Source organism: Annulohypoxylon maeteangense (genome assembly GCF_022496945.1).
Source record: "Annulohypoxylon maeteangense strain CBS 123835 unplaced genomic scaffold GGS22scaffold_7, whole genome shotgun sequence".
In the NCBI taxonomy this organism is placed as follows: Eukaryota; Fungi; Ascomycota; class Sordariomycetes; order Xylariales; family Hypoxylaceae; genus Annulohypoxylon; species Annulohypoxylon maeteangense.
Window position 1 is genome coordinate 1,146,369 of NW_025953254.1, and position 537,159 is coordinate 1,683,527.

General features: G+C 43.4%; 149 protein-coding genes and 2 non-coding genes across 151 annotated transcripts; 69 read left to right on the forward strand and 82 right to left on the reverse strand.

Moving 5' to 3' along the window:
- Positions 1-950: 950 nt before the first annotated feature.
- GGS22DRAFT_179485 (uncharacterized protein) lies at positions 951-4,397 on the forward strand (the record flags this gene model as incomplete). Its single annotated transcript, XM_047963684.1, has 7 exons — positions 951-1,373; positions 1,433-1,542; positions 1,600-1,681; positions 1,727-3,138; positions 3,200-3,307; positions 3,366-3,992; positions 4,052-4,397. The coding sequence occupies 7 exons, from the start codon at positions 951-953 to the stop codon at positions 4,395-4,397; spliced, it is 3,108 nt and encodes a 1,035-aa protein (XP_047819616.1).
- A 2,159-nt stretch (positions 4,398-6,556) lies between these two features.
- Positions 6,557-8,883, reverse strand: GGS22DRAFT_162004 (autophagy protein Apg5-domain-containing protein). The gene is made up of 4 exons (XM_047961160.1): positions 7,867-8,883; positions 7,652-7,739; positions 7,415-7,588; positions 6,557-7,300 (listed from the first exon to the last, which is right to left on the reverse strand). Exons 1-4 carry the CDS (start codon positions 8,191-8,193, stop codon positions 7,104-7,106), a joined length of 786 nt encoding a protein of 261 aa, XP_047819617.1. The 5' UTR covers positions 8,194-8,883; the 3' UTR covers positions 6,557-7,103.
- Positions 8,884-10,325: 1,442 nt separating this feature from the next.
- Positions 10,326-14,443, reverse strand: GGS22DRAFT_199951 (SNF2 family N-terminal domain-containing protein; the record flags this gene model as incomplete). Its single annotated transcript, XM_047966362.1, has 5 exons — positions 10,326-11,666; positions 11,723-12,549; positions 12,613-13,939; positions 13,991-14,223; positions 14,287-14,443. 5 exons carry the CDS (start codon positions 14,441-14,443, stop codon positions 10,326-10,328), a joined length of 3,885 nt encoding a protein of 1,294 aa, XP_047819618.1.
- Positions 14,444-15,319: 876 nt separating this feature from the next.
- On the reverse strand, positions 15,320-18,505 carry GGS22DRAFT_162009 (major facilitator superfamily domain-containing protein). The gene is made up of 11 exons (XM_047961161.1): positions 18,272-18,505; positions 17,786-18,212; positions 17,708-17,729; positions 17,579-17,654; positions 17,498-17,523; positions 17,346-17,421; positions 17,173-17,277; positions 17,084-17,114; positions 16,554-16,915; positions 16,215-16,493; positions 15,320-16,167 (listed from the first exon to the last, which is right to left on the reverse strand). The coding sequence occupies exons 2-11, from the start codon at positions 18,039-18,041 to the stop codon at positions 15,823-15,825; spliced, it is 1,578 nt and encodes a 525-aa protein (XP_047819619.1). The 5' UTR covers positions 18,042-18,212; positions 18,272-18,505; the 3' UTR covers positions 15,320-15,822.
- A 759-nt stretch (positions 18,506-19,264) lies between these two features.
- Positions 19,265-20,613, reverse strand: GGS22DRAFT_199956 (uncharacterized protein; the record flags this gene model as incomplete). Its single annotated transcript, XM_047966363.1, has 1 exon — positions 19,265-20,613. The coding sequence occupies one exon, from the start codon at positions 20,611-20,613 to the stop codon at positions 19,492-19,494; it is 1,122 nt and encodes a 373-aa protein (XP_047819620.1). The 3' UTR covers positions 19,265-19,491.
- A 1,663-nt stretch (positions 20,614-22,276) lies between these two features.
- Positions 22,277-23,296, reverse strand: GGS22DRAFT_134612 (cytidine deaminase-like protein). Its single transcript, XM_047958546.1, has 2 exons — positions 22,710-23,296; positions 22,277-22,653 (listed from the first exon to the last, which is right to left on the reverse strand). Exons 1-2 carry the CDS (start codon positions 23,019-23,021, stop codon positions 22,438-22,440), a joined length of 528 nt encoding a protein of 175 aa, XP_047819621.1. The 5' UTR covers positions 23,022-23,296; the 3' UTR covers positions 22,277-22,437.
- Positions 23,297-24,703, reverse strand: GGS22DRAFT_134603 (HAD-like protein). The gene is made up of 2 exons (XM_047958545.1): positions 24,509-24,703; positions 23,297-24,375 (listed from the first exon to the last, which is right to left on the reverse strand). The coding sequence occupies exons 1-2, from the start codon at positions 24,560-24,562 to the stop codon at positions 23,572-23,574; spliced, it is 858 nt and encodes a 285-aa protein (XP_047819622.1). The 5' UTR covers positions 24,563-24,703; the 3' UTR covers positions 23,297-23,571.
- Positions 24,704-24,899: 196 nt separating this feature from the next.
- Positions 24,900-26,275, forward strand: GGS22DRAFT_162022 (60S ribosomal protein L5). Its single transcript, XM_047961162.1, has 3 exons — positions 24,900-25,040; positions 25,190-25,227; positions 25,286-26,275. Exons 1-3 carry the CDS (start codon positions 25,038-25,040, stop codon positions 26,148-26,150), a joined length of 906 nt encoding a protein of 301 aa, XP_047819623.1. The 5' UTR covers positions 24,900-25,037; the 3' UTR covers positions 26,151-26,275.
- Positions 26,276-26,827: 552 nt separating this feature from the next.
- Positions 26,828-27,034, forward strand: GGS22DRAFT_188078 (uncharacterized protein; the record flags this gene model as incomplete). The annotated part of the gene is made up of 2 exons (XM_047964679.1): positions 26,828-26,930; positions 26,988-27,034. The coding sequence occupies 2 exons, from the start codon at positions 26,828-26,830 to the stop codon at positions 27,032-27,034; spliced, it is 150 nt and encodes a 49-aa protein (XP_047819624.1).
- Positions 27,035-31,168: 4,134 nt separating this feature from the next.
- Positions 31,169-34,940, forward strand: GGS22DRAFT_188079 (RNI-like protein; the record flags this gene model as incomplete). Its single annotated transcript, XM_047964680.1, has 4 exons — positions 31,169-31,211; positions 31,351-33,469; positions 33,523-34,247; positions 34,300-34,940. The coding sequence occupies 4 exons, from the start codon at positions 31,169-31,171 to the stop codon at positions 34,938-34,940; spliced, it is 3,528 nt and encodes a 1,175-aa protein (XP_047819625.1).
- Positions 34,941-35,660: 720 nt separating this feature from the next.
- GGS22DRAFT_162028 (uncharacterized protein) lies at positions 35,661-38,561 on the reverse strand. Its single transcript, XM_047961163.1, has 2 exons — positions 37,273-38,561; positions 35,661-37,224 (listed from the first exon to the last, which is right to left on the reverse strand). Exons 1-2 carry the CDS (start codon positions 38,217-38,219, stop codon positions 35,703-35,705), a joined length of 2,469 nt encoding a protein of 822 aa, XP_047819626.1. The 5' UTR covers positions 38,220-38,561; the 3' UTR covers positions 35,661-35,702.
- Positions 38,562-43,378: 4,817 nt separating this feature from the next.
- Positions 43,379-46,229, forward strand: GGS22DRAFT_134676 (uncharacterized protein). The gene has a single exon (XM_047958547.1). It carries the CDS (start codon positions 43,725-43,727, stop codon positions 46,017-46,019), a length of 2,295 nt encoding a protein of 764 aa, XP_047819627.1. The 5' UTR covers positions 43,379-43,724; the 3' UTR covers positions 46,020-46,229.
- A 927-nt stretch (positions 46,230-47,156) lies between these two features.
- Positions 47,157-48,012, reverse strand: GGS22DRAFT_199966 (uncharacterized protein; the record flags this gene model as incomplete). The annotated part of the gene is made up of 2 exons (XM_047966364.1): positions 47,157-47,734; positions 47,787-48,012. The coding sequence occupies 2 exons, from the start codon at positions 48,010-48,012 to the stop codon at positions 47,157-47,159; spliced, it is 804 nt and encodes a 267-aa protein (XP_047819628.1).
- A 2,207-nt stretch (positions 48,013-50,219) lies between these two features.
- On the forward strand, positions 50,220-50,941 carry GGS22DRAFT_188083 (uncharacterized protein; the record flags this gene model as incomplete). Its single annotated transcript, XM_047964681.1, has 2 exons — positions 50,220-50,422; positions 50,482-50,941. The coding sequence occupies 2 exons, from the start codon at positions 50,220-50,222 to the stop codon at positions 50,939-50,941; spliced, it is 663 nt and encodes a 220-aa protein (XP_047819629.1).
- A 1,093-nt stretch (positions 50,942-52,034) lies between these two features.
- GGS22DRAFT_188084 (uncharacterized protein) lies at positions 52,035-55,674 on the reverse strand (the record flags this gene model as incomplete). The annotated part of the gene is made up of 4 exons (XM_047964682.1): positions 52,035-54,289; positions 54,341-54,665; positions 54,724-55,285; positions 55,334-55,674. 4 exons carry the CDS (start codon positions 55,672-55,674, stop codon positions 52,035-52,037), a joined length of 3,483 nt encoding a protein of 1,160 aa, XP_047819630.1.
- Positions 55,675-58,385: 2,711 nt separating this feature from the next.
- Positions 58,386-61,130, forward strand: GGS22DRAFT_188085 (glycosyltransferase family 2 protein; the record flags this gene model as incomplete). Its single annotated transcript, XM_047964683.1, has 2 exons — positions 58,386-60,361; positions 60,422-61,130. 2 exons carry the CDS (start codon positions 58,386-58,388, stop codon positions 61,128-61,130), a joined length of 2,685 nt encoding a protein of 894 aa, XP_047819631.1.
- Positions 61,131-62,418: 1,288 nt separating this feature from the next.
- On the reverse strand, positions 62,419-65,231 carry GGS22DRAFT_162037 (Sec1-like protein). The gene is made up of 5 exons (XM_047961164.1): positions 64,861-65,231; positions 64,596-64,809; positions 64,134-64,519; positions 63,237-64,080; positions 62,419-63,178 (listed from the first exon to the last, which is right to left on the reverse strand). Exons 1-5 carry the CDS (start codon positions 64,901-64,903, stop codon positions 62,527-62,529), a joined length of 2,139 nt encoding a protein of 712 aa, XP_047819632.1. The 5' UTR covers positions 64,904-65,231; the 3' UTR covers positions 62,419-62,526.
- Positions 65,232-66,023: 792 nt separating this feature from the next.
- On the forward strand, positions 66,024-67,375 carry GGS22DRAFT_162038 (uncharacterized protein). The gene has a single exon (XM_047961165.1). It carries the CDS (start codon positions 66,590-66,592, stop codon positions 66,848-66,850), a length of 261 nt encoding a protein of 86 aa, XP_047819633.1. The 5' UTR covers positions 66,024-66,589; the 3' UTR covers positions 66,851-67,375.
- A 688-nt stretch (positions 67,376-68,063) lies between these two features.
- Positions 68,064-73,415, forward strand: GGS22DRAFT_162041 (uncharacterized protein). The gene is made up of 3 exons (XM_047961166.1): positions 68,064-69,605; positions 69,706-69,848; positions 70,040-73,415. Exons 1-3 carry the CDS (start codon positions 68,267-68,269, stop codon positions 72,932-72,934), a joined length of 4,377 nt encoding a protein of 1,458 aa, XP_047819634.1. The 5' UTR covers positions 68,064-68,266; the 3' UTR covers positions 72,935-73,415.
- On the reverse strand, positions 73,416-75,317 carry GGS22DRAFT_162045 (flavoprotein). Its single transcript, XM_047961167.1, has 3 exons — positions 74,412-75,317; positions 74,103-74,268; positions 73,416-74,011 (listed from the first exon to the last, which is right to left on the reverse strand). The coding sequence occupies exons 1-3, from the start codon at positions 74,794-74,796 to the stop codon at positions 73,717-73,719; spliced, it is 846 nt and encodes a 281-aa protein (XP_047819635.1). The 5' UTR covers positions 74,797-75,317; the 3' UTR covers positions 73,416-73,716.
- A 293-nt stretch (positions 75,318-75,610) lies between these two features.
- GGS22DRAFT_134761 (uncharacterized protein) lies at positions 75,611-76,515 on the reverse strand (the record flags this gene model as incomplete). The annotated part of the gene is made up of 1 exon (XM_047958549.1): positions 75,611-76,515. The coding sequence occupies exon 1, from the start codon at positions 76,400-76,402 to the stop codon at positions 75,614-75,616; it is 789 nt and encodes a 262-aa protein (XP_047819636.1). The 5' UTR covers positions 76,403-76,515.
- Positions 76,516-77,547: 1,032 nt separating this feature from the next.
- GGS22DRAFT_199967 (alpha/beta-hydrolase) lies at positions 77,548-78,249 on the reverse strand (the record flags this gene model as incomplete). Its single annotated transcript, XM_047966365.1, has 1 exon — positions 77,548-78,249. One exon carries the CDS (start codon positions 78,247-78,249, stop codon positions 77,548-77,550), a length of 702 nt encoding a protein of 233 aa, XP_047819637.1.
- A 414-nt stretch (positions 78,250-78,663) lies between these two features.
- On the reverse strand, positions 78,664-80,792 carry GGS22DRAFT_162053 (uncharacterized protein). Its single transcript, XM_047961168.1, has 7 exons — positions 80,320-80,792; positions 80,233-80,252; positions 80,142-80,178; positions 80,000-80,079; positions 79,549-79,940; positions 79,383-79,484; positions 78,664-79,269 (listed from the first exon to the last, which is right to left on the reverse strand). Exons 1-7 carry the CDS (start codon positions 80,504-80,506, stop codon positions 78,876-78,878), a joined length of 1,212 nt encoding a protein of 403 aa, XP_047819638.1. The 5' UTR covers positions 80,507-80,792; the 3' UTR covers positions 78,664-78,875.
- Positions 80,793-80,983: 191 nt separating this feature from the next.
- On the reverse strand, positions 80,984-82,721 carry GGS22DRAFT_134769 (putative short-chain dehydrogenase). Its single transcript, XM_047958550.1, has 2 exons — positions 82,100-82,721; positions 80,984-82,035 (listed from the first exon to the last, which is right to left on the reverse strand). The coding sequence occupies exons 1-2, from the start codon at positions 82,555-82,557 to the stop codon at positions 81,456-81,458; spliced, it is 1,038 nt and encodes a 345-aa protein (XP_047819639.1). The 5' UTR covers positions 82,558-82,721; the 3' UTR covers positions 80,984-81,455.
- Positions 82,722-83,347: 626 nt separating this feature from the next.
- On the reverse strand, positions 83,348-85,184 carry GGS22DRAFT_199968 (putative cytochrome p450; the record flags this gene model as incomplete). The annotated part of the gene is made up of 4 exons (XM_047966366.1): positions 83,348-84,023; positions 84,084-84,824; positions 84,898-84,949; positions 85,067-85,184. The coding sequence occupies 4 exons, from the start codon at positions 85,182-85,184 to the stop codon at positions 83,417-83,419; spliced, it is 1,518 nt and encodes a 505-aa protein (XP_047819640.1). The 3' UTR covers positions 83,348-83,416.
- An 895-nt stretch (positions 85,185-86,079) lies between these two features.
- Positions 86,080-87,656, forward strand: GGS22DRAFT_199972 (FAD-binding domain-containing protein; the record flags this gene model as incomplete). Its single annotated transcript, XM_047966367.1, has 3 exons — positions 86,080-86,112; positions 86,186-87,111; positions 87,179-87,656. The coding sequence occupies 3 exons, from the start codon at positions 86,080-86,082 to the stop codon at positions 87,654-87,656; spliced, it is 1,437 nt and encodes a 478-aa protein (XP_047819641.1).
- Positions 87,657-88,423: 767 nt separating this feature from the next.
- On the forward strand, positions 88,424-90,989 carry GGS22DRAFT_134780 (putative cytochrome P450). The gene is made up of 7 exons (XM_047958551.1): positions 88,424-88,584; positions 88,747-88,832; positions 88,885-89,084; positions 89,147-89,908; positions 89,973-90,289; positions 90,354-90,494; positions 90,578-90,989. The coding sequence occupies exons 3-7, from the start codon at positions 88,897-88,899 to the stop codon at positions 90,796-90,798; spliced, it is 1,629 nt and encodes a 542-aa protein (XP_047819642.1). The 5' UTR covers positions 88,424-88,584; positions 88,747-88,832; positions 88,885-88,896; the 3' UTR covers positions 90,799-90,989.
- A 532-nt stretch (positions 90,990-91,521) lies between these two features.
- Positions 91,522-92,207, reverse strand: GGS22DRAFT_162058 (uncharacterized protein). The gene has a single exon (XM_047961169.1). It carries the CDS (start codon positions 92,155-92,157, stop codon positions 91,534-91,536), a length of 624 nt encoding a protein of 207 aa, XP_047819643.1. The 5' UTR covers positions 92,158-92,207; the 3' UTR covers positions 91,522-91,533.
- A 725-nt stretch (positions 92,208-92,932) lies between these two features.
- Positions 92,933-93,694, reverse strand: GGS22DRAFT_134801 (uncharacterized protein). The gene is made up of 2 exons (XM_047958552.1): positions 93,326-93,694; positions 92,933-93,255 (listed from the first exon to the last, which is right to left on the reverse strand). The coding sequence occupies exons 1-2, from the start codon at positions 93,649-93,651 to the stop codon at positions 93,108-93,110; spliced, it is 474 nt and encodes a 157-aa protein (XP_047819644.1). The 5' UTR covers positions 93,652-93,694; the 3' UTR covers positions 92,933-93,107.
- Positions 93,695-96,435: 2,741 nt separating this feature from the next.
- GGS22DRAFT_199973 (uncharacterized protein) lies at positions 96,436-97,608 on the forward strand (the record flags this gene model as incomplete). Its single annotated transcript, XM_047966368.1, has 5 exons — positions 96,436-96,672; positions 96,738-97,010; positions 97,101-97,310; positions 97,365-97,446; positions 97,505-97,608. 5 exons carry the CDS (start codon positions 96,436-96,438, stop codon positions 97,606-97,608), a joined length of 906 nt encoding a protein of 301 aa, XP_047819645.1.
- A 1,677-nt stretch (positions 97,609-99,285) lies between these two features.
- Positions 99,286-100,166, forward strand: GGS22DRAFT_188099 (uncharacterized protein; the record flags this gene model as incomplete). The annotated part of the gene is made up of 2 exons (XM_047964684.1): positions 99,286-99,469; positions 99,583-100,166. 2 exons carry the CDS (start codon positions 99,286-99,288, stop codon positions 100,164-100,166), a joined length of 768 nt encoding a protein of 255 aa, XP_047819646.1.
- Positions 100,167-100,834: 668 nt separating this feature from the next.
- Positions 100,835-102,737, forward strand: GGS22DRAFT_199974 (uncharacterized protein; the record flags this gene model as incomplete). Its single annotated transcript, XM_047966369.1, has 6 exons — positions 100,835-101,337; positions 101,406-101,425; positions 101,477-102,095; positions 102,158-102,481; positions 102,534-102,644; positions 102,726-102,737. Exons 1-6 carry the CDS (start codon positions 100,846-100,848, stop codon positions 102,735-102,737), a joined length of 1,578 nt encoding a protein of 525 aa, XP_047819647.1. The 5' UTR covers positions 100,835-100,845.
- Positions 102,738-102,877: 140 nt separating this feature from the next.
- Positions 102,878-106,043, reverse strand: GGS22DRAFT_199978 (fungal-specific transcription factor domain-containing protein). The gene is made up of 3 exons (XM_047966370.1): positions 105,359-106,043; positions 104,926-105,306; positions 102,878-104,863 (listed from the first exon to the last, which is right to left on the reverse strand). Exons 1-3 carry the CDS (start codon positions 105,977-105,979, stop codon positions 103,190-103,192), a joined length of 2,676 nt encoding a protein of 891 aa, XP_047819648.1. The 5' UTR covers positions 105,980-106,043; the 3' UTR covers positions 102,878-103,189.
- Positions 106,044-106,453: 410 nt separating this feature from the next.
- GGS22DRAFT_179510 (uncharacterized protein) lies at positions 106,454-107,169 on the reverse strand (the record flags this gene model as incomplete). The annotated part of the gene is made up of 3 exons (XM_047963685.1): positions 106,454-106,663; positions 106,694-106,817; positions 106,868-107,169. 3 exons carry the CDS (start codon positions 107,167-107,169, stop codon positions 106,454-106,456), a joined length of 636 nt encoding a protein of 211 aa, XP_047819649.1.
- A 2,426-nt stretch (positions 107,170-109,595) lies between these two features.
- GGS22DRAFT_162072 (NAD(P)-binding protein) lies at positions 109,596-110,861 on the forward strand. The gene has a single exon (XM_047961170.1). The coding sequence runs from the start codon at positions 109,848-109,850 to the stop codon at positions 110,571-110,573; it is 726 nt and encodes a 241-aa protein (XP_047819650.1). The 5' UTR covers positions 109,596-109,847; the 3' UTR covers positions 110,574-110,861.
- An 848-nt stretch (positions 110,862-111,709) lies between these two features.
- On the reverse strand, positions 111,710-114,311 carry GGS22DRAFT_162073 (acetyl-CoA synthetase-like protein). The gene is made up of 2 exons (XM_047961171.1): positions 112,164-114,311; positions 111,710-112,100 (listed from the first exon to the last, which is right to left on the reverse strand). The coding sequence occupies exons 1-2, from the start codon at positions 113,781-113,783 to the stop codon at positions 112,014-112,016; spliced, it is 1,707 nt and encodes a 568-aa protein (XP_047819651.1). The 5' UTR covers positions 113,784-114,311; the 3' UTR covers positions 111,710-112,013.
- A 1,870-nt stretch (positions 114,312-116,181) lies between these two features.
- GGS22DRAFT_188105 (uncharacterized protein) lies at positions 116,182-117,217 on the forward strand (the record flags this gene model as incomplete). The annotated part of the gene is made up of 5 exons (XM_047964685.1): positions 116,182-116,463; positions 116,521-116,559; positions 116,609-116,741; positions 116,798-117,046; positions 117,102-117,217. 5 exons carry the CDS (start codon positions 116,182-116,184, stop codon positions 117,215-117,217), a joined length of 819 nt encoding a protein of 272 aa, XP_047819652.1.
- A 55-nt stretch (positions 117,218-117,272) lies between these two features.
- On the reverse strand, positions 117,273-118,925 carry GGS22DRAFT_162076 (uncharacterized protein). The gene is made up of 4 exons (XM_047961172.1): positions 118,382-118,925; positions 118,139-118,311; positions 117,659-118,047; positions 117,273-117,570 (listed from the first exon to the last, which is right to left on the reverse strand). Exons 1-4 carry the CDS (start codon positions 118,787-118,789, stop codon positions 117,509-117,511), a joined length of 1,032 nt encoding a protein of 343 aa, XP_047819653.1. The 5' UTR covers positions 118,790-118,925; the 3' UTR covers positions 117,273-117,508.
- Positions 118,926-124,902: 5,977 nt separating this feature from the next.
- GGS22DRAFT_162080 (alpha/beta hydrolase fold protein) lies at positions 124,903-126,383 on the reverse strand. Its single transcript, XM_047961173.1, has 2 exons — positions 126,057-126,383; positions 124,903-125,997 (listed from the first exon to the last, which is right to left on the reverse strand). Exons 1-2 carry the CDS (start codon positions 126,154-126,156, stop codon positions 125,012-125,014), a joined length of 1,086 nt encoding a protein of 361 aa, XP_047819654.1. The 5' UTR covers positions 126,157-126,383; the 3' UTR covers positions 124,903-125,011.
- A 4,074-nt stretch (positions 126,384-130,457) lies between these two features.
- Positions 130,458-131,701, forward strand: GGS22DRAFT_134856 (DUF1711-domain-containing protein). Its single transcript, XM_047958553.1, has 2 exons — positions 130,458-130,981; positions 131,103-131,701. The coding sequence occupies exons 1-2, from the start codon at positions 130,584-130,586 to the stop codon at positions 131,500-131,502; spliced, it is 798 nt and encodes a 265-aa protein (XP_047819655.1). The 5' UTR covers positions 130,458-130,583; the 3' UTR covers positions 131,503-131,701.
- A 1,854-nt stretch (positions 131,702-133,555) lies between these two features.
- GGS22DRAFT_179516 (SPRY-domain-containing protein) lies at positions 133,556-135,781 on the forward strand (the record flags this gene model as incomplete). The annotated part of the gene is made up of 8 exons (XM_047963686.1): positions 133,556-134,130; positions 134,185-134,411; positions 134,481-134,605; positions 134,679-134,719; positions 134,774-134,828; positions 134,886-135,039; positions 135,088-135,573; positions 135,630-135,781. The coding sequence occupies 8 exons, from the start codon at positions 133,556-133,558 to the stop codon at positions 135,779-135,781; spliced, it is 1,815 nt and encodes a 604-aa protein (XP_047819656.1).
- Positions 135,782-137,785: 2,004 nt separating this feature from the next.
- GGS22DRAFT_188112 (uncharacterized protein) lies at positions 137,786-138,415 on the reverse strand (the record flags this gene model as incomplete). The annotated part of the gene is made up of 2 exons (XM_047964686.1): positions 137,786-137,807; positions 138,198-138,415. The coding sequence occupies 2 exons, from the start codon at positions 138,413-138,415 to the stop codon at positions 137,786-137,788; spliced, it is 240 nt and encodes a 79-aa protein (XP_047819657.1).
- A 2,811-nt stretch (positions 138,416-141,226) lies between these two features.
- Positions 141,227-143,225, forward strand: GGS22DRAFT_134896 (uncharacterized protein). The gene is made up of 2 exons (XM_047958555.1): positions 141,227-141,792; positions 141,854-143,225. Exons 1-2 carry the CDS (start codon positions 141,550-141,552, stop codon positions 142,484-142,486), a joined length of 876 nt encoding a protein of 291 aa, XP_047819658.1. The 5' UTR covers positions 141,227-141,549; the 3' UTR covers positions 142,487-143,225.
- Position 143,226: 1 nt separating this feature from the next.
- On the reverse strand, positions 143,227-144,952 carry GGS22DRAFT_134893 (uncharacterized protein). Its single transcript, XM_047958554.1, has 2 exons — positions 144,351-144,952; positions 143,227-144,264 (listed from the first exon to the last, which is right to left on the reverse strand). The coding sequence occupies exons 1-2, from the start codon at positions 144,920-144,922 to the stop codon at positions 143,679-143,681; spliced, it is 1,158 nt and encodes a 385-aa protein (XP_047819659.1). The 5' UTR covers positions 144,923-144,952; the 3' UTR covers positions 143,227-143,678.
- A 188-nt stretch (positions 144,953-145,140) lies between these two features.
- On the reverse strand, positions 145,141-146,625 carry GGS22DRAFT_134905 (uncharacterized protein). The gene is made up of 2 exons (XM_047958556.1): positions 145,990-146,625; positions 145,141-145,925 (listed from the first exon to the last, which is right to left on the reverse strand). Exons 1-2 carry the CDS (start codon positions 146,542-146,544, stop codon positions 145,398-145,400), a joined length of 1,083 nt encoding a protein of 360 aa, XP_047819660.1. The 5' UTR covers positions 146,545-146,625; the 3' UTR covers positions 145,141-145,397.
- Positions 146,626-148,106: 1,481 nt separating this feature from the next.
- On the reverse strand, positions 148,107-149,442 carry GGS22DRAFT_188116 (uncharacterized protein; the record flags this gene model as incomplete). The annotated part of the gene is made up of 4 exons (XM_047964687.1): positions 148,107-148,752; positions 148,942-149,060; positions 149,149-149,198; positions 149,346-149,442. 4 exons carry the CDS (start codon positions 149,440-149,442, stop codon positions 148,107-148,109), a joined length of 912 nt encoding a protein of 303 aa, XP_047819661.1.
- A 2,812-nt stretch (positions 149,443-152,254) lies between these two features.
- Positions 152,255-154,947, forward strand: GGS22DRAFT_134942 (HET-domain-containing protein). The gene is made up of 3 exons (XM_047958557.1): positions 152,255-152,259; positions 152,345-153,053; positions 153,110-154,947. Exons 2-3 carry the CDS (start codon positions 152,552-152,554, stop codon positions 154,870-154,872), a joined length of 2,265 nt encoding a protein of 754 aa, XP_047819662.1. The 5' UTR covers positions 152,255-152,259; positions 152,345-152,551; the 3' UTR covers positions 154,873-154,947.
- Positions 154,948-155,021: 74 nt separating this feature from the next.
- Positions 155,022-156,434, reverse strand: GGS22DRAFT_179520 (gamma-glutamyl phosphate reductase; the record flags this gene model as incomplete). The annotated part of the gene is made up of 2 exons (XM_047963687.1): positions 155,022-156,070; positions 156,134-156,434. 2 exons carry the CDS (start codon positions 156,432-156,434, stop codon positions 155,022-155,024), a joined length of 1,350 nt encoding a protein of 449 aa, XP_047819663.1.
- A 1,463-nt stretch (positions 156,435-157,897) lies between these two features.
- GGS22DRAFT_188119 (major facilitator superfamily transporter multidrug resistance) lies at positions 157,898-159,697 on the forward strand (the record flags this gene model as incomplete). The annotated part of the gene is made up of 2 exons (XM_047964688.1): positions 157,898-158,309; positions 158,394-159,697. 2 exons carry the CDS (start codon positions 157,898-157,900, stop codon positions 159,695-159,697), a joined length of 1,716 nt encoding a protein of 571 aa, XP_047819664.1.
- A 326-nt stretch (positions 159,698-160,023) lies between these two features.
- Positions 160,024-162,202, reverse strand: GGS22DRAFT_162101 (tryptophan synthase beta subunit-like PLP-dependent enzyme). Its single transcript, XM_047961174.1, has 3 exons — positions 161,718-162,202; positions 160,855-161,217; positions 160,024-160,475 (listed from the first exon to the last, which is right to left on the reverse strand). The coding sequence occupies exons 1-3, from the start codon at positions 162,025-162,027 to the stop codon at positions 160,030-160,032; spliced, it is 1,119 nt and encodes a 372-aa protein (XP_047819665.1). The 5' UTR covers positions 162,028-162,202; the 3' UTR covers positions 160,024-160,029.
- GGS22DRAFT_t60 lies at positions 160,617-160,704 on the reverse strand. Its single transcript has one exon. It is a non-coding gene; the product is annotated as a tRNA-Asn (tRNA).
- Positions 162,183-164,089, reverse strand: GGS22DRAFT_134953 (ketol-acid reductoisomerase). The gene is made up of 5 exons (XM_047958559.1): positions 163,795-164,089; positions 163,702-163,733; positions 163,356-163,634; positions 162,635-163,302; positions 162,183-162,549 (listed from the first exon to the last, which is right to left on the reverse strand). Exons 1-5 carry the CDS (start codon positions 164,000-164,002, stop codon positions 162,522-162,524), a joined length of 1,215 nt encoding a protein of 404 aa, XP_047819666.1. The 5' UTR covers positions 164,003-164,089; the 3' UTR covers positions 162,183-162,521.
- An 887-nt stretch (positions 164,090-164,976) lies between these two features.
- On the reverse strand, positions 164,977-165,930 carry GGS22DRAFT_134950 (putative NEDD8 conjugating enzyme). Its single transcript, XM_047958558.1, has 3 exons — positions 165,676-165,930; positions 165,521-165,608; positions 164,977-165,455 (listed from the first exon to the last, which is right to left on the reverse strand). The coding sequence occupies exons 1-3, from the start codon at positions 165,694-165,696 to the stop codon at positions 165,004-165,006; spliced, it is 561 nt and encodes a 186-aa protein (XP_047819667.1). The 5' UTR covers positions 165,697-165,930; the 3' UTR covers positions 164,977-165,003.
- Positions 165,931-166,895: 965 nt separating this feature from the next.
- GGS22DRAFT_135052 (uncharacterized protein) lies at positions 166,896-171,765 on the reverse strand. The gene is made up of 3 exons (XM_047958560.1): positions 171,738-171,765; positions 168,121-171,622; positions 166,896-168,062 (listed from the first exon to the last, which is right to left on the reverse strand). The coding sequence occupies exons 2-3, from the start codon at positions 171,191-171,193 to the stop codon at positions 167,029-167,031; spliced, it is 4,107 nt and encodes a 1,368-aa protein (XP_047819668.1). The 5' UTR covers positions 171,194-171,622; positions 171,738-171,765; the 3' UTR covers positions 166,896-167,028.
- An 8,819-nt stretch (positions 171,766-180,584) lies between these two features.
- Positions 180,585-182,226, forward strand: GGS22DRAFT_162109 (haloacid dehalogenase). The gene has a single exon (XM_047961175.1). The coding sequence runs from the start codon at positions 180,725-180,727 to the stop codon at positions 181,538-181,540; it is 816 nt and encodes a 271-aa protein (XP_047819669.1). The 5' UTR covers positions 180,585-180,724; the 3' UTR covers positions 181,541-182,226.
- Positions 182,227-186,034: 3,808 nt separating this feature from the next.
- GGS22DRAFT_135079 (ras-domain-containing protein) lies at positions 186,035-187,186 on the forward strand. The gene is made up of 2 exons (XM_047958561.1): positions 186,035-186,265; positions 186,394-187,186. The coding sequence occupies exons 1-2, from the start codon at positions 186,161-186,163 to the stop codon at positions 186,997-186,999; spliced, it is 711 nt and encodes a 236-aa protein (XP_047819670.1). The 5' UTR covers positions 186,035-186,160; the 3' UTR covers positions 187,000-187,186.
- Positions 187,187-196,193: 9,007 nt separating this feature from the next.
- GGS22DRAFT_135101 (uncharacterized protein) lies at positions 196,194-198,371 on the reverse strand. The gene is made up of 2 exons (XM_047958562.1): positions 198,095-198,371; positions 196,194-198,028 (listed from the first exon to the last, which is right to left on the reverse strand). Exons 1-2 carry the CDS (start codon positions 198,129-198,131, stop codon positions 196,770-196,772), a joined length of 1,296 nt encoding a protein of 431 aa, XP_047819671.1. The 5' UTR covers positions 198,132-198,371; the 3' UTR covers positions 196,194-196,769.
- Positions 198,372-202,635: 4,264 nt separating this feature from the next.
- Positions 202,636-206,485, forward strand: GGS22DRAFT_162116 (glycosyltransferase family 2 protein). The gene is made up of 3 exons (XM_047961176.1): positions 202,636-203,212; positions 203,310-205,835; positions 205,899-206,485. The coding sequence occupies exons 1-3, from the start codon at positions 203,123-203,125 to the stop codon at positions 206,034-206,036; spliced, it is 2,754 nt and encodes a 917-aa protein (XP_047819672.1). The 5' UTR covers positions 202,636-203,122; the 3' UTR covers positions 206,037-206,485.
- Positions 206,486-208,327, forward strand: GGS22DRAFT_162117 (cysteine proteinase). The gene has a single exon (XM_047961177.1). It carries the CDS (start codon positions 206,786-206,788, stop codon positions 207,734-207,736), a length of 951 nt encoding a protein of 316 aa, XP_047819673.1. The 5' UTR covers positions 206,486-206,785; the 3' UTR covers positions 207,737-208,327.
- A 393-nt stretch (positions 208,328-208,720) lies between these two features.
- On the forward strand, positions 208,721-210,419 carry GGS22DRAFT_199992 (acid protease; the record flags this gene model as incomplete). The annotated part of the gene is made up of 3 exons (XM_047966371.1): positions 208,721-208,914; positions 208,968-209,726; positions 209,795-210,419. 3 exons carry the CDS (start codon positions 208,721-208,723, stop codon positions 210,417-210,419), a joined length of 1,578 nt encoding a protein of 525 aa, XP_047819674.1.
- An 85-nt stretch (positions 210,420-210,504) lies between these two features.
- On the reverse strand, positions 210,505-211,906 carry GGS22DRAFT_179533 (uncharacterized protein; the record flags this gene model as incomplete). The annotated part of the gene is made up of 4 exons (XM_047963688.1): positions 210,505-210,756; positions 210,807-210,917; positions 210,976-211,329; positions 211,379-211,906. 4 exons carry the CDS (start codon positions 211,904-211,906, stop codon positions 210,505-210,507), a joined length of 1,245 nt encoding a protein of 414 aa, XP_047819675.1.
- Positions 211,907-212,109: 203 nt separating this feature from the next.
- On the reverse strand, positions 212,110-213,099 carry GGS22DRAFT_179534 (uncharacterized protein; the record flags this gene model as incomplete). The annotated part of the gene is made up of 1 exon (XM_047963689.1): positions 212,110-213,099. One exon carries the CDS (start codon positions 213,097-213,099, stop codon positions 212,110-212,112), a length of 990 nt encoding a protein of 329 aa, XP_047819676.1.
- Positions 213,100-214,525: 1,426 nt separating this feature from the next.
- On the forward strand, positions 214,526-217,333 carry GGS22DRAFT_135146 (GCS-domain-containing protein). The gene is made up of 6 exons (XM_047958563.1): positions 214,526-214,832; positions 214,905-214,977; positions 215,038-215,103; positions 215,161-215,435; positions 215,484-216,069; positions 216,125-217,333. Exons 1-6 carry the CDS (start codon positions 214,822-214,824, stop codon positions 217,148-217,150), a joined length of 2,037 nt encoding a protein of 678 aa, XP_047819677.1. The 5' UTR covers positions 214,526-214,821; the 3' UTR covers positions 217,151-217,333.
- A 302-nt stretch (positions 217,334-217,635) lies between these two features.
- On the reverse strand, positions 217,636-218,443 carry GGS22DRAFT_188132 (uncharacterized protein; the record flags this gene model as incomplete). Its single annotated transcript, XM_047964689.1, has 2 exons — positions 217,636-218,349; positions 218,408-218,443. 2 exons carry the CDS (start codon positions 218,441-218,443, stop codon positions 217,636-217,638), a joined length of 750 nt encoding a protein of 249 aa, XP_047819678.1.
- A 265-nt stretch (positions 218,444-218,708) lies between these two features.
- Positions 218,709-222,738, reverse strand: GGS22DRAFT_188133 (uncharacterized protein; the record flags this gene model as incomplete). Its single annotated transcript, XM_047964690.1, has 5 exons — positions 218,709-220,371; positions 220,523-222,083; positions 222,146-222,274; positions 222,324-222,535; positions 222,599-222,738. The coding sequence occupies 5 exons, from the start codon at positions 222,736-222,738 to the stop codon at positions 218,709-218,711; spliced, it is 3,705 nt and encodes a 1,234-aa protein (XP_047819679.1).
- Positions 222,739-223,143: 405 nt separating this feature from the next.
- GGS22DRAFT_162133 (recombination protein Rad52) lies at positions 223,144-225,575 on the reverse strand. Its single transcript, XM_047961178.1, has 3 exons — positions 225,394-225,575; positions 224,667-225,319; positions 223,144-224,610 (listed from the first exon to the last, which is right to left on the reverse strand). The coding sequence occupies exons 1-3, from the start codon at positions 225,399-225,401 to the stop codon at positions 223,652-223,654; spliced, it is 1,620 nt and encodes a 539-aa protein (XP_047819680.1). The 5' UTR covers positions 225,402-225,575; the 3' UTR covers positions 223,144-223,651.
- A 1,171-nt stretch (positions 225,576-226,746) lies between these two features.
- On the reverse strand, positions 226,747-228,582 carry GGS22DRAFT_200003 (uncharacterized protein). Its single transcript, XM_047966372.1, has one exon. It carries the CDS (start codon positions 228,467-228,469, stop codon positions 226,967-226,969), a length of 1,503 nt encoding a protein of 500 aa, XP_047819681.1. The 5' UTR covers positions 228,470-228,582; the 3' UTR covers positions 226,747-226,966.
- An 853-nt stretch (positions 228,583-229,435) lies between these two features.
- GGS22DRAFT_t59 lies at positions 229,436-229,524 on the forward strand. Its single transcript has one exon. It is a non-coding gene; the product is annotated as a tRNA-Ala (tRNA).
- Positions 229,525-230,111: 587 nt separating this feature from the next.
- Positions 230,112-232,369, reverse strand: GGS22DRAFT_200009 (uncharacterized protein; the record flags this gene model as incomplete). The annotated part of the gene is made up of 2 exons (XM_047966373.1): positions 231,612-232,369; positions 230,112-231,545 (listed from the first exon to the last, which is right to left on the reverse strand). The coding sequence occupies exons 1-2, from the start codon at positions 231,630-231,632 to the stop codon at positions 230,112-230,114; spliced, it is 1,455 nt and encodes a 484-aa protein (XP_047819682.1). The 5' UTR covers positions 231,633-232,369.
- Positions 232,370-234,441: 2,072 nt separating this feature from the next.
- On the forward strand, positions 234,442-235,505 carry GGS22DRAFT_135234 (uncharacterized protein). Its single transcript, XM_047958564.1, has one exon. The coding sequence runs from the start codon at positions 234,834-234,836 to the stop codon at positions 235,254-235,256; it is 423 nt and encodes a 140-aa protein (XP_047819683.1). The 5' UTR covers positions 234,442-234,833; the 3' UTR covers positions 235,257-235,505.
- A 445-nt stretch (positions 235,506-235,950) lies between these two features.
- On the reverse strand, positions 235,951-238,078 carry GGS22DRAFT_135252 (actin-related protein, ARP1 class). Its single transcript, XM_047958565.1, has 3 exons — positions 237,341-238,078; positions 236,467-237,237; positions 235,951-236,401 (listed from the first exon to the last, which is right to left on the reverse strand). The coding sequence occupies exons 1-3, from the start codon at positions 237,647-237,649 to the stop codon at positions 236,339-236,341; spliced, it is 1,143 nt and encodes a 380-aa protein (XP_047819684.1). The 5' UTR covers positions 237,650-238,078; the 3' UTR covers positions 235,951-236,338.
- A 208-nt stretch (positions 238,079-238,286) lies between these two features.
- Positions 238,287-240,520, reverse strand: GGS22DRAFT_135256 (MFS general substrate transporter). The gene is made up of 5 exons (XM_047958567.1): positions 240,241-240,520; positions 240,044-240,180; positions 239,521-239,991; positions 238,694-239,471; positions 238,287-238,629 (listed from the first exon to the last, which is right to left on the reverse strand). Exons 1-5 carry the CDS (start codon positions 240,290-240,292, stop codon positions 238,409-238,411), a joined length of 1,659 nt encoding a protein of 552 aa, XP_047819685.1. The 5' UTR covers positions 240,293-240,520; the 3' UTR covers positions 238,287-238,408.
- Positions 240,521-241,073: 553 nt separating this feature from the next.
- On the forward strand, positions 241,074-242,717 carry GGS22DRAFT_135254 (putative monooxygenase). Its single transcript, XM_047958566.1, has one exon. The coding sequence runs from the start codon at positions 241,201-241,203 to the stop codon at positions 242,614-242,616; it is 1,416 nt and encodes a 471-aa protein (XP_047819686.1). The 5' UTR covers positions 241,074-241,200; the 3' UTR covers positions 242,617-242,717.
- Positions 242,718-242,731: 14 nt separating this feature from the next.
- On the reverse strand, positions 242,732-244,014 carry GGS22DRAFT_162155 (uncharacterized protein). The gene is made up of 2 exons (XM_047961179.1): positions 243,195-244,014; positions 242,732-243,126 (listed from the first exon to the last, which is right to left on the reverse strand). The coding sequence occupies exons 1-2, from the start codon at positions 243,374-243,376 to the stop codon at positions 243,045-243,047; spliced, it is 264 nt and encodes an 87-aa protein (XP_047819687.1). The 5' UTR covers positions 243,377-244,014; the 3' UTR covers positions 242,732-243,044.
- A 921-nt stretch (positions 244,015-244,935) lies between these two features.
- On the forward strand, positions 244,936-246,833 carry GGS22DRAFT_135294 (glycoside hydrolase family 93 protein). Its single transcript, XM_047958568.1, has 2 exons — positions 244,936-246,162; positions 246,217-246,833. The coding sequence occupies exons 1-2, from the start codon at positions 245,459-245,461 to the stop codon at positions 246,605-246,607; spliced, it is 1,095 nt and encodes a 364-aa protein (XP_047819688.1). The 5' UTR covers positions 244,936-245,458; the 3' UTR covers positions 246,608-246,833.
- Positions 246,834-250,187: 3,354 nt separating this feature from the next.
- On the forward strand, positions 250,188-252,395 carry GGS22DRAFT_188143 (uncharacterized protein; the record flags this gene model as incomplete). Its single annotated transcript, XM_047964691.1, has 1 exon — positions 250,188-252,395. One exon carries the CDS (start codon positions 250,188-250,190, stop codon positions 252,393-252,395), a length of 2,208 nt encoding a protein of 735 aa, XP_047819689.1.
- Positions 252,396-252,735: 340 nt separating this feature from the next.
- GGS22DRAFT_135304 (aconitate hydratase) lies at positions 252,736-255,658 on the reverse strand. The gene is made up of 3 exons (XM_047958569.1): positions 255,542-255,658; positions 254,640-255,489; positions 252,736-254,578 (listed from the first exon to the last, which is right to left on the reverse strand). Exons 1-3 carry the CDS (start codon positions 255,584-255,586, stop codon positions 253,074-253,076), a joined length of 2,400 nt encoding a protein of 799 aa, XP_047819690.1. The 5' UTR covers positions 255,587-255,658; the 3' UTR covers positions 252,736-253,073.
- A 1,767-nt stretch (positions 255,659-257,425) lies between these two features.
- GGS22DRAFT_162163 (glycoside hydrolase family 3 protein) lies at positions 257,426-259,812 on the forward strand. The gene has a single exon (XM_047961180.1). It carries the CDS (start codon positions 257,802-257,804, stop codon positions 259,764-259,766), a length of 1,965 nt encoding a protein of 654 aa, XP_047819691.1. The 5' UTR covers positions 257,426-257,801; the 3' UTR covers positions 259,767-259,812.
- Positions 259,813-259,999: 187 nt separating this feature from the next.
- On the reverse strand, positions 260,000-261,623 carry GGS22DRAFT_188146 (uncharacterized protein; the record flags this gene model as incomplete). The annotated part of the gene is made up of 2 exons (XM_047964692.1): positions 260,000-260,811; positions 260,870-261,623. The coding sequence occupies 2 exons, from the start codon at positions 261,621-261,623 to the stop codon at positions 260,000-260,002; spliced, it is 1,566 nt and encodes a 521-aa protein (XP_047819692.1).
- A 1,416-nt stretch (positions 261,624-263,039) lies between these two features.
- Positions 263,040-264,495, forward strand: GGS22DRAFT_200011 (uncharacterized protein; the record flags this gene model as incomplete). Its single annotated transcript, XM_047966374.1, has 6 exons — positions 263,040-263,320; positions 263,389-263,584; positions 263,655-263,680; positions 263,768-263,867; positions 263,932-264,077; positions 264,139-264,495. Exons 1-6 carry the CDS (start codon positions 263,072-263,074, stop codon positions 264,493-264,495), a joined length of 1,074 nt encoding a protein of 357 aa, XP_047819693.1. The 5' UTR covers positions 263,040-263,071.
- Positions 264,496-266,674: 2,179 nt separating this feature from the next.
- Positions 266,675-274,933, reverse strand: GGS22DRAFT_200013 (uncharacterized protein; the record flags this gene model as incomplete). Its single annotated transcript, XM_047966375.1, has 3 exons — positions 266,675-272,678; positions 272,740-272,872; positions 272,946-274,933. The coding sequence occupies 3 exons, from the start codon at positions 274,931-274,933 to the stop codon at positions 266,829-266,831; spliced, it is 7,971 nt and encodes a 2,656-aa protein (XP_047819694.1). The 3' UTR covers positions 266,675-266,828.
- A 462-nt stretch (positions 274,934-275,395) lies between these two features.
- On the reverse strand, positions 275,396-277,306 carry GGS22DRAFT_200015 (FAD/NAD(P)-binding domain-containing protein; the record flags this gene model as incomplete). Its single annotated transcript, XM_047966376.1, has 1 exon — positions 275,396-277,306. The coding sequence occupies one exon, from the start codon at positions 277,304-277,306 to the stop codon at positions 275,858-275,860; it is 1,449 nt and encodes a 482-aa protein (XP_047819695.1). The 3' UTR covers positions 275,396-275,857.
- A 1,346-nt stretch (positions 277,307-278,652) lies between these two features.
- On the reverse strand, positions 278,653-280,105 carry GGS22DRAFT_162168 (LIP-domain-containing protein). The gene has a single exon (XM_047961181.1). It carries the CDS (start codon positions 279,977-279,979, stop codon positions 278,699-278,701), a length of 1,281 nt encoding a protein of 426 aa, XP_047819696.1. The 5' UTR covers positions 279,980-280,105; the 3' UTR covers positions 278,653-278,698.
- Positions 280,106-281,763: 1,658 nt separating this feature from the next.
- Positions 281,764-283,418, reverse strand: GGS22DRAFT_135353 (uncharacterized protein). The gene is made up of 4 exons (XM_047958570.1): positions 282,998-283,418; positions 282,483-282,936; positions 282,382-282,431; positions 281,764-282,322 (listed from the first exon to the last, which is right to left on the reverse strand). Exons 1-4 carry the CDS (start codon positions 283,194-283,196, stop codon positions 281,889-281,891), a joined length of 1,137 nt encoding a protein of 378 aa, XP_047819697.1. The 5' UTR covers positions 283,197-283,418; the 3' UTR covers positions 281,764-281,888.
- Positions 283,419-283,986: 568 nt separating this feature from the next.
- GGS22DRAFT_162172 (fungal-specific transcription factor domain-containing protein) lies at positions 283,987-286,560 on the reverse strand. The gene is made up of 6 exons (XM_047961182.1): positions 286,185-286,560; positions 286,008-286,100; positions 285,445-285,958; positions 284,858-285,386; positions 284,301-284,795; positions 283,987-284,230 (listed from the first exon to the last, which is right to left on the reverse strand). Exons 1-6 carry the CDS (start codon positions 286,279-286,281, stop codon positions 283,997-283,999), a joined length of 1,962 nt encoding a protein of 653 aa, XP_047819698.1. The 5' UTR covers positions 286,282-286,560; the 3' UTR covers positions 283,987-283,996.
- A 266-nt stretch (positions 286,561-286,826) lies between these two features.
- GGS22DRAFT_162174 (GroES-like protein) lies at positions 286,827-288,634 on the forward strand. Its single transcript, XM_047961183.1, has one exon. The coding sequence runs from the start codon at positions 287,297-287,299 to the stop codon at positions 288,332-288,334; it is 1,038 nt and encodes a 345-aa protein (XP_047819699.1). The 5' UTR covers positions 286,827-287,296; the 3' UTR covers positions 288,335-288,634.
- Positions 288,635-288,670: 36 nt separating this feature from the next.
- GGS22DRAFT_200017 (putative MFS transporter) lies at positions 288,671-290,717 on the reverse strand (the record flags this gene model as incomplete). The annotated part of the gene is made up of 6 exons (XM_047966377.1): positions 288,671-289,138; positions 289,195-289,355; positions 289,418-289,924; positions 289,991-290,261; positions 290,341-290,469; positions 290,544-290,717. The coding sequence occupies 6 exons, from the start codon at positions 290,715-290,717 to the stop codon at positions 288,779-288,781; spliced, it is 1,602 nt and encodes a 533-aa protein (XP_047819700.1). The 3' UTR covers positions 288,671-288,778.
- A 302-nt stretch (positions 290,718-291,019) lies between these two features.
- Positions 291,020-292,793, forward strand: GGS22DRAFT_162177 (uncharacterized protein). The gene has a single exon (XM_047961184.1). It carries the CDS (start codon positions 291,240-291,242, stop codon positions 292,680-292,682), a length of 1,443 nt encoding a protein of 480 aa, XP_047819701.1. The 5' UTR covers positions 291,020-291,239; the 3' UTR covers positions 292,683-292,793.
- A 1,290-nt stretch (positions 292,794-294,083) lies between these two features.
- Positions 294,084-295,291, reverse strand: GGS22DRAFT_179550 (uncharacterized protein; the record flags this gene model as incomplete). The annotated part of the gene is made up of 2 exons (XM_047963690.1): positions 294,084-294,315; positions 294,378-295,291. The coding sequence occupies 2 exons, from the start codon at positions 295,289-295,291 to the stop codon at positions 294,084-294,086; spliced, it is 1,146 nt and encodes a 381-aa protein (XP_047819702.1).
- A 766-nt stretch (positions 295,292-296,057) lies between these two features.
- GGS22DRAFT_200021 (cysteine proteinase) lies at positions 296,058-297,730 on the reverse strand (the record flags this gene model as incomplete). The annotated part of the gene is made up of 1 exon (XM_047966378.1): positions 296,058-297,730. The coding sequence occupies exon 1, from the start codon at positions 297,654-297,656 to the stop codon at positions 296,058-296,060; it is 1,599 nt and encodes a 532-aa protein (XP_047819703.1). The 5' UTR covers positions 297,657-297,730.
- Positions 297,731-298,547: 817 nt separating this feature from the next.
- Positions 298,548-302,270, reverse strand: GGS22DRAFT_188159 (uncharacterized protein; the record flags this gene model as incomplete). Its single annotated transcript, XM_047964693.1, has 9 exons — positions 298,548-298,873; positions 298,952-299,015; positions 299,067-299,240; positions 299,297-299,641; positions 299,721-299,962; positions 300,016-300,313; positions 300,398-300,580; positions 300,700-300,714; positions 300,780-302,270. 9 exons carry the CDS (start codon positions 302,268-302,270, stop codon positions 298,548-298,550), a joined length of 3,138 nt encoding a protein of 1,045 aa, XP_047819704.1.
- Positions 302,271-304,688: 2,418 nt separating this feature from the next.
- On the reverse strand, positions 304,689-305,741 carry GGS22DRAFT_188160 (Cut8-domain-containing protein; the record flags this gene model as incomplete). The annotated part of the gene is made up of 2 exons (XM_047964694.1): positions 304,689-305,527; positions 305,660-305,741. 2 exons carry the CDS (start codon positions 305,739-305,741, stop codon positions 304,689-304,691), a joined length of 921 nt encoding a protein of 306 aa, XP_047819705.1.
- A 2,244-nt stretch (positions 305,742-307,985) lies between these two features.
- GGS22DRAFT_200026 (uncharacterized protein) lies at positions 307,986-311,021 on the reverse strand (the record flags this gene model as incomplete). The annotated part of the gene is made up of 4 exons (XM_047966379.1): positions 307,986-310,444; positions 310,496-310,622; positions 310,681-310,849; positions 310,977-311,021. The coding sequence occupies 4 exons, from the start codon at positions 311,019-311,021 to the stop codon at positions 308,209-308,211; spliced, it is 2,577 nt and encodes an 858-aa protein (XP_047819706.1). The 3' UTR covers positions 307,986-308,208.
- Positions 311,022-313,879: 2,858 nt separating this feature from the next.
- On the reverse strand, positions 313,880-315,744 carry GGS22DRAFT_135413 (tubulin-domain-containing protein). The gene is made up of 4 exons (XM_047958571.1): positions 315,674-315,744; positions 315,571-315,611; positions 314,400-315,508; positions 313,880-314,343 (listed from the first exon to the last, which is right to left on the reverse strand). The coding sequence occupies exons 1-4, from the start codon at positions 315,679-315,681 to the stop codon at positions 314,113-314,115; spliced, it is 1,389 nt and encodes a 462-aa protein (XP_047819707.1). The 5' UTR covers positions 315,682-315,744; the 3' UTR covers positions 313,880-314,112.
- A 1,988-nt stretch (positions 315,745-317,732) lies between these two features.
- On the forward strand, positions 317,733-319,276 carry GGS22DRAFT_135418 (uncharacterized protein). The gene is made up of 2 exons (XM_047958572.1): positions 317,733-318,445; positions 318,524-319,276. The coding sequence occupies exons 1-2, from the start codon at positions 317,865-317,867 to the stop codon at positions 319,254-319,256; spliced, it is 1,314 nt and encodes a 437-aa protein (XP_047819708.1). The 5' UTR covers positions 317,733-317,864; the 3' UTR covers positions 319,257-319,276.
- Positions 319,277-319,498: 222 nt separating this feature from the next.
- On the reverse strand, positions 319,499-320,296 carry GGS22DRAFT_162188 (uncharacterized protein). Its single transcript, XM_047961185.1, has one exon. The coding sequence runs from the start codon at positions 319,964-319,966 to the stop codon at positions 319,679-319,681; it is 288 nt and encodes a 95-aa protein (XP_047819709.1). The 5' UTR covers positions 319,967-320,296; the 3' UTR covers positions 319,499-319,678.
- Positions 320,297-320,542: 246 nt separating this feature from the next.
- Positions 320,543-322,487, forward strand: GGS22DRAFT_162189 (WD40 repeat-like protein). The gene is made up of 3 exons (XM_047961186.1): positions 320,543-321,110; positions 321,166-321,623; positions 321,701-322,487. The coding sequence occupies exons 1-3, from the start codon at positions 320,853-320,855 to the stop codon at positions 322,056-322,058; spliced, it is 1,074 nt and encodes a 357-aa protein (XP_047819710.1). The 5' UTR covers positions 320,543-320,852; the 3' UTR covers positions 322,059-322,487.
- Positions 322,488-323,983: 1,496 nt separating this feature from the next.
- On the forward strand, positions 323,984-324,964 carry GGS22DRAFT_162191 (uncharacterized protein). The gene has a single exon (XM_047961187.1). It carries the CDS (start codon positions 324,244-324,246, stop codon positions 324,799-324,801), a length of 558 nt encoding a protein of 185 aa, XP_047819711.1. The 5' UTR covers positions 323,984-324,243; the 3' UTR covers positions 324,802-324,964.
- A 296-nt stretch (positions 324,965-325,260) lies between these two features.
- On the forward strand, positions 325,261-326,336 carry GGS22DRAFT_162192 (uncharacterized protein). The gene has a single exon (XM_047961188.1). The coding sequence runs from the start codon at positions 325,451-325,453 to the stop codon at positions 326,093-326,095; it is 645 nt and encodes a 214-aa protein (XP_047819712.1). The 5' UTR covers positions 325,261-325,450; the 3' UTR covers positions 326,096-326,336.
- A 1,009-nt stretch (positions 326,337-327,345) lies between these two features.
- Positions 327,346-328,640, reverse strand: GGS22DRAFT_135453 (phosphoribulokinase/uridine kinase). Its single transcript, XM_047958573.1, has 3 exons — positions 328,378-328,640; positions 328,267-328,296; positions 327,346-328,211 (listed from the first exon to the last, which is right to left on the reverse strand). The coding sequence occupies exons 1-3, from the start codon at positions 328,451-328,453 to the stop codon at positions 327,607-327,609; spliced, it is 711 nt and encodes a 236-aa protein (XP_047819713.1). The 5' UTR covers positions 328,454-328,640; the 3' UTR covers positions 327,346-327,606.
- Positions 328,641-328,747: 107 nt separating this feature from the next.
- Positions 328,748-329,536, forward strand: GGS22DRAFT_162199 (uncharacterized protein). Its single transcript, XM_047961189.1, has 2 exons — positions 328,748-329,109; positions 329,192-329,536. The coding sequence occupies exons 1-2, from the start codon at positions 328,912-328,914 to the stop codon at positions 329,441-329,443; spliced, it is 450 nt and encodes a 149-aa protein (XP_047819714.1). The 5' UTR covers positions 328,748-328,911; the 3' UTR covers positions 329,444-329,536.
- On the reverse strand, positions 329,537-330,909 carry GGS22DRAFT_162200 (MSF1-domain-containing protein). The gene has a single exon (XM_047961190.1). The coding sequence runs from the start codon at positions 330,463-330,465 to the stop codon at positions 329,890-329,892; it is 576 nt and encodes a 191-aa protein (XP_047819715.1). The 5' UTR covers positions 330,466-330,909; the 3' UTR covers positions 329,537-329,889.
- Positions 330,910-331,244: 335 nt separating this feature from the next.
- On the reverse strand, positions 331,245-333,460 carry GGS22DRAFT_162202 (methionine aminopeptidase 2-like protein). Its single transcript, XM_047961191.1, has 4 exons — positions 333,354-333,460; positions 332,140-333,299; positions 331,996-332,082; positions 331,245-331,941 (listed from the first exon to the last, which is right to left on the reverse strand). Exons 1-4 carry the CDS (start codon positions 333,394-333,396, stop codon positions 331,885-331,887), a joined length of 1,347 nt encoding a protein of 448 aa, XP_047819716.1. The 5' UTR covers positions 333,397-333,460; the 3' UTR covers positions 331,245-331,884.
- Positions 333,461-333,756: 296 nt separating this feature from the next.
- Positions 333,757-336,133, reverse strand: GGS22DRAFT_162213 (uncharacterized protein). The gene is made up of 3 exons (XM_047961192.1): positions 335,747-336,133; positions 334,972-335,679; positions 333,757-334,606 (listed from the first exon to the last, which is right to left on the reverse strand). The coding sequence occupies exons 2-3, from the start codon at positions 335,626-335,628 to the stop codon at positions 333,797-333,799; spliced, it is 1,467 nt and encodes a 488-aa protein (XP_047819717.1). The 5' UTR covers positions 335,629-335,679; positions 335,747-336,133; the 3' UTR covers positions 333,757-333,796.
- A 3,244-nt stretch (positions 336,134-339,377) lies between these two features.
- GGS22DRAFT_135516 (uncharacterized protein) lies at positions 339,378-340,801 on the forward strand. The gene has a single exon (XM_047958575.1). It carries the CDS (start codon positions 339,466-339,468, stop codon positions 340,687-340,689), a length of 1,224 nt encoding a protein of 407 aa, XP_047819718.1. The 5' UTR covers positions 339,378-339,465; the 3' UTR covers positions 340,690-340,801.
- GGS22DRAFT_135519 (glutamine synthetase/guanido kinase) lies at positions 340,802-343,702 on the reverse strand. Its single transcript, XM_047958576.1, has 2 exons — positions 342,472-343,702; positions 340,802-342,413 (listed from the first exon to the last, which is right to left on the reverse strand). The coding sequence occupies exons 1-2, from the start codon at positions 343,588-343,590 to the stop codon at positions 340,914-340,916; spliced, it is 2,619 nt and encodes an 872-aa protein (XP_047819719.1). The 5' UTR covers positions 343,591-343,702; the 3' UTR covers positions 340,802-340,913.
- A 689-nt stretch (positions 343,703-344,391) lies between these two features.
- GGS22DRAFT_162216 (uncharacterized protein) lies at positions 344,392-346,050 on the forward strand. The gene is made up of 3 exons (XM_047961193.1): positions 344,392-345,217; positions 345,310-345,728; positions 345,939-346,050. The coding sequence occupies exons 1-2, from the start codon at positions 344,617-344,619 to the stop codon at positions 345,711-345,713; spliced, it is 1,005 nt and encodes a 334-aa protein (XP_047819720.1). The 5' UTR covers positions 344,392-344,616; the 3' UTR covers positions 345,714-345,728; positions 345,939-346,050.
- Positions 346,051-346,720: 670 nt separating this feature from the next.
- GGS22DRAFT_188174 (ankyrin) lies at positions 346,721-350,969 on the forward strand (the record flags this gene model as incomplete). Its single annotated transcript, XM_047964695.1, has 2 exons — positions 346,721-347,946; positions 348,017-350,969. The coding sequence occupies 2 exons, from the start codon at positions 346,721-346,723 to the stop codon at positions 350,967-350,969; spliced, it is 4,179 nt and encodes a 1,392-aa protein (XP_047819721.1).
- Positions 350,970-352,785: 1,816 nt separating this feature from the next.
- GGS22DRAFT_188175 (glycoside hydrolase family 76 protein) lies at positions 352,786-354,356 on the forward strand (the record flags this gene model as incomplete). The annotated part of the gene is made up of 4 exons (XM_047964696.1): positions 352,786-352,876; positions 352,967-353,446; positions 353,498-353,739; positions 353,793-354,356. The coding sequence occupies 4 exons, from the start codon at positions 352,786-352,788 to the stop codon at positions 354,354-354,356; spliced, it is 1,377 nt and encodes a 458-aa protein (XP_047819722.1).
- A 762-nt stretch (positions 354,357-355,118) lies between these two features.
- On the reverse strand, positions 355,119-358,030 carry GGS22DRAFT_135585 (uncharacterized protein). Its single transcript, XM_047958578.1, has 2 exons — positions 356,384-358,030; positions 355,119-356,210 (listed from the first exon to the last, which is right to left on the reverse strand). Exons 1-2 carry the CDS (start codon positions 357,667-357,669, stop codon positions 355,331-355,333), a joined length of 2,166 nt encoding a protein of 721 aa, XP_047819723.1. The 5' UTR covers positions 357,670-358,030; the 3' UTR covers positions 355,119-355,330.
- GGS22DRAFT_135588 (uncharacterized protein) lies at positions 358,031-359,179 on the forward strand. The gene is made up of 2 exons (XM_047958579.1): positions 358,031-359,055; positions 359,128-359,179. The coding sequence occupies exon 1, from the start codon at positions 358,392-358,394 to the stop codon at positions 358,989-358,991; it is 600 nt and encodes a 199-aa protein (XP_047819724.1). The 5' UTR covers positions 358,031-358,391; the 3' UTR covers positions 358,992-359,055; positions 359,128-359,179.
- Positions 358,830-360,808, reverse strand: GGS22DRAFT_162233 (uncharacterized protein). Its single transcript, XM_047961194.1, has one exon. The coding sequence runs from the start codon at positions 360,150-360,152 to the stop codon at positions 359,295-359,297; it is 858 nt and encodes a 285-aa protein (XP_047819725.1). The 5' UTR covers positions 360,153-360,808; the 3' UTR covers positions 358,830-359,294.
- An 869-nt stretch (positions 360,809-361,677) lies between these two features.
- GGS22DRAFT_188179 (Alpha/Beta hydrolase protein) lies at positions 361,678-362,892 on the forward strand (the record flags this gene model as incomplete). The annotated part of the gene is made up of 3 exons (XM_047964697.1): positions 361,678-362,015; positions 362,123-362,370; positions 362,426-362,892. The coding sequence occupies 3 exons, from the start codon at positions 361,678-361,680 to the stop codon at positions 362,890-362,892; spliced, it is 1,053 nt and encodes a 350-aa protein (XP_047819726.1).
- Positions 362,893-362,935: 43 nt separating this feature from the next.
- Positions 362,936-365,671, reverse strand: GGS22DRAFT_179566 (FolC bifunctional protein; the record flags this gene model as incomplete). Its single annotated transcript, XM_047963691.1, has 3 exons — positions 362,936-363,491; positions 363,671-363,877; positions 364,488-365,671. The coding sequence occupies 3 exons, from the start codon at positions 365,669-365,671 to the stop codon at positions 362,936-362,938; spliced, it is 1,947 nt and encodes a 648-aa protein (XP_047819727.1).
- Positions 365,672-366,305: 634 nt separating this feature from the next.
- GGS22DRAFT_162238 (uncharacterized protein) lies at positions 366,306-368,488 on the forward strand. The gene is made up of 2 exons (XM_047961195.1): positions 366,306-366,751; positions 366,937-368,488. Exons 1-2 carry the CDS (start codon positions 366,741-366,743, stop codon positions 368,102-368,104), a joined length of 1,179 nt encoding a protein of 392 aa, XP_047819728.1. The 5' UTR covers positions 366,306-366,740; the 3' UTR covers positions 368,105-368,488.
- A 548-nt stretch (positions 368,489-369,036) lies between these two features.
- GGS22DRAFT_162241 (cell division control protein) lies at positions 369,037-375,077 on the forward strand. Its single transcript, XM_047961196.1, has 13 exons — positions 369,037-369,696; positions 369,778-369,912; positions 369,977-370,006; positions 370,083-370,147; positions 370,221-370,659; positions 370,721-371,093; positions 371,162-371,658; positions 371,738-372,220; positions 372,280-372,423; positions 372,477-372,755; positions 372,818-373,028; positions 373,075-373,531; positions 373,586-375,077. The coding sequence occupies exons 1-13, from the start codon at positions 369,508-369,510 to the stop codon at positions 374,610-374,612; spliced, it is 4,329 nt and encodes a 1,442-aa protein (XP_047819729.1). The 5' UTR covers positions 369,037-369,507; the 3' UTR covers positions 374,613-375,077.
- A 670-nt stretch (positions 375,078-375,747) lies between these two features.
- On the forward strand, positions 375,748-378,883 carry GGS22DRAFT_179582 (uncharacterized protein; the record flags this gene model as incomplete). The annotated part of the gene is made up of 3 exons (XM_047963694.1): positions 375,748-376,169; positions 376,225-378,194; positions 378,234-378,883. 3 exons carry the CDS (start codon positions 375,748-375,750, stop codon positions 378,881-378,883), a joined length of 3,042 nt encoding a protein of 1,013 aa, XP_047819730.1.
- Positions 378,884-380,063: 1,180 nt separating this feature from the next.
- GGS22DRAFT_162244 (uncharacterized protein) lies at positions 380,064-381,582 on the reverse strand. The gene is made up of 2 exons (XM_047961197.1): positions 380,832-381,582; positions 380,064-380,696 (listed from the first exon to the last, which is right to left on the reverse strand). Exons 1-2 carry the CDS (start codon positions 381,189-381,191, stop codon positions 380,523-380,525), a joined length of 534 nt encoding a protein of 177 aa, XP_047819731.1. The 5' UTR covers positions 381,192-381,582; the 3' UTR covers positions 380,064-380,522.
- A 3,289-nt stretch (positions 381,583-384,871) lies between these two features.
- GGS22DRAFT_200036 (uncharacterized protein) lies at positions 384,872-386,616 on the reverse strand (the record flags this gene model as incomplete). Its single annotated transcript, XM_047966380.1, has 2 exons — positions 384,872-386,506; positions 386,564-386,616. 2 exons carry the CDS (start codon positions 386,614-386,616, stop codon positions 384,874-384,876), a joined length of 1,686 nt encoding a protein of 561 aa, XP_047819732.1.
- An 876-nt stretch (positions 386,617-387,492) lies between these two features.
- Positions 387,493-388,628, forward strand: GGS22DRAFT_188187 (uncharacterized protein; the record flags this gene model as incomplete). The annotated part of the gene is made up of 2 exons (XM_047964698.1): positions 387,493-387,851; positions 387,908-388,628. 2 exons carry the CDS (start codon positions 387,493-387,495, stop codon positions 388,626-388,628), a joined length of 1,080 nt encoding a protein of 359 aa, XP_047819733.1.
- A 916-nt stretch (positions 388,629-389,544) lies between these two features.
- GGS22DRAFT_188188 (MFS general substrate transporter) lies at positions 389,545-391,136 on the forward strand (the record flags this gene model as incomplete). The annotated part of the gene is made up of 3 exons (XM_047964699.1): positions 389,545-390,082; positions 390,144-390,234; positions 390,290-391,136. The coding sequence occupies 3 exons, from the start codon at positions 389,545-389,547 to the stop codon at positions 391,134-391,136; spliced, it is 1,476 nt and encodes a 491-aa protein (XP_047819734.1).
- Positions 391,137-391,191: 55 nt separating this feature from the next.
- Positions 391,192-392,936, reverse strand: GGS22DRAFT_162251 (NAD(P)-binding protein). The gene is made up of 5 exons (XM_047961198.1): positions 392,349-392,936; positions 391,997-392,284; positions 391,761-391,935; positions 391,518-391,691; positions 391,192-391,464 (listed from the first exon to the last, which is right to left on the reverse strand). The coding sequence occupies exons 1-5, from the start codon at positions 392,502-392,504 to the stop codon at positions 391,352-391,354; spliced, it is 906 nt and encodes a 301-aa protein (XP_047819735.1). The 5' UTR covers positions 392,505-392,936; the 3' UTR covers positions 391,192-391,351.
- A 35,416-nt stretch (positions 392,937-428,352) lies between these two features.
- GGS22DRAFT_162254 (S-adenosyl-L-methionine-dependent methyltransferase) lies at positions 428,353-430,722 on the forward strand. Its single transcript, XM_047961199.1, has 6 exons — positions 428,353-429,175; positions 429,293-429,549; positions 429,631-429,976; positions 430,027-430,162; positions 430,223-430,258; positions 430,335-430,722. The coding sequence occupies exons 1-6, from the start codon at positions 428,987-428,989 to the stop codon at positions 430,616-430,618; spliced, it is 1,248 nt and encodes a 415-aa protein (XP_047819736.1). The 5' UTR covers positions 428,353-428,986; the 3' UTR covers positions 430,619-430,722.
- Positions 430,723-430,994: 272 nt separating this feature from the next.
- On the forward strand, positions 430,995-432,391 carry GGS22DRAFT_162258 (NAD(P)-binding protein). The gene is made up of 4 exons (XM_047961200.1): positions 430,995-431,460; positions 431,516-431,743; positions 431,854-431,923; positions 432,006-432,391. Exons 1-4 carry the CDS (start codon positions 431,238-431,240, stop codon positions 432,193-432,195), a joined length of 711 nt encoding a protein of 236 aa, XP_047819737.1. The 5' UTR covers positions 430,995-431,237; the 3' UTR covers positions 432,196-432,391.
- A 186-nt stretch (positions 432,392-432,577) lies between these two features.
- GGS22DRAFT_162261 (Ctr copper transporter family-domain-containing protein) lies at positions 432,578-434,264 on the reverse strand. The gene is made up of 4 exons (XM_047961201.1): positions 433,804-434,264; positions 433,382-433,740; positions 433,182-433,277; positions 432,578-433,118 (listed from the first exon to the last, which is right to left on the reverse strand). The coding sequence occupies exons 1-4, from the start codon at positions 433,945-433,947 to the stop codon at positions 433,070-433,072; spliced, it is 648 nt and encodes a 215-aa protein (XP_047819738.1). The 5' UTR covers positions 433,948-434,264; the 3' UTR covers positions 432,578-433,069.
- A 650-nt stretch (positions 434,265-434,914) lies between these two features.
- GGS22DRAFT_135732 (ferric reductase like transmembrane component-domain-containing protein) lies at positions 434,915-437,211 on the forward strand. Its single transcript, XM_047958581.1, has 3 exons — positions 434,915-435,765; positions 435,858-436,887; positions 436,949-437,211. The coding sequence occupies exons 1-3, from the start codon at positions 435,037-435,039 to the stop codon at positions 437,065-437,067; spliced, it is 1,878 nt and encodes a 625-aa protein (XP_047819739.1). The 5' UTR covers positions 434,915-435,036; the 3' UTR covers positions 437,068-437,211.
- Positions 437,212-437,715: 504 nt separating this feature from the next.
- Positions 437,716-439,694, forward strand: GGS22DRAFT_135789 (homoserine kinase). Its single transcript, XM_047958583.1, has 3 exons — positions 437,716-438,341; positions 438,491-438,789; positions 438,856-439,694. The coding sequence occupies exons 1-3, from the start codon at positions 437,918-437,920 to the stop codon at positions 439,207-439,209; spliced, it is 1,077 nt and encodes a 358-aa protein (XP_047819740.1). The 5' UTR covers positions 437,716-437,917; the 3' UTR covers positions 439,210-439,694.
- A 968-nt stretch (positions 439,695-440,662) lies between these two features.
- Positions 440,663-442,464, forward strand: GGS22DRAFT_135737 (FAD binding domain-containing protein). The gene is made up of 2 exons (XM_047958582.1): positions 440,663-441,293; positions 441,347-442,464. Exons 1-2 carry the CDS (start codon positions 440,798-440,800, stop codon positions 442,360-442,362), a joined length of 1,512 nt encoding a protein of 503 aa, XP_047819741.1. The 5' UTR covers positions 440,663-440,797; the 3' UTR covers positions 442,363-442,464.
- Positions 442,465-442,622: 158 nt separating this feature from the next.
- Positions 442,623-445,367, forward strand: GGS22DRAFT_162268 (ARM repeat-containing protein). Its single transcript, XM_047961202.1, has one exon. It carries the CDS (start codon positions 442,815-442,817, stop codon positions 445,191-445,193), a length of 2,379 nt encoding a protein of 792 aa, XP_047819742.1. The 5' UTR covers positions 442,623-442,814; the 3' UTR covers positions 445,194-445,367.
- On the reverse strand, positions 445,335-447,241 carry GGS22DRAFT_135878 (quinon protein alcohol dehydrogenase-like superfamily). The gene is made up of 4 exons (XM_047958584.1): positions 447,090-447,241; positions 446,996-447,017; positions 446,419-446,914; positions 445,335-446,330 (listed from the first exon to the last, which is right to left on the reverse strand). The coding sequence occupies exons 1-4, from the start codon at positions 447,109-447,111 to the stop codon at positions 445,746-445,748; spliced, it is 1,125 nt and encodes a 374-aa protein (XP_047819743.1). The 5' UTR covers positions 447,112-447,241; the 3' UTR covers positions 445,335-445,745.
- Positions 447,242-447,559: 318 nt separating this feature from the next.
- Positions 447,560-449,020, reverse strand: GGS22DRAFT_179580 (aromatic prenyltransferase; the record flags this gene model as incomplete). Its single annotated transcript, XM_047963692.1, has 4 exons — positions 447,560-447,716; positions 447,790-448,272; positions 448,338-448,953; positions 448,993-449,020. The coding sequence occupies 4 exons, from the start codon at positions 449,018-449,020 to the stop codon at positions 447,560-447,562; spliced, it is 1,284 nt and encodes a 427-aa protein (XP_047819744.1).
- A 1,399-nt stretch (positions 449,021-450,419) lies between these two features.
- Positions 450,420-451,500, reverse strand: GGS22DRAFT_179581 (NAD(P)-binding protein; the record flags this gene model as incomplete). Its single annotated transcript, XM_047963693.1, has 2 exons — positions 450,420-450,982; positions 451,137-451,500. 2 exons carry the CDS (start codon positions 451,498-451,500, stop codon positions 450,420-450,422), a joined length of 927 nt encoding a protein of 308 aa, XP_047819745.1.
- A 716-nt stretch (positions 451,501-452,216) lies between these two features.
- GGS22DRAFT_200041 (PLP-dependent transferase) lies at positions 452,217-454,076 on the forward strand (the record flags this gene model as incomplete). Its single annotated transcript, XM_047966381.1, has 8 exons — positions 452,217-452,307; positions 452,390-452,443; positions 452,497-452,642; positions 452,709-452,851; positions 452,919-452,930; positions 452,985-453,185; positions 453,248-453,499; positions 453,554-454,076. The coding sequence occupies 8 exons, from the start codon at positions 452,217-452,219 to the stop codon at positions 454,035-454,037; spliced, it is 1,383 nt and encodes a 460-aa protein (XP_047819746.1). The 3' UTR covers positions 454,038-454,076.
- A 1,822-nt stretch (positions 454,077-455,898) lies between these two features.
- Positions 455,899-458,769, forward strand: GGS22DRAFT_179585 (acetyl-CoA synthetase-like protein; the record flags this gene model as incomplete). Its single annotated transcript, XM_047963695.1, has 1 exon — positions 455,899-458,769. One exon carries the CDS (start codon positions 455,899-455,901, stop codon positions 458,767-458,769), a length of 2,871 nt encoding a protein of 956 aa, XP_047819747.1.
- Positions 458,770-458,922: 153 nt separating this feature from the next.
- Positions 458,923-460,928, reverse strand: GGS22DRAFT_135919 (acyl-CoA dehydrogenase NM domain-like protein). The gene is made up of 2 exons (XM_047958585.1): positions 459,364-460,928; positions 458,923-459,251 (listed from the first exon to the last, which is right to left on the reverse strand). Exons 1-2 carry the CDS (start codon positions 460,491-460,493, stop codon positions 459,077-459,079), a joined length of 1,305 nt encoding a protein of 434 aa, XP_047819748.1. The 5' UTR covers positions 460,494-460,928; the 3' UTR covers positions 458,923-459,076.
- A 30-nt stretch (positions 460,929-460,958) lies between these two features.
- GGS22DRAFT_162280 (uncharacterized protein) lies at positions 460,959-461,704 on the reverse strand (the record flags this gene model as incomplete). Its single annotated transcript, XM_047961203.1, has 2 exons — positions 460,959-461,505; positions 461,565-461,704. The coding sequence occupies 2 exons, from the start codon at positions 461,699-461,701 to the stop codon at positions 461,343-461,345; spliced, it is 300 nt and encodes a 99-aa protein (XP_047819749.1). The 3' UTR covers positions 460,959-461,342.
- Positions 461,705-463,937: 2,233 nt separating this feature from the next.
- Positions 463,938-467,174, reverse strand: GGS22DRAFT_135953 (uncharacterized protein). Its single transcript, XM_047958586.1, has 5 exons — positions 466,792-467,174; positions 466,503-466,723; positions 466,231-466,436; positions 465,457-466,175; positions 463,938-465,388 (listed from the first exon to the last, which is right to left on the reverse strand). Exons 1-5 carry the CDS (start codon positions 466,829-466,831, stop codon positions 464,058-464,060), a joined length of 2,517 nt encoding a protein of 838 aa, XP_047819750.1. The 5' UTR covers positions 466,832-467,174; the 3' UTR covers positions 463,938-464,057.
- Positions 467,175-470,363: 3,189 nt separating this feature from the next.
- On the forward strand, positions 470,364-472,434 carry GGS22DRAFT_162287 (interferon-related developmental regulator-domain-containing protein). The gene has a single exon (XM_047961204.1). The coding sequence runs from the start codon at positions 470,829-470,831 to the stop codon at positions 472,218-472,220; it is 1,392 nt and encodes a 463-aa protein (XP_047819751.1). The 5' UTR covers positions 470,364-470,828; the 3' UTR covers positions 472,221-472,434.
- A 3,150-nt stretch (positions 472,435-475,584) lies between these two features.
- Positions 475,585-481,446, forward strand: GGS22DRAFT_135999 (uncharacterized protein). Its single transcript, XM_047958587.1, has 2 exons — positions 475,585-479,378; positions 479,429-481,446. Exons 1-2 carry the CDS (start codon positions 475,818-475,820, stop codon positions 481,193-481,195), a joined length of 5,328 nt encoding a protein of 1,775 aa, XP_047819752.1. The 5' UTR covers positions 475,585-475,817; the 3' UTR covers positions 481,196-481,446.
- A 1,234-nt stretch (positions 481,447-482,680) lies between these two features.
- GGS22DRAFT_162295 (uncharacterized protein) lies at positions 482,681-484,318 on the reverse strand. The gene has a single exon (XM_047961206.1). It carries the CDS (start codon positions 484,034-484,036, stop codon positions 482,972-482,974), a length of 1,065 nt encoding a protein of 354 aa, XP_047819753.1. The 5' UTR covers positions 484,037-484,318; the 3' UTR covers positions 482,681-482,971.
- A 245-nt stretch (positions 484,319-484,563) lies between these two features.
- On the forward strand, positions 484,564-485,085 carry GGS22DRAFT_136010 (uncharacterized protein). Its single transcript, XM_047958590.1, has 2 exons — positions 484,564-484,773; positions 484,829-485,085. Exons 1-2 carry the CDS (start codon positions 484,640-484,642, stop codon positions 484,992-484,994), a joined length of 300 nt encoding a protein of 99 aa, XP_047819755.1. The 5' UTR covers positions 484,564-484,639; the 3' UTR covers positions 484,995-485,085.
- On the reverse strand, positions 484,564-487,871 carry GGS22DRAFT_162297 (ankyrin). The gene is made up of 4 exons (XM_047961207.1): positions 486,372-487,871; positions 485,889-486,321; positions 484,819-485,829; positions 484,564-484,763 (listed from the first exon to the last, which is right to left on the reverse strand). The coding sequence occupies exons 1-3, from the start codon at positions 487,724-487,726 to the stop codon at positions 485,176-485,178; spliced, it is 2,442 nt and encodes an 813-aa protein (XP_047819754.1). The 5' UTR covers positions 487,727-487,871; the 3' UTR covers positions 484,564-484,763; positions 484,819-485,175.
- Positions 487,872-488,136: 265 nt separating this feature from the next.
- GGS22DRAFT_162300 (uncharacterized protein) lies at positions 488,137-489,107 on the forward strand. The gene is made up of 2 exons (XM_047961208.1): positions 488,137-489,014; positions 489,085-489,107. Exons 1-2 carry the CDS (start codon positions 488,449-488,451, stop codon positions 489,089-489,091), a joined length of 573 nt encoding a protein of 190 aa, XP_047819756.1. The 5' UTR covers positions 488,137-488,448; the 3' UTR covers positions 489,092-489,107.
- A 234-nt stretch (positions 489,108-489,341) lies between these two features.
- GGS22DRAFT_188212 (uncharacterized protein) lies at positions 489,342-492,288 on the reverse strand (the record flags this gene model as incomplete). The annotated part of the gene is made up of 6 exons (XM_047964700.1): positions 489,342-490,617; positions 490,673-491,236; positions 491,298-491,313; positions 491,378-491,560; positions 491,639-491,757; positions 491,852-492,288. 6 exons carry the CDS (start codon positions 492,286-492,288, stop codon positions 489,342-489,344), a joined length of 2,595 nt encoding a protein of 864 aa, XP_047819757.1.
- Positions 492,289-492,472: 184 nt separating this feature from the next.
- GGS22DRAFT_136072 (FAD/NAD(P)-binding domain-containing protein) lies at positions 492,473-494,332 on the forward strand. Its single transcript, XM_047958591.1, has 2 exons — positions 492,473-493,995; positions 494,061-494,332. Exon 1 carries the CDS (start codon positions 492,829-492,831, stop codon positions 493,972-493,974), a length of 1,146 nt encoding a protein of 381 aa, XP_047819758.1. The 5' UTR covers positions 492,473-492,828; the 3' UTR covers positions 493,975-493,995; positions 494,061-494,332.
- Positions 494,333-494,624: 292 nt separating this feature from the next.
- Positions 494,625-501,618, forward strand: GGS22DRAFT_188214 (uncharacterized protein; the record flags this gene model as incomplete). The annotated part of the gene is made up of 4 exons (XM_047964701.1): positions 494,625-494,902; positions 494,960-495,066; positions 495,120-495,256; positions 496,813-501,618. The coding sequence occupies 4 exons, from the start codon at positions 494,625-494,627 to the stop codon at positions 501,616-501,618; spliced, it is 5,328 nt and encodes a 1,775-aa protein (XP_047819759.1).
- Positions 501,619-501,901: 283 nt separating this feature from the next.
- Positions 501,902-504,713, forward strand: GGS22DRAFT_162314 (GMP synthase). The gene is made up of 12 exons (XM_047961209.1): positions 501,902-502,154; positions 502,218-502,437; positions 502,503-502,579; positions 502,632-502,954; positions 503,061-503,368; positions 503,421-503,468; positions 503,526-503,591; positions 503,639-503,661; positions 503,727-503,784; positions 503,871-503,954; positions 504,018-504,110; positions 504,191-504,713. Exons 1-12 carry the CDS (start codon positions 502,018-502,020, stop codon positions 504,386-504,388), a joined length of 1,635 nt encoding a protein of 544 aa, XP_047819760.1. The 5' UTR covers positions 501,902-502,017; the 3' UTR covers positions 504,389-504,713.
- A 471-nt stretch (positions 504,714-505,184) lies between these two features.
- On the reverse strand, positions 505,185-507,593 carry GGS22DRAFT_200044 (uncharacterized protein; the record flags this gene model as incomplete). The annotated part of the gene is made up of 1 exon (XM_047966382.1): positions 505,185-507,593. Exon 1 carries the CDS (start codon positions 507,156-507,158, stop codon positions 505,185-505,187), a length of 1,974 nt encoding a protein of 657 aa, XP_047819761.1. The 5' UTR covers positions 507,159-507,593.
- A 683-nt stretch (positions 507,594-508,276) lies between these two features.
- GGS22DRAFT_162320 (uncharacterized protein) lies at positions 508,277-510,107 on the reverse strand. Its single transcript, XM_047961210.1, has one exon. The coding sequence runs from the start codon at positions 509,733-509,735 to the stop codon at positions 508,746-508,748; it is 990 nt and encodes a 329-aa protein (XP_047819762.1). The 5' UTR covers positions 509,736-510,107; the 3' UTR covers positions 508,277-508,745.
- Positions 510,108-515,654: 5,547 nt separating this feature from the next.
- GGS22DRAFT_136141 (uncharacterized protein) lies at positions 515,655-517,138 on the forward strand. The gene is made up of 2 exons (XM_047958593.1): positions 515,655-516,055; positions 516,118-517,138. The coding sequence occupies exons 1-2, from the start codon at positions 515,879-515,881 to the stop codon at positions 516,976-516,978; spliced, it is 1,038 nt and encodes a 345-aa protein (XP_047819763.1). The 5' UTR covers positions 515,655-515,878; the 3' UTR covers positions 516,979-517,138.
- Positions 517,139-518,196: 1,058 nt separating this feature from the next.
- GGS22DRAFT_188219 (pali-domain-containing protein) lies at positions 518,197-519,002 on the forward strand (the record flags this gene model as incomplete). The annotated part of the gene is made up of 2 exons (XM_047964702.1): positions 518,197-518,414; positions 518,492-519,002. The coding sequence occupies 2 exons, from the start codon at positions 518,197-518,199 to the stop codon at positions 519,000-519,002; spliced, it is 729 nt and encodes a 242-aa protein (XP_047819764.1).
- Positions 519,003-537,159: the final 18,157 nt, after the last annotated feature.

Genomic DNA, 537,159 nt, shown 5'->3' on the forward strand with positions numbered 1-537,159 from the left:
TTGATGACCCTCTTTACCCACTTTGTTACTTTGCTACTCACTACTTCACGCTGGGTCTCGCGGTTTTCCCTGTTTGACATCCACCAAAAACCTCCTTCGTCTCCTGAAGCTTCGACGACGTCGTTTCTTTTTTTTCTTTTTCGCCCTACTCTAACCTAGTCCCCCCGGGAAATCCTTGGATACCTACATACCTAGATCCCCCCTCGTCCGGCGTCTGTACAGTTACAACAGACATCAAGTAGTAGTAGCATAGTAGCTCTCTCGTCTCTGCCCAACTGCTGATCTTCTGAATTTGGGCTCCTCCGGACCGCAGAGCTTCACCCAGGGACCCGGGACCGCCTCCACGCGCCTCGTTCGAGAACTGACGAGCTCTCACAGCCTGTCCCCTACACCATATACGGAGTACAAGACAATTACACCGACCCTTCAATGTCATCATAAGCTTCACCAATAAGAGCTGCGACATCATCAGTGTCCCTTCCTCCACACCCTAACTGACCAGCGTGTAGTCTGAGCTTGTCTTGGCAAGGTCGACGAGCCGGTTGTTCCATTCTGCTCCGGGGCCATTTTGGTCTCCTTCCTGATCGCCTTTCTCATGACCACCTTCCCCGTTGTTCTTTTTTTTGCCTTGCCTGACCTGTGCTTGTTTCCGCCTATGACTCTAAGCATATAACACCCCAAGCATGGAATCTGGGCCGCCTGAACATAAACGTCCCCGGCTTCTACATACCGGTCCGTCATGGTCATCGCATCAGGCCGTATCACTGCCTCATCCTACCGCCGCACACCTACCACCAGCATCAGGCCCTCATCATCCTGCGCCGCCGCCGCCTTACCAACATCCGCCTCAGCACCCGCCTCCATTCTCGCGGCCTCCCGATCCGCCCTTGCCGTCGGCTCACCATCATCTCGACGACCGTCGCCATCATGAACACGACCCGTACCCGCCAATGCATGATCCTCATCGACAGCCACCTCTCCCTCCCTCGTCAGCGCATCCGCCATACCCGTCCTATGCCCCTCGAGAGCCGGTTGTGAAGCGAGATCCTGCCGAAGAGACCTCCCTTCCCCAGCTGCGCCGACCTAACTCGACCGGTGGTGTTGCAGAGAATCTTCCGCCAGGTCCCCATGGTCCTCATCCGAACCCTCCTCCGCCTCCAGACGACCCGCGACGACATATGAGCTACGACGGCGGGCCCTCGATGCCGCATTCGCCGGCCATGTATAGGCAACCTCAGGGTTACCACCCTCCACCAACACCGGTGCCTCAGCATCCCCCCTATGATAGTCCTCACGTATACGGCCCTCCGGCCTCCATGTACCCAGTAGAGATTGCAACTAGCGCCAAGCGAAAAGCCCAACGCGCCTCTCAGGTAGTGCTCCCCAAATCGGCTGTCCGTAAACTTCTAGCTGACTTATAATGCGTTACAAGGCCTGCGATAGCTGTAGGCAGCTCAAAGCTAAATGCGACGAGACCAAACCTTGCAAAAACTGCAGAGAGAAAAACATCGATTGTAAATATCGAGACCCCCCCGCAAAACAGTAAGTCGAGCATAAAGTTAGAACTGGGACGGGCTGCTCACCAGAATTTGAATATAGGCCCGACAAAGTTACCGCAGATTTATTGGAAATGTTGGCTTCCATGAGAGAGGAGATAAATTCGAAGCTGTCAAATATTAACGTAGAGCTTGCTGGATTAGCACAGTCTAGTATGAACCAAAACCAGCGGATGCTAAACCTAGAAACCAAGGTCAAGCAGATTAACCCCGGGACTGACATGAAGGTCGAGTCAATCGAAGAAGAGGAGCACCCAGATGATTTTCCACCTAGTTCTCCTGGGCCTGCTAGTAAGACGCAGGGCGAAGAATCGTTGTCATCACCGGGGGGTACAGTGGTGGAGCCGAGCCTGACTATGGATGAAGCTCACGCTACGCTACAAGAAGCGAACGATGACGATATGGAGGAACACCCAGGTCCGATTGTAACGCCTGGCAAACCTGCCATGCCTCCGAACCATACGACTTTAGCAGGTTTACTTTTGAAGTGGCCATCAATCGAGAGAATGGTCCACCATTTAATGGAAGCGGAGAAGATATTTCATCCCGACGAATATCCTATCCGGCAAGAACAGCAGCGTGGCATAATCCGCGTTTTTGGGAGAGGCGAGGGGTTCGATCAGGATATCCGTGCTTCGGACAAAGAAACTCCACCGGACCATACCATGACTGACGTTTTGGATGATTGTTCGGATGTTGCATCTCCTTCTCCCGTGGGAGAAGCCTGGGGCCAGGTGGGCAGTTTAACACCCCCTCCTGGTGTTGAGTATAGAGGTGGTGTCGTTAATGTTGATGGAAATCCGGACTGGGACTCGACCAAGATCTGGAGATACGTGAACAGTTTCAGGGAAAATATTCTCAACATGCATCCTATAATCATCCCGAGAGAGCTTACAGCCATGGTTAAAATATTTCTAGATACTCTACCGAAGTCTGAGAAAAACCAGGGCAACAAGATGGGTGGGAACGCGAGATTCGTCAACCAGCCGAGTGGGATTTTGCCGTTTGAAACGGGACAAAAGAGGAAGAGATCACCTGCCGCGGACGAACAAACTCCCTCAACAACATTTGTAAAGCCCGGACGACCTTATCGAAGCGTTCACAGCGCGCTTGTTCTGATGGTTTTTGCTCTGGGCAAGATTTGTCTTCATAAAGATAAAATCCCCGATGCAGTCCACGAGTCGGACTCGCCGATGCATCACTCGCCTTCAGTTCGCAACGGCATTTTAGCTTCACCTCTGCAGGGATCACCTCCGGGAATGTTTTCGCAGTCGCAGTCTTCCAACATGCCGTCTCCTAAGGAAAGCGAGAGGATTCCCATGAGTCGAAGACCTTCCCTCCAAGGGAATATATCAGGCTCGAGAGGTCCGCATTCACATAAGCGAAACTTGGACGTCATCCCTGGTCTCGAATACTTCGCGCTTGCGATGGATATTATGGGTAGCCACATGGGAGGCTTCAATCTAAAGCACATCTACGTGCATATCTTAGCAGGTTTGTATTATGGGCAACTAGGTCGCGTACTTGAGAGTTGGTCTTACATTTCTCTTGCAAGTCGGAATCTACAAGTTATACTCCGTCCGTAAGTAAAAAGACCCGACGAGAGTCAGCCATGGCCAGCAACATTAACTAACCGGGATTAGGAGCCTCGATCGCCTTTCGAAGTGGCATGACCAGGGTAGAAGTATTGGTCAGTCACGCAGGGACAATCAGTTGGCGTTTGCCTTTTGGACCTGCCTGCAGTTGGAAAGGTAATCCCTTCTAAGATTATTCTTTGTCTGGTAGAATACTAACGCGCAAGATGCATAGTGATATCCTAGCCGAACTGCCACTCCCACAGTCCGGTATTTTGCAATATGAAGATAGGATGCCATATCCAAATTCCGAGTATGCCGTGAATCAGGGCTTCTCAGAACACATAGTAACTGGTTATATTGCACAGCTGTATCTTCGAAAGCAGCTGAACCAGGTGCATACTCTACTGTACGACTCCGAGAAGCAGAGCAAGAACAGAACCGGAATTTCGTTGAGTGACCCAGCCGTCGAGGAAGGCGTCAAGAGAATCGAGGAGATGCTAGCGAATTCGAGAAATCGATGGGTGCCTGGCAGCTACCAATGGGACGACAAAGACCCTCCGGCCAACGATATACTTGGAGCTCGTCTACGTGCTAAATATTGGGGTTCGCAGGTTATTCTTTACCGACCCTTTTTGAGGGCGATCCTCGAACGAGAACCGTGGCCATATCATAACCAAGCGGGTTCACCCGATACTCAGCCGTCCCTTGACATGGACGAGATACCTCGCAATGTGGATGGTAGGATTCTTCGGTATGCTGGCTTAGCAATCAATGCTCTCGTCGAGAGTACCCGAGCGTTCCATGGGATACCTAGCTCTCAACGCATTATAATTACCAACGTCTTTGGAACGGCTCATGCGTAAGTGCAACTAGTTCGTTCACACGAAAAGTCATGCCTGATAACTAACTTATTTACAGTCAATGGGGTAATCTCCTAACTCTAGCGGCGTGTTTCAAGGATAGGTATCTGCGCAGGTTTATCGATGCGGAGACCCTAAACACTCTGTTTTCTCGAACGATCTCCTTTTTCCAATCGATTGTCACACCCACGAGCGCGCTGAGAGCCGATATGAATATTTTGATCGGCTTGGCAAAAGATCTTGGGTTCGTCCCGAATGAATACGATATTGCAGCATCGAGCTTTTCAAGCATAATGAGTGGTGGTCCTCTGCCGCCTATGCATAACCCTAGTGGTGACAACTTTCATCCACCTCCACCATCCGCCCTCGCGCGACCGCATTTGCCTCCACCGCAAATTCCTTGAGAGAGATTTTTGGGTTGTTAAATTGTACGACTACGACTGCGTCAACAAATACGATACGGACGAGCGATGCTGTGTGGTGTTTAATGGGGGCATTTTTGGACTCCCGTCTCTTAGAAGTGGGACTTAATTGCCCCGTGTTTGGATTGGTGCGGTTATAATGTTCGATACTTGATGTGTCGAGGACAAACTGTCATTTCATGCCATGTACATGGTGACTATGTCAGGTCGGGGGAGGTAATCTGTATTTGGAGGTTTTCGCACCTAGCAACGGCGTTTTCGGGAGACTGTCCGGCGCGACAATGTTTGGTTCTACGGTGCCAGTTTGCATACTACAGGTACATTCGAACGTGCTTGGTTTCCGGCAAAAGTATTTTCTCGTCTGGTGGTTCATATTTATTTTTTTTGCAACATTTTTTTTCTAACCTATCATCGTTCGTGGCGCCAGCCCACTGGAGCATACACTACCGGCGTTACTTTTTTTCAACTCTTTTTTATATCATCGAGGCAGCATTGGAATATCCTTTGTGAACAAGATTTACGGGAACTCGACAGCTTAGGATACCCCCCCTTTGCGGAGAGCGCGCATTTTTGTTGTGCTTTTTTTATATTACTACTACTACTACCTACTACATACACACTATATATATATATCAACACCGACGAGTATATACGTATTATACTACTATCTACAAAATTTGATTCCTGCGTCTTTTTCTCTGCGACTTCTTCATGGGTACGATTCGTTCTTCGACGTCTGTTCTGCGCAAAGACCAATCCCCAGCCCCAATGTGTCTTGCGACCCGTGATTTCTATTGTCGGGCCGAGGGAAACCGATGCCGAAACTTCGATGTGGACTCCTTTGGTCGATGAGATGCGATACATTGATCCGGTTTGGACCGGTTGCATATTTTGTATCGATACTACCTAACTACCTATCTAACTCAAACCCTCTTGTTTCCTTTTTCTCTCTCCTATCCATTCGCTGCCTGGACGGGTATACATACATAGCGTCGGTCGGTATCTTGGGCGGCTTGCATCATTTCCATCGGTTCTCTCCGGCTTTTCTACCCGGCACGCCCACGTCCGTGTTCGCGTCAATGGGGTGGCGGGAATCGTCTGTTTATTCATTCATGGCATAGTTGCGGAAACATACATACATACATATTTTCCCCTTGTCTTTGGAAGGGGCGGAGGAGATACCAGTTTCTTTTTTTTTTTTTAATTTGGCTTCGGGCTTTTGTTCGGAGGGAGGGGCGGGTTTCGACTTCGTGGCTTGCTGACCTGGGCTGGGGGCTGGGGGTAGGGCTTGGTTCACGGGCGAGGGGTTGAGGGGATTGGTAGGTTTGGTAGGTTTGGTTAGGGGGATAGGGATGGATGGATGTGCGTGAGGCTTGATGATATGACTGTTGTTGATGTCGTGTATGCGAGGTTTATACGTACGTGTTTACCTACCTAGGAGATAGACACTTATCTAGTGGGCATGCTCGTTTGGATATACCTATCTGCCTACGTAATATGTTGAATTTTTCCATCTTTCACGAGTTTTGGCGTTCGTGTCTAGGTAGGTACGCCACTGTTGGGGAAGGATGCGGAAAAAGTGCGCCCCTGAAAATCCGTCGGACGTCGTACAATAAATAGGTACCTAATCGATTCATCGCTCGGGTGTTACGGGCTGGCTACCGAGGTCGTCGCGCATTCGCACCCAATCCGACCTAATAACGAAATAACACACAATGCAATGCCTCTTTCTCTTCTTCTTGCTCTGCTTGCCTGTGGGAATGGTGTCTCACTTATACGTATAACGCGCGTGCCGGTATCCTTATTGCTGTTACCTACTCCCCTACCTACCTAGCTTCAGGTATCTACCTATTATCTATGATCTACTAGGTATCTATCAAGCCCTCTCGTTATTAGAGGCAAGTGTGCGTACGTGAGCGGTTTACCTACCTCAGCCAATTCACGCGGAGGTCAGGGGTATGTCGGTAGGTGGAAAGGGGGTGTGTGGTACATCGGCTCGAGAGGCTAGGTGTTAGGTAGGGTAACGCAAAGCCCGTCGTCATAGGTGCCCTAGCAAACTCTTGCCAATTTTTAATTTTTTCCGCTTCTACTTCTTTTTCTTCGTTCGCTTGGATTAGATAATTGGGTAGCTACGTAGGAGGCGCGTACCCACACACTGTATGAGTAAATGAATGATTGATTGAATGAATCAATGAATGGATGGGTGTTTATTCCAATTTCTCTTGCACGTGCATCTCCGGTGCCGGTGCGCATGGAGAAGGAGGAGTAGTAATTGACGTTTTCTGACCGGCCGGCTGGTCTTAGCGAATGGTACGTACAGCGCGGATATGGGACGGTTTGTCATTCGACTTAACGCCACCGGCGTGGAATTTCCAAGGCTACATATCCGCGCCGGTGGGCGGGCGTAGTAAGCCAGAAGTGTTTTACACCAAGAAATTTCTTGTAAGTCGTTACTCTATCTATTGTGGGTTCTCTCCTCAATAATAAAAAAAGGAAAAAATCGATACGCCGCATGCTATGCTACACTTCGCTACTTCCTGCCGCAATGTGATACCGACGGACGGGTCGCGGCCCACCCGCCCGGATCCATCGTGCCTGCTTCATCCAAACACCTAAACCGTTTCCGGCCTCCGGGCCGTAGTTGCCTAGATAGCGAAAATTCAAGAAAGCCACGGGCAAGTAGCTACACTACACATCTAGAGGCTTCACAACGAGACACAGCCAACCGTCGGGATAAGCGGCCTCGCGCATGAGGTCTTCGAGCGGGGCGCGGAATGGCACGCTGGCGCCGTGCAGGACCACATCCGCGAGCACGGGGTCCCGGCTACTGGGGAATAGCCGCGGTAAGAGTGTGCGCAGGGCGGCGCCGAGAGTTTGGGGGGTTCCTACATGGACGTTGAGTTTATCCTGACTTCTATCTAGATAAGGAATGATGTGGAGATAGGTGATAGAGATAGGTTAGGTTAGGAAGAAAGGGGTAGGAGAAAGAGGTGACATACGCTCGCTAACGCGCGGCTTCACTAGAGACTGAACCACCTTGAACGAGCCTGCCTGCTCGCCGCCAGCGGGGTCGTCCGACGACTGTGGGATATACACCCGTATAGGCACATTCCGCAGATCGCGCGACGCGTTAAGAAGCCGGGAATTGACTTTCGCAAAGGAGGCGTAATCGTCTAATCTCTAGAGTCAGCTGCCAGGTAACACGTGAAATACGATAGTAAGCCAGTCGCCCTTACTATCTTGAACCGCGTTCCATAGCGCGGTCGTATGATCTTTCGATAGTGACATGATCTGGTGCGCGTTGCCATTTCGCACAAAGTCGGCCTACGTATTTCCTAGGGTTAGCGAGTGAATAGTTCAGCCACAGCTCTCTCCCTGGCTTTGCTAGCGCCTCGTGTTTCCGCACGGCCCGGATAAGACTTGATAGGGAGGATGGAAGGACGGAACTTGCCTCTTTAGCGCTATTGAGGAATGTATCACCGATATCCCAGCCCAAGCCGTCGCTGACGGTTAAGCGCCAAGGCAGGGTGGGCTGATACAGGTCGACGAGAAGGCCGACGGCGAGGTTGCGTAGCAATACGTCTTCATGGTGGAAGCTGGAGCACGGCAGGCCGAAGTACGAGGTCAGGCGCGGCAGAAGCAGGGCTAGGTAGCTCAGCCGCGGGACGGAGGCTACGAACGGTGTGTTGGGCGCTCCGGCGTGGGTCACCAGCACGGGCACCTGCAGGTCCCAGAGGGTCTGCGGGATGGTCGACGACGAGGGCGGTGTGGAACTCATCTGGGCGGACTGGGGGTAGAATAGGACTGAAAGGGTCTGGACTCTGGAGCTGGTAGGCTGACTAATCGGCTACCGGTCTTTGCTAGTGCAAAAGATGTCGCGTATCATCTTCGCGATCACCCTGGTAGCGCGTACAGAGGCGCGGGACGAGGAAAACGCCGAAATGTAGGTGCGTAGGTGCGTGGATAGGTGGAAAGTGTTGAGGTTGGCGATAGTTGGAGAGTTGGAGTTCCAAGGTTTGCGACGCGAATGACGGGCTGTGACGGATGACCGGCCAAGAACGACCGATCGGCGTTGCATATAGAGTGGAGATTCTAATAAGGCTGTAAAGCGGGGTAGCTTAAGGGTAGCTTACAGCTATCCAAAAGAGGATTAGCGTATTCGCGAGTCATGAGAATGTTCCAATGCTCCAATCCCCCAAACGTTCACCCCAAGCTCTCCGCAGCTCTGGTACCCTAGACCGGACCTAATTAGCCTACCATGGAGTAGGAGGTTTGGGGAACCTTCCACCTGGAAAAGCGGCAAGCGCAAGTTTCAGGAGTTAACAACCTGGTTCGGGCTTCTTATTACCGATTTTCTATTTTTCGTGGTTCGGAGCTCAATGTTCCAAGGTTATTTCGCGGCCCCATTATCGACCTATTGAGTTGTTCAGGTTACATAGCAATTAGTAATATCAAGCTGTCGAACAGGCAGACAGGCACGCAAGTTGGCAGGCAACGAAGAACTTGGAAATCGAACGGAGGTGGCTTGAGGTTTCTATCACATATCATTTATTATTTATCACTTCCCAAGACACGAAACTTTGTAAGCCACCACGTGATATTACAAAGTTAAATTTGCCTAAGACATTGAACGCAATCCATGGATGTACTTTGTACGAAAGTATATACTTTTATGTAAGTACTTTGATATACTTGGATACTTGGTGAGATAAGCAAAATACATAAATCGCATGTCTTATATGTGCATACTAGGCAGCTAGGTAACTATTAGGTACTTACCTAGCTGCCTAGCTACTAAGGTATGTCTTATAGGTGCATGCATAGTAGACCATGTGATGGATGTCTTGATATTTTCCTAGTTATCTTGTCTCAAATTCATGCGTCGAATCAAAATAAGATGATAATCTTCATTCTGTACAGAGTACTTTCGAAAACTTCCCTGTCCATTATAGGCGAGGCTGACACGATATCGTACATATTGTCATCTTCGCTTCGACGTCCCATGCGCTTGGGTCAAGATCCTAGACTTATATGTTTCTCTCTTTCCTCTCTTTGGTAATCCGAAGTCCCGAGTTAAAGCCCTGGATTCCCAGATCTAGGGTTAGGTCTAATCCTAATCTTCAGCCTTTGTATCGATACAGAAGAGAAAATGATGCATTCATCATATATGATAGAAGCAGTTATCCGTCCCCATATAGGATTAGAAACTTAAGATAGCCGACCAACACGTCGTCCCTTGCATAGTTGTATCTAGACAAGCGAGTAGACCAATCGTCTATCTATTTCGTACCTATACTTACATCTATTCATCTGTACCCAGAAGAGCCCAAGATCGACTTACATGCATCCCCGGACGTGACACAGAGCAAACGGCGCCACTTACGGATGTAGCAAGCGACAGCCTATCTTGGTCGGCTCTCTATCAGGAATGGACATCCTTGAATTTCGGCTTGTTTCGTCTTTTGCTTATTATCCCCATTGACATCATTACTATTGGCAAGCTTATGTGGATGTAAGGGAGAGAGATGTTTGCTAGATAGATCTCTTACACATCACCTAAAGAGATCTCGAACATTTGCTCGGGACGGGCGGCCGAATCTTCCATATTCATTCATAAGATGCTTTTTCGATACCGGGAATGTGTCATCCCGATAACATCACAAAAGTCCTTCTTGGCGCTTAGCTGTGAGCAATCATAATAGGGACTTACGATATGGTGCGAAATATGTATGGTAGACGTCGATTGATTCTGTTTTTGCTAAGCTAGGGGTTGTGAAGCTAATATGTGACCAGTTGTTTGATACGATCCCATACTACCATGGCAAGCCATCTGGGTAGATATCTGTGAATGATCAAGATAATCCCCATCATGGAATAGCTTGCGATGGATTTACATGTCCACTGGTGTGACTATTCGTCAAGCACGTCGTTTTCACCCTTAGGCTCGTCAATCTCACCTACTGCGCCTCTATCTTCCTCGTCCTCTTCATCATCCTTTTCTTCGGCCTCTTCTTCGGCCTCTTCATCCTCTTCGGCCTCTTCCTCTTCTTCGTACTCCTCTTCGTCCTCGATGCTACTCTTATCCCAATCATCACAATCAGAGTCGAACTCGTTCCAACCCTCACCATATGCTAGAGTACTCTCAGAAGCCTTGCCGACTGTGGCGTCAGCAGCCATCGCAGCTTCATCGCGTTTGCGTTTACGACTCTGCGCATTATCTCCCTTCGTGATATCGAGCTTAAATGCAGCATCGATTTCATCCAACGTCATGCCATCCTGTACTAGTCGTAACTCGCCACTCGTATCTCTGCTGCGCCTCGTTTCCTTTCTCTCCTCGATGAGATCATCGATATCCTGGGCTGTCAAGTTAGATTCTCCTAGTAGCTGCGTGAGACGCTGTAACTTTTCTTCGCGAACACGGGTGAAGCTGATATGGGGAAGCGGTAACATCTCAATGTTCTTAGCTCCCAGTCGAGTTCGTAGCGCCAGCTCCATCGCTCTCTCGAGAACGGCAGAGTCGTTCAGGTCCTCCGCCGTCCACACGAATGGACCGTTTTTACCGTGTCTGATAGAGTAGGATAGTAGCCGTCTGAGGTTGTTCTTGTCGTGTGAGAAGCGACTTTTCACCTCCTTGGGGAAATTCTTGAACTCGTTGTAATAAGCAGCGCGCGATTGAAGGCGAAGAAACTGGTTAAGGTCGTTTTTGAATAAATTCTTGGTTCCTTCGTTTTTCGGGCGAATAGGGTTCTTGTCCTGTGAATCAGCTTTGGATTCAGAAGAATCCTTCTCGGAATCCCCAGAGTTGGAATCGGTTTCGTCCTCTAGTCTTGCTCGTTTGGTTGCCGAAGCCTCGTCGTCGCTATCGTCTTCGCTCTTATCATCATCCTCCTCACTCGTATCATCTTGCTGGCTGCCATCCTCTGACTGATTATCTTCCTCCTCCGAATTACTATCGTATTCTTCCCAGCTATCATCATCCTCATACGGCTGATCGTCGCCCTCGACTACCGTATCCTTGTCAATGAGCAAATTCATGCTTTGTAGAAGCTCTTGTCCCTCTGGAGAATTCACCGCATCATCTATCTCGAATTGGAATAGATTTAGTAGTTGCACGAGAATATTGACCATCGAACCTTGCGCTCGAGTTCCTAGTTCAGGCAAGATCTTCTCGACCTGTCTACTCTCACGAAACTGGTGAAATGAGTTATTGACTTTCAGTCGGTAGACCTCCACGTTCTTCTTCTGCCCGACCTAGACTCAGTTAGTAACTTATGGCATATCATAACTAGAAAATTTAGTTAACATACCCGAATAACGCGATGTACGGCCTGCATTTGGATAGGAAAACTATGGGCTTGTGACGCAACCAAGACTTGCGAACAACTCTTGTGCAGATTCGAGCCTGCAAAGCCTACGGAGTACATTTGTATCAGAATCTGACACGAATGATCACCATCGTCGTTGAAACTGTCAATGAGTTCCCTGCGCTGCTCGCCCGACAAGCCGGCGTGAAGGGTACGGCAGTTAATCAGAAGGAACTGAAGCACGATTTCGTAGTAGTACGCCAGAATCGGCCTTGCCTCTATGATCAAGAGCTTCTTGATCTTTTCTCCAGGTTTCCTGTCAAGGACCTTCTCCTTAACGTGGTGCAATATGTATCGCAAGATCGGGGACTTGCGAACTGCAAGCTTGACGTAATCTAGGGCAGTTCTAGGCTTTTTGTCGCCGGGGCGGAGCAGGAATGCTGCGAAATGAAGGAAGTTGACATTGTTATGGCGCATCAACTTTACGTGCTCAGCTTTGATGCCGAATCCGTTCTCTGAGAAGAGCTTTTCGAGCCGAAAGATGTCCACAGAAGCCGCTGCTAATTCGAACTGGAGATACATCGCGAGAACTGACTCAAATTTTTCCTTTTCTTCTTCTGATTGTTTCTTCGACGTCTCATCGTGCCGTCGTCCCTGAATTTTCTTCTTTTTCTCTGATTTTTTCTCGCCTCGTCGTATCTGGAGTTTCTTCAGCATACCCATATACTTGATAAGTAATTTGAAGTGGGCGTTTTGGTAGGCTGCTTCTAAAGGACAGTCAAGCTGAATGTTGACTGTGAAATTAGAAACCTTGGGCAGTAGACCGTCCACTATGATGTTTAGTTAGCAGTCATTTCAAACAAAAGATTTACATATCTCAAAGTGTTACTCACAGGATACTAGCTTACTACCTTTCCAATCCCAATGTAGATTGGAACCAGGAGCTCTTCGCAAGATGGCTAGCTTCTCGAAATACTTCAGATACTTTCGAGTCTCCTGGATATCCGCATCACCTCTAAACTTTTTGATCAACTGAGAAACTATGGCGTCCCTACCGGCGATGAGTTGGTGATCATCAAAGGAATCCATCTTATCGAGTTTGTCAAGATGACTGGGAACTTCGAACTTCTTCGAGATATTCAGCCACTTTTTCATGTTCTCTTGAAGATATCTCTCGGGTCTGTCCCAGAGCAATCTCACAGGTCCCATGAGGTCCACCAGGAGATTCATGCAAGGTGTTGCCGTGATCAATAGGGTAAATTGGCGATCCAACAATGCCACTGATTTCCAATATCGGGTGGTCGTGTGGCGGACTTTGTAAGCTTCATCCACCACGACGATGGAAAATTGCCGTTCTAAATCAGTGAATGTGGAATGCCAATCTCCTTCAACCACTTTTCCGTTTTTATCGATGACTTTAGTCGTACACGTCCGACTTGACCAAGTATCAATTGACATCACGATGATAACTTTGGACGCTCTTGGATCGTCTTCATCCCAGACATAGCTCAAGTCGTCCGGCCACTCTCTGAACTCTGAAGCTTTTAGGACACGGGTTCTAAGTTGTCCAGCTTTTTTCCGAGCGCCTTCTCCAGACATGATGATCTTTTTTATGCTAGCCGTGTTTCCGATCTGCTCGATTTCGTCAACCCATTGGGAGGCGACGATTAGGTTGGGTGTCAGGATCAGGACGGGGCAATGCTTGAACCCCCCACCCTGTTTCTTGACGACGTGAAGCCTCTGGGCCATCATTAGATCAAGGCATGTGATCGTTGTTAAAGTTTTTCCTAGACCCATGGAATCCGCTAAGATTCCACCAAAGTATCTAGGTCTACGTAGTCTTTTCCGGTGTTTCCTCTCGATCTCTGTCTCGCGTGGGAAATTGTAGGTATCGGTAGTTGGATTCCAGTACTCGGGCAATTTTATTTTCAGTTGTGGCAGGCTTCCAAGCATATTTGCCATGATCCAGACAATAGCTGTGACCTGGTTATCGAGAAAACCTTTGCGGCCCTCTTGACCATCGAGTTTCGGAAAAAACGGGGACTTCCAGACAGTGAGATTGTTGCGACCAAATGTACCACACTTCTCCATTCGAAGATACGATACACAAGCTTCGATAGGAGGTCCAAGGCTGTTAGGAGAGGCGGAAATAATTGTTTCGGCTACGGCGCTCACATCCTGAACGATCTCCGACTCTGAGCCCTTTGATCCGTTTGGGTCCTAATTGCCTGTTAGCTAGAAATATAGTGATGAATATTCAGGTTTACATACCTCGGCATCAATGTCCTGTTGACCTTCAACTTGAATTGCCTCCGTGATCTTATCAAGGAGCAATTGCTTGCTGATATTCACGGACCGACCCTCCATTATGTTACCTGCTGTTTTGAAATTACTGCCCGGTTGGTATTCTTCTAACGCTTCTTCAATTGCCCAGCGAGCAAAATTCTCATTGTCAATAATTCGAGATGGGTGAACATCGTGACCGGAATAAAATATCTTAATTTCTGCGATTAGGAAATTAGAAGACTGCTCCTATTATATATTTGTGAGTGTGGTTAGAAACGTACCCGTTAGGCTCTTCAAGATCTGGTGCGGATCGAGGCGTCCATGGATTGTATGGTTCTCATGGGAAGCTATAAGTTTATCTCGGATACGCGTCTTCCAAAACGTTTCATCATCAACGTCCGGTTGAGGCGGACGAGTGGGCATAGAGCCTTCGTCCATAGCTATGATCTCGCGGCGGAAGGCAAAGATGGTTGATGAATTGGATACTGTTGTTGGACAAGGGAATTCATGAGATGAAATAAGAAGTGGTTAGGAATACGCAGTTGGGATTTTTGGAGATTAAATAATGAAGACGGGGCTAGAATTTACAACGAAGTCGGGTCTGTGGTTAAATTGGAAAGATATCACCAACTTGGAAGGAGGCAAATTGATAGGAAGGAAAGGGAGCGTGAGATATCCTCAAAGAGGTGAGTACAGCTGTTCTAAATCCCGTTGGATATTGCAATTTCTACCTAACTGATATGACTATGAATAAAGGAAAGGACACGCGCGTATTACCATTTCATACGCCTGCTCTCGCCTAGAGTCTTTCGGCGAGTATAGCATGGATCTATACGGCGGCCATAGTCTATAGTCGACGAGTATAACCCCCCGCGTGGAAAGAAGACGACGGTAACAGCGATTTTCTCTTTAACGTCGTATGAGAACATATTATCGTGAGACTAAAACTAGAAGACAACCTCATCCCCATGCCATCTTCCTGAAATTACTAACAGGTACGTTATACTACTAATACTAATGTCCCTCGGAGGCATACACGTGTGCAGTGGCTTATTCGATTCGGATGGAGTGTTATTCGCTATTTATATGAATTAGCTACCTAGCTACCTCCCTTTGACTTTGAGGCTAGAGGGGCTTATAGATCTCAGATCTGTAACTATAAGAATATAGTGTTGCTGGAGATAATAGCAGCAGAGAAGAAAAATACGACGACGGCAACAGTGAGTAAATAAACGACGGCAATGAGTAATAGAAAGAAAAAGTTACCAAAGTTATCACTTTAAGAAGAGAGTCTTGTTAAAATAGTATCTATAAGACGACGATGACAGCGAATAAGAAAACGACGGCAGCAAATAAAAAGACTACGGCGATAACAAGAATGTGTCGCTTAAAGATGATTACGTCGAGTGAGAAGAAGGCGGAGGCGAAGGCGAAGATAACGATGCGTATGTGCCCGCCATAAGATCTTCAATTTCGGGTTCGAAAAAGGGGCTAAAAATCAGGAAAGAGCCCGTTAGATTCACCCGAATTCCGGTGATTTCACTGCATGAAACATAACGAAAGTCAAAGAGGCGAGTACAGCTGAGTGGATTGTACCGGAATATTGCTAACCCCTTTTCACGGGAAAGAACCGCATGAGTAGAAAGGTGATGTCTCTCTTCAGGTATGTACATAGACAACGGTGACCGCCCTATTGATTTTGTGGCAGCCCATGCTTTTTGCTGCGAAGTCGTATTGATTGCACCTAAATACGATGTCGAAAATCCCTGAGCCAACTGACTTCATGCCCCGCCCCCTATTCACATAAGCACCACACCCTAAACCTTGAATCTGAACCCATGTTGCGCAGCAGCCCCTGGCAAAGCGTTGATAGCACCTTCAACATAGATGCCCTGGTCCAGCTTCTTATTCAACCGGATGAGCATGAAGCGCAAGGTTGTAGCCGCAACCATAGCGAGAAATATGGTACCGCAATTGACTGACATAGCAATTATGTAGCGGGGCGCCATTCTATCTTCGTACATATAAGAAGCGTAGATACTCGATGCGTTGGAAACGGCGTTGATGAAGGCGAGTGCTGCGGCGCGCTTGGCTGGTGGCCGGGGAAGGGTGTTGCTGATCCACGCGAGTGCTACTACGAAGCCGCTGTATACACCAGGAACCTGTCTCATGTTAGGGTGATGTTGAATTTGATAGAGATTTGATTTACCATAAGCATCATAGCAACATATCGAGGAGCTATACCGGTAGTTGCGGCGGCAAGGATGAATGCTGCCATAGCAACAATCAAAGATCCCATAATATGCCAGTAGCGCTCACCCGTCCGATCTGCATGCCACGCATTTACAAATGTAGTAATGACGGTAAGAACATATGGAGGGCAGGTCAGAAGCAGCGTGTTGATGTTGTTATAGCCTAAAGTTTTGACTACAGCAGGGAAGAAGTTCGTAACGGAGGCGCTCGAGATGATACCGAGAACAAGAAGTAGCTGTCGATATCGAGTTAGCATGCTTAGCTCTTAAAGCCTCTAGTTCGATCGGCTACAGACCAGGACCCAAGTTTTCATATCGGCAAAAGCTAGTCTAGCCCCTGTCCACAGAGACTGGTGCTCGCTGTCGATCCAATCGTCTTCTCCAATGTCCTCTTCTAATCGCCATACGGCAAGCGCCTTCTCCTCTTCGGTGAGCCACGATGTCGTTCGAGGGAAGTTAGGAAGGACGAAGAACGCGCCGAAAGAGACACCGATGGTGATGACACCTTCTATGATGAACAGCCACTGCCAGGCACCGAACCCTCTTACTCCGCTCATGTTTTGAGTGATTCCTGCTGAGATCAGCCCGGAGAAGGCACCTGATATGAGTGACCCGGAATATAACATCGCCGTTCTTAGACCTAGCTCCTTCCGTGTATCTAAAAGAAATTGTTAGTTCACTTGCATAATAGTAATCCTATGTTTGCCATATTTGAACGTATAATGGATGTGAGACATTGTGAATATTAGGTAATTTGGGATCATTATCACGTACTATAAATAAATTAGCAATAAGATACGTAAAAAGGGGATTGTGTCAACATACCACCAACAACTCAGGTAATAGAGACAGCCCGGCTAGAATACAGTCAGCGAGATAGTTCAATTGAGTTGGCCAATATTTCGCGAGACTAACAAAGTAAGCCGCCTCAACGAAACCTAGAAAGAATCGAACGGCAATAAGGCCCCCAAAGTTCTTAACGGAGGCAGTAGCTGTCGAAATAACACCCCAGACCATCATCTAGCATTTCGGGTTAGCTCGCCGAGTATCCAATTGAATATTTTACATATATGCGATCCAAGACATACACATGCTGGGAGGTAGATAGCAGGTTTGCCGATCTTGTTCAGGAACAGATTCGATGGTATCTGCATAAGGAGATAGCTATAATTCCGGGATGTCAGCCCATATCCTGTGCCGTATTGGCGCATAGCGCATAGCAGCGGTGCGCAAAGCTTACCCAACGAATAGAATGCTCACGGCGGTCTATGCCACAAAGTCAGAATTCCCAGACCCAAAAAGCGGATAAAGAGATGCGCACTTGAAATTCGCTTGAATTGGGATCTAAATTCAAGTCCTCGGGGAGACCAGCAAGTTTCGCAGCAGCAATATTATTCCTATGGTCCGTTAATACAGGTCGAGAAGATCATCGTCGCAGGGTAGCTCTAACCGATCGATATAATTCAAAATGTCTACGACGCAGATTTACGTTAGTTACAATGCGCGCCCAATGTAATAATATACTAACACATAATAATGACCATTGGTAACAATCGCCAGTCAATCTTTCTCCTTAACCTATTCTCCAGCTCAACTCGTTGTTCGGGTGTCAATCTCGCGATGATCTCGGGTGCTCTTAGCCCCCTCATATTAGCCTGGGCCAGGTTCGCGACATCGGGGACGCCCTGAGTAGAGAGGACCTCTTCCTCTTTGCTAATAGTCGCCTCTTCATTTGATATCTGCCTCTTGGCATCGTCGGCCTTGTCGCTCAGTGAATTCGACATCCTCGGCGAGATCTAATGATTTAGAGGCTTCGGATCGCCAAATATTTCGAGGTTAAAGATTTCACAAATTTGAGCGGATGATCAACATTTTATTATTTATCATTGCGACAAAGAACATTCAAGGTATGACCGCCAATCCGCCAATCCAGAAGCAAGCTCGGGAAGATAAACCTGCAGCAAGCTGAGCAAGGTACAGCTCGATACGACGCTGCATATCAACCGTCACTTACAAGATTGCCCATCTTCGAACAGGGTTTGCTTTGAGATGTTGCTAGCCGAGCCGACGTTTGGTCCACCAGTTTGTCCAGTCACTCTCGAGTAATACGATTGGTGTAGAACTGATCCATTTCCTAGACGAATTGCCGTTTAAACTCGTTAGGAATTGAGTAGCCGAAAATGACCTTCGATGATGAAGTAAAACATGGGGTTTCGCGCACTAAGAGGATAGAGTAACATTATGAAGGTCATTGGTTGTGGTTGAAGAAGAAAAGACCCCTGCTAGCCCTACTAGCTTTCCTTGATGGAGCGGGTTAGCGGGTAACCGTACCCCAAAGACGCGGGGTTAGCGGCCGTCCCATCAATTGCCAGCTACTAGGCACGCTAGCCAAGAACGGAGATAACTCTTTCAAGTAAAGTTCTTACCCTACTATTCCCACAACAGTTAAGGGCGAAGCTTCTAAAAATGCGGATGATCCTGATTGGCGTTTCTGAGACGTATAGGAGCGTAAGTTCGTTGCCGAAAGGGCACCCGAAACGTAGGAAATTACGTAGTTGGTAACGTCTTAGGGGTTCTCTCAACTAAGCCGTAGAATCGCGGAAGTCGTAGTACCATTGTAATTCTTCGGACAATTCGGGATACCTAAATCGATAAAGCTCGGGATCTCCTAACCGATACACTCAATTAGTATAACTTCATTTTCTAGGACTTCATAACAAAACTGAACCCAGGGGAAACAAACCTTAAATAGACCTCTTGTTTGACATCTACAAGGTATCATGATATAGTTTCCATACAAATCTTAAGGTCCTTGGTGAATCCGGGTGTGTTAAAGTACCAGGTACCTATGCACTATGGTATGGTATGGTATGACAAGATCGTAACAGAATCGGCTAGCTGCAGGAGGCGTAAGGTCAAAAGCACTTTCCAGCCTGGAAAAGCGGTCAGCTTCCGTGAATCGTGTCTAGCACTGAGGTTCATACCTTGACATCGCATTTCTGGCAAAGACCGATCCAATCTAGGTACTAATGACAAGATTGTTATATTGTAGTGTAACTTTCATTCCAAGGAATCCGTCGTTTGAGCGCTCGATTCCCAACACGAGACTAGCTTGTAAAGAGCCGCACACCGTTATAGCCGAATAAGTTTCTCGCAATACTATTTTGTATTAGGACTAGGGTATCATATGGTGTACAAGCAACTTGCCTCCAGGCTCTTTAAGGCCGCGTTTCCTCACGAATTATTATAATCCGATAGCAGTTTCGTTCGTACTGCCTCGTCCTTCCCTCTTTCAACCGCCTTTTCCAGTTCCTCTGCTAAGATAGCCTTAATTTCCCGTAGACGATTCCTAACCTCGAATCCCTTTAATAGGTCCAGCAACCCTTCGAGAAGTCCCGTCTTCATCTCCAGCTCCTTCTTTTCTTCCTTGAGGTTAATCAATCGGTTTCTGCTCTGAGGATCAAAGCAGACATGGTACATCTTGCAATACGATTTCCATTCGACGTCACAATCCACCGCTTTGCCTACAAAGAGCCATGGCCACATGTGTTCCCAAACTCTCCCCGAGATATAATCGTTCCAGTGGGTTTGCATCAACCATTCCATATTGATCCGGTACTGTGACTTCGGGTGTCTTCTCACAGCATCTCTCGTCGCTGCAAATTGAGAACAGCATGGACCGGCAAGGATTTCGGGAACTTCATTGGTAGCGAAATTCTCGCTGAATGCTTCGTGCATGTAAGGTTCTTCCTGCTTCGACCAATCGTTATCGGTCTTCGAGGTGTTGATCCAGTTGGGACATGCATTCTCCCAGGATACGCGTAAGTTAAAGTATTGTCTTTGTAGAACCTCGTTCAGATCAAGATGCGATAAGGCGAATGTTAAGGATGAGTTCAATGTATCCTCCACGTGCCACGGGCTTTCATCGGCATGAGTGAAGATGGAGATATCTGGCAAGTCGTCATAAAAGTCGTGCATGTAAGTGTGATATATTAGAGCCTCGCGTCCCTTTTTCGGCACCGGGGGATGAAATTCAGCTTTTAAGTCGTCGCTGACATAACGAATTATCTTCAGATTAGGTATCTTGATATTTTGTGTCCATGATATGTCGTCCTTAGAGAGAGTAGCAATAATTAAGTTAACGGAGATATCGTTTCCGTCATGGCTGGGTGAAGCAAAATGGCCATCAACATCGCCCTTGCCGTGGAAATCAACATGGTATGGAACCTGTGGTTGCTGGCCCTGCCAGAAACTTCCAAGGAGAAAGTAAAACGAAACCGTGAGTACGAAGGCCGGCACCACGAATCTCCAGTAATGGGGCAGCCGGAGGCTGACAAGGCCCTTTGGAAAATTCATAGGAAGAACAATGGTGCGTCATCCCGTGTTAGTCCGGTCGTTTATCTGAGATTGGGATTAACTTAGGACAGGGGAAGAAGTATGAATGAACATGATTCTATGAATTTTCGATGATGAGAGGAGGACGCGAAAAGAAAGGGTAAATACTCGACGAAAGGAGTAAATGGGATGATATGTGGGAAATGGTTGTAAGGATTGAAATTTCAATGTATGCCCGGAAGGGTGTGTGTGTGTGTAACGTGGAATCGTGGGTGATCTATTACACTATAGGAGGGAAGGTACGACGAACTAGAATGACTAATAGTAAGGAAGGTGGGAGGGCAGAGGGCGGTGGAATGGGGGTTCATGGAAGGAAACGAAAAAGATACGATGATCCCTTGAACTTACAAAATGTAGGAAGTAACGACACCAATATCTCTGTTATTGCAAGACCATTATTTTCCCTAATTGCACTGCCACCCCAGACTTTTTCCTTCCTAATTCAATACACGCCACAAATCTGCGACTGAAAATATTCGCGTACTAAGTACAACATACAATATATTATTTCCTCTGATGACGTGATGTCTTCTATTAGTAGGTCCACTACAGTTTACTTACCTTCCAAGAACAAAAACGCGTCTAGCTTCCAACTTATACTACCTAGACAGAGGCTATAACAACTATATATCCCCTTCTCATCTAAGCTTATCCTTGGCTCTCGGCAACCCCCCTCTACCCCCTTCTACCCCTTTCATTCTCGATTTCATAGTAGCATTTTATCTACCCAAATCTAGATCTCATTAGGTAAGATCAGATGTATATCGAACCTAAGCTTTGTGTAATAAGTGGCTGGATAAAAGGGGATTACTAGGCGAGGAGGATTTTGTGTCGAGTCCATATCAGACGAGCCACAATAGCAGAACTATCTAGGTAGCCAACTAGCATATCATTAGCTATCATTGAGATGTCCCATTTTATTACCGAGTTAGTACAGTGAGACAAAACTGTTGAAAGTGGAACAATAGAAGCTCGAAACCCCTAGAAGGCCAAATTCAATAGGGGATGTTTGAATTCAAGGGTAAAAATGTCCACATCAATTTGCAATTTGATAAAAAGTGGTACAACAACGATGCTCGGTGTGCCGCGCACGGGCATTACGAGGCTCTTGCCTTTTCTTCGCGTTGATTGGTCTATTTTAAGACAGACGGAAGTCGGCTCGGGGCACGGCGGGTCGGTACCCACTTATATCCACTACTATTTTTCAACGTTAAAAGTAAATTTGTTAGAATTCTACCAGGGAAATTAGTCGGACACGCGACACATTTACATCCGACAATTATTTCCTTCACATCGTCGTCAGCCTCTTACGTCAAGTTTAAAATCTACCTAGTAGATAGCACCCACGATATATCTACATAGCCTCGCGACTCGTCAATCCGTCAAAAAGAAACGTCCCTCCCTACTCCAAGCGTCATGAATACGGCCGCATATTAAATCCCTTGCGAAACCCCTCGAAACGTCTGATCCAACACACGTCAGCTGGGCATTCTTAGTATGTCGGGTATTCAATGTAGGTATTACAAGAACACAGTTTCTAGAGATCAGGAAATTGTTATCTTACCAACAATATACTTGATCAAAGGCGGGTACCTGCGCAGCAAGACCGTTTCATCGACCCAGCAGCTACCCAGTTACATCCGTCGGAAACGAAACTGAGATGACATGCAGTCATGCATACATTGACGATCTTTCAAAAAAACATACCCCATTTAATTTTTCTCACGATGAAAATATCAATATCTATCAGGTCTGACAAGTCTTCATCGCAAGTTTAATCACCAACTACCTAGTCTTACTCCAATACTTGTCACTTTCTTCGATAACGACTTTGCCCTCGTCTTCTAACGGTCCGATGACCTCGATATTTTTCTGTGGACAGCCCTTTAAGAAGTCTCTGGTATGCCAGTCCATGGTAAAATTCTCCCTGTTGCCCGGACCGGTCAATTCATACAACTGGTCGTTGCTACCTGCGAAAACAATGCGACCGATATGCGCCCACTACCAATATGCATTCTGTCAGTCTTATTATCATTCTGAAGAGACCCCAAACGCACATAAATAGTGGCGGTGCACATGCCACAAGGCTCCCATGTACTGAAGAGAGTGCATTGCCATAGGAATTCCTTCGGATATTGCTTATAGGCGAGCCTTGCAAGAGAACTCTCTGCGTGATTGACCTGGTCGACAGACTGGTGCGTCAGTAGCACTTCGTCGTTATTTGGACCTATCAGAACTGCAGCAAAAGGTCTCTTCCCAAATGCGACAGCTCGACGCTGCACTGTCAGTGCTACTTTGATGCCTGCTGCGACCTGTTCCGCTGTCATCGAATTCCGCTGCGGAAATAAGTCCGATGTCGATCCAACCATTGCGCCAGGCTTCGCCTCAATCAAGCAGTTGCCTAAATGGTATCAATCGATCGTTGGATGGCCTGTCGTCGCTTCTGGCGGTGACAGGGACTTATTGCTCTCGATGGTCTGTTGAAGATATCTAATAACATACAACTAGGAGGTAATTTGCAGAGATCATAATGCTAGAAGCTAGGTACCTATCTATGGTAAAATTTGCGGGGAGGTTGATTGAATTGTCAACCATGGATGATTGGCGATATCCGGAGATAAGGCCCCCACTACGGCGCTTCCCGAAAACTACCTAGAAATCACACACCATGGTACAACATCGCAGATATTGACGCCTAACATCGGACAAGATATAATAGATTCGGTACGAATATGGATACAACAAGTTATCTGGTTGCCTAGGTACATACTAAGCAGCTACTAGCGGGTAGCAACGAGATCCATTATCAACGTCTATCCATCAACAGACATTATCGTAAAATAATTCTCATCCTGCTCTCAGTTCTCCACTCCACAAAATGAACCTAGCTATATGGTATCCCTATTCTTATCTAGGTAACTATAATTTGGCATTTGTGGTTCCTAACTTCGGCTTGATAGGTATCCTAGGATGGTTGCCAGCTAATACAAGACCAGTGATAGCCTCGAGTTCGTCAACTGCCTCGAAGGCCTTTCCCAATGGCACTTTGATAGTTCGAAACCCTACTTTCTTAGCTGCTTTAAGATTCTCACCAATATCATCGAGAAAAACGATCTCCTCCGGCTTTACACCATCTTTCCAATCCAACGATTGCCCTCGCGCCTCATCTATATGAGACTTGGCGAATTTATCTGCTTCGTTTAGCGCGTACTCATATATCTTGGGGTCCGGCTTCCGTAGTCCTACGTGCGCTGACGACACGAAAATATCGAACAGGTTCCTGATTGGTTCGGCGAAGAAATCCTCCCGATGGAGTGCATGGCCTGGAGGGAAGATAACGGTATTGCTAAGTGCACCTAGGATGAATTTCCCACTAGCCTTTAGACTCTCGAGCGCCGGATGCATCCACGGATCTGGGGCGGTTGATGCCGTCATCATGTCGTTGAAGAGCCAATGCGCGTCGAGATTCGGAAGTGGAGGAACCTCCTTGGGGAGGCTTGGGTTCTTCGACTGCTGGAGTTTGTAGAATGCGTCCCATCGCACGGGATCATGTAAGTCTTCATTGAAGCCGGCGTAGAACGTATCATCCAAGATAATTTCGCCCCTTTCCAACCTATGCCAGAAACCATTGGGTGCTGTTTTGGAGATGGAATAGTTTATCCAGCCAGGTGGTATCCCCAGACTCAGTTCATAATCTAATATGGACTGGAAAGGTGAGATGACCTATTCATAGTAGGTTAGCAATCGACATGTAACATGATTATTAGAAAGCCTAGAGCCTATCAGTTATAACTAACTGCTTCAGCCTATGCAGTATTCTGTAAATTGGAATAGTAATAGAGATCCATAGACTTACACAGACGCCACCGATATCGAACAGAAGCACTTTTGGTTTCTTCTGGTTAGCCATTGTACTGTTTCAAGATTATATGTATTTTTTATGTGCGGTCAAATCGTATACTAAACTGCACTAAAAATTATAAACTCTTGCCAACAATATTTCTAATTTTCCAAGTCAATATGATGCATTTCAGCGAGTTTATGAAGGTAGAAGGTCGGTATGTTGACCTCCAATAAGGCTTGAGCTACTACATGTACCTAGTAGACAAACCTCGGCTGATTGATTAGGTAACTCGTCAATTTGGATGTGGTCTGTGCTTTGAATAGAAGCGGAAGGTCCGCCTCGTCACCTACCCCAGTATGAAAACTTGTAGCGTTGCTGATTCGTACTCCACCAAACCAGGGCAAGCGAACGCACATGTACAAAATTAAAGATTAAACCCACTACTTTTCTCAATTCGCAACTTTTCTTCCTTCTCATCACCAACTCCAACACCTTCGACCAACAAGCTGATAGCATTTGCATACCAGCAACATCAGTCAAGATGGTAAGTCCAAGATAAATACAAGTCATTGCGATGCTAGAAATAGCGAATATCGCAATGTGACATTTGATCACAAGAGTCAATGCAAGATGCTTCGGAATGGAGGAAATATTTCTGAAGCGCAAATTGCTGACTCGATGGGATTTCAATAGCCGTTCAACAAGGTGGTCAAGAGCAGCTCCTACTACAGGTAAGTAATTTAATCCATTAAAAATATTTATGACAGCCGAATTAACAATACCTCATAGCCGCTTCCAAACCAAGTACAAGCGCCGTCGTCAGGGAAAGACCGACTACTATGCCCGCAAGCGCCTGATCTCCCAGGCCAAGAACAAGTACAATGCACCCAAGTACCGCCTAGTTGTCCGATTCACCAACCGCGACATCATCACCCAGATCGTTACCTCCGAGATTGCTGGTGACAAGGTCTTTGCCGCCGCCTACTCCCACGAACTGAAGGCCTACGGTATCGAGCATGGTTTGACCAACTGGGCTGCTGCCTATGCCACCGGTCTGCTTCTTGCGCGCCGTGTCCTCAAGAAGCTTGGTCTCGACGAGACCTTCGCTGGTGTTGAGGAGCCCGATGGAGAGTTCACCCTGACCGAGGCTGCTGAGGAAGACGGCGAAGAGCGCCGACCTTTCAAGGCCTTCCTCGATGTCGGTCTTGCCCGAACCTCCACTGGTGCCCGTGTCTTCGGTGTCATGAAGGGCGCCTCTGACGGCGGTATTCTCGTCCCCCACTCCGAGAACCGATTCCCCGGTTTCGACATGGAGAGCGAGGAACTCGACGCCGAGACCCTAAAGAAGTACATCTATGCTGGCCACGTTGCTGAGTACATGGAGACCCTTGCCGACGACGACGAGGAACGATACAAGAGCCAGTTCCAGAAGTACCTCGACGACGATATCGAGGCTGATGGTCTTGAGGACTTGTACACTGAGGCCCATGCCGCCATCCGTGAGGATCCCTTCAAGAAGGCCGAGAGCGATGCTCCCCAAAAGACCAAGGAGGAATGGAAGGCAGAGTCCAAGAAGTACAGGACTGTGAAGTCTACCAAGGCGGAGAAGGAGGAGAGAGTCAAGGCTAAGATTGCCGAGCGCAACCAGGAATAAGCTGCTGGTTTAGGAAAGGAAAAAAAGGTCGCTCCGCGTTTACGGTTGTCTTCAGGCATCGGAGTTTATAGGAATGGCTCATTGACAGGTCACTAAACGAATTAATGAAGTTTATGCACCGTCAACGTTTTGAATGCTGAAATGTGTTCGTGATTGCCTGGTCTTCCTCACCTAGTACCCTAAAAGTTCTCTAACCTTCTACAACAACATAGTTATCTCCCCCGTTCGTGTATGGAATTATGACATTTACACTACCTGCTGGATGCAGTATTTTGATCTACAGAAAAGCTTATGTTACGTGGAAACGATGCTACAGCACGACAGTACGACAACAAATCGCCGGCGAAATATGGACTAACTTAAACACGCTCCTAACTATTCCAATAGTTATCTTTCTTTGCTATAGAAGAGACTACATGGCCTGCGAGATGATACAGTTCATTCAAATGGAGGGTATCGTGCATATGAAGAACGCGCGATCTAGTCTTCTAAACCTTCAGTACCTATTAACTGTTATCAGCGAAAGTCTCAATTTCGTTCGACTCTTTCACAGGTACAACCACTCCTACTCAGATAGTACCCCTTAATCGGTTACCAAAGAGATACAAAATAAATTAGATCATTCTGGAAACTGGTAACTTCGATTTCTGCGAGTAACTTTCTAGGTGTAAGGGGACATGAAGAACAAGTCCGAGAACCACGAAGTCCTCTCCCGCCAATATCTCGCCAAAGTTGCCAGAATCCACCCCCGAAACGGCATCGAGACGTACTGGCAGGCGAGTGAGTCTGGTTTTTGGGGTTACCAAGCGAGCGGACTGATAAGCATCCTTTCAATAGCCACCATCCCTCACCCCCCTACCCGCGAATCAGCCTCCGATGCCTAATCCTAGGATCACGACATCATAGGTAGCCAAGTTCTACGTCCGCGGCTTCGCGGGGCTGGAGAAGGTGTTAAAGGGCCTAGACATCTAAGTTCGGCACACCACTGGGGGGCCTTGCGTTAACTTCGTGCGGAGGGTCGTCTCGTTAGGTTGGATCGGAAGGTACGTTCGCGCGAGGAAGGTGGTTAGTATCAGGCATGATGGGATATTTGGGTATCTGCTTCATAGTAAGTTGATGGCTTTTTGACGGCGAGGCCGCTGGCGAGGAGGTGAGCTGGTTCGGTGCGACGCAGATGTTGGCTTGCTATAATCAGGCGTGAGTGATGGTTCTAGGGAGCAGTCAGGCGTACGGAGGGACTTAAATGAGTCTTTGACTCATCTTCGATTCTCAATCTAGCTTATGAACTAGGAAAACAAATTATATCATCCGTTCTCAATACACACAACCCTTTGAAGGGGCGGTAGGTAGAGTTGCCACAGACAGCCTCCATTGAAAGGGGCTTACTATCAGTAATCGAGGGGGCCATAGAGATTATTAGGTAGATAGATAGGCGGAGTGGCCTATGGCGATAAGAACAGGGAAACATCTAAGACTGTCTGTTGTGTCTAGTGCTCTAGTTAACTTTGCAAATCACTACTGTGTAAACTTGGATGTTTTACTACAACTGTGCTTTCTGACTAATCAGTTCGGATGAACTATAACGGTTTGAAACATACATACCTACCTATATAGAGGAGGTTAATCCTATTTATCATAAATGGAGACCAACTAATCAAGTAGAAGGGCGGTGTTGGTTCGACCTAGTGGTAAATGCACTCTTATTCAATATCCTTACAAAATATATTTAGCAGTATCACTAGGTCCTAGGGTTCGATTCCCTAGACAGCCAGATCAACCTTTTTTTTTTTTTACATCTATTTTCTTATTTACCAGTATCCATGTAAAAGTCTAACATGGTTATGATGGAATGAGCATTTGCTGAATATTTGCTTTGACAACTCGTTTTTTTACCATATTAGGCAATAAATAGCGATTGGTGTGAAGGCTCCAGGGCTGCGATAGTGATCACCGTAGATACAGGAACGTGAGAGACAAGCTTCGATTGCCAGATATTACTAATGCATAGGTACTAGGTATATACCTATATTAACTTATGTTCGTTGGATTGACATTCTAACTGACTAGGTACATTGAAGGGAAAGTGTGTAGTTAGAAACGCCGGCCCGGAACCGGAGAATGAAGGCGGAATTTTGTTTAGGAAGCTTCGGAAGCTTCGTCTCGGCAGACGACCCATCGGCGTTCGCGGGGGCGTAGTTGCCATCTGCCAGCCACTTAGTCATTTGCTGACGATTAGCTGTACACGTGCATATGCTGTTTCAAATTTAAGATACGTGAATGTCCAGATTTAACTTCACTTAGCACTGTGTTATTGGAAGCCTCGTGAGTTGGAAAACATTTTTCTAATTGCCTCGGGATGTATTCTTAAGCGAGGGCTTCCGTTATAATTGCACGTTTTGAAGTCATGCAGGCGGCACATGTGAGGTGGTTCTAGACTGCTATTTATGTAATTTGAAGAGTTTGCTGCATTACGTAGGTAGGTACCTACCCGGCGTGCGGTCATGGATGGTATCATCTACTACCCATCGAGAACTTATCGCCCTCACAGCCTCATGAATACCGGTGTACGCACAATCTCAAAGAGCCAATGGTCCTCTGTTTTATTATCTGGCACGATGAAATTTATTTTAAGCAAACCTACACATCTCTAGCAAAGACTTGATCGTGCCGACTACAATAACCGAAGACTGTGTCACATATGGATGGGATCACAATGGCTTGGAGGCGACCTATTAGCGCGACGTAGTCCAGTTTAGTGTTCGGCTTATCTGTTGTCGTTGGACCCTTTCCGAAGCAGGGTCAACTTGCATTGGTTCGTGGACTTTTCATTCACTAACCCGATAATGAACAAATCGTCTCACATGAGACCCGAGTATAAAGATGCCGTCATCTTAGTTTATCGCCAAGTCATGGACAACCCAGTTACTCGCTTAATGCTGAAGACGACGAAGGAAAGTCTACGAGGGCTAGAAGGGCCAGAAGGACCCACAGAACCTGACTAGCTAAGTTCTATCATCGTATCGTATATATTGTGTAGACTCATTATCTTTGCTAGATTGCAATTGTACGACTCAAATAGATATTATATTCCGAGTCTTCAGCCGACGAGGGAATAAATAACGCTGAGCGACCAGTGTATTTCTAATCTTCTGCAGTATGAATATACTTGTGGCGTCAAGTAGGAGGGCGCCGAGACATTCTGATAGGATCGGTAGAAGCCGGTCAGCTGATGAATCCATGTTGGCAGGCTGGTTCCCTAGTTGTTCCTACTATGATAGCATCGGTCTACTTTAACCAGTTCGACCTACCTAGCTACCTTGATTCAATGACATCCCATATCATCCAATCATCCAATGATGTTGTGTAGTTCGACTAGCAATCCGGACCATTGTATGGACGATGGATGATTGCACGCATTCAGCCATTGTCACATTTTTCTTGGGTGTTCGATGTTCAATGTCCAAATGTTCTTCTTTTGCCCCTCAATGCCCCTCTCATTCCTTACACATTTACACCTTTAGCAGCTGAAAGAAGGCATGTGACGTACTCCAATGCCCAATGTCCAATGTCTAAGTATTTCTTAATGTGTTTGGTGTGGAGGTACATGCTAATCGTGCACGGTGCAACGGAAAACAACGCATGTATGCGGTCATACCTGGGGCAGCTGGGGTACACTGGGTACTAGGTACAATATTGAGGGTACCTACCGCGTGATAGTTGTGTGGAGATACATGCGTACTTGCCGCCGTTGACTGTGTTTCCAACCTCAGGAGGCTGACAGCGGCTGCTAGTCCACTGAAAAGTGCACTAGGCCCCCCTGAACATCGCTGGTCCTCGTGCGCTGCTCGCGGAAAAAAACCTAACGAAATAGGGTTGACCGCCCACTTCCTTCCTCCCTTCAACGTTCCGCTTGCCATCTGAATTTAGCGAATCTAGCGAATGTAGCCAACTAGCTGTGCCGTGACGCGATGCTCCTTACATTCCAATCAAACCACCGCTAATAAATAAACATCTCGGAATTGAGTTACGAACCTAAAAAGAAATGAACATGTATGGATCTACGATGCTACATTAAAGTTGCAACTGTTACGGCTGCTACGACCCAGCTACCTTAGTACATACCAGACTGCTGCAACGATGCTGACATATCTACTACAACACATGCACTCGCCGTTGGAATTTTTATCCTTCCCCTTTTCAATTTTTTTTTTCAATTCGACGCCACTGAAAGTAACCTGAAAAGCCTTGAGCTGCTTCTTAGTCAGCTTTCTCAGCTATTCCGTCTTCATCCTACCTAGACCTGCTAGACCTGCTAGACTAAAAAGTAGGTGGTATCTTGATTAAATATATTGCATCATTTCATACCCTAGGCCTCATATTGAATTGGTCACCTTAAAGCAAGACCGTGAACCCCACACTTCTTTTTTCGAGGTTTAGCCCTTTCTACATACATACCATCCATTATCTGTCTTGTCCTGCTGTGTCCCCTAGGTCTTCCAGATCTAGATCCAGATCCAAGGACACGCACCTATCCAGCAAAGAAAGTACCACATCTACCCATCTCCTTCATCACCCATATCTACTCAATCATTCAAGATGGCAAATGGCTGGGAGATTGCCCTTGCTTGACCAACGAATACATACATACTAAAGCTAGGCAAAGCTAGCTTCTTGGTATTTTATGGTACCAACTCACATTTTATTACCCTCTTTTTCTTCTTCTGCCCTACGATCCTCACGAATGCGAATTGTCCGGACTTATTAATAGCCATTCCAACGCCTTCGTCAGCGTCTTTACCCCAAGGTCCGCTCCGCCTTCGCCTTCGCCGCCACAACGCAAGGCCGAATAGGAAGGAGTACCTTACGCCCGTACCGATTGGCGTGTAGCAAGGCTGTAGGTCGTTAGGTCGTAGGAGGCATATATATATTCCTGGTATCTTGAAAGACAAAAAACCGAAATAGGCTGGTCGGTGGTGCTCTCAACCAGCAAAGTAGAACACAAAGAAGCGAGATTCAGTATGGAGCAGGTTATGGATGTGAGCTGGATGACCCATGGAAAAGGTAAAACCCCATATGTTTAATCATCGGAAGATCTGCACCTGCATCTTGTTATCTCGCTGCTCCCAAGTCGCTAGCCCAACTTGTTTATCTCAGGTACAAGCATATGAGGGCTAACAATGTCCATCTTCTTGGGGCGCAGATAACTGGAACAGTCGTGTCGCCTGGAATTCTTCAGCTGACCAAGCCCAAGACTCTGCTCCGAACCGCCCGCTTAAACCTACAACTACCGCTACCGCCAATGGTAATGGTAAAACCGTTTCCCCGCCGCCTCCTTCAAGCTCGCCTCGTTCTCCGACAGAGTCACCCGCTCCAACAAAGTCCCTTGCTCAACGAACAGGTAGAGGGAGAAGTCAATCCGTCGAAGGTTCACCGTCGCAAAATATTACACCACCGCAAAGAAGAGGATCATGGTTCTCTACCATTTCGTCCAGATTTTCCACGTCCCCAACAGTTACTCAATCTCCCCCTCCAGTTGCAACGCCACAAGACGATACCGATGATGTGACACCGTTACCCAAGATATCGCCGAACAGAAATGCCGTTCTCCCGCATGCGTCGCGCCAGACTGGTGATGCTCCATACGTTCCCGCACCCCCGAAATCCAACCAGCCAGGGTTTTTAGGAGTCTTTCGTCGCCTGTCGTCTTCGAACGGGAATGCTATACCAGGTTCTAGAGCTAGTCATGGTCTTGTGGAACGGAAGGTGCTAAATGTCGATAAACACAGAGAGAGATGTCGTGTACACGAACTCAGCCAGGCAAAACTCCGTAGAGTTGCATTCTGCGTCGACGTCGAGATTGCGCCACTGCCTAAGTATGCGGACGAAGAAGCTGCCAATAAAAAACCGGTTGACAAAACTCAGAAGCGAAAAATGACCGAAAAGAGCGAAGGCGAAACATTGAAGAACCCCAAGGCCATAGAAGAGCAAAAGGAAAATGCTGGAGTAGTTAAGGCAACTGGCGAAGCCCTTCCGAAAGAGCCGGAAAAAGAGGGTACTCAGGAAAATACCAAGGCAACAAATGAACTACCGAAGGTTAATGGCACTGCGGAAGAAGAAGGACCTGTAAAAGAAAAAGAGACGACACGTAAGAAGGAAAAGAAGAAGAAAAGCGAGGCAGAGCGAAAGGCCAAGAAAGAACAGAAACGAAGAGAAGCTCTCGAAAAAGGAGCTATCCCTATGGAACTTTACTTCGACAGCGATAGCTCAACAGAGGATCTATCAATAAAATCAACAATCACCAAAACGCAATCGGCACCTACGACGAACCCTGGTAGGATATATCGACGATGTTGTCAATTGCGAGAAACCGATATTCTCACCAAGATCACTCTACAGCTTCCAAAAACAACGGAGTCGTGTGCGAATGGCGTCCTGGAAAAGCTGGACCTTGCTGGCTATTTCATGTCGACACCTGACTTGGTTACATTAGGAGATTTCCTTGCGGTTGTTCCGGTTAGGGAAGTTATACTAGAAAATTGCGGATTAACGGACGAAGGTGTCCGTGTTATTCTCGCCGGACTATTAGCTGCCCGGAAAGCGACGAATACCGGAAGACGAAAATCCATATCCAAAGCTTCCGATTTGATCCAGCAAGGCGGTGTGGTCGAGAGGCTAGTGCTGAAGAGTAACAGCAAAATTACTGGCGAAGGATGGAAACACATCTGCCTCTTCATCCATATGTGTCGTTCCATCAAATATCTCGACCTTTCTCATTTACCTTTCCCTGTTCCGTCAGACCCTCCAAAGACACCTCTCAATCACCACTTTCATATTGGTGGAGATTACAAGCCTCTAGCTCCGATCGATCTATCTTTGCTTCTCGCTAAGGCTATTGGGGAACGTCTCGCTGGGCCCGAACTAGAACTTCTCAATATCAGCTCAACCGGATTAAGCTCCAATCAACTTGGAGCTATCATCGACGGGGTTATTAAATCGGGAGTATCGAGACTCGGACTTGCAAATAATAATCTCGATGCACAGAGTATTCAGCATATCGCGAGATATCTGCGCCATGCGAAATGCGAAGGACTGGATCTTGGCGGCAACGATCTCAGGGATCATCTCGCAGAACTGGCTGCCGCTTTTGACGAGAAAGAAGGGATATGGGCTCTCAGCTTGGCTAACTGTAACCTCATACCAGCTTCCTTGTGTAAACTATTCCCGAAGTTGGTGAAGCTTCGGGAATTCAAGTTCTTGGACTTATCACATAACCAAGCACTCTTCGAATCCGAGCCCAGCGCTCTCGGATTAATACGCAAGTGAGTTAACCTCGGTTGTATCAGACTTCACCATGCTAACGTTGACTTACTAGGTATTTGCCTGAGCTGAACAATCTGAGAAGATTGCACCTCGCAGATGTCTCATTATCATCAGAACAAGCGATTGCCCTCGCTGAAATATTGCCAGAAGTGAAGAATTTAGCGCATATTAACCTTCTCGAGAACCCGAATCTTGTTAGCCTAGCTGATGCCAGGACCGAGGAGAGTCAAGAAGAAGCTTGTGCTTTATACGCTTCTCTTCTAGCCGCCGCCCGCGTGTCAAGAGTGTTGGTTAAGATCGACATCGATAACCCTTCTCCCGAATCTGGCGAAGTTGTGAAGGCGCTAGCAGACCGCGTCGTTGTGTACTGCATGAGAAATCTGCAGGGAGTGCCGGACATCCGTGACTCTACCAGTGAAGATGGCCAGAAAGACAAATTGCCGGACGTCCTTCGACATCTCGTAGGCCACGAAGAAGATACGCCACTTATGGAATTACATGATGACAGCGAGCCGGCGCCTGATGAGGATTATGTCATTGGTGGTACAGGTGTGGTGAAAGCCCTGGCTTGTGTTTTGAAGAACCGGGAAGGCGATTCAGGCGATTTGACTAAAGATCTTGAGTCTGGAACCACAACACCCAAAACACAAGTTCTCCCAGAAAAGGTCAAGGATACGTCCAAATACCTGCTTATTAGCGCACGGAAAATTCGCGCTCGCCTACAGCCAGCCTTGGCTATGGCAAAAGCATCCTCCAGGGAGGACATCCACAATTATCGTAAGATGCGCAATGTACTTTTTTTACGTCATAGTTGCTAACATTACTGCAGATCGCCTTATCTTCCTTGACCAGACCATCGAAGGCATTATTAAACGCTTCGAGGACGAGTTTCCAGAAACACGTCAAAACTCGACAGAAATTGCCATACCGGACCGCACGATTGCTACCGCACCCGAACTCAGCACTTCGGTCTCGTCGCTTGAAGCTGATGCTGGCTTAATGTCAGATACGGAAGATCTCGAGACTGAAGTTCGTTCACCTCAGTCCACGTCCCGATCGAATTCCATCATCTCGCACACCTCTAAAGCTCTCGTCGAGGAAGAAGGCCTAGCTCTCCGCGTCGGCCATAGATTCCGCCGAGGTCTCATCAAGCAAGAGCATTATGACTTACTAACCAGTTCGGAGGAGATCGGGAAAGATCCTAATCACGTTACGGTTATATCGTCCATCATAAACGAATTGATGGAAGGGGATGAGGAGGTTATGAAAGACGTCCAGGAGGAGGGACCGCTGCGCGCCTTCCAGAAACACAGGGAACAGATCGTCAAGAGGTTGCGCGAGGAAGACCCGCAGTACTGGGAGAGTTTCGTCGAGGCGCAGGAGAAGGCGAGGGCCAACGTCCAGATCGAGGCCAAGAACGAGCCTCAGCAGCAGAGCCTGATGGTTGACGAAGAGGCTATTGAGGATTAGGAAGCACTTAGAGCTACAATGACAAGGGCGTGGCTGTTGCGGAGGTAAACCTGTATTGATATGTACAATACGATACAGCTTATTCTTAGCGTTCCGCACGGGATGAAATAGGCGTTTTATCTACATATCTCAAATCCAGTCTCACCCGGAGTATTGCGTGTCTTGGCTTACGGCGTCAAATTTGAATCGGGTCATATTACCAAATTCGCCTACCTAAATCCTAGGGAAAATAGACATGCACGCACACTGGAAAATAGAGACGAAATGTGCAGTGCCAAATATCAGCATTAGCTTTATGTATATTGCATCTGATCTTCGTAGCCCAAGCTCATCGCAATACCGCCACGTAACGTAATATGCATCTACCCACACCAGATATCTGCGAGAATCAATCTCGGAGTTTACCTTGGTAGGCGATTAGCAACCCGAATCCACCACCCCCGTCTTTTTCCACCTAGTGCATAGATCCCGTCCTCGCACTCTACATGTATAAACATGATATGATGTAATATGATCGCGCAAGCAACGCCTCGCAATGTAAAGCAAAAAACACGCCGAGCCGGAACCCAAAACCCATTAACCGTACCCGATCTAAACCGCAGAAAATATGCCGCCCTATGCGTATGACGATAGGGGTATATGGGTATATAACCACTCCTCCCTCTCACCCTCCCCATTCTCCTTTTTCATCTTCCTTGTCACCAGGTATTATCCAAAAATCACCTATCCAAACCCCAATCCCCAAAACCAAACCCACCCCACTTACACATAAGTCTTCCCAGCATCAACACACCCAACCCCATCAGCCGAAAACCCGCACCGTCCAGGCCTTCCCCCAGTCCCTTCCTCCACGACACCCCACGCTATAGACCGAAGCCAGGGCTCACCCGTCGGAACGGCCATCTCCTCGGGGAGTTGGCCCGGGGGCACGATATCGTGGTGGTGGCACTTCGCGCTGACGACGGCGCTGCAGGAGCCGCCGCGGAGCGCGAGCGGGTTCCCTGTGACTTCGCCGGAGGCGAGAGAGGCCGCTTGTGTGCGTCTGCAGCCGAGGAGGAGGATGGTGAGGGCGAGGGCTGTGAGGAGTGCGAGGAGGGAGAGCAGGGCTTGGGTGCTGAAGGATACGGCTACCATGTCTGCGGTGTTTGGCGGGGGTGGGATGGATGAGGTGGAGGATGGGGTGAGGAATTTGACGGTGCCGGGGAAGACGGCTTGGCTTAGGGAGAAGCTCATTGCGGCGAACCAGGCGAGGAGGGCCCAGGAGACGGGGCGCGGGAGAGTGAGGTATAGGCTTGTGGTTTGTTCGCCGGAGGGTTGGGCGGAGACGCGGAGGGAGCGCTGGGATAGTGCGAAGAGGGAGAATTCGTGCGAGAGGAAGTAGGTTGTTAGGTGTGCGTTGATTACTAGGTAGAGGATACAGAGGAGGAACTGGGGTAATGCGGAGAGGAGCGCCATTTGAGCTGTGCCGAAGACGGAAGGCGGCAAGAAGCTGAATTGGTGAGTGGCGACTCCGAAGAGCGTGAGAGGGTTGTCGAGGTTTCCGCTAATCATGAGACCAAGCGCGACGGCTGTTGGTGCGCCGATTGCGGACCACGATAATATCGTTAAGATCCAACGAGGGAGCGACGGCGTCTGGAACCAGTAATGGGTGGCCGGGAAAAAGTATTGCGCCTCGCTAAAGGCCCAATGTCCTTGCCGGACATCCTTCTTGGATAGTAACGCCGCATTCGCCGTCGTCGGGTCCGGATGACGGAGAAACGAGCGGATCGCATCGCCAAGTGTTACGAGGGGTGCGAAAGAGGATCTCGCGAGAATGACCGCCATCGAAATGAGGGTTGCGAGGTTAAGTAATACGGCGATGCCCAATATGGAGCCGCTAAGGTTGACGCTGCATGTCTGAGGCGTACTAGTGCGCGCGAGACAGTATTGAACTTTTGAGCCGTCCGGGGCTGTGATGTCGTTGTTTGAAGCGAAAGTAGTCAGTTGAGTGCCGGACTCAGCGGTCCGAATGAGAGAAGAGCTCGTAGAAGTCGAGTCTGTGATAAGCAAAACTGCGTTAAATGAAGGTTGGAAGACGCCGCTAAATTGTTGCAGGCAAGTCGTTGAGGTCATGTTAATCATCTCGCTGGCTGAATCTTGGAGACTGGTTATGTCGAGATCTGAGAGGCGGCCCTCATTGATCCTCGTATCATTATTGAAAGGAGCGTGGTCGAGAAACGATTGTGTGACGAATAATACGTCGTAGTTAACTATATTTTGAGTCGTAAAAATTACTGCATTATATCTGTATACTGTCAGCGGGAGTAATTTAGTTTTGTATAAATCCACTTACATTACTTGGCTTGCTACTGCAGATAGCAAGACAATTACAGCGACAACTGCTCGGAAACTTGAGATGTGCATAAAATTGCGTATCGATGGTACGCCGATGTCAAGCCACTGCTTATTTTCGTGCGCAACGGTTACCTCCCGTCTCGTCGGGCTCGAGAGGATCTGGAAGACGTAGTTGGCTCCAGAGAGGATGGCAACACCGCAGACGCTAATGACGATATGGATCCCATAGTTGATATGCTCGGCCGTTGTGCAGTCGCCCGAATAGATAGCCGATTCCCCAGAAAGAAGTTTGGCCTCGGCGATGACCAATATTAAGCAGATGATTCCGACGAGTAGGATTATGAATGATATTAAGCTGTTGAATATAACACCACCTCTCCATCCAGTTATGTGTCTACGCAAGCCGCTTTTCCGACTCCAGCTACTAAAAGTATTTAGATCACGGGTGACGTCCGCGCTGTGCGAATAATAATGACCATACTCGATGGGAAACGATGCGAAGGTTTCTCGATGTGGAGTGATTTCAACACCGTGCTGACCCCATTTCCTTCGCTCCTTTTTCATTGCTAAAGTTTCAGGCGTTTCTCCTCTTATAAAATTAACAACATAATCTGGAACAATACTCCTATCGATACTCGCTGTGTCGTCGTGAGGTCGAAAAAAGGTTCGAGGTTGCCATGTCCGTAAGGTAAAGTGACTCGACCTCGTCGTCGAAATAGCTTCCGAAGCATTACGGCCGTGGAAGGGCCACGCAAATGAATTTTGCCTTGAGGCACTAGATGGTCCTGACTTTGACGAGGTGTACATCTGACTTCGTTCGGCCCCGTCTTCGTCCGGTAGGTCACCGAGGCGGATATGATCACGCCGTAAACTACCTGCCCAAATACTCGGCCTCCTAGCCGACTCCATCATCGACGAATGCGTATCTGATCGTATGCGGCCCATGGTTGCTGTGTAGTTCTACGATTCCCATCCCCCAAAGAAGAATATTACTAGTTTCCAGACTCGCAAGGCATATGAATAGGAAACAACAAGAGAAGGGAAACAGGCAAGAAGAAACGAATGTAAACTACCGCGACAGCGGAAAGCCGGGATGAAAGAAGATCAGCTAAGATCGTGGGTAGTAGAAGAGCAGGGCCTCTAGCTCTTTTGTATGGGGGTAGAGCTGATACTGGACCCCTCCTCTTCCTCCGTGATCATCCCGGCCCTGTTCATAATTGGGCATGGGCATGGAGACATGGCTGACGGAGACGAACGGGAAGGCCAAGCAAGTGATTGTACACGAGCCGCTCCGGGATGGCTAACTGGGATGCATCAAATGTGACCGGGGTCTGCATAGTCCCTCAATTTATTTTGTACCGGAGCCAATCAGCAAGGGGTGTTTCAAGAAGCTAGATCTGGTCTGGGTTTTTTGCATTAAAAGCCCATTGAATGAATATTATGCTTTGTTAAAGCACTTGCTACCTGGATATTTCTATTTTTCGTCGTCTAGGCTTCTAAACAAGATAGAAATACGAATGTAGCTCTCATAGGTGCGACTGTGGTGACAATGTGATGTCAATTTTCCGGATGTGTGGTAAAGCTGCGCCTCTGTTCTGTACTTCACTTCGGAGTCTCTTTTCAGAGATCATAGCGGCATGCGGGTGCCATACACTTGGCGTAAAACGCATAGGTGCTGAGTTGGTCGCAAATAACCGACCGTTGGATCCCAGAGAAAATCATCAGACTACAGCCGAAAGCAACATTCGTTCGTTTCCATCAGACGAATTCCCAAATGGGATATTCGAGAATAGTATTTACGTCTTGTTGTATCCCTAAGAATATGTAGCTTGCCAATTCTCGTCTTGGCAGAGCCGCACCACCATGCCCGAGTTCGCAAAGGGACCGACTAGGAAAGACGAACGTAATGCGACAAGAAGAGCGTTTAGTGATACTTACCTAGTACCTATCTAGGTAGCCCCAGTTGCTCAGATAGATGGCGTATGATAGAACCGATGTATTGGAGATGTGATATCACATACCAGATTGTTAGGTCAGGGCAGTGACCTATCTATTCCTTCCAACACATCACTCGGTCGACTTGTGACGAACTGCCTCGTGCTGATGTGGGATTGGTGTGCGTGGAAAAGAAAAGAAGAAATCTTGATGCGATGGGTACCCAGGTGCCAGGTAGGGATGCGAGAGGACAGGGCTATGCGGGCGTTTCAGCCCTTGAGCGAAATATAATGAGGGCTTGCTAGTAGCCCACCATTATCGTCCGATCTTGCTACTATGGTCTGAATGGCAAGTTTTAGCACACTGTCAGGTACAGATTTCAACTAGGGACCCTTGTGTGGCTAACAATTTTTACTCCTTGTAGTTTAGCCACAGCATTATTTGACCCACGAGTACCCGACAGTGTGCTAAAACTTGCCCTCCCGACCATAGTACACGCACAGCTTCTCGACAAGGTGTAACCGAAAAAGGAGAGAGAGAAGTGAGAAAATAGTTCAAATATCCCTTTCATCTCCTTCGGATTGTGGAGTCGGAGTCTCTTTTTGGCGTTTCTTCAACGATTTAGCGATGCGACGATGGTGAACATCCTCGGTTTGTTTCTTGAGGTTAGGTATCATTTGTACCATTTTGCACCTGACCGCCGATATCATCATCTCTTTACTAGATTTGTCCGTAGGATGCGCTTATGTATGTAAATGCACATACTTGTGGACAGAAGGAATCATAGCTGTTGAATGTGTCGATCTCTGATTCGAGATTGTGTAGGTGACAGGGTGAGTGATTTTGAATTCCAGAAGTTCGGAGTTCCACTTTTGCAGCCTTTGTGGCGTTTCAGAAGTACAGAAATGCTGTGCGACCAGCTACATACTTTATCTACCGGACTTTACCCGATTATCTCTCCGAACAGTCCCACTTATCAGTGCAACCAAGATCGCTCAAACTCACTTCAAAGAACTCATTCAATCAATGCGCTCCGAGCATCTCCATATAATGTATAAAGTATTGTCGCTAGAGCCTTATTTCACATAATAGAAGCTACATAATGTTTTTATCCTGACAACAAGGTGGTAGACCGAGATTTTGTCCATTGTATTCAAGGTCCAGAGAAAATGTTAAGGGAATGATAGGGAATTCAGGTGTTTGCACTATCATTTTGTTAACAATTATTTCCATTAACCTCCGCAACCCCCTTACTCAATTCATCCGCAACTACTTCCTCACCCGATCACGTCTGATATCTTGGATACTAACTCACTTATCAGACGCCCGGCATAAAACTACATTATTGCCCGAAGCCTAAGATATCCTGAATATATATCACTACGTAGATCCACGTGCGCTTGACCTTGGATTGGTAGTCTTCTTCTGTACCTTATGGGGAGGAAGCAAGTCTGTCATCAACAATAAATTACTAGGTTGATTAAAACCATAATAGGAACGTTGATGATTGTCACATCTCTTTAGAGACGGCAGCAAGCTGGCTATGACGGCTTACCCCCCTTGCGAACATGAGGTTTCGTCGCATGTCAGGTGCGCAGAATAGGTGGATTCGATGTGGGCAGTCATCGATTCTTCCCCAGATTCTTGAAAGACACATTAGCCAGACCCAGGGAGCAGTTATGTGGGCTCACCTCTCTTACTGATGATTCAGGGCTACCAAATTCGTTACGGACCACGCTTCTTAAAACCGAACTTCGTCGAGAAGTCAACACCCAGCACCATAACCGCCTGGTATTATCAGGTATCACAGACAACCATGGTGTGCCGATTTTTACTGGAACTATGCCCCATTCTCTTCAATGTGCTGTTAGCAGGGAGAGAATAAGTAAGTAGAATCGACAACCAGTGGCCATCCATGAGTGAGAGGCGATATACTTCCTACAATATGCTTGTGGCGAAATGAACAGAATGAAAAACAGGAACTCACCAAATCAGAACCTCCATTTCGATCTCTCTATCTAGGTAAGTAGTCCAATGCCACTAGCACAACAGTTCTCAATGTTGAACTATGCTGCGATCCAGCGATCAAGTGAATGGGGAGTCATCGTCATCCAAGAATGTTCCTGAGGAAGACTGAGATGGAAGGTTCGCGAGATACCTAGGTACTCAGGGCAGTATCTGAATTGTCCAATATCATTCATACACCTGGATTACGGTCCTTGAGCAATTTCTCAGACAACGAGCAGGAAGGCCGATGTCGGGAGGAAAAGTCCGAGGCAAAGAACCCGTTGGAAGGGGGAATCTTCTGCGCCGAAGCCTCAAACTCCGATGTTAGTGCGGAGTGACCGACTAAACCTTCACCTCTAAATCATCTTGATCCTGATCGCCACCTACGAAAGATCATGACGGCTTCCCAGGTTGCGATCGTTCCTCGCTACAGGCCAATTGCATAGACGCCATAGTTGATACCGAGATTTAGCATCACTACCTGTAATATTGCCGGCTTACGCATTCAAGTATCAGCCACGCGGATCGGCTCAAGTCTTCAGACGTTGATGATACATGCGAGGAGTTTGGTTTTCGTGTATATTGATTGCCACACCAGACAGTTGGGGTGACATGGAAAGGAGCCTCGAACAAGGGAAGCGGCGGCCAATCCCTAACGACTGGATCAAATAGACACAAAGTGATATCGACTTGTAGCTCGGATAAGAATGCTTCAATTATATTCGCTAATCTGTTGGTCACTTAACATACCCATGTACCCCTTGTGTGACCATTATGTAGGCATAGTGTTGTGCCGAGAGTTTGCGACTGAGGTTGTGAAATCGGATAGCCACTAAAGCCGATGGCCAATCTGGACCTACATATTGTATGGATCTTCTATAACGATTCGATGAACTTCGTGGGACGAATATCAAAGTGGCGACATCCGTAGTGACGTTGATTCGTTGATGAGATGTTCCTAGACGAAAGAGGATAGGACGGAGGCGGCCGGGATTTCCGTCATTCTAGCCTACCTAGAAGTAAGTCTGGGTCGAGATGTTTCGAAACAGATCGACCGGGACAAGACATTCAACGCGATCATACTAGGATCTTGGTGGGTGGGTGCCGGTCTGGGTTGGGGTATCTGTTGACACGAACTTCGTGCTTTTGATCGTCCTCCTCCACCTCCACCCGTCGCATCGATACCGCGCTCTCGGTTGCGTTTTTGTACATCATCCTAGCAATCTGACTTAACCGACATCATCCGGCTTTGTAGGGATCGAAAATATAATCTAAAAAAATCCAAAATTTGACTGGGTGAAATATCTTCTCGTCCCCATGAATATAAAAAGCTATTGCTCGTCATTACTTGAGTTACTTGAGTCATTCATGAAATGGAGATAATGTGCTGTTCAGAGCGCTAATGTCTTTTATATGAATGGAAGAGAAATAGATACCTAACTCGATAAAGAGGGGCCTTGGGTATACTTCGCGTTTATTTCGTGCCAATTTCGCGCCTGCAGCACAAGTTGTGGAAGTTCAAGCGCGATGGACATGGCAGTCACCAGCCACTGAATATAATCAACTACAAATTTCATTGGCTGCCACAAATGCCAAGCCTATTAGATGCTTTTGCGCCCCTTTGCGCCCCACCTGTCGTCCGTTTCCTTCCTTCTCCCCCTGTCGCACGGCGCTTCTCTTCTCCTCTTCATCGCTCCCCCACATCGTTTCAACTTCCCTCACTGGCTGAGAACACCGGCACGGTGAGACAGCTGCAGTAGTCTTGCATCGAACACCATGCAGGTCCCTCTGAAATCGGCCACTCATCGTTCGCATCGCGGTCTATAACAACTGTCGCGTCTGCTATTTGGTCTTTCCTTCGACTTTCCTGCACTTCTCGCTTGCATGGTGACTTGCCCGACTTGCAGATGAGCGGGCGCACTAAAATCGTGAGAATGACTCACTTACCAACCATTCTCGATCTGTGGGAATATTCTGATGTCGAGCGAGAGATCTGGTAGACACGGGAGGGATTCTACTGCAGAACGTGGGAGGCGGGTCTAAATGTCTAAATGTCTGTATAGAGCCGGGGAGAGGGAGCCAACAGGTATAACATATGGCTGCGACCTTCGCGGACCCGGCTGACCTGTTATCGGCTTTTCTCCCTCAAAACCAGGCTTCATTGTTTCATTAATCATATTGATTCTGATTGAATCATATTGTTATTACTAGTGCAAGCAAGACTGCAGCTTAACGGTATCGCATGAACTGCGAATAACCTCACTTTAGCGTCTTGTGCCTGCATAGCGGCTCTGTTACCAACTACTAGTTATTCAAATCTTATTTATATTTATCCCACAATTATCCTCAAAGATATACACAGATATACCTGGCCTTGATCAGACTTTACTGACACCAATTTAACTATCCACACCGCCTTCGTGATCTTTAAGGCAGTCCACTATTTGGACTTTTCTCAAACTAACACCACAACCTCGACAAGATTTGCCTCAGCGACATGCGAGAGCTATGGCAACAGGACCGCAAGCATTCTATTGCCTGTGGCAGAAGGAGCGTATCCGTGAGAAGCTCTTCGAATTACTACCAAAACAAGACATCTGCAATATCCGACTCGCATCTTCAGCATGCTGCAATCTCGTTACTAAACGGCTTTTCTTACGAACCAACTTGACTTTCACGGCGCAAACATTTACTCGGCAAAATAGGATCGACGCATTGTCGAGAATAGGCCAACATATAGAACATCTCACCTTTTCTTTTCCGCATTCCGATGCTACATTTTTACCCCCGCTAATCCACCCCGAAACTGGGCGTGAGATTAGCTTCTTATATAAGCCTCACACTTCTATGGCTTCCGTTCTGGAGAGGCCTAAGTTCGCCAATTCGGGGCTTGGCGAGATCCTCACGGATCAGTATCCGCCATTGTTCCACGCAGCGTCTAATGTACCGTCCTTCATTAACGCGATGAAGTACCTGACAAATATGAGGCATCTTTCAATAAAAACACCAGGCCAAGACCCGAGGGAGAGATACCGGAGGGATATTGTTGACTATGCACTTATTAGTCTACGAATCTCACTTGAGAGGGCGCCGGTGAGGAAGCTGACAAAACTTTCGCTATCATCAGTCCACCCGTCTGCCTTTATCTATTTGCGGCATGTCATAGGCTTTGGTTGTCTACCATCAGCAGCTCGACGATGGAGGCAGATCCGAAAGCTTCATATTACCGTAGAGTCATGGGACTTTTATGGTCCTTCGCCAGGACTTGATCATCTGAAGATGCTCGAAGACTATATCCGGGACTTTTCAACAAACCTAGAAAAGTTAACGTTTACTTGGCTGGGTCAAAAGGGGCCATGCCCGCTGTCTTTGGCGGCCGACCCATTGTTTGCGCCGCCTCGGAGTTCACAAAAACTATTCCATGAAGTCACCTCACCTATGTCACCATTACCACCGACGCCATTAAGAAAGCCTATTGTCTTCCGAAAGCTGCGTTACATGGCAATTCGGAATTCTACAATGAACTCGCCCCAAGTAGCTTCTCTGGTCGCGACGCACCAACATAGTGTTCGCGAGTTTGATTTCGAGAATACGGTTTTGATCAATGATGGTAGTTGGGATGATGCATTAGCGCCTTTGACGGACAATACTTCTCGTAGCGGCCGTTGGACCCGGCACTCAATGGCGACCATATCTGAAGAAGTCGCGAGTATCCATCCTGAAGATGTAGATGACGAACTATCGGAGGAATCGCCTGCTGTTTACGCGGTATCCCAGGAGCTCTTAGATCTCGATCTCAATGATGGCGAAGGTAACGAAGGTGAACAATATGCACCACCAGAGCAGGAGGAAGACCTTCTTGACCTACCTTCAGACCTAGAAGCTGCACGACAAGCTAGTATCTCGTTTCCGAACAAAATTAAGAAACGTCGCGTTACGAAGAAGCGCCGCAGGAGGAAGCCGAATCATGACCATACAGAAGATGAGCATAAACATCGTGAACGGCATCATCACCGGCAACTTTCCGAGGATTCAATAGACCAGCCTATCCATGAACATCGTCGACACCGCCGCCATAGGGAGCCAAAGACCAAGGAACCTCCGGTGGAGCAATTAGAGATGCATCCTCATACCCACAGCCACCAGCCCTCAATCGAATCATTCCACCGTCCCCAAGAGCCGCCCCGCCTATCCCAAACCTCTACCCCACGGCTCTTCGGCGAAGTCAACAGCGTATACTCCACCTCCTCCGCCTCCCGCCGCCTCTTCGGGGAAATCTCCCAACTCTCAGCCCCAGGCTCCGAACCCGAACTCACAAACTCACCACTCGACGAATCGGACTTCGTAATGGACGACTACTACCGTCCCAGCACCCCTCCCACACTCTCTCCCCTAGACATCTCCCCCCCAATCCTCAACACAGACCCCAGCATGCCCATCCTCCTCGAAGCCACAGTCTACGACCCCACCGCAGACCTGTGCTCCGAAATCTCCGCCGTCCAGCGCGATATCGAGGCCGAGGAGGCCCAGCGCCGCGTTGCTGAAGACCCGGATATCCAGACCAGTGCGCTGCGACGCGCGAAGGAACTCGTGCTGAGTCGTTTGGGTAGCCAGTTTTCGGCGGGGAGTAGTTGCTATAGTAAGAAGAGTGGGGTGAGTTCGCGGAAGGAGAGTTTTGGCGCTGGGGGCTTTTTGAGTGGGGCGAGGTTCCGGGAGGGCTTGTTTGGAAGGGGAGGTGTGGGGGGAGGAGCGGCGCTGGATCATCGGAGTATGGATGTGCCGATTTTGTTTAGTCGGGGGTGATTACTTATGACATATGTGGGTGGTAGTGATGTGTGTGATGATACTTTTATGAGGATATGAGGGGAGGTGTATGAGGTGATGTTATGTTTATGTGTTATGACTTGTAATGACTAGATTTATTTCTCACGATCGCTATGGATGAATATTACATTCTTTTTGTATATCTATTTTGAATATATCTTTACAAACCTACCTTCTTTTCGATCTGATGCCACATAAGGTTGTTTCTCTAGTTAGGAGGTGCTGGAAAGGATGGGGTTGGGGTGGCGTTGATATCGATGCCGTGTCCTGCTGTTTAGGCGAGGTTGCAGAGGACTTCGATCTTGTGTCCGACGCCGCGGGGTATGGCGAGGGCGGTCTTGGCGCATGCGGGTTGCCGTGGTGGCGCGGACGGCGGCAGGAGAGCTAGGACTGTTATGTATCCGTACTGGCCGCAGGGCTTGCTCCAGGGGATGCGGGAGGTACTGCCGAAGCAGGCTGTGGATAGGATCTTGGATCTTGTTGAGGGGCTGCCGTGATTATATGCTGGCTGTCACGGTAGGGGATGGCGTAGGTGTATCTTGGTGTATCTACCCCAGGGGTCGCGATGTAGAAGGTGAATGCTTTTTATATCACGGACTTGACGAGATCATCTTTCCAAAAGCAATTCATCCGATTCTAATAGATTATCTGCAGCGGAAAGCATGTCAGCCGAAGCCAACAATTCAGCTCTGGCTGAAAAGGAGATAGTGGCGCCGTTTTCCTCGTCCTATTTGCCGAACTGGCATGCAATCAAGCTCAAGGATTCGAAGCAAGCCGATGAGAATTTGGCCACCAGCGCCTCATATAGTGACGGGCCTCAAACTGAAACGCCGTATCCTCGTCTTACTGGCGCGATTTATGGTTGTGTATCTCGCCGCTGTAGACGCCACCCTCTTCATCGCTGACCCCTTAATTATATCTGATAGACTTCACGACGGAACAAGCCACGAACATTAATGAGCAGAATTGAAGATAGGAATGCTTTTTTTCGTGGTTGAGTACGCATTATAGAATTTTCACAGGCTCGAATGAAGATCTGATATCAAATCTATCTGTTTAGACCAGGAAATGTCTTCTGAACAATTCTTTACAGCCATCCCCTTATCGCCACACATTTCAATGCATGGAGCCTGCTCCCGTACCTATCTGTACGAAAATGGCTATAAGTGCAAGCAATACGGTAGCGTATGTGAATGTAGAAACAAGGGTCTCGGTGTTCGAGGCCTTGACAGCAAAAGATAGCGTAAGAGCGAAAAGGAGAGTGAACGACGTCCAGGTGAAAAAGACGTTATACTGTGATAATTGAACCTCTCTCGGTTCAGCAATCGCTGCCTCGATGAGCGTAGGCACGATGACGAATAGGCTGCCGATGCAGGCAATGATAAAGCGTACGGATTGATCAACGAACTTGGAAACCTCCTTCGGTTGTTTCCCAAGCGCGTACTCCCTTTCCCTCCGACGTCGCTCCTCCTTGGACCAGGAAAGCTGCCTTGGGAGGTATCTCATGAAGGCATGGCGGAGCGGGTCAATTGTCGATCCCGTGCCTTGACTGAAGGCATAATGCGGAGGAGATAGGTCGCTGAGGTCTTCTGGTGACTTAAAGAATCGCCTCAGGAGGTGTTCTCTGTCTTGAATCTCCTGCTCCCCAAGAACTTTTTGACCCCTTACGAATTGATAATCTCTAATTGCGGTTGCTGCGCAAGATTAGTAGCTGTCTGTCCTGTATGACATCCATTCACTGCATACCGTAGTCGCGTAGAGTCTTCTCAAGTAATTCTCTATTACTAGAGGAAACACAATACTCCTTCTCGATGCATTTCCTTAACCTTGCCAATTTGACTTGCAACTGGGTTATATTAAGTCGCTGCAAGAACTCAAAACGAAGAAAGTGAAATTCCTCCTCCTCTTCAAGCGACTGCAGCACGTATGCGACAAGATCCCGCCCATCCAAACTCGGATCCATCATAAGCATGAGGGGGATATATTAAAATGGGAATACCTAGTATTGACCATTGTAGTAATTGTTCGATGTGTGTACATCTAGTAGGTATACAACCCGGTCTTCGAGGGTACCAGGATCGTAAGAATCATGATGGAAGTTACCACATTTATCAAAGGGGATAGTTAATTTTATATTCTATTATCATTACCCTTTGCGTAGATGACGTATTCATATTATTCCCTGATTACACCACGAGGAAACTTGGTGCCTTGATGTGTTGTGGCGATACCCTGAGGCTAAAACGCGTGCAGTTGCTTTGCCGCAATATCAAGGGTTGAATGATACCCAAAAGATCTAATCTTAGCAGCGTCCCAATTAAAAGTTCGGGGTCGCTTGATTGAGGATATCGTAATGAATATCATTTTCTCTAGCTCTGGGGAGATCTACCTTGGGGTTGCGCATGAGGTATGCCTCTCTGAAACATTCACTACCATGTCGTCGTTAGGTTAGTCGTAAATCCATATGTATTGCTCCCACTTTTAGAGATCAATGCGTCTTAACGTCAGCGGCGTCGAGCCCCTAAGCGACCTGCCTGCACGTGATGCCACACCCAGAAAATACAATCGCAAATATGTACGATCAGTGCTCTTATCTACTAATTTCGAATATACCAACAACCACAACGTGCCTATAGATGGATCGCAACATATCGAGGTTCCGGTCTCATACTACGATGCCGTGGTCTCTTATAACTACCTACCTATGTAGGCATTATTAAGTACTAGCAGCGGTATTCCATCTCATAAATGCACTTTCTGTCACCGAGTCTGCCTAATCCGACCTTTCTCCTCAAACTTGATAGTCTCAGAACGAGCTTGTCCCCGCGCGGTATCGAAACTACACCACTCGAACCACATAGCGGCCCCGATGCAGGCGATCTCCCATACCCGCATTCCCCGCCAGAAGATCTAGTCGAATAAGTTTACCAGTGCCTTACCTTAGCCAAGGTCATGGAAGAAATGAAGAAAGAAAAGTTGTGGGCCAAGACTTGTTGTTAAACTGAGGCACCCGTTGACAGTGGTCAGTTAGAAGACAAGGTTATTCCAAGCCACATCGTGCTTCGTCGATACTTTCTAGAAATACGTTGACAAGGATATGGATACGAGCAATATGATGCACATGGAATTCACTCAAGATGAGCGACGGAATTCAGAGATGGTATCGGGCAAGCGGTTGGTCTGGCGATGCCATTGCGACAGCTGATATCTAGGGAATTGAGGTAAATCTCAAAGAGCGTATCTCGTCAATGATGCGCCGAGGTCGAAGATATTATGACGTATTCATCAAAAGAGGCTCTTGTTTCCTGATTTTGACAGATACAGCCGGTGGCCTATTATTCGACTTATATTATGGCCACGGTCTCGACTTCAGCATTGCTACTGCGACATTGCCAAGAATATTGCTGTCTCACATGTCTACCACCCACACTACCATACATTAATGTGCGAACCAGGGGTAATTTTACGCGGGTATTGGCTTACTCCATAGGACTTAACCCGTAACGACAGGTGCTTAAGACGGCAATTGCCAGTACACTCCACAACACCACGTTCATCCAGGTAAATCCCAAGCTATGGAGTCGACTAACATCTGTGCTGTAACAAATGTCTTAGGATCATATACGATTACTAAAATCATTCTTCAGCAATTGTCTCTGATATTATAACCGCAATGGGTGTAGGGTTTGAATTCCAGGTTAGCAGGATTGAATGCCAATATAATATCGAATGCATGACCGAAAGGGTTAAAAGCGACATCAGGGACGCCCAGAAAAGTCGTTACATCCTTCTTCGAATGCCAATATTATATTATTGACCCTCCAATACGACTGCCGAGTGTCGGTTCTTTCTTAAAGCTGATACAGAGGATGCGTACCCCAGATAACCATACATATTGAGAGTCTTATGTCTCCGACTACGCCACACTTGAAAGAATACTAGTCAAAGTTCTAATACAGTTCAAGACGAGATACCCGAGAAAGTCGCCGGAAATTTCTTGGACGATTCTGTAGTGGAGCATCCGTGCCGCCTTAGCCCTATGCCGATGCTTGGATCGACAGCGCTTGTTGAATGCGCACTGTCGTCTTAATAATTGGATACTTTTAATCCAACGACAGCCCATCTGTTGTCACTATATCCTCTTTCTCTTCCCAGCTGAGGGGTGAAATAATGATATCAATGGAGTATCAAACGCTGCTGCTTGCTCTCTTTACTCTCATCAGTGCGGTCTGGGCAACTGCGTCTACCCACCCGGTGATCTTCCACGGCACCTCCGTCCTCACCTTTCCAAGCGATGATGTATCCTCGTCCGTCAGTCACACGAAGCGGGCAACCGAGTTCTTCAGTTATATGACGGAGAAGGGATATTTTAGTTTCGGATGGTACGTTTATCCCACACGGACCCGAGCTCGCGCCTCATATTCTAACCCTATGCCCGTAGGTGGGTGTCGGCGGACGGTAATGGCGACACCTCGCATTTCCAGCCAGACTTAGATTCGTTCCATTGGTTAGAGCTTGCCGTGACGAAATCATGCGATGAGGAGACTGGGAACTGTCTATATCGCGTGCAAAACGTACCTATCCGACAACCAGACGATATGAGCCTCTTGGGGGTTTCGGGAAGGTCGTTGAAGTACGTCGTACAACCCCCGTTATTCGGAGAGAGAGACAGTGATCGGGTAGCCTTGACTTATATCGATGGCGACGGGGTCCGGATTCACGGGGTAGGCACTAGGCAGAAGCTAAGCGACGAGAAGCGCACGGCGAAGGAGTGTCAGAATGCTCTGCGGACGTTGAAGAGATATTATGAGATCAACGATGTCGACTTGGGTTTCGAGATTAGACATATATGTGCGATGCAAGATAGGGGTACGGGCCGTGGCGAGATTTCTGAGTTGTAACTAAGGATAGAATATCCCATGATCTCAATTAACCAGGCTATTGAAAGTTCATGATTGGTACGCACATATGGGTAGGTAGTGAAAGGGTAATGAAATCATGATGATCAATATCGACTAACTTCATCTGGCTCTTCTCTAATGCTTACCTAGGTAGGTAGGTAGGTAGGTACCTAGGTAGGTATTTACGAGCAGCACTTCATTACACGTATATGTTATCGCGATACGTTGGAAACTTAGATCCGACTTCCACACCATAATGCCACCATGACAATAATGTGTTTTAATTTAGATTAAATAACTAGGTAGTTATAGGTAACATACTACGTAGGTACTTAGTAGGTAAGGAGGTAGTTAGAGGTATGGGAGTATGGTTAGGGGGAGCTTCTTAAAAAAGTAAGTTGGCATTGGTTAACTGTTTCGCTAACTTGTATACTTCTTTGGCCTTGCGGTTTGTCTCCTTGTTTTTCTTAGCCAGACAAGCAGGGCATAATGCGAATGGATGGTTTTGGGGAATATGCTTAGAACACGCAGCACATTTCTTTGTTCCCTTGTGAGTGTTCGCCATGTTGGCCAGTGAAGCGTTTTGCCTTGAAAATTAAGTGATAGTTGGATGTTTACTCATGTATATGATAATAGATTGCTAGAACTATTGTTCTTGTGATTCGCGAGGTTGTAACGAGCAAAAATATTACCTAGTAGCGGATGCTCAGTGCTATTTATAGAATGAATGGCATCTTATTGTTCGTGAACATAATTTGATGTGACAAAACAACCTTGGAACCTTGGAACCTACATAGGTACCTAGGCAGAATAGAACCATACCTAGATCCATATGAATTACTCATATCTTTTGTATAATAATAATCTTGTTGCCTGACTAAGAATCAGAATGCTATAGTTCGTATCTCATTCTAGTAATAAAAGGCCAGTTTCTTCCAAAAGCCGAACACCTTTACGTCATGCCTGTTATTGCCCCTGAGCTTAAACGCTATTCAATACAAAACAGCTCACCAACCAACCACCAAACATACAGTCTGATGTGACAGTAACCAGGCGGTCTGCCGCTATCTCCCAATTATGCCCCAAATCTCACCTAACCTAATAGTTTCCTCCCAGAAAAGTAGATTTTCATCTTCTTAAACGGAGTCCCAGGCGAAATTCTGGGTATCTTTCTCGGTTTGGATAAGACCACTTGCAAATCGTCAATAGGGAACCCAGCATCTTGTAACTCGCGTAAGAGCTGCCTCGAAGATTCAACCCCCCTTTTCGTTACGAATCCGCCATGTGACACAAGCAGGCAGACTTTGTTATAGATATCTGGGTAGACCTCTGGGGTGTCACGATATCTATACTCGTCCACCCATCTACACAAGCAGTCCAGTGGCGTCCTTCTCTTAGCATCCAGGATATTTGCTGTAGCACCGTGGCTGAGAAGAATATCAAATAGTCTTTGCGAGAGTCCGCTGAAATGTAAGGCCACAAGTTCGTATGACCTCCAGCGTTTTCCGAGATTTACATCGGGGTTTTGGCCATATTTGAGTAGGATTTTAATAAGGTCAACGTAATTCTCTAGCCCAGGTCTAGACGATGCTTCTGATATCGCGTGGCAGAAAACCACCGGGTCTCGATCTATTTTGAATCCTCTTTCCAAAAGGAATTCAATCATGGAGGCAGATCCTACAGCAGACATCGCATCGTTTGTAGCAGACGTATTTTGGAAGGCATAGGTCAACAATGGTTCTCTGGATTTTTGCAAGAGGGTAGGTGAATCTGCAAGGGACTCAATGATATAAAGGTGGCAGTGAAACAACACAGAAAGGGCAAGACGAGTGGGCTTTCTATGAATTTCTTTTAGGCCAGACAATTTCTCGCATGGGATACTGTCGATAAATGCTTTGAGGCTACGACCAGTAGTCCGTTCAGATTGATAAGCATATGATGAAGAAATTTCGAAATCGATAATAGGGTGGTTAGGGGGATGACTCGGATTAAAGAGTAGAGGCTCGACACTGATATTCAGCGGGTTTTCATTCGCGAGGTAAGCGATTATTGACAAAAAACAATATTTGGCTAAAAACGTGTAACCGTTTTCAACCGTAATCTTAGACTGCTCCTCTAAGACCAATCGTTTAAATTTGGGATCTTTCACGAAGTCTTCAACGGTTTGATGAAGGACTTGGATGTAGAGACCGGGACCGTGCCTAGTTTGATAAACCTCGATCAATCCACCACAGTATTTTCTCGATTCGCTCTTTACGAGGGCTGAGCGGTTCAAGGCAAATTCATCTCGTGTCCTGAGCGTAGCTTCAGCTTCAGAGTAGGTTTTACAATATGAGCAGTCAACGATGTCCATAAATAGATTAGGATCCGGCGATTCCATAGATCGAACTACAATCTCAAGCATCGCGTAAGTCTTCCGCCTATATGCGCGCGGAATCCGTTGAATGGTTTCGACGTAAAATGAATCGAGTTCTGTAGGATAGGATTCGAGTAGTTTCCTCATCTCGATATTATTTATGTTGGTTTTGTTAGTATGGGCGAGGTCGTTGATCAAGAGCTTCACCCATAGGAAAACACCCCTCGACCGCGTTACGATATCTGGTATCAAACTCTCCAGTGCGACGGATGAAATCTTCTCCTCCTTAATCGAACCCAAGCAATAGTCCGTAATATCGTCTTTGGTGAAGTCATGAATTTGGAAGCCTGCGCAGTTTCGAAAAGTACTTGTAAAAAGTTCCCAGGGACGGCTCGAGAAGCAAATCTTTATCCGTTTATTTGGTCCCGGGGTGATGGCGCCCAAATCTCCAAGAAATCGACATAAAAATTCCAACGGTCCATCAAACTCATCTAGTGCATCCAAAAATAAGCAGAGGTACAGTGGTATCTCTTCTTGCCTTAATATGTCGCTAAGGCCTTTTTGAAGCACCCTTAAAGACAAATTATCTGAAGCAGAAACCTCTTCACTGTGTATAGGCTGAAGGAACTTGCAAAGAGATGGCTTCTGTGAGATGATCTGGGATAAAATGCTTCTAAGGAGGCCTTCAAAGGACTTCTGGAGTGAAGTCCCACGATGGTGGAAAAAGAAAGCTGCTTGAATATAGGAACATTCTCCTGTCCAGTCGGAAAGTAGGACCGAGGTGCGTTGATCCTGGAAAATGAACTTCATTAAAGTTGATTTACCAGAACCAGGCTTTCCTCTAATCCAGAAGAGTCCGGTATCCTCTTGGAGCCATCGCTTGAAGCCTGGCTCTGACAAATCATAGACCCAGTTAAAGGTGCTCCGAAACTTTTTTTCAATTTGCTCGAGTCGACGATCTGTTTCGGGGGCAAGAAGTGACTTCAGAATGCCTAGTCTAATATAAGTTGGCTTTTCGACAAAAGGGGAATTTATTTACTTACGATCTTTGGTGTCGTTGATCGATTTCTCCTCTGAATCTGTCGTAAGATCCGGGAGCCTTAGGACTAAGCTTGTTGCCATGTGGTTTGATGCTAGTTCTTCTGTTCCCGTCGAATCTCTGGAAAAGAATATCTGTTTTAGCAGTCGTACTAATACAGAGTAGTCCTGATCATTCTCAGAAAACTTGACTATGTTTGAATGATCTTTGTTGATTGGAAATATCAAGTCACAGTGCTTAGCATCTCCATGTAATCCACGAGTTGCAGACTCCGGTGTGACCAGGATCTCTTCAGGACCGGTTCTTGACCATTTACCATCCGAGCCCAACTAGGTATAGAATTAATGATTATAAGCGCTAGAGAATATGACAGGGTTGTTTACATACAAGAACAGTCGGTGACTTCATAGTCTCATAGCACCAATAAAACAGATAGTTCTGGAAGTATGAGATTCCACTAAACTGTTCGTCGAGATGATACAGGTATGTGGACTTGGGCGAAAGGGCTTCAACGAGTTCTGAATTGGCTTGGCCCATGACAACAGCCTCGAGATGCGATTGTTCCATACCCAGATTAGGTACCCCAAAAAATGCCGCCCCTTTCATAACATGAAGAATGGGGTCGACATGACGATCCATACCCGCGAGCGAGACGAGCGTTTGCTTTAAAATGATTCCCCCAAGGCTGTGAGCGAGGAAAGCAAGAGGCTTACAGGTTGGCGATGCCCAACCATTCGCTTTTAGCTGACTAATTAGTGATAGCGCAAGATCAAATGTTGACTGGAATGAATGGCTTTTCGCAAGAGTTGAATCATAACCGTATAGTATGGGTCGAACGTTTGGTAATGACTTCGGCATTGCATCGCGAATCCACATGAAGGATTTAGACTGCCCCTTCGGTTGCCACGATCCAAAGGGGTGACTCGCGAGCCCTGATATTGCAATACAACTTCAACTATTAGTTGGGGTAAGAACATTGGTATTGGAGGACACCTACTCAGCCTTATGCGATGGTGGGTCATATAAAGCAGTCAGTCCTCGAAAGTGGGAATCCAATATACAATTATCATTCAGATTGGCGATCTTAACCACCCATTCATCTCCAGATCTTGTAATTCCTGGTCGTCTTCCATCTTCAAGAGCCTGTTGAATTCTAATGGCATCACCAAACATTAAAGTGGCTACTTTATGTGGTAGATATGGATCGACGGAGAATGCTAAGGAGAATATTCGAATTGTGGAGGCATCAACCCCAAGAGCCTCACTTAGAAGTCTAACGGTCTTTAGCTTATCAAAGTCGGGCGGCAACTGCCGCAGCCTGAAGACTATGCGATCCATATTTTAATCGTCATCGTTGCGGGTGTCGGAGGCCTAATTCGTCGTAAGGCTGGGATTGGGGTTCGACCCGTGGGGGGCTTGTTGGGAGTAAAGTAGGACCTAGGTAGACGATGGGCTCTCTCATGCATGTATGGTGCTGTGTTCGTCGCGTAACAACGTTGTTATTTCCTCCCCGTCACAGCGAGATTGGGAACGTGATTGTAAATGTAGGTGGGTAGGTAAGTGCGTACGAAAACCAAATAAAAATACTATGATAAGCTTGCATCCTGATCACATGAGTGGCGTGGCCGCTTATGAGGGGATTATTCTTCGGCCAATCGGCATATCTTCTCTTAAATTAGGAGGCATATGGCTGGCGATGACTACGATATTAGCTCGCTGGGCTTGTAACAAGATAGCAATAGCCAATGGGTTTAGGCTTACTGGCTTGCTTCATATGTAGATGTCGAAGGTGTTTATTAAGGTAGATGGTAGCACTACCTAGATTAGATGATTTGCTAACGACTACCAATATCTAAAAAGCAAGGTAGCATTCGCGAAGGACATATGGTATAACCAGCCAAGAGGATCTCTTAAATCGCGGGATGGATGGTATGCATATCGTCAGAGACCTAGCGGCATCGGTCTTTAATTGGCTTGCAGGTTATCTAAACAACTCGTTCGAGACAGCTGGCACATGCATTTCTTGACCATAATGGCTATAGGTGCTCAGGTACCCGCTTGCGGTGCATCAACACACCTACACTTATCCGTGGATGTGTGTGTATGCCTTAGCTGCTTGGTGGGTATATGCTATAATGACGTGTGGATAGCGCCAGCTTGAGCAGGTTTTCTCTCGATCTCTGAATGGAGACCTAAGCAGCTAAATAATGTCTTTAGTTATCTAGCTTGAAGAGCTGAATGAGAACTACTTGCGGCTGAGACATGGTAGGTTCCAAGTTCCCAATAAGAACGATGAGATCTCAAGAGTACCTGGTAACGCTCTCGTTACCTAACCCTTGTAATCCTGCTGCCTTGCGTGCCTCGCCTGTTAGCTTATACTTTGTACCTACAGGTAATAGGCTATCCAATCAATTCTTGCGAGTATCGTCATCATTATCGTCAGCTCGGTTGTGGCTGAGAAGTGTGGCGATGAAGCTTTGTTATGCTAGTAACTTAGGTGAACTCGGATTGGATCGGGCTGCTATTTTTGGTTGTATAGATAATAGATTCTGGAGAACCTTGTGCTTGGCTTTCTCATTACGCGACATGGCCTTGCGTGTTCTTGCGACTGCGACCGCGACTGTTGGTTATGCGATGCAGATTTTCTTTGGACATATATCAAATGCATCTTTTGCTTGCCTGCTGGGTAAGTAAGTAGGTAATGCATGTAGAGAATGAGTTGATTTAAGAATTACATCTTAAAAAGATAATAGTTTAATTACCTAATCCTTTACATTTTGACTTTCAAAGCAAACGACGTCACTAGGGACTTTAATACAGGTGGGGGAAACGTCAGAGAATGCTCAGGATGCTGTGGTTACCAGGGGTGGAGAATTAAATAGGTTAGCGTTTGTTTGACACCCTTGTCAATTTTTGTACTGTTGTACCGTTGTACCGGCGCAAGGTGCCGTTAGTGGCCTTTAATTTGGTTGCTGCGCCCGCTTTGTTGACCTGAAACAGCATATCACCTGCCCTTGAGTAACTTCTGTCCTTGACAATTAGTTGATAGCCCCAGCCGTCGCAAATATTCTCTTCAGTCCCTTGAATTTTTTTCATTCCATTTTCTTAGTGAAACTTGACACTCTTCGTCAAGGTTGTCCAATGATCCATTTTCTTCCTAGATCACAATCATTCTTCTCTTCCGCCCATTCGCAACGACTCCCTAGAATCTAGAATTCTCAACCCCCCTTTCTTTTCAGTCTAAACCTCTAAGGAGATTCTCAAACACCACTTCGTATCCCCATCCTCTGTATACGTTTCTTCGACTAAATTCGCGACATCTTACTGGACCACCTCCCTCATTCATCCAAGGGTACTATGCCACCACAATAGGTGCTTTACACCCGATACACTCAATCGCAGACGTCCCAATTCAGGGTCAGGGGTTCTTTGGGTTCTCGAATCTTTAGTGAATCAGTCTTCCACCTTTCTCCATTCCCCATTCCACGGATCTATTACACATTTCCGCATTCCAATCACTGGACTGGAAGTCTCGTTGCGATCGCGATCGCGCAAAAGCCAAGCTTCGTTCACTTCTACCGACCCCCTAAACAACTTACCCGCTTGAAGCGCCCACCCTTCGTGTGGGAATATTCCATAAACCATGTCTTATAATCGGCTAAGTATGTATCATGACATTATCCTTGAATCTCTACCTAGTTGTCTCTACATAGTATCCATTTCACTCTCTCCTAGAGCTCTCTTTCCTTTCGCCTCTCTTTCACTGCCTCTCGTCTTCGTCATGACCTTTGAGTAGCCACACTCATCGCCTTAACTCCACTCATACATTCACTTGAACACCAACAATACTTTTATTGTGTGCTCGTTATTTGAGCATCCGCTTTTACTGCCTTGTCTTGCTAGTCAAAGGCGACGCATGCTTTGTGGCGCAGGCGGCACTTACATAGCTTGAGGGCTTGCCATCGCTATTTGATATTTACTTCATAATACTATTTTGCAAATTTTCTAACACTTCCTATTTCTCAGACGACGATTATTACGATCCTACCATGGACAATCATAGAATGGGTCGCACGCCCTCGCCAGGCCACCCCCTTCAACATGGATACCAGCTTGATGATGTTCCTTACGGTCACCATCCGGCATCTGCTACCAATCTCGACATACCTGCTGGCCCAGGAAGATATACCCCAAGCGACACTCTTCCGCTGAATGCTGCGCACTCCATCGATAACCTGTCGCAGAGCCCCTATGACCATAGTCAGGGTGGTTATCCTTCCGATTACGCAGTTAACCCCGAGCAACATCACGATGCTTATTATAATCAGCCTTATGAGCCACCGCATCCTACTTCGACACCATTTTCTGACCATCACGGATACGACTATAATGACCAACAGCCAATGTTAACTCAGAATGACCCCTACGCGCAGGGTCAACCGCCAGCATCATACACTGATGACCCGAACCATCAAGCTCAGGCAGGGGGAGGAGGAGGGGGACTGAAGAGGATGAAGACGGTGAAGCAGGTGCTCCTGTACCGAGGAAATTTAGTTCTCGACTGTCCCATACCTCCACGACTTTTGAACCAGCTTCCCCACGGTGAACGTGACGAGTTTACCCATATGCGATATACTGCTGCTACTTGCGATCCTAATGATTTCTACAGCGAGAATTTTACCTTGCGCCAAAAACTTTTCAGTAAACCACGACATACTGAGTTGTTCATTGTTATTACCATGTACAACGAAGACGATATTCTCTTTGCGCGAACCATGATTGGTGTGTTGAAGAATATCGAATATATGTGTAGTCGAAAACAAAGCAAGACGTGGGGTCCGGATGCTTGGAAGAAAGTCGTTGTGTGTGTAGTCAGCGATGGACGTGCAAAGATCAACCCTCGAACAAGAGCTCTTCTTTCTGGTATGGGTGTTTACCAGGAAGGTATTGCCAAGCAACAAGTCAACGGAAAAGACGTTACCGCTCACGTCTACGAATACACGACGCAAGTGGGCATGCAGATCAAAAACGACGTGGTTCAGCTCACGTACAAGAAGCAACCTGTGCAGATGCTGTTTTGCCTGAAGGAGAAAAACCAGAAGAAGATCAACTCTCATCGATGGTTTTTCCAGGCGTTTGGTCGTGTCCTGGACCCAAATATTTGCGTACTTATCGATGCCGGTACTAAACCAGGTGGAAATTCTATCTATCATCTTTGGAAAGCGTTCGATCTCGAGCCCATGTGCGCTGGTGCTTGCGGTGAGATTAAGGCTATGCTGGGAAGGGGTGGCAAGGAATTGCTTAATCCTCTTGTCGCGACTCAAAACTTCGAGTATAAAATGAGTAATATTCTCGACAAACCTCTCGAATCTGCGTTCGGCTTCATCTCTGTCTTGCCCGGCGCCTTCTCGGCGTATCGGTATGTCGCTCTACAGAACGACAAGAACGGATTAGGACCACTCGAGAAATATTTCAAGGGTGAAACGCTACATGGAGCCGGTGCCGGTGTTTTCACGGCTAATATGTATCTGGCCGAAGATCGTATCCTCTGCTTCGAGCTTGTTACCAAGCGTAACTGTCACTGGATCCTGCAGTACGTCAAATCGGCAACAGGGGAAACTGATGTGCCTGACTCCGTGACCGAACTCATCTTACAGCGTCGTCGTTGGCTTAATGGCTCGTTCTTTGCTGCCATCTACGCCATTGCACATTTTTACCAGTTCTTCCGTTCTGATCACTCTATTCTCCGCAAGTTGATGTTCTTCCTCGAGTTTGGCTTCCAGACTTTCAACATGATCTTCGCCTGGTTTGCTATTGGCAACTTCTTCCTTGTTTTCAAGATCTTGACAACAAGTCTCGGAGACGATAATTTATTGGGCACGGCGGGTGAGATTCTCGGGGTTGTTTTTGAATGGTTTTATGGTATATCCTTGATGGCTTGCTTCGTTCTGTCTATGGGCAATCGCCCGGCAGGCTCTGGCAGGTTATACACCGCTATGGTTATTTTCTGGTGTGTGATCATGGTGTAAGTTTAATTCCCTTATCGCTCAACCTTTTTTTAATGAGATGCTAACTACGTCTACAGATACTTGACATTCGCTGCTGTGTATATCACCGTTATCGCCGTTCAGGCTCAAGTATCCAAAGGTTTCAGCATCAGCGACATTTTCAAGAATAAGATCTTCTACTCGCTCATCGTATCCATGCTGTCGACCTGGGGTCTCTGGCTCATCGCGTCGCTCCTAATGTTCGACCCCTGGCACATGGTTACTTCCTTCATACAGTACTTGCTTCTCACACCCACTTACGTCAATGTTCTAAACGTGTACGCGTTCTGCAACACACACGACATATCATGGGGTACCAAGGGAGACGACAAGGCCGAAGAGCTACCTAAGGTCGATACCAAAGATGGCAAGGGTAAGACCGAATTGCCCGACGAGGGAGATCTGGACGAGCAGTATGAGAAGGAGTTGAGGGTTTTTGGCCAGAAGCATGTAGTCATCCAGAAGCCGCCGAACGAGGCACAGAAAGCAGAAGCTCAGATGGATTACTATCGTTGGATTCGCTCTTTGGTGGTCATCATCTGGATGATTACTAACTTCGGTCTCGTCGCCTTGGTTCTTAGTACGGCCGGCCTCGAGAAACTCGATCCTAAACAACAGGAGGAGAGCCAGGACCAACGGTCCACGCTTTATATGACTGTCGTCCTATGGAGTGTCGCAGGACTAAGCGCATTCAAATTTATTGGCGTAGTCTGGTTCCTTATCGTCCGAATGTTCAGGGGCGTTTAGAGATCCTCCGACCCAGACATGCAATACAATTATTACTCTTCTTCTTTTGCCGGGCGTTTAGAAGGTTTCCGACCTTGGATTATAAGGTGTTTTCTAAGTGGAAGTCTGCTTTTGTGGCTTACGCTACGACCGAAGGGGATTCGGAGAGATCTTCTACGCTGATATTTAACTACTTCGACATCCTCCTTGAGTATTGCCTAGGTGGTCTCAGAATATTAGGGTCTGGGATTTGCTGACTGTCCTGGTCGAAGACCCTTGGCCTAAGGCAGCCTACGAACATTTACAACATTTCTAAGGCTTATCGGTATACCCCAGATGGCCCCTTTCCCGGTTTCTTTCCACTTCTATTCAATTCATTTTCTTCGTGTTCGGAAACTAGGTTCTCCATTTCTTCACTATACCCCATTTAGCGAGTTTACGACGTACAGAGACTCGGATACGAAACGACGCGCAATCATTGTTGTATAGAAAGATTGCGCGATTCTAGCATATGATGAGAGGAGAGGAGAGAAAATGTATATCGGAGACTTGAGACGAATGCATAATGAGACGTTGATGTTGGATGACGAATTCGATTTTTCTACACTCGTGCATTTGTAAAACAAAGGGCTTCCAGAAGCTCTGGGGGTGTTTGGGATCGGTGACAATGTTTTTACGTGAGAACTTTCTTACATACCGGCATTATCTCTTACTGTATAAGCTATGGTCAGAATGTCCTTGATGGATAGGCGATCCGCTGGCTCTGGATATACGGGCATCGCGCGGCTTGTTGCGCGGGCAAAACAGCTACTTGTGTGTGTGAAGTAAGCGCTGATGGAACATTGTATCGGGGGTTGAGACAGTGGCATTGCTTGGCGTAGCGGAGTTGCGATTTTATGATATTGCTGCATGAATTAGGATGCGTTGATATAAATATATATACATATATACATATATGCCTACTGAACTTCCGTGTTATCTTTTACCTAGGTACCTATAGTCGTGATGCCTAGCATATGTAAACATGCTGTGAGACATCCTAGTCACAAAACCTGGCATCAACAGGAATTTTACATAAGGTTGATGTGATTTGCTTCGGGCTTCCCAGCTTGACCTTTTGAATACGGTAGGTAGGTACCTACCTAGCAAGAGCCCAGTAATCTAAATCTACTCCCTTCAGCTCTGATCGATCTAGATGGACAAGGCAAATAGAAACACACCTCACATGCACAAACACAAATCACAAGTAATCCCGTCGATACTTCAAGCGCACAACTCAATCCTCACAAGGCGAATTTCATCATTTCATTCGAACTTAGCACGTCCTCCTTTAAATTTCCGGAGTACCTAATCCACCCCCACCCCCCAATTCATCACCCCCTTAGCACAGATAAATACCTAGACAGACATCAAACCATCAAGGCACCTCCTTCCCCAACCTCTCCAACTCCTCCTTAATAAACTCCCTCGCATTAAGCAACTCCGTACTCCCATAAACAACCCTCTTCTTCGCGCGACCGCCAGCCTCGCCCGTGCGCTGGACCCATTCCTGGAGGTTGCCGTACTCGTCCATGCTGCCGCCGCCGACGGTGAACACGACGGCCTCGGAGAACCCCTGTCGGCGCTGGCCGAAGCTGGCTCCGGTGCCGGGACCCTGGACGCCGGAGGCCCCGGGCATGCCGCCGGGGGTGCTGGCGCCGCCGCGGATGGCGCTCGGGGGCGGCATGCTGCCGCGGGCGTTGGCGCTGCGCGGGTCGAAGTAGAGGTAGTTCTCTGTCTTGGCGATGGCGGAGGTGGAGGCGGCTTGGGGGTCCATGATGGATTCGACGATCTTGGTGATGGTGAAGTCGCGGTTCGCGGGGAGGAAGTTCTTGATGCCGCCGATGAGGTTGTCGAAGTTGGAGGCGAGGTTCGTGGGAACGCCTACGCCGGTTTCCTTGAGCCGGTCCGTGAGCCGGCTGGAGAGGGAGGAGAAGCGGCCGAATATGTCGGTGGAGTTGGATTGCGAGGCGTTGGGTTGGGAGGGCCCAATGGTGGTTAGTTGGGTCATTTTTGTTGTGGCGCGGACTCTGCGGGGGATGTTAGTATGGTATTGAGAAGTAAATATGTGATGCATTTGAGGCTTACTGTCGAATATAGGCAAGGCAGGTTGTATCAACCTCTGCCGCTGTGAGCGCCTCCTCAAACTGAGTCCAATCTGCGCGATTGACTTCTTGCTCCGTACTCAAGAACCAGATTATGAACAATCGAAGCTTATCTAACGAATCTTTGCCTTTGTCATCGCCCTTGATGACTTCGAGGATCTGAGCTTTCGTTTGCTTCATGACGTCTTCTTCCATTTGGAAATAGTTGTCTAATTGGCGGTCCTTTATGCCCTTTAATACCGAAGCGAGAATATTCATGTGCATATCTAACACAGCTTTTCGTTCTCTCAACTCTGGTAGGAGTGTTATAGCCGCTTTAAGATGCTGCGCGCTCGCGCTCGTGTCGTTTTGTAGATCTTCCAATGACGACGCCCCCGTTTTTTTGGTGATTTCTTGGGCGTCCTCCTTATAGCGCATCAGCTCGGCGTCGATATCTTCCGCAACTTGGGGGAAGGGAACGCCGGAATTCTTCTCCCAGAAGAAATCCGTGGAGGTGAGGTCGTAAGCCTTCTTCGTCACCCCCTTCGCGGGATTCTCTTCATCCACGGGTGTCTCGATTGTGATTCTATTGAGCTTCATATTAAGAACGTCATGTACAAGGGACTGGTAAGTCCAAGAATGCGATAGCATAGGATTAAGATCGACATTTCGATCTAAGATAACGAGGACAGGGCGAGAGGCAGGTGTGCCCGTAGATGAGGCGGGTCGGGTATTAGAGAAAAGGTTGTCTTTAGAGTTGAGGATGTGGTCACGAAGTTTTCGGTCAAGCTTGCCAGCGATCATTTCGGCAGCAGCCCCTTTGGGACATCGTATAATAGGGATGACACCTGAAATATTGGATTAGTATTGTTTCTTATTAAGAAGATTGCAGTTATCATACCCATGGTCACGGCGACACTGAACAAACCACTGACTATCCTGTCGACAACATGGTCTAATTCTTCGTCCTTCGTCTTCGCGCTATTCAAAGCCCAGTATGTGTGCTCTTTTTGCATCCCCAAGCTAAATAGATCCGGTTCGGCGACTATGAAATTAAGGTACTGATCAAACAGCTGTGCGATGTGTTCCGCCGTACCCGCCGTTGCGGTTTGCGATGCGAAGTCCTCGAGAAGGGGACGTGGTATTGAGGAGAGGAAATTGATATAGGCAGGAGAGTATACGCCTTTCTGCAAGTCGTTCGTTATGCCTTCTAAATTCTTTGCGTTCGGCTCGACGAGATAGATGGCGGGAACATCTGGAATAGGATGTCGCGATGCGGAAAGATGCCTGAAGAATCGCGCGTTAGCAAACGACCCGCGATACCTAACCGAGTAGTTGGCTTAGGGGGTTAGCGGGCTCGTACATATGCATGGTGACACCCATGGATCGCAAGTCGTTTACCCTCATGACGCTGCTGATTACGTCGCGGCCGAGATCGTCAAACACGAGAACTTTCCATATGGGCTCGCCATTGGCAGTTAATATAGGACCAGCCGGGGCTAGCCCATTCGCATGAGATTCGTCTTCATCTTTTTGGTCGAGGACCTCGTTTAGGTTGAGGATCTTTTTAAGAGATGCTACCGTAAGTTAGCCGTAAAAAGCTCGGAGAACTGAAGAGGAAGTCGAACCGATTTGGCGATCGCGCAACGAGTTTCCCTTAGCCCCAGCCATGAGATCGGTGCTTTCGAACTGTGTGGATGTTCTTATTCGCAACTATATATTCTCCGAGCTAATACAGTCTGCGCTTGCGCCGTTTCGGTGAACATATAATTGTCGTCGAAGTCATACATGTATATGCTTAGGTAGGCGATGCAGGTGATGCAGTTGGTGGTGGAAGATGTGATAGAGACAGCAGAGACGGCCGGAAAGGTCGAATTTGAGACGGTGTTAAAAAGTGAATAGATCACTAGCTTGCCATTTATCAATCGCTATCCTATCCTATCGGGACTGTTGGTGATGTGAACCTCAAAAACTCATCTCAAGCAACAAGCTATTGGACATTTATGTTTTATGCAGCTATCAACTTTGGCAAATGACACGACTGGCAAAATGATGTATGCAGGTACTTGAGTACATGAGTACATTCATTTACGTAGCCTTGCACGTGTGTAAACGTACCTATGTACATTCCACAGAGGTTGTAAGCTCACTGTAAGCTGTAAGTATCTATGTACATAGCACATCCCGGTAATCTCAGGTGGTAACTTACATACAGCTTAGCCTTGGCGCTTTCTTTTGCAGACGCCTTAGACATTTCTAATATAATCATCAATTCTCATTGGACACTTATGATTTATTCAAAAGGTAATAATTCTTTTATTGGATTTTCTTTTTATCCATGTATAGGTACCTAGTATCTAACCTCGTAACTGCATACTTGGTATATTACTTACTTAATAGTTAAGTATAAAAAAACGACACTTTCAGATATACCACTATTATTAATATAGCAGATATAAACTTGAGATACTTTAGAGATAGTGAGAGTTAAGATTCAGACTAAAGCCGGCTCTGCGATGATCTATAACTGTGGCTATACTATCAAAAGCTATAATGTTTCATCGGACTCTCATACTATCTAGCTCGGTTAGCTAATAATAAGCTTTAACTGCATAGGTAGGCATAGCTTGCAGTGAAACAAGGAAGCCGACATACCGACGCTACGTTAGTTCCCAGCCACGGAACCAGGAAGGTATCTCTTTTAGCTCCACTTTGGGCTGTAGGCAGTTTTTCCATGTCCCTTCCCTTCTAGCGTAAGTTCTCTCACTCGCCTCCCCCAAAGAAAAAGCTTGCGACGCCAAACTTTCCTCTTTATCCTTTCCCGTACATCTACTCGTTCCCCTTCCTCCCCAATTATTGTGTCTTTTCAATCATCAAACATCAACCGCCTTCTCTCTCTATTGCACTTCATCAAAGACTTGATCTCATCTCAATTAGTCGCCTTCTCTAATTCTTAGTAAATAATCCCATGGAAAGATTCTTCCATAGTTGGGTTGCTCAATTATACATTTGAAAAGTTGTACCGGTCGCTCGCGCTCGCTTCATTCCTCGATCTGTCAAACTAAACAAACAAGCAATCAATCCACCAACTCAGTTCTACTTCTACCTCACAGGCTCTATACAATCCCACTCACTCATCCAGAATTCTTGAGATAGACTTCTTTCTTTTCTCCAGTCTAAATTCCCCAGGAAGATTCCATGTCGTAAATTATATCTCTCAATAATGGGAGCATGACGAGCAACTGTTTTCTTCATAAGAAGAGACAGAAGCAAGAAGCAGGCGCGTCAGATTCAGCGGAAACAGCAACAGAGGGTAGCGATTGTTGGGTTCGGAGATAATTAAAAACTATAAAGGGTATGAAAAATAACATCAACTCCCCCTCCCCCTTTTTAATTTCTTTTCTTTTCTTCTCTCCTTTATTCCCCTTTGCAAAGCCTTTTCCAACACTATTATCTGCACAAAATTTAAGAGCATGTGTCGTGTATATGCGTGTGTGCGCCCTGGTTGATCACTTTCTGTTGTGGATTTTCTCCACCCACCCCCGAATTCCGATTCTTGCAGCTATGTATTTGCATTTCGGCATGGGACAATTGGGTTGGCAGCCAACAGCAGGGTAAAAAATACAGTGGCCGTACCCTCACCTATGGATTACAGCTGAGCATTCAAGGGTGCGACTTGAACAATGAAAGTTCTAGTGACCAGTCAAGATCTAACAAGTAACTCCTAAATTCCCTTACAATAGGGACGGAGAGTGAAAGAGGCTTAAAAGAGCGAGAGAGATTAAATCTCTCTAAAATACTCTAACTTTGAATATGAAAGCCTAGCATCATGTCAGACCGTAGTGGTCTTAATTGCTGTTAAGCTCTTCATCAGTCAATTTAATGGTCTATCGATTATTCACAGCCAAGAGTTCTTGGGCGTTTCCGGGGGGAGAAGACTGCCTTATTCCAGCACGTCTGCCAAAGGTTTGGACAAGAGACAATTAGCGAATCCAACTACAGCGAATATCATCGAATCGACTCTAGTTCCTAGACATCGAGCAACATGACCACACCCTATGCAGTTCCGACTTATAACCACAAGTCTTAACGGTCTTCTTAGATCTATTGGCAAGCCAGGCCGTGCAATGGCTATATTTCATCATAGAGAAATAATGTCGAAGACAAAAGCTTCAATAATGGCTGCTTGGAAGTTCTAAGTCTACAGGCCAACATCTAGTTCAAACGCCGCAGTCCAAAGTCCATCCGATGGTTATGCCGATATCACTCTCCCAGTACCCGACGACTCTATGCCTCGGAAACGCCTCCGTCACCGTGCTCTGAAAAATAGCCTTGCCTCTTGGGTGTTCTAGCCTTCAGCATGTTTCCATACAGCTCAACCGATCCTTACACGTGCCACATTTTTTTTTATTTCATTTTGTCCTTGAAGCCAGAACTGATTTCTCTATCTGCAGGTGGCTTTAGATCTGCGGTCTACCTATACCTATTCCGGCATAAACGCAACCTGCAAGCCCCAGCCGCTTTTTACAGGATCAGTCTAATAACACGCCCCTTTAATTCGTTGATTTTACTAGACAAACGCCACAAGATCCTTTTCTCCTTGTACCCAAGGTTAATCTCGAAATCGATACCACCTCCCAGCGGACATTGCCTATGTTCTGTATGGGGCCGTTGTTCAATCTATGGCATTGATTGCGATGTCGTAACCCTGCCGAAATATCAACCATCACTTAATATTGGTATGTTTAATAACATTGAATCCAAGCTTTGAATACGTCATCCCGAATTAATAAAAGTACACCACCCCCATTTGGGTTTAGTTTAATTGGGTGATGCTGATGCTGACCTTCTAAAACATTAGTGCCACTGGATCACGTGTTTAATTTTCACACGTACATTTCTCTCTCGATCACGTGGTACCCTTTTTCCCATTCACGCACGTGACCCGGATTTTCACGTGCCTTCTTCCTTCTTTTTCCCATCACGTGCCTCACTTCAATCATCATCACGTGATACCCTTGAGGACACTCGATCATGGCTCAAGGTAGCAATGGCTGGCAAGGCCATCCCTATCCAAATGGGATTGGTGTCTCCCAAGAAGAGGACCATTTGAATAACTTCAATGGCTACCAACAATATCCTGGCCACCAGTACAGCCAACCAGACCTTGGTCAATACTCCAACGCAGCCACTTTTCCCGGATATCCCTCTCTCCAATCTGGAGGCCAGTTCGGAAACGGTGCCTTCGCTGGAGGGAACATGACAGATCAGACATCCTACTACTCTAACACTCATCAGTTTAACAATGACCCCAATGGAAGCGGCCTCCATGGCCACGGTGGACATGACTTACAACAATACGGGGGACCTTTCAACAACCATGCTGGATATGAGGCACCTCTTCAAAATCAGCTTCCTCCCCAGTATGTTACTGAGCAGGCTAGTCAGAGCCACAGCCACACACCGAATACATTTGGTGCCCAGTCATGGCAGACCCAACCAGTTCAACAACTCCCACCTCAGTTCAATCAAAGAACAGTAGGGTTTAGCCATCATAGCCCGCAATTGATGTACCAACAACAACAACCCCAGCAACACCAGCATCAGCAACAGCAACAACATCAGCAACAGCAACAGACCCAACAGCCACAACAACATCAACTACAGCCTCAGCAGCAGCAGCACCAACAGCCGCAGCAACCACAACAGCTGCAACACCCGCAGCATCCACAGCATCAAATTCCTTTTACTAGAGCGTTCTTCGGTCCTGAAGGTGTTGACTCCCAGAACAGGCAAGGTCACTTCCCTCAACCCTCGCAGCCCATGCTCCAATATCAAGGTCGGCAACATTCGAATGGGGCGACAGTACAGTTGCAACCTATGGCAGCGGCGACGCCTCAGAATTTTGCTGAGACTCAAAGGTCAGTTCAACCGCAGCATTATCAGCAGATGCGGGGTGTTCAGTCAACATCTACCCCTCCATCTGCCCAAAGCTTGCAGACCATCCAAATTGTGGGGCACCAGGCACTCAACGAGGTACCTAACGAGGCAGCGAGAGCAGAGGATGATGAACTTTGGGAGATTCCGGAAGGCTTTCCGTACCTTATGGTAAAAAACCCACCCAAAACGAAGCAGGGTAAATTCCGTGCTGTCTGCACCGAACCAACTAAATCTTACACTACAAAACGCGACACGCGTACTTCACATTTGTTACCTCATCGCAACTTGCGACTTCCATGCGAAATACAGAGAGACCTACAAGACTTAAATACCAAGCTTCAGTCCAAATCATTATCTGCGAATGAAAGAAGTACTATTGAGAACGAGATTCAAAAATTGTACGACGAACCTGTTCTTGTAGCAGACAACGAAGGTAAGCATAAATCCTCTTTCATCAGTCATTGCAGCCATATACAGCCACCAACACCTATCTTACTATATTTTTTAATTTCAAAGCTAATCTATTCCGACAGGTCCTAAATCCGTTCCTCGTCCTCCCAAAGCCAAGGCCTCTGCTAAGCGAAAATCAACAATCATGGATCCTACCAAGAAATTAGATCACCTAGGGGCGGGCGGTGATGACCAGGAGGATCCTAAGGATACTCAAGCTCGCGAGGTATGTCCTTTCTTTCCGACCAATTCACTTCCATTCAGCCCTGTACTCCCCCTCTAGATGGATATCGTGCCTTATGCCAATGATCTGCCTCCCTCGCCTCATTCGGTGTTCATCGCGGATACCACTGCTATTTTTTCTACGATCGAATTTTCTAACGTGGCTACTTAATACTAACGCGTTGCCTAAAACAGATCGCGTCAAAACCGCGACCCGAAGCCCCTCTTCAAGCTGTTGAATATGACATTGTCAAGATTCTTTGGCATGACCCAAAGCATCCTGAACTTTCACCTGATGCCCTCAGGAACAACATTGACAAGTTTGGTGATTATGTTACGGGCATTCGGACCAAAATTAAAATGCTGAGGGAAGGGAAGGATGTAGGGGGAGAAGACAAACGTGCTGCCTTGGAAGCGAAGCACCTTGAGATCCATGCTGCTATTGACGCCGCCCTCAAGTTTGGTGATAAGTTCCTTCTCACCCAACTTGGCACGCATAAGAAGCTTGTTGCTGGCTTACACTCTGTGTTGTTTACTCGCTTTTCTTCAAGCGATTACAATGGCCCGTACCCAAAGGCCATTCTCAAGCTTCTCTCTCTGTTTGCCACGGTAGACACAGACTTATTAGAAAAGGTCAAGATGAGCAGAACGCAACAGAAGGTCAAGGGAAATGTTGACAACGAAGCTGCTAATTATATTAGCCTGATTATTGAGAACGCTGAAAAACGCTCAGCTTTCAATGCCCAAGAGGCTGCCGAGGATTCCAAGAAGACGGACGATGCCAAGAAGCCTACCTCTAGTGTTTCCAAGAAGGTATCTACGACAAGCACCAAAGATAGTCCGTCAACGTCAAAGGCATCGCCGCTGAAGACCTCAGTTCAACCGAAGAAATTGAGCGCGGGAATCAAGAAGATGCGACCAACTGACTATTCCGGTCTGGGATCTGCGAGAAAGATTAGCAACGTAGCAACTAAGGCAACGCCTCCTCAAGCCTCTTTCAAGAGACCAGGTGACGGGGATGTCGATACTCGTGCTCCGAAAAAGACCGCGGTTGAGAGCGAGACAGGTACTCCATCGACTGCTAAAGCACCATCCACCACGACTCCTTCCAGTTCTCAAACATCATCGGCATTGTCAACACAGGGTCGTTCTAGGCCTAGCGGATCGATGCTTCCTGGCCGATCTCGTGTTCTTCCTAAGGCCCAACTGAAGAAGCCAACTCCCCAACCGTCGAGCACTTCATCTGCCATTGGAAATATCCTGGCTGAGATTTCGAAGCCGAAGGAGGTGTCTAAACCCCGAGATGAACCAGAACGAGCCCCTGAAACCCCAGAAGAGACTGCGCGAAGATTGCGTAAGGAGTCTCGACGACATCTTCGCGTTTCATGGAAGCCCGATGATGAGCTCACTGAAATCCGAATTCTAGAGCATGATACATCTGAAGATAGGGGCCGGGATCATAGTATGCTCCGAGATGCGCGAGATAACCGCTCCGAAGGACGGATGTTCAAACAACAAGTGCAAGATCAAGATACCCAAGATCGCGATGACGATTTCGAAGAGAATCGGGAGGTTGCCTTACAATCTTGGTACAATCCTATCTTGGTTTCAGTCAGCTCAGAGGCAGGCGGTATTCCTCTAGAGAACCAACAAAAGAATTTTGTGACACGTGGTGGAAAGCGCCCGGTTGAATCTGAACAGAAGAAGATCATGGGAGACTACGAAAGTCGCGAGTTGATGGCTATCTACACTAGCGTGTCAGAAATTCCAGATACTCCACGATCTCCAAGCGGCAAGTTCGTCGATGTTTCTAGCCAACCAAAGATTATTGCTGTGCCATCAACCCCCGCGAAGTGGCTCGAGACATTACCTGCTACAACCCCACGACGCATTGAGATTCACCAGCGTACGTCTGACCAACTCAACTTTGGTCCTCACCTTGCACTTGACCGAGCGGTTCGTCGATTGCGTGCTACGCCTATCACAGCACCAGATTTGTTCGACAATGCCATCGTCAAGATGGCTCGCCCACGCAGCGAAAAGGAGCGTGCCGATGAAGTCTTGTCATTATTGCAGTCTGATAAGGTGAAGAATTACGTGGATCCAGATCCGTATGACCCCGCCCATCCCAAGACGCAACGCCGTCACGACTACGCGGATCCGAAGGTCCAACGAGACGTAGACGCTCTCGAAGACGTATTTGCCAAGTTCAAGGGCAAACCATACCCGGCTACCCAGCCCCCTGAACATTTGCATTCGAATCCGGACCGCGTCACAGAGTGGTGGGACGGCTACAATCGCCTGCTGATGTCTAGCGCACTTCAGCCTAAGCAGCCACAGCCACCCCAACCACAAGCTCAGATTGCTCATTATGAATCACAACAGCAGCAATCACAACTACCCCAAGAGTATGCAGCGATCCTTCAGCAAGTACAGGCTCTCCAGGCCGGTCAAGCTGTTACGCAGCCAATAGCTCAACCTATGGCTCAACCATATGCACAACCCATTACTCAATCAGCTCAGAGCGCCGCAGAGCCGGCACCAAACCAGGTGACCGTTGCCGTACGCAACATTTTAGCTGCATTAGGCACGCCCGTGGGAACTCCAGTATCGGCTCCAATGCCGACGCCCGCTCCAGCCCCGGCCCCGGCCTTTGCTCCCGCTCCTGTAGCTGCAACTACATCCACTCCTAATATTCAGGATATTCTAGCCATGCTGAACCCAGCTAACAACACGACTGCCAATCAGGCACAGTCTACGGCTAATACCTACTACCAAGGCTGGCCCCAGAGCCAGTCTCAGCCTCAGGCGCAGACTAGCTCGGCATACGGGAGTTATGGATACAACGCACAGTCATATAGCGGTCAGTCACAGTATTCTCCGCAGACAGCACAGACCGAGAATATGCCCGGCCGACGTGACGATACCGAACGCGGAAACCGTAAGGAGTTCCAGCGTTCGGCAGCTAAAGACCACAAAGGGATCAATCGTTCTCTCATTGGTACCAAGCCCTGTACCTTTTGGGCTAAGGGTCAATGTGCGAAAGGCGATAAGTGCACTTTCCGACACGACCCCAACGATCTTAAGTAGTTATGACAAGGATTGTATTATCCTAGATCTGCGAAAAACCCAGATCGTTTCTTTTCTTTTTTTTTACCTGTACAACATTTGGCATCCTCCGGAGTTGTCCCACGAGTCAGTAACGGGAGGTATGAAAGGGATGGCATTTGCATTGCGACGGCGGATCCGGGATGGATCATGAAAGGGCTTCTCTGCCTTGTTTGACTACGCTTGTCTTTTCCCCTTCCCTTTACTTTACTTCATCACTCCACCTAATTTACCCCATCTCCTTGGAGAAGCACGGTTCTACCGGGTATCACTCTCAAGGGATGTTTTTTTCCGAAAACAAAAGGCATGAGAGAGGCGTTCACGAATTGATGTTTGCATTTCCGCTTCCTCTTTACGAGGATGGTTTCTTCGGGGATCTTTAAGGACACCTCGTTGAGGAATATGTATAATAGTTGCTTCTCTGCATGACACGGCTTCGATACTGGTCCTGTACACCAATTGCATAAGTTGCAAATATTGCATTGTGTTAAACTGGCTCTGATTACTTCTGTGCTTTGCTATTGCTATTATGTCTTCCATACGTGACTCGTCTGTCTTCGTAGATCTCCCTAGATTTAAACGAGTAGCCATCTCCATTTGACGAAGCCCATACTGGATTATTTTGACGGTAAAACACCCAGATACCCCCGTTGCCCTTGTCCGTCTTTGCTTTTTTAATTCTCGTACAACGCCACCCCCACCGCTCGTCCGAACGCCCCGTCCAGCGATCCTTTCGCCATCTACACAACCACCCAATCAACCAGTCACTCCTCCAACCCCAACCTCTCCTCAATAACAGCCACGATCTCCTTCCACTCCATCATAGCGCCGTCGCCGACGTCGCCACAGGCAAGTGTCTTACTCTGCGGTCTCAAAACCTCGAACCACCCCCCATCGTCTCCCTCCCTCTTCGGCTCAGGAGTGGGCCCCTCGTCATCGGTTGCGGGATGCGCGGGACGCGCTTTTGCGCTGCCGTGGCCGCCCACGCCCCACTCTTCCTCGAGCACGCGCAGCGACTTGGCGGTCACGGGGTGTCGCCACATTGCCGTGTTCATGGCGCTGCGGAATCGGTTAGTACTTCCAAACAAGCCCCTCTCTCCTAATAAAATGAAAGAAAAATACGAAAAAAGGGAAAGGGAGTTGGGCTTACGGCGCGACGATAATGTGCTTCTTCCGCTTCCTCCCCGTGTCGCTGTCCAGCTCGCCCCAGGCGTCCCAAGCCCGCACCACGCTCGTCAGTATGCCGTCGGCGAAACCGCCTACGATTTTGGCCATGGTGTTCGCGCTTAGGGGGGCGATGACGAGGAGGTCGGCCCCTTTTTCCTGCTGGTTAGTTACCAACGTTACGTACGATCTTATAGAGATAGGTTTATTGTGGGGACAAGGATAAGGGTGGAGGGAGGGATATTGGAAAAGGGGTAAAAGGTGCGGGGAATGCGGGGAATAGGGGATGGCTTACAGCGCCGGAGCTCAATATGCAGGATTGCGTCGCCGCGCTTCCACGGCTCGCGCCACTCGTCTGCATCTACGTATACGCCGTCCACGCATGGCATGGAGAGGAGTGAGGATACGGGGGGTTGCTCCCGGGATTGGCCGGATAGGAAGCGTGTGGCTGATGGGGTTAACAGCACGCGGATGCTGAGGTCTTGGCTGCTGTTCCGTTGGGAGTGGCGCTCGGCTAGGGCTTCGATTATTAGGGGGAGTTTGATTGTGGCGACGGATCCGGAGGCGGCTAGGAGGAGGTGCTTCTTATTGTCTTGGAGAGAGGATGTTAGGCTTGCTAGGGAATTCTTGCGCCGACGCTCATGGTGGGCGTCGTGGTTGGAGGAGATGGCTTGGAGCATCTTTCTTTGTTGTCTGGATCCCCGTTGTTTTTTCTGTTTAGGTTGAGGTAGAGGTATAGGTTGTACGAGTTGACGAATTATTGTTGCTTTGTGGGATAATAAAGCGAATCTTCAATTGGTAAAAAGGCTTGGTCTAGATTCTAGTCAGGTTCAATTCACGGCAGGAACAGTTCAAGATAAATAGGAACTCCGACGTTAAAGCGATGACATGGTTAGTCCAACGAGATCGGAGGTTAAAATCGGTTTAAGTCAGGGTTCTTTGTTAGGTAATGTTGGACAATGTTAGATAAGCAGATCACGAGTGAGGCAATTGACTTTCTGAGGTTTCCCTTTGTAGTTGGTTTAGAGTTATCTTACTGTACTTGGCATCTCCTTGCGATCTACCCTTGAATCTTGTAACGGTCCACTTGACCTACCGTCATACCGTGGTGTTACCGGTAACGTGGTTCGGGGAAAGCACGGCACGGAACATGAGGAAAACTTATGTTTTTCTACGAAATTACGAATGTGGGAGGTCATATGATGTATTCAGCAAGTGCAACAGGAACGTATCAATTGATGATGACGGATCGTTCGCGTCGGCAAGTGCGGGGTCGAAAGCTGATCGACCGGATAAGAGCGCCCTAAGAAGAGCTGAGCTATGGGGGAGGTGTCTAAGTACAATCTCAATCTAGGGAACCTGCGATCGTGATTTGATTGGTCCCAAGTAAGCAATAGCGCTGGCCGCGGCATCCCGTGCGGCTGACTCATCGCGCCCCACTTCTAATAACCTCCCCCAATACTTCGCACCATTGAACCTTCTCCAAACCGTCGACTCCTAATATCGCAAAAGATGGCGTCGCGGATGAATAGAGGGAGATGTGAAGCCACTAGTCGAACCTAGTGCGTCCTTCATTCTGAAGTGACGGACGTAATTATGCTCCCAAGGGGCGTCCTCGTCGCTGGCGTCTCCTGAATCCTCGTCGTCCTCCTCATCTTCACCCAAGGCTAATCGACCATATAGTCCCAAGTCTTTGAAATCTCCTTCAAGCAACTTGTCGATGATGTTCTGGATCTTGCGCATCGGCATTCGGGAGTAGTAGTCCTCGGGGTCCTCTACCGGGCTTGTGCCGTTCCATTCATCGATTGCGAGGGCAAGTCTGCCTTGCTTGCCTTTGTCGGCTTCGGGCATTCCTTTAATGCGCGTGAGCATGTTGTAGACGGATCTTGCTTGGCACAGTTCCTCGAGAAAGTCGACGAGTATTTGGCGCGGAACTTGATTGGTCCACTTCCATTCTGTACAAGCCGCTTCGATAATTGCCAACGTTGGCTTGGCGCGGGTTTCACCGTCGAGGTCGATGTACATGCAGTTTGGTTTAACGTGGTGGTTGGCGATCGCATTGACGTCCATCATGAATTCCGCGATGAACTCGTCGACCTCGCGCTTCTTGAGACTGGGGACTTCGGCTTCAATCGCCCACTTCAGGATTGCGTCGCTTCTGTCATCAAGAATGTCGCGACCCTCATTGAAGACGAAACCGCGACGAGGAAGAATATCCTTGAGTTCGACGTCATACCACTTCTGCTGAGGAAGATCGCTGCGCGAGTTGATTTCAGGCGAGGACATTGTAGTAGTTTGGGGTGCCTTTGAAGGAACTGTGATTTCAGAGATGTTAAAAATAAAGGCGAGTGGCAAAACTATCTGCGAAGAGCTTACCAGAGATCATATTCATAGGCGGCAGGCACTTGGACGATAAAATGTTTGTTGATGGCGAGAGTCTCGATTGAGAAGAAATTTTCAATCAAGAGGATGTATGAGATTGAACAATTTGTTTTGTGCTCGCACAAGATGAATGAAGTATGAAGTAAGGATTCTTCAATCAGAGAGTTGCGGGTTATGGAAGAAGGCACGCAGCTGCAAGAATTTCAATATGGGGTTGGGTGAATTTATAAGTCGGTATCATGGTTTTAAAGATATGCCTAGTGTGTTGGGATTTGTAGGAAGGTATGTTTAAGAGATGGAGCGGGAGTATTCTGATTAATACGCCAGAAGTTATTTTAATAGGTTAGCTTTTTGGATTCTCGACTTTGAAGTTGGATAGAAAATGTGGGCATCGAGAGACTGCAAAGCTTCTACTCATTGGGTGCCTAGAAGCGATCTTAACATTGACCTTAACAATACGAGGAGGTACTTGCTTCCTCAAACTACTACCCCCCCCTAGTTTCCTAGCCATAATACCTAGTATCAACACCATCCGGTCAACCCCGCGAGATGGTCATCACCACACTCCTTGGTTTGATTAACAGGCATCATTTTAACATATCGGAGTTACGCTAGGTTATACGATGACACAATACAGAATGATATCCATGGTATTATACCATTGCGTATTAAAATGTATTGTTATTTTCAACTTATATTCTACCTTGTCAAGACAAAGGCATTGTATCACCTAAGTACCTACTTGGTATCCATCTTACCAACTTCACACCCCTCCTTATCCACCTCCACCTTCCTTTTATCCCTTTGCCCAAGATAGAGCTCTTGACACTTAGACTTGAGAATGGCGTATGAAAGTGGGGGCGTAAGCAAAAGTTCGATTGAAGATACTGACACGGAAAACGAACGGATTGAATTAACTTAATTGATTGAAATTAGAGATTAAACTGGGAACATAGCCCAACTAGATTAGTTCAACTTTTAATGAAACCGTGCACTACTAAGATACCAATATTGAGACCAACGTAAACTCAATCAAAACAGCCCAGGCTTTACATATTAGCCCTCAAAAATGTGACAATATCATCAATTCCCTGATCCTCGTTGATCCAATGACCACCCTTCGTGTATTTATTCCATTCTACCGATCCCATATGGATACGGAGAGTATCCCGAAGAAGTTTCCCATTGCTAATTGACACAACTCTGTCATCCACAGAATGAGCCAGGAACACCGGAGTTTCGTCCGTTACGGGGTACATCGACGTGTGAAGATGGCGCTCGGCGAAAGGAGGTAGCCAGCTGGAGAGGCCGATCAATCCGGCGAACTGTAGACCGCCAGCTGTAAGGAATGCCGAAAGCGCAGTTGCGAAGCCTTGGCCGAATCCCGCCAAGAAGATCTTATGGCTAGGTAACGGTTCTCGTCGGATGAGGTCCATGATCTGGGTGATACTGGATCGCAAGCCGGGCTCTTGCAATTCTGGTCGCGCTCGTGGGTTTCCAGTTGACCATAAGTCGAACCATTGCGACATGTTTTCGATGTTAGACTGGTCGGCGCGCAGAAGCGGCGCTTGGGGGAATACCCATTTGACCGTAGGGAAGAGATCAGGCAGAGCGATTGGCAAGCCTTCCGGCTGCGGTGCTTCGCAGTCGAAGAGTTTGACGAAGAATTCTACAGCGAAAGTATTCCGATCGTGAAGCCAGATGATTGTGTGCGTGTGCCCCCTTCGCGGGTGTAAAATGGAGGAAGTCATTGCGCCGTTATACCTGTTTTCGTAGTATTCAATGAACTGATATTATTGAACGGAGCAGTTCTTGAGGAGTAGGTATGAAATTGAGAGGTTTGGAAGAAAAGGGAGAAGTGTCATACCGGGAAGATTTGGAGTATGGTGCCATAGAATGGTTTTATTCCTAGGACCTAGGTAGGCATTATGTAGTTATCTCTGGTAGATTCATATTAGAATTTTGTCGAGAACGCCATCTTACCTAACTATAACGCGTATAGTTTGTGCTTTGTGTCTGTAGCTTACCAAGTCTTCGATATGGCGTCCTTAAACTTCTAGTGTAAGATGATTACGTCGAACTTTAGGTTATGTGGCACAAAGTCTAGTTTGAAGGCACCTGGGAAATAACGAAGAATAGGAGTTTTCGTCAGCAGTATATTCAATCTGACTTGAGTTACTTGGAACTAAGGAAAAAGTTTACCGCCATCCCGTCTTACATCAGGACATTGAATGTTACCCATCAACCCTATTAATCCAATACCTTTCATCACGTAACCTAATCAGCCATCCTAGCGCCCCGGATACTCCACAGGGGAAACGATTTATTGTCTGAGTGGGCAAGAACTCGCTCTTTGTAGGGTTCGATCTCGTTGGTCTCATACCTGGGCAACCTTCTCACTCTTTAGGGTCTGCTTGGATTGCATGCTTCTCAGTTGGGCGTGGTAGCTAAGATCCGCTGGTGTTAGGTCGTTATAAGTCGTAAGGGTAGTCTCGCCATGCTCCGAGTTCTGCACCACTGAGCGGTAGATATCGTGGATGAACTTACGTATCCCTGAGAGGGTTGAATCACCTGGAGTGGATGGAAGATGTGGTGCTGCGCTATCATTTGCTGCGAGATTTGAAGCACTATCGCCAGCACTCTGGTGGGGACTACGCCGTTCCCTAATCCAAGAGCTTACGGACTTACTAAGGTTTGTGAAGCGGCCAACAAAGATGACGAACACGACGGGGAGCGAGTGGCAAATCAGCCCGACATTGATCACGGCGAGACTGTGTCATAGCGAAGATTAGTTTGGATACGAGAAAGCTAGTACTCTGTCTCATCTCGCTCTGGATGGACCCCTTATTATGAAAAGAAAACCAGAGATAGAAGCTGTACCTACCTCGTGGCGTATACGGGGACGATGGTCCATGTGAAATCCGATAGGTCAAAGATCTTTTTATTCTGGCGGATGATTAGGTTAACTAACTCGGCACACGTTGCCCTAAAGGTGATAATGTCAATAGCTTCTCGTATAGAATTCATAGGGGGGTAGGTTGACGACATACAAGAAGCCCGTGAGGAAGATAAGGCTCACGCCTATCTTTCTCTTCCTGGAAAGACCTAGTTTTGGTACTTGGTGTAGTGGAATAAACAAGATGTAAAAGTCAAATATGACACTGAAATAGGCGCCGGCAGTGACTAAATCTACTGCAATATCGTTGCAACGGTCTATCAAAGATGGGGCGAGCCAGTTCCCATGTTCGCTTGGCCATGGGGCGCATGCCACAATATCGATGATAACAAAGGCAACACAAAAGGTGACCACTATAGCTATACCAGCCCAAATCATGTATCTGACATGAGTAACAGGGCTGAATAACCGAAGATAGAAAACTAGAAAGGCCACCTTGATTGTGGTGTTGTCGATACGGATTAGAACCGAATCGGCCAAAGAACCCTGGAGATAGATCCTATTAAGTATCGATATTTGGGTTTTGTGACTGGAGTTTCGCTTACCTTCTGGTATCCGACATAATGTGAAAGCGGCACATCCCAGAAATGAATCCCTAATATACCGCCTCCTGGTATCCAGAGAACTGTATGTTGTTGGCTCTAGAAAACGTGTAGTTGCAGGAATGGGGCCTGCAAATAAACTCACGTTTAAGTATCAGAGCAGAGTAGGATAGGGTAAGAATCTGGTCCATTCATCGCGTCAGCAAATTAAAAACTATAGGGAAGAAGAGTCTAACCGTTGCAACAATACAGAGCCCTGGTAAAACGGAGTTAGATTTTGCCAGTAATTACAAACGATTAGATATCTATATTGGAGTACATACAGTCATCTGCACCGAAAGAACGGGTGATCTTCAATCGCGCGTATATGCGCAAGGACACAAGTATGACAATAAGAGCAGTAAATACGGCGATGAGAATTATCAATTCGTAGCATCTTGATTCGGGATTAGTGAAGTTGGACTCGCGTCCTGGAGGCGGCGCTCTAGCTGGAGTGTTGTCCGGATCCATTTTGGCAAACAGATCAAGTAAAATTTTAAAATTTTGCAGCTTGGAGAAATGTATCAGCAACGGAATTGAGCTCTGTTGGAGGCGTTAAGGCTTTAAACTGTCACTCTTGGCTTGTGCTACCAAGGATACAAATATCAGAGAGGTATCTAGTACGTTAGTTTGTCTAGCATCCAATGCAGCCCCCAGAGCCTTGCGTTTATTTTCGCTACTAGGGCTATGTACCGGTAGGATGGAAGAGAGGGAATGCGGCCAGATGTGATATTCTAAGGTTGATATAATAACTAGCGGTCTACAGTCTACGTAACTTGGTAAAGGATGTTAATACTGCCTTCCTAAAATAGGTAGGTAGATATAAGTTTTCGCTATTTGGATGTTCATGTGAACTTCATAACAACATTGCCAGCAGCCGAGGTAGGTAATTAATATGTAGCCAGCGCCGACGCTGTGCTACCAAGTTGTTGTGATACCACCCCTTAATTCTGATACTGCGCTCTGATTGAGAAGAGGTCAATAATTGCGGAAGGATTTTGTATTAAATATGATGAGACCGGTGGGTTTGTAATGTAGGAACCTGGCTATCAAAAAGAAAAAAAAAGGTACATTTATCTGATAAAGACACGCCTTGTCTTGTAAGATCGGGGTGCCGGGGATTATTTATGTAAATGCATTCATGTCTTAGATATTGCTACACTCCTTAATTGATTGGTCGGTAAAATATGTACGTATCTTTTCGTGACCATTTTGTGCCACTCAACACTGCATTTTACCTACCCCCTACCTAAGTAACGGTTAGTATACGTACTTCTCTAGTACTGAATCGTTAGCTGCGCTGGTGCGATGGCTTTTGGCACTTGAAATGATCTCCATCTGAATTTTCCAGAGAGCGTACTAACTAGGTAGGTAATAACAAGATACGAGAAAACCTCATAATACTCTGCCAGTCTCCGACTTACTGCCAATCAGCTAGGATCGTTTCACCTGGTTCTAAGTGCGCATATTTCACACTCTCTTTCCAGACTAAGTCTCGCTTTCGTAGATCTTTGGATTCGGTACTGGTCTCAAAAGGCTTTGTATCAAAGTAGTATGAGTCCTTGGGAAACTCGCCATAGGTGGGGTTTGATTCAAACGCGGCCTCGAGAACTTGCGATGCAGATTTTGCTGTGCTTCTTACTAGGCCGTTTGGCATGAAAATTGCGATGATGGGATAGATGATCTTAAACATCAAGACACGAATGATCCAGTTTGCATGGCGCTGGAGACCGGTTGTCATGGTGCCCGGGTCGACGCCTAAGATACTGACCTTGTTTAGTACCGGATCGCGATCCATGCGGCGCTGGAGCTCATGGATCATCATGATGGAGAATAGTTTAGCTGCACCGTAGCGACGATATCCGCTGCGCCAAGACGGATCCTCTTGAGCAGAACTCCAGGTGCCCTTAGCTATTGCCTCGAAGCTAGCCTCATCGTGTACGAAAGTCTTGTAATCCCCGTCGAAGGCCTGGGTACCTTCATTTCGTTTGTCGTATGGACTAGTAGGTAAAGCCGTAAGTTAGCATAAGGATATCATGGCCTGATGAATGATGAGAGGCTTACTCGTGGGACTGGCTTCCAACAACGACTATGCGCCCTGTGTCTTTGTTCATACTCTTCAGTAACAGCAGCGTCAACAGCCAGTGGCCAAGGTAGTTTGCACTGAATGTCATGTCGAAGCCGTCATCAGTCCACATCGGCTTGCCGAAATCCTGGAAGCCAGCATTGAGAATGAGCGTTTGGATTGGAGGGATAGCTTTTGCTTCAACGCGGGCGTTGATATCATCAACCGCCTTACGAACGCTGTCGAGATTCGCTAGATCAAGGGAAATAACATTGTGAGAATGCGATGGGTTTTTGGACAGTATTGACATGAGAGAAGGTGCTGATTTTGCATCGCGAACTGTATAGAGGCCATGATAGTTAGCAAACTTGGGCTGCGAAACAAGCTGGTCGCTAATAGCGCTCCCAAGGCCGCCGTTGGCACCGGTGACCAGGACCGTCCCCTTGACAGCAGACATTTCCGCACAAGAATGCGATCACTATGTTTAGTGGGTGTGAAGAGAATTGTAGATATTTTTCCTCTTATCGGCCTGGTAGCGTAGCTAATAGGTAACTGGGCGAATTGAAATTTCTTTGAAGTTAAGTTTTCGGTTTATACGGAAAGGCTCTTTCAAGCAAGGAGCTTATCCCTTGCGTTGGAGGTATGCGCCCGGCCTAGTGTGCGGCCATTTATGTCGTGTTACCATCCTAACCCCCACTACAGCCGATTAAATTAATATTATGCCACCGTCCCTTCCCAGCCTGCTTTTCGCGTTACCTCTTGAAGGACATACTTTTCGTGTGAAGCAGGCTCTACCTACTGCCTAGGTATGATCTAGGTGGGCTGATTTCTACCTAGGTACCTTTCCATCTTGGAAATTGCGTTGGGATCTAGATTCTGTAAATGATACCTCCATCTGTTGCCTTGGCTAGTTAAAATTTTAGACTTCTCTCGCTTTCAGTGCCCAGCTGAGTAATCAAATAAGCAATTTATGGATGGGTACTGTATCAATCTTGACCTAAGACTGCGTAGTAATAGCGATCTGCTCATTATAATTTAGTGGATCATCGCTATAACTCAGGGAGCGTAGCCACTAAAGAAAATGAGCTACGGTACGAGACAATTTAAATTCACACGGCTTTAAGTACGTAATCAGTACCCACCACACATGGTTTAGATGATTGGCTAAGATCTTCGCAGGAGAGACCCTGGAAATAATTCGTTTGCAAAAAACGATAAAATACCAATTTTGGTGACATGTGAGATATCACGTATTTCGATATCGACGTAAAGCCTGTTTCATTGCAAGTCTGATTTTAAGCTATGAATACGCTCATTTAGCGTACAGCCTCTCTTGGCGTGAGTTTCACATTGAAATCATGTCCTTCTTTAATCGACATAATACCGAGAACCGGTCGACCCTGATCCGCTTGCGGAAACGGTGAATTTCCAACCTTTTCGATATCGAATCGTCGCAAAAGTGTAGCTACGAATGTAGTAACCGAGAACCGGGCCAAAAAACGACCGCTGCACATGGTCTTGCCGCCCCCAAACGGCCGCCAAGAGGGGCTCCGCGTGAGGTTCTCTTTTTGCCATCGTTCAGGGTGGAAAGCATATATATTCTGACCAAATATGCTCTCGTCGAAGTGTAAAAGCCTATGTGGAACTAGAACTCGATTGCCCTTCCGCATCAGCTTCCCACCGATGACGGTGTCCTGATTTATCAACCTTACTGAGGCTGACCACCCAGAAAGTCGTAACGTCTCATGCCAAATCGCATCAACTTGGGGGCAGTTCACGGGATCTTGAATATAGAAAGGGTCTACTAGATTGTGGCCGTCAAATGCTGGTCCAGTTTCCTCGCGGAATGCCCTCATGAGAGATGGATTGTGGACGAGGTAGGTAAGCACCCAGAATACCGTCTTACGGGTATTTGTATTTATGCTTGGTTTATTATTAGCAAACCTGTAACACGGAAGATGGACATAATGTAGAGAGACTAACGCAAAGTATAAGTGAAAAACCAGAACAGCTAAATTATCGTCGTCAATCCCAAGAGATTTAGCTTCGTCTTCCATGGTATTGATTAACCAGGCGGCACCATCTTCCCTTTGGCTTCGGGGAATCCTGAAATATCTGTTTAGTGAAGCGATAATTCGAGACCGCGGCTTTGACATGTCGTGTGAAAGAAAACTTGGGTACTGATACAACATCTTCCAGATAAGTTCGTCAAATTCTAGAAAGGCAGACGGAAGGCCAGGGTCGATCTTATCGAGAATTTCCCCGAAATATACCTGTTGTCCTAGCCGAACGAAGTATTCAGAACACCATTGATAGAGCGGAAGCTCGATACTGGCTAGGCCTTTAGGACTAGCGTATGTACATGTATCATGGAGTACCCTTAGACTCAAGTGGCCATGAATCCACGTTTGAACGCGTTTCTGGAGAACGAGCAAGTTTTGACCGGGATGAAGTTGGTGGATATGCATCTTCTGTGCCAGAACACCAAGAGAATCACCTTGAGGGTTAGGAAATCCTGCCTTGTCAATAGACAGTGGTGAATACATGACTTTGATGACATCTAGATCATTTCCATTAGTCCTCATAAGCCCCTGTACAAAGTCTTCGAAAGAGAGTGTATCTGTGCTCTTGTACACTTCGGCAGAGTGTTTCGCCTGTGTTACGACATAAAAAGTCATTCCCAGAACAGTTAAGGCAAATGGCTCATTAGTATTGAAGTATTTCCTGACCGACTGTGTAAGCTAGGACATCTCTTTCTGCATGGAAATTATCACGGGGGTTTCTCTATCTGCCTTACCTAGCTGAAGCGAGCAAACCATTCGAGTTACAAAAGAAAGCTGCGGCATGACCTGATCATACGAAGTCAGCGCTATAAATAGCATAGCGGACGTAACCACTAACCAATATCTAGAAAGCGACGGTATTAGTATAAATAGAATAGATACTTCTGCTGATGAAGTCCTTACATGGAACCCAGCTGGGAAACTCCTTGGGATGGGAAGGATTCAGCATAGGAGATACGGTAAACCTCCAGACCCGCCAAGTAAACAGCGTAATTAACGAGAAAACGATGAGTTGTATCATGGTGAGAAACCCTGGGTCTAATTTCGACCGGGTGAAGTTGACGTTTGAGACGTCCGTTGAATTAGGAGTCCATGACATGATTGCAGACGAGTTGATTGATTCCGAAGACAGAAAGGGTGAGTACGGGTATCGAATTTCTCATGTGTAGCCAATGCAGAGGTGGGATAAATGCGAAGCACACCAACTAAATCTTTTTTGCAAATTACCTAGGTATATGACTGCTCGTGGAACGAGTGACTCTAAGAGTTGGAAACCGTATCAACTACCTAGCATCGATAGAGAAGTAAGTGATTTCAACGACGGTACCCAGCTCCTCTAGGTGCGATTCTGGCCGTACTCGCGATGGTACGCGTCCCGTCCATTGGAACATGATGCAACCATCAGTGCTGTGATACTGAAGCAAGGCTGGAGTGTGTGACTTAATATTGAATATGTGAACCGTCTAGATGTTGGAAGGTATTACCGACCTAGGGAGTATGCAATGCAGCTCGCAACTCGGATGCAGCCCTATTCTGGCAACGCTCAGGAGATTATCACGGTATCATTCAGGTCACATCTGGAGGATTCTTGTAGTAACTCACCGACTTGCAGACGCAAATGTCGAGTTCTGACGAGAATACTGTGATAGATGGGTAGGTAGGTAGGCTGCCTTGAAAACCTCTGAACGCGTATTGAGAATCCCTTCATCTTTCGAATGGCCCCCAACGAAAGCCCCTGAGGCGTAAGAAAGGATGCTTTTTATGTATTATTGAAAATAGATTTCAAATTCGCAACTTGTGAGGTGTGGTAAGCATTTAGCGTAGAAAGCAAAGTGAAATCTATAGAAAAGGAACCGATCCGACTAGACAGAGACTGCTATTCAGAGCACGACTTGTCGAAGCAGTATCGATCCAAGATGGCTAACATTACAAGTGTCGCAAGCGTCTGTGTGAGTATTATGACGTAAATTTTAATTAAGCTTTAATACTACACGGCTGCTAACATACCTCATGCCTACCTAGTGCCTCACATTGTCCCTTTTGCTGAAGGAAAAGGTGATTTTTCCGGGAGTTGACGCATATGCGGCTTCCCTAATGTCCTACTTTACCTTGCAGCAAACGAGTATACATCCTGAATGCATAGTTTCCCCCACGACGACTGATGACGTTTCAATAACCGTGAAGGTTCTCACTAGCGGTACCTCTCTAAGTCCAGTCTGCCCATTTGCTGTCCGGTCTGGCGGGCATTCAACCTTTACTGGAGCATCCAACATCCAAGGGGGGGTTACAATCGATTTAAGGGGTCTAGACGCCATTACTAAGAACCGAAACGGTTCTATGGTATCTGTTGGAGCTGGTGCGACTTGGGGCTCTGTGTATGCTTATCTCGACAACTATAATCTTAGCGTTGTAGGCGGCCGGACTTCGAGTGTCGGCGTAGCAGGTCTGAGTCTCGGTGGTGGTATTTCCTACTTTGGCCCGCGCTACGGATGGACTTGTGACACAGTCATCAATTTCGAGACGGTTCTTGCCAACGGGTCGGTCATTAACGCCAATGAGAATGAACATCCGGACCTTTTATCGGCCCTGCGCGGAGGCGGGAACAATTTTGGCATAGTCACCCGGGTTGATATGCAATCCTTCCGGCAGGGCAGTCTCTGGGGGGGCAACGTCCAACTCTCCATGTCTACACACGATGAAGAGATCGCCGCTCTTGCCGAGTTTAGCACCCGTCCTACTTATGATGAGAACTCATCACTGATAGGTACCTTTGGGTACAGTGGAAACACGTCATTCATTATCAATAGCATGGAGTATACGAAGGATGAGGCGAATCCTGCTGCATTCCAGCAGCTCCTCAAGATCCCATCGCTGAGCAGCACGCTGAGGACTACCAATATGACGGATCTGTCAGCCGAGACGGAAATGTTACAGGCTAATGGGATGCGGTATGTTTGCCGACGAGTCTTGTTCGAACTAGTTAAGTAGCGACTAATGAATAGGTACCTGCTTTAGTGCTGCGTACGCCACAGTTACAATTAGCCCCACGGTTGAGGCTATCAACGCAACCGTGGGGGTTTGGAATGCCAGTGTGAGCTCCATTCGGGATATTCCGGGTATTGTATGGAGTGTGGTATTCGAGCCACTTCCGCCGGTCATCTATGCTCGACATGCCAAGAATAACGCGCTCGGTTTAGATGAAAAGCAAAACAAGCCTCTAATGGTGATATTACTAAGCATCACTTGGTCTGAAAGTGATGATGATGGGAGAGTCAGTACAGCAATGAGAGCCTTGATAAAGGATATCAAGCAGGAAGTGGGAGGGCTTGGTGATCTGGATCCGTTTCTTTACCTCAATTATGCTGCGGCGTGGCAGGATCCAATCGCAAGCTATGGGCAAGCCAGTGCCGAGATGTTGGATAAGGTGCAGAGAGAGTATGATCCTAAAGGCGTTTTCGCCAATTATGTCCCGGGTTTTAAGATTCCCAAATGAAATATAGTACCTACCTAGTAGGTACCTCATAATGGGTAGTAATGAAACCAATCCGGGCGAATGAGGGATAAGAGGCGTTTGTACTATCCGAGACAATTCATAAAGGTGGCCAGCCAAGTGATTTGTGAAACATAAAATAATACTGTTAAGTACCTACTGTTGTATCACAACTTAAGCCATGATACGACGCCACTCGCAGATAGTCTGGCTGTTAAAGGTAGTTGGACCGAGGCGATGTGGCGCTTCTACGGCACACATTTCAACACGCGTCACTACAAGTAGCCACCTACCTAGGTTAACAGCCCGAGTGGTAAGTGAATAGCACGTGGTACTCACCTGGCTGTTCTAGAACAGTCCGGTAGATAGTTTAATTCGCCACTCTGGATGAGATAAGAACTCTCTCATGCACGTATGTTCGTGCTTGCATGGGAGACGTAAGGCTATTAGCGACATAATCCAATATATTGTGCTTCATGTTGTGATACAGTAGTACTTTCAAATTATTCATACATGCCGATAAATGACGCAGTCAGCATGGATCATGTCCCGCAACCACTCGGCGCTAAATAAGGTGACGGTGAGGCTCTATAAAGCCAATTGAATCATTTGCCCTCGTTGGGTTCCACCATACCTCTTTTCCGATTTGCTAATTGCCTATTTAATATCTTCCCGGCCTTAACAATGAATCAGAGGCTTTTTACTCCCAGTGTATGATTAAGGCAGGCTCTCAAGATGGCGCAATTCGGCGGATTGAAAATCGATGCTAACAGTGGAACATCTGAAGGAATATTGGAGACTACGGTCTCAGTTGTATTTCTTCTTGGCGGATTATCATACACCTTGTCCACGCCATGCGGAGTAATGGTGTGGTTTCTTTGCCGAAGACACGGTATATGAGGCTTCTTGTATTACTTGACTGGTCAACGATGTGAGTAATGCTAGTATATACACGTTCCTACCGAGAAGCCACGTACTTGTACCTGGGAGTGAGAAGATTGTTGAATATGAGAGGACAATCTTCTCACTCCTACCTTTAACGGGAAAAGTTGACAAGAAGTCGTCGCTATTCTGAATTAACAATAGTCTATAGAGATAGACTTATGAGTGCCACTTAGAGTTGCTTTAGATCCAGGCATTGTGTTCCATCACGTACCTACCTAATAGGTATCAACTTAGGTATATATTGGATCACTCACCATTTAGGAACTATTCTAAAACCTATCTGCAGATACCCTTCGAGATGCCTGAGCTTATTAGCATAGTACTGGGAATTCTATTACTGCTTCTTCCTATTTGGGCAACCTTATTGGACAAGAAGAAATCATCAAAGAACTTGGAACACCCTCCACGACTCGGAGAGACAATTCCATTCTTCACCAATGGCTGGCAGTTTATGACTAACAAAAGGCGCTTTATTGAGCGTGTAAAGTAAGTCTGAAACATATTCAGCTCAGCCTAGAATTTCTCTTACCAAAGTGTGACTGTCTCAGAGAAGCCCTAAGCCAGACACCCATTGTACAGTGCCAGCTCGGTCCGTTGAAGATTTACCTGATTACGGGCGGCAATAATGTCTCTACCATCTTCCGATCGTCATTCACATCGGAACCGTGGATCCTGAGCATACTCGAGAATGCGGCAGGATACACACCAAAGGATATGTCAAATTTCTATGCAGACAGGTCAGGTGCTACTGCTCTGCCGCGCCGGGTAAGCGATGGGCGACCTCCCCCGGAAAAGCGTATCTGGTACGAAAGCCATCGCATGCACGACGAGACCTTGATTGGTGCCCGTCAAGTCAATGCCTTCGGCACGTCTTTCCAGAAATTCTTTGCCCAGGAGCTGGCTGTTTTCCCCGTCAATGAATGGGTTGAGAACATTCGGATTGCCGACTTTTTCAAATCAAATATGGTAGCTGCAGCGACAAGAGCAGTAATGGGTCCAAGCATTATCGATCTCAATCCCGACTTCATAGATACCTTCTGGCAATACGAGAAGGTTCCTGAAGTGCTGGCCTTCGGTCTTCCAACTTGGCTTAATAGACGAGACGTGCGTATCCGGGATAAGTTCAATAGCATGTGTCGTAAATGGTATGAACTCGCTGATCGTGAGTTCGACTTGACTGGTCCGGATCAGGGGGTCGACTGGGAGCCAGTGTTTGGTACCCAGGTCTCAAAAGGATTGGCCCGGTGGGCAAAGGATTTCAACTTCGCTACTGAGAGCATCGGCGGCGCTTTTGCCTTGTTTCTTTATGGGTAGGTTCACACCCTCCAGCTAGTGATTTGCAGCACGCTAACTCCCAATTCACTTTGTATACAGAGTACACGCCAACGCTATTCCCGTTTGTACCTGGGTTATGCTTGAACTGCTCAAAGATCCTATCTTGTACCGAGCAGTTAAGAGCGAAGTTGAGCAGGCAAGAAGCGCAAATCAGACTGATGGTATATACCTAGATCAGGAGAAAGTTACGTCTCTGCCGCTACTGCAATCGGTATTCACAGAAGTAATGCGCCTCCACGTAGGGGTTCTGATTACTCGAACATCAACAGAACCTGTCACAATTGCTGGATATACCTTGCCCAAAGGATCTGTAGTCCTAGCTCCGACTGAAGTTGCTCATCTTGACGAGTCTGTCTGTATGGTGTTTTAACATTCTTATCCCCCCCTTGACCGAACCAGACTAACAATATCTGCGAACAGGGGGTAAGCCAGACCATCCAGCCTCAGAATTTTGGGGTTACCGCCACGTGAAAGAAGTAGAGACAATGAATGAAATGGGCCATGTTACTAAAGCATTGGAATTTTCCATCGCTGGCAAGTCGGGGTCATTCTTTCCCTACGGTGAGTTTCTCTCGAAGTACCATCCCCCCAAATATGAGCCTGTAAACAGATACTCATGCTATTGCGAGGATTCGACGATGTAGGCGGCGGTATTTCTATATGTACTGGACGCTATTTTGCCAATGCAGAGGTACTACTTGCGATTTCCATGATTCTCTCGAGGTTTGAGGTAGAATTTATAGAGTGGGTCATGCCAGATGGGTCACATTCAGACCGGCCTGCTTTGGATGACATTGAATACGCAAATGCGGTGGCGTCACCCCCCGATAGGGATATGAAGGTTAGGTGGCGGAAGATGTGGTAGGATTATGGTAGGCGTAATGAATATCACATTGATTCGTACCTAGAAAGAAAACTGATTACGAAGGTTCGGGCCAAAAGTTTGGACCTAGATACCTAGTAAGCAGCTATCTCATACTGTATCAGGTTTAGGCTAGAACCGCTACCTGATAGCGATCTATTCACTAAATTCTAGTGGGTGATCGCTATAACTTAAGCTTATTTAAGGAGCTTAGCTACTAAATAAAAATGCCACACGGTAGGATTTTATTTTAGTTCACACGGCTTTCAGCCACCAGCGCACGCTGCACATGGTCCAAACTTTTGGCATGAACCTTCGTAGGTTGCCGGCAATTACATATCGTGTAAGATTAATCCCATAAGTACGTGCGCATCATGACTCATCTTACGCCGCAAGGATGTTGTTGAAATCATGGAGTTAAGGCGGTATCGTCGAAGGGGAGGTGGGTCTCGGATGAAAAACCGACACCTTCATTCTGTAGTCTCATATTCGTATAATCGTCTTGACTTCGCACGCGACGAGAATGATTCATTCCTGATTCAGTTACGATGTAGCTTTAGATTCCCGTTTCATTGACTGTAGTGCCCTCTCTGCGAAGTAGAACGCGAAATCACTTTGCTTTTGGACTTCCTTCAAACGATTGCGCCAGAATGAGTATCGTTCAACTGACATTGCCTTTCCTCCTTGCCAGAGGTCTCTCTGTCTGTCCAAAGCCCAGCTCTCCTCATTTTTCGTAGCTCACTCCCAGAAGCGCGCCCCTGCAATGCTGAGCCACTCGGCCGCAGCAGGAATCTCGACGTCGAGCAAAGCATCTTTTCTTTCTAGCGCGTCCGTCACGGTCTCGTAACCCCAGTCTATGGGGATGCCAGCCAGTCCTTCTGCTACCAGCTGTGCTTCTATTTTTGCTTTCCTAATATGATATTCCCGTAGTCTCCTGCGTTCGGTTGCCTCCGCTTCGAGAGCCTCTTCGCGCCAGTCGGTTGATTGATGAATGTCCGCGTAAAGATGGCCAAAACCCGGCAGCCCGCGCCAGAGCTTGCCATGAGCTGGCCGCTTTCCCTCTTCTACAGCCGTCATATCAGGTTCTGGTAGATTCTCGATGGTTTGAATGAGTGTAATCAATCGCTTGGTATTATCCAATGGCAGCTCGAGCAGAGCGTCGATAAGAAGATCCCAAAGACGCGGTAAGTCCTCGCCTGGATTGCTACTATTCTCTATAGGTCGCGAGATGGCATGCGCGGCTTCTTCAGCTGTTATTTCATGACGGAGGTACTTCTTCAGAGCCTCTGCTTCGTCAGGATGGCAACCATCCTTGACGTCGCCGTCGGGTGCGAGCTTGTTAGAGAACCATGCATCTAACATTATGCAGATAATGTTTAGGACGACGACTTGCTTAAAAGGTACTGTAGAACATTATCAGTTTCAATTGACCAAGCCAGTAGGTAGCACAGCCATAGAGCATTACGTCAGCAATATATTGGAGTGGATATTCTTGTGGACGGGGTGTTACATCAATAGATGTCCTGATGTAAAATTAGTCAGCATTGGCTGGGTAAGAATTAGAACGGATTAAGTACCTACCTATCTTGCAACTGTGTGGCGTTCTTATCTACTACTAGGTAGGTAGTAGCTAAGCTCCCTAAAAAGGCTTAACTTATAGCGGCTATTCACTAAAAGATAGTGGATGAGTTCCTGTCAGGTCGCGGTTTTAGCCTACGAAGGTTCGGGTCAAAAGTTTAGCACATTTGCTCAAGGGCCAAAACCGTGTAATTTCAAAAATCCTTGTACGGTGTGGCGCTCCTCCTCAGTGGCTTAACCCCTAGAACCTAGCGAAGTATCCGCTATATCTTAGTGGATTTATAGGCGGACAGATCGCTATTAGGTCTAAGCCTAAGCCTAAACCAAATACAGTATCAAGCGATTGATTATCTAATCGCGCACTGGGCAAGTCCAATTCTTTTTTACCAAAGACCAATCCCTGCCGACTGTCTGACATTTATTGGCAGAATTCAGGGGTAATTGGCATAGATCACGCTGTCACGGACTCACGGTATAAATTCAACTCATACGTACAGATTGAGGATTGTGGTAATATGATTACAAAGAAAACAAGCCGAAATGAAACCTATTCTTAAATGTCTATTTCACTATTGGTATTTTGTAGGTAGTACCTATGCATTGCACAAGACGATGCTGCCGTGATAATTTATCCTTATCACTCATAGCGGTAAAGCCCCTCTTCTAGACTGACGTATATCTGTTTGAGTATTTCTCTTACTTACTACTTCATAGAGGGTAAATATCTCCTTGCGTTAAACCGTGACAACTCGAAGGGCGAGAAGCTGAGCTTCCCAGCCGAATGCCATGCAGACATGAACCGCCAAGAATACCCTTTGCAAACGGACAAGTCTACGACGGCGGCAAGAGCAACACAAGCGCGGGCGACGAGCGAGTTGTCTACTATCAGAAGCAGGGCGAAGTTAGAGATGACGGCAAACCTACGGTTCACTACTGTGGCATCATGACCCACCATAGTGCGCCTACTATAAGCGACTTCCTACTTTGTAAGTAGGTAAAGTTATTCATTTGGGTATAGTTTTGGGGTCGGTTGCAAAGGGGTAGATATGATGAGGTGCGTGCTTCCAAACATAGGAAGCACCTTTGAAGATGTCCCCACCAAGGCCGTGATGCTGTTAGCAAATTCCTTAGGTATAATTCATGTAATATAGTCTGGTGAGATAGAAACAACTGAGTCTGTTTGAAATGTGCGAACCTGGGAGGAAGTATTCGGGCATGTGAATATGTGATCAGGCACGATTTCGGACGAATCTTGGGAATTGCGTAATGTAGCCTCATTTAGGCATGAGCTCGAAGACGGCAGGCAGGCAGGATGGATGGTTAAGGTGCCTTACTTCCTGAGACTTTCTGCAAGAGCCGGAATGGACTTGTCGTCAAATTTGGGGGTCAAATGCGCCTACCCGTAACTGGAAGCGGGGTTATCCTAGCGCCCGCGAGAAGGCTGTGTCACCGATGCGGTTTGCTTAAATTCGATTGGGCAAGAAGCTTATGTAGATTATGTGCCCCACCATTGACGCTACGTAAGGTAAGGCTGGATGTAAAGTTTCCCGGAATTAGTCCACTCATCCTTGTCAAATATGCATATTTCAGCTGAGCTGATTCCTTGACCTTCAAATCCAATTTCCCCATGGGGATTGTCTCTATGAAACTTAACCAATCAGACCACACATTCTCAAGGTCAATCAATATGAGGTTGGCATAGGATAATTAACTATGGACCTTAATCGACGACAAGGAGGGGTATGGCAAACGCGAATGAGGAATCGGATCAGGTGTGAAGAAGGACCCACGTGAGGCTCCGGCCGGGTACTCACAGCTTTCAGAGGTTGGCAACGAAGCCGGACTACCGACGCGTCCGTGCAACCTACCAAGTGCCCAGTCACGTAGGTGGTACGCGGCTTCTGTTTCTGTTTGGAACGTGGTAGATCCGGTGGTGATCCGTGAATTCGTAAATTCGGCAGCGTTGCACTTTATCAATGCAACTGGTTGATATTGTGATTGCTATCAACACGATATTGACGTTGAAGTTGATTTGCCGAGTTCCTACGCATCGTAAGTTGATATAGCAGCTTACATTCCCTTTACAGATACCCTCCACGACGGCTTGACCTTGCTGTAGGAATTTATGCAAAAGGTGCATTCCTACTTGGCGTCGAAAAGAAAGGATATGGTTGAGATTGATACCAGACGACGCGGGGCTCGTGGCCTTGGTTCTGATCCTGTCTTATGTGATATCCACGTTCGCCCTCTCAGACGTCTATTACATGAAGACCTTGAATTAAGGCACAGACTATTGGGTGCAACTCTAATTACTTATAGGCTTTCACACAACCATTATTTCTAGAAATTATAGACTTTCTCCATGAGTTGGATAGTAGGTATGTAGGATTACAATTACAGAGCTCTTAGTAAGCTAAACCAATCGTCTATCATCAAAATAGGTATTCGGACTAGAATAAACCCAATGTCACGGAAAATGGCAGTCGATCCGCAACATTCGATTAGGTACCTACCTAAAGTAGGTATTGCTCATGGAAGACCATCGAAAGCGGATCAGCTTGTTCCAAGTTGCTTCAGTCTCTGCAGTCCTGGTTGGCGTACCAAAAGAGTGAACGTCGTCACAAGCTTCGGAAAAGCTCCCCACGATCTTAGGCATAAACTCAAGGGTCATGAAACCAACAACATACGTAACATAATGTAAAATTATCAAAGATATCACATACTAAGCACCAATAGTTCTATTCTAATTCGAAAATCTTCGACCCGCTCCAACTCATTGATTTCAGCTGGAGTGAAACTTGGTTTCGTGAGGAGAAGATATCAGAAACTGCCTCCGGACTGGCTCAGGATGGCATGATCTTCTAGTAAAGGAGGGAGCCAAGATATTTCTTCATATCATCCTACCCTCCTTCAGGTTGGGCATTACACGAACGTGATGCCTGACGCGGGATGAGGATGGAAGGGAGGTAAGAGAGACTGGCTAAACAAGAGATCTCAGATACTATTTAGTCCGACTCGAATCCGCGTCGTAATCCTCATACAATCCACCATCATCAGCAACTTCTCCAAACCAAGAACTTACTACTCAAACACTTCAACCGAACGTTCGAAATGCCTGCCTATAACAAAGCCAACGTCCCTGCTGGAGGCAAGGTGGCCCAGGGTCATTCTAACCTTCATGATCACTCTACCTCTACCGTTGATGACCATTCTGTCCGTGATAGCCATGACGCCAACAAGACTATCACGACCGGCGACAACAAGACCGGTGATGCTCATGGCGGAAACATCAGCGGTGGAGTCGGCAACGGTGCCACTCTCGGTAATGGTGCTGGCGGTGGTTCTGCCAGCGCTGGAAACCTTTCCACCGGAATCACTTTCTAATCTGGACTTAGTCACCAGTAAGACCCCCATTCACACAACCCATATCCTCTGTAGGAATCTCGGCTGAATTATGGATCAGGAAATTGACGGCGCCGTTAAGACTAGCGGACGACGGACCAATGATCAGGAGGATATCATATGGTGTGCCGGCAAGATAACTAACAGTTATGGTGGTCAAGTTTACACATTGTTCCTAGACTAGTACAGATCAGTGTCCAGGAAATCAAATACCATAATTTACGGCGCCATATTACCTGCGCATCTCCATCTAGTGAACTTGTACTGACTCCTCTGTACCACCTGGCTTCCTCTAATAGTCCTCAAGCCCCTTAGAGCATGAGAGAATTTTTAGATTAGGACTTTCTTAGTATCTGTATACTAGGTATGCGTATATGTGTCGAACTACATCTATCGCATCGAATCCGATGACGTTACTGAGGGGAGTTAAGCTATCCCCACTCGTGACTAGGTGGAAGAAATGTGCAAGAAGGGTAGCGTGTATGTCGGCCCTCGAGCGTCTTGAGCCACTCCACATAACTAGCAACGCAGCCATAATGTGGCTGTATGTGGTTGTATAGCAGGGGATACTTTGCCGATATAGGTATGCGTTAGGCTCGAATTTGCTTGGGTTCCCATTCTCACCCTTCACCCATCATTTATTTTTCGAACCATCACACGATGTCTTGCCAAAACGACAGTAACGGTGACCCTAGCACCAGTTGCAATGCAGTTACCCATGGCAATGCCCCCATAGTTAACAAGGAGATCAATGTCCACGGCAGCATTAGAACCGGTGACTTAACGGGCGGAAATGCAACTGGAGGAGATGGGGGCTCTGCATTCGCATCCACCAACATTTTCGTTCAGAACGAGAACACTATACAGATGGTCCTCGACGATTTTGAACCTTCGAAAGTGGGTTTGTGATACTCCGCTTCCTAGATTCTTCAAGTATATAGATATTAATGTAGAATTCACAGATTAAGCACCGCCTCGCCACCCGAGACGACTTCCTTCGATGTGATCTCGCCCCAGCCTATGGACAACTCACCAGTGATTCAGTTCGAAAGATGGATAAAAATTTGAAGGTCATGATCACTGCAACAGTAATGATGATCGAAAAAATGAAACCTGAAAAACGAAAATGGAGCGCTGTTGAAACGGCCTTTTTGAACAATTCCGTCGTTGAGCCTTTTGGCGATGTTGTCAATCGTTGCGATACGTTATCTAGCAAGGTGGCCAACATATTCAAAGTCGATGGAAGTCCAGATGCAGCCATTATCAAGAAGGCATGAAGCGCTACCCTTCTCTTTATCTTGTATTGTTACTCATGATCTCGATAGGTTGAGTTATGGTTCCATAACTTGATCCAGGATGCCGACATCCTCAGTACGACCCCAGTCCCCATCACGAAGCTCGCCGAAATAGTTGCGTGGACTGGCGCCACAATCACGAGCATTGGTACTGTCTTCTACAAGAGCGAGAAGCACGAAAGAACGGTCGTAGATATAGGCATCCTTCGCTTCCCAGATCTCACCCAACCATACTTCAAGGTAAGTTAACATGTGTTCATATCGCAAGGACGAAGTAGAGTCTGATCTTGATAGGTATACCATATCGAACTCAAGGCATCCTCACGATCTGACCGATATGCGCCCCTGCAATACGATTATAACAGCATTGAAGGAGGTACGTCGTCTCATTCCCGTATAGAAGAACTCGGTGGTTAATTCAAACCTTTGGATAGCATTCTATTCGCGCAAATTTAGGCCTCGAGAGGAGGTCATTAGAAAAATGAGCCCAGATGTTGTTGATAAAGCCGTGCATGAGGCCAACGCTCTTTTCGATTGACCGTATGATCTCGCTGGCAAACTTTAATTCGGGTACCTGTACCTCTGAATTTTAGTGGATAACCGCCGTAACACAGGGACTTAGCCACTGGAAAAGACGCTAACACAGTAGATGGATGCGCGAAATACGGACAAGTAGTTGAGTTTGGAATCGATGCTTTGAATCAAATGAAACGTTTCCCAAAACCACCTGAAACAGGAATCGTCTGCATGATGTGATTTACAACCAAGGAGGATCGCACTCATACGAGAAAATAGTAAGTAGTAGCAGGTTGAAGATAATGAGAAACTTTCGAAAATTTCACATGCGAAGAGGGGTCGGAGGTGAGGGGCGGGGGTGGGGGCGTTAGACAAGATGCGCTAGAGGCACCTATAACGACGTGCGACGTGCTGAAAATCACCTAGGCAATCACTGTAGTTGTAGCGGCTGTGCTGATGACCTAAAGCCGTGTAAATTAAGATATCCTACTACCATGTGGCGTTTTTCTCCAGTGGCTGAGTCCTTAAAATGGGCTGAATTTATAGCAGCCATTAACTAGAATTTAGTGAATGAATCACTATCAGGTTTCGGTTTTAGCCAAGACCAAATACAGTGTGCAAAATATACAATTGCTTATCTAGGTACTAGGTACCTAATCACGCACTGCTAAATTGAGGGGGCATCTTCGTAGGGTGCAACCCACCTATAGCTGTAGGGGTTAGATATAGCAGAGTCCCACTAAAACTCCACTAACTCAATTTACTTAGCATCCGTATAACCCCTTTACTCACCATATTCTCCATGCTCTCCAACCCGGAGCGAATAATAACAATAAAATTTACTTGAAAACACGTTGTTTATCAAACTAGATTTGACCTTCAGTCGCAGCAGATTCCGATACATCTCGAAGACTCAAAAGGTCGCTGATATTATCGCGAGTCCAGTTTATTTAATGAATTCTAAAGCTGTGTCACCGTTAGAGGCAATTAATTGAAATAAGGCGATCAGAACTGTGGTAGAGTGATGAACAAATGAGTAAATACTTAGCTAGAATATAGATAATTAATATTTCTTCTAAGACAAAGGTAACGGAAAAGTCGAATAGATGATGTCAAGTAGTGTCGTGGCCGTGAAGATGGGTGTTACAGGACGGAGATATGTCTTCTATGCCATGCAATACCTACCTAGGTACCTAACATCATTTGCTATAGAGCATTCGATATTAGAAATTTAAAGGATAGTTCGAACGTCATTTCTGACATCAGATCAAGTACGATCACGAGACATTTTGGTGATTGTACACTGGAATAATTGAACCATAGCGGGTCTGATTAATACAAGGTCATACAGGTTTATTCTAGGTAGTTAACCTATGATAATCCTTTCTCAGATAGGTACCTAAGTATCAAGTTCATGAGATATTAACTCATCCACAACATCTCGTCCTTGTCGAAGCATCACTTACGCAACCTGATCTGGCCTGCGTCTATAAAAGACCCTATATGCTGATATCGCTTCGTGGCTTTGCAATACTAGAAGCAACGCCATCAATATCACAGCTCCCGTGGATCAATCTTCGTCGTATGCTAACAATAATTTTCTTTATCGCCATCACTACCATCGCTTGGTCTTGTATTCATCTCGAAAAGACGAGTGTTATCTCCCAGGACGCGAGCTTTTCGCATACGGACCATTACAATGTTATTTTTACACTTGGCCCTCTTAGCTTCGTTGTGGTGGAGTACACTCGGCGGCGCTGCGACTCTAGGTTCTTCAACCCTTCTAGCACCAGAGACGCCGACGTTGGAGAAAAGATTGAATTGTAATGGTCGTGGCAACTTCGTCGTCTATGAGTCCCATGATGCCAATGGCGGTTATTCTAGTAAGTCCCCTACCTAGGTAGATAAGGATCGACCTATAACACTTGGACGCCTTTACCCTTTCATTGTAACTTCCCCAAGCTACTTTACGACAAAATGCTTACCAATATTATAGTGATTTGCTTGAATGGATATGTTCTCGCTACATGTAGCATCTATGTAGCTGCATCTGGTCAGGTATTCACGACGCTAAAAGACAAAGTAGTTGGCTGGGTCACTGGCAAAAAGGGAGACGCCTCAGATGCGGGTCCACAGGTGAAGTCCCTATCGACACATGCTGTAACATGGAGCGAGCTGTACGCTCAACATGCCACAGCTGGAACGGACAAGTATGACATAAGCAACGGGACTGATATCGACGACGGAATAACGGCATTGGCTCTTCATGAGGATGGTTTCTCAGCATCGTTCTCACTTGCGAGAGCCGGCCTAATCACTGGACGAACGGACGATGCCTCCTGCAGTGAACAGATCCATATCCATTACTGGGCCGACCGTGGCCACGACTCGACCGTTCTCAGCAGTTCAGGAATAGGCTCTCTCGTATATAATGGCCTCAATGACGCCTACACAAAGGATAGAGGGCAAGCCTGTTACGAGATGACAAACAACGGTAACTGGGAGGGATATCTGAGAGTTTGCTTCAACAAGAACAAGTCTCAGAAGGGTTGTTATTCATGTGGTGGACACAATAACTGAGCAGGAAATACTGCGGACTGGTAGTCTTGAGTTGGGGACGACAGTGAGGAACGACAGAAAAAATTCTAAACATTCGTTAGAAGGCAGTAGAAAAATATCTGACTAAGCTCATCCCTGGGCAAAAAGGAAAGGGTTATAGGGACGCCTAATTACATTCATTTGCCACGGCCCCTCGATGGGAAATTAGTTGTACAGGTATTAGGTGCCTGCCTAGGTAATAACATTCTCTAATTAATCCGGGGTCAAAGAGATGTGCTCCAATGGTACTAAACACTGCAGGCCTGTAGTAACCCCGGTAAGTCCGAAGGCATATTGGAAACCCCGATATCGCCGTATTAATAATCCAACCCTATCTTATGTAAGACTAGGAATGGTACTTACCTAATACATTAGTCATACGCCAACAGCATCTTTCCACGTCTTCGTTCGTGGGTCCTATACGCTAACCTTGAAATATTCGTTCGATAGGTGAAATGGGAGGCCGCATCTTAAGTCCTAGTTAGGTAAAATGTCCTAGAATAGTTCAACTACACGACCAATGTAGATTGAACACAACTTGTAAAGATCTTCCATCAAAAATATGTTGATACCCAATATATTACTCTCGTATTGTGACTAAATATCAACTTCCAAGTTCAATCATCCAACTAATTATCGACAGTCAGACTACCTAATCACCATGGCAGAAAGCCTAGAAGACACTTTGCGGGAATTGCAAGTAACATTGACTAAATTGAATACTTTCCTAGAAATTCAAAATCATCAAACGGAAACTTATATTGAGAATAATGACGCAGATATTGTCACAGGCCCAGAAACTTCCACCCTCTTGATGCCAAATTTGGATCAATGGCTAAGTGACCATGTCTTGGATCAGGTTCTACTGAAAGAGATGCGAAAAGCATTCATCGACTTCGTTTTAAGCATTGCTGGCAGTCTTATTTATCTTCTTTCTCGGGATCAAGACACTTTGTGCTTCGAATTTGACCCATTAATAGATATTACGTTTCGTATTGAGGGATTGCGAATCGCAGTCAAGGAACGTTCGATGTTTATCGAATCATCCCATATAACACAATCCATTAAAAGCCAATGGCCGAATCACATTGGTTATGTAGAGAAATCTTACGGTGAACCTAATTTTTCAGGATATCCCGTTCAATGTAGCGATGTAAGTGATTGCAGCGAGTAGTGAAGTTCTCGAGATGATAGGTCATGCATGGCTAATTCGATGCTTAGGGAAATATTGGGAGAATCATGTATTGACTTTAGAGTGAACTCTGGAAATTTATTAACTAATGATGTTCTAGCTTCAATGACAATGGCCTCGACGATGACAAAAACTCGATTATGGCTTTGCCTACACTCATAAGACTTTGTAACTGGCTTAGAAAGCCAGCATCTAAAAACCGAATTAACCCAACGCTTCTTCGAACTATTGCAGTCCCTTGGGACTGCCTTGCAAGTAGTCGCGAAAGCATATGCATTGAGAACCACCACTTTGAGATGACATACAATCTACATTGGTGTGAAGAGTGGCCTCGACATTGGGGAACCCCTACGGCCACTTCCACTGGTTTATTACTCAACAGAGAATTTGTTGACTTAACCACGCCCCGTTCTACTATCGGAAGGAGGATGTATTTTAGATTCAATGAACGAAGAGCAGTATTACATCTTCGTGTCGAGCAGCTTAGTGATAAAGTTGCATATACCTTACTATTAACGTACGACTGCGATAAAAAGAACACGCGTATGCAATCCGAATCTATTCCAAACGAGGAAATATGGCGACAAAATGGAATACTTCCCTGCGGCAAGGGCATCTGGATTGCTCAATTCCAAACTATCATATTAATCATGTTTAGTCGCTGGGAGCAAGGCTGGATAGGTACCCTGGACAAGATTGATCAAACTGTCCGCGTTAAGGTGGGTATAAATGCCGTCAAGAATTTAAGATAGCTTATAACTAATGCTAGGTACTGACATAGCTTGCTTATTTTGATGACCAAGAGGCGGGCTGGGATAGGTTGATGTTTGACAATTCGTTCCAGCTATCAAGATTATATTTCAATGTCCATCAATTACTACGCGTCATAAATGATTGGATCGAAGAGAGCGTGATCGATCTTAAGGCAATACGACAGGAATGGCTCAAGAATAGAAACAATCTGGGGTTTCATCTTGATAAGCGAGAGTTGCGAATGATCGAGAAGAATTGGGATACTGTCATCTCCGATATAGATACACGGGCTAAAGGGCTCATTGACCGTGTAAATCGGAGAACGCAAGATGTGAAAGACCTTAGGGATGGGGTAAGAATCCAATTTTATGTGGTTTGAAACAAATTACTCACAACCTCTCTAGCTTTTCAACGCTACTTCTATTCGCGATGCAAACAAAGGAATGGCTCTCAATCGGGCGATATACGTCTTTACAGTAGTGACTGTAATTTACACCCCCCTAGGATTCATGGCTGTGAGTACCTCATCGAGTCTTTTAGGAGTTTCATCAACTTACGCGATATCAGACATTTTGGGCTCTGCCCGTTTTCAATAGTTCTTCAGGTGATAACAGTGGATCATCTATGACTTCCTTTATAAGTACCTTCGTTATTATACCGCTACTCACTTACATCGCCTCCTTATTCGCTGTTGGGTACTTCAGCGTGGAAAGCTCCCGGAGGTCTTTTAACTCGGATAGATCTCAAATAGTCATACATGCTATATTCAATACATGGGAGGGAGCGCTCATTTCTATATATCATAGATTGAACAGGTTGAAGGGCTGGGTTCGAGATCGCTTTAGTACCTAGGCACCTAGATAACCAGGCAAAAATGAACAAATACCTTCATGTCCTCGTCCTGGATTCACGTCGCATTGTCGCAGTCCAAAAAGTCCTAATCTAGGCAACATATACATGCCATTAGCGAGGAATTATGTCGAGGACCTAGCCCATGTTCTAGGTATCCCGCATTGTGACCCCTCTCCCCCCCAATCCAAAAAAGGAGAAATGCCATAAATCAAGCCCATCCGTCCGCCGGCGGTTGCTCTCCCGATAACTCCATGCCCTTAGCCGATTCGATCCAATTATTCCAGTCAATCTCGCCGTCTAGCTCCATATTGAAGTCCGCAGCCCCAGCATCAATATTCGCAAACACGTCAACTGAGGGGTCAGCATCGGCCCACAGCCAAGCCCCAAAGCCCGGGCCTAAATCCGTGGGTCCCGATGCGAAGGGGCTATACGACGAGCCAGCATGTTGCAGCCCTGCTTCGATTTGAGTAGGAGCCTCCGTAGGCATGGTTAGGTTCAGTCCTGGACTAGTTTGGCTTGGGATATGCTTTACTGCGACTTCTCCGTCTTGCGAAATGCCGTGTTGAAGATAAGACGATTCAAAATCCTGCTGCAATCCCAATATTCCCGTATCATGCTGAGAAACAGCACCGAAACCTAGTGCGCCAGCTTCCGCCGTCTGCGCAAAACCCGCCATCCCACCCACCCCCGGCCCCTCCAACCCCACCAACCTCCTCCATCTCTCGCGAAAACTCTCCGCACCATCCGCACCCGGAAACGGGCCAGAACTCGCCGGATGCTGAGCAGCGCAATCAACCCTTTCCAACACGCGCGCAGCCTCGCCATCATTCCTCAACCTGCGAACCTCCTCATCACGGTGTCGGCGCGCCTTAGCCAAGAGTTTGCGAAGGGGGACCCAGAAGCGGATGTTCTGGTTAGCAGCAGGGTCAGCATGGCGGGCGGGAATAAGCCAGCGGCTGTGGAGGGCGACCCAAGCGCGTTCGACGGCAGGGGACCAGGGGCGGCGGGAGGCCTCGATGAGCATGTAGACGATGGCGTACCAGTGGGTGTAGGTCTGGAAGATCCAGCGCCAGTTGCGGCAGGCGAGCTCGGCGTTCAGCGCGTGGTTGTACTCTGCGACTTCGACGGCTGCGACGAAGAGTTTCGCGCGTAGGGACTCTGTGTCTGAGGGGTGCTCGTGCGGGCAGAAGAGCACGGGGAAGTAGATTATTAAGCTCATCTTTGCGACGAGGAGGCGGGTTACGGTTACGGTTACCCAGTACCCGATGTTGCTGGTGTCGTGGGAGTACTGTAGGTATGTTCGTTTTAGCTGTTCGTAGAATTCGTTTATGAGCCGCGTCTGCTCGTCTAGACGCGATGTCCCGTCTTTGAGGCTTAGGGCCATCAGTTTCTGCGTTACACTAGTTTGGCCTGAGAATACGATGGAAAATGTCATGTCGGTTAGTCCTTCGCGCTCCTTGGGGGTTTCCTTTGTCTCGGGATTAATATCGGAATCGTTGATGTTTAGGGGGAATCTCGTGTCGAAGCTGCCTTGGGTGATGGTAAGATCCGTGCCCTGGTCTTCGGAAGCCCTCACGTCCACGGCACATAGTGCCCACCACACTCTCCGTCGCATCTCGACCTCGTATGGCGTGAGATTCGGGAAGCGGCTGCCGTCGCGTTGTAAACCAAGAGCTTGTCCCATCCTAATGGCAAGTCCTGTCATCATCCATACGAATCGTGGGCTGTCATGGCGACGAAGTAGGAATAAAAATATGACGAAAGCTTGGAGAAGGATTATATCTGGGACGTTAAGGAAGTCTGCCTTTGCTAGTGCGTATTCCAGGCCGAGACGATATTTGAGATTGAGCTCTGGCTTAGTAGAACCGAAATTCGCTATGATCTGGAGCGAACGCAAGAGATATAAGCATCAAATTCCTGTTATCAAAATTGGGAGGAACCTACATCATCTTCTTCCATTGAAGTTACGGAGGCATAATAGATCGCAAACATCAAAGCCTCATTTGCCGGTGTTAAGGATGATAAGTTACTACCAGCATCCTGTACCATCTTGTAAACAGTAGGAATGTGAACGATGCGAACCATGATGTTAACATTTTCGGAGAAGACATTGAGTAGGAAGGGAATCTGAGAAGGTAAGGGGTGGAATTCACGCAGGTCTTGCGATGGTGAATTGAGATTATTCCGGAAGAGAAACGCATGGCGTTCTGAAGGTGTCCTGTCTAGCTCTTGTGTTGAGGGAGTCTTTCCCGGGGAGTCCTCATCTCCAGAGCTATCATAGTCCCCGCCAGCCAGGCCTTCTGTATCCATTTTCAGGCCATGTAGCTACATCCAGATTAGTTACTCAGATGAAGGCACGTGATATGCATCGCCTCACCTCGTCATTGACGCGTGACCAAAAACCGCTACTAACATAACGGCTTTGGCCAGCATCCCCGAGAACCAAGCGACCAAACGACGACTGCACCTTCGACATATTCTCTACTGATAACTCTGGCTCGATTTGGTGACTAACATCCCGGTCGTGCCCCAGGTGCTCGGGAGAGTTGGCCGAAGGCGAGCCGCGGACACCAGCGTTCGCCTGTTCTAACTGACCAGTCAACTCCTTGACAAGACCCTCGAGACTCCGTAGTCTATCCATTACTTGATTCACGCTAGGATCGCTTTCCTGTGCCGCCTTAGCACTATTCGCGATTCGCTCGAGCCGGCGAGCCCATCGCGGTGGCTTATCCAAGTTTGGGAAAACGCAAGGGATTTTTGCGCGACGACAGTTCGAACACGGTGACAATTTGTCGCATCGCACTTTACGAGTCCGGCACGTAACACAGCTACGCAGTTTCACCCCACCAGATGGTGAAGATGCTGTCCCCCCACGTGGTGAGGTACCCGCGCTCGCGTGTTTCTCGGGGGGCGAAGCCGAATCAGGGACTTCCAGACCCACCCCGCTCGAAACACCCGGAGTCGCTGCCGAGATGGCTACGGCCGGGACCTGTGACATTCTCTATTTCCCAAGGGTGGCTTAGCTTCTTATAGGGTGAAATGGATATCTCCTTAGTGTCACAAGAATGTTGATTTGGTGTGAATATGCAATCGACTTCGCGAATCTAGATGCCTGCTAGTGGGTCCCGTAAGCAAGAATTTTCCAAATAGGGGCTAGCGCCCGGGCGCTGGCATAGAAAGCCGGGGGAATTACGCCCCGATTCAGCCGCACCTGCAGCGAGAAATTAGCGAAACTTGACCGGTGTACCAACGGCGCTTTCTTTCCATATTAAAAGTACATCCTTTCATACGTAAATTTGTATGTAAATTCATGTACTCTCCGTGCTTCATCGTAGGTATCTTCTAGTATTCATCTTTCACCGTTCTTTCTCAAAGGTACCCTTATGTTGAGTTCAAGGGAAATACAATGTTGGGGGAGTGCTAGAATGGATGAGCGCCACAGGCTTCGGAGAAACCGGACATGGTTAACTTCTTATTCCTCAAATTGTGAGGCACTGTGTTGCCAATTTAGCTCCGCCTTGAGTTCTCTGATTAAGACGTCCTCCATCTCTACCGATTCAGCCCTGTGATCCAAGTATATCGGTCTGGGTTCGGGTTCGTCGCTTTCTTCGCGATTGACCAAATCAAAAAATACTATGCTCAGACCAACATCTCTCCTCTCCTTCTCGTCCTGCCCCACCCACTACCATCCCTGCGGGTTTCTCGCGATGACCAACGCCCTCCGCCACTGACTGCCGCCGACGTCATAGCGCTGGATGTACCAACCCTTGTCCTGGGACCGGGCAGCGATCTCGCATTGTTGGTGCTCTATGCATGCATGTATCAAGTCTGCAAGTCTCCATCTGATCCCCGAAACGGCATCCCATAGACATCCAATCGATCGCACTCATCGGGATCTTTCCCCTGGTGGCGTTCGTTGAGTATCTCCGTCTCTAGAGTGCGAGCGGCCAATTCTAGATATGCGGGGTCGCCCGCTTCAGGGGCTGTGTAGTACACCTGTAATGACGGGCGCGGACGCGGCGGGTGCTGCCGTTGATCGTAGGGCGGGTCTGTGCGACTCCATATAAAGGGTGAGAAGACGCTAACGAGAGGTATGGACGGATCGCTATGTGAGGTAAGATGTACGGTATTGACGGCCGAGGGGTCACAGGTGCGATGCGATGCAATGCTGCCGAGCGATTTGGGCATTTTGGGGAGAGGCTGGGAAGATTCGAGTGCTGCGCTTTCCGCAAAAAAAGGAAAGGGAAAGGGGGTTCGGCTCAGTCAAACGAGTTAGGGCTGTGTAACGGGCGGAAGCCACTTACCTAATCCCAGGGCGACCGCACCCCTTGGAGTCCAGGAATTGAATCGGATTGTTAACAAAATATTATGTCTTCCGGGTAACATTACTCCTAGTAAATCTTGCAAGAAAGTCGTAACCAACTCCTTCGCATCGCGGAACTATCGTTCCAATCGGATCAGGTATTAGCTAAGGTAACTCAATCCGCCCAAATTAGGTAAGCGCTTGGCATTCGAAGTTCATTAATAAGCAGAGATCCTAGAATGCGAGAACCAACGTCGAACCGACCCGTATGCTTGGGCATGCGGCTCTCTACGGCGGAATTTGGATAATTGAATCTGGCGTCTGTAGCTCTGTGTTACCTAGGTAGGTACCTATCATCAAAGTCACTGTAGTCGCTCCCGAAGACTGTCGGATTCCACTCACAGCACTGCATTACGCCTCCTTACGTAAGCAGAAAAGGGGTCGGTCTTATTCTAGTAGTTGCCGCTAACGAACTTATTGTTATGAACGAAAACACTAGAGTGGTGGACTTGGATAAGGCGGTAATCTGTTGGGCGTTTTATCTCGAGTAGGTGTGGATGACTACGTTCTCTAGGTTGGGCGCACTGCATAGAGGTTGTCCGGATATTATCTGAAACTGGTATCGGCTCGGTGACCTTATCGCCCGGGTCGTCTGGAGCGTCTCTCGCCAGTTGATCCAATACCATCTGGCATCTTCTAGTGCATAGTTGGCAAGACTCGCATCTCCATTCTAGGGCTCGAGACGCCCCGGATTTCAAACGACACACCATTGACGTCGACCGTGAGTTGGCGATGATTCTTGTATAGTGTCTTAAATAAACCTCGCCAGGACCTAGTCGGTGCGGTCGAGGTATCCAAGATGGTGGAAGGGAATGCGCATGTAAATTGGCAAATGAAGAGAGCTGAGCAGAAGAACTACGTCTCAGAGACTGGTGACACGAGTCAATCGACTGATGATATTTGTAGTTAGAACAAGGAGATCGCTAGAGAATGACTTACTGGCAGGAAGAGCACATACGCTACAACTAGTATTCGAACGTACTCGTGCTACGAGATATAGATTTTGGGGAAATGTTTGAGTAAGAATCGTATCAATTATCGTAAACCCATGCGATTAGGCTAGATAGGTACGAGGCATGGTTGAGGCATATGATGTTGTTCGAGCAAAGCTAGAATCAATGAGTAGGAAATAGTACGCACGATGAAATGGGAAAAGGTGCCTCTAGCTATTCTGTGCTGTTTGCCTAGTATTGAAAGATATCAGGCCTGATCATACTGTTTCCCAAGCAACCCTGACTCACCCCTAGGACCCACACCGAACTGTGCACTTGCGATCTAAGGGTTAAATAATATAATAATGTATGGGTAAAGCATGGACCACAAGTGCCTTTCATCGTGGAGTTAAGCAGAGGGCCCCTGTGACTTCACGGTAGAGAGAGTAGGTCAGTAAAAATCCTTGCCGGGCGAGATGGGGTTTTTCGTAGGCTGCCAAGACTTCCCGTCGGTGACGCGGAGAGGCTGGAGGTTCAAGGACCACCGCCTCCGTCTTCCGGCTGAGCTTTTTTGTCTTTTTGGCCTTTTTTTTTCTTGTGACCACTTTCGACGTTTAACACATTTACAATTAAAGATCTTAGTCCATTTTATTTCACATTACTATCCTACAATCGTGGTCGTCACATATATTGAACCAGTCTATGATGATGGGATAAAGCTATTACTACCTCATTAAGACGCCTGCACAAGATAAATAATGAAATATCATCTGCAACGTGGTGACGCGGCTTTTCATATCAAGCGATACTGGAATTCAAATTCATAAATATTATAGCGACTATATATCATTCGATACGACTGATTCCTAAGCGATTTACGAGAATTCCCGTTGGATTTATGTTGAAGATTATCGCATGACAGTGTTGAGGTTGAGGGTGGTCACGTGATGCATTTGGGTGCCCGTTGAACGGGACTACTCTTAGCACAACCTGCCATAGACGCGCCAAGCCTTAAACCACGATTTCCAATATTGAAGCTACGATAGCTCGATTGCGATTTGGAAGCCTTGGTATGATAAGATTGCATCTGCATATCCAACCATACGAATAGACAGATGCAAGGATGCAGGTCTCTCGGGATTCTTAGGTGAGAATTGCCAATCCTTGCAACTATCTCGCGATTTGTATACGAAAAGGGGTACTGTGGAGTGGGAAGCTGACTCTATAGCCTCAGCTGGGCTCTACTGTATCACCCGAATCAAGCTAGGTCCCGGGCACTAAAAATCAAGCCGGGGGAATCGCACCCCGAGCTAGCGGCCCCTGTAGCGAAAAAAGAGCGAAAACCTGCCGCAAAGGAAGCGGTTTCTTAGCGACATCGTGGATCCAATCATTATGACCGACTGTGACAATTAGCAAGAGTCATTACCCCTAGGAGTATGAATGTATAAGATCCATGTATTCGACCTTGGCGTTGAAGAGATCACGATGCCAAGATACCATACATTCCACCCAAATCCCTCTTCCCAATATAAAAGAATTAGAAGAAAATAAAATACCAATTCGCCCTCACCATGACGCAAAAAACAGTCGCATTCTTCGGCGCTAGCACCGGCGTGGGTCTAGGCGCCCTAAAGACCTGTCTCGCCGCAGGCCACTCCTGCATCGCGCTGTGCCGCAACCCCGCCAAACTCAGCGCCATCTTCGACCTCGAGAAGACGCCTAACCTCACAATCGTGCAAGGCAACGCGCATGACATCGCAGCCGTATCGCGGTGTCTTAAGGCATCAGAAACGACCCTCGTAGACGCAATCGTTTCCACAATCGGCGGCGCCTTCATCTGGAGTAAAATGACCCTCGACGACGCCCACGTATGCGAGAAGGGCATAGAAACCCTGCTCTCCGCACTCACCACTCTGCGCAAGTCAGGCGTAGTAGGACGTCCACACATAACCGCATTCAGCACAACCGGGATGTCGCGCTTCGGGCGGGACACACCGGTCGCTGTGACGCCCTTCTACAGCATCGTGCTGAAAGTACCGCACCTAGACAAGCGAGCGATGGAAGACAAGCTCGCGTCCAGCGGGGAGGAATACACGGTGGTGCGAGCGAGTCTGTTGACGGATGGGGAGACGGAGAGGGAGATCCGGGTGGGGATTGAGGACCCGGCGAAGGGGGTTGAGACGAAGGCGATCGGGTACACGATCTCGCGGGAGGACGCGGGGAAGTGGGTCGCGAGGAACTTGGTTGCGCGGAGGGAGGAGAGGTTTTTGAATAAGACGGCTACGATTACTTACTAGACAGGAGAGCTACAGTGGTGTGCATTCCAATTTGGTAACTTAGAAGATTTCGATCTTTTCTTTTTGTAATGGGAAGAGGGATGGTGGTTTCCACTCTTGTGGAGGCCCATTCGTACATCTTTGCAAAAAAAAGATTTTTTTTCGGAAATTCGAAACGCTATTCTAAATATAGTAATAAAATGTACGGAAATTATTAAAGAAGTATATAGTAATATATTAAAATGAATTATTTAAACGTGGGATATATGTATTCGCATATAAATTTAGTTATAAAAGTATATATATAATATTATTATATTTAAAATTAATTAAATTAATTAGTTTTTAAAATTATTATAATTAAAATAATTTTTCGTAATAATTATAATAATATAATAAAATTTTTATATTAATAATATTTTATTTTATATATAAATAATTATATATATATATATATTTTTAATATTAATTTATTTAATTAAATTTTAATTTTTTAAAAAAAATTACTTATAATTTTAAATCGAAAATTTTATTTAATTAAAAAAATAAACATTAAAAATATATACGTTTATATAATAATTTTAATACGAAAAAAAGTATTATTAATATAAAAACTTTATTATATTATAAATTTAATTATAATTATTAATTAATTAAAACGTATAATATTTTTAATTAAAATAATTTTTAATAAAAATTACTTTATTAAAATTAACGATAATTTTATTATTTATTTATATAATTAATTAATAATTTAATTTTTAAAAATTTATTATTAAAATTATAATATTTCGCACTTAATATTATATAAATAAACTTATATTTTTAATACTTATTATATAATTTCGTACGAAATATCGATTTATTACTTATTATTTTTATTTTTTACCTTTTTAAGAAATATCCAAGGAATTTTCTTTTTTTTACAAAGTTAAACGAACGGGCTTTAATAATTCCCGCGGATAAATTTAGTTTAAATATCTAACGATAAAATGAAAAATGTTAACGATAACGAGAAATTTTACCGAGTACGCTTACGGACTGATTGCGTTGGTAGCAAACAGAACTTACGGCTAACATAATGAGGGGATGGTTCGTGCGAAGGACGTATTAAAGGGCTCGTTTCTCATTTCACTCGATTTCGCGTGGGTAACATCTTGTGTCACAGAGGGCAGCATTCGGAAGTCCCCCATATTAGTCCACGGGATACTAGGTACACAAGAATCAAATTACAGACCCCAGCATCAGTATATACAGAGGCTGCATGTTAAAGGTTATCGACATCCCAACCTAGATACTTCATATTCTGGTTGCTTGAATCTCATTAGATAATGCTAACACCAAGAAACTCATATGCGCCGTCGAAATGAGATCGCAGCTTATTGCCGGACATTCGCGCCTCGCTAGAAGAAAAACAATTAGGACCCAACTTCTCTAAGCCCTCTCTCTACTTGTTCTAACTTAAGCCAGCTTCGTCGAACTCGGCTTCCTGTCTCCAACTTCTTTGGCCGCCTGGTCTCTGAGGATTTTACGAAGAATCTTGCCGGACTAATGAGTCTCTTGTTAGCTTCTCACCGACATATATGATCTGGCTGGTGTTGTCGGACTTACCGGATTCTTAGGAATAGAGTCGACGAATTTGACACCGCCACGCAGCCACTTGTACTTGACTACTCTAGATTCCATCCATTTGGCAATCTCTTGTTCTGTCTGCTTCACGTCGGGATTCGCAACAACGTACGCGCGCGGCGCCTCTTCACCGTTAATTGTAACGCCCACAACGGCTACGTCACTGATGCCCTTATTGTCTAAAAGTACACCTTCTAGCTCAGCGGGTGCAACCTGGTTGGCTTTCACTTTAATGAGTTCCTTGATGCGGTCGACAATGTACAGAAGCCCTCCTGGCTCGTATTTGTCTATATATCCAACGTCTCCGGTCTTCATCCAACGGGTGCCATCCGGGTCGACATGGACGGAATCTGCGGTCGCTTCAGGCTTATTCCAATAACCTTTCAAGAGAGTTGGTCCGCTAATCCATACCTCGCCCGCCTCTTTCGCTTTGGTGATCTCCCCCGAACCATCGATCTTCATAATTCGCCCTTTACAATTCGGTACCAGCTCACCAACAGCTGCAGACCTATTCTTGTCTTCGGGGTGAAACGATGTGCAGCTGCACGTCAACTCAGTCATGCCCCAACCCTGGCGTAGCTTTACAGCACCTGGTGGCCACAGCTTAACGACCTCGTCGCTAAGTTCGCTCCCGAGTGGCGCAGCACCGCTACCAATAATCTCGACGCTACTGAGGTCATACTTACGGCTGAGGGGACTCTTAGCGAGTGCGACTAAGATGGGTGGCACGGCTATGAGAATGTCGATGCGGAACTTCTGAATATGTTGTAGCATCTTCTCAAAATTGAATGAGGACATGATGTAGACCGGGACGCCCTCTCTCGGGTAAATGCTGATGAAGTACGTCTGCCCGTACGCATGGTACAGTGGTAAAAAGCCCAATCGGCGGGCCCGCTTCTTCTTTTCTTCATACAGAGAATCTAACCGTTCCATGAAGTTTACCTGAACCCCGTTCGCCACATAGGAGTAGTGCGTTATTTCGACACCTTTCGGCACGCCTGTTGTTCCTGAGCTATAGTTGAGGGCACATATTTTCTCGCTCGATTTAGTCGGCTCAATCCAGTCGAATTTAGACGCGTCTTCTGGCGAGGCAAGGAGAGTTGTCCAGTGCTGGATGCCGAGACGTGCCTTGCCCAGTTCCGGGTCAAGCGCCGTCGCATCGAAGCTATACACTCGACTTCTCGGTAGGCCCACTTGAGCTGCGGCTTCTACCGCAATCTCGATGCTGGTTTCGCTAGCTATTAGAAATGAAGCGCCACTATCTTTCACCTGATAAGCAAGTTCCCGTGCAACAAAGCTCGGATTAGCGCCAGTGAAAACGCCTCCTGCCATAAGAACGCCCATGAAAACCACTGGGGTGAAAAATGAATTTCCAGAGAAAAGCAGAACGCGGTCATCTGGTTTTAAGCCCGCTCGCATCAATCCCAAGGCCAATCGCTTCGACCACAGACGATAATCGGATTGTGTAAGGAAGTGTGTCTCCGGGCGATCAGCGTCGACAAATTGAGGAGTATCTAGGAGAGGTTCGAATGAAGACCCGAATACCCATTTCTGCAACGAGCAGTTGGGTATTGGAGTCGACCATCTTGATTCAATTGTCATTGTTGGGATGAAATTGGTTTTGGTGGGAGCGTGAATCAGATCTGGGAGTGGTAAAAAGCTAGGGTCCTTATTAAGCCTCTTAAGCCACTTAATATCGATCAGAACCTTAGTCGCGACAGAAGATAAAATTGATGTCGTCGCAGTCGTTATTTGCCTACAAACTTTCCAAGAGTTTGACAATTCTCTGAGATGGGAGATAACAAATTGAAAACGAAGTAGGATGCTCACTGAAAAGGGTGAATAGACGCGAGCTGCTCCATCAAAATCCTAACGTCACAGTGCGGAGCCCGTCTCAGTAGCTCGGGTGCGGTGCGGGCTTGCCGTGTTTCCTACCGTATCCGTGACCAAGCAGGCAGCTGGTAGTAGGCAACGTTGAGAACTCCCCTTCGCTATGTGAGCTCTCTCATTGGTCCTAGACCCTTTACCTACCTGCGTACCTGGAGCATCAAGCCAAGTGGCTGCGACGAATGAACGAATAAGCCATGAAGTATCATTGGGGGTCGCTATCCCCGCAAATCACAATGGGAGATGCAACTCAAGATTATGCGGAGAAGAGAATAAAAAACAAAGCAGGGTTCCTCAAGAGCCGAGGCTTTATCCTCTTTCTGACATCTAGGATGTATGATGTGGAAAAGCCGGGTGGTCGGGGCATCTTTTTTGCCTTAACTCCGGGCTTCTCTCTTGACACCAAGACTGCGACTCATAGTGATCAAAATCCAATAATTTAAAGATTAATGTGATAAATATTCGAAAGGAACATTGAAACTTTGAACTTGGAAGTTTAGTTAGAGGTACGTACTTCCCAGCAGCGCCCTAGCAGTCTTAGCGGCTGAAGTTTATTTAACGTACAGGTGGATCTCCGACCATCGCGCCTGCTGCGACGATTACGTGCAACCTAACACAGGCGGGATCTAAAGACTGGTTTGTGTCTAATAGCTATACTCCACGTAGTACAACATATTCTATCGGAATTACGTACGCAATATAAGAAACTATTCAACTACAGTCTAATTTGAAATATTCGAAAAAATTCGGTTTGGTGTCGGTAAGGTTTAGGGAACTGTCGCACGCTAATCGTCAAAATTTCGGACATTGGATTTGGATCTTACAAGCTGACACGGAACCGCGATGATAAGCTGACCATAGTCCGTGCCCATCGTCACGGGTGTAATAGGGGTTCATAAAAGACAAATACAGTAACCTAAACAACGTAGTACGAATAACTAAGGATTGCAACGACCATCTCGGGTGTAATCATTTTTATTCCTTCTTGGCATCACGTTTTTTTCGTTCTAGATTTGTTCGGTGTCATGTCTCGCTACACCTTCTCTTCGACCCCTGTCATCGCACAAGCCATGGACAATTAATCCTTGCCATCTCGCTTGTTCAGCTTCAGCTTCGCTTGTTACCACACCTATTCGGCTAGCAGCTCTATCTATTGTTTCTTGCGCTATACACCGCTACAGTTAGTCTCAAGATACTGCAAGTGTAGCCAACGCATCGCTTATCATTAGGAATATAGCTAAATATTACGTTAGATTACCTAGTTCACTGGTTGGTGTGGTTGAAGATGAGACCTATTCGAGCTAAATATTGCTTCTTCATCCTATAGCATATGGGATTGCGATTTCTAGATCTACATAGGGGTACAAAGGAAGTACCTATATAACATAACGTTTAACGCGCTTGATATCGGAATCTCGCAAGGGCTAGGGTTAGGGTTAGGGTTAGGGTTAGGACGAGTGTTGATATCCAAGCAACATTATCTTATAATAGGTAACCAGAGGTAATTCTTATTATAAATTAGTACCTATGCCTGACTTGAACACTTCGTGAGATATTTAAAACGATGCCATAATAGTTACCTGGGTAGCTACATATACCTAATTGGCACGATCAATACCTACCTACTTACGCAACTCACATTAGGATCTTCAGAGCGTTTCTTAAGTATTTAGTCTTATGTTGCTCCCGACTACGTGTACCTAGTAGACGCTACCTAGGTAATTTTAGGGAAGATGATGTGTTATGGTTGCACCTGCCTATACCTTCAATCTTAGGTTATTACAGGTTGAACCATAATACGCCTGGGCACTGAGGAATCCATGACCCGGTCTCGTCCTGACACGCACTTTCTTGGGAGCTAGGGGTGTAGCCAAAAAAGGGAGATAATACTGGGAAGGTGAAGTGGTAAAACTACTAGGTAGATAGGTACCTACCTACCAATTCCGATCTTTTGAATTCACAACAAAATTTAGACATCCATCCCATCCCGATAATCATATTTTTTGACCTCCCACGTTTAATTACCACTCGAGATACAGTCGCACTGTATAAAAAGAAATATCCTCCAGGGCTGTTAATCAATATATTCACACCACCTCATATCGAAATCAAAATGTCTCTACTACAGACGATAAGAGAATCCAACCAGCCCGAATATGATGAAAGTTCCGGGACGGTAGAGGGAGAAGATACAGTAGACGAAGCCCAACCTGCCGTTCCCGCCCCCATGAGCGAAGGTCGGATACTCCGCAAGATGAGACATAAGTTGAGGCGCTATCCACACCTCTGGGTGGGAAGTTCCTTTGATATCAGGGATAGCACACTCCTCTTTGGCCCTTCTGCCGACTTCATCGATTACTCAAGGCTCAATGGGAGTTGTCATCTAGCCAAGATTGTACGATTCTGAAGCATACTATCTTGCGATGATTGGTTAAGCTTATGTTCTATACAGTGTCATTATAAAGCGGGCGAAGATCACATCGCCGAGACAGTATGTATGCTTTCTACCGCGTAAACCACATACCAATAACTACCTCCAGCAAACGTTCTGGACTTCGGAGAACAACGCTTTATGCAATTTGATGATTTCGACTTGTGGTGCCACAGCCTACGGCTTCCCAAGATTAATATGGCTCAAGTATCCTGATGAATTAAAAGAGTATCACATTAGGGGTAACTATTCGTTTCTACCTATTCATCATACAGGCACCCAACTAACATCCTCACAGTCGATATCAAGATCATGCTTTCTACCATTGCCATGACCCGTTACAATGTCTCATGGGGTATTCTTTCGACTCGACCAGACAAGATTCGGATTCTTCATGGACCCAAAATATTCAGCCCCAAACATTCGTGGGACGCCATGATTTTGCGAGACTGCACTGTTACCGCCGAGGGTGAACTCCGGAAATCTCCTGAAATTGCTACTCGGAGATGGGACGTTCTCCTAATGAAGATGGGCTGGAACTATAGCTGTAAGCTGATATTCAGAACCTTTCTATTGTAACTCAGCTGATTTATGCCATCTAGACCCTTGGCTTCCAGTTTCTATCCAAGATGCTGGGCCTTTCGTAGATCCTACAACCGAGACTACCCGATGCTTTCCAGGTATCTTTAACCCCCACCCTACGATCAATCCGCAGTGAATAGTCCATTGGGACATGGCGAAATTGGGTAGCACAACGAAATGATCTTAGCATTCATAATTCCAAGCGAACTAGGACAAGAAACATAAACATATGATAGCGAAAATATGCCAAGAGGTTGAAACTTAGAGGACCCGGTCTTTAAGCAGGTAGACTAATTGGACATTTTCCTAGCTCTGCACAAACGGTCTTAATGACCGCACTTCTAAGTACTGGCCTCTGACGCCCGCTTTACTGAATTCATTATGATCTCTATTACTTCCATCAACCCACCGTCATGCAACCATTCGCCTAATACAGAACCTTGCCACCAGCACCAGTAACAGGCATGCCACCGGGGAGCTCCGTAAGCCCTGTATGAAGTCAGAACTATTTCGCAACCAAGCGGACACAAGCACATCATAGAATCAAGGAGAAAGAAAAAAAAGAAGGATCACTCACAGCCATCAATATCCTCCTTAACAGAAACCTGCTTGCTGCACTGGTTTCCCTGGGAAATCGACTGCGTCTTCAGCGCCGCGCATCCGATATTGCAGTTCTGGTCCATGGCCTTCTGCAGGGCGTCGCCCTTCCAGCCGAACATGTAGTCACCGTGGTTTCCGTATCCCGTGGGGTCGCCGTATGACCAGACGAAGGGCTGGCTGCCGTCCGTCGGCCAGTCGTTCGGGTTGTTGAATGGTCGTGTGTCCCAGATTACTTCGTAGAATAGCTGTGGGATCTTCACGGGGTGTGTTGATGGGCAGGCGCCGCCGCTCTCGAAGGTCCCGCTTGCGGGGTACGAGACGTGGCTGGAGTGGTCTGGTGTGTCGAGGTTCTTGCCATCCCAGCAGCTGGAGGTGGTTAGTATTTTGGTGTTGCGTGTTCGTGGTTGTTGTAACCCCGCCCCCTTTTTTGAGGGGTGGGGCTGGTGGAGACACTTACGTCGGGAAGCGAATGTTGGCCATGATTCCCATCTTGCACACCTTCTTCGGCATGTCCATGGTCTCCCCAGTTCGGGTGAGGATGGTTTCCAGGCAGGTGTAGGTAAGCTGGCGGTACTTCTTGGCTTCGGCCTCGGTTCGGTAGGTCGGGTTTCCGACGATCATACGGAAGCCCTGGACATCGCAGTTAGCATCTCTAAGGTTTACCTCAGTATTCTTGGATACTTATTGGGGGATATCATACAGGTTTGAAAGCTGTAACCTTGCCGCTGTTGTAGCTAGGCGTGTAGTAGACGGTCATACCGCCCTTGGAGCCCTCGAAGCCCGAGTTAGCCATCTGCTGGACACGCTTGTATGTTCCGTTCCTGGCACGGAAGTACAAGACGGCGGTCCAGTAGTTCGATGTGTCTTCAGCGAATGTGCAGGTAGTGCAAGTAGCCTCGCTAGGGATGTCCATTCGTGGGTAGTCCATCGAACTGTTGAAGGCATTACCACCAATAATCTGATGGACGTGGGGCGAACCAACCACGCCCGGGGTAACGAGCGGGTCAAGACGCTCGACGACTAGCTGTGAACATGAGAAACGGAGAAGCGCTTGAGCACCGGACGCTAGGAGCGCCGCGGTGGCGACCGAGTGAATAGTCAGCTGCATCTTGAGAGACGAGGCCGATAGACGGTTCGATGTAGCGTAACACAAAGCAAGAAGGATTTCCAAGGCTTCGCTCCCATGCCGCGGGCTCTTCCTCTATTTAAACCAGCTCTCGGGAATTCCCTACAACATACAGCCGGGCAAACTCATATTAACCCCGTGATCTGTACAATTTTACTTCATTCCGTCTTGCATGTTGATGCCGTTCTGTCAAGGGCGTCGTCGTATAGACGACGAGCGGTTAATATGGAGAATATAGCCGAGATCACCCCTGGTCCTTTCCTGCCGTGGGGAACAACGAGCCGCGAATAGTTCGCGCTATAGGATTTCTCTATTTAGGCGTGGGTAAGGAGAAATTTCACGTTGTTCCTGGGATTACATCTGATTATGCGGTTGGTTCACGCAAGCCGCGGGAAACCGCGGAAACTTGAGTGGTGGAAATTTCGGGATGCGGCGACGTAGTCAAGAATCACGCTTGCTCTGTCTTCTGTAATATACTGACGGGCATTATGACACTACTATCAAGTGTGATGGTTATTTCATAATCAAAACAATATTCGGGGAAGCTTACCTAAACTACCTTAATAAGATCATTCCGGAGCAAGTCCGTGGGATCAGATAACCCGAGGAAGAGAAGTCATTAGGATACCTAGGATCTCAGATCGATAATCAGATGACAATAAGATGTGTATGCATACGATTTTAGCGAAATGTTCATTTTTCCGCTCAACCCCTGAATACGTAGCACTGACAGTGGAAAGGGGTGCTTATGTAATCTGCTTTAACCTGCCATACCAGGTTCTATTTCCCGGATAAATGCACGTATTTGATCCTTGCTCGGCACTCACCATCCGGGGTAGATCTCAGACTAGAATTCCAAATCTTAGAAGGCAATATACTATAAGGTAGGCTTTCCACAGTAGTTAGTGATTACTAAAAGCTATCAGACCCCTTTTCTCTTGCTGACTAATTATTTTAGTTTCATTACGTAAGGAGGGGTTCTCGCATTTTTGCCCTATGTTACGTAAACATCTTACCTAAATTCTGTTTAGGTAATGAATGACTTACATAATATTTTCTTCTTAGTAAGACAATGCATTGACTCTTTTCACTTCCCCGCAAACCGAATTCAATTGAAATTCACTACAAACTTCTTCATATAGGGTCCTTATCACGGGCAACATTTGAGCCCTAAGCACTCGAAATACATGCAACCGAAAGCTAGCTTCACATCCCAAAGTTGTCTTTATAGAACTTTTGCACCTCCGAGTTTATCCCCTTCTGAGTCGACAAGATCCCCAGATCTCCCTCAATTTTGAGACCTTCTAGTCTCGTCGCTCTCGAAAGGGCAACATAGACTTGACCATCTTCCCAAGCTCTGGATAGATCGACTATGACACGGTTAAGTGTCAGTGACTGACTCTTGTGGATACTCATCGCCCACGCCGGAGCTAGCGGGATCTGGGTACGACTGAGGATACTATACGGCTTCTTATCCCCGAGACAATGAATAAAACAATCCGGGTAGATGGTCCTCGTCTCGCCGTTGTGAAACTTAACAATCGGCCAAGCTTTTTTATCTACCCTATCCTCAAATAGTTGCGTTTGAGCCTCTTTCTCCCCGTTACCATCCCCGGTCTCGATACAACTGGGTTCATGGAACGGCTCAAATCCACAGACGATGCCCTGGCTGCCGTTACAGAGGTCGCGGCTCAAGTCCAGATTCACGAGTAAGACGACTAGCGCGCCAATCTTGAGCTGTAGGTAGCGCTCGAACCGATGATCATTAAGTGCTAGCAGACAGCCGTCTTCTGAGAGTTTTTCCTTGTATTTGAGCCGCGGATGCCCTACCTCGTTCCACTTAAAGTTGTCTAGACATTTATAGGTATATGTTTCCGCATCGATACGGTCGAACTCCATCTGATTGACTCTACGTACTTCTTCTCTGGTCGCATAGAGCTTTGTGGCACCTTCCACGACGCAATCGTGGTTCTCGAGTAATCCTATCTGGCTTTTTGTCAACCTCTTCCCGGTTCGAATAGTCTGCAAGATGTTGATGAATTTTTTGTCGTTCTTCTGCCGGTGAATTTTTTTTAAAGGGAAATGAATGAAATTGCATTCCTTCCAAGCTTTACTTTGGAAAGCCCACTTGTCCTCGTCATGAAATGACCCGTGCGTTTTACATGTATAGGTATTTTTCGTGGTGTCCTTAATCATTTCAGCTCCACATCTGAAACAGTGCTGGAATGGTTTCACGGGCGGGAGCTGATGGAAGTCGCCGGTGACAACGAGTTGAACTCCTCCGAAGGCTTTCTCTTCACCCCGAACTACTTTCATAACCTCATTTAGCCGCTCAAAGTGGAAATTTTCAACCATGCTAATTTCGTCGATGACGAGGACATCCGTTGATTCGATGCACTTCGTAACCCAATCATTGCTTAGAGTTCTCTCCCTAAGTTCTTCAAGCGGTGTCTTTTGAGATAATGGGCTCCATCCAGCATATGTCCAGGTAGTAGTGCCGCCAACCTGCAATGCCGCCCGTCCTGTTGGAGCAACAATATGTACGGTCTTGCCTAAATCCTCTAGACAAGAGGTGAAAGCCTTGAGGACAGTTGATTTTCCACATCCTGCAGAGCCCGTATAGAAGACATTATGCCCTTCCATAATTATCTCGATTAATTTGGCTTGTTCGGCACATAGTTTGGGTTCAGTAAGCACGGCTTCATCTGTTAGTTTCTTTTCGTTTGATTGTCGGATCGTGTTCGATATAAGTTCGTTTCCTACATCGCCTTCTGTAGGGTCATGGGCACTAATTTCGTTGTTAGAATTGCAAATAAAATGTATGACTTTTCTTGGGCAGTATACATTGATGATATCATTGTCACTTTCCTCTCCTTCGTAGGCCTTCCACGGTGTCCGCTCATCCGGGAGATCTGAATAATGCGAAAAGGCGTCGATTGTTTGAAGTTCATCGAACCCATCATACTCGTCGTCCTGATTAAGCAGGTAGCTTGGTTGATGTGGTGCGCTGCCATCCAGGCGCCATTGCTTATGAGCATTACCCTCGCCATCCTCGTATTTGTTCTCTGGTATTTGTTGCATACAAATTTGTCTGGATTCGATGTCACCAAGTTTAGATATGCGAAACTTATCTAAATATGAAAGAGAAAGGACATCTAAAACGTACGAGTTTGGTTTATGATACTTAGGTACCTAAAGAGGAACGCGACGAGTAGTTGTTGTTGACCAGCCAATCCTCAGATATAAAATTTACGGTCTATATTTTATAGATAGCCCTATCACCTCAAGAACCTCCTATATATCAGTCGTTCCAGTGCCAATTGATATGTAGTATCTAATTATAAGATGCTCTACATTTTGGCCAAGCTTATTACTTCTGGACACCACTCCAGTCCATCAGTCCATGCCGCCTCGTTTCTCCGCTGCCATCCAGTTAACATCCATCTATTAGGGATTCGGTTTCAGTCACCCAGGTGCTTCTCCCAATCAGTTAACCCCATCAAGATTTTGCGTGCAACCCCAACCCAGTACTTTTCGATATTGATGGCCTTCAACGGGGACCAGCCAACACACCCTCGATAGACGATAGCATATTAATAACATTACTACAAGATAGGGGACCAGCCCCTGATCATGGATTTAGAGCCTAAGCTCGAAGCATTTGGGGAAATTTCTCACGAATGACTGAGATGCGTTCGGGGCTTGTCTTTGCTGCGTTGACTGCTTCCACAAACAAATCGACATTCTTCCAGAAAGTGTCCTTCCCAATTGTTACAACGTCAGATGATCCGGTCGCGGTCGATTCCAAGTCGGGATAGAAATATCCTATGTCGCGAATAATCCATCCTTTCATATTCGATGTAGACTCCTTTGTTGCTGCTTGTCCATCAGGCATTCCGGGAAATTTGAGACCTCCGGCTACACCATTAGCAACTCCTCCTCCCATTCCATTGTTAGCCCACATGTTCATTGCTGTGGGACCGCTAAGAAGTTTGAAACAGCGATAAGGCTTTCCATGTCTGAATTCATGAGGAAAGAGTCGAACCACAGAAAGTGCTAGTTGAAAAGCGAGAGAATCCGAGGAAAAAATCCAGGTGGGAAAATGAGTCTGTAGAGGAGTCTGTAGAGCGGATTGAAGATCAACGAATTGATGTGGCTCGTCGCACCGGGCGTAAAGAGATTTAGAAAAAGGTCTTCACTCGTTGAGAGTGGTAGGAGATTGTATGGGTCGCGCGGCATGAGGCCAGAGCATCAAGCGACTACAATTTGGTAGCTCTGCTCCGTTTCGATCGGAGGACCTCCAGGTTATGATTGGTGTTATGTTTGGTACCTTCAAGGTATTCTTGTTAAAGCCCTGTCGCATTGTTAGAAGCTTTCTCTATAACATGATAGTCTTCATTGTTTGTTGACTTACCCCATAACCTGGTTTATCATTACCCCGTCTCGAAGTTCTGCCTCCACTGCCTTCGATGACTTGCTCATCCCATATCTCTTTTTAGCAGCGGTGCGACGCCAGTTCCAAGGCCAACATCATCTTATGGAGGCTCTATCATTGCTAGACTATGTTCTGTAGGAAATTGTTTTCATTCTCCACGTAATGGATCAGCTTCGTCCATCTATCATTCGTCGACATATCCGAGAAAAGGAAATATCAAGTCTCTCTCCCCGCAACCCGGCCATCGCTTACGTCCTGAGCGAATGCGTGCCGGGAAGCTAGAGACTAGCTTTGTATGCCACCCGCATGTGGTGGTAGTAATGACAGATCCAGTGGCAGCAACAACCATAGGGAACTTGTGAAGTTACTGCCACTACTAACTTCACCTATGTACGTTAAGCTAGTCCTAATAGTGAATTGAAAACATTAGCATTATTTTTATAATGATAAAGAACATCTTCTAGGGGCAGTTATAATAAAGAGTGACGAACTAACCATGACAGTTTAGATCAGGATAAACCTCGATCTCAAAGGTAATCCAAATAAAGGTCTGTGTTGGAACACCAAGGCTCACAGGCCAGTGAGCGGTGCTGAGGACTTCGACGCCTCTCTCCTTTCCCGAACGCACTGTTCGTCTCTGCCGACGCCATTCAGACGCCTAAACAGGTGCCAGACCGGTCCCAAGACATCGTAGCGGCAGTAGATTCCAAGGTTGTGAGGGAAGGAAATTTAGGAATTAATTAGTAGGAGTAGGTATTCATATTATGACTTAACGAATATTATTAATGTCAATATTACTATTGACGTTAATTATGTGCGGCGTGATTTTCTCATGCCGATGTATTAAACCAACGAAAATTAATGTGGGATGAAAGGCGAAGTTGAGTTTGGCAATTTTTAGTAGAGAGGAGGAGGTAGAGGGGAGAAGGACGGGTATATATAGAAAAATACGAACAATTTGTCCTCGTCCCTACTGATCTGATTCCGTCAATTTACATGGTCAGTGACAAACATCTTAAAGTTTAACGTCAAGTATTAAGTACATGTAACGTAGTTGTCAGCAGTGGGAAATTTTTAATCAGTCGACCTATTCGTTTACAGCCTTCAGCGGTGTTAACGTCCAGATGCTTAGGGAATTACTTGCGTAATTAGTACCTAGTACTCTTCTAATTAATATAAAGTTAAAGATGTAGTAATATTCTGTCTATATATGAGCATTATATCGCGTCATATAGAATGTAAGTTATGATGGGCTATGACTTGGCCAGAATCAGGGGTAACTATCGGTACTTCTATCTCATTAATTACCTAGACAGATACATGTAGATACTTGTGTATTAAACTCCAACAGAAGCTCCTTCGTTTTTTTCTTTCTCCTTTTTTCAGAAAAAGGAAAGAAGTTTCCGTTGTAGGTATACTTCAATGGTAGGGGAACGGGATAGGTACATGATGTACTAATTCGTTTTCTTCTGACACTCATTCGCCCCTGAATCGGTACCCAGATACTTCAACGTATCTGAAGCATTCGCACTTTCTAATTCTTACAAGTTAAAACTTCACGATACTCACCATGATACGAAAACAAAGTATTGAACTATACTACTGCCGATCTAGTCTAGGATTCTCTAGGTAATATTCGAAACTGGTAAGATACAATTGTCCAGTGTAATTATTTTCATTCATTCTTATGTCAGAGACTAACCTAGTGTAATCTGAACTCCTTTGCAAATCGTAACAATGGTAGATACATTTATACATGGAAACACCCCCTATTTCGTGGCAAATGCTGCTCTCAACTCACTGATACAGTCGCTAACGAACTCTTTCGCAGTTGGATTCGCCCCGTCCCAATGACCAAAGGGATGTCCTTGTCCCTTATATATCTTCAGTTTACTAGGAGTCCCGGCTGCCGTCAGCTTCTCGTGGTACGCAATACCCTCCGATACGAGCGGATCGATTTCAGCACATCGTATAATAGCTGGCGCGAGATTCGCGTGCGACTCTGCAACAATAGGCGATGCACGGAAATCGTTCGCTTTCTCTGCGCGGCTTTCATCCGTCCCTATCCACAGGTTGTAGAACCAGACCAGACGGTGGAGAGGCAACATGGGAGCGAACTCGAAATCAACGTAGCTCTTGTACGGTGTCTTCGCAGGGTCGCATGAACCCTCCGTCGGGATATATCTTGCGTCGATCACAGGCACGATGAGCACTTGCGCGACTAGATTCGGTACACTTGGTTCGTCCCGAGCCAGCAAGGCAAGCACTGCTGCAATACAACCTCCGGCTGAAAGACCACTAACTGCTACGCGAGAAGGGTCTATCTTCAACTTCCCCGCATTCCCAAACGTCCATTTCAACGCCTCCCAGCTATCCGTTGCAGATACAGGGTGTGGATACTCTGGAGCAAGTCGATAGTCGACGTTGACTATAATGCTGCCAAGTCGTTGACAGAGGGTTCGACAGAAAGACTCGTCCGATTCCAACCCTCCAATGACGAAACCACCACCGTGGAAATTGACAAGCGCCGGTAGTAATCCATCCTTCTCGAGCCCACCACTGGCAATTGCGTCCGGGGTCGGTACATACACCTGTATAGCTATCTCGCCAGAAGGGTTCGAGACGGGGATCTTGTAGATGGTATTGCTGGCTACATCCGGGGCCCCAGCGCTGACCTTGGCAGTCGGAAAGGTATACTTGGGTCTGTCTTTGTTGTATACCTCATACGGAACTTGGTCTGCTCGCAGCTGGGGTGCTATGGACTCGCTTGTAAGTGACTTGAAACGGGAAACGGAAGCTATTCGAGAAGAATACCTTGGTAGCGATTGTAGATCTCGGCAAAGATCGGATCTACCTTGTCGACTATCGAGGGGTGTAACGGATTAACAACAGATGGTACCTCGTTGGAACCCATGGCTGGAGTAATATGCAAGTTTTGATTGAGTAGGTAGGTAGGTGTCTTAGTCTCTCCAAGCTTAGACTTTCTATATGAAACGGCAATGAGGGGGGGATCGTGGAGATCCAGGAATAGCTCTAGATCATACTAAGCCCATCGATGGAGTCGCAATTATTAAGGTTTCTCGTGGAATTTTGTCCTCAGTTAGAAGAGATAAGAGTACATCAAGGTAGTCACATATAGGTTCCAACGGCCCAGTCAAGTCTAGGTATCCCACACATTGAACAAATTTAAGTTCCCCGATCCCATCTGATCTACCCGTTCCTGATTCCCGCGTGACCTCCGATGACATTCCATACATTATAATCGTGGGGGCTAATGTAGCAACACGGTACGGGTAGGCAAGGTGTGCAGGAAGCCAAGTCGCATATATCCTATCAATCCATGCCCTTCCCGAGACCGCAGCGAGGCGTATACATCCGCTGATTTGGGGAGGATATTCCCGTAGGCTCACACGTGGGGAAGGATTAGTATTATCGGAGGGGATTTCACACTAACCTAGGTAATTGGTCACCTGATGTACTATAATGCTATCTTTTAGGAGGAGATCGTGTGTACGACCAATGAGACTACCGCCCCAGATAAAACTTGACGTTTGGGTTAAAAATGAGGTATCAATGCCCCAAATATTTACTAACAGATTGCTATCGTTAAAATTGGCTGGTCTAGGGCTAGGTCTGCAAGTAATTCATCATGATACAACTTATAATCCAAATACTTCAATTCTTCTTAACAGTTCAACATATGAATGTTGGCTTGTTTACTGAAATTGATTTACTAAGGTGCTTATCTAGTAGTTTCTAAACGGTCACTAGGACCTAGACGACAAATAAATCCATTATACTAGTTTCCATGTATCTAACTAGCTATCGTGTTTTGGGAGATAGCGTACCTAAGTACGTAGCGTCATTCTGGGATGATTTATTCCAATAAAGTTTCCAGGCAGACCTGGCCTAGGAAGACAGCAATGGCCGTCAAAAGGAGATGGCCCCTGGTTTTCTATGTCATTCTACAAGAAAGGCGGTTAGAATTCAGGTGAGCTCTTGATATCTACCTAGATACCTTTCTCTTTGAGTCAAGAGTATCTACTATAAGTCAAGCAGCCCCTTAAATTTTACCCCTTTTATAGGTAGGCAATGGAAAGTATTATTTAGGGTTGGAATAACAGAGCGAGTTGCTAAAACCCGGCGTTTTGACACCGTCAAGCTAGGTAAACAAAAAGCTCGACAGTGGCATTGATTTGGTTTAGGAGGTGTTTGGCCGGATTCTTGATGGTGTTCAATGCTCAATCTGGCATTGAGTTAGGTATGAGTGAAATACACCAGTAACAGAGACGACTACTACTCGTATTCCTTCGCTTGCCTTTATTCTTCACGACTGGTTCCCCCGGGTTGTGAATGACTACGAGGTTACCTTGAATCAAAACACCGGGTCAATTGAGAGAGTAGGTAATCTAGAATATAATCAAAAAATCAATTTACTTGGGGCAAAGTAGCATTTTTTACTCTAGGAGATAGCTATACGTGTGTCTCTAGGAGAGCTCTGAGGGCGATTGTAAGTACTTGATAAAGTTTCTGTCTTGAAGACTTTATCATGTAGTCGATTTTGTACCTAGTTTACATCGATTTAAATATTATGTAGTAGCCAATAGGTATACGTAAACATAGCTGGAAAGCAATTCCCAAGATACGATGTTGAGACTGTCCCTACCGCAGTCATTGCGATCACTTATAAATACCATGTCTGCCAATTTGATCGAGTTTGGGTTGATGAGATGAATTGGCCGCTATTTAAATTGCTATTATTGACCCTTGGTTCGCACGTAAATTGATTGCGAGTTCGACGTATGCTCCGGTTAAGCTACGGGATAGTTCGTGATTAATGGGTGCTGTCGTGATGTTTATCTAGTGACTATGTAATCATCTCATACTTTTACTGCTGGGGATTGCTGAATTTCTTTTCGCATGGTGCCGGGAAGATCGCATTGGCTCGTAACACGAATTGAAAGCTAAGACATGAATCGGGTTTCTGTAGGTATGTTGGCGCATTACTTACGTACGCAATCGCCGTTATCCAGCCGCGTGTCCTTTGGCGGGAACTAGATTCGCATTGCGAAGCATGTTTGCTTATCTGGGTTGAATAATGAGTTGTGGGGTTCGTGGATACTAGGTAGGCGACCCGGAAATCCCAGCAATTAAAGGATAGGCATGATGAGGCGAAGGCGGGCGGTAATCATGCGTAGAAGGTAGGCATCCAATGTAAGCGCATGTAGGCGATCGGAGTTTGTGGAATAATTTGGAGGGGTTTCTACGATGGGGAAGTTAATAGAACTATTAACTTAGGAATGTGCGGTTGAAACGAATGAGCTTGGAAAGCCTATTGATTCCATCGCGCGGAAGTTCGTGGATGTATGGTCGGATTCCAAACCAAGTTCAAACTTCCAAGTAAGCGAGTGGCTAACTTGATAAAACGAGGCACTCCCTTGCGGCATTTTGTATTGTACGGGGTTCGTCTTCCCACAATTCAGCGTCGGTCCGGGTTTTCACGATGCATTTTCACGAGAAAATGTATTAGGCAGAAGTGACGCCATCCAAAAAAGCATTTGGTATACCTAATACCTAGACATCTAGGTATACGTGCATGTACATATCTAGGACCTATATGTAGATATTTAGGTACATGTAAGTGATGTGTCGAATCGTAAGCTTTGATGTTGCGAGTAATGCATTCGTAATGAGTTTTGAAAGCGCTGACTTGCTGGATCGCTGGGTCGTAGGCTACATGAACTTGGCGAACCAGTCCGGTGGCATCCTTCCGCGCGATGCGTAAATAAACGATGGCTTTCGGATCACCAGCCCCATTACTTGGTTGGGCTCATTTGCCGCATGCCCAGGTGAGAGGTGACAGGAGGACAAACGGTGTCAGCCGGTGATACAGAAATCAAAAGTATCACTCAGTCAGTCGTTAGGCTGCTAGGGAAGGGGGGGCTGAGCACTCTCTCATTCCTCCTGGTTTCTTCCGTTTCTCTCCAATATTACGTTCTATCCCATTTGTAGATATTAGAATCGAGGGATGGATATTGTCAAACGTCTAGGATTTTACCTAGGCTCTCATTAGTTCTCGCTATCCTCACTACTAGTACTCTCAATACTAATATTTCGGTATTTCGGTATTGTAGTATTGTATTGTATGTACCATAGCAGCATCGTAGAGATAGCCTTGTATTGATGATTTCTTGGAAAAGGACGGAGAGGGATGAGTGTCTAGACGCAAATGGAATAGCTTCAGATTTTATCGGAGTAATAAATATGGAATTCCAAAACCAATCCGACCCATGTACCTGGGTACCTGGCTAGCCCCTTTTATTGATGGAAGGCGTGGACAACGAATAGGCCTAGTGGAAGTTTCGCCGTAGTAGTGGAAAGCAAAAAACACGTGACGTTTCTCGGACAATTTACTACAGCGTAGGTGGTTCGTGCACCACCAAACCTAAGTTGGATTCTTTCGCGACGAGCTGGATGTTGAGCCATGACGGGAAGCGGGAGGAGAGACAGAGCAGCAAGCCCTGGAAGCCGTTTTAAAAAAGATTGTACAGTTTAAGTTGCCCCAAAAAGATTACCACCAACGAGCACAATGGCCGCCCCCGTAATTCATAATTTGACCTTCCCATCATCGCACTCTCATCTTTGTTTTCCCATTCCCATCCCATGATAATTTAATTCCATCGCCCATCACCCATCATCACCACCATCACCGTGTCATCGTTTTTCGCATTTTCGCCCAAGTAGGCCAACCCACAAGGGAAGTGAGAGAGAGTGTGTGCCAAGTCAGAATCACCACATCACCACCTCAACCTTGAACCTGCACCGCACCGCATCGCAGTACGGTAACGCATCAAGCACTATACAACTCATCCGCATCCGCACCGCCCGACCTAAGGGGGCATTGGAGTCTGGACTATCTCCGAAAGGGCAAATTGCAAATTGGCAAAAACGCCTCCTGGGGTTGTCAGTGACCCGTGGACAAGACTCAGTTTTTGGGGGTCGGATCTCGGTGGATCACTCTTCACGCTTTGCCAGGTTGATGACTTGACCCAACCTAAACTAAATACAAAGTCTGCAAAGTGCACCATCCCACCAAGAAGGTTTTTTCTTTCCCCCCAGAAAATAGAAAAGATCACACAACAATCTCACGCTTCTACCAACTCACCAACCAACTTTCCACTTCCTTCCATTTTCCTCACCACCAGTTTCATCATCAACACCAATAACACCGACACCAATACCTACATCAACATCAAACCATCACCAACATCACCACCACACTATATCACCGACGCTTGATCATCGCGACTTTATTTCTACGAAGCCTCATCCGTCGTCGTCATGCCCACCCCAAGCAAATCTTCCGCCTCCAACAAGGAGAAGGATCGGCGAAAATCCACTGGCAAGACTACTTCACTCGTCACCTTGCGCGTCCCGTCGCTTAAACTTCGCAAGATTCTTGACCCATCATCAATCAAGGAAGAGTCACCCGTAAAGGAGTCTGATACCGCGTCGACGGCTCCCATCGACCAAGCACCAGCCGCGTCAAATGGCGACAATGCTTCAGCGTCGAGTCCCGGCACACCGGCCCCTGTTGGAACACCGTCGCAAGTGCCTATGGGGCCTCCGACGGAAGCACCCAAGAAGAAGGGCGTAAAGAGAAGTGCAGCAACAGCAAATGGATCCGACCCGACAGCAAAGATCAGAGGCAAGCCTGGTCCCAAGAAGAAGCCTAGACTGTAAGTTCACATCACATCACCTCCATCAGCCTCGTCTTTTCCAGCGTTACTGCTCTCAATCAATCTCTATAAACTGCGTTAATTGATACTCATCCGCTCGTCTACTAATTAGGTCTACTAGGGAGGATGGTACCATCGATCCTACCGGGCGAGCCAATGGAGGCACCTACCATAAACTTGGACCGAAAGCAAACCAAGGAGCAATTAATGCCGGACTTCGCGCACTCGATCGATCCGGCGCGCCTTGTCGGAAGTGGAACCGAGGAGGCTTCAAGCTGAAGAGCTTTACAGGCGTCATCTGGGAGATTCCTCGTTGGACCGCACCGCCCAAGCCCAAGCCTCAACCCACCGCGGAGGAGCCCGTCGCCTCTACGGAGAGTAGCAACAAGGAGAACAAGGAAGACAGCCAGATGAAGAGCGAGAACAGCAACAGCCATGCCGACGGCGGCGAACAGCGAAGCATCCCGCCAAGTATCAATGCTAGTTCACCGGCTCCTACCCCTATTGCTGCCGCCTCCTAGACAGAGATTCACCCAATCTCCCATTTCTTAAGAGAGCCTTTCATGAGGACTACATTCTTCTGGCCCTATCGGTGGTCATTTGTATTTCATAGGGGTTTATGGTTTCAGGTTGAGAGAACCAAAAAAAGCACGGCGTTGAGGGTTGTGTTTACGATGCTAACTGGGAGTTGATCATGAATCACATTGCTCTTACCTAGAGGTAAATGAGGTACTTGCGTTGGAAGTCACATCGTTTTCGGCAGAGAATACATTGGAACCACTTCATCTTTTGGCGTTAGGGGTCAGTGGAGGGTTGTACATTATACATCGATGCTGGTGTTGTGGCCAAAAATAGCGGACGGCGTGGATCGATCAATCGACCACAAGGGAATACATGCGTGTCCTATCTTCTGGAGGATCATTTCCGATTTCTAAAATCATTGTGCTGTACTATACTCTTTCCAACGTTCGTAAAGGCAGGTCGTTCATAGGTTACAGCTCGCCCGTTTTCGAGTGCCTTAATAGTGTTAATAAACTCTAAGGAGGCATTAAACTTAGTGTGGTGTTCAACCTTGTAGCCTCATGTCACTTATATTGGATTTAAACATCCATCAAGATTATGATGGCCCCTTGATTCCAAAGATACTACATTCAGAACATATTACCTTTCATTTATCTACGCGTCTTAATTCGGCACCATAGAGTGACCTAGATGTAAACCACCATCTATAGGTACATACGCGGATTTGATAGATATGTAAACTTCCCTTTTTTCAACCTCATGCTTATTACCACGCAACTTACTTAAACGCAGAAAATATACGATAACATTGGTAGGAATGAAACTTGGAGATTCTATGTTTTAGCTCCCCTTTTCAATGCAGACCCGGGTTCATCCGCTAAGTTACAAATATGTAACGAAACAAGCCATTAAACTGGCCCCTTGTCGCCAACTGGAAATGGATACAATCTGCGCGAAAGATGTAATGTAAGGCGATTTTTGCATCATTCGAAGTACCATCATCTTCCTAGATGCTGACAACTTATAATTGTAACGATTACACACACATGTATTTAGGCATATATCGTTTTACTAGCTTGCTTAGCTTGGTGTTTATGTGTGAGTTGGGCATTGACCTTCGACGTTGAAAATACGCGATTCTAGATAGATACCCCTTTAGTACTAGTGGCTCAAAAAACTCCAGGTTTTATTTCTACAAAACCGGCAGTCATTGGATCCCGCTGTTATCGATTGACATTTAATATCCCCACTAAGCTAGCAGTGTAAAGGTAACTACGTTCGACGTTATCGGGTCAAGTCGAGCAACAACTTCCGTGACCTCGTGATTGCCCGATACCTACATCTCGTACCTTTGACCTTTCCAAGTTCGATATTCTCCGCAACAACAAATCATCTCTCGACTTACAACTCAACAACATAATTGATGCCCATTTCGGACACACTCGCCTGCTTGGAGTCATTTTACGAAGCCGTCTTGTCGACTACTCCCTCCGAGTTTAGGTCCTACTCAGCAACCAACTTAGATGTATCACCTGGATACGGTATAAGCCGTAATTCAACAAGTAAATCGGAGCATTGTTTCTATCGTCACCATCATTTCTCGGTCTAAGGCACCATTCGCAAACCTTATCTGCCTTATAACAAATTGTCGATTCCGTTCTAATTCTATAAATCTTGCTCTCGCGTCTCTTCTGTTGACCTTACATCATTAAGTTCGTGCATTCGGGACGACAAAGGGTACTCGGCGAGTTCCAGGTCTTCCTCTAATCCCTCTGGGATCCAGCCAAATTCTGAAGGTTGGCTATGGCCAATCCTTATCAACGTGATTCACCTGGATTTAACCCAGACGTTACTCATACGAGCTTCCTTCCACGATTCAGAAATTCCTCCTACGCATCCGGCATACCTGGATCTAGTACGAGCTTTGCGCCCGCGTCGCATTCTCCGATCAACCGTCTCTCATACCTTCTCAATCCTCCGTACGAACCTGCATCCGACCTGTATGGAGCGAACCTAAATTCCCAACGACATGCACAAAATACCGACACGGATATGAATAATGGTAGTTTGGATGGAGGGGTCCCGGCTTTGCAAAGTCGTGACCCTCAATTGCCGTCGTTTTCAAGAGCTTTTGAGAGGTTCACACACTACGAACCTGGTGAGAATTACTGGACAGTTGTCCACAAGAAGAGCAGTTTCTTTACACCATCTTACTTGACAGGTTCTAGCTACATGCAGAGGTTGGAGGCAGCACACAAAGTAAAGGAAGCGCAAAGAGAGACGCAGCAGCAATCAACAAGTACCTTACCGGCCGGTATTTCAACGACAGGTTCATTAGCGAACAAGCCGCCGGCATCTCATCTAGGAATGACATACGACCTAATTGAACGAGTACCCGCAATCGAGGATGACAATTCGATACCCCCTTTACCCACTAGATGGAACAAAGATGATAAGCATGGTCCGTTGGAGGTTATAGCAGATGGTCAGGAAGTTAAGTATGCAGCCAGCCGCAATTCGAGAGAGCAGGATCACGAAACCTGTTCTATACGAGCCGATCACCCAATGCCATGGCAAGCTGGGATATATTACTTTGAGGTTACCCTTCTCTCTAGAAGACGAGATGAGTATGTGCCAGAGGAAGATATTTATCCGTACGATCCTAATGATGACGCACCCAGAACTACCGTGTGTATCGGATTCTCGACCAAGAACGTTCCCTTGATGCGACCACCAGGTTGGGAGCCCGAATCATGGGGCTACCATGGTGATGATGGCGACGTCTACTCAGGACAGAACGTTGGAAAACCATTCGAGGGCGGTGCATTTGGTCCAACGGATACTATTGGGTGTGGTATTAACTTCCGAACTCGTGAAGCTTTCTTCACCAAGAATGGACAAGATTTCAGTATGTGCTTTTGATATATGAGAGTTTCATGCTTCATGAGACCAGTCTCCTTTCTAATCTAGTCTATAGAGACCGCGTTCCGAGACATAAAGGGGGATCTTTATCCCACTATCGGCATGAAGAAAGCTGGAGAGCACATTCGTGTTAACTTTGGTCAAACGATATTCAAGTTCGACATTGATCACATGGTTAAGGTAGTCTCCCTAAACCAAGCGGAATTCTAATAAAATATTATAATAGGCACGGCTAACAACTACGGTTATATAGAAAGAGCAAATGAAGATTAGGACGGCTATTAATAGAACGAGGTATTATCATCGTCTAAGAGTAAACTATACAGAAACTAATTGTTTGAAATTTAGCATTGAGAAGTTAATATCGCCTCCCATGGGTGAGACGGAGCTCATTCAACAACTAGTAAGCCAATATTTATCCCGCTCAAGACTCTAGTCATAGCTAATTAGGGTATTTCAGGTCTTGCAATTCTTACAGCACGATGGATATGTAGAGACAGCTCGGGCATTTGCCGAGGAGATTCACACTGAGAAACGAAATCTTCAAATAGACCAACGAACACCAATTCCGGGTATCAACATTCGGGATGACGAAGATGCCCATCGCAGACAACGTATGCATATACGATTCCCTTGATATATCTCATACTGACGTAGACTAGGTATTCGAAGAGCCATTCTTGAGGGAGACATTGAGAAGGCCATCAAGTATACCCAAGTCTACTATCCAGCGGTTTTGGAGAAAAACTACGACGTATACTTCAAATTGAAGTGTCGGACCTTCATTGAAATGGTTCGGAAATCCGCTGAACTTAGCAATCCCGGAACTAAGAAGAATAACGGCCACGCGTACGACGACATTCCTAACAAGATGGACGTCGATGAGAACGGCTTTTCAGACCAGATGGAGGAAGACGGCTTAGAATCTCAAACAGGCCAAGAAAGCCTTCTTACCAAGACGATCGAATACGGACAATCCTTGCAGGAGGAGTTTCAGGACGACCCGAGAGGAGAAATTAGCAAGACACTCGCCGAGGTTTTCTCGCTTGTAGCTTATCCAAACCCGCTCCAAGTCAAGGAAGTTGCGCCTTTACTAGACCGCAAGGGCAGAGTAGCTGTAGCTGAAGAGCTCAACGCCGCCATACTCTGTAAGATTTCTCTGTCCCCTCAACTGCAAGGGTGTATTACTAACTAATATAACTAGCGTCTTTGGGCAAGTCATCGCGATCGGCATTAGAAAACGTCTACGGCCAAACGAGCGTGTTACTAGATTACCTTCGCGAGGATGGTGGCCCTGGATCACTTCTTACTATACAGTCTATCATCGATGAGGTGCCGAAGTCGCAGCCTTTCTAGCCGACAGCATATATTTCTAAAGGCGATTTTCTACGGTGTGAAAGGTCGACCAAGTTACCGAAGCCCACGTTGAGAGCTTGGGGTTAATGAGCCTTAGTCTCCACCAACCCCCGTCTTATGATTCACACAATAACATTCAGTCCGAGGCCGCATAGCAAATCGATTTCGATGTCCCTTGTCTACGCTTAGAGCTAGTATAGCTAGCTGCTGCCCTTCTCAATTAAGGCTCGGGACTGTTCATCTTATCGGAACTCACCGGTTTACGTCTGTTATAGATCGTCAATTTTAGGTTGAAGAACGCGCTGGCATTTATTTAGTCCACGTGGTCGTAAATCCAAACCCTTCAACCAAATGATTCCCCTCGAGGGATAAACTCTGCTTAGCATTAGATTACCATTGTACTACTGGGCTGGGAATGGCGCCATGGCTCTGGTTTGGTGGGAAGGCAGGCTGATTCTGTTCCTTATGTTTTGTACATGGCGGAGTTCCTCTATCTCTACTTGTGCATTATCCAAGTCTGCCTTTTCTACCCGTTGTCCCTTATTTTCCCCATCATGTATCGCGAGGATTCGGCCATGGATTCGCGCCAGATTCCCCAACCCCTTCCCAGAAACTAGATCCGCACAGATTAGCAATGAAATGGATTGAATAAGATGGATCAAACCGGAAACCTTAGAACCCTCCCCTTAGAAGACTAAGCTTACCAATGCCAAAGATAAGTGTACGATATATTGATGTGTAAGAGCTAAGAATAGGAAGGCAAAGAAAGTGCTGGATTGCTATAAAACTGACACATTAGACAACTGCATCTATCTGTACGTGAATGGACTCCATTCAATGATACATATCAAGACGGTGGAAAGCAGGTACCTGAACAGAAGAAGATCACGCTATAACACAAATTGAAGTTCCAAAGAAGTCATTCACACAATTCACCTAATCGAAAACTGAAATAAATCAAAACAGGTAGGTATGAACAGGAAAAAAGGGGTATTCTCCCGTACCACGCGTGCCCAGAATCTAGACCTACCTACCTACCTACATGTGGCCTCTCCCCATCCCAAACACAAAAGCATCTACCTACAAAAAAATCCAACCCGCGCGCGTGCCTCTCAATCAGTGGTCCGCCCCAAAAAGCCTCCAAAGCACGACCTACCTACCACAGACTGAGAATCCGGAACACGGGTTCGAAAACGCGCACGCATATGCGTAGAACAGCATAAGCTAGAGTGAGCCTAGAAAGCAACGGTGGTATATCGATCGATCTACTGATCTCTGTTTCGCTGCGAAGCTTAGGTATGAGGTATGCTCCGGAAGAATGAGAACCTCAGGTGCCTGTCCATCCATCTCTCCATCCCATTCATAATATACAGATGTGTATACAGCTTACCTCCAATGCAACCACCAATCCCCCACGTAGGTAAGCATGTAGGTAGGTAGGTATGCATCGCGTAGCACCATCAGCGCATCGAACAAAGGAAAGTAGGATAAAATCAAGCAAGGGGTCACCGGGCGAGAATGGCATGGCATCGAGATTTCACTTCTTTCTTTCTATTCTGAAGTAACCTGATCTGATCTGGTCCCGCCGCCTTCTTTGTCCCGTTGGGCGATGCCCATGCCCTGTACAGCCCAGCCAATCCGTTCTATCCGGAAAGCAAAAAATAATCAAACCACCTGCATGCATCCGTGACCGAGAATAGAGAGGAGAGGAGAAGAAGAAAAAAAGGTATATGCAAATGGGGGCTGCGACCTCCAACTCCGACCCTCGTTATGCGCTGGGATCCAATGCTGCACCGCATCGGTTTCGCGAATCGCATCCTGCTGTTTCTGCAACCTCGCCAACAACCGCCCACTGTCCCCTTTACCGCCCCTTTCCACGCGAAAGAGAAAAATTCATTCCGCGAGGTGGCGGCGACATCCAAAACCACAGATTAAGTCAATAGATATTAACACACTATCCCTCCTCACAGTGTAAATAATCCCCTCTACGCCTCGCTTCATCTCTTAATCTTCATTGCCATTCGCCCTCGTAAAACATGCGTTAGTGATTGCCTAAACGATTTCCCCGGGTTATGCCGATGATAAGGTTCCCTCACTGGGTTTTTTTGGTGGTAACGCCGATGTCGTGGTGGGGGAAGGAGGGGGAACCCTGAAAAACAGACCCAACGTCATCATATCATCCATGACTCCCTGAAAAGGACAAAGGCCAAATCCATAAAGGTGCACACAAAGAAAAGCCATGATCCACCTATCTGCCCATCGTGCGAGGTGTCGAGCAGATCCAATGGCGATAGCGGTGGAGAAAAAGGTATCGAGTAGAACGCATATTGCAGTTAAAATGTAGACCTCTTAAAGAGGAAAGGCAGTAGAGCGTACGCAAGGAGAAGTAGGTAGGCGAGTGAGTGAGTGAGATTACGAGATCGCTATGCTATCAAGATCTCGCATCAGTACCGCCATCTGGGCTCGTTTGGCGGCCTCGGCCACGAGGTTGAGGTCTCGGATGAAAGCGTCTGTGCTTGGTGTCTTCTGTGTCGCCGGAGGAGGCTGCGCAAATCCTTGAGACGTCGAGGTATTGGTTGTTGTAGACGAGAATTGGCGCTGGGCCATAGTAGATGAAGTGACGGGAGCATCCATGTTGTTGTAAAGCTTCGTAGACGAAGGGAGTATAGTATTCTTCACTCTTTGAATAGATAAGGCGCAACGAGGATGTTTGCTGTGTCGAGATCTTTCTGTGAAAGAAGAACTTGGGACTCGGAGGAAGGAGTTGGTTTGCAACGCAAACACAAGGCTGGCGCGTATTTATGGTGCCTTCGGCAACCTGCAGATATGCGGAGGACTTGAAAATGCGTACACAGATCGTGCGCCACTTGATCTCTCGGTCCTTTTATTTTCTGTGGTAGCGGAGCATGAGATGGTGCGATGTCGTACGACAGGTGGATTTCTGTTGGAGTATAGACAGAATGATGCTTCTGGGAGGTGAAGACGAGGAAGACGAAGAATATATAAAACGTTAGAAGTAGAGTTTCTTCTATGATGGTGTTTGGGGGGAAAGAGTAGAAAAGAAGATGAGAGGTTTTTCGTGGGTTAGCGGTAGACCTTATTAAGGACTAGTTGATTCACGACCACTGCACGGTGGTGGTCAGGCTGTCGATCAAGATGCAACGCAAGTTTGCCTTAGTTGCTTAAGGCGGTGACGAAATCTGCAGGAATGAAGGCTGTCAAGTATCGCAATTCCCTTTTGCGGGAGGTAGTGGATTAAGTTGGAGAAAAGGTCGATGACGGTCCTCCTTTTTTAATTCTTTTGTTCTTTAGTTTTCTTTAGTTTGCCTAGTGTAGCGTGGGGATTTTGTTAAGAGCGTTAATGATCCGAGGTATTTCGCAAGTACCTAGCGTGCTAAGGTATGAAAATGGAGATATCGTGATTATTTGCTTTTTGTTGCCTGATAATAATAAAAACGGGTGGAGGGCTGTTACTGTATCGACCCCCAATTCCGAGGTCAATAGATTTAATACCAGGGGTCCTTAACCAAGCTTAATCTTGGTCCTAAGTGTGTGCAGATTGTCGACTAGGCTAGATCTGGATGAAGGGGTCAATATTTAGTGAACCATCAACCCATCCAATATAGATAATAATCACCAAGAGGGGCGCTGCATATAAGGGTCCAATACAGCAGCCAGGCGAAATCCGAATGAAGTATTTTAGAGATGGAGGTGGTATAAAAGTAAGTATATAGTAAGCTGATTCAATAGATTCGGTTGATGTTTCTTCATGACGAGGTATCTCGTGTGTCGGTAACAATTGTGACTCGGTGGAGGGGCATGGCTTGGCGATACTACTCAATTGACTAGGTACCTATTGTACCATGTGCTGTATTCGCACCAACCGGAGTTAATGGTGTTGTGACCTAGGGAACGAGAACAATTGAATTAGGCATTCGTTGACAACTTCGGATAGGAAGTAATATAATGAACCAAATTCGAGGTAAACATGAAAATGAAGTTGAAAGTTGAAAAAAGAGAACCTTGAAACAGACCAGATCCACTAAGCTGTCAAATACTAAATAATAGACTTCCACGACTGTTCCATGCATCGCAGTTGCCATAACCTTCTTCAATACCGACTGTTATATAGAACATCGCTGTTACCTTCCTGTGACATTTACTTCTACGAGGCAATTACTATATACATCTTACCTAAACACTTACTATATGGGGGTTCATCCCGGATTTTCTATATTACTTACATATAACCACATACACACTCGGTGAACCGTGAACAAACTCCTAACGACATCCCGCACCAAAGGTGAACAATCCCACTAAGCCATTGTAGCACAAATACCACGCGCCAATAGATCTGGAATGTAACCCCGAAAATGGAACAATTTCAGGTACCCAAGCCTTGTCCCCAAGTCTCGATCACTCTCATTGATCCCAGATCCAGTTACTAGAAGTCTACATCATCATACATCCTAAGTTTACTTAGCGGTAGAAATGTACTCGTTGATCTCGTCGACCATGTCCAGAAATAGAAGAAGTCCATCTTCCGCGTTGCTCCGCTCGAATAAGGCCTATGGTGTATTCCGTGGGTGACGGTTTGCTAGTTTGATAGTTTGCTAATATCTAACCCATCTAACCTTCTGACGATATAGCCGTTGTTCAATTACCTTATATCAGTTAGTGTCTTCGGTAGTCTCGTGAATTCGGATGAGCGGCTCGTGCACCGTCTAAAAACGACGAAGGGACGAAGCGGCTCAATCCCATAAAGTTTTGGTCCACCATCATCGCGTCCCTCGGCTCCGTCGAGATATCTTTCCACCGATGAATAACTAAACTGGGTTGTTCTAGCTCTCGTATATCCCATGTATACCTCTTGGCGATAAGAAAAAGGAATTTTGCGCGAGTTTTCTAAAGATATGCGAACGCAAATTCGGAAGAGGTTCGAACTTCACGAGCTTCTCATACAATATATCATGTCTGATAAGAGATCAATATGCATCGGGCATGCAGTTCTTCATATGGGACGATATAGAACGATGCCCGACCTGGAAAAATCAAAAAAAGTATCTCGGTACGTGTTTTTGCTCCACATTTTGATAGATTCCCATTCAAGGAAACCCCCAATTGACGCCCCCCACGGGTGAAGAAAATAGAAATTCACCCCGCAATGCGCCCCGGACTTTTTTGGAGTTTGACCATGTCAAAATCTGGTTATGATCTGCATTCTCATGTTCCGTGCTTCTGCGTGAATCCTTCTACGCATCGTCTGCATCGTAATTTCGTGCCTTAGATCGATGACCTAAGGTATAGACGGGATGCCGTGCTTCTGAGAAGTATACTCGATGATGTTATTCATCGCACCATCCCCTTTTAAGGATGAGCTGTTATCGGGTATCGTACCTTGGAAAATTTCCAAGGTTGCGTGTACATGACAACGCCGAAGACCCTGAGAATGCCTGCAACCCCCACAAAATGTCCGAAACTAGTGGAATCTAACGATTTTAGCTTCGACTAACGCGAATATTTCGGAAAGACGCCAAATCTTCGGTTAAACTCCAGCGATAAGATTAGAGGTTCGATACCTTTTATCGATAGGGGATAAGGATATCAACTTTTTGGCCTCACTTTTGAATATGAGGGGCAAATACGTATAGGAGGACAATCTTCGAACCTTGAAACATCAACCCTTTTGAAGTAGTCACATGTCTACGTTATTATCGCGAACGTGCTAAGTACAGGACAGAAGGGAAAGGTGACAACATTTCACCATGTCGTCAAATACATCTGGCACGACAATAAATACGAAGCAGTCCAAGATATCAGGCTGGTTAGCTATACCGGCTCCGCTTGCTCGATTATTCAAGAAATTTCCTCTCTTGACGTATCCCCCAAACGAGCTCCCAGCTCGCTCACCTAGCGCTAGAGATGTACCGACTCTATATGTCTTCATATCAGACCGAGATGCCCTATATGGCTTACCAAGCTTCAACCCGAATTGTCTAAAGTGGCAGGTATGTCAAACATAATACCCCACCTCTATATTCTAATTTACACAGCTCACCATCAGTGCAGACTTTTCTCAAGCTGGCAGGAGTCGCTTTCCGCGTAACATCCTCAACAAATCACGCCTCACCTACCGGCGCATTACCATTCCTCCTCCCACCATCAAGTCCAAAGCCCATACCCACCAGCCAATTTGAGGAGTACGCCGCGGAAAATGGCATCACAAAGATCTTAGACGCCCCGTCCTTGAGGGTTGAGGCTTACGAATCGCTCCTCGACGACCGAATACGCAACGCCTGGCTCTACGCACTATACTTGTCGCGACCGAACACAGCGCTGCTATCGCGCCTCTACATCACTCCCGTTTCTGCGTCGCTGGTCGTACGGAAGACTACACTGTACAACCTGCGAAACGCGGCGGAGGCCGATATCTTACGATCGCTAGGCACACCGGTCGTGAACGCCGGGACCTTATACGAGGGCGCTCGAGACGCCTTCGAGGCCCTGTCTGTGCTGCTGGGCGATGACGACTGGTTCTTCGGGATGGTTCGACCGGGCTTATTCGATGCGAAGGTGTTTTCTTACACGCACCTACTCCTTGATGAGAGGCTTGTGTGGGAAGACTGGACGCTTACAGAGATCCTGATGGAGTTCCCGAATCTGGTCGCGCACCGGGATAGGATATTCGAGAGTTGTTGGTGATGGGGGATAGACGCATATCGCAAACAGATCACAACACTTTGGATGGGCCATGACGTGAATTATAAAGGTAATCTACTCTGGACAGACAGCTAGGCGTCTGCTTGCTCCGATACGCGCACGAGCTCATGAGGTATGTATATGCAATCAAGGTAGACCTATACCCCCTTTAGACAGTGTATATCACATTGTCCTGGTTTCAACATATATCAAATAGAATGGTATATGTCGATATAAATCCAGAGGACATCTCCTACGTCTACCAAGGCCTGTTCTAATAGGCCACTTTCGAAACCAAAAACAATGACAAAAAGAAGAAACACTTTCAAGGCCCAGCTTAGGTATTGTTGATCGGCTCCTAGCTACTGCGCCCCCGCTATTGGGTATTTCTTTGCCTCTCCATTTCAGGCCCCAGAGACTTTACACAGCAGTCTCTGAGAATCGAACCCTGGACCTTCCCCATTTCAGGGGCGTCTTTAAAGGGGGTAGGATGAGGTGTCTGAGGCACATAACCACCTAGACCATTGCCAGCAAGGCCGTTGATCTAATGCCGCCGATAGATGTCTACGACTCTATTCTACTATTTAACTTTCACTTTTGTGGTTAAATCGTTGCCCAGATACCCCCTTCGCTTTTTCCGTAATTCGTTGGTCGAAATTACATGAGCTTAGAGCACACGCATAGTGTACGAATGAACAATATTCGGGTAGTACTATTCGCGGGCACGAGACATGCAGATAAAGCAATGAGACCGTCGTGTCTAAAAGATATTAGTTAGAGAGCTATCCAAGTAAGGGACGTCGAGGTTGCTTTTGACACGTGCTTGTTGGCCATTGCAAGAACCAAGTGACCGATCTCATCTCGATCCAACACATCCAGCTAAACCAAGCCATCACCAAATTCGGAACCCGTGCTGTGTTGCGGTTGGTCGTGCAGAGTTCCCATGATCAAGCCCATATTCTCCCTAGAAACGTCCAGCGCAGCATCGCGGTTCTTTTTAACGCAGACCAATCATAGTTTCTAGCGCGTACAGTGTGCTCCTGTTGGTAACACCGGGGTGATGCACAACAGTCTATGGCATTTGTAGAAGATGGCACACCTTCTGCTACCAGGATTACTGAGCCTGCGGCATGTTCCAACGCATAGAACACCAGATAGAAGTCTCATCCATGTAGTTCAAATGTGAGCCAGTGCTTCACGGAGGAACCATATGCGCAAATGGATAGCGGACATCATCAGGTCCCTCCCTCAGCCAATACCCAGATTGAAGCGATTCGTCTCCTTCGTTGTCCTGTTGTACGCGCACGAGTGGTCTCCAAATGCGTCCAGATAACCGCGTAGTTCCACCATGTTCGTACTTATATCCCTTCCCAATGCCATCCACCCAATGCGCATGAAACTTTCTGAAAGGTATCACGATATCGCATACCAGCAACTGCGGACCAAATTTCCTAACCATTCCATCTACGAGTTCTAGGATGTCGGTCCCGAACTCCACCACAATTTCATTGTCAGGTGACGGCTCGATATTCCAGATCCCAGCAGGATAAAGATACAGATTTCGTAAATTCGGAAAAGTCTCCGGAACCCTTCGTAGCAGCGCACTAAGCGCATCCAAGCCCTCCCCGCGTGATCTCGGATTAAGTCGCCAAATCATCTCAACCGAAGAAATCATTTCCCGATGCTCAGCGCGAATCAATTTCGGGAGCGTGTGCATCATATCAACATTAAAAATACTAAACGTGTTCGTAGCGTACAAGACACCAATCCCCTCCACATACCTAACCCCATAATCAGCACCTAACAACCACAAACCCCAACTCCCCATAGCGACCTAGGAAGGGGAACGGGAAGGGGAAATACTCACGCCTGCCGACACGCCAAAATCCACCCTAAAACACCAACATAGCACTTCCCTGGCATCCCCCCAGACCACCACCGACAACACGCCGCCGTCCCCTCCAAACACGTGTCTTCGCTCGGCTCCGTCAGAACCCCCGTTCCTTTCCCCGGGCCCCGGACACACCACTCGAAGTCGCGGTGGCACACACAACTAAACCATCTCCACGCCTTGGGGCGCGATGTGTCGCGGGTCCGCCATCCCCCGCTGCGGTTTGGCACGGAGCTGATGCCGCAGTGTGTCTTCTCCGGGTTTGTGTGGGAGAGGACACGTGGGTGCGCGAATGAGTGCTCGATGTGCACTGTGCGCTCGCCGAAGGCTTCGATGAGGATTCGGCGGCGGGTTTCTGGGGGGAGGAGGTTGAAGATGGGGGTATTGCTGTTTGGGGATGGGGAAGAGGCTGGGGGGGTTAGGGTTATGGCGCGGTGGGCTGGGAGTTGGGGGGGTGTGGTTGGGTCTTCTCGGGGGTTTTGAGTTTGGGGCTGGGGATTGAGGAGGCTCTTCTTGCGGTGGAACCAGGTATGGAGTTTACTGGGCATTTTTGTTTTTTGCAGTTTTTGGGATGCTGGGGAGGGTGAGGGTGAGGATGTGATGGCGTGGGTGGTGGGGTTATTTAAGGGGTATAGGTTTAGGTGTAGATGCATATATACATATTATAGTGTTTATGTACATATATCCTTCGTTTTATCGCTGTATACATATGATTAGTCATATTTTACACCTGGGGTAAGGGTTAGGGTTGGGGTTAAATAAACTGGTGGGCTTCTGCTATTGCTGTGCGAGTCGTGAGGGTATTGAACGGTTTTGAACCGACCTTCTAAACATTCATATGAATCATAAATAATACAGTACCAAGAAACTCCCCGCCATATACACCCCATGCTATTCAATGCCGCTATACAATAGAACCGTTTCGCCATATACAACATCAGATGCATGCTAATCCAGTCTAAAAAACAATTTATCAGCCTAGGTGAAAGAAGATGAGCGCCATAAGCACCTCCGCAATCATAACTAGAACCAGGGATTCCATCTCCGTACAGTATGCAGTTTCTCGTTAGTACTGCTACAGACAGTAAGCCAGTCATTCTTGCTCGTTTGCTGCCACTCGAGGTTGTCCTTCTGTCCTAGGCATCTGTAACAGTTCCAACCGTACGCTTCAGCATATAAGTCGAGCAATTCCTCCTTGCTCAACTGCTGCCAATCCTCTAAGCTCAGCACCACGCTTTCTTCGCAGGCGACAATCTCGAATATGGAAGGCCCTGTGCGGCGGGAACATATCGCGCAGCATGCTCTTCTTGGTTCCGTCGGCGGCGATAGTGGAGGCATAGGTTGCTTATGCAAATGTCGAGACTCATGAGTTATACTCCCTATTTGGGTCCGGCCTGATGGATCGTGGCGCTTTAGGCGGTGTTTTTGCACTGCAACTCGTTTCGCCATCTGTATGTCAAGCACGAACTGCTTTACAAGAGCCAGTCTCTGGATCCTTGGGAATGGTGGCCATCGGCGCTCAGATGCCAATACTATTTTTCTATCCGTAGCCTACTCGGTGATAAGCGCGGGTACTTGAGAGAGATTGGGTTATATGAGAAAATAGGTCGCATACCATCTTTGATTGAAGTTGACGCATCATGATCTCCTCACGGAGAAGTGCGTCGAAGGTCCGTCTCCAATCGAATGCAATACTGAAGCCGTCGTCCTCCACTTGCAGATCGACGATATCCGTATCGTTGACAATGAAGCCTCCAGTCATACCATGGTTCAAAACCCCTTCGCCCAATCTCAGATGCGCCACCCGATTCTCAAAGCTGTATTGGTCCCACAAGGACCGGATATCCTCTTTATTTAGCGAATTTGATAGGCCGGGCCCTAATGTTCGAAATCGAACCTGATTATTCTCTGGATTCTCTTCGTCTACATGGCTAGATAGCCTATAATCTATCTGGCATCGCGGACCCGAATATAGCGTGATAGTCAGCTTCGGCAACCAATAATTCCAGAAGAATCGTTCTATCCGCCGCTTTTGTCGCCGCGCAGTATGTCGCAAGGTGGTCCATTGGTACGCGGGGTCCGGATCGAATTCGTCAACCAGAAGATCCAGGATTCGTTCGATTAACTCAAGCGGGAGTCTCCCCCAAAAATCGGCAATCTCTGGAACCATGGCGGGAAGATCGAACGATCAACCGTACCAAACCGAATCAACTGATTCGAATGGCATAAATTATCCAAAAATGCGAAAGAGCCCACAAGATAAGGGAATACAGTGGTGATATATGCCATAGAAGAACACCTTGTACATGGTACCTACCATCATAAGCCGCGATCACAAGACGCGCCTATTGGTCACGTATGATATAGGTAGGCCAAAAGCTTCAGAAGCATGTCGGTATTTAGCCAGGGGCAAGGATCGACAAGCCCTGGAGTATTCCAGCTTGAAATCAAACAAATCGCATCCATCCGCCCGCCCTCCTCTCCTACCTGGCGTTGGAATATTGGGCATGATGGTAGTAAGAATTAGACGCGGTCAAATTTCCGGGTTACATCGATGACGACGGGGTCAGGAGCTTGGGTTCATGCTGTGTCGGTATTATGAAATTCCACCGAGTAGCCAATGAGTCAATATCCGGTGGTAGCACTGCCTTTGACTACCTCGTGGATCGGCCCGTGTCCCCAAATGGAAGGCGTTTAGCTGCTTCGTCTCGAACTCACGTATAAATGTTTCCGGGAAACTTTCGTTTCGAATTAGATATGTTTTATATACTCGAAAAGACCCATCTTAACGGCCCGTTTACGCCCTTTCGAGCGCTTGTCTCGGCTCTCTGCAGGATTCCGTCTCGAGACTAGAAATTGAATGACCAAGATCCGTTGGGCGTTCCACTTTTAACCTGGGGTTTGGAGAGCCATCAATAAGATCGCAAAAGCAAACGGGGGATTTTAATCCGAGCTTTGAGAGATCGAGGATAAAAAAGGTAGCCGAACGACATAAACGTCTCCAAGTTTTATATTCAAGGTGATAGGATGGGGTTAGAAACTTTGAAAATGTTCTATGTGCTAACGGTAGGGTAGGTAGGTATTAGACTGTGATCAATATATCCCCTATCTCGCCTATATAGGCTACTCACCAGCTTTAATAGTCAGTCGAGGCTAGATGTGGAAGACAGGGGATAATTTTCACGCAGAAGTACAGTGATTATTACAGGGCAAATGGCCCTATAACAGGATCTAATGCAGTTGAAGAATCTGCAGTTATTTCACACCACCAGAAAATCGTCGGGGCATTAACCAGATCTCGCCAAGCAGCTAGGAGATAAAGTACAGGCACAATTCGGCGAAATTAGCCAACTCGCCAACGGCCAAAGTGGTATTATTATCATTCTCGTTCATCCATTCAATACCTAGACCTATCCTTAGTACCTATCATCTAAATGCTATAAAAAATACAAGTTTGGCATCAATCATCATAAAAGTTAAATCGTCTAACTATACCTGACTTTCAGAAGTCGTAGAATCATAATATACACGTTCGACCCTGCAGCCTGTCTATGTGTGGTGGTCAATGTGGAATATGCTGTTGTCCCTGTTTCGTTTCCCGAGTGTATTGTAGAACTCTTCGCCGTACGCCAAATCCGTATGCAGGATATTGTTTGGAGAATCAAGTGTCAAAATTAAAATTTCATTTCGGTTTTCCCTGTTATTTTTTTTGTTTGTTCTTCTTCTTTCGCTTTATTTCAGTCCGGCCAAGGCAACGTTATGCATAGATCTCACGTCGTAATTGATATCTCGTTCATCGTGCTGTCGGACTTCTTGACGACTATCATGTGGATCGTCTCGATTTGGTCTGACACTGTTCTGAGAGCTGGGTCTTGGTCTCCGTGACGCAGAACTTGAATTAGAGTACCGTCTTCGCCTCTTGTCTTCTCTGCGCCCGCCACCCCTTAAGCTTGCGGTATCTGGTAAGGTGCTTTCTGAGGCACTGATCTGAGCTTCTTCGTTGTCTGTCACCGTCTGCATCTCGCCCGCTCTTATGCTCTTGTATTCTTCCAGCGCCCTCCGCAGGATCTGTCGCATGAAGGCCTTGTTGACATTCCTCCGAACTCGGTCGAAGTAGCGTACCACGTCACCGACAACCATGACCTGTGCGTCGTGATCGACTTCGACAATGTCGGCGTAGTTGGCCCGAGAGTCTTCCTTTACGCGGAGCTTGCCGGGACGTAGCTCGATTCCAACTGACGAATAGGGCAAACGCGCCCCACCAGCCGCCTCAGTGCTGTTGCTAGGTGTCGGATCGCCATTGGCGAAGATAAATCCTTGTTGGAAATGGTCGATACCAGGTTTAGCGAACTCATGTTTGCCGCCCACAGATATGGGTCTGGAATTAGAACTACTGTCAGCTAATGAAGATGGAAACCGGGATTTCGTGAAGTTGACGCGCCCACTTTCTCCCCCACGCAGATGCACCTAAATACCCCCAAAGGACGTCCATAGGCAGTTCGCGAAGAAAAGAACCATCGAAAAAGGTGTGGAGAGTGAATATAGGATGTCGGGACCGTTCACTTACATGCAGGCACAGTGATGAGGGAATGTATCGCTATGTCGAAGGACGATGAAACGACTGTATCCTAAACATTTCCATTCCCACTCGAATTCAGGTGCGTCGGCCCAGAGAAACTCGAATACCTAAAAAAGCCACCTTTCAGCCATCAATCTTCCGCCTTTTTGTTGCTTTGCTTTTTCGAAGACGGAAAAAGCAAAAAGTGAAACTTACGTCGCCAACTTGCAATTTGGATGCCGGCCCAATATCGTATCCCTTAAGTGCTATAAATTTGTCAGCGCTATAAGAGGTGGGAAAATAACACCAACCAGAGGGAATCCAACATGCGGCAGGAGTATGTAGGTAGGTATGAGGTATGAGGTATGTATGGGGCTTAAAACAACGTATGGTAGGCTACGAATCAAACTTACTCAAAGGATGAGCATCGGGGCCGTCCTGCGGCAATTCGGACGCATCGTCCCCATAACCTGAGTCACTTCTAATCGTTGCTTGGTCGCGTAGTCCCATCTCTGACGAGCCAGAAGAAAGGCCAGAAGAAAGGGAAGAAAAGAGGGAAAGGGTCATTAAGAAGGATGTGCCGATTTCGTTCGGAGTTATATCTGGGGGAGAAGGGATTACTCGGTTTACTAGGGGGGGGATTTGTTGTTACAGCAAGTTACAGCAAAACTAGTCCTAGGATGTCTTAACGATTATTGAGACTCCTTTTCTATTTGTCGGGCGCGGAGTCGGTGATGGTGCCCAACCCCATCAACTCCACATGAGATATGCAGCTCCTAGTAGCTCCCAGCATGTCCTGTAGTTGTCAATGGTTGCGGTCAGCGATAGGGTCCACCGCGTGCCGTTTTCCTAGTCTCACGGTACGAGAACTGCGAGAAGTGAGCCCAGATCACAGGGGGGACACGGCCCCCCGGGGATGAGGCGGCGGATGTGGATCAAGCAGCCCTTTGGCTGGCCAGCCAAAATCGACCACATCTCGTCACCGCCATTTGGCTCCCGCCAAATCCAAACGATTTTCGAGATAATGCAATTTCAGCGACCGCCCACAACACGAAAGGTCAAGAAGGGAAAGAAGGGCCAAAAGGGCAAATGACCTCCTCTGCTCCTTTAGTTGGTAGCCCTTAAATACGGTTCCTCCGTGATCGCATCCCGCGTACCTGACTCCGTTCGCTATCACCTGAGAGGCAGAGAAAGTCGATGAGCAAACTCTGGGTTTGCTTGCTCCCGTCCCGCTGTGGGGAGGAGACGCTTGATTTACTCGTGCGCTATTATGAAACGATTTTGAATCCATAATAGAGCGCCGATTATTATGCGAGGCATGAATCCGCGCTCGTGGTACCTGACGTCAAAAAGGACGAATACAATCGGCGCCACGAGGTTCTTCGAAGGGACCGAAGAGCCGATCATGATAGATGACATTATTCAGCCCGGCGGGGACGCCCCTATTGCCCCGTGATATCGGATCCGGAGCCGCCACAGCGACGTGGACGAATGCATCGCGAACATACATACTTCTGCCTATCTAGGAAGGGAGCGCTGCGAGGTATTTCCTCGTGAAGCCGGTTCTGCGACAAGACTAGACTCGAGTCTATATGGATAGAACATATGGAGTCATCATCATTTCTGCCCATTCTATTCGTCAACCACGAGTCTAGTGGATAGCTAGCAGCAAGATGTGCCATATTGCATCATTACTTACTCTTCCGTACCGCTTCTACTATTATTTAGAATCATCGAGAAGATTAGCACGAAACGTACGACAAATAATTACCGATTACGTTGGCTTTCAGATCACAACTGCATTAGTTCGCCTCGGTTCGCCTACGTAAAAAGTTCTTTCACTAATGTTGCCATTCTTCCCAACCTCATTCGTAGACGATCGCATTCATTCAGCTTGGCCCTTACTACTGTATCTACCTACTAGAAAGGATAGGTGGCCAGTCGCCTTCTCTGTATCCATACCCAGGTAGTATGTATATGTAGGGAGCGCTCACGCCACCGTAGGATTCCTCGCCGTTCCGATCTTGATTTCAATCATTCTGAAATGGAATATACTCAATTGACAGCTCAACAGTCGAGTTCCAAGTTATTAGCAGGGTGTTATTCGCAGAACGATGTCTCAGCGCATATGCGCCTCGAGTAGGCATCATGACGTCTTAAAATAAGCAATCTATACCGCCGAAAACCTGGATATAGTCGAACTATCAATTATTATCGAGTCTTCGCATTGGAAAACACCTACATACCTTGGTTGCTAAGCGGTAACTACAGTATCTACCTACCCATCCACATCCACCCATGGATAGCACATGCAATTCCCTATCTTCAGCTTTGGTTCCGGCTAATGCACTTATGCCATACCTTGCCCTGTCATTCTAATTTTCCAGCGCCTTCAGGGCTTAGCTCGGATGCTATACTAGAATCGAAGCTCCACACTCTCATGGATGTTGCATGATGATTATCGAAAGTCTACAGACTTAGCATTTCGCCTCCCTCATATCAAACGACGAAGAACGGTTAATCATATGCACGAGGTAGCCAATTCAGCTAGTCCGTCATATTTTCGAAGCATGAGAACAACACTAGACGATAGCTATAGGTCCTAACACGGTCGCATGTAAGTCATATTAGGTACTTACTACCTATGTACGTAAGTATGTTGCACCTCCAGCTATGAAATACGCACATGGAATTCGGGAATAGTATATTTTCCATCGGCCACCATATCTTACAAATTTAGGTTGTTAAATACGCCGTATTATATCATCCCGAACCTCAGTAGACTTCATAATGAAGGTAACACCAACCTACCGGTACCGAGAAGCTCAGTAGAGGATCACTCCTCGCGTTACTCAGACCATAGCATTCTGCTTATATCCAAGGAGCGGGGTTATCGGCATCATTTGATACCTACACTTGAGGAGAGATAAATAAATACACAAACACATAAAGTAAATAAATAAACAAATAAAGACTTCGGGGAAAATAGAAAGGATTAACTCCTATATTTAATGTCACCTGGTCACTTCCCGATCGTAACTCCCTTATGTCCTTCTTGATCTCGATAAATATATCCTTCCGGAGGTACTCTATAAAAGTGCATTTCTGACTGTCATATAACACAGACCTTTCAAATTTTCTGACAGATTTCCCATCCGACAAGAGGTAGGTAGGTAGGTCGGTATATTCATTCGTTTGCCTTGCCTGTTGCCTTGCTTTTCACCGCCCCCTTCGCTGCCTTATCAATTGATGGCTATAAAAGTAGTGGCAAAGTGCACTCAGATTGATGTAGCACATGGCCTAATGGTCTAGCCGGAGGCTGTGTAGGTAGGTATTGTCTGCATCACCATAACCTCAGAAATCCCACCGGGCATCTCGGGTTTGACAAAATATCCTAATTTCTCATTACTAGCGAATGCGAGACTATCTACCTAAGGACGAACGAGGCCACCAGGTGAGGTATCAATATTATTGTAGGGAGGAGAGGGATGGTGCCGCATCTTACGGAGCCAAGACTCTTAGAATCAGGAGGTGAATGGCACAGTAGTTACTTATCTTTCCAATCAACCCGCGTTTCTCTTCTACATTATTCTATCCATCCACAACTACCTTAGGAACGATGCAGAGAATCGCCAGTAATCGTCATAGCGGCGGGTCTAGGAGCCCTTCCCCCCTATTAACCTTCGAAGATATCGCGCCAAGCAATGCGGAGACGATGCTCTGTTCTGCATGCCAGAGAATCTTCGCGCAGACACCACGCCCCCTGGCCAAATATGACAGGCTCTGGGTCGACATTGCAGCGAATTGCTATGTCCCCAGGGAAGAAGCAACGCGACTACCGCATCACCCGACTCAGCAAAGCTTCGACCAAGCCGTCCAAGATGGTTGCTTCATCTGTACCAAAGTTGACGTCGCCCCGGCGGGGAAGCCAGTTAAACCCTCGTCTTCAATTATGGGGATTAATTCCCAGCGATCGTACTGGCAGAGTCTGGTCAAGATCATTTCCATGGAAACCGATGAAGCGCATCATGCGACACTGCGGTACAAAGTAACCGTCTACAACGTGTGTGAAATCGGGGAGGAAGTACAGGGGAGAGCGAAAAGTTTCTTCATGGTCCCAGGCGAGTTGAATTTTCATGTTAACGAGATAGTCGTCCTCGTATTGATACCAGAGCAGTCCGTGGACGGAAACCCGAGTTGAACGTGCCGGCCAATGGCCGCTTATCGCAGATCAAGAAATGGATGACTGCCTGCTGTCGACATCATGAGTGGGGTTGTGTGAAATACCGTCGTCATGAATGGGCGAGACCCTCGCGCCTTATCAATGTGGGGCCCAGGGGACAGGATTTCGTCTCATTGGAGCTGTTCGAGAATATACGAGACCTGGATGTTCCGTACATCACTATGAGCCATAGATGGCTAGAGCCAAGACCGCCGGTGCTTGAGAGAGGCAATATGGCAAAGCTCATGAGGAGCGGTGTCTCGATCTCGAGTTTGCCTCGAAGTTATCAGGATGCTATAAGCATTGTCCGATATGTAGGGATTAGATACCTATGGATCGATTCCCTCTGCATATTGCAGGACTCGCAAGAAGATTTCGATAAGGAGGCAAAGCGTATGGGGAATATCTACGCTGGAGGTGTTTTCAATATCGTTGCTTCGAACTCGGGTAACTGGAAAACGGGGTTATTTTCGAACAGAACCGATAAGGGGCTGATACCAATTGTTCAGCCTTCGTGGCCGGATATAGGAAACGATAAGGTTTTCGCCATCAATCCCGAGGGCGTCGATGCTTCAGAACGGATCTTACTAGGGCGCCATTTATATAATAGGGGGTGGATTCACCAGGAAGTTCATCTAGCCCTTTCGAATTTGTTCTGCACCGAACGTCAGCTGTGGTGGGCATGCTTAGAGGGGACTTGTTGCGAAACCTATCCCGGGGGCTTGAACGAAGTGTTTCATGGGATGGGATATAGGACCAGTCGACTTGGAATTATACGTACGCTCGTGGTTCCGGAAATCAACCCCCCTTTTTGGCATAAGTTACACAAGAAACAGGGTGATCAAACGTTCGAAAGCCGTTTATTCGTATATGCCTGGTTAAAGCTCGTCCAGATATATTCGGGATCAATAACTACACAATCAGATGATAAACTGGTTGCGATAGGTGGCATAGTAGAGCTGTTGCGTGAGTGGATATGTACGACACGGTGCAACCCGGAGCCCGGTTATTTCTCTGGAATGTGGCGATACTGTCTTCTCGAACAACTAACCTGGTGTGCTTATGGATCATACAGGGCTAACACACTGGACTGCAGGTGGACGGGTACGTATAGGATACCTACCTGGTCGTGGGCCAGTATCAACGGCGCAGTGTTTTACGATCATATAACCGGAGAAGAATATACCCACGACTGGATCTTACCCGGGGCTTCTAAACCGTCAAAGCCGTTAGCGAAGATACTATCATTAAGCACCACGGGATTGGATCCACTCGGCCGAACAAGTAATCGAAATATTCTGAAGATCCAAGGAGCGACATTCCCTGTCTCGTTTAAGACCAGGGAATTAGATCCAATGGTATGGGCAGACATCGAGTACAACCAGTCCGGGTCGATTAAACGATTAGGAATCCAAATCTACTTCGACTGTTCCGAGGAGCTCCTAGAAGCGGAGAATGACCAGAGTGGATATATCGCAATGCCATTGCTTCTGCAGGAATCGAAACAGGAACGCGGTCTTTTTCTCATCTTGAGAGGTATTGTATTACATAAAATAGGCGACGATGAAGAGATGCAACTGTATAAACGATGTGGGTATTTCGATAGCCGGTTTACGCATTGGTCTAGGGGTGAGCTCATATTGAATACGATCGCTAAGAACCCTCTGGTCAAGGATGACTCTGTATATAGCGTCGATGACATTTATCTCATAACTTAATATCAAGTAAATTCGGAAGAGGAATAGATATACTCGAGAAATTTTTGTGCATCCAGCTAAATTCGGGAAACTTTTCCAATTTTTCGCCCACACATTACCACCCCCTACTACCAAACGCCATAAACAGCATGCATGGCAAACCCAGCATCTTACAAGGGAAGTCTCTCATGCTTAAAGCTCTTCTTCCCCTCGCCCTCGCCATACGCAGCCGTTATATGACCGTGCCCTCGGATCTTATACTTATAGATCATCAAGCCTTCCAAGCCCACCGGACCGCGGGAGTGGATTTTATTCGTGCTAATACCGACCTCGGTACCGAAACCGTACCTCATGCCGTCGGCAAACCGGGTGGAAGCATTCCAGTACACACCCGCCGCGTCCACGCTCGACATGAACTGCTCAGCGAGTTCAGACGAGCTAGTTAAGATGACGTCCGTGTGTTTGGAGCCGTGGGTGTTGATGTGAGCGATCGCTTCGTCGATATCAGCAACAGCCTTAACAGCAAGCGTCAAGCTAAGGAATTCGGTATCAAAGTCAGCGTCTTCGGCGTCCTTCAGCTTGGAAGCTAGATTCGAAGGCAGTGTTTTGATGAGACTCGCTTTAGTCTTGGCGTCGCAGCGCAGAGTAACTCCTTTCGCAATGAGACTACCGGCTGCCAAAGGGAGAACGGTTTCAAGGGCGGATTCTTGGACTAGGAGCGTTTCCAAGCTGTTGCATGCGGCGGGGTAGCTGGTCTTTGAGTCGACGAGGACGTCGGATGCCATTCGAGGATCTGCGGATTTCTCGAGGAATATCGAGCATAGACCATCTGCGTGGCCGAGAACTGGGATCTTGGTGTTTGATTTGATGTACTTGACCAGATCGTTGGAACCTCGGGGGATTACAAGATCGATGTATTGGTCTAGGTCCAGGAGCTGCGGTATCACATCTCTTGTCGTGACGAGCTGGATAGCACCATTAGGAACCTTTGTCTTCTCTAAGGCCGCAGAAATAGCCTTAGAGATAGCAATAAAAGACTCTGTTGACTCTTTTCCTCCTTTTAGAATAGCAGCGTTACCCGATTTTATCGCCAGAGAGGCGATGTTCGCAATAACCTCAGGTCGTGCCTCAAAGATAATTAAAAGAACACCAATGGGGCAAGTGACCCTCGTCAACTCCAGGCCGTCATCCAGCTTAGTTCTTAAGGTAACTTTGCCAACTTTGACACAATTAGTTGCGTGCCTCATAAGCATCTAGTTCACCAGCAACAGTGGTGACTCACCGGGATCTTCAAGACCTCTCACGTCAAGTATGCCCTTCAGCATATCTTCCCATTTTCCCTTCTTTCCGAGATCTAACCTCGAAACCAGGCTCTGGCTTAACTGGCCGCTTTCTGCTGCTACACGTGCAGCCTCAAGATCGCGAGCATTGGCCGCGAGGATATCTTTCTTGGCAGCAGTCAGGCCGGCATGGATGGCAGTCAATGCATCGTTTCTGGCATATTCGGATAGCGTAGCAAGCACATGCGATGCTTCTTTTGCCGCCTTTGCGGCTTCAGCCGGGGATGCGTTTGTGAGAGACATTGCCTAGTAACCTGGTGTCTGAGATGGTATCGTTAAACATTCCTATATCGGCTGAAAATGACTATGATGCAAGTGGCTAATCACGGCTCAGGTTATCAGCGGTTATTGGGTGGCAGGATGGTGGGATATCATCGGTAGGTTACCCCACACCCCACTAAGACTCACTAGCCACAGTGGCTGTGTAAATGTAATTGGCCACATTGGAGTTCCCAAACTAGACGATATTCGTAAATTTCTGTTATCACCATCTTGTTGCCGATGTACTGCTGCTAGCCTTGTAAAATAAATCCATGGTCCCAATGACTCGCCGAAATTCTATTTACTATGTCTCGTACTGTACGAGGTAGAGTTGCTCTCACAAATACTACCTATCTTCTAACTGAATCTCCTAACGAGCTAAGATTCATCGATCTCGGCGACGAATAGATGAGTTTTCAACGAAGCTACAGATATTGTACCTCAAGTGGTGTGTTCTGCGACGTACGATTAATTACCTGGCTAGCAGCATTATCCTTCCATTTCTCCTTCGCAAATATCGTATCCGAGCGATTCATAGATGACGAGCTTTCGATCTATCCGGAACATTATTGTCTTACGCGTCACGATTCAACGCCACTCTTATGCGTCCATGTCGACATGGAAGGTAGTGAATAACAGGTGTGAGGATACAACAAAGTTCCAGTGATTCCACGTCTAGTAAAATATCATAGTTGATAAGCAGTCAACTATCGCACACTTCCGCCGGGGATAGATCCTAGCGCCGATATGTTCCATTCGCATGGATATATCGCAGGCTAGTACCAGAGAATCACCCGCAATCGTGTCCCGGGATCTTCAGAATGTAACCTTCTAGAGGGACGATTTTCTTCCTGGCTATGGCCTGGCGTATCGGAACCGCTAACCGAATGGAATCTTTGACCCGCGGACTGAGTCTCGGGTTTTTCGGCTTTCCGCGCGCAGATGCAATTCCCGTTTCTGCAGCTCGTCCCCACACGAACTAAAGCAGTGAATCGGCCAACCGCTTCAGAAAAGCTTACTTTCGCCGTTTCGTTATACTAACCTTGGTAGGTAGGTTGGAAAGTCCCTATGATAGGTCCACTACCCGATTGACAATACTTACCTTGCCTCTCTTTGACCTTGACCCCTGGTGATTCTATCAGTATAGGACCTAGGTAAATTTTTGCCATTTTATTACTTCACCGTCTAACCCCCCAACCTCTAAGTTCTTGATGTCGGGGTTTCTATCGTCTTGGTAATATCCTACATTCGTTCATGAAGTCCATGAAGCATCACGGCCCAATACTATCATAAGATTCTCAATTTGGTATTAAAATCAGATCATCCACTCCCGCTGAAACCTCTGCCTTGTTCCCCCGATATCGGTTATTCCATTGTCGGTCCAGATAACCTAGGTTATAGTCAAGGGTCATTACCGTTCATTGTTCACTAGAAGCTCCATCAATATGACTATTGATCCAGAGAAGATAGAGAGAAAATCAGAAGATGTTGGGCTCGATACAGGTCATTCAGATGACAAGAAGACTACTGCATCCATCGCTAGCTCGACTCGTGACGTGGATGATGATTCGATAGACATCGTTCCTGAGCGGATATTAACAACAAATGGCATACCAGTCGACGAAGAAGCTGCGGTTGCTACCACAAAAGAACGAGCCAGGTCGCAAGCATCGTCTACTCGGTCCAGGGCATTGTCTGTAGTGCCAAGACTAAAGCGACGAGGGTTCCTCGCGCAATTGACGCTCATTCCAGAGGTTGAGCGGCCTTACGACTATCCAGATAAAGTCAAATGGACAATAACTGTCTTCATAGCATTAGCAGCGTGCGCTGCGCCGATGGGCTCTGCTATCTTCTTTCGTAAGCATACCTACATGTCTTTTATTAAACCGTAGCATAAAACTTGGCAAATAAGTACCATAAAACTCACGTAAATTTTGTTAGCTGCCCTCCCGGAGATGTCTAAAAGTCTCAATGCATCGCCGACGGTGGTGAACTTGACGGTAGCGTTATATATGCTTGCCATGTCGATCTTCCCACTATGGTGGAGTTCCTTCTCCGAGACCCTAGGGCGACGTAATATCTACCTGTCGTCATTCTTCCTAAATGTCGTGTTCTCCCTCTTAAGCGGCCTAAGCGTTAATATCGCCATGTTGATCGTCTTCCGTGTCCTCTCCGGCGGAGCTGCCGCTTCCGTGCAGGCCGTCGGCGCAGGTACCATAGCTGATATATGGGAGCCCCGAGAACGTGGTCGCGCCATGGGTTATTTCTACCTAGGGCCGTTATTGGGCCCCCTTTTAGCCCCCATCATCGGCGGCGCGCTAACGGAAGGTTTTGACTGGAGAGGCACAGAATGGTTCCTCACCGCATACGGCGCCGTCGTGCTCGTGCTCATTCTCTTCTGCGTGCCAGAAACCCTAGCAAGGCGTACCCCCGTAACTACGGTCCAAACTTCGCCCGCCAATGACCTATCCCGCGTCTCCACCACGCGCTCGGTACAGGTATACACCAAGAAAGCCGCAGTATGGCTAAAACGATGTTTCCTCGACCCCCTCGAAATCATAATGTACCTACGCTTCCCCGCCGTCGCAATAACCGTGTATTACGCCGCCATAACCTTCGGCTCCCTCTACATCCTCAACATCTCCCTGCAGTCCTCTTTCTCAAAAGAACCGTACAACTACTCAGCCATCATAATCGGCCTCCTCTACCTCCCAGGATCACTAGGCTACTTCGCAGCGAGCATGTTAGGCGGGCGCTGGATCGACCGCATCATGGTACGCGCGGCGGAAAAGGCGCAGCGCTACGACGCGAACGGCAAGCTCGTCTACCTCCCCGAAGACCGCATGCGCGAGAACGCCTGGACGGCCGCGACCCTATACCCCGGCGCGCTGATCTGGTCCGGCTGGACGCTGCAGTACGGGATCCATTGGGCTGCGCCGTCCGTGGCGAATTTCTTCTTCGGCGTTGGGAGTATGTTGGTTTTTAGCGCTGCGACGACGATGCTTACGGAGTTCATGCCCGGCCGGAGTAGTAGCGGTGTGGCGCTTAATAATTTCGTGAGGAATATATTGAGTTGTACGGGCGGTATCGTGGGGCAGCCGTTGATCGATGTGATGGGCGTGGGGTGGCTGATGACGCTTGTGGGGTTGGTTTCGTGGATAAGTGGGAATGTGTGTATTTACTTCCTGCGGAAGAATAGTCGGAAGTGGAGGGCGCAGATGGATAAGGCTTTGAATAATAAGTAAGTCGGGCTGGGTTGGATGTTTGGACTCTAGAGGGTCTACATACCTACCTAGTACCGAGGGGGTTGGGAACTTCCTCTTATGATGTGATGTGATGCTACGATTTTGACGGGATTTCTTAGGTAGGGGGGTGAGGTAAAGTGGAGGATAAAAGTTTTGGTTGGAATAGTTACCTACGTATATATGAGATGGATGAGATCAATGATACTACGTATATACATACCCACTACCTTATATATTCACCTATCTTCCTCTTGATCCATACCTAGGACCAAGGTTCCTTACACGATCACGAAATCCACAAAACAAACCACGTCATCCTCTTTCCCATCCCCTTAAACCCCACCAAACAACGCCCCAAGCTTATCCAACTCAACATTCCCACCACTAAACACAACACCCACATCCCAGCCCTCCTCCCCAGCCTCCCTCTCCACCAACGCCCTAAACCCCTCATCATACAGCACAACCGCAAGCGGCACCGCCGAGCTAGGCTCGATCACAACCTTCAACCGCTCGTACGCGAGCTTCATCGCGCTCTTGATCTGCTCCTCGGTCACGGCGTATAACCCAGACACGAGCCGTCGCTCGTAGATCACGGACCACGGGACCGCGCCGACGGGCGTGCGCAGACCGTCGGCGATGGTGAGAGTCTTTACGCTGGTGATCCGCGACCCGGATTCGAAACCCCGCTTTCCGTCGTCGCCGCCTTGGAACGAGGGCTCGCTGCCGAAGACGCGGATCCCGGTTCCTTCGCAGGCGAGGGCTACGCCGGAGAGCACTGCAATTACATTAGTTGGATATGGGTCAATTAGTTTGGCTGGTTTGAGTTTGTGATGCGGATTGGTGGGAGGGTTAGAACAGAGGTTGAGAAAAGGGGTAACGAGAAGGAACGCAATGCGAGAAAACAAAAAAGAAGAGTCTGCCTATCCTGGGATCGAACCAGGGATCTTCTGATGTTTCTGTTTCGAGATAACAGTCAGACGCCTTGACCACTGGGCCAATAGGCAGTTGCGTTCGTTGATGTGCTTGCCATTAAACAAACTTATATGGCGGTACAGCACAGTGTCTACGTCATCGGGGGGTATCGCAATCGAATGGCTCCCAAATTCAGACTGAAGAGCGAATAATACGGGTATTCATATGTAAGTGTAACTTACTGCCACCGCCTCCACAAGGCGTAATAATAGCGTCGAGACCTTTCTTCGTCGTCGGCTTTCCGCTCTTTTCCGCCTCCTCGGCTATCAAGAGTTCGACTTGTTCTTGGAACTCGAGACCTACAGTACCTTGACCTAGGACAATATCCGGGTGGTCATAGGGAGGCACAAGACGGGCGCCGGTATCTTCAATGACCTTTGCGGTGACGGCCTCGCGTTCAGTGCTAGTGCTGCCGCTGAAGATCACGTTGGCGCCGTAGCCCTTGGTCGCGGCGATCTTTGGAGGCGCCGATATCGTCGGCATGACGATGTAAGCGGGTATGTTGTTAGTGCGGGCTGCGAGTGAGAGAGCTTGTGCATGGTTTCCTTGATTTTGTTAGTCATACCATTTAGTAAACTGTGTAATAGAAAAGAGGCGTTTTTGGTTTTTTAAAAAAAGAGAATTTTTGAGATGTACTCATCGGCGTGTAAGTTATAGGGGAATTGATAGAAAATAGGGACCATTGATAAAGCAGAAATGGGATTTTCTCTGCGAGACGGGATGTTGTTCTCGTAGAGTTGTCAACCGATTTAATCCTCAACTCTTTTCTCCTCGATACAACACATAGTCGGCTGAGGCTGCCCCTTTACCTCCTCGGTCGCATAATAGAGACCAACACCCTTTCTTATCCCGCCCTCAACACTTCACCCCTTAAGCGTAGCGCCCAACAAGAGACGGCATTCGAAAACCTACTAAGTACTTACCTAATGAAGCAGCAACAAATAACAACTCCAACTGAAAAGGGAGAACCCATAAGAAAACTTCAGGCATAAACTAGTACATCCCCTCCAACTAAGAGAAGAAGAAAGAAAAGCACAAAACCCACCAGAGCTATGCGTAACAACCCCCCTCTCCCTACCGCCACCCTCAAGCCACCCCGGCTCCTTCTTCAACCTCTCAATGGCATGAAAAGCGCCACGGGCCTTAAAAGCGCCCACCTTCTGAAAATTCTCACACTTGAACCAAAGCCTAAGTTTCGGTTTCGCCTTCCCCTCCCCCGACGCCGGCAAAGAAGCAAGCTCCGAGAGCGAGGAGCTGGAGATAACCGGAGTCCGATGTATAAACGGCTCGATGAGTTTCCGAGCTTCGGCGACTGAGGCGCGGGTTAGGGGTAGTGAGGTTGAGGGGTCTGCCATTGTATAGAGGCGTATGTCTCGGATGACTAAGATAAGATCTTATATAATAGACCGGTGGGTAAGGGGTATAAGCTGCGAAAGTACTAGGTAGATTGAAATCTGACTCGTCCTTCCAGAATCCTTCCCAAGCCAACGGTTTTATGCTGGGGAAGAAAGAACTTGGCGAGTAGAGAAGTCTAGACCGAGCAAGCCTCTATCTAACCAGTCACAAATCTACGATTTGTTATCGAGGTCCGATAACGGAGGGGGGGACGCCTCAGAACGTATCACGCAGGGCGTAGTGAACAATTTTAGAAATGTTTCATGAAAACTGGACTACAGCAACTTTTGGGGCCCTTCCCCAAGATCCTCGTGAGATATGTATGAACGTTTGCAACCCGGAATCCTGAATAGGTACTTTTACAAAAGCTCCTCCTTTTGTTCCCCGGGGAATATGCCTTCACCATTTAGTTTACCGTTCCGTAATTTTTTTTCATTAAAAACGCCAAATGCACTTATTTTTGGTTCTCGGGTCGGAGGGATCTATATAATCAAAGTGATTAGTCAAACGAACAAAATCCCAAAATGGATATAATAGACCCGCTAGGAAGCCATGTGTGAATCTTACCTTACGGCCTTGCCGGCCTTCCAGATCTCCATATTGCGGATCTCCTCCATCTCCGCCTCAAACTTCTGTCGGTAGTCCTTCTGGCCGTTGTACTCGAGCGATCGCTTGGTCTCGCTACCATCTCGGACGGAGTCGTATAGCTGGTTGAAAACAGGCTTCAGGGCAGACTTGAACTTAGGAGTCCAGTCAATGGCACCTCGTCGGGCAGTAGTGGAGCAAGCCTCGTACATCCAGTCCATACCGTTGGCACCAATCAAGGGGTACAAGCTCTGGGTAGCCTCCTCAACGGTCTCGTTGAAAGCCTCGCTAGGAGAGTGGCCACGCTCTCGGAGAACCTCGTACTGGGCAAGGAACATACCGTGGATACCACCCATCAAGCAACCACGCTCGCCGTACAAGTCAGAGTAGACCTCCTTCTCAAAGGTGGTCTTGTAGAGGTAACCACTGCCGACGGCAACACCGAGGGCCTGGGCCTTCTCCTCAGCCTTACCAGTGACATCCTGGAAGACGGCGTAGGAGGAGTTGATACCACGGCCCTCGCGGAAGAGAGATCGGACAGTTCGGCCAGAGCCCTTGGGAGCAACGAGAATGACATCAATGTCCTTGGGGACATCGACCTTGGTAACATCCTTGAAGACGGGGGAGAAACCATGGGAGAAGTAGAGGGTCTATAAACTGTCAGCATTTTTGAGCTTTATATGGATGACTCATATTACCGCACCTTTCCCTTGGTGAGTTGGGGCTTGATAGCGGGCCACGTCTCGCTCTGGGCAGCGTCACTGAGCAAGTTCATGACGATGGTACCTTTAGAGATAGCCTCATCAACCTCGAAGAGGTTCTTGCCGGGAACCCAGCCATCTTGAATGGCATCCTTCCACGACTGGCCGTTCTTTCGGACACCGATGATGACGTTTAGGCCGTTGTCACGGAGGTTAAGACCCTGGCCGTGACCTTGGGAGCCGTAGCCGATGAGGGCGAGGGTGTCGTTCTTGAAGTAGTCCTTTAAAAGATATTAGTAGTTGTTTCGACAGAGATATTGAATATTAATATTAATTTCAAGGACTCACCAAGAGCTTCTCCTTGGGCCAGTCGGCACGCTCTACAATACGATATTAGTCATTGACAAGCACTATGCTTTTATAACAGTAAATTGCACCAACCATAAACCTCCTCGGGGGTTCCAGCAAAGTCGATGGTCTTGACACCACGGATCTGTTGTTGAACGGCGCCAGCTACAGCAGGGCGGGCCTTGATGGTGGCTCGAGCGATGTTAGACGCAGCAACGAACGAACGTGTCTGTACAGCGGGCGAAGCCACACGGCGAGCCAATTGGCTACGAAGGGCCTTGGAAAAGCCTCTGGAAGCCATCGTGAAGAATGTGAATTGACTGGAGATCGAAGGGAAGAGGTGTAGTCAAGAGACACGATGGTTATAATTGTATTGTATAAATTTCAATTGGGCTCTTGCAAGTCAGAATTTTTCAACACTTTTTTTTTTTTAACTTTTACCAGGGTCATCCGCTTCGGTAGCTACTGCTAGGAAGCTAACGACTAGGTACTAGGTAGCTGTGCGATTTCGGCGGTGAGTCTGCGCATACAGCCAATGGTGGGGTAATTGAACCTGTGAGAACCGGTCCGGTCAATGTGAGTGTGGGGCAGGGTACATTTGGTGGTAATACAGTTTCATATTGAGCAACCATCCATGTCATTGAATTGGCAGTGATGATGGAGTACAGCATTGACATGGATATCGAGCAGGTACTACATATGTATCCAAAAGGTATCGATAGGGCAGGTTGGCGATAGGTACCTAGGTATCTACCGGGTGGTAAATCTCGGGCTATAAAATCATCAACTGTACAGACATATATGGATGAATAGTATTTACTCACTATTTACTACCTAGTAGCTAGTAGCGAGACGAATATAAGAGAATTAAAATGGCGCTAAAGAAAGACCTCAGTATCGTGAATCTTATTGTATTCGTGCGCCAGTATCTATCTATCGTGTACGGCCAGTTGCCGTTCATGCAATGCGTTGCCCCTGACTGTTAAAGTCCATGATATTGTTGCCATAGAATTCCTATGGCAGAGACGATAAGGTAGCAATTTCGTCCATGGCTCCAAGTAAATGCGGTTCCTCGTAAACGCCTTGCTATGTGTCTTCTGCAAAGCCGATGTAAAGCTTCGTCCTGTGCTGTGTCCTTTCGTTATCTCTCCCTCCGACTCGTATGATGATCGGATGTATCCGTCACCAAACCTAACCTTGGAAGTCATTATTCCTAAGTTTATGAAGAAGTCTCCTGATTGGGTGTAACCACTGAGTTTTTCCAGTTGAGTAGATTCATTTTGTCTAATGCGTCGGAGCACGCTATGTTCGCCCAGTCATCACGCGGTCGTATAATACCCCTCTTATGGAACCACCGCTCATGGTTGAACGAACATTTCGGCGGAAGACCTCTCTGCTTGCTCGTAGGTCATCGGCAGCTTCCTTATTAAGAGGATCCGAGGCGTTCGGCTCAAGGAATAGGAACTGTAATCCAACGATAACGGCATTAAGGTTCAGTACAGGCTTCCAGTCCTCGCGCAGAATATTCAGGCACACCTTGCCCTCAAGGTCGATATTTGGATGGTAGATCTTCTGCTGGCAGCGCACTTTGGGAGGCTCATGCGGATAGTTCGGTCCCATAGTGAAAGTAAAGGTAAATCGGCCGCCGTGGTAAATGCCTTCGTCGGGGTTGATCTCGAGGATAAAGTTGAGGATATCATCGGGGTCGGGAAATATTGTCTTCATGGTCGAGCCCAAGGATAGCTCGGAAAGATCTATATAGGCTCGAAGTTTAGCTATCCCATAATCCAAATATACAACATATAACACTTTATCTTACCTTTCTGCACCCGAAGCTGAGCAGGTGTTACCTTCTTCTTCTTGCCAGCTGCGCCATCCGCGTTGTCGGCTTTTTGCTGGGCCGATTTCTAACAAGTCGTTATGATCAGAATGCGCAACTTAGTAGAATGCTGTAGGAATAGTAATGCGACTTACCATAGACCAGATCTTTAACATCTTGGCGGTTGTGTGATAGATTATAATTGGGGGGTTGAATGAGTGACAAACGTCTCCGATGAAGCGGTAAAAGGCGATTTATATGGAAATGAATGGTAGAGGGTAGATTATCAAAGCCACCGTCGATTTGTAATCTTGACCAAAATTAAGAAACTGTCTGTTAGGGAGAAGTTAGAGCGTTAACGTTGTCTCGTGATAAGACACAATCGAATGCTTTAAGAAGTTACAACGTTGAGGAAGCCTTGCCAGTTTGCGACCTGACGCCCGGACCAAGGCACTTACCTAACCCAGTCCGACGGGACTACGTAAGGTCCCACTAATCTGCCTTACGTAATAGATTTTAAGCTTATCTAACACCCCAGTAGATATATAATGCCAGGCATTTGCATGCTCACTAATTTATTATTTTATTACCGCATATGAATGTCTCAATACTAGCATCCATACAAACAACGATCCTACTAACTTACAACTCTCACCGAATACTCAACATTACAACAACACTAATATGACAAAATTCACAGCAAACAAGTCGTTTTGAAGGAATTTTATATCCTTATTTCTTTGCTAGCTAGAAATTAAGCTATTGACAAGAAAATATCCCCTAAGAAACCTATCCTTCTCGGATCTCGAGCCGACTATTTTGAAGTTCCCCCCAAATGGTCCTGAGACCCGGAGCCGGTTGCTCATCTATGTACCCTGAGACGAGTAGGTCTGCTTTCCCATTTGCCTGAACTTGATATATAACACGGGCTACCCATCCGCCGTCCGGTCCTGTTTTTTGATCCTGTTAAGGTCAAGATGTTTCCCCCGTGTCCCTAGGGTTCCAACTCCTTCCCTACCTCACACAAAGAAACGAGAAACCGAAGAAGTAGAACTATAAAGCGTAAAGAGAAATGACCAGAGATCGGTCGTGCAATTAATGTACAAGAAGATCTCGCAGAAGGAAGAGGTTGCGATTTCGGTATATATATAAAAGGATCATCGAGCGATGACCAGATGCAAGAAGGGAAAAGGGAGGTAAGGAAACCCAAAGTCGTACTCGTACAGTAAGTACACCGAAGCATCGGCAATGTGGATAGGCGACAGGAACGACGCGAGATTCGATACCGAATATCGAATATCAAGCATCGAATCCCGAAGAGCAAAACAGACAGATAACTCCAAAAACTCCAACGGAATCCCTTTACTGTCTGAACGAATGTGATATCATCTGAGCAACATAACAAACGAATCTCGAGGGTATCTCCACGCGCGCAAAACACGGGCAACGAGCAAACAACCCATCAGAACGGTCCTCAACAACCCCCGTCAAAGGCTAGGCTCCTAAAATCAGAACCCCTTAAACGGGTCATCGCGGAAGTAATCCTCCTCACCAATCCGACTTCCCGCATACGAATCCGTGCCACGCGTACCGCGCGAGACATAGCTATCGCGATGACGGCTACGGCTGCGTCTGCGTCTCGCCTCCTTGCTCCGTCGTCGCGCACGGTACCGCCACTCCTCCTGCTCATCAGGATGTTCCTCGAAGCGTGGGAACGTAAGCGGGCTAATAAACGCCTCCATGCGCACCGTGCCTATAGCCTCGAAGAAATTACCGGGCGGACGCGATGACGCCTCGGATGTCCGTTGCGATCCCGCTGTGCTCATCCCCCAGGTCGTCACGGCGCCCCCTGCGCTCGACGCCTGCGATTGGTATATATCGGAAGAACCCGCGGTGCCGACGCTGTTGCCCGCTGTGCTGTTGCTCGAGGCGTGGTACGAGCTGCTGTGGCTTGCTGGCCCGGAGAACCCCCGGAACGACAGCGGCGGCGGGATGTGACCCCCTGTGTTGCTCCGCTTGCGACCGTGCAGTATGACTTGGTTGGCACGCTCGTGCACGCGCTCGTTCGTTCGCTCGTGGAAGCGTGGGATGAAGGGCGGTTCGGCGGCGTCGCGGGACAGGTCACGTTGGTGGCTCGGCAGGTCTTGTTTAAAGGAGTTGAAGGACTCTTCGAGCTCGTTTGTGCTCGGGAGGGGGTCGTGGCGGTGGGTTAGGGCCGGGTTCTTGCCCTTGGTTAATCGGATCGAGTCCCGGATACCGGATTTCTTCACTTTGGTCTGTGGGATCTCGAAGTCGGGGGGTGCGGGGGCGGCGAGGTTTGGTGCGGGCCCGGCGGATGATGGGAGGATTTCGGGGACATCTTGTTGGGAGTGGGCGAGGAAAGAGAGGGATGTCAGCCAGAGGTAATGACGTTCGGCATTTGAAGCCGTGAACTTGAGGGCTCGTTGGGGTGTTAAGATGAGGATCGAACGGTTGAAAATCTGCACTGCGCCTTTTGGCGGAGGGTTGTCATCCTTGACGTCCAAGACGGATTGGATGGTCACTATGAAATATCTAGTCAGCTATCTTATTCGGGACACGGAGGCATATTTATTGCTTACGTTTTCGACCAGGCTTGCCCATTAAGGCACTGCCGTTTGCAGGTTGCTTACTGCTCCACAGGATCGCGCGCTCGTACGGCGCTAACCATACCCATCGCTTATGGCGATCGTTGCTGTTCTCTTCACCGCGGGCGTTTCCTTCAGACATGCCAAAAGACTTGCGTCTTCTCACGTACTTAAACATCCATTCTCCGACCATCGTCTGTGCAATCGCATCGACTACACTTGACGACTGTTGGTTACTACCGGTAGAGCCTACATTGGTGTTCTCAGTGTTGGCCGTGTTAGCGGTGTTCGTCGAAGGCTGGGATCTGTGACCGCGATATTTGCCGTAATTACGTTGGGGAGTGGTGATATCGTTTGTCGGCAGAGGTGGAAGGCCAGGGCTTTCAGGGGCTTCTTCAGAAGGCGACATTGGTGGCGGTGGAGAACGGCTACCTCTCCTAGCTCTGCGGCTTCCGGGTAAGGCTGCGGCTGATCGGGCTTTGCGAACACTGCTCGTTCTATACATGCTGCTTCTCATACCCCGACGGCCGGAAGACTCGTCATTGGGTGTAGGGCTGCGGTGACCATCGCTCGGGGCACTAATACTAAACGGTGGCTTCCTCGAACTAGCTCTCGTGGGGATAGGGAATGGAGGATCTCGAGACTCAGGGAGACTAGGGCTTCGCGAACGGCCCTGGTGTGAAGCGATACCACTTTGGATCATTGCTGACTTGCGCATCACACTGGCCCGAGACCCTGTGGCATACCCAAGGGCCCCACCAGAAGTTCGAGTCGACACTTTAATTGACGGCTTGCGTGCCAACCCTTCTGGGGAATCGGCAAGACGGTAGGAGCTGTAAACTTCCGGACTTCCGAGCTTGCTCACTACACTCGTTGATTGCCTAGCCGCGGACTTAGCCTGTTCCGACGCGACGACGGGAGAGACTGCGCTAGTCGTCATTCGCTTGCTAGGTTTGACGGTGCCGATTTTAGGTCTTGGAGCTAGCGCCGTGCGGTATTCTGAGTCGCTCTGGTCTTCGTTGAATTCGTCAGCCTCGTCCGAGCTTTGGACGTCAAAGCCAGCGAACAAGCTACTAATACGATGCGGTCGTCTCACAGGTGCCTTAGCACTTGATAATGGGCCATCATCGTTGTTACCTGGGTAAGCATCTCGGGTCTCCCTATCTGTTGTCGGTGACGCAGGAGGCGATGAAGGCAGGTCGCCCGAGAAACTTCGTCTGCCTTGTTCAAGGCGGCGTGGGTTTCGCGGAGGAACGTGTCCGGGTACCGGAGTGAAGGGTTTGTTCTCCTCAACTGCTGAAGTAGGGGCGGGGGATGTGGGTCGTGATGAGATGGCGGAGGGATGAAGATGTGGTGGCAGTTTGTCGAGCCTCTGATCGATCCGGATTTCGTCCGTCTGAACCGAAATCGACTTCATTGGCTTCGATTGCAAGATAGAAACTTGGCATCCGAAGTCCTTAACATACTGAGGCAACCGGTGTTCACGGGGAGTTGACGGTCGGCTAGTTGGCGGGATGATGCTGATGCTAGGTACTAGGAACGGCTCAGGTGAAACAGCTCGTTCAACCAAAGCAGCGTCGGTTTGAGTGGCGATCGACTTAGTTACAGTGGCAACAGCGGGTATCATTTCCACGGTGACCGGGCTAGAAGTAGTCAACGACGGGACCTCCTTCGACGTCTGGGATCCGGCTGAAACCATTGGCTTTGCGGGCTTCGGAGCTTCCAGTGGTGTTGGCTTGGCAATGTACACCCTCTTACGACTCTGGTTTGCTTCGATCTCACCCTCAGAACGGGGCGGACTCTCCAGACCCATCAACTTCTCAAATTTCAAGGCAGGTTCCGGGGTCGACGGTTTTACAGGGACGACCTTGGGAGACGGCGGTGGTGAGAACTGGATACCCGTGTCGGTATACTCTACCTTAGGGGTTAAAACAACCGATTCCTCGTCATCCTCGCGAATTCCACCTTCTAACCTGTCAAGTACGGTCTGGTTCATGAACATCCTGCTGCGTGCGACACTTCCCGGCCGTATCTGACTCTCGATGCTCGTATTACGTCGATGGGATTTCGACATCATACTATCCCGGCTCTGAGCCCGGTTGTGCCTGGTGGTTGAGTACACACTTTGGCGGCCATCCGGATCCGTCTGGTAATCGTCGTCATCGTCGAAATTGAGCTCATCAGCAAGGCTGTGACCATTCATCTTACCCATACCTGGTCCACTAACCATGGAGAACCGGATACTGTTAGTTATGCTCATGGTCCGCACACTAGCACCGTCATTCTCTTTGCCGTCCTCGCCTTCGCTCTCGGCGCCATTTTGAGGTTTATTCGCTTGTGCCTCCTGAAGGTTAGCAAATTCCTCCAAAACGACCCTCAGCCGACTCTCAGCAACGTGTATCTTCCGCTCATATTTACGCCTTTCATCGTCCCATTCATCTCTCTCCTTTGCCCAAAGGTCGTGTACTCTCTCTGAATCTTCCTCCTGGGTCCGGACCTTCTTCTGCGCGATGTCTAACCGTCTCTTCGTTTCAGTTATTGCTTCGACCGCCTCATCGCGTTCCCTTGCTAACTCGCCTAAAGCGGATGAAGTTCCACCCTCAAGGAGCGCCAATTGTCGCTTCAGTGACCGATTCTCCTTACCAATGTTGGAAAGATTGGTTTGCGAAGACTCCTGTTCTTCTCGGGTGGTGTGCAGTGCGCTTTCAAGACTTTCGATAATCTTCAGCTTGTCCTCCTGGTCTCTCCGTAATGAGAGTATCTCCGATACGAGATTCGCGTGGAGTGTAGGCGTGAACCGGCGAGGATCCAAGATGCTAACATTATCTTCGTTTCCTCCATCTTTCGAGGTTCGCTTACTCTTGTTCTTGCTTTTCCTCCTATCGATCTTGTCCAGTGGAAGTGGCGGAGGCGGGGAGGAAGCAGGGGGTGTAACAGAACCAGAACGTCGCGATTTCTTCGAGCGCTGAGAACTTCGCGACGGCGTCCGATAAGGCGTATCCGTCGGTGTTGGTAGTGACGCAGCAGCAGCACTGCTGAGCTCGTCTTCGGTTTCCCATACAGCCATGATTTTCTACCACTCGCGATCCAAGCCGGTCTCCCGGTTGTCGAAGATGGCGACTTCAAACTGGGAAACACGAAGAATAGGTCATGCAAGCTCGCATTGACTCTAGCTTCGTACCGTTCTGTTCAATCTTAGAAAAAGGGTCCAAACACCGGGACCCACTATCTAGACCCCTGTTCGACTGTGGGGTGGCTATTCTGCGCTGCGTCGAAGAAGAAAGTGACGATGTGTGAATGGATTTCGCATTAATACAACTAGCCCCACTATTAGAACTAATCCTTCTTAAGATGGAAGACGACCAGGGGTATGGGATATGAGCATGGACGATTTCACGCCTACGACGCGGCGTGATAAGTAGTAGAAATTACAAGGAGTTGGCCTTGTATCGTCAGCGTCAGCTATCCGATATAACAGAGTGTGATTCAATCATCTCTGTTTCGATTAAACGTTATGCTCTCGACGATTTAGGTAAGGATAAGGTATACGCTCAAAAATTCGTAACTGAATGGGGAAAATGAATGATAAATGGGTATAGTATGCAACTTACGGGAGCTATTAAGGAAAGAATAGGGGTGAGCCCTGATTCGCTCAGTAATGCTATAATTAAGAAGTAGGTAATAGTCGTTGATAAGAGGACCAGAGTTAATGGCAAGCCTCAAAGCGCTATCTCCATGCTCGGCAACTCAGCATATGGTTGAATGAGTTTCAGTATATGCGCGTTGAACCCTACTAGGTAACTCTAGCCAATTGGAAGAGTCTAAATATGACGTGAGTGCATATAAAGGCCTATATTATAGAGTATGCAGGCTACTCGACGGACCAATTCCTAAATAAATGATATGATCAGCCCTCACGCATCAATAGTTGAGGTTTACGAAACGGCTCATAGCAGTAAGGGTAAGTTGTAAAGAATGCAGGAGGGCGACCTAACCGCGTTCGACTTACCAAAGTCCAAGGCCTAAGCTGAATTTGTGCAATGAAGAGAAGCAATTGTCGGGATATGCTTGTTAAAGAGAGAAGGTCCGCGCTCGTGCGAATATAATCAACAGCTCGAGCCGTCAATTGTCACGCTATTTCGAAGGCGCAGTATACGCACGCTCGGTCGAATATGCATTCAAATTCAAGCTTGCATTGGATTCAAGACTTGGGGTAATGATTTCCCCAGAGAATGCAAGGACAGACGACGAACGAGACAAACCGAGAACCGAGAGAAGGCGAACGGGTGGCGGGATGAACCAAGTAAAGAAAAGGAAAACCGAGATTGAAAAGAAAACGAGGCAGTTGGCAGTTGAACGACCGTTCCGGATCGACACTGTAACTGAGACGGGAAGAGAAAAAAGCAAAAAGGCGACGATAGGATGTTCGTGGTGTCGCGGAGACAGCTCGACGAGAGATCAGAAGCAAAGAAAAGAGACTACAACCAACCAGGTTCTAATGTCGTATGTACTATGTACGATGTGCTCCGTAATGATACCCACTTAGCATGGGACTCAGGGCCAGACCTGGCAGACTACGACGCCAGGATGTTCAAAAAGTGATAGGTACCTTGAAGCTTTCAAAAGTTCAGAGGCGGGTTATGGGTAGGGGACCAGTATGGACCGTGTACAGAACAGACACGGGCGAACGCGGAGTAAGAATTGACGACGCGGGATAGGTGTGCTACCTACCCTACGGTCTAAGTGATCGCTTTTGCATATGTGGAGTACCTAGACCTAGTAAATACCTAGGTAGAGGTAGGTAGAGAAGAATCATGGTATCTTCTGCGTGTGTTTCTATGCCCGTAATACTCGTGTTCGCGAAAGCCCAATCACCAAGTTCGAGACAGGCATTCCTACGCCGTCACAGCCTATGAGCGTGTTACCTAACGCTAGGTGACAGGCAAGCTTAAGATTGTCAGGGGTCAAATTTAACCAAACGGTTCCATATCCGCGGAATAAGCAGGTGCCAGAACCAAGAGTCGGCACCGGACGAGGGTCCCCCTGAACGTCTAATATAGAACCGCTGTCCAACGACCCACTACAATAAGCTTGGCTGCTTGGCTAGTTGAGCCTAGCAGCGTCCAGAGACCCAGGGAGGTTAGGGCGGTGCCTTAAACGGGGGGCGGGCTTTACTGCAAAGGGATCCCATATCTGCGATGTGGTAGGTTAAAAAAGCTATGTAAGCGTATGGAGATTATTACAGCGTACATGAGAACTGGTAACAACCTGGAATATTCAGTGGGAGTAGGCAATTAAATCACCTAACTGGATAGAGCTCATTGGAAGCAGAACGTTACAGTTACAATGAGACATAGAGTAACGTATCGATCCGGAAGGGCCGTCAGTGGCTCATTTTCTCTCCAATAAATATTTCGAGAAGAGGTGAATGGACGCCATAAGCTCAATGGAGAAAGCCATTGTTCTCTCGATACTCGATCGCGTGTGGTATGATTTGACATCTGCAAAACCCGCCCTCTCGGGGCGCGTTAGCGTGTTCAGCACATTGAACAAACCTTACCGACCACGCCGAGCGGACGAACTACGGAATGTGGACCAGTGGCCATGGATTTACAGGGAATTTTAGCAGCTTTTTCCAGGTTGAGCTCACCCAGCCGTTCAAGGGGGCTTGTCTTGAGAGAGTGAGGCGTATCTTGTCCCACAAGGTGACGAATGTTGAATTGGAAACTCGCCCGAATCCGTCGGGAATTCTAACGAGCTTGATGACTCGGGATGCTTGATGATTCGAAATTTGTGTGAGCTGGGATTTGGGAAGGATGGGATGTCTTAGATGTGATGAGGGCGGTGATGTCGAATAGGAACCTCTGGCAATCACTTCCACGTCGGGCAATGTTTCCTCAGCTGTGCCTCCTATTCCAGGCGTTACACACTGTAGTACTACTGTATCATTGATAGTTCGATGTGCAACGATTGTGAGCAATTCATAAAAGTGTGAAAATGCCGAGGGAGGCAACGTGGAGCAATAGGATAGCGTCCAGATCTCTCTACATACCGAGCTTCCTGAAAGGTCGATCCTTCACTCAAGTGATCGCTTGTCAAAGCACAATCCTACCCGAATGATGTCGAAGTTGCATATGCAAGGCACAGCTTGACAGACGGGCATGCATGGGACGGGCCACCAACATGGCCGACGACGACGACAAGCATTTTACTGTGATCTGTTAGCCTCATTAAGAAAATAATACGACTGTTAAGATCTTAATATATATCCTTTAATTCTACGCATTTCCCTAGGACGTTGTATTACTATTATTACCAAATTATGCCGCTTAATGAACTCCGTATTTACCTGGTATCTAATACCGATTCTCGGTTGCTAATCGAAATCTCGAAATCCCCCAGAGTGTGAAGTGTCTGTGGGTGAGCTGATCACGGCTCAGATCAGATTATTGTGTGCAGCTGAAAGCCCAATTGCTCGGACAGTGGACACACGAGGCTAAAAATGCTATGTACATATTTAAATTTAACTGCCGGTTTCGAATCATTAATATCTACCTGTGGTTTCTAAGCAAAACCACACGTGGATATTCAGCTGCATACGCCATAAAACAACCAAGGCACCTGGGCAGCTAGGGATACTTCGTACCCAGCTAGGTCTGTAACAAATTCTTCGGAAGTTTCCATCGTCATTATTTGACGCTGCCGATGATGCTCGCCAAATCTTAAGATAGACCAGCTTCCCTGTTTTTTAAGGGTCTTCTCAATTACATAGTACATATCATAATTCCCCCTCACTTCGCTTCGAGACGTCAGGTTCGTATCCCTGGGTTTTCAGGCTCTAAAAGACCAGCATATCAAACTCGACAGGTACCTCGGTTGTTTCCGTTAACGGTGGCGTTGGCCTTGCTCTCGCCAAATTAGAAACGGGTACCTTGTATTAGTTGAGAGATTTTCAAGGCTGTCAAAAAATGACATTGTCTAGGTGCCTAATGAGCAAATCCACGACGCTGTAGATATAACTCCTATCGGCTTCTATATCACACGTTTCAAGATGGCTTCCACGAAGGCGCAGTCGAAGAATAGAACCTGGCGAAGTTACCGTTCCAAAAGACAGCCGGATGCGACGGTGACCGATGCTACGGTTCTGCATCTCCCCGGTCTGGAGAAAGGTGCAGCTATGCAACCAACCAACCCTAGCCAACCCAACCCAACCCACTAAGACCTTGCAATGACCTTGTAATCTAAGGAAAGGCACGTGTTTTTATGCCACTAACAAGCTAGTTTAGTTTGGATAGAGTTGGGAGGAAACGGATTCCTTCACATTTTGGAACGCTCGATCTTTTGATAGATAGAAAATAGTTTAGAAGCTTATGAAACTAAACTGAAGAACGCTGCACCCTGACAAGCTAAGCTAAGTTATCTATCTCCCCCCACGAGGCTGAATAGGGAATAGGAAATAAATTCAAGCTGTCCAAGAAAAAAAATATTTCTTCTCCTTTAAATGCCTAATCAAGCTCCCATAGGCACCGTTGGATTTTTTACAACGGATAAAGTAGCGTACCCAGTAGACGTTTCCTCCCGTCCCGCACCTCCATTACGGCTTTTACGTACTACAAGCCGCCTAAAACCACTTTAGGTACCTTATCACCTATCACCTATCACATTTTACAGGCTAATGTCTTGCAGTGTTCTACGGCATGGTGGTATGTAGGTATTGTACCTACAGCTGCTACAGATACGCTGTAAGTACAGTAATCTTGGGTTAGGTTAAAGGGAGTAGATGGACCGAGGGACAAAGTGAGTAGATCTCCAACGATCGTCGAAACTAAAAATCATCGACAATCAACTAAACAACATGATGACGATAGCAGTGTTTGTTTCTACATCCACATAATCGTCCTATCTTAACAGTTTTTGTTCACCGAAGCGCAACATCGTGCGTCCCCGACACTTCGGGCGCCAAGGTTGGACCACCGCAGATTAGACGTGCAACTCGTTCCAAGATCTAAACCAGACCACAGCAATCCGGCCCTATTAAGTGTTCCCGTCCAGCGTAGCAAGGTGACTATTTTAGATTAGACCATTGTAACCTTTTGGCGTCGACACCTTATGTCGGCTCTTAACTAGATTCGACGGCCGTCTTACCCGTTACGTCGACGTAACGCTAGAACAGGAATAGGGCAATGCGAGGGAGCTTTCACTAGGGCTTTCTGAAACCTAGGTTAGGTATCTAACGCAGAACATCTTCTCCCGTCACAGCTGGCTGCAAGGATTTTTATTTTTTCTTTCGAAGGATTTCAGAGAACGTCTCGACAGTCTGGGGTCTCATACCGGAGCTACGCCAACGAACAAGCCGAACCAGTCGATGAGCCGTCGAAAACTTTTGTCAGCTTTTAATATCGTTTTGTGTGAGCGAAAGCCGAAAAGCCAACGCCAACTTGGTAGCAGGAATCGCGCTAGCAAATGAGCCCTAGCTGGACCAAAGAGAAAAAAAAGACCTCAACCAACAAAAGTTGCGCGCTATTGTAGATTTCTCCCAATGCGAGCGCGGTCCGGTCGGATTCATCTGAGATTCCACGCGTACAGACCAACAGTAGGCCAACCTTACTACCATAATACCACGCAATAACCCATATTGTAGCCAGGTTTGGTACAGGAACCTGGGGAACCCTCCCGTCTTACTATCGAACCAGCTTCGAGGCTAATTCCGTGAGCTGATTCGGTGGTCTTATTTATTTCGACGACAATGGCCGAGAAACAAGTCTTACATACCTCGTAGAAGCCATCCATCCGGTTAATTCCATCTCGTCCATAATTACCTTGGACCTATGGTGCCGTATGTAAGAACGCACAAACCTCTCAGCACAAAATCTCCACTTCCCGCCCGTGTGCTCGACCTGCTTTGATGCAAGGAGAATCACACATCCTCGGGGGTTGTGCCAATTTCAACGGGCTTGCAGGACTCGCATACGACCCCGAGCGCGCAACTTTAAAAGGCGTCAGCGAGATGATTGATCATTGATAACCCGTCATATCAATATCCTGTATTGCGTGCCATCACGACTTGCGACGTGACCATGCGGTCCGTATGCATAATTGGTATCTTTTTTGCTTGGCTTGGTGAATAACACGATATGTACCTAATCTTTTATCTAGGTAGGTACCTAATAGGGGCTGTCCTATCAACGGGACCGAGTTCGTGTACGCACGCAATAGAGACTCAACGCCTTATCCAATCACTTGAGTCGTGATGATTATTCCTTTAGGTAGGTTAGACATGTTTAGCTATCACGAACCCCTTTTCCCCTTCGCCACCTCGTCAATTATCTCGAATCAGAAGTAAAGACTCCATATCTCTGTCCTCAGTCAGTAGATATTTAAGTGGCCGGGGTGAACTCCATACGCTCATAGTCCAACGAGAGTGAATCTTGTTATTGATCGTATGCATCCATCGTACAAGGGAGGAAACAGGTCTTACGTACAGTGGCGAGGGCACACGGGTCTCATATTGATTACCTACTGCCTACTCACAAGTTCAGACCAGCCAACCTACCAACTTTCTTTCCCATGCGGAGATGGATGGGTTGAGCCTCAATGTTTCCTTGCGTGGAACCTACTGCATGATCTAAGTTCGGGAATCGTCCCGGTCCCTTGCGTGGGGCAAGGTGAGTGGTCAGAACGAACATGTCAGATCATAGTTCGTTCGTCAAAAGGGCTGGAAAGGCGGTTTTCTTTTTTTTCCCGCCTCTCGAATTCGATATTCTTACGGTGTACATACCTACACAACTGCATTTTGACCTTGCGTGGTTTCGCACGATTTCCCCTATTTATATGGTTTTGGTTCTGGTCATGTCTGTAGTTTGGTTCATTGGTGATCACCCGCTGAGATTAGATGAGCAAAGCTTGGCAACCTCGAAATCCCGTCAAAATCCGAACCCTCAATTCAAAACCTCGACGGCAGGTTTCGGCCAAATTGTTACCATGTTTGCTTGACCATTATCTCCCTTCCGGCCAAACCACTAAATACCGCCGGCCAACCGTAAGTTAGTAATATATCGCCTCCGGATTTCGTATACATATAAACGTTGCCTTCGATTTTCGTAGCCAAGCTAGAATTACATCATGGAGTTAGAAATAAAAAGGCGGCCTCCAGCAACGCCTTGTCCAACATCCTGCATGCCAAGTCCCCCAAAGCCATCTCACGCCCCCGACATCTTGATCTAAGATCAAGAAGCATGCACCGGTAAGCCGGATGTGGATCCAGACCACCGGTACGGGTTCCCTTACGCGGCTCCATAACCGGGTAGCCCGGAAACCTGCTTACATACAGTAGCTTCCCACGCTTTCTTCACCTGATGCAGCATCGGCGCTTCGGGGAGGCTGGGGTCGTGCCTACGAAACGTACGATTTCGCGTCTACGAGAGCCGCCACGGACATCATATCATCATAATTGTGATGTAATGAGAATCACATGAACTGCATATATCCATACTAGATAGCCGTTCTGGTTCGGGAACTAGAGCACGCGACAATCCCAAGTCCTAGACTGTGAGTTCAAGATGCAATATGTTTGAATTGTATACGATGATTGTAGAAAGTCTAGATGCGCCTATGCTGTCTGTGCCACTCAATTACATAGGTACTAGAAATGTGCTACTAACCTCCAGTGAGGTTTCCATATAATAGTTCATATACCGGCGACCCCTCTTCCCCTTCAACTACCGACAGAAATCCGAATAGTCCGTATTCAATAGATCCAAAAACTAAAGCACTCAGTCGACTTTCCGTTCCTTAAAGTAGACGATTTCAGCAATCACCGACGAAGAAACAAGTTGTCAAGTTCGTATAAGCGTTGTTTCTTCAACCGGGCAGAGCCACTATCGCCGGGGAAGATCGAAGATGCATCCGACGACAAAAGTCTAGTAGAGGCTTTTCAGCACCCCAAAAACAGGAATAGCATAGGTAAGGTAGTTAGAGACTAATAATGAGTACTAGTCCAAATACATGACTTACGGGGTCGATCATGTATACTACTGCGCGATACTCGTCGCTCGCATGAGAAGTGAAGTTCGCAGTGATGGTATACGATACTTATGGTGTACTAGACGTCTACTTACCGGTACAAGTTGAAGGACTTTGATAACCTCAGGTCGATTAACAGTACCCAGGTGATGTCTCTATGGGACTGGTTCCATATGTGGCTATAGCTGTATGCAATAGACGCCTAGACATGCCTAGGAGAGGATGGCATAATAGACAGGTAGGTATATTCTAAATATGGGTGCTGGATTTGCGGCAGTTACATTGAAACCACATATTAGGTATATTCTTATACTAGTTTCTAATCATGTTTAGCCGTAAACTACTCCATCTTATTCGAGCATTCAAGTAGGTATCGCACCATACAGTTTTCCTACTTAGTAATATAGTTGCTAGCTATAATTACTCATTAATACCCACCCAGGTAATAATACTAGATTCTAAGGGGTCACGATAGGTCGCATTGAGTACAGTCATAATTGAAACACATATAACTTGCACTTATATCTCTACGTGGGGTCTTCGCCTATATGTGAGACGAAATAACACCTTGAGAAGACTGTTCAATCTCGCCTTATTGTATGCCAGGTAGTCGGAGCTGAGTATAAGACTACGATAATCTTCCATAATCTACCTAATGTACGAAATCCTGTAGTAGTTTCTCAATTTTAGCTATAGGGGTTACTATATGTAATGATATGCTCTTGGTAAAAGGGGGAGGGGGTGGGTTTATGATTATCCCCAGCATTGACGAAGAACCATCCTTCGGCGTTTCTCCTTTCCCCCTTAACAGTAAACGAAACAGTTTGTATATATGCAGAGCCTAGGCGCTATACCAACGTCACAGGTCAGTGGTAGATATGGTTTCTTGATAAACACATGGACGTGAGTGAGGAGGATTAAGACTTAATATCTAGTAGAGAGATCCTCTGTACCTCGGGAACTAGTGACTAAATACACTATAATATGTTAAAAGTTTCATTTCTATCTTATGACTCATTTGAACATATAGGAGTTATAGCGACTATAGGTACGTATGTAAGGGGGCAATCGGGGTCATTCGTTCGCATGAACTATTCTTGAAATAAACTTACTTATTTGAAGTACACTTAGCCATGCAAGATCGAACTTTCGAATAAACGTAGGTACCTACTAAGATATGAACATAAACAAGTCGATGCCGGATAAAAGAAATCCTACATAGAACCCCTAATTATCAACTACAGCAAAAGAAACCCATCGTAACTTCCCATACGACGTCGCTGGCATAACATCGGGTCTTTTACGAGTACCGAGACGCAATGCCCTATAGGGCGCGCCCGTAGGTATGTCTGCACATGCTAGTACTCTGTTTTCGGTATTTTACGGACAAGCGGGAACCCCACCCCTTACCGATGGCCGGATCAATCACATCATCACTTGTAAATCGATGAGATATATCTTTGTTTAATATTCATAACATCGCATATACATTTAAGATTGTAACAAAGTAAAAACTTACTAGGTTAGCTCTAAGTACATTACGATCATATACCAAGCACTCGAAACAAACCCCAAAATGGCAACCCCAATCCCCGAAGCGCTCCGAAACATCAAAGCCCTTACCTTCGATGTCTTCGGCACAGTGGTAGACTACCGCACCTCGGTTCCGGAAGAACTCATAAGGCGAGCGCAAGAGAAGATAGCTTCACCCGAATTCCCCTCATTACCCGAAGGACCGCGAACCCGTTTTGCGGCAATGACGGAGGAGGACTGGGCCAAGCTGACTGAAGAATGGAGGATCAGCTACTGGCACTTCACGCGGGCTTTCGTGCCGGGCGAGTCGGAGTGGAAGGACATCGATGCGCACCACTACTCGGCGCTGCACTCGCTTCTCCACAAGTGGGAGATCGCGTCCATCTACACAGACGACGAAGTGCGGTCCATAAGCCTAGTCTGGCATGCGCTGAAGCCATGGGATGACTCCGCGGCGGGCATCCGGCGGCTCGGGACTCGGTACGTGACATCGACGCTGTCAAACGGCAACCAGTCGCTGCTGCGGGACCTAGACGCGTATGGCGGTCTAGGGTTTCGGAAGATCCAGTCCGCGGCCGATTTTGGGGCGTATAAGCCGCATCCGACGGTATATCTGGGGGCGGCAGCGGCACTGGAGGTTCGGCCCGACGAGGTCGCCATGGTTGCCGCACACCTGGGGGACCTGGCGGGTGCGCGCGCGACTGGGCTTCGAACGATCTATGTGGAGCGCCCCCGCGAGGAATCGTGGGGGCCCGGGGAGCAGCGGTATAAGGAGGCTCGCGAGTGGGTTGATTTATGGGTTAGTGAAGGTGAGGGCGGGTTTGTCGAAGTAGCGAGGCGGCTCGGGGTACCCGAGTGAAGCGCGCATAAAACCAACGACGGGGGTTTCTTACCTAGCTCTATTCGAGATTGGGGGTTCATGATCCTGATTAAGAGATTTTTTTTCTTTTTCCGCGATAACTAACGAGGAGTAGCTCGGGTGATATGTGATATCTCGTAGCGGGATGCGAAGAGGATTGACAACCCGATTCGACAAACTGCTTAGTTTTGAGTCCAAGTGCCCGGATACTCCACCAGAACCTAGTCTATATTCAATGCCATAAGTTCCTGCGGAAAATCTGAAATAGCGGTGATGTTATACACCTCAGACGCTTTACCTATTCACGATCCCAAGAGAGTGGAAGATGCGGCAAGTCCCGATGGCCGCGGCTCCCACGTGCGTTTATCGCGTCTTTCGGGTGGAATGCAAGTTGAGACCTTACACGATGCGCTTTGCCTACCTGTGTATGAACACCGAGGTCTATATTGGCACTAGTCGCTGCGGAATTCGGATGCCCAATTAGGTATGATCGACTGTCTTCGACATGCTCTAGATTCTCTGAGTAATCAAGCGTCCCGGTCTGCGCTGAGTTGGAAGCATAGTGAAAGTGATAAGTGATAGTTGAAAAGCGCGATGATGTATCTGTGATATAGCGACCACGATTTTTGCTTCTTTGAAAATCCAAGCCCCTTTCACCCGGACATGACTACCGCACCCGAATCATGATTACCTACCTAGGCAATGACCTTCGAATATTGAGACTAAAGTGGCCCCTGTTGACGAGCGCATAGTTCATGCATAACAGAGGAATTTCTATGTGCTCGAGCATATTGTTGGGATCTGATGCCTCCCCGCCGACTCTGTTGAATCGCCAAAGGTGGAATGGATAAGAACCTGAAATATTCACGTTGCAATTCAACAGAGAAGTTGGATGTGACGCGGAGGGACTTGGCCCTCTTTACGTAAACGACACATGGCTCATGTGAGAATGGCTCTATAAGACACGCTTCGTAAGCATAGTACAAAGCTTGGAAATCAGGACTTCCCGAGGTATCCAAATGCGTCTTGTCTCAATCAGAGATATCGGACTCGAGAAAGTTTGCTGCCTGCATCCCATCACGCCCGCTCGCCGCCAAGGTAGGTTTAGATAGGAATGGCACGGGCGCCGATGCTCCAGTTCCATGGCAACGCCGCGCAAGCCACCAAGGCTTCCCGTATACGACTTTGCCATTCGCGACAAGCGAGCGCATGCATATGCGGCATTGTAAATTAAGCGCCGCGATGTCTGTTACGTATGGAAAGCTTTGGACAGAGCGCAGACCCGACGTCGTTTTGAGGGGGGTCCCGCCGCCAAGGCGAGAAAAAGGCGCCCGCATCTGTGAAACATACTGTAGCGAAGATGGTGATTGGGAGGACTCGAGACCAGCAGAATTGTGACGGTAAGATCGAATAGACTACGTCGTACACGCAGTTATGTATATGTGCGTGCGTATACGGCAGAACTTCACTTCTCGGGTCAACCAATGGTAACCCTAACGGTGACGAGAACGATTGTGGGCGGCCGATGAGGGCAAGCATCCTAAGCGAAGTATGTGCCAGTTGCAGTTGAGAGGTATGCGGCCACGCCTATTCGTCCTTTCTTCTTCATGACCTGTAGGTATGGTAACATTGCCGCGGAGTTGAAAGGGTTTTGAGAGAAGGATTTATCGTTGATCTTGAAAATGCAACAGTTGAAAAAAAAAAAATATTAGTGAGAACAAGTTTTGGCGTTGACAGTTGTAATCGTTTAAATTTTCCCTTTTTCAGAATGGGCGCTTGAGGTGCCTGTCTTGGTAGTGACCTACGACGTCAGTTAAGTAGAAGGGTCTCGCTCTGATTTGCAAAGGCCGGCGGGAGCTAGGTAAGCTGCCTGTCTTAACTCCCTTTTTTTGAATGGCCGAACATCGAATAGCTATTCAAGCCAAACCACCCATTCCGGACACTCTCCCATCATACAGGAGATTTTAAGGCAAATGTAGACCATGTAGGTAACGAATGCCTCGGACTTGGACGATCCGTATTGGATCGTATATGGTATATGGATATGCAGACCCGGGGAAAACATCTTACAGGGTGAAAGCCGCCGACCTGCTTGTGTACGTAGTAACGACCTATGCAAGGTATTTCTCCCTAACCCCTCAACGCAGCGAGAATCGGATGCTGTAGCTCCCCGGCACGGAACGCGGGTTAGTGCTTGCTTGTAGTGTGTGCATACACCGGCGGTTGAGCCTCAGTCGCTGAGCCGTCGGATTTTAATATTCCCATTCTCAATCTCATCAGGCTCTAGGAGAACGCTTGTTCAGGAAGGGGTCTCCTTGCCGCAGAATAAAGGAACGATAACATCGTCTGTATCCCGGCAGGAAATCGGCAGAGACGTTGATGAGAGCCAAGTTGTTGATAGGTGGGTTTTTGGGGGAATAGGAAATAGGAAATAGGAAGTTCCGAGAGGAATGGAGAAAAGGAGAAAAGGAAGAAAAGGAAGGAAAAATGAAGCTTGGGAAGCGTAAGCCAGCTCCGACAAAGCCTGCCGCAGGTTGATCGGATTACCTGTTTTCGAAACGAGAAGTAATTCGAACAAATGAGTGTCGTTGGTTTCGCTGGATTGCATCACCCTTATTTTATATACTACTCTATGACCTCAAACCTTGGAATGAGTTGTATCGAGCCGGGAATTATCTTACATCAAGAAGGCCGAGGCTTTTGTAGTCGTAGTCGGAGTTGTAGTTATAGAGTTATAGTTCAAGGTTCCAGTCATCAATTGTAGAACACCCGAAGTATTCAAGTATCTCTTAGAAGGTAACCTTAAACGTAAAGGTAATGGATGTCAAGGTAGGAACTACCTATGTATGTACTAATGCCTTGCCATGGGATGTACCTACCAGACTATCGTCCTACAGAATACATGTGAGTATTGTAGGTGTTACAGTAAATCCTCACCTGCACCTTCCGCTTAATTCCAACCTTAGCTTAACCTGGCCTACATTACATGCGCATGCATGTCCGCACCGAGTAAATTATTTTTTCTTCTTCTCTTCATACCCCTACAAAAATTTATCCATATCCCAAAAAAAGTCCGTGGCATTCAACTACCAGCCTACGATACGACGACATATGGATAATCTAGTATTGCGATAATTAGTATTTACATATTATTACCTCTTGGCCATACGCACATATCAATCCAATACTTACCTACTTTATTTAATCTTGCGTTCAACCTTACAATTATCGATTATCACCCTTACTATTAGTCTATTAGAAAGCCAAAGCCAAAGCCAACATTTCAATTTCATCGACGTCGTGCCACATTAGATCAGTATTGAAATCGACAAGGTTGTTTATTATTGACTAGATCCTTGCTTTCTACCTACTGGTTACCTCTTTAGTACGGTACGATACAATCGCAAAGTGGAACTCGGCTCAGCCCAAGGGAACCCGCCCGCGGCATCTACAGCGTACATCCCGACAGAAGACTATTAGAAAGAAAAGAGTGTTTAAAAAAAAGTAGAGAATTGAAGGAGTCATCGAGGAGAATAGAAGTATATAGCGATATCCATATTCGCCGTCGCCGTCGCCTTCGCCTTCGCCATCACCGAATAAGGCCTCCCACTCCATATCCAACTTTACCTAGGTGTATCATACCTGCATACATACAAATTCGTCGTCGAAACTCCACAAGAGCTACACTATTAGGGTTAGTGACTTAGTGGGTAGTGGTCTTTCTTCCCAGCGCCACCTCTGGTACTGAGCTGGGAACTACAATTCATTGGTCGGCTGTTTTGTGCCTCGCCAGGGAAACATTGGCTTTGGGTCGTTCTCCACCTCCGCTTCGCCATTCAAAAAATCATCCCGGCACGGGTACTGTACCGCACCTCCGGCTAGCAGCGAAACTGAGCCTACCTAGGTACTAGGTAACAAGCCTAGGAAGCCTAGCAAGCCTAGTAACTGGTACTGTTACTGGTACTGGTACTATTGCTGGTACAGGTACTGGTACTGATGCTGGTACTGCCATTGGCTTACATCTCGCTACTTTGGCTACTCTGTACTTTGGCTACATTGGCATTCCCCATCCCAGGTTCCCTCTCAACTGTATCGGCCGCCCTAGGAGTCTGGAATCTCCCTATCTCATGCGCTACCATCCACTACCACGCTTAATTTTCCAGAGCTTAGGCCCTTCCCAAAATCTCAATTCTCCACAACATCCACTACGTACTAAGGTCCTATCTCTCCTCATCTTTTACCTCCTGGCTCCTTGCTCCTTGCTCTCTTTTCCCCCTTCTCCATTTCTTGTCTTGTTTAAGCTAAAAAGTACGGACGTTGCTGCGATCAATTCAAAGGTTCTTGTCTCCTCAACACCGACGAATTGACCGGTGCCGCTTTGCGTGCCCATCTACCACCATCTTCCATCTACTCCGCCTCCCGCCGAATCCAGCGTTTTCTACATAGCCGAATAGCTCTGCGGCCCGACGAACTTAGCCACCTCGCCTACTGTCCGTGCTGAGTCCGACATTCCAGGTCTTTCCACGACATTTTTTAATCTCCTACACCGTTTCCATTATTTCATCATTCTAAGATCTGAATAATTTTGCTTGGTCCTGAGAGACCATTTCTTATTTCAACATGGCGGGAAAAATGGTGCTATATAAATTGGTGGTGCTTGGTGATGGAGGTGTTGGTAAAACAGCTTTGACAATTCAGTTATGTCTACAACACTTCGTTGAAACTGTAAGTCCCGCTTGCAATGATTTCACACGCGGCCTTCTCCGCATCAGCCGCGATAGTTTCCGCGCGCGATCAGAACTGACAAATGTCAACTGTCAAATAAATCGTTAATCGCTAACCGTGCCAAATAGTATGATCCGACAATTGAAGACTCGTATCGAAAACAAGTTGTTATAGATGGTCAAGCGTGTATGTTGGAAGTACTAGACACTGCTGGTCAAGAAGAATATACTGCATTACGAGACCAGTGGATCCGGGATGGCGAGGGATTCGTACTGGTATACAGCATTTCGTCCCGATCGTCGTTCTCGCGGATCAAGAGGTTTCATCACCAGATTCAACGCGTGAAAGAGTCGTGTTCGGCATCGCCAACCTACCCTGGTTCCCCGATCTCCACGGTAACACCGGCCGCCGCCGTACCTATTATGCTAGTCGGTAACAAGAGCGATCGAGTTACGGAAAGAGAGGTCTCGACTCAAGAGGGTCATGCCCTGGCGCGAGAACTAGGGTGCGAGTTCGTCGAGGCGTCAGCTAAGAATTGCATAAACGTCGAAAAGGCGTTCTACGATGTTGTAAGAATTTTGCGCAGACAACGACAACAGGCGTCCCGTCCGATGCCGCAAACAGGTCGCCCGCGGCCGCAGAATGGAGAAGCCCCCCACAGGGAACCTGGTGATAGGTACAGAAGGGGCCGCCGAGGTGGAGGAGGAAATGGAGGACGCTGCGTCATATTATAAATGGGCCTAATCCTTAGCATTACGTGCGCACTCGCGCGTTCGCGATTGACGCGCCGATGACGAATAATGCCTAACATGTATTGGATTGTCATGGTATCCTTCGCGCGCTCTAATCCATCTACGACTTCGAAATGATGGCACAACCAAACACTTACACATCGGATACCACGAGAGAGCACTTTGGCGATACCGTGTTCATACTTATTAGAGGGTTATTATATGCCTCATCTTACACTGCACTCTATACATCTACTAGCTTTCGAATTGGCGAACGGCGTACGAACTAAAAAGCGGCATCATTGGGCGCAAGTACCTCTGGTTTCCTTGAGCAGGGACGAAGACGTGTTTTGTTTTGTTTGGACAAGACAGGCGGATGGCTATGATGGTGTTTTGGAGTCTTGGGGCGTGCCTTGCTCAGGGTAAAACGATTTTTGCTAGTCCAGTCTTAGGCACCCTTATCGAGACATCCGTGTTGTCGTCGAATGTGTGTGGGATATTTACCAATGGTCGATTTCTTGTCTGGAAATCTCAAAAAAGAAAAAGCGCTGCAATATTATGGCTCGAGACCTCGGGTCTTTTGGTCTTTTTACCTCGAGCCAGCTACCACTATTTACTCGAATCTAGAGAGCCTACGTATGCTCAATGAATTGATCTATCTACTTAACGTTATTTTCGTTTCCGTCTCTATGCTTCGTTACTGACTCGACTTTTTTTTTTTCTGGGTCCAATATCGATCGTAACCCGTGCGGCCTCCGTCCAGGCTAGGGGTCCTTCTGATTCTCTTCAGACGATTACCCCTTACTGTCTCCTACATCAGACCAACAGCTTCAGGATTCTAGGAATTGTCAGAGGTCAGCACTCAATAATTACAAATTCCTACGACGCCCTACACAATCGACAATCCTTCGAAACACACGGAAAACTGCTACTAATGTGTGCTAGGGCGTTGCGCGGGAACCGGACCGGGGGTAGAGGCCAAGCGTAAGGTCCATAATCCATCGTCTACCCACAGGGGGCCTGTGTACCCAGAAACCACATTCACGATACGGGGGCTGCCCTGTACAATGGAACGGGTATAATCCGTGTAACAGGAATGGAAAATGGTCGCGCTACCTACCCGGAGCATTTCTAAGATTTCTAAGCACATCTCGGGCGAACGGTCTGCCGAGACTCTTCTGTTTTTTTCTTTCTACTCTTCTCTCGACCGACCGGTGAAGTAGTATGATGGTTGGGCTACAAATCGGGGGTTCTCTAGCTACTAGGTAATTGAATGGTATGCATAATTGCAGTATGTATACTAAACCTATTTACGTATTAATATATTAGTTTGTAGAAAAAGAAGGAAACCCAAGTTCCATGTTGCCAATCATAAGTCTGGACCATTCTCAAAACAGTCCCAAGCGTGTAGGTCGCAAGCGTTGTGGGGATTTCTTTCATTAAGTATTAGGCACCAAGAAGTCCTTGAAGCTGGTATTGGATTAACATGATCTACGTTTTAAAGGAGCCTCTGGGACGGTAATATCGTTAACCTTGTTCTGTTCGGCATCTAAACCGAACTTGGCGCCGACTCCAATAAACAAAACAAAACGAGGTTAAGGCGGGAGATAGACCGACCACAGACCGAGCTACGGAATATAATGGACCTACCATTAATACATATAACGTCGAGCTCGCTTCTGAAATCACGGATGATGTTCTTCTGCACAGACAGCTCACTACAGAGCATATGTACGTGCGTCCGAAGCGGCGCGGCAAGACCCCTCTAGTTTGGACTAGGTACATATATGAATGGGTGTAGTGGGAAGGGGGAAGTTTTTTTTTTTTTTTATTTTTTTTTTCTTACGCCAGTCGGTAATTTTCTCTTACCCTTCTGACGCCGATCCTGATGGCTGGGATAGATAGAATCCGGGTGTTGTCAATATACGCATATGCTTAGCCGCGCAAGCTACCATGTAAGTATGTACGTTCTTGATCTTACAGCATATGCTACATGGCACACGACAGCGAAGTGACGTGACGATACCCGACATATTAGCGTCAATTAGCGATACAGCGATATAGTTTGAGTCTATAAATGCAAGGCGGTTATACTTATCACGAGAATAGTCAGCTGAAGAGTATGCATACTTACGTAGTAGGTAAGTATCCCGATGTTCAATATTCTGCCAATATATCCATGATGCACCTGGATACGAAGAACTCAAGTACTTGTGTAACCTGTCAGCATAGAGTACAACATGTGGGCTACGTACCACTATGGTATTATCGTTCCCCTTTACAGCATACATCAGATACAGCCCTGGCCGTATCGTTGCAACTTGCAACCTGCATGCATTAGGGATTGCGCAACACTTTAGAGTCTACCTAGATACAGAAAAGGTAAAAAGGGAAAAAGTCTGTAGAGAAAAGGGAGTAAAGAGTATAGTGTTATCAAATTAGACTACCTTGATGACATATGTTAACTCGCTTGGTCTTCCTACCTCATGTATGTTGGTTGATATAGTCCAGGTATAATGTAGGTATGTATGGTGCACTATAGCGCACTATACCTACTTCCGCATTTTTATATGCACCAGTGTGCACCTACTTTCCGCTCTACATACGCTAAAAGGAGATAGCTTCTTACGGGGCAGCGCTAGAGTTTGACGTTTGCATCGAAATGGGGTGATCAGTTCAAGGAAGTAAACCGCACTCGGATACATGATTTTATATAGGGGTTCTAATACAGAACGAAGTAACTATCTCCTAGGCATGAGACAGAAACTTCAAGCGGCCCCTTCTGCGGCCAACACCTATCGGCATGTACATATGTATGTAGGTATGTAAATGTACCGACAGGACAGACCACAGTTCTATCCATAACCTTGTAATGAATACTTGGGTAAACGGAGATATGTATGTACCGCTAGGCAAGTTAAAGTTCCTAGGCTTGCTAGGTAAGGTAGGCGGAATCCACCGGACGGAGGACTTGCTTCTCCATTTCGATTCAATTGGGTGGATTAATTTTACATTCTAGCCCTTTATTCGCTTTATTCAACCCCTCCTCCTTTCGCTAATACACCCAAACATCACCCACCACTCATCCTCAGAATTAAACGACAGCCGACTTCTAATATCATCCAATCATCCAATTGAATATCATACCGTAAAATCCCATTTTGGTCTTCTCTTCCACATGTCCTAGGTCAATCGATCCATGCAGATCATAGACTAGTACACATGGGGAGGATGCAATTACCATATTCGATGGTTCAACATGTGCAAGCAGCACCAGAAAGAATAATAATACCTACTAGGTAATTAACTCAAAATCGAAAGGGATCGAAAGGGGGGAATTTCCTCTCGAGCGTCGATGCCGGGGGCTTGGTTCTGTTATTTCCCACTGACCCTTTTTCAAAGTCTTGGACTGTCTACCGGAACTCGGAATGATGACCCGATGTGGGACTTGTTGTGTGCAGTCCGTGTGCTTGGGTGCTTGGATATGACAGAACGCGATCTATCATCTTGATGCCAAAAATCTGATATCCATCTGTGGGATATAGGTACCTACATACCTACTTATTATGCGTATCTCTTGCTTTATCCTAGCCCAAACGAACATGCCGCCGTTTATTATTAAGAGGGTCTTGATCTGACCTATCGCATCTACGCCTGGCACAGCATTCACCCAAATACCAAGCAAAGTCACCTATGCTACTGTACCTACTATGCGTACCTTCTAACCTACATTCTAACCTACATAGTACAATACGGTCTAAGCCTTGTCAGTCTTAGTCAGTTCGGAACCCTCATCAAGCTAGGATCGCCGGATGAGACTTGCCAGCACGACAATGCCGAGAATCGCGCGCCCGCTGTTCTGTGTGAAAAGCACGGAGCGCATGGCGGCCGTCTAAAATCTGTCGTAAGACTGGCGGATTGCTACGCTCGGCTCTTCCCGCGTCTATTCGCCCCTATTAACAATATTTCGGTCTTGAGTGGGAACGAACAGTGGCGACTTCGGGCCAGCCTCTGCCCAACTCTCACGGCCCGGCATGGCATTGTTCGCCGTAAGGCATGGCTCACTTTACATCTGCCTCTACGTACATTGATCCCGGTAAACTATCCTCGAGCTCGGGTTAGTTAGATACTACTTACGGCAAGATGGTGGAGAAAACCCTGCAGTACCTCATTCGGCTATCACGCTTAGTCTCTCACGTTTCATTGGTATCACCGTAGAAATATGAGTTGCCAGCCAGGCCAACCTCGCAACCGCCAACCGTTTCTCTGGTAGCCTTGTGGGGGTTCCCGAGCCAAAACGGAAGGTCAAGTGTTTCTATTGTAATGAAAATAAGTTTTTTTTCCTCGCTAGGGATATCTTTTTCATCATCTACCTTGCATTGTACCCCTTCTTGACCAGGACTTTGGAAGCATTGGAAACACTTCGACGACATTATATACCCTGTCGCTCACTGTTGGAAGAGCCTCGCTACGGGAATTTCATGCCTTCGTGTTTTTTTTGTTCTTTTTTCAACTCGGCAGGCAATATGTTGCGCGCCGGCAAGTTCTTTCGGCATTGCTGATGACGCCAGGTTGCTTTCTAGGCATCACTCGATACTACTACCAACTCTTGGTTTTACTAGAGTCAGCAAAATTTTTTATTCACCGCCGATATAGATGTCATTAATCATTTAAAGGTGAAGGGATTAGCCCCTTGCTCGGTGACATCAAACCATCACCGCCAGAAGAAAGGTTCAGCACGACTCCATCTCTTTCTAATGTCTTGCAGAGTTGGTTCTAGCGAATCATTCAAGGAAATCCTGCTATTTCTTTGTTCGATCTCGTTTTCGGTTCCGAGTTAATAGTGGTGTATCTTCTCCATTTGCCATCATCGACTAATATAGGTAGGCAATGGGAAAGACGTTTACGGCCGCAATTGAGGGTATCCTCCACGGCAATAAACCATGGCTTTGGGCGATCGGGTCCAGGCTGTGGGTGTGCAACCCCACAGCTTAATCTTCCCAATGCCACGGACGCGGTTTGCGAGCTCTGATTCATCAATCCTACCTGCTTTATCAGTTGGTGATTGTTTGCCTTTGAGAGCCGTAATTGTCTGCCGTGGAACAAATTATCAATTTCCGGAATATCTGAAAGGGCGAACGAGGCCATACGCCTTGCCAATCACTCCTCTTTCAGCCTCTGTTCGAAATCCAGGCATTGCGATCCTTTGCAACGCCAGAATGGCCTATTCGGTTCATCCCCGCGTGCCACGCTGGCTCGAGCGCGTGTCCTGCACGCAAGAGTGACTAGCGTCATCAAGGTTGGAAAGCTTGAAGACGGACACGAGTTAAAAAGGGATTCTGCTCGTAAGTTACTGAGATATGTGTGACTAGCGTTTAAGCAAGTGAGCGTTGCGACATCGACACGTGGTGCATGCTTACGGCGCAGATACCTGGTCGTCCGAAAGGAACAATTCTATATACCTCTTTGGTCCTGCTGCAGAAGTTCGCATCGCCATATAGTCCGATCTAGCATATGCTTCCAATTATCTAGAGCCGTTCGAGAAAAATTTTTCCTCTTCTATGTTACAAATCCGCCCTTCTACACCGTGTTTCCTCCTTCCTTTCTTGGCCGGGCCGTCCCGTCCTACTATCTTGACCGGTGTGTAAAACGCGGCTTCACCCAGGGTTTGCGATCCTTCCCGGCCACGGCCTTCTGCTGGTTCTCATTTTTAAGTTTCTTCGGCATTTTACTATACGCGCGGTTGCCCTGTATCAGAGTTATGCGTTGGCCAGTCTGCGAATAGGAATCTACGCATATCGCCGGCTAATGCCAAGGAACGCTTCCGCGAGCTTTCACGAGCTTTCATACTCTTCGCAACGGCCGATGCGCACTAACGCTGTTCCGTCTCGCGATCTCATTCATGCTCGGGCGTATGTATCTCCTTGCATATAGGCACTCGCTCGTGTTTCGGCGGTGCGGAATGGACCCCGACGGCTTTGCTATAGACGCCGGTCTCACTTGGATAATTTCGGGTCTAGCTCATCGGCGAACTCCTTCTATCGAGTCTCCGCTGACGGGATTCTTATCCTTTACCTACACGTGGGATTCTGCATTATTAACGGACTGTGATCTTCTCGCGGGCGTTTGCCTTTTCCTTGTACAGTAGGTCTTGTGAAAGTCGAGTAGTCTTTCCTAACTACTAAGTGGGTAGGTAGGTCGATTTTCGGAGATATAATCTTCTCTTCATAATCGTGATATACGTATTCATTCATGATCTATCCGGGGACATGTCGAAACACCGATGATGGTATTAATTTGAAGTATAAGACATGTACGTGCATGTGGCTCGGTCTCTTAAAGCGGTAAAGGGAATTCCAAGTGTCAAGCCAAGAATAATGTCTCCTGAATCAGCACCTATCACGATCCCTCTCCACCACCGCCCATCGATCGGAAAGATTTCACGCAGGAAACATAAAAAAGTGGGAGGTATGCGCGTACGTCAGAGTGCAGATGTGGCTTTTGTGTCTCGTCCACCACACACACCTAAACCCCCACGGTTCGAGCCACACAATCTTACATTCCTTCTGCGCGCGTTAGATATGTATGTATGTAGGTAGGTAGGTAGGTAGGTGTGCCCCTGGGAATCTAGATAGGGGAACTGCACGAACGCCCGTTTTGATGCGGAGTAAGCTTGTGGCGCCGCTAGTTGCGTGGACTGCGGAGTGCATTGCTGTAGGTACGTAGGTTGGTTGGTTCGTTGATCTAGGGTTTCAGCCCTTTCTTTGCAGATGTAGGTGCTGGGTAGGTACTGGAGAGGAGGAACGGTTCGTAGGTACTGAGGTAGATAGGTTGGAGGTAGGGTTCGTTATTACCTACGCGGGTAGGTATATCCGGGATGGAGGCTTGTTGGCGTTGTGTGGCTGCGTAGGTGCTTGGTGTTGATAGGTCCTCGGTGTTCGCTTTGGGGTTGTGGCTGTTGTGGTTTTTGGGCGTTGGTGTGATGGTTCTGAAATACGTACTAAGTAGGTAGAATAAAATAGGTAAAAATAAAAACATTGGTTATTAAAGGACGAAAGTCATGGTAAACAGCCTTAGGTAACTATGTTGCTCCGCATTGTCTAGGTACACATGATGCTAATCTCTAGTAGTCGGTTTGTTAAATCATGACGCCCCGTATGATCGATGGTACATAATGCCTTTAAACCACTCACTGGAATCGCCCAAGGTACCTACTAAAAAGTAAGTAGATAAGAATGGTATAAGAGGTGCTAGGATGCAGTTAGCCACTTATTGTGGCATCTATAGTGCTAAGAGCACAACTTGATATATATAGAAGGTAGGTACGAACAGATATTCCAAGCTTAATCTCCTTGCGTTCGGTGAAAAGGGGCAGTCTTCGGAAGGCTCTGACACTTGTAGCAGCTTTATATAATTTTCGGAATTGGGTTTTCCAACTCGAAGTCTAGGCGGACATACTATGTATGAGGGAATTATGAACATCTAGCACAGATTTATACATACCTGATATTCGATAGATACCTACAAATAACCTCATTTTCACCACCATACATACCGTTCTATCTACGACACATCTTCCAATACCTACCATAACAACCGCTAGATCCATTATCTCCAGTAGAGCCGCTTATCCCCCCATGCCTGTCCAGATATTCCCCTACACACCTACCTAATTTACCTTACCTCACCTTAGCCGCCTTGGGCAATTACGGGTCCGAACTAAATCTCGCCTCCCATGGTTCCCATATGTCCGGTCTTGGAGTGTGGTACCTTGCATAAGCAGGTAGCTTCTTCTCGTGCGTGGATATCTATGTACCGAAGCTAGTGATGATGTACTTACTTACAGGTACCGGTAGTTGCTAGGTAGGTGGGTATGTAGGTAGGTAGTTACACCGTGTCGTATAGCCGGCACGGCACGTTGGCGTATGTGGAGTCCCGTGTGTGGCACGTGGTCGGGACGGCTGCGGGCATGAGACGTCGGGACTACGGATACGGACAGCTGGCGGCGGAGGGGTAGATGGGTGTGTGGTACTTGTGTTGCTTCGCGTCGGTTGTTTGCGTGTGTGACTGTTGGTAGGTACGTATGAGCGTGTACACTTCCTCGTACTACGGTGTCTGTGGGGTCAGGGGGTGAATAGTTGGGAGGATGAGGCCTTCATACAATGATAGTTCTTGATCTCGTCGTTGCTCGACTAGATATATGTGGGTATCAAAGTTAAATGTACGTCGGTAGGTTGTCGTACATATGAGGATGTGATGAGTTCTGGTCGTAGGTATAGCTTTAAGGTTACTTACTTACCTATGTTTAGTTCGAATATAAAGGCGTAGGGTTTGTCACGAAGAGATAAGCTCTCGTCCTATTTGAGTCTCGTGAGGCTGCTCGAGGTAATATTAAACCGATGACCGAAGACTAGGGAGTGGATTGGTGTGGGTTTATTGAGGTATGTGGATGAATATCTGCATAATGGCCAATTCGTAAATCCACCCGAGGGAAATAGAGACATGGTGCATTATCGTGGAAAACGAGAAGTTGTATAAATACCCAGAGATCCCATTCCATCCCATACTTCGAGCATGTTCATTCCTCCTATTGATCACGTACAAGTAAACCCTATGTAGGCCTTCTCTTGTTATCTCTAGTATGTCGCACATAAGAACTCGATTTCTCTCAAGTTCTTTTCATACTAGGTAATTATACCTACCTAATTACTTATACCCTTCCCGGATTTCTCCTACCTATTTACAAATACCCCCAAACAAATATCTTCACTAGACCGCCTATCTACCTAAGCCCCTATACCCCCCACCGGACACCGACACGTGCAGTAGGCAAGCGAAAATATGCAGTGCGAGGTCGCCTCCGGGCCGGAGTTCTGGCCTTGCGGACCTAGTACCGCGGCGGAGGTTTGACAGCATTTACACACCTCCTTGCATATACGGAGGCACGGAGACTACGTTGTGACGAGGAGTGAGAATGGGGTTGTTGACAAGCTACTATTCCCTTTCTTCAACTTTGATTTCCTCTCTTGGAATACGCGATCTTCGTGATATCTTGAGAACCTCGTTGCCAATACGCAACAGAATTACTAGGTAGATAGCGGTTTACGGTGATTGGTAGGTATCTTATGAATGACTAGATTAGATAGCAATTGCTATAACCCATGACCTTAATACAGTCATCATCATATCTAAGGTACTTGATTTTTACGTAGTATATTTCTTAACACTGAGGTAGATATACGGGACTACTTACCTATAAACTTAATCCGACATCACGAAGTCTAAGTCACAACTGACAGGTAATTGTCCAGCACAATAGTGCGTTGATACAACATCATATTTTTTCATCTCTACGCCTCTGAGGCATCTTTGATAAAGAGGGGGAGCAATACGTAGTAAACGACAGCTCCGCCAGCCGCGATAAATCGCGATACTAGCAACCGGGTGCCATTTTTAAGAACTTGTCGCTCCCAGATTCGTTCGTATCTCCAAGCCCGAGACGCCGTGCCTATAAATAAAAAAAGATCCAGCCCAGGCCCTCTCCCGCCGCATCGCGAAACGGGTGGTATGAATAAGAATTCGATAACAGTAGTAGGTTTCTCGATTGACCCGACAATAAGGAAGACAGTTGAGAAGATAGAAAAAAAAAAGTCCAGACTAAGGAAGTAAATACTAGAAGTAGTTTTTAAGATAGACGAGTTATATCCCCACCATTTCCGCGTGTTTCCCATATCCTGTCATGATACTAGACGTCACGTTAAATTGAGGCTAGATTAATCTCGTAAGGCATTTTCGTCCCCGAATGGACTGCTGTTCCGTTCTGCGGAGGACTTGCGTTTGCCGTCTACCCCCCGTTGGGACTCCCCTATTACTGCGCTGAGGGAGCTGTTCTTCTGGTGACCCTTAGGTGGATCGGCAAAAGGGCCTTGATCAACGCTCGGCGATTCTTCGATAATCGTCGCCGCAGCTGATTGTCTTTCCTTGCTTGTGTCGAGAAGTTGTACGAGGGGCTCCGGGTTATCAGATTCTACAGCGGTGGATGAGTCCGAAGACTTCGATTTCACGTCAATAGCCTTAGGCCCACTGCCAACACGGACAACCTGAGGTCGCACTGCGGTCGCTGTCGATGCGCTGGCATTCTTAAAGAATGTAGCGCCGATGCTGAAGGCTGGTGACGGGGGCGGTTGGTCGTATTTTCCGTAGTCGACGGCTGGGACGGGCGGCGTTGAACTGCCACTAGTACTACTAGGAGCACGAGATTTAACGCTGACAATAGAGGGCTTGAGGAAATTGCCCTTCTGAGCCGGGAGAGGAGATACGATAGCGTTCTTGCCATATATAGTGGACGCAACGCTGGATCGTGGGGCATATGAAGTTCGTGCCATGGATGAGCGATCGCTGTAGCCGGAAATACCCGAGTAAGTTGAGTCGCGAAGGTCTCCTGGGACGAAGAAGTGTTGCTCATCAAATGGCGAGTTGCTACCCTTGTCGGAGTGCGCAATGGGAATTGGGGGGACGGGAGGAACGAGGAGGGTTGGCGACGTAGGCGTAGCTCGGTTAGTGACGCCAGGGATGTACGCGATTTGGATGATGTTCGAAGCGCGGGTGAGGACGGTAGAGGCGATTGAATGTACTGTATGCGTCGAGGTTCGTTTGGATCTCCTTGAAGCAAAGTCGGCTTCCATACCCTCCTTCGACTGCTCCACGTCGCCTTGCCACCGTTCCGGCTCGTACTGACCCCTCTTGTTCTTGATGCAAAACCTCCAAACCATATACGTAATGATAGCAACGGCTGCTAGACCACCGAATACACCACCTACGATAGCACCAACGTTTGGTCCGCTGCTGACTCTGGCTGTGGAAGTCGTTGCTGTTGGGTCAACTGCACAAAAGGCTCTCGGACACTCAGTGCAGGTCTGGATCGTGAATTGACATGATTCGTTATCGCCGCAAGAGGGGCAGGTTGGCGATGTATTTTCGCAAACCACACATCCATTTTGCCTCTTAGAGAAGGACGATGGAATGTCTTCGTCTAATGATTAGGTGTATTAGATAGAGGTTGGAGGTGGAGAATGATAGTGGAGGAGACTAAACTTACCGATAGAAAAACCGACGAAGCCGGGAATGCCTGCCATGATTATCTGCAGAAGCAAACTCTAGATAATGTACGAAAGGGAACCTGGACAATCGAGATATAGGCAACACCGAATCGTCTGCTCGTCAGGGATCTACAGTATACTCTAACGTCGATGAAGAAGTCGGCTTGGCGGTGAGATCGACCCAAATGCAGATCGGTCTAACTGACTACAGCGCTTCGATTGACGATTGATCCAAGCGCAACGTACAACCAAATAATCGTTCCAACGTTTTCCAGACTTTCCTAGCTTTCCTAGACTTAAGATTTCAAAGAATTACTTGGCGATATCGGGTCGTGGTCTTCGTGAATTGAATGTTGATCGGAGTCGGAGTGGGCGTTAGAAAGGGGCGCGCGATGGCGTTGAGCGGGTACGTGTCGTTTGAAAGAGGCGGGATTGGTTTTTGATTGATTGATTGGGATTGGAATAAACGAGTGACAGAGAGACTAGCTCAAAGAAATGAATTCAAATAAAGTGCAACCTATGTTGCCATCAGAATAACATTTAAAATTGTCCACTTTGATATCGATTCGCAACTTGTGCTTGCGATATTTCTATATTTTGGTGTGATAGAGTAAAGTGGCGAGTGGTAGATGAAGAGAAGGACGACGAGGATGGAATTCAATCCCGCACGACAGAGTGGGCAGAGGGGGGTGGAGGAGTGGAAGAGTGGAAGAGGATAAGGGTAATGTGGAAGGGTGGATGGGTGGAATGAGCACAATGGGGACGGGGATCGAAGCATAAATGGCAAGGTCTACAGGGTCTACAAGGTTTAGTTCGGCTTCATTAATTCATTGATTGGGGGATAGCCCTGGTTTGTCCTAAACTTTCCAGGTTCTTACCTGCCCTGACTTGCCTGACTTCCCTAACTTCCCTAACCTTATGGGCTAACTGGGCGAAACACCCGCAAGGAACAAGAACAAATGGAACAAATTGGTCCCCAAATTACGGGCACAAGGCGGGTACCTAGATACGTACTTACGGAATTGTCGTACGAAATAACAAAACTGCCAAATTAGGCGAAACAAACTGGTCCGGAAAGGTCCCGCTTTCCATTCTGATTGGCTCGCTAGTCGCTGCTAAATAATCTTTTCGCACCCTTCAATGTTCTCAATTGCACCTTTTGTTCAAGGGACATTGGGACAAAGCTTAATATGGTAGGTCGTTAAGGTAATAGGTACAAAAACGCCAGGGGGAAGTATGAAGCATTTCCATATTTTCAAATATTGACGATAAGTATCTATGTACAATATGTACTCGATATATCTACATCTGCATGATGAGCATGTGTATGTAAGTCAAAGATATCAAAGAAAACCAATGGATATTTATATAATACTGAACAAATACAAAATCTAAGGTTCTTACATACCTTTGAATGAGTTCGTGCACGAGCAAGTGGAAGTGCTGTCTAGACCATGGGATCTACAGTCCCACGTAACGGGAGACCGTTCGATTTTATGAATTAGCTTGGCCTTCCTGCACGTGAGGACTTGCGTTATTTCGATCGAACATATGCGTGTGTATGAGCACGTAGTACTACTATGTTAGGTACTCACTCCAAGACCCAAGTCTTGGTGTTGTACGAGCAATATATCTTTAAATGAACTGGCCCCTCTGCCGCGATCTTGTCAAATGGTCTGTTCAATTCCGGAATGGAATGATGTTGCCAGTTCCCTGGGTCGGACAATTAATCTGATCTAGGCGAATCATGGTGCGCGTGCTGTTAGGCTGCAGCCCGATATCATCGTGGCTCTTGCTTCCCGATAGTTTGGGGATTGACTGCCGGGTTTTCCGGGAGAGATGACGGGAAATGAAAGTTATGGGAGCATTATGTATTCTGTACCTGGGCGCTAGTTTTCGACAGCAACCTTAAAACCATAAACTAGAGTGTTTCCCCGGATTGGAAGTAAAGTTAAGTTTGACACGAGTATGATGTTTGTTCTTTCTTTCGTTCTTTCTTTCATTCTTTCATGGGTAGGACATGTCCTACATGAATACCTACCTGCCAGGACCACTTACCGATGAAGAACAGATGACTTTATTATGCCATGCCAACTAATAGACTTCTCCCGAGTCATTTCAAAAGGTCTAGACCATCTGGGCAACACGTGATAAGTAGTAGGCTTATTCAAACCTAAATTGCGATATTGAACAACAACGCCTCAGGGACTCCCTTACATGATCCTTATCTCTAATCCTGACAGTGTCTATTGAGAAAAGTATAATAGTACTGGCTTTTGCATGCGCACAATGCATAGGTATGTACTCAATAGAAAATCCAAACGAATAACTGAAGTTTTAAAACTCAGATACATGAAACTGGTGAGATAATTAAGTTGATGTTTCTATAGATACCTACCTAGCTCAGTTCCGAGTCTCAACCCCTAGGTGTTTATCCCACGCGGTAGTTAATCGCCAGGCTTCCCCAGAAATGAAGTACCAGATCAAAAGTGACTACTGCAAGACGATTCTTACTAGGTAGGTAAGCAAGTATAATTGCTGAAAGCTGCGATGGTTTACTAACAATCCTGATCACGGTGAGGCTGAATATGACATATATAAACACGAAGGAAGGAGTATGTTATCCAATAAAAATAGACCTAATATTTCCATATGACGCTAGAGAGTGACTTCATACAAGTGCCGTGAGAGAAATGGCAACTGGATGTGACTTACCACTTAAAACCGTGCGCTTTCTGCAGGTAGGATGTAACGTTGGTAAGGCTAGAAAAAAGAGAACCTATTACCTGTGTGTACCTAACCGTCTACCTAGGTGTGTAGAAACCAACTACAGCATCAGAACTGAACGGGTATAGCCAGCTCTATATAGAAAAGATCTTATATTTATCTAGGTGCAATGCCTTGGCATAGGACAAGCTTAAAATCCGGTATGAAGCTGATGTGAGATCGCGATAAGCGGTGTTTCGTTGAAAAAGGTTATTGGCAAGAAATTCGAGCACAGCCTCATTGCTCGTATCCACAGGGAGGGTCCGGTCCCACGTAGCAAGGCTTCTAAATCTCCATAGATCCATACTAGATGCCTCCTATTCCCTGATGCTATTTTTATCCTAAACGGACCCTGATTGGACCCAAGACGCAATGTACTTCAAATACCACCCTTCAACTTCACATAACACGAATTCTTCGAAGCAAACTCCCCTCGTAAACAATCATCATAGAAGACAGAAAATCATTAAAATATAAGATGAATCATAGCCACAGATATCAGCATTTCTTATTTTTAACATAAACCTTGCGCGATATAGTATTGTAAATATTGTAAATACCGAGCAATATTGAAGGTTTGTTAGATTCATGCGTCCACGTAAGGTACTGTGGAAATATGGGGCAGTGGTTTCAAGCTAATCCCATAGCTGAGGGCGCCAACCGAACTAATAGCCCCTAAACCGTACAGTAGGGTTACACGGTATAAAGATAGTGAAATTACTGTATGATTATACCCAGTTATGTACGCGTTTGTCGACAATGTCGCATGTAAGGACTAACCACATGAATACTAGGCGTGTATTTCGTATTTTTAAACAATATTAAAATTTCATCTTGCATGCATTAAAAAACATCTTGCTGGGAAAGACAAGCTTTGATATAAGATCGCCTTCGATGTCACGTAAAGAAAGAAGTATCGGTATGTATGTTGGCAGTGGTGATACTCTCGAACTAACTGACAAGCTGGCCCGTCTCATCCCCTCATCCCTGTGCTGACCGTACATAGTTCCCAGCCTATCCCACTGACAAGTTAGAATAGTCAAATGCAGTGCGCCTTGTTGGATTCATGCCATTTGCCAGCTCGCTTTTGTGGCTGAAATCTGGAGAGGTTGGATCCGTCGAAAAAAAAACCTGAACTTGCGAGTCAAAGCTATTCCGCTACTGCATGTCTCTTTTAAACCAGTGTTCTTTCTTTCTAGCAAGTCCTAGCAGTGCACCATCGCCACCACATGCATGCCGTGATTAAAGATAGGATGGAAAATTCAAAGGAAAAAAAAACACCCTTCGTATGCGAAATTCCATCGGAAGGGTGACATCGTTTAGTAGACCACGAGAACTAGATGCATAGTATATTAATGACGTAGGTGGTTGTTTGGTGGTATTCGTGTCTCTCTTGAGCAGGTGACGAATGAGTTGAACGTCTTCTGGTCAGTTGAAAATATGGACTAGACCACAAACAGGAGATTTTCATCCAATGAAACTTAACTTGTCATTGGCACTAAGACCGTTAATAAGGAATGTTAGAGGCTAGAAACATGGAAGTCTAGCATCCCGTCTATCCAGTAAAGCTAAAACTACGACAGCAGTAACGTAACGGCTGAGTCGCCTGTGGTCTATTGCTAAGCCACAATTAGGCCCCCAGGTACCTCACCCGTCAGCTTGCAACGAGTGGGTACTTGTGCGATGCAGTATGGATGTATTTTTTGTATTTTTTATGGGATGTCTCTTTTTCCTGCATATATCCCCTTTTACTTGCTGGTACTTACGCATAGTACTGCATAGTACTGGTTAGCGACCTCTCATAAAACCATATGGGGTGCTTTCCCGACGCTGATCCCGTCCCTACCTGAAAAGCGAAAAAGAAAAACACGAACACCTGCCCTTTCTTCATCTTCCCCTTTAGAAATCTAACCTAACCTTGAACCTAACATACTCATTTCATTGCCTATGTCTTCGAGAAAGCAGGGTGATTGATTCATCAACTTGCTTGATCCCCAGTATTCCCTCATTCCCTCATTTTCATCATTTTATCTAGTAATACCTAGACCTGCCTGAACTTTAGGCTGCATTCGCTATTAATTCTTCGTTCGCCTGTGGGGGAACCTAGATTTCGCGTGGTCCCTGGAAACTTACGTGTCCGTGTACCGACCGGTTACAGAGTCAACGTCAACGCAAGCTTCGACTGAATCAAAAATAAGCACCATCGTTTATCGGACTGTCATTTAGACTTCAGATAACGGCTGGTGTAGCCGACCGTCAAGATGGCATACAACGGTGGACACGACGAGTACAAGCATGGCGGTGATGAGTACAGCGGACACAACCTTCAGGATATGCCCGCTGGCAGCACGGTAAATAAATCTTAACCTTAACTTTAATTAAAACTATAACTATAACCATCACGTCGGGAAAGGGCATGCAGCTAATTAGAAACTTAATTCTATTTAGTACCATCTACCTCCTCATGATCAAGATGAAGATGAATCCCAACGTCATCTCTTAGGCCAAACTCCTGGTCTTCACTACGAACAAGATCGGTTGGGCGCACACAGTCCTCCTGCACGCCCAGTCTCTGCATACAGTCTTTCGGAATCGTATGCTACCAGTGCACCTCCTACTACCCAGTCACCCGCGCCTCAGTATGGTAGCGAGTACGCCGGTGGCTATGGTGGACACCAGCTTGAGGATACTGGCTTCGGATACGGCAGACCCGCATCTACCGTCGACAGTGATGAGAGCTGGCTTCGACGTCAGCAACCTGGTGGTGCCGGCGGTGGTGGTTTGAAGCGTTATGCCACTCGAAAAGTCAAGCTGGTTCAAGGTTCCGTTCTAAGTGCCGATTATCCTGTTCCCAGTGCTATCAAGAACGCCGTCCAGGCCAAATACCGGGATGCCGAGAGCGGCAGCGGTGAGTTTTTGAACATGCGATATACCGCCGCTACCTGCGATCCCAACGACTTCACTCTGAAGAACGGTTACGATCTCCGGCCTCGCATGTATAACAGACACACAGAGCTACTGATTGCTATCACCTACTACAACGAAGATAAGCAACTGTTTGCCCGAACACTTCACGGTGTCATGCAAAACATCCGTGATATCGTCAACTTGAAGAAGTCCACTTTCTGGAACAAGGGCGGTCCCGCCTGGCAGAAGATTGTCGTCTGCTTCGTTTTCGACGGTATTGACAAGGCCGATAAGGAAACCCTGGATGTCTTGGCCACCATCGGTGTCTTCCAGGACGGTGTCGTAAAGAAGGAAGTTAACGGTAAAGAGACCGTTGCCCACGTCTTCGAGTACACCACGCAGTTGTCTGTGACGCCTAACCAGCAGCTCATTCGACCTGTGGATGATAGTCCCCAGACGCTCCCACCCGTCCAGATGATCTTCTGTTTGAAGCAGAAGAACACAAAGAAGATCAACTCTCATCGTTGGCTATTCAACGCTTTCGGCCGAATCCTTAACCCCGAGGTATGCATTCTCCTCGATGCTGGTACCAAGCCGGGATCCAAGTCGCTTCTCGCTCTCTGGGAAGGTTTCTACAACGACAAGGACTTGGGTGGAGCCTGTGGTGAAATTCACGCCATGTTGGGCAAGGGTGGCAAGAAGCTGATGAACCCCCTTGTCGCCGTCCAGAACTTCGAGTACAAGATCTCTAACATTCTGGACAAGCCCCTTGAAAGTTCTTTCGGTTATGTGTCTGTGTTGCCTGGTGCCTTCTCTGCTTACAGATTCCGAGCCATCATGGGACGACCCCTTGAACAGTACTTCCACGGTGACCATACCCTATCGAAGATTCTCGGACCCAAGGGTATCGAGGGTATGAACATTTTCAAGAAGAACATGTTCTTGGCCGAAGATCGTATTTTGTGTTTCGAACTGGTCGCCAAGGCCGGTTCCAAGTGGCATTTGACATATATCAAGGCCGCCAAGGGTGAGACCGATGTGCCCGAAGGAGCTCCCGAATTCATCTCGCAGCGACGTCGTTGGCTCAACGGTTCATTCGCTGCCTCTCTCTACTCTCTGATGCACTTTGGTCGTATGTACAAGTCCGGTCACAACATCATTCGCATGTTCTTCTTCCACGTCCAGCTCATCTACAACATCGCAAACGTCACGTTCACCTGGTTCTCTCTGGCATCGTACTATCTCACAACAACGGTTATCATGGATCTGGTCGGTACTCCTCAAGCTGCAAGTTCTACCACTGCGGAACGGCATGGTTGGCCCTTTGGCGATACTGCTACCCCGATCATCAACATTATTCTCGAGTATGCGTATATTGCCTTCTTAATTCTACAGTTCGTCCTCGCTCTGGGTAATCGTCCGAAAGGTTCTAAGTGGTCTTACATCGCTTCGTTCGGTATCTTCGGTTTTATTCAGCTCTACGTCCTTGTTCTATCTGGTTATCTCGTCGTCAACGCCTTCCAGCCGCAGAATTTACCTCAAGGAGAAAGTGCTGGTGATGCCCTCAAGGATATGTTCACTGGTCAATCTGAAGTAGCTATCATCATATTGGCATTGCTCGCGACATTCGGTTTGTACTATATTGCATCGTTCATGTACCTGGATCCGTGGCACATGTTCCACTCCTTCCCGGCCTATATGATTCTCATGTCGACGTACATCAACATCCTCATGGTTTACGCTTTCAACAATTGGCACGATGTTTCATGGGGTACCAAGGGTTCAGACAAAGCCGAAGCACTGCCTGCTGCTCAGATCGTGAAAGACGAAAAGGGCGAAGCTGCCATCGAAGAAATCGACAAGCCCCAGGAGGATATCGACAGCCAATTCGAGCAGACCGTCAAGCGAGCTTTGGCTCCTTTCAAGCCCGAGGAGGAATCGGAGTCCAAGGACCTCGAGGATTCCTACAAGTCTTTCAGAACTTCGCTGGTCATTTCGTGGTTATTCTCGAACTGCGCTCTTATTGTTGGCGTTACCAGCGACAAGCTATCGACATTCGGTATCGGGGTAAGTTTATTCTACCTATAGACATTAATAATATGAGAACATAATACTAACTAGAATATTTAGGGCACTACATCTGACAGAACGGCACAGTTCTTCAAGTTCCTGCTTATCTGTACTGCCATCCTCTCCCTAGTTCGTTTCATCGGCTGCTGCTGGTTCTTGGGACGAACGGGTATCATGTGCTGCTTCGCCAGACGGTGATCGTCATGCGTCGGAGTGGGTTGGCATGGTTATCTACCTAAACGGCAACAACGTAAACGTAGTTGGGTTTCTACTAAGAAATTATTATACCCCCTGAAATGTGTGTACAAACGTGGGAGCCCATATCCAGGACCTGGCGTCGAACAGTTGCTTGTTTCTAAGCTGGATAGATGGGATGAAGAGGGACTCGGATTTGCAAAGATACTAAGGGAAGGGGAAACCAGAAAAGTTGCGCGCAGCCTATCTGCTGCGCCAAATGGTCCGTTAGATCGTGTGGCATTGTCTTTGGCGTCGTTGATTTCTCCTTTTATATACTCCTAATGTGCCTAAACTGAACTGAATAATCAGGACACTTGATATGAAATGGATTCTGTTAAATTTCAACGTTTGATTATTGCGACATTTGTACAATGTATGCGGATGTGATTGATTCATGTAGGGTTTGAATTCGTGAGGTATAACGCACTTTTTGGTTGAATGCAGTACCATCCCCATTTATAGCGGTTGCTTCAAAGCTACCCCGCCATGATTGTAGGGGTCGTGTCCAGAAGCTACAAGCCCTGGAGCTTACCCCACGTCGCAAGGAATCCCAACCCTAAACTTCGCATTAACGCGAACTCTAACCTTCGCTTTAAGCTTTCCCGCCAAGCGCAGACCTCTCTCTTAAATTTATTTATAGAATTGTAATACCCGGAATACACGAACTCAACGACACGTCTTCCTCTCCACCGAGTTCCACCGAGTCCGACATGGAGTCTTCCGAAACGATACAAACCCGGCATCGCAAAGAACAGCGGGAGCTACAAGCGCGAATCACGAACAAGAAAAAGAACGCGACGAAGAAGACACGGAAGGGCGTCAACGACGAGTGCGCCGAACTCGAACGCCAGTTGAAGCAGAAACACGAACAGGAGCTTGCGGCTCTAGACGGGAACGCAGCGATAGACGATGACCCCGACCACCAAGACAGCGAAGCACAAAATCAAGACGAACAAGCCACCACCACCACGAACCCCACCGACACAATCTCCCAAAAGCTAAAAGAAGTCCGCTTCGACGAGCCCCCCGAACCTAAACCCGAGAATACCAGCGCAGGGCAAGAACAAGGCGGCAAAAAGCGCAACCGGCAGAAAGAACGTCTAGCCCGCCGCGCCGCAGAACAGGAAGCCGCGGCCGCGGCGGCAGAGGCGGAAGCGGCGAATATGACGGACCACCGGAAAGTGGAGAAGACGTACCTGCTGAAGGAGTTCAAGACGCATGGGCTTGTGGAGAGGGAGATACGGCCGGATGGGCATTGTTTGTTTTCGGCTGTTGCGGATCAGTTGGAAAGTCGGGGGATACCGTTAGGTGCTGAGGGAGAGGGCAGGGGTGAGCTGCCGTATAAGGTTGTGAGGCGGAAGGCAACGGAGTACATGGAGGCTCACGCGGATGATTTCGCGCCGTTTTTGGAGGAGCCGTTGGCGGGGTATGTGAGGAAGATGAGGGATACGGCGGAGTGGGGCGGACAGTTGGAGTTGACGGCGCTGGCGAATGCGTATGCAGTCGAGATCAAGGTTTTGCAGGATGGGAGGACGGAGACGATTGAGCCTAGTACTGGGAAGAAGGCGGATGGGGATGGGGAGAGGAGGATTTGGTTGGCGTATTATCGCCATGGGTATGGGCTTGGGGAACATTATAATTCTTTACGGAAGGCTGGATAGGGATGGCGAAGAAAGAATATCGAAGGCATAGCACATGAGGACTTAAAGACCGGCTCGACTACTCGGTTAAGTGGCTTCGCGGGAATATGGCTCCTGTTAGCCAGTTCCGCTAGAGGACTATGGGTAATCGTCTTGGGATAGGTTATGCGTGCCACATGGTGAACTCGTTGGCCGCTTCATACATCTACCCAAGTACTCCATTCCTCCTGGTACACACGCAAATTAACAAGAAGTAAAATACAAAAGCTCTCCAGTCCACTACCCCATGCGACCGCGATAGATACACAGATTAAGGAGCTAGAGCACTCTTCCAAGATGCTCCTCCGTGCTTAAGAATTTAAAAATTTCGGAACTCCTAGTTGACACTGGAAAGTCGGAAAGGATAAATGATTGACCCTTGGGATAGTAACATCTAAAACTCCTTTACTTAAAATTATCCATGGATGGATGGATGGTAGAATAGGTGGCAGCGATTCGATTGGGTGTGTTGTACACGTTAACCCTAATGATTAAATCATCGTGCTGAGCCGCCCAACCACCTAAGCAGTCATTTACTTCTCAGCAGGCTACTCCGAAGAATTATTGAGTCGGCACATATTATATATTCGCCATACAATGAGAGACAGAGCAGTTCCCTAAATGCTACTTGGCTTACCTCACTATATGATCATTTATATAAAAGTCGTTACCAAGTCACTATATATAACACACCATTAGTGCTGCACCTAGTTATCGTGGCCATATAATATTTCCGTCTAGGTGTGACTGTGACGTAAAATTCAGCTTTTTAGAGGTCAATAATCCCGTGTCCAAGAAATGACTATTAATGATTAAGATAGAGGCCCCGATCCGTTGCAGAGGATCATGGCGAGTATTACCTATTTACTCGTGAAGAAAGGTATTGATGCTTATATTCATATAGTGCTCGAAATGCGAAGCAATCTTGCGTGTCTTTTTCTCAACTGTAAGCCTTCGTCTTTTATAATGGAGTTGGTACTCTTTCTCCAGTCCGCTGCCTTAGTTGTGACTGTCCATGCAACTCAATTTGACGAGATGAGCCCCTTCCAAGTACCGATACGAGATGTTCAAGTATTACCAGACATACCGAACTCATTTATGAAAGGGATCGCAGCAACTGTAGGTGAACCGCCTCAAAATATAGTGCTCCTTCCCTGGCCGTGGGTGACTCCATAACCACCCCATTCTGGATAGATCTCTCACAAAAGCTTAGGGAGCTCAATAACACTTGGATTTACGACCAAGCATTTTGTAATAGGGGATGTATTGATAATAGTCGCTGTTGCCAAGCGCGCCGTGGTAATTACTATATCGAGAGCAAGTCGACTACTTGGGTGAACACAACGAATATCACTGTTGCTGGTGGAGCGTCCACAGAGACCGAAAGCCAAGCAGATACCACTATTAGTAAACTTATCACATCGAGTTTTGGCGGAACAGATACATTTACGCTTAATACAACCAGCGATCTTGCGGACTTTCCGGTAGGTGTACCGACAGTGAAATGGGACGATGGTCCCATAATGCTTCATGCTATGGGAATGGGGACGAACTCTACGATTCTAAACGCCTTGTTTAAGGCAGGACGCATAGGATCTCGGGTATGGTCTATATTCTGGGGTCGCATGTGGGTAGATGACGATGATGCCATCGATGGTTCCGTTGTATTCGGCGGTTACGACGAACAAAAGACTATCGGAAGAGGATATACACAGCCTCTCGATTTTAGTGAAGATTCTGGTTGTTGGACTGGTATGAAGGTTCTCATCTCAAAAATTGCACTTCAAGATATGAACGCGAATCTTCTTGAGCCAAGTGTCCAGCTTACGGCATGCATCGTACCACAGCACCAACTATTGCTCAATGGCCCATCATCTATAATCAGTAACTTTGAACTCACTACGGGCATGAAAATAAACAACTTCTCTTGGGGGTTGCATGGGGGTGCGTACCGATACAACACATCAGCATTGTAAGTCTTTCCGCTCAACCCTTCCACATCCTCACTTGAATTTCAAACATGAATCTCATTCTTCTTAGATTTGATAGTGATCTAACCATTTCACTTTCTATTGGTTTGGATATCTACATCCCTAGTAGCCAGTATCTGGTACCGCTCGTTGATATCGATAATAACGGTTCTCGGGTTGTCGATAAATCCCAGCAGGAGCTCTTGATCGGCGTTGTACATGATTCCGTCACTACGCTCGGCCGTTACTTCCTTACTGCTGCATATTTGATGGTAGATCTGGACGCCAATACGTTCACTTTATGGCAGGCCAAGCCTACGTCAGACAGCAAGCTCGTAAGCCGATACGGGAATACAGCGATCCTAAATGCAGGCGAATCGTCAAGGCTTTCTACAGGTTCCCTTGCAGGCGTGGTCGTCGGTGCAGTCGCAGGGGTTGCGATCCTAGGCCTAGGTATATTATTCTGCTTTCGTCGGATCCACCGCCCGCCTCGGGGCAGTCAGACAGCGATGGAGCCTCCGAACCCAACCCATGAAGCAAATCAGCTCTCCGAACTTCCGGTGTTAGATACCACCAAGTCATCACCCACACCAAAGCATGAGCTTCATGGGTCACCCGCTGCCGTATCCGAAATGAGTGGGCAAACCCACCACCATACGTATGAGATGGATGGAGGTACCCTTCTATTAGGGTAGTGGTACTTGAAATTGGCGGCGCAAAACCTAATCTCATTGGTGTTGAGACCGCACACCAACGGTACTATTTTGGACAGATGATCTCCTATATACCCGAGAATATGGGTCTTTGTTCATCTTCCTTAAATTTGCGCTTTTGGGGAGGATAAATGGCTTTCCATCGAACTCGACCTAATGATACCTTGAACCTGGACAGTCTTCCATCATCATGAAGTAGCCAGAGAACTACAGCCGAAACTGCCCAGGTAGAAACTGCTATCGTGATGGTGATGGTAACAAATGATGCTTGGCTGTTACGGAAGCTGTCGTAATCGAAAATATCCATACTAAATAGAGACTAGATTGAAGGTTAGATCAAGAGCCTCTTGAAGAAACGGAGTGACGCACCGAGACGTAGCTTAGGGGAAGGTAAAATATGGTGACAATTGTGAAAACTAGGATGTATTGGTTCAATGCTGTCGCCCGAGATGCCTCCCGTACTGAAGTGGCACTGAAGAGCTGGAGAGTCTTGTTAGCAAACCTCTATACGCGTGTCACTTCTGGGTCCTCCACGTACCCCATCTCTAAAACTTTTGATCTCCACTTCTTTCTTTCCTATGCGATCTAAAAGGTATTTCGAAGAAGAATCGTGTGTAGCTAGGAGTTCTTCCCATGCCTCATCGATTTCTTTCATGAACATAACTGGAGACGCGGTGCCGTGGTTTGAAGCGACGGAGCCACGACGGGCGGCGTTAGATTGAATGTTAACATCGAAGTTCTGTTTGAGCTGTTGGAGTTCTCGTTCACTCTCCTGAATCCACTCCGAGAATACCCTCAATGTCTGAAGAACTGTGAAATAAAGCTTAGACCTCTCAAAAGAACTGTCAAACATCGCAGCACCATCTCGCTTCGGATCAAACAGGTCGTCGATCTAGATATATCAGCTAGCGTTCTGAGACATCGCGATTGACACGTTTTACCTTAACTCCAACCAAATTATCAAATTCATTTAGCGTTTCAGTCCATTTGCGTCTCCATATAGGCAGGACAAAAAGCAGGACTTTGAGATATACGGCAACACCTGTAAACTTTCCTCGACTCGGCATATCCAGGGGCCTTTCACTTTCCATGAAGAGTCGCCGGTAGCCAGAATCGCTAAGGTAAATAATCGTATATAACGGCATATCTGCCGTATGAGAAGTGACTACAGCAACAGAGAATCTTTCTTCGGCGATGCCAATATCATCTGTGCCGCTAAGTGAAGTGAGTTTGCCGGAGAAGCGAGCGGGTCGAAGTCCATTCTTCGGGCGATACTGATAGACGCTCGGCAAGTACTGCTTCCCGGCTGACAGGACACGAAGATGAAAGTGGAGGTGGATCCAATTCGACGACATCCAAACCTGGCTCGTTTGCATGAAGCGTGGCCACTTGGAAGCATAGCAACTCACAAAACGGATGGCTTTCTTAGTTGCTAGGATCCTTTGGCTAGTATCACCAACGACGCTCATCTGTGAGAGGACAAGATATATACAGGCGAAACTTAGGAGTCGTCGATGGTGAAATATTTGCCTTGTTAACAAATTAGCCCATTTAGCCTTGATGGAGATTGATGTACTAGCTGTACCATAGCCGCCCGAAGACCTGACCGTCCCAAGGACATGATTTATCAACACGCAGTCTGTCATCATCAGGCTATCGTGTTCTATTAGTATCATCCTTCTTCAGGACTGGAGATAAATGTTACCTGGAGTTGGCATAGAAGTGCACGCTTCCCGCTTAGCCAAGGCTCCCGAGAAAAATGAGAGCCGGACGAATCATAGCTTGACTGATATAATAATGTCTTAGTGTATCCTGGACAGTTCAAGAAAAGAACAGAGTCTGCGAACTCATCCGTTTCGAATGGTACATCAGTCTCATCTGAGTTCCGTATCGACCTCCCTTGGTATAACCAGTTTTCTTTGATAAGTGGTGTGACTTGAGTGAGTTTTAAGGCGAGAAGTGGCTCTCCTGTTTGATCAATATGCTTCCACGGTACTTCTATCCCATGCAAGTCATCATCTAGAGAATGCTGGAGTACCAGGACGATATCCCCGTAGCCTTCGGGCTCCCAGCCATGCATATGCATTAACTCGATTGCGTCGTATGATCCAGTAAGAATATGCGGAATATTGTATCTTGCTAAGAACATATCACATAACCGAACCGGATCTGGATGTAATGTAGTCTGCAGATACTTTTGCAGAGAGGAAGAGCTGAATACGTCTAATCTCGGTTGAAAGCGATTGGCATTGGAGTGTGAGAAGGAGAGCTCAGCGTCTTCTACACTATTACTATTCGTTCTTTGGAGAATAGTTAGGAGTCGCTCTTGTCTCATATCCATCTCTGTAAGTCGTTGGAGAACAAGTGCGAAGTGGTGATCCCCACTCTCCTGACCATCGGCTGACAAGCATCGCGGACAGGCAAACCCCTCGTCCAAAGGAGGTTTGAACAATTTTGGGTTCCTTCGCTGATTCAACCGTATCTTGTGCTGTCTTTTAAGTTTAGAAGATCGAAATGCATACTTCCCTCTTAGAAAATAGGTTCGATCTATTGTAGAGGCCGAGGACGAGTAATTATCTGATTGTGGTAGGGTCTGAAAGCTGCTGGCATTGACAAGGGTTGTTCTGGTGGATAAAGGAGTTTGCGAACCTTCGATTTCCATGTTGTTTTGCCGGCTTTGATAAAAGTGAGAATTTCATTTAGTTTCACCTACCCGAATTTCACCATTGCACTGTTAGAATGAAGCTTCGTCATCTAAGACAATATCTACCCCTATTCTTTTAGAGGCCATCTCCCGTAGGCTGAGCAGCTGCGCCTCCGTCTCATTAACGATCCTACTGGATTGTCCAGTGATTGCTTTTACATAAACGCCAATCACGCTGCATGATATCCCTGACCCGTCCAAGGTTACATTTAGAGAGTCGCAATGAGAAAATGATCGCCAAGATCGAGTAACACAAGGAAGAATCGGCTGCATTCTGGCTGGCTGTGAATTTACTCATGCCGGGAACCTTGAAAGCTTCAATATCTTTGAATCGATTGAGTAGTAAAATGATTGGGAACAACTACTCTTCGAATGTTCTTGGATTTGGAGTTATGGGTTATGTTATGAAACAGCCTCGACGCGTAGTTCTCTAATACGCTGGAAATAGATGCGATGAGCAAGATGAATATCGAATGCCAATCTGAGATTCTGGGTTGAGTAAAGTAGAATTGAGATGAGACTGGGAGGTTTATGTGGGGGTGGGATAGCCCGCGGGGTGTGGAGAGAGATGTGGCTAGTGAGTAAGACAAGATGTGGCGCTAGCACAGCCATATTTCCCTATTGCCGAGGCGGACCGCACTCGGCGTGTTTGGTCGCAACTCGCCGTTATCAGACGCTCTTACATAGTATGGATAGAAAGTTTTATGTGATGCTACTAAAGAATGCAATTGTATTTCTAAGCCATTTGCGGGTTCGGTCGGCATCTGCTTCTTAATAATCCATTTTCTTAGGCTGCCCCACAAAGAAATAGGCATAGACAAGCTAAGAAAGCAAGAAAAAGGGAAAAAATAGGAAAGAGGAAAGAGCGAAAAAAAAAGTTTATAATCTGGACGATGTTGAACTTACGAGTTACAACTTCTCCTCCAGGAACCCCCAAAATATATATATCATCAACTCGAGACTAATCTCACCTCGCCTCCCTTTCAATCCCACACATCTCATAATTTATTTCCAAATCGGGAAACAAGGGATTGTCGCTAAGAGTCCTAGATCTAGAGAAAGGGAGTTGTCCGGACCAGTGGTATGACCAGATAATTGCGTGCTCCGACGCGGAGTTGACATATTATACAACCAATACACCCATTCGCCAATTCATCTCTCGCCTGTCAATATCCTAATTCGAATTCGCGGTCATGTATTCGAGACCCTGAATCTAGTCCCGTGGGAGTTCATCCTATGATTCCAGGTAGTCCTAAGCTTATCCAACGGGAAGAAGCGCATTTGATTCTGACGGCGTGAGAATCATCTAATCATCTATCGACGCCACCTGGAGTTTATCCCCAGTCTGTGCTCCAGCCTGTGCTACAATTTGGGTTTGCGATACCGATCATGAATAGAGCAAACTTGAATTCAAAAGGTTAAATACTCCATATCTTGTTAAACTATCGATTCTTGCCATTCAGATATACATACTCTTATTTATATATATTTCTGTATTTATTCATACATCGAACACTGTTATCCTGTTATCCTCTTATTCATAGGACAAGGACGATACTTGGCAACTCTCTCTCAAAACACCCCTACGTACCTAGTACCTATCCGAACCGTGGAACTTATCAGGACCGCGAGTCTCGTACCTTATCAGACTGCATACTCGTGAATCGCTGAGCGGTAAATATGGGTTTATTGTATGTTATTCTCCTGAGCCCGAGATCCGGGAGACCAATCTTGTGATACGGGACCATTAATGCAGTTTCTAGAGCCTTAGGCACGGCACTTGATTGGCCGGATGCGCAGAAGCATGCGCAGAAAGTTAGGGAATGGGGTATAAAGGTACTCCCTTGTCGCATCCTACCTCACAATTAATCAGCCACCAGGGCTAACCCGTCACAGCAATTACTCGAGATATGGAACAAGGCTAAGCACAAGGAACGAGATGCTATGTTATGGGGTGATGAGGTACTGTTTACTGCGCCCCTATCACACAGTAAATAACTTCATTAACAAGAAATATAGGTAGAGTACTTGGTTGTGAAATATTCCAAAGATGACTCCAAAGTCCTCTTATCACTTCGGCAAGCCGATATCCTGACGGCACTGGCAGCCGATGAGGAACTCTCCGATAAAGGTGGTTGCGTGCCAGCACTTCAGGATGTCGAGTCGCAGAAATCGAATCCACTGCCAGTTTTCCACCCCGAGTTTGGTAGGTTCATGCTCGAGGCTACACCCGGCAAGCCATGGGGTATCGGATTCAAGGAACTCTTAGGCGTCGAACGCGATATGAAGATCAGGTATTTTAATTTGAGTGCACATACTAGTTCCAGCTAATAAGATTATAGGAGGAGGATTGCTAAAGAGCACATGCATTCTGACGAATATCCTATCACCCTTACGACTTTTCCTCGCTTGGGCGTTCCGGGAGTCTTCACAGACCCCTATTACCCAGCTTCTGGATCGAAGCTTCGGTCACAGTTTGTGCCAGATGAAATCGCTAACCCACACATCCGATTTCCTACTTTGGCAGCTAACATACGCTGGCGGCGTGGGAGAAAAGTTCAAGTGAACGTTCCCGTGTTTCATGATGAGAAGACGCCAAATCCGTGGAAGGATCCTACGGTTAACTATGATCTTCACAATTGGCCGGAGGATGACGATGTGAGGAATGGTGCGGCGCCAGATAACTTCATTCACATGGATGCCATGGCATTCGGAATGGGGAGTTGTTGTTTGCAAATTACTTTCCAAGCGAAGAACATCACAGAAGGCAGGCGCATGTACGATCAACTAAGCCCGATAGGACCGATCATGTTAGCCCTAACAGCAGCGACCCCTATATATAAGGGATTCCTAGCTGATACGGATGTTCGCTGGAATCAAATTAGCCGCTCTGTAGACGACCGTACCCCTGAAGAATTGGGAGAAAAGGTTAGAGCGCCCACATACCAATCTGGCCATTACTAGAATGCTAACCAAAACCAAGCCCCTGGAAAATAGCCGATGGCGGATTCCTAAGTCTCGTTACGCATCTAATTCCACCTATATCAGCACAGACGCGCGTCTAAGGCCGGAATACTTTGACCCTAACCTCATCATCGATGAAGCCATCAAGACGGAGCTCCTGGAAGGCGGCATGGATGATCGCCTCGCAACACACTTCGCACATCTATTCATTCGAGACCCTATCGTAATCTTCAGCGAGGACCTCAAAGAGCTGGACTTAACGAAGGCCGACCACTTCGAGAACATCCAAAGCACCAACTGGCAACACATGCGGTTCAAGCCACCCCCACCGGGGTCCGACATCGGTTGGCGCGTCGAATTCCGGCCAATGGAAATCCAGATCACGGACTTCGAGAATGCGGCGTTCGCGATATTCATGGTGCTAATAACCCGCGCTATCCTTAGCTTCGACCTAAACTTCTACATCCCAATCACCAAAGTTGACGAGAACATGGAAACAGCACACGCGCGCGACGCCGTTCTCGAGAAGAAATTCCATTTCCGGAAGAACCCGTTCACGAATAGGCCCTCGCGGTCCGGCGCTGCATCGCGCCAGGGTTCCCCCAATGCCAGCCGCCCACCGACCCCCGTGGGGCCTGTAGAGGATGAATTCACACTGATGAGCGTGGACGAGATTATCAACGGTGCGGGCCCCGACGCCGACCACGACTTCCCCGGCCTCATCCCCATCGTCGAGAGCTACCTGGACTCCGTCAATGTTGACGTCCAGACTCGTTGCGACCTCTCTACATACCTCGACCTCATCCGCATGCGCGCCAGCGGCGAGCTCTGGACTGCCGCGAAGTGGATCCGACATTTCGTCGCCGCGCACCCTGGTTACGCCCGCGACAGCGCGGTTTCGGATCTCGTTACTAAGGACCTGGTTGCGGCGGTTGTGGGTATTGGGGAGAGGGAGCAGGAGGGCCGTGGCTGGAGGGATCTGGATGTTCCGGATGTGCAGCGCTTGTTGGGGAAGTTTAGGGGGGGTGGGTGTGGCGGCGTTTAGGGGTCGAATTGGAGAAAGTAGGGTAAGGAGAAGAAGCTGAGGCTTGGCAATTACTAGCGGGTGTTGTTCCTTAGGTGTATACAATTGATGGGTGACCGGCAGCGCATGAGGACTAATGCATACCTACCTATGTACCTATGAAGAGTCCTCTTATAAATAGCATAGCTCTTAGTCGAGATTGATGGAATTACTGTTAGGAAAGTAAGTCGCTTTGGCTTGGATTATGGTTGTGGTTAAGTACTGCTGATTGTTCATTATATTCTTCCGCATAGGTGGTAGGTTATCTGGTATTCCCATTTTACAAAGTATGGTCATATTCGAGGTTCATTTATCAGAGGAGATCTTGTATATTTCAATCAGCTAAGATGAGAATTCTTGGTATCGCACAAGGCCACCAACGCCGTACAACAACAATTACCACAACACCAACAACACCATTACACGTGAGAACGAAATCGCTCTCCATACGCCAAACTCACTCCTCATCACCAAAACGCAACATTATACCCATTCCCCTTCTCCAACGCCCTCTGCCACGCCGGCCTAGCCGTACACCTAGCATGAAACGCCTTCAAGCGCGGAAACTTCTCCAGATCAATCCACTTCCACTGGACCGCCCAATCCACATACCACATCAACGAGAAATCCGTCCTTGTCGGCTCCCGCGTTCCTAAAAACCACTCCCTCTCCTTCCCCCTCACATCCAGCTGCGCGTCTAAATACCCAAATAACTTCGCGAGCTCCGCGTCGAGAAACACGCGCTCGACGGCATATCTCACGAGCGCGGGGAGCGGCCGGATCGGGAAAGGAGCCTGTTTGACGAGCAGCGCGAGCACGAGCTTCACGGTCAAAAGCGGACACAGGGTCGCGCCGCCGAAGGAAATCAGCTGTTCCTCGCGCACCGCGTCGTCTTCCGTCCCCCCATTCACATTCCCATTTCCATTTCCCCCAGCAGCAGGGTTAGGGCTAGGTAAGCGGAACTTGGCCCCCTCGTCGTACGCGTTGATGAGCCAGAGCGCGATGGCGGAGCGTTCGGTGAGAACGCGGCCGGAGGGCGTGACGAGCGTGGGCGATTTGCCGACGGGGTTCACGGCTGTTAGGGCGCTGGGTGACCGCCCGTTTACGCGCGCGTGCTTGGTTAGGGTGTACTCTATTCCTAGCTCTTCTAGGAGCCAGAGCGTGAGGTGGGATTGCGAGTTCTGCGGGTTTTGGTTTTGCGCGTTAGGGAGGTTGGGGTGGGGGGGAGATGAGACTAACCTCTAGGTGGTGGAGTGTGGGCTTGTTGTCTGCCATGGCTGTTGGATTGGGAGTTGGTAGGTGCCTAGGTAAGTATGTTATGGTGAAGTTATTACTTGAAGATGTGTATGTAGGTTCGTGAGAGGAAACAGTGTTTTTATTTTCATACTGATGTGAATGGGCGAGTGAGTCACGAGATCCTAGCGCTGAGACTCGAAATGTTTGAAGGATCGGGATCGTGGGTAGACGATTTCTAGGATGCCAATCGGACATTTTCCGGACACTTTCTCTTCTCAACCCTTGCGCCCTTTAGCTCGAATAGCTAGTTCAATTCCCATGTTGAAGGCGTTGGGCTCATGTTCATAACCTCTCTCATGAACAAATCAGTCTGGTCTTGGTTCTCATCATTTTCAGCCTGAGGATCCAAGGGAGTGCCAATATGAGAACCCGTGCCATGAGACTTTAAAAGAGCTACCACGGTAGAATGGCCTTTGTCCTCAGCAAAAATCACGGCTTTTTCATATTGGCGCCTGCCGTTTTCTGTAGTCTGGACGCCAGCCTTCAGTAACAGCGCGACGGTATCTAAACGACCATGTTCTGCAGCTCCTTCCAGAGCAGTTCTGCCTTCCATTCTAGCACCTTTAGCGTTGATGTCTGCACCTTTTTTCAACAGAAGCTCCACAATACCGACATAGCCTCCGATCGCAGCAAGTTGGAGTGCTGTACCTCCAGCATACTGAGCAGGACCGGCGTTGACATCTGCCCCCCGATTTAATAGGAATCGGACAACTTCGAAAGCACCAAGCTCGGCTGCCATTTGTAATGGGGACCGTCTGAATCTTGGAGCAACAAACAAGTTAATGTCTGCTCCATTCTTGACGAGTAAGTCGATGATCGCCAAATCCTGCCGCCTAACAGCTCTCAAAAGTGCTGTCTCTTGGCATTTAGGTATTTCGCCTCCCCAAGATGAATCGTACACCACATCATTCAGCTGTTTCGATGCCCCAGAGTCAAGAATTGCTCGGATAATCTGCTGGTTATAGGTTGTGTCTTTGTCAATAGCAACACAGAGTGGAAGCTGGTACTCTTTCATCGAGGGTTTATGAGGGTAAGCATCATCTCTTAGTTCGAAGGACACGAAGTTGTCTAAACTAACATGATGTGCTAATAGTTTTCCGACGAGATCAACATCGTTTCGAATGATGAATTCGCATAGGGCCGGTGTGCCGGCGCTCCATCGGCCCTTGCTGAATTTCTCACTAATCTCTTTCAGTAGCAAATCTAGCATTTCATGATTAAGACTGGCTGCTTCTAAGATGGATGGGCTGTCAATTTCAACTCCATGCTGTATGAGTCTTTTGAGGAGGGGCAAGTCATTCCGTCGAATAGCTCGGCATAAGGGATTGGAAGAAATTTGTACTTCCGAGTAGGCGGGGAAAGGGTTTGATCGTAGTCGGGGCTTTCTTTGAACCGACGCGCTGAGTAGAAGATCTACCATATCAGGACCCTTGTCGATGGCTTCTGCAAGCGCTTGTTGGGTCTTCACAGTTCCTTCCTCAAGTAGAAATCTCACGATTTCAATATTGCCAGTACGAACAGCTGCAGCCAGATCGACACCCGAGGCAGAAACTCCTAGTCCGAGTAGTTGTTCTATCAGAACTACATCCCCTTTGGCAATGGCAATATCTAGAAGCTCATATCTAGAATGATAGTATGCTGTGTTATTGGGCGCTAAAAGGGATAATCCTTCGAGTATAGATTTATCGCCCCATTGAACCGCCAAGCACCAAGCATCCCTTTCATCAACATGGTAGCCGCGATATGTATATCCTCGATGTTCACCTTCCGGAAAGCTAAGAAATTGCATGTCTAATTGAAGAAAGAGATGAGTAATATGTTGGTTTCGCTTGGCTAGGGAAAGATGGAATGCGAACGCCGCCATATTTCTCGATGCTATGATATGTGTATCAAACTCCAAATTTGTACTGCAGCACTCAGAGTTAGTGGTACACGCCCGTATTATTATATTCGCAGCACGCGGTTAGGGAGACGGCCCCCAAACTATCTCTTTTAACTATCTCTTGCGAGTAGAAATACTTTTGAAGGGCTAGGAAATAATTGAAGAGAATCTCTTACGGAAGTAACTCGAACCACGCGTCAAAAGCTACTTGAGCAATGTCGTTGTGCTGGCATATCGCTTTAATAAGGCAGTAATATATTGCTTCATCGAGATGGTATAGCCCACTTGAGTTGTAGTGTTGTATGATGACCGTACTTTTGATGGAGTGCAATAATTGACGCTGTATTTGGAAATTTTCAGTCTCAACAAAAGCATCCAAGGCAGCAGCTAATTGAAATATGTCGCCATTTTGTAATGCTGTCTTAGGCATTAACTGTGCACAAAGCTCCGCGTTCCCAATCCTGATAGCCTCGGAATACGGTGTAAGGACGTGCGTCGTAGAAACTATTTTGTGACCGGGAGATGCCGTCTTCTTTTCTGTGATATCCGATTCGATAGAAACATCCACTTGAGCTCCGACTTCAAGAAGATACTGAACCAGTCGCACTTCCTGACTCCGCATGGCGTAGATGAGGGTGTAGTCCGTTGTTTCGCACCCAGAAGTATGGAGCTTCCGTACAAGCTCTGTGTATCCACGCTTTGCCAGGCTGTCCATTATCCTCATCGTGGTTCTAATGGTAGGTCCAGAATATTCTATATTCTCCAAATACTTAGGCTTGAACTCATCAATAGCATCGACGTCGTTATTGATGCGGTATACCATGTCGAAAATTTCCTCGATAACTTCCCCAGTCACGATTGATATTGCATGGTGGAAAAGACCAAGATGAAAAAATTGGTGGTGGAGGTGGGTGCTCTTACGGAAGAGCTTTACCACTAGATGTGACCTTTCTGAAGATAATAGTTGGTCAGATCCCAGGCCATTGATTCCAAAGGCGGCATTAATCGTGGTTTCGCCGACGTTTGCCTCGTGATCAAGTAAGAGGTCTACAAGGTCACTTGGCGGATCCCCAGGACTTAAGAGAGCGCACAACAATGCTCCACGCCGGTACGGATACCCAGGCTTAGGATAAGAACGACAATAACTCTTGTTGATGTCCGCGCCACTCTGAATAAGAATAAAAGTAACCGCGTAGTGTCCCAATGACGAAGAAAACTCCACCGGGGTAAAATGTCGCAGTTGGTGAGTACAGACATGTTTGTTTATGTCAATATCAAAGGATGGGTGGGTAATCATAGATCCGACCGCATCAGCACGCCCGTATAGGATGGCGCTGTCGAAGAGCTTTTGAGAAAGTTCTTTGGATGCCCACCCATTTGTTGACAGAATAAAGTGGATTAGTAATTGAGCTGAGGTTTCGTCAAGATAGCTCCAGATACTTTCACTCTCTTCCTCCCCTTCCAATTTCACCATGCCATTGGTAAGCATAAATGCTAGCATCGAATAATACGCTAGATTGTAATCGCCTTTTGTTTTGTTCGAATCTAGTTGTAGCATCGACGTGGGGATGAAGGCACTGAAATTTTGTGTGATCGCTTTCCGGTGAGTGATTTGGAGGCTTTGGCTTTCAGCAGAGGACGAATCATGGTTAATATCTAGGCCAGAATTATCCGACGCAGTCAAAAGCTGCGGGTTCACAAATGTTCCTGCTCGAAGAACCAACCTATTATAGACATCTTTCTTAATTAGTACTTATAGTATCCATATAATTATTAACATTGGATAAGATAATAGTTACCTTCTCGCATAAGGAATTTCACGAACTCAGTGAAAGGTAGATCCAAGCACCATTCCTTGCATTGTTGTATTAAGCGCTCTGGGGTCGGTGCTCGAATAATAAAGCCTGGAGGAATGGGCGGGGCCTCAACTTCGATACGTTTAGAATGAATTGCAATGTTTGCAACAATGTAACTTACCTCGAGTGAGTCGTTCAATCACGGAGACAAAACCATGGCGTCGGACAGCTCGTTGTGCCTTTAATTGGGGTATCGACTTTCCCTTGAAGAGGACACGACTCCCCTCGCCTATTTCACGGGAAGTGACAATTGCAGAGATGGCATTCCATTCTTCTTTAGTGTGGGTTTTCCCCAACTTCCATTTGCGTACTTGACGCTCGAATTGGGCTCTCCTGATCGTACATTATTATTAGGTATGAGACTTCTGTAATTTCAGCGAAAGATTGAACACTTACGATGCCTCAAACCCGTATTCCTCAAGCATTATACTCATCACCTTTTTGAGCCCATTGTTTTCATAGAGCTTAGAGATTGTCTCCCTATGCTCTTCCCAACGCGCAGGATCAAGTGGTTTTGCTCTTAATATCTCTGACATGATAAGAGGCGGCCTTCGAGTGACTAACGATGATGAGCACAACTTTGGAATAATCTGAGTGCGGAAGAAGGGACATATATGTACAGCACAATGAAGGCGCTGCTCTGTTCACAGGAACGGCGCTCATTGGTCACTACCAGAATATTTTCAAAATACAGGTAGCTTGGCTGATCCATGTAGGCTATGAAAACAATTTACAACGCGCCAATTAACGCCACTATAAGCAGTGTCACCAAATGAGATGATGCATGGCGCTTCAGCGTTACAGCGATAGAGAGGGGGGGCGGGCGAGCCTGCATTCACTGAAATACGTACCTTACGGAATACTGGACGGTATGCTGTAAATGCTGCAAAAGCTGCAAAAGTTCCACGTATGTGTACTTAAACTACTAGGTAGTCCTTGGCGGTAAGAATTCAATTGCTCAAGTACCTCGTGGTACTAGTATAACCGTCATTTTCAGTTTACCAACGTAAACCATGAAATGGTAAAGGGCTCGATCGAGCGATTTAACGAGGCTGTGATTTTCCCAGAGAACGCTGGCATAGGTAGTCTATGCCTAGGGTTGCAGCCGGGCCTGATGGGCGTTGCCTTTCCTACAACGCGTCGATGCCCAATGCCTTGAAGGGGGGTTTCATTTGGAACTCGGACTCGTTGCACACATCACATTGGCTGCCTTAATACATTCAAGCGGTGAAGTTTCGTTCAATTGAACTTCCATAAATTCCATTGGCCAGGCCATCCTCGACTTTGCGCATCTCGGGACCGTAGAGCCTAACATGATGTCAATACAGCAAGCGCCTAGCTAGTAGCAAAGTACTCCAGACGCCGAACATTTCCGCCGAGAAAGAATCCGTCTCTTGCCTATACCATACCCGTTATAGAAACAACCTAAGCCATCCACACCCGTGTTGACTAAGAGACCTTCTGTCTCTTAGGATCAGTTCCTCCATCCCCACCTCCACCACCACCACCTCCTATACCTTGGGGAGGACCATTCGTCGAAACCTCCGTCAACGGCACCCGATTACCCGATTCGCCCGCCGCAGGAGCCGGCCGCTTCACCGTCAACGGCCGATACTGGCCCCTATTTCCCATCGGGCTGCCCACGCCTCCAGGGGCACCGATCTGTCTAGCCTGGTTGAGCGCGGGGTTTCCGACGCCGCCCACGGCGGGTCGTCCGGGACCCAAACCGACGGCGCTCGAGAAGCTATTTCCGACCGGTCCGCTAGCCGGGCCCCGTTGCTGCGGTTCTGCCTCTCGCTTCGCGGGGGGAACGTGTTTACCATCTTTACCTAAAGGCTTGGAGGAGCTGTGGTCGACGCCTGGTGTTTTTCGGATCGAGGGACTGTCCAGATGGGGGTCGAACGCCTTGGCGCCCTGTGCGGGGTTGATGGCTGTGTCTGGGGTGGCGTTTTCAGGTAACTTTTTGATTGATCGGGCTGAGAAGAAGCCGGCTTGTTCCGGTGGCACTGCTCTGTTCTGGGGGGGTGGTGTGTTTGTTCTGTTGGTTGCTGCAGCATGCTGAGCGGCGTTGTTAGCGTGGCTAGGGGGTCTTGGGTACTGTTGCGGATTTGGCCGGCCCTGGAAAGACGGGTTTGGTCGCTGTGGCGGCTGCTGGTTTGGGGTTTGGGGTTGTCTAGGAGGCTGGACAGCAGGCCGCGGGGGTGGCTGCATTGGCTTCGAAGCACTGTTTGTAGATGTAGATAGAGCACTGCGATCACTGTTGTTGCTAACGGGTAAAGTTTGAGGCTTTTCACTTGAGCTTGTTCCGTGAGAACCTGGGAGGATCACCTCATCCGGGTGACCTTCGTCTGTAACGCCAAAATCGACCATGTCAAAATCACCAAAGTCCTCGTCAAGCAAATCCGATACTACAAATTCATAATATCAGCATCCGCCCAGTCGATGTCATCGGAGTCGAACCCACCATGCGCAGTCATCTTTTCAGGAAGAACACTCTTGTCCACAGTCTCTTTCGGTTCCACCTTCACAACATCTGGCGTCTTCTTGGCGAAATCAGAGTGACGATGCAGGTTGCCCTCATCGAATTTGACAGGTCCAACTTTCATCTTGGTGACCTTAGAGAGATAATCCTTGTCGTAGATACAATTGCCAAGGACGTTACCAAAATTCCGCAACGCACGCTTCAGCGCATCTGTGGTCCCCTCCTTTTTCGCCTTCTCGAATGCGGCCGCCTTTCCCTTGCAATTCTCAATGTGGCCGTACCCGATATCCTCGTGGTATGTGCCATCGCGCAACGTCACGCGAATGATGACAGACAGACCGAGAGAGATCTTGAAAGTCTGTGGGTTCTCGTCGACGAAATCGACTTGGATGTTCTGGATGCTAGAGGACCAGCCATTGAAGCCGAAGACCTCATTCGCGAGACTGATACATTTCTCGGCGGCGATATAGTGAACCTTTTGGCCAGACGGGCCGCTGCGAGCGGAGAGATATTCGGGACCCAATTGCTTTTCTAAACGCGACTGCAAAGTGGCTATTTGGGTTGCAGTAAATTCGGATATGTGAGGTTTGGCCTCCTCGAAAGGATTGGCAATGCCATTATGCTGTTCGCCTGGACTAGTCAGGATGGTAATATGTTAGCTTGGACGCGTTGATGAATTAGATTGGTGGATTGATGGATTCGGACATACGCTGGCATCGCGGCTGGGTTGCAGAATTAGATTGTATATCATGGAGTTTCGCACAGCTGCTCCAACATGACATAGGGAGCAAATGTACAGCAGAATAAAAGAAGTGTTGGGAAGATGATGTTGTAATTTGTAATACGTTCAAAGTGGGAGGAGCACAGAATAGGTGACATCGAATAGTGAAGGTACAAGGTACAGAGTACATGCGTACAAGTTTAGGCGGACGCGGCCAAGAATTCCCCACTCTTAATTACATGAGACGCGTGATAGAAAACACCAAGTCACATGACCGTATCTCATCAACTTAAAATTCCAACTTGGAAAGGTGCAACACAGCACATAAGGAAAGACCTACTCATAAAGATCACGGTAACTGGAATTTATTGATATAGTTTCTATGAGCTTGTACCTCCTAAATACATATGTACTAGGTAGTTAGTACTTAAAACAACTAAACATACCCAGTACTTGAACTAAATAGGTGCTAAGGGCCAAATTTATCATAACGGTGGATCTTCAAAGCATCTTCTCACCTCAACTAACATAAAATGGTCATGGAAACAGAAAGATACGCCGTATAAAACAAACACCACCAGGACATATTTCAACTTATATTCTCTAGGTAAATACTATTCCTTGGAGATCATTTCGTTCAGAGGATACCAAGGCATTAGCAAGATTCGCAAATGTTCTATGACGACATCACTACAGCCCTATATCTGCACCAGTCAAATGTGCCAATATAAAAAAAAATAAAAAATAAAAATTGATAAAAATGAAATTCGATAAGGCCCCGCCGAGGATTGAACTCAGGTCTCAGGAAGTTTTGAATATATCACTATGGATCGTTAGGAGGAGGAACACTTCAAGGCGAGCTCGAAAGAGAGACTTACAAATCCTGCGTGCTATTCCAGATGTTAGTGAACTAGTTGCAAACAGAAATTGATAGAACGACACTATACATACCTAACCACTACACTACGCGGCCGACTTTGCGCTTCAGTGCCAAGACTTACCGAGTCTTCCTTAAGTTTACTTTTAGTCTTGCTGCTTTAGGCTCGGTATCCAAATTTCGTGCATTTTAACCAATTGCGAAATAGGAGAGCCCCATAAGGGTCTACACTGCTGTATCTAAGGGGATAGATGACGCAGGTACCTAGGTACCTGCTCATAAATACCTATAGGTAGGCAGGTAAGGAGTTAGACTCCTATACTGTTATTCTTTGATACTAGGTAGGTATCGAAGTAATGATGAGAGCCATCGTTTCAAAAGTCAACCTTGGAGTGTTTCTATTTCACTCTCGTCAAGTTAAATATCTTGCTTCCTATCTAGGATTCTAGGTATTCATCAAAACGTTTTGATTATAGCATAAGTCGCTCAAATTAAGGTACTTATGTAGATTAAATACATAACAATCTTACACGCGCTGGCGTTGACCCCCTTTCTATATACGAGTCTGTAAATCTCCGAAACAATATTGTATCAACATATCATACCCTCTCATGGATGACAGTTCGGACTGAGCTCGAGGCCTTGAAAGTATCATAAAAAGCCGCTCACATTTCGCTAGGATCTTTATCTTTTCCTGGGCAATCTTCGGGCGTAACCCTCGCCCATTCTGATGAGCCTAAACCTGGCGCTCCCACGACCGGGATTTCCCACGCGGGTTCCATCTTGACGGTGACGACGACGACGACGGCCACCTCGACGGCCACGACGGTTACGACGGCGAGGGCCGGGGGGTGGAGGAGGAGCAGGAGCACCAGCATCTGATGATGATGATGAAGACGAAGACGAAGACGGCACGTCATCACCGGGTTGATCGTCTTCATCTTCCGCATCATCATCCATGTCGTGATCTTCATCATCATCCATGTCGTCATCGTCAACTTGCATCTGATCATCGTCAACTTGCATCTGATCATCGTCAACTTGCATCTGATCATCTCCATCTCCCCCATCGCCCCCATCCCCATCCCCGCTTCCACTCTCATCTCCGTCCCCGCTGCTATCCTCATCACCGTCTCCGCTACTATCCTCATCACCGTCCCCACTCCCATCACCGCTCCCACTCCCATCTCCGCTCCCACTCCCATCTCCGTCTCCGCTCCCGCTCCCGCTCCCATCTCCACTCCCACTCCCACTTCCGTCTCCATCCTGCCCACCACCACCACCGTTCATATCCTCATCATCATCGTACCATTTATATTCATCTTCGTCGTCGTCATCATATGCGACAAGGCCCCCCTTCTTCTTTGATAGACCCCCAGGCGCAACATTACCATCACCCGGAGCAGGTAACCCACCATCCCCTCCCCCGATGACACCATTATCCGGCGCGGGCACCGGGCCCGGCACACGAGGCACGGGTTGCGGAATAGGTTGCGTGATAAGCTGTGGGGAAACCTGCGGGATAGGCTGCGGTACAGGCTGCGGTACAGGCTGCGGGATAGGCTGCGGGGCAGGCTGGATAATCTGCGGGATAGGTTGAGGGACAGGCTGCGGGACAGGCTGCGGGAGAGGCTTGACAGGTTGCGGCACAGGATCAGGTTCCTCCGCATCACTCGAGGAGACGGAGCTTCCCTCTGTTGGAACCGGCGACGAGTCATACTCCTTCCAATCAAGCTTCGCCAGCTCCTTCCTGGCCTTCGCCTCGATCACATCAGACCCATACGCCTTCACCCTGCGTCCCGTGCCGCGGTCAAACATATGGCTCCACTCCAGAATGAATTCCTCCAAATAAGTGATCACATCGCGGAATATCGGCGTGTCTTTCACCGCTTCTTTGAATGCGCCGCCGAGTGTCTCTTCCGCGTCCGCGGACGGGAACTTTTCCGCGACTGATATCGCATCCACTGCGGTGTCGAGCGAGTCCCACGCTGTCGCGAGCACCCGGTCCAGGTTGGCGATCATGTACGGTCCTGGCATGACCATCCCCCCGTCTGACGTTTTCCTCGCCTGCAGCGCATGCACCCAGTCGTGCGCGTCCTTGACCGTCACTTGCGCGTTCTTGACGGTGACTCTGGCTGTTTCTAGCTCCACCTCCTTGTCCGCCCGCAGTTGGTCCGCGTCGTCCATTTTCTTCTTTTTTTCTCTCTACTTCGTCACCTGGCGGGACTTATATTTTATCTTTAAGGTTCGAGCAACGTTTGTACCTAGGTTATTCACGTAGACAGATGGGTATGTGTATGTAGTTATCTAGCGTGTGTTGACGAGTGTGTCATCGAGTTCCAAGGTTTCGATAGAATAGTATTGTTGTATCTTGTTAGTGCCGGTTAGACGTGAATCATGCTTAGGAGCTGGAGTCAAGGATTGGCCGTCCCGTGGCGGTCTGGATAAATACGAAGGACCCAAAGAACCGAGCAGTTGAATGAAATACATGCTAGCTGCTGTTTGTCCCTTTCTCGCATCTTGAGTAGGAAAGGCGCATTGATGGCAACAAGGCTATTCCGAATGGGAGGTAACAAAGAAATGCGACGTTTCCGGCACCACATATCGGGAACGGTATGGCACTGGAAGCGAGGTGAGTTCAAAGACTTAATAGTGTCATTTTTTAAGTTAATTATTTTGTTCGTGAATCTATTGTAGTCTTGTGGTAAGTAAGTGCTTGTAAGTCTTACTAAGTGTAAACGGTATTGGTAACGAACTGTATCTCAGTGCATGACACTAAATCGGACAAATAACAATCTTGGAAGTCTTTGAGTTTCATAGCGGTTTATCCTATGCCTATCTACCTCAGTATAGGCAGGTAGGTGCAGGATACCATGTATGTTCATTTGCTCATACTCAGGAAAAGGGGTATTCTAATATTGACTTAGTCAGCTATTGCACCCAACAATTTTGCTGCATACCAAGGTACTCACTGCACATACTTCTTTCTCCGTTCAATAAAGAATTTGAACAAAGACTGGATAGTAAATAAGAAAGAGCCGACGATTGTAATAATGAACAGGCGAAGAAGTATGCACCCATTCTCTTGTTGATTATAAGGGAATACATGACAAGGTTTTGACCAATCAGAATCACACAAGCATTCAATTAACAGGGCGTGTAACTCAGTGGTAGAGTGCTCGCTTCGCATCTATTCGATACTGAACTGCGAGAAGTCCAGGGTTCAACTCCCTGCTCGTCCATCTTTATGGCGCTAAAATAATTAGCTCTGTATTTTTCTTTTTTCTTTCTTTCATCTATTGTATGAATGTGGGTCACGAGGGGCTCGAATTAGTAGAAGTGGGTGGGGTTGAATGGTGGCATTGTATTTCTACACGAAGGTGAATGGATAGCAATTTGTTGTTCAACCTCGACATCCTAATTCTTTCATTGTTAGGTACTACAAGCTGCACTTTTTATCTTCAAGAGCGGTAACTTACAATCTCTAGCTAGCCAAAGTTGAGTCTTTGGAAGTATAAATATCCTCCTAAAACAAACGGCCTTGTATTCGGTGCTTGTTGTTAGCCAAGGAGGTGATGGCCTTTTGGTGACTTAAACAGCGGTTATTTGCACATGAAGTTCGCCTTTCAGTAACACCAAAAGTAGGGCTGGGTTTCTGGGGGCAGCCTCATTCTTGTTCTAACGGTAAGTGTATGATTCCTAGATGGGAAATGGGGTGGGTTAACACAAATGCACGTAGAACTGTTCATCGCGGAAATACTGACTAATTTCTCTAGTTGGGCGAAGCCAAAGGGTATCCTTAAGATGGGTAGTGAGGATCTACCCTAATCTATCCATCAGAAATCAATTGATTCCGCGCCATTGACTGTGTTCTCAGCTTTGAGGATACTTGCTTAATTTCAGCAAGACTGAAGACGGAGCCCCTCATTTCGAGATTTCGGTGGAGGTTATCAAAATTGTAGCTTTTGAAATCTTGTATGGGGTGTGAATAGGGGCACTCTGGAGAGGGGGTGCTTTCCCCAAAAAGTTGTTTCCAAATCAAATACCACTTTTTGTCGGCCTTCATATCTCGAGTCTTAGAGATTGGCGCCAGGTCGTTAACGGGGACCCCACCCATTGGTTGGCACTCAGGGTGTGCTTTCAATGACCCCTCGTCCTTGAAAGATACCCAGCAACGATTGCAGTAGTATTTCTCTAATTTGTGGTGCTTGTCCAAATGTTGTCGCAAATGACCAATAGTACTGAACTCCTTGGAAATGCACTTGATATGCTGCTCTGGGTTGAGTTTGTAGAATAGACAAGCAAGATATTTGGATTTGCCATTCAGTTTCTCTCTTGATAAACAAGACTCGCAAAACTTGCAAGACTTGGAAATTTGGGTGGGTTTGCCTTTTTTGGTAATATGCTGCTGATCGGTGCTTTGGTGCAACGAGGTACCTGGAGAAAAGGGTGCTGGTGACGAAGATGTCTTACACTGGTCAGCCATTGATGGCATTGGGCAAGGTGTACTCAAATGTTGAATAATATCATTGGTCCATGGAGTGCGAAGCTGAGAGCTATCAGGATAATATGCGATATTGAGTGGATCCACATGTATCGGGAAGTCAGGAATATCCCACTGATGTCGTAGCGGCTCGATAGCATCTGCGCCAGCTATTTCCATTTCCAACTCGGGATCGATTGGGTCAATTCCATTACCCTCTGCGTCACCTAACTCGGGGAAATAGTAATACTGAGGAGCGATAGAACTCGTGGGATTCAAACAGCTTTCCCCGAAGAGAATGCCTGCCGATTTCTCATCCTTGTCAATAGTTGAAGGGGAGTCAGATGGATCAGTGGTATCCGGGCAACTGCTGTGGGGGGTGCATTCTCTGTCGGCATACAGCAGACTCGGCCTGCTGATTTCTGATTCAACCCCACTAATTGATCCGGTATTGTTGTGACTATAGTAAACCAAGGGGACTGGTTCCGAGTTGGTAGCAGCTGAGTACCTAGAGGGAATCTGATCCACGGCCATGTTCTTAGCTTGTAACTGTGAGGCTCTTTCGGTGAACGGGTGACTTGTTTCTAGTCCACGCAGAGCCTCACGTTCGGTAATCACCCCATCTGCCTCGGGTCTTGAATATAAAGTGCCCATTCCTTCCGCCCTTTCATCGGAGACAGAATGCACGTCACAGTAGCCGCATCTTTCTTGCTGGCAAGACAGACACGCCGGGTAAAGCGTTGTGGACATAGCGCCATAACCTTCCCATTTGCAATGACACTAGAAGAGAAATTTAACGTTAGTACGTATTACGAAGGGATCCATGGATGAGAACTGTCGACTTACACAATGCCAAACAAACGCCATTGCACCAAATTGGCATACGGTATAATTACTCTGTACCTACGGCTGGAATGTTCGGCTGGAATGTAGATGATCACAGAAAAACATCATCCACAGCTGCACTTGATGGGATTTAAAGCGGTCTTTGAATCTTCTTGATACTAGATTATTGGCAGTACATGTAAATTAGGCCGTTCCATTGGCTCGTTCCCTCACTGTATATTACGAATACCCAATTGACCCAGTCATAGTCATGCCATAAGTGGGAGGAGGGCATATTTGATCATCGCCATGATCAACGGACACTCCTTAACGGTAACTTTTGATCATGGCCTTGATTGAAAGGTACTAAATAGGCGTATCTTTTGATCAAAACCATTATCACTTGTGTTTACACTACTTCAGGGCGATGTGAAGATGCGTGTGTTCGAGTGTTATTGGCCGGGCATGATGTCCGGTCTTACGTGCATGTGGCTTTCCTGATCAAAGTCTTGATTATTGCAACGCTGCGGGATGATTGGTAGGTCGTCGTTACAGCGCAATTGCTAAGAATAAAGCGGTCAATGGGGTGCCTGTTCTATTGGCGCTTGACTTTTATCGCAAATCTCCAGAGCCGTCATAGTCTATCGAGATTAAGCTAGAGTCGAGGCAGGCTGAGCCATATTCGAGATCAGTGAGTGGGCGGCGTGAAGTTGGTTTACACTGATTAATAGTTCGCGAACTTTCAAACGAGGTGTTGATCGGGTCCGAGATAGACGTTGTGAAACGAACGAACGGAATAATGGTTGCCTCATTACCCCCGCGCAGCGATTACATACCTACTAGGTACCTAGTAGGTAGTAATGGTACGATACTTAGTAGGCCCTTCAGCCAACCTGAATTTTCGTTGTGGCATTTACAGAACACATGAAGATGTAGGATATGGTCATCATGGATATTGAAAGGTTAAATGGTATTTTATGAAAACAGAGAGCATCAGGAAAGAAAGTATCGCTCATATATGTACTTAGTCAGATATTACCTAACTGAACGCTCTTTCCAGGGGGATTCGAGAAACGTAAAATGTTGCTACGTTGGTAAGACCACTGGGCATTGGAGGCCGACAAACTCTTTGGGGGGAAGGCATGGAATTGCTATCATTTAAAGTTACTGCTTACATAAGGTGAAAAACGAAAGGTAAATGACCTCTATATTCTTGAATTCCAGTTCATAGCCACTGGGGGGTAATGAAATATGACCACCCTTTTCACGAAAGGCTTTATGTGGATTTAATTGACGGGAAAATGGTTGAATTTTTTGGTATTATGGTAAAATTTTCGCATGCTAACAAATGTAACTGCTGCTCAGCTATGGCGCCAAAATCACGAAAGAAGGCGCAACAATGTGTTAAAATTAAGGGGAAACGATAAATGTCAAGGGATGCCAGCAACTTGACATATAGGTAGGACCTAAGCTGAACAGACGTGGCGGTATGAAAGATCCTATATTGATTTGTAGAATTGAATCTTTGATGATGTAAATGAGCCCTAGAGATTGGAAATTGGTGCAAAGCCTTAGGGGCAACTAGAATAAAATGTCTAGAAGCTAAGAATCTCACTAGACACATTCAAAAATAGATAATCGAGTAGCGGGGGCTGGATGACCTAAGCACCCCGGTCCAAGCCTAAGGCGAACAAAAAAAGATCAACTCCAAATTTTCGCGTCACGATCTTTTTTTCCTGGTTTATTCCCCGACGCTATTTTCTCCTCGCCGGTCAGCTGGCCACGGATTGCTTCGTTACGGCGGAGCTTTCGCATCAGTCTATGGGGTAACGTTCTATACTTGGTCATTATGGCTTTTAGCATAATAGCACTTGAGACGCAATTGTTCGGACTATGCAAAAATTAAGCTCGATCCGACCGTAAATAGCAGATCAACAGATGCGATCTCATTCGGATAAGCCGACATGTCAGTGTAAACCCTCTTTTTACCTTGTTTTTGGGGGGGGCTTACCCGTAAAATGTGGATCGGGCAGGCGAGGAGTTAGGGCAAAAAAAACTTTGATTAACCGGGAGACAGTAGTCCCGGGCGCTATAAAATTCTTTCACCGATCGATTTAGGTGCTTCAGTGACCTCAATCACTGTATTTTCCACCGACCGGAAATGTTTAAATCGTTGTTTCAGTTACAGGTTACCTCCCCAGTACCTTAAAAAATACTGACCGACGAGCACTGTAACCAGCGTTGGTTGGTTTGGCTGGACATACTCGACATGGACTAATCTCAGGCGTTGCTGGCGAATCAATATAACCAGGCCTAGAATCTATTGGTTCGCGGATTGCAGCGGCTCTTCGATCGACGACTTCGTACCTGCAGTGAAATACAGCATGACGTTGCCGGGTCCCAGTGTCCAAAAGGAGAAAGTCGAGGACGGATTGCACCACCAAGAGACCATTTTGCATAACCCCTGCCTGGTTTTACTAGCGACCAGGGAGCAAACTATGGGGTAATGGTTATGTACAGAAAACTCCTCTGCAGGTCTCATGATGCCTTTACCAGCTTAACCCAAGCCCCGATTTCGTAACAGCTTCAACTCTGTGAGCTTCTGTTAGCTAATTCCTAGCTAATGGGATCCATCACGCGGTTACCCCAGATTCCACTAACTTACCCTTAACTGCTAGGCGCCTTACGACATCGACGCCAAGACGATGGATTTTCCAGTCTAAAAAAAATTACCGATTCTCTTTTTTGCCTTGCCTACTAGGTACTTGTCTGGGCTGAGAGAAACAGCAAATCCAACCTGATCATGTTGTCATCTCCATGCGACAAGCTACGCCGGCAAGCTCGCCTAGCGTCTAAGAGCCACTTATGTCCACCGCGTGCCTTTTACCATTTCCTTGGGCCATGAAAATTTTTCTAAAATCGAATTGTTTTCATTCTAGAATTAGAGTACGTAGTTACGTATCGTGATCAGCTTTGTTCCTGGGTCCTGTCCGTGGGCGCCACGTGCGGTCAAACCTGGAAGTTTCTCGAGGCGGTAGTGTAACTATGACAAAGGGGTTGCTCCCCGGTCATCGCCATCGAATACGTATATTAACCTGAGCCCTCCATCCCATTACCTATTCTGAGTCAGGCCCTTTACTAGAATTCTTAATCATCAACCATTAAACCAAAACATAACCACCTGTATCCACATATACTATAAACTCATCATCAACCTCACCACTGAACAGGATAATCGCAAAGATGCCTAACTTCACCATCACCGAGCCTCACCCCACCATCCCGAAGAACTCATACGCTCACTCTGGCCGAGGAGGCGCTGGTAACTACTTCCGCGCTCCAACCACCACGCCCTCTTCTGGCATCGCAACAAGGCCAACACCAGTGCCGACCACCTCATCCCGCTTCCACTCCGGACGAGGTGGTGCAGGCAACGCCCACGTCTCAGTCGAGAAGCCCGTCATGTCATTCGATGAAGAGTTCGCCTCCAAAACCCACATCGAGCAAAAGCCAGTTGGCTACGTCGGCCGTGGCGGTGCCGGAAACGTGTATGGAGCGAGCGGACCCACCACCGTCCGCAAGGGTAGCGACGCTTCGAGCCATCACAGCTCAAGCAGCACCGGTAGCTTATCCAACATATGGAGCCGCATAAGTCACCGGCACTAAGTTGCTACATACAGTGTAACCTATCATCATCATCATCATCATCGCGATGATGATCAACGGCGATGACCTAATATTCAACACATCGCACACTACACCAACTACACATCAACATCTCTCTACTTTTCATCAAAGGCGAGCATGGCGCAGCGGAGTTCTCGGGTACTATCACGCTTCACGACGAAGTATACCTAATAGGGTACCACGATCCCCTGAAAGGCGGATCGAAGGAAAAGAAAAAAAGGATTTGGGAGCGGGGCCTCAGAGCAAACAGGAAACCTCAATGATTTGGTTTGGATTCACGGGAGAAAGGAAAAAGAAGTATCGACTTCACCTTTTCCCTACCGGCTGGCAGACTCCGGGACGAAAGATATTTAATCTTACACACTACACACCAATGGCAGGCGTTTGTTTCTGGTGAATTTTTTGTGACGGATGGATGGATGAGATATATACCCCCGACGACGATGGTTTTGGTCGAAAAAGATTATCATTTGGTTTATGAAGACATATTATAACATGGTTTTGAATGGAAGAAATATTGGTAGTCCGTGTTTTATCATGGCTACGAAGAACCTAACTTCAGTCCCGAGTTTGATGCACTTCTTCATTCGTGAATTACCTTGAGACGCCGTACTAATTTTATCTAATTGATGTTTTTCGTGTAAGAGGAGGGCTAGTCAACACATCATCATAATCGCGTGTGATCTTCAACGCCTGGGTATCATTCATCTACATAGATGACATAGGTAATCCGCCAATAATCTGACACACAAGCTGCCGGCGCCGACCTCTGCCTTCTGTCCCATCACCCCTTCCCTTCCCCCCAGCGAACATCTCATAAAACTCAGTAGAGCGAACTGTCAGACCCATTCCCCCTCGAACACCCCCTAGGTAATCAAGTCTCTAACAGGGCTCGTGTTATGCATCTGACTAATTCCGTCGCGCCCATATTTAGTACATTCGGGATAGGAGATCACCAATTCTCGTAACGCGTTGACCCCCTTCCCCCTCATCCCGAGTATGTGTTCGTGAAACATTCCGCCTACCTGTATTCATTCGAAAATCAAGAAACGCAGGGAAGCTTATGTCAATTTTTTGTGGATGATATCGGGGTCCTCATGCCAGTCGTCGATGCTAACCCACATCTACGTCCAAGTTAGCACTTCACTTCTAATTCCCACATGCATAATACAGACAGAATACGACGTACCTTTCTAAATGTGCTTAACCCAGCCAAAATACTGCCTCCGATCCAAGTCGAGTACTTCCGCTCCGGCGGGGCAAAGATCTTGATCCGCATGTCCTTGACAGCGAGCTTCTTGACCTCGCTCAACAAGCGGTCGCCGAAGCCCTTCGTCAAAGTGCTGCCGCCGGACAAGACAATATTAGCGTAGAGCGCCTTCCTCAGGTCCAGATCGGTCCTGTTTATGGCGTCCGTGACGATCTGCTGGATGCCGGGGTACTCGAGGCCGATGATCTCGGGGTCGAAGAGGATCTCGGGGGCGCGGAAGCGCTCTTGTCCGACGCGGAGGCGGTTGCCGTCGGGAAGGACGTACTCGGCCGTCTTGCCTTGGTCGAGCTTGGCGCTCTGCCATTCTTTTTCTTCGAGCTTGGGGTTGAGGGCGACGTAGGAGACGGATTCTTTGATTAGTCGTACAACCTCCTTCTCTGCGCTTGTGTGGAAGACGTAGCCGCTCTTGCGCAGCAGTGTCTGCATGTATTCCGTCACGTCCCGGCCCGCTACGTCAATGCGTCGCATTGATGATGGGATCGCGAATCCCTCGTATACTGGCACTGCGTGTGAGACGCCATCGCCTGAGTCCAATACGCATCCCGTCGTGCGCCCACTGGCGTAAAGGGACAGGACTGCTTGGATAGATGTGTACAACGCGGGCACGTTGAAGGTCTCGAAGAGGATCTGGGCTGCCGTGTCGCGGTTTGCTCGCGGGTTTAGCGGAGGTTCTGTTAGGAGGACGGGATGCTAGTAGACGTGTTCACGTTAGCGTTATTTGTAAATGGATAGGAGCCGGCATAATATATAATTAGGGAGTAATATGAAATACGTGTGCACGTTAGGTACCTACCTCTTCGCTCATAGTTTTCAAGCCTTCGCTGTAGACGTACTCCCATATCTTCTCCATATCATCCCAATCCGTGACTATGCCGTGCTCTAGGGGATATCTGATCTTTAGGAGCCCCCTGAGCTCCGTCGCCGCTTTTTGGCCGATGAATACTTCGCCTTCTAACGCACCGGCTAGCACTCGTAGATGTTTCGGTCGCCCGACGAACGAAGGGAAGTAGCATTTTGGTAGATCGTCTCCCGCGAAGCCCGCTCTAATCGTGCCGGAGCCATTGTCCAGCACGATGGGTGCGTTGTGTAGGGAGTCTGTCATCGTTGGCTTACGCGTCTAAACTTGGGTGTTCTTTTCTATCCACTCCTGTCTCCCCTTTTTTTCTCTATTTTAAATTTTGGCCTTTACCCTCTATTCCGTAGCCTATGGAGCCTCGGTTTTGCGATGTTGTTTTGTTTCGTTTTGTTTCCAACCCGGGGTGTTTCGCAGGCTTTCGGCTTTCACAAAGTCACAAAGTCGGTCAAAGTGGGTATTCTTATTCCGTTTGTTATTGCACACCGGATTTTTATTTTTGTGGTGTCTGGCTTCTCAAGGGTATTATTAAATCAAAGTAGCGAACGAAAAAAGAATGTCAAAATAATTAGTCGTCAATTCGTAAACCCAAGAAGTAAGTCGCTCAGAGCGGTGGAAGATGGACGGATCGTGTAGCAAAGAACGAAATCGGCAAATTGACAAGTGACAGTTAGCGGTTGGACATTTTTGGCGAAGCTTCAAATTCAATTCTACGACGCGCCTGCCTTTCTTTAGATTGTCAGGAGCTTCTGCAGGGGTCCGTGTCAAATTGACAGTTTTACGTGGTCAAAGCTTAGTCTGCGCACAGATCACATCTATTCCCGGTTGATATGTCACTCTTCTAATATGTGGGGCAATCTTTTCATTTACATCTCATTTTCGTCATCTCATCTTTATCTCGTCTTTATTGAAGCAAATTCATATGTACTAAATCATATACCAACTTATATCAACTTATATTATCCTAACTACTCGTCCAATAATACATTTCGACAACCATCTATAGCTCTAATCCTCGTGCATAAATCCATGCAGGGTCTTATTCCTCGCGATGTAGCTACGAATCCGCTTCCCGAAAATCCACAACGGAATCGTGAAAAGATTGACAGCGATAAATACGCCTCCAAGCACATTGAACACGCTTAGGACGCCATCTCTTGCTAGCCAATCGTTGACGAAGTAGGTTAGACCGAAAGTGAGCAGGTTTCGGGCATTGATTGCCACAAATGCTATAAGCCACAGCGGTTAGCAAATACTTGAAATTATCGCTCACGGAAAACGGAAGCTTCATACCTTCTTCACTCAACTCTTTATGAGAATCGATGATATATCCGAAAACACTCGCATTAGATAAGGCGAGACTCATATTTGCCAATCCAAAACATAAAACGGGCCCGGACCAGTGGGTTTGAAAGTGGACAGTAGCACCGAATCCGAAGAAGCCCACGATACCAATCAGGAATGAAATGATAATAGGTGGCAGTCGGAACTCGGGCTCATAGATTCCGTGGTTCTTCTTGGCCAAGTACATGCAAATCCAATCGTTCAATGGTCCAGAAATGAGCTCTCCAATGAGGGTAAGAATAAAAGGGGAGAGCGAAATGAGACCCGTTTCGGAAACTGAGAAGTTATATGGCGGTGCGGTGAAGATCACGGCGTTGACGACGCTGAAGACAACTATCCAGGACAAAGTTATTCCATAAAGCAAGAATCCCCAAAGGACGGCCGGGTAGAAGAAGATCACCATTGGACGCAGGAAAATCTTCCAGAGGGGTGTATCGGTATAGATACCACCCCACGGTCTCAGACTTTGTAGGTATGATTCTTTACGTTCTGTCACCACTCCGGTTTCTATCGTTTCTGCATTCGCATTCTCATCTTGTCCAGATGATATTTCTTTCTTCTCCGAAGCCTCCAATTTTGTCTTTTGGCTAGTGGCGCCTTGGTCTGCTAGTTGTTGTTCATATGACTTCCTTCTGTATGCTGTTTCGGGGACGAAAAGGATGACTAGAGGGAGTAAGATGCCGAAAAGAATAGCACACCAAATCAAAGTCCACTGCCAACCTTGATCCTATACATTCTATTAGTAACTTGTCATCATAGTCTTCGAGGTTATTTACCTGGATGATATAGCCAGCGATGAGGGCGCCGCCGCTGATACCACACAACAAGAACATGTTCCAGATCGCAATTCTGGTTGCACGTTGATGCACGTAATAGGTGTCAGCTATGGTGCACTGGACAAGGACTTCATACGGAGCCATGCCCAGACCGCTCCAGATTCTGCTACCCAAGAAGCTGCTATAATCTTTCGCAAGAGCTCCCCAGATACTCCCAGAAAGCATGATGATGCTCGACAGAATATATACCGGTCGCCGCCCAATCTTTTTAGCCAGAGGGTTGAACAGGAACAGCGAGAGGCCGATCATCAAGACTACCCAGGCCGTTGCTTGCGATAGTGTATTGACCGTAATACCGAGCGCTGCAGCGATCTCGACGAAACCTGGTGAAAGCATTGGACCGTATGCACCAACAACACCAGCGGATAGACCGACGATGACGAGAATAACGTCTTTTTTCCATGTTGGCCACTAATAACTGTAAGCATAAGACTTCCATACTTCTTCATAGCCTCGAACTTACGTTAAGAGGGTCATTAGGGGAGTCGGTTGGCTGAGGGGCTAATATGATATGCGAGTGCCTCCCAGTACCGTGCTTGAGTAGATCTCGGGAGATGTTTCGATATTCCTCTGGTACATCAGACTGATCGGCAAGTATGACTGAAATTTCAATTAGTACTTGTCTCGTTGCTTGTTGCTATCTTACAGGCGACGCCATACTTGTGCCGGGGACATGGTCCATGAGCGTATCCTCAAGTATTCCCCAAGGCATCTTGTCAACTTGTTCAAACGCGAAGAATATCTTAATCCTATAATTTGACAAAAATAATTAACCTTACTGACTCAGACGCGTCCTCGGGGACACGATATTTGATATACACTGATCGGGGTTGGAGAATCTAGACTGATACATAAGCACTGACTACACATCCCCTCATTATAGCTTTCCATGGTTGAGATGCCGGCATGAGCAAGGATTTCAAAGGACTCCTGCATAAGGGTAGCATCCAGCTACTCACTTCACCAGTCAGAGCGCGTTGAGCTCAGATCTACGAAAACTCCACACGATCTAAACCTGATTAACAGATACTCCGCGATGCTAAAACTTGGGGAAATGAATATTGACAAGTATCCCATGGGGAACTAAAAGGCTTCATTGACTTCCCCACGAATTCGGCAGAAAAAAAACTCCCGTCGAAATTGGAGTGGACTATCTAGTTCAATTCTTAATGATTTTGGACACAGCTTCTCATTGGCCTTTATTAGCGAAAGGCTATTTGAAGTCTTCTAGCACTTGGGGGGGTGATCATTTCTATGCGTCCACACCGTCGCATACCGCACTTCAGGGGTCTCGATGTAACTGCCGACAATCATTCTGGGGTTCGAATGCGGGGAACATTGGCTCTAATATGGTTAGGTTGAAATAGAAACAGACAGCCTCACAGAGAGTCAGCAATGCACAAGTAGAAGAACACATGCCGTCCTCCCTATGCTGGACCGAGATGTGGAGGAAGACATGGTTTCACAGTTAGGGCCGAATCTAGCTACGTAATTAATCCCGAGGTCAACTCAACACGGTATCTGCGATACGAATGCACTCCGCGAATTCCGAGGTTTTAAGAAAGCTAGGATATCGGCAGAAAAAGAATAATCAAGAAGAAAAGCAATAGAGTAAAGAAGATGGTTGAATCACAGAATCCTGCCAAAACAGGCATCAAAGTCATCGTGGTGGGCACCGGCTTTGCGGGGCTGACAGCAGCTATCGAGTGCCACCGCAAGGGCCACGATGTGCTGGTGTTAGAGAAATTCCCTGAGCTCAAACTTCTGGGAGACATCATCTCATTCGGACCCAATTCCTCTAGGCTCTTTGGCCGATGGCCAGGCGTCGCTGAGAAATTAGAACCTCTGAGCATGCGAGCCGACGCGATTACGCTGAAATCCTGGAAAGGCGAGACAGTATTCACGCAATACTGGGAAGGCGAAGACAAGGAATTCGGCATCCGTTATGACGGCCACCGCGGCGAGTTCCATGAAATTGTCTACAATCATGCGATAGAGATCGGTGTCGAGATCCGCCTTGGCGCCCGTGTCGAGGATTATTTCGAAGACGACAAGCAAGCGGGCGTGATCCTCCAAAACAACGAGCGTATCACCGCTGACGTGGTGATCGCGGCAGAGGGCGTGCGCAGCAAGGGCCGTAAGATCGTGCTCGGGTTCGAGGATGCGCCAAAGCCGTCTGGGTACGCCGTGTATCGCAGTTGGTTCAGCGCGGAGGAGATCGCCAAGGATCCCGACACCAAGCACTTCACCGAAGGCGGTGACCAGCACGTCGCCTGGCTCGGACCCGACGTGCACTTCATAGCGGCATGCATGAAGAACGGAAAGGACTTCTCATGGGTGTGCACGCACAAGGACGAGGCGGATATCGAGGAGAGCTGGCAACTCGAGGCGCCGCTGGAAGATGCGCGCAAGGTACTCGAGGGCTGGGATCCCATCGTCCAGAAAATCCTCGACAAGACGCCTAGCCCGCTCATCGACTGGAAACTCGTCTACCGCGACCCTCTACCTACATGGATCTCCAAGGGCAGACGCATCGCGCTAATCGGCGACTCCGCACACCCGTTCCTACCCACGTCCATCCAAGGCGCTTCCCAAGCCATGGAAGACGGCGTCACAATTGCAGTCTGCCTGCGCGAGAGCGGGGGCCCGGATAAAGTGCAAGAAGCTGTCGCCGCATTCGAAGCCATCCGGTACGAGCGCGTCAAGTCGGCGCAGAAGACAGGCGAGCAGACGCGGGATATCTGGCACAAAGCCGACTTCGAGGCCGCGAAAAAGAACCCCGAAAGCATGCGCTTGAGACGCGAGGCTTGGTTGCTGGGTTTCGATGCTGAGAAGTATGCTGAAGAGAATTATGCGAGGACGGTGGAGGTGCTACGGCGGACTGGGTTGCAGGATACGAGCGAGGCGAGGAAGCTCCATGTGCCCGAGGCGCGGTTCGGGTATTTGGAGTATGATGGTGATGAGAAGCGCCCTGCTACTGCGGCGGAGAAGGTTTCGGCTGAGGCGCATGCTGTTAATGGGACTGTTATCTCTTAAGATAGATACATATTGGTGCTGTAGGTAAGATATGTGCCTAGGTAGTTATCATATATACATAGAGAAGAGGCTAGATGTAATCGACAAGTTTGTTTGTAAGATTTCTTAGTATAGCTTAGATATAAGCGCTTATATGACTCTATGAGTACGGATTCTCCTTTTCTCTTCCACGTTCCCCTAGACTTCGAGGTCTGTTCGGACCCCCCTTGGCCGTTTCTTCAAACTGATTAATTAACCCGGAACGCCTCCTATGTCATGATGTGTAAACCTGCCAGGTTTTTGTTCTGGTAACCGAAAAACGCCCGACCGGATATTTATATGTACAGTTTGTATATGCAGTCGTTGTGACGAATGGTTTTATGGTTTATGGTGTGTTATGTATAGCCCATTAGTGTATGGGCGGGTTGGTGAATATCAACAGATTCGAATTAGAATTGTCCCATGTGGCCGTCGAGGAAGTAGCTCGATATCAGAGGCCAGCTGAGGAATGTGCCCATTGCGGGGAAGTATCTACGTTGCCAGTTATGTTAGATGGAGTTTCTGGCTTGTGTGGGTGATGGGTGAAATAGGAGACTTACACTGAAGCGACACCAGCGCGTGCCCTGACGATGCGGCCCCAGTCGGCGCGCTGAGAGGGTGTGGTGGTTGGAAGGGCTTCGATGCCTTCGACGATCCGGGTCGATTGTCGTAGACCCTTGTACGCTTGCCGGATGATGGCGGAAAGGGGAGCTTGGGCTCGGGAGGCGATGGCGGCCGACATTTTTATTTATGTTGGTGAGATGAGATGATAAGGTCTAATAAGACAAGTGTCGAAGTAGACTTAAGAGATGAGATGATCGTAAGAGTTCGTAAGAGTTGAGATGATTCTATCCTTCGAGCTCGGAGCGGAGATGTTTTATAGTATATACAAAAATGTATATATATATGCAATGAAGTTTATATGAAGAGTGAAGATGTCTATGTTGCTGTGATGACGAGAGTTTCTTTTTTTGCCTCACAAGGGACGTTCACGGGTTCTCTTATACTAGCTAGCCTACTACATCACGGGCAACACACTCGGTACGCCGTCACCTAATCTTACTCACGACACTGGGGACACTTCTCGCGGGCCGCGCCTTACAGAGAGTTCTAGAGGTTGCTGAACATACGAGACGAGGGACGATCCGGGGTTAGCGGCGCAATCCAGCGGCATGGTTTGGCAGGACGCTCATGACGGCATCCTGCGTCTCCTGGGACCTGACAGGCCTGTCAGGCTGTGTCCATCGGAGAAAAAGCTTACTTAGAGGCATTTCGAATTTTTTGTCTGGTGAGCTGGAGCCTCGTCACGCCATGCGGCTATTCATAAGTGGTACGGAGCGAGGCGGCGAAAAGGGACCGGAGATGACTGGTTGGGTTTTTACCGCATTTGACCTGGAGAGGGCGAAAGATCAGGTTGTTGGACTTCTGCTTATGGTAGTCTGGCCTGCTGCGTGGTTCGATCGAAGAATTGGGTGGTGTGATCGGAATGTGCCGATGGGGACTACGACCGTATTGGAGAAATGGGAGGGAAAAGCGGAGCGGGTTAAAGATTGACCCCAATGCCCTGAGTAATCAGAAGACATCTGATTGGGTACGGGGTTGTGGAAGGTTTGGTCTAGATTAATGCACGTGATCTTCGTGGTTCTTGAGTTTATTTTCCTTTGGGCTGTCAATTTTGAATTTCCTCCCGTTACTTGTCAATTTCTAACAACCGGTTGTCTTGGACAAGACATCGGATGATGGTTTATGCAGTGCTACAACTTCCTGACTATTATTAATATCCGGTCTGGTCCGGTTTCTCTTCTGGTCTTCCATTTGAATTCCGATCTTTTGGGCTCGGGATACGTCAAGTGACGAGATTCTCATGCCCGGTCTGTTAGCTCACTTGAAGTCAAGTTAGGCTAGGACCGAGCTCTAGACCACCTGGATTCGGATTCTGCGAAATACTCAATCACGCCTTGTGTCTTCTCGGGAGGGAGCCGAGCGCGCGCTTGCGACAAGAAAATACGATATGCATGTGGCTTTTATTCTTGAATTCATAACATGGAGATGCTATTATACATTGTCTTCACAACAATCCTACACTTGCCAAGGCAGAGTACAGCTGAACTTGGTGACTTAAGGGAATGTGTGAAACATCCAGGAACCCAAGCAGTCTAGTTGATTGGAACGTTTCATCAACCGCTTACTTCTGCATCCTTCGAGGCGCATAATAGCCATCATAGGCTTATCATTCATATGGGTTTGAACCATGCATTAGAAGTACCTAGGTAAGTGTTTCCAAAATGACCTAGATACTAACAGTTAGGAGGGTTGTCGCACAACCCGACACCACCACTTCGCGGTCCTCGGGAATGGCGAAACCCCAGTGGCCAGATAAAGCCGAGCCAGCGACGCTACCTTCTCAAACAAGAATCACCGCCTTGCTAAAATAAGCACAACTTGGTTTTGAACTCGGCCATTATGCTCACCTGGGATTCCAAGGATCTATAAAGGGTTTACTATACTGAGCTTCCAGGCTGCGCAAAGACGTCGTGTTGCCGGATCTGGGCAGTTGCCCTTAACAATAGGGCCTTGCATACTTAGCTCTCTCCTATTTGGCCATAGGCTTCGTGATGGCTTCGCTACAGCGACGAAAAAGCCTTGGAGATGGGGAGATTGGGTTTGGTGTAATAGGGTTGACGGCATTACGCTTCTTGAAATCCGGATATCGCAATAGTGGACGTAGAACCAGGTCGAGCTCTATATTATAATCTCTACAAACCCCATACGAATATGTTATGCTAGGATCTGCATTGGTGTTGAAACATGAACTTTAGCCATCATGTTCTCTAGGATTCTCATTGTGGCTCTTTCCATCATCAAGCTGGTTTCGGCAATCCCGGCTTCCCCGATATCCCTCGAAAAACGATTACCGGGCCGTGTCGTTAAAGCCGCCGATCCGGTAGTGATCGATGCCAATTCCGAATATGTCAGAGTTAGCTTCATGAATGATGGTAGCCTAATCGGCGGTTATGTAGCCACGGACGGCAACGAACATGTTCTGCGCTTGGTAAGATCGACCAACGGCGCCCAGTCGTGGGATTACCTTGGCGAGGTATTCCGAGGTGAGGTTGCGACTCACGATATCAACAACGCGATGCCACTTCAGTTACCCAACGGTCGTATATTGTACGCATATCGGAACCACGATCGCACCGGTAGCGATTGGCACTACACTTACTTCCGTATCTCGATCTCGTACTCGGATGACGGCGGCAAGACATTCGAGTACCTGTCCACTGTCGAGGAGCATGTCCCGTCCGGCGTCAACGGCCTTTGGGAGCCTTTCCTACGTATCGCGAGAGATGGGTCTCTCCAGTGTTATTACTCTGCCGAGAATAGTGCCGGTGACCAGGACAACTTTATGAAGTACTCTACTGATGGTGGCTCAACTTGGTCAAATTGGATTGCTGTCTCAGGGGGTGACAGGAATTCTCGAGATGGCATGGTTGGTGTTGCCCCTATTGACAACAACGGAAATCTCATGTCGGTTCTCACACTTTAGCTTCCTGTTATCAAACTTGCTAACATCCCATACAGCGCTGTGTTCGAAAACACCGAGGATGGTCCTTTCTCGGTAAACTACGTGCTCTCACACGACGATGGGCTATCCTGGGGCCAGCGCAACCGGCTCTACACGGCGCGGAATGGCAAGCTGGCCGGGGCTCCACAAGTGTATAACGTGTGGGGAACTCTAGTAGCAAGCTTCATGACGAACGAGGACGTAGACGGAACTAGCGGATACGACGGCGCCCAGATGAAAGTCATCACGAGCGTCGACGGTGGGAGCACCTGGTCTGCAAGTGTGGTAACCGGCGAGGCGGCATCTCATTGGCCAGGCGTGTTTAATCGCGACGCCACACACTTTCTGGCCTTGTACTCAAAGGATGGGCTTGGGGCTGTGAGTCAATTGTATGAATTGCAGAATTAGGGGTTCGGGGTTGTTCATGGGAATCTTGTCCTTAGTGCATGGCAGTTATCTTCGTATGTATATACTTCACTTGTGTTGACCTCCTTAAAATTATTCATTTGCCTACCTATGGATAATATTCATGTAAGATACCTACCTACGTAGGTAGGTAAGATGCTTATATTATTGTTATCACATGAAAAATGTGGATTTATACCCTCTACTTATCCCCTAAACTACTATCCCCGTACTACTATATAGTACTCGATTAGGTTTCAAGATTATTTGTGCGATGAAGAACTTTTGGCATTGCGACTTATTATCCCCCACACGAAATTATCGACTTTGAATACGCAACCCCGAATTCGCCAGCCGGCCAGTCAACCAGCCAACCACCATTTCCGAGAAAGATATTCATGCACCTAACATATTCATCCAATTGAAACATACTTCAACCTGCAGCGTATATTGCAACCCCACATATCACATCAATATCCCCATGGCTAGGACCTTGGTCTACGTGGCCTTCTCTCCAGAATATGGGCAACTCGTTATTATTATCCATTGGTTATCCTAAAAGTTTCGAGATTTGACCGGCGTTTAGAATATCAAGCAAGAGGAGATTTGAGCATCAGTTGTTTCTACATGATACAAATAAGCTACGCGCTATTTATTTTTCTTGTTGTTATAGGTAGAGCGGTGATGAAGATCCTCCAGGTGTAGGATAGCCTCGTGTAACTCGGAATATAATCAAGGAAAATATATTCACTTGTGCTACTATGGACGTATTTGAGGAACAAACCATTTCATGTTCTGTTTCTTAAGGATGAGGTCAAGATCCTAAATAGTGATATAGTGACACGGAGGCAATACTGAGTCGACGTGGCGAGTTTAATACTAGATCAATATAATCAAGTTGATGATAGTAGGTACGTACTTTGCTAATGTGCTAACTATAGATAATGATGGAAAGTTGCTCGTATATTACAACGAATCGACTACTAGGTATTCATCATTTTTATCTGTATAGATCGATTTCTAGTTATAAATTAAGGCGCATTATTAGTGTTTGGTTTTCGTGAAATGGTATACCTGGATAGTCAGCGGTACCTTGCTTGTCGTATATCCTGTAATATTTTCAACGATTTTATTTAGGGCTGTGGGGATTAGTAATTAACCATAACTCGGATATAACTTAGGAACTTATAGTTCATATTAAGCTAATAATTCTTCTGGTAACGCACTTAATAAAGAGCAACGTATCATACCAGACGAACTAAGGGGTGGCAAACTGGGTTTGAAACTGAAATATTTGAAACTCCACAAACCAACATACTGTTCGCCTATTAGGGTCGGATGGCCATCACAAGATGAAATACCTATCATGCATGTCAGCCACTGAGAGCGCCAAGCTTTCTGGGTAGTACAGACCAAGCCGCGGCCAGCCTAATTGCCAACAATTGCAACTGTCTCGGAGTTGTAAAAGTGGATAGTTGCGTCCTAGGATCTCGATCGGTACTGATGTAATGCCTATCAACTTTCCTATCCCACTCTAAACTTGTGCGAATATACTATTTTTGAAGTCTTCAAAGTTTAAGACGAAGAACAACTTCCTAATGATTCCGATGCAGTTTCTCTACGACAACACGTTAAAAATACTAACCAGAAACAAAATAATGTAATGATTAAGAAAATACATAAGACTTAATTAAATATGAAAGATCGTTAAAATAATATTCCGATACCCGACTCTCCACACCAAGAACGCACGGACCAATGGGTTATCAATTCTCATAATTTAGCGTCTACCACTTTTGTATCTCTGGTAATAAATTCCCCTTCCACGCGCCAACCATCTAAACTATCTCATTGACAACGCATCTCCCCGCCGAAAAGACGACAGGTGCTAAAACTATCGAAATTTCTGCGATGTTATGATAGAAGCTATCCGGATAGCTCAGCGAAGTCACTCGTACTCCGCGCGTCTCTTAATTACCCCCGGCGCGCCCTGGTCTATTTTGGTATTTTGGTATCCGGTCCTGAATCCAGCTAGCTAATTTCGCCAATTCCGGATAATGACGGCGAGGAAGTCCTACAGCTACACCGGATCGAAATTCTCGAGGGTTCTAACCATTGCTGGTATGTCACTATTCCATTACTTTATCAGAAACTCTTCATAGAGAGCTTTTATTTTCATCTACGATATGGCTGGTCAGTGATGACCAAAACTGGTAAAAGGTCAGACTGCGTCTGGAACTTCTGGTTTCGAATTCTATAACTCGCCTCAAACCCAACGTAGTTTTCAACTCGAAAACGCGCCTCTAAAATGCCCAAATTTACACAGGACTCGCTACATTCAATTCATTGGCCCGTCTAGTATTTTGGGATGTAGGAAAATAAGTTGCAGATCACCGCTGCACGTTCCGCTATGTAGGAGCCCAGCCTCGCATCGCTACCATGAGGCAGGGCCAAAGGCTACGGAGAACACCCGCGGGCGTCGATTGGCGCCTGGGGATATCTTGAGCGCTGGTTCGGGGTTCGAAGCCGAAGTTTTCCTGCAGGTTGATGACTTAAAAATGAAAACTGAAAAGATCTGAGACCAGCCTATCATTTCATTAACTGTTACCAACTTTCTACTCTCGATTATTGCTCTTCGTTATCTTATCTAACACCGTCTATAGGATCTCCTTTTTCATCTCCCCCAACGTATATGTGCTGGATATAATAATCAAGCTTTGATATTATATATGGGCAAGACGAGGTCACTGCCGTCTTAACCTCATCATTTATACACAATTCATTTTGATTTTCTTACGGAGGGACTGTTCATCTTTCAGCATTATTTTTTTTATTTGCTTATTGTTATCATCGTAATCATAGCTTCCACTTTTTGGTGTCGATCTTGCTCGGTTGTTTCAGTAAGTGCCTGCCATTTAAATTTATTTCCAAGGCTCCTTCTTCAGTTTTGATCACCATGTGATCCCATCTACTAGGTAGCTACTACTCACAAGTAGCCTTGCTCTTTCCTTATGTTTACACCTACCCCCTACCTCAATTAAATAAACATTATTTTTTGTTGCCCCTCCTTCAATCAATGATTCGACCATCAACAATCTTACATAATTATTAACTTCCTATACCAGGTCGTCTTTAGTGTAATCGCTGAAAATATCCCAAGTCTCCATTATACGAGGCAAAACTCGGCTAAGATGACACCATTTCAAAAAACCTCCAAGAAAAGAATCCAATCATCGCATCGTCGTTTTCACGAGTTTGCGCGACTGCCTTTTTATTGGGGCTTGATTGAGCCTCCGTCTTATGGTGCTGTCGCCTCGGACTTGGTGTGATTGTTTTCTATACTGAATCCCTTTTTTCATCCGAACCATGGGGGGCTATCAATTCATTCTGAAGCAATGCAAAATCGAAGAATGCGCTGCTACTGTATTTATTAAAGGGCCCTATTGTGCAAAACATACAGAAGGCAAAGGTTTGCCCAAGCCCGCAACTGTACCACCTACTCCTACCTCCTGTTAGTCGTTCCCGAGAAACTAAATATCATCACTTCAATCACGTATCGTATCCTAACATCCATCTAGCTACCATGGCCCCGACGGAGAAGTTAGGAGATGCCATAACTGTGAAGACTCCTCTCCCACCTCTGGGTCCCTCGAAGGAGAAGAATGAGAAAAAACTGCTGTCTGACAAAAAGACCGCTCGGAAAACCACCAGCTCCAAGCCAAAGCAAAACCCCTCTGTTACCCGAACCTCCGATGCTGGGTCGTCTTTAGAGCGTACTTCTACCAGCGATGCTGCTCCACTAGACCAGAGACCACTTAAGAAGCCGCGCTTATCCCACGACGCAGATAAATCGGGTCTGGGAAGCCGTCATCATGTATCTTCATTTGCGGATAGCGTCTCACGCTTGTCTCCTGTATTCAACCCTGCAAATACTGAGGAGCGTAGTCGAGAATCAGTGGCATCCGATTTTGCCCTTCGCCCGAAGAAAGAAAACCCGAACCCTCTGGAAATGGTACCCAGACCTAACCAGCGAGAGAATCAAATTCCTTCAATTGTAAAAAGCCTACATAACCCACAATTACCCAAACAACAAGGCCTACGTAACAATGTGAGGAACTACGTAATTCCAACACACGGGGTCATTGATCTTACTCAAGACGATGAACCTTGGCCCCGATTTCCTAGCAACGGCCGCCAAGGCTCGTACGCCGATACCCGCAAAGACCGAGACCGCCCCACCGCGGAGCCCGATGCTCGTGTTGGACAAGGAATATCCGATTTACCACGTGGGGGAAAGTCAATAGAAGTACAAACAACTTCTAATCCAGGAACTGCTAAATCCAATGGGAACGTGGAAGCTTCGAATCGGGATGGACAGAACTATGTTCGCAGAACAGATCCAAATTTAGCACCCGATCTGCCGCCCCCGAAAACGAATGGAAATATCCATATTGCACCCCAGCCTGCGAAATCATCATCCTCACCGGGTACCCCATTAGGTCCCCAGCCATTTCAACCTAAGTTTAATAACGACAAACAGAAGGCGCCCCAATGTCACCAAAATTCACAGCCCGCTCCCCCAGATCCTCAACGTCAAGATGGCACCCAGAACGATACGCAGGCTCGACAACCCGTGCCAATAGAAAAACCAGCGACTTTTAGTTTCACCGTGGATTCACGCACCTCTACAATGCCTGCTGTACCTGGTCCTTTCATAGCGTCGAATCAACCAGGTATGAATGGGTATCATCCTGGTTCAATATTCACGTCCAGCGCACAGACAAATAATGTCGTGCATGAAATCATTGAACGCTCGACGGCAGCTCAAACAACAAAAGTGAACGGTGCCCCAAGTCCAAGTGACAACAAAGCTAGTAACTTAAATGCACCATTGCCTCGACCGGAACCTGTCGATGCTGCTAGTCGTAAACGCCGATCACAAAGTAGAGAATCAAATCGTTCAAAGATACAAAGTATTCCCAAGTCAAACTCGCATACTCTTTCGGAATCGAGCCATAATACTGATCTTAAAAAGCCATCCCAAATAGAGTTGGCTAACGGTACCAACAATCACAAGGCGGAAAATCCTGTTACCGCCCCTGTTGTTAAACCTAGCCTCGGGTCTATGATTCGGGATCAGAGTTGGAGAAGCTCGAACATAGAGAAAAAACGCCAGATACTGATATCCAAGCATGATCCGGAAAAGTTTGACTCGTATATCTATAGCAAGAACAACGAGCCATTTCGACCAGGCTCCGCCTTGTTTGGTCTGCCTCCGTGGAAGCAACCTGCACGGCCAACTCGTCCAGCAATGCATTATGCCCATATTGACCCGCGCATCCACTGGTCGCATCCACGTTCCGAAACATGGCACCGCAAGAAACAAAGAGAGATTTACGAGCGAGGGAATAGGAAGGATAATTATGGTCAGGCTGCGGCCCGTGCCGCAAAGCGAAAACGAGAAGACAGCCACCCCACCACTAGCTTACCAGAACGAGTGAAGAGCAACCCTAAATGGTTAGCAGCTTTGGACGAACTAGATGAGATGGCAGAAATATACCATGCACAAAAACGCGCGAAGTTCAAGGGGCGCAAAGAGCGTAAAGAACGAGGCGAATTAAAAAATAACACGGGACGACAAGAGAAAGAGAAAGAAACGATCCCAGTCGACGAAGATGGTGACTGTGAGATGACCGATAATCCGTTTGATCAGAGAAGTGCTTTAAATAGCCCGAAAACCAACATCTCGAATCATGTTCAACTGCCATACTCTACTATATGGAATGGTTAGGAGATAGGAGTCATCTAGATTTGTACATATGATGTAGAGCTACGGATGCTGCTCTGAACAACCAGGCTATAAATGCGTAGATACCAAGGGACATGATGGCGATGGATCATATATGCATTGTTCATAGGATTTGAGCACATTATGAAGAAGAGGATTGCATTGCATTGCATAGTAGGGGGCAAGACGTCTTTAAAAGGTGCACATATCATGCCATCAAGGACAAAGAGGCTTTTGCTCTACCGATACACAAGCTATTGGATCGCCGATTGAATGAGATCGGGATTTATCTAGAGAGAAATGAAATACGAGAAGCTTTGGCTAACTAAAAGATTTGCTTGTGGTATATTTCAAGTGATGATCGTTTAGAACTGAGCCCTCTATCCCCTGTAAGAATACGACCATTGCCCCAAATATACTTACCTCCCTCTGAGGTACATATCGATGGGAGTATTAACTTAGGCGAGCAACTCAAAATCTTAACAATCACCACCTAAACAACACCCTACGTCATCGTGATTCATCTTTATTCATTTTCTCTATAGCCGACCGACTTTTCCATATCCCGCCGCCAAGAGCACCATTCAGAACCCCCATCTACCCCTATTTGCGTATATACCAACAGGGTATCTCCATTACCTCCCCATCCCCCATCACCATCATCCCCCTTCCAAAACCACCTCACCGACTAGACTTGGACAACAAATTCAACGCACTCCCCGCCAAAATAAACCCCGCCTGGTCCTTACTCACCGCGTGTTTCGTCCTCACCAAAAACTCCTCTCCGGTCTTCATCTTCGTCACTTTAAGCGCCACATCTCCCTTCCCCTCGTTCCGCAACATATCGTATAACCCGACAGTGTCGACCTCGTCCCCGGCTGTGATTCTGTCGTAATCGGCTTCGTCGGCAAAGGTTAGAGGCACGACGCCTTGTTTCTTGAGATTCGTCTCGTGGATGCGCGCGAAGCTCTTGCAGAGAACGATTTTGGCGCCGAGGTATCGCGGTTGTAACGCGGCGTGTTCGCGCGCGCTGCCTTCGCCGTAGTTGTGCTCTGCGACGACGAGCCATGGGCGCGCGGCCTCGCGCCAGCGCTTGCCGAGCTCGGGGATCGTGTGCTTGGAGCCGTCGAGGTCGTAGGCTACGTTTACTTCGCCGGTCTCGGCGTTGATTGCTGTGTTTAGCGTGTTCTCGCTGATGTTCGGCAGGTGGCCTTTGTACTTCAGCCATGGGCCTGCGGCGGATATCGTGTCTGTTGTACATTTGCCTGTGACTTTAACGAGCACGCGGAGGCCGGAGAGGTCGGAGGTGGGGAAGGGTTCGAAGGGTTCGAGGAGGGCTAGACGTTCGGAGGTTGGGGAGATGGCTACGCTGACTGAGGCGTCCGGGGCTTGGGTGAGGGGGCGGAATTCTTCTCGTGCTATTTCGAAGGGTTGGGCGGGGATCTCGAGACCTGAGGGGGGTGTAAATCGGAATTCCTTGCCGGATGGGGTCGGGAGGGAATCGGTCATGGGGTTGAAGGTGGTGGTGCCGGCGAAAGCCATAGCTGTTACAACCTCTGGTGATGCAAGAAAGTTCATGGTATCAGGATTGCCGTCATTGCGGCCACGGAAGTTACGGTTGAATGAGGTAAGAATAGCGTTGGGCGTCCCCTTTTCGACACCGTCGCGTCGCTTCCATTGGCCAATACAGGGACCGCAGGCGTTAGATAGAAGTGTGCCGCCTGCTTCCTTGAAGGTGTCGAGAGGTCCATCTCTTCGTAGAGTTTCTCTAATTTGGTCGCTGCCAGGGGTAATATAGAAGTCGGATGTAGCCTTGAGACCAGCCTCCATGGCTTCACGAACCATACCCTCTACACGTGTCATATCTTCGTATGAACTGTTTGTGCAACTACCAATTAGACCTGCTGAGAGCTTTTCAGGCCAGTTCTGCTCTTGGACAGTCTGCTTGAATTGGGAAAGTGGCGTAGAGAGATCCGGGGTGAAGGGTCCGTTGATGTGGGGCTCTAATGTGGATAGATCAATGGTGATGATCTCGTCGTACTTCGCATCCGGATCGGCTCTGAGCTGAACAATGTCGGAAAACTTCTTCGCTTCCGCGGCTACGTCATGACGATGTGTAGCTTCGAGATATCGGACGTGAGCTGGACTAAAAGGGAAAATGGAAGTCGTAGCGCCAACCTCGGCTCCTAGTTTTATCGTTAGTAAGAAAGTAATAGCACTGTATCTTATCGAAGGAGATAAACCAACCCATATTACAGGCAGTGGCCATGCCCGTGCAACTAAGCGTCTCGACACCTGGTCCGAAATACTCGATGATAAAGCCGGTGCCACCACGGACAGTGAGTTGGCCGGCGAGATGGAGAATAACGTCCTTGGGGGAGGCCCAGCCGTTGAGCTTTCCCTTCAATTCCACACCTAGAATCTTAGGGGCCTTTAACTCCCATGGTGCGCCGACGAGAGCCTCAACAGCATCAGCACCACCAACACCGATCGCAATCGTCGAAAGACCTCCAGCATTAGGCGTATGGCTGTCAGTTCCCAACATCATCAAACCGGGAGCAGCATAATTCTCCAAGACGCTTTGGTGGATGATACCTGCTCCAGGCGGCCAAAACTCGATACCGTATTTCTTGGAGGCAGACTCTAAGAAGTCAAATACCTCTTGGTTCGTCTTGATTCCTACTTCTAAATCGTCTTTCGCGCCTCGCTCGCCCACAATTAAGTGGTCGCAATGGATGCTGGCTGGGATAGCTGTGGACGGTAGGTTGCAGGTCATGAATTGTAAGAGGGCCATTTGTGCCGAGGCATCTTGCATGGCAACGCGATCGGGCTTGAGCTTTAGGTTGGCCGTTCCTCGAATGTTCCGTCCGCCATTGGTATTGGTTAAGAGAGATTCTTCGGCATTGTCAAGATGACTGTATAGAATCTTCTCGGCCAAGGTTAGGGGGGTACCCTTTCCTAAAACCTCCTTGACCTTCTCATAGTTCTTAACTAACTTAAGGTACGGTGGTATTCGTGGGTTCGAATTGTCGAATGCGGGTGTCGCAAAGGATCGTGATCGTGGGAGCCGTGCTTGGCGACTGCGAGCTATGAGTCCCTACAAAGGATATTAATTTAAGAAGAGGAAAGTCGGCGAGGATTGTACGTACCTGAAGATTTGTGCCTGGACGGCACAAAATATTAGCGATCCTCATCCTTGACGATTGGCATCGCAGGACAAATGGCACGCGATGAATAATTTGACTAAAGAAAAAAAAAAGTTCGACAATGGATTTGGCAATTGACAATTGAAGAAATGTGATTGGGCAACTGGAAAAGTTTGGTGCGATGCCGGAGGTGGGATGGTGTGGGTCCTGACAAAATCTGGGGTACAGAAGGTGTCATCCAGGTGGACAGTAGGATTACAGTAGGATTACATAAGGTTCCTGCTGTGTTTGTTGTCAAATCGCGTTCGAAGACAAGACCAAGTATGAATAAATTGAACTGATGTGTTGATCAAAGAGATATTCTACGTATATTGTAGATGGTAGGTTAAGTTGCGAATTATCGCAAAAAGATGATTTGGCTACGCTAGAGACTTCGAAGCATGAAAGTAGCCCTGAAGATATTCTAGGTATGGCTAAGGCTACCTTTTGGGTGGTCTTTCAGCGGAGAAACGCTAAAAACGACGATAATTACGGGGCGTATAGTGTTCAACATCACTATAATTATAGCGATCTCTACTCCAACGCAAGAATCCAGCTGACTAATCAGAGATAACCAACTTCTCAATTGTCTACCTAGGTAATCGTCTACTGTCACTTTTCAATTGAAGAGCTTCAGAAGGTAAGAAGTAAGTAGGATCTCGAACTTGAATTAATACTTTATTCACTTTTCATTGCATGAATATTTCTATCCGTTCGAGCTACGTGATCTCGGATATTGGTGTATTTAAGTTACAGTGTTTGTTTATTGAACAACATCTATAGGGAGGTATGCGTTAAAATTCAGTTTGTCTGTCCAGTCAATTTAATGGAAGGTCCCCTGTAATTACAGCGCGCCTCTGGGCTACCTTTTCTATTTTCATGGTCGGAGAATGATTTTCTTTCCACCTGTGCCTGTCTACTTAATTCAAATGACAGCGCGAACTTGATAATTTGAGGCATATTACTGTAAATCTCAAGTTTCCTGTGTTGAAATTGCATTTTGCTTCTGTACCATAAGTGAAGGTCGTATCCTTTACTGGCCTGTCAAGGCCAAGGGTGTAATGGTGAGGACTATGTGTTTCTACTATTCTACTATAGAAAAGACCCTCCTAGGATATATTTTCTACCTAGGTACGTCGTATCATATTCCAATCCTATAGTGCTCCTCTCGATATACTGACTGCTTGTATGTTCCTACACGCGCACACCCAAAAGTATCTGATATTGTGCGTATGCTGTGATTATGTAATGCTGTACTGCCCTATTACTAAGCTTAAGAAGAATCTGATTCCCCTATCTTACATAATGATTACTAAGCCGAGGGCATTATATAAGCACGTCAAGGTCTGAGGTTTCTGATATGAGAAATCTGAGAAACTTAACCGAAGGATAAAGCTTGAGTCTTAAGGTATGAAAGAAGCCATGGTCTTGGATAAGGTATAAGATTGATAAATTGGAAATACCAACTTGTTACCTGGGGTAACATGTTCTTTCTGTTAAGGATTGCACCAGCTTTACTAGCGAACCTTAACAGTAATTCGTAGTTTTACAACTCTATACACAATGGATCATCAACCTTGAACATCAAATTTAACTAGTGACGTAATCAATAACAATATCCATGCATTCTGAGCCGGGGTCGGGGCATTGATATAATAAGGTAAATAAATAATTCGGGTTAGGTAAGTCCGGTCTTCATCGGTTTACCGAACGTTCTCCCGTAGTTCGGAATGCCTCCTCTTTATCCTTGTTATGCCAAGACCTTATATTCTGGAGTGGCAGAGTGGGAAAAAGTATATTGGGATGAGCCGCTGTTCTTTGCCAAGTGATCTCCCCACAATCTCCGCAAATTGACCCCGATCATCCCCGACTCAACTTTTTTTCTGGGTCAACCATCGTGGAGTAAGGTAAATCGGAGGCTAACCACGTGTGCCGAGGCGACGGCCTGGGACGCTACCTAGTTATACGCCGACGGAAGGGCCGACGGACTCGATTCAGTATCGACTGACCGTCGTCGTGATCTTCTGACTTGTACGAGATGGCTTCTTGAGCAATTCACTACCTAGGTATTGCCCTTGCTCTTACGTATTCGTATCTTCGTATGATGTTGTGTTGGAATAAATAGGATGAAGATCCCTCATGACGATCATCACGAATTTCTTCAAGCCATTCAATAGAGGTTTACACATATTATTTAATCCTCAACCCTCCTCTGCAAAACACCATGGGTTTACGGAATAAGCCGTCTAGGGCTTTGCTTGCATTCCTTGCTCTCTCAGCATGGCCACTGAATAGCTTCTGTCTTGGTGCATCCCAGATACCTCCCAAATTCCTTCTAGGCCGAGCCTCGAATGACAGTGAAGGACTCCCAGGCTACCGAAATTCCTCATTATGCATCAACGATAGAGTCGAAGACCTCATCCAGCGTATGACACTGGAGGAGAAGGTCGGCCAGATGTTCCACGCGATGCTGTACCCCGGCGCAAACGGCACCCTAGACCAAGGCAACGCGACGGCTTTCCGGAATAGCACTGACTTTATGATCGGCGAGCAGCTGCTAACACATTTCAACCTCGTCGGCGACATCACCGACGCGAAAGAAAGCGCTGACTTCTACAACCTTATACAAAAAAGGGCCTTGGAGACTCGACTCGGTATTCCCATCACCTTGTCATCTGACCCTCGACACGCTTTTACCGAAAATGCCGGAACCGGGTTCAACGCAGGCCGCTTCTCTCAATGGCCCGAGACGCTAGGGCTCGCCGCGCTCCGAGACGCAAATCTAGTCCGGAAGTTCGCCGAGATCGCACGTGAAGAATACCTCGCCGTCGGCCTGCGCACCGCGCTTCACCCACAAGTAGACGTAACAACCGAGCCACGATGGGCGCGAATCTCCGGTACATTTGGCGAAAACGCCGAACTAACTGCCGAGCTCCTCGCCGCATACATCAAAGGGTTCCAAGGCGACAAGCTAGGCGCCTACTCAGTTTCCACTGTAACAAAGCATTTCCCCGGTGGCGGCCCCATGCAAAATGGCGAGGACTCTCATTTCGCCTACGGCAAGAATGAGACGTATCCCGGAAACAACCTAGAATACCACCTCATCCCCTTCCGCGCTGCCGTCGCAGCCGGCGCACGGCAGATGATGCCGTATTACAGCCGCCCAGTCGACACGCCGTTCGAAGCCGTCGGCTTCTCCTTCAACAAGGAAATCGTCACAGACCTCCTGCGCAATGACCTCGGCTTCGACGGCATCGTCGTCACTGACTGGGGTCTAATCACGGATACCTGGATCGCAGGACAATACATGCCCGCACGTGCATGGGGCGTAGAATCACTCTCGGAACTCGAACGCGCGGCCCGCATCCTGAACGCAGGCTGCGACCAATTTGGCGGCGAAACACGGCCCGAACTCATCGTCGAGCTCGTCCAGACAGGCGTCATCACCGAATCCCGAATCGATACCTCAGTGCGCAAGCTGCTACGCGAGAAGTTCCTCCTTGGCCTCTTTGATAACCCGTTCGTGGATTCCGATGCTGCCGCTCGCGTCGTCGGGAACGAGTACTTCGTGCGTTTGGGCAACGAGGCGCAGCGACGCGCTTACACTCTCCTCAAGAACAAGGACAGTATCCTACCCCTGCGAAACCTAGGTCCACAGACGAAATTCTACGTCGAGGGGTTCAATGCGACGTACATTACCTCGCGGAACTATAGCGTTGTGACTTCCGTCGAGGACGCGGACTACGCGCTGCTGCGCTTGGCAGCCCCATACGAGCCGCGTCCTGGAGGATTCGAGTCCATGTTCCACGCGGGATCGCTTGAGTTCTCGGACGAGGAGAAGACGAGACAGGCGGCTATTTACGCTGCGGGAGTACCGACGGTTGTGGATATGATGTTGGATAGACCGGCTGCGGTGCCGGAGGTAGCGGAGGGAGCGACGGCTATGCTAGCTAGCTTCGGGAGCAGCTCTGATGCGTTCCTTGATGTGATTTTTGGGTTAGCTGAGCCGGAAGGAAAGTTGCCGTATGATCTACCGCGGTCTAATGAGGCTGTTGAGGCGGGAATGGAGGACGTACCTTTCGACACCAAAAACCCAGTGTTCAAGTATGGGCACGGCTTGAGATACGCCGATCGATGCGGCGAAGGAAATGGGTCGTCGGGGAAATGCCTATTCGTCCAGAAATACTAATCTTCCCGAGTTAGGGTAGTATCCTAGAACAATTAATCAATAAATCACTAATATTAATAATGTGGGATATCGTTCAATTTTATTTCCCGAGTTGCTTCCTTGTGACAGAAGCTCGATGCTATGGTTTATCTTACAAAAAGCATGTTGAAATTTTTAGCAACATTCAAACATGCCCGGACATGGCTGGAATTGCATCAGCATGACCTTAACTCAAACGACTGTCCATCTCAATGTTAACGGATCACTATCACAACCCTAGAGTCGTCGTCGAGGTCGTCTTCTTCTCCCTCCCCATCGTCATCCCAGTTGTAATCATCGTAGGTTGATTTGCTTATGACTTGAATCTGTAGATCCACGCAAAGCTCGTAGGCTGAGTTCATCCAGACTTTCTTGACGATGTCGCTCGGCTCGTATTGGGGCTTGCTATACCAAAGAGCTTTAGCTTTCCTATCTTCGAAGACTTCGAAGGTAAAAAGATGCTCAACAGGTTCTGCTGCTCTTGTTGTGAGAGGCTCTAAGTGGTGGATGAACTCGAGATGCATGCATCGTAATTTCGGCATATTTGCCACAGCTCTTCCGACAGCTTGGTACAAATCGTCCATTCGCCTCTGGATTGGCGCGTATCGCCATTGGTTCCATTCAGCATCTTCCTCTGCGCGAATCTCAACTGGCAGTGGACGCAAGTCCACGTATGGGATGTCGAAAATAGGAATATCATAGTCGCGTTCAAACAACCAATTTCCTTCAGGAGTTATGGGATGAAATAAGATATTCAATCTCTCGAGTGATTCCCAGGATGGCTTCGGTTCCAATCCATCTCTCAAACCTGCCTTGGGCCAAAAGATTTCTGTTGATGCTAGGATGCCAGTGATGGTTACATTCTTCGTTCTCTGGCTGAGCCTTCTAATTGAGCAAGACACTGCATCGGATTCGTTTGGGTGACAGAGAATAGGAGGTTGATAGTCATGATTATACGGAGCGACGTATGAATAAGTGAGGTTAAATTCACTTAACTCGGGAAGGGAGTCAATAGCATCGGCGAGGTCTAGAAATAAACAGATATATTAGTATAGACGACACAGAACGGGGAGATAAGCACTAACCACGACGACGTGCACATCTACGCGGAACGTCATTCTTATCCACGTCTCCAAATCCCCACTGGATGCTGTTGAGTCTACCTAGATTCATGACTGAGATCATTTCGGTGAGGAAATTGGCGTCCTTGTGTCTTATTACCGGATGGCCGGGGAACCCAATTTTTTCAATAGGCACATGTTGAAGTGACTGAAGGGGGAGGTAGCCGACATGGCGCATTACGGAACGATGGTGTCTCCAGACCTGTGTAAAGCGATGATCATTCATTGCTTCGAATCCCCTGTCGTATATGTCATCACTGTATTCCCTGACATACCAATCCGTGGGTGAATAAACATGAATATTCAACTTGATTGATGCCGCTCTGCTGTATGCCAATGCGTTACAGGCAGGATATTGTGAAAGAAGGTCGACTAATAAAGCAATATGTAGGGCGTAAATCTGTGAATTTTTGGCAGTCTCTTGAGGGGTCTCCAATTGATCTAAACGGTCTTCGTACTGGGGTAGAAGAACCACGAACTTCACAGTTCTAACACATAGCCATCTCTCATACCGATTGAGAATGAAAGAGATTGCGGCGATGTCTTCTCGAACAAAAGCTATTTCGCGAAACGTAGTCCGTTCAACTACTTGCCTGAATCTGTTAGATACGGATGCGTATGGTGCGATACACTTCTTGATTTCTCCCCTAGTTGTCAGGCGATCAATTGCGGCGTCCTTAATGATCCTTCCCAGGAGGTTTAGTGGAAGTTTGTCCATAACGGATCAGTATTGTGAATAGTTAATCATTGGTTATAGGTTTCGTGTTGCTAATGCGTGTAAGTAGACGATACAATCGCGTTAGGAGTAGAGGAGTATGGTGATGTGAGAGTGGAAAGTAAGAAGAATAGAGAGACGAGATGTTGTAAAGAATGTGGAAAGGAAATTTTACTGACAAAAGTTTGTGTTGATAATACCTAAAGTGGGAATGAAGAGGATGGTCAGTACCGAGGAACAAGAATTCATGACAAGAATCAAATCGTGACTTTTGCCAACAAATTCGGATGATGCTACTTCGTGACTTCCTAACTCTTAACAATTTGTCTCCGGCAAGGGAAAGAACATTGTCGAAGTATCGCGCTTTATTACTTACCACGCCGGTAACGATGCCGAAGAGGAAGGGGGAAAAGTCTGGTAGACGGCAATCGCGCATAGAACAAGGAAAGAATGGATGATCTCAACAGGTGCCAACACGGACGACGGAAGATATTGACGGCCGCCACCAAAAATATATCTGGCGATAATTTAATTCCACCATATAGTTTGATCGGAAAGGTTGTGGTTAACATAAGTACCTAGGTACCTAGTATCTAGGTACCTAATTATCTTAAAATAAACCGATAATCTACACAATTTTCAAATGTATTCCAATATATCCTACTTGAATATTTGAATAATTAAGTACTTGCTAGGTACATATGGAATCGAGTGTTGAAATCACCATTTGTACCTAACTTTCGTTTTTTCTAAGCATGAAGTCAGGGAAGGTCACGTGATACCCCCTTTTCCCACCACGAAATTCTTTCTCATTCATTCAATTATCAACATAATCATTATCATTCATTTCACATAAACCATACTAAATTGAGATTTTTCTGTTATTTTTATTTCAACCCTGGAATCTTAAATTCATGATCACGACTCTTTTTTTCCCTTTTGCCTAAATCAGGCGTAAGTAGGTACCCAAGAGTTGGTGTACGATAAATTTACGCTGCACATCCTATAACATGCAAGATCAATCAACACCTTTTAATAGAAACGCATATAATCCAGGTTCATGCAATACGCCCAAAGGGGCATGATCATTAGCATTGACAGTGAGTGGAAACTTTCCAGTTTAACATTGACTATGTAAAACAACAACAACAACAACAACGACAAGTCGCATTTAATTTACGAGCCTTAGCAAAGGTCTTTGCGCATAAGAGATAGACCTAGGAAAGGAATTGCTAACGTTCATTGTTAAGGTGGCTAGCCACCTATATGAAGAAAATGATAAACGCCGACTTCTTTGTTCAATATGGCTGCAATCGGATCAATTAGTCCCAGCGCAAGAACAATGAAAATCTTTTAGTTATTATCACCTATCTAGATTACTGTACAGTTAACGTCCAATATAACGCCCATCAACAATACCATAGTTTTCTCCCATTATCCCGAAACAGAAAATGACCCGGGAATTAGAACAAGAGACTATCAGACTGCTGACCGAATATTTTTCTCGAGATCCGAGGTTTGCTTTCTACGACTATGTCGCCTCTGGAAGCTATGGTAGTACTTATCGTATACAGTATCGAGAGAATGAGAATAGTCAAATCACGGATTTCTTAATTAAATTGGCTCACCAGGATGAGGACGAGGATGACGAGGATGAGGATCCACAGCTAATGATAGAGACTGAAAGGAACTTCCTGAGGGTATGTATTCTCCAAGCCCAATACCATTGAATCCCAAAAATTATGATAATGAAAGCTGATGCCTACAGGCGATGCGCGGCGGGGAACATATATCACGACTTATCGAATTTAATGATGACCCTTTAACAGTGCACCAATTTCCTCGAAGTTGGCTTGCACTGGAATGGATACCAAACGGCACTGTCATTAATTTTATCAGAAAAGCAAGGGACAAAGGGGTTACTCGGCTACCTAATCGTCTGCTCTGGAGATTGTTCTTGTGCTGTAAGTTGAAGAATGTCTCCTTCTATGTATGGGAAACTTGTAGTTACTAGTCAGGCTAATAAGCATATAGTGGTGAGAGGCTGCTGCGGAATGTCTGTGAGTATTTCTACCAGTTGATAATCAGCACTGTCGTTTCTCTCCCCGCTGTAAAATTTTCTTACGATACTGACCTAATTGGCTTAGTGGCCCAGGAATCGTCAAGACGGCCGAACAGAAACCGAGCTTCCAATACCCGGTGTTCCAGCGGGAGGATTTGCACATCGTGATCTTCACACTTCAAATGGTAAGCAGATAAACCTATATAGTATCAATAACATGAAACAATTACTAATCTAGCTTTAATCAAGTTCTCTTCGGAGATTTAGGTATTGCCGGGGAGCACGGAATATCGCCGATAATGAAGATCATCGACTTTGGTCTAACGGAAATGGCCGCGCCCACGCCTGCGATGGCTCAAGAGGCAATGGATGCAAATGTTCAAGCTATTGGAAAAGTACGTTTTCTACCTAATAGAATGTACCAACTCTTAGATCACGTACTAATAAGAATATTAGGTTATGATAGAACTCATTACTCTCAATCCTAGAATAATATATGAAAGGGAAGGTACTTTTGTGTTCAATCACCTTGGTCAGGATATTGAGACGGATGCTCACCTAATCTTCCAATCTGAGTTGGGTATGTACCCACTACCTTTCAGACCGTACGAATGGCTTGACGACTGGATGAGGGTTCTTGTTGGCATGTGTAGGGCCTCCCCCGCCAACGCCCAACACATACCAAACCTACAGTCCTTGAGTGTCTGGATACCATATGCAATACGTAATAGGGATGCAAGGTTCTACGGCAATAGAGAAGAATCTGATGTGTTTATACGACAGCTCATGTGTCACATACTCTTTGACGCATAGGTAATAATAATTTAGAAATGGGATTTTGTTGATTTATAATCATTGTCATGGTCATTGTAGCATATTCCAACCCGCCTACTATCGAATTTATTTCGGCTCCCGTACCCCGACAAAACCTAGGTATGGATGGAAATTCTACATGACATTATCTCCATATTACCAATAGAAACTCTGATCTCAACCCTTTCTAAGAAACATTTTATATATATTTCGTACCTTTACGCTATATGAGGCGAGGAAGATGAAATCAGAAAGCATGGTGAATGAAGTCCATGATAGTAGATCCAATCATGTAAGGTAAATCCAGCAGCTTAAGGTTTTCATTATGTACCTAGTAGGTACGAAGGTTCCGGCCAAAAGTTTGGACCATCAAGCCACGTCCCTTGCCCAGTGCGTGATTACATAATAAAATGCTTCATACTGTATCAGGTTTAGGCTACAACCGCTACAAATAGTGGCCCATTCACTAAATTCTAGTGGATGATCGCTATAACTCAAGCCTATTTAAAAAGCTAAGTCACTAAAGAAAAGCACCACACGGTGAGAGAATATTCTAGTTCACACCCGTGGACGGCTTTCAGCCATCAGCGCCCGCTACGCATGGTCCAAATTTTTAGCCCGAATCTTCGTATGCAAAGAAAAATAACTCGATTATCTTACAAAAATAGAAGTTTTTATATCGAAAACTTGATATAAATTTCAAATAGTTCAGTAGGTATTATATAGCTTGCTTTATTATCTCCAAGATTCCGGACAGCAATTTCCAAGTGCCCTTTTCCAAAGGAAAATAAATCAAAATGCCAAGTAACAATAAACAGATGTCGGATACCGCAGCGTGGTATAATGGACTAGAATTGCCACCCGCCTTCCCGATGACTGTGCCGTACGAGGACTAGGCTTATCAAGACTGATGTTGAGAATGGTAATGTAGATTGACGGATTCGTTCTACAACTAGAAGACAGACCGTGAACTTGGGGTTGTAGATGATGTTTCGCAATCTGAAAATGTGCCAAAAAATACCATCTTATCGTCGTGGACACCAACAACATGCTTTATCTCCAGAAGTTCAAGAATTGGAACCATCCAGTGCGATTTTGTGTTGAACTCTCATTGGGTGATGCCTCGGGCCACGCTTTGATTCCGTCAAGTTCCTCCTGCAATTGCATTAGCTTCAAATGGAAAGAATCCAACAAGTCGAAATCAACGCACCTCAGTAAGTTCTCGTGAAGTCTGTATTGCCCACGTATCTGAATCCGACTGCGAGAGCATTAGATGGTTGGTATATAGAGATTGAAGAGACTTGCTTGTCGGAGTGTTCTTACCGCAATTACAAACTCCCCATTTTCAGTATCCAACACGCTGCGCAAATACGTCCACAATGGCCACATTGTAATAGATCGGTATTCAACTCGATATTTGTACCAAGCCTTTTCGGGCATTGTGGAGATATGTGTTACGTTTTGTGGCATTTTTTTCATCAAGGAGGAGGCAATGAAGGAAACGTAGGTAGGCAGGTAGGTACCTAGAAAACTTTGGAGTTCGAGAAATTTAAATAATGAAGGACAAATGGTATCTAAAGTGGTAAAATCACTCATTTCTACATGAACACCAATAGTTATCAGAGATAAATGAACATAGAGATGCGAGTTTATAGTCCAATGATTACTAGGCTGAGAGGTACCTATAGTATCTTATTCATAAGTCGTGACTTTCAACATATATTCATTGCACTTAATGGTATTTTCGTGGATGTGAATCACTTAGCTGAACATAAAAAATTGGTCTATACATTAAATAAATCTTGAATGGTAAGGTCACTGGCAGCTATGTAGATATAACAGGTGCGTCTCTTTCAATATAGTTAAGAGAGATTGTGCGTTTTCACATGTCACACATTGACTTCTACGTCATCCTTCTATGAATTACACATGCCTTTAGCATATAGGTAATATTATTCATAGATATTAGCGTATACCTGGTATTCTGATTGTATTAATATTTCCATCGGCAGTGTGTATCTATGATAATTGAAATAGGGGTGACAGTGTGAAATGATGCTGTGAAACTGTACAAGATGAGTAATAGGGTATAGGCCTTAGCAGTTCGACAGGTGATTAATAAGCATATTTTTGTAATCACTTACGTAAGTAGTCTTCATTAGAAAATCAAACTTTAGTTAGGTACTTACGTAACGTCAAAGCTTGAGTTGACGAACGTTTCGTTTCTCATTGCTACAACATTCGACATCTAAATGTAATCGAAACCAAAGGAAATATACGTACACCGTATTGATACATTTCTTAATCCTTTTGTTAATCATAGTCCGTGTACGTTATGGACAACCCAGAAACCCCATTTTCTTCCACGCTCCCAAGTATCGACGCACCGTATCAGTAGAGACTGGGCCTTGGGCAGCCAGCGTTAACGAAAGTTGTACTGTTTTGTCCGTTCCTAATATGATACCTCCACACGACATGTGCATGAAATATTTCTCCAGGAAATTAGCTACTCTTAATGCCGGGTTCTCCGTCTCCATCACCAATGGTGATCGTCTGACCTTCCGAATCCATTCTGAGAATGGCATTATATTCTCATTAGGAATGCCTAGTTCTTCCGCTAAGACACCCACCATCTCCTCCCATGGTTGGTTTACTGGGTTGTCAATATGATAAACTGGATCATTGGCTTTGCAATTTATCGCTAGGTCGGCAATGGTTGCAGCTACGCCATCTACCGGCACCCATTGTAGCCTGCCATCGAGAGCTGGGAATGCACGAAGGCTTTGCGCAGACCGCACTAGAAATGAAAAGTGTTCGACCGGGTTCCAAATACCGGTCGTGGTCGACCCGGCAATCTGACCAGGTCTGATCACCATCGCTTGGAAACTCTCAGGGTACCGATGCAGCGTCTCATCTAATAGCCGTTCACATGTCCATTTGGCCTCGCAGTACCCGATCGGCAATACAGAGCTCATGGAGACACGTTCCTCTGGTACTATGCAAGTGTTGTGGGTTAGGTGTCGGCCAACTACGCCAATTGACGACACAAATTGAAAACATACGCGCTTTGCCTTGTGGTTCTGCTTACGATGGGTAGATATATCGGCAGCAAGGTCGAGTAAATTTCGAAGAGATTGGAATTGCGGTTCAAAGGCACATAGAGGCCGACTAGCGCTCATAGGCCATCCGTTATGAAGTATGTGCGTACCGCGCGACACGAGCCATGCGTATTCAGCCGACGGTAGACCTAGTTGTGATTGAGTTATATCTGTCTCAAGAATGCGCAATTTCGACGAGGCTTCTGAGGACAAGCTTATGCCGCGGGACGCTAACGCTTCGCTCTGGCGGCACGGGGTTGAGTTTTCCAGGTTGGATCGTCGGTTAAGACAGACCACGGCACTTACGTCAGGATCCTCGGCGAAGCGAGCGACTAGATGCGTACCTAAGCTCCCAGTTGCCCCTGTAATGATGACGACTGCGCCGCCATTGTCCTCGTGTTTCTCTACGTTATTCGGTATGCACCATGGTTTATCCACGGATGCCATGAAGCCGGCCGAATACCGCGTTATGAACTTCTCAGCCTCCTGCTCCCGAGACGCCGCATTATCATCATTGTGAGATGAAACTGGTTGCGGTATCATCGGAGGTACTGATTGTTTGCCTTTTGAACCTTCAGATACCAAAGCAATTATGACCTTCTGAATACGATTTTCTGACAAGTTTCCGTCCGTCCAGTCTACATGCCCAAATCCAGCATGCCGCAATTGAGTCTCCCAATGTTCAGCTGGGACGATAGCGTGTACCCTGTCATCCGCGAAACGCCACCAGTCATCGAGAAGACCAAACACCAAATCAACAAATGGCAAGCCTTCGGTCATTTCGGTAAGGAGAAGCATTCCATCGGAGCGCAGCGCCATGTGGATATTGGAGGCAGCCGCTTTTAGATCATCTGTAGCATGTACTGCATTGCTGGCAATTACAATATGCTGGGTGCCACGTAGGGACTCAGCAGGTGGTTGTTCGATATCGTGTACGGCGAAGCGCATGAAGGGGTAACGCGCCCCAAACGAACGACGCGCTTGTGTGACCATCGATGGTGCTAGGTCGGTCACTGTATACTCAATAGAGATATCGAGGCCGTCGAGGAATGGTGCTAGGATGTGTGTTGTACCACCAGTACCGGCACCCATCTCGAGAATGCGCAGTGGGCCATGGAAGTCCGAAGCTAGATTATCAACTACAAGCTGAATCGTGTCTCGCATCTGCTCATAGAACAAGCGGTTGAAGGGTAGATCGTAGTAAAGACCTCGCACGAGATCCCGTCCCTCGGATGAGCCGAACAAGGCCTGGATACCTGTCTTCCGACCCCGAAGTACGTTGGTTAAGCTTTTCCCGGCGTAGAACGCCAGCTTATGTGCCATGATCCATTGATCATTCATTTGCAAAAGTTCTTGGAAGATGACTTCGCTTGTCTTGCGCGGGGTAGAAATGCCGGTGCGTGTGATACGCGCATCACGTCTGTCGATTAGTCGTGCGTCTTTTTCGAGGAAGTTATAGAGCCAATCGACCAGCCGAGAAGTTTGGGGTGTGTGTTTCACCAATGGTAGTATCTGACCTATAGTTGCGGTTTGGAGCGGACAGCCAAGTTGCTCGAATGCTTCGACAATAAGCGCTACACATAGCCGGTTTGAACGAGAGACGATGATAGCATCTGTATTGTCGACTTTGTTATCGCGGATGCGTTGGTCGGTTGATGCTTTGACTCGGGCAAAGGCAGTCAAAATGTCGAGCTGAGATAAGGAAGAATGGTCGCCGTCTTCTGGGTTGTTTATTCTCTCTATCAATGACTCGATGGCCGCATCGTTTTCCTGCTCATCCATGGAAGATGCGTCATCTGCAGTCGGTGTTAAGATTGTGCTAGTATCGCCAGATTCGTCAGAGAGTAGGCCGCCTCCATTTGAAGGGGAGACCGAGTTACCATCATCGTCGCCACCTTCGAGATGCGCATCGCTCTCTGGGCCGTGAACGGTTCTTGAAATGCATGCTACAAACTCGCGGAAGCTAGTAGCTTTGAAAAGAAGTTCTAGTGTGTCAATCTTGTAGCGGAACACACTCTCGATCTCGCGAGCTAACTCGGTACCTGCTAAGGAGTCGATGCCTAAGTCGGCCAGCTCCGAATCTTCTTTGATTTCACTTGCGTCTACTCCCGACACGTTGGTTATGATATCTTTGACTTTCTGACTTAGCTCTGAACGAGAAAATCCAGATGTTTTCGCCTTGACCTCTTGGTGGTGGCTCGTGCTTGGGTATGACGTAGGTGAAGATTGTGGCGTATGAATGGCGTTCGCTTTCACCATCGTTGTCGTCCCGGACTTAAGGGTGGGGATGTCCGTGAGCCTTACTAGTAGTCTGCTCATAGATATCCTAGGGATCCGAGTATACCTAATTCCGAGCATTACTTCACTTAATCGACCATCTGTCGCGTCAAACACGAAAACATCTGTCAGATAAACCTTCTCCGATTCTCGATGGTGCCTCGCCCAGACGTGCCATATCTTCCCCGGCTCGCATCGCCTATCTTTTCGCGCAAGTCCAGGCCTGCGCATGAGTGTCTCGCATCCGGTAGCTAAGAAGATATCACTACCATTTGGTTCCCGGTCCGTCATACAGTTAACCCACACGCCCGCTACTTGGCTGAATGAATCCGTGACCGGTATATCGTCCAGCCAATTCTTCTCGGCTTCGGTAGCATAGGTAGTCGGGTCCTGTACGATACCTGCGCATTCGTTTTCTCGGCCGACGACTCGACGTACCCCGCGGTACACATTCCCGTATTCGACGACATCAGATAGGGAACGATATATATTGCGCCCCTGAAGAACGTCATCTGCCTGCGCGTTATCATCAAGCAGTGAAATGCACTGCCTATGCGTCACTAGTCTCTCGTATCGCGCGAACTCGGCGTCTTCTCCAGGGGGCCGTAATTCTATCCGCCCTTGTACGCATATCGTAGCGTTGTTATTTTTGCGGCTGTCTGGTTGCTGGCCTACAGGAAGAGTAACAATCTTCCACGACCAATGTTGATGTGAGAGATCGTCGTCTTCATGCAATTCCATCCATGCTGCCTGGGAAGCGTTGAGGCATAATGGCGCGTCATTGTGCATATCGCGGATCACGGGGTGAAAGTCTTGGTCTCTCGCCATGGTGCTATCTTGAATACTAAGGAGCGCTTCGATTACCATACTATATTCCAATGTGGCGGGGCAGATAGGGGCTGTCTGGACGGCGATATGTCCCGATACAAGGGCCTGGTATTTTTCGGATTCGGTGTTTATCCTAAAGAGGGCGCGTCGCTTGTTGGTATCTTGGTAACCTACGAAAGTCCACAGACCAAGAGACGGATCATGGCGCTGCGGTATCCCCTCTTGGGCCACTGGTGGCGGCAGTTCCTTAAGATCGAGCCAGTGCCCTGTCTTTTCGAATTGGTACTGTGGTAGGAGTAGTACTGCGTGGTTCCGGGCTGCTTCCGCGCCATGATGAGGCCAGAAATTGACGCGCAGGCCTTCTTTCCAAAGTGAAAGGGTCGCATCCGTAAGGCTATCGACGCCTCGGTCTTCGGTGAGACTAACACCCTGGAAATGCGAATTGAGATTTGGCTTCACCGTGCGCCGGGCCATGGAAGTGATCTTGGAAGCCGATCCTGCCTCAAGCCATATTGCGGAAGGATAGTCCTTGGCTAGCCGTTGTACGGCGTGGTGGAAGAATACGGGATTGCGCATATGATCCGCTACAAATTTCGTGGTGAAGTGTTCATTGTTTGAGGGTATTTCGGTCGCGCTCTCAATTCGGATGGTAGGGCTGTGGAATTCAAGGTCCATGCCAACTTGTTCTAGGTTTGGTATTAGAGGTTCGACAAGAACAGAGTGGAAAGCATTGGTGACATTCAGCTTTTTACTCTTGATGGACGCATAGTCTGAGTTATTTGAGATTATATCGAACGCAGTCTCCATAGCCAACGTCGATCCGGCAAGAGTGAAGCTTTGCGGGCCGTTGTAGCAAGCAATGCTAGCCGCACTGCCACTTTTTTGACTTCGATTCGCCTCTGCTAGAAGCTTTTCCACCAGTTTCAACTCGCCATCCACCGCCACCATTACCCCACGGTCGCGACCCCATAGGTTTCTTATGACTTCGGCGCGGCCAGCAACCAATTTGATGGCGCCTCTAAGCTTGAGGACACCCGCTATGCACAGTGCGGTAATTTCTCCAAAACTGTGTCCTACGACTGCCTCGACGCGTACTCCACAGTCTATCCAGCACCTCGCACACGCATATTGCAGAGCGAATAGCATTGTCTGGAGGTGAATTGGATCTGGAATGGGCCGCTTAGCAAGAATATCAGGGAAAATGCTATTATACCCGAGAGACTGTATTATGGCATTACACTCATTCAAGTGATAGCGGATCAGTGGTACATTTTCATACACCACGCGATCTAGGCCGACGGATGTCGATATTTGCCCACCGAAACACAATATCACCGGCCTAGGAGCTTTGACTTGGACGGTTTTTGATGTCGCGACCGGAGAGAGCTGTTCGAGTAAACCGGCGACACTGCTGCAACGGAAATGCAGAGCACGAGGCAGAGTTATGTTTGAGTGACGGTTCACGTTGAAGGAGATGTCGGCCAAAGTGATGCTACTAGATTTTCTCTTGACAAAAGCGGCGAGATTAGCACAGTACTTCTCGATGTTACGGCCGTCAAAGCCAGCGATCCAAAAGGGGAAGGATGTGTTGTTCGAGAGACACGTCGAGTTTTCCTGCGATCTGCGAGGAGCTTGCTTTACGACCATTGCGGCAATTGATCCACTTGCGCCATAGTTATTGATCAAGGCCGCCTTGCAATCTTCCTCCCAGGGAAGTAGGCTAGTTGGCACATGAATCATATCGGAATCTGACGCATGAATGCGATGGCTCATTTTTGAGTAGCTTGCCTGTGGCGGAATGAAGCCTTCATTCATCATGAGGATAACCTTAATTAGAGAAACTACCCCTGATGTGCTTTCAGTGTGTCCCACAAGTCCTTTAACGGACCCAATCGGCAGTGGTCTACGCTGAATCGTTCCGCCCAAGGCAGCGCGGACGCTTTCATATTCCGCAGGGTCACCGACTGGTGTTCCCGTTCCCTATACGCATAACGTTAATCCTGGAACCGTCCATAATACCTGGGAAGAACTTTTAACGCACATGAGCTTCCACGAGAGAGATATCTTTAGGTTCGAGCTGAGCTTGGCGAATGACATCGCGGAAGAGTTGAGACATAGAAGGCGCATGAGGAACGAACAATGGTGTTTCGTTGGAATTTTGATACACCGCGGTACTACCGCAATCCAGTTAGCCAACAGAGTCTTCGCAAAGGAGAAAGATGTGAGAAGCAGGAAAATATTACAAACCCCGCTATTCGTCCGAATATCTGATCCCCGTCTGCAAGCGCAGCCGCCATGGGCTTTAAGAAAACGCACCCGATGCCCTCTCCACGACAGTATCCATCGGCCGCTTCATCAAACGGCTTACACTGTCCGGTGGGGCTCAGAAACGAAGCACCGGCCAGGTTATGGAACCAGACTTCGTTCGTAATAATATTTACTCCTCCGCATAACGCAGCGCTACACTCGCCCGATCGCAAAGCCTGCACTGCAGAGTGAATCGCTACCGCAGACCCTGAGCATGCCGTGTCAAACGTCATTGACGGACCAGTCCATCCGAAGTAATGCGATATGCGACCCGCTATAGATCCCCGCAGCAACCCCATTACCGTAAACGCCCCGGCCGTGTGGCATGCCGCGTTGTGCTCGTATTCAGTTGCACAAGTACCAAGATAGACACCTATGTGTTTATCCCGGCTGGGGATAGTAGTCGGATAGAAATAACCAGACTGCTCGACGGCCTGGTAAGCGGCTTGCAGAACCAGTCTCTGTTGCGGATCCATTGCGGCACTTTCGCGCGGACTCTTGCGGAAAAACCTATGGTCGAATGCGTCGACATCGCGGATAAAATTGCCATACCACTTACGCCCGTCACTTTCTTCACCACGTCTCCACGGCGAGTTGCCAAACGACACACGCTCAGCGGGGACTTCTTGGTGTTGCGATTCTCCTGCGCGGAGTATAGCTGAAAATTCGGGGAGGTCGTCGGCCCCGGCTACCTTTATTGACATTCCTACGATGGCGATATCCCTGCTATCATCCATATCGTCATTCCTCGTGATATTGGAGTCGTGTGGAGGGGTACCATTTTTGGTGGAAGGAATCTCATTTTCGTTCGATTGAGGGTTGACAACAGGGTGATAGGATGACGATGCCTGTGCCTCCGAAGGCATCAATTGCTCAATCCGATTATCGAATTTCGACTGTAAAGAAGGAGATATATACCGGCCTTGGCCGAATGAAATAGAAGTCAATCGCCCTTTACTGCCAGCTTGGTCTTTCACAAGCATCGACACAGTTCTATACCAGTCACACTCGTCAACCAACAGCGCCCTCAGAGCAGCCTCGTGATCGTCGGTGTCAATTTCAGTATCTGGATACTTAAATTGCCATCCGAGGTTCGAGCGACACAGTCGTAGTAATTTGCTCATTATCTCGCTGTGTTGTTTCGAGTGGAACCGCCCTCTTAACCCTGTGGGTACAGCAGTAACGCCGACCTTTCGCAATTCCTGTAATAGTTGCGGAGCGGCCTGTTTCGATATGGTGACTGTACTCCGCCGCTCATCGTAATGTACCGATATATAGGCATCTTCTGGAAATTGTTCGAGGATACGCTTCAGGTCCCCTCTTTGATTTGAGTCTTGCCACGAAACTGCGATGGACTCTGACGCGCCCTTAGGATGGGTTATATCTGCGGCATCGACTACAGCCCCAACGAGTACTGTTAAACGAACCGCCACGCCGACGTGATGATACCAGAGATCTGCGCCTGCAGAATTAAAGGCAACTAAAGCTGATAGCAGCCCCATGCAAAAGCCAAGTGGATGAATATCCCCTTCGCGGATTAGGTCATCGAGGGTACCTCGCTCACTGTTAGGGTAGTAATCAGCATATCGCCGAAACTGTGTGAGTTGTGTGAGGACTGTCAAGGGTGCCAGCACAACGTTGGGTAGGTCACCAACGTCCTTTTCTGGCGGCCCTTCTTGCAGCCATGTGTTGAGATCTGTGAGCTGTTGCCTCCCAGGGACAGAGGATAAAGAAGGTATCTTAGTTGAGATCGTATCCCAAGCAGAGAGCAGCATGTGCGGGATTCCAGAGGCCCATTGTTGCTCTCGCAGTGCTGATCCCAGCTCTAGCAGAGACTGGTTACTGAAAGAAGGGATTTCAGGTCCAAAAAACAGAATGCCTGCCCCACGCTTACGGGGCTGGCTCCCCAGGCTCCCCAGGCTCCCCATTCGTTACTCTGTAAGGATCCTTTCCTAATTCTCAAGCAAGGGGTTCTAAGTCAGATCTGAGATCTAAAGTAAGACCTAACGCTATATGACGTAAAAAAATCTATAAGAGGTGAGTAGGAAACTACACCGTTCGCTTTTCAGAGGCTAGTTTAGGATAAATGGGCATAAAGTAAGTGAGTATGTTTTCTAGAGGGTTACTCGCACGTATATGACGGATCTTGATGATAAATACATATCGAGGTCGATCATCGCGCCATGCGTTAGGCTCTAAGATTCAGGTTTACATGAACGCATATAATTGGACGCGTATATATTTAGCACGTTCGCCAAACCAGTTCCAACAGGATGGTTACCATCACTGCCTAAGTCCTACGAAGCTACGTTGGCGGAATGCTAACCGACTGCCGATTTGACACCGAACTCTTTTCTATGGGTAGGAACAGGGTACGTGCGGGAGTAAAATGGGCCGGCTGGGGGTGAGGCTCCAGGCTTATCGTGTAAGCCGCTTAGTTGGCAGATCTGGGTCTTGAAACATATAAAAAGTCCGGCTCTGGAAACCCTGGCTCCAGGGGTCTGGTTATCGGACCTGGCTGGGGTCTTAATAGGGCAATGCTCCGTGGGTCTAGTATTCAGTATGATCGGTTTATTTCCGTTCCCGGCACGGTTCACGATAGGACCTAAGCGATGGTATTGCTAGCGGTTGCTGATTTGACGGTTTTTTAGGTGTATCGTACTTGAACAGCGAATGATGTCTCGGTGTACGGGAAGCATACATTTCGCCCAATAAACAGCAAGCTATCTTACTTTTGTCTGCTGAATTACTCTCTAATAATAGGCAAGTATACGTCCATAGGTAACAAGGTAGAGGTATGATATAGGGATCTCTTAGAGTTACACGTAGAAACTACACCTAATCCTACCTATTTACTCGCCCCCTAACCTCGCATGATATCTCCGCCGCGTCTCCTCCACCATCTCCGCAACATCAAAATCCCAAATCACCTTCTGCCGCGCTGCTATCTCCTCCCGCAGCTTAACCGGGTCGCTTCCACTGCCGGGGTACATCCATTCATAGATATCCCCCGTCTCCCGCGAACTACGCACCAGCCACTGCGTTCGCGCGTACCGCACATCATTGTACGCCCCTAACGCCGCAGCCACAGCCTCTCCCCTTTTCGCATCCGCCGTCTGTGTTTGTTCTTCAGCTTCATCTACGAGTCCAAGCGCAGTCGCCAACGCCAGCGCGTCCTCGACCCCGAAACCTGCTCCAGCCCCGTGGTGCGGGGAACTCGCGTGCGCGGCATCGCCGGCTAGACAGACTCGCCCCTGGGTGTACCATGGCGCGGGGTGATCTGCTGTGTCGTCGATACGCCATACGAGCGGAGTCTCTGGGATCTGGGAGATCAGGGCCCGCACTTCAGGACGCCAGGATTTCAGACGGGAGAGGATGGCGTCGCGGTTACGGACGAGGTTGTTCCCTTTATTACTAGACTCCAAATCGGAGTCTGAGTCGGAGAGGAAAATCACCACGTTTAGCAGCGTGTGCTGCGCGATGGGGTAGCTGAGGATATGGGCCCCGGGGCCGGTGTGCATGCAATGGTTATGCGCCTTGGACTCCCCGAGCGCGGATTCAGCTGCTGCCATGGGGATTACGGCTCGGTAACATGTTTTGTGCGTGTATTGCGGCTGGCAGGCCTGCGGGTGTGTGTTTGAGAATAGTTGCTGTCGGACTCGGGAGCGGATGCCGTCGCAGCCGATGAGGATGTCGCAGGTTGCTGTTGTGGTGTCTGTGAAGTGTAGAGTCACTGGGGAAGAGTTGTTGGGATCGGGTTCTGAGTAGCTGAGGAGTTCTTTGCCGAAGTGGATTATATCTGAAGGTAGGGCTTTGGCTAGATCGTCGAGGAAGTGAGAGCGAAGGCAGCTCCACCATGACATTTTGGCGTTCGGGAGCTGGAATAGCAATGTGCTTTCTGGAGTCTTGGGTTTGGCATCTTCTTCGTCATTGTGAAATCCATCCCAGTAGTTATCGTATTGGAGCTGGTTCTCATTGGCGACTCGTTTCAAAGAAGCTATGACGGACGGGCTCAGCTTCGTCATACACTCGCGGGTAACGCCCGTGAAGGCGATACCAGCGCCAATCTCATTGAAGTCGGAAGCTCTCTCGTAGACGGCTACATGCATGCCACGGTCAATAAGCCCCAGAGCTAAAATTATGCCCACGATGCCGCCTCCTACAATAGCTACCGAAAGGCTATCATCGTTTCGGACGGGTCGGCTGCTATGACTAGCATCAGCTTGTGTCGTTGATGGCCCCTCTGTATGTTGACCATCGTGATGGCTGTCGACGTTAGCTTCTTCGGTTCTGCTCGGCATTTTGGGAGGTATCTAGTATGGGAACTTGCTCACCTAATGTCACCTGTGAACGAACGCTCTAAAAGATAAGATAAAATTCATGATCCGTGCCACTATCCCGAGTCGTATTCGGTCTAGATGTACAGAGTATCTTAAGATAGTGTCTCTTTCCGTGACCGTGAAGTAGGCCAGGGGCACGGGTAGCAGATAGAGTAGTTCTGGCTCCACCCGGAGTGTTTATACTCCTAGACGTTACATTGTTTAGTTCACGGAATCTAGTCCGTGCTTGGTAATAGTATTGATGATCAGTGGATGAAGAGAGATCGAAAGGATCGAAATCTGTGCAACAAGTTTCCGTTTCTTAGAGGAGATGATTAAAATAGTTATCTTTATCTACCTACATTCGTACATACATGTAAGCAAGTAGATGGGCTCCGCCCGACGTTGCTTTCGTCATACCCACCCTGAGAACCTGCATTTACTAAAGTATATCAGATTAATAATCCATGTCATAGATCTAGGAATACTCAATAAACGTAGTAGATCTTGTAGTAATGCATTTAGTGGTAGGTGGTAACGTTGGTTGTCGCAGAAAATCATCGCGCCGACGAGATTCGCGATGTAACGACAACATGGAAAAATTGCCTCAAAAAAGAGAATCCTCTTCAAGGCCCAGCTCAGGTATTGTTGATCGGCTCCTGCCTACTGCGCCCCCGCTATTGGGTATTTCTTTGCCACTCCATTTCAGGCCCCTCAGATTGCGTTGTTGGATTGTATGTTTGGTATAATTTCTTTCTATTTTTTTTTTCTAGATCTTTTATCCTTTTTTTTCTGCAATCGTCAGGAATCGAACCCTAGACCTCCCCATTGCAGGGGCGTCGTTAAAGGGGGTAAGATGTGGTGTCTGAGGTACATAAGTAACTAGACCATTGCCAGCAAGGCCGTTACTCTAATACCGCCGATGGGAAATTCTTTTACTGTTTTATTATTTAACCTACACTCTAAAAAGGTGAACTGCTGCCTGGTTATTCATTGGTTGCTAAGGGAATCATAATAACGCGTATCAACGCGTCTCTATACTGTACAGGTGTCTATACTGTACAAGTGTCTCTATACTGTATAAGTGATTCGCACTCGGGAATATTCTTTGTGACATGGAGCTAGGGGTTTATAGGGGATGGGTACGTTCGTCCCGAGACTTGAATATCTTCTCTTAGATACGGGTGATTCTCTCAAAATTGGTGACATATCGACAACTGACTGTTATACTCCTTGTATCGAAGGGAACCGACTTCACTTTCTCACCTACCTAGTACCTACCTAGGTATGTTCACACATAGGGGCTACCCAACCATACGCGACACAAATTTCGGTGAAAAATGTCTATTACCCAACACTCGGAAGCTCTATCTATTAAGTGGCTAAACTAGTTAAATTGACCGTGACATCACGAGTTAAACACCCGAACGCATTTGGCGTGTACGTCTCATTAAAGATCCCCCTTAACCAATCTATCGCCCTCGGTTGCCCGTTTATAATCTCCGCCACGTGTCCTCCGACCGTGTTCCTCTGATACGTGATATCAGAACCGACACCACAGTACTTATTCACCAACGCGTCCGTCTCTTCAACAGGACAGTACTCGTCGCCAATAGCCTTGTACACGAACATCGGCATGGCAGGGACCCCATGGTACCCAAGCTTCATCTCAACATTATACACCTTCCTCAACACCGCCGCCTGGAGATCAACCGCGCCGCCGACAAAATACGCATAAATATCCTTCATGCTAAAATACTTCGTCGTCTGCCCCAACGTCATGTTCCTTGCGCCCAGGAACTCCGCTGCCGTCGAATTCACTAGCCGACTCTCCACATACGCCTTTGCCTCGGGGTACTGCGACGTGACGCCCAACACGACGGAAACCAAATCCCCCGCAATCGCGCTCCCGTTGAACAAATCGAAGTCGGTGGAAAAATCAGCGACTAGACCCCCGAGAACGGCGCCGCTGATGTTCAGCTCCGGCGCGTACTGCACCTGTAGCTCGGCAGCAGCTTCGGTCGCGATGCTGCCGCCGCTGTAACCCCACATTCCGAGGGCGATTTTACCAAGGCCACTTAACTCCGCGAGGTTGAGCACGGCGCGAAGAGAATCGAGGGTGGCGTGGCCAGCTTGGATGCTGGCGCCGAAGGCGGCGGTTGGGCCTTCGTAGTCTGGAGTATTGACTAGCCAACCTTCTGTGAGAAGGGAGTCGAGGAGGTCTGAGCCCGCTGGGACGCCAAGGCTGGGGACGGGCTGGGAGAGGTCGTAGTAGAGGCCATAAGAAGGGCTAGAGTCTAGAGCTGCGGAGTCGTAGGCGAATTGATAGGATATTAGGGCCTTGTTGCCGGAGGGAGCGGTATAGAAGGTGGATGGAATGAAGAGTGTGGTTACGGCCCAGGAGGGTTTGTAGCGAGAGTCTGTGGTGCGGTAGAGGATATTGTACGCGGAGGTGGCGCTGCTAATGACCGTTGTTAAGTTTCCTGGCGCTTGGCGGACCCGAAGGATAGTGCCGGGCGTAGCGGCTTCAAAGCCGATCGGTGCCGAATACCACGGGTCTTGGCTCGGCGCTACGGGCTGCGACGCAGGACCGGGCAGCAACTGCTGGGAGGCAGAGGCGACGCCCAGGCTGTACAGCCAACTTAATGCGCGCATGTCTTCTAGAAGGAAAATGGAAGACTGTCTAGGAAGACATCAACGGCGGCAGGAGTCGAGGGTGGGTAGCTAAAATAGCTATCGATGCATTCCTTCGCACTTTGCACTTCGCGGAAGTAAACAGGAAGAAGGAATCGACCGGGCTAGCATAGAAATACGTAGAAATACAGGTTCGGAATCTAGGGATGGTACGTAAGTCGGAATCCGTGCAGTTTCATCTGATTGGTTGTTTGCTCGGCCAGTGGCAGCTCTGCGCCGTAGCCCTGCTGTGAGATCCCGGTCTTTTCCCTTTCCCACTTTCCTGAATCGGAAATGAGTTGTCGTTTACGGACATGACTGGAGTTAGGCGAATGCGGGCAAGGCGGGATGACGGGGAAACCGATCAGGGTTGGAACTTTTTTCTAACAAAAATCTAACGGCAGCAAGTTATTAACAGTTACGCAGACGTGTGGCAGCGTGGTTGGGTACACGGGATATCGAATGTTAGGTAAGGCAAGGGCAGATGACAAAGTTGTTGCCATAGCTATCTCCACCATCACTTGTGTAACCCGAATATTTCCTATTTAGGTAACCGTTACGGTCCGCTCCGAGCGGAGTTATTGAAGCTTTTTGAGGGGCAATTGCGATGGAGTGAAATATAACCTATTTCCGTATTTTCGTACACAAATTGGCTTCGCTTCTAAGACTATCAAATTTAACATGTTAATTTAATAGTATGATAAATACTCTGAATAATGATCTATCGGGTGTCTTTTCCGACCGACCGATCGATGTGGCCTTTCGATGAAAATTGTCGTTGGTTTCCTTTTTTCGGAGCTATTTCGTAAAGCCGAAACCCTTTTTTTACCATTGCTCTAAGAGGCGTTCGGTGTTGGCGAAAACTTGCATTTTTATAGGTACCTAGGTAGGTACCGAAAATAGGGGTCTTAGCGAAGGGTTCCAATGCTGACAAGCTGGATTAGGTATCTTGATATCAGGAACCTCAAAATTCGAAAAAATTCACCTAAACATTATTTTTCATATCCATGGCTATAATATATCCTTAATTTCTCAAAATTAACACATTTAAAGTATCTAGTTAACATGAATGTCGTTTATTATCTTTCTTGAATCATCCGCATCATTGGGCATGGAGTCGTATCTACGGTTATATCTCCCTACTTACAGTGCCCTCAACGCGCTAAACTGCTGAATCTGGAATTCCGTCGTGGGAAATAGTGAGCTATTAGCGGCGTTTACACCACACACATGCTGTATTTCATCGCTAAAGCCCCCTATGGAAATTGGAAGGGGCTTAGCGCTTTGTAACGCTAATACTTTAGGTGGTCTTAGCGAGTAATTATAGAGAGTCATTTCAGTCACTAGGCATCTACTGGGTTAAGATAAACCCTTCCAGCGCCACTAATTCCAGCAACAGCTCAACAAGAGTCATGATTATATTTACAATATTCTAGCCGATATAATGCAACTAAGGTTGGTTTAAAGCGCTTTAGATATGGGACTGAAAGATATAACTTTTATCGATTCAGAATTGATATCTCGAGCCGTCGTTGAGAAGAACGGACTGAATAGCGCTAAGTCTCTTTTATTATAGGGGGTTTAGAGGTAGTGTAGAGAGCCCACGCAGCGTAAAGCCCACTAATCGCACCTTAGGTACCTACTAGGCACTTAAAATCGCCCACCAGCACAAAACATTAGTGAGAATAGCATCCATCGGTGGGTATAAATTCGCAGGCCTATTCATACACGCAAACAAAAACGCCTGCCCAATAACCAACGATACCAAATAATCCGCAGAAGCCAGGGCCATATCCAAACCACACCAAGAAATTTGCATACACATCATAACGACGTCAAGACAATCCAACAATATATGTATAACACCTCCTTACAGTTCGATAGGTACCAATCAAACAACATCAATAGACCGCTTGACCGTAATCGCCCCCATCGCAATATCCGCATCCTCCGCGGCACCACCACCCTTCGCACCCCCCCTCTCGGCTTCAATCTCCGCCCACGCCAACCCCCGCTCTCTCGACCCATCCAGATGCACCCAATGCGCATGCCTATCCAGATTCTTCGGCTGGCTCTGAAACGACTTCCCCGACTTCGCGGATGAGGCTTTACTCGCTTTCGTCGAGATCCCGGCGCCGCTTTCCTTGCGCTCGCTGAGCGCTTCCGACGACGACGGGCGGCGCGTGAAGGTCTGCGAGGCCCATGATCGGAAGGCCGTGTATAGCCCAGCTTTGGGCAGGATCGAGTTGTAGATTGGTGCGCAGCAGCAGATGATGCTGGTTGCCATTTGGATTAGGTTCCAGATTACGGAGAGGAAGTTCCGTTCTGTGAAGTTTGTGAGTTAGTGATATGTACACTGTGGCGTTAGTATCCAGCGGACTTACGGGCGCTGTTTTGGGCTTCGACTACTTTGATTATACCGACAACCCCCGAACTACACATTTGATTAGTTTGATGCTCATGAGATACGGGTTCCCATACTCACAATCCGCCCAATATAAACAGCCCACTGAGATACCACTGCGTCTTTTTCTTCATCTGCAAGGCATGCAACATCCAAATCGCCATCCCTGCCATAGCGAAGTCGATAGCCGCGTTAATGGGCTCATAGATGCTGAAGAATGTATTGATATTAACACAATACCCCGGAATTCCCGGCTGCCAGCTCTTAGCCACTGGGATGCAGGCAAAAATGTGCACGAGCAAAACAACTATGCCCCACGCTCCCTGTATGGCTGCCACAGCCCAGACGATGATCGCGAAACTGCGCTCAACCCAGAACAACCGATAATAGAGAGCCAGAAGGCTGAATTTGGCGAAACTCTGCTGAATTCCATAGAGACCATTCATGTTAAGACCGACCTTCGCGGCTTCAGTCCATTGCGCGGGGTTCTCTTTGATGAAAATCGTCAAGGGACGACCGTTGGCGAGTGTGAGGACTACCCCGAATGAATGCTCGTTAGTAATGGTACTTAGATTCTGATATTATTGTTGACTTACTCCATATCAAATACCCAACATAAGGCAAAAAGAACACCAGCGCCGCCAAAGCATACCAATCCTCCCAGCCAAGCTTGCGACCACCACGCTTAGTCGCCAGAAACCGAAGGCCCGTCGCGATGATACATATGGGAGCGAGAATGACGCTTAGAATCCAGCCAGCGGCCTCCTGGGAATCGTAGAAGACGTTTAAAGCCATGATGGCCGATCGATATAACCTCCTCTAGACTTCCCAAGCCCGATATTCCAAGGGCGGAGAATCCGGGGCATGGTGGGAATTTGACTCGGACCATACAGTGGCACGAAAGGCATCGGTCGCGAGCGATCTGGTGGTTACGTGCCGCATGGTTGCGTCGGGACCGCACAAGAAACGTGGGTTAGCGGCTAGTCTGGGCAGGGGAAGGAGCTGAAGGAGCCGTTAATCCTTGCCGGACGAGGCCAATAGCGCCGTGTTCGGTGGTTCGCATAGGATTGACGCGCATCACCAACCCTGCGCAAGCAAACGGAGTGCTACCCAATTCTTCATCGTGATTAGAGTTCTAACCTCAGCAGCGCACAGTTACATTGAGCCTCGCGACTAGACTGGGTTTAGTTGGTCTCGGCAAGAGATACGCTTATTACAATGTAACTGTTACAGATCCTTCTACCACGGAAATAAAAGCTTGGTTCTTTTAAGTTCTTCGAGTTCTACAGCCGAGTAGATTCCGGACGGCACAAATATGGTAAGATAAGAGAAATGATTCGGTAGGAAGTTGAGTAACTGGGAGAAGGACTGTGAGAAATAAAATGGAACGTTTGTTCAACGACCCCTGAAAATCGTGCTTGGTACTATGTACAACCACACGAAACCTCCCGGAACAGTAGGTGCTACGAAAGAATTTTATATTTTGCAAGTCCACAATCCCAACTTGTATATGAGTATATTCTGATATACATATGCACAAATGTATATACGATAAATTTGAATGTATATTGTACAACTTCATTATCATTCTCTTTTTATTTGGTTACATGTGGAGCGGCCACCTTAAGGTTGGAGCGCAGGTTAGATATACCATGGGGCTCCAATTTCCGTAACGAGTCCTGTGCCAGATTATTGAGACTTGCATATCTCTTAAGTATCTCTAACAGTTGAGTCGCGCCGGCCGCATCGGTCGAGGCCGAGTTTCCAAAACGAGCAGCGGATAGAATGCGAGTGGCGTGAAAGAGTGCTCCAGGAACGAATGGATGTGCCTATGAACACGATGAGTATCGCCGTTTTCTCATGATCAATAGGCGTACCTGTGTAAATTGGAATATATACCTGAAAGCAACTTATCTGAGTCACGGACTTGGCTAACAGCACAATCTCACGTGCTGCTTGGATTGCTCGATCTTTATAAGCATCCATAGCCATCCGATGTTGGGCAGTTGAAAAAGATCTGCTGCTTAGCGTCTCCATCAAGTGGATGACAATTGTAGCAGCAATCATGTGAGTAAAGATAAGCATTGGGTCCGTGGATGTGGCAGTAGCTGGTAAAATCTGTCCAAGACGACGTCTCCTCTTGTCTAATGTAGTATCAAGCCACTCATACCGAGCCCAAAATTCAAGCGAATCGTTGCCATATAACGTCTCTGCTGCTCGGATGCGCGGTCGATGCATAATACACCGACCTCCTAGTGTCAGTAGTATCACACATTCGGCAAAGGGAGAGAGCGTGCTACGGTCACCGATGGCGATAGCATCGTGTAAAAAGTCCATACAAATAGGTTGACCGCTCTCGAAGTGGTCCTCAGGAGCCGGAAGTCTAGTACGCATCTAAGGGTTGCTATTATCAGTTACGTGACTTATACTAGGACACCACTGGGAGGCTTTCTTACCCCGTCTTCATGGAACGTTAGTGGGCTCCCATCATAAAGGCCCGCACACCGGTCAAGGCAGTAGGCTGCCCAAAATGTCCTTCTTTTTTCCTCAACTTCAACCCAGCAATGGGTTGAACCTATGCTGAAATCGCCCAGTGAAATATCCGGTTCATGGATTTCGTGCAGTAAAGATACCTGTATCATCCGGAATGCGCGTCCCGCTGTCATCATGGCTCTGCGATGCGGCCTGCGCATGAATTCGTAATAAGCGAGTAGTAGCCATGCTTGGATATGTTCCAGTGGAAAGTTTTCGGTCAAGTCGTGTTCAGTAGTTTCGTCTAGTTTTGCAAGTCTTCGGCATGTTTCCGCGTAGAGTGAGTTAGCGAGCCCTTGATACGCGGCAGAAGCAGATGCAGCCAGGGTACGCATGGCCAATTGAAGGGCTATTTGAACTTCCTCTTTCTCCGGCTTACGGGTCCACGAAACATATCGAGCCCGGCGAACCAGTGGATTAACCGGATGGATCCGATCGAAGTATAGCTGGTCTCTATCAGCATAACAGGGGGTTAGTGATCATCCTATCGCAGTCGTCCAGGGGTTCTCACAAGTCAGCTTGAACCAAATCTCCGATCTCATCCACAGAATCGGTTCCCTTGCTATAGGGTGCTGTTTCTGGAATCGAAGGATTACTCCATGACTGTTTTGTTGGTTGTGCTGCGGTATTTACTATAGTAGAACCAGATATAAATGTCGTTTCCGACCCGTCGGGTGATTCCTCATCTGAAGGTTGATTTGTCGCGACGAGTGTAACTTCATCGCCTATTGGTAAAAGAAGATCGGGAAAAATTCCATGATCTAGATCATCCAACCTCCTATTCGACCTTGTGCTTTCGGTCGCACTAAGTTCGAGATTACCGTGAAGGTTGGGGAAAAGATCATGGCTTGAATGATCGTATTCCACATCTGACGACTGAATTATGCTGGGCTTTCTCGTCGTTTCGGGGCTAGTTGTAGTACTAGACGCTGTACTCCCCTCGAGGGGAGTTAGAGGCCCAAAGAATACGCCATGATCTAAATCTACATATTCGTTTTGGTCGTCGAGACAGCGCTCCAGAGTCGCTCAATTATTCCATTAGCCGAGGTCCGGAGATGAAGTATCGACACTCACCGATCCGGGCCCGCAAGGCCTGTAGCTGACCTTTCCTAGGTCCTCGCTGCGGGCGCTTGTTCGTGAAAACGCACACAGCGCCTGTCGCAGTACCTGAATCAAAGCAGGTTAGTAATACCGAACTATAAGCTCACAGGTTCAGTCAAGACCCCAGTAAAAGGTTCCGGAGTAACTCACAACTACCGCACTCCGGTCGCGCACGGTCGCAGCGGCTTTTCTTCTTGCGGCAGTTCTCACAAGCAAGCCCTGGCTGTTGTCGAAGAGCTGAATTCATTTTGAAGAGAACCGTACCTGAATAGACAAGCAAGTACGGTACGCGACAAGATAGAAATTATTGTTATTCAGAATCCGAGCATTGGGCTCTTTGCCTTCATTTCCTCCATAGGACTTTTCCACCTAACCACCATCTAACCACCTAAACAGAGCCTGTGGCCGAGGTGCCGCTACATTTCGCGTACCACTACTGATTTGGTCATCGTCGGCCATTACCTTGAAGGACCGTGCCGCGAAAGTGCGGTACCGCCCTTGTGAGCCGAAAAGAAAAGGGTCGAAGGATTCGTGATGACGGGAAGGATTGGACTATCACAAAAGGGGTCCGTTGTTGGATGAATTGGAATGTAAAAGTGAAGATCTAGGTAGGCAAGAAGCTGCTGAGAAGAAATTAAGTAGGTAGGGGTTGACAGGTCCGGCCCCTCCCTTACATACCATGTACCCAGTAGGTGCTAAGTAAAGCAGGAACCACAAACCATCACATAAAATAGTCCGCCCTAATAAAGGCATTATTAGCCTTTAACCCCCAACTTCCTGCCTTTAAAAAGTCGGACCGCACCTATGCCGGAATTCTGCTGTGTAATACACCAGATACATCAGCTGTACCAATGGTAGGGATTCATTGCAATGTGCAACTTACCTACCGTTACATCTAGGAGTACAACCTTCTTCCTGCAGATAATTAAAGTTGCCAGGCAACCTTAAATAGATCCCTGACTGGGATTGGCACCCAACATGACCTAATATAAGGAAGGAACCCTGGGAGCCCGTTCCAAAGGATCCGGCACTCACTCGCTTCAAGATCTTATCACTCGAATGCTGTCAGGGTCTAAAGCTTAGTAGACTTGGCTACCATTCGGTAAACTATAAACTATTGGTGATTAATTCGCGGCTTATACCCACCTGGATACCGAAACTCATCCTTACACACACTTACACGAACAACTCATAATCGCTCAAACCAATACCATCTTACCACATTCCACATTCCGCAATCTATCTCTTGGCAGATACGAAACATGGCACCGAGCAACCAAGCCGCATTCCTGGTCGCTGCCAAAGCACCCCTCGAGGTCAAGGAGGCTCCCTACACCCTGCCCGGACCCAAGGAGCTGGTCGTCAAGAACCACGCCGTAGCAATCAACGTCGTCGACCCATACAAACAAATTCTCGGAGACGCGCTACTCGGGTACATCAAATGGCCCTGCGTCCAAGGTGAAGATCTAGCCGGTGAGGTCGTCGAAGTCGGTAGCGCTGTAACGCGCTTCAAGACCGGCGACCGCGTGATCGCCTATGCGGCCGGGACGCTTCCGTTCGGCAACCGAACGGCCGAGGGCGGCTTCCAGAATTATACCGTCGTACGCGAGCACATGACTGTTCCAATCCCCGCGTCCGTCACTTTCGAGCGGGGCAGCGTCTTACCGCTATGTCTCAGCACTGCAGCGTACGGCCTCTTCCACAAGGACTTCCTCGGGCTAGACCTCCCCACCGCCCCGGCCGCTAGCCCTAAAGGCCAAGCGGTGATAATCACATCCGGCGCGTCGAGTGTAGGTGCTAGCGCAGTGCAACTTGCCGCTGCTGCGGGGTACGAGGTGTACTCTACTGCATCGCCGAAGAACTTTGACCTGGTGAAGAAAATGGGTGCTACCGGGGTATACGATTACCACGACGATAGCGCAGCCGATAGCATAATCGCGGCGTTGAAGGGTAAGAAGGTCGCTGGAGCGCTAACTATTAACCCCGGCGGGGTTGCGCTTAGTGGTAGAGTGCTGAACGCCACTGACAGCGCTAAAAATATCGCTGACGCGGGGCCCCCGCCCGCTGAGGGGTACCTCGAAGGTATCGCGTCGAAGTTCATTGACCTGGGCGACTTGCCTGATCCTGACGCTGTCATTGGCAAGATCTTTCGCGACTTTTTACCACAGGCCCTTGCTTCTGGCCAGTTTGTCCCTGAGCCGGAGCCGTGGGTTGTGGGGAGTGGTCTTGAGAAGATTCAGGAGGCGTATGATCTTCGCCTTAAGGGCGTGTCGGCCCAGAAGATTGTTGTAACTCTGTAATTAAGCCCTAAGTGAATTTTGGGGGGATGGTTGGATATGGGATCTTGGTAAAATGTAACCTGATTTGAAGAATAACTCGGTGCGGACTTGTGTCGGATGACGAACAATTTGAATGACTCTAGATTGATTCAATCTAACATCTATCTTGTGTTCTAGAACCGGTACGTATTCATAATTCCAAGTGTGTTTTTGGTTTATATCGAAGGTAGGTAAGTCGGAGATGCTCCAAGCCTTCATGTAGCGGGATCTCATTAGGTCGATTTTAGAGAACCTTAGAAGTTAGGCGACCAGAGATAGGATGAATTTCAAAAAAGTTTCTAATTTTTGACCATGCTCCTCTTCATAGCGAATTTATATGGTATTCTTCATAGTAAATAATACTATCATTTAGTCACCGGTGATATCTGTTCCTCATCACCCGTCTTCCGCATCTTTTTGTGTAACCTAACGTCTCCCTTTTCTTATATCTTTCCGCCCAAGTCCGCACCCAAAGCTAAACGCGACTACCCCCAAAGAAGCTGCAAGATACATGACGCGATCCACACTTATAGCATAAGCAGCTAATACCTCATGAAGTTGCTGACCGGAAACCAAGGATCGTACAGCTGTGGCACCGCCAGTCATGATCTTTTCAATGTCGACCCCCGGCGCGGTTTCGGAAAGCACCGTTCTCATACTATTATTGAAAATACTCTGTGCGGTTGTTACGAATAATGCCGCGCCGAAATATTGCGTGAATATGAGAATTGCTAAGGCGGAGGGAATATTTGGCCTTGGGATTAAGGTTTGGATTGCTATGAAGGGCTATCATGGTCGATGATTAGTAAGCATGATCATACATATATTAGGGGGTGACTCACCATTTGCACCACCATTCCCACACCAAGACCGTAGATAACTTGATATCCTACCCATCTCCCTACTGATGTTGATATTTGTAGAGTGGAGAGTAGACCTGAACCAACGGAGGCCAACGTGGTACCTAATAGGACTGACGGAAGATAGTATCTTATCCTCTGTACTGAATAGTATGTTAGTAACGAACATCTGCGCTTATATGGATTCTAAAAATCCATGACTCACCCACAAATCCCCCAACAAGAACCATAACAACTTGGCTCAAAATCGTCGGTAAGTTATGCACCCCACTCATGAACGGGGAGTCGCCCTTCACAGCCTGGAGGTAGATTGGCAGGTAATATGCAACTACGAACATCATACCCAAGAACGCAAACATAAGCAACGAAGCGCAGCACTGGATCCGCACTCTTAGTAACGCGAATGGGATCATAGCCTCGGACCCCTTTTTCCACTCCCATGCCAAGAAGACGGCAAACGTGACAACTGCCCCGCACAGCAGGCCGATGACTTGCGAACTATCCCACGCGTACCGATTCCCGCCGAATTCTAGAGCGAGGAAGAACATTACGGCTGCTGGGGCGAAGATGGCGAAACCAACGAGGTCGAGGATGCGGATTAGGCTGCCGTTGCGGATTATATTCAACCCCTGCTTTTCCGTCATCTCCGGGATGCGGATTAATGGAAGGAGAGCCCCAACAACGGCGCCGACAGGGAGGTTGATATAAAAGCCTAATTTTTTCATAAGCCATACGCTGGGCAGAAATATCGAATAAGACAAGAGAGGTGTAGACTTACACCATCGCCAAGTAGTAAACTGCGTAAGCGCACCGCCCAGCAGGGGTCCAAGAGCGACACCTAGTTGACCTATGGCAACAAGCGTGCTCTGCAAAACGGGCAGCCTTTCCGCCGGCACTGAAGCCGTCCAGATCGTCAAGGAGCCGTTCAAGATCCCAGAGGCGCCCATGCCTGCGAAAGCCCGGCCGATGGTGAACATGGCTGAGGACTTGGCAGCGCCGCAGATGACGGAGCCGATTTCGAAGACTAGGAAGAATGCAAGGAACGTCCACTATGGTTGTTTCATCACGTCAATCGTCTGTGTGATGGATTGGTGGCACTGTTGTAATGCAAATGAAGGGTAAACTTGCCTTGGTGCTGAAGTTCGTGTATATCCTCCCGCTCAGGGGCTGCAGCGCGCAGCTGGCCAGCTGGTAGGCGCTGCCATACCACCCAATGTCCGAGAGTGAGTGGAACTCTGTTGTTATTCTAGGTATGGCCTATTGAAATGTTACTAACTCTGTTATTTAGGATTCACTGTGTTTTTTTTAGACGAAAGGAGCCATCGACTTACAGTAGCTACGATAGAAGTGTCTAACATAGCTAAAAAGTACGCTAAAGTGACAGCTACTAGTATCGAAACTAGCTTAGAGCCTTTGATATGTTCGTGAGTTTCGGCCGAAACCCTTACGATGGCCTCGTTTTTCTCCGGGTCCATGTTCTCGGGTTGGGACGGCGGCTTAGTCATCATTAGCTATTCGGGGACCATAGGTTTAGGTGACAAGTGGTATGGTCTTACACAACTCTCCAGGAAACTCAAGAACTTACATCGAAAGTGCCATATCGCGCATCTACGCACCATGTCTACAGGAACGCCCGTTTAGGGAGCGTCCTACCGGTAGTTACTCGGTAGTTGTTAGGACATGGAATCCTACTCTCTGTTAGGGGTCATTTAAGTCCGGTTTTGGCCCCCATGTCTAACCGAAATAGTGTAGAGACGATCAAAGCGGATCGCCGGCGGAGTACGACGTTGCAATGTTACATTGGGACCTGTCCTGCGTATTTACTCCACTGTGCCGTTTTTGCTATTATTATCTGAGACAGATCAGTCCTAGGCACTCACATGTGAAGACACCAACTTGCCTTCTATCACGTCGGTAAGGCGGGTCCTTTCTCATGCGATGAGAGCATACATCATGGTTGGTGAGTATGGCAAATTTTCGCCCACAAGCCGCAGTCGCCTGGTCTGTGGGTCAAGCTATCGTTCAACATGATCGTCAACTCAAGCTTCCTGCCCGAAATTCTGAGTCGGTTGTTGCAAAAAGTCATGGGAAGTCTTGCGTTCGAGATTTATGAGGAAAAGTGCGTACAGGAGAAATATGATATTTATCAGGATGTCCTTTCACAGTTCCCCTTTCTAAACGGGTATACGCATACTCTTCGCGCGTTCGAGACATTCCCAACCAGGCCTCGGGAAGCTATCGTTGCGGATATCCAGACGGCGCTTGGCGAACTCCGATCCAATATTCCCTGGCTAGCTGACCAAGTCATTACGATTGATACCGGGCCCGGGACTTCAGGCTTCATAACATCTGCACCATGGCCAGCATCAGCTCCGCCCAACGACGTCGTCCGGGCGGACCATGATGCCGATTTCCCTCCACTCTCCTCAATTCTCGCCTCCGGAGGTCCAATATCTAGCTTTGAACCTACGAATCTAGTTCCCTGTCCCGGCCTTCCACAGCAACATGGTCTTTCCCCAATTCCGATCCTCATCATTCGAGCTGTCTTCATCACGGGCGGGGTTCTCGTCGTGATGTCCGCACACCACAATATGATTGACGGCACCGGCCTCATGCAGCTATGGGACCACATGGCTACCCTCATGAACGGAGATAGTCTCTCTGACGAAGCAATTCGATGGGCCAATGCTGACCGCTCGCGGGCCGTGCCGTTATTATACCCCAATGAGCCGGCAAAGAACTACAGTCACCTCCTCCGCCCAAACCCCTGGCCCCTAGGTCCCCCACCAGAAACTACATGGTGTGGATTCACAGTACCACGATCAGCCCTCACCGAGATCAAGGATCGCGCTTCTCCGAAAACAGAGGGCTCCTTCGTATCTACCGACGACGCCTTATCCGCTTTCTGCTGGCAACGGATCTGTGCCGTCCGTCTCTCATCCGGTCGCTGTGAAGCCTCTCAACTTTCTAAGTTCGGGCGGGCAGTAAATGCGCGCCGAGCTGTGGGCCTACCTGAAACGTATCTTGGGCAAATGGTAGTTCACGCAACAACACGGCTACCCTTCAGGGATATAGTCGCCAAGTCGGTAGCAGAGTTAGCCAGCATGTTACGAAGCGACCTCGAAGATGCGAGGACGGAGTGGAGTGTTCGGAGCTGCGCAACGTTCATGGCCGGCGTGCCGGATAAGTCAAAGCTGATGTACGGCGGACTATACAACCCAGCGACGGATATTGGTGGTTCATCGCTGCTTACGTGGGGAGGTCGGCCGTTCCGGATGGGCGCGCTAGGCGAGTCGAGGATGTTTCGGAAACCGGATGGGCCAAGGCTTCCTGGGTGCATGTATTTCTTCCCGTCAGATAATGAGAGAGAGATGCAGCTTGTACTGTGCCTGACGAAGGAGGATCTACACGAATTGAGTAGAGATACGGAGTGGAGCTACTACATTAAAGGGGTTGATTCCATAGAGTGAGGCGGCTTCGTTGCTTTGTTCGTTATGCATCTGTTATATAGGAGGTAGGTATGAGATGGGCTCCTAAGGCCTAGGGTTTAGGTAGTTATTAAGTTTTCTTTGAAGCCTTTACCTATGATGACTTTAACTGAACCATACGAAATGATAGATACTAGGGTGCTTTCAATCCAAATCTACTCCAATGATATCGATGATAGGTACCTAAGTACCTATGTACCTAGACTATTAGTAGCTAGGCAAAGTTTCCTTTGGGGTTAGGGTTGTACTTTAATAGCAACCCCAACCCTAACCCTAACCACACACCAGCCCCAACCCCAAAGTTCCTGCATCTTATGTACTTCTGAATAAGTTTGTATCCCAATGAACTACCCGTAATTAATCATTCCTATATCAATTTGAATCAAAACGCCGCCATGCCCCAGTCTCAAAGCTCCAAACGTGTATAGTCTTTGGCGGTGCCCCTTTGGTGGACTTCAGACAGTATAGGTAGGGGTAGGTATGCTTATACACTATACGATTTTACCGTCCCCCCACTGATAGCTGGATGTCCGACTGAGAGAATTCGTCAATCGGGAACGCCGCAACCTCCCCGGATTTAATCATATCATTAGTCTTCAGATAGGAAACTAGGCCGTGCGGACTCCTTCCTAGGTAGATTGTTCTGGCGATCCAATTGATCCTTTATCCCCCTAAACCTCCGCAATAAGCGTTACAATGCCGCTTATATTCCATTTATTATTGCAAACCTTGCTCTACCCAATATTCTAGCCGGCCTGTTCTTCACATCTCACCATAAATCTGATTTCGTTCCGCAACTAGGTCATTGAACTGGCTTTTCTTACCCATTCTGAACTCGCTGTGTCGGTGCCTAGGCATCCAGACCTGACTTGCTAACATTCTACGGCAATAATAGGGTACACTGTAACGGGCAGCTCACTGAATTTGCTTATATTCGCATACCTAACTACCTAGATAGATATTCACTTCATTACCCAGAAGGCCATCTCATGTTATAGTAACGAAAGTGTTTAAATTCATAGCAGGAGAATGGAATAGACGAACTAGGTGTATTATTCCAGCAAAATTTCTTTGCTTAAACTGCGTCGAACGTAGACGGAATAACTTTTTGGGGTACCAGCTGTTTTGGATTAGTAATCAACAAAAGTGGATCTTCTTCATTACCCCTGAATTCCTACTTGTCATGCCCCTATTGCTAAATCTGCCATTGTCACACTCACTCGGATATATGCAAACATAAGACTTTATACTGGCTCTATTCGCTCTAAGAAAACATCCTAAGAAATCCCAGTCTCCACTCTATTTCATTATCTCAGCTGATACCTTTCTGCTCAAAATCTTTCCCACGTTCGTAACGTTACCATCGGCTAGTGGTGAAAAATTTTAGTCCTTGCGGATATACATGCGCGTCGTCGAAAACCAGTAGTAGCCCCCATTAGCACTGAAGTTATCACGAGATCCATATTCGACAAGCTCGTTTTTACCCCAACTCCGCTCAAGATCTGGATCCTCCGCCGGAAACTTGCTTTCTATGTTGTATTCATGGACCATCATATCTCGCACGCGTTTGGGGCATAATACGCCAATATTCATACCATCCGGAAGAGGTAGATTTCTGGAAACATTAGCAGCCGTAAACCAAAGATACTGCGTATTAAAGTTCTGGAATCAACTTACGCGCATCCAGGCACTCTGAGCTTATTACCATCCTCCTCTGTAACCTCGAACCATTGCCTATCTTGATATGGCCCTGTTTGAGGAACCGCATGCCCTATTATTACCACTGGCCGTGCGTACTCTTCAATGATTGCCATCGTCGGACAATCAGGCGGTCCAGTAAAGTCTATGAGCATAGTGTTGTCATCGATCATGGGAAACTGTTCATGTTTTCCGTAACTGGGATCGAGTACATTAAATCGAATGATATTCGATCTCTCAAGGGCAATTTTGTGTTGAGCTGTGTATGCTAAGTCTGAGGTGTAGAGGCTTATCTGTTTGCCCGTATTCCTCTCTAACCGCTTGACGATGGCTATTGCCAAGCAATGTTGGGCTACGCTTCGCGGACAGAGTGAATTTCGTATGTTATTCTCTGGAGAACGGGCTCTTAGGATAGCGCCCAGCCCTAAGCATACCACTTTCTTGATGCGGTTTGGTTTTGGGATACTTTCTATGGCTTCGTATACTTGCGTAGCTCGAGTGCTTATGGTTTGCCACCTGTTCCATGCTTCCGCAAGAACGTCATGGATGTCTTTGCTGGGTATCAGATCTTGCTTCGAGAACCAGTATGGACTACCTTCTGGGTACGGTAGAAAATACTTGTCGTAGAAACTACCTTTCGAGGGAGGATTATTGGCAAGTTCCTCATTTGGCATCTCTTGCTCAGGTGGGTAATCAGAAATTGCAGTTTGACAGAGCTTGTAAAACTCCTTTATGCTCCCAATTTGGCCTCTTATTCCAGGGTTGTTGAACATATACCAATTGCACCTGTTAACAATTTTAGATACACGTTTCCTGTCTTGGTGTAGAAGGCCTCTCATTTCTTTCAGTTGAAGAAACCTGCCCTCGAGAGAATGATTTCCGTTGGTTGCCATCACGTATAACTTGTATGTAGGCGGATTATTGCAGTCATGAAGAAATTCGAGACAGGTTAAATTAGGTACCTTCATGTATAAAGTATTGTGAGGAATTTAAGGAATGCTGGAATATATAAATAAAGTATACTCGGTACCTGCCTAGGTAAGTATCGGTGGAGCTCCAACATTCCACAGTATGAGTTTGATTCATCAACATGTTTTTAGGCATTGATATTAGGTCAAGTACATTAATCCCTCTCTTTGGTACGGCTTCGTATCTGTAATACAGTCACTGATTACTCAGGTTAGCTAGAAAATACGACGAAAATTACCAAGTCCTGTGACATGATTCACAGAATCTCGTGTCACCATGACTTTTTTAACACTCCCAAGCCCCCATTGATAAGCTGGTAAGAGGTATATGGTAAATGTGGCCACATTGCAGGAATTTTTACGCAGGATATTTCTATTTATGACAGTTTATCCTCATTAATATCAGCATGAAACCAGCTAACCTAAACTTTTCATTAAAAAGATATCCCACCCCCCTTTTCTATTTGCCCCTGAGACGTACGGACGCTCTTAACTAGAGTTTTTCCAGTAGTTTATGCCCTCCTTTATATAGAAATACATCACAGATTTTGTTTATAATCTAATTACCACCCCCCAACATTTTCATTTCAAAATAGCAACAATTCCCAAATTAACCCTAACCCTAACCCTAACCGAACCCAACGTAATCACAACCCTAACCCTATTCAACCGACACATTCAGCCACCTATCTCACTTCGCCACACCAATACAAGCAAAACACTTCTTAAAAGTCTGAACCTCAATACTCAACACGCCATCACGGTCAAGCAGCGCAGCAGGAGGCCAGTACTCCGGCTCAACACGGTCCAAAAGCCCCGGATAGGACGTCAAGCCGCGGGGCTCAGTAACGCCCCAGGGGTTGCGGACAATGATATACTGGTTCTCCTCCTGGCCCTCGCTAACCCAGCCCAGGACCGAGTAAGCATGGTTCGCAACCAAATTGCTCCCGCGGAACATGTCGCCGGTAGCGTGCGTCCAAGCCGCCATGGGGCTGATAGTGCGCTTGTTAACACTGCACGCGCGCACGAGACCCGCGAGCTCGGCCGCGGAGTGGCGGTCTGTGAAGTAGTAGCGCGGTTCGCGGCCGTTGATCTGGGCCATGGCTTTGACGGGGTCGCCGTTGTGGGCCTGTGTTAGGTCGACGCGGCTGCGGTCCTGGGAGCCCGTCATCCATTTCACGAACGCTTTCTCGTAGAGCGCGGGCCAGGCCTCGAAGCCGTCGCTGGAGCGCGCGTAGATGGGCATGTCGGTTGAGTTGTTGACGGGAATCTGGTAGTCCACTTCGACGGTGTCGGTTTCCGCGTTGTTGCGCCCGCCTTTATCGTGGAATTTCACGGAGAGCGTTCGTCGGCTGCGTTCCATTGGCGAGGAGAGCATGCGTGTTGATCGGTTGATCATGGCTGGGTTGGACCAGAACACGGAGAAGATGGCGGCGATCAGCCAGCAGTTGCTTGCTGCGCCCTGGGTTGGGTCATCGAATCGGTGCTGGTATTGCTCGTGGAAGTTGCGGGTGAATGCGAATGGGGGTCCGTCCATCATGAATCGGCGGGGGATGCTCCGGAAGAGGGCTTCATTCATGTCGCGCCAAGAACTGTTTGGAGGGGCCCATTCGCGATCCTCCTTATTATGGCGGAAGGGGAGGACGAGATCGTTGATCGTCTCGGTGATATCGTCGTTGCCAACCGTTCTACCTAGCGACTGGCCATCAAGTATGAGACGGAGTTTTCCGTTCTGCATACGAGCCATCTTGATTCGAATATCTCCGACCTCCTTGAGACCAATCTTTTCCAGGTCATTGAGAGTTTTAACACGTGATAGGTCTGGTGTGACAAGGTCTCGCTCCTCAAGAATCTTGATCTCATTCTCAGGCAACTCCTCGGCTCGTCGTTCCTGCTCATTGAGCTTAAGGCCAGCAAAGAGGACTGACTTGTGCTTCAAGTCGAAAAGCTCTTCATAATCGGTCTGCAAGACGTCTGAGATGATACGCGAAGTGGACAGTGCGTGGCGGTCCAGCTTATGGCCAATCATAGCTTCGACTAGGGCATAGGGGTTGATCGCACCGATGTTAACTTCTTTGGGTGGTTCATCGGGAGAAGGCTCCTGACCAAGTAGAGGGCTATCATCATCCTCGTTTCCAAGATCCTCGTAGTCTTCAGACATGGTTCGAGAAGGTATTGATCGCCTATCCATCTTATGACCTGTGAGAGCCTCAAAGAGAGCATACGCGTCAATATTGTTGGAGGATATCCCGGGAGGGGAAGAACTAGAGTGAGAGTCGGAAGTAACCATCTTGGATTGATGCAGTAATAAGTTAGGTAGGTAGTAGGCTCATTAGTCGTCGGAATTTTCACAGTGGACTGATGGTAACGAAATTACTAGGTAGATTATATACCCTTTTTCATTGGGAGCCGATGAGATAGGTACCTAGGTAAATACGGTAGGTAAGTTTCATCCTGCTTCTGCTTCGAATCAATGTTAAAATTTGAGACTACCTCAGTGAATTATAATTAGGTATTTACCCCAAACGCTTCCTTCGGCCAATATGCACTTCCTCAATACTCCTCCCTGTAAGTTTTGACCTATTTTGATCTCCGTCGTTATAGTTCTGTTGAAAACGCCATCCCAAAGACTGACATCGGAAAAAGGCTTTTCAACTACTAAGTACCTAGGTAGGTAATCTTTATATTGAGTTTAATGTAGAAATTACGTTTCCAATTCCTTCAAACGAATCACCGAGGATAATTCCCTACTCCGCAAATTCTTACATATTTCATCTCACCCTTTTAAGTCGACAGGAAACTCAAACTTGGCATGATTTTGAACTATTGAGGACGTATCAAATATGATTACCTAGATACCTAATAACGGCTCGGGAATTTACGAAAACTCAATCTTGCCAAGAGATCTGAAGAACCTTCAGATCGGGATAGGATCTAAGTTCCATGGTGCATACCTAGTACCCAGGTAGGTGCCCATGAAGGATAGGTAGATTAGGATACTTCTCCTCAAAGGTAAGGTACATACAGTAAATTTTATCAAATTAGGTCCCAATATGCATCTAGAATATCAGAAGTGCACAAGTATAGGTAGGTATCTATCAATGCCTTCTCTTCGTAAGTACGGACCTAAAGAAAAGCTTACTCTTATCTCGCACCCCTAACATTACTCTACCTATGCTAGCTAATTCGCGTCAACTGTGGTTTGTCCCCCTTGTTCCACAAGCCCGCCTTCTTCCAGCGTTTTAGAATTGCCATCTAGCACCCCTCCAGCTGGCTTCCATATTCTTCGCCGAATCTGGTTCCACTTAGAATTATTTCCTGAGAGTTCATTTTCGGTCTTCTCTATCATCGGCTCCAGCCCGAACATGGCTTTTATAGCGCTATAATCGGGTTTGTGCTTCCGTATGAGCTCACCCAGTATTGTCTCCCCCAGCTTATCCACTATCCATCGGCCGGCCTGAAGGCCAAACACGACTATAAAAACGAGAATCCCGAGAGCGACACCAACTAGTATCCAATGTTAGCATTCCAGTATTACGGGAACTTGTGAGAAAGCCTAGGTACCTATAATTCCATACACTTTACCCGGGGTTTTCTGTGAGGCTTCGTAATCTAGAGCGAAGATAGATGAAAGGAATGAGAGAGGTAACTGTAAAGTGTTAGTTTGCTATCAATTCAACCGCATAAGGTGGAAACTCACGAAAATTGTTGTAATGACGGTAAAGGCCATGAGTGTTCGACCTTGTTTTATACTCTCTTCAGCTTGACGGTTGGCAGTCTTAGACAGTTCATTGGCAGTCTTAGCTTGATCATTGGCAGTCTTGGCTTGATCATTTGAAATCTCATTTTGTTCCAGAGAGAGGATTGTATCTACCTAATACTCAATAGTTAGTTCTAAGCAACCACGGTGATGGATTGCATTGATCCTACAGCTGAATGGATTCGATCCGCGGCTTGGTCCATGTTTTCAATATCACTAATTATCCTAGACGCTAAATAGTCCGATTTTACCAGAATGCCAGCTTTTGAGTGATCGTCATTACCCTGCACGTCACTCATTTTCATCTGTACATTGTTCTGGTAGTTGGCAATAGTCTTGAGAATGTTTAGCTCATCGCGAATATCCTTGATGTCACAAGAAAGAGCTGCTGCTTCGCTGATGGCTTTTTTCACATTCTCGGCAAATCTCTTTTTCCTTACATCGTCTTCGGCGGCATTTCCAACGTTGTTCTTTTGCAAGCTGAACCCTGCGTATAAGTTTGCTTCTTTTATTGCCTTTAAATTGTAAAAAATGTTAGAATATAGTATCGATACTAGGTAGTGTTTTTAGAAAGAGGGATTGATTAAGACACACAATTTCATTAATGGCGTCGAAGTAGATTTGACCTATCGATTGGTTTGGTTCATGGTCTACTTGCTCTCGTTCGTAGAAGCCGATACAGTAGTCGACAAGCAGTTTGCTCATATCAACTGCGGAGCTAGGCTGAGAATGACTTCCTCCGGCCTCTCCTCTCTTACCAAGGTATTCAAGTATGTCAGTTAATAAAGAATCTTCTTCCTTATCAACAGGATGTGTAGTGGCAGTGATTAGTAAGTCTTTAATGCGCATTAGAACTTGAAAATAATAATAAAGTGAGTTGCGAACGTACCTTTATCGATAACCCAACTCCATAGTTGATTAACCCGAAGAAGTTTCCAAGATGAAGGACGTGTTGAATACATCTTCTTTGTAACTACTTGGGTTTCGTTGCGATGTCTTTTGTCGTCCTGAGATTTTTCATCAGAAGAAAAGTGGTAGTATGCCTCGTCAAGTGTCGGTGATCCATGGATAACTTTGCCTTTATAAGAATTGAACAAACTTTCGTATCTTGTTTTTGCTTCCTTCAATTTTGCCTCTTGTTGGTCCGTCTCCGTGGAAAACTCGGTAGAAAAAGTAAGGTACGGCATCTATCTCCGGTTAGAAAGGAATCAAATATCCCAATTTGACCTATTAAATGCCCACTTAGTAAGTAATAAATTGGATATTCTTACGTAGAGAGATTTGTAACCCGAAGTGCCATTTTTCCCATCAATAGCCACGCATCGAGGACTCATGAATCGCGATTGAGATGTTCTATCCGGTACTTGCAACCAATTATCTCGGAAAAAGGAACTTATCTCCTGGAAATCTTCCTTTGTCGATCCCCGATCTTTCATGATTCTTCTCAGCAGATCCTATGAGATTAATTAATGGATGTTCCTGTCACATATAAGCCCTGTCCGCGTGCTCGCAGGCAGCGGCGTCGACATTATGGCTCGGATAACATAGGAGCGTTGATAAATTTAAAACTCACATTCATCCATACCATCTATCCATATATAGTCAGCATATACGATATAAAATAGTAAAATATTAGATAATAGCTATACTCACATTTGTCGCCGGTAAATGAACCCACATGAACTTTGGTTTTTCGCGGAGGTACATTTGATATAGGCCGAAAGGCTTGTTCAATGATTCCGGTAATTGCTTCGACTTGGCCGCGAAAATTCGTTCCATGTTGCCTTTCGCCTCTTTCAATATCGCGTCGGGTCCTTTATCATAAATAGCTTCCTTTACGTTGCGAAATCGTCTAAGGAATCCCGACCCGGCATTTCCTTCATAGAATTCAATGATTGCAGCCTCGAATCCTTGCACCACTGTAATGGAATCCCTATCAAGATTTCCAATGCTCGGTATGTTGAAGGGCTCCATACGTCTTGATGTTTGAGTAAAGGGAGGGTCCCGTAAGATGTCAGTGACGAGAGATTTATTAACATCAATCGCTTTGCCCTTATTCCCCTTTCCAATTTCTCTGGAAATTTGAGGAGAAATTCTATCCAAGGCAAGTTTCCGACTGTTTTCCGTACTATCTGTAGGCCGCGAGCTAGATAGAAGTAACCATAGTACTTCTGGTTCCTCTCTATACGCAGCCCACTCAATGGCACTCCATGATTCTGAACCGGCAATTGTAGGCTTTTCTTTCGATCCTTTTCTTTTCATTAATATCGTGCCAGCAATATCATGTGTTTCCTCTATCTCTGCAGCCCAGATGATAGCTTCCTGTTCCAGCTTATCTTGATTACCAAAATCTGCCCAAACCATCCTGTCCAACAAAAGCCTCACAATCTCAGGACTGGAATTAGGTTGTTTGAAAGCCATGTATAATGCCGTCATTCCATTATTGTCGCGTTGATCGACATGTTCGAGATTTAGGGAATTGTCCAATAGTTTGTCCACGATGTCTAGGTATCCCATCTCGCATGCAAACATCAGTGGGGTCTTTCCACTGTTGTCTGCTTTGCATAAGTCTGCCCCTAATTTTAGCAGCAGGCCGACAATCTCGACACTACCTTCTTCCGCGGCCACACATAGTGGAGTCCTGCCTGTGGTATTGGGGACATCAAGGCTGGTCTTATCTCGAGATAAAAGACACTCCATGATGGTTATATTCTTATGAGTACTCGCTATATAGAGAGGAGTACTTTTATCACTATCAGTTATCTGGGCGTTTGCTCCGTGATCTATAAGAAACTTGCTGGTCTCTGTTTCGTTGTACATGACTGCTTCGATTAAAGGGGTGTACCCTCGGTCATCAGTAACGTCAATCTCTGCTCCAAGGAGAAGCAGCTGTTTAGCCGCCTCTGTTGAGTTGTTCCAAGCTGCTCTATGAAGTAGGGTTCGTCCGTGGTCATAATGCTCGCGATGAGCGTTGATAGTATCTTTATCCTGTAGTTTTAATAGTTCGGATAGCTTGTCCTTGTCGTAATCATCGCCCCATCCCGACGTAAGAAATTCATACAGTTCTGTCCAGTTTTGCTCTTTGAGTTCGACTTCATTTTGGTGTTCAACCTGAGCCACGGGGGGGTCGTCGTCATCAGCCATGATTGTCCAATGTCGGGAAATGACTTTCTTGAGAAGTCCGGTGAAATAGCTCTGTTGTAGGATGAATTGAAGATTCGGGTACTTCGTAGGAAAAGAAGCATCGGGGTTTGAACAGAAACTCAAATAGTAAGATTGGAGATGAGAAACTTGCGCCCTCACAGGTTTATAATCTACCTAGGTAGGTATAACCAACACTATCTCTGGATTTTACCTACCTAGTTACTAAGTTTAACTTGGTAGTAAATACGAGCTGAAGTAAGTCGGTAGCGACATAAGGGGATCATTTCACCTAACCGACGTTGCAATATTGATACAAATTTCTTTTTCAGCTGGTGTCAACCTTGAAATGCTGCATGGCGGCTGTTAATTCTCACTCATCGCCGACCTATAACTACACCATTAATTATTATAGTTACTAATGTTTGCTAACTACAGAAATTGTGGACGAAATAATAAAGTCAATCGGAATTCCGATGTTATGAAAGCTAAGATCTTTCATACTCAGCTAATTCATACCTATATAAGTCTCAAGTTAAGTGTTGCTCGACTTTTGACTTCCTAGAGTGGACCATAAGGCCGATTCCGCCAACCCGCCAATTCAATTAATGTATTGAAATGTATACAGTATAATACAGTATCATAACGTACAGTCTGATACATATTCCACACAGTGCTCTGAATCTTACAGTGGGTCATAGCGCTATAAGGCGCTGAAAGTCCCTGTAACTTATAGGCGTTATAGCGCATAGCTTTTTTACCTTCGTATTTCATATTTCAGTATATAGCTCATAATTCGGATACCCTTATACGCTTCAATTTTCGGTCGCTCGCAAATAAAATAGGTTCATTCGAAAGCGCTTTGAAAGATCTTTCTATTTATATACATTTTATCTATTCAAAACTAGTATTTCTACCTTGAGATTTAATTAAACTTATAATACGCGCTGTTGACATTTACCCGATGAGGCTCAGCGTATGTCACGTGATACCCATCGTTTTGAACTATTACACGTATATCCTTCTTTATTTACCTACCTATTAATAGGTACGCATTCAACTGAATCGAATCGATTGATTTAATTCGTTTCGAAAATGTTTAAATAGGTATTAATAATAACCTTAATGGGCTTCAGCGCTAGCTTTAGGACTTTTTATATACCTAAAAAGCCATTTATAAGTTACAAGGAATTTATGCGCTATAAAGCCTATGAGTTACAGGGCTTTCAGCGCCCTACAGCGCTACAATCCCCTGTAAGTTTTAGGGCACTGTGTGGAATATATACCAGACTGTATGTTATTACACTGTATTACACTGTATACATTTCAATACATTAATTGAATTGGCGGGTTGGCGGAATTGTTCTTATGGTCCGCCGTCCTTCCCCTTGAATCTTACTATTGATCCTAATGCGCGAATAAATGCAGTACGTACCGTCAGCCACCCGGTCGTCTTAGAAGAGCCGACAGTTGACTGAAAGCCACATACGTAACTACTCCGTGGGCGCATAGGGATCAGCATCAACCAACCCCCATTCATAGCATCGGGCATCTCATCGGATGCAATACGACATCGGGTCGGTGAAGAAAGGCAGCTGCAAAATATTTCACACAATCACGAACACCACACACGAATCCATGTATAAACAATCCCCATACGGACCATCATCTCTTTAGAACAGCAGCCTGGCAGCCGCCAATTAACACCCTATGCTACAGCCCTACAGCCTAACCCCCGCCGCGCCCATGTATGTACATTATCGCGTCTAAGCCGACAAGCGGCAAGTCGCATCGCCCTCGGAGACGGTACGGTAGTCGAAAGGTACAACCCACATACCCAACGAGCAGCACCTCTTCCTTGATTCCATCCATCCAACAAACGGGAGTAGTAGCAGTGGTAGTGGTAGTGGTAGTAATAGTAATGTGGGATTATGTCGAATAGAAAAGGAGGTGGCGGTTGAGGTTAAGGTTAAGGTTAAGGGGTGGGATATCAGATGAGAGTTGGAAAAAAGACACCATAAATCAAAGAACGATGATGATGATGGAACGCCGGTATGGCAGCCATGGAAAAAAAACCCGCGGCCAGCAAATCTATGAACCCGTGCCATGCCCCTAAACGAAAGGAACCGAAATCAATGTTCATCGTAATCTCGTTGCGAGTTGGTGCTGTGATATGTGCGATGCATCCATCCCCCGTACTCAACTAATGACGCCCTACTTTGCTATATGCTTGATGCCGCATTGATGCTAATTTAATGTCGTTTGCTCGTTACTTTTCGTGCTCCCTAGGCAAGCCTGCCTTCAAGACGATTTAGAGAATCTTCGGTGACGACCCGACCAAGGGGGGTATACGAATTGTCTTGAAATCCATCCCTCTTCGGCCTCCTCTTTCCCAGCTCATTTCTCGGACGGCTTGGGTTCCTACCAGGGACCAACTGAGACAGGCGAACCGTAGTTGCCTGACATTATATCTTCCAAAATCGAGCCTTGGCCGCCGGACGTATTCGGGATTCCACCACCTGGTCCACCAACCCATCCGAGATTTGCGCTCATGGACGCAATGGCGGCTCCTAGTCTGCCACCTGATTGTTGATTATGCTTAGCAAGAACTTGATCCCATCCAGCTGAATGCAAGGTAAACCCGGCTCCTCTCTTAGATGCTTCATTGATGACCAGAGCCCATGCCTTCGATATCTCATCGTACGCGTTCTCCTTGTGATGCCGATGGTTTTCCCATTCGGGTAATTCGTGAACTACCTTGGTAGCACCATCGAGATACTGCAAGGAGACATTGGCGCTAGTCTCGTGGGGAGGGAGATACTGGGGAGTAAAATCGGCAAGGGCTTCGATGAGCGCTACAAGCGGTTGCTTGACTCGGAAGTAGGTATAGTCGGAACTCGAATCGCCGTAGGGGAATGCATTTCGTAGCTTGTCCTGATACTCCTTCAAAACTTGTAGCGCGCACTCAACCGTGGGTCTTGGGGCACTCTTAACAACCTCCTCGCCAATCTCGGGTTGTCGCTCGCAAATGGTCTGTAAGACGGTTCGCAGTTGTGTGGCATCGAGAGTCTCGAGGAGTCGAGGGAGGGATAGAGGCCTCCCAGCTAGTTCGCTCGATCGAATCTTTTTAGTTGCTCTTGGGGCAAGTTGTCTGGATTGAATTGCAGGAGAGCTTGTAGGCGAAACAGACATTTCATCGCCATCATCTTCAGCCTTTCGCTTTCGGCTCGAACCAAGAGTGTTGTAGAATGGAGAAGACACTAATGGAAGAATGATTGTTAGCTCACAGTACAGCTTGCGTAATCCAACGATTCATAGCATAGTCGAGTCTATGTTCCGTGACTCCAAACAACGGAAAGATAACAAAAGCAATGCACTCAATAAATACATACTTGAACGTGTGGGAGAACGTCGGTTTAGATCGTGTTGGTGTGAGAAGAAAGACGGTGGCTGTGGTGACAGCAGCACGTTCATTATTGCTGACGACTATTTATCCGAATGCGAAACGCTTCTTAATATCCCTTCTCCTTAACGTCAAACCGCTTGTGGGATGATATATTTCGTCGACGTCGGTCGGTTTTATCGGGTTGGTTGTTGTTGACAATAGGATCAGTCCAACGAAGGATAGAGGAATGATAATTGTCGGGTCGAGAGAGGGAGGAAAAGTAAATAAATTGAGGGGAGAATGGAGGATGGAGAATAAAAAGAATGTTGTTGACTTGTCGTTACTTATTTCGTCAGGTTTCAGGCATAAAAGACCGCCTAATATTGGCTGCGCATTGACTTGACGGGGGCAGCGCAAGTTGTTTAAGAGTAAGGGATTAATTATGTAGAAAGAGGAGGAGAAGAATGAAAGTACTGCACTGGTGCCGGTGCTTGTACTGGTGATTATTCGGTTTAGGTTTGGGTTTGGTTGGAGTGGATTCAAGAGTGTGTGTGGATGTGTGTGGATATGCGCTGGATGTTTCTGTCCAAGTAACAACGATCGTACTTGTCTTAGGCAGACTGCCCTGCTTAGCCAAATCCTAATGGCCTAATCGACAGCCAGCTGCCAGGTGCCCCGGTCTATCCCTTGATGCTGTTGGCTACCTCGAATCAAAAAGCGGGTACCTAGTTCCTGTGGCTGCACTAGTAATACCTACGTCGTACCTAAGTATCTAAGTTCTTAGGTATCTTAACCTTACCTAACCCTGTCATACTTATGTAATACAATCCATTCATAAGGCACAGGGATTCCTCGTTTATTAGTACAGCGTACGAAGTAATTATTCAATCGTTCGTTCGTTGACTCATTCGTTCATCATTTCAATGCAAATAGTTACATTTTGTCTAACTATTTCATTTCTGACCACGCTTTTCTAGTATCGTAGATACGCAATCTAACGCTTACACATACAATACACACTCAAAGACAATGATGTCGCATGAAATCCTGAACGCTTATTTTAGACCACAGACCGTCGCCTCTCATCCATCCACGACCCCTCGCCCCTCGTCCACTTACACATCTGTGTGGGGATGCAGAAAAAAAACAAGTCACAAGTCACCAACGCAGCAACCGTCCAAGGATCCCCGTCGGCCCTTCTGATTGGCTCCCTACCAGGGTTAAGCTCTTCTAGACAAGCAGCTCCAACGTGACCGCCTCTTGTTACGACACATTTTCCATCAACTCAAGGCACAAATCATAACCTATCTCTAAGTCGCCAAGCCATCCAATCTGACTAGCTCCGTATATTAGTAGATGCATTGGCTTGCTCTCTTCATACCAAACTCCAGCATCGTCCGAATCGTGCGGCTCGAAGGTTGCTATACCTCACCCCAGACTGTCCGACATACAGATCTAAATCTCCAGAACCAGATGACTCATATAGCGCGAAATTAACCAATCATTACTATTCATACCTGGGTATCTAAGTATCCAATGTGAGACTATGGCCATGACAACTATTGGTAACTATAAATCTGATGTACTATTACAAATTACAGGGGTGCTGTAGTTAATTACATGTCACTCAACGAGGCAGTCCTCTTATCCTACGTGTTCCACACTTTCTGATTGGGTATACTTAATTGCACGAAGAATTGGATAATCATAGCACGTCGCGGAAATAGCTTTCGTTTAAAAGCAATTCAGCATCTCATTGATTTAGCAGCAGGACATAAGGCCACATTGCGTACCTATCCATCGCAATATCTCAGCACAAAGGAAGAGACGTAGGTTAGGTCATAAGCGCCTGTTGCCCTTGAGTAGGACGACAGGAACAACAGTGACTTCAACTTAACCTCGTCCAATAGCCTCTCGGATACCTTAGAAGGAGATCACGATAGGTATAGGAGCCCCTAGTTCATGGAAACCGATTTCCATAGATTTCCATGCCAGTAAAAGGCTCACAGAAGAAGAAAAAATAGAAAAAAGAGCATCCACATTAATTGCCCGTTTATAGAACCATAACTCCTAACTCTTTCGGATCATAGGTTGCTTTGCCGTCATATGCTGACGAAGAAAGAGCTTGTCTTAGTTCGTTGTCAAGGTTAAGTAGGGATTCAAAGAACCAATTTGTTGTGTAGTTTGATAAGGACAAACTGAGAGTGCTCTCGTGAACATTATCGGGCCCAATATCATCACAAGTTTCCGCCCGAGGATAGTATGGAGAATGAAGGTGGTAGTAAGCCCACCCCCACCCCCATGGATGTCAACAGTGAGTTATGTCGAAAATTCCGAGCCCTAAGTAGACCAAAGGCTTCAGTCATGATTAAGAATCATCAAGGCGAAAATCAGTCGAGTATTCGGTGTGCTTTCAGGGGACCTAATCAAGCTTCGGAATTCGTTGTGCAATAGGGGAATTTATGAAATTATGGTGTGCGAACCATCTCCTAGTATCTAAGATGGGATTATTAAAATTTTTCCCATCAGACGTTTCACATCTCATGCCGGGGAGTTTTAATAGTGGCCGGCATTAGTGTGATCCGATGCAGTATGAGAATCGCGATGACTTGCGCGGGAAGTCGATGATTCCCCGTTAAGTCCACTTTCCCATGGAAGATGATGGTGTACAGCACTACTCGAACCGATACGTGGTACTGGCAACGCACCAGTCCGATGAGTAGATGCTGGTGAGCTGGTTATTCTGTAACTTGAAGTCGATGGTGCAGGTACACCTTGAGAAGCCCGGCCCGAGAACTTGTTAGAAGGGTGTTGGTTCTCTAGCAAGAAACGAATCGTTCTGTTGCTCATAATATCGGGGGCATTCATTTTCGTTTCCTCTCGCTTCTTCTCCTGCTCTCCCGTACAATTTTGCTCTGCTTCGGCAAGTGGAAGTTCTTGATCCTGCGTCATCTCGCCTTCATCGGCCAGGAAGTCCTCACTTATTTCCTCACACTTGTCATCCCAATCGATCAAATATGGACCAGGGTTGTATTTCTTATTCAGCCCATTCGTTCCAATGAATTCATTGAACTTGATTACTCCTTGTGGGCAAGATGCCAGAGATGGTCGTAACTCGATCAGCTGGTCGACTGAGCGTACGACTCTCTTCTTCCCATGTCGAACATTTGCGTAGACTACCGCATATGCCTGCTTCTGTTCGTCGAAGCGCAAGTCCGTGAAGTTGGGTTTCATCCACAGCCATTTGGCAGCAACATCCAAAGCACTACGTTTCTGTCTCATGCTTATCAGTTCCGATGACATTGTGGAAGTCGAAGGGAGCATGGACAGATATTCCTTGTGCATTGAGTCATAGTCCTTATTGGTAAGATTAGTAAGGACAAGAAGAGTCGCTCGTGACAAGTACTTTCCAACTGGAATCTTCTCAATGGTTTCCACAGAATGGTTAAGAATCTTGTAACTTGAGTCTTTATTGTACCATCCACCTTTTCCGTTCGTCTGTACGGTATCTCCCTTGCCATGCTTTGCAATGTCTGCGATGACTGGCAATGCGGAACCAGTAGAATGTCCTGAAGATCGTTTAGGGACATATAGTCCAACACTACTGCTTGTAAGACGAATAGGAGATGGTCGAGCATGTTCTCGTTGTTCGGGAAGGTCTTCCGGCTGAGAAGAAGAGCTTTGAGGCGGTCTAGTTGTTTCCAGAACAATCAAATCCTCCACCGCAGTCTGACCGCTCATTTCAGTCTTGGGTGACATCAAGACCGACGGCGCCTTGTCAGTTAAGGGTTCTTCAACTTTTTCCAAGTTTTCAAACTTCTCTTTGAAGAGTTCTTCCTTGGAATTTGCATGCTTGTCTCTGTAGAAGTTCAGCGCTGTCTTGAACTTTTCTGCAGCAATAATGCTTGAGAATGTGATGTAACAGATCTGTACATCAGCCGTAATTCCATTATTCCGTCGCAAATACACGAGGCTTCCGAGCATTAAGGGTCCTACACAGCGCCGTATATCACCCCTCAGTATCGAATTCTGAGTGGCAACTTCCCAGAACACAGTGTCGATTTTGGGTTGTGCGTAAAGAGTGACCGTACTGCGTACGCCTTCCCGCTCCTTTCCAGCCACTAATGAAGTGTCGGTATTGTCATCACGATAGACGATCCGGCTGTGCTCCAAAGGCGGAGGTATGCCTCCAGCCATACCGCTACCATCAGATTGGCCTTGGCTCGTTTGTTGAGGCGCAGAAGATACAACTTCGTCCTTCTGCTTCACAGGAGGCACTACGTGTCGTAAGTGAGGCGGAGTAAAGCTTATGTCGGCCAACTGGTTGTCTTTCTCCACAGCAACATTCTCAACTTTTTGATTTTTTCCCGCCAGTAATTCCACCGAGATGCTGTTGGGACCAACAGCACCCTTTCCAGATGTATCGCCCACACCACCGTCGTGCAGTGATACTACGACAGAAGGTACTCTAGGCGCCGTTGGACTACTGACTCTAGTTTGATCAGCTGTGCGCTTCTGTGATGTGCCCTGTGGTGTGCCCTGTGGTGTGGAATCAAGTCGACTTCCAGTAGCTACGGTAGATGGGTTATGTGCATTTGGCAAAGCACCACCGCCTCGCCCTACTGGCGTCTGGGGCTGGTGTGTTGCCGCTCGGGCAGGTGTTGGTTTACCACGTCCTGCACCACGTCCTACGCCAGGTGTGGTCTCAGGTGTTGACAGCCCAGCATATCGACTTGTTTGTCCAGCGGAAGGATAAGTTCTGCTAGGGTTACCTCTAGGACCAAGAGGGTTTCTATAACCGAGTTAACAAGGGTCTGTAATTTGGTGTTCAAGAGTAACATACGCTGGATCATATGTTGGGACACGTGAAGGCATTTTGTTACGTCGATGAGCATTTCCGTCCTCGATCGAATCAAGACCCATGACACCTTTCTGGTCTTCGTCGTTGAATAGACCTCCGTCCATTGCACCTTATTTTATGAGTTAATATGAATGATTAATCAAGCGAGGTTTATATTTTTGACTCACCAAACCATCTTGCAGCCCCCGAACTTGCTGCGTGGGTTTCAGAAATTCCAGTAAAAGGTCGTCCGGCAGGCTGTGTAGACGGCGGCTGTCGACGATCTGGGATTCCTCGGCGACCTCTAGCTGCGTCGTCTATAGCCAATTCTTCAAGTCGGTTATTACCAAGGTCCGCCTATTGGGGGATTCAGTCAACACATGTCTCCAAGCTTTATCATTTTATAATCTGCCATTGCACTCCACACATATGTAGGTAGTAAATATGTATAGTTGAAAAATGGTTGAAGGAGAGAATAACTTACCCTCATAGCTTCTGCCAGTTCGGCGGATGACAACTTAGATGCCATCGTTACTCAAATAAATGTGATCAAACCATGGGTTGTGATGATTGGGCATCTATCAGTAGAAGCAATGACTTGATGATTTCGTGGCGTGTAAATGTTCCCAGCTAAATCTCAATCTGTTGCGAGATCTGGAAATTTAATGAATAGTAACGTGATAGGGTTAAGGGTGATAACGAATCCTTCTGTGGCTGCCTTTTGGTAGAAAACTACCTAGTAGGTTGATTAGACCGGATCGGACACGCCTCTCAAGACCGGTGTTGTATTCAGAATGTACTCAGGTGTGTGCAAGATGCCCTAGATTGCGATAGGTCAAATTAGTTGCGAGTGTAAAGGTGGAAGTACATGTGCGTTAGCAAATAGAAATAGGGTGGGCAATGATAAAACGTGATGGGACGGTGTGGTGAGACGAGGTCGAGTATTGGTATCTTTAGAAAAAATGGGTTTGCAGCTTATTTACTTACCATAAAAACCACAGGCATATATAGATTGTGAGGTTCACGTAGAGGACATGGATGTGTACGATGTATGAGTCGAAGGAGGTTGGATGGTAGACGCGTATAGGTCCGTTGATGTTCTTGATATATTGTCGTGCGGACTTGCACGAGCAACAGCCTTAGCTGCTGATCGTAAAAACAAAAAAGAATGAGTGGTAGGGAGTAGAACGATTGAGTATGAAGTTGGAGGTACTGAAAGGTGAAAAAGTTGAGAGAAGGAAGATTGCTGAAACCTTAGTAGGAGGATGGTGGTGGTGTTAAATAAAGAATGGAGGGACAGGAAGGAGAATCTCATATAACTTTCTAATCAGACTGACTTTATGAAGGAAGTCGTGACCTACCCACCTACCTAGGGCATATCCACGATTAACTCGGTATCTCCAAGTATCTCGGCGGTGTGGGTGCTTGTTGAAGTTCTGTACGAGGGCAACGACTTGAGTATCTACTATACAATTATCTACATAGTAATTTAAGATTTACATATCTGGTAATAACTACCTAGTATTAGTGTCATATTCGGTGAGCAATCCTTAGGTCTCTTTGTAGGTCTTTCAACCGGAAAGCACCTAACTTTAGATATACCTAGTAATTGGTAGGATAAGGAGGTATTGGATTCCCAGGTACTTCTATTATTTATCATTAAGACTTCTGAGGAGAATGTCACCTGAATAGGCACCTACTCTTCGGTACTAGGTGCCTTGTAGTTCAAGTTGGGCAATGATGGATGCGATACACGGATAGCTACATATGTACCTAGTTAATGCATTAGACGTAGAGGATGAGTACTTAGTACCTAGGTACATGTAGGTAACCTTGTTAGTAATCAACATATACATACGTAGATATGTACTATCAGATACCTAGGTACCTACCAGATCCCTTAAATTGGCACAAGGCTATAATTCCCACCAAATAAATAACAACCTAATTAACTACTAATGACAATCACATAATAAAACAATCGTATAAAACTTAGTTGCAAGCGCATCTAGGTAGAGGTATTTTGTATAAGAGTGTGGCAATGGCGAGTAATAAGTATCTAGGTACATTGAGAAAGGCCGTCGAAATAGATTCCAAGTTGGTGGTGGGGGTAAAGTAGAAAGCACCTAGTACATAGGTACATGTATCTATCCGCGCAACAATTGGAATTAAGCTTTTCGTGCCCCTATAAGTGTTAGGGGTTAGGGGATTTAATGTACTTAGGTAGTAAGCTTTGAAACACCTAGGTACCCCCAATAGAACACTTTTGATAGCTGTGCATTTATTATTATATCTAGGCGTGAAAAAAACTAATAGACGCCAAGCTTTCATAATAGCCGTTGCAGTGCATTAGACACGCGTAAGGCATAAGTTGTGCATCCCTAGGGCATCACCCCTATTCTGTAATACTCCCCCGTTGGAAATCATGGTGACTCTATCCAGTTCTAGGCCACAGCCTATGATATATCCCCATAAGAGTATTTCACTTAGACTGAGCGTCTCTAGGCGGACCGTCGAGATTGTCCTTGCCTTGACGTCCTATACCACTCAAGTCGACATCCTTCTTGCTAGCGGGCTCGCGTAGTCCTGATGTAGAGCCAGCGCCGGTGGAAACATCGCTCTGAACACTACCAGATCCGACATTGACGGTGCGGGCGTCGGCCGAGTTCCAATCTGAGGGAACAGGCGGCTGCTCGGGAAGGGGAAGGTTGGATCTAACCTCTTCTGCGTGGTCTGCTTTTGACTGAGACATTCCCGCTTCTGTGATCTTACTAGAATATTGTTAGATTCAATATTGCGATCCAAAACCATGTCCGCTTTATTCAGCATTGACATATGTATTTTTAGGAAGGCGAAGCTTACTTACTTATGAGATGTGTATGGTCTAAATGAAGAGTTTGTGGTTTTAGGATTCGTGATATGTACCTTCAAATTAGAGCTATCTTAGGATATTGAGGAGAAAGAGAAGAAATTCTAGAAACTGAACCTCCAAGGTTTAATATTTACATTGTTTGTATGAGTGTAACATACATGCTATGATATAATTTCTAGGAGCTTCTTGTCCGATGTTTCTATGTTCTTGACGTCATGGAGAGTCTATAATTGATGTCATCCAGGAGCCAATTAAATTAAGTCCCTGGCATGTGTAGAATTACCGATCCAGGACCCGCCTATTAAGCCCTAGATGCGCCGCAATCATCCCTGCAACTACCCTGGCAAACCTCGACATCCGGACATTTAGATCCATCCGATTACAGGAACGATTACGATTCGGTGCGACCACACCCCTAACTACAACATAACGAAAAGGGCCGCATGAGTGCTGGAATTGAACCCATTTAGGTGAATTCTGTAGCCCAAAGATGTACCTGCGTAGTAAGAAGAGATCTCGCAATGTTGGTATCTATGGTAACTTGCTGCTTGGTGTGTGGATAAACTAGGTGCTACGTGCTAGGCGAATCACGCCAACATTTAAACATGATAAACCGAAACACCTAAACTCCGCATCGATATCAACTTTTCCCCTTTCCTGTCGATCATGGTTGTATAAAACCCAATTGACGATGCTCTTAATGCGACATAACTTCATTAGTCCTATTTCAAGGGAAATAGAAAGTCTACTACCCGACTCTCTTATCCGTCTCTGCAGATGTGACCTTATCGCCCTCGTCAGGATTTAGATAATTGGCATCTTCAGCCGCCTCGTACTCGGCAATCAGGTCCGTCACCACTTCTCTGGCCTCGTCGAATTCGTGAAAATTTTCGGAGAAGGGAGCGGTCTTCTTGTAACTATCGATGAAGGCATTCCGCTTCCGCATAAAATCGTATTGGCGAACGATTCGCTTAAACAACTATTAAATATCGTCAGTTTATATTCTAGACAGAATTTGCGTCTAAGGCAACATACGGTTGATATGCTAGTGTGGTTAGCTAACATGAGGCCGCTGACGCGGTGGCTCATCGGGATATATGGGCTGCGCTTCGTTAGAGCAACCTGGATACTTGCGGGGCCCCACGGTATGAATGTCGCTAATCTTCGCTCACGAATACGTAGAAGACTCTTATGGACGTCCGTGGGGTCAACCTCGCCTTGGATGACGTTTAGGATAGAGATATAGCAGCTTTTCTTGCTCGGAACGGTAGAGACCATACGATTCTTAGGTTGCAATAATCGTCTCATAACGTCCAACACCGTGGTTTTTCGGACGGTCTTGGCTTGTTCAACTTGATCTCCAGTGAAAGGCGTGTACGCAGTCATCAGGAAATGACAGCGTGGCGTGGGTATTAACGAGGCTAAGATGCTGACTAAGTCATTGTGCATGTATCCCGGATATCGCAAGGTAGTAGTGCTAGCAGACATGACTGTTGAGACAAGCTGATTCGTTTGCTGGAATGATGGTTCTTGAACATGTAACCTGTCTGCCGCGATATGAGACAATGCTCCATTATCCAGAACCACAACGGAATCGGCGTTTTGTGTCAGACGCCTCATTGAGAGAAGACTGTTGTAAGGGTGGACCACAACATCACCCGCGTTGGTAGTGTCAGGAAAGACCGAGTATGTTTGGATGATCTTCTTGGGGAACCTATCATTCATTCGTTCCAGAAGAAAGGAGCCTAGACCAGAACCCGTGCCGCCAGCGATGGAATGGAGTAGCATAAAGCCCTCGAGAGAATCACTCCCGTCTGCCTCTCGCTCTATCATCTCCATGATCTCTTCGTGGACGGTCTCTCCCGTTTGGTATCCGTCACCCCAGTTGTTCCCTGCGCCAATGCCACTTTTTCCGACGTAGAAGTTCTCTGGGTTGTAGATGTTTTTGTAAGGGCCGTTTTGTATTCCATTGATGACTCTCGGTTCGAGGTCTATTAAGATTGCACGGGGGATATATCGCGTGTCGTCACTCTGATAGTAGAAGACATCCTTACGATCGCCGCCCTCTGTTGCGAAGTCCTCGAGGTTTCCATCTTGGTTGATTCCGTGCTCCTGACAGAGCTGTTGCCAGAACTGACTACCGACTTGGATACGTAAGCGTGTTGATTCGAAAATTAGACGCTGTTATTGATCGGGTATAACTCACTGCTGTTGCCGCACTGGCCTGCCTGGATTGTGATGATTTCTCTAGCGCATGGCGTTAACATATATAGTCCGGGTATCAATTCAATCGAATCAATTTGACATACCTAGGCATTGTCACGACATTGACTTGACCTTTATTGGCGTTTGCTGTTACAAATACCTTGATCGAAGTTATTCGATGTAGTTTTGACGTTATCGGGAATCAACGCGTAGCGCGTCGCACCTATTCGTGATTAGCGCCTGAATTGGCGGGGCAGCTGCGGGTTACCAGGTACCAGGTAGTTGTACTTTGGTACTTAATTATAATACTAGGTACGAATTATCTCATGAACGGTACATTTGATTTACGCGGCATCTTAAATGCTCCCGGGTCTTGACAAACATGTTCATGTACGCAAGTGTAAAATAGAACTATGTAGGACCTAAGTTCGGAAAAAGTATACCCACTTCATCTGTTTGTCCTCGAGAAATTGAGGAATTTACTATTATTCGAATATTGTTATCCATGGATGCGATACTTGGTGATTAGGTATGTAGGTAGGTACTCAAACTCCGCTACGGCAGCTGCAGGGTTCGGAGAATAAATGTTTGGACATTTTATCGTACGAGATGACTGAAACATTGAGAGGGGGGATAACCTAACATACCCCCCTGTACATAACCTAAACAGCTAGCCGTCTTGGGGAATTAGTGGGCTGTAGCCACGTTTAGGCCAACTAAAAGTCTTTTAGCCACATTAGCCACACCTGGGCCACACCTGGGCCACACCTGGGCCACACACTCGTCATACTCAAGTGCGTGCAGCCAATTGCATCTCATCAACTAAGAATTAATCGCATCTATTAGCCTTATTCAGTAATATATTTTTGAAATCGAAAGCTTTATATTATTTTCTTATTTTTGAAGTTAAAATTATGACAATTTCGTTTCTATTATTTTGATAATTAATCATTGATCAATCAGTGATTAATTACTAATTGATCAGTGATTAATTAATGATTAATCACTGATTGATTAGTAATTAATTATGGGACTTAGAACTACCTAGTAGTAGCTGGGTAATTCAAAAGAATAGTTGAAATAGTTGTTACCCAATTAGGAAAGGTGTGTCCATGCGCGGTAGCGTATTACTAAGCAATGGCTCGGCACATAAGTGGCTCAGGTAAACGAGGTGGGTAATTTTTTTCATGAAATTTAGCCAATCATTAACTTTTATTTAGGGTCCACTTCTTGCCAAATTTAGCTAGCTGTTTAGGTCAAGTACAAGGGGGTATGTTAGGTGATCAGGTTTCTGCTGAAACATTCTAGAATCGATCATCAAACGAGCAAAACTCGACCTCGACGAATTCCCTGACATTATTACTTATCTACTTGCTTATAATGGTAGTCTATATGTTAATATATAGTATTATTGACTGGGAGCCCCCAGTATTGGATGAATAGTTCTATGGAGAGGATGTGTACCATCGCCTAATCGCTGGCTGTTTCAAGAGATGAATTCGGTTCCCTTTCCGGTATCTTGCAACCAAGGCACGACATACCTATTGAATGGCACAGTGATGTATGCAGATTCCCATATCCAGATATCGATTCCGAGATACGAAGTAATACAATAAAGTACAAACGTACAGTGCGTTCGAGTTTCTGACCAATCAAAACTACCTAGTATGGATCCCTGACGCTGCATCGCAATCACTGCGATATGTGTGATACCTTCCGCCCCGACCTGTTGGTTCCTCTTGCCGCCGCCAATGCGGCCACGAAAAGGTGTCACCAAGACATGCAAGTACCTGTCCGCTCATGTTGGGGCCAAATAAGGTGCTAGAGAACCACTTAGGTACATAACGAACTAACCTGCCAGCCTGCCAACTGCATTTGCCCATACAGAGTAGAGTTTCTTCGTGATCCTTCTAACTTTCAACTTCCACTACACATTATTTTTCATCTTTTATTTTCCGTTTTCCATAATTTTTTCTCTTCTTCCTCAGATCATTGCCCCTAGTATCCAAATTTCCGATTATTCTGATTAAAGGTTATCTAATGTACATCATGTCGAATCCGTAATCCATCAATCTGGTACCCCTTGCCGTATTCTAATTCGTTGAATTGACGCATTTACGTTCCCTCCACCCCACATCCAATTAAACCAAGCAACTTTTCTACCCGGATAGGGGAGGCAGTCAGGCACTTTGCACGAATCGAGGAAACTCGACCAGGCCTTGTTCAGCAACGCGCTAATATTAGACTTACCACGGCTGAACTTTCGAAGGGTGGGAGCCACACGCTCGGCCAGCCATGCAGAGACCTTCTGCCACTACGCCGACGCAAAATGCGACTCCTTTCTTCTCTGCCAACATCTGGGGAAATACCAGCGCTAATCCCAACGTCACTTCGAATTCCCAGTCGCAATCCTCTAGTAGATCACGGCCTGGCACCAGTTCTGGAGATCGAGAGAAGGACAAAGAAAGAGAATATAACGTTCTGACCAAAGACCGCGATCGCAAACCTTCTTTTGGGCGTAGACCATCCTTCTCTTCCCCGTCCAAAGGAAAACGTCGCGCGAGTTCGTCCAATGCGGGATCTGTATCCGGAGATCAGATTAAGACCGACGCCACTGCACCACCTGCGATACCCCCTGATTTCGCACTCGCGGTTGCTGCCAAATTCTCGAGAGATAACGAGGCAGTGCCGTCACCCGCGTCGGCAGATTCCTTTTCCAAGATGCTAAGCCGAACTGCAACGACGCCCATCAATGGGCAATACCCCACTACCGCGACCTCCCCCCCTTTACTCCAAACCGAAATACCATCACTTCATCAGCATATACACGAAGTTTCCAACAAGAGGATCTCAACGTTGGATTACCTGCGTAAAGCGTAAGCTACGAACTCTGCTACCTCCGTCCCTAATCTATCACATCATGTATTTTACATAAGACTAATAACATACATCAGTCACGAGGGTCGAGTATACTGGTTTAATACTTTACTTTTCGACAAGCCTGATCTAGCACGTATGCCATACTTCGATAGTCGCAAGATCGCTTACCGAGCCACGAACTACCTCTTACTTGGCTTATCACTGCCCGCCGTCATCGACCTAAACTCAGCTACGCCACTCGAATTCCTTCGTTCTCTTAACACCCTTTTAGCCGAATTTGACTCCTACCAACAAATACACACCGAAAATGGTGTCAATACCAGCTCCCTTTCACGCGCCCGTATCCCGAATATGTTCCGTCGAGGAGCCGGTGGGAAAGGTCGGAGGCAGTCAGGGGCAGGGGACCTATATGCGGATGCGAGCAACAGCCTGGCAAGCGGATCAGCCGTGAACTCGGTACCTACAAGCGTCATCAACTTCGGGCTAGGTGGCGAAGGCAACGATCTTGTTCCCGGCGAGGAGTACACACACCTCTTAACTCCGAACCTTCCTTTCGATCCCGATTTCTTCGAGACATTTGCTACGTTGTGCGATGTGCTCATCGACTGTTACGCGAGACTTATGACACTTCTCCCCACGGCCAAGGACTGTACGCCCATTATCGCGGAGCTATTTCATAAGGCCGATTCAAAAGTTCGCAAGATCATCATTCAGGGAGTGGTCAAGGAGTTCGAAGACTCAAGCCGGGTGGGTTTGAAGCAGGAAGTAACCAACGTGGGTAAAGTGGTACTCGGGGGACTGGTTTAATGAAAAGTTTATATATGAACCCGTAATAGTGTATGTTTATTAGCTTGATTTGTTGTCCCGGTGTTTTGGGATCACTTTGGGCTGAGGATACCAGGTCGCATTGGGGTTATACGGGCACGACGGCGTTGACTTCTTCACGAGGGTTTGAATGCATATATGATACGACATTACACCATTAGGATTGACCAAAGTGGGCATATAAGTATGAATAATTGGAGATCACGGTCTAAATGAACCGAAGATGAAAAACAACTAAATATCATGATCATACTATATACCTAATGGAGAGAGCCGAGAAATAAAGTAAAGAATAAAAACAATGTTCATCAGATACCGTAAGGCATTGGTAGTCTTCAACGAGCTAATCACAAAGTGACTCGCCTCAGTGCTTGACTCTAATTATTGGTTATCATCACCTGAACTTATCCGAATACCGTCAGAGTCAAAAACAAATATCCCCCAGATCCCCATATTACCTCCAATTCAGAATAACCTAGACAGAGAATGACTTCCCACGAAGCCCAGAGTTTGATTGTCTGGTTATTCATCATGAAGAGAACCCCCTCGCACCAAGAATGAGCCCCATCGAGTAACCAAGCCATCTTCCAAAGGAAGAAGCAAGGCAATCGCATAACTTTCGATCTCGACAACAGGAAGCCTACACCCGTCCTTAGCGCCCTCCGTCCGCCCGATCCACGGCCAACTGTCATCAACCAACTCCTAAGATTGCAGACACCGAACCCCCAACCAAGAGCGCGGACTCATATCTTCGTCCATGGGGTCTCAAGGCCAGGAAATCCGGGGCTGCGCACCTAGAAAGCAAGCGATGTAGCGACAGGCGGGGCAGATCACGACGGAACAGAGGACAGACGGGGAGACATAAGCCGCTGTGCTTCTATGGCGGCGCGTTTCCGCATTTCCTTTTTAGAAAAGGAACGTCCGGGGACTTTCTCCCAAAGCTTTCTAGAGTAGAGGAGACGACCCGATCGTGGATCGAGAAGTCTCTGTATGTAGCTTCGATAGCGATTTTTTGGGCGAGGGGGTTGAAGAAGGAAAGAAGAAATTTCATTCAAGAGCTCGATAAAAAAAAACTTATGGTAGCTTGCAGGTGACGCTAAACATGGTCCAAGCTCTCAAACTCTTGGTCGTAGCTGACCAATCATAAACTTTCATTTATTTTAGCCTAGACTTTTTAGCTTGAGCTTTTCACTAGGCAGCATTAGGAAGTCACTAGAGGTACTAACAGCCGTGTTAGTACAACTTTTTAGTTTCGTTACTGCTTCGCGTTCACGTCGCCAATTCGATAATTCTACATACACCAACATTCCAACAATCTGCCATTCATCCCCATTATCCGTATTGACACAGCCTTACTCGTACCTTGGCTATTAGTCGATAAATAAAACGTGAAAGGGTTCAAATAGAGCTTTATAAACCCGAGAATATTCCCCTCCCAACTCAGGGCGGCGCCTTTTGTGATTAATAAATCGCCCCCAATAACTACCGCTTATCAACCAAACCCCTTCAACACGCCTCGAAACGATTCCGAATCTCTCCTAGACATATTCCTGGCTGTGACAGCCGCCCGCCAGCAAGATGTCGGGACTGTTTGGAAGCAGCGCTTCGGCATCAACAACTTCTAACACAATTGGCGATCTGAAGAACGACGTTCCGGTGTCGAACCCGCCCGAAGATACAGTCTCCGACCTCGCCTTTTCCCCCACCCAAGACATCCTCGCAGTATCCAGTTGGGACAAGAAAGTCCGCATATACCAGATCGCTTCCAATGGCTCTAGTGAAGGGAAGCATATGTATGAGCACGAGGCCCCTGTTCTCAGCGTAGATTTTTCCAAGGTAGGTTTACACGCTCTAGCGTACTCTAGATCGATTTATTGACAGATACATGTAGGACGGCAACAAACTCGCATCGGCGGGCGCGGATAAGCAGGCCAAGGTATGCGACCTGCAGACGCTACAGACAGCGCAAGTAGCCGCGCACGAGCAGACGGTGCGGTGCGCGCGCTTCTTCGAGTCGCCGAACTCCAACGGCCCAATGCTGGTGACAGGGTCGTGGGACAAGACCGTCAAGTACTGGGATCTGCGGCAGAGCACCCCGGTCGGCAGCGTGACGTGCCAGGAGCGTGTGTACTCCATGGATGTCCGCAACTCGCTGCTAGTCATCGGCACCGCGGACCGCTACATCAATGTCGTTAACTTACAGGACCCCCTCAAGTTCTACAAGACTTTACAAAGCCCGTTGAAGTGGCAGACGCGAGTCGTTAGTTGTTTTACCGACGCCACCGGTTTTGCTATTGGCAGTATCGAGGGTCGTTGCGCCATTCAGTATGTGGAAGACAAGGACTCGGGGTAAGTTCACGAACCACTCTCATTGATATAGTTATTTTTATTTTTATACTTAGAAAACACGTGCTAATGTAACCTAGATCTAACTTCTCCTTTAAATGCCATCGCGACCCGCCGCAGGGCAACACGACACAAGTGTACTCGGTGAACGATATCTCGTTCCACCCACAACACGGCACGTTCTCGACGGCCGGCAGCGACGGTACGTTCCACTTCTGGGACAAGGACGCTAAGCACCGGCTTAAGGGGTACCCGACGGTGGGCGGTAGCATCACGGCGACGACGTTCAACTCCGGGGGCACCATCTTCGCGTACGCCGTCGGCTACGACTGGAGCAAGGGCTACATGGCGAACAACCAGAACTTCCCCAACAAAGTCATGCTCCACCCCATCCAGGGCGACGAGTGCAAACCCCGGCCCAGCGTCAAGAAGCGGTAGAACAGCCGTGCCGCGGGCCGGAAGGCTAGGGAAAATGCAAACTTGGACGAGGATGGGGATACTATCATGACTCTTGCTTCCCGGGCGGGGATCGCGGACCATGAGGAGACTGGGACGACAAGGCCAAACCGCACTTCGGTTTGGTCGCTTTGTAACTAGGTTCCTTTGCTTAGCATGCACAATTCACGCGCGGGTTTTAACTGGAAGCAAGACATGGAGGCTTTGTAGCAGTTGTCGAGGTTAATTAACCACGCTACTTCGCCGAAATGAAAGACAATCGGAACCAATATGCAACGCTTTTTTTGGAGTAATGGGAGGGAGGTAAAAGGGATATCCTATTACTATTATTTCTTGGGTGCATTAGTTCGTAGATTCGTAGCTCGCCGAGTACTACCTATTGCTTTAGTTAAGTTTTTACTTGGTTTTCCACGTCGTTTTTCACGGCGCTTGAGACATATGACAGATGTCCACGGGTCGGATTGATTGGGCGAGAAAATCCCTTGACCCCACTTTTACCCCCTTTCCTGTCTGACTGTTAGTAATCATACTTACACCCGCATTCTACTTGCTGCCATGCTACGGTAGGTTACGTTTAAAAGGTAGAGGTGAAGTTATAAAACGGTTTTGTATATTCACCTGGGCACGTACTACATAAGAGAAATGGTTGCATATATGCGAAGTAATACAAGTAGTGACTAACTTGAGGTGTTGAGCTAAAAAGAGCAAAAGAAAAGTAGAAATACCACATACATGGATATCACCTTTGCTTCCGTCACAAGATTCGTAATGATATGTTCAATCCCGATCCTGCCAAGCTCCGGGACTCCAAAGGCCTCAAAACCACGCTGCGGGGTGTCATCATCAACGTCAATTCGAAAGATACATCAAGTCGACATGTCATTTAGTGACGAAATTAAATTGTGTGGCACACAGAAATGATCGTTCTCATCGTATCAATTCTACTGCCGTTTCAATATCAATAACCTCACATGACAAGCTACACCTCTGGAAATTTACGCCTTGTAGGTATCTAAGGGGTAGCTATTATTTACGAACCATTGCCTGGTCCTGGTAACTTAGCCTTTACTAGAATATTAGGTGGCTAGAAGTCCACGCCCTGTACTCAAGGAGTATATACTAGCCCTGGAGGTTTGTACGAAGGTTCGGGTCAAAAGTTTGGCACATTTGCTTAAGGGCTAAAGCCGTGTGATTTCAAAAGTCATCGTACTGTGTGTCGCTCCTCCTCAGTGTCTTAACCTAGTGGATATCCGCTGTATCTTAGTGGATTTACAGGCGGACATATCACTACAAGGTCTAGGTCTTAGCCTAGACCTAATACAGTATCCAGCGATTGCTTATCTAATCGCGCACTGGGCAAGTAGTGGGCTAAAACGGAGACCTTGCAGTGATCCTTTCGCTAAATTCAGGTAGTCAGCTGCTGTAATTTAAGGCTGCTTAAGGGGCTTAGCCACTAAAGAAAAACGCCACACAGGAACAGGATATTTCAATTTGTACGTCTTTAAGTCATCAGCACCCTCAGCGCATGGTCCAAATTTTTGACGCAACCCTACTTTTCTCACTCAGTTCGAACGGTCCTTCAACATCAATCGAATCTATAGTTCTCACGTTCCACTTTATACCCGGTTCGATGATGATAAATCTAGTAGGACTTCGGGTCCCTACGCTGTCTTATATAGTATAAATAAGAGAATTTAAGAACGGTAATTCTGAGATGGTAACGGAATATAAATACTAGGTACCAAGTTAACCAGCTGGTTGCCAGTTAAGAAAGTGGTAACATTCTCAAAAAGGGGGTGGCTGTGGCTGTGGCTGTGCTAGATATTGTACCCAGGTGTCATACAATGCGATGTTTACCAATACTCGAAACGCTGATATATTCCCGGTTATCATATCTACTGCAAGCAATTCATTGTATTTGAAAATAGGCACCGATATTAGAATTGGAGAAGGTGTTGAACCCGGGGGCTACGCGGACACAACGCACGCATCCTGTATGAAAATGGTTGCCTAAGTTCATCCTATAATCTCAGCAACTTCCGTTGTAGTCTCTCAATCTCTGACCTTTTCTGATTTAATCTATGCGGAAAAATAGTGATTCGACTTTTTAATTCTCGAAATTTCTCGTCATCTTCCACCAAAGCTTCCTGTCCTAGGTCAACACACCATGTTCAACTTCTGGCCCCTTTCCCACGGAACGCGGCCTTCGTCAGATCACGAACCCGGCTATGACGATTGCATCGAATGTGAGCCCGACCCGCCCGACACCATCCGTGTTCGTATCGGGTCTCACTCTACTTGCGTGTACGGGTACCCCTCGTCCGGCGGCGTGCTCGTACTGCCGCACTGTAATGGTGTCGACTTATCGTTTCTCGGGCTGCCGCGCTTCGACTCTTGCGATCGTTCAGATGATCCCGAGGTTGAAGACCGCCACTGCGCTCTCATGAGGAAGCTAGGCGCTTGGAAATTCACAAGCGTCGGCGAATATGAATTCGCGGAACTCTTACAACCGGACACCTTGGATCGAAAGAAATTAGTAATCGCAGCATGGCTACAGAGCGGAGAAGGCGTGTGGGTTCTAGTTACGGACAGGTGTGAGGCGGGGGGGAAGGGGGTAGGAAGTATTTGGAACGCGTTTAGTATGGACGAAAGGTGTCAGGAGGTGGAGAAGTTTGGTGGAATATTTTACCAAGATCCAGCCAATTGTCCGGACCTGGAGCTTTGAGCTTTTCTGAAGATCCGATTTTGTACCTCATTTTTGGCGCGTACATGTACAAGTGCATAAGTGGCGTCGATATTGACATTCAAGGCTTTCTCTAGGAGGATTATGAGAGGATACGGTATTAACCTGGAAGACATATTGCTGCCTGGGAAAACAACTGTTGACTAGACCAATCTTTCATCCGAGCCCGATCATCCAATGACGCTCCTATTTAGCAACAATCTATCCAGTGAGCGCTGGAGTTACATTAGGTCTCAAGCGCCCGACAATCTCGTGTTAATTCTTATCCATGACTTTTTCATGCATTAGTATGTCCTTCTAATCAGTTGTATCTCCAATGATATGATATACAATCCAACAGTATCTTTTCTGATACTAACAATACTTGGCACCAATCCCCGTGTGACAGTTAAAGGTCAAATAAAAAGGACGAGGTTGCGTATTTAAAGGGGAAATTTTATTTCCCAGCTCGTTATCTATGTAATTCTAGTCGAATGAGTTAGCTCTTATCTTAATTCGATAACCATCTTTCGGTTTCTTCTACAAAGTTTCTCTAGTCCAAGAATCAGAACTAGTTAGTCGAGAGTATTTTTTTCGGGAAAAAAGTAATATGAAGTCCCTTTTTCACTCGCTAATATAGTGTTTTAGGGAGATGTCTACTGTATCGCCATCGGAATCCTCGCGGCTAAAAAACTCAGAACATATCTCCTTGACATGGCCCGACGACTACGTGTCAGTTGATCCGGGAGACTTCTTCCAGGAAGAGAGTAACGACCCAGATTGGTCGGACAAAAAGAAGCGCATCCTCTTTCGCCCTCAAGTCACCGTCAACGTCTTCAACACAGGCGACTCGAACTCGAACGCGGGAGGTTCCGGCGCCGGCGGTGCAGCGCCCGTATATAACAACGGTAGCGGGCATGGCGACAACGGCGGTGAGGATGCGGTTCCGAACTTTGCGACCCAGCTCGCCGCTCTGACCAAGAAAGTCGACCAACTCGCTTCTGCGAAGACGACGCCCATAATCGACAGCGGGGCGTGGAACACGATGGAAGTTCGACCCTGGAACCGACCCGAGAGCTCGACACAGGCGCGCATTAACTTCATAGAGAAGTTCGCCTCGGTGCCGATGGTGGCCGTGAGCTTAAACATGGCTGATGTGCAGCACTCGTCCAACTTCAGGGTTAAGGTATACGCCACGGCCGTGGATGTGAATGGTTTCACTATCAAGGCCGAGAGCTGGTCCGATACGACCCTTTACTGTTGCGGCGTAACCTGGATAGCGATAGGCACCCGATAGAAGGCCTTGTAGTGTAATGCAGATCTAGAAGCTACGGAGTAAGAATTTTAAAATTGGGTTCCCTCGTTGAAGTGTAAGGCTCTACCTAGTTGAATTGAATCGAATAATTTCTAAGTGTTCTCCAAGAATCTTGATGGTATCTCGAAAATGACTTAGAGTACACGAGACAGATACTAGATTAAGTACCTAGGTATTTAAATACGCAAGAAAATTAGGATAGCGACACAGCGTGAAAGGCACCCCGCAAGGGTAGACGAAAATGAATAAAATAGAAATACTTAATAAAAAAAAGAAAAAAAGAAAAAAGAAAAAAGAATATTCGGTTCTCAGCACGTGGACCAATGGAACGTTGCGACGAAGTCTTTGCCAAGCAAGCAGCAGGAACCCGGATCTCGAATACCACGCTGTGATCAAGCAGCATAGTGAGCGGCGTAAGACAGGACTTACCCACTACACCATAGAGATTCATCATTGACCCTGATTAAATCAGTTTCTTACTTTACTATATGAGCCTTGGGAGAATTTCGGCAGTTAGGCGAACGTCATTGGCTAGCTAACCCGGAAGCTCCGTGGAGAACACGGTGTGCACAGATGGCTTACGGAAGGTGCTTCTGGGGTCAATGCACTCTGTAACTCATTCTAATCCCAAGGTATGTTGCTACCTAAATAGCCTAGGTAGATAGGTACTTACCGTGCTATCGTTTAGGCACTTAGTACCTATGAAAAGTTGTGACTTGTGAGTCACTAAACTAAACGTAAGAGTTTCTCTTTGAGTCACGAACAAATCTTAGTAGGTAGGTATCTATCGTTCAGGGATTCATTTTCGTATTTTTCTTTACACAGGTTTAAAATAATCATGATTATAAGTTCTGGGGAGGCCGAAGGGGCTGGTAGCCTTATATCTGAGACAAAAGTTATCTAAAACTTGACTAGCTGCTTCATTTAAAGCTGTTGTGGACTCAGAGAATCGCAACTGTTACAAGAGTGAGTAGGAGGTCGAAGTTACTGAGGTCTTTATTCTAAAAAGGGAGCGCAAATATTCAGAGAATCAAATAGGACTAGGTATGGATGGAGCCTATACTTGAGGTTTTACAATAAATTGCCTGAGATCGACGGCCTATGTGCCCCTTTTCTCACCGTGTAATGGTGGTCGACCCTATACAATGACTTGGCCATACTTACCTGTTGAAGGTACAAATGGCCGATGAAAGAAAGGTACTGGCTGCCATTTAGAAATTTATCATCTTTTTCTCCCGCATACACAAGTACGTAGCTTACTTACACGTGCAATAATAGGCAATGGGTGCCCTTTGTGTAATAAGGTGAACGGTTCTAGTTACAGTGCGATAGTAGAACCAGCACACAGTACACTCCGTTCAGCGAGTTTCGCACCCCGGGTTTTCAGGGTCGCTTGAGAAGACACGATTTCTCGTCGTCGTAAACCTCCTATCCTTCCCTCAAGTATACCCAACAACCACCTACAAACCCAAATCCCACCCATCCCAAGCCCCCTACTCATGATCCCACGCCCCATCCTCCCTACTAACCACAACCTCATCAACCTCAACCCTACACCCCACAATCTCCCCCCCATTAACCAAATCATTCCCATCCGCCCGCCGTCCCGCCTCCTCCTCATCCCGCGCAATCCCCGCCTTAACATGCCGTCGAACCAACCTCCTCCTCGCCGTCCCGAAATCCACCTCTACAAACCATCGCTCATCCATCAGCGCCGCGGCGCTTTTCCACGGCTCTTTATCTAGACACACGTAGTTCCCCTCGAAAACGACGATCTGGTGGTAAGTCTGGATCGCGATGTCGTCTGCCACGGGGTCCTTCACCGCGTGGTCGAAACTCGGTGCGTATACTACTGAGGGAGGATCGGATGGCGTTCGCACGGCTTGAACGAGTGCTAGGAACGCCGCTCCGTCGAAGGTGAACTCGGCGCCGCGCCGGGCGTGTGCGCGCTCCGGGTCGGGCATTGCGGAGAGTTGCGCACGTGTTAGGTGGAACCCGTCCATAGAGACGAAGGCGGCAGGTGAGGGGGCGTCCGGGTGTAGTGCCGAGTGGCGGGCATTAAGGGCCGCGGTGACGATTTGGGAGAGGGTTGTTTTGCCTGGGGTGGGTTAGCTTTGGTTTTTGGTAGATGTGGTACGTAAGTGGGGACTTACCTGAGCCGGGAATGCCGGCTACGGCGATTACTAGACGGAGTTAGTTGTCGGGTTTGTAAGGGAGGGATGATGTAAGGGTGTAGTGCGGAAGCCGAGGTCTGTGGGACTTACAAAGTCGTTGGCCCGGTTCTAGCTGTTGGAATTTTCCCCATGCTTTGTCCACGAGGCGGGATACTTGGTCATCCATGGCGATCTCGTGGCTGTCTCTGGCGCGGCGTAACTTGAAAAATACCTAGTTAGGTGAATTTAGACAGTGAACAAATTAAAAACAACAACGCTGTTAAGAATGAGAATTTCCGCCAATTTTTATCTGTTTTGTAGGATATGCGAATTGTTGATGTGTTAGTGGTAGGTAACTGTATGTAGTACCTAACTGTTATTTAGGGGGTAATTCCGTTGGCCGTCCCCTCATCCGGGTGCGGAAGCCAATAGCCCCACTAACGGAAAGCCTATATGCACGCTGATGTCAACCCGAAGCAAACTTTCTCTCGGTATCCCCTTCCAATCCCCTCTCAGACCTGGGCACCAACAGCTCCGACCCGGCTCCGAAAAGGTCTAGGGAATTGTGGAAACTTGGTAATCCCGAAGTAAGCTGTACAATTGGATTCACCTTCGATAGCGGTAGCCAGGTTGAAGCTATTGGCAATGGACTCTGATCTTGACTCTGGTCTGTTTGGTATCCAGCTATCCGATTCCGAAGACAGCAACAATGACTCGGAACCCGCGGAAGGCAATCAGCCCAAGAAACGAGAGACTTGCACAACTACGGACCGGACGGCCCAGTCGGAAGAAGAGTTCCAAGCTGTGAGGAAACAGTACAGAGTTAAAGTCGAGAATGGAGAGGTACGTACCCGCCATAGAGCCTTGATCAAGAGCATAACGTCATAGACCCAAAGGATTATGTCGAAATAACTTAGATTTCTAGATATGGAAAACCATCAAATTACCTCTAGGCTCAGAACGGGTTCCCAAGCCCGAGGCACAAGCGTTGTTACACGCGGTTGAGGAACTATACTTCTTTAGAAGATACGACGAAGGAGCTCAATTCGTGAAGACAGCGTTGGGAAAGAGTGGCGATGACAGCAACGAAGGCATGGCGCCTGGACTCGACGATGATACAATGAAGTTACTTCGGTATTATGAAAGGAAGTGCGATGAAAAGGCTGGGCATATATAAAGGGTTCCCGTGACACTGAAGATTATGCGAATATTTACACCATATTACCGAATACCATGAAACACGTATAACAGCTTTGAAGACATTGGCAGATAGTCTCAATGGGAGGAGTGATTGATTAACTACACCCTATCTCTTCTATGTAGAATCAGATCTATCTCTAAGTCTAGCATCTGTCTTTACTAAAGAGTGAAGACGCAAAACCGTGCCAGTAAACTAGCAACTCTATTCACCTTTTTCTATGCAACACAATCTCATTGGGTATGCCGAAACGCCGTGCTTTTTTTGGTCGAAACAAAATGGGTCTGCCACCCTCTAGAAGACTCCTGAAAATGCTATTGGTTTGTACGTCGTCTGTCCGATTCGTCGTAGTCCTCGCGGAACGTTGTTGTTTGTTCGTGACGGATGGGGAAATGTATATATAACTGGCCGGGCTGAGGTGACACCTATGCCATCATCTTGGCTTCGCTCATGAGCCTCTCTCTTTCCCGTTCCTCCGCAAAGACTCGTCGGCTCATGGCTAAGACACACTCGAAGCCCTCCTTACCCTTCATCGCGTTTTCCTTGAATCGTGTGACTAAGGTGTCCTCGATGCTGTTCTTTATCTTTTGCCAGCCTCCGCATAATGCTGTTATCCTTGCGTCTTGTTCGAACTGTGTCTTGTGCGCATCTAGGGGACGATAGACTACCGTCTCTTGAACATTGACGAGATTTGCCCATGTGACGTTCTGGGATACCATGGTGACGGTTTTCGCGACCGGGTCGACGTAGGAAGTCTCAAAGACTTGACTTGTCTCCATGCATCCCATCATTGACTTGAGCCATTCTGGTGCTGATTGCTTGCACGTGATAAGACGTTCTGTTCGTAGGATACCGGTGGCTGGGTCGACTTCTCGGTTGAGGGTATCGACGGCGATAACGTGGGTAGACTTGTCGTTCCAGGGGCAGTACTTGCGCCAGTTGGCGGTCGATACTTCTTCCCACGAGTAGTTGAATGTGTGCGAGTTGGAAAAGACCTTCATCTCTAATTGCAAGACAATTACCAATAGAAGTAGGGTCAACAAAAGGTAGAAGAATCCTCCGCGGGGATGGCGATAACTTCTATAGATGAGAGATTAAATTCGGTTGAGGTGGGTTGGTCAGGCGCGATTCGCGAAAATGAATGTTTCTTGCGCTGATTTTTGACGCCGGTCGGAGATCCGGATCGAGATGCCAAATCCCGTAAAAACGTTACCCACCAAAAAAAAGAAAGGTAAAAGCACCGGAAAACCGCACTTAAGATTTAAACCCGTACCGCTACGAAATTGACGAGGCAATTAAGTTTACTTGTCGTAACGGTATTAAAACGATGGTGTTGTGCCCGAAAAAGGATGGACTAAACTGACAGCGGTGAATGGTGAATAAAAGTTGAAGATGAGGGCGTTTGGTCCCTTAAAAGAAAAAAAATCCACTCTTCTAATCAAATGACAAAGCTCTAAGAAAATTTCCTACAATCGGGAGTGACGAGAGGCGACTCTTATCGCAGTTTCCTTTTTGCCCTCCCGGCAATGTTCGGTATGTCATTAAACTTCGCTTACGATACTATATCTAGACTAGCGCTTAAAAGTTAGAGAATAGTGCGGAAACGGCTTGAAAGCCCTGACAATTTTCAAACATTTGATTGGCTTGATTGTGTCTTTGATGGAACCGAGCTTTGACCATATGTCCGAAAATCTGGAGCGGTTTGCGGAGTCAACGAACATCTAGACTCCAAGTTACACACATTTTGCATATGATAAAACCCATAAATCTAAAAATCACTGCTCTCTCATTCGTCCAACTCGTAATCCTAAAATCGGAACGCAGCGCCAGTCATTAAATGATCTGGATGATCTACCTGAGCCTCTTACATCAACCACTCTTGAACACAACTTACATACCTAACCTCTCCTGAATAAGCTGAATCAGATCCGCTTCCTTATGTACATCACAAATCTACGAATTCTCGAATGAAGCCACGACCCAATGACAGTATGAAGTTACTGGTTGCATGCAGATGCCCACTGGAAGATGCCCACTAGACCCGCAACATGGTGCGTACTAGGTATGTAGCCAGTGAAAGCAATGCATGTTTATTGATTTTCGTAAATAAGTTTAGATGAGGAATCTCAACAACCCAAGATAGGGGGGCAGGGGGTTGAGCTTTGACCTGTGATATACGGCCTGGTCAATGCTGAAAGCTTCCATTCAACCATACCAGCCTTCGATGTCGACCCCTATATCAGATATCCATTTATTCCAGGTTCTCCTTCGGAGATCATATTCTGAGTCGAGCCTTAGATCTAGAATCAGAGTGTAGAAAGAAACTCAGTAAACTCTAAACCATGGTAGATGTCTCCGTTCTGTGGCGGGATAGTTATCCCCATAACTCCTATTTTCTATGGGTCACTTTCATAATTCACTCAATAGTCATCACCACGGCTGATGACCTCTTTCACAGTAGGTCGGAGCAGAATGGTCTATGATATGTTAGTTATCGTTCTTAATATTTGCGACATACTCTCCAAACTCACGTGTTCGAATTGGGCGGTGTATGAACCCTTCTTATCTAGTAGAGGTGGATATTCCTCTACAATGTCATTCTGCACAAGATTTTTCAACTGATATGGTGTCAGATACTGCCAACAAGAGGGTCGGGATCGCTTGGAGATGCTTACACCCAGTAGGTATTTCTCCTGTCCAAGTCTGTCTATGTATCTGCGTGCGAACGGGAGAGTGCCAAAGTTCTTCTTGATGACATTAAGAAGCGACTTGGCAGAGGACAATCGCAGATCTGGTTTCGGAGCATCACTGCGCAAAGCATAGTGGGAGACTTCTCCTTCATCGTGAACATACCCATTTCCGGTACTTCCGAAAGTCTCAATAGCGAAAACATCGCCTTCTTCCATCTTCGTGTTGTCTGTCGACTTCACAATAGGAACGCTCTTGGTTCCATGAATACTATACGGTAAAATGGTATGGCCAGTAAGGTTGCGAATCGACTTAATGGGGTATGTGGTGCCGTTGATCTCGCACTCGTAGCTCTCCATCGTCTCTTGGATGAGTCCACCAAGCTCACCTAGACGAACGTCGATACCAGCCTCCCTGACTCCTGTATTCGTGGCATCTTTCACAGCTGCCAACAGGTTGTCATACATAGGGTCAAATGCCATGGTGAAAGCGCTATCCACGATCTTGCCGTTGACGTGAACACCAATATCAACTTTCATGACATTACTCTGTGCCAGAATTGTCTTATTACCGGCATTGGGTGTGAAATGGGCAGCGATATGATCCAAGTTCAAACCAGTGGGAAACCCCACTCCAGCAATCTTCGCGTCGCCTTCTGCCAACCCATCGTGACCAACTAGTCGCCTAATACTATCTTCGATGCCTTCGGCAATCTCGGTCAAACTCTGGCCAGGTTTGATGTTCTTCTGTGCCCACTGACGGACTTGACGATGGGTTTCGGCAGCGTGGCGGTAGTCTGTCAGGAACTCGGTATTCAAGTTGTCTAAGTGTCTCTTTTCTTCGCTCGTGGTACGGTAACGGTTCTCATCCTTGTACTCGACCTCTTCGCCCTTGGGGTAGGTATTGTTGGGGAACAGCTGGGACATCAGGACACTTGGTGGGTCTGTTTGGGCAGTGGGTGCCTTCTTCTTCTTCTTAGGTTTCTTCTTCTTGTTCTTCTTTTTCTTTGCTGCTTCTGGGGCAGCCCCGACATTTTGGTCATCAGCATCGTCGTCAGAATCTTCTCCAGATTGTTCTGCCAGTTCGCCGTCCTTAGCACCGTTAGCTGCCTTCGCGGTCTTTCCGTTAGCAGCACCACCCTCGCCAACTAATCTGACGTTAAAAATTTAGTCTGTTAGGTGAAATATCCAGCAATGCTTACTACTGAGCTTGTTCAGCTCATCCGAGGGAGCTTTAGCAGCCATCTTGTGGGAAGTCGAGACGAGACTGCTTATGGGATGTTTTGTTAAAAAGTCAAAATAAAATCCGGTGCGGTTGTAGTTGGTACTTGGGCTCCCGCTCCCACTAAAATAAGACGGTCAGCCCACTTTACTATACACAGCACGTCAAACGGAAGGCGCGCAGCTAAGAACGACAAGTAAGATTAAGATGCGGAACCTGGCAGCGAATAGGTAGTGCCCCATTACCCCGCTCTTAGCCTAAATGGGCTGTATTTCTTACATATGAGTTCCCGCTATTCCATTTCTAGTTAGATCACTTAATCTCCATCCCACATCAACTTTCTTTCGTCGAAACTTTGACAATCTAATCTTCTAACTACCAATTCTCACAACTCAACACAGACATCTTATTCTCTTAATAGATTTAGCCACGAAGCGAATACCCAAGTGGTGTTCGACTTGTAAAGCCCCATACCCCTGTCTCGTCCTTTCCCCATTGAAGAGGAAGTAGTTCGGCTTCCTTTTCGCCCGCGCTAGGGTGGCATGCCGAACTAATTGCGGCACTGCAGGCTGCAGAAACAGGCATGCGAATGACCTCACTAACCTCAGCATCGTCGGTTTTTCTACAAGGGAGTTTTCTCATCGACAGAGCTAACAGTGCTATCAGGAGGATTCCAAGGGTAATTATAGTAAGGATCATGCCTATCGCGGAAAACCCTAAAACGGAACCGTCAAGATCTGGGATCCGTACGAAGCCGTCGTCAGTTTTATGAGTGGGCTGGTACATGAATCCTAATGTTTGCACAACAAACAAGCTTTGCGACATAAGCCAGTGAGCCATTGCAGAGGCGATGAGAAGCGGTATGCTATAACGATACGGCAACGACAGTGTGTAGGATGATCTCTGATCTCCAGTTGGTTCCGAAACTCGAAGGTTCTTGCGTTGTGTTATGAACTGCGACCACTGGCGCGCAAGGAGCATCCTGCTGAGCAGTGAGTTGGCGAAATACCAGCCAGAGCTCAAGATTATTTGACACCCGTTTGCCAGGAAAGCTGTAGCATAAAACGCATTCTCGCCCATGTTGCCCCATGTTTCTGTTAGAGATATGGCATATGCTTGAACATGCCCAAGACCCATTTGCCACAACGATTTGAAGTCGACTGATTGCTCATATCCAACCAAGGCAGTCAGTGCCTTGACGAGAACAATGATCAAACCACCTACTATTATAAGGTATCTATAATCTCGTTAAACCAACAACTCCTCTTTTTAGATTGAACTTACGATAATATTGTAGTAGCCCATAGCGATTTTGTTGTAGCGCGAAACCAACGTACTGAGTGACGAAGCCGAGAAATTCTCGACTTAATCGCCATTTCCTTGGCTTGTTGGGTTTTTGGAATTGCGAACGTTTTCCTTGTGCAATCCTCTCGTTCTAGAAAGTCCAAATCCATGGTGTTCTTATCTTCGTGGCGCAAGAAACTCGCGATGGCATCACCCAGAGTGACAAGCGACTGATACTCGCGCCCTTCGTTCTTACTCGTTTGGTGGATCTTCCAGATAAGCCACAGACAGACTAATTTTACCGCGTTCATCAGAGTCACGATCAAGATGAGGATGCTGCTGTACCGGATTGCACATCCTTGTGGAATTTGTTCCGCCCCAGCAGAGAGGCAGTAGTCAACGCTAAGCAAGACTTCGCGTAGTACTGCACCATTATTATCTTGTCTCCAGCTCTTCAGAAGCCAATCGTCGGCATGAGGAAGTAGAAGGTTGCTTGAGCACCATGGCTGGCCCATCCCGACCGTTATATTACCCGAGTGCCAACTCGAACACATCCAAGCAGAAGTCCACATCCACTTCGATCGTGTAGTGAAAGTCCCATGCATGTAGATCAATGAAGAATTCTTGTTGCTGGGCACCAACGATAAGCCCTGGTCCATGGAGATATTTGATGCAACAATCACAACATCTTTGTGCCGGATATCAGTGTCGATATATCTTTCCACGCATGCTTGTCTGTCCAGGCGCTCGAGTTGGTTTTCGAGGAGCATACCCCTGAGTTCCGCGGTATGATCCGCTCTTCCAATGGGCTCGTCATATGTACTCCAGAATAGGCCATCGGTAATCCATGTATTGTTCCACGGCTGCGGATCATGGAGAAAATCGGAAGTAACAAGGGCGACTTGATATTTAGTGACGGGAATGGCTGAGAAGATAATGCAATTCCAACTATAAAACTTGGAGTTAGTCATATTCTCTTCTCGATTGGCGGAGTCTATTACCTACTTACAATAGATGTAAAGGTACGGAAGTTATCATCATGATACCCCAAATCAGCCTGCGTCTCCCGCTGATTCGACTATGTAACAGGTTGTGGAAGCCCGGCACTCCCGTCTCTAGCCAATCGCCTTTCCCGTGTGCTCGGGTAACTTCATTCTGAGTTGGGGCGACAAGTAGCTGAGTGCAATAGTTGGTAGCCGCCACAATCATAGAGGAGAGCATGTTGATGATAAGATGTATGACAGTTTCGATAGTCTTCATTTGATCACAACTTTCGGTAAAAAGGTCGCCATAGGCCTTGAACCCATTGTCTCGGATGATCAAGTAAAGAAGCAGGGATAGGTTTATGAGGAACGCTAGGGCTACCACCAATATGCAGCCAATTATACTCTTATCCCGTTTTGAATAGGAGGAAAGAGTTTTGTACCCCGGGAATTTCTTTTTGGGATTTGAAAATTTCTTCTTGATATTGGAAACAATGCTGGATTTGCCCATCGCGACTTGGTGACCTTGAATATAAACAAAATAGAGAATAAGGTAAGAATTAACGAATAGGTATGTGGCTCTGAACGTTTCTTGCGGCCATGAAGCCGCGCCGTAGCCTTAATAACGATTCCATACCTTCAGTCAATTGAACAGCGTTTCTATATTTGACATTTTGATGTCTCATATCTGTACGCCTACATAGGACTCCGTACCTAAGTTAAATACCCTCCTCATGTTCTACCTTAGCAGGGGCTACCCCGGATTTTAGGTCTACGATAATCACTACCATATCTTTAAAATATTATATCTTAATTAATATTTACTTAATTGACTTGAAATTAAGTAGAATTAACGATAATGTAATCCTCCGCCTCCAACTCGATCAACAAATCCTTAATGCCTTCCTGGAGCTGGGAATTAGGGATTATAATAGAAGTCTTTACTAATTCATCCCTTACTTCTTACCTTATTTTCTAAATATCTTTGATGGTTGTAAAAGTATTATTAGGGTTCGGTACTACCTTTCTACGTTTCGTAGGCTTTGCCTTTTCAAACTTAGTTTTTAAGAAGTGAACCCTGGCTTCTACAGTGGCGATCTTATTAGTAGTAAGGTTAAATGCTTTATTTATTTTCTTGAATAAAAACTGGGTTGTAAGTTTAGCGAACACTAGGTTTGCGGTAATAAGATCTTTTACCATTAAATTTATATCTTTAAAACTAAAAAATGTTCGTATAAGGATTAAGCTTAAATCTCGGGTAAAATCCGGTTTCGAGGATTTATTAAAGTATAAAAAAGGCTTCGGGGTAGATTTTTGGGCCGCTCGAAACATTTATCGAGAGTTTAATAGCTTTTTCTAGTCCCGGGGAAAAATCCCGGCGGCTATTTATTCGGCTTTAAAATTATATAGTTTTAAATGATTTTTTTTTACTATTTAATAAGCTAGGAGAAATTCCTTTTTATTAAGATAATTATTAAAAAAAATAAGGTACGTTAAGAAAAGCTTTTAACGATAAATTTATTTAAATGTAAAGAAAATATTAAAATTTAAAGGTTATAATATATAAGATGTATATAATAAGAAAAAGATTAATTAGATTTTATTATTTTAATAAGTTTATATGAATTTAATAATAATATGGTTATTATAATTATCGAGAATAAAAAGTCGTTATTAGTTAAAATTTTTAAGTTTAATTAAAGGTATAAAGATTTTATTAAGTTATAATAGTGTAATATTATTATTAATTTAATTATTAAGTAACGTTATAAAAAATTAATTTTTAAAATTAGTTTTTTTTTTATTAAGAAATTATTATTATTAAATATATTTATTAGCGAAAATAATAAATAAGTTTAAGGCTTAAAAGTTACCATTAATATATTTAATTATTAACGTTTAAGTGTAATTATTATTATTTTTAATTAATAGAAATTGTTAATAAACATTATTAATTATAACGCCGTTATTATTAACGTTTTTTATTAATCTTATTTTATTAACGTTATACGAATATTCGACTAAAATGTTTACTAATTATAATAAATTAAACTTATCGAAAAAAAAATTAATATTTTTAAGTATAATACTATTAATTCGTTTATAATTAATTAAATAAATTCTAGTAAACTTAAATTTAAAATGACGTGTTAAAAAACGAATATATTAATTCTTTCCTAACGTAACGTTAATTTTATCGTAAGAAATTAATTTTAAAACTATATCTCTAAAATAAACTAAAAAAAATACATAACTAAAATAACTTAACGTAATAACTTAATTCGTTAAATTTTATTCTTAAACAATAAATAATTTTTAAAAAATTTTTAAATATTTTTTTTTTATTAATATACTTATTATTCGTAAAAATAAGTAATGTTTAATAATATAATATTATTTCGATACATTACGTAATAATTATTTATTTAAAATAGTTTTTAATACTTACATTATACGTAATTAAATTTCGAAATTAAACATTTTAAAAAATTAAAAAACTAAAAAATAAAATAATATATTTAATTTTAAGATTAAGTAAAATTTAATTAATTTATATATAGAAAAAATTTCGAATATTATTATAATTTTATCGCATTATAAAGATGGCCCCTACTAGGGTGGAACGTAAAGGAGGTATTTAACTTACAGATTATTCGATAACTTACACAGGCAGCCTAACGCGATGAGCGAGTTGATCCAATACATGCTGTTAGCCCTTTACCCCCTTATAAGTTTCCAGGTAGCTGGGTAGGACAGTACTCCGTTGTTGAAGGTACGCATACCCGCATATAGATGTAGCCCCCCATTATTAAAGGTAGCTAGTTGGACCATAAATCAGATTTGGCGCCAGGAACTCGCAGCCACTGTATGGAAATGCGCCAATCATTTTCAAGATCTTCCAGATTTTTGAAGGTATTACAAGATCGGAAACTAGGTAACAATTATCGTAAGGCGTCCTTACAGCCGCAGAAAAGGTGTGAGTGAACGCATAAGGGATTAGTAGAGACTCAAGCCACATGTTTTCTGCAGACGAAGCAAAGAACCGGGATCAACAGGTTGTCTTACACTCCAACCAATCTTATTGCGGTAGATTGTTGGCTTGCCTAAAGCTGAAGATTCTTGCTTCTTCTTTGGCCGAATATTGATTGAATAGCTCGGTCAACTTTCCGGAAGTGTAAGTGGCTTGGTACGAAATTAATATAATCTTTACCAAAATTTCGCGCCACATCGTATCGCGGGTATTGTGCCTGACGTCTTGGTTACCTCGTTGGAAACTGGGTCGGTACGGACGTCCGACATACGACTTTTGCGCCACAAAGCATGAAGACGTCATTTACAGCTATATCACGATGAGATACAGATAGGAAGGTAAGTAAATTAGGAAACTTCCAGGACACTCACCTGGGTCTGCCTCACTTCTCATACTCAGCCTTGCTTTCGGCGGTATATCTTATTTCGCTATCTGTTTGCAGTATTTTCATAGGTACTCAATACTTAGTAAATAGCCCTAATAGATATATGAAATAGGATTCAGGAATATAGGAAAGGTTGCTCGGGGCAAAAAAGAGCATCATTACCCCTTTTCTAAGCGACTCACCGCTAAAATGAATATCATCACAGTTGCATACCCCTATTCACTTGAGCGTGATATGCACTTAACAGTCTCACCAGTTTTTATCTTATCAGTACCACGCCCCATAAAATTTTCGTGAAAGCTTCATCCTACAACTTTTCAAGTCCACACAATCTCAAACAAGAACACCCGTCAATCCTGCGTAAAGCACCCAGAAAAGCACAAACCCACTCTCAAACCACCAATCCACAATGGCCACGGCCACCGCGACAGAAACCTCGCTACAAAGCCCCTCGAAGGCCGACGAACCCACCGACCAATCCAAAAAGCGCAAGTCTCAAATCGATGAAATCGAAGTCGACCTCACGCTCCCGGAACCGCCCTCCAAAAAAGCAAAGCGTCTACTCAAAAAAGGAAAACCCCTCCCTGTGAAACCCAACAGCGACGACGACGCCGAATCCGAAGACGAGCTACAGATCCCCAAGACCAAAGACCAAGTCAAGAGCGCCAAGGGCGGGGACAAGAAGCGCGCCCAGCACGGCGTCTGGATCGGCAACCTGCCGTTCACAGTGACGCGGGTCGAGCTGTTTAAATGGCTAGTAGAGAATTCCGGGGGCGCGATCACGGAGGCGAACATCACGCGGGTGAACCTGCCGACGAGCAAGGATAGGAGATACGGCAACCCGGAGGACCCGGCGACGCGGCAGAACAAGGGGTTCGCGTACGTGGACTTCGACGCGGAGGTTGCGGCGGTCGCGGCGCTGGCGCTTACCGAGACGGAGATTGGTGGACGGAAGGTGCTGATCAAGGACTCGAAGTCGTATGAGGGACGGCCGAAGAGGGAGGCTGCGGGGGAGAATGGAGGGGCTGCGAGTAATGGTGCGGAGAAGGTAGTCCCGACGAGTAGGAAGATATATGTCGGGAATCTCTCCTTCCAAACAACCGAAGACGATCTGCGCGCACATTTTGACAAGTGTGGCGAGATCGAGTGGATCAAAGTCGCTACATTCGAGGATAGCGGGAAGTGCAAGGGGTTCGGCTGGGTTAAGTTCAAGGAGGCTGAGGCCGCATCATCGGCTGTCAAAGGGTTTGTAAAGATCAAGGAAGAAATCGAGACTGAAGACGACTTCCGCGACGACGAAGGCAATGCGGAGGGAGAGAAGGAGAAGAAGTTTAAGATGCGGAAGTGGTGGGTTAACAGGCTTAAAGGCCGTGAGTTGAAGATTGAATCAGCGGAGGATGATCAGGTCCGGTATAAGAAGAGATTCGGCAAGGATGCGCCCGCAGGGAAGACGCAGGGGAAGAGGGAATTTAGGCGGGATCCGCGAACTCATAGGTCGGAGGGCGAGAACAAACCGGCGTTTGGGGAGAAGACCGAGGGGGTGTCGAAGGCGGCATACGGAGACTCGGCCACGGCGTCGTATCTCACAGGCGCGGTTGTTAGATCCCAGGGCAAGAAGACGACGTTTGATTAAGGGGATGAGGTGGCTCCTAGGTCTTGTACAGAGGTATTCAGACTTCTGTGATACCCAAACTGAGATAATCTAGATGAGTGACAATGGTTCTTGGTCACGTTGCACATACCACTTACGAGAGCTAAACCAAGATCTGATGAATTCATGTCTCATGTCTAAGTGCTCTAAAATCCAACCGACCATCTTCATGCATCTACCGATATGCTTTTCGTTCTCAACCCCATCTAATACCTCTCCATCAACCACATCCGTCTCCGATCCGGCTTCATCTTCTCCAGCATCTCCAGCTCTGCATGCTTAATATTGATATACCTCGTCACAACGTCGGGATTCAACCCCAAGCCGTCTTGCTTCAGCGCGTCTAGCGCTTCCCTCAAGTTTCCGGGGAACAGCGTAGTAATCCCTAACTTCCGCTTCTCCCTCTCGTCCATCTTAGCTGGGTCCCCGAGGCAATCACCCCAGGTGAGGGGGCTCTTCCTGCGAAAGCCGTGGGTGCCGGCGCTAAGAAGCGCTGCTATTGCGAGGTACGGGTTCGCCATGCCGTCCATGACCTTGAGCTCCCAGTGACTACCCTCGACCTTGCGCAGCGGTGCTTCCTTATTCTGCGTGCCCCACGTGATCCATCGCCCCCCGGCCCAGTAGCTGTCAATCATGCGTTCATAGCTAGCCGGGCTCGGGTTCACAAACGCCGTTATAGCCCGGAAATGTCCGAGGATACCCGCGTAGAATGGCTCGTAGACCGCAGGCCTATCGCCTCCAGGAGATGAAATGGACATATGCACATGCGAGCCCGAGCCGCAGGCCGTAGAAAATGGCTTAGGGTGTAGAGTTATGCGGAAATCGTGGCGCGCGGCTACCGACTCAAGGATCTGTCGCGCGTGTAGGAGGCTGTCGCAGGCCTCGAGGGGCGGGAGCGGTGCGAGCACGAGTTCATATTGACCCGGCGCGCTCTCGGGGTGGAACTGCTCGAATGAAATCCCTGCGGCGTCGAGAGCGTCCATCATTTCCTCTGACGCGGTGTTAAAACTACCTTCGCGGCCCCAGTCCGACAGAACGCGGGCGGTCGACCACGAATGTCCGTTGCTGCGCCGCGTGTCGTACTTATCCATGCCGTTAAAATCGGCAGGTTGGACACGGTCTAGAACGACGAACTCCACCTCGAAGCCGAGCAGGAATGTCAAGCCCAGCTCACCAGCTTTCGAGAGGGTCGTGCGTAAGGTCGTGCGTGGACATACAGATGCTGGGGTGCCGTCTTGCTCTGTGAAATCCCCATAGACGCTGACGTGGCCGGCGGCTGGACCGGGTTTTAGGCTAGACCAGTCCACTTGCACCGTGAATGCACCGGAGGCATTTACCTGCGGAATCATGGCGTCTGTTTGCAGTAACCCGAGGCCGGCTTTGGTAATAGATAGGGTTACAGGTTTGCCGCTAGATAGTGTTTTGTACACTTGTCTGATTGGCAGGGTCCGACACTTGGAAGTAGATGTATAGTCGTGCCAGTAAATACGTAGATATTTGGCTTTTAGGCTCTGCAGTCTTTGCACGATAGACTGGTTGCTCGTTTGTTTAGTGCGCGAGACCGTTTCCAACTGTGCAAGATTTGGTAGAATGGAGACAGTCTGGAGATTGTAAAGCTTCTTTGAGTTGGAAAATAAGACGGCTTGGACAATCTGTACCGCCTGTTTCTCGTCAATCTGGTCATTACGTACGAGCGCTCCTAATATCTAGAAACACCCAGTTAGATATAACAAGTACGATTCTAAATAGAGAGCAAATACTTACTGACTCAAGGACAGAACGGATTTGATTTACAGCTATCATGTACATCTCTGGGAAACCATGACCGTCCGTGCTACAGAGAATCTTAGTCCAGGGGCAAACTTCCAGCATCTCTTTCACAACAGCTTCTTGCCCCTGACGACTGACGCAAGGGAATACCTCTCCGATATCAGCGTAGACGTTAGGGTACATTGTTGCTAGATATGCCGTCTCCTTAGTCCAGGGATAACCAGCATGAAGCAGTACGATCGGGACGGTAGGATATTCTCGAATGAAGTTCTGCAGGTGAGACGGAGATGATTTAGTTAGCGTGATATCATTGTCACCAAGCCCGGTATGAAATTGGAGCGGTTTCTTATGGCCGGAAGCGTCGCGAATTAGCTTCGCAGCTGTATGAACGACTAAGTCGTTAAGAGGCGAGTGTTCTAGCCTCTTCACTAGAGAAAAGCCATCGCCATAGGCGTCCCTTAAACCGCCACTAATGATTCCCCGAAGGGCTATCTTTGCATCCTCGGTCTTAATTTGGATCTCTGGCGGGATATCTAGTCCACGCCGATAACATATGATAGACTTGAAACCGACAACATCAGGATCATCGAGAGCTTTCTGTATCTCGAGCGTATACTTATCTAGGACATGACCCATAAATGAATCTTTGAAAATGATGTCACTCCCAAGTTGCAGGAAATGAGCAATGACATCTGCCATCACGGTTTCGATTCTGACAATCCGCTTGCATCTGCTCTTGGTGAACTTGTCATGCCACGAATACGACTCGGATAGATTAGGTCTATCGAGTCCATCGTCAATGAGTATAGTTTCAATGTCCTCTAGACAGAATTTGACCCATGCATCGGGTGACTCATTCCGTTTCCGCTCGATGGCCGCCTCGACAGCTTCCCAAGTTTCCTTGCAGTTGAGAGCTCTAGCTAGTTGCTTTACAGCCCGAACGTGAGGAAGACTGAACTTTGAATCTTCGAGAGCAGCGCCGTGAGCGTCACTGGCAATAGAAAGCAGCGGGTGATTAGTTACGGCTCCGTACTTCAACAACGGATGGGCATGGTTGTCGATGAGGGGCGTGTTATCGATAGCCGCATTGAGTAGTCTGAGATCTGACGCCATCGTCTATTTAATAATTCTAGTAGTTTTTCTTTTAAACTCTGCCCTTCCCAGAACAGTTTCTAATACGAAAGAAAGGGGAGAATGAGAGTAGAATGTTAAAATTAAAAAATTGAGTTTGGGGAGGACAAGAGATCTAAATAAGCGGACCGACATCATATTAGGTACCTATTCATCTGGTAGGTACGACGTATACGCATGTGTGCTTATATAACCTGCATTAGTTAGTGAGACACGACCCACGACGGCAGGACAGATCTATTGGTGCTACGAGGACCGGAGGGTCACTGATTTCTACCCTATCAGCCCTACATCCGTAGGTACCTAATCTGCCATCTGCCATCGCTACTGCATTATTATAGTCGCTATTTCCCCAACATAAAACACGTCAGGTACGAGTAAGTGCCTAGTACCTATGAGATACCCATGACATACCGAAGTCTTTCGTTTAGTATCTCTACCTAAGTAGATAGGTACCTAACTTCCAAAGTTCTCTTTTCAACTACAACAATCCCGCCATTAAATCCAGGATATTTTACCTCGTTTCATTCGTTACTATATTCCATCAGAACCATGTATAGACGCTCGGTCTTCTATCCGTTACCCGACAGCGTACGAAAGATAATCTAGGACCATTATCTCCTCGTCGATGGCGGTTATGTCTATAATCCCGAGACAAACAAGTTAAGAAAAGCCGATGGTGGCCTCATTGAACTATCCCTCATGTTTACATGTTGGTCAATATATCGCGAGATGCAGGGTTCCCCCCTCAGTATCAATACAATCACCTTCTATCCCTACCACTCGGAAGAGGCGCTTCCTCTCGCACAGTACGTAGGAATAGCGCTCCTAAAGAACCATAATGTGAAATGCGAAATCTTCCAGTACACAAAGAGATGCTATAATAAGGATAAGGAGGCTCGATTTGGCATGGCTTACTACCCAGAATTTAGACATTTCTTCGACAACTTCAGGACAAAAATCAGACTTGACAACATAGGTCATGCGCCCTACGAGGCCTAGGAGGCAATGGACTGTGCTCTGTTCCTTGCGCATACCCACCCCAATTTCAAGAGAGATACTGGTCACCTCAAAGATGAATGGCGCACCATTCCCATAGCGGATTACCTTACAACCACAACATATTTCCAAGATCCTTGGATTGTTAGGACACCCAAAGAAACAGACTCTGATATATATCAGATGTTAGATACTTTTCCTCCGTCTACGGATGTTACCAAGTTCGGCTTTTCAGCCGCCGCTTTAGCTATCAAATTCTTAACAAGTATTAAAGAGGAAACCCGCGCCTACATCAGAAATATCGTCTTAGAGGAGGATCATCCAGCCGTATCCATGTCTGCGTCTCATGGAATGGGCCTCATCCCATTCTGCCAGCACAACCCCCTTCTCCGAATCGAGCGCCGTGTTCACTTATGGAGGAATATCTTCCTACAGGGCGCTCTTCCGAGGGTCTGCAAATATATTCCCGTATATCCTTCCATACGAGGCCTAGAGACATTAGACGCCCATTTATCGGAATCGATGACACGGTCGGTTGCGCTGTGGACCATGGAGGCCATGTCACTTGTTAGTGCTCAAATGCCTATCGATTCATTTTCTCTAGTCTTTCGTGAGTACACCAATCTTATTTGCTACGGACTTAATCCCAAAACAGGCTACTTGGAAGACGAAGTCGATGAGGGCTAACCCGATATCTCTAAGATGCCGACAGAGCGCCAGAAAAATGTTCGGAAGTCTTCCAGAACGTCATAAAACGAGATGCTACCTGGCAGGCCGCCATAGAAGAAAACGTAAAGCTTGGTCTTCTAGAGCCACTGGATTTCTTCCATAGGCCATGCAGTACTTTCCCATTCGATACATTCACGGGTTTCCCACAAGCCCTCGAAGAAGCCATTGCGAATAAGAATTTCCCCTTTATCCGTTGTGACTTCGATATCGGCGAATATTCCACATCTGAAGCCAAGAAACTGGCTGAAGAACGCCGTGAATGGACACTAGAGATGTGGCGTCTTAAATGGCTTGAGGTTGGGTTGGTGAATTGGAACGATATCCCCTCACTTCTAGAGGAGATACCACTTTTCAAGGAACTGCTATCGGAATCGTAGCGTTGGATTTTATACCTATAGAGGATTAGGAACTTCGCAAATAGAAAGATAGCAGAATAGGTAGCGTGTGATTAATAATAGAAATATACACAAGTCAATAGGTAGGTACCTATGAAAAACCCTTGCGTTAGAAGTCCACGATGACGGATGTAAGGACGAAAGTGGATAATACCGCAGAGTGGGGGTTGTGGGGGCCAAAAAAGCACAAGTGAGACATTGTATTACTTTTGAATCGGAATCATTTGGGTAGGTACATGAAGCTTTTATTATTATATCAGCCTACTTGGTACCTAGTTGACATGAAAATAGGTAACTAAAACAATACCTATGATATTAGAACCATACTTGAAATTTTCATATTCCAACAGTTCGTAAGGCTGGCTGTATATATGATCTGTGTAGGATCGTCTCGGCCGAATGAGGGTATCATCGCCGATCCCTGGTAAGCTCCAAGACTGATTTTCCCGATGGCTGCAGGCCTTGGCGTCGAAACCCGATCCATCCCATCGACCAGGAACCTGCAGATTTCACACCCCCTAAATACTTGTTACGTGTAACATGTGGTGACACGAGCTCAGCGTCGCTTACATATATGTATCAAGTCTGGTTAGATACTAGGTACATTCTGCTGACACCTAGCTAGGATGATTATTAACGTAGCCCCTAAGGGCAATAGGGGTAGGTAATCACCAAATTCGACTGACGAAGTCCGGGGTAAGGCGTCACCTGATAGATCCTATTCATAGATACCATACCATTCGGGCTGAAGCTCATGAAACACGTTTTGCTCCTCTTTATGTTTACTTAATCCCCACGATATCACCACGGTAGCATGGCTCGTTCGTCCAATCTTAGTTCGTTTATTTCGCCATTTTCAGACTCTCGTTTATACGAAATTTTAAGAGTATTCTATTTAATCTACGGCGCCATTTCTATTATATCGATATTATTACTAAGTTGGAAGCTCTGTGACTGCGTATGCAGTTGCGGGCTAAAGTACGCCCGCGATGGATGTTGTAGGCTCTGTCGCCTCTATTATACAGCTAATAGAGGTTACCGGCAAAGTCATCAACTATTGCGCTGCTGTAATTGGCGCATCCAAGATGATCGATGATCTTGGTCATACAGCCAGTACGATGCTTCAATTTCTATATGAAGTCAAGCGACAGGTCATTACCGACTCTACAACTCGTAGCCCCTTAGGGCTGGAGGAGCTCATCAAAGACCTAGAAACATGCATGATCAATCTGGCTCGGCAATTTGAAAAGTTGAGCCCTAAGGGCCTCTTGCAAAGAGTACGTTTCGTCCATATGGACAAGGACATAGAGAAGACCATCAACAAGGCGGCACGCATGAATGGATTGATTGGTTCATGGCTCTCACTCGACACCAATCAGAAGACCAAGACGATTGATGAGGGTGTCAAAGCACTCAACAGCAGCGTGGAGGAAGAGAATATCCGGGGTAAAATGGACCGGATTGTGCACCACTTCGCTCCGGTTAGCTTTTCAGAGAAACACAGCAACGTTCTCCAACAGAGACAAGATGAAACCAACCAGTGGTTCCTTCAGTCCCCTGAGTTCCAAGACTGGATGCAGTCTAGTGGGTCGACCCTATGGTGTTCAGGAGCACCCGGTGCCGGCAAGACAGTCATGGCTTCAACAGCCATCGAGTATCTTTATGAGAAGGTCAAAGGAAGTGATACTAGCAGCTTGGCATATGTCTACTGCGACTATCGTCAGCGGCAAGACCAGAAAGCATCGATACTGCTCGGTAATATATGGGCTCAACTTTTTCTTCGACGGGGACCCTCTGCGACTGAGGTTGAGCAAATGTTCGGAGAGATTTTCGCGCGCTTTGACTTCACGCCGAATAGAACACATATGATCAATTTGATAAGAGAAGAGCTGACTAATGGGGATTGGAAGCGAGTCTATATCGTTGTCGACGCCCTTGACGAATGTAGCGACGAAAATGAACGTAACGGGTTCATAGACGGTCTCCATAGTTTGCAGCCTTTAGTGAATGTGTTGGTCACATCTCGGACCCTTCATTCTGACAACGGGGGATTCAACGACGTGAGGTCCATTTGGTTTACACCAACCAATGAAGACATGGGCATTTACATCGATGCGCGAATACGAGAATCAAAGAAGATATCTAGTTACGTCGAACGAAAACCAGAATTAGCAAAGGAAATACGACGCATCGTGATCGACAGAGCTAACGGAATGTATGCTGTCCCACACTTAACGCCCCTTATTTCTTGAATAAGGTAGACACTGATATTATTCTGCGCCCAGGTTTCTTCTTTGTAGGATGCATCTCGACTCCTTGAGTAGGTCAATTACACTGAAGGATCTGAAAAGGGAGCTCAGCCGCATACCCAAGGGCGAAAACGTGGTGAAGGATACGTATGACCAAGCCATGTCGCGTATCCGAGATCAGGGTGTCAACATCGAGGAATTTGCCTTGCGGGTCATTCGCTGGGTCTGCTTCGCTAGGCGACCGCTTAAACTCGCCGAGCTCTTGTGCGCGCTTGCCGTTAGTCCGGATGACGAGGAGTTAGATGAAGATGCTGTCGGCGACGAAAGCGATATTGCAAACTATTGCGCTGGTCTTGTCGTCGTGGAAGGCGATAGCAAAACTGTTAGATTCGTTCACTATACCACGCAGGAATATTTCAATTCCGTTAGAGAAAGCGAAGAGTTCGCTCACAGTCACGGGGACATAGCGTTGACCTGCATAACTTTCCTCGGGCTTAATGACATTACCCTGTCGAAAGGTGGATATGTGGCCCAGATGTGGCCCTCACAAGAAGAGACGCCATTTTTAGCGTATGCGGCTCTAAATTTCGGATATCACTGCGGTCGGGAGGCCGAAGTCCTAGGCTCGGGAGAGTCTGACGTTTCAAGCGAGACTACGGAACTGTTACTTGAATTCCTAAAGCGCCCAGAGCATGTTAATCGTGCCGCTATAACTATTCTTCTACACCTTGGGGGAAGAGTTTCGTCAGTTATGCAGGAAATTGACCTTCGCAATGCTCTTTTTACGAAAGCCGTCGCAATGGATGTTGCCGCGTTCTTTGGCTTGATTAGGAGCGACGCGGACCGTCCTTTTACAGTAAGCCTCGAGTGGTTGATAGAAAACACAGAACAGGCAGGCGATCCTAATGAGAACTGGTTCGGAAACTCGCTTCACTGGGCTTGCCTCAACGATTCTGTTCAATCCATTGAAGCACTCCTAAGCAGCCCAAGCATCAAATTAGATGCAAACCAAGCGATACAGCATCCTATAGGTTGGCAGCCCGCAGTTTTTGCAGTTGGTTATGGATCTCTAGGTGCTCTCCAGGTCCTCTTGGGCTACGGCGTCGATATATATGCGCACTGTGAACATGAGTGGTCCACGACTCTTCTCGAAGAAGCCATAAGATGGGCCCACGCTGCGAAGGGGTCTAAGACCGAATTAATAGATGCAATAATGGAAAAGGACACGATTAGCAAGCTGCTTATCCAGCACGACGTGTATTGGAGCACCGCGCTTATGGAGGCTGTTAATACAACTGACTTCAGCGTCTTTGAATGTATTATGGGACATTACGAAAAGACTCAATGGCCTCCAGGACGTAGAGAAAAAGTCATTCTCACCGGGAATTTTGAATGGAAGACGGCGCTACATTTAGCTGCTAGCGACTCCTCTTTCAGCGTCAAGAACCCCGATAAGACCGCGATCTCTGGCCCTCAACGGATACTCGATGCACTCTTGGACAGCTCATACGCCAACGGCCTATTGCAGAGGCGCGATAGAAAAGGCGATACACCATTCGAGGCAGCCATTCGCCGCAACCATATTCAAGCTGTCGACACAATATTGGCCAAAAACGGTCAGCATAAATTCGTCGACTTCTATCCCTCGCAAGTACTCTCCGGATTATACCTTGCCGCAAGGACCTGTGGTCCTACGATGATCAACCTATTATTAGAAAACCTTACCCCCGACCTGCTGAATAGACCCGGCGAGAACGGTGTATTACATTACGCTGCTGGAGGGAATAAACCCGAGAATACGGAATTCTTGATACAGAAATTCGCAAACCTCCAGCTTTATAACATTCCGGATTCTAAAGGAAACCTGCCCCTTCATTATGCAGCAAAGAGTGGCAATCTAGATGCCGTGATCGCATTGCTGAAGCAGGATGGAATCCAAGTCGATTCGCGGAATCAATGCGGTCAGACTGCGCTACACCTAGCGACCGACGATAACTTAGCCGATATATGTTCGAGGCTTTTGAAAGCTGGCGCCAATATTAATATCAAAGACAACAAGGGTATTACGCCACTTCATGTAGCGATCCAAAGACGATTCTCGGACATAGTAGGTATCATGGCCACTTACCACTTATCGCCAGAGCCCGGCAACTTAAGCGCAGATGACACCGCATGGCTGCAACAACAACCACGGGGAAATAGCATACTTCGCAGATCTTCAACCACTCCTAATCCAAATGCTAGCGTAGAATACTGGCCAAAGCAAGAGGAAGACATCATAACAGCAGCATTATGTCTGAGAAGGAAGCTGAGACGGCAGAACTCACCCCTATCAAAATCATGCCACCGAACCCATACATCAACATACTTAGCTTCGTTTATCCTGGATTTAGCAGAGTACTGGATCCGATCAAGCAGCACGCGAATCAGTATCGATAAAGGCGGGGAAGTCCGACGATGGGGCGACCCCGTAATCCCGTACTTAACTAGCCAAGCCATCACCAGCCTATCCACCAAGCCCGTCCGACGCGTAGAATTCGAAATCACAGGCCACGACCAAGGATACTGCTCGAACCCGGCGCGGGGCGAGAGCTGGACCTGGTTCACAGCGGACGTGCATCGGCGAGAGAACTCGGTGTTCGCGCAGGAGCTGTCGGGGCCTCAGGACCAAGGCACAACGAACCACGAGATCTACCTCGCGCACAACCGCGGCGCGAACCGCACCTGGCACACGCATAAGCTGGTCTGGAGCCTAGCCGATCCCGAGGTGACGGATGCCGAGCGCGGGACTTGGATTAAAGGATTGATGCCCGGGGATCGGGTCGTGGTTCTCCCGCATGCGAGATACCCCGGCTGGGAGAACTGGGTCCGTAGGATGAGGATTGATATCTATACCACGTGCCTGAGGAATGATTTAGATTTAGACTGGACGGCTAGTGCTGCTACGAGCACTGAGTCGTTGCCGCAGTACGAACTTCTGGATTCTTAAGGTTGGGTAGAGCTGTTTAGAGGAAGCGTGTTGTTCATTTGCAGATCCTGTTTGCCTTTTATTGGAAGATATATACGAATAATTCTTCATGTGAGGGTAAAAGATATCTAACGAATGGGTCGTTCTTGGGGTCCATTACTTGGATTTTGAAGGTTGAAGGGATAGTTGGTGATATATACGATGGTTTCAAGTTAATGACCTGAACGCTTAAATAAACTCGGTGCCTATTCTGTAATACATTAGGTACCAAGCTGACCCCACAGTATTTGGCTACCGGTCCAGGTAGGTCCAAGTTGTTCCCTTAGTTCCTTGCGACACGGGAAACTTACACCTGGGCAGCTAGGATCGTTAAAACCTTATTATAATACGATTTCCTTATTTGGTGAGCGGAGAAGGTATCTACATAGATGTAACTCATCGCTCAATCCAGTTGCGAAAAGGCTCTAGAAATGAGATCTTTTTAAATATAAATGAAATGTTATAGCATGGCTTTCAATTATCTAATTGCAAGCATCGAGAACTTTCAATCGGACGTTGTTTTTAGATAACTCACTAAAAATGAGGTTACATTATGACGCTCGAGCGGTCGTAAATTCAATTCTTCTCAGCCATTAAAACGCTTTACCGCTTGGTCGTTGTAACGCAAATGCTGTATTGCATTAAGGCTGTGCTTATGAAAACGTTCTGAAAAGGGGTAAGAACTACAATGTAGCAAGGTTCTTTATTCGAGTAAGGAATTGGATTATTCAATCAGAAATGGTACCAATGTGGTTGTCAATTGTGACAGAAAAATTTTGGCCTTCCTTCCTTTCGAGCATCATAGGCATTTGCCGATTTATATCGACGTCAGACCGTTAAAAGTTAGGGGATCGTCGCGCTGATCCGTAGCGCGTCTGCAATCCTTGAATGTCCGGCAACGTGTATTACAACTTTGAAATTGGTATCGGAATAGGGGATGATTTTCTCGCCGACCACTTGGTCGAATTTGGATGCCTGTGTTCTTTCTTTATTAAATGTTGGAAAATTAATAGAAGAAAAAAACTTCAATTATTTTGTGAAAATATACGTCTTCAAGCACCAAGTATTAGTGCTCCGGTGAGTTGGGATCGTCCCCACGCCCAGATTCGCCAAGATGAGACTAGTTGGTGGAAGTAGATTTAGACGAAAAGCTTGTATTTCCTTGGAAGATGGTGGAGCAGGGAGTCCCTGACCAAGGAATCGTTATGGTAGGCGCTAGGGAAAGGCGATCTTCGGGTTGTTGTGGGAGTTTCGCTTGGCTGTGGGTCTGTTCATCGTCATTCAGCACCTCTTCTGCTCCCCTCCCTCCAAACCCCACAGTGTCAAGATCAGTTACCCGTCGATACAGATCATGGGGGATTAGTAGAAAATAGTATGGAAGGTCGACCTTCTTTACAGTGCTTGTACAGTGGGTACATCACCTTCCCTTTGCGACCAATGTCTAAGGTTAGGTATTGATTGTACTCAAGTACCTCGTACATGTACCTGGAATTACACCAAACCTGCTGTTGAGAGGAAACTCCTCCCTTCTTTTCCATCTCCATTCACTACTTTCTCAATTTGAATCTTAGACCAAACCCAATCCTAAACTAATTTCGTGTCCATTCTGCGGCGGATTGGGAAAGATTTCACCATCATCTCACAACACTCGAGATACTATTCGAATCCCTAATTCCGATTAACACTACCGATAACTGCTGAGGGCGATAGATCCGACCGCGACATACGTTTTCCTTTGATTTCAACTCCGTCACTCGTTTGCATTTGGTTTATGCCAACTTTTCCGACCCCCAGCATGATGACATCCCGTCTTTCGCGCGTCCTTCCAGTCGCGCTCTTATTAACTGGAGATCTTGCCTCCGCGCAAACTTTCAAGATTGATTCGGATGGTATGATTTGTCGTCTTTTAATCATTTAAACTGTATCGGAAATTTAGCGGGTCTTGCAAGTCTCGAAGCTAACATCTAGTTCTATTCTAGACAACATTATTTCGACGTCGAAAGCCCTCGCTAAAAATGTTATGAGTTATTACCATGGAAATGAATCCGGACAAACACCAGGTATCCTTCCAGGTCCTCCTCCTGCGGGTGATTACTACTGGTGGGAAGGTGGTGCACTCTGGGGAGCTATGATCGATTACTGGCATTATACCGGCGACACTACTTACAACGATGTGGTTACCCAAGCCTTGCTTTGGCAGGTTGGTCCGAACAAGGACTACATGCCTCCCAATGTCACAGCTTCGCTTGGTAATGATGATCAAGGATTTTGGGGAATGTCTGCTATGCTCGCAGCTGAGGCCAACTTTCCAGACCCTCCCGCAGGTCAACCTGGGTGGCTAGCCCTTGCTCAAGCAGTTTTCAACACTCAGGCTGATCCCGGTCGTCACGACAATACCTGCAACGGTGGTTTAAGATGGCAAATTCCCTTCTCTAACAATGGATATGATTACAAGAATAGTAAGTGGGGTCCCGCTTGTTCCTCATGCACGTAAGACTAACGAGATCTAGGCATCGCCAATGGATGCTTCTTCAATCTTGGCGCACGCTTGGCACGCTATCTGAACAATCAAACCTACGGCGATTGGGCTGAGAAGACATGGGATTGGGTTCAGGGTGTAGGATTCATGGACTCGGAATACAGGATCTACGATGGCGCACACGTCGAGACCAACTGTACCGATATCAACAAGGCTCAATTTTCGTATAACAATGCAGTCTATCTCCTGGGAGCTGCTTACATGTACAATTTCGTGAGTACTGCAAACCCTTTTATTTTTGTGAGACTTCTACTAACATCTCTCAGACCAATGGCGACTCGAAATGGGAATCACGACTCAACGGTCTTATTGACGCAACAATTCGCGACTTCTTCAAAAACAATGTGGCTTATGAAATCGCATGCGAGGAGCACATGACTTGTACGACGGACATGTTAAGTTTCAAGGGTTATTTACACCGATGGATGACCACCGTAACGCAGATTGCACCTATCACATCTTCGAAGATCCTGCCCGTCCTACAGAAGTCAGCTCAGGCCGCCGTAAACCAATGTACCGGACCACCTGACGGAACTACCTGCGGCTTTGGGTGGTCTAGCGGTACATTCGACAACAGTGTTGGTGCCGGCCAGACAATGAATGTGTTGGGAGCAGTCTCGTCTTTGCTGGTTGCGAAAGCTAAAGCGCCGGTTACTAATGCTACCGGCGGTACAAGCGAGGGCGACCCAAATGCCGGATCTGCGAGCGACTCTTTCACCAACGCTCCGTCGCCGATAACCACGGGAGATCGGGCAGGTGCCGGTATTCTAACCGCGCTTGTTCTCGCTTCCGCGGTTGGCACATTTGCTTGGATGAGCATTGGGGCGTAAATTCACTTACGGCATCACTAATATTCGCAATATGGGCCGAGTTCTCGTTTTAATAAAAGGTATAGTTGTCGGTGGAAATGCATTATGACGTCTTGCTCTAGGGTTCCCAGTATAGCAGGGCATCTGCGGTGGCGTCTAGGAAGCAAGGCAGGATAAAGTGTAGGACTAAGGGCATGAGGCGTTTGGTATCGGTCTTGACGAGTGTTTTCCTCTGGACATGGAGACATTGTATTTTTGCGTCTTGATTTTCGATACGCGGTACCCCTCAGATAGGAGGTGTTTAGGGTAGGACTAATACCAAGATGAATTGTTCAGTACCAGGGTTGGACAGTTAGGAAATTCTTAATGACATAGGAATAAGGGTTCCCGACATTCGAATCCTGAAGATTGTTACCTTTGCTGATAAGTTTTGAATTACTTAAAAGAATATTCTAACGGTACTAGGTAGGTACCTAGTGGAGTTATTATGGATGTTGCAATTAACATTAGGGGGGCATACTCTTTAAGGATGCCACGATGATTTATGGAACATCCATGGATACTTCCTCTTTCATCTCCCTACTTACCTACCCTCATATGGGTACACCATTTCTTCCATTAGGTTTAGGTACCTACCTACCTATGTATATAAAGCCACAAGTTGTATGTTCCGTAGCGGGAGCCCGAGGTCCGCGAGAATCATTCTAAACTTCATGCAATCATTATATGCATAAGATCGATCGAAATTGAGCACTTCCATTCTTTACGGAAGAATTATTTTATATAAAATAACACTCTAGAATGATTCTTTATTTGACTGTTCATACGTCCAATCCAATATTTTGTATACCTAATTTACAGTATCTGTACTGTACCTACTAGGTACCTATGTATATCTGTACGTACGCATCCAGGTTGATCTGAAGGTAGGTAAGCGGGAGTTGGCCCAATATCTCTCATAGTGCACATAAGGGTTTTGTGATAAAGGGGCAAGGCTAGCCTCCCATGATCACCTCTCCGCCCTGAGATTCTCCCACCGCTGAAACCAATTTGATACAGCACCTTAAGCATGCCAGTCTTTGTAAAACGCATAGAGAACTTGTAAGGTGCCCCGCGGTGACAATCTGTTCAAGTTTATTGCCATGCAGAGCGAAAATTTTGGTATGGCCACTCCCAAAAACATAGGGACATGATCGCCTGTCAAATCCAACAACTGCAACACATTGATCCTCTTCTACTCTGTAGCCCTCCTTGGGATCGTGTGAACAATGCGGGGATGATAATTTAATGAAACAACTGATACAAAAAGTGAAAGAGAAAGCTTGTGTAATAAGCTCCCTGGGTCCAATTGTGAAGTAGACCAAAATATAGTCTTCGTCCAAGGACACGCTCATGTGGATCTTCTTATCTGAAGGGCAATAGTGAGGTTCGAGGAGTAAACCTGATGCTATCGATGAGGTGGGAGTGGGAAATTGTGGAAAAGCCTGCACCCAGTTACCCGCATCGTCTTCTACTATACTTGACCTAGCCACACCATTGATGGAAGCCGTGCCAGGCCACAATGATATAAAGCGACCCTGGTTATCGTAACAATCGTTCTGCATTATACTTGTATAGAAAACAGTATATCCGCCGCCTGAACGGCCAAGTATATTACCGCCTGAATGGCTCAGTACATTAAAACCGTGGGCGGCCGGGCGGTTGTCCTTAAATTGTGCAGTACCGTCGTCGCAGACGAAACAATATATATTATTGATACTCTCTTCGAGAGATATTTTGCCTGAGTCCCAGTTGTGATAATAATAGCCAGGGGATAGAGCATCCTCAGCTTCTTGTCGGATTCTAAGGCAACTAGCATCAAAGCGGCAGCGCGTGCTAATTAACCCAGCATTGAAAATTAGTAAGGCCTTGAAGGAATTTCTATACGAATTGATTTGAACCTTGTATTAAGAGAGTTTTTGGCTTCTAATTGGAGAAAGAGAATAATTTCATTGGAGGATATTGTTGAACTGCTTATTGAAAAACAAGTGATTTGGGATGTTACGTACAGATTCGTTATACAAACCACAAGCCGGCGCATAACAGTCTCGGCATGTAGGCATATGCAGTCCAGGACTCGGTCGTATCTGCCAAGGATGGAATCCCATTTTGAAAATTCGGCATGTTTGCCGCAGGTCGTGATCAGCGTGTTTTGTATATTTTCGTCTAACGCGCTTAAGTAATACGTCGATTTCCTTTGTCGTTGGCAGGATTCTCTGTAGTCAAAGTTTAACCCAAATGCCTCGAGAGTTTCTTTCAATGCATCTTCGTGTTGAATCGCCCTTGTCGTTTCGTCAGTTTCTAACGCCTGATGTGTGATTTGAACTATACCATGGCGTATCGCATCCCAAACGATGGGATCGATCCTCGGCTCTTGGGCAACCATGGAACCAAACATTTCACCGACTAGATAGTCAAGTACTATGCCAACTTGATTAGTCGGATCTGTGGAGTCCACTAGCTCGATCCATTTGCCATTATTTGCGCGGACTGATAATTCAGCAATTTGGTGCTCGCCCAATTCAAAGATAGCAGTTCCGTTCTCCCCTGCAGACGCCCAAAGGACGGCATCATTGAGCCGTAGCTCGACTGACATCCCGAGAATATGAGTAGCGAAAGCAGCGAACCAAGCACCTCTCATTTTCGTGACGAAGTAATAGCTTTCTCTTTTCTGAGAGGTTAGAAGGAGCTGATTAATACCTCCAGCAACACCCGCAGCGTCACCATGTGTCGTTAGATGATTATACGGTTCATAGGAGTCTCGATTGGCTGCCCTCATTAGGCGAATTGTAGTCGTCGAAACATTCTCGAGGACCTTTGAGAACCCCAAATCATAAACGAATGGGGCAATGTATCCGATCATGTGTTTCAACATATCGACGTTGGGTAGCCTATCGGGCTCACAGCCACGCAAGGAAAGAAGTTCCGAGAAGCACTGGGCGGCCTGGAAATGGCTCGATCCAGTAGCAAGAGCCCCAACCAGTAGAAGGGCGTTTGTTCCTGCTTTTGTGCTTGCCATCTCAACTGCAAGTGCCTTGTGACCCCATCCAATGCTAAGAGCTTTCGATAGGACGGACTGTAGGCCACCCTTCGACATGATGTGCGAGTATACTGCGTTTCCCAAAGAATCTCGGACAGCGATATTCTTGCCTAGAGCAATCGTGGCGACGACAGAGTAGAAGTCAACACCACCATCACTCATAGCCTTTAGGGCCCTCCCCGTAAGGCTGTGAAGAAGGGAACCTGTGTTAGTGACATCGGCTTGAAAGGCAAAGCCAACAGCGTTTCCTGACATGTTTGTTGATAAGATGATATTGTATACAAGGTTTGCTTGCGGGAAGATACGTAAAGACTGGTGAAAAGTATCGGGTTAGAAGATGAAAGAATATAGCACTCCGGCAGCGACATGACAATTTGAAGTTGGCTGATGGCTCAGCCTCATATTCTGCAAACCCCGCCCTGCTACACGGATACTTGAGAATATCATTACTATTAGATAGGTAGTTTTCAAGTATCAGGTAAAGAAGCTGTGATTCACCCGTGATCGACCAACCTAATCTCTGCGTACCTAGGTGCGTACCTAGGTACCTAGTAGGTAACGTCGAAATCGTTTGCATAGGTATCTCATCTCATCTACCCCTACCACGAGAATTCGTGCAGCACCGACCCCACCGAATGAACTCCGTGTTTCATCTCACGATCTGTTTCGTAAGAGGTAAGAAAACACATTATTCTTCCCTCAATTTCGTAAAACCTGACGCAAAATGACAGTTCAATATAACAACTCGTCGCGAAATAAAAATATCTCACTTTCTAAATCAACACCATATTATATCATTTCATATCCTTTAGCAAACGATCCGCCGGACCGGACTGTGAGATAGTGGATCCTTGCACTGCCAAGCACCAACTAAACCACTGCAAGCCACCAAAAATCATCACGGTTCACAACATCCAATCACTAACTCACTCATACGTACACCCCAAGAACACCAAAAAGCAAAACACAATCTCAAAATGCCCATCTTCACCAACCCCCAAACTTTTCCCTCCTTCGACGAGCTACCCCCCTCCACCTCATCCTTAACCACCCCGCAGACACCATGGTTCCTTCTAGCCCAAATCAAAGAAAACATGACAATCACCAAACCCACGCTCGTCGTCCGCGATCGGTCAAACATCGATTTCGCCGTCACGTTTGACGACGGGGACCACCATGGCCTAGTCATCGGCGGCGGGAATGGAGAGAAAGCGCGTTTTCGAAAGGGCCACACGCTAGTGGTGCCGTGCGCGACGCGGACGGACCGCGGGGAGGGGAAGAAGGCGCTGGTGCGGGTGCCGGAGGGACAGGGTAGGGATGTTAGGGTGCTGCCGACGAGCCTGGATAAGGTCTTTGGGCTGGGGGCGTTGGTAAACGGTGAGAAGGATGGGGAGGAGAAGAAGAGGGGGTGTGCGGCGTGTGGGAAGGATGAGGGGGGCGAAGGGAAGCTGATGCGGTGTACGGGCTGTGGCGTTGTTGCGTATTGTGGTACGGAGTGCCAGGTGCGTGGGTGGAATGAGTTGGGGCATAAGGCGGATTGTAAGGCGCTGAAGGGGATTAGGGAGATATGGCCTTGATAGGGGTTGGTGTTGGTGGTGTGTTACACGCTCGGAGTTTAGTGGTCTGAAAAGGAAATTCAAGGTGAGTTGCGAATAAAAAGAGGCTGGAGGTGGAAGCTATCGAGACAAGCCAAATGTTAACATTCTGATGAAGGTACTGAGTAATATAGCTACGGACTAAAATCGAGGATATGAAGATTTACTTAAAGCTACCTATCTACGAATATTTCGTAAAAATGCGTAGCATACTAACGCTACAAAACAAATGAATGCACCATAAACCCTCACATAATCTTCCTAAGCAGTCTTCTCAGGTTAAGACTACGAAACTCGTTGCCGATACATGATATCCGTCCTCATCGTGTACTTAGTTCCAGCCTTTACCTCATCGCCCGAGTGATACAGCCTCCTATGCTGGAAAATCAGAATCCTCCCAGCCTTCGGATCAACATCAAGTTTGCGCTCCTGATTCGACGACAAGAACGACGTCGCGCCCCCGACCAGTTCAGACTTCTCCCCAACCTCCTGCTTCGAATCGTTCAAGTACAAATGCAGCGTATAATGCGTCATCACCGCATGCCCATCGTCCGTCACCTCACCATACGGGGAGTCGCAGTGCGGGCGGAAAAACTGATCCTTCCCATACTTCAAAAAGCGCATGCGCTTGTTCACGCAATGGAAATCCCACACCTCCGGCTTTCGAGCCGGCGCGCCGCCCTCAGCCCTCGACCTAAGAACAACACGCGTCGACTCCTGCGTGAACGAGATCAAGCTCTCCCTGATCTCCGGCACGCGCTCGAGCCGTCCCCAGATCCGATCCACCATGTCCTGGTTATCCCAGATGATGCGGTCGCTATTACGGTACGTCGGGCTGCTGACCTCGTAGCCGCCTCCGGCGTTAACCAGGGCCGGCGACCACGGCAACCCGGTCTCCTTGCTTCGGTTCTCGTCTGCGACGCTGGCTTCCGCGAACTTGATAAGTTGGGCGCATTCAGACGGGCTCAGGACGTGGTCTAGTACTACTGCGTATAGCCCCTTGAATTCCGGGAGTGGCGAGTTGGTGAAGTCGATCTGCTTGAAGGTGATGGCTTCCGCGTCGGAAGGGTCTGTCCTGAGGAAGTCGGGGGGCACGTCGACGGCCTTGGAGGCGTAGGATGTTTTTATCAGTGTGCCTGACATTGTTGCTTTACACCGCTTTCGTGGTGTGGGGTGTGTGATGGATTGGGGAACCAACCAACGATGTTGTCGTGTAAGTTGTAGCTGGGAATTGGAAGATAATGTTCTAGTATGAAGCTAGAAGCCGTCTAGTGTAGGTAGCCAGTTGATAACTTGCGAAAGGCGCATAGTATTCCATTTTATAGGAAACGAAACATGGCAGCCTTATACGCAGGGAAGCGATGCCTAAATCATGCCACCCCAACTTGATCATGTATTACGGGAGTAGAGGGCATGGGCTGCGGCGCAGTTTGAGATCTGCGATCAGTATCTCGTATGACCGGTAGAAATGGCCGCATTATTGTTAGGTACCGTAGTACGGTAGGGAAGACATTGAAGAGACAGATTTCAATGTGCAGGTAAACTGTCAATGTTGAACTCGCCTATGTGTTCTTAATGGGAAGAACCTTGGAGTCATGGATCACGGTGAGTTAAGAAATTGAAATTAGCGTGTTGAGAATGTTGTCCAAGGCAGGCACCAATATTTACAGGGCGAAATAGGGCTAGACGTGGCGGTATCCAATAGCCCTGAAGGATCCCGATGCATCCAACGCATTAAGGCTATTTTAGGCCTGCACTACAGCGCTATTTATTCAATTAAAGCCTCCAGGGCTCTGCTTAGGCTGCCAGGGCTGACCACTCTTGCCATTGCTGGACAGATATTAAAATGTAGTAAAATGTCATGAAGAAACAATTTGGAATAATCGAACCTATTTTTAAACCTGAATATTTATGACCATTTGGGAGGAAATCCCATCAGCTTGTATACAATACTAAGTAATATGAACCCGTCCGAGTTTTAACTTCCGGGGCTTGAAAAGCGGCTAGCTGCGACCGAGTTGTGATTACCCTCCCGCTGTAACCATCAACGCCGTAAGTGCCGCCGGCGATTGAAAAGCCGGGGCAATTACGACGGTAATCGGTCCCGTCATTCTCGGCAGGATCTCCCGGTGATAAAGCTAACTGAATTTATCTCATATTATACTTTCACAAAGATGGAAACAGCGATGACTCCCTACTAATTACCTACTAGGATAAGTGGGTACCTATGTTACCCAATACCCAATAGAGGATCGGACAATTAAAATGCAGTAGCTATCACAACGCATGAAGACATACTTACCAAACAGCCGCCAATTTGAGGGTAGTATTAAAAAAATGTATATGAGGTTCACCTCTTCGAATGAAAATTTCAAGAGTGAATCGATTATCCTCTTCACGATGTTGTTTTTCTCCTGAGCATCCATGCCCTGACCATGTCGGTGCTTGCCGATCCAATCAACCCCGCAGTGGATATTTAAATACCAGAGACAGCCAGTAAAGGGACGATTAGTCGAACGTCAAGTAGCTAGATCATTTCTGGACTTCTGGCCTTTATATTATAAATCCGGGAGTTTATTTTCACATACGAGGAATGTTTCGGTTTCTATCAGGCGGCACGTCCGCACCTCGTTCTAGGAACCATCCCCTATACGAAGATCGAGCAGCAATGGCAGCAGAAACGAATAATCCCTTGGCGAGATCTTTAAGCTCTGGACCGAGTGTCTCGTGCGTGATTCTCACGATCGCGGGTCTGAAGGTGAACGTCTATGGATTGTCCGAGTTGCCAGAGGGCGCGGCCAAAATATCGTGTCTATGGTTACATCATCCGAGACTACGATCTAAAGATGACATGACGAATATCGCGGACCAAATTCTGACGGCATACCATCAGAAGTCATCTTCTGAGCGCGGCTTGATTGCTGTCGCTTTCGACCAGCGAAACCACGGCTCGCGACTTGTAGATGAAAGGGCAAATGATGACTGGCGGAGCGGAAATCCGACGCAGTAAGTTCTGAACTTTCAAAATGAACGAACATATATCTTAAGAGCTGGGTATTTGCAATTGAAAATCCGAGAATACGTATGATTCGCTAACCCCTATTAATGGATAGTGCTCAGGACATGTTTGGAATCATTACGGGTACAGTTGTGGACAACATCAACTTGCTTGATCTGATAGAAGGTCACCTTTTCGGCGCTGGTAGCGGTCCCGGCACCACATCTGATGGCGGGACGAGGCATATCGATCACAACCTAGTTCTGGGCGTCAGTCTAGGTGGACATAGCGCATGGCAGCTATTGTTCGCGGAGCCTAGAGTCACAGCTGGTGTTATGGTGATTGGGTGTCCTGACTATTCCTGTAAGTCTAATACCCGGCCTCGCTAAATATCATGAATATGCGCTGATCATCGTAGACCTTATGAAAGATCGCGCACGACTATCGAAACTGCAAACTTTTATGGAGAAAGACGGTCAATCTTTCTTTGGCAGTAAAGACTTCCCGGATGCATTAATAAAAGCGTGCAACAAGTACGACCCGAGGAGTATCTTGTTCAATAATCGAGATAAGACCATATCAACGAAGGATTCGGCAACAATACGCCCTGTATTAGACTCGAGGGTCTCTAAGAAGAGGTTCCAGGTCCTCTCTGGCGGGGCAGACAAGCTCGTCCCGTATAGAATCAGCGAGCCATTCATGCAATTCTTTAAGATTGCCATTAACAGTTGGTACACTGACGGAGGTATCTATGTGGAGGATAATGTTTATCCGGGCGTAGGTCACGAATTCAATATGGATATGAAGAAAGACGCCGTGCGATTCGTTCTCGATACCGTGGCTCTGGTGGATAAGAAAGATGACGCCGCAGCCCCCAAAATCTAGCTTAGCTATAAATTCAAAAAGATGTGATAACCTATAAATACCATTAATGCGACCACGGTTGAAAAACTCCCTCAATGAGATATTCGTCTTCTCCGACAAGTCTTGACTGTACACCACTGCGTGTCCGATTATCTTCGTCGGCGAAAAGCATCTGTGAGATTCCCCACGGATTTCTTTTCCTGCGCTTACTAGCCAGAAGCTCGTCTTTTCCATGGGGGTCGTCTTTCCACTGCGTAATCGCCTCAGTGATACCTTTGATAGCAGCTAGATTTGACCCATCGATCATGCCTGGCGGGTCCACACCGACGAAATCAACGCGGTCTAAAGGAAAATCAATAGCGCCGCAATGGCAATCGACAAGGCGCTCACGTTTAAAGGCGTGGCTAACCAACGTCAATTTTCTTGGCCAGGTTCCGTGACATTTCCAGAATTCGATGAGTGAAAATAGTACGTTGTAGTATGAGTCTAAAGCACGCTCTTCGCAGGAAATCCGCCCCGCCGCCTCAGCTTCGGATAAAATGCCAAAATACGCGTTTGCGCTGGCGAGATTGGCGTAACTCTGCGCTTCCGATAGGCGGTTCTCTTTCCTCGTAGGGCCACTATAGATAGAGTTAGCACTTAAAATTCTACCAAAAGTACTTAATTAAGAGTATGCTAATTTGAATATTTCTTAAGAGCAAAAAATTGGCTCAGCGATGACCTAGGATTCATTATGGTATTCCAATATCGTTTTCAGCGATGAGAGGTATGAGTATGTAAGAATCAAGAACCTACCTACCCAGAAAATATCAATACAGCATTCTTATCTTCTTTCAACACGCGCAGTCCAGCCTTGATATGCTCGATGAAGGTTGGTGTTTCGCCTTTTTGAAATTCAGCAATGAGCCACTCATCTTCATTGTGACCAAGTGAGGGGCCGCCAAGCCATATGCCGTGACAGCATACAACTATCAGGTTTCTAGGCAATTCAGATGCCATGATGTATCTTGAGATCATAGGCCTTTTAGAGTTGACAATCATTTGATTTACCTACCTAGGTAGATTAGATGCCTAGGAGGTGTGAAACAGCAGTAGTAAATGAAACAGCTGGATAGTTGTATATTTATGTATCTAGCGATAAAATATGCGATCATCGATGTTATGTACCTAAGATGTGGAATACTTAATACTACCGACGAATTAAGCATATTCTAACATGGACAAACTTCAAAGGTTGTCACGACCTCAGACTAGACGGTGTATATTTTATTAAATTTAGTGTATTTTAATGGTATTCGTCAAGGAGTTGATCCTCTTATTCCAACATCGGGCGCGCGTCCCTTAACGGCGCAGTGATACTTTGCCCAATATCTGTGTGATGCATTTGTTGAACCCAAAGTTGATGGAACTTACGAAATGGCCCGACGTATATATACCTAGTACCTAGGTAGTCTTCATATATGACGGTTGGCCTAAATTTCCTTGTCCCATATCGAAAATCTAAACTTGACGCTAGATTTCGTAAGGTGGCGTTATGAGAATTGTGCTTATGTGTTAGAAACCATTCTTGTTAAATTTACTCCTCATTTTTCCCGAGTAACTTAAATATATCAGACACCAGATAAAGACTTCCAGCAATTGCAAGTGGACCTTCGTTCGCTGTTTGGCTTGCCCACTTGAGGGCCGAGAGCACATCTGTGGATGAATTGAACTCCGAAGAAATTGTAACACCGCATTTGCTCGCCGCGTCAAGTAATGCTGCCGAGTTTGTGGGCCGAACCCAGGGCATTTGATCCACGGGGCCGAATTCGACTGTCACGATAGAATCACCGTCACGTAATAACAATTTGAACATTTCGGACACGTCTTTCCCTTGTGTAGCAGCCAGCACCCAAGTGATAGGCTTGCCTTGAGACCGTAGGTGTCTCTCGACGAAGGCCGAGAGAACTTCCGCAGATTGGGGGTTATGAGCTCCGTCAAGGAGAACATTCTGTTTCCTGCCAGTCAACTTTTCGATACTCAGTAGCTGAAGTCGACCTGGCCACACCATATTTCGGGCGGCGGAAGCAAGGACATCAGTAGAGCTAGCGTGCTGAGGATACGCGAGTCGGAATGCTTCATGCGCACATGCAAGATTCTGGCGCTGGTGCGGCGCAAGATTATCGCTTAACTTCTTCACAAGCGTATCGGACTCTGGATCTGTAAATTGAACGCGGGTGCCTGTTTCTTCGGCGTGCTTCGTTAAAACGTCCGATACGGACGCCGGGTTACTGCCATCTGCAACGCATGGCACCCCATGCCTCATGATTCCGGCTTTCTGAAGTGAAATCTCCTCGATAGTATTGCCTAGAAAAGACTGATGGTCGATACCGATTTTGGAAATAACAGTGACACACTTATGTTTCAATACGTTTGTCGCATCAAGTCTCCCACCCAATCCTACTTCGATTATACCAAACTCGACTTTCTCTGACTCAAATATCTCGAAGGCTGTGGCTGTGAGCAACTCAAATTCGCTCGCGCCAAGACATTGTTCCTCATTTCTCCTCTTGACCAACTCTTCAAAGTGCTTGAATTTACTCTCAGACACGACACTATCGTTGATGGTAATGCAATCTCGAGGATGGATGAGATGGGGCGAGGTGAATCTGCCGCAAGATATTTGATTGGCACGTAACATGGCCATCAGATATGCACATATCGAGCCCTTGCCATTTGTTCCGGCGACATGGATCGCTTTCCATGTCTGTGGTGTCTGCTTCAGCAGGGCCGTGATACGTGCTAGCCCGAGGCTCACCATAATGGTGATATTGGATATCTGGAAGTCGTGCGCGGGTAGACGGGTACTTTTGGTACCTTGGCACGTAGGAAACTCAGGAGTAGAGTGTGAGGTATATGATATTGCCTGTTATTCGGTGGATGCCTACAATTTTTGGTATGGGGATGATATGTCCGAGGTGCTTCGAATTATGAGTCATAAATAATGGCAGATATGGTGATATCGTATGAAATATGAGAGTATGATATTCTACTTATAAGTTGTAAGATGACGAATAATTCTCAGCCTATCGATTTAACTGACTCTAAAATATACTCAGTCAAGGATCATTATAATGTGGATATATCCCTCCGGACTATCCCCAATTGGGATGTCAATGGTAAGGCTGTGATGCATGTCGGTACCTAGGCAGTGTACATTTATGTACCTAGTACTTACCTAGGAGGAACGTACCAGCTTTGGTGAGGTGCATGTACGTACATATAGATACATGTACAATACCTAGATACTAAGTATATACTAGGTATTTATGTACTCTGCACCTACCTTGAACTTTTAATGTTTAGTAGACTGCCTAGGTGCTCACTGCGCGAACGCACTGTCCACTTAATACCCGGCTTTCTATCCCTCGCAACTCTCCCACTTCCCACTTGCAACCTTTTACCTTCCAGGTTAACCTACCAAATCAATTCGGCCTTTTTCTTCCGTTCTTTATTCCTTCATCCACAACAGTACCTGGGATTAATTCTGCACGGTTGCTGTTATTGATCAGTGATACCATCGTGGATTGCTGCACATCATTAACACCTACTACATACCTCCTTCTTCACCTTCTTCCTTCTCCTAATTCCTACTTGCCGAGATTAGTCCTTGCTAATTCCTCCTCTACATATCTGGCAATTAACAACCCACACTTCTGCGACAACGCGACAATCGCAACAATCGCAATAATCGATATCGCTGTCGCCATAGCGCCGATTATCCCCTTTACTGCAGCTGCTTTGAGCCTCAGGCCACACGCGAGATCGATCCTAACAAAACCACACGTTACTCGTTGCATAGTTGACCATTGCCACGCGCGCACGCCAAAATGGGTCTACCGTAAGTCTTATCATTACGACGCGTCTCAGAACTCGTGTTATCACGACCAGCACCTCAAAATGATTCTGACGTCAATCTGCATCAATTTGACAATGTTCCCCTATTTTGATATTCAATTTGTCCATGATTTATACAACTTGGCACTATTTTGGGATGTTTTCTTACTAACATATTTCACTTACTAGACTCTGGCGTGAGCCTTCGTCTTGTTCATCTGGCGTTCCTCGTCTACCCCATGCAGGATCTCCGTCCCGTCCTGTTATTGCTCGATCACCCATTACTCGTGTGTCCTCGCCACGTCACACTACCATATCTCCGCGACGTCGCCAGCTGCGCGAGGCTCGAGAACGTCGTCTACGTGCTTTGAGCGAACTTGTCGACAATGACGATGAAATAACTCCAAGGGTCCCCTATCCTCGCGCTGATGCCGATAATACATCATCAACTTTCGACACCAACACGTTTTTTGATTCGGCTAATAATGAGGTTGATAATTACCTTAATACCCCACCTACCCAAGACGCGCGTGCACTCGATCAGGTTGTGTCATACCTGATGGCCCGGGAACCACTCCTAAACCGGGACTCACCTAATCTGGACTCTCCAGGCTTATCTGCGGCCGAGCTCATTCAGAGAAGCAACCGCGATCCATCACCCGATGCGCCTGATTCTCAATGGCCTGAGTGGTCGCATGGAGACGATGGTGAAGTACGTATTGCGCAAGCTAGAACCACCAACCTTCCCGAATCGCCTGGTCGAACTCCCAGCCGGAATTTCCGAGTCGCAACGGTTCCATCTCGACAGTCTTCGCGTAATCGTCGCCGTGCGCGTGTCCTTCAAACTCGCGGACTTGGTAGTGTGGTTAGTCGAGGAAGTCGAGGATCAGGTCGAAATGTCGACGGTCTAGGCGACCGTGATCGTAGTCTAAGTCCCGATGGGGAACGATTGTGGGATAACCTTCTCACTACATTAACTCCGGATCCTCAGCCTCCCAGCGTCGGCTCTTCATTCGCATCAACGACCGCTTCAACTTCAGCATCGCAAAATCCTACTGTCGCTTCGTCTCGCACATCGATCACTAGCCCGGGAGAGGCCGCCGAGCCTCCTTGCGATCCGGTCAGCGACTTGGAGGGATTTGCTTCGCGTGATTGGGACCGTCAGGATTGGTTCAACAGCGTACGATCTAACGTGGAACTTTTGGCAGCCAACCCTGGCAGCTCATCCGAAGATTTGGCATTCGTCTCGAGTATGCATGCTATCATCCGCCGTCTCGCTACTCGACAGGACATTCCGGACGAATGGTGGAGGCGAGCTGGGCTTAGCCGCTCGATGTCATGGGAGGGGGATAATTAGCAACTGGAACGGTCAGTTATGATTAAGTTCCATGATTACGAAGGGCGAAAAGGAGTTTTGGGCGAGGGGAGTTGGTCTGATGATTTTGTGGGCTAGTAATGGCGTTCTGGAAAATGTTGCACTGTGAACACGACAATGCAGTTCACTGTGTTAAGGGACAATGAGTCGGACCGGATCGGAAAGGACAAAAAAGGAAGGGAAAGGAAAGGGACCGTACGGTTGACCTTGTGTTGTGTATTATCATACGTGCGGTATGAGTGTTTGAGTTCTATGTTTTAGTTATGAAGCCCTACTGCCAGGGCGAGAACAGACTAGGTCCTCCATACCCGGTATAGGCGTTCCCTGCTGAGAGTGCCTCTACTTAATCTGAACCCGTTCACTGAATTATATTGTTGAGAATCGATGTCATTATGTGCTAGATGCTATAATTTTGGATGTCGGTAGATGTCTTAATACCTATTTAACTAATTCCTAGTACCAAGTAGTAGATATTACTATGCGATGCCAGCATTTGAGCTACTAGGTATGTAGGTAGGTACATACCTAGTAGGTAGAGTAATATTTCAAGTGTATAACGTTACCTATCACGGTAAGCACAGTGCTTTTACTTGAGGTAGGCTGCAGTAGCTGCTTCTTAGTCCCCCAGTATTACCCCGCTAGCCAGTAAAGCACTTAGGCAACATGACAGCGTGGGAAGGAAGTGTGCGGGTGGTAAGGCGTGCCTGAATTCCGCCCTATCGTAACAATGGCATTATCAGTACGTACCTAGATAGGTACCCAATTACGCTGCTGCGTCTTGAAACATTCCAGGAACAAGCAACTAGCAACGCGAGCATGTAATTGGATGCCCGAATTCTTTCCCACACGCACAAAAATCCATACATACATGCGACCTTGCTACCTTGCAACCTTTCTCTCCCCACATCGGGAATCAAGATTTGGGGAATTCATGGCAACGGAGCTTTTTTGAGGCTTAGGCTTAGGTTTTTTTTTTCTTTTTCCTTTTCGTTTCACAAGAGCCTTTACCTGATCTTGACCTGACCTGACCTTTGAGTCCCTCTTTTTAAAAATAGAAATTGGTTACGCTATCAATCTACCTTGTATCGACCAACCTACCAATCTTGACAAACGCACCCCCACTGAGAACGATCAACGATTAACGATTAACGATCAACGACTAACGACCCGTTACTCGACATAGAGTTGCATCATATATCATCCTGACATTGGTGGGAAGAATAGACGTTTAGCTTAGGTGGAATGTGAAAAGAAACTCCTGACCTTACGGCCGCCTACGACGCGTGCGCTGCCCCTCCTTCACGCTCCCCCCCCTCGACGAATCTCGATAGACGACCGCAACTAGGGCCTAGGGAGGGGAAGACGACATTGTACACAACGTGGCCATGGCGCCTAGCTCGGGGCATGGCCCCAATCCCTCCAACGGTTCCTCGTCTGCCGATAGGCGTTACAGCGCCGTAAACGGAAAACCCCAAGCCGCCGTGGCGGCCAGACACGACAGAACACCCAATACTCCAAGAAAGGAAAGCGGCGGGCGAGATAAAGCTCTACAAGACCCAGGTTTAAGAGATTACGTATGTTTAATCAACATCTATCCATCTTATTCCAATAAGTGTTGCCCGTGCTTGGCATTGGGCTAACTAGGTTCGTCACAGCGTCTAGGAGAATGTCTAGGCAAAGGGGCTTTTGGCTCCGTATACAAGGCCATCCATTGGGGCACCGGCGAGGCCGTGGCTGTCAAACAGATCAAGTTGGTGAACTTACCAAAGAGTGAACTTCGAATGATTGAGGTATACTGGCATAACACATCCACATATACATACATGGACAGGGAGACTAATGTGGATGATATAGGCCGAGATCGACCTCTTGAAGAATTTGAATGTAAGGAACACCTTCTTCCTGCTGACAAGGTCATTATTGCTAGACCTGCCTGTTCTTGAGAACTAACATTGCCTAGCACGATAACATCGTTAAATACATTGGGTTCGTCAAATCGACAGACTGCCTCAATATTATTTTAGAGTACGTTATGTCTATGTTCTATACTCATTACCTACGAGCATACCCAATATACTGACGGGTCCATGGATATTAGGTATTGTGAAAATGGTTCTCTACACTCGATATGCAAGGCGTACGGAAAGTTCCCAGAGAATTTGGTTGGAGTTTACATGACCCAGGTCCTCCAAGGTCTCCAGTACCTACACGACCAAGGTGTTATTCATAGGGATATCAAAGGCGCCAACATATTAACGACTAAAGATGGCAAAGTCAAGCTGGCAGATTTCGGCGTATCGACTAGTACTCTCGCCGGACCCGATAAGGAAGCTCAAGTTGTAGGAACTCCGTATTGGATGGCCCCCGAGATAATTGAGCTATCTGGTGCCACGCCGGCTTCTGATATTTGGAGTTTGGGATGCACCGTCATTGAACTGCTATCTGGCAAACCTCCATATTACCATCTCCAGGCAATGCCCGCATTATTTGCTATTGTCAACGATGATCATCCGCCTCTTCCTGAAGGTGTATCTTCGGTTCGTAATTCTCACACAGTTGGCCCCACGACTACTAGAATTGAGGCTAACTGTGCTCTAGGCGGCGCGTGACTTTCTCATACAGTGCTTCCAAAAGGACCCCAATTTACGTGTCTCCGCAAGAAAGCTTTTGAAGCATAATTGGATTGTGGGCTGCCGTCGGAGTGACGCTCCGGTGGCCAAAGCACCTGGCAACTTCAGTCAGGCGGTCGAAGAAGTTAAACAATGGAATAAAGCTCTCACATCTTCTGAAACCAACCTGAGAGCTTCTGGAGGATCCGATTCTTCATTGCCTTTGCATCACGGTCACCCAACATCCCGATTCACATCTCAAGATCAGCCTAGGTCCAACATGCCGACACCCGCCAAAGGGCCCTTTCCTCTCGGAAAGCCAAAGCTCACCGCCGAGGACTTTCGGTCTCCTGAACTTGCAGGTATGCGCTCATATGTATTAGTTTCTATAAATTTATTAGCCAGCGATTTACTTACGTTGGTTTCTTAGATGATGATAATTGGGACGATGATTTTGCTACAACGTTTTCGCCGAATGCTTTGAGACTTCCTATGAAACCTCAGGATCACTTTGGCGGGTTGCTTTCCGCCGACCGTCTGAAAGCTTTCGCGTCTATGGATAATTCGCGTGATATTTCTGTTAATTGGGACAATGACTATGACGGAGAACTTATGACAATGAAAAAGGTGCCGCCGATCCAAGAGGAGGATCCACAGGAGAAGACAATCAGACCTAACTGGAAGATGACACCCAAGCCTGAGAAGGCGGATTCCAAGCCTCAACAATCGAAGTCCTCCCCTCGCAAAAGATCGACGAATGGCCACCAGAGGGAGAAATCCCAACCCAAGAGCCAACTTGGTGGGAATAAGTTCGAACTTCCATCGCGCCCCGATCTAGTGTTTAGAGAACAGTCAATCGAAGATTACTCGGATCTCTTCGATGACAATGACAGTGTTTTTAACCAACGATTAAATCTGGCGAAAAAGGTACGTATTCAATTAACTGGGCATATTTGTGGCCCTCCATTGCTCCATAACACTGTGTCGCTCACCTCTAATTCTATAGCCTGAGACACCTCAACTTTTCCACCCTTCAGATCTTACTAGTTTGCCGCGATCTATGCAATCACCCGTTTCGGGAACCTCGAGAAGGCAATCTTCGGCGCGACCATCAGTTCTTCCCGACCGTCCTATGCAAAGGTCGAACTCGTCAATTGAGATCCAGAAATTTGCCGAGGACGAAGAAGACGAGGATTTCTCGGATATCTTTGGACTAGGTGGCAATTTGGCCGAAAAGGAAGAGAGTGATCGAGGATCCGAAGACGGCAACTTGGTCCTGTCGCGATTATCTAGTAACTCTTGGCTCGGCGACGACGAGGACGAGGACGACCCTTTCGCGTCTATGGATCCCGATTGGGACGAGATGGATTTAGAAGCAAACATCGCTCGCGACCGATCCGCGCGACTTGCCGAGAAGATCGAAGAACTCGTCGGTTCGCTCAAGACGACCGAGGGTGAGGATACACTTCTTGAACTTTCAGGAGACTTGGTTAGTATCCATTAATCTCTTCATTCGATAGATATAAACATACTGATACCCGGGTTTAGCTAGGATTGCTTTACGAACACAGAGAGGTCAAGAATCTCATCATCAGTGCTCATGGATTACTTCCTATTCTCGAGATTCTTGAGCCATGTACCGCCAAGAGCAAGCAGCGAATGATCTTGCAACTGCTGCAAGTTGTCAATACGGTATGACGATTGAATTTTTATAATTGTAATACTAATCGCTGACCTTGAACTAGATTATTCTAGATGACATCGAACTTCAAGAGAACTTATGTTTCGTTGGCGGCATTCCGATTATCACGAAATTTGCAGCCCGGCAGTACTCTAATGAAATCCGCTTAGAGGCTGCAGCCTTCGTAAGACAGATGTACCAAACATCCACCCTAACATTGCAAATGTTCGTTAGTGCTGGCGGTCTCAACGTTTTAGTGGAGTTCTTGGACGAAGACTATGATAGTGCAAGAGACCTTGTGCTTATCGGAGTCAATGGTATCTGGAGTGTATTCGAGCTTCAGGTTTGTTGCCATCGTTTTTCCCATACTATATATGTCCACCTAGTACTGACACCTATGTTTAGGGACCTACCCCAAAGAATGACTTCTGTCGGATATTCTCTCGAAGCAAGATCTTGGATCCTCTTGCTTTAGTTCTCCATCGCGTCCTTGACGAGGATTCTGAGAACGAGCTCACAGAATTGATTGAAGGTCGTATAGTAAACATCTTCTATCTCTTCTCACAGGCTGAGAATTATGTCAAAGAGATGGTGGCTGATCGACAAGTCTTGAAGAGTAAGTGATTTGCGAAATATTTACGATTCAAGCTAATAAATGATAGGCATTCTAAAGGATCTACGACGTATGACGCCCGCTCATCAGATTACTATGTTGAAATTCATCAAGAATCTTTCCATGCTATCAACGACTCTCGAAGCTCTCCATGCGGCAGATGCGATCGATCTCCTTATCGAGTTATTAAGCAATAGCATGAAGAATGGCCATCCTCACTTCCGCGAGATTTCGAACCAGGTACTCAATACAATGTTCAATCTCTGTCGTCTGAGCAAGGATCGCCAAGAGTATGCAGCTGTCAATGGAATTATTCCTTTGCTATTAGAGATTATGAAGACAGATCGACCCCCGAAGGAGTTCGCCCTGCCTATTCTATGCGACATGGCCCATTCAGGAAGCAAAGGCCGCCGTTTCTTATGGCAAAATAGGGGCTTGGACTTCTATATATCTCTTTTGGCAGACCAGTATTGGCAGGTTACAGCACTGGACGCTATTTTCGTTTGGTATGTTATTCTCGTACTTTTTGAAAGGTTCAAATTCGCTAACCCTCCGACTAGGTTGCAAGAAGAGACCGCCAAGGTCGAAGGCCACCTTATTAACTGTCAATTCACCGACGCAATTGTTTCTTGTTTTAATACGCACAAGATCAATGCATTTGACTCTAATCTCTTAGAACCTTTGTTAAAGGTTCTTCGTCTATCACCATCATTGGCCTCATCACTGGCCAAATCGGCGATGTATTCGGGAATAGCGCAGAAGCTTTCCCACAAGAAGGCCGTTGTCCGTTTGAACCTTCTACGTCTTGTTCGAAACATACTCGAAGCACGGGAATCCGATTACTTTGCAGACCTGAGAAACAAGCAACTCGGATCATTAGTGGATGCTATTAGAATCCTTGCTGAAAAGGACTCAGCTGTACTAGTGAGAAACTTAGCATCTGATCTGGTTGCCCTTATAGATGGGACTCCGGATCAATTCGCCGTGCCCACGTCGGCGCCACCGACTGCATCTTCTAACCGCACACGATCTGGGGGGAGGCGCATATATACACCCCCTTCCCTCCATTCTTCTACCTCCATGCCTATTACGCCTACTCAAGCCTCTCGCGGCTCCCACGCCCACTTGCAATCAGCCGCGTTCATTGAGGTGGCATCAAGCTCTAGAAGATCGGCTGCTTCTCTCGCCCCAGAACGCGATCATGTTGCATACCGTCCTAGAAGTAGAGATGATCTCGCTAACAACGCCAGTGCACAAGCGAGTATCCCCCGCCGAGCAAGTGGTGATATACAGGCAGGGAGTAGCCTAACTTCTAGTAAGAGCAGAGCACCAAGAACCCCAGGCATCTACGTCTCCCGACCTAGCTTAGGCGTCCCTACGGGTGCATCCCGAAGCGAAAGTTTGATGTCCAATAAGGAAAACATCGAAGGCGCCGCAGAGGTGCCCCGACGACACGCGAACAGACTATCTGTATCAGAGTCGGGAAATGTCGCTACCACCGGTGCTAGTTCATCAACCCGATCTACGTCCGGAAAACAGCGACGAAGCCGCGCCCCTAGTGAGGGCAAGCAAAAGTGGGGCGCTTAGTCATGCCTTATTATTTACCCCTTATAATAAGGGACACTACCAAGAACAACGAGGTTCGAAACAAATGTTTACAATGAATGAGGATTGCATTGGTGAAAAGAAACTCTAAGAATTCATATGGAAACGAGGACGATATCACCCCGATGTTTTATACGACCACCAAGACTATTACAAAGAGAAGAGACACATTGCATTTTAGGAGAGGATTTTGGAAGGATACGCATATGCACAGGTTCAGTTCAATAGGTAGGTTGGGGGATATGAATACTTGCATGGTAAGGGATACCAATAAACCCAATGAACTGGACGAGGAGGAGCTTTAGCATAACGGATACCAATGTAGCAGATGAGGCTGTAGCCTGCCGCTATGCGCGAGTTTTTTGTATGTGGCAGGTTTGTGTGTACTATGTTAGGTATATCGTGGCTATGGCTGCGATCATGTGAATAACTTTTTCTTTTTGGAGATATGCACTGCATTAATACCTATGTGAGGGGTCGACGTTAAGAAAATCGGGAGTGCTAATAGGATAGGTACCTACCTACTACCGAAGACCGCCAACATGGGAGTATAGGTATAGCCAATAGCAAGTCGCCCCCGCACATAAAATCAATAAACAGATGGTAAGTGAATAATAGAGTACCCTAGGTTAAGGGACTCGGCCATTGAGGTGAGCTGCGCTCGAGACATGCAAGCTTGTGCGATCTAGAAGCTCATGCCTGCAGTAGATAGACTTTACGGTACATATATGCCTACCTACCTAAGTGCTTAGGTATATGTATATATACATAGGTAGGTATATATGTAATTATGTACGCTGGTACCTACTTAAGTACCTAGTAGGTAGGGTACATAGGATTAGGTACCTGCACCTGGTCGAGGCTTCAAATAATGAATATAAGTGTGACGTGGCGTGAGAAGAAAAGGGGGGCCTAAACCCAGCCTCTTTGGTACCTAAGTACCAATTTCCAATCAAAATTTAGAATAAGCAGAGTCATTGAAAATATTCATTTTACCTGAAAATAGACGTCTCGCTCTTTCCGTTTTCTCATTTCTCACCTATGGAACTCAACTACGAGACTACTAGTCATTTCCTTTATGGATGAACTTTACAGACTACCTACCTAGTAATGAGTTATGGATCCTGTATCGATCCTCAGTGTTGTCTCTGCTATCATCACATTCATTGACTTCTCCTGGAGCCTTGTCACAGGCGCTACAGAAGTTTATCAAAATCCTCTAGGAACAATTGACAACAATGCCTACATCAAAGTAGCGAAACAGTTACAGGTAGTTTCTGCAAACCTGAAAACAGACTTCCCAGGGGATAGCGGCCCAGAGAAACATATCAGAGAGATCGCCGATGCTTGCTTTGAAGAATCAAAGACATTGATAGGCTTATTAGAGAAGTTTAGAGCTCGACAGAAAAAATATTGGTTCTTTCTTAGCTTGAAGAAATCTTGGCAGATGTGGAAGACTAGTGGAGATGTAAAGAAATCAAAGGATAGATTGCGAGAATACCAGTCGCAGATAATGCTTCATTTTATGTTGATGCTTCAGTACGTTCACGGATTCCTTCATTATAATTGAACTTCTTCTGACGGTTTCGCATAGAGACGAAAGTTCTCAGATGACAAAACATCTTAGATCCGTGGAAGAAACTTGTAAACATCTCATGATTGAATTCCCAAAACAGTTCGACACCTTCCGCGATGAGCTCATTCGAGTATCTAAAGAATACGTCCAGTTTGATGCTGTTTTAACTACTAGAACATTAGCTCTGATCCGTGATATTCAAGAAAAGAATAATGAGATTAGTGCGCAGAATTATATTCTACAAAAGCTCAACTTCAAGGACAGGTGTCTACGACACGAGCAGATCCATACGGCAAATGAAGACACATGCGGGTGGATATTCGGTTATGATCTTCCGGGTCATTCCAACAGTCTTCACAGCACAGTAACCGAAAACGTCACTATTCGTCAATACGAGTATGAGAAGGGCGTTTTAGAGCAGCACCGAAAAGAGGCGAGTCATGAATTTCTCTCTTGGTTGAATCATGGTCACAATATCCTTCACGTCTCGGGAAAAGCTGGATCGGGGAAGTCAACCTTGATGAAATTCATTGCTTCCCATGAAAAATCACGGGAAGAACTCCAGAAATGGGCTGGGGAGAAAACTCTTATCATAGGAAAGTTCTATTTCTGGAACCCTGGGACTACGTTACAAATGTCACTCGGGGGCCTTTATAGATCCCTTTTGTTTGCGATTTTAAGTCGCTGCCCGGAAATGATCAAGTTAATCTTCCCCTGCGAATGGGAGAAACTCTATAGAGATATCCCAGAAACCGAGAGGAATATCGGAGGACCGATACCTCGCACACTGGCGGAGTTCTTGATGAATAGCAACCGCCGTCATCACGAATATAAATATCTATTCGAACAGGAATTTTCATCTGAACCGAATCTCGAAAGGGCATTTGAGGCCTTTATACGCAAATCTCGGCATTCTCATTATCGGGTGTGTTTTTTTATTGATGGGCTTGATGAGTGCGACGGTAACAGACTTGTCCATGAAGAGTTGGCCCAAAAAATAAAATATTGGACAGAAGGGGGTAATGTCAAAGTTTGTGCATCTTCTCGGCCATATAAAGAGTTCCACGACGTCCTAGGATCTTCAGAGATTCCAAGGTTACATTTACATTTACTGAACCGATTTGATATCTGGACCTATTGCGTCAATCGGTTCAGCCACGACCGTGAAGCGAAGAAGATGAAACAATCATATATGAGCATAATTAATGATATTACCGAAAACTCCGAGGGTGTTTTCTTATGGGCTCGCCTCGTTGTCGACATTATCCTCTTAGCTCTTCGTCAAGGCGACCCATACCATATCCTGCAGGAGAAACTGGCCGAGATCCCCAAAGAGTTGAATTTGCTATACTCTAAGTTACGTGAACCGATAGAAAGGAGTAAGCTAAACAAAGAAATGTCGAACAAAATGCTCCTCCTTGCTTTACGGAACCCAACAAATGAAGACCTGGACGCAATTGTCTTCTCCTGGCTTGACAGATGGGGAAATGATGGGATAGAGGATCCAGACTTTCCTAAAATCAATACGTATTTCCCTTATGACGAGATGGAATATACGGAAAAAATAGAAAATGTGGAAAAGAAAATGGATGGTCTAACGCGAGGATTTCTTGAGTTCAGCCCAACTAATAGGAAAAGGGAATCATTTCTTCAGCCTTGGTTCAATCGTACTATTCAATTCTCACATAAGACGGCTCGAGACTTCCTTCTCCAACACGAAGGAGTTATGTCAAACTTCGAAGAACCGTTTCCCCGTTTTAACTCAAGTTATCCATATGGAAGAATCCTTCTTGCCCAGCTTATCCATGGATTTAGGGCAATATTAACCGGTGATAATTCAAATACAATAAACTTTTTGAATTATCTAGAAAGACTATTCCCTGAACATATCAACGATATAATCTGCCACAAAATACAAGTTGAAATCCAGCGATTGTGGCCATGGTTTCTATTCTCCTTAAAAACCTACCATCCCGACGCAACGTTAGGTCTGAGTTGGGAAGATTGTCTTCGTTCCAATGCGAAAGGTTTCGAGTTTTACTCAAATTTTGTCAACGCGAGTATTCAACTTCCTCGGGTATCTGAGGCCTATGACCCAGCTATGCTGCTCGCCGCCTTAGGTAGAAAAGATTGGGTGTCCGCCGCCAAACACATCATTAGTGACGAAATACTGGACCACCCGATTCGCATTGAAGCTTCTACGGGGAGGAAATACTCTTTCTCTTGGCCCTTATGGACCATTGCGTTTATTTTCATTATTAATTATCAATTCTCAAACCATGACTATGCCAACAACGATGTTGATAGGATACGTCATACCTTACGTAAGCACGGAGATGAGAGCGCGAATAGCTTTCGGTTTGAAATATTTTGTTTGCAGAATTACGATAAGAAGGGAAACTGTCTTGACGTAGAGGTCCAATGGGATGTATTGGCGAATGTACTCGAATTGGCGGGTAAACTGGCAAGAGATGAGCCTGTGGCGTTCACCTCGAAAGAAGATATTGGAATGACACACGAATATGGGAATGAGGCACTTCGCCATGTTGTGCAGCCTGGTCGGGGTAATGCAGCTATCATCTTTCTCTCCGCTTTATGGAAAGATGAACATTTAGATTTTTCTTCCTACATAATTCCTGGAAAAAACATTGTATTTGATTACAATATGAGAGATTAAAAGATTATGTAAGTAGGTATTTTAGGTAGTATCAAGTCATACAGTAGTAGGTTCAAGTTCAATATCAAGTAATGGTTAGAGGGACTAAGTCATGAATTACGTAGAGCTCACTCCTGTCATTTTGAAGGCCAAGAGAATATCTCAAGGTATTGAAATATTTACGTCGGCTGAGTTACGTACTACCTAGTCCCACATGGAAATCGGGAACTTCCGAGTTGTGCGTCCTGATAATGAGTCTTCGGATAACAGATTTATTGATATTTCTGCGGTAGACTGTCAGACATAGGTGTTGGCATCGTTACTATCATGTCATCGACAAACACAATTGGTGGAACCACTCTACGAACCAGGCTACGTAAGTCGTCACCAACAGGTGGAACTACCGTAATACGGCATCCTCCCACCAAAGGTCGGTATATCTTAGAATCATAGGATTACGCTGGAAACTATGTCTAAGCTTAAATCGGCGTTGCATATTGTGGCGATGATTTCTGGGCGCAATTCCACTGATCTAGGTCACGAAAGGAATAGAGAGGATTGACTGTGCTTAGTCATCAACTCAAATAGGGGAATTTACCCCCCTAATCTTCACCGGCATATAAAAAAACCTCCATCTCATTTCTAATGTCTTACTGCCCCAACGGTTAGTAGTAATTGTGTATTAAAACCACTGAATCTCTGGAAAATATTTGTTTCCATTTAGTAACCTACGTCGGGAGGTAACCTATTACCCTTGTTCAGTAGAGCGGTGCTATTGAGGTCGAATTGGGGAAGGCAAAATATCATTATACTGATATTTCATTTCCAATTGGAGGATACTTATATTAGACCGAATTTTGAAGAGTTTTGGTTGGGAGCTTACGTATACAATAACTTTTGTTAAAGTAGTGTTGGCCGTGATCGTCGTCTTGACGCGTACCCACCAGCTGTCACCCATCTGACTAACCTAGTTCACATGGATCCCACATGTGCCCCATCCCGACCATGCCGGCGGTAGATTATCGTGGCGTTCTCCAACCCCCCTTTTTCACGTGTCAATTGCCGGGCTATGCTAGCTAGCGGCTAAGGACGGGTTTGGAAAGTGTGTCTTGGCTTGGCAGTGGCAGTTACCGTCCTTCCCTTCTATCGCTGGTGCCTATGTCACCTTCTTTATTGAAGCTACGATACCATATCCCTATCAGCATAATCTACAGTGAAACAAAACACGGTAGCGAACAGAATCTGCCGAATACGGCCGTGCGATGGCGTCTAATACAAGGTATACTATATGATGGAGGGGTGATGTCAGTCAACAGTCCCATCCGGCATAGACGCGGTACCAAGACACGGGACCAATGCTACCCCACGGTGCGGAAGCAAAGCAACCTCGTAGGTGCGACGTCGACTTTTTTTAAAAAAAATTTCTCTTTTTTTGGTTCATGGCTCGTTTGATTAAAAAGGCAGGGTATGTATGTATAATACTACCTACCTACCCGGATAACACAAGTTCATTAAAAAACCTCCCATACACCGGTTTCCCAAAACAGACAATACCCTCCCGTTGCGGAACCCTAGCATTTCCTTCTTAGTATCGGTGGCGTCTTGACCAGGCTTCTTTTCGTTCGCTCGTTCCAGTCCTAGTTAGGTATGTGCTATCAACCTAGGATGTCTTGTTCCAGTACCACATCACCTTCGTGTGACCAGCCGGAACGGACGTCTGCCGCGAGCCCCAGACGTAACTCCATACCGGCGCGGTGGCATCGCTGCTGGGGATCAGCTTGATGTCGTAGTAGCAGTCGATGTCGCCGTGGCATAGGAATGGGTAGGTGAATCCCTGGTTTCGAGTTAGCTTTTTTTCTCTCTTCTCTCGTTTCATTCGAGCGCGTCTCGTTTCGCTGCTTAGTACGAGATTACGGAATTTGGGGGGAGGGGGGTTAGGATGATATGGATAGGGGATGGGCAAACGTACCTTGACGGTGTAGAGCTGGTCGGAGGTGGTTGCGGCGTAGTCGTCTAGACAGTGCCACGCGTACGAGTTCGCGCCGTACACGTTGTCTGTGTTGGCGGGCTGGCTGGAGTCGGCGAAGGTGCAGTTTCCGACTTCGCTGGAGATGGTCAGAGGATAGGAGCTGAGCTTGGTGAAGGTCGCGCAGTTGTCCAGCGTGACAGCGCCGGTGGAGTCAAGGCAGCCGACGCGGTCTGCCGGTGTAGCGCCCCCGAGGCTCGTGCTGTTGAGGATGAAGATCTGCCCGGACCCTGAGAAGTCCTGCGCCACGACAGTGATGGCGGCGAATAGCGCGCCTAGGGTTATGTAGGATGTGCACTTCATAGCTGCTGCTTGTTGGTGGTACTGACGCTAAAGCTGTGATTGCTGTGCGGGTAATATGTAGTAGCTATGTAGCTGATGTCGCGTGGTAGTGGCTTAGGTAAGGTAAGGTATCGAGCTGAGGGACGATCGAGTGATGATCTTCACAGGCCCTATATATATGTGCGCCGGCAGAGGATTCGCCTTAGGGTGTGGACCTAGACTGAAGGATCACCCGATGCGGCGGAACCTCACCTATGGCTAACACATTCGGTCAATTTCCTTCCAAATTTGACGATATGCTGCAGCTCTCCGAACCTCGTAAGCAATTGCTAAGCATGATTGTGTCGCATTGCAAGTTGATTTCCCGATCTTAGATCTAGCGGGAGCGACTATGTGGGATGGTAATATTCGGAAATCATAATTCCGCTTTACCCTATTTGAGGGCTTACCGCCCCCCCGTCGCATGCCCCAGCGGGTAAGGCGAAGGGCAAGCTTTTTTGTTTTTTTCTTGGTTTTGTATTTTGTTACCCATGATACCCACGACTTCCCCTCTAGGTACGGATCCGGACCGTTTCGAGAAATGGGAAGCTGTTTCGACGGGAATCTTGCTTAGGTCATGCGTTTTCGGCTCTACTCTCGTGCTTACCAACGACTCCCTAATGCGAGAACCTCCCAAGAAAGGTTAAGCGATCCGCAATTACTCCGCGCCGAACTGAAGCTGTAGAGCGACAGCGGACAGCGGATTGTGGCTTATATCATATAAGATATTTCCTGATATTATAAACTATTTCTTATTGAGGCAGGTATCTTCTCTAATTGGCTGAAGCCTAACTTATTAGTTTTGTTTTGTTTATGTGGGATGATCTAGCGGCGTGGAGAAACTAGCAGCGTAGTGCCGGTACTCTTTTGCGGTAAGGTCGTTAAGTAATGGATACCTACCGTAGTGGGAACATCCCACTTATGAGAATGATTCTAAATAGCTTCAAACTCTTACATGCATAGGAATGATTTAATTGGAAGAAATGATTCTACACTCAATACATTGATTCTACGATCGATGCAATGATTCTACAGTCGATCTAATGATTCTAATTGTTACATGCATAGGAATGATTTAATTGGAAGCAATGATTCATAACTGATAGAATGATTCTATTATTTAGACCTTGTAATTCAACTTAGAAGTTGCATTATAAGATCTCCTGTATTACTATTATAACTGTAATAGGTTCGATTCTTCGATTCAGTTCGATTCTGCGATTCAGTTCGATTCTACTATTCAGTTCGATTGAATACTGGTATATTGCTTCATTAGTCGACTGCTTGATCAATAGATTTATAAATTGAAACGTACCTTAGTAGATCGAAAGATTGGAAGATTGGTATACTGGTATATGAGATTAATCGATTGGAAGATATATCCGTAGATAGAAACGTACATACCTTGATTGAATGATTCAAAGATTGCTTGCTTGATTGATTGCTAGGTAGGTAAATTAGTAGATCGAACGATCGCAAGATTAATACGTACTCACCTTGATTGAATGATTCAAAGATTGCTTGCTGGCTTGCTTGCTTGCTTGCTAAATAGGTACCTAGATTAGTAGATTGAATGATTGCAAGATTAATACGTACTTACTTAGGTAAATTTATCGATCGCGCGATTGATATTCTAGTATATTTATTACTTATATTAGTAGATTCAAAGGTTGAAAGATTGATATAATACCTACGTACGTACCTGGGTTGGTATGGCGCGATAGCTTGATTGAATATTTTGTAAGGTTGAAGGATTGAAAGATGAAAAGATGAAGAAATAAAAAGATGAAAAGATGAAGAAATAAAAAGATTGGCAAGGGAAGGCAGGTAAATAGATAGGTAAGAGGTACGAGATAGAAGGGAAGGTAACGAAGGCGGTAGGTATTCTGCCAGATACTAGGTAGAAGTAATGAGGGTATCGCCAAAATAAAGGTAGGAAGGTCAGGTACGAGGCTCTAGGTAGATCGAATTAATCGAATAAATCAAACTGATCAAACTGATCAAACTGATCGAATTGACTGACTGAATTGACTGAATTGACTGAATAGATCGAATAGATCGAATAGATCGAATAGATCGAATAGATCGAATAGATCGAATAGATCGAATAGATCGAATAGGTTGAATAGGTTGAATATATCGAATACGTATTTACTAAGGTAGGTAGGTGATTGAACTGATTGAACTGATCGAATTGACTGAATTGATCGAATAGATCGCATACGTATTTTGTAAGGTAGGGAGATTGGATATATTGAATATATTGAATAGATTGAATAGATTGAAGTTCAAGGAATGATTCTTAGGTATAAAATCTTTAGAAGAAAGTGAGGTTATTTAGAACCTTAGAAAGTACCAGAAAGTATGAAGAGGTAGAATAATTATTTATAATTAATTCGATTGCAATCTAAGGAATCATACTTGAAGGAATAGGTGTTGTTGATGAATTCGATTACGATTTAAGGAATGATTCTTTATTATTTACTGATTTGATTACGATCTAAGGAATGATTCTAGCAATATTCGAAGGAATAGTTGTTATTGATAGAATGGTTGAAGAGAAAAGAATGATTCTGAAAATATTTCAGGAAAAGTGAGGTTATTCGCATGTATTTTATGGCTTTAGAATGATTCTTAAACATGACCGATTCTCTCGATGTACCTTGCCACCAAATTTGTATGGGAAGGTACTTAAGACTAGTGGAAATATTCTTGTAAAAAGAATAATTATTTTATAAGAATAATTGTAAAAATACCCCTTTTGCCGCTACGGTAGTTGTCCCTAGTTGTCGGTCAGTCGGGCAGGATTGATGCTGTCATCTCCTCTCGTCAGCCTGACATTCCATGCCCGATAATACTGACACATAAGAGCTATGCAAGACCTAGCGAGACTTAACAAGACCATGTTGGTGCTAAGAGGAATGTCACAAGAGCTTCAGTCTTACAACTCGTATGATGGCAATATTCCCTGGCTACGATCAGGCGGGTCTCCCCGGACCAAGATAATCTTATCATTTTAATCTATTTCATGCAGCTCGATCTATGATCAATTTGGCTTGTCGTGCGGGAGGCGATCATGATTTTCAGCTAGACCATCTTGGCATAGCCGTTGATTCTTGGAAACCGGCAGTACCAACTTGATTAAGTGCCTAGGTGGAGACGAGAATGCTAACTAAATGCCCTCGGCATCCGGCATTTATTATCTAGCAGGTAGGTAGTATGGTAGGTACCTAGGTAGGTAGGTAAGTAACTCAATTTGAAGAACTAATTATGTGATTGTAATGTCGGTGAGATTTCCAACCTCGATTTCTAATTTCCAGGTTAATATCATGTGAGAGCTAGAAGAAGATCCTGTCGCTTAGTTAGGTACCTGAAATTTGAAACGCCGACGCGCTCGGCCGAGTTCAGAAATTTGATATTAGCATAAATTGAATTCCGGGGAGGATCTAGAGTAAGGCTTGCATCTGCATACGACTCAAAATTCTAGATGAATCTACAATGACCAAGTAGGACATTTCCATTTCTCATTTGAGCAAGCCGCGTAAGGGAGCTCCTTAAATAACAAATGTCGTAAGAATATGGAAACCAATCATGGCTAGAATTGCGCGTTACTCCATGCCAGTCATTTAGATTAAAAGGAAGCTTGTTCATCATTGATAATGCTCTACGTATCTCCATCCTTGACTACCCAACGGCGAGCTGATTCATTGTATACAAATTCTCTAGTAATCACTTCTTGGCTATGGTCCTCTAATACCCGCGTGCACTTTAGTGTAACCGTCCCTGCATAATCTTCCGGTAGCTCTATTTTAACATCATGCATCCTATGTGACTCGGGTAGCGTTGGTTGTAGGACGTCAAGTTTATTGGAGGCGCCGTAGAAAGAAGCTTGTTCGACCGCACTAGAACCTTCGTAAAAGCTACCCTCCTCGATTCTGACTACTTCATCCGCGATGCTTGCTATCAACGGACCATTCCAAATCCCTTCGTTGTGGGCTAAGTTTTTCAGGAAGCCAACAGCGTCGTGTCTGATCCAGCTCACGCGACATTTAATGGCCACGCAAAAGAGCGCTGGAAATGCGCCGAGGTCTGATATAGTGTTAGTCATGTTTGGTAAGTGCAACTCCTTGTCTAAAGGCGCTGAAGATGTGAGATATCGAAGTAATTTTAGCTGCTCCATCATTAAAAGGAAGGATGTTGTGTGGATGTCGTATCTTAACTGATCTGCTGGCCGGAGACATGTATCAACCATTATCCCAGCCATGAGATAGTATAAGTACAGTATTGTAAAGGCTATAGTAGTCGTGCTGATTTTTTCGGCTGCTAGAACTGCTTTTAAATTCTTATATGCTTGATACCATGAACCAAGTTTAGCCTCGATACGTCGTTGCCTGATAAGAAATCGCTGCAGATTGATTTTGACTTGATATCCTACTTGAGAACGATATTCATGACTCAAATACAGGATTTGACCAAGCAAACGGTCTAGATGCTGTCTTGCTTCATGTACGGACTGAAAAGTTAGGTTATGGATTGGAATCTCAGAATTGCAATCTTCGTGAATCATGTTCAAGGAATGTGAGTTTTGACCCATAAGCTTTGTCTGGACGTCAAGTCTGATAAATGCTTGGATAATCCAAGAATCCACCGAAGCATGACACGGCTCCAAGAAGAGGCTATAACCATCAACTTCACTTGATCGGGCTTGGAATTCGTCTAGTAGTTTCAATCCACTCTGGAGATGTGCGATAGCTGTCTTCCAATGCCCTCGGATTAATTCCATAATTACGAAAATTAAACATGTAAGCAGACCAACGCGAATTGAGGAATTATCTCTGGCTGAAAAATGTGGTTGAAGGTGAGTGATCGCCTTGCTATAATGTTGTAGTGTAAAATGCTCTTCTTTGTCCAGGGCGCTGCCTGGCGCTGAAATGTTGGCACGGCCTTCTCTCTTGTGAGCGGAGCCTAAAGCGAGGATTGCGTGCCGAACAGCTGGCTCAGTCGAGGCAGCCTGAAAGACAAGCTTGTCCCATAATTCGAGTCGAAAGATACCTGGAAGTTTGAAGGCGCTTCGATGCGTAAACCACTCGAGATACCGACTTTCCTCTTTGGTCGCAGTTTTTATCGGTGTTGGAGCGAATATGACCTTTTCCAAGCTTTTCGTATGAGGGCTAATAGAAGAAGTGGGGTTAGAACGGGTCCCTCCTCCCCATATCCCATACCCTTCGCAGATGCGACCTGTAGAGAGACATCTTTTACAAGAAGGGAAGCTCTCATCACACTTGACTTTCCTGATCCTTTTATCATAAGGTCAGCCACGTGACTAAGAGAGTATACTGCATTTATCGACTTACTTGCATGTGCGACACCCTGTTTTGACTTTAGTCTTACTCGTGCCAGGTGCCATGGCAGTAGATCTCAACTTGCATGTTGTGGTGTTATCGCTAGTATGAGCTGACCAGAAATCATGAGAAGGATAAAAAGATGAGAATGACCTTGGAAAGGGGTGGGAATGATTACGTGTGCACGCTATTACGTAATCTTATTAAAAATCCGAAAATCTGATTGATTGAGATATTATGTAATCACCGGGCAGGATCCACTGACTAAGGATTTCCATAACCTGTTGTCTTTTTCTATTAGAATAATATCGACTTAGAGCTATTATGCATCTATTCAATTGATTACTCATTACTTACTAATCGTTGCCTCATCGCTGATCTCTGCCCTTACATAATTCATTACCTAATATTTAGCTTACTCATCACCCCTTTATCTTCTACAACTTCAGCGTTGGACAAAGGCTATTATATAGAATACTAGGTACGCAACTTAATATTTTAGAAAAGCCTGACTGGTATGGACGAGGACCGATAAATTTTGTATCGATTGCATCGTGTGTGTATCACGAGTTGGCAAGAGTACGGTAGCGCATCATTCCATATCTAAGCAATGATAGAGATGCAAGTCTCGCAAAGTTTATAGAGGTCTCAACTATTTTCCCCGACTAGTTTAAATATGGACATGACTCATGGTAATATGAAAATATTCCTTAATGCAAGACTACCTGAGGCACCTTGCATAAGGCTAGAAACAAACGAATTGCCTAAGTTGAGTTCCTAGTACCTAGCTTAAACTTTGTACACATTGTCGATGATGTTGTATCTCACTATTTTTATATCATCTTTGCCCCTCATAGAAATTTTTCAACTCCTCAAATCATTTTCTTAATATTATTTAGTACTCCAGGTTTTAGTCGAGAACTAACAGCGTACCTCTTACCATGGTTCAAAAATCTGGCAATATTTCGTCCACTGTCTATTCAAAAACTAGTCGCGTGCGATCACCTGATTCAGCTGTATGGGGAAGTACAAAGGCGAAGAATTTAGTATCTGGTGTCAAATTCTCATGGGACAGATACCAGAAATTGTATTTCGTGGAATTTCTAGAAACGGTCGGTCTCGGCTTTAAGAATGCAGACATCTCTCCGTTGCTCGTTCAACTAAACCTTGATGGATACGAAGATATCAACAACGATCATGGGGAAAATGTTTATGACATAATCGAGGAGAAAGTCCGACGGAAGATTAAGAATACAGCCGACGAACTAGGCGCGGAGAGGTTGAAGAAAGCAAGCTTTGGGTAAGTAGGCGCATATTCGTTTGATTTGATAGAATGATGATGTCTAATTTTCCTAGATCAAAGAAACTTGATTCAACGTCAACAGGGGAGCCCGTACCAATTCCAAACAATACAGTCCCCAGTCAACCAGAAACCCCTCGAGCGGGGACCAAAACGCCAGCGGGAGACCTAAAACCAATTCTTGACTTCCCGGACAAAAGCGACAGTGAGCGGTGCGACACACCTACTCAGCCCACAAAGTCTCCGCAGACGAGCCACCCCTTCCTGAGGATGCCTAAACAGAAAGCACCCATGCCTCCTCCCTCGCCGAGCAGTTCGGGAAGCTCATATACCCTCCGACACGACATCAACTTCGAACCGAAACCCCTCCCCGCATTTTCGTTTAAAGGGTCGCAGAATTCATCTAGCAGTCCATCCACCCCTCAAAGAATAATTAAATTCGAACCCTCCGACCATTTTCTCCCATCCCTCGAATTCAAAGACTCTGAGCGGTCCTCGCAATCACCGACTTCTAAAGCCGCAAGCTCCGATAAAACAGACGAGGAAAGCACGTCGAAACGCGGCAGAGCGAAGCGGTCGATCGGACGTCTTGTATCCTTGTTAAAGCGTGCGGAGGACGCGCTTGATGAGGTCGAAGCTGCGTTCGATGACTTGCCGCAGGTGGAAGAGGGAGGGGAGCTGGCGAGGACGATTGCGCGGTTGAGGTCGGAGTTTAATGGTGTTCAGGTTGATGCGGAGGAGGTGGAGGATTTCGCGGCGGAGAGGTTGAGTGGGTGAGGAGGTTGGTGAGATGGGGCTTGAGCCATGGTTTCGTCACATTGTGGATTGTCGGATTTGGTAGACTTGATAGATGAACTTTAGAATCGGGTGTTGGTTTTGGATTGGAATTTCGGGATATGAATTGTTGGCTACCTACCTATGGCGTTCCGTGTTTCGTGGCTTGGTGACTATGTGTCTGTATATGTGCCCAGTTATTTGAGAAGGTAGTTGGCTTACCGAACTAAAATTCAATTATTCAATATCACAAGACTCTAGAGATGCATAGGTAGTCCGCCTATCTTCTATGTGTGTATACTAGGATAATGGTGTTTTTCACGACCGGTACCAATTTAGCAATAGTATTCAAACGCCTCTAGAATTTCAAGTAACACAAAGCCACCATGAAAGGGGGCAAGGGGTGCAATATAAAACAATCTACGCAGGTCAATTAAGCGGCGGCAATACAGCGAATAAAACTAGACCCATTAGTTGCCGACGCCTCAGCTGCCTAGTTTATAGATTGCCGAGCATGGGGAAATCATCAGCTCGCGGGAAGTGAATCCTATTGGAGTCATTTGCGAAATATCCTGGCTCGCCTGCGGGGTCACCCCAAGTTATAGGATAAGACGAGCTGACTAACGCCTTATACGGGAAGCAACTATCTCGAAATTTCAAGACATTCCCTTACCGCGATCCAGGGGTATAGAAGTTTGGGTGTGCGTATTTCCTTGGCGTATCGAGAAGATTGGATAGCACGAATGCCGACACGGTTTATTACCGACCAAACCGGATGGAACGTCGGGGTAGCTGAAGGCGGCCCCCTTGTTTATAAAGAAGACTGAAACCCTTCGACGAAAGCTTGGCTGCGTCGCCATCCATCTATCCACTCGCCGAATCGCGCCTATCTTGCACCACCATCACCACCACCACCACCATGACCGCCCACCGGGGGTCCGAAGACCTCCCGCCCAAACCGGATCTCGATTCCCAATTCCAGCAGGTCGAGATAGCGACAGACCCCGAGGATGCAGACTTCAAACGTCGCGAGGCCCGCGTTGTCGCGAAGCTCGATCTCTACGTCTGTCCAATCCTTATCATCCTGCAGCTCATCTCGTTTCTCGACCGCGGAAATATTGGTTTCGCCGCCACCCAGGGCATGATCACGGACCTACATCTCGTTGGAACCCAGCTCAATACCGCCATCTCGCTCTTCTACCCGCTATACATCCTCTCGGAGTTCCCCGCGGCGCTCATCGTCAAGCGCATTGGCTTCCACCGCTTGATTCCCGCGGCGGCGGCGTGTTGGGGTCTAGCGTGTCTGGGGAATGGGTTCGCGAAGAGTTTCGGCGACCTTGCGGCGTGTCGCTTGTTGATGGGCATGTTTGAGGGGTTCTTGATGCCTAGTCTGACTCTTATGCTGGCGAATTGGTATAAGCGAGAGGAGATTGGGTTGAGGATAAGTTATCTGTTCAGTGAGATCTGCTAAGACCTCTCTGGTATTTTCGGACCGTAGTGGCTGACATGAAGGCGTAGTTGCTTCGTCTGTTTCAAGTGCGTTTAGCGGCGTGATCGCATACGCTATCTTATTTATGGATGGGAAGGCGGGATATCCTGGATGGAGATGGTGAGTCACCGCCTACATGAAGTCTCGCTACTTGGCACTGATACAATATTGTTAGGTTGTACATAATCGAGGGCTCTGTAACCGTGGTCGTTGCTGCTGCCTGCTACTTCATTATTCCGTCATCTTACACGACGGCTTACTTCCTCAACGAAGATGATCGCGCCGTGATGCGGAAGCGTGCGGAGCTTACTGAAGCATACAGCGGCGGAAAAGGGCATTATACCCGTGCGGAATTCATGATGGCTATCAAAGATGTGAAGACTTGGTTGCACACACTCATTCAAGTTATGTGCTTGACCGTCATGTACGGCTTCAGCGTCTTCCTGCCGATTATCCTTCGTTTCGGGTTCAATTTCAGCGTCGAACAATCTCAATACCTGAGCATTCCGGTGTTCTTCTGGGGTTCTCTCGTCTACGCCGTGGTGGGGTACTTATCCGACCGGTTCTCGCGACGATTTATAGCCTGTGTGCTCTGTGCACCATTCGGTGTAATCGGCTACGCAATTCTTCTAGGCGGCGAACACCTTTCTGTCGGAGTTAAGTACTTCGCTTGTTTTATCATTGCTACTTGTGTATGGGTCATGGGCGGTGCGAATATAGCTTGGCTATCGACCAATTCGGCACCTGACGGTAAGCGTGCGGCGTCCCTTGGGTTTGCTCTAGCAATAGGAAATCTCGGTGGGATTATCTCTGGGCAGATATATCCGCAGACGATGGCCCCGGCGTACACTCTGGGTCACGCATGGAGTCTTGGAGCGATATGCGTCGCATTTTCCACTTGGATGGTAATTAGGCATATCTATTACAATCGCGAGTCGCTCAAAAATGATGTTCGTGGGACTAGGAGTTCGGAGCCAATCGAATTTTCTGATAGAGCGCCGTCATATAAGTACCAGCATTGATTGTGCGGCTGGTACCTATCTATTGGAGGTACGCGAGATGGCGAGATATACATTTAGGTATTTCTAATTCATTCGATCGTGTAATAGATACTCTGTACCAATAAACGAAATATTAGTATGAACAGCTTGTCTCTGCCCGAAATTTTGGCATTTTTTTATGATGGTGGGTACATCTTGCGCCACCCCCTTTTCCGCTAGTGGGAGTGAAGTTAGCATCATGTTTCCCAAGGATGGCCGCCTTTCCCTAGCTTTGCATTGAGGAATGCCATCTTATTCCGGCCTTCTCGTTGTATCTCTTCTTTGTGAGCTTCCATCTCCTCAATATCCCCTATAACGTTATTAGTTTTTTTGTAGCCTTGAAGAAGATAGGTACATTCATACAATTGACACTCATAATGCCACCCCGCATCCACTCTGCCCTCGGTGTGCAGAGGAATAGAGTCAACCCGCCAGATAGCATTGGATCATCTCGCGCGAACGGTAAAAAATCCTGAGCTGTCATCGCAGTTTTCAACAAACCCGGAAGTAAAGTGAAGGTCCGAATGTTGGGATTTTCTGTTGTAACACCACCAGTCAGATAAAATAGCCTACCTAGGTATCTAAAGGAGGGTCATATATCCTCACCATTATGAAGGACCTCCATCAGCTTATTCTGAGCAATCTTACTAGCGTTATATGAACTCATATTCGGGAAAGCAGTACCAATAGCGGCAGTGCCGACGAAGATAAAAGTGCCCGTTCCATTGGCCTGCTTGAGAAAATAGTGGCACATCAAGTAAGGTCCTTTTACGTTGACTTCCTGTAGTACAAGTTAGAAAAATTCTGCAAGAACTGATATACGAAAACATCGAAGAACTAACAAAGTCGTTCCACCATTCTGACGGTTCTCTCTCCTCGATTCTAAACCAGTTCATAGTGCCTGCATCACTGATGACGACGTCGATTTTGCCCACATCTTTTGCTGCCCTCTCCCAAAGCTGCTTCACCGAGGCCTCTGAGGTAAGATCCGCAGGTTGGACAATGATTTTAATTGTGGGTATTTTGGCAATCTCTTTAACCTTGGAAGCGACCTCATTCAATACATCTACCTTGCGCCCGGTGAGAATGATAGCCGATGCGCCTGCGATGGACCAAGCTTCCGCGATTGCCTATACTCATGCGATTAATATGCAGCATCGTAGAGACCGAAACATCCATCATTCGATATCTTACCTTTCCAACACCACCGGAAACACCAGTGATGAGAACCGTCTTACCGTCCGCGGAAAGCTCGGGATTAGAGGGGTTCAGGACAGGATATAGTTCTCGGTGAACGCTATTAGTTAGTTGGTAAGGCCAGGTCAAGGCGTCACGATCTATGTTGTCCATATCTTCTATCTCTTGCTTGTGATGGTATGGTATCTGAAAGGTTCCTTAGAATTTAGAATATTGGCATCCCTAGGGCGCATTTATATTACACGGGAATCTTGACGTTAGTAGGGTTAGAACCCCAAGAAGCTGCGAAAAACCACGCCTAACATGCATAATACCTACCCAACACCCCTACTACGCCCATTTTCTATCTCTATGATCAGTAGTCCTAGATAGGCGGGGTCTAATAAGCAGAAGACTGCTCACGTAAGTTTGACTTACTTTTAACTAATCAGGTCTTAGCCGTTGTGGGTATTATGTAGGACTTCCGTTACGAAGAGCCTTTGAGACCAAGTTTTTTCAGGCTAACCGTTAAATCTCGACATTCCCTCGCCCATCGCCCTATCTATATAGGTAAGTATGTCAGTAAACAGAATTTACAGTTATTATGTTATAATCGTAATTTTCTATCGTTTTATAATCGACGCCGAGATATGAATCTTACCTAGTACTTCTTGATAAGCACTTAATTTTGAAGTCGGTGTTAGTATTACCTCGTTAGTAGTTTCCGAAGAGCTGTCCGCCCAAAAGGGCCGCGCAGCATTAGTTCCGGCAGTTAAGCTTATGGAAATCCTCCTTAAAAGGGTCAGGTGCTTTACCAGGAAGGTCCGAAGGACTTCTAAATGAGACTATGACCATCCCCGTTATAGCTCTTCGGGACCGAGTGAAGCCGGGGTACTTCCGAAACCTACCGTATTAACTTTTTCGTGAAAGATGCTACGTAGGGTGGACCATAAGCCCGTATCCGTTAACTTGTTAATTTAATTAATGTATTAAAATGTATATAGTATGAATAAATAGTATATATGGGACTTATATTATATTTTATAATTTATAAAACGTTATTAATGTTTAATGATAATATTTTTAATATTTAAGTAAATATATATTTATTATAAATAAAAATATTTTTTATTTTATAAAGTTTTTAATTTAATAAATTAAAACGAAAAAATAACGTTAATTTTTATTATTAAATTTTACGGTTTATTAATAAAAAAGAAAATAAAGTAAAAATTATATAAGTAAATATTTATTAAATTTAAAAAAAAATATAATTTATTTTTACTTTTTATTAAATATATATTATATGTTATTTATTTTTTATTTTATTTTTTAATTTTACGTTAATATTTAAATTTTATAATTTACTTATTTAATTAATTTTCTTATTTTAACGTTATATTTAAATAATTATTCGAAACTTAACGTAAATTAATATTAATAAAATTAATTATTTTATTATAAAAAAAATTATAAACTTTTAAAGAAAAAATAAATTATTTAATTATTTATATTTAAATTTTTTTTTCTTTTTTAAATAAATATAATTAAGTATTAAAATTATAAAATTTCTTATTTTAAATATTTAATTTTTAAAAAATAATTAAAAGAAATTAATATTTATTATATTAAATTTTTAATTTATTTTAAAATGAATATATTTTATTTTAATAATGAGTTTTATTTAAATGTAAAATACGGTAATATTTAAAAAAATTTATAAGTATAATAATATTTAAATAAAAATCGAACGATTTTTATTAATTATTATTTATATTTTTATTTATTATTTAAATTTTCGATATTATTTTTTTTACGGTTAATATTTAATTTTTAAAAAAAGTTATTTATTAATTTAACGTGTTTAGTTTAATTTTTTTTTTATTAAACGAAATAATAATAATAATAATAATTAATATTAACGTTAAAAAATCGTTATTTATATAAATAATTATTTTAAAACTTTATTAAAAATATATTAAACGTATTAAATTAAGTTTTACATTTTATATTTAAATATAAAATTTTTATAATTTATTTAATAATTTATATTTTTAAATATATATTATAACGGTTTATATTATATTTTTTTTATTAAAAAATAAAAAAAAAAAACGTAAAAAAAACGGTATTATTAATAAAATTAAGTACGTATTTATTTAATAAAAGTTATATTAAATATAAATTTAATTATTTTAAAAAATTATTATTAATATATAATACCGTTTTTTAAGTTTATTAAAAATATTATTTTTTATATTTTTATAATTTTTTCGTAATAATAATAATAATAATAATAAAAATTATAATAATTAATTTTATTACGAAACGGAATTAAAAAATTAAAAAATAATAACATTATTACGCGAAAAATTTTTAATTATTTTTTTTATGGAAAATACGATATATATATAAATAAAGTTTTTTATTTATTTTATTTTTAAAATTAATCGTAAATAAAATCCTTGCGAAGATTTTATAAATTTAATTTTAATTTTATAAACTTTTAATTATTAATTTAAAAAGAAATCGATATTTAATAAACTTTTTTTACGTTTAAAATTTTACTTTTAAATAATAATTTAAGTTTACGTTTTTTTAATTTTAAATATTTTTTAATGAAATGAATAATTTTTAAATATATAATTATTTAATAAGTAAATTATTATAAATAAATATTATAACTTATTTTTTTAAATAATAATTATTTATCGTTAAATATTAAAATTATATTTAAATATATATACGTTTATTTAATAAATAAATTAAACTTAATATAAATATTAAAAAACTAATTATATCGAGGGTATACGTATTATTATTTATTTTACTTTATATTATTTAAATTATAAAATGAAATTAAAAAATTTAAAAATAATAACGTTATTATGCGAAGAATTCTTAATTATTTTTATTATAAAAAATACGGTATATATATAAACGAAGTTTTTTATTTATTTTATTTTTAAAATTAAAAGTTAACGGAACTTTTACGGATTTAACGGGAACTTTATAAGTTAAATTTTAATTTTATAAATATTTAATTATTAATTTTTTTTTCGATTAAACGTAAAATAATTTTTATAAATAAAAATATAATAAAAAAAGTAGTAAAATAAATAAATATTTAATAAATATACGGCTTTTATAATTATATTTAATAATGTAAAATTATAATATTTTTTTAATTAATTAAAATTAAACTTTCATAAAAGTTTTATTATTTTAATAATGTAATTTAAATTCGAATATATATTTTTTAATTAATCGAAATATTTATCGATAAATTCCCGCGCTTTTAAAATTAAGTTTAAATAATTAAGTATATAAGTATTATTTACGTTATATAAAACCGGAAAAACGCCGGTAAAACGTATATATATTATTTTATATATATTAAGTAAAAAATTAAATATCGTAATTTAAATTTTTAAATTCGATTTTAAAATTTATATTTTTTTATAATATTAAATTTTTAATTAATTATTTCGCATTTAAAACATTTTTAAAAGTTTAATAATTAAAATAGTTTAATTATTTTTATAATGCGTTTTCGAATAAACTTAATTATATTAAAATTAATAAAAAATTAAATCAAGGTTTTATAATTAAAATTAAATTAAATTAAAATTAATTTAAATCGATTAAAGTAATAATTAATTTTTAACTTTAAATATTATAATTAAATAAAAGTTTAAAAATTAAAAAAAAAATAATATATAATTTAAATTAAATGTTTTCGATTAAATTAAATTAAAAAAATTAAAACGTCGAATAAATTAAATTACGAATAATTAAAATTAATTAAATATATAATAAAATTTTAATATAATTTAAAACGTGTTCGAATTAACGTTAAATTTTTTTTTAATATAACGTGAATAATATTAATTATAAATGTTTTAATATTTAACTATTTATTTTTTTTAATTTTTAACGAATATATAAAATTTACATTATTTTTTTAAAAAAAAAAAAAACTTTATATTATACGAAGTAATTTATTTAATTTAATTTAATTTAACTTATAATAATATGTTTTATTATATTATTATTAATTTATAACGTTATTTATAATATTTAAAATAAAAGTTAAAAATATTTATATAATAATTATAATTATATATATAACTTTAAACTTAATTTAGTTTAATTTTAAATGGTATAATTTTTATTTACCTAGGTATGTAAAAATTTTTTTATTATATATATATTAAAAAGTTTTAGTTTAAACATTTAAAAATTTATTTAATAATAATTTTTAAGATTATTTTTATTATAAAAATATTATTTATATAATAATTATTTTAAATTTATATATATTTTATATATATTTTTAAATATATTAATAATATTAAACTTAAGTTATTTTTTTTTATAAATTAAAAATATAAAAATAAATATTTAAATATAATTAATATAATATAACGCGTAAAATTTTTATTATTTATTTTTATAAGAATGTTTTTTTAAATAATTTTTTTTAAAACTTTATTTATTTAAATTATTAATTTAAATATTGTTTTTTTAAATTTTCATTTTATATTTATTATATATATTATGAAATTAAAATTTTAATTTAATTTTTTAATTATAACGGAATATATGTTTTAAATTATAAATGAATTATTATTATATAATAATTTACTTATAATTAATTATAATTAATAAATTATAATTATTTTTTAAAAAATGAAAATAAATATTAATATTATTAAAAGTAATGTTTATACGTTTAATATTAATTATTATATTTAAAATTAACGTAATAAAATTTAAAATTAACGTTATATTTTTAAAAGCCGATATTACGATTTTAAAAAAAAATATTATTATTTTTAAGGTAAATATTACCGTTTTTAAAATAAATGTTACCGTTTTTAAAAAAAATGTTACCATTTTTAAAATTAATATTATTACTTTTAAAGTAAATATTATTACGTTTAAAATAAATATTATTAATATTAATATTTAATTTAATAACTTTAAATTTCATTTTATTATTTCGTAAGTTTTTTTTTTTAATTATTATTTTTATATATTAAAATATTAATTATATGTTTATTATAAAAACGAAAATATAATTTCACACTTCGTTAATAATAACGTTAATAATTATATAATCACGTTATAACTTTTTAAAAATCCGAATAATATAATTATTAATAAACTTAAAATTATAATTAAAAAAATTAAAAATATGTTAAATAAAAGTTTATATATTAATTTATAATTAATATTAATTATTTTTTTAAATTATAAATTAAATATAATTTTCCGTAAATTAAATATAAATAATAATAAAACTTATAATAATAAATTATAAAAACTTTTATATATATATAATATTATTACGTTATATAATTAATATTTCGGTGAAATTTAATAAAATATAAATTTCGGGTTTAATAAAAAATAAGTTTTAAGTTTAATAAAAAATAAGTTTTAAGTTCGGTAATTTTTAAGTATTTAAATAAGTTATAACTAAATATATTAATTAAATATTATTTTTTTTTATATATATTTAAGTAATATAAAATAATTAATTTATAAAATTAAAAGTTATTTTTTTAAAATATAATAATAATTTAATTATAAAAATTATTTTATTATAATAATTAATTAAAATTTATAATAAGTGTTTTATTATATAAGTTAATTAATTACGAAAATAAAACGGGATTTTTATATAATGTTTTATTTTTCGACGAATTAACTTTATTAATATATTTATTTTAATTTTTTTTTATTTAAATAATATTTTTTTAAAATATAATGTATTTATAAAATTATGTTATAATTAAAGTTTTTAATTTTACGATTTCGAATATTTAATTTTTAAGTTATTATAAGTTTTAAAAAAATAAATAAAAAATTAAAAAAATTTTAACTTATAAAATATATATATAAAAATTATTATATAATTTTTAAAGTTTTTTTAGTTTAAAATATTATTAAATTAAAACGTTTTAAATTAAGTTGTAACGTTATTTATTTAATTTAAATATTTTATTTTAATTTACGATTATTATTTATTATTTTTTTATTATTTAACGTTTTTATTTAACGTTTTACCGTAATTAATTAACTTATTTATTTCGAATATACGTAATAAAATTTAAAAAATTATTCTTAATTATAATTGCTTTTTTTATCCTTTTTTATTTTATAAATATAAATATCACGGTATAAATTATAGTTTTAAGTATTAATATTTTTTATTTCGAATATTTTTAAAGTTATTTTTATTATTATATTTTTTTATTTTAAATAACGATAATATTAATTATAATTTAATATATTTCGTATATTATATATTAGTTAAAAATATGTGGTTTCGTAATGGAAATAATGGAAATTATTTATATTTAACCGAAACGTTTAATTTAAACGCGCGTTATATTATTTACTTTTTTAATAATATTTTACGTAAAAATTTTTTTTATTTTTTTATTTTTACGTATTTAAAAAGTAAATTTAACGTAATTTATAAAATTAAATAATCGTTAATTTATTATAATTTAATATTTTATTACGTTAAACTTTAATAATTAAGTATTGTTTTATAATAATTTATTTAAAATTTAAAATAATATCGAAATTTTTCCCGTTTTTTAATATAAAGTTTAAATTTTATTATAAATAAACGTCGATGTTATTATTACACGCGATAAATGTTATTATATTATATAAATATTTTACGGAAATTAATACGTTTATATTATTTTTCGATTTATAAAAAATTAATATTTTATAAATAATATAACGTAATATTTTTATAATTTATTTACTTAAATATTATTAAACGATTTAATTAACGGTTTATTATTTTATTTTAACGTTTATTATATATTCGATTAAACGAAATTATTTATATTTTCGAAATATATTAATAATAAATATAAATTAATATTATATATTTTATATTTGTAATTTCGTTATTTTTTTAAATAATAAACGTTATATTATAATTGTAAATTATATATTTTTTACGATGTTTTTCGCGAATTTTTATTCGTTTATTTTATTTAGTTTATATTTTAAAATAACATTTTTCGTATTTTTTAAATTTAACGAAATTTATTTAAGTTTTTAATACGGGATTTATTAATTTTTAATATTAATTCGAAAATTATAATAAAATATATCGGCTTAATAAATTAAGTTATAAAGTTATTTTTATCGTTCGTTAAAATTAATAATAAAAAACGTTTTCGAAACGAAATTAACGAAAAAAAATATCGTTAAGTATATTCCGTTAAGAAAAAACGAATAATATGTTTAATTAATAAAAAAAAAAAAAAAAAAAAAAAAAACGATAATATCGATATTAATAAAAAAAAATTTAAGCTTTTTAAATTTATTTAACTTAATAATTTAAATACGTATATATCATTATTATTATTTTTTTTTAATTTTAATTTTAATAATAATAACGTAAATAATAAACATTTAAATAAATTCTTTTTAATAAAAATTTCGAAACTTTATTATAATATTTTTATAAAGTATTTTTTTTTTTATAATATAAATGTTAATTATTAAATAATGATAATTATAATAAATATTTTTTATAAATTATAAAAATAAATATAAAAATTTATATATTAAATTATTTAATTAATTTAATATTTAATTAATATATTAATTTTAATTATTTATTTAAATAAATAAGTAATATATATATATTTTAATATAATTTTAATAATAATATTTAACTTAATATTTAATTTTTTAAACGAATATTACTTTTTTTTCCTTAATTTTTTATTTTTTTTTAAAGTTTTTTTTTTAAGAAAAATTATAAATAATATTACCCGTATAATATAAAAAGTAGTTTTTTTTTACGTAATATCCCGTTAAAATTAAATATACTTTTCCCCGTATATAAATTACGATATAAATATATATATTAATAATAATTTAATTAATAATTTTCGAAATTTTAATTATACCTTATTACATTTATATATTTTTAATTTTAACTTATTTTTACTTAATAAAATAAATTAATAAAAATATAAATTTTATATTAATCGAAAAAACTTTTAAAAAAAATTCGATTAATATAAATTATAACCGTTAAAATCGAAAGTTAATTAAACTAAAAATAATTAAAAGTAAAGTTATATATTAATTATTTATTTAATAAGTTTTTAATTAAAAGTTTTTTAATTTTTTATATAAAATATATTAATAATTTCGAACTTAAATAATTAATTAATAAAAAAGTTTAATAATATATAATTAATATTATTCGATTTAATTTTTAACGGTTTTTTATATTAATTTAATTATAAATATTTAAGATTTAAATTAATTACGAAATAATAAATTAAATTAAAACGTATATTTTAATAATAAATTTAATAGTTTTTAGTTTTAAAAAAAATGTTAATTTTATTATTAAAATATACTTTTTATTTTAATTATTTATATATTTATTAATTTATAAATAATATAAATATATTTTATATTAATTAAAAAATAATTAATTAAGCTTTTAATTAAATTAAGTTTCGTATTTTTATTAATTTATTTTATCGAATTAAAATAAATTAAAATTAAAAGTATATAAATAAAATAAAGTTTTAATTTTATATTAATTAAATTATCGTAAATATAAATAATTATACGGCGATTTATATATAAAGAAAAGTATTTTTAATTTTTAACGAAATATTACGTGGAAAAATTTATATTTTATATTATACGGGTAATATTATTTAAAATTATCTTTATAATATTATTAAGTAATTATATTATAATTATTTAAAACTTTATATATAATAAAATATTATTTAATAAAAAATTATAAATATTTATTTTTTAAGTATTATTATTTTATAATAATATTTTTTTTAACGAAACGTTATAAAAAGCGTTATAATATATTTTTTATGTTTTATTATTATTTTAAATTTAATTTTTAATATAAATATATAATGATTTAATTAATAATTTTATATTTTTTCCTTTTAATTTAATAATTAATTTAATCGAAAATATTTTATAATTTATATTAATAAATAATTATATAAAAATTTACCATTAGTTTTATATTAACGATTATTTTATATATATTTTCGTTAATTATTATTTAATATAAAAATATATCGTTTATAATTATTTTATAAGTTAATAATTCGTTTATTATAATAATTAAAAAAATACCATTTTTTTTTTCTTTTTTATATTTAAATTTTTTATATATTTTTTTTAATATATGCTTTTAATATTTAAAATATATATATATAAGTTAATTAAATATAATAAATAACGTTTTTATTATTAACGTTTTAAATTTATTAACGTTAAGCTTTTATATAATAAATAACTCGTATTAATTATATATATTTACGTTTTTCGTGTTAAATAATCCCTTTTTTTTATTAACGAAAAAATATCGAACCTTAAAATTAAAAGAAAAAAAAAACTAATTAAATATTTTAAAAAAATAATAAATAATTTATTAAAAAACTCCCGTATATTTATTAATTTTTATATTAAAATAATTAATATTATTATTTAATTAAAATTTAATTTTATTTTTTTTAAAAACGTTTTATATAAATATTTCCCGAGAATTTTTTTATAATTTATAACTTAAAAATTTATATTAACCGGTATATAAAGTTAATAATTTACGTTAACGTTTTTTTTTAAAAATTTATTAATTTTATTAAATTTATATATAATTTTTTCGATTTAATTAAAGTTTAAAGTAATTTTATCGATTATTTAAAACGTTTATATTTATTTATAAAATTTTAAATTAATAAAGTAATAAATTTATATAGTTAAATTTTTATTCTCGATTTTTTAATAATTTTAATTAAAATATTTAAAGAAATATAATTATTTAACGATATATATTTAAAGTATTTTTATTATTTATTATTAAAAAATCGTAATTAATTTTTAAAGTTTTTATTTGTTAATATTATCGGTTATAACCGTTAAAATTAATTAATATAAATCGAATAATTATATCGTATTAAAGTTTATAATTATATTATTAAATATAATATTTAATTAATTTTCGTTTAAACGATTAAAAAATTCGATTTTAAAAAGTTATTTAATAATAAGTTTAATAATAATAAATTTAATTAATTTTTTAACGGGGAATTTATTATTACGGTTTAATTAAACGAAGTATAATAATATTAATATAATTATGTTAAATATACATTTTTTTTTAATTATTTTTTTTTTCGAATGTTTTTTTATTACGTAAAAATTATACGAATATTTTTACGTAATAAAAAAATATTCGAAAAAAGGAAATATTTAAAAAGAAATATTAATTAATATATTTAATATAATTAATATATAAGGTTTTTTAAATAAAAAAAGCCTTACGGAAAAAAGTTAAGTTTAAGTTAATATATTTATTTTTATAAAAATGTTTATATGAATTTAAATATTTTTTTTAAAGAAAAGAAATTATTAATTTTTTGTTTTTTCGTTTTTATTAAAAAAAATATTTTTAACGTTTTTACGAAATTTATATAATTAATATTTATTTAATTAATTTTTTAAAATATAATCGTAATATTATAAAATAAATTAATAAAATTATTTTAATCGTAAAATTATTAATTAAATTAATGAAATTATAAAAAGTAATAATTATTTAATAAATTAAAATAATATTAATTATATTATATGTAAATATAAGCTTTTTTTACGATATATTTTAAATATAATAATTAAATAAAATATGTAAAATTATTTAATAAAATTATTAATAAAAGTTAATTATTATATTAATTTATTTTTAAATTATTAAAAACGGTAAATTAAATTTAAAAACGGTTTAATATTTAAACGTCGAAAAAAATAATAACTTTTTATTTAAATTTTAACGTTAATAAAATAACGTTTTTTTGTTAATTTATAAAACGGTAAGTTTATTATTATAATTATTAAAATTAATAAAGTTTTTAAATTAAAATATATTTTCGAAAAAATTAAATTAAAACCGAGTAAATTAATTAAAAATATTATTTATTTAATAATTAATAAATTTACTTTTATATTTAAATAATAAACGATAAAAATGTTTTATTTATATTTTATTAATTACGAAAATATCGTTAAATATATTAAATATAATATTTAATATTTCGGGAATGTTTTTATAACGAAAAAATTTCTACGTTTTAATTTTTTAAAAATTAATAAATAAATAAAATTAATTAAATCGTTTAAATAACTCGTTTTAAATTTTAATAATGTTAAAAAACGATTATAATTTAATTACGATAAGTGATAAATTAATAAAAAGTTTTTTAACGTAATATAAAAGTTTATTAAAACGTTAAAAGTAATTTTTTAAATTATTTTTATTAATAAATTTACGTTTTAATATTTTTTTTATCCGTTTTAAAAAAGTTTTTATTATATATTATAAATTTTAAATTATATTATTAAGTTTTTTTAAATTTAAAATAAAAATTAACGAATTATTAAATAAATTAATCGTATTTAGTTTTACGTGTTTAATTATTATAATTTTCGTAATTTTATTTAAAATTTGTTATTTTTTTCCGGTTATATAAATTAATTTTTTTTAATAATTTTTATTAAAAAACTTAATAAAGAAAAAAATAATAACGTTAAGGACGAGCGGTTATTATTATTATTAAATTTAAGTATAATTATTTTAAATTTTTAAGTAATTAATTATAATTATTTATAATAATAATATATTTTTATTAAATAAATACGAAAAATAATTTTATTTTATAAACGAATTATAAGTTATTATATTAATATATTTAAAAACGTTTATATTTATTAAAAATTAAATAAAATTAAAATTCGATTTATATAAAACTTATTAATAATTAATATTTAAATAACCTGGAAAATTATTTAAAATTTTTATATAATAATTTTAATATTTACTTTTTTATATTTTTTCGTTTTATTTTATAATAATATATAATGGCGTGGTTATTTTTAATAATTTATATATAATTATATTTAACGTTATTTTTTAAATTAAACGTAATAATAACCGGTTACGTTTATTAATTTAATATAATAATTAAAGTTTAATAAAAAGTTTTATAATAACGTTAAATTATAAGTTTTAATTAAAAACCGTACGAAAAAAAATATAATTAAATTTCGATAAATATACGGCGTAATTTAAAATAAACGTATATAATATAAAATATTTAATTATACGTAAATTCGTAATATGAAACGGATGTAATTTAATACGATATTATTTTTAAATACGAGAATTTTTAATAAAAAATATTTAATATTAATATTATAAGTAAATAAAATTTTATTAAATATTTTTTTTAAATATTTATTTATTTATTATTTATATATTTATTTAAATATTAAATAAATAATAAGGTAAATATTTATATGTTTTTTTATAGTTTATACGGAAAAGTAATATTTAAAAAGAAAAAAAATAAATTATTATTATTTATTAATATTTATTTAAAAGTTTTTTATATTATTAATTATTTTAGTTTTAAGTGTAATTTAATAAAAAAAATAATATAAATTTTATAATAAAAATTTTAAGAAATTTTTATTAATTTTTAACGTTTATATTTTTCGATTTTATTAATAATATTACGTAATTTAATTTTAACGTTTTTTATTATTTTAAAAGTTATATTAATAATTAATTAAGATTTATTAACGGTGGTAATACGCGTTAATAACGAAAAAAAAATATACGTAAATACGTTAATTATTTAAAAACGTTTATTTTTATTTATTATAATTAAAATAATTAATTAAGTTATAAAGTTTAATTTCGATAAATAAAAAATGTATTAAATTAATGTAAATATTTATTATTATTATTATTATAATAATATTTAATATAAATGTTTTAAAAGTAATTTAATATAATAATATAATTTTAAAAAAAGTTTTAATTTATTTTATAATTTTTATAAATGCGTTTTAAAAATAAAACGATATTAATTATTATCGCGTACGTAATTAAAATTCGTTAAAAATTATAATTATAATTAAAAATAAAAATGTAAAAATGTATTTTCGTAATTAATAAAAAGTAATTAAAATTAAATTAATTTTAATTTTTAATAACGACGTATTTAATAAAAATAATAATTATTTAAAAATATAACTTATTTAATTTTAAATTATAATAATAATTAATTAATTTTTTAAAATAATTATAATATAATAAATTTAATTATATATTTAAATTTTTTATTATTAAAACGACGGTTTTATTTATAACCGTTTTTTTTATTTTCGTTAATATTTAAAAAATATATTTAATTAAATCGATATTATCGATAATTTCCGGTTAATTATTATCGTTATTAATAAAAAAATTATTAATAAACGGCGTAAATTAAATAAGAAAATAATTTTTCTTTTTTAAATTTTAATTAAAAGTTTTTATTTAATTTTAATTAAAATTCGTATTATTATTAATAAAATTAATAAGTTTTAAGTTTTTTTTTAAAATATAAACGGGTTCGTTTTTTTCGTTAAAAACGTTAATATTTTATTTTCGAAAATAAATATTTTATATTAAGTTAATTTATTATTAACCCGATTTTTTCGAGGAAATTTTATTAATTAATATAATAAAATATTCGCATATTTTTTATCGTTAAAAATTAAAAATATAATTATAATATATTAAATTTAAAAATTTTAAAAATTATTAAATAAATTAATATTTAATATTAAGTAATAAATTAAACGTAAATATTTACGTATTAAATATTTAATTATTTTATTAAAAGTTAATAATAATTATTTATTTATTTATTTAATTTTTATTAATTACGTTTAATTTAAAATAATAATAATAATAATAATTTTTCATTTTTTTAATTAAATAAAATATAATTAAATTTTATTTTATTATTACGTATTTTAAAAAAATTACTTTTTTAATATAAATAATTTTATTAAAATTAATCGAAGTAAAATTCGAGTTTAAAGTAAAAAAGTTTTTAAAATAAATATATATTTATAAGAGCAATGCTAGCCGCGCAGTATGGGGTTCGGCTAATTTCCCGCGCAGTATCGGATAAAAGAAATGCCGACGAACGGTGTACATTTTGTCCCATACAAATTAGGTGGGTTTTTATGTACCGTTTTTAGTTTCGAACTTTATTTCCAACATGTACACCCCTCAGTCTTTAATCAATTATTTCTCGATCAATCCACCTTCAAATCTTTAATAATTACAATTAACATAATCGCATCGAAAAGGCGAATTAAATGAACCTGGTTGCATCGGATTCGGGACTGCAAAGGCTGTTGCATCGTTGAATCTAAGTCAGATCGCACTGAGGGCAACAGGATCAACAGCCAGAAACTGGAAGTAGACCTCCCCTTTCGATACAGCTTCTAGGATCGAAACATGTTCGAAATGATCAATCTTTTAAAAGATAGATTGGTCAATTCAACAGCTTCCTTTCAGATCACTTTCGAAAGCTTCAATAGAAAATTGGATCGAGAAAAGGGCGTTAAAAACCAGTTGATACAAGAGAAAAAGCAAGTGTAGACTCGTCGGAAAGTGTACAAGTTTAATTGCGCTAGCGAGAGATAGCGCGAAAAGCTTATTTTAAGAGTACAACTTGTTGTATGACGATTTATATGGGCAAAAAGGTACTCTTTCGAACGCGCTATTTTAGCGCTACTGCGCGGGAACTTAGCCGAACCCCATACTGCGCGGCTAGCATTGCTCATTTATAATGTAGCGTAAAAATAAAATTAATAACGGTTTAGTTTTAAATTATGCGTTAAACCGGTAAAAACGTAATTAACGGTAATAAATATTAATTTATTTAAATATTAAAGTATATATTATTTAAATAAATATTTATTAAATAAGTAAATATTAAATAATTTAATAATAATATTTTTAAAATAAAATGTTTTTTTTTAATAATTATTAAAAATTTTTATAAAAAATATTTATATATTTAAAAATATTATAAATATTAAATTAATATTAATTAATATATAATATTTATAAATAAATAAAAAAGTTTTTTTAATAAAAAAAAAAAGTAAATATTTAATAAATATTTATTAAATATTAATTTATTAATAAATAAATAAATAAATAAATAAGTATTTAATAAATATTTAAATTACGTATACGTATAACGTAAATAATATACGATTTTATTAAAAAAAAAAAAATATAATAATTTTATTTAAAAAAAAAATAAAAAAAAAAACATAACTTTTTTCCGGTTTCGTTAATAATTATTTTTTTATTTTTTTATTTTTTATCGTTTTTTTAATAATATAAATATTATTATTATTATTTACTTATATTTTTACCCGTTTTTATATTTAAGAAATATTATATATTTATACGATTTATTTTCTTAATTAAAAAAATATTTATTAATTTAATTTAACCACGAAAATATTTAACTTCGTTTAATTTAATAATAATAATTTTTTTTTTTATAAACGGTTTAAATATTTTTCGTTTTAAATATTTATTAATTAATTTAAGTAAATAAATTTAATATTTATATCGTTAATAATGTAAATAACGTAAAAAAAAATAATATAATTATTAATAATATATCGAAAAAACTCGATATTTAAAAAATAATATATTTAAGTAATTAATTAAAAAAAGTTAAATTAAAAAAGTGGCGTTATTATTTATATTATAAAAAGAATATTTTATTTATAAAAATAATTTTAAATAGTTTCGAATTTTTACATGTATAAAAATAATTTAATTAAAAGAAATAATTTTATATTTAATATATTAATTTTACGATTAATGTAATAATTTTATAATTAATTTAATGATTTTATAATCGATTTAATAATTTTAATTATTATATATATAAAAATGATTTAATTAGAAAAAATAATTTATAATTAATAAAATAATTTTATTATTTAAACTTTATAATTTAATTTAAAAATTATATTATAAAATCTTTTATATTATTATTATAATTATAATAAGTTCGATTTTTCGATTTAATTTAATTAAATATTAATATATTATTTTATTAATCGATTATTTAATTAATAAATTTATAAATTAAAACGTATTTTAATAAATTAAAAAATTAAAAAATTAATATATTAATATATGATATTAATTAATTAAAAAATATATTTATAAATAAAAATATATATATTTTAATTAAATAATTTAAAAATTATTTATTTAATTAATTATTAAGTAAGTAAATTAATAAATTAAACGATCGTAAAATTAATACGTACTCATTTTAATTAAATAATTTAAAAATTACTTATTAATTTACTTATTTATTAAATAAGTATTTAAATTAATAAATTAAATGATTATAAAATTAATACGTACTTATTTAAATAAATTTATCGATCGCGCGATTAATATTTTAATATATTTATTATTTAAATTAATAAATTTAAAAGTTAAAAAATTAATATAATACGTATTTACTTAAGTTAATATAACGCGATAACTTAATTAAATATTTTATAAGGTTAAATAATTAAAAAATAAAAAAATAAAAAAATGAAAAAATGAAAAAATGAAAAAATAAAAAAATTAACAAAAAAAAATAAGTAAATAAATAAATAAAAAGTACGAAATAAAAAAGAAAGTAATAAAAGCGGTAAATATTTTATTAAATATTAAAAATAATAAAAATATCGTTAAAATAAAAGTAAAAAAGTTAAATACGAGGCTTTACGTAAATTAAATTAATCGAATAAATTAAATTAATTAAATTAATTAAATTAATCGAATAAATCGAATAAATTAAATATATTAAATACGTATTTATTAAAATAAATAAATAATTAAATTAATTAAACTAATCGAATTAATCGAATTAATTAAATTAATTAAATTAATCGAATAAATCGTATACGTATTTTATAAAATAAAGAAATTAAATAAATTACATAAATTAAAGTTTAAAAAATAATTTTTAAGTATAAAATTTTTTAAAAAAAATAAAGTTATTTAAAACCTTAAAAAATACTAAAAAATATAAAAAAATAAAATAATTATTTATAATTAATTCGATTACAATTTAAAAAATAATATTTAAAAGAATAAATATTATTAATAAATTTAATTATAATTTAAAAAATAATTCTTAATAATATTAAAAAAATAATTATTATTAATAAATTTAATTATAATTTAAGGAATAATTCTTTATTATTTATTAATTTAATTATAATTTAAAGAATAATTTTAATAATATTCGAAAAAATAATTATTATTAATAAAATAATTAAAAAAAAAATAATTTTAAAAATATTTTAAAAAAAGTAAAATTATTCGCATATATTTTATAACTTTAAAATGATTCTTAAATATAATCGATTTTTTCGATATATTTTATCATTAAATTTATATAAAAAAATATTTAAAATTAATGGAAATATTTTTATAAAAAAAATAATTATTTTATAAAAATAATTATAAAAATATTTTTTTTACCGTTACGGTATCGTTTATTTAATTAATAAATTACCGTTATAAAATATATTATTTTTTTAACTTTTAATTTAGTTTAAATATTTTTAAATAACGGTATTATATTAATAATATTAATATATGTTAATTAATTCGTTTTAAAATTATTATTTTTACCCGTTTAAAGTTTTATATATTTCATTTAAATATAATATAAAAACTTTTTTTTATTAATTGTTTTTTTTTTTAATAACGTTCGAAAATAATTTTTAATTACGAGGCTTTTTTAACGCCGAAAAACGAAATTATTAATTTATTCGAATATTTAAGTAAATATTTATTATTAACGAATTATATATTTTGTATTTAATATATTTAATTAATAATTTAATTTAAACTTTTTTAATAAAAGTTATTAATATTTATTTAAATAAGTATATATTTAATATAAAAATTACGTTTTTTTTTAATACGAGATTTAATTAAGTATTTAATATAAGTAATTACCGGTTATTTTTATTATAAATTTATAAAAAATATTATATTATTTAAAAATTATTTTTAAAATAATAACGTTATTTCGTTAAAATATTTAAATAAATAATAAATACGGTTTTTATTAAATCCTTATAATATTTTATAAAGTTATATAATGTTATCGTTAATATTTTTTATAAATAAAATAAAACTTATTAATTATTTAATTTAGATTTATTCACGATAAAAAACTTTTTTTTTCTTTTTTTATTTATTTATTTTTTTCGATAAAAATGCGATAATATTAAGTATATTAATAAAAACGATCAGATAAATAAATAAAATAATGTTATTAATAATATTACGGTATAATTATAACATAATAATAATATAATAATAATATAACGTTATTATTTTATATTTTTAATAAGTATTTATAATTTAAATATTTAAATAAATAAATACATTTAATATTATTATTATTTTATCGTAGTAAATTATTATTAAAAATAACGTATAATAATATTAATTAATTTAAAAATTATAATTATAATTTATTATATTTATTAAAAATACCCGTTTATTTAAGTAAACACGTATTTAAATGGTTATAATTATAATATATATAATAACGAAATATTTTAAACTTTTAAATATTTTAAAAAGTTTTTTAATTAATAATTTATTTTTTAACGAATTTAAAATAAATATTTATATTTTTTATAAGTATTTTTAATATTTCGAAATTAACGTTTATTTAAGTATTTATATATAATATTATCGAATTTTTCTTATATATTATTTTTCTCATTTTTTATTATATAATAAGTTAATAACGTTTAATTTTTAATTTATATATAATTATTTTTATAAAAAATTAAACGATATATCGCCGTTAATTTTAAAAAGGGGAGGTTTTTTTATAATAATTATTATTATAATTTTATAATAAAAGAAAGTTATATATAAAAAAGTATATAAAAAATAAGAAAATTTTTTAATAATAATAAATATTAATAAAATTATTAATGTAAATTATTAAATCGTTTTAAATAATAAAAAAAGTTAATAAAAATAAAAAAAGAAAATAATAAACGATTATCGTATATTTTTATAAATAAAACTTTTTAAATATAAAATATAATTTTAATAAAAATACGTGTATTATTAAATTTATATTATATAAATTTAAGTAGTTTTAAATTTTAAATATTAATTTTATAAAAAAGTATATTCGTTTTTAACTTATTTTCATTAATATTTTTAACGTTTAATAAAGTTTTACGATATTATTAATTTTATAATATTTAAATATATAATATATTAACATTTAATTAATAAAATATTATTAAAGAAAAATTTATTAACCGTAAATTCACGTTAATTTTAATATTTTTTTTTAATTTAATACTTATTTTTATTAAAAATTATATTAAATATATAAGTTAAATTGAATTTTATTTTATAATTATTAAATTCCGGGAGATTTAAATTTTTTTATTTTTATTTTATCGATTAATGTTTTTCCTTTTTAAGTTAATTTTTTATAAAACGGGTAATTCGCGAAAATAAAAAAATTAATTTTTAAATATTATAACTTTAAAAAACGAGTAAAAATTATTTACGAATGCGTATATTTAATAAGTTTAAACGATAATAATTATTAAATAATATTAATTTTATTAAATAAAAACTTAATAATAATAATAAAATAAAGTATTATTTTTATATATTTTTTTAATTAAATTTTTTAACGATAATTATATTTTTCGTAATAACGGTAATAATAACGATTTTAAAAAATTACGGGTTCGTATATATTTATATAATTATGTTATTAATTTAAAAAGTAATTTTATATTAATTAAAAGGTTAAAAAATTAAGTACCGATATTAAATAAAGTTTTAAAAAAATAAAAATCGAAAAATAAATTTAATTTTTAAGATTTTAATATTCTTTTAAAAGTTTTATAAAAAGTAACGAATGTTAATAATAATAAGGAAAATAATTAATAATTAACATTATAATTTTACGGGTTTTTTTCGATTTTTTTTTCTTAAAGAATTTTTTTCATTTTTCTTTTTTATTTAATAAATTATATTTTTTTAAATTTTTAAGTTCGTTAATAAATATTTATCGTATAATATATTAAATATTAAGTAAATAATATAAAAATATCGATAATAAATCGATAAAAAAAATAAGGAAATATAATATATAATATTATATAATGTATATATAAAATTTACGTATTTTAATAATTTAAAATTAACCGAATAAAATTCGAAATATTTAAAAGTATAAAAGTTTAAATTAATTACGTTTTTTATTTAATATTTAATTCGATAAATATTTAATAATTATTTTATATTATATTTTTTTTAAATTAAAATAAAAATTTAATAATAATTTATTTATTAAATTTTAATGGGTAATTATTATAATTTAAGTTTATTTAAAAAGTTAAATCGTTAAAAAAAAACGTTATATAATAATAAAATATTATAATTTATACGGTTTTAAATAAAAATAATATTAATTACGTAATATTAAATTAAAAAAATGCCGAAAAATAAAGTATAAAATAAAAAACTACGAAAATTTAAATAATAATTAAAATAATATAAATTAAAATATTTTTTTATTATATCGCGTTTTATTTAAAAGTAATGTTATTTACGTTATATGTTTTATATTAATTATTACATTGTAATAAGCCGGAAAAACGCCGGTAAAAAGTGTATATATTTTTTTATATAAATTAAATAAAAAATTAAATATTTAAATTTAAGCTTTTAAATTTTATTTTAAAATTTATATTTTTTCGTAATATTTAATTTTTAATTAATTATTTCGTAATTAAAATAAGTTTAAAAGTTAAATAATTAATATTATTTAATTTTTTTTAAAAAGCGTTTTTTAATAATATAAAATATATTAAAATTAGTTTAAAATTAAAACGATAATATATAATTAAACTTAAAACGGGTTAAAATTAATTCGAATCGATTAAAATAAAAGTTTTTTTTTAATTTTAAATTTTAAAATTAAATTTTAATTTAAAAATTTATAAATAAAATAAAAAGTTATTTAAATTAAATGTTTTTAATTAATTTTTATTATAAAAATTAAAACGTTAAATTAATAAAATTAAAAAAGGTTAAAATTAATTAAATATAAAGTAAAATTTTAATATAATTAATAACGCGTTTAAATTTACGTTAAGTTTTTTTTTAATATAACGCGCGAATATACGAAAATTATATAACGTAAGTAATATTATTTTAATATTATTACATAATAAAAAATCGTTATATTTTAAAAAATATATTATTTTTTAATCGTATCGTTATTATAATATAAAATCGTTTTATTTACGTAATAATTAACGTTATAATAATTATTAAAATAAACGTTTATAATAATTAAAAATAATTTAATTTATTTTAAATAATTTTTAAATTATAATTTATTTATAATTTAAAATAGTTTAAGTTTTTATATATATTATATTATAATGTACGTATAAAATAAAGTTATTTAATTATATTATTAAAATGTAATATAAATATTAAAATAATAATATTTTTATTTATATTATAAAAAACGTTTATTTTTAAAGTTTAATTATAATTACTTTTTTTAATTAAATATTTATTTATTTATTATAAAATTTTAAAACTTTTTTAAGTTAATTATAATATTTAAAATTATAATTATAAAGAATATTTTAGTTTATTAAAGTATAATTAAAAAAGTAATTATTTTAAATTTACTCGATTTTATTACGTAATTATTTATACATCGTTTAAAAAAAGTATTTAAATATAATTTAAATTTTATACGTTATTATTATAAAGTTTTTTTTAATAATTATTCGTTAATTAATAATAATATAACGTGGAAATTTAAAAAAAAAATATTTATATTAAGTTATATAAATGTTAATTTCGTTATAATAAAGTTTAATAATAAAAATATATTTAAAAATAAAATTTAACGCGTTTATATTAAAAAATTTATCGTTATATTTTTTAAAAGTTAAATGCGGTTTATTTAACGGTAATAACTTTATTTTAAAGTAAAATAAAACGGTATATTTTTAAAAAGAATTAATTACGATATATTTATTTATAAATTTTTTTTAAATATATTTTAAATTTAAAATAAAAATATTATACGAAAATAAATCGTAATATGTTATAAAATGCGATGATTTTTTTCGTAAAATTTAACTTAATTATTATTTTATATTTAAGTTAAATTTTTTTTTTTTTTTAAATTATTATAAAATTAATGAAATTATTATTTATAGTTTTTTAATTATAAATATTTTAAAAAATCATGTTTATTTTATTATAAAGAAAATAATTAATAAGTTATTAATTATTAAACGATTTAAGGTTTTTAAAAATAATTTTAATATAAAATAAAAGGTCGATTTAATAAGTAATAAAGTTTTAATATTTCGACGAATTTAAATCGAATATATTATACGGGTATATTATATATAATATTTATATAATTAACCGGTTTATTTTTAATTTTATTAAGATTTATATTTTTTAATTATAAATAAAGTTAATATTAATGTAAAATTTTTCTTTAAAAAATTATAAACGAAAAAGATTTAATATCGTTTTTTATTATTACGTAATTTGTTTTTTCCGATAATTATTTTTTATCGTAATGGTATTTTTTACCGAAATATTTACTTAAAAAATGTTTTTTTTTATTATAAAAAAAATTTAAATAATAAATTAATATATAATTTAATGTTTTACGATTTCGGTTAAACGATTATTTTAAAAGAAAATATTAAATAAAATTTTAAATTTATTTATACGGTTATTTTAAAAGTTAATAAAGGTATATATGTTTATATTTTTATTAATATTTAAAGTTTTATAATGTTATATTTTTTCGGTTTTAAGGGTTATATATTAAAAAGTAATAATAATATTAATGCGATTAATATTTTCGAATTTTTTAATAAATTAAACGCGTTTTACGCATTTCGTGTAATTAATTTTAATTTATATAATTTTTTTCGTAAAAAAATAATAGAAAATTTTATAAAAGAAATATTAATTTACGAAATGTAAAAAAATAATATTTAAAACGTTAAAAATGTTAATTAAAATATATTTACTTTAATATTAAAAGAATTAAAGTATAAAAAAAATATAATATTTAAACGACGGTTAATTAAGGTATATTTACTTTAATGTTAAAGAAATTAAAAAAATTAAAACATATTAAAAAGAAATTATTTTAATTAAATATATTATAAATAAATTATTAATTAAAATAATTAATTAATTATAATAATTTAATAAAATGGTAAATATTATAATTATTATTTATAAATAATAAACATTATTTTTTAATTTTTTTTTACGTTTTTATTAAATTAATTTAAAAAGTGTTTTAATTATTTAAAATACTTAATGTTAAATTTTTTTAACGTTATTTTAATTTTAATTTTTAAAATTTTTTATTAAATATATTTTTTAATTTAACGAGTTCGTTTAATTTTTAATTAAAAAAATATTTATTTATTTAAGTAATTAAATTTTAAAATAAATAAATAAATAAAAAATCTTTTAACGTATTAATTATTTTTTTAAGTTTAAATTTAAATCACGTATTTTATAATTACTTTAACTTTTTTTCGATTTTTTTTTTTAAATATATCGCTTCGTAACCGGCAATTAACGATAAAATGGATTAATATTTTTATTTATATATATAAAAAAAAATAAAAAAAAAATTATACGTAAATTATAAAGGGAAAAATTAAAACCATATAAAAATAATTAAAATATAAAATTAAAGTAAATTACGTAACGTATAACGTGGTTTAATAATTCGAACGTAATTTTATTTATAAAGTTATTTATTTATTATTTTATTATATATATTTACTTAAAAATAATAATATTATTACGTTTTTTTATTAATTTATTTTATTATTTTAAAATATAATATTAATATTATAACCCGGCTTTTTTAATAATAACGATTAATTATAATAAATAATGTTAATTTAATATTTTAAAAATTTATTATAATATATATTTACTTAAAAATTATTTTTAATTTATTAAATATTTCGAATCGAATATTTTATAATAAATTAATATTAAATTAACTTAATATAACTTAAAATTTATTTATACGTTTTTAATACGCGCGTTATTCGATATAAATGAAAAGTATTAAAATGTATAATTAAGTTAAAACTTATTCGGCGAGTTTATTTAAAAAAAAAAACCGGTCGTTATACGTATTATCGTGGTGTATATATACGTTATTTTTTACGTTTTTATTTAAAAGTAATGAAAAAAATCGGCCCGCGGTATTATCGTTATTATTTTTATTTTCGTTTTTATTTTTACTTTTATTTTTATTTTTATCGTTTATATCGTTAGTTTTATCGTTAATATTATTAAAATATAATTATAATTATTTATAAAGTTATTTATCGTTTAAAAAATAATCGTTTTACCGGTTATTAAGTTTATATTTATTAAATATTAACAAGGTTTATTTAATTAATTTAAAATAAATATAATAAATTTATAATATTATTATAAGTTATTTTATTAAAACTTTTTTTTTAACTTATTTAAACGAACGTAAAAACTTTTTATATATCGGTTACTTTAAAAAATAATAATAATATTTTATATATAAATAATTATTTAATAATTTATTTATTAAATGTTTTAAAATTAATAAAATATACGTTTTCGTTATTATTATTATTAAAAAATATAATAACGAAATTAATGAAAATAAATTAAATAAAACGAGTGAAAAAAAACTTAATAAAAATTTTACGAAGGAATAAATATAATATATTTTAATATAATGCGAGAATTTTTATATTAAAATCGGTAAATTTATTAAACGAATAAAATATATGCGTAATTAATCGATATTTAAAAGTATTAAAGTTTAAATTAAGTTTAAATAATATAATAAAATGGTTTTAATTTTAAAAAAAGTGAATATTTTTTCGAATAAATATTTTATTATTAAAAATATTATGAATAGTTTTAATTTTTTATATATTTAAAAACCGGCGTATATTATTATTTTTTAATTATTATTTTATATTTAAAAGTATAATATAACATTTTTTAAGCGATATTAAGTTAATTATAATATAATAAAGTTATAAATTTAAATCGTATGTAAAATAAAAGTTATTTTAATCGATAAATAAATCGATATTAGTTTTTAATTATTTTTAAAATAACGATAATTTATCGGGAAATTTTTAATTATCGAAATTATAAGAAATAAGAAACGGCGGGTTTATTAAGTTAATATAATTAATACGATATATAAAAACGTTTTATAATAATAAAAGTATAATTTAATCGTTTATATATTTAAAAATATTAAAGTAATATTTTTTAATAAGTAATAATTTAATTTATAATAACGAATTATTTAATAAAAATAATTTTAATAAATAAGGTTTTATTATTTTATCGTTTTTTTTAAACTTTTTATCGTTTTTTTAAATATTATTTATAATAATATAATAAGTTTAATATATTAATAAATAATATAAATTATTTAAATTTAACGCGTTAAAAAATGTTAAACACGTTAATTATAAATATTTAAAATAATATATTTTAATTTTAAACATTAATTTTATCCGGGTTATTTTAATTAAAAAAAGCACGAATAATAATAAAAGTTTTAATAATATTATTTTAATTATAATAAAAACTTAATATATAAAATAAATAATAAAATAATAATAAAAAAATTAACGTTAAAATAATATAATATATATTATATTAAATAAAATATATTATAAATATTAAGTATTTAAATAAGTAATTACGCATATAATTAAAATGAATTAAATGGTTATTTTTTAATTATATAATTATATTTTATTTTATATAATTATAAAAAATTACTTATTTTCGTTATATTTTTTATTTTATTATATTTTTTTAATTAAGTATTTACTTAAATATTAAATATCATTTTTTTTATTTTCGGTTTAATATAATAATTTTTTTAAAATTAATTATAAATTATTATTTATTTAAAAAATAAGTAATTTTTATAATTATTAATTATATTAAATACGTAGTTTAAAAAAATAAAAGTGAGTTTTTTTTTTTTCCGGTTATTATAAAAGAAAAAAAAGTATTAATTTATTTCGAATTATTTTATAAGTTTTTTATTTTCGCGAGGAAAAATTTAATTAATTAAAAATTAATATAAATGAAAAAAGCTTAATTTAAATTAATTAAAATAATATTATACGATAAAAACATTTTTTTTAAATTAATTAATAAATTCGTTAATTTCGCGTTTTTTAAGTTATATTTTTTTTAAAATTGTTTTTATATATTTTTTATAAATATTTAATTAATTTTTATATTATTTTAATTTATTACGAGGAAACTTATTAAACGTTAATCGCGGTTTTTTATTATTAATTATATATTATTTAAAATAAGTTTTTAAATTAAAATAACTTTTAATATACGAGTGTTTTCGATTTTTTATATATTTTAACGGGTATTTTATTAGTTATTTATCGTAAATATATTACGTTTTTAACGCGAGAAAATTATCGAAATTATATTTATATAACGGGGCGTTTAATTATTTTATTAGTTTTTTTAATTTTAAATCGTTTTTAATATTTTATTTATAATTAAATATGTTAATATTTTCGAAATTATTTTATATTTTATTTACTTAACCGGTAATAATATGGTTTATATTTAAATAATACCGAATTTAATAAGTATTTTAATTTTTAATAAACTCGACGATTTTTTATTATAAAATATTTTTATATATAATATATAAAGTAATTTAATTTAATATTAAGTTTTTATTAAACTTATTCGTGTTAACGAAAAATTTAAAATATATTTAATAACGTTAATATAAATTTATAAAATATAAGTTTTAATTTATTTATAATTTAATAACGTATAACTTTTTAAAAAAAATATTTTTATTATTATTTAATTTTTTTATTTTATTTATTAATATTTTATTTATGGGAATTTTAAAATATATAATTTTATATTTATTCGTGATTTATATTATTTACGTTTTTTACGATTATAATAAGTTTATTATATATAATTAATTAAAAATGCGTTATTATTATAAACGGTGTTTCGATTTTATAATTTATTTAAATAAATTATAATTAAAATTTTAACGTTTTAATAAAAAGTAAATATTAATTTAATACGTTTATTAAAAAAAAATTAAATTTATTAACGTTATATTAAAAAATTTTACGTAAATACGTATTAATATAAACGTAAATTTTAAATCCGGTAAAACGAAGTTTTATATAATCGTTTATAAATTATATATAATTTAATTTCGAAATTATAAACTTTTTATTTTTTCGTTTTTTATTATTTAATTTATTATTACGACGTTATTATACGGTTTTAAAATATTATTAACGATATACGTTATATAATTTATTTTTTATAATAAAAATATAAATATATTTATAAATACGTTTTCGAACGTTATTTTTTTTTAATTCCCCGAAAGTATTTAACGTTTATTCGTAATTATTAATAAATCGGTTTATTTTTATTATGTTACGTAATTATTAATATAAATTATTAATTCGTTTTTTTATATTATTTTTCATTTAAATTTAAATAAAGAAAACACGGTTAATTATTATTTTATATTAATATTATAAATAAATTAAAATTAAATTATTACGATAGTTTTTTTTATAAAAGTAATTTTATATAATGTTTATAAGTTTTAAATTATAATTAAGTTTTTCGTAACGAGTTATTTTTTATTTTTTTAATTTACGTTTTAAAAATTATTTCGATATATTAATTTTTAATCGTTTTTCGTTTAAATAATTAATAATAAAAATATATAATAATTTTATTTTAAAAAGTTAACGAATTTTTACTTTAATAAAATCGATATTTAATTTATTTTTACGAAAGCTTTATCGTTAAAGTTATTATTAAAAAATATGTAAATTAATATTAAAGTTATATTTATTTCGAAAAAAATGTAAGATTTTTTTTTATAAATTGTTTTTTTTTAATTATAATTAAAAAATTTAATTTTTAAAAATTCGAAAATTAATTCGAATTTATAATATATTAATTTTAACGAAAAATAATAATTGTTAATTTTTTTTTATTATTTAAGTTAATTATTAATATTAATTTATAAATATAAAGTTTTCGCGTATTACGAATACGATATTACTTAATTAAAACTTTTAAAATTTTTAAGTTATTATTTCGTAACTTCGAGCTTTCGATATTACACTTTTTCCTTTAATTTCTTTTTATTTTTTTTTTTTTCGTAGGTTTTTTTTTTAATATATACGGCGAATTTTTTTAACTTACTTACCTTTTTTTTTTCCTTCGTTACGATTTAATTAAATTAAGTTTTAAATTATTATAAAATATATAAAAATGTATTAATTATAATTATAATTATTAATAAAATTTTTCGGTTAATTTTAATTATTATTTATAAAAAGTTAAATTTTTTAATTAAATTTATTTTTTTTTATATTATAATTAATTATAATTTTTTTTTTATTATATATATTTTTTATATTTATTTTATATGTTAATATAATATAATTATTTTTATTAATTTATTTAAACCGAATTTAATTAAAAATATATATTTTTATATTAAATATAAACCATTATATAATTAAATCGGTAATAAATGATTTTATTTATTATATAATAACGCGCGGTAAATAATTATATAATAATATTAATATAATTATAAAACGGAACGAATGTAATATAAAACGATTTATTTTTTTTATAATGAAATTTAAATCGATAATTTTAAAATAAAAATCGAATTTTCCTCGCTTTTTAATGTTTATAAAGTATTTTTATATATAATATCGATCGTTTATATAAATTTATTTTATATTATAAATAACTTATTTATTTATTTAAATATTACTTAAATAATATAATTAATTATAAAAATAATATTATTTATTATAAGTTTTTTAAATATATATAAAAAAAATTATTAATATATATTACCAGGGGTTTATAAAAATAACTTTAATTTATTATACGACATTTTTTACTTATAATTATTAAAATAAAATTATTTAATTTATTTTTTTTATTATTATTTTTATTATTTTTTTATTAAAAATAAATATAAAGGCGAAAAAAAACGTAATAAATTTATTAATTTATTAATTTCGTAATTTGTTTCTTTTTTATCGAATTTATTATATATTATTTAATTTATTACGTATTATAATTTCGATATATTTTTTATAACGAAGTATAAACCGGTTAATTTTTTTTAATATATATAGTTTTAAATTAATTTTACCGGTAACGGGTAAAGCGAATATAAATTAAATAAATAAAATAATAACGTTTTAATTTATATAAATAATATTTACACGTAAATATTAAATAAATGGTACGTTATTAAAAAAAAATATATTAAAAATATTATAATAAATAAATTAACGTACGATAAAAAAAAATAAAATAATTTTAAAAATTACTTTATACGTTTACGAATATTATATTTACGAATATAAAATAAAAATAATATTTATAATAATTAAATATTTTAAAATATATAAGTTAAATTTAAGCTTATTTAATTAAGATTATTTTTATAAATGTTATTTAAAAAAAAACGATATTTTAGTTTTTTTTTTAAAATAATATTTAATTTTATAAGTTTAATTTAATATTAACATTATAAATTAATTTTAAATTAATTAATAAGAAATTTTTAAATATAATTATTACGTTAAATTTATTAAAAAGTTTTAATTAATAAGAAAATATTATATTATTATTTTATTAATAAATATTACCAGGTATAAATAAATAATTATTAATAATTTATTTAAAAAAAATAAAAATTTTTAAAATAAATTAAAGTTTTATATTAAAAGTAATATTTTTAAAGCTTTTATGGTTATATATAAAAAATAAATTAATGTATTTTTATACGTGTAATTCGCGGTAAATCCTCGTAATTTTTACATTTTTTATATTTCGGTTTTTATTATATTTTTACTTATAAAACGGGTGAAAAATTTAAATAATTTATTTTTTAAAAATAATAAAAAAAATTAACTTATACGACGTTAACCGGTATATTTATATATAAATTTTAATTTTATTTTATTATTAATAAAAAATTAAATATTACGAAAGGAAATTTTAAATTAATTTAATTTATTATTATCGATTTTTAAAATAATGTAATAATAAAATTTAAAGGGTTTTATTTTAAAACGTTTTAAAATTATAAGTTTTATTAAATTATTTTTATTATTAATTTATCGTTAACGTTTTTTAAAAGAATTTTATATTAATTAAACGTTTTATAATTTATGCGATATATTAATAAATTAACTTTATTAATAAATCGCCCGTCGTAAATTATAAATTTTTAAGTTTTTATATTTTTAATTTACGGTAAAAATAATTTAATTTTTTTTTAAAATTAAAAATAAATAATATAAACGAAAAAAGTTTAAAGAAATTTATACGAAAAAAATTAATTACGTTTAATAAAAAAAACTTATTTATTTTTATAAATATAATATAAATTATCAATGTAAAAATATTATTCGTTTTTTACGAAATGCGAAACATTTTTAATAAAATTATCCGTTAATTTTAATTTTTTTAAAATATTATTTTATTAAAATTATAATAAAGTTTAATTATTTAAAATAAAACTTTTTTAAATAATTAAAATTTAATTATTAATATAAACTTTATTATTATAATTATTATTTTAAAATATAATAATAATTATAATTACGTATTTACCGAAAATTTTTTTATATTTTTTTATAAAAATCATTCGTTAAAATTTAAAATAAATGTTAAAAAACGAAAAGTTAATTAATTTTTTATTAATATTATTAATTTTAAAAACGGAAAAAACGGTTTAATAACGCGTTGAAAAAATAAAATCGTTTAATTAATAAACGTAAAAAAAAACCGAAATAACGAATTACGTAAAAACCGTAATGTTTTAAATTTTTAAATTAATAAAAAATTATTAACTTTTAAATATAATATTTATAAATAATCGAAATTATTAAAGCTTAAATATTACGAAAAATTTATTAATAAATAATAAAATATTATATAAATAAATAAGTTTAATATATCGTTTTAATTATTTTAAAAAATAATAAACATTATATAAATAAACATTTTATTTTTAAAAATTTTTTATAATATTAATATTATATTAATTAATATTTTAAATATTAAAATTATATAAATATATTAATTTTTATAAGTTTATTTATTTATAATTTTATATAATATATTTAAAATATTTTTTTTAATAATACGTTATTATATAATATTATTAAACTTTAATAAAACTCGATATAAATTATATTATTTAATTATATTTTTTATAAAATATTAATATTTTTAATTATAAATAAATTTAATATATATAAATAAAATTATTTAAATATAATAATATATTAAATTATAATTTTTTTTATATAAACTTAAATTAATTAAATATAATTAATTAAAAATAACGTTTTTTAATTTAATATAAAGTTATATATATTATTTTATATATTTTAAACTTAAAAAAAATTTAATTAATTATAATAATTATTTTTTAAATTTTATATATTTTAGTTTAAACGCGTTTTTTTTACATTATAATAATAATAATAATAACGATATTATAAACGATAATATCGATTTTATTTAATAAATTTTTATTAACGTTAAAAATATATTACGATTTAGTTTTTTAATTATTATTTTAAGTTATAAAAATAAAAAAAAACCGTATTTTCTACCGAAAATATATTTAAATTACATTTAATAATGTTTAAAAAGTTTTTAATAATATATAAAAATATATAAATATTTTAAATCGAAATAAATTAAAATTATATTATTATTTACGTAAAATAAATAATAAAAAAATTAAAAACATATAAATAATTATTTATTATTTAAATAAATATAAAATAAAGTAAAAAATTATAATTATTAAAAAATTAAGTTAAAAATAAAAATATAATTATAAAAAAATAAAAATAAAAATAAATAAAAATTATATTAATAAAAAGAATATTAAAGCCGAGTTCGAAAAAACCTTATTAAATAAAGTTTTATTTTTTAAAAAAAACATTAAATAATTAATATTTTATTCGTTAATCGTAAAGTTATTTTTTTTATTATTAAAAAGTTATTATTAAAGTTTTTTATTTTTATATTTAATATATTTTTTATTTATTTATTTATTTTCGAAAAGTTATTTAATTAATCGTTAAATTAATAATAATTTAAAGTTTAAATTAATAATATATTAAATTATTTTTTCTTTACGTTTAAATATAAAATTTTTTATTTATTTTAATATAATTAAAAATTTAAATAATATAATAAAATAATTAAATTAATTTATTTTTATTATTATAACTTTTAATATTATAATAAATAACGATTATATATTTATTTATTTATTTATTAAATATTTAAATATAATAAAGTTTAATTTAATTAATAATTATTATAATATTATTAAATAAATATTTATTTTTTTAATATTTTTATAAAAATAAATGTTAATAAAGTTAAAAATTAATATAAACCGCGGTTAATATAAAATAAAACGATTAATAAAAAAATTATATTAAAGTTACGTTTTATATTTTTAAAATAAAAACGGAAATTCGAAATTATATACACGAAAAATATAACCTTAATAAATTATATAATTAATAACTTTAACGTTATTAATTATGTATTAATTATTTTAATAATAAAAAAACTTATTATATTTATTATAACGGGAACTTTTAAATCGCGAAAATGATTTTAAACTTTATAAAAATATTACATGTATAAAATTAATAAAAATTAAAAGAAATTATTTTCGATTGTAAAATGATTTTATTTAATTTTTATCGATTTTATATATGTAATATTTTTACGAAGTTTAAAATTATTTTATTAAGTTTAAAATGTTTTTAATATAAAGAATGGTTTTTTTTAATTTTTATCGATTTTATGCATATAATGTTTTTATAAAGTTTAAAATTATTTTATTAAGTTTAAAATGTTTTTATTAAATGTATAATTTTAATATAAAGAATAATTTTTTTTAATTTTTATCGATTTTATATATATAATGTTTTTATAAAGTTTAAAATTATTTTTACGATTTAAAATAATTTAATTAAGTTAGTAATTTAATTTTAAATTTATTTAATAAATAAATTTATATATATATATTTAAATCGATTCGAAAGTAAATAAATTCGTTTATAATTAAGTTAATAATTTAATTTTATAATTATTCGATAAATAAATTTATACGTACGTATTTAAATTAATTCGAAGGTAAATAAGTTTATTTAAACGTATATTAAAAATATATTTATATATACGTTAATTTAAAAGTAAATAAGTTAATTTAAAGGTTAATAAGTTAATTAAAACGTATATTAAAAGTAAATATATTATACGTACGTATTTAAGTTAATTTAAAAGTAATTAAATCGATTTAAAAATAATTAAGTTAATTTAAAAGTAAGTTAATTTATAATTAAATAAATCGATTTATAAGTAAGTAATTAAATAATTATTTAAATACGTATTTTAATTAAATAATTTAAAAATTAATTACTTAATTAATTATTAAATAAATAAATAAATAAATAAATAAATAAATAAGTAAATAAATAAATAAATAAGTAAATAAATAAGTAAATAAATAAATAAATAAGTAAATAAATAAATAAATAAATACGTACGTACGTATATACGTATATATATATATATATATATATTTATATATATAAATAAATAAATAAATAAATAAATAAATAAGTAAATAAATAAATTATATAATTATATAATTAAAAGATAAAAAAATAAAAAAATATAAAAATAAAAAAATAAAAAAATGTAAAAATAAAAAAATAAAAAAATTAATAAAAGAAAATAAATAAATAAATAAGTAAAAGGTAAAAAATAAAAAAGAAAGTAACGAAAACGGTAAGTATTTTATTATGTATTTTATTAAGTTAATATTAAAATGGGTAATTAATAAAAATATCGTTAAAATAAAAGTAAAAAAGTTAAATATAAAATTTTAAATAAATAAAATAAATCGAATAAATCGAATAAATTAAATTAATTAAATTAATCGAATTAATTTATTAAATTAATTTAAATTAAATTAATCGAATTAATTGAATTAATTTAATTAATTTAATTAATCGTATATATATTTATTAAAATAAAAAAATTAAATAAATTAAATAAATTAAATAAATTAAATAAATTAAATTAATTAAATTAATTAAATTTATTAAATTAATTATAATTTAAAGAATAATTCGTTATTATTTATTAATTTTATTATAATTTAAAAAATAATTTTAATATTAATAATATTACTTAATAAAATAATGGCGATTTATTATAATGATTTAATAATAAAAAATAATTATCGAAATAATTTAATAAAAGTAAAGTTATTTAAAAAGTAATTAAGTATAAAATTAAAATAATTATAATTTAAAAAATAATTTTTCTTTATTTATTAATTTTATTTTAATTTAAAAAATAATTTTAATATTATTTAATAAAATAATAATAATTTATAAAAATAATTTAATAATAAAAAATAATTATTAAAATAATTTAATAAAAATAAAGTTATTTTAAAAATATAATAATAAGAAAAAATAATTTTAAAGGATAAATTATTTTATTAATATATTTTTTTATTAAGTTTATATAAAAAAATATTTACGCCGGGTTAAAATATTTTATTTATAATAATATTTTTATACGAAAAATAATTCTTAAAACCCCCTTTTTCCCGTTACGATATTTAATAAATATTTATTTATACGTATTATAATTTATAAACTTTTTAATTTTTAAATTATAAAATATAATATATTTTTATTATACATTATATTTATATAATATATTTTTTAATATATTAATTAAATTAACGGGTTAACGGATTTATCCTTATAATCCGCCGTTTTATAATCGATAATTTAATGTTGTTTTTTTTTATTCTTAATTTAAGATTTCGAAATGAATCGACCCTTCCCCATAGTTACGTAAGCACGCCGTAGATGGTCCGCATCAGTTAAACGTACTAGCAAGCAAAAGGTGGGAATGCGTTAAAAATAAGCATTATTTCTAACTAGAGGCCCTAAACGTCACATACTGGTATAAAGCTTTCTTAATAATCATAAATGTTAAGATTGTTAGGGTGATTTTTGGATTAGAAATCCATACCCCTCACTCACACCTGGCAGTGTTTAGGCTATAAGGGAATTACGTAAGAAGAGTGCATTAGGCAGGTGTAGTGAGCTTATATATCCCCTACTTCTCCTATATGGATTAGCTTACACGTAATTTGGTGGAAAGTCAACCCTCGTTGTGTAATGTATGGGATAGGTAGCCTACCGACGCAGCGAGCATCTACGTACAGTGTAAATGTATTAGCACATAGGTGAGAAACTGTTTTAACGCCGCTATTGTGCGGGGATAGTCGGATAGACTTCACGGGTAAAGGTGGGGCAATGTGAGATTATTAGGTGAGATATGCATTAGATAATCAACGTTGTACCTAGTATCTACATTTATACTGTCTCCTTATCAATCTCAAAGTTAGAAGTAAATCTCTTAAAGGGTTTGAAAATATCCAACCTTGCGCCTCTAAAACCACCAATAAACCTATCTAATACCATGGAGGGATTCAGCCAACCATCAACTAGGTATCTACTTATCTACCTAGGGGTAGGTAGACAGTGGGGGAATTCTTTCGCGCTGTAGAATCGCGTGAACGACATCCCACACCGAAGTGGATGTTTTCAGGACCATACTTCAGACCAATCTGACCAATAACACGGTTTCTCACTCGAAATTTGGTTGGAAATTACACATCGACAATTTCAATAAGTACTGTACGAGTGTATATGATCCAGCATGATCTAGGCTGTTGGCGGTCATAGCGCGGGTATGAGCAAAGTTAACTAACACTTTCTTCTCCTTCGACGACAAAATGTGCAGGAAGATTAGATATAGGGCTTCACCGTACCAGAGCGATGTTACATTAAAGGAACTGGATTAGGATTATCCTACAGCGTTTTCATTCCTGTCAAAATGCAAAGACAGTTGACTGGTAGCGGGCGACAGGGTTGCCACGCTATCTAGACCCGTCCAACATATTATGGGTCTCGCGACGGCGGCGACGGCTTCTCGCGACCACCAGCCCGCCGACTCCTTTCACCCCCACTGACCCGCAACCAAGAACTTTCCTTGTATCCATTGTTACTCAATGCTGACGTTTTAACTCGATTCTTATGTGATCTGAGAATGAGCCTGACGACCATTACATGGTTCAGCAACCCCAGTTTATGTCGGTGGCATGCGCGCGAGATCCCGGTCGGAATGAGATAGAGATGTTGAGGCCGAATATAGTAATGGGATGCTGACCTGGATTTTCGGTATAAGTATCATCAGTTGCCTCGAAATAATCCCAATATTTCTCTTCAGCACCGAAAGGAATATCTGAATCATCATATACCTACCTATCTAATACTATTAAGCAAATTTATTGCCACCGGAAACCATCAATACAATCATAATACCAGGCTCATATTCCAACTAAATTAGAATAAAGCTTTTCGACATGGTGGCCCAAACCAGAACACTTGAGTCTGCTGTCGCAGTTCTCGAGAAGTTAGCTTCAGACCCTACGGCCACTCGCACGGCTCTTGGAGCAGATAACGAACTTCGGAAGAGGCTCTTGTCGGCAACACTATCGCTTATTCCAGAATTGGAAACGTCGGCCGAAGCTTGTCAACGGTTTTTATACAATGTGAGCCCATTCTATCGAATAAGGCGGTCTCTTATATGAAAGAGTGATCCTGTCATACCCCTCCTGCATGAATGATATTCCTGTCGACGTAAGTCGCTTACCACCTGGGCATGCAAGATACTCGAGCTACCTATGGCTAGGATCGCTGTGGATCTTAATATCTTCAGCCTGCTTAAGGAGAGTTCCACCCCCCTTTCGACAGCAGAACTCGCAAAACAGACGGGCAAGAATCCGAATCCGAAACTTCTGGCTCGTGTCCTGAGATACCTAGCTTCACTAAGTTTTATCCGTGAAGTCGACAGTGACATCTGGACTGCAAGCCATCTCGGGAATAACCTATTAGGAAAGGGCCAGAGCGCAGGGGTAGCTAGCATGTAAGCCTCAACGTGGTGTTACCCCGGATTTAGCGCCACCTGACCGCCACCATGCAGGGCACATGCTGACTATAATATCAGGGTCGACAACTGTGGCTTGGCGATGCTAACTCTTCCGGCTTTTCTTCGTCGCCATAACTACAATCCACCTGAAGATAAGAGCGACACGGCGTTCGCCCAGGGCAATAGAGTGGCTCCTGAAGAGGTGACCTTCTTCCAATGGCTCAAGAACCGCCCCGAGAATGCCAAGGACTTCAACATCTTTATGACCTCCCACCGGACCGGCGTCAAGACGTGGTTTGAACAATCAAAAGTCATTGAGGAAATCACGGATGCCTTTGAGAAGGTAACCGTTGGGAAAGAGGGCGGGAAAGCGAAAGGGGTCTCCTTTGTGGATATCGGCGGTGGTATTGGTCACCAATGCAAGGTGAGATGATTGTCGCCAAGAAACCAACCTTAAACTGATATAAAATCAAGGCATTCAAGAAACAAGTGCCAGACTTGGGAGGCACTATCGTTCTAGAGGACCTGGAAGAAGTGGTAGCAAACGCAGAACTCGAGGACGGGATCGAGAAAGTTGGAGTAGACTTCCTCGCTGGTCAACCTGTTAAGGGTAATTATTTCGCCCAATGGCGAGTATTATTAAGGCTTTGGCACTAATCTGAGTATATAGGCGCGGCATCTTACTATTTCAGAAGCGTTTTGCGAAGTGAGTCGTTGCCCATTTTATCAATCCCCCCCCCTTAAAACTTGAGATGTGCTAATCAGTCCTCGCATTGACGAAGACTGGCCCGATCAATACGCTCGAACAATTCTCGGTCATGTGCGAGATGCCATGGACGAACACTCTCTACTGCTGATTGATGAGTTGGTACTTCCAGATCGGGGCGCGCATCGGTATGAGACACAGCTTGACTTGGCCATGCTTGCCATGCTCAACGCAGAAGCAAGAACGAGGACACATTGGAATCAATTATTAGCCGAAGTGGGTTTTGAAGTGAAGGATATCGTGTTCTACGAAGAGGAAGCAAGGGAGGCCGTGATCATCGCGAAGAAAATATCGAGCTAAGTAGGTATCTATTCCAGCTTTGGGCATAGTCTTTACCGGAGTCAGGTCAGGCGGCGATTATGTTTTCAACAAACGGGTGGTTCAACTGTGTATTTCAATTTGGGATTTGTTAACTCAACTTTATTTATACCTAAATACCGCGACGATTATATCACGACTTTTGATATTGATAAGACCGGGATTGTCCATTCCGTAAAGAGAACCCGCAGGTCCAGACAACTGCATGGGGGTGGTAAAATGCGACACTAAGATATGATGTGCTAAGCATCTACCCAATACATTTTGTCCGTAAGTTCGGTCAAAAGCTGGATTGACACTTCTGATAGGATCTCGATTGATTTGTAAAGGGTAGCATATTATAAATGCAGTCAGCAAGAGAATATTTCACGTTATATGGCCTCGCAGCTACCCATCTTCGGACATAGCGGACAGCGCTTAGAAATACAAAGAACCGTCTAGGCCAAATCGGCGAAAGTCTCCGCAATAGTAGTGACGGAATAGATCGATACATAAGTGAGATATAAGCCGCATCATTGTAGATCAAAGGGACCTTTGTTCAAAGCTACCCACCTATTCAATACTTGTCTCTATTGTTATATTCCATCCACTACTATCTACCATGCCGACTGTATTAATTATCGGTGCCGGACCGAGAGTTGGCCAAGCCTCCGCCGAAGCCTTTGCGGCAGCGGGTTTCCAAGTTGCCGTAGCATCTAGGAAACAAAACACCGGTGCCAATTACCGACACTATACCTTCGATGCCGCCGAACCAGACAAGGTCCCAGCACTCTTCGAGAAAGTCTCCGCAGATCTCGGCATACCAAGCGTCGTCATATATAACGGTTCGCCGCCAACGTGATATCCCTTGATTCCGACTAGAAATTAATACGATAGCAGCGTATAAAGGCGGCATGACACCACCGGACAGTCCGTTCGAGCTAGGACTTGAAGACTTCCAAGCCGGGTTAAATGTAAACACGACTACCCCTTTCATCGCAGCAAGAGAGGCTGTGAAGGGGTTCGAGAAGCTCGGTCCTTCCCAACTTGGCCCTGCGGGCGGTACCTTCATCTTTACGGGGAACATGTTAAATATCAGCGCTATCCCGGGCTTGATGGCATTCGGAAGTATGTGGATTTGGTTGTCACCTCAACTCTTCTTTCTATAGTCATGATCTACAGACTGTCTCGGACTTTCTTGTTCATTTGCAAAGGCCATCACTGACTTGTATGTTCAGTGCAAAAGAACGCCACGGCGAACATGATCAGGCACCTTGCCCTGGCCGCATACAATGGAAAGCCGTACAAGTGAGTGGATCTCTACTGTCAACATAATTAGAAATTAGACGAAGCCATCTACTCAGCGTGTAACTCACGAATAACCGTATAGATTCTACTACGCCGACGAAAGGCACGCAGATGGAAGCTACGTGACCACCGACCTCAGTGGCCCCGGCCACGCAGAGCTATTCCTTGGCTTGGCGAAGAATGCGAAGCAGGGACCTTGGGATCACACATTTGTTTCGGGGAAAGGGTATGTCGAGTTCCCGCAACAGGAATCCTTGGCTTGGTACCCATGATTTGGCATAGAATTGTTGGATGATGAATTGGGTTAGTTGGGGGGTGTGAGATATTGGATGGGAGACTGATCAACATATCATGAGGTCCTATCATTCTATTCCTGGTAATATGGAACTACCCTTTGTGTATTAGGCTTAGCTATAACTACCTAGAGTCCACGTAGAGCATCTACAATTGACACAATTATGCACATGATTTCTAAATAGCTTCTGCCCCGTAGATATCACTAGGTAGGTAAGAATCCATAGGTAACGTGGGGCAGTGTTTGTCAAGCAGAACGGAAAAGGGGGCGGGGCAGAACAAACAGTCACATCGGAAATTTACATAGCGGACTTCAATAACATTTTTGCATCATTAAAATATAACGCTTGAGTCTAGGTATTATAAACAATAGGTTATTTTGGTTTATTTTTTCGTACTATGCTTTCGAGTCCAGGTAGGTAGGTAGGTAGGTAACTGATGGCTCAGGGGTTGATTACATAATCAGTTTGTTGGATAACATGTATCAGCCGAAAACAACACGGAAAGAAGAAATAGGAATCCACTCAGTATTAATGAGATGCCTTAATATTCATTCAAGAAGGGACAGTAACTAGTAATTGTAAGTAGGTATGATCTCACCGCTCCGCCATGACCTAACGGAGGAACAGCGACAATGATAAGCCCAACCCTACGCACCTGTCTTCCTTACTAGGTCTCACACAAACACCCAAACCTACCTATAATTATAAGCCTATTATCAACTACCCTATGATCAACATAGTGTTGTATCCCTCAAAACCCACATAAGCTGCTTCGTCACTCTCCGAAACCTCGTATGACAAAGACGACGTCGTGATACTCGGTGACACGTCAACAACCCGAGCGGCAAATCTACGCGCAGCACACAGTAGGCTCCTGACTCGCACTAGTCGCACCGCGCCTTTGAAAGAAAACGGTCAGCATCACGATAATGATCCAGCCAAGGCTATGAATTCGCGCTTACCCTCCGTCGATATACTCCCAATGGAAGATAAAGGCGCCAATGTAAGCCCCGATAAAGATGCAGATGATGATGTAACCGTTGAAGTACATTGCTAATCTATTCTGGCGGTTAGCTGCCTGGCTGACAGTTGTTATTCCGTTGAGGATAGGAACGGATGTATTTCTCCGTGGAGGGAAGCACGGATATGGACGAGAACTTACAACATGATGAAATACGCCACCGCGAACTGGACCATGTGCAGTAACGCCCGAATAGCTTGCTCGAATATCGTTGGTCTGAAGCCTACTGAATTCCTTGCGCCCGGGTTAAGAGGTGCCGAACTCGTTATCGCATCCTTGCTGTCACTGTCTTTAGAAGACGTCGGCATGGCAGCAACAGGGACTGAGGTGTGTTTTCGGACAAGATAACGATCATATTCCTTTACGGTCCTGCGTAGAAACTCCAACGACATAGTCAATAGTATGACGCCAATGCAAGAGCCAGCGAACATTCCGGACGACGTAATGTGCCATGATGAGGCGAGGAAACACGCATCGATGGTGTTCCAATTCCAAAGCATCTATCCCAATATCAATGTTAGTATATCTTGTCGTAATTACCTAGATGTTACCAAAAGACGTACGGAAATCTTGCAGCTATCGCCCCCCATTGACATCCCGCTCATATCCATAGACGACCCAGTCGACGTTGACGCTGCGGCAGTAGCAGTTGCTGTAGACGACATGTCCATAGACATGGACATGCTCATACTCGTTGACATATCCATCTTTTATCTTTTATCACTTCCGATACCAATCCAAACGAGATGGGGAAATGCGAGAGTTGCAAAGTATGTCAAAGCGTTTGACAGAAATCTTAATGCGTCTGGTCCGGCTATCTCTAGTACATATAAAGTGCGACTAGACGAGGAATTCCGAATACCTGGATCCGCAATCTATTTGCACGGGAGAACGGGGGCGCCCGTCGATTTAAAAAGCGATGTTGGTGTTATTTATACAGGTACCTTTCAGCCATGTATGTATGTCTTAGACTTTGGGCTGAAGTCGGCGTGAGTGTATGTACCGTGTACTTCGCCAGCCATTCGGCTCCGATAGAACGACGGTGACAGGGGTAGGAATATAGGAGTAGGAGTGAGCACATTTGAGTTGATTATACGCTCCGCTACGGCCTTCAGCTGCGATTGCCGCGATTCTACTTATAGTAACCCCACACCGTTTCCATGAGTTAGGTTATAGTGTTATCTTTCTCACATGGAAATCATATGGGTCGTTTATGATTCGTACATAGTAGGTATGCACCTTACCTTCTATTCACTTATTCCCAACCCCGTCAAATAGCCAAGTCGCGTCGCTCGACTGCTATTGTCTCTGAATCCTCCCAAGTCAGACACTGCATACGCAACCCGACTGGCAGCAGTAGATGTCTTGGCGTGACACCGTGTTACCAGCTCTCCGGTATCCGAGTAGAAACCCCATCAAAAACAATAAAAACGCCAGGATGTCCATATTAGACATTTCTAGAACGCATGTCGATAGGTGCGAAGGACCGTTTAATCTTCTTCCACCTCTCCAAAATAGGAATGGCGCGGGTAGCATGCAGTATAAATCCATGCTCGCCTTAGCATTCACCCACAATTAACCGGGCGTCGCGCGCGCCGTTACCAACTCAAATCACCTCGTGCGCATTAGCAAGCCGATTCCAGCTTTCCTTCCGACTGAGTACAAAATGTCTATGATGTCTCAGAAGTCGCTGCCTGCTGTCACGTCCCCTCTTTCCCCCACTACCAAGGTCCAACCTCATCTTAGGGTTCGTCTGCATCTGTCGTGATAACATAGCAGCGAAAGCGACGGCGACAATGTCGATGTCAATGGGCGACACCCCTAGCACGGGGAACGTCACCGGACTCCCCTTATCGGACCCACTCTGCAACAGCGACTCCTGCGCCGCTTTCAAGGCAGCGCATCAGGCTTCCCAGGCGGCCGTGTCATACGATCACCAGTACGACTACGGGCACTACACGACTTGGTACTACCTCGCCGCCATCGGCGTAGCCATGGTCGTGTATTCCTACCGTCTATACCGGAACCGCGCAGCACGCTCTGGGGTCCTTACTCAGCAACAATCCGGAAGAACGACATCAACACTGTCTCACAAGATCCTAGCCGCGTGCCGTTTCGTCAACTACCGCCACTCCAAGGGGCGTGTAGCCGACTACTTCGGCCTCCCTTCTCTTGGAACATTGGCTTTTCTCGGCATAACGTCGCTATTTCTCTTATTAATGACGTTCCTGGTTCATCCGTACTATCGCGGCCGACGGGGTTACGGCTCTCCGCCGCTTGCTGTGAGGACGGGGTTGATGGCACAGGCGCTAACCCCTATTATTGTCGCTCTTGCGGGCAAGGTCAACTTCATCACCATGCTCACCGGTATTAGCCACGAGAAGCTTAATGTTTTCCACCGCTGGGTCTCGTACATGTGCCTGTTCCTGAGTATCGTTCATACGGTACCTTTTATTGTCCAGCCATTGAGGGATGGAGGGCCTGCTGCTTTGCGGAAGCAGTATTATAAACCCGGCGGGATGGAGGTACGCAACCTTTTCCCGTATTTCCCCGATCATGGTTCTTGCTAGATTTATTTAACATAATATTCTCATGACTAACGTAATTGCCTATGCAGTATACCGGAACTCCACCATTAGGTATCCTAGTAGGCATCGTCGTGCTTTCTATCCCATGGATCCGTCATCGATTCTACAATTTCTTCTATCGGTTACACATACCCATGTACGTCGTGTACCTAGGCTTGCTGTTCTGGCACTCTAAACAGGAGAAGGACTCGTGGGTGTATCTATACTCGACGCTCGCGGTCTGGCTAGCTTCATGTTTAGTGCGTCTCTTCTACAAGTGGCAGACCTTCAGCATCTTCCGAGATTGGTTCCACGGTCTTCCGTCGAGAGTTGAAGAGCTCCCGGGCGGAATGACTAAAGTGACAGTTCTGGCGCCGCCGGATTTTACATGGAAGCCTGGGCAACATTGCTGGATCCGAATACCTCAGTTATCCATCCTGCAAAACCACCCGTTCACAATTGCGAACATACCAAAGATCCCAAGCGCAGGGGTGAAACTCGATTCGGACGTACAAGAAATGATATTATATGTCCGGGCACACCAGGGTCTCACACTCGACTTATTGAAATCCGTTGAGAACAACGACAATCCTGAAGATAGAGGGCTGTCGGTTTCTATCCATATCGATGGCCCCTACGGAGGAATAGTAGAGGATGTACCCGGTTTATATGAATCCTTGATATTCGTCGCAGGCGGTAGTGGGATATCAGCTTGCCTCCCATGGATTCAACATACCGCGCGTCGCGTCGCTGAGGGTTCAGCAGCGGTTAAAAATATCCATCTCATTTGGATGGTTCGACATGCCAGCCAAATACAATGGATAACAGAAGAGCTCGAGCCTCTCATAAATGCTCATCCGGATCTGATACAAGTAGATTTCTTTGTGACAAACTCAAGCTCGCCGACGGTTACGAGCACAGATTCCGAAAAGAATCTCGAGAGCGGGGTCGTTGGCGGTAAGTCAAGCGAAAACACCACGACAACAGTCAGTCCAAAGCTAGGACAAGTTCATACTCAACGGCCCTACTTACCTGACCTACTTCCTCCTCTCCTAACCGCGCGACGGTGCTTTATTCTTGGTAAGCCCCCATCCACCACATCGAGTTTCAAGAATCGTCGATAAAACTAACACGCTCCCAGGTTGTGGTCCAGAAAGTCTGAGAACAGACCTTGCGAACGCGGCGTCGATTGCCCAGAAAAAAGTTTTTACTGGTGAATCTGATATCGTCACTTTGCATACCGAATCATTCGGTTGGTGATTGAAGGGAACATAAACTTTTCATGATAGGATTAAGGGGCTATCGGGATATGATATAAATGAGCAAACTTACTTCAGCTTACCTCATTCCAAACGACGGGTAGATATCCGGAATGCATGAATATCATGAATATGACGATGCGGACGTAAGAATCGAATGTGAAATAGAAAAGAATTTTAAACAAAATGACTTCAAGTAACATCCGTCATCAGCTCACCACACCACTTTAAAAGACCGGCGTCCATCCCCTAAGACGGCGAGCCAATTAGAAGCTCGACTCCGTCTCGTTAGGGCAAGCCAGCTACCCCGCAACGGGTGCGACCCACAGCGGATTCAGGTCTTCGGAACCGCCTATCCTCTAGCACTGAAGCGCTGCACTGGGAATCTAGCCCACCACCTAAACAGCCCACCATTCCCCCTGCTTTTTCAGCCCTGACCTCCGTCATCGGGGCTCAGCTTTGGCACAAAGTGTGAAAATTTCCATTCACCAATTCGAAGCTTCCGTCGTCAGCAGGATTTCGATTTAAAGAATCCTGCGAAGTAAGTTAAATTTGACACCCAGGAAGACGACATAATTCCCGGACTACCGCCCTATTCCTCTATTAGTTAGCTTGTCCCAAGATCGTTCGGGCTAACGCCAATTGCATTGCATCCCAACCGTCTCGTCTTCCAAACTGCTTCAATCTCAAATTTCGTGCCTCAAGCAACACAACGCACGTGTGCGGATCCTGCACATAATTTCGCTCGCTTGATTCCCACGGACCCCCAACCCCAACCTCAAACCCCAAACCGTCTAATCCTTCCATCCATCCTTCCTTCATTCCCGCCGGACTTACACACACTCGCGAAGATGGAGACCTTCGTGATCCGCACCCCTAGCTCCTCAGCTAACATCGGCCCGGGCTTCGACGTGATCGGGCTCGCGCTGTCCATTTACTTGGAGCTGCACGTCACTATCGACCGGACGAAAACAACGTCGACGGAGCCGCTGAACTGCCGCATCACGTATGAGGGGCAAGGCGAGGGGTCCGGCGACGTGCCGCTGGACCCGGCCGCCAACCTGATCACCCGCGTAGCGCTATACGTCCTGCGCTGCCACGACCAGCGCGCCTTCCCCGTCGAGACGCACGTGCACGTCGTCAACCCCATCCCCCTAGGCCGTGGTCTCGGGTCCTCAGGTGCCGCCGTCGTGGCCGGTGTCATGTTGGGCAAGGAGGTCGGCGGCTTGCACCACCTGGACAATGATCGGCTTTTCGATTTCTGTCTCATGATCGGTAGGATATTTCCCCTCTTCTTATTTTCTTCCGCCCTAAGACATACATACATATGCATAATGCGTGTAACGTGTGACTTATCTTATAATGTTTCCATGATGTCATCGAGTAATTTCCGATCATGCTAACCCGCATACGTCCCGTTTCAGAGCGCCACCCGGATAACGTTGGTGCCGCTTTGTTCGGCGGGTTTGTGGGCACCTACTTGAAGCCATTGGCGCCGGAGGATATGGCCCGCGTGGAGATCCCTCTCAGCGAAGTGTTGCCTGCCCCGGCTGGTGGCCTCGACACGGGTGAGCGACCTCCCGAGCCGCCTCACGGTATCGGTCACCATATCAAGTTTCCCTGGGCCAAGGAGATTAAGGCCGTTGCTATAATCCCTAATTTTCAAGTTCCCACGGCCAAGGCGCGCGAGGTATTGCCTAAGATGTACCCGCGACAGGATGTCGTAAGTCATGGCTTTTTTGCCCCTTCGTTGCATATATCATATGGCTGAATATTGACTTTCTCCGAGACATTCAATTTACAACGAATAGCGTTGCTCCCTGTAGCGCTAGGACAATCTCCTCCGGATCCTAATCTCATCTACCTTGCCATGCAAGACAAGTTGCATCAGCAGTACCGGCAGACGCTGATCCCCGGATTGGGCGAGATCGTGGAGTCGATGTCGCCAAGTTCGCAAGAGGGGTTGCTAGGTGTATGTCTCTCAGGTGCGGGCCCCACGATCTTGGCGCTGGCGACGAGCAACTTTGAGGACATCGCCGAGAGAATCATCAGCAGGTTCAGGAAGGAGAATATCGACTGCCAATGGCTCATCCTAGAGCCGGCGGAGGGTACCAAAGTAATCCGGCCATCAGGTCAGAGTTAATGGAGGGGAACACATAAGATGAATTGATACCCGCGCGGCTACTCGGCTTCGTGTCAGAGTGCCTATAGAACAACCCACTACGAACATATCTAAGAAATCGACTTAAGGATTATAGGAATAAGATCCAAATTAAGCTTATTTTAGCCAAAAGATCGGCAATGGGTTAGGAGAGGTCTTAATAGACATATGCGGCTAAAAATAGACGAAAATGGATATATGCGCTAATGCAAATGATTAATCAAGTTCGGGTGTCTTGCTAGTGTATTTTGCTCTAAGTCGAATGGTTGATGTCGCGTGCTTTCGGGTAGTTGAGGAAGCTTTTCTCGCGAATAATCCGGTCTTAGATATTGACTCTAGAAAGTGAATATGTAGATGATGTGAGGCTACCCATCGGGTTAACGAAGTTCCTCTATCTCTATTATCGCCCAGTCTTTTTGGGGTGCATTCGCCAACCCAGCTGGCCCAGATTTTTCCAAGGTTGGTCGTTCATTTGGGACTCTGTTCCAAGATTCCGGAATACTTGGCCGATTGGTCGTAGCGGCGGATCCTACGCTGTATAGTTACCTCGACTAACAACTCTATCTACTCATCTCTTTACCAAATACGGTAGTTGTATATAAACTATGTTGCATTTATATGTGCCTCCCCGTCAGTGCACGACAGATGCAAGATGAGCATGTGAATGGGGTGTAGCAATGTCGGACCTGTCAAGCCTGCTTATTTCCCGTGCGACGAGATTGGCGAGGGAATTTCTCTTTGCATTCTTTGCGTGCACACATGTGTGAGGGATGTGCTATTACTTGCGGGGCGCTGGAGAATAGCTGACGTATGTTAACATGAGAAAAGGAAGGAAGGAAGGATTCCTTTGAATGCGGTCCTAGTGGCCCTGGTGGCCCTGGCAGCTTCGGAATCGCGCATCCAAAGTATCGTGATCAGCCCGGACATATTCACTGTTATGGAAGTCAGCTCGTTAGCTTCGCGGGTCAGTTAGCAGGTTAGTAAGCGATTTCACTAGGTAATTCTTGGCGCCTCGAGCGGAGTTAACTATTTCGCTTGGTTTTGGCGGTCTCTGACAGCTCCGACTGAAGTCTAGATCGACCAATCCCGGGATTGCACGGCTCGTTCCGAATTTGGTGTTTACAGCTCGCTCCACACGCCTGTATGCACTCAGGTGCTTTGACGTAATAGGCCAATGGTCACCCCTATTCGAGCCATCCGGAGTGGATGCGACTTTGTGGCTATCGTATTCGGGGCGTGCATAGAGCTGCAATATGTGAACAGCTAATAGTAAGTCGTCTGTCCATGAACCTGCAGGCATGAGCGGCTTGTAATAGCACTATCACAAGATCGAATTTCGCTTCCCTGACCCCTAGGCCTATCCTAGCGCCTCGGTTCGCGACACCCACTCGTGGAATCCCCGCAGGCGCAATATAGACAGCGGCACAGGTAGATAAGAACATGCGTATTCCTGTAGTAGGGGCTGGAGCCTCATTCCGCGGGGTCTCTGGTCGGTACCGTTCGTCTGTTGGTACCTTTACCGAATCTTGATAGCTTTGAGTAACGTCTTCCTAAGATCTACTCGCTTGGCATGGCTCGGTCAACCCTAAATAAAGCTCTACTATGGGCTGTTGCTCTCACGGCACCCGTTACAGCTCAGAGCACTTGCGATACCGTCGAAGAACGCACAAATATCACCGTGTTAAAGCCGTTGACCCTGGACTACAGTAACGAGCAAACCCAATACTGGTCCACGTATTCCGGTGATCTCAAGCCGACATGCATTCTGGAGCCGGAAACATCCGAAGAGGTTGCTGCGATCGTATCCGTCTTGCGCGGTAACAACGAGACCTTCGCTATTAAGTCGGGCGGCCACAACCCAAACAACTACTTTGCTAGCGTCGCCGGAGGCCCCCTAATCTCGACCAAGAAGCTCAACGAAATCATTTTTGACCCAGACTCCGAGACAGTAAGAGTTGGCCCTGGCAATAGATGGGATGAGGTAGGAGAGCAACTCGATGCTACCAACTATACTGTCGTCGGCGGCCGAATCGGAAATGTGGGCGTGGGTGGCTACTTATTAGGAGGTAAGAGCACATTAGCAATTCCGTCACAATCGGTTTCTAATAATCGATTATAGGTGGTTTGAGTTTTATGAGCACCGAGTATGGCTGGGCTGCTAACTCACTGCTCGAGGCTACGGTAGTGTTGGCGAACTCGTCGATTGTCACCGTTAGCGAAACCAGTCACCCTGAAATTTTGATGGCTCTCAAAGGAGGTGGTAACAATTTCGGTATCGTAACTTCATACCTGCTCAAAGCGTATCCGCAGGGAGACGTATGGGGTGGTAATCTTGAGTTCACTGCGACGGCTGAAACCAGCGCCGCCATTCTGAGCGCTGTCCGCAACTTTACGGAGAATTACCCCGATAAAAAAGCGGGTATTATCGTGACGGCGGAGCGGACACTGTCCACCATTCTCGATATCTGGGTTATGTTCCTGTACTATAACGGTCCTGAGCCGCCGCCAGGTGTATTCGACGAGTTCCTTGCTATTGGTCCCGTTATTAACTCTTGCAAAACGCAGAGGTATTCCAAACTGCTTAGCGGCAACAATTGGGCAGTTGTAAAAGGAAGCGTTTATACCATCGGAACCGAAACCATGCCGCTGCCTAGCGCAGAGGACGGCCCTGATATTATGGGCTCCATCTACGATCACTGGGTGAACGTTAGCGACACGGTCAAGTTCGTGCCAGGACTCATCGCTAGCATCGCCTTCCAGCCTCTGCCAAAGGGAATAGCGACGTTAGCGAAGTCTAAAGGCGGAGACATGTTGGATTTAGATGACGGAATTAACCGAATAATCGTCGAGTTGGATTATAGCTTCCTTTTCAAGTCGGACTATGAGAAGATTGATTCGACTATGCGGGCTACGTATGACGGCATCGGAGATATCGTCAAGACAAACCAGGCGAGCGGCGCGCTTCCATCGGACGTCTTCCTGCCGATATTTATGAATGACGGCTTTTATCCTCAGGACTACTTCGGCAGGTTAAGGCCTGAGAAGCTTCAATTAGCCCAGACAGTCCAAGCTAATGTGGACCCCAACGGGTTGTGGAGGGACAGGACTGGCGGGTTCAAGATACCCTCAGCATGATGGAATTAAAAATATAAAGGGCTATACACGATTGATACAATAGCATAAGCCAGCAAATTAAGTAATATGAATATAATTCCGTCAATTAAGTTTGAGTTTGAAAAGTTGATGTTGAATGATTGAAACTTGAATTGAACCTTTTGGTAATAAATTGTGGAGTACGAAGTACTGAGGGAAAGAGACTCCCACGCCGGCGCAGCTACCCACGCAGCTGCCCGCAGCGTCCATTAATATGGGGCGCGACGTCCTAAGCTTCCAAGGTTCCTTGACAAGGACCAAAGTGGCCCCACTAGCCCACATCCTACGGGACACTTCGCCAAAATATCTACAAACCCAAGCTACCAACCTAATAATCACCAACTTGACATACTTCCGCAGCCTATCTTACTAACTTGTACTTACTTGTTTCAATACTACCTCGCATCGCATGAAATACAAGACTAATAATAGGCATGGATTTTCTTAAATCGGCGGTAGCATCTGCCATCGCCCAAGGGCCTCCCTTCCCCTATTCCTTCGGCGACAAGGTCGACATCGACGCATCTATCTGGACCTTGTATAACGGCACCAGACGAGCCGACGGATCGAATTGTAGCATATTTTCTTTCGACATAACCGCGAACAAGGCGCGACTCCCCCTCGCGAAGAATGCGCTCAAGAAACTGCGCACGATGAGACATCCGGGTGTTATCAGGGTGTTGGATACAGTCGAGACGGATACCTACATATATATCGCGACGGAAAGAGTAGTACCCCTAAGATGGCACGTTAAGAGGAAGAGTCTAAGTCCTGAGACGATCAAATGGGGGTTGTACAGCATCGCGAGTACGATTAAATTTATTAATGACGAGGGTTCGTCTATCCACGGCAGTTTGCGCGTCGCATCCATATATACGTCCGAGAGCGGGGAATGGAAGTTGGGCGGGTTCGAGGTACTCAGTAATGTCAAGGACGACGAGGCCGTGATATACACATACGGAAGTTTGGTGCCCGATTCGGCGAGATATACGCCTCCAGAGCTCGCGCGGTCGGGTTGGGATGCTATTAAGAAAAGTCCGCATTCAGCGGTGGATGCTTACAACTTTGGGGCAACCATATTCGAGGTTTTCAACGGTGATTTTTTGGGCGGGGATCAGGCTGGGCAGACGAAAGGGATCCCGCCAAGCATGCATGCAGGTTACAAGAGGCTTGTGAATGCGAACCCGAAAGCAAGAATAACCGTAGGAGCTTTTCTGGAGCAGGGTCGCCGTTCAGGCAGTTTCTTCGATTCGCCCCTAATTAAATTGACCGAGGGAATTGATAATCTAGGAGTCAAGTCCGAAACCGAGAAGGAAGAATTTTTGGATGATCTGGACCAACTCACCGACGATTTCCCCGAAGATTTCTTTAAGATGAAAGTGTTACCCGAATTATTAAAGTCGGTAGAATTTGGAGGTGGTGGACCAAAGGCCTTCGGTGTCGTTATGAAGATCTCCGCGAAGCTATCAAACGAGGATTTCGAAGCCCGAGTTCAACCCGTTGTTATTAGATTATTTGGAAATCCAGACAGGGCTATACGGGTATGTCTTTTGGATAACCTACCATTAATGATCGACAGGCTATCACAAAAGGTGGTCAACGACAAGATATTTCCCAACATGGTCTCCGGGTTTACGGATCTTGCGCCTGTCGTACGAGAACAGACACTAAAGTCGGTCCTCGTAATTATTACCAAATTGTCGGACCGTACGATCAACGGGGAATTGCTAAAATATCTAGCCAAGACGGCAAACGACGAACAACCCGGCATCAGAACAAACACTACCATCTGCCTTGGCAAGATTGCCAAGAATCTCGGGGCCTCGTCGAGAACTAAAGTGTTAATAGCCGCCTTTACTCGGTCGCTTAGGGATCCATTTGTCCACGCGCGAAACGCCGCGCTCATGGCTTTATCAGCCACTGGTGAATATTTCACGGAGGAAGACTGCGCGACAAAAATCCTACCAGTTATCTGCCCATCCCTAATCGACAAGGAGAAGTTAGTCCGGGACCAAGCAAACAAGGCCATGGATATTTACCTCCAACGGATCCGCAAAGCCGCCGCCGCTATGCCAGATACAGTACAACCGCCGCCCCAGACAACCGAAGGCGCCGGGCCCCGCATGAGCACCCCGCAACCTAGCGAAGCATCCTCATGGGCCGGATGGGCCATCTCATCCTTCACGAACAAGCTCTCCGCCGCATCAGGCGAAATGCAAACCGCCGCTCTCGAGGCAACCAACAACAACAACAACAACAACAACAACAACAAAAACAGCAATCCCAAAGCCCCGCGCGCCATCTCCCGATCCGCCTCCCCCGAATCTGCTCCCCGCTTCCACTCCACCTCTTCGGCCTCTGCGCTCCAACGACAAGCCCTCAAGTCACCCTCCCCCGCAGCTGAAGCTTATTTCAAGGACCCCACCCCGGTAGATGATGGAGGCGACGCATGGGGCGATATGGGCGACATGGACGACGACGGAAACGCTTTCTTCGACGCATCTAGCGAGCCCGCCAAACAAGCTACCAAGAAAGAACCCACTACCACAGCTCAACCCTTCGACGACGGCGCCGAACCCGATTTCGCAGGGTGGCTAGCCGCGCAATCGCAGAAAAAGAGCGGTCTTGGTGGGGGTAAAGCTAAACCCCTACCTAAGGGTCTAAATAAGGCGAATGGCAAGGGAGCCACTGCGACCGGAGCGCCGAAGAAGACGTTGCCGACGAGGACAATGTCGAAGACGGTGGTGCCAAAGAAGATCGATACTAAGCCCAAGGAGACGGATGATGATGATGGGTGGGGTGATGGGTGGTAAGGCAGAGGGAGCAGGTGATAGGGTTCAAATGGGGAGGGCATTAGCGTATGGCGTATGGAGTATCAAGCTGAGAATTAAGGTTTTTGTATAGATATTAAGCATTAAACATTTTTTAGCTTCTGGTGCTTGATCTATGTAGTTTTAAGGGATAATTATGGTAGATGTATGAGAATCACATTCTACGGAATATAATACGGTCTTGGCATATCGCCAACTACAACTATAGTACCTAGGTAATTAAGAGGTACAAGCACAACCTTAACAGAAATCAATTTTTTCTCGGCCTAGTTTCCTAGATAGACAAATCCACCTATCTACCAGCTCAGCGAGAAACCAAGAATAAACAAAACGGCAGTTATCATAACTCCATTAAAGCAAGAGGCTAATTGGACTCCTCTAACTCCCCAGCCCTAATTCTTATATAGAAAAGTTCATACTCGTAGCATGTAGCTCACTTAAGTAGCTCTCCAATTCTTCCCGCATCTTCTCCAACCACCGCGATTCTCCTTCACACTACCCCGTTACCCCAGCAACACCACAACAACAACCCAATCACCGCGCCTCGGAATAGTCATTAAGAGCAACACAGACAGCGCCACGGTGATGTCCGTTATACTGCCGAATGACCTGCTGGCTATGCAGCTCCCACAACCGCGCGTAGTGGTCCGAGCACGCCGTCACCAGGTAAGCCGAGTCAGCGCTGAACGCGCAATCCCAGACCCAGCGCTGGTGGCCCGTCAGCGTGGCCTCGAGGGGATACGGTTTCGCTTCGCCAGCTCCGGGGCCACCCATTCCCATTCCCATTCCTCCTATCCCCATTCCCCCGACTATGGGGTTACTTCCCTCGGTGCCGTTTAATTGGCCGTTTGTGCCATTGAGAGGACCTGAGGCGATGGCGGAGGCGGGCATGAGGGGGATGTTGCCTAGAGATGTAGAGGAGGACTCGTCGGAAGATGGCGGCGATGCGGTTACTTCCCAGATCTTGGCGGTGTGGTCGGCGGAGCAGGTGGCGAGTTTCTTTACGTCGGGGGAAAGTAAGATGCGCGTGATGTACTCCTTGTGCGCAGAGAAGTGGGTTACGGGAAGGAGGTTTGTGTGGTCGTAGTCTTGGATCAGTCGCCAGACGAAGACGTTGCCCTAAGGTTAAAATTAGTATTGCCAAGTGTTAAGATATGATAAATGTATCGTATATGTAGGGGGGGGGGGGGGGGGGGGGTATAATTACCACATTATTGGCAGCGCACAGCAGAGACCCATCGCTTGCAACAGTGACACTCGAGACAGAAACGTCTTCTTCGGGAATGAGCTGATGAGAACAATTATTCTCAGCTAGATCCCAGACCCTCACGCTGCCGCTTCGATCGCAGCTTATAATCTCGCCCTGGTTTGGGTGAATAACAACATCGTTGACGGCAGAACCATGGCTGTAGCTTCGCTGGATGGTACCCGAGCGTGTCTCCCATATCTTGACCGTTCCATCTTCAGAGCTTGTGACCATCCATTTCCCCTCGCAGTGAAAAGCTACACCTGTGACATTTCCGGTGTGGCCCTCGAACGTGAGTAATGGATTCGGGTTCGTCGATTTGATATCGTAGAGCTTAACAGTATGGTGGCCGGCAGCAGCTAGGAATCGCTTGTCTGGGGAGATGCACAATCGGTTGACCTGTGAGTCCGGGTGCTGAATGGTACGTGAACAGATTCCCGAAAGCGCCTCCCAGAACCTTTATGTTTTCCAACGCGACTCGTTAGTTGACAAACCAATTACGGTTTAAAAATTGGTTGGTTTCATATTCGTCGCATACCTAATGGTGTGATCGTACCCAGCTAAATTAAAGTCAGTTTAGAACCAATAGATGGAAGACGGAAGATGGAAGCTTGGATTGTTGTTGGACATACCGGTACAAAGAATTACGGACATGGCAACCCCATCAATGATGTATCAAGAAACAAAACTGCTTGGTCGATAAAATAAGGGAATAGAATAAATCAGAATAAGTTTATGTCGCATTGGCGCGAGAATATGGTAAAAAAGTTGTTACAGGTAGAATATCTCTCGATAGTACGAAATACATCTGTAGATTAGATGATGTCGATGCCTATCAGCCTTATCGATAAGATGTCTGATTATCATTTGATTACATAATATTTACATAATATTTCAGCAGATAATCACCTCACAATCATTGACTTATCTTTTTTGTTCCCTCTTCATATTAATCACACTTTTTCGACTATATCAAGCATATGGATCAAGTTTTCCAAATCATAATATCAGTTGTATTGTCCTTCTTTCTAACAATCTACATCTCAACAAATTCAAATTCAGTTACGCAGACTCAATTATGAACATCAATGAAGTCCACAATCTAGTCCAAGATTTTATAAGCGTCCGAATCAGTCCCGTATTCAGAAGCCTTCCCACTGTTGAATATGGGCATGCCAAAGTACGACGTTAGGTACACGCCCTTAGATTCGGTATATGAGAAGCACAGGCAGCTCTGCCCATGGGCCTTCTGTTGTCCACTTGATTGCTCATTTGTTAGTTATTTCCCATGATGAACACGCAAGAAATAGAGTTAAGGAAAAGGATACGCACAGAACAGAATTGGTTACTTCGTAAAAGCGACCCGTCTGCCCCCACTCATGACCCAGTGTCTTCAAGGCGGCATTGGTGTTCCTGAACGCCGTGTCCGTATCTTCGGCATACTGAAACGTGGGCACATATGTCTTGATATCGGGCATTCTCTTCCCGGCCGCCAGGTCAATGCTAAAAAAGAGGCCTGAGAAACACGTACCAGGAGCACGCTCCTTTTTTGACCACGTGTCTATCTCGTTGTCTGGGACACCGTCGGGTTCGCCTAGTAGCAAGTGCCAGACGGATCGCAAAAGGTCTACCTTCTTGAGTGTAGACTCATCGCTTAGGCGCCCACCAAGGGTGACGACATCTCGAACCGCCTCGAAAGTTTTGCTCTGAGTGTGTACATACACCTTCACACGACTACCTTGGTGAATCTTTGGGTCTAGACAGTCAATTCCTACCATAATAGGGTTGACCTTGCCTTGACAGGTGGTTAGATATCTATTAATATCACATGCACTTTGTTAGTAACCCATATTCCTAAGTGGGATAGCGGGGACACAAACTCCTGAAGAAGATCCAAGTTGTATGATAAGTCATATCCTAAGGGTTCAATGTCACGAAGCGCGTTCATTGTGATATCCACTGGCGACTTTCCCGTGACGGTTTTCCTGATAACTCCGAAGTACGCTTTGAGGATTTGTTGGGATCCTTCAAGCTCAAAGGCGATGATGGCTGGCGGGATGTGCAACGACGCCTCAATTTTATTCCGCAAGGTTTCTGTCTCGGATTGCGACAGGAAGAGAGCTTCCATAAGGTGGTCCATCAACTTGGTATCAGCACCTGTAGCAGTGCACAAACGGTGTAGCATTTCACGTGCATTGTTCTCGCCGAACGGGTCTGGTCCAGCTCCATCTCTCATGAGGTCAAAGTTGTACCGTACTTTCGCCTTGCCCCGGGTTGACAAGTTGAGGCTGACTTCGAAGCGCGTCCCGGCTAAGTCTGGGCTTGCGAGGTACTTAACCTTTGACTCTACAGGCTCTGGTCCAAGACAGCCTGCAACGTGCTCATCGAAGAATTGGAGATGGGAAGCTTGCTCTGAAGTCGTATATGTCCCGGTTGAACCCAATAGCCCCCCTAGAATTGGACGGGCATGCTTCGACCAGGACTCCGCGGCTGACTCTGCTGCCGTCGTTAGCTTCGTAGCTACGGGGGGCAAACTGGAGGTAGTGGCGGTTTGAATTGTCATGGTTGATGATTTATAACACACTAACAAGATGATGTTCAAGGTCAAAGTATTAATCAAGGTGATCTGTTCAGGGCTAACAATCAAACTAAACATATCCGTAACGATATGATGAGATCTCCAATCTACCCATCTTTTATACAATATCCTTACATCCGATGACCTGCATTTTCCTGTCTCCTTAGGGTGGAATACGTTTTCCTCGGCTACCTAGCGGACAACAAGGGAGATACCAACGCAATCTAGAGCAGTTAGGTATTTACGCTTCTCGTATAAATTCCTTCTAAAGCGGTGTTGATGTCTGTTGGTTGTTGGTCTGTCATACTAGATCCTCTCTAGATCCTCTTTGTAGGACTATGGCATTTTACTCGCTTACCAACTCAAGATATAATATTCCCTTCCACGGGAAGCCACAGCTGAAACAAAGCGACGATGTATTGGTTGCCATGAGAAATAAAACACCATATGTTGGTTCTGTATATTCTACACACCTCACCCGGATATTCATACCGAGTATAGCAGCTGAGTGAGTCGAACCATAAACAACATGTGCAAATCTTACCTACGTTACGAAATCTAGACTAACTACAATATGCATCATTCCGCAAAGGAGTGAAGGTGATGGAATATTGCACCTTTTATGATTACAGTTACGAATTGGGAAGCCTCATGCACCTAAATCCTGAGTTGGAGCATGTTTCCGATATCAATCTTCGGATAAAGCCGTGATCTCGCGTATTGCTGTCGCTATATCACTCGGTTCGAGGTGGTGTGAGAACTTGTATGTGACTAGCCCTAAACTGAAAAATACCTCATGTAGGTGTGTATACCATCGTTCTTTGATGGGGGATGTATTAAGCTTTTGGATACCTACGGTAGGTACCTACCTAATGTAGTCATCACGTCGTTATTTTCCGGCTCGCTAGATTGGCATTGTGATAATACTAATACCTAAACTACAAGGTAGAAACGGAGGTCTAGGTCAAAAGCAGTCATGTTCCCGCTTACCTGGCGTCTCTCGTCGCTATATTTTAGTGGGTAGGCACTGTAAGCCAGCGCGCGAACCACTTAAAATGCAACACAACTTTGGGTCATCAACACCTGGCAACATATGGCAAAATTTACACATTTAGGTATGTTATATCCTTTTCAGGCCAAAATGGTCAGATATAATTGGTTTTCTCTAGTTTAGGTAGGTACCTAGGTGTTTCTGTCAAATCAGATCAAAATCGTGAGAAATCTTAGATAATTTGAATAGGTGAACAAGCGAGATATGTCAGTTGGCTCACTACATTTATTCATGTTTGCAAGCGGCTGTAGCTACCAAAAGAGACAGAATCCCCCATGTCCGTAATAACGTTCCATACGATCCAATACAATCAAAGCGATGCATGAACACTATCTAAGGGATTAGAACAAGCCTCTCCTTCTCCTTGGTAGAATCCCACGCGGTTTCGATATCAGCCAAAGCAGCTGTGACAACATTTGAAGGCCTCTTCATTTTACCGAGAAATTGAACTAATCCCGGCATTTCTTTCTTTACTTCTAGCATGGAAAAAGCGCCCATGCCAGATCCCATGATACGGATGGGACGGGCATTAAGCAAGCTAGCTGGTATCTCCAAGTTTTCGTGTCCGGCGACGCCACCGACGCTGATATACTGTAAACCCTCCCTGATCTCCGCAGTCTTCATGATAGCTATAGAGGTAGGGCCGCCAACAAAGTCCACTACAATATCGAGAGGTCCCACTGTTTTTGGCACCTCAAAGGGCTCGGTGAGAAGAATGCGCTCATCGAGCCCCTCGACTTTGTCCAGAGTTTCTTGGGTGCGTGAGGTGCCTACGACTTTGGCAGCGCCCAGCTCGCGAGCGACATTGATGGCGTGACGGCCGCTCTCGGTGGTAGCACCGACGATGAAGACGGTACGTCCCTTGCACCCACCAATTGCGCGGGCACTCAAGGCCACTACAAAAATCAGGATCAGTATGAGACATCTTAGAAACAGGCATGGGACATTGGATATAGGACTTCAACGTCATGTTCGAAAAGTAAAAACTCCGGTTAGGTAAAGGAAACTTGAAAAAGAATAAGCTGAGACATGCGGGGAGACGCGACTCACTCCAACTGCTGCTGACGGGATTCACTAGCGCCGCCACAGTGGCAGGATCAGCTTCCGGGGAGAGCTGAATCATTTGGTGTTGCTCAACATTAGCGCGCTCGGCAAAAAGGGGGGCGCTCATGGGTGCGATGTAGTACTTCTTCCCCGTAGCCTCATCAAGGCCAACGCCATCGATGCTCGGATCGAAAGGCAGCCCACCCTTGACGCTGGAATGCTTGCCAAGTGCGCGGCCCTTCACGACACGAGGAACGCCGACGGCTAGAACCTTGAGTTGGATCTGCGATGGGGACGGGGCTGGAAGGGAAGGACCTCCGGTGATATATTGAGGTGGCTTTCCCCAGGCGGTAACTTTTGCGACGTTCATGGCTAATGACGCAGAGTGGCTGAAAGAAGAAGATTGCTTTTGAGCTCGTCCAAGACGTGAGGATAGGTGACACAGCCTCTGGCTCGTGTGGAATGATTTCCAAGCTGATGACATGGGGATGGATGAGAATAAATGAAGGAATATGTCTAAGAAATCTGAAGAAATAAGTATGCTATAAGCTACATATTCAGGCCGAAATCTTCGGGCCTCGGAAGGGAGAGTGAGGGATTCGGGGCCGGGGGCTGTTGGTTGGTGCGCCCGTTTGCATTAGGTACCTTACGCACGTCTCATCCCTTGTTTGTTAGCCACCGACCAATAAAGCGGATAGACGATGTTACACGCGTCCTAAGCCATAAGCCGGACCGGCTGACTCAAAAGCGAGGTCGTAAGATATCAAGATGACTTTACACCCTCTAGGGTCGATATAAATCGATGAAATTCTAGTGATGAAAATTGTTGGTGCTACTAAGCCACATGGGACAAGGCGACGCCGCACAATGTTAGAATCATGCATCCTTCAATATATTCAAGTTACTGAATACCTAAAATAAAGCATTGTAATGATTTTGTATCTCTCACGATGGTAAGATGTTTTGATGATCTTAAGAGATATGTTTTCATTATTGTAACTTCTATTTGCCCACCTACCTACCTACCTACCTACCTACCTACCTAACCTTTGTAATACCTAGATAGGTATTCAAAAATATTTGACAATGAATTCTATAGCTCGCTCAAAGAATGTCGATATATTCGACCCAACACCCCTTTTATCAAATCGCGTACAGAAATATGCACCCGGAGCTAGTAAGTTACGATCACCAATTACGATTGCCAACTCGTTATGATAATTGGAAAAAATATCGATAAAATGTTAATAATCATATAGTTAGAAGGCTTCTTCCTCTTGAAAGCCTCCCAGGCATGATCTCACTCGTTGCCGGTATGTTCCTCTTCTTTCCATCTTCTATCAAAATCGTTAACACTATGATACAGGAAAACCTAACCCAGAGGTATTCCCTTTCGAAAAGATTACGCTATCTCTTAAGGGATCAAATGAAGAGATCATCTTGACCCGGGAAGATGGTCTCGTCGATGGCCTGCAATATGGCTTACCCGGGGGGAATCCAGAATTGGTCAGGGTTAGTGGCATGCCCCTTTACAACAGGGTTATTCGAAAATGACTAATCGTGTGTACGCATAAGTAGTGGTTTGAAGGATTCCAAAGTGAACTCCACGGCATTGATAGGAATCAAGGATGGTCTTGTTGCATCGGGAACGGGAGCCAGGAGCTCTTGCATAGGACATTCCAAGTTCTCACGGACCCTGGTGATCCAGTACTCATTGAAACGTAAGTTCTGTTATCAGAAAATAAGTCTCCGATATCAAAGCGATGTTCTAACATAAAATTTAATTAGGCCAGCGTACCCGTAAGTAGTGTCTTTCTCATATCGTTTTGACAGTTTAGCTAAATACTCGATCAGGGGCGTTGTAGGCTTCCTCCAAGCAGAAGACTACAAGCTAGTACAGGCCAAAACAGACAGACACGGCCTAGAACCTTCTAAACTAGAGAAATCACTCTCCCAATGGCCTGAAGACCTGCCCCTCCCTAAACTCCTGTATACCATCCCCACTGGATCGAACCCAACCGGCCGATCGTGCCCGGAGTGGCGTAAAATTGAAATGTGAGTGGTATACAAGTAACAATCACTAGGTAAACTTCAGAAGATATCTAACAATACAATAGCTTGCGTCTAGCTAAGAGATACAACTTTATGATTCTGGAAGACGACGCATATTATTTCCTCAACTTCGAGAACGAACCACAGGGAAAACCACGCAGCTACCTGGCTCTTGAGCAAGAAGTCAATGGAGAAACCGGTAGGGTCGTACGATTTGACTCAATGAGTAAGATCGTGAGTGCTGGCATGAGGCTTGGTGTCCTGACTGGACCTCTACCAATCGTCAAGAACGTCATAAAGCTTACTGAAAACATCAAGTAAGTATCTGAGACAAACCCCATAAATTTACAGCATACCGATAACTATCATAGCCTTCAGCCCTCATCTACGACTCAAATCCTAGCTTTGTCCCTCTTCCGGCACTGGGGCCACACGGGTTTTCTAGATCATTGCGCCAGGGCTAGCGATTTCTACCGTCGGAAGCGGGATGTATTCGCAGCAGCCGCGGAAATGCATCTCAAATATCGCGCTACATGGGATCTACCAACTGCGGGATTATTCTTCTGGCTAACTTTGACACTTCCACCTGGCGGTGACACCTTCGAGCTATTGAGCAAGAAAGGGATGGAGCGCGGATTGCTTGCCATCCCCGGCGTCGCCTTCATGCCGGATAACCGCAAGACTTACCAGCTCAGGGCAAGCTTCAGCTTAGTGACCGAGGAGCAGGCATATGAAGCTTGTAGACGAATCGCCCAGCTAGTGGATGACGCTTGGGGAGACTGGGTGCGCGAGTTTGTGCCGGGACGGGTAGATAGAAAGGGGCTATCCAACCCAACAACAACCGTCTTGGCATAGGAACAGACAGTCGTTAAAAATCAGATAACTAGGTCTTGTAAACTCTCACTACCTTACATGTATAAGACCAATTTACCCATTATGCAATTCAAGTTCACATTTCCTTTGAGGGTGCATCTTTAACATTATGATTTCACTTCACTGGCTGTTTCTCATACCCTAGGTTAATGCTGAGTATCTCAATTTATTCAGTATGACACGAATGGTCCCCAAATACAAAAACCTGGCATTTAGAACCACTTTAAACTTCGTACACATGTATCCCGTGTTACGAATCGTAACTTCGATAGCCGGTTACTCAATTTCATCTTTTTAGATTCAATTTCCATAATTATGCGTACCTCCTAAGCATTGTGTATCTCGTATCACGACACTCCGCATTCATATCCAATACCAACATCCTATAAGATACCTAGTAGGTATTCGACAACTTAGTAAGATGTCCTATGACATCTCACCAACATTCAAAACCGGTTCAGGTACTCGTTCTACCAACACCTATGAAACCCCGGTGAGAGTAAGACAAATTCCGCGTTGTACTATGTAAGCTCCAGGGTTACCACGCGCAGAATTACCTATACATATCGGGGATATCAGCCGCACCTTTGGTAGGACTTGTAAATAAAGAGGTACGCCGCACGCATACATGGGGCTAAAAATTACATACAGTCCTACCTGGCAAGGCTGTTAGTCCTTCAAAATGAAGTGATCAAGCCATGGCTGTGATGATACACGAAATTTTCATGTTAGCTCCGGACTTCAAGTAAGATTACGAATATAGGGTGCCTACATAGAATACAAGGTGGCATTGTGGGATTCACCTTGTGTTATGAAATCTATATCATAAAAAACATGAATGAGGCAACTAGTGTTAATTTACGTAAAAGTTTAGTTCTTTCTAGGACGAGTCGGGATTGCTTCAGGCAGCCTCTGTCCCTTCAGGTCAAAACATGGTTATTCCAGTCAAGATTTAGCTATACTGAGACATGTTAATGACAGGGAACATGAGGTAAACCATCTTCAACAAAGGGAACTCAAATAAAAATAGCACATGAAGTAGGTAGTTAGGTGATTCATCACATCCAACTAGAGTACGATCGTCTTATTCGTTTGTCTCGGGTATAAGCCGTTTTGCTTATTCATTTCTCAACTGTTAAGCCACTTGAAATGAAGGCCCACAAATAGGTATCTAGTAAGCATCTTGCCGCTTCAGTCGATACAAATGAGGCGCCAACAACGCGCGGAGTATAGATAACTGGGGTTACACAAGCAGGATGTAGTCAAGCCACTTAGGCAAGCCGTCGTTTCTGGTATGGAGTGTAGGTAGGTATGCTTCAGTTGGCATGGTGTATAGGTACGGACTCCCCATCTTGACCCGAGGATGTTCTAGAGCGCCCCTATTTCTTACTAACGAGTGATAATTAGTATTTGGATATGTAAGATTAGATCTAAATCTTGGCTCGATCGGTATTACTATATACACCTCATGGCGAGATCGAGTATTACTATCGTATGATTCTCATCGAGATGACGGTGGAGGATGTTGGCCTGTCTGGGATAGTCCTCATCGGTCAACCTGAGTGAATTTTCGATGGGTACCTGGGTAGGCAGCTAGGGTGGAAATATGTTTAGAACATCCCAAAGCGATACATTCGGTCCTGTTAGTCATTACCTAGATCGATCCTTCCAAAGCTTCGCCATGAACTCCTGTCAACCCCGGACTGGGATGGTTTTGCATGCTTCGTGCAGCCCAACCGTCATTAGGGGCATGTCGGAATATATAGATACCTACATATATGACTACCTAGTAGATGTTGTTGAAAGATATAGCAGAACACAGGTAGCAATAGCAATGACCTCCATGACAACGACGATGTCAAACTACGATTACCCATTCGACAATGTTGTTGATGCCCTGAGATATGCGGCCAATCAAACAACAGAGGGTATCTCGGCATATCCAGCAAACGATACCAGTAACCCACACGCGGCTCTGAAACTCTCTTACGCAGAGTTACTGAACCTAGCTGAAGTTAATGCTAGTAAATGCAAGCAGAAAGGCTTTTGCAAACCTGGCTCTGTTGTTCTTGTCCACTTCGACAATGCTCTTGATAGCATCATATGGTACTGGTCCGTCCTACTGTCTGGGGCTATCCCTTCCGTGACCGGGCCGGGCATGTTCAGCCAGAGTGCCTTAGACCGCAAGAAGCACCTCAGCCATCTCCAAAGCACCTTCAATCGACCTCTATGTCTCACGCGCCGTTCCCTCATGAACCCCTTTTTAGAAGACGCCAGCGAGGAACGTATCGACATATGCACCGTTGAAGAATTAGACAGCGTGGTCCTCACCAACTCAACGCCCATGACACCGTCTCCTGAGCCATCTCCATCCAGTATCGCCGCCGTCATGCTCACATCAGGAAGCAGCGGTAACGCGAAAGCAGTCCCCTTAACACATCGACAACTTCTCGCCGCCTTCAAGGGCAAAAGGGATTCGGCAAACTTACAGCACCCAGAGAGCCCATTCCTGTCGTGGACTCACATGGACCATGTAGCTAACCTGGTCCACTGTCACCTCTTCGCTATCGTATCTTGCGTTTCGCAAATCCAGGTTGCGGCCGCTGATATCCTTCTCAACCCTGTGCAACTACTGAACCTAGCCAGCCGTCACCACGTATCACGCATTTTCGCGCCAAATTTCTTGCTTGCCAAGATACTCAGACTTTTCAAATCGGGAACGGCATCCGCACTAGACTCGGATCTGAACCTAGAGGCGTTGTACATAGATACGGGAGGCGAGGCGAACGTCACCGAGGTCTGCGTTGGACTACAATCAGTACTGAGCCGATACGGCGCTCCTCCTGACGTTTTCAAACCGTCCTTCGGCATGACAGAGACTTGTGCAGGATGCATCGTCAACGATAAGTGTCCTAGCTACGATAGCTCCCAACGTCTGGGTTTTACCTCGCTGGGTGAACCCATGCCTGGTGTGCAAATGCGTATTGCTCGGCTAGACAACCCGGGAACTGAAGTCGCAAGAGGTGAGCGCGGCAGTCTGGAGATCACCGGCGACGCGATCTTCAAGGGATACTACAATAACCCCACAGCCACAGCCGAAGCCTTCACCAGCGATGGATGGTTTAGAACTGGAGACAACGCCTACATGGACGAAAAGGGTCAGCTTCACCTAGACGGTCGGACTAAAGAGATGATCAATATCAATGGCGTTAAGTATCTGCCGCACGAGCTCGACTCGGCACTAGAGCAGGCAGAGATCCCGGGCACCACGCCAAGTTACTTCTGCTGTTTCGCCATGCGCGACACCTCAAAAGCAGATACGGAAGTCGTCGTGGTACTCTACCTTCCCTCATACAAGGATGACGATGATGAGGCCCGCTACGAGGCTCAAAGCAGTATCATTCGCACCTGCAGCATGCACACCCACTCTCGACCCCTAGTCGTGCCGCTGCGAGTCCAAGACATGCCCAAGTCCACACTAGGCAAGCTATCGCGAACCAAGCTGAAGGCCGCCCTAGAAGAAGGCGTCTTCGCAGACCAAAAGGCCACCAACGACGAAGCAATCGCAAGATACCGCCAGAAAGTCCGGGGCCAACCCGAAACCATCGAGGAAGCCGCAATCCTATACATCATAAGCCAACAGCTCGAAATGGGATTCGAAGACGACTTCTCCGTCAACGACTCCATCTTCTCGACCGGCGCAACATCCATGGACCTCGTCGCCATAATGCAGCGTCTAAACGGCTTCCTCCGATCCTCGGGCCACGAAAAACTCATCCGGCTCACGGATATCCTAAAGAATCCTACCGCAAGGGGTATCGCGTCCCGCGTCGCCGTCTCCACCGGCAGAAAGAAGCACGAGTACGACCCCGTCGTTACCCTTCAACCCCATGGTACCAAAACCCCGCTCTGGCTCGTGCACCCTGGTGTTGGCGAGGTCCTCGTCTTCGTCAATCTAGCCCACCACATCACCGACCGCCCCATCCACGCCTTCCGCGCGCGCGGGTTCAACGCGTCGGAAGGGGAGACACCATTCAATTCACTCACCGAGGTCTTCGAAACCTATCGCTCGGCGATCAAAAAGCGACAGCCTACGGGACCGTACGCGATAGCGGGGTACTCGTTCGGAGGCATGGTAGCGTTCGAAGTGACGAAGCTGTTGGAGGCCGGGGGCGACGAGGTGCGGCTATGCGGGAGCTGGAATTTACCCCCGCATATCAAGTTCCGCATGCGTGAGCTGTTGTGGGACGAGTGCGTGATCCACCTGTTCTACTTTGTCGGTCTGATGGATGAGGCTGCGGCGTATACCCATAAGCCGGCGCTGTGCGCGTTCGAGCGCGAGGGCCGTCGTCTCGACGCTATTCGCTACCTTAAGATGTACAGCGACCCTGTTCGCTGGGACGAGCTTGGTCTTGATGAGGAGTACTATCTCCTCTGGGTTGGGCTCGCGTCTAATATGCAGGGTCTGGCTGTCGATTATGAGCCCGAGGGGAGTGTTGCGAATATGGACGTTTTCGTTGCCGACCCACTTAGCCATGTGGCGAAGAACAGGGAGGATTGGGTTAAGAATCGGTTGGCGGCTTGGGAGAGCTTTGTGAGGACCGATGTTCGCTTTCATCATGTCGAGGGCGCGCATTATACGATGCTGAATCCGGAGTATGTGGTTAATTTCGCTAAGACGCTTCGTAAAGTGCTGAGGGAGAGAGGATTGTGAAGGGGATGAAGTTCATGACACTGGGAAAAGATTTATGTACGAGAATTGAGATATTAGATAGATAGGATGAGGAATATATTAGAAATACAATCATTTCATATGTCGCAGACAGACTGGTATCGTCTACCAAAATCGCTGTTAATCATACTGTGTCACCATCTTGGATATCCAAATCGTCGTTATCGCGATCGTCAAATGAAGAACAACATTTCTCACAAAATTTGACGTTCCATCGCAATATTCCTCATCTCAAATAATTTATGAAAAGTGATGATACGTGACGATACAAACGATGAAACCAGCCACTTCATTTCGTTAACCCCGAAGGCCCGTACGTCGCCGCCCAGGGATCGTAGTCCGGAGATAGCATGAGCTCCTGCATGTGGCGTCTCCTTACGCCGACATTGCCGCCATCGAATATTGGCAGTCCAATCGCATTCTTCAACAGCTCGGCGAAAGGTTGTTCGACATCATAGGCGGTCCTAATGGCACAAGTTAATATAAGATACCCAGATATCCTTGAAAAAAAGAAAAAGATTTTTTTTTCGAAAAAAAAGCAAAACAAAGGACTTAGAAGAAAAGAATTCAACATACACCCCCACCGCATTAATAGCGTCCGTCACAACCTTGACCGCAGCATCGCTGCAATACACCTTAGCAGCGAGCGCCAGTTCCCTACGAGCGCTATAATCACCCGGCCCATTCTCCATAGCATGCGCCGCCTTCCAAGTCAACGCGCGACACGCCTCCGTCTGCATTTTCATGCCAGACAGCAAGTCAGCAACGGCTTGGCGTTCGAGAAGCGGCACTTTCCCCCGCCGATCGTCGCTTTTCGCGAAAGCCAGAGCTGCATCGAAGGCCGCGCGCATGATCCCCACACTCATCGCGCCGACGAGAACAGCCGTCAAGTCGAAGGCTCCGGAAACCACGGCGGCGGCCTCTCCCGGCGGACAGAGCACGTTCTTCGCGGGGACGCGTACGTCGGTGTATTTTATGTGGTGACCTGGACCTGCGGCCGTGTGCCCGAAAAGAGTCACTTCGCGCACCACTTCGAAGCTCTTGTCCCCGCTGCGCTCGAGATCAGCGCGCGTGATTATGATTAACACGATTTTGTCTTTAGGATTAGTATCAGGGTTCTCAGCCGATTCCGTGACGTCCCGACAGACGACACAGGCTAAATCAGCGCCTCGGTTATCCCAGCCTACACTGTTAGAAGCCCACTTCTTCTCGCCGTTAATGACCCATTCGTCGCCCTCACGACGAGCTGTGGTGTTGAGCCCAGGAGCACCCTTTTCCAAGTAATTAGCCACACCGCCGGGCTCGCTGAAGACTAGTGACGCCAGGGGTGTCCCTTCACAGCCAAGGAACGGGGCAAGGAATTCGCGATGTTCGGGTTTCTGTGTGAGAATCAGGGGCATCAGACCAAGCGCTGTCCCGAAGATCGTAAGCGACGCCGCAGGTTCTACCGAGTAGAATTCTTCAACCAGAATCGCGGTCTCGACGAGAGATCCTCCTGTGCCTCCTAGGGATGGTGGAATTTGGCCTTTTATCAGTCCCCCAGCACTCGCAGCTGCGTAGGCCTTTCGAGTAACTTGGAACTGGTCATTGGGACTCTGTAGTGCCTTATACTCTGTACGCACAGGCTTAAGGACATTATGCGCGAAGCTTGCGGCGGCATCGCGGACGCCCGCCTCTTTCTGGCTGAGATGAAAGTCAATCGGCATTATGGCTTAGTACCTGGAAGTATCTGGTATGATTTAGAACATATCAAAGAGACGACATACGAGGTATTGTGCAGAAACTCCCCTTCAAATACCTCCAAGATATCAATCAGTGAGTAAGAGAGCTAAGAAAGCGGAGAATGCTAACTTACTGAGCGATTGACCCCTATTGGTGCCTTCGTACTGGTAGCACAGAACTAGAACTAATATAGGAGAAGCTAGGTCCTATAGGTGATGGGGCGTTTCCCATTCCTTTTTAGAACAGCTGAGCACAAGGGATCGCGGAGAACCAGCGTTCATATCAATCAGGCAACCCCTATCTGCCAACGTACATGATCCGATGTTACCCTGCTAAGATAATCATCAGTGTCTGCATACCAGGTGTATCCTAGGTATTCAGGCCATCTCGAATTTATCCATAGATATGATTAAACTGCCTCTCCCAATATCACTCCAAATTCCGGAGATGTATTATCAGCTAATATAGGTACATTGCACTATTGCTTATAGAGAAGGCGTGTAAGAATAGGTAGATATCTGCCTCTTACTCATGACCACTGTGGATATTACGATATGCCCAAGTTAAATGGGGCATCAACTTGACTAGACTCGAACTAGGAGTTAGGAGTTAAGTAGATTCTTGTTCAGATTGATCAATATAGCACCCATATCTCTCCGACCTCATACAGAAATCTCACCTCCAACCAATGGTGATGTAAAAGAAACATCTCAATCCACGTAAGTCAATAGAAACATATACAATCTCATGCCCCTTTATCCAGTACTAGGTAGACTTAGGTAGCTGAGCTAAGCACCTAGATAGAGCATATCCCTTATCTTTCCAACAATCGTTCATCGTTTCGAACTTCGAAATACCGAGGAGTCCCCCCTAGAATTCCCTCGTCCAGAGCTAGGGCCTCCAGAAGTTTGACCTCTCTCCCGTCGCCCGTTGCCGGCGCTGATGCCAGGAACGCCTAACATTCCCGTTGCGCCACATCGATTGCAATTAACCCGACTGTATTAACATGATCAGTATTTTCTTATAATACGCCTCTTTTGGGGGGATTGCTATACTCTCTTGGGTTGCCTTTGCAGTTGGGACATAAAGACGGCATGTCTCGGTTCGATCCCAGACCGTATATAGCTCTGTCTTCATCCATGGCGTAAGAGCTCGTGTAGTATCCACACGTCTGTTGTGTCTGCTGCGCCATTGTCACGCTAGTGTGTCGAATAGTAGGTAGATATGGTTTTCTTTGAAATATAATTGATGGTTTATATCCAACGTCGTTAGTTACAAGTCACATTGTCGTCTGATGAGGAGTTGGTCTCCCTCACTTTATAGAGAAGAAGAGCTAGGCCTTCAACATGGCATGGTACTCCCTCCAACTCATCCGACAACAATCTCATTCCGAATCTTCAGACTCACCGCCTCATTCAAGGCTGTTCGTCTCACCACACGACATCTCCAACTGACCACAAAGAAGTGTCGCGCGCGGAAAGGCGTCAGACGACGAAACACCATCATGACTCTTCCGGTCGGATTCGAGAAAAAGAAAAGATAAGAAAAACAACCTACCTACCAGCATTAAACTATTTACTTTCTTCTACCTCCAATCATGTAACCCATTTGGCACCTCGAGGCGCTCGTCGGCTACGACTTATGATCCTAGCACACTGGACTCGATGACCGGGTGCGACACGAGATCTACGGATCCGTCGAATCCAAGCGCCGCATTCTCTACCCAAGTTACATCCATCATTATCATTCCACCCCATGTTCCAAACTTACCGAGACGTGATCAATCCCTGCCGACCTCTCACAATAGGTTTCCGCATGCACCCTCAGATCTCTCCTAGATCTTAGCTCAGCGATCAGAAGAAGATATACCGAAGCGCAAGGACTCGACACCGTTAACCTGAGTAGCAACTCCCGAGTCGATGGGAACACAAGACTTGTTCGGGAACCTACGTGGCTTCCACGGGTTTGCGGGGGAAATACCTAGACGCGGCTCGGATACGCGCAGCATGCAGAATCCTGCTTCGGACCGGAAGGTTATCTACCTAGTAGCTGTCCGAGTAAACCACGGGTCAATTACCGAATCTAAGGCCTGGGTAGACAGAAACCCGCTCCCGACGGTGTGGTTCTTGTAGTACGAACAAGGGGCGGTGGGAAGGGTGAACTGTGGATAGCTCCTCGGCCCGCGCTCCTAGGAGAGGTATGAAAGCTGCATGTCTCACCGTCTCGCGGGTGCGGACCATCAAGCCACCTCGCTACCGATGGGCCTTCAATCTGCCTATTCGCCGATATATCTGTGACGTTATCAGCCAGTCAGCCTGGCTGTCCCAAGAATAGCACACTTTCCGCCTGACAGCCAGATCGATCGGATAGCGAAGGCGATCTTATCATGTTCATGTATATATGAAACCCTAGCATGGACGATTTTCTCCAGGGATAAATTGTCAGGTTCATTTATTATTCCCGTTATCGGGCTCCAATCACCACCTAAAGACCCCCTAACCTACGCCTCGAACCATCATATTTCCGTCCTCTTCAATGAGGTAAATATATTCCATGGGGACGAGCGGAAATGTGTGCAACCTCGTAACATGCTATTTCCCGCCTAAGTTTGTTTCCGCTGGCATCGGAAGTCTCTGGGTCGGCATCTAAACTAGGTAGGTATAGACACCATGTCTCAGGTTTCCCATCTCTAGTAACTTTAATCACCTACTTTACCATACCTAGCAAATGATCCCTTTCAAGTCAAAACATTCAACGATATCGATGTGAAGAACTGCTACATCCGAAGCGTCTCTTACCCGATTATTGTCGTGATCATTCTACCACCCATCCCACCAGCTATCAACATTCTCGAAACATCATGCCAACCGGGCAATATTAATTTATAATATCCATGATTTTATTCAATTCGTAAATTCTTAGCAAGAGAGATTTGATTTACTGTTGCAACGTTACGTTTAAACTAAACAGAGAAATGAATGAGAAAATAATAGTAAATAGGTCTTAGAAATGACAAGGGCTTACTGATAAAACACCAAGAATACCTTTACCAATACGGATCATTTCGTATCCACGGGCTAGAATACCTGTCATTAAAAGCGATTTGCATTAGTTGCCTAATATGCTAATCTTCCAGTGGACTCGAGCACATGCACCCATTGCCAGGGTCTGAACAGGGAAAAGAAAGCCTAAGTAAATCAAAGCAACCTCAAATTCATGTCCATCCGTGCTAGTCCATCCACCCTCTTCCCGTACAAAATGATGTTCCGTGATTCGTCCCTTGCCACCCCCAGATAAATGCAGTGGCATGTACTTAGTTCAACAATCCTCCGAAACAAAGAAACCGTGACGCCACTCCCTGACCCATCTGCGCCGTTTGCAATATGGATATAACTCCTAAGGAAACCGAAGTGGTCTTAGTTCCGTCATTGACCTACATACCCCCGTAAGTTACGAGTTACACAACAACCACCACCAGACCTACCCGTAATAGACACCTTAAATCGAGTCCACGACCGTTACTCCATTTGTCAAGCAATAAGAAGCCATTATAGGACCGGCGCGGTAGAGACCATGAAGGTGAATGCGGCAGCACCTCCGAGAGCGACACAGGCTGCTGCTTGCGCGAAGCGACGTCTCTTCGATGGTTGGAAATACTCTGGTCGTATAGAAACAGCGATGGGATCTACCTGTACCTCACTCTGAGGAGGAGTAACCTGACAAACTGGGATATCGCTAGGCATATCTTCAGTTGCGGTGGAAATTTCCTGTTCCTTGCTCGTGGGCTCCGTGTCAGACTTGTCGCTTGGCTTGACGTTCGCCTCACTTATGGTACCGTTTAGTTCTGGTAGAATGGGTTCATCACTGAAAGCATCATCAAAGGATCGCTTCAAGTTATGTTCCTGCAATTCCTGATGGGGTACCGGGGCGGCTGATGGTGAGGTAGATGTGGCTGGCATAGAGACGACTTGCATAGGGTCAGCTGGCTGTTCGTCACGGAGCATCTCAAGCCTGTTAGCCTCTTGCACAAGGAGATCTTGAATCCCAACGCGTCTGGGTTGTTGGCTAGTGCGATTTTCGGTTGCCATCTTGCTTAACTGGAATGTATATGCACTAGTCATATCAAGTTCTGGACTCTGAGGTCGTTCAGAACGTTGGTTGGGGAGATCCTCAGTTGGAGGATTATTGATGAATCTTTCCCCAGACAACGACCATGCCGGGTATGAAAAGTCTGGTTTAGCCCATCCGGGTTCCTGCATTTGGACATCGCCGAAAAGAGGATAGTTGGTATCGTATGGGGGAGAGACATTAGGTGCAGTGATAATATCGACACCCTTCTCCGTAGACTTTGCTTGGTTGTCACCAATGCGAGCAATTAGAGCCTCGCGGAAGGTCGAAAGCGGATCTTGGTCGACCGCCACACCACCAGCCTGATGATCAATATCTTCCACTAGGGTTTCTCTAATCGCCGAAATTGGTGGTGGGGGGAGTTGGTCCACGAGAGTCGTACGATTGCTCTCTCTGGCTGCGAAGAATTCGTACTTTCCCGACTTCTCTCCTAGAGCCTGAGCCCTAGAATCATTAGGTGCACGGTCAATCATGGGGTGGCTTTTGAACATTGCAGCATCCGATGGACTTGGTTCTCGAGGATGAGTCACCGGCGTGCCTTGCTGTGTAGGTGCAGCAAATAGGAACGGCGTGACAAATGATGACTTCGCATCAGAAGCTTCGGTGGGGGCGGCCACGGTAATTGCATCCGTCTTAGATACCGGATTCTCAAGCGAGCCAAGTACCGGTGAGCTCGCATTCAACGCCGAGTCTACAGAATCCTCACTCGACGATGAAGCACCATTTTCAGAGTACGGCAAGTCGTCAGTGCCTAGAAATGACATTATTGTTAGCCTTCTGAGAACAATGAACATTCGGCACGTTCACATGTGCACTTACTCTCATAGTCACCCTCCCAAAGAGCGCGTCTTCCATTATCACTATCATTCTGGCTGGAAGATGAAGACTCGGCTTCCCAGCCATAATCATAAGAAACAGAGCTTGAAGAGCCGCCGTCGTCTTCGTCTTCGTCTGTTTCTTCGCTCATAGCATTCAATCCATCAAGTGAATCTCTAGTTACAACCGAATCATTATCCGAATCTGTCAATCGGATATCATCACTATCCATTTCCTCGTCGCTTTGTTCGTGATAGGGATCAGGGTTATGGCTGTGATCGGAGAACTGATCCGGGACATCATCAAGACCTGCAAGCCGGGGAGAATGATATGTGGTCGTCGGCAAGTCCGGCACATAGCCATTGACCTTAAAGCTACTAGCTCCAGGAGGGACGATACTAGGGATGAATGGACCAGCGGTTGAAGAAAAGGCAGGAGAGTGACGATTACTCGGCACAGTTAGCTCATGGTCCGAATGCTCATCAGGCTCAGAGGTTAGGTCAATGACATCGGAATTAAGATTATTGTGAGCAGTGTGGTCGTCAGCCTCATCGGTATCATCTCGAGTTAAGTCGATTGATAGACCACGTTGAATATTGCTCTTCCGTGTCGGTGGTAGGGCAGTCTCAATTACACTATCATCGTCATCATCATCATCGATATCATCTGGGATAGTGAATACTCGAGTAGACAGGCTGATAGTCGGGATGGGTTGAGGTATCCTGCGACAATGTGTTAGCAGACTTTGAGTGGCCACTAAGGAAATCGTAAACCTACTGAGGGTTTTGTCTGACTGTATAAAACTCGACCGTGCATGGAGGGAATGTCGATGCTGATCTAAAGATATCGGTACCAAACCGGAGCAAGTCACCACTTGCTAATCTGGCTAGGTTGTGCTGTTCCAGTCTTGATTCTTTCCCAGTTCCATTACAGGGAGTATGAAAAGTCCCATGAAGAGACCCGATATCTTTAATGAACACGCCCTATATATTGGAGTCAGAATGGGAGTGGCGAGAAGTGCAGCCTTATCACAAATTGGGTAGGCTTACCTTCGGGGTGCATTCGTAATCGAAAATGAGTTCAGCATGTTGTCGAGACATGACTGGACTATCAAACCAAGCATTGTCTACCGCGGCAACGAAGCCCTTAGCTGGGACTTTAGACGCTCGACCGATTCGGATAGAAGGCCTCTGGCGACTGAGGGTAAATTCACGCTTATGTACAGAGGGTTCTAAATCAATAGGTCGTAAGATCAAGTTGATGGTTACAACTGGATTGGACACGAATTAGTTGGATGCAGATAAATATGAATAACAAGTAGTAGTAGGTATTCTTTACCTTCATCATCATCAACACTAGAGTTATTGATGGTCGTCATTTTGTCCGGTTCTAGAAGCCGGCGGAGGACAATACTTGGTAGCAGCCGAGCCTTGAGTGTCGAGACAGCGCCTCGAGATTATCGGATGGTTCGCAGTTTTACGGCACAGTGAATCGAAAGCTTAGGGTATGCGGATTTGATGGAAAATGAATGACGCGGTGATATTGTACAGATTTCACAGGTGGCCGGAGTTGTCGAGGTTGTCGAGGTCAGGAAATGAGAGAGTGAAGAGTAGGAAAGATGGGAGTGACGAGGAGGTAGGAGGGGGGGAAGTGGTTTCGGTGGAGTCGCCTAGGTTCCAAGGTTGGTTATGTGTGTCAGAGAAGCTAAGAACGTGCGATTGCGTTTAGTACATATAATAGCTGAGAGCATGGACGGTAGAAGGTGGACAGTGGACAGTGGTCGGTAGCACCTACCTGCGCTGATTGGCGTGTCTCCTACCTTAAGAATACATCGAATGTATTCGACGTTAATGGGCAAGTGCGTTGCGATTGGCGGGGCAGTAGTAAAAAGCCAACCTTAGGGGAAGCGGGCAGCGGGCAACGGGCAACGTAAGTTTGAGAGAAGGAGTTGCGGTGACTTAGATGAATTAAGAATGTCACCCTAGCCTTGCTGAAAATATGCCTCAGTATCTAGTCGCATTTTATCGCAACTCATGACATCTATTAGAAGCATAAAATCATTAATTTACAAGTTACATCCTAAGATGATGTAGATGAGGGAGGATCCATAGATGTTAAAGACGAATACATAAATCCCGCCAGTACCCAGACTGCCAGATGACCCAGATGATGTGGATTAGGCAAAAGAGGAGCTAGGATTACTAGTAGTAACCTCTTAGGCAATCACTGCACATCTTGGATGTTGGAAGCTGGGGTTCTCAGAGCTAAGGCGGGGCTGTGACTGCCTGATAGCCCGATAACCCGATAAGAACCTTATCAATAGCAGTGTTCCCTGTAGTCTCCACCTGACTTAATGCATCCCATTTACTCATTTTAGGCACTATATGATAAGGCTGAGAGTCTTTACATTGCCTCTAGCTTCTGGAATACCAATTATTATATTTCATTGGATACTTTCGGAATGGGTATAGGTTTTATTATAGTTATTAATAATAAATATAAATAACCATATTTGAATTATATAGAAAGTCAACTATCGTAGGGGATGTCCGAGAATTTCCTAGATGACTTAAAAGGCTTCGATTAATAATATCTCAGCTAGTGGGGTTGATAGGTTGATGGTGGGGTTGACTCAATGCACCACGCTTCTGATAGTTGCATTGGATTATCGACGGGACTCCAATATATGAATATACCTAGAATATCCAAATGGTTTAAGAAAACGCAATATTTTCTTCCGAGGTGAAGTTTGCCAAACATGGGAGATACTTAAAACAAGCATTCAAATGTTAGAAGTATATTTTGGCCAGCTATGGAACATCAAAAGCTAAAAGGTACTAAGGTAATGAAACACGTTGAAAAAAAGCATAGAAATACATGTATATATCAACAAATCGATGGATGGTTAATGTACTGGCTAGCGTGTCAATCCCATGAAAAATACATTAGTATTCGAGGTACTTGATACCAGGTACCCATTTCCGACATGCTAACATCCGTAGTGGGAACATCCCACTTATAAGAATAATTCTAAATAGCTTCAAACTTTTATATATATAGGAATAATTTAATTAGAAAAAATAATTCCATACTTAATATATTAATTTTATAATTAATGTAATAATTTTATAATTAATTTAATAATTTTATAATTAATTTAATAATTTTAATTATTATATATATAAAAATAATTTAATTAAAAATAATAATTTATAATTAATAAAATAATTTTATTATTTAAACTTTGTAATTTAATTTAAAAGTTATATTATAAGATTTTTTATATTATTATTATAATTATAATAAGTTCGATTTTTCGATTTAATTCGATTTTACGATTTAATTTAATTAAATATTAATATATTATTTTATTAATTAATTATTTAATTAATAAATTTATAAATTAAAACGTATTTTAATAAATCGAAAAATTAAAAAATTAATATATTAATATATAAAATTAATCGATTAAAAAATATATACGTAAATAAAAACGTATATACTTTAATTAAATAATTTAAAAATTACTTACTTAATTAATTATTAAATAAGTAAATAAATAAATTAATAAATTAAATAATTAAATAATTATAAAATTAATACGTATTTACTTAAATAAATAAATTTATCGATTACGCGATCGATATATTAATATATTTATTACTTAAATTAATAAATTTAAAAATTAAAAAATTAATATAATACGTACGTACTTAAGTTAATATAACGTAATAACTTAATTAAATATTTTATAAAATTAAATAATTAAAAAATAAAAAAATAAAAAAATAAAAAAATAAAAAAATAAAAAAATTAATAAAAAAAAATAAATAAATAAATAAGTAAAAAATACGAAATAAAAAGAAAAATAACGAAAACGGTAAGTATTTTATTAAATATTAAAAATAATAAAAATATCGTTAAAATAAAAATAAAAAAATTAAATATAAAACTTTACGTAAATTAAATTAATCGAATAAATTAAATTAATTAAATTAATTAAATTAATTAAATTAACTAACTAAATTAATTAATTAAATTAATTAATTAAATTAACTAAATAAATCGAATAAATCGAATACGTATTTATTAAAATAAATAAATAATTAAATTAATTAAATTAATTAAATTAATTAAATTAATCGAATTAATTAAATTAATTAAATTAATCGAATAAATCGTATACGTATTTTATAAAGTAAGAAAATTAAATATATTAAATAAATTAAATAAATTAAAGTTTAAGAAATAATTTTTAAGTATAAAATTTTTAAAAAAAAATGAAGTTATTTAAAACTTTAAAAAGTATTAAAAAGTATAAAAAAGTAAAATAATTATTTATAATTACTTCGATTATAATTTAAAGAATAACATTTAAAAAAATAAATGTTATTTATAAATTCGATTATAATTTAAAAAATAATTATTAATAATATTAAAAAAATAATTATTATTAATAAATTCGATTATAATTTAAGGAATAATTTTTTATTATTTACTAATTTAATTACGATTTAAGGAATAATTTTAACAATATTCGAAAGAATAATTATTATTAATAAAATAATTAAAAAGAAAAAAATAATTTTAAAAATATTTTAAAAAAAGTAAAATTATTCGCATATATTTTATAACTTTAAAATAATTCTTAAACATGATCGATTCTCTCGATATACCTTGCCACCAAATTTATATGGGAAGGTACTTAAGACTAGTGGAAATATTCTGGTAAAAAGAATAATTATCTTATAAGAATAATTGTAAAGATACCCTTTTTGCCGCTACGGATGTTAGTGGCGGTTCAATAAAACTGGGGAACATGGAAGCCCCGCGCCTACTCATATGACGAGTTGAGTTACCAGATGACGCGCACCTTCCTTCCTGTTTTTCCCTTTACACAAAGTTCCTGCGTTTGATTAAATAGGAAACGAGAATCCCTTTCGCCCTTTCCCATTACCATAAGACCTATATCCGATCAGTCCGGTTTTAACCTTCTCAAGAAATTATAGTGCGCCTGTAAAATCTTTATTTCACCGCCTATTCTTATTTTTCGCAATTCGCAATTCGCAAATCCTAAACTCAATTTATTTTCAACGACTCTATTGTTCCTGAACCAGCACATCGTTTTTTAACAAGCGCTAACATACCCGTCACAAAGAGGGTTTCCAACGGCCTATAAATTGTATAAATAATCTAGCTCTTAATCCATCCCCATGGAATTCATGTCGCAAACAGCCCAATCGTTTCACTGTTCGCATACTAGAGGATTCAAGACCTGATACTTTTTTCCAACTTACCGCATCTATCGACGACGGACATAACACCACACTACCCTAGCGTATTAGTAAAGCATTCTAGACTTTCGATCCACCAAAATGCACGATCTAAGAAAGAAGATCTTCGAGAGCGGCAAGACCGTCTCTAGAAAGGCGCGCTCGCGACAGCCTTCTCGACAGCCATCTGCGCAACAGTCACCCGCTAGTTCACGCCCTGGTTCGCGTGCTACTAGTCGACACGCATCCGAGGAAGATGATTCTAGCGAATATGAGTACACCGACAGTTTAGCAAGTTCTCTCGTCATCTCGGAAGAGGGCGACGAAGAAGGTACAGCACCACCATCAACATCAGAGGTACTACACAACCATATCGTGGACTTGCTAGACCAGAAACGCGACAACGGCCAGGATCGAGCAGAAAAGTTATCAGCCTATACAGAGTTGATTCGACACCATCCAAGTGCCGAGGAAATCGATGCGCAGATGGACGAACTCATTCCTATGCTGCTTAAGAGTGTACGCGGTCGTCGGACTCCACAAGGAGTTATGTGGTCACTGAAGGCTTTAATGGTGACTATCCTCTCGTCTGGAGCCGAGAGCATCTATGGTCGCGTGTATCCAACTCTCAAGACTCTCTGCGAGAACTCGGATTATGATGACGACGACAACGAGCAGATCAAGGTAGCAGCTATCCGAGCTATGAGTGTCTCGACATTATGTGGCGGAGGCTCTGTTACCGCTGCCGAGGAGTTTTTAGAGTTTCTTATAGAAATCATCCAGAGCGATGGACACGTCATTGATGCTGGCGATAATGGTCCAGTGGTCGCTGCAGCTCTGAATGCTTGGGGATTCGTTGCGAGTGGCCTAGATGACCTTGAAGAGCAGAGCACCGAGGCGCTGGAAGCATTTATGGAGCAGCTTGATAGCGGTGACGTCGACGTCCAAGTGGGTGCCGGATCTAACATAGCGCTACTTTTGGAGAGTGCTCGCGAGTACGAAGAAGAGACAGGGGAGACATGGAATATGCGTTACGATCAGGATGCGCTTCTTCGCCGCATGCACGCGCTCACTAGGGAGTCCTCGAAATCCATATCCAAGAAAGACAAACGACAGCTTCATGGCAATTTCAACAGCATCGTGACATCTCTTGAGCATGGCAAGGGTCCAGGATACTCAACCGCACGACGTTTTGCGAGCAATCCTCACACAGGCGGCAATAAATCGGACTTCAATGGCGACTTCCAAGAATATGGTTACAGACAGAAGCTCCGAATTCAGAATATCAGCATTGTGATTGACACTTGGTCGCTATCGGCTCGAGTTGGAATGCTCAAGTCTATTCTCGGAGGTGGCCTTGCCAGCCATTACCTGAACAACCCTGTCGTGAGAGAACTATTGAGCGGCGCAAAGACCGAGTACGTCTCAGCACCGCAGAACCAGAAGCCCAGCAAGTTTGAACGTAAGAATCGCCTGAAGGGATTCTCAGATTGAGTAGTTTGAGACACTAGACTACTAGGCGACTTCGTACAGACCGAATACTGTCTGATAAATCCCGTCTTTCAATTTCTTTTGGACTGCAAGCTCATGCTGATACCCGTGCATGCATGCTAGCAACAAGGATTGGTTTTATACATCGCGATTGGCATTACTGGTACTGTTTAGCTTTAGAGTATATTGTAAATAAACACTTCATTTCATTTTGAAATGTCTTGGTTCTCTTGATTACTTGGTTACATGATCCCAACACGGAATGCCTAAACAGGAGATATCCATACCTACCTATCAAGGTAGAGGCAGGTAACATGCACGCAGCTACCCGCTTCCTGTGATACCCTCCTTTGTGACATGACACTTTCAGGGTCTACCCAGGCTGCCAGGTACCTACCTACACTGGATATTTATTTCATTCACATATGGGGCTTTTCCAACGAATACCTTGGTACCTACCTAACCATAAGGACTGGGTACGGTGCCCACTTGACATCCAACAATTAAATGCTCGATCGTAGTCCCTTTTCTGGTGAGCTGGAACCTCTAAGACCACTGCAACTCGATTGGCAATTCATAATCCAAGACTTATATTACTATCAAATGGCCAATTCATTAAATACCGGAATGGGAGACTGCATGTACATTGCAAGATACTCGGCGAAAGTAATGGGGATGTGTCACCATTCGAATTGTAAATTGTTAGGGATTGCTAATTGTCAGATGAATATTTGCCGCCTGCTGCAAGCTCTTAAGCTATATGGGACGATGGCGTTGGGGAACGTGGCTCTGGATCAAACTGTTGAAGTCCGGAGGACAAGCCTTGATCACGTTGCAATCCGAGAGGTCGCCAACTTCCCACGATACCGCAGCACTAGAAATCCTAAGCCCCGATGTAAAGGAGCGAGACATGCATTTATTCGCCACTCTTGCCGATATGTGCCTTGAAATTCCTTAAAAAAGCATTGCCGGACCATAGAATCGAATCTGCAGTTAGACGAATACTAATCGCCGGACAGTAAGTGGCTGTAGCGACGTTGGGGGCTTTTTGTTATATTCACACTCTAGGTAGGCTGCTCTACGTACCTAAATTGGACTCGCAACGCAACGTCTCTTTTCCCCTTTGCCGGTCCACTGGGAATGAAATATCCCGCCGGGATGGCGACTGGATAGACGCAGGGCAAAAGTCCTGTAGGCTCTAGTGTATTATGTACAGTTATAGGTACTGCGAGTGCTGCAAAGTCGTATTACATGGAGGTTTGTCGCAGATCGGGTGGCAGCGTGATTGTGCATCGGGGGCCGTGATTAGCATGAAATTGACGCTCTTACGGTGCCCCCTATGGATGTAGCGGTTGCCGGTACGACTCTAGACGTATATAGACTATCTAATCACATTTGTTTCTCAATGTGGGATTGGTGAGGGGCGAGAAGAAGTCGGTGAGCATAGAGGCTTCCGTAGGCTCGTCGCAACTACGATATGATCATCACCCCATATGGGGGTTGAAAATCAAGATAGATGACGAATTGGTTGAAGAGCATGTTTGACAGATTGTAGAACCGATTCGTCCGCTGGTTAATACTGCCTAGACGGTTTGGCCGGGTCAAGTACTCTGTAATCACTGATCAGTCCTAGTGGATTCAGCTAGTCAAGCTAGAAGAATCCCACTATCCCATGGATACAACCATAGACATGCCGAGGCGTTAAGCCAAGGATCAAGCTTTGATCCAAACGGGATGCGGGTCCAGTCAATTCAGCGGAGCGCACATCATCATCGTTCCGTCGAAAATTAGATCGTCACCCAGCCAAAGACGCAAGAGCCACAAGAGCCACTGTGCAGGACTAATATTTACTAGTAGTTCCGTCGAACTATGGTCTCTGGATCAACTGTAAATCAGAAATAAAACAGGGGAAACAGGGGAAATTGGGCAGCAAACGAAACCAGGTCGTTGGTAAACAATCAATCTCCCTGCCAACCACCCCATAAAATAATATATCGTGACAAGATCAATCGATTTTAGGAAAAGAATAGGTCAGTCTAGATAATTGAGAGCGTAGCGTAATATGTATGGATTCGGCTGTCAAGTGAATTGAATTTTAATAAAAAATAGATGAAAACTTGGAAGTATAAGTGATATCATATTAATAAATGTAATTATGAAAAGGCGACGAATTGAACAACTCTTGCATATCCAAGGCACATAGCCTTATTAAGAACCTTCCATTTCAAGGTTCGTTTAAGAGAAGGAAGCAACATTGCGAGCTCTCAAGGCAATCCCGACCTCCTTGTCATTGCAGCCGGTCCGTCCCTGTCAGCTACGCATAGTAAAGTTCTATCATGGACCCGTTCTGTAATATGATTGGCTAAGAAGTTTAAGCAACGCCAACGCATCAAACTCCCACACACCCCAGCAAGTTTCCAATGTTCCTAAGGCAGGAAGTCCCCTCGCAGCTCCAGTCTCTTACCTTACCAGCTTTTTTTTCCCCAAGACAATATTAACAAAGCCTCATAAGCCTATTATCGTTTATTCATCTTCCCCTCACCCCCCACGACTCTACCGCCATATCGAGGAGGGAGTCTCGAGGCTTTGCGCTTGGCCTCAGGACAGTCCTGTGGCTCCAGAATTCCCCGTACACTGTTAGTATGCGGGTGTATTTCGTATTGGACGAGAGAAGTTTCACACGCATCGTCCTGCAAGCAAGAGAGTGGGATCTTACATCTAGCCCACTCACCCTCGCCCACCCGAGTGGGCAAGAGACATCAGGAGGGAGAGAAAAAAGCAGGAAAATAAATGGTACACGGTGAAGTTCGCATAATCGACTTGAGTGTGCTTGCGCCGCAATACCTTGTGGATTTCCTTATATCTTGTAAGTGTGTATGGATTCCTAAATGTCCTTATGAGTCGGTAAATATTAAATGATGGTTCGATTTGGCTCTCAACATGTTTTACTGCTTTTTTCCCCTCTAAATTTTTTTAATTTCTGTGGACGTGCTGTATTCGTATAAGTGCGGGCGGGCCTGGGTTGTGTTGCCGCCCCGGCGCAAATGAGGGGGCTGGGATATGAAGAAAAGTAGAGCTGAAGCTCTGCGCAGCTTTCCCTCATAATTCTCCTCGTTCTACCAACAACAACCATCAACCAAAAAAATAATTTCCTCAATTATTCCTATTTTCATTTTCATTATTTCGGTGTTCCGGTATTGATTCAACATACTTGTGTTTATTCCCTGCAACACCATTAGTTAATTGTCCTCATTATCGTCTCGTACCTCACATGACATCGTCGTGTAGACTCACCGTTGTTGTTTTGGTTGTTCTGGACACCGATTCCTTCTAACACCGTACCCAGTTTTCGCATTTCCTTCGCATCTTCACGTGCGTGGTTAATCGACAGCTGCGCAAACATACCCGGCCTCATTTGTCCGGGATATCTGTTCATCTCCAAATTTCTCTTGACACCTAAGACCGATATCGTTCACCGCTGCACCACTCGCTGGGGTACATACAACGAAGCAGCCAGAGGATTGGCCAGGGAGGAAGCGGCCAATTAAGTGGAGGCGAGGCCGCATAACTTGACAACTGGACATATACTCGGGCACCAAAATGGGAGTCGATTCCAGAACAGCTCCTCCGTTACCCGCCCCGACCGAGACCGAGTCCCAGATCACTACCACCGATCTTACCGAGCTTGCTGCTTCCGATGTTTCCAAGGCTGCCGACGACGACAGATCCCATTATTCCCTACCGGACGACGGAACTCCCGTCACCATTAAGACCCGCGGCCATAGGCCTAATCGCTCTCAGACCTCTCTCCTAATCGAGTATTTCGAGGGTGGGAAGAGCGGTGTTTCTGGCACTTCCGGTTCTAGTGAGCGAAAGCCTAGCGTTCGCGTCCGCCTAACCCCATCCAAGACTCGTGGTAGGAACGACCACATTCAGATCACCGAGACCAAGAGCAGCAGAAAGCGTTCTTCGTCCAGAAGGGCAGTCGCGAGCCCAAACGTCACTCGAAGTGAATTAGACATTATGACAGACCCGGAAGACGCAAGGAGCATGCATTCCTATGCGTCCGCCACGGAGGAGTCCAATGTCTCCCGTAACCCCATCGAGGTAGAGATTGACTCGAGAAGTCATCATCGCCGCCGAAAAGTATCAAGCCCGCTGATTCCTGCTACCGATAGCAAGGCCTCGACTTATCAACCACCTAACATGTCCGACATCTCGGCCATTCCCACCGACAGTTTCCTAGATGGTTCCGGTGGAAACTCATTCGCGCTGAATGAAAAGCGTGCCAAGAGCCCCGCTCCGGCTCCTACAACTGAAAGGACACATCGTAAGGTTCGAAGCTCTAGTCATGATCGGAGCGTCATGCAAAAAGCGGTCGAGAAGGCGAGCAAGCCAGAGCGAAGACACAAGTCGAAAAGTAGAACGGGTAGCTCTGGTGATAAAGAAAACGACAAGCGCAGATCTAAAGGAACCCACAAAGAATCTGTGGTTTCAGCCGCTGAGTCGAGCATTCTTTCCTCTCAATTATCTCCCAGCCACCACTCTTATAATTCACATTCTTCTTCAAAAGTATCCATAAATAATCCGAAGCTACTTGAGACCGTCGAGGACGCTATCCGACGACTTATCCTCCCCGAGCTGGATGCCATTAAGAGAGAGCGAAGTCAGCGAGAATCTCGGAAAAGCAAAGATCGCGATTCCCTCTCGAGTCTCACATCAGCGTCCCGCGAAGAGATTTCTGGAACGATTAAAAGGAAATCTGCCGACACGACTCAATCGACCAAGTCGAAGGACAAACGAGATAGGGAGGCTAGAAATGACCTGTCGCCCCAGAGCAGCATTGAACATGTTTCAGTTGTTATCGATGCCCCACAAGATGAAGATCTGACGCCTCGTCGAGATCGCGATCGCGAAACGCTTACAGATTCTGCTTTGGACTCCGCAGTCAGTGGCTCTGCATTGCGATCACGATCTAGGGGCGATGAAAAGAGACAGCGTAGGAGAAGACGCGCGGAGACCCCAAAGCGTGATAATGGCGAAAGATATGGCGATGATTATGATGGCGCCGAGCACGAGGTGGTGCCGCCTATGCCTCTTCAGAGTGAAATTAACCCATCCGAGTTGACACGAACTTCTATATTATCAGCCGAGACCGATCGACCTCACTCTGCGAGTGAGGAGATGGTGCCGGTCCAAAAGGTCCCACGAGGCGTCCCTTCGATGGAATCTCTCCAGAGAACTCCTTCTCCTTCACGATCACCAAGTCATAACCTTCAAGGCTTAGGCGCTCAACATGCTAACATATCACATGGTGACCTAAAAGCACTTCCTCGTAAAGGAAACACCGAATATAGAGATGAGTATAGGACTGACGAGTTCGGAAACCGGTACATAAACCAGGACCGAGATGAGTACGACGATGAGTACGATGAGGCTGGTAATCTCTCTGAGCCAGGCATGTACGATGATGATGCAGCCATGCAATCTTTCTATGGATCCCAAGACGTGCCAGCCCCATTACGTTATGTTCCCTATCAACAAGAAAGACGTGGACTGAGTCCCATCCAGAGCGTGTCGGGGATTACGGAGGGAGAAAGCGATCTCCACGGTTACCGAGATACGAGAACGATGCAAACGGAAAGCGAACTCTCATCTCCAGACAAATCACTCCTCAACCGAGACCTTCGATCTCCAAGTTCCATCCCCAGCAACCTGCGAAGCCGTGAGTTTTTGGACGAGGCTAGCAGTGTGAGGAGCTCCGGTATCGATTACAGAAATACCCAATACACTGATGATAGTGAGGTTGATCATGTGACTTCGGGACAAGCAGTACATGTCGTCGGAGGGAACCCCGAGATGGTACACCAGAATTTTGCACCAGAATCTGCTGTGGCGTCGCTGGTCGAGGGGTCACAGCTTGATCCTTCCGTTCTGAGTGGCTCTACTGGGGTCAGGCAGGATTACCGTGATTCACAATTTTCGTACGGTGACGACTCAAGAGGAGTAAGTCCTACGAAGCGCTCGGTAGAGAGTCGTCATGAAGCAACCGAACGGCAACAAAACCAATCGCCTACACTGTCAAGAGATCGTGACCAATCAACGGCTTCTAGAGAATTCTCGGAATATGAACTCGATGAATTCGGCAGAAAGGTACCTCGATCAAACTACCGCAACTCCCCCACAGTCTCTGAGAGCGCTATTACAAGCGTTGCTCTACAGCGGGCAGCGCAAGCCGCCCTCAAGCGAAAGGCCGTTGGCTCTGGCCCAAGTCCAAATACCGAAGCAGATGAGGGTGAGTTTATTGGCGAAGGTGTTTCGCGAAATCGTTCCTTCAAAGAGCGAGCCACCAAGGATGGTTACCGACCGGACGCTACTCCGCGACATAGCGTCGATCGTCTTTCAGATTACGATCATCCAACATTGGGGGCTAGTGGCCTCCCAGATTTGGACGACCCGATGCCAGAGATAGGATATGGCTATGACGAACGAACTCCTTCAGTTGTACAAGGACCTCTCGGTGGATCGCAACACGGAGACAGAGATCACTGGCCAGCAGAACCAACACCAACCTACGATAGGTCATATTCTTATGATCGTGCTGTGACACCTAAGGCGAACAGACAAGACAACAGCCACGGCCTCGGTATATCCGATGCGGAAGCCCTAGCCACCCCTGCAACCGCAGGAGCTATGGCCACATCACATAGCCGACAACCCAGTCAAGAGCAGGACGACGAGTGGCAGAGAACTTCCGGAGACCGCAAGCGAGACACCCTGGTCACAAACCCTTACGAGGGAGCCAGTCCGATAGCCAATCTTCCTGGTGTAGATGGAAACATGTTAGGTGAAACTGGCTTCAGAGCGGATACCTACAGAGGCGGTTTCCATACTGGTAGCCCCGGAATAACTGGAGGCGATGAAGGTTATATCTCTGCCGCACCCAACGAGGCCCGCGATCGATCTGATATCAAGGGGAAGGAGGTTCCCATGATGAGCCAGCCTAATGTGAGGGAATCTGAAGACCCGTTCTATGCCCCGAAGGATCCAAGACATCTTGCCGGGCTTTCTCAAGCAATGGGAACACCACTGTATGATCCCTCTACCGGAACTGGAATTGACAGGATTCAATCGAAGGACATCATTGCCCTGATGGAGCACGTGAGTATATCCTCAATCATGTAGCGGTTTCTTTACTAACGTCTCTGCAGCTTATGGTCCGAGATGCGCAACGAAGTGCTAGAGATACCGAGATCCTCGTGACCCTTGTCCGTTCCGCAGCTGATATGCGTAATTCGTTCGAAGATATCAAGAGGATGCTAGCGGATAGCGAAGACCAGATCATAACCGAGGTGAAGGATAATACGGAAAAGACAGTCAAGCGTCATCTTGGCGGGCCTCGACCATTCCCCGGTAGCAGCGCTCGATCCATCCAGGGCGGCTCCCAGGCCGGCACCGAAGACGCCAACGTGAAGAAGCGAAACTTCCTTCGACGGGCACTCCAAGGCCTTAGCTCCAAGGGCGCCAACGATCTTACTAGAATTGAAGACCTGCTAAATCAGCTACTCGATGATGTCAATGATCTCAAGCATCAGTCCGGCGGGCCGACAGGCCTCATGAGCACACGAGCTCAATCGATTGAGAACATACAACCCGAGGTCCAGTACGAACAAGACCGGGGTTATGAGCCCGAAGGTCATGCTGGAACCTCAACAGCTAGCCATGCTAGCCAGTCGGGACACCTGTCGATACCCCAATCTCGTGGAACGTCTAACAGGTTAGCCAACGAGCGCAAGTTCTCCGATCATCGTATTAGCACCGTGCCGGAAGATGACGACGAATATAACGACCATTCCGCGCCGCCACTAAGTCAATATGAGATGCACGGAGGAATGATGTCTCCCAGCGATGAGCGACCAAGAGGTGGATCGGTACCTCTAGGCACGCCGCCGCAAAATTCGCCGCAAACACAGCATTATTCAGCTAGCAATGAGAACACTCCTCGAACAGAAGAGAGCAAGAAACACAAATCAAGGGGGTCGTCTAGTTTCTTCCCTAAGATCTCACGGTGGTCTGAAACAACGACATCAAGTTTAGGAAAGGTTTTCCGAAGCAGCGGTGCCTCCAAGAAACACGACCCGCCTGAGGACTTCCTACAACATGCTCCTCCTTCTCGGTCGGCCTCGGACATCGGGAACTACGAGCAGTTCCAGCATCAGGACGTGTACGAATCTGATAAGTTACACTCTGGCTTCTCAGAACAAGATCTGCGCCCCGCAACCGTGGACTCCAACTTGCCCAGCATGACTGCCCCGCAGCAACAAATCCAGCAAACCCCTATGCACCAGCCCACTGCACCCATCCCATACTCCACCCCGGAAGATCCTAAATACAGGGCTCATCGCAACTCGCTCAACTTGCAGCACCCGCAACCGCGACAAGGACGTGTGGAGCGTTTTGGAACAGCGTTGGAGTCTTCGGCGCAAGACTACGACACGCCTATGTCTCCGAGATCAGCCGACTGGGCTGGCTCCGCAACTTCATTGACCAGATTCCCCGCCCAGAACACTAACCGTTATAGCGACAACAGCGCTATGAACTCGGGCCACGGAGGAGATGATTATCACTGGCAAGGAATGACATCTCCTAGCCCGCAAGGACCACCACGACCTCCCAAGGAGCCGCTCGACGGTCCTTCACCTGCATTCACGCAGACACCCCCTCAACATGACCGGGTGAACAAGCTACAGAAGAAGCATGGCAGCCCATTGCCACAACAAAGCGTCGAGAGTGGCTACGGTACAGCCACCGCTACCCACGCCGGAAGTTACCATTCTGGTAGCCCGAAACCAGAGAACAGAAATCTGAGCGCCGCCCTCGGGGTTCCAACCCGACGACCTAGCGGCCCAAGAGCGATGACCCCTAGTCGAGGCAGCGAAGATGGAGAGGAGAGACGTCGAAAGCGAGGTAAGTCATAGTCACTTTCTTGGACATCACAGTCAACATTGCTAACTTCATACACAGACACGTTCGGCACAGTAGCTAGCCCTTCGAGCGTTATTAGCCAAGAGTCCGAGACGTTTTAGGAAAACGCTCGCCATCTTGACGTTCTAGCGCCTCAATCTCCATTTCACGTTGATTTCAAAAGTTAGAGGGACGAATGAACGACTTCACGGTTGACATTAAGCGGCTGCTGGGTAGCCGTGTTTTAAATATAATAATTGCCTTTGCAGGCGTTTGGACCTAGGTAGTACATGACGGCTTCTTCCCATGGAAGGGCACGAGAGGACAAAAGGGATGGACATTTGCGTTGTTTTCGGAGAGCTTGATATGACGAAGCACGGCACGGCATCGCATGGGTTGGTTGCGGTTAGCTTGGCGATAAGATGATTTAATCGATTGACTAAGCTAGGCTGATGAGTTGCGAGAGATACCAGAAGATTTGATTGATATCCTGAATCGAACCCTTTTCATAATGAGTTACGAATGGGTTGCTAGGATAGGTGGAGTGGAGGGGTGTTGAATAATAGCAATGAAGATCAGTTGTTGATGGTCATTATGAGTTTTGTTATGGGTGCTTTGTGATTTGATGTCTTGTTTTACGTAAAATTTGAGTCGTATTCGTAGGTAGCCTTGGGTCTCTTAGTAAGATCGATTGATACCTACAGTACGAAACGTAGGTATTAGGTGACCGGTTACTGTATCCTCCCAAGAGCTAGACGCCAAATTTGACAGCCAAGATTTAAACTACTTGTCATCTATCAACCGGTTTGACCTCGACGGACAAACCTGTGGCACTCATTTAAGTCCGAGGCAGACGGGTATCCTCAATCCCGATCTCCTGCTCCGGCGGATTTAGTGAAAACGGGACTAAAACTACGGGATTCGTCGCTCTCAACACCGGCGTACATCACGGAATTAGCTTTTGCCATGTTTCAGTTGTATAGGTCAATTCCGTAATGAAAGTTCCTAGGAAAGTAATTGAACAAGCTGATTTATCACTCGAAAGGTACCCAAATCTTGGAATCTACCTCCCAGGTACTCCATAGCCCTCGTATAACCGTTTCCTACACATGCGTGAGGCACTTCTTAACAATCACTAGGTACCTACTAGGTAGGTACCTACCTAGGTATTGGCTACCCGGATTTAGGATATCACTTATTGAACCGGATATAACGAAAACAGTGAACGGGTCCGACAGCGTTCCTCCGTTTCGGTGATAATAACTCTGATACCAAAGAACGGAGGAAGTCAACCGGACCAAGCGGCTATGGAGTTAGGTAAGAGCTACACTCCCGCAACTTCCCCGGATTTACGTAAATCGGGACCCGTTCGGAGGTAGCGCTTACTGCATTAGGTGTTCCTTCTCTCCGCATTTTCGGGAACTATGTGGGTAGGCGGGGCATGGAAATAGGGCGATCGTGTGGGGTTACCGTTCAAGCGCATTCATCTCAACCTCCGTCCAGATCCTAGCTTAAGTCCATGAATTATGGCATTCACGGCTTACACTATAGAAACTCGCCGAAAAGCCGGACTTAGGTGTTTGTTTGGTGCTATAGCGAGCGGTTTTATTGCAGGTAAGAGCGTGTGTTCGTATACGGCTGTTAATGAACATGCCCGTTACACCATAAGTCTTTTTTCAGTAGAGCTACGAATTCTAACTATCTACCTCAGTATATACCTAATTCTCCTGATCCTTCCTTTTTCCTGTTCCTCTAGCATCCATTCCAGCCAGTCCCTTGTTTTCCCCCACCTAGGCGGCATGCCACGACTTAACTAATTCATGAGCAGGAGGACATTCGGCCCACGAATACCACGTGTTTCTAAACACAAGCTTAACCTCCTCCGGAGATCCAGGTGAATACGCCGTAGGAATGGCCGCAGCATGAAGCTCCGGCGACCGTAACGCGGGCCAGTAATGCTTATTACGTCCCTCCACGCGATCGAACACCTCCTTCGCCTGGCTCTCCAACGCAGCCACTAAATCCGTCCATTCAGTCCTCTCGACAATATCTCGTCGCTTGTACAGGACATCGCAAGTAGCGTTTTCCCGCACCCACTCCATCTTCTTCTCATAACTAGTGTTCCGCTTCGCAGGCTTGTTGAACTCCTTTTCGAGCCCGCGTATGTCCAACAGAAGCCGGACCTTGACATTCACCAGAGACACAATGATACTTAGATCGAAAAGCGCCTTCGCGATCCCGCCGAGGGGCTCGAACACGTCCTCGTCGTGTAGATTGAGAAACGGGCTCTCCGGGTTACCCCATTCGTAACCGCTCTGCGCGCCGATGGTCCCGTACCACTTGATGAAATCGTAGGCCTCCTGGTCGCGGCCGAGCCGTAGGTACAGCGCTGGCACGTGGCTTCGGATCCCCTGGTTATCCCCCGGGTTCAGCTGCAGCATGTCCAAGCTGTGTTCTAGTGCTTCCTCGACCGCAGCTCCGGTCTTGATGTTTAGCAGTGTGGAGATCAGGTCGAAGCGCGCTTGCATGTATGGTCGTGTGGGCGTGAATCTCCAGAAGGAACCCCGTGCCGTTTCGAATGGGTTCGCTTCTAGGAACATGTCGCCGGGGCGGGCGCGTAGGGCGGCTTCTTCTTGGGCGAGCTGGGCCCGCGCGTTCTTGATTAGGTTGCAGGAGGACTTGTGCTGTGGCCGATGGGCCCGCTGGTGGGCGCCGCCGCAGTAGTAGACGGCTCGGCAGGCGCCGCATTTTAGTAGGTTGTTCCGGACGTGGCAGTTCGGCCCCGAACAGTTGCCCCAGTGGAGAGCGAGGTTCCAGCGGTTGTAGAGGCCGTTGGGTGCTGGTGGGAGATCCATGATAGGTTTTTTACCTAGATACCGGAAGATTTGGTTCTTGTTGGTTGGTATATGGTAAGTCGGGAGTTAATAAGTTGTTAGCTTGATAGGTAACTAGACGATGTGAAGCTGCTCTTCAAGGAATTTTAGGCCACATACGTATGGAGCTTCTCTCTGGCGGTGTGGAAATTGTCAGTGCTTTTTCTGTCACTTTCCGAGACAGGGATCACCGTATGATGCAATGTATTCAGAAAAGAGTATTGGATTTTTTTAAATCAAGTATTGAAGTTTGAAATCTTTTTTGACTTAATAGATCTAGTTGAAGATGATTACAACAGTTCGTTACAAGAAAGTAGTGTTACCTCAGAGAATGCATCGTCACTGGGTAACCATGGTCCATATTCATCTAGGAGATATACAGATGTAACTAATAGGTATAGAAATCCCTGGTCATATGATAATACCCTTGTACGCGGCTACGTTGTTCCCCTCCTTTACCATGAGACGTATGAGGCACAGCGTGATAATTATTAACAACAATTCCGCGGATGCTACTATTCCAACTTCTCGTCATGAATACCTACCTAGTAGGTAGCTATATATAGTTTATAAAAGTTTTTTGATATGGACAATATAGGAGCCACAACTAAAATACGAGGGTTCGCCGAGTATTTCGTAGCTAGCCTCAAGCTAGATACTATGAATTGGACCGAGGAGTTACGGCTTATTGTGTGTTCCTGTGTACTTGCTGCTATGATGTAAGTGTTTCATCACTGATAATTACCGAGGCTCATCCACTGAACCTTTTACCAGTGTGAAATCTATCTCGACCATCAGTCAGAGGCTGCATGATTATCCCGCATGTAACTTCGCATGCAATAAATCCGCCTCATATTTCTATGAGCCACCTAAGAGTCTAAGGAGATGCATACATCGGACACCGGACAAATTGGAGGGGATTGTCATTGAGGGTGTGTAGATTCCCGTGGAGGCGTTTTCGCTTAAGTACACCGGTCGATAATATCTTCACATATGAGGTTGAGGCGTCTTGATGCAGATTAATGGCTGTCATTTCTTGTGCGACGGGTTCTCGGGTAACCCATTCGGCAGTGGTTCCTTGTGCATGCGAGTTCTTTATTAGGTATCTAAAAAAGGTTTAGCTAAGGGATAAGTGCGTTAACAATAACGTCCCAAGCGTGCTCTCGACACTTGGAAGGGTCCTTAGATTTCCTAAGAGAGAATTGTAAGTCCTTCCAAAGAAGTTGGGGATGGATTAAGAGATAGCCCGAATCTGGTCCTGGAAAGCTGACGCTCTTCAATAGTCGGATCATACCAGAGTTTTCACGCAGTTCGTCCAGTACTTCTTCTCCGATAAGTTCCTGGGCTTTTCTGCGATGTCCCTTGCATATACTCTGCTCCACGAAGGCCAGAATTAATGCTGCCATAGACGCTGCTACAGGTGCTGCGAATGAGGTCCCGCTGTCTAGTCTGAAAGAGTTTCCTTTTATCATAGGCCAGTGTGTAAGGACATTATCTCCTACTACCATGAAATTATCGGTGTTCAAGTTCGGAAGGGGTGTGAAACCTGATTTCGTGCCGTTCTCATCGCAAGAGTGAATCCCTATCGCGCAAGCTTCTTCTCTAGCTGGCCATGTTGACTTTTGGTAGCTTCCACCATTCGACATAGCTGCGAATACCACAATCCTCTCCTTCTGAGCCCGTTTAAGAGCTTCCCTAACGATTCCGGGCGAATACTCATATCCGAAAGACATATTGATGATATCTGCGTGATTTTCAATAGCCCAGTCTATTGCCTAAGATTATCAAGATGTCAACGTCTATATCCAATCAATGAAGTATCACATAAACGTACCTTGGCAACTGCGGTAGGCTGTGGACACCTTTCTGCACTCGAAACATCCGCACTTTTACCTTCAGTAATTCCGCGGTTTCTATTCCCCACACACACACGGGCAATGTCAATATCTGCTCTTGGAGCTAATCTTAGAATAATGCCAGCAACCTGGGTTCCGTGACCGTCAAGATCTTGTACATCAGTCTCAGAACCACCGCAGAAGTTAATCTTATTCTTTATCCGGTCAATTTGCCGTGGTTCTCCAGTGGCTGGTACTTGCTTTCCATGCTCAAACCGCAGCGCTCGTGGTTGAAGCCAATCTTCATGATCGAGGTCTATCCCAGTGTCCAATACGGCAACTTTGATTCTCTTGTCCTTCTCTTTGAAGTCAAAGTAATTTCTCCAAGTGGATGTTAGCTCATTGAATGTCTTTGGCTGAACGAGACCTGAACTGGAACTGGAGTTAGCCCGTGTACATCCATCAGTCTATGGAATGCTTACTCTGGAATGGAAGTTGAGAAAAGTCCGCCGTCAAACCCACCATCAACTTCTGGGTCAGTATTCGGATTAAGCTCAATATCCCCTACAACTTCTTCCGATTGATTGGGCTCGCTCTTCTTGAATTTGGGCGGTCTCACGATTCTTACTTGTCGTATAGCTTGGGCTGTGGGCGACATGAACGTTTCGTTCTCTGCTCTGATCATTCGGAACGGACTAGGAGAACGGCGCCTCGCTGGACTACGACTAGGCGGTACTGTCAAGCCCTTCGGACTGGCCAACGTTTCCAAGAAATCTGCTATTTTAGTATGGTTCCATTTCCTAGCTAAGGTGATCGCATTGTCACCCTGATCTGTTTCGGCCTCTATGTAGGCACCGTGCTGTATTAAGGCACGAACAAGTTTCTCATGTCCGATGTCGACGGCCATCAAGAGGGCCGTCCATTTTCGGTTCTTTGAACGACAGTTTACGTCGACGCCTTTATTTAGCAGGTACTCGGCTCCTGTAAAATTACCCCTAACTGTAGCGTTATGAAGTGGTGTCCGGCCTCCCGTGTCTCTACAGTCGATAAATTTCGCGTCTCCGACTTCCGCAGCATATACCAGGCTAAGTTCATCCGTGCTATTTGAAGCACGGGCTAGGAGCGAGCGGACTTCTATCTTACCGGCAACGGTCACGAAGTTACCCAAGTTCGCGCGTAGCCACGATAGATTCTCCAGCTGGAAGCACCACTTGTTGATGATGTCTCTGATCTCACCTCGGAGAGGCTGGTGCAATTTATCTGCATAATCATATGCATCCTCTCCGTTGGAATCTTTCGCATAGGGGTCAGAGCCAAAGGCGCAGAGGATGAGCGTATTGAGACGGCGCCCATACTTCACAGCAATATGGAGAGGTTGGACTCCACTTGTTGCTGTTTGTTTGACCAAGGCTCCCTTCGCGACAAGTAGGTGCAGTACATCACAACTGTCTAATGATGCTGCTATATGTAAGGGTGTGTACCCTGCATTGGAAACAGCCGTTGGTAATATCTGGGAGTTTACATCCGCTTTAGCATATATCAACGTCGCTGCCACATATGAATGGCCACCAATAGCAGCAAAGGTTAGCGGCGTCCAACCTTGCCTCGTGGGGGCGTCAACTGGTTCCCCGTGTGCAAGGAGAATCTTCACAACATCATGATGACCGTCCATTGCCGCATAATGTAAAGGTGTACGAGTCCGTCCAGGGAGAATTGCGTAATTCGGGTTATCTTTGAATATCCGTCGTACAGCATTGATGTCGCCCTTTTTCGCCGCATTGTTAAGTGCAGTGTCCGGTTCAAATGTGGGTATCATCTTCTCCAATACGTTGCTCATAATTAGGTAAATAAAAAAATAATTTCAAAGACGACCAGGAGTTTGTGCAATTCTATGATACTATGGTATCTGAATTTGACGATGGTAAGGGTTACCTATAGGCATTGAGCAACGCCGCTACAGAAGAAAGATGATGCGAGGATGTATACACCTCAAAGCCTTCCCCGAAAACGCGAAGGTGAGATGCCCTGTCTCTCTAAGTATGCCTACCTACCTAGCTAGGGTAGGTTAGTGTAATCAGCCTACTGGCCAGATCAGCTAAATTCTGACTGACTGACTGACTGACTGACAGTACATCCAGCCCTAATAGACAAATAAGAGTAATGATAGCCGAGAAATAGCGCCGATTTGTGGCTGTGGCTGCTATTTTGGCCCCCAAGACCAAGACCACCCACCAATCAGAACCCCTATACTACGCAGAACCTGCAGGCTCGCGGGATACAATAACATGGCTGAGCTGAATATCCCCCTCTTGGAATATGATAAGCAAGGTGGAATCAAGTTCTAGCTCTGAGAGGGAAGCTATTTGCAAAGAGAAAGATTAACAAACCCTTTCGGATGAAAAGGGGTATGTGAAATTTGAGTCTGGAAGGAATTTCCACGGATTAAATACCATTATCGATTCACTTCTATAGCCTTCATAATTAAGCTATAATTACACTACAAAGTTCTCGCAGATTGATCGTCAAAACCGGAAGATTAAATTGAATCCTCTAGAAACAATGGCGAACACTTCCGGCCGCATTGCAGGCCCCATACGATGGCACATCTACCACGAACCCCAACCCCCCAAAACCCGTATGTCGCTGGGAAGCATTCTCACAAAACCAGACGACCTCGAGACATCTCTCAACTACGGAAGCGACTTCAAAGAAATCCCCGAAGAAAAACGGGAAAATTGCACGCCAATGGTCCAGCGCATCATCAAGTCCGAGCTATCAAAAGATCTCAGCGGCAAGCTAAGCGCTCTCCTACCAGCGTTTCCCGGGATCAGCGCCGGCGGAGGCTTGGAAGGTGCCCGGTCTAGTAATGCTCAAGCCACGTTCGTGTCGCAGAATGTGCGCGCGCAGATCATATCCCCGGACACGGCGAAGGAGTACATGGACCAGGCGCTGCTGGCGCCGAAGGTGCTTGAGTATGTTCGGAAGTGCCTGTTCACGAAGCCGCTGTACCTCATCGTCGGCGTTGCGACGTGTAGTAATCTAACTGCGAGCGAGACGCGTGGGGGTGGTGGGAATGTTGCCGCGAGTGCGGAGGTGGGGGCGTTGGGTGCCCAGGTTACCGGGAGCTTTTTGGCGGCGAATCAGGGGTCTGTTGGGAATGAGTTTGTGGTTGATGGGGAGTGCGATTTCGCGTACCGTGTGAGGGAGTTTCAGTATTCGAGGAGGAGGAAGGTGTTTAAGAAGTCCGGGGATGTGACGGATGGGGCGATGTTCAGTAGGGATGAAGAAGATGTAGATGAGGACGAGGGCGAAGAGGTGCCTGAGTTCGAGTATCTTGAGGATGAGGATGAGGATGTTGAGTCAGAGGGGATCACGTTGGAAGTACCATGCGAAACTGAGTTATAGCCATATTTATATACATTGGTAGGTGTGAGGTATGTCACCACGCCACGTCAACTCTTTAGGAAGTGAGTCCGCAATAATCTTGCGACTGTTTCATGTCCCTGATCAGCTGCCCGATAAAATGGTGTGTATCCGTAGTGATCTTTTGCCTTAGTATCTGCACCATGCTTGAGGAGTAAGTGTACTATGGGATAATTTCCCTTGTCAGCTGCTCTATGTAGGGCAGTTTGAAGATAAGTATTCCGGGCGTCTATGTTGGCATTTTTGGACAGAAGAAGTCTAACGACCTTCTCTGCGCCCGCTTCAGCCGCTCGGTACAACGGTGTTGCACTGTAACCGTCAACCAGATCGATATCCGCACCATTCTCGATCAGCAATTTGGCCATTACATCGTCGGCCTGAGCCGAAGCTTTGTGTAGGGGTGACCAGCCAGCAACGTCCCTGAAGTTAACTTCAGCACCAAGTTTAAGAAGCAATGCTGCTGTATCTGCATGCTCATTCTCTGTTGCGCGATGCAATGCGGTCTGCCCGTTAGAGTCCCTGTCATGAACCGACGAGCCTGACTCTATCAAATCCGATGCTACGCTTGTGAGTCCAAAAGAAGAGGCCAGAGCTAAGCCCAAAACCTTTGTTCGTGGTCGGAAGTATGTGCGCTTAGCTAAGTTATCTGTGTAGTCCTTCACCCAGGTGATAAGGTGTACCTTGGCATCGTATTCTAGGAGTTCAACAGCCCGCTGATTGGCTTCATCGTCGCATGCTTCTCTTAGATGATCCCCCCAGTGCTGAGCTGCGTAAGAGAGAAGAGGATAGTCTCGTAGTAAGTCTAGGAAAAACTCTTGATTTTCCAGGTCTTCAATTTGGCAATCGAAGACATCGAAGTGTAGATATGTCAAGCAAGCAGAAGCGATTTCCTTATTTGCGTCATGTAAGAGGCGTTTTCCTCCACGTTGAAAATACTCCTGTGTTGTGTAATGAACGAGGCTGATGGTGTTGCTGTTCTTGTTGATGATAACCAACCCAGCACACACGGATACCAGTAAATCCCGGCTCGGTATGCCATCTTGATCAAGATAGTTGTCGCCCTGCTCGATAGCTAAAGCATGCTGTACCTCGATGACTGTCAGGGGTCTAGCAGCATAAAATATCCAGCCAAGAACTTTGATTGCGAGATCTGCGTGATCTCTAGGATTCTGCAATTCGATGCGAACCATTAGTTCTTCGTATATAGAATCAAGGCCCTCAGGTAATGTCTCCAGAGCATTCTTGATTTTACGGCGTGTAGTTTTGTTTATTAGCGTGTCCAAATAAAGCCGAGCCATTAGGAACCTATAGCAGGTTATGAGCTAGATAGTAGTCAGAAATGATTATATCTTAAACTTACATGCCCTTCACCTTCTGCAATATCAGCGATATAATTGTTTCTCTCAAAGCCGGCTCATCTGCGAGATGTTTTTTCATACTCGAGGTACTCTCAATCCGTTGTTGGAGATAATTCCTGATATCTGTAGAACTGGCTTCAATGGTAATGCGAATGGAATCTTTCAACAACTCTTCGAGATCTGGGATCGGCCTAGATGTTACAAGTATAGACATTCGATGTTGCAATTTCCTTAGTTCGGTTATCCAGGTTGATCGGACGTCGTCAGTATCTGAACACTCGTCTAATGCGTCAACGATAACAAATACTTTCGAGAAGCTATGTACGACACTCTGGAGTAATTCGACTATATCGCCAGCTGAGGGTCGCGTATTTTCTTTCGTGTGGTGAGCGTAGAGATCTTGGAGGTCTTCTGAAAAGGGTCCCCTTGAGACCAGTTGTTGGAGAATGCTCGCCATAATATTGACCGGTGTCTGAATCTCGATATCTTTATAACTGAAGTATATGTAGGCTATTCCAACATCGCAATTCCTGTACTCTTGTCGTAATTGCTCGATGATGTAGGACCTGAGATGTATTAACAGTCGTTCAATGTTGGGCAAACAATCTCTAAATGGTAGGTACTTACGCATTTATCGTCTTCCCTATACCGGCTAGGTATTGACCTCTAAGTTAAGTCATCCCATAGAACAACAAGGGAAATCTTACGTAAACCACTACACCACAGCAACATGCCCATAGAAGACTTCCATTCTTTGAAATGTGGTAGCTCAAGTAGCTGCCGGGCTCCCTCATCTTGACGGACTTTGGTTGATAGACTCTCCCGGTGTCTATTTTGGAAACCGATTGTGAGGGGCGTCAACCAGGCGTATATATCTGTCATAATAGTCGCTGGCGAACTTGTTAGTTTATGAGCAAGTCACTAGGTACCTACCTAGGTAGGTGGGCAAGGGAGGTTTATACTCTTACCTTCCTGCTGTAACTTCATCAGGCGGATGTCTGTCGCAACCTGTTTGACGTCATTCGACATACTAGCTGATAATTGTAGTACAGTATCAATATGTTGCTGAGATATGATAGATGCATCACTGCTAGTTGTAAGTATTAGGCTTGCCATTTATGTGTAATAGTTCACTACCTCGGTAGGAGGTAGGTACTAGGTAGATAAGTAGGTAGACTTACATATTCAGTACATCTAATACTAACCCGAGGTTGTCTTTGAGGTCGTCACAAACTTCGCGCAACTTGACAAGAGTACTCTCCTTAAATGGATAGAAGACCTTTCGCTTCGCATTCTCGAGTTGAGTCTTCACGGTGCCATCGGGATTACGAGCGCGGATTTTATCAAGCTTCTTCGCAAACACATCTAGCCCCTCTTTGCAGCATCTAATGTTCTCATCAACCATAGCGATGATTTGCTTGTTAAAGCGCCCCTGGGATAGAGTAGAATGAACGGCGAGTAGTATTCTACCTATATCCTCTACTGAGGCACACATCTTGTCAATATCATCTCGAGAGTCTCTGAAGGCGTTGTAATAGGTTAAGATGCCCTGGCACATCGTAATCCCCAATGATAAGAGGCCCGCCGCACCCGACACGACGCCAAGTAGTTCAGCCATTCCGTGAATACCTACCCACCTACCTAAAGTATCTATTAGAGCGGATTGTAAGTAGGTAAGAGGTAGGTACCTAGTAGGCAGGCAAAGAAAAGCCCGGAGATCGTAGTGCGGACCTCGACGGGGTATTTAGGAGGGGGCATACCCAGCTACTGGGAGGTAAAAAGCATTTCACCTACAGCAGTGGTGGCTTTAAATCACTGACTTAGAGCACGGGGAGAGATGCCGCCTCCCCGTTACGTGTCGACGCCTCTTGTGCGAGCGTGAATATACAATCCAGTCCTGTGACCCAATGAGAACCTCGCTCTGAAGGGGCGCCATTAGCTGCAAGTAAGACTGCAGGGGTAGATCTCGATTCCGATCTTAATTTCTCTCCACTGTGTCTTCGATCTGGTGCAGGGAAATCCCTGGCTTCTAAACATCGCCGAACATCGCCGAACATCATAATCTTACAGCCTGCCATGAAAACCTTGTTTTCTACACACCACATCTTCTTCCTCTCATCCAGCCTCGAGCAAAACCGGAGAGCTCACCATTGGCACAATGTCGCAGCAGCCGATCCGAATCATTGGGGCGGGAATTGGGGGCCTAACGCTCGGCCGCTGCCTACTGAAACATGGCGTTCCTGCAGTTCTTTATGAAAGAATGCCTTCAACTCCGCGCCACGGATACGGTATCACACTCCACGCTTCCTCCTATAGACCACTACTCGAAGTACTCGGTTTAGATGAGTGGACTTTTAGGCGTCGCATAGCGGTGGATGGATCGGTGGGCGGCAGCGGAAATATTGATCCGGAGCTGCTTGTTTATCCCGGGAAGATAGATCCATCGTCATCTTTCCGAGCACATCGAGAGAAGCTCGAGAAACTACTCCGCCAAGGACTTGATGTTCAATGGGAGAATGCTCTTGAGAAGGTAGAAGAAACTCCGTCAGGGGTAGCGCTTTGCCTACAAAGTACCCAGAAACTAGAGAGCACGTGCGTAATCGGCGTTGATGGTCCACATTCGAATACGCGCAAGTCCCTCTCTCCTAACACGCCCCTCAAAGTTCTTCCTTATGTCGCATTCAACGGCAAGCGTCACGTGAAGCGCGCGCTTTTCGATGAAGTCTATGCACCGGCAATAAGAGGTTCTAACCTTGTCGAGACCAGACTGGGCGACGTGGTCTTGACTGTATTTGTCAACGAAAAACAAGCGGACGCCGTGAATGTGGGATGGACATATTCACGCCCTGCAAGAGGATCCACAGATATGCTTCACAAGCCCAACCGCCCGGTCTCTGGTGCGACGGACATTCCGGAAGAGTTTTTCCAGGAGATAGAGGCTCTCCAAGAGCTAAGGCAACCATTTAAGGAAATTTTCGATGCGGAAAAGTTGAGAATGGAAAGGGTTCTACATTGGCTCATGCGCACCGTACTGGTTAGCCATCAGGAACTCTGCACATTTGTGGGGAAGGGTGTCTTTTTCATGGGCGACTCGGTTCACGCGGAGCCTATCCTAGGAGGGGAGGGAGCTGAAAATGCTATCATAGATGGTATCGAGCTGGCGAAATGCATCTCGACACATGGCCCAGCGGGTATACGTGCCTGGTACGATTCTAGGTATCCCACATGGGAGAGTAGCGTTAAGGAAAGTGAGAGGGCGATTGAAAAGATGCACGGTGGTCAGAAAGTTGATCCGCAGCTATAATCTCTAGTAAGTCTATCACATGTAAGACGCGGGTTCCATAACTCTTGTGAAGACATGATCTATGCATGCTAACATGTTGTTCCTAGGTACCCAATGTCCTTCCCTTAAGGTTATTTTTAGTAATAGTCAGATGGCGTGATATCACCCTGAGTCTAAACAGATCAGATTCAGAAACTATATCTCGAGATATTGGATGGCATAGTCTGTTAACTAATGGAGGTACACACCTAGGTGCTTAGTATGTTGCATTAACCTATATTAATAGAAGAGCTACGGACGTCGATTTGGAGTGTCTGGCAGGCCTCGAACACTGTACTCCAGGTCCATTCCGATTGTCCGGGCCTAGGTGTGGCAGTCAACCGAGGAGAAGCATGCGGACCATGAAGGAATCGGGTATCTGTTTTCTATACTAAACTCATGAGCAAAACTCCCAATTGGTCCTAGCAATGAGGGGAGTTACAGCCAATTTAGTGGAAGTCTTATCCAAAACTAACCCCTGAAGTCCACGAGGTTTTCAGGCTAAACATGATTGCCTCCAGAAACATAGAACCCCGGAAGAGAAAATTATGGAGAAGTATATAAGCAGCAGATGATCGTAGGTATCCAGGAGTGAAGAGGGCAAGATCGTTAATGATATCGAATTCGTAAAAATGTTATCCTCTTTCATTCTTGCGGCTGTTGCCCTGATCCCAGGAGTCTTCTCGGCACCCTCTGGATCGCTTCCCCAGCTAGGTGATCACTTGCACGGTGAGAACAGCAATGCAATCCAAGCTCGACAAGGGGGTTACTTTTGGTCCTCTTGGTCCGAAGGCGGTGGGACTTATCGATGCAACAATGGCGCTGGTAGCACGTATAGTGTAACATGGCAAACTACTGGTGGCGCAAGCGGCTTCGTATGTGGAAAGGGGTGGAGCCCAGGCGGCAACAGGTCGGTACCACCCAGAAGGCCACGGTTCGGCCGTAATAAGCTGACAGTATCAACCAGAGCTGTAAAATATGAAGGAACCTACGATACCAAGGGTCCCGGTTACTTGTCCGTATATGGCTGGACAAGAAACCCACTCATCGAATACTACATTGTAGATGCGCATGGTATTGAAAAATCTACGAATACTTTGATTTTATGTACTAATATGCCATGATAGGCGATTTACTGCCCAATGAGCCATGGACTGAGAAGGGTAACTTCACATTTGATGAGGGAACATACACTGTTTTCACGAGCACTCGCGTCAATAAACCCTCTATCGTTGGCACGGCAACCTTTCAACAATACTGGTCTGTTCGCACCGATCAGAGAGTTGGAGGGACGATTACTACAGGAAAGCATTTTGAAGAATGGGCAAAACTTGGTATGAGACTAGGAGGTCATGACTATAGTAAGGAGTCCCCAATTTCTCTTCAAATAAAAGTCTTGCTCATGCTGCTCTTCAGTGATTCTCGCCACGGAAGGATATACTAGCGGATCGGCTACAAGTAACGGGACCTCTTCTTTCACATTAGGTTAGGCAAATGGAATCAGTTATGGATCTCTTATCTTGTGGTTGTTCAGATTGATGCTATCTTCCAAGTAGGTATGAATACTCAACCAATTTGAATCGAATGAATTTCAATCCAATGTGTGGTTTCTCTCAGATGATAACTGTGCCATCTGGGCTTGGTCTAACTTCGGAGGTCATTCGTCAGGGAATATTTATCAACAAGATAGTGTATATCTGAGTAAGCACTGGCGGTTTGTGGGTAAGTTATGCGGTAGCTCGGTATTCGGATACTAAGATGACTTACAGTTAACGTACGGCTTTACCTTATTCAAGATGGTTAACAGAGAGTAAATGATATTATAATATTGCCATTTTGGGACGCAGTGCCATAGTTATCTTCCCAAAGACCGGTATGAATCAAACCAGGCTTGATCGTTCTGTTATCTTGCACAAGTGCGTCTAGTAATTGAGGGATGACGACAGAGACCAGTCTCTTCCAATTGTTTGACCTCCTCCCAATAGTTAGGTAGCCATTAAAGCTAAAGTCTAGCTCAACAGCATTCACGAAAAGTCTAACGAAAAATCATGTCGAGCTCTTCTCCTAAGAAACCCTTTGGGGAACGCGCCCTTGACAAGTTGTGATATGGAAGCCAAATTGGCCATTTGGGGATTGGCTCTCACGATGAAGTCGGGCTAGCTTCGAACATAATTGATTCGGATTCGTCATTTTCTCACTCAAATCGACGTACTTGGATAGAAAGAAGTAAGACTCTAAATCCTAGGTGTGGCTTAGGGACAAAGTCCGGAGCCCACTTATGGAGTTCCGACATTGCATTGAACTCGCCTTCGATCAGCGTACGGCCATGCCGTCCAGCAGTTTGACATGTAGCCGTGCCCCTACCGTCCAAATAGATGAGCTTAAAAGCCTGGCAGAGAGGATCGTTGTTCCGTATGGAAGTTTCGAGAGGACGTTATCATCAACCTGAAAATCCCCTATATTCCTAGGTACCTACAAAAGAGATACTCATGGCCTCTAGATGTCAGCTCTGTCTACCTGGAACATAGCCACTGTACTGTGTAGGCACTGTATGGTGATGCGCCGCAAGCAAGGTTCCTGTGTGGTCAGGCAGCCAGGCCGATGTAACCATAACCCACAGGCGCAATTTGGTGGCTGTGAGGGGAATTCTACTGAGAACTGATCTGTCACAAGCCTTCAATTCCGAATGGCGTTGATGATCGTTCCTAGGTTTCAAACTTATCAAAGGAACCGGCAATCTCGAGTTTATCTAAATTATGGTGAGTGTCTTTATTCGTCTACTCTTACTCCTTTCGCGTTGTGGGCTGACGTGCTGCAAAGTTGAAGAATTTTCGTCCAAGAAAGAAGACAACCTCAGACTCCATTGAGTCCAACTCAGAATCTATCAGCAGGATAAGGGGACTATTAAGCACCTCATTCACTATTGGCTCTAGTTCCAATCGCAGTAACACCTCACCTTTACCCTCGGGTCTAGGTCTCCACGTAATTCACCAGCCAGACTCTGCCTGCCTTGACATCATCTTCGTTCATGGATTAGGGGGCCATAGTCAAAGGACTTGGTCTCAGAACCATGACCCGTCTTTATTTTGGCCAAAGTTATGGCTACCGTTCGAACCTGATATTGGTAATGCTCGTATCTTGACGTTCGGTTACAATGCGGCTTGGCATGGCGCAACAAAAAGCATCGCTAGTATCACCGATTTTGCCAAAGAGCTATTGTTTGAGATGCGATTTTCAGTAGATGAGCATGGATCTGACCTAAATATTGGAACAAATCCTATCATTTTCGTCGTTCATAGCATGGGTGGCTTGGTCGTCAAGAAGGCGTGTCTGCTAGGCCTTCACGATGAAAACTACAAGAATATGATCGAACCCATATCTGCTATCATGTTCTTGTCGACTCCCCATCGTGGCACCAATCTAGCGAAGATTCTCAACTCAGTGCTAGCCGCTTCCTTTCAGTCATCGAAAAACTTCATCTCAGACTTGAACAAGAGTTCTCCGGCCATCGAAGAACTCAACGAACAGTTCCGTCATTTTGCACCAAGGCTCTCCATATGGTCCTTCTACGAAACCCTAGCAACATCCATAGGACCCAAGAAGATCATGGTACTAGAGAAAGAATCATCTGTGTTAGGTTATCCAGCTGAAATCTCAAGACCCCTACAGGCAGATCATCATGATGTCTGTAAATATTCAAGCCCTATGGACTCTAACTACATCAGCGTAAGAAATGCTATCAAATCACTAGCAAAACAATTCAGCCGACTAGAAACGCAGAATGCCGATCCGCAGGCCTACGAGGCTAAAACAAATTTCCAGGAGCTTTTCCGCAACTCCCCGACGACTGAAGATGACTATAATACGTTAAGTCGTATCCGGATTCCCGATACATGCATGTGGTTTCTCAACGAACCAGAAACAATTTCTTGGCTTGAGCCATCATCAGAACACCGTTTACTCTGGCTTAATGCTCCTCCTGGCACTGGGAAGTCGGTCCTTTCCGCTTTTTTAATCAACCATCTACGAAACTCGGGGCTTACATGCCAATCATTTCTGTTCAAATACTCGGATCGAAATAAGCGTTCAGTCGCGGGGGCCTTACAGTCCCTTGCACTACAGCTAACAAAGGATATCCCTCAATTTAAAATGGGGTTGGACGGATCTTCAGCAGAAAGCTTAGGCTTGGACTCCGGAGACCCCTTGTTGATTTGGCGGAATATATTCGAGAATGTACTGTTCGATATAGAGCGCCCGGAACCAATCTACTGGGTGATTGACGCACTAGATGAATCCGACTCTCCACAATCTCTCTTAGAATGCCTAGCGAGCCTGTATAAAGCGAAATTACCTCTTCGAGTGTTAATCGTCAGCCGCAATATAGATTCGATATCAGTTCATATGGATAGGCTTTCGGAAACAGTGCCTGTCTTTCGATTAGAAAATACAAGCGGCAATCATAATTATAGTGATATGAAGCTTTTAGTTGAACGAGAACTTAGATACATGCGCGGCAGTCTAGTATTTCGTGAGCAGCTCACCCAAACTATCTTAGAGCGTGTCCAAGGCAATTTTCTCTACACGAGGCTCGTGGTAGATGAGATTCTTGGATGTCACACGGAAGAGAATATCCGAGATGTCCTCGAAGAGATCCCTGGCGATATGACTCGACTTTATGAAAGAATGGAGGATAGTCTCGTCCGTTCAACGAAAAGATCGGAAAACCGACTTATAAGAACCATTCTTGAGTGGTGTACTTGTGCGCAGCGCCCGCTAAGTCTGGTAGAGTTATCTCAAGCACTGCAACCGGAGTTTCGAGGGTTTCTTGATCTGAAAAGAACTATCGAAGATACCTGCGGGCAGTTTCTACGAGTTGAAGAAAACGAAGTCAGTACATTACATCATACTGTACGCGATTACTTCATGAACTCCTCGAAAGAATTTTTGATCAATGCGCAGCAAACTCACGAGAAACTTTTCATAAATACTCTTACAATCCTAGAAGACCCAAACCTTCGGTGGAGATTAACGCAAGGTGAATACGCTCTTCACTCTAGTGAGCCTTTCGTATTTTACTCGGTGGTCAACTGGTCATTTCATCTTGACCAAAGTAACTCCACGAGTTCCAAATGTCTTGACCTGCTCGTAAAATTCTTCCGCAGTGATTCTCTATTAACCTGGATCCATGCACTAGTACTTATTCGGCGGCCAGAAGTTCTAATCAGAGCATCAAAAGTCATAACAGCTTTCTCCCATAATATAAAAAAGCAAATCGGTTCCGTGGATCCCATACAGTACCGGCTTTCAGATCTCAATCTTCTTGACAATTGGGTTGTCGATTTAAATAAACTCGCCGGTAAATTTTCTCAAACTATTATTATAAAGCCCAGGGCCTTATACGATATCATCCCATCATTGTGTCCCTCAAAGTCTATGATGCATCAGCAGTTTTCACGCTCGGCAAAAATCAAGATTATTGGGGATGTGGATGCGGAATGGAATGACCATATCTGTCGAATTGTCCTGCCCGAAGAGGTCCAAGCCTGGAAAATCACCTGCGTTGGGACACATATGGCAGTACTCGATTCTGTTGGAGTTACACGTATGTGGGATTCGTCAAGCTTCTCCGAGGTTGCGTCTATTTCGCATGGGGAGCCGGTTACAGCCATGGCTTTGAATGCAAACGGGACTAGGTTATCAACTTACGGAATGAAGAGCACTAAGATGTGGGCTATTCCTTCGGGAGATTTGCTCGCATCGACGGAAAACCCTCCATACACCAAGGCACTCACTATAGCCTTTGCCGAAAATGATCGGAAATTGTTACTCGGAGGCGACGACAATATTATTAGGCATATCCAATGCAACAATTTCAAAGAAGGATGGCAAATATTAAACCCAAGTCTCTTGAAAGACATATCACGGAATGAGGGAGCAATAGTCAACTCACCTATGTGTCTTGGATTCAACAAAGACAAAACACACGTCGCTGTATCATATAGGGGAGCCCCGCTTTTTGTATGGAGACTCCATGATGGACATTGCATCAATAAGTGCAAAAGAGTAAAGGACTTACGCAAACCATCTTCAAACTGGTTCGCAGTTGACCGATTGACCTGGAATCCGGTTACAAATCACGTTATTGGGATCTACAAGGATGGGACTGTCTTTAAATGGCACCCTATGACTGATGAAAACATCGAGGCCAAAACATGTTGGACTGCGGATGAGATCGCGGCAAGTCCTAATGGGAAGCTCTTCGCAACTAGTACCAGCGACGGCTCAGTGCGCATCTGGGATTTCGCGAACTTGAACGTCATCTATCGGCTTTTATCAGATAACTTGGTAACTGACATATCTTTCAGCCCCGATAGTCGGCGATTCTATGATCTACGCGATGGTTCCATCAATGCCTGGGAACCAAACAATCTCGCTGAATTTCTAGAGTCCACAGAATATCTAAGCGACAATGGCAGCGACCATACATCAACAGCGCTATCTGGACTCTCGAAGGAATTTATAAGTCGAATTGAAGTCGTAACTGCATTTGCCCTGGCCCCGGACGGCACGTTGTATTGTGTAGGCTACGACGATGGAACTGTAACCTTATTTCAGAAAGGAAATAAAGATGGAATTGAATTGGCACGTTTTCGTAACTTCCTCCCTGTAGCGCACATCAATTGGAGTAGTGATGGAAAACGTGTAGCGGTTGCAGATCTGGCCGGCGGTGTCCAAGTCAAAGCACTGAATGGGCACAATATAAATAATTTTGCCGTATCATCACTACCCACACCAATTATTAGGCTGGACGGCCATAACATCGAGGAGATAATTCTCAATCATAATGGTCAAAGACTTTTCATTCTGAGAGGAGAAGAATGTCTCATCTACTCCACCGAAGATGGTTCCCTACAAACCAGTTCCAACCTCATTCAGAAGCATGACAAATGCAAGTGGCTATGCCACCCTATTCAACAAGACATCATCTTATCATATGGAGCATTAAATGTGTCTGCCTATTCATGGACAGATATTAAGGGTTTATACTCAGCGCCATATCGTGAGATTCATGACAACTCGAAACTTAGAATGGGGGTAAATAAATCCTCAGAAATTGAGACCGTCAACTGGGATTTATGTCTCTCTGGGGACAACGAAATTAGAAGAGTGGTTAACAAAGCCATCCTTAGCGAAGACGGAAGCAACGTTCTCCTCCATACTACTGACAACGTCACTCGCAAGAGCGGACTCGGAAATGACTCGATGATTATTCCAATCACCAATTTGCCAAAAGATATCAATGGCACGTATCAACCTCAGTTTTTAGACGTCTCTCGGATTCCAAAAGAAATATCCTCCCAAATCCACGTGCCTCTAGGCATTATCAACGGATCAAAATTAATATTCCTGGACCGTCACTTCTGGCTTTGCAGCTATGACATCGATGCCACAATAGATATCAGTCTCAGTGAAACATGTCACAGGTTTTACTTCATCCCACGAGACTGGATTGGACAGAATAGCGTAGCCACTTGTGTGCTGACGGGAGATGGGTCGCTGTTCTGGCCTAGGGACGACAGAGTTATAATCATCGAGTGTAATCTTTATGATACGAGTTTTATGTAATCATTTTAGAAAGAGATATTTCGATTAGATACTGAATAGATTTAAATAATATCTTGGCCCCTTTCACGTCACCCCTTTTACCCCTGAAAGTACTTCGGTACCTATCAGGTACCTAAGTATTTTAAGGATTTACGTAAGCAAAATCAATTGAGTCAGTGCCCAGTGAGCCATCAAGGTTTAGAAAAAGTTACCCCTCGCTAAACCGTTTTAGGACTGATAAGATTCTATGATAAGAAATTCTGATGGAACCCCTCGATGATATTTTTTTCCTCAAACGGCTCCGATAACAAACATTCACTTGCCCTTGGGGTCGCCATAAATCATCAAACGTAGAACGTAAGGGACAACATCTTCGGGCTGCTTCTTTACATCGTTCGACATACAGAATACTCATTTAAGATGTCGGCTTCAATCGAGCAGATCGAGGCCCCCCACAATGCCTACGACACTATTCTCGTACTGGACTTCGGTTCTCAGTTCACGCATCTCATCACGAGACGGCTGCGAGAATTAAACATCTACAGCGAGATGCTTCCGTAAGTCTCAATTTTAAAGATCTTCTAAATATATATGATTCATTTTATTAATCCATTATACAGGTGCACTACAAAATTGTCAGAGATCAGCTGGACACCCAAGGGAATCATTCTGTCTGGTGGCCCGTTTTCAGTTTATGATAACGATGCGCCCCACGTTGACCCGGCCTTCATTGAGCTCGGTGTTCCCATCCTGGGCATATGCTATGGCCTCCAAGAGATAGCATGGAATCTGAGCAAGGACAATGTCGTTGCAGGCACAAAGCGAGAATATGGACAGGCGGTATTAATTCATCGACCTTCTTAGTTAGTATGAAATTATGGTTATTAACATTCGCAATATTTTAGGATCTTACGCCGCTGCTGAACGGCGGCCATGCTGATAGACTTTATGAAGGCCTATCTGACAACGGCAGTATGCGAGTGTAAGTGTATTCAATTCGACATGACTAACAGATTCACTAACGCAATGGATAGCTGGATGAGCCATGGCGACAAGCTGAGTCAATTGCCAACCGGATTTCACACCATTGCCACAACCCAAAACTCGCCTTATGCCAGCATCGCCCACGAGACGAAGCCAATCTTCGGAATACAGTTCCATCCCGAAGTTACTCATACTCCTCGTGGTACCGAGCTTCTCAAGAACTTCGCTGTCGGCATTTGTGCCGTCAAGCAAAACTGGACCATGACAGACTTCCTCGAGAAGGAAGTTATACGGATCCGTAAACTCGTAGGAAATGGTCAAGTGATTGGAGCTGTCTCAGGTGGAGTCGATTCAACAGTTGCCGCAAAATTAAGTCAGTTGCGCCTTCATCCCTTTTCCTGCATGAATGAAAGAAACTGGATTCTCCACTTTTAAGATTCAGGCCTAAAATGTGTTGCTAACGAACGCCACCATTACAGTGAAATTGGCAATTGGTGACAGATTCCATGCTGTACTAGTTGACAACGGCGTGATGCGCCTAGACGAATGCAAACAAGTAAAGGAAGCACTTGGAGAGCATCTAGGAATCAATTTGACCGTTATCGATGCCTCGCAAATATTCCTTTCGAAACTCAAGGGTGTATTAGATCCTGAGCAGAAGAGAAAAATCATCGGCAACACGTTCATCGATATCTTTGAGGAAGAAGCCATCAAGATTGAGAAGGCCGCTGAAAACACGCCTAATGCCGGCAAAGTGCAGTGGTTTCTTCAGGGCACTTTATACCCTGTAGGGATATCCCAACCCTTGTTAGGTGACCTATCAACTAACTTTCTTTTAGGACGTTATCGAGTCCATTTCTTTCAAGGGCCCTTCTGCAACTATTAAGGTATAATCTATGCACTTTTTAACATTTACTATAAACGGTTGAATTGACATCAATTAGACACATCATAATGTCGGCGGATTGCCGCAGCGAATGATGGATGGACAAGGTCTCAAGTTAATTGAGGTAAGAAAGTAGGACGGTTGCATAATACATACGCTAATACGTTTTAGCCCTTCAGAGAGTTGTTCAAGGAGTAAGCCCCTAAATCAAGCCTAAATGTAAGCGAACCCCACTACAATACTAATGTTAATTGTACAGTGAAGTTAGAGCGCTTGGACGCGAATTGGGTGTCAACGAAGAGCTCGTTATGAGACATGTAAGCCATTCTTGGTGTAACTCGAAAACTAAACTAAGAGTGCACACCAAAATATCTATATAGCTCTGCTAACATGGTTTCAATAGCCATTCCCCGGACCCGGAATCGCCATCCGAATTCTCGGAGAAGTAACTCCAGAACGTGTAGAGATAGCGAGAAAGGCTGATCATGTGAGCTTGACCTCACTTATTCTATTCTGGATTGAAAAGTATTAGCGCTAACCTCTCCCAAAGATCTTCATTAGCATGATTAAGGAAGCCGGACTCTATAACGAGATCAGCCAAGCCTATGCCGGTATCGACACGAACAAAGCAGTGGGAGTCATGGTAAGCCGCCTCATAACCTACTACCTAACTATCATCTCTATTTAGAAGTCATCGGCCACAAAATACTAATCAATTTAAAGGGCGATAAACGATACGAAGGATATCTCTGCTTGCTGCGTGCAGTTCAGACTAAGGACTTCATGAGTGCTGAGGCCTACAAATTCGACATGGATTTCCTCATGAACGTATCTACCAGGATCGTGAATGAGGTTGAGGGAGTGAGTTGTGTGTTCTACAACACGACAAGCAAGCCACCAGCGACAATCGAATTGTCGTAACGGGATGTGGGTTGCCTTAAGTCCATTTATGACGGTTTAATATTATGTTGACTGTCATACGGATTCCACAACGTCATGATCCTTAACTAGTAGTTAGTAGGAAATTAGATCATGCTCACGCTCAGAGGATAGGCGTCTTAATCTAGCTCATTTGATTACAATTACAAGTTACGGTTACATATCTACCACGTAGGCGCCTACCTACCTACCTAGGTAGGTACCCGATGACTTCTAAGGCTGTTCGCGATACCTTCATTCCGGTTCAGCAACATCCTTCAAGCAAACTCAATCAAGTCATTTCAACATCAATTCTAATATAACATGCTTTTGGATTATCATTTCGTCTTACTGACCACCCGCTCTAGAACTTTTGTAATAGCCAGATAGATTAATTGAGCGTAATTCATAGCCAAAAGTGACTCTTCCTTCTCCGTACCACCCATACAGATACCCCCTGAGCATTTCACGCCTCCATTCGCCGCTTATCCTACGCAGCAATTAATCCCAGGAGGAAGCAGGTCACGCGCATGCACGCACGCATCCATACCTAGGTAGTACACTACAAATACACGGCCAGTATTAGTACACCATGATCAAGTCGACCAGCCAAGAAGTAGAAGCCATCCGTATCCGTGCGCCGTCCGCCCGTCATACACTTGCTCCACGTCGCGATGAACCCGAGTAGATACACACCGACACGATCCCAAGTCCACCATCAGGATCCAGCCTGGCCAGACCTCCCATCCTTTTAATTACCTATCACCAACTTTCTCTGAACCCAGCGCCAACCAACACCCTACTCCCCACCCCCAAAAAACCCCCCCTGCCTCAACTTCTCCACATCCCCGCCCGCCGCACGAATCGCCTGCATATAAGCCTCACTCATCTTCCTCTTATGTTCCTGCGCCTCCCTCTCCCTCCTCGCCTTCGTCTTACTCGACCCGCTCGGCGCCACCCCATTCATAAGCACCTTCTTATCACTCGGCGTGTAATTACAGAACTCAATCGACAACGACCCCCCTCCCCCTCCGCCGTCTCCGCGCATATTCCCCATACTAACCCTCCTCGTCGGAACCGCCCCGTGCCCATCAAACCCGATTGGCGGCCGACAAGACGACGAAACGGACCGCCCGGAAGGCGTTCGTGGCTCGGAACCGAGGTTCTGCCTTCCGCGCCAGGACCGCCGTTTCCGCACCGCGAGAGACCCGCCGGACGCGGACCGGTGTCGGCCCGTGGGCGTCGGACTAGGCGGTTCTTCGCGCAGGGTATAGCACCCCGCTCCCGCGCCCGCGCCCGCAGACACTTTCCGCGGCGACGTTAGCGGCGTGTGGATCCCCGCACCGCCCCCACCGTTGGCGTAGTGTCTAGCGCCTGAGGAAGGAGCGCGCGGGCGCGGTCGCCGCTGTTCGCTGTAGTGCCGGCGGTGGTGGCGCGGGGTGCCGCCGTTGTAGTAAGGGTCGTTTGCGGGGCCGGGGGTGAGGACGGCGGATTGAGGGGGGCGCGGCTGGGGCATGTGGATCATGAGGCCGGCGAGGTCGGGGTTGGGGGGGTAGTCGTAGGGGAGACCGTTGTGGAGAGGGAGGTCCATTGGGCGGGAGTGGGGATGGTGGGGGTGGTTGTTTGGGGGGTCCCACCATCCCGGGCTTGCTAGTGCGTTTCCGGTATCGGGGATGTAAGGGGCGTTTTGGGGAGAATTGGAGGGCCAGATTGTGGCGTTGGGGTTGGCGTCGTTGCTTAGGATCCCTTCCATTGGCCACTCTGCCGAGCTTGTGCTTCGGAGTTTGGGTTGCGGGCGGAAGGAGGATCCGTTGGTATCTAGGATGCCCATTCCGTGGTAGAAGGCGTCGTCGGATAGAGATGGAGTGTCGAGAGGTGTGTTTATGTTGGCGTCGTGGCTCTTCCCTGATGGGTGAATGGTGGCGGGTGGTGCTAACAGGCCATCGCAAAATGGGTCGTCGAAATGGCCGCTTACGAAATTTAAGACGTCGTTGGGGTTTTGGTCGGGAGGGATCCTTCCCGTGAGAGGCGGCGAGATAGGTAAACCGTGGCTGTCAACTGGGCCAGGTATATCTTCTAGCTTGATATCTCCAAAGTCGTTTAAATCAAGATTGGCTGGTAGGTCGTAGGATACATGCTCTTCATCTTTAAACATATCTGGCATCGTCTCCGCATTCGTATCCACAGGTTTCCGGGATTTCGAACGATGTGTTGCTCGACGAAATGTAGCATAGATGGAATTAAGAACCCGATTATGCTTGCGCGGGCTAGGAGAGCCGGTAGCGAAAGGGGGGCTTGACGGCGCTGTGACGCTTGGCTTTGGCGACTTCAAAGAAATGCCTTCCAAGCGGAGCAGTTCCGAGTCCGAAATAGAACCGCCGCTCAGTACAGGATCTGCCAGCAGAGGATTGGTGAGCTCCGCAGGAACAGACTTGCAATGTTCCAGAGGCTCGACTTCCAAGCAAGATGCCAAAGGTGTATCCAGCGAAACAGACGTGGCTGACGATTCGCTTTGGGCCTGCCCAGATTGCGTGCCCTGCTCGCTAGCAGATGAGTTGGTAAAGTTATCATTGAAGGAATCGAGCAGGGCAGATGGACTTGGGGGGTCCTCGAGGCCGCAGCTCAGTGCCGCAGCCGCGGGATCTGAGCCATCAAAGGTGACGAATTGGTCAAAGAAATTCTCGCTTGCCACCCCCAGCTCCTCATTTTCGGGCCAATAAGGGATGTGTCCCTGGTCTTTGTCAGTCGGATAGTGGACAGCCGTAAAGGCCATGGCTTCGAATTGGGAGGGAGCAGTTCTAAGCTTGTGTGATGGTTTTCGTTGGGTTGGTTGAGCTGTCTTCTCTTTTCTCTTCGGAGCTTAGAAAAGGTTAGAAAAGGTTTCCAAACGAAAGGACCTAACAGGTCAACTGGCGCCCTTGTATCTCGAGATAAGTAAGTCAACAAAACATGAAAAAGCTGTCACGGCAACAGAAGGTATGCAAATAATATACGCCACGATAAGGCTGATGAGGCTAAAGGTTGATCATCCTCAACATCAGAAACGAATGAACCATTCAGTAAATTGTACGGAGGAATGTGTGTGAGGCATCAAGAGCATCTAAGTTTCGAGTAACCCATTCCACCGGGGGAGGGGTCTTTAAAGATGGGAGCCATCTTGCGCATCTCTCTAACCCCTCAGCGAACCGCGCAGTATTCCCATTAGCTATCTCCCAGGTGCCATGTTAACCATCCCTCCTTGAAAAGCGACAAAGAGAGCTATCAAAGGACGTAACCATGGCCGTTGTTGATCGATGAATAGTTATAATGAATCCCAAGTCCATCGATTCTTGGGTAGATGTGGGGCAAAGTGGGTGACAAAGAATCTTTGGAATGTGAACTCATCTCAGGGGAGAACGTGGCGCCAAAGATGGCATCACTCACGATGTAAAACCCTCATCGTAACTCATCTTAAATGTGGTTCGGAGAATGCCGATGGCTAAAAAAAGCACGTCATTAACACAATTAATCGACCACGATACTTTGATAGATGGAATCTGAGATCCGTCTCTGTTCCTGCATATAAGATGTCAACAACTCTCCTCGGCTCCTGCGAATATCAATCAAACCTTTCAATATTTCGTACTCACACATCAATGCCTCATCACTCGTCCCATGAGTGTGATATGAATAAGTTACTTACGTATACATTAAGTTGGTAGCCATCATACATGTCGCCTTTGTCATGTCTTACGTAGCTTGAGAAGATATTCTCCAAACAAAGCGCAGAGACGTTGGACAAGTTGTTTTCCGAAAACAATGCGTAAAGTACTAGAACGCCTTTGTCTTCCCGGTAGTGACTTGATCGATACATGAGATTAATACATGCGCGGAGCCAGACTCGAGACCCAAGTCCCCTATTGAAAAAGGTGCTTAATTAGAACTATTTACTGGGTACTAGGTAGCTATGAAGCGTACCTCCCCTCTGGGTTAATCATGTACACTTCTGTATCGTAAACATATAAATCGTCCGCCATTTTACACACGTGACGAAGTTCCTGTGGAGGCGAGATGTAACGATCTCCTAGAATCTCCAACATCACAATCCCGTCTACCAATCAAATCAGCCACAAAATTTCGCTCCCTGCTATACACAAGCCTTGAATGACTTATGCAACTTGTTCCACGATGCCAAATCAAATGCTTCCAACTCCCATAAATGCCTGACATGACCTGCTCATTCGCCGATGAGCCCGATGTAATGCATTTCCCGTAACTGACATGATATGTCCTTCTGCCCACCTTGTAACGCCTGCTTCCTGCCGTGGGGTATATGCAACAAATCTAAGCAAGCTATACATAAAACAAATGTTCTTCAAAATCAAAGGGTCGTCGAACTGGCCGCACTAGTAGATGCCGCTGATGCCGATGGTCGTGTGACCTTCGGTCTCTTGCGCATCCTTGGTGTATTCTTCCTCATATTCTTACATTTCGCAGCTGCCTCGTAGGATGATCTGTACTTAAGATATCCGAATTTCCTGATGCCAGCTGGAGTGCTAGCGTCTCTTAAAGCCGGGGGACCACTAAAATATGTATCGTCGTCGTCGTTTCCATTACAGAAGTTCAGGTCAACCTCTAATTCCATATTGCTATCGTGCATTAATCGTGGATTAATGTTGTAGTCCGGTTTCTTGAATTGAATGGGTTCGGAAGAAGGTGGTATTAAATTAGAAGAGAGCGGGTAGGGCGATGGCATAGGGCTCGTAGGTCTTGAGGCATGCACGTTGCACTGCACTCCGTTCTCAACCATAGTCGTCAACAGATCTAATGTGCGAGGATTGGAAGTGCCGTTATTAGGACGCATTTCGGGTTGTCGCCAAGGTATCCCACCGTCGGGGACTATTAGATTAGAGCTTTCACTGGCAACGAGATGCCCAGCATGGTTCTCCAGAGTCCCGTAGTATGTTTGCTGCTGCAATTGTGCTGTGTGACTATCGATTGCGGGAACGATTGGTTGGTTGGGATCGGCTTCTGTTGGCGTCTCGGTCACGGAAAATTTTGAGGTCGCTTCTATCTGTATTTCTGCTGACATTCGGTCCGCTGACAAATTGGAATCCGCCTCGCAGTTTCGAAGCCCAAATGACAATGTAGATCGAGAGTCGCGCACAAAGGTTTGTTGGCTCATTTTTCGAACAAGACAATCTATGCGATCGCCATCTTGGTTGAATAAGGCACCTATCGGAGTAGCAAGCGTGGCCATCGTTGGAGATGGTTGTTCGGAAGATTTACTTTTCGGAGAAGGTGGTGAGTTGTCGTCGTCTGAAGTCGTGTCAGAGTCGGCCTTCTGGTTGAAGGCGAAGTTGTCGAACATGTTGGACCAAATCCGAGGCGAGGAGACGGGCGGGTAGGTAGATAAAAGAAGGACAAAGTTCCAACGACGAGTTGGTGGGATTTAGTTGGTGCTACCAAAGCGACGCAGGACGGATGCGACGAAGCTTGATTTACCAGAGAGCCGGTTCCCACGCTAATGTAAGACCCAGGTAAAACGCCACGGCGTGTCCTGCTCGTGGCCGAACCCCTACTTTTTATCGGTTTCCTTTCTTTTTTTGCTTTTTATTTTCCGACAACGAATGTCAATATTAAACGAAGGAGCGCAATAGCAAACGAAGCTTTGGAAAATGGGTAATTGGTAAAATAAAATAAAAAAGAATGGAGGCGGTACCCGGGGGGAACTGGAATGAATATGGGGATCAAGTTGGTAACAGGGACCCCAGAAGAAATCGCTAAAAGTACATATGTATGTACCATAGTATGTAGCATCGAAATAGTAATGGAGCGGTGGCGAAGGCGTTAAGAAGCTCTCGAACTGGTAACGAAACGAACCACACCCTTGGGCCTCAAGTACATTGTAGAACTGAAAATCTTCCTTAATTCGGTGCCGTTTGATTGATACACGTGCGAACTACATCGAGTGACCTCTGTCAACCGCTTGCCCGGCTCCTGTGACCATGTACCTGAACTTCAGGCGCGAGAGGCACAGCAATCAGACAGTCAGATCGGTTAGTTTTAATTGGGGAGGGGATGAGGGAGTCAACCGAAGCCAATCCCAAGTTGGGACGGTCGGGACGGCCATCGGTATCGCGGTTCACCCTCGAGTCCTTGACACCCTTCGACACCCTTGAACACCCTTGACATTCTTCACACCCTTGCTGCCTTTGAGTGTAAGGGTCGAGGCAACGAGGATCTGGGATAAAGAGAGTCGTCTAGCCGTTCAAGTCGTTGGAGCGCTAGACGCCGGACGCCAGAAGACCAAAATCCCACTTGTCCGGTACCAAGTAAATCTGCCTATTCCACTTTAGGCAGCTCAATGTTCATCCACATTGGTTCCCTGACCGGGGGGTGGCTCAGGTATGCTGGTATTATGCTGCACGACAATCCCAAGTGATGTTTCCAAGGTTACACTGTGAGAAAAATGGAAAAAAGAGAAGTGGATTCTCTCAGATCGCGACACGAACCTTGGAACTTGGAACCAATTAACTACATGCACGGGTACCAGCGGGGAGAATGTACTATGTAGGTACAGTATTGCGTGGTAGGTACAGCAGTTACTGCGATCCTTTAAACTTTGGAACTTTTGAGCCAATTCTGGCCAATAGGAACTGTAGGATTGTTCCAGAAGTGGCGCCCCTACCCGTCCTGCCGGAACCATTGTGGAGCCTGCAGTTGAATGTATTCTTGTAAAAAATTGTAACAAAGCAGCGAAGGGAGAAACTTTGTCTTGTCTCTATCGGCACTTGACAAATCCGAAGCCACAACCGAGCGGCGATAACTTTAATGTTTCGGTATTTCATTTTTCGAGTAGATCTTAAGAGTTTCTTTTTCAAAATACTTACACCCGTTGATGTTTCCTCCACCAACAGCTTTCTACATGGCACGATAATCTACTTGGCGCAATACACGGTATAATCGTGGTTGTTCATTTCCGACTCCTATAATCCGAGCTGACTACGCAGTAAATGGCTTAGTATATGTAGTGTATCAACTGACTTGTAGCACTCCAGGCTATATTCTGACTCACTAATTTAGCGCGAAGCAATAACCGCCAGCGATCGTTTCGAACTTCCACTTTCAGTGAGAATATAAGATGCAGCTAGCTAATTCACAGATAGGCGCTCGACGCTTTACTGCTGCGTAGAAGCTGAATAGAAAGAAGTAGGAAACGAGGGGTTATGACGCGATGTACCGAGAATGCCCAGTCGCAGCTTTGCCACGTTTAGAGCTGAAAGCAAACCTACCTTAGTACTGTAGAACCACCAACAGCTTCAAAGTGAGCTTTCCGAAGTTATCCGAGAAATGATTCCTGCTAGGTGGAGTAAGATGCGCTTGAACAAAAGTGCCCATGATAGGCTTTGATTTCATCCTTTGTCTCTTCATCCCGCAAATTACAAACGCCGGTAACTAATATTTAGCTATTATTCTTTGAAACTGCCTAACTATAGCACGTAGGTATGTAATATCCAAAGTTCCAACATCTCGACGCGCCAAGTTGAAATCTATTCTAGCCCTCTAAGCGGGGTCCTGGGGAAAGGTCGACTTGCATCCGGGAAAATCGCACTGTATGTTCGCCTGACCCAAAATACCAAAATACCCGGGCGTGGAAGGGTTGTCACAAGGTTTAGTACCGGTCCGAAGGCACGATATCGTATGAATACTACATACGCGCATATGAACCTGAAGCCTTATCTGGCGTGATCAGCATCCAAGCTCTAACTCGTCATTCGTGTCATAATGAGACATGTGTAAACTCAACTCGAATACGTATGAAGTTGAAAGAAGGGGGATAAAAGCTTTCATTGCTTTAATTTGACTTTTCGAGAATAACACGAAACCATCAAAAACAGGTTTGACTTGCAGCTCTTATCTTAAAACTTAAAATCCTTGAAACGATCCTAAGACTTGGCAATAACCCTTTCTAACGTCTTTCTAAGCTGCGTACGCAACGTTTAGTAGTATTGCGCAAATGTTACGTCGACGACGGTAGCAAGAATACTCCCGTCTTGCCTCGGTACGTCTAATGAATCGATGGTTTTGAGATCAAACTTGTCTATAGCATATCTCGTAAATGGCTTCACTAGGTTAGGTACCTTCCAAAATCGGAACCGACTCCATGTGTACTTTAGTTTCCCCGAGTTGGTGTGCATCCATGATTGTTGTGCATACAACTAGCTCCAAGGAACATCAACCATGTCAAATTTGGGAACTTTGGGAATTCGAACCTTTCTAATTCGGTACCACTCATAATTCTGTTTCATACATCATACTTTCTTTCTTCAGGTTTGACCTATTCACACCACAAAGAAATATTTTAAATACTGGCGACCAGGCAGAACAGGTAGGCTCGCTAATGAAAATTGATAGGTCATAAAAATAAGAGGGAAAATGGGGGGCCACTGTAATTATAACCCACTATTTATTATTGATCTTTCGGCGCGCTGTACCGGATCACCGACAATCGACATTTCTCCACTAATTTAAGTTGAAATGCAGTTCTCTCCCAGCGCCCTGGACCGGGTTCGATTAAATGCTAATAAGTGCAACCTTTGTATATACAAGGATGACAACTCTAACAATCCTCAATCCATTCATCCTATCTGCCAGTCTATTTGCTATTTTGTATAGCAAACACTGCATAGAAGTACGTCAGATAAGTAAGATTTGGCGAGTTCAGACGAAATTGCCTCATAGGCACTAGCGATGTACCTATGTATCTACCCTATCTTCCGCCCCCCAAATTCCCGGCGCCAGAGACGCGGGATCAATGATTGGCGTAGATGAGACCCGAGAGACTACTCCAAGGCTAACAGGTGCCGACCCTAATATCCTTCTCGAATGTCAAATGGACAGCCTAGCGACTTGTACTACCTACCCAACGCCGTCATCATGCTGCATGCCTTACTTTAGCAAAAGGGCTCCAACCAGTCGACCGTTCGGGACCGGTACCATGGCCGTGGAAAGTAGCAAACGCTGATAGGCTCTGATATCATGCAGTTTATGAATCATGGGATGCAGTTTCAGGGACAGATATGGGAGGTCAATGACTCGAGCTCTTACTGCCCACCAAATGTGCTCAGACATCGTACATCAGTGATACTGGTGGCGGTGCTGTTATTTGCCTGGGTTTCGTCACATCAGGCGCAGCGATGCACAGCTGGATACTTACGCCTTGTTAAGTATTGATAGCCCACCCGCCATATTGACCTATCGCTTCTACCTCCCATGATTCGCAGTTGAGCCTCTCGCATGATGTGTGTCCCACCACATTGGCAAGGTTATCTCGTCGCTTGTCAGGCACGTTATCGTGCAAGGGGCGATACATGCAGTTTTAACCAGGTCTAAGTATTCCTTGAACTGCCTTGTCACTCCCAAGATCAATCGTTAACCAGGTTACTCTTCATCGTCTGGAGGCAACCCCCTGAAATACCCGAATCTAACCGGGCTACAATTGGGGTGACACAGGCTATGACAGCCCCAAGTGGCTACCTATTCTCAATGGTAAGGTAGAAAGGCACGCCACTTCAAATCTCCGGCCATTACATGGTGTCTATCGTGCCGTAGAAGCGTTCCAGCTGTCAAGAACTCATTAAATCCCCTAAGCTAGTTTCTTACATGAGCTAGGGTTCGCTATTCCTACGGGCGTTGGATCGACATTACGTCTTACGCAAAAATCTAATTAGGTAAGATGCTCATATGAGATGAGTAATCTCGAAGATCATGGGGACTCCCAATATCAACCTCAATCCTACTTGAATCCTTATGGTGAAGATGTGCTCGTCATGTAGGTACGTAGTGAATTAGTTCGAATGCACCTTGCTGGATTCGCGCTGTAGGCATTGCGGCGTTGGAGCTTTGCTTCTACCTGCGTTGATGATAAGCCTTCGTGTTTCTATATACCTATGGAAGCTCATTTATTCGACAATTCCGTAGCAAATGCTTTTGTTCTTAGCTATATGATAGTACGGTTATGTTTCAATAACATCTTGTTGCCACCGTGAAAGGCGCCTCGTGCGAGGCGTGAGTGTTGGGGCTTCAACTTGATAAGAAAAGCATCTGAGATAAATGGAAGTACCTCTATGGCTCTTGCAATATCCGTTTACTTCTTGCGCGATGAGGTCCTGGATGCCTAGGGAATCATGTTGATAATTGTGCTGTAGTGGCTGTTGTTACTGAAGATATAGCCTACCCCTATTCTCGGGCGGAGTTACCAAACCTACCTAGCTATTTATACCTCTTTTATTCTCGGATTGAATCCGTGTCTATCCAGTGAACCTGTGCTCTTGTAGCGAATTGAAAGTCGACCGGTATCTGGAGAGTAGAGAGTATATCTAGCGGGGGATATTAGTACTTTGTACCTGTGGGGGGTTTGATTGAATATCAAGATGAATTGTCTCTTTATGGGCAAATAACCTGGAAGGCTCTCACTACTAAATAGAAACCTATTTCTAGGGTCGTTAGAACTTGTCAAAGCAACTTTTTAAAATGCCCCTAATAGATTATTTGTAGGCAGGCAGAGTACCTATCTGATTGCAACGCTTCACCATTACGTGGGATCATCATTCAGAGATGAAGCACCACTGGTTAGGCTGTAGATATGCTTTACTTATAAAGTTTTTTTTATAGACTTAAGTGATATTGAGGTAGGTAAGTTTGACATCACCAAGACTTGGGCGATTGACATACTGTATGGGTAGTTGAAAGAAAGTTATATGGGATAATTATGATAGTTTCAATAAAGAATAACATCCCCATAACTTCTAAATACTTATATTATTACTTAATATTCAAAAAAACACATCTTGAGGAAGCATTTGTTCCACACGGGGCCCTTACACGAACCGGTTGCATCAAAAGTACCTATAAGAGGATTGAAGAAGTAGGAACTCATGTTCGCTAACATGCGTAGAATAGTATTTAATATTTAAACTGACATAAGACAAGTCATGTGCTCTTCTTAAAAATTTATAGAGCTTCTGTAGTATGTCATTTGAAAGAGGTATCATCAGGATAATAGGGGTTAAAGAGAAGGTAGATTGTGTCAGATACACTTTTCTCTCCTTGTATCTGTCACGTGGAATTAGGTATTTCAGGTGGTCTGTGCTGAATAGCTATCCTGTCTGTGCTTTGGAGATATTGTCAAAATCTGGTTACTCACGTGACCTCTCTGAGACAAAAAGAACTTTTCCTAAGAGTTTCTGTTTGTAATAATAGAATTAGAACAAGATACATCTTTCATCAATAATTGAATGCTTCAATTCTGACAGATTGTATGTTAATTCATAATTATGAATTATGCATGCACAAGAAGGATATGATGCATAGATTGAAGTTATGATATTTATGAAGATAAATATGAAATGAGCCACTAAATATCTTATCGATAGTGAATCCCATCATCTATGGATTTTGGTCTTGAGCGCCCTCCTAATCTTGTCAACGAGAATCAATAATTCTCAGCGAATGAAGATGTCACGTACGGCATCGGCGTTCGCGGAGCTCCTACAGTCATCTTTGAGTTCCCGAACAGTCTATGTGAAATGCATTCCTTCCCCGGTAACATTCTTCGAGCGGCGGTCTGTTTTACGAGCTGTCCAAAAGCTCTCATTCGAGACCATCGATACCTTCAAGAAGCTCGAAGTAAGCACTTACATCTCCTGAACAACATCGTCGGATGAATTCTAATAGTGTTATAAATGTAGGATAATTCTTCCTTCATTGTCGTCACAAGTAAACCGGACGCGGCGGCCGCCTTAGTCAACGCTTCACCTGTCACACGTGTTGTCGTTGCGCAAGATCCGAATGCGGCCGGCGGCGAACCGACTACCTCATCATGGGGTGCCGAATACGATGTGCGGGGGTCTATAACTGCCCCTATCGACCCGATACCACCCTCGAGAGAGACAGAATCTACACCCGCTCTTAAGGATCTAGGCATATCCTATATAACCTTTACCTTGCACATGTTTGCCGCGAATAGAGCGTATAATCATCTCGACGCGATCAAGAAGAACCCTCTTCACGGACCGTGGCCATCTAGCGATGGCGATGAAATGGAGACATTCAGATCCGCTGCTTTGCGCCAGTGCGTACCGGCAGGCGCAATGGCCCCGGCGTTGCGGGATTGGGATACTGCCAATCAACTGTTGCGGGATTCTACGAGTTTCTCAGAGGAAGGTGTCGAAGGGGCTTCCACTACGCTGCTCGGGAAACAGCGTCTGAAGCGTAAGCATATCTTTATTTTGGAGCGGATTCGGAATCGGCAGAATCGGAACATGATACCGGCTATCATGAGAAGTTTGGCAGCTTTCGCAGACGGCACAGCCTGCGATAAACCACCTCTTGTTGATCCGCTCCCCCAAAAGACTTTACCCGGGAAAACGGATGACTGGGCGGTTAAACCTGAACTTACTAAGAGTGTAGGCGCGTCAATTTATGATGCGCCTCATTCACCCGACACACGCGATGCGTCTGATGCATTTAATGACATCCCTTCAGATCTCGAGGGTCTATCGCTGAACTCAATTAAAACAGAAATCGAAGAAGAATCGCCTAAAGGATAAGCCGCCGTTTATAAACATCAGATTCATCTGAACTTAGGTGTTATGTGGATATCATATAGAAACATTTATCACGTCGATTGAAACATACATCCAAGTCTACAATGCTCGGGATGAATTCAATTGGGATTAAGTCTAAAAGACCTTCGGAATTCGCAGTCGCTGTGGCTTGGACTGTCCAAGAACCGCTTTGAAATCAAAGACACCCTGCCTAGACGGCTACCTACAATCCCGGAAAACGGGTAGCTACTTGGCGCGTTTTAAGTGTTTGCACTTTACTTCTCCCTCGACTCATTTAACGATCGAGGGATGCCAAGATTTAATGCCTTCACTGGAATTACTAGGATTGCGCTCTATCGCGCTGCATCACAAAAATACTATTAATTCTGCAAATGTTTGCGAGTTTGCGCCGACACAGCCTCGAAGTTGTGGCTGGTTTTTGCTAGAATCGACAACGAGGGCAATTGATGACGTGTCGTTGGCATTGGCTCGGCCGCTGCCGTTGGTTGCATGGTTAGCTGCAGTGCTGCCGTCATGTACGGAGAGTGGCAGTTGGGTGGACGTCCAAAACAAGGCATAGGTCAGACAGGTCCAGAACCCCGGCCCTCCCCACAAGGATCCAACAGACACTACACCCCGACCTGCAAAGCCACGACGTCACCTACGAATCTTCAGCTCTATCTGTATGGCTGTGTATAGCCCCGGACGGCATTTGTGGTGGCACAAGCCGGAATGAGTTTGGAGCCACGCTTTTCGACATGGACATCTGCCGACTATCCGCTAGGGATCTTAAGGATGAGGATTACGAACTTGTCATCAGGTCACCGTATGACGTTGCAAGATCGGGCGTATACGTATCGAATCGCGATCTCATAGGTGTAGCAGGTAGGGGATCGTCACACATCACACTCGGAGTCTTCAAATTAAGCATCATCAATTACCTTTTGGGAAGGGTTTGACATGTTGGTGCCAAGGAAACTCATTAATACAAGCATTAAGCCAATTGCGTACACCAAACTTCATGCTTCCATATATTTGACGATGAGTCCGTCCATGTGTCTCATATGATTTTATTAATTATACATTTGTTTGGATAGCTCGCGGCTTTCTTTTGTATTTACATACATACATCGACATACATACCTTCATATTCATATAACCCCTAATATTTTGCGTCGCTCACAATATACAAGACAGCGCACACAGAAAACCTCCATCGCAATGGCGCGGACAGGGTTCTTCCACCATATCGGCACGTTCCTGCTATTCGCAGCGACCGTGCTGCTAATCATAACCGACATTTCGGCCCCAGTCGTCAATAGCATCTCCTTGCTAAAAATCGATCTCAATGGCGCCTCATCATCATCATTCAATAATAACAATCGGAGCCCAAGTATCACATTTGGTACCTTCGGATACTGTGTGCGCGATACATTAGCGTAAGTCAAACTCACCTCTCACCTTTCACCCTCTCAATTTACACCCAGAACGAGGCGACTAATAGCGCAACATCTAGTTCTGGTCAAGACTTCTGCTCCCAATCGGAAGTAGGTTACGACCCCGTTTCCGTGGTCGAAGAGAATGTAAACGGCCTGTCATTCTCAGACGCAGCATCGGACTCGGCTAAAGCGCTCACGCGCGTGATGATCCTACACCCGATCGCAACGGGTCTAACCTTCATCGCCTTCCTCCTCGTCCTCGGCGCCGGCGTCGTCGGCGGGCTCCTCGCCTCACTCGTCTCCCTTCTCGCCTTCCTAGTCACTCTCGTCGCGCTCGTTTGCGACTTCGTAGCCTTCGCTATCATCAGGAACAAGATCAACGACGCGGACTCCGGCAACGCCGCTACCGCCACTTGGGGCCCTGCGATCTGGACCCTGCTCGTTTCGGCGATCTGCAGTTTCCTGGCTGTGTTTGTGGTCTTCTTTACGTGCTGTAGCTCCCGCATGCATGGCCGCAGGGAAAGGAGGGTCAAGGATGTGCCCGAGGGGTACGGAACTCCAGCTAGGAGGCGGTGGCGCTGGTCGTAAGGGTGTGCGGGGTTGAGGTAGATGGTTGGGTTTTTAATGGTTACCTAGAATTATCATGAATTATGACGAGAAATGCGGTTGAGAGGTATGGATTGGGGTATTGCTTAAATATATTAGTACATTGCATATTAATATGCAGCCTCGTCCAATATGGGGAATCCGAGCCGTGGGATTAAATCTGAACTGATAGGAATGTATGCCCGAGCTCCGAGGGTTATTATGTCGCAACGAAACGTAAGGAAAAACTAACACTTGTCGGAGTTTCCGGAGTTCTTAATCGGGTTAATCTTCGAATTTTATTAATTTATAAAAAAACATATATTTTATATAATGTAATTATATTTTAAAAATGTAATAAAATTTATTAATTATAAATATATAATTTTTATATTATTTATATAAAAAATATTAAAATTATTAAATTAAAAATATATAAAATATTAATATTACGTAATTTTTTAATTTATATATTATTACGTTAATTTATTAAATTAAATATTTAAATTTATCGAAAAAAATTAATTTATTAAAAATATTTAATTTTAATTTTAATAAATTAAAAAAAATTTTAAATTATATAAAATAATTTTTTTTAATTTTATAATTTTATTAATTTAAAAATTATTTAAATTTAAAATTAAATTACGTAAAAATATATTAATTATTTTTTAATTTAATTATATAATTTTAAAATACGAAAAAATTTAAATTTAAAATTAAAAAAATAATTAATATATTAAAAAAATTATATAATTAATTTAAAAAAAATTCGTTATAATAAAAAATATATTTAATTAAAACGTTAAAAATTAAAAAATATATTTAATTAAATTAATAAATAAATTTAAAATTTAATAATTAATTTAAAATTAATTATATAATTAAATAAATAAATAATTTAATAATTAATTAAATAATTAATTTAATAATTAATTTTTAAATTAATTTAATTAAAAGTAATATTATTTGCGTTATATGGCTCGCGCTAGTTGTTGCGCTGTATGGGCGCGGAAAAACGCCGGCGAATGGTGTACATATTGTCTCATACAATTTGGGTGGGAGCTGAAGTACCCCAATTTAAGCTATTCCACCACTTGTATCTTTTCGCTATCTCGAATCTTTGATCAATTGTTTCTCAATCAAACCAGGTCCAAAAGTTCGGTAATTACAAGCATTCAATTGCTCTTGCAAAGCGCTTTCGAATGATACAGGTTGCACCTTGATCAACCCTGGTCCAACCTGGTAAGGGGCGATTGAAGCTGGAGCGGGCTGATATTGACTAGAATCGATCGAAGTGACAGTCAGCTTTCAACCTTTGATACTGAGGGCAAATCAGACTTGAAAGATAAGAAAAGAGGATGCCACATAGTTCAGATCAAGCGCTTTCGATTGAACCAGGTTGCAAAGATTGAAACGTTGAATTGATTGAATTGCAAATGGTTCAAGTTGATCGAGTACATGGTGGGATTTCAGTACAATCTGTAGCGCGTTCGATTCAGCGCTAAGCCCTTTTTCGATACAGCGCGCGTACCACCAAAACCTATACAACGCAAACAATATTACTTATAATTAAAAACATTTTTAATTAAATTAATAATATTAATTTAAAATAAAAAATAAAAACGGTTATATATAAATGTATTATATAAAAATAAATAAAAAAAAATTTTTTATTAAATTTAAAATTCGCGATTTAAAATAATATAAATTTTAAATAATATAATTTAATAATATAATATGTAATTTTATTATTAATAATTTTTTAAAACTTAATAACTTTTTAATAATTTTCGTTATATTAATTCGTGAAATTAAAAAAATTAAAAATTATATTATTAATTTTAACGATTATATTAAAAAAATTATTTTACGTATTAAAAATTTTTTTTTAAAAACTTAATTATTATTAACGAAATAATATTTAAAAAACTTAAGAAAAAGTTTTTTATTAATTTTAAAAATTTAATTTATTTATAAATTACTTAAAAAATTAAATTATTTAATAAAAATAATTATAAATTTATATAACGACGATTTAATTTTAATTTTTTATTATAAAATATTTTTAAATAATTTTATAATCGAAAAAAATTTTACGATAAAAAAGTTAAATTCGATAATATTAAAAAATAAAACATTTATTTATTCGTAAAAAAAAAAAAATAATATTAACGTTAATATAAATAAATTAATTAAAAATATAAAAAATTTAAAAATCGAAAATTAAAAAATACGAAAAAAATTCGAAAAATTTTATATAATTAAAAATATTTTTATAAATAACATTTCGTATTAATAAATTTATTAATTATAATATTTAAAATTATATATTTTAAAATTAAACGTTTTTTAATTTAATATTAATATAATTAATATTTTTTACGTTTTTTAATTATTATAAATATTTAATTTTAAAATAAAAAAAATAAATAATATTTTCGAACGAAATAATTAAACTTTTTTATATCGTATAAATTAATATTAATTTTATTATACGAAAAAAAACTTTAATTACGTTTAAAAAATTATAATTATTACCGTTTAATAAAAATAAAAAAACTTTTTTATTAACGAAAAAATAAAAAATCGTATTATTAAAAAAAATTTAATGTAATTATTAATTTTAATAAAATTATTATTTTATAAAAAATCGTAAAATATATAAAAATAAAAAACGATTTTATTAAATATTAAATTTATAAATATATTTATAATAATAATTTTAAAAGTTTTTACGAATAAAAAAAAATAAAATATTACGTTAATTTTTTAACGATTAAAAACGGCCGTATAAATTTTAAAATACTTTTATTTTAATTAAACTTTTTAATATAAAAAATATTAATTATTATAATTAAAATAATACATGTTAAAAAACGAAATTAAATATTTAATAAATTTATTAAAATTAAAAATTACGGATAATTTATAAAAATTATAAAAAAAAATAAAATGTAAAAAAATATAATGCGAATTATTAAACGAATTTAATTCGATATAATGTTATTTAACCGTTTTTTTTAATTAATTAAAAATTAACGTTATAAAAAAAAAATTAAACGAAAAATTAATATTAATCGAAAAATTTAAAAATTTAAATAATATTAAATTTAACGTTTAAAAGTTTTAAATTACGATAAATAAAATAATTACGATTAATATAAACGTTACGATAAAATTTTAAAAAAATAAAATTAATAATAATATAAAAAAAAAATTCGAAATTATATAAATAAATATAATTTAATATTTATTAAAGTTTTTATAAACGGTTATAAAATGCATAATTAAATTAATTAAAAAAATTAAAATTACCGTAAAAAACGTAAAAAAAATTACCGCGAAAATTAATAAAATTAAAAAATTAAATGCGATTTAAAAAAAACGATAAAAAATTTTAATAATATAATAAAAATTACGAATTAATGCGTTAATTAAATTAAAAAAAAGTTTATTATTTTCGTTTTTAAATAATTTTAAAGTTTATATTCGTTTTTATTTATTTATTATTATACGAATTAAATTATAAAACGATAAATAATTAATTAAAAATATAATTAATATTAAAACTTAAACTTTAATATTCGTATTTTTATATATTTAAAAATACGAGTTAATAATAAAAAAAACTTTTTTAATTTAAATAAAATTTAATGAAAAATTCGAAATTTCTTATAAAAAATAATTAAAAACTTTATATAATTAACATAATAATAATTTAAAGTTTTTATTTATATAATAAAAAATTAATATTATTTATAAACGTTATTTTTAAAATTAAATTTTATTTTTTAAAATTAATTTTATTTTAAATTTACGAAATATAAATCGATTATTATTAATTTAATATTCGAATTAATATAAATCGAAATTTCATTAATTATAAACGATATAATTTAATATAATTTAAAAAATTACGTGAAATTAATATTTATTAATATAACTTTTTATTCGGGAAATTATTAATCGTTAATTCGTAAAATTATATTAACGGCGAAATAAAGCTTAAAAATAAATTAAATATATTATATAAAATTCCTTTGAAAAAAATTTTACGTTAAAATTAATTTTTTATAATTAAAAAATTAAAAAAATTATAAAAATAATTTAAATACGATAAACGATAATAAAAATATTTACTTTTTTAACTTAAAAAACGATAAAAAAATATTAATATTTTTAAATAATTAATAATTTATTTTTATAATAAATTATTTATTTAAAAAAATATATTAAAAAATTAAAAAAAAAATTAACTAAACGCGTAATTAACGAAATAATATAACGAATATTAATATTATATATAAATCGAAAATTAATAAAATATATTTTATTAATAATATATTATTTAATAATTTTATATTATTTAAATTATTTAAATGAAAAACGAAAACATTTATTAAAACTTTAATTTTTATTAAAAAATAAAAAGAAAATAAATTATTAAAAAACATTATATTACGATTTAAAAAATAATTTAAAAACTTTCGATTAATTTTCGAACGTGAATAAATTATTAAAATTAAATTAAAAAATATCGAAATAATTAATTAAAAAATTAATTTATTAATTAAAGTTTTTTATAAACGTGAAAAAACATTAATATAAAATTTTACTTATTTAAAAAAAATAAAAGAAAAAATTATATTTAATTATATTATTAAAATAATTTCGTATAAAATATAATAAACGAAAAATATTTCGATTTTTATTACGTTAAAAAATAAAATAATTATAATTTTAAAAAATAAATTAAAAAACGAAATTTTTAAAAAAAATAATGGTTTTTATCGAAATTTTTAATTTATAATTTAAAAAAAAAACGGCGGTTTACGATTAATTAACTTAACCATTAAATTTAACGTTTATATAATTAAAAATATATTTTTTTTAAAAAATTATAACTTATTTACCGAATTTTTTATAATGTATATTATTTTATTTTATATTAATTTATTTTTTAATTACGATTAATTAATATTATTAATTTTTAATTAAAACTTAATAATATTTATTATATTAATCGGTTTTATACGATTTACGATTTTATTATAAAAAGTAATAAATTTAATTATTTAATTTTTAAAAATTATAAATTAAATGTTATATAATTTAATACCGGATAAATGCGAATTATTTTTTAATAATATTAAAGTTAAAAACTTTATTTTAAAATATAATAATTAAAAAATATATTCCGGGATTAAATAATTTATTTACGAATATATTTTTAATATTATAAAAATTTTATTTAATTTCGAATTAATAAAAATAATTATAAACGTTAAAAAATTAATTTTTTATAAGTTTTTTACGAAAATTATTAAATATTTATACGGCATAAATAGTAAAAAACCCGGTATAATTAAAATGGAAAAAGTTTTAAAATGAAATAAATATATTAATTTCGACGAAATTAAATTATTTTTAAAATTAATAATTTACTTTCGTATTTAAATTAAAAATTATATTTTAATAATTTTATTATTATTAAAGTTTTTTTAAAAGAAATAAACCATTTTAATAAAAAAAACTTTAAAAATAAACGATAAAATTATTAAAAAAAACTTTAATTAAAACCTTTTATTTAATTATATTAAATTATAAAATAAAAAATTTAATAATTATTAAAATCGATATTTTAAAAATCGAATAAAGATTTATAATAAATTAATTTAATAATTAAAAACGATTTAAATTTATAAAATATAAATTAAATATATATAAAAAAAATTAAACTTAATTATAACGTTATTAAATTAAAATGTTTAATTATTATGAAATTTTTAAAAAGTTTACGAAATTACGTTTTCGAAATACGATTTAAATTCGAAACGAATGTTAAAATATTAATTTTATAATTAAATAATAACTTTTTTAATTTTTTTAATGTAATATTTATAAAATGAATTATTTATATTAAATTATTCGATTTTAAAATAAAACATATGCCCGGTCGAAAAAACATAATAACGAACGTTTTATTTAAAAAATTAAACGGTCTTTTTAATTAAAAAAATAATAAATAAAAAAAAAATTTAAATAATTTTATTATTATATAATTAAATTTTTTATTATTAATTAATAAAAAGTTTTTCCCGGTTAACGTTTAATTTAAAATATTTAATTAATTAATATTTTAATTTATAAATAAATAAATTTAAAAATTATAAAAAATCGTATTTTTTTTATTAACTTTAAAATTTTTAAAAAAATTAATAAATAATTATTTTAAATAAAAACCTTTAAATAAAAAACGTTTTAAAAAAAAACTTTAAAATATTTAATTTAAAATGGAAAATTATGGAAAATAAATAAATAACGGTATAAATTAAAAAAAATAATTAATTATAATTAATAAAAGAAATAAATCGTATATAATTTACACGTAAAATACGATTATAAAAAAATAAAATTTATTTTTCGAAAAATTATAATAATATATTATTAAAAAGAAATTTATTATTTTATTAAAAAAATGTTAAAAATTTATTTAAATTATTAAAAAGTTAATATAATCCGAGTTTATAACTTAAAATTACATTTTAACCCGAATAATATATTATAATTTTAAATATTTAATATATAATATATATTTAATAATTATAAATATATTATTATTTTAAAAATAAAAAAGGAATTATCGAATTATTTAAAAATAATTCTTATATAAAAATTTAATTTTAAAACCGTTAAGAAATTTATTAAAAATAAAATATTTTATTAATATAAAATGTTATTACGAATAAAAATTAATAAAAAACTTAAATTTAAAAAAAATATAATTAAAATTTACGAATTTTTAAAAATTAAAAAAATAATCGGTTCGGTATATTATTTAAAAGTTTAAAAATAAATTAAAATTAAATATAAATTAATTAAATTAAGTTTTTAAAAAGTAATAAACGGGATTATAAAAAAATGGTTTTAATTATTTAAAAACATTATTTAAATTAATCGTATTACGATAAAAAAATATAATTTAAATTTATACGAAATATTATATAATAAATAATTTATATTATTATTTAAAACGATGATATTTATTTAATATATTATTAATTAAAAATTAATTAAAACTTAAATTAATTTATTAACCGTAAAAGTAAAAATATTATAAAAAAATAAAATTAATATAAATAAAATTATAATAATTATAATTAAATTAAAAAAAAATAAACGTATAAAAATAATCGAAAAAATAATTATTAAGTTAAAAAAACATTTTTTTAACCGGTAATTTAATATTATTTTATAATATATTAAAATATATCGACATATTATAAAATTAAAAACTTAAATATAATTAATTAAAATTATATATTATTAATAAAAACTTTAAAATTAATTAATTTATATTAAAAAAATTAAAAAAAAATAAATTATAAAGGTTTTATTTAAGAAATAAATTAAAATTATTTATATAAAATGAAAAAAAATATTAAATATTAAATAATTTAGAAAAAAATTATTAAATAATAAAAAAAATTAAAAAAATTATAATTAAAACGAAAAAATTATTTAATATAATATTAAAATTAAAAAGCCGACCGAAATTAATTATAAAAACTTTCGATTTATAAATATAAAAATATTAATTTCGATAAAAAAAAAAAATATTAAAATTATACCGGCGTTACATTTTTCGATTATTATAATTAAATTAATAATATAATTATTAATAAATATAAATTAAAAAACTTATAAAATTAAAAAACTTTTCGATAAATATTTAATAATTAAATAATAATTTAAAATATTAATTTATTATATTTATTAATTTATAAATAAACGTTAATTTTAATACTTTCGAAATAATAAAAAAGTTTTAATTAATTAAATTTTTAATAATAAACGAATTTCGATTTTTTTTTTACGTATAAATAACTATTTTTTTTATTTCGAAAAAAATAATTATTATTACTTATTTAATAATAGGATATAATGAATAATATGAAAAGAAGGAATATTTTATACGTAGTTTAAAATTTAATATAAAAGATTTTTTCTTATATTTTTATTTTATTTTAAATTCTTTTTTTATTTAATAACCATTATTCATTTTCTTATATAAATAACTTTATAATTTAATAATTTTACGTTTACCCGCGTGGTTCGCCACGCGTTTAATATAATCTCTTACCATTAAATTTAATAATAACTTTTTTTTTTATTTTTTATATAATACGATATAATAAGTTAAAAACTTCCTTATTTTAATTCTTTTTCCCGTTTATTTTTTTGATTTAATTTTTTTCCCGTTTATTTTATTTAATATAATTATTTTTCCCATTTATTTAAATCTTTTATAAATTCCAAGGAAAAGAACTTTATTATAATGGTAAATTTTTTAATTATTTCGTAATATTAATAGTTTAAGTATATTTAAAAATTAAAAAACCATATTATTTTATAAATTTATTTTAAAGTTAATTATGTACGAAAATTTAATAAAACTTTAAATTTTACTTAGAAAACACGTCGATTTATTTCGTATTTACTCGAATATAACGTAAAATAAATAATAAATATATATAAATTTAAGAATAGTTTCGAACGCATTTTTCGTTTTATTACGAAACTAATTATTAATATTTCGTACGCGTATAATTATTTCGTAAAAGAAACTTTATTAAATTTTTTATAAATTATTTTTAAAAAAGTAAAATTCAAATTAAAAATTACTTTTTTTTCGAGCGTACTTTTTTTATAATTAAGTTTATATAACGTAAAAAAATCGGTTTTTATTTTTCGAACACTTTATTTAATAAAATTTAAAATAAATTTAATAAATTTAAATACTTAATAATAATTAATATAATTACGTTTTATTACGAAGACTTATAACCTTTTAAGAATTTTTATCGATTTTTCCTTTTTTAAAAATTTATTATTTTAAGATTTAAAACCTTAAAATTTTAAACCATTAAATCTTGCTTTTTTATTAATTTTTTTACCATTATATTTAAATAAATTAAAAATTATTTTTCCACCGTACATTAAAAAAATAAAGTGTAATAATATTTCTTTATTATTATTATTAATTTACGTATTTAACATTATACCGATATTAATTTTATAAATTTCATAAATAAAATTATCGTTATTATTTATTTTTATATTAAGTATTAAATTAATACTTAATTTTTAAATTAAAAAAAATATTTTTAAACGTTTAAAGTTAAATTTTTTTAAGATTTTTATTATTTTTATATTTTTAAAATTTTATTTAATAATTCCATTTTCGTAATAAATTTTTATTTTAATTATAAAACTTATTTTTAAGATATTAAATAATACCGAAACCGTTATTAATAATGCGAATAATAAAATAATTAATGTAAATAATTAAAAAAATTAATAATAAAATTTTCCTTAACTTTTAAAAATAACATTAAATAAAACCGTATAATAATAAATTAATAAAATAATAATTATTATAATAACGGTAATAAACATATAAGTAAATAATAAAATAATAAAAAAAGCCGTTAACGGAATAACCGGAGGTTTAAATTTCTTTAAAATCTTAAATAAACGCGTAATATTAAAAAATTAAATTTTAAATATAAAAAGTTAATTAATTAAAAACATCGAATATTTTTACTTAAATATAAAATTAATTATTATAAGATTTTTTAATATCGCGACCGTGGGAAAAAATACTTTTTTAAAAAAACGTGAATTTATTCGTTAAAGTAATAAATGCCGTAAAAATTAATTTAAAACGAACCGAAATAATTCGTGAAAAATTCTCGTAAATATTTTAAAAATTCGCTTAATAATGGTGGATAAGTATTTTAATAATTAATAAAAAAATTAATTATTTATTTAATAATAATTAAGCTTTTTAAAAACTTTAAAAAAATTATAAAATGCTTATATACGAAGTAATATTTAAAATTTAAAACGTAAAATATACTTAAAATAATTATTTACGAAGTATTAATATTAAAATTTAAATTATGAAACTTTTTCATATATATAAAATTATAAACTTTATAAGATTAAAATATTAAACGATAATAATTTAAAATGTTTTAAACGTCGATTTAAAAATAATCGTATTATAATTAATAAAATTTATATTTTTAAATGTTTATTTAAAATATTTAAATAAAAAAAAAAAAACTTGAAAAATGTAATTACTTATATTTAAAGTTATTTTTATTTCCTTAAAATTAATTAAAAATATTATTAAAATTTAAGTAAAATTCCTTAAAAATATCCCGTTTAACGAACTTATCGCTTTTAAAACTTTAATTAACATTATTTATATAATTAATTAAAAAAATAATAATCTTTTAATTAAATTTAATAATTTCATAAACGTTTATTAATAATAAATTAATTTTCGTTAATTATATAAATATTAAAGATATAAATAATTGTTTAAAAACCGTTATAAAACTTAACGATTAAGTAATTATAAAATAACTTATAATTATAATTATTTTTATAATTATTCGTTTTACGAAAATTACCGAAAATATAAACGCCCACGTTATAATGAAAATCGATATAATAATAATCGCCGCGAACCACTTCGTTATTAAAAACATTAAGTGAAAAAAAAAAAACGAAAAAACGGCATATATTTTATAAAAAATAAAGTTTTTTATATAATTAATGACATAAACTTTATTATACATGAAATTAACTTTTAAAAAAAAAAATATTTTTTAATAAAAAAAACTAAAAATTATTTAAACATTAAAGAAATTAATAATAAATTAAACGAATATAATTACTTTACGACCTTTAAAATAAATAATAAATAAAAGTTTAAATATTCGAAATACGAAAGAAACTTTAACACGAAATTAAATTATTTTAAATATATATTAACGAATAAATGTATTTATTTAATTATATTCATAAAGTGAATAATTAAAAAAGTTAAAAAAGCGTTTAAATGGAAAGTTTATAACTATATACCACCCTTTTTTAATTTTAATATAAAAAACGAAAATTTAAATATAATAAATAATAATAATTTAAATATAAAATTAGCATTTTTCCATGTAAAATTATACTTTTTATTTATAATTAAAAACGTATTAAATATTTATTTTATAACTTTATAAGAAAAAAAAGAAAAATAGTATAAAATTAAATTTAATAAAAAACTTAAATCTAAAATATTAATCGATATTAAAAATATATTTTATATATTTAAAAAAAAATTAAATATAAATAAAATATAAGGTTATAACACTTTTAAAACGTATTTTTTAATTATATTTATATTTAATATTAAAAAATATATTAATATATTTATTAAAGTTATTAATAATTAAAGAATAAAATCTTAAATATATATTAATTTAAAAGTAAATGAAAAAATAATAAACAAATAATAATTAAAATAATTTATTTAAAATTATAAAACTTTTACCCTTAAAAAACCATTTTACGTTAAAGAAATTAACTTAAATAATATTAAACTTTATTAAAAAGCTTAATTCCACATTAATATATTAAAAAAAATAAAAATAAAACGAAAATATTTAATTCGCGTTTAAATTAAAACTTAAATTCACGAAACCGGTTTTACTACACATTTTATCATAAAAAATAACTTTTTATATAAATATAATATAATTTTAAATTATTTTAAATTAAATATATTTTTAAAATTATATTTAAAAATAATAATCTTTATTATAATTAAAAAAAACACTTTTATTCGAAAAAAAGTAAAAATCTTAAAGAAAATAATAATACCCGAATATATAATGATGTTAATTTTAACGAAATATTTTAATTTATTGAAAAAAAAAATTTCTTATTTATTTTAAAATGTTTTAATATTTATAATAATATTTGTAATTATTTTTTAATAAAAGGTATTATCGTTTTAAACGATTTTAATAACGAAATAATCATTTCGAAAAATATGCATTTTAAAACGATAACCGAAATTAAAAACGAAGTATTTTATAATATAATATAAGAAAAAATAAACGTAGCATAAGCCGTAGTTTTTAACTTTTACGACTTAAATACGATATTAAATTATAACAATTAATATATTTTTACCGTTAAATTTCTTATAAATAAAAATATTAATATCGTATTAAAGTTAAAAAAAATAAAACCAGAAATTATATAAGATTTTTTTTAAAAAAAAAAGAACTTTTCGAAACTTAATATTTTATTTTTAAAAGCTTTAACGTTTACAAATACCTTTAAAATTATAATAAAAAATAAAATTTATTATTACGTTATTAACTTTTAATTCGTAAATAAACTTATAAAAATAACCGATAAATATAATTATTAAAAAAATAAAAAAATATTATAAATACCCGAAAAAAACAAAATATTAATAAATATAATTAACGATTAAAAGGAAAAGTTAAAAATAAAACATATTTATTTTTTAAAAGTTAAAGATAAAAAATTTCTCGATTAAACATTCGATATTATACATTTTAAAAATAAAATAAATTAATAAAAAAAAGTAATATTATTTAATTATTTATACTTTATAATTTAAAAATTAATTAACGGTAAAAAGAAAAAACGTATAATTATTAACTTAAAAATTTTAAATAAATATATTTTATTAAATATATATCTTTTATTGTTATAAAACGAAATTATTTAAAAAATGTAAAAAAAACGATACTTCGTTATAATAAACGGAATAACATTTTATTATTAACTTTTAATCGTTATAAAAAACCGCGATAAAATAATAGTAATTTTATTTCGAAGTTTCGAAATTTTAAATATCGTTTTAATGGGTTTTAAAAATTCTTCCGTTTATAAATAACGGTATATAAATTATTTATTAAAGTTATTAAAAGAATTCGTTAAAGTTTATATAAACGACATCGTTATTTTTTCCGATATAAAAAAATAACATCGATAATATTTAATAAAACTTTTTCGTCGTTACGAAAACGCCGGTTTAATTTTTAACTTTAAAAAAACATTTATAAAATACTTAATAATTATATTATTAAAATTTATAATAAACGGTTTAAAATTAAACGTCACGAAAAATCGTATTTTAATAATTCGAAAAATAAAAATGTTAACTACTTTATTAAAATTTAAAACTTATATTAAATTTATAAGTTTTTTACGAAAATATATCCTTTATTATTAATAAAAAGTAAAACCGTTTTAAAATAAAAAAACTACATTATTAAATAAAAAGTAAAAAAACCAAGAATTATTAACATTTTTAAAAGGATAAAAAAAATATATTATAAAAATAAAATTCGAATTAACGAAATTAAAAAAAAAATTATTCTTAATTTTATAAATATAATTTTATAATTCGATAAATTTAAGTTATTAAAAATATAATCGATAAGTTTTTTTAAATATTAACGCTTCGAAATAAACAAGATTTAAAGTTATAATATTTTATTTAAACGAAAAATAAAACGATTAACCGATAAAAATCGATAAAATAAAACTAATAGCTTATTTTTTAAAAGTTTTAACACGCGTAAAATCCCGATATGATATTACGAAATTAAAAATAACATACTTAATTTAATTATATCGTTTAAACCGCATTCGTTTATAATTTTATACGAAGATTATTAAAATAATTATTAACTATAAATTAATGTAAAAGATAATAAATTAAATATTTTTAAAAATAATTAATATAAATAAAATAAATTCGAAACTGGTTATTATTTTAGTTTTTTTATTTTAATTTAATTTAAAAATATATTATATCGCCGGTAAATTTAATTTAATATTAAATATTTTATTAAAATTACTCACGATTTATAATATTTTAAACGTTAAAAAAAAAATATAAAAAAATAAATCGATATTTAAAAATATTACGAAAAATATTACGGTAAATAATAACGAAATAATATATTTTATATTTAAAATTAAAATATTAATAAAATTTCGCGATTAAGTTATAATTAAATACGAATATAATCGAAAATTAAAAAAAATAAAAAAAATTTTAACGGAAACGAAACGAGATAAAAAAAACATAACTTAATAATACCGATATAAATTAAAAAATAATTTAATATATTATATTATAACGGATAATAAAAAACGCTTTATAATTTTATTAAGTTATGTTTAAAAACTTTTAACTTTAACTTATAATACGAAATATTATTTCGGCTTTAAACGTATGTATTATAAGTTAAAATATATTTAATTATAAAATATATCGAAAAAAATTTAAAAATATATCGCTTGATATTTCGATTACATTAAAAATAAAACGGATAAATTTAAAATAAAAAGTTAATTAATTTTTATAAACTTCTTAATAATGCCGTATTATATAATTACTTAAAATTTTATTATTAATTTATTAAAAATAAAAGTAGTTTTTTTATTTTAATTTATGAAAAAATATAAACATTTTAATTCCTTATTTATTATTATATATAAATTTAGTAAAAAAGTTATTTTAATATTAAGAAATGTTATATATAAAGCCGAAGATTAGGTATTATAATTATTAAAAACATTATAATTATACGATTAAAGAATATTAATAAAAGTAATATTTAATGTCGATTTGAAATTTATATTAAATATGTGGTAATTTTTTTTCATAAAAATGAAAATTAAACTCGTAATAAATATTACGTATTATTTTTAAATAAATAATTAATTAAAAAAAAAAAATTAAAAAGTCGAATTTACGTTATAATATTACGTTATAATAATAAACATTTCATAAATTAATATTATTTTAACTTTATAATATAATATTAATAATATTTATTCGTTTATTTTCGAAAAATCGTTAAATAAAATCGTTTTAAGTTTTAAATTAAAAATAACTTTTAATTTATTAAAAATCCTAACTAATGCTTTTAACTACGAAATAATTAAGAAATAATATTAAAAAAAAGCGAAAAAAACGATTAATTATGTAGCTATAAACGCGAAAACTTAATATAATAAAAAATATAAAAACATAAATTTTAAAATTAACGAAACGGTATATTTACGATTACATAAAAAATATTAATTATTAAGCGTTAAAAATAAAAGATTTAAAATTTAAAAAACCGGACTTTTAATAGTTACGAAAAAAATCGGAAATATAACATATAAATTAAATATTCTTAATAATTAAAGAATTTATAAAATCGTAAATATATTTTAATTATGTAAAGTCCCGTAAAGTTAAGATTTTTATAAACGTTATATTTTTACGTTTAATTATGTTATTATTAAAAAAAACATAAATAAATAATAATTATATAAAATAAAGAAATTATTATAATAATAAATTAATAAATAAAAAAATAAAATAATATTAAAATATTTAATTCGTTAAAAAAAATTTTCGATTATTTATAATTAATAATATATAAAAGAACTTTTATCGTAAAACGCTATAAAATTAATTTATAAATAAGATATAAAAAATCTTATAAACTTTAATAAAATAAAAACCATAAACTTATAAAAAATAACATAAAAAAGCTTAATTAAATTAGAAAAAAAGGTCCGATTTATTATTAAAACTACGATAATTTTTAATGTTAACAAGTTTTAATTTCCCGAACTTTTATTCCCTTAAACGTTAAAATTTATATTATTCTTATTACTATTTAAGAAAAACAACTTTATAATCTCATTACCCACTCGTAAAGAATTAAAATAAAAATTAACGGAACGTTAATATTTTTATAAAAAGCCGGGAGATTAATAAAACATAATAAATAATACGGAAAGAAAGAACATTTTATACGTAATTTAAGACTTAATATAAGAAATTTTCTTTTATATTTTTATTTTATTTTAAATTTTTCTTTTATTTAATAATCATTATTTATTTTTTCATATAAATGACTTTACATTTAAAAATAATAATTATTATAAATATTATTAAATTTTTTAAAAATCGATTAATACCCGAAAAAAAGTTATATTTTAATATAATAATCGTTTTTTAACGATTTAAAACGATTTTTATAAACACGATAAAAAACCTTATTAAAATACTTATAAAATTAAATTATAAAACCTTTTATTCGTTAATAATTTTTAAATATTCGATTAATAAAATTATTAACCGAATTATTTTTTTTTATATTAATGTAAATAAAAAAAATAATACGATAATATTAATTATTAATATAAACTTTATAATTTAATTATAAATTAATTTTTTTTTAAAATTAATAACTCGAAATATTTTAATTAACGTATTAATTTTTAATAACGTTTTAATAAAAAAAAATATATATATATTTTAATATTTAAATAAGTTAAAATTTAATTTAAAAAAAATAAAAAAATTATAATTAAAAATTATATATATCGTATAATATTTCGCAATTAATTTTTCCGTAAATACGAAAAAACTACGTACTTACTTTTATTTAATATTAATCGGAAAAAAATAAAAAAAAAATAACTTTAATTTTATTAAAATATTATAATGTTTTAAAATTAATAAATATATTTAAATTAAAGTTATTAAGTTTATTATTTTTAATGATAATTATTAGAAAAGTTTTTAAAACCGATTTTTTTTTATTAATAATTTTAATTTTTTTATTCGTATTAATTATTTTAAAAACTTCGATTTTTTTAGTTAAATTAATTTTATTAAACGTAAAATATAAATTATATAATTTATAAAACTTTATAACGGGAAATAAAATAAAAAAAAATAAATATTAAAAAAATAATAAAAATAAAAAAACTAATTAAAATAACTTTTTTAAATAAATTTTAACCATGATTAAATTTTTTAATAACGTTTAATAAAATAATTTTAATTAAAATTAAATTAAATTAATTAAAGAAAAATTAATTAAAAATTAACGTAACTTAATTTTTAATTAATTTACTTTTTTTTTTATTATTTTCGTATTTAACGTAAATTAATAATATTTTAACGATAATTTTAATTAAAAAGTAAAAAAGTTTAAAAATTTCGAATTTAATTAAAAAAAGAAAAAAAAAGGAAAAAAAGTGATTTTTTAAAATTATAAAAAAAAGTAAATTTTATAACGTTAAAACTTAATAAATATTTACGTTATAAATTATATAATATTACATTTTTATTAATTAAAAAAAATCACTATTATTTAATAAAAATAATATTATATTTATTTATAAAATTTATATAATAAAAAATTAAACTTTTATTTTTATATCGATAATAAAATTAAAAATTAATAAGTTTTAGTTTTTTTTTTTAATTTATTTTAATCGAAAAATAAATTATTAATTAATATATTTAAAAATTAATTATTTAAATATTAAATCGAAACATTAAGTTATAATTTTTATTAATTAAAATAAAGAAAATATTTAAAACGAATTATATTTTAACGTTTATTAAAAAATTTTTTTAAAAAATATCCACGAAAATAATATTATAAATTTAAATAATTATAAATTTTAATTAAAAGTTTTTATTTTTAATATTAATATTTTTAATAACGAAGTAATTAAAAATAAACTTATAAGTTTTAAATTATTAACGGGCATATTTTAAAAAAAATAAATCGACGATATTATATTTAATTTAATTAACGTACTTAAATGTTTAATTAAGAAAAAATATTTTAACTTAAATATTATTAAAGTTTTATAAATATTAACATTTAAAAATAAAATAAAAACGATTTAAAAAAGTTTTATTTTTTAAATATTATAAAATATAAATAAAAAAACTTTTAATAATACGTTTAAAGTTAAAATTAAAAAAAAAGTAAATAAATACTTAATATTAACTTTTTACGTCGATTTTAATAATAATTTTTCGAAATTAAATGGTTTTTATATATTTTATTAATTATTAATTTTAAACGAAAAAATTACGAAACGTATATACGTATTTAACTTATTTTTAAATAACGAATGAAAAAAAGTATAAATTATATTATTAATTAATTAACGAACGTTTAAAAAAAATTCGATTTTAAAAATATATATTTTTAAAACGTTATTTAATTAATTTAAATAAACGGAATTAAATAAAAAAATGCGTAAAATTATAAATTTTAAATTAAATTTATAATAATTTTATTATTTTATAAATTTTTATAATTTTAAAATTACTTAAAAAAAGGAATTATTTAAAATTACGTATTAAAAAAAATAAACTTAATATTTAATATATTTAAAATATTAATTATATATAATTAAAAAAAATATTTAAAAAAAAATAATACGA

Excerpts from the sequence above, each read along its gene's own strand:
- GGS22DRAFT_162004 (XM_047961160.1), bottom strand. The coding sequence starts at position 8,193 with ATGAGTTCCACACCGCCCTCGTCGTCGACCATCCCGCAGACCCTCTGG. Across the intron at positions 7,740-7,866 it reads TCCTCAATAGCGCTAAAGAG|GCCGACTTTGTGCGAAATGG; the intron begins GCAAGTTCCGTC and ends GGAAATACGTAG. Across the intron at positions 7,301-7,414 it reads GAAGCCGCGCGTTAGCGAGC|GAACCCCCCAAACTCTCGGC; the intron begins GTATGTCACCTC and ends ACGTCCATGTAG.
- GGS22DRAFT_162009 (XM_047961161.1), bottom strand. The coding sequence starts at position 18,041 with ATGTCGAATTCACTGAGCGACAAGGCCGACGATGCCAAGAGGCAGATA. Across the intron at positions 17,115-17,172 it reads TCGTTGAGGCGGCTTACTTT|CCGGGCTGTCTCTATTACCT; the intron begins GTTAGTCTCGCG and ends ACTGTATTCTAG. Across the intron at positions 16,168-16,214 it reads ATGTTGCTATGATGCTTATG|GTTCCTGGTGTATACAGCGG; the intron begins GTAAATCAAATC and ends AACATGAGACAG.
- GGS22DRAFT_134612 (XM_047958546.1), bottom strand. The coding sequence starts at position 23,021 with ATGGTTGGATCGACATCGGACTTATTTCCGCAGCGGAATTCGATGACA. Across the intron at positions 22,654-22,709 it reads TGTGCACCGCCACTATTTAT|TGGGCGCATATCGGTCGCAT; the intron begins GTGCGTTTGGGG and ends GCATATTGGTAG.
- GGS22DRAFT_134603 (XM_047958545.1), bottom strand. The coding sequence starts at position 24,562 with ATGGCTAACCAGAAGAAACCAAAAGTGCTTCTGTTCGATATCGGTGGC. Across the intron at positions 24,376-24,508 it reads TCGATATCGGTGGCGTCTGT|GTCATCTCACCTTTCCAGTC; the intron begins GTAAGTCTATGG and ends TACTATGAATAG.
- GGS22DRAFT_162022 (XM_047961162.1), top strand. Across the intron at positions 25,228-25,285 it reads AAGAGCAGCTCCTACTACAG|CCGCTTCCAAACCAAGTACA; the intron begins GTAAGTAATTTA and ends AATACCTCATAG.
- GGS22DRAFT_162028 (XM_047961163.1), bottom strand. The coding sequence starts at position 38,219 with ATGGGCCGCATACGATCAGATACGCATTCGTCGATGATGGAGTCGGCT. Across the intron at positions 37,225-37,272 it reads GCAGTAGCAAGCCAAGTAAT|ATATAATGCAGTAATTTTTA; the intron begins GTAAGTGGATTT and ends GACAGTATACAG.
- GGS22DRAFT_134676 (XM_047958547.1), top strand. The coding sequence starts at position 43,725 with ATGGCAACAGGACCGCAAGCATTCTATTGCCTGTGGCAGAAGGAGCGT.
- GGS22DRAFT_162037 (XM_047961164.1), bottom strand. The coding sequence starts at position 64,903 with ATGGCTGGGGCTAAGGGAAACTCGTTGCGCGATCGCCAAATCG. Across the intron at positions 64,081-64,133 it reads CAGTGTCGCCGTGACCATGG|GTGTCATCCCTATTATACGA; the intron begins GTATGATAACTG and ends CCAATATTTCAG. Across the intron at positions 63,179-63,236 it reads TGCCTTGCCTATATTCGACA|AGTCCGCGCCACAACAAAAA; the intron begins GTAAGCCTCAAA and ends CATCCCCCGCAG.
- GGS22DRAFT_162038 (XM_047961165.1), top strand. The coding sequence starts at position 66,590 with ATGAAAAATAACATCAACTCCCCCTCCCCCTTTTTAATTTCTTTTCTT.
- GGS22DRAFT_162041 (XM_047961166.1), top strand. The coding sequence starts at position 68,267 with ATGGCTCAAGGTAGCAATGGCTGGCAAGGCCATCCCTATCCAAATGGG. Across the intron at positions 69,606-69,705 it reads TCTTGTAGCAGACAACGAAG|GTCCTAAATCCGTTCCTCGT; the intron begins GTAAGCATAAAT and ends CTATTCCGACAG. Across the intron at positions 69,849-70,039 it reads AGGATACTCAAGCTCGCGAG|ATCGCGTCAAAACCGCGACC; the intron begins GTATGTCCTTTC and ends TGCCTAAAACAG.
- GGS22DRAFT_162045 (XM_047961167.1), bottom strand. The coding sequence starts at position 74,796 with ATGCTCCAAGCCATCTCCTCCAACCACGACGCCCACCATGAGCGTCGG. Across the intron at positions 74,269-74,411 it reads GCATATTGAGCTCCGGCGCT|GGGCCGACCTCCTCGTCATC; the intron begins GTAAGCCATCCC and ends AGCAGGAAAAAG. Across the intron at positions 74,012-74,102 it reads AAGCACATTATCGTCGCGCC|CGCCATGAACACGGCAATGT; the intron begins GTAAGCCCAACT and ends CCGATTCCGCAG.
- GGS22DRAFT_162053 (XM_047961168.1), bottom strand. The coding sequence starts at position 80,506 with ATGGATCCGGACAACACTCCAGCTAGAGCGCCGCCTCCAGGACGCGAG. Across the intron at positions 80,179-80,232 it reads GGCTCTGTATTGTTGCAACG|ATTCTTACCCTATCCTACTC; the intron begins GTTAGACTCTTC and ends TGAATGGACCAG. Across the intron at positions 79,485-79,548 it reads ATCTTCCTCACGGGCTTCTT|GGCAACGTGTGCCGAGTTAG; the intron begins GTATGTCGTCAA and ends TATCACCTTTAG.
- GGS22DRAFT_134769 (XM_047958550.1), bottom strand. The coding sequence starts at position 82,557 with ATGTCTGCTGTCAAGGGGACGGTCCTGGTCACCGGTGCCAACGGCGGC. Across the intron at positions 82,036-82,099 it reads GTTGGAAGCCAGTCCCACGA|TCCATACGACAAACGAAATG; the intron begins GTAAGCCTCTCA and ends TTTACCTACTAG.
- GGS22DRAFT_134780 (XM_047958551.1), top strand. The coding sequence starts at position 88,897 with ATGCCTGAGCTTATTAGCATAGTACTGGGAATTCTATTACTGCTTCTT. Across the intron at positions 89,085-89,146 it reads CGCTTTATTGAGCGTGTAAA|AGAAGCCCTAAGCCAGACAC; the intron begins GTAAGTCTGAAA and ends TGACTGTCTCAG. Across the intron at positions 90,495-90,577 it reads GGGGTCATTCTTTCCCTACG|GCGGCGGTATTTCTATATGT; the intron begins GTGAGTTTCTCT and ends TCGACGATGTAG.
- GGS22DRAFT_162058 (XM_047961169.1), bottom strand. The coding sequence starts at position 92,157 with ATGTTAGATGCATGGTTCTCTAACAAGCTCGCACCCGACGGCGACGTC.
- GGS22DRAFT_134801 (XM_047958552.1), bottom strand. The coding sequence starts at position 93,651 with ATGAGGCTACATTACGCAATTCCCAAGATTCGTCCGAAATCGTGCCTG. Across the intron at positions 93,256-93,325 it reads CTTATAGTAGGCGCACTATG|TAGACAACTCGCTCGTCGCC; the intron begins GTGGGTCATGAT and ends TGCTTCTGATAG.
- GGS22DRAFT_199978 (XM_047966370.1), bottom strand. The coding sequence starts at position 105,979 with ATGTCACAGGTCCCGGCCGTAGCCATCTCGGCAGCGACTCCGGGTGTT. Across the intron at positions 105,307-105,358 it reads GGTCACGCGTCAATGACGAG|CTACATGGCCTGAAAATGGA; the intron begins GTGAGGCGATGC and ends ATCTGGATGTAG. Across the intron at positions 104,864-104,925 it reads CTTCAATGGAAGAAGATGAT|ATCATAGCGAATTTCGGTTC; the intron begins GTAGGTTCCTCC and ends CGTTCGCTCCAG.
- GGS22DRAFT_162072 (XM_047961170.1), top strand. The coding sequence starts at position 109,848 with ATGACGCAAAAAACAGTCGCATTCTTCGGCGCTAGCACCGGCGTGGGT.
- GGS22DRAFT_162073 (XM_047961171.1), bottom strand. The coding sequence starts at position 113,783 with ATGACAATTGAATCAAGATGGTCGACTCCAATACCCAACTGCTCGTTG. Across the intron at positions 112,101-112,163 it reads ACTCTATTCCTAAGAATCCG|TCCGGCAAGATTCTTCGTAA; the intron begins GTAAGTCCGACA and ends GAGACTCATTAG.
- GGS22DRAFT_162076 (XM_047961172.1), bottom strand. The coding sequence starts at position 118,789 with ATGCAGCTGACTATTCACTCGGTCGCCACCGCGGCGCTCCTAGCGTCC. Across the intron at positions 118,312-118,381 it reads AGGTTACAGCTTTCAAACCT|GGCTTCCGTATGATCGTCGG; the intron begins GTATGATATCCC and ends TGCGATGTCCAG. Across the intron at positions 118,048-118,138 it reads GCCAACATTCGCTTCCCGAC|CTGCTGGGATGGCAAGAACC; the intron begins GTAAGTGTCTCC and ends AACCACCTCCAG.
- GGS22DRAFT_162080 (XM_047961173.1), bottom strand. The coding sequence starts at position 126,156 with ATGGGTTCCAACGAGGTACCATCTGTTGTTAATCCGTTACACCCCTCG. Across the intron at positions 125,998-126,056 it reads GATCTACAATCGCTACCAAG|CACCCCAGCTGCGAGCAGAC; the intron begins GTATTCTTCTCG and ends GCGAGTCCATAG.
- GGS22DRAFT_134856 (XM_047958553.1), top strand. The coding sequence starts at position 130,584 with ATGCCCACCCCAAGCAAATCTTCCGCCTCCAACAAGGAGAAGGATCGG. Across the intron at positions 130,982-131,102 it reads CCCAAGAAGAAGCCTAGACT|GGAGGATGGTACCATCGATC; the intron begins GTAAGTTCACAT and ends TAGGTCTACTAG.
- GGS22DRAFT_134896 (XM_047958555.1), top strand. The coding sequence starts at position 141,550 with ATGTCGTCAAATACATCTGGCACGACAATAAATACGAAGCAGTCCAAG. Across the intron at positions 141,793-141,853 it reads CGAATTGTCTAAAGTGGCAG|ACTTTTCTCAAGCTGGCAGG; the intron begins GTATGTCAAACA and ends CCATCAGTGCAG.
- GGS22DRAFT_134893 (XM_047958554.1), bottom strand. The coding sequence starts at position 144,922 with ATGCCCAGTAAACTCCATACCTGGTTCCACCGCAAGAAGAGCCTCCTC. Across the intron at positions 144,265-144,350 it reads ATTTTGGCGTGTCGGCAGGC|GTATGTGGAGGGGATTGGTG; the intron begins GTGAGTATTTCC and ends TTATGGGGTTAG.
- GGS22DRAFT_134905 (XM_047958556.1), bottom strand. The coding sequence starts at position 146,544 with ATGGTTCCAGAGATTGCCGATTTTTGGGGGAGACTCCCGCTTGAGTTA. Across the intron at positions 145,926-145,989 it reads GTCAACTTCAATCAAAGATG|GCTACGGATAGAAAAATAGT; the intron begins GTATGCGACCTA and ends ATCACCGAGTAG.
- GGS22DRAFT_134942 (XM_047958557.1), top strand. The coding sequence starts at position 152,552 with ATGCAGAGAATCGCCAGTAATCGTCATAGCGGCGGGTCTAGGAGCCCT. Across the intron at positions 153,054-153,109 it reads AAGTTTCTTCATGGTCCCAG|TCCGTGGACGGAAACCCGAG; the intron begins GCGAGTTGAATT and ends ATACCAGAGCAG.
- GGS22DRAFT_162101 (XM_047961174.1), bottom strand. The coding sequence starts at position 162,027 with ATGGCAGACCCCTCAACCTCACTACCCCTAACCCGCGCCTCAGTCGCC. Across the intron at positions 161,218-161,717 it reads GGTTGTTACGCATAGCTCTG|GAAACCATGCACAAGCTCTC; the intron begins GTGGGTTTTGTG and ends AACAAAATCAAG. Across the intron at positions 160,476-160,854 it reads GCCTTGTGGAGGCGGTGGCA|TGCTCTCCGGCGTAGCCCTC; the intron begins GTAAGTTACACT and ends ATGTAATTGCAG.
- GGS22DRAFT_134953 (XM_047958559.1), bottom strand. The coding sequence starts at position 164,002 with ATGGCTTCCAGAGGCTTTTCCAAGGCCCTTCGTAGCCAATTGGCTCGC. Across the intron at positions 163,734-163,794 it reads AACCCCCGAGGAGGTTTATG|AGCGTGCCGACTGGCCCAAG; the intron begins GTTGGTGCAATT and ends ATCGTATTGTAG. Across the intron at positions 163,635-163,701 it reads GGCCCAAGGAGAAGCTCTTG|GACTACTTCAAGAACGACAC; the intron begins GTGAGTCCTTGA and ends TATCTTTTAAAG.
- GGS22DRAFT_134950 (XM_047958558.1), bottom strand. The coding sequence starts at position 165,696 with ATGTTAAAGATCTGGTCTATG. Across the intron at positions 165,609-165,675 it reads TGTTAAAGATCTGGTCTATG|AAATCGGCCCAGCAAAAAGC; the intron begins GTAAGTCGCATT and ends ACGACTTGTTAG. Across the intron at positions 165,456-165,520 it reads TCAGCTTCGGGTGCAGAAAG|ATCTTTCCGAGCTATCCTTG; the intron begins GTAAGATAAAGT and ends GAGCCTATATAG.
- GGS22DRAFT_135052 (XM_047958560.1), bottom strand. The coding sequence starts at position 171,193 with ATGGCTGTATGGGAAACCGAAGACGAGCTCAGCAGTGCTGCTGCTGCG. Across the intron at positions 168,063-168,120 it reads GGGCAAGCCTGGTCGAAAAC|TGACCATCCAATCCGTCTTG; the intron begins GTAAGCAATAAA and ends GATATTTCATAG.
- GGS22DRAFT_162109 (XM_047961175.1), top strand. The coding sequence starts at position 180,725 with ATGGCAACCCCAATCCCCGAAGCGCTCCGAAACATCAAAGCCCTTACC.
- GGS22DRAFT_135079 (XM_047958561.1), top strand. The coding sequence starts at position 186,161 with ATGGCGGGAAAAATGGTGCTATATAAATTGGTGGTGCTTGGTGATGGA. Across the intron at positions 186,266-186,393 it reads TACAACACTTCGTTGAAACT|TATGATCCGACAATTGAAGA; the intron begins GTAAGTCCCGCT and ends CGTGCCAAATAG.
- GGS22DRAFT_135101 (XM_047958562.1), bottom strand. The coding sequence starts at position 198,131 with ATGGCAGGCATTCCCGGCTTCGTCGGTTTTTCTATCG. Across the intron at positions 198,029-198,094 it reads CTTCGTCGGTTTTTCTATCG|ACGAAGACATTCCATCGTCC; the intron begins GTAAGTTTAGTC and ends CCTAATCATTAG.
- GGS22DRAFT_162116 (XM_047961176.1), top strand. The coding sequence starts at position 203,123 with ATGGCATACAACGGTGGACACGACGAGTACAAGCATGGCGGTGATGAG. Across the intron at positions 203,213-203,309 it reads ATATGCCCGCTGGCAGCACG|TACCATCTACCTCCTCATGA; the intron begins GTAAATAAATCT and ends AATTCTATTTAG. Across the intron at positions 205,836-205,898 it reads TATCGACATTCGGTATCGGG|GGCACTACATCTGACAGAAC; the intron begins GTAAGTTTATTC and ends TAGAATATTTAG.
- GGS22DRAFT_162117 (XM_047961177.1), top strand. The coding sequence starts at position 206,786 with ATGGAGTCTTCCGAAACGATACAAACCCGGCATCGCAAAGAACAGCGG.
- GGS22DRAFT_135146 (XM_047958563.1), top strand. Across the intron at positions 215,436-215,483 it reads GAACGCGATATGAAGATCAG|GAGGAGGATTGCTAAAGAGC; the intron begins GTATTTTAATTT and ends ATAAGATTATAG. Across the intron at positions 216,070-216,124 it reads CTGAAGAATTGGGAGAAAAG|CCCCTGGAAAATAGCCGATG; the intron begins GTTAGAGCGCCC and ends ACCAAAACCAAG.
- GGS22DRAFT_162133 (XM_047961178.1), bottom strand. Across the intron at positions 224,611-224,666 it reads TGAAAAGATGACTGCGCATG|TATCGGATTTGCTTGACGAG; the intron begins GTGGGTTCGACT and ends ATGAATTTGTAG.
- GGS22DRAFT_200003 (XM_047966372.1), bottom strand. The coding sequence starts at position 228,469 with ATGGACGACGCGGACCAACTGCGGGCGGACAAGGAGGTGGAGCTAGAA.
- GGS22DRAFT_135234 (XM_047958564.1), top strand. The coding sequence starts at position 234,834 with ATGCCTAACTTCACCATCACCGAGCCTCACCCCACCATCCCGAAGAAC.
- GGS22DRAFT_135252 (XM_047958565.1), bottom strand. The coding sequence starts at position 237,649 with ATGACAGACTCCCTACACAACGCACCCATCGTGCTGGACAATGGCTCC. Across the intron at positions 237,238-237,340 it reads TGAAAACTATGAGCGAAGAG|CATCCCGTCCTCCTAACAGA; the intron begins GTAGGTACCTAA and ends CACGTCTACTAG. Across the intron at positions 236,402-236,466 it reads GGTTAAGCACATTTAGAAAG|ATGTGGGTTAGCATCGACGA; the intron begins GTACGTCGTATT and ends ACTTGGACGTAG.
- GGS22DRAFT_135256 (XM_047958567.1), bottom strand. The coding sequence starts at position 240,292 with ATGCCTTGGGGAATACTTGAGGATACGCTCATGGACCATGTCCCCGGC. Across the intron at positions 240,181-240,240 it reads GGACCATGTCCCCGGCACAA|TCATACTTGCCGATCAGTCT; the intron begins GTATGGCGTCGC and ends TTGAAATTTCAG. Across the intron at positions 239,992-240,043 it reads CCCCTAATGACCCTCTTAAC|TGGCCAACATGGAAAAAAGA; the intron begins GTAAGTTCGAGG and ends TACAGTTATTAG.
- GGS22DRAFT_135254 (XM_047958566.1), top strand. The coding sequence starts at position 241,201 with ATGGTTGAATCACAGAATCCTGCCAAAACAGGCATCAAAGTCATCGTG.
- GGS22DRAFT_162155 (XM_047961179.1), bottom strand. The coding sequence starts at position 243,376 with ATGTCGGCCGCCATCGCCTCCCGAGCCCAAGCTCCCCTTTCCGCCATC. Across the intron at positions 243,127-243,194 it reads CGCGCTGGTGTCGCTTCAGT|ATACTTCCCCGCAATGGGCA; the intron begins GTAAGTCTCCTA and ends CTGGCAACGTAG.
- GGS22DRAFT_135294 (XM_047958568.1), top strand. The coding sequence starts at position 245,459 with ATGTTCTCTAGGATTCTCATTGTGGCTCTTTCCATCATCAAGCTGGTT. Across the intron at positions 246,163-246,216 it reads GACAACAACGGAAATCTCAT|CGCTGTGTTCGAAAACACCG; the intron begins GTCGGTTCTCAC and ends CATCCCATACAG.
- GGS22DRAFT_135304 (XM_047958569.1), bottom strand. The coding sequence starts at position 255,586 with ATGAGGATCGCTAATATTTTGTGCCGTCCAGGCACAAATCTTCAG. Across the intron at positions 255,490-255,541 it reads GTCCAGGCACAAATCTTCAG|GGACTCATAGCTCGCAGTCG; the intron begins GTACGTACAATC and ends TATCCTTTGTAG. Across the intron at positions 254,579-254,639 it reads GGCCACTGCCTGTAATATGG|GAGCCGAGGTTGGCGCTACG; the intron begins GTTGGTTTATCT and ends CGATAAAACTAG.
- GGS22DRAFT_162163 (XM_047961180.1), top strand. The coding sequence starts at position 257,802 with ATGGGTTTACGGAATAAGCCGTCTAGGGCTTTGCTTGCATTCCTTGCT.
- GGS22DRAFT_162168 (XM_047961181.1), bottom strand. The coding sequence starts at position 279,979 with ATGCGCGCATTAAGTTGGCTGTACAGCCTGGGCGTCGCCTCTGCCTCC.
- GGS22DRAFT_135353 (XM_047958570.1), bottom strand. The coding sequence starts at position 283,196 with ATGGCTTTAAACGTCTTCTACGATTCCCAGGAGGCCGCTGGCTGGATT. Across the intron at positions 282,937-282,997 it reads TGTTGGGTATTTGATATGGA|TCCTCACACTCGCCAACGGT; the intron begins GTAAGTCAACAA and ends CATTCGGGGTAG. Across the intron at positions 282,323-282,381 it reads CGAAGCCCAAAACAGCGCCC|AACGGAACTTCCTCTCCGTA; the intron begins GTAAGTCCGCTG and ends CAAACTTCACAG.
- GGS22DRAFT_162172 (XM_047961182.1), bottom strand. The coding sequence starts at position 286,281 with ATGAATTCAGCTCTTCGACAACAGCCAGGGCTTGCTTGTGAGAACTGC. Across the intron at positions 286,101-286,184 it reads GCGACCGGAGTGCGGTAGTT|GTACTGCGACAGGCGCTGTG; the intron begins GTGAGTTACTCC and ends GCTTTGATTCAG. Across the intron at positions 285,387-285,444 it reads GATTTGGTTCAAGCTGACTT|AGACCAGCTATACTTCGATC; the intron begins GTGAGAACCCCT and ends TTATGCTGATAG.
- GGS22DRAFT_162174 (XM_047961183.1), top strand. The coding sequence starts at position 287,297 with ATGGCACCGAGCAACCAAGCCGCATTCCTGGTCGCTGCCAAAGCACCC.
- GGS22DRAFT_162177 (XM_047961184.1), top strand. The coding sequence starts at position 291,240 with ATGATCGTCAACTCAAGCTTCCTGCCCGAAATTCTGAGTCGGTTGTTG.
- GGS22DRAFT_135413 (XM_047958571.1), bottom strand. Across the intron at positions 315,509-315,570 it reads AGGCCAGTGCGGCAACAGCA|TCGGTAGTCAGTTCTGGCAA; the intron begins GTGAGTTATACC and ends TACGTATCCAAG. Across the intron at positions 314,344-314,399 it reads ACCACACTAGCATATCAACC|TTGTTTAAGCGAATCGTTCG; the intron begins GTATGTTGCCTT and ends GATATTTAATAG.
- GGS22DRAFT_135418 (XM_047958572.1), top strand. The coding sequence starts at position 317,865 with ATGCAGAGACCTTCTGCCACTACGCCGACGCAAAATGCGACTCCTTTC. Across the intron at positions 318,446-318,523 it reads TTGGATTACCTGCGTAAAGC|TCACGAGGGTCGAGTATACT; the intron begins GTAAGCTACGAA and ends AACATACATCAG.
- GGS22DRAFT_162188 (XM_047961185.1), bottom strand. The coding sequence starts at position 319,966 with ATGACAGTTGGCCGTGGATCGGGCGGACGGAGGGCGCTAAGGACGGGT.
- GGS22DRAFT_162189 (XM_047961186.1), top strand. The coding sequence starts at position 320,853 with ATGTCGGGACTGTTTGGAAGCAGCGCTTCGGCATCAACAACTTCTAAC. Across the intron at positions 321,111-321,165 it reads TCAGCGTAGATTTTTCCAAG|GACGGCAACAAACTCGCATC; the intron begins GTAGGTTTACAC and ends AGATACATGTAG. Across the intron at positions 321,624-321,700 it reads GTGGAAGACAAGGACTCGGG|ATCTAACTTCTCCTTTAAAT; the intron begins GTAAGTTCACGA and ends AATGTAACCTAG.
- GGS22DRAFT_162191 (XM_047961187.1), top strand. The coding sequence starts at position 324,244 with ATGTTCAACTTCTGGCCCCTTTCCCACGGAACGCGGCCTTCGTCAGAT.
- GGS22DRAFT_162192 (XM_047961188.1), top strand. The coding sequence starts at position 325,451 with ATGTCTACTGTATCGCCATCGGAATCCTCGCGGCTAAAAAACTCAGAA.
- GGS22DRAFT_135453 (XM_047958573.1), bottom strand. The coding sequence starts at position 328,453 with ATGGATGACCAAGTATCCCGCCTCGTGGACAAAGCATGGGGAAAATTC. Across the intron at positions 328,297-328,377 it reads AGAACCGGGCCAACGACTTT|TAATCGCCGTAGCCGGCATT; the intron begins GTAAGTCCCACA and ends AACTCCGTCTAG. Across the intron at positions 328,212-328,266 it reads AGCCGGCATTCCCGGCTCAG|GCAAAACAACCCTCTCCCAA; the intron begins GTAAGTCCCCAC and ends AACCCACCCCAG.
- GGS22DRAFT_162199 (XM_047961189.1), top strand. The coding sequence starts at position 328,912 with ATGGACTCTGATCTTGACTCTGGTCTGTTTGGTATCCAGCTATCCGAT. Across the intron at positions 329,110-329,191 it reads TTAAAGTCGAGAATGGAGAG|ATATGGAAAACCATCAAATT; the intron begins GTACGTACCCGC and ends TTAGATTTCTAG.
- GGS22DRAFT_162200 (XM_047961190.1), bottom strand. The coding sequence starts at position 330,465 with ATGAAGGTCTTTTCCAACTCGCACACATTCAACTACTCGTGGGAAGAA.
- GGS22DRAFT_162202 (XM_047961191.1), bottom strand. The coding sequence starts at position 333,396 with ATGGCTGCTAAAGCTCCCTCGGATGAGCTGAACAAGCTCAGTA. Across the intron at positions 333,300-333,353 it reads TGAGCTGAACAAGCTCAGTA|TTGGCGAGGGTGGTGCTGCT; the intron begins GTAAGCATTGCT and ends ACGTCAGATTAG. Across the intron at positions 332,083-332,139 it reads AGGAGAAATACCTACTGGGT|TTGAAAAATCTTGTGCAGAA; the intron begins GTAAGCATCTCC and ends ACACCATATCAG.
- GGS22DRAFT_162213 (XM_047961192.1), bottom strand. The coding sequence starts at position 335,628 with ATGACTAACTCCAAGTTTTATAGTTGGAATTGCATTATCTTCTCAGCC. Across the intron at positions 334,607-334,971 it reads TCCTCATCTTGATCGTGACT|CTTATAATAGTAGGTGGTTT; the intron begins CTGATGAACGCG and ends GATTATAGATAC.
- GGS22DRAFT_135516 (XM_047958575.1), top strand. The coding sequence starts at position 339,466 with ATGGCCACGGCCACCGCGACAGAAACCTCGCTACAAAGCCCCTCGAAG.
- GGS22DRAFT_135519 (XM_047958576.1), bottom strand. The coding sequence starts at position 343,590 with ATGGCGTCAGATCTCAGACTACTCAATGCGGCTATCGATAACACGCCC. Across the intron at positions 342,414-342,471 it reads TCCGTTCTGTCCTTGAGTCA|ATATTAGGAGCGCTCGTACG; the intron begins GTAAGTATTTGC and ends GGGTGTTTCTAG.
- GGS22DRAFT_162216 (XM_047961193.1), top strand. The coding sequence starts at position 344,617 with ATGGACTGTGCTCTGTTCCTTGCGCATACCCACCCCAATTTCAAGAGA. Across the intron at positions 345,218-345,309 it reads TTCATTTTCTCTAGTCTTTC|ATGCCGACAGAGCGCCAGAA; the intron begins GTGAGTACACCA and ends GATATCTCTAAG.
- GGS22DRAFT_135585 (XM_047958578.1), bottom strand. The coding sequence starts at position 357,669 with ATGTCAGGAAACGCTGTTGGCTTTGCCTTTCAAGCCGATGTCACTAAC. Across the intron at positions 356,211-356,383 it reads GTGGTTTGTATAACGAATCT|CACGCGCTGCCGCTTTGATG; the intron begins GTACGTAACATC and ends TGGGTTAATTAG.
- GGS22DRAFT_135588 (XM_047958579.1), top strand. The coding sequence starts at position 358,392 with ATGCCCATCTTCACCAACCCCCAAACTTTTCCCTCCTTCGACGAGCTA.
- GGS22DRAFT_162233 (XM_047961194.1), bottom strand. The coding sequence starts at position 360,152 with ATGTCAGGCACACTGATAAAAACATCCTACGCCTCCAAGGCCGTCGAC.
- GGS22DRAFT_162241 (XM_047961196.1), top strand. The coding sequence starts at position 369,508 with ATGGCGCCTAGCTCGGGGCATGGCCCCAATCCCTCCAACGGTTCCTCG. Across the intron at positions 369,697-369,777 it reads ACCCAGGTTTAAGAGATTAC|CGTCTAGGAGAATGTCTAGG; the intron begins GTATGTTTAATC and ends GGTTCGTCACAG. Across the intron at positions 369,913-369,976 it reads GTGAACTTCGAATGATTGAG|GCCGAGATCGACCTCTTGAA; the intron begins GTATACTGGCAT and ends TGGATGATATAG.
- GGS22DRAFT_162244 (XM_047961197.1), bottom strand. The coding sequence starts at position 381,191 with ATGAAGTGCACATCCTACATAACCCTAGGCGCGCTATTCGCCGCCATC. Across the intron at positions 380,697-380,831 it reads ACCAGCTCTACACCGTCAAG|GGATTCACCTACCCATTCCT; the intron begins GTACGTTTGCCC and ends ACTCGAAACCAG.
- GGS22DRAFT_162251 (XM_047961198.1), bottom strand. The coding sequence starts at position 392,504 with ATGGACAACATAGATCGTGACGCCTTGACCTGGCCTTACCAACTAACT. Across the intron at positions 391,692-391,760 it reads GATGGAGGTCCTTCATAATG|AAAATCCCAACATTCGGACC; the intron begins GTGAGGATATAT and ends GTGTTACAACAG. Across the intron at positions 391,465-391,517 it reads TGGCATTATGAGTGTCAATT|GGGATATTGAGGAGATGGAA; the intron begins GTATGAATGTAC and ends ATAACGTTATAG.
- GGS22DRAFT_162254 (XM_047961199.1), top strand. The coding sequence starts at position 428,987 with ATGGTGGCCCAAACCAGAACACTTGAGTCTGCTGTCGCAGTTCTCGAG. Across the intron at positions 429,977-430,026 it reads GTATTGGTCACCAATGCAAG|GCATTCAAGAAACAAGTGCC; the intron begins GTGAGATGATTG and ends TATAAAATCAAG. Across the intron at positions 430,259-430,334 it reads TTTCAGAAGCGTTTTGCGAA|ACTGGCCCGATCAATACGCT; the intron begins GTGAGTCGTTGC and ends GCATTGACGAAG.
- GGS22DRAFT_162258 (XM_047961200.1), top strand. The coding sequence starts at position 431,238 with ATGCCGACTGTATTAATTATCGGTGCCGGACCGAGAGTTGGCCAAGCC. Across the intron at positions 431,744-431,853 it reads GGGCTTGATGGCATTCGGAA|TGCAAAAGAACGCCACGGCG; the intron begins GTATGTGGATTT and ends TTGTATGTTCAG. Across the intron at positions 431,924-432,005 it reads TACAATGGAAAGCCGTACAA|ATTCTACTACGCCGACGAAA; the intron begins GTGAGTGGATCT and ends ATAACCGTATAG.
- GGS22DRAFT_162261 (XM_047961201.1), bottom strand. The coding sequence starts at position 433,947 with ATGGATATGTCAACGAGTATGAGCATGTCCATGTCTATGGACATGTCG. Across the intron at positions 433,741-433,803 it reads GCGATAGCTGCAAGATTTCC|ATGCTTTGGAATTGGAACAC; the intron begins GTACGTCTTTTG and ends ATATTGGGATAG. Across the intron at positions 433,119-433,181 it reads TGGGAGTATATCGACGGAGG|GCGCGGTGCGACTAGTGCGA; the intron begins GTAAGCGCGAAT and ends TTTCTTTCAAAG.
- GGS22DRAFT_135732 (XM_047958581.1), top strand. The coding sequence starts at position 435,037 with ATGTCGATGTCAATGGGCGACACCCCTAGCACGGGGAACGTCACCGGA. Across the intron at positions 435,766-435,857 it reads ATAAACCCGGCGGGATGGAG|TATACCGGAACTCCACCATT; the intron begins GTACGCAACCTT and ends TTGCCTATGCAG. Across the intron at positions 436,888-436,948 it reads GCGACGGTGCTTTATTCTTG|GTTGTGGTCCAGAAAGTCTG; the intron begins GTAAGCCCCCAT and ends ACACGCTCCCAG.
- GGS22DRAFT_135789 (XM_047958583.1), top strand. The coding sequence starts at position 437,918 with ATGGAGACCTTCGTGATCCGCACCCCTAGCTCCTCAGCTAACATCGGC. Across the intron at positions 438,342-438,490 it reads CGATTTCTGTCTCATGATCG|AGCGCCACCCGGATAACGTT; the intron begins GTAGGATATTTC and ends GTCCCGTTTCAG. Across the intron at positions 438,790-438,855 it reads TGTACCCGCGACAGGATGTC|ACATTCAATTTACAACGAAT; the intron begins GTAAGTCATGGC and ends ACTTTCTCCGAG.
- GGS22DRAFT_135737 (XM_047958582.1), top strand. The coding sequence starts at position 440,798 with ATGGCTCGGTCAACCCTAAATAAAGCTCTACTATGGGCTGTTGCTCTC. Across the intron at positions 441,294-441,346 it reads GGGTGGCTACTTATTAGGAG|GTGGTTTGAGTTTTATGAGC; the intron begins GTAAGAGCACAT and ends AATCGATTATAG.
- GGS22DRAFT_162268 (XM_047961202.1), top strand. The coding sequence starts at position 442,815 with ATGGATTTTCTTAAATCGGCGGTAGCATCTGCCATCGCCCAAGGGCCT.
- GGS22DRAFT_135878 (XM_047958584.1), bottom strand. The coding sequence starts at position 447,111 with ATGTCCGTAATTCTTTGTACCG. Across the intron at positions 447,018-447,089 it reads GTCCGTAATTCTTTGTACCG|CTGGGTACGATCACACCATT; the intron begins GTATGTCCAACA and ends ACTTTAATTTAG. Across the intron at positions 446,915-446,995 it reads GGGTACGATCACACCATTAG|GTTCTGGGAGGCGCTTTCGG; the intron begins GTATGCGACGAA and ends GAAAACATAAAG.
- GGS22DRAFT_135919 (XM_047958585.1), bottom strand. The coding sequence starts at position 460,493 with ATGCCGATTGACTTTCATCTCAGCCAGAAAGAGGCGGGCGTCCGCGAT. Across the intron at positions 459,252-459,363 it reads GCTATTAATGCGGTGGGGGT|GACCGCCTATGATGTCGAAC; the intron begins GTATGTTGAATT and ends TTGTGCCATTAG.
- GGS22DRAFT_135953 (XM_047958586.1), bottom strand. The coding sequence starts at position 466,831 with ATGACGACCATCAATAACTCTAGTGTTGATGATGATGAAG. Across the intron at positions 466,724-466,791 it reads TAGTGTTGATGATGATGAAG|TTGTAACCATCAACTTGATC; the intron begins GTAAAGAATACC and ends TGTCCAATCCAG. Across the intron at positions 466,437-466,502 it reads ATTACGAATGCACCCCGAAG|GGCGTGTTCATTAAAGATAT; the intron begins GTAAGCCTACCC and ends TCCAATATATAG.
- GGS22DRAFT_162287 (XM_047961204.1), top strand. The coding sequence starts at position 470,829 with ATGCACGATCTAAGAAAGAAGATCTTCGAGAGCGGCAAGACCGTCTCT.
- GGS22DRAFT_135999 (XM_047958587.1), top strand. The coding sequence starts at position 475,818 with ATGGGAGTCGATTCCAGAACAGCTCCTCCGTTACCCGCCCCGACCGAG. Across the intron at positions 479,379-479,428 it reads TCATTGCCCTGATGGAGCAC|CTTATGGTCCGAGATGCGCA; the intron begins GTGAGTATATCC and ends ACGTCTCTGCAG.
- GGS22DRAFT_162295 (XM_047961206.1), bottom strand. The coding sequence starts at position 484,036 with ATGGATCTCCCACCAGCACCCAACGGCCTCTACAACCGCTGGAACCTC.
- GGS22DRAFT_136010 (XM_047958590.1), top strand. The coding sequence starts at position 484,640 with ATGGACAATATAGGAGCCACAACTAAAATACGAGGGTTCGCCGAGTAT. Across the intron at positions 484,774-484,828 it reads TGTGTACTTGCTGCTATGAT|TGTGAAATCTATCTCGACCA; the intron begins GTAAGTGTTTCA and ends ACCTTTTACCAG.
- GGS22DRAFT_162297 (XM_047961207.1), bottom strand. The coding sequence starts at position 487,726 with ATGAGCAACGTATTGGAGAAGATGATACCCACATTTGAACCGGACACT. Across the intron at positions 486,322-486,371 it reads TTCTCAACTTCCATTCCAGA|TTCAGGTCTCGTTCAGCCAA; the intron begins GTAAGCATTCCA and ends CTCCAGTTCCAG. Across the intron at positions 485,830-485,888 it reads AGCCTACCGCAGTTGCCAAG|GCAATAGACTGGGCTATTGA; the intron begins GTACGTTTATGT and ends TGATAATCTTAG.
- GGS22DRAFT_162300 (XM_047961208.1), top strand. The coding sequence starts at position 488,449 with ATGGCGAACACTTCCGGCCGCATTGCAGGCCCCATACGATGGCACATC.
- GGS22DRAFT_136072 (XM_047958591.1), top strand. The coding sequence starts at position 492,829 with ATGTCGCAGCAGCCGATCCGAATCATTGGGGCGGGAATTGGGGGCCTA.
- GGS22DRAFT_162314 (XM_047961209.1), top strand. The coding sequence starts at position 502,018 with ATGTCGGCTTCAATCGAGCAGATCGAGGCCCCCCACAATGCCTACGAC. Across the intron at positions 502,580-502,631 it reads GACAACGGCAGTATGCGAGT|CTGGATGAGCCATGGCGACA; the intron begins GTAAGTGTATTC and ends CGCAATGGATAG. Across the intron at positions 502,955-503,060 it reads AACAGTTGCCGCAAAATTAA|TGAAATTGGCAATTGGTGAC; the intron begins GTCAGTTGCGCC and ends CCACCATTACAG.
- GGS22DRAFT_162320 (XM_047961210.1), bottom strand. The coding sequence starts at position 509,735 with ATGTTCGACAACTTCGCCTTCAACCAGAAGGCCGACTCTGACACGACT.
- GGS22DRAFT_136141 (XM_047958593.1), top strand. The coding sequence starts at position 515,879 with ATGAAGATGTCACGTACGGCATCGGCGTTCGCGGAGCTCCTACAGTCA. Across the intron at positions 516,056-516,117 it reads ATACCTTCAAGAAGCTCGAA|GATAATTCTTCCTTCATTGT; the intron begins GTAAGCACTTAC and ends TTATAAATGTAG.